Source organism: Paramormyrops kingsleyae, chromosome 14, assembly GCF_048594095.1.
Source record: "Paramormyrops kingsleyae isolate MSU_618 chromosome 14, PKINGS_0.4, whole genome shotgun sequence".
In the NCBI taxonomy this organism is placed as follows: domain Eukaryota; kingdom Metazoa; phylum Chordata; class Actinopteri; order Osteoglossiformes; family Mormyridae; genus Paramormyrops; species Paramormyrops kingsleyae.
The window spans coordinates 23243392-23733457 of record NC_132810.1 but is presented as its reverse complement, the minus strand read 5'-3'; the positions used below and the strand labels follow the sequence as shown (position 1 = coordinate 23733457).

Here is a 490066-nt window from a genome sequence, read left to right as displayed (position 1 = left end):
CCTGTTTCCCTGGTCCGTGCCCCGCACTGTGTGATATAGAGCCATCCAAAGTATATTATTGGGGACCCATTCTTCACTATTAATATATTTGTGCATACCAACCAGTTGATTCAAACGTTTCAATAGTCATCGAACTGCATATATATATGGTGAGATCTCATATCTGACACTGGAATACGAAAATTATAGACGTAAAGAGAACTATACACCCTGACATAGTTGACCTCTTGGTGGTGCTATAACATTATTCATGTTGCCACTGCATATCCTGGTCAGGGTCACATGGGGTGGGGGCCTGGAGACTATCACAGACAGCATAGGGCATTAAGCAGGAGTAGAACAACAATATGGACATATTAACTTATATATGATTAAATACATTTTAGCTGGAGTATTTGTCTGAAGGGTGTTTTGTGATAATATTAAAAAAATAAATACAGCTCTGGAAAAAAATTAATAGACCACAGCAATATTTTCAGTTTCACTCATTTCTCAATGGGTTAAATCAGGCTACATACATTATATACGTCACAGTTTGTACATAGTGGCATTTTACCAGGGAATGTTAAAGATGTCATACTTATGTTGCTCAGATGCAGAAAGTTGGATGTTTCTTTTCAATGTTAAAGGAAGGCAATAAGGCACAATAATGCTTTCATAAGTTAATTATCTTAACGTGTGTATACATGTATTCTGTTTTGTGTTACAGTAGGGTGCCAAACATGCACAAACTCAAAGAAACAGTTTTTTAGATATACACTCAAAATATGGGTCTAGCACGTCAGGTTCACCAGTCGGTTCTCCCTTTTACACAGGTTCAGTGGATATAAAATGCCTACATGTGGCTGATACAAATTTGATTTTGTCCTTAGGAACAAAAGTAGCTAGCCTGATTAATCATTAATGAAGTCTTCCATATATGACAAACCACAAAATACCACTGCCTAAGCATATCTGTTGAATTATCAATATCAATATGTTTACCTTAAGGCAATTTGCACCGAGAACCAAAGTAGCTTCTTTCCTTGGATAAATGCCGAAGATGGTAATAGGTTATATTTAAAAGTCTGTAAGCCTAGTGATGAAGGTTCTTAAAATGGCAGAAAATAAATACATAAAATTACATATTTTACTAAGTATTTTACATATTTTAAATGCATAAAATACAATCTCTCAAAGTATTTTGTTACAAATCACATATGATTTTTTTCTGTCCACTGTATGTACTATCTGTATGGCTCAGTATTGCCTCACATGACCTGGGTTGCGGGTTTAAACTCCACCTATTGTCAAGTCCTGCCAAGCCCCAGCCAGAGTGGGTTTGCCTTACCTCTTGTTCCTGCCCTGAGTAATTGGCCCAGGTAGAGCTGGGTGATATGGCAAAAAAAAATATCACAATATTTTTTCCTGTATTGACCCATATCGAAAATTATCAAGGTGTGCAGTGGAGTCCATCCTCACGGGGAGTATCACATCCTGGTATGGTGCCTGCACTGCACAAGACAAAGAGGCCTTGCAGAGAGTGGTGAAGACAGCGCAGAGGATCATCGGCACACCACTTTCTGCGACAAAGGACATTTACACCACGCGCTGTCTCAAAAAGACAAAGCGCATCATGGAGGACTGTAGTCACCCTGCACTGTCATTTTTCACTTTTCTGCCATCTGGCAGGAGAATCAGGACAATATATACATGCACAGCACGATTCAGGAACAGCTTTTACTCTAGTGTTGTAAGACTGTTCAACACCCAGTAACACAGTAACAAGAGAGGCTTTTCTTTCTCTCTTTTTCTCCAGGCAATAAAAATTGTCTCCTCATACCATGTGCAATGCTGTAGCACACAACACTTTACATGGCACTGACACTTTATGTCATATGCACTATTATGTGTTCTATGTTTTGTCTGAAGTCTTACAAGTTTTATCTGTAGAGATTGTACTCAAGTAAGAATTTCATTGTGCTTTGTACACTGTACTCTTACCTCCGCATTCCGAGGTCCACCTCCTCTATCACCGCAGTTCACCACAATAATAATAATAAACTCAAACTCAATATTATAGTTTCACAATGATGTTCCATGTAATAATGTAATAATTAAAATAATAATAAAAATTACCATATTCTGACAAATAGAATGAATACATTGAAATAAACAATATTAGTAAACAAATATTTATTTTCCAACAAATTTTACTGTTTACATACAAAATTCCCTTAAAATTATAAAAGGTTATTTGATTTTCAAGTATTCAAAGAAATATATAGCTCAAATGAACAAAACCATATAGTAATGTAACAATGTACAAATCAGTATAATATTACAAATATGTCAAAGGGTAAACATAAAATAAAGCAGGACAGAACTGACTGCAACAAGTATCTGCCTCTATTCTTGATCTCTTAAAAACTTTTTAAAATTCTGAGGTAGAAAAGTATCTAAACCAAACAAAAAACACTTATTCAAAAATATGCCAAATCATGGTTAAATTTTTATGTCCAGCGCTGAAAAACGTCACCACGCGTCACCATGTCACACGGTACAAAATTATGGAAGGCCAACGGGGCCAAAACGTCTTAAAAAACACGTCGATTTTTTACATGCAAAAAATCAACACGTCGATATTTCACATGCAAAAAATTAACACGTCGGTTTTTCACATGCAAAAAATCAACACGTCGGTTTTTCACATGCAAAAAATCAACACGTCGGTTTTTCACATGCAAAAAATCAACACGTCGGTTTTTCACATGCAAAAAATCAACACGTCGGTTTTTCACATGCAAAAAATCAACACGTCGGTTTTTCACATGCAAAAAATCAACACGTCGATTTTTCACATGCAAAAAATTAACATGTCGATTTTTCACGGCTAAAGACGTATTTTTTTACGCCTTCAGACGTCAAAAACAGGCAGAATTTCTCTCTTTTTAAATGAGGACATACAATTAATACACTTAATTATTTTTAAATATGATAAAATATGTGCATGTATGCCTATATTATTAATATTCTTAATTACAATTCGTTGGTACTAGTAGTTGTATTTAACAAATTCTTACTACTCTTCTTCTTCTTCTTCTTATTATTATTATTATTAAAGTGAGTAATTATTTGTCACCACAGCACAGTGCACCACAACTAAATGTGACCTCTGCATGTGACCCATCTGTGAAGGAGCAGTGGGCAGCTGACAAGCACTGTGCCAGTAGCAGTCATGAGCAAGGTACAGTACCCAGTTATTACTGGGGGATAGCCTGTCAACAGGAGGGGAAAATATTTGAATTTTTTTTTTTTAAATATTCAAAATGTTTGTACAATGTCATCATTTGTCTATTTAATCAATAAAAAACTAAAACATGTTTTCTTTTAATTCATAAATCAGTAAGTCAGCCCCTTCCTCATAGCTATGTCATAGCATTCTGCTTACAATCTTGTCAAGTTTTATACTGTATAACACGTATGCGCACTTCACCTCTATTGGCACACACAGATATAGAGAACAGTCAGAGTGAAGGAAGGTGATTCAAGATTCAAGATTCTTTATTTCTCACATGCATAGTCATACAGGTACAACATGCAGTGAAATGTATAGTGAACCGCTCTTTTTGACTGTGCCTCCATTAAATAATTAAACAAAAAATCAAACAAAGAACACAAGTTAAAAAGATAAAATTTGTAAAACAATGTAGGAAAATAGTAAAACTTTGAAATAGATTAAACAAGTCTGAGACAGATTTACATATGTGCAAGTTATAAAGTTAAAGTGCATTTTGCAATGTCTGCACAACAGTGTGAACAGCTTAGAAACCCTTGTAATAGTGTAGCAGCATGAACAGTGCATGTACAGTAATAAATGATAGAGGCAGTATGGAATGACAGACAATTATTATTAATACAGACAAAAATTAGGCTGCTCTGCAGTGATCAAGAATGTAATACTACAAAAAGGAGGGGTTGGACAGGTCTCAGTTGAGAAGCTGAATGGCCTGAGGATAAAAACTCCTCACAAGTCTCTCTGTTTTGCCCATAATGGTGCAGAACCTTCTACCTGATTGCAGAAGCTGAAACAGTCCATTCCTGGGATGAGATGAGTTTTTTACAATCCTTGTGGCTCGGCCCATGTCAGCCCCTCTGAGATATGGATTCCTAGGTACTTGAATATTCAACAGGCCACACCACTTCATCTAGACTCATAGACTTTATAAAAAAAATATATATATATATATATATATTGTATAATTGTAGTAGGGCTTTTATTAATACTCTATACTACTACTTTCTTTTGTGCTCACATGTATTTACATTTCTAGTATTTATTATCTTGATTGTATTGGAACAAGGTTTGTTAGGTCAAATTCCTTGAAAATGTCACATTACTTTGGCAATTCTGATGTACAATTTCCAGGTTGGAACAGGCTCCTAAGAAAAACTTGGGTTTACGTGCGTAGATTAGCTGCACCACTCTGGATTTGTCAATTAATGGCTGTAGTGATTTTTTCTGCTTTGGGACAATTGAAACTGTAATAATAATATACAATTGTAATATATGTTTAATATAATACACTTGACAAACCTTGTTGCTGGGTGAGTGTTTGAATCTCGGCAACAAACTCCGAAATTGTTCTCATCATCTCATCGGCAAAATCATTTTCAATTAATCGCCCACTTGCCCAACGTACACTGCTTTCCATTGTAGTCATTCTATTATAGCAAAATAAAGATATTCAAGGACACGCTAAGGGAATAAATCATAATAACAGCTGTTATATTAAAGTAGCAAAAAATGAATTACCTCGTCAGTATCGTGTCTACATTAGCTTGTACATTATCAGACAATGCCAGCCGGGTGCATTCCATAAATATTTGATTGCAGTTCAAAAGAAAGCTTCTAAGAGCCATTTTCCTTTGCGCTCCGAACGAAGTTCTCTGTCTAGTTTAATTAATGGCACGCACACCTCCGTTAAGCAGACGTCTGTGGCTCATCACGACCACGCAAAGAATCCGTAATCAAAAACGTAAAGTGATGCAGAAATACGTACCTGCGGCGAAGGCTTGCTTTGTCTCTTAGTCACGGTACGTTTAAACACGTACGGCGATACGTCCCACTGCTTATTAGTATAATTTATATATTCATTGCTGCGACACGAAACGTCCACTTTCGTAATAATAAATATTTATATTATGTTAATTTTTTCTATGACGTAAGTACACGCATGGATCGATGAGGTGTGACTGCAAATCACTTGACAGTGATGTAGGTTAACTATTGTTGTCGTAGTTCCTCTTTTCGATTATTCAAATTAGAGCACAAGGTGATTCTGTGTTTATTATGTTGGTTTTACAACTTCAAATCTACAACGTAAAGTGAAAACGAGCCCAGAATAACGCAAAATGCCGATAACAATTTCGATGAATGAAGCACTAATGTGACGGATTTCTCCATCGGGGGAGCTGATCAGACATTGCACGGATGATGTATTTTTTTCTGCACAATCGACCATTTTCACTGATGCCCGAAATGGTAGTCAGAGGCACAATATGCTGCCATCATTTTAACATGTTAAATTTTTAAAATGCAGTAATTTTTGCTCCAACATTTTCATGTTGACTAACTTTAAAATAATGTCTGTGGGACAACGAATGATGAGAAAAAGTAACAGCTGTAAATTACAAGAATTACAATAATAATAATAACTAATATGTTATGATCTGTCCTAGCGTTTGGAGACTTGTGTCATGACCTGCTTGTATGATCCTCGTGTGTGCCACGCCCCCCTAGTTACCTCGTGTTAATTCCTGTTGCCTGTTATTTTCGCCTTGTCCTGTGTATTTAGTCTGTGTCTGAGTCCGTTTTCCCCAGGTCTGTCATTAACGTTCGTCCTGTGCTACTCCCTGTCTGCTTTAATAAACCCGGTTTACCCGTCACGGCTTCCTTAGTCTGATTCTCCGCTCCCTGCTCCTTCGTTCGCGCAGGTCTCAACAACTTGTATGTAAAAAGCCATTTATACATGGATAATAAGACTTCAATAAAGACACCATTAAATACCAGCAGTGCTGGGATATCTGAATAAATATGTTGAATGTAGTCACTGGATGGCAGTTACAAGTATGTTCAATTGTTTGTCTAATGGACAAAAGTACTTGAGGCAGGTGTATGACAGCAGATAGTTTGTATGCAAAAAAAGGCAGTATATCAATGTTTTTTATGTTCAGTGTGCATGTATTAATTGATAATGAATAGATAATTAAAAAAGAGGGAAAAACTCAACTATGGGACGTTTGTGGACAGGAGTTGGTGGTGCTTTTATTTTGAAAGGGTCGCTTTGTCCATTTCAGCACACGTTGCAAAATGCCGCCTGTTTTTGACGTCTTTAGCCGTGAAAAATCGACGTGTTGATTTTTTGCATGTAAAAAATCGACGTGTTGATTTTTTGCATGTGAAATATCGACGTGTTGATTTTTTGCATGTAAAATATCGACGTGTTGATTTTTTGCATGTGAAATATCGACGTGTTGATTTTTTGCATGTAAAATATCGACGTGTTTTTAAGACGTTTTGGCCCCGTTGGCCTTCCATACAAAATCCTCGCGAGAGCAAGACGACTTAAGACAGATCATGTAGCACCTCTCAGCCGGCTGCACAAACTAGAACCGACTCCGTGATGACACAACTTTGTTCTTATTGGCTGAAGAGTTTAGTTACACGCATGACGTTTGTATCCCAAGTTCCGATGTGTTATCTGCTATTTCTCATGAAAAGTACGTAAAGCAGTGAGAACTGGTTTTCAATTAATTTACCTGGTAAAATAAAGTTTAAATAAATTACATAAATGCTCTAACTGTCACGGATCGACTCCGGGGAGTTCCCAACTGATGTCACGACAGCCACACCGTCGGGGATTCTTCGCTCCTGCCCTCCCCGTTGTTTTGATCTTTCAGTCAGACGCCACTATACCGGACAGTCCGGTTTCCCCGGTTCTCGATTCATCCACCCTCCACCAGCTGTGGCTGCTTATGTCCGGAAAGGAGGGACTATATCAGCCGTTCGCTCTTGCACCCTGATGCGAGATCTTCTAGGAATATTCCAGAGTTCAAGCGTTTACCGGTTTTCTGCCTCTCTGTGTTTTCTGACCATTGTTGCTCTACCTCTTAGACCCCGATTTTGTGTCCTAGCCCCTTGATGCCCGACGCCGATCGCCTGACCTTCGCCTGTTTACCGACTACGAGACCAGTCCAGCCCCAAGACCGATTCCGCACATCGCCCGACCCCAGCCCGTCCCACGACATCGATTCCGCCTGCTCCTTACCTCGTTTCCGAGCGATACGTTCGCCGGCAGACCTCTCGGTTTTTGGACTGTTGTCCTTATCTTGCTTTATTAAAACTCCTTGCACCGGTTTCCGCGCCAGTGTCCTCTTGGTTCCCTACCGACACCCTTACACTAACAGTACATGTAAGTTAGTGGTTTATTTATTGTTAGTTACTGTAATGTTGCACTGATTTATTTGTTTAATCGTCCAATCTGTGAAGAAGGCATTCAAGTAAGAATTGCTTTGTACTCTGTACATGACAATAAAAACTTTTTTCACTGCTAACAGTGTGGATCAGGAGTTGGTTATTCTTAAAGAAGTAGTGTGCATGCAGGTGATATTTATATAGCTTTATCTACACCCTTCTGGCACTGCTGCCATTGCAGTCAGGTCTTGCACACTACGAGGCGTAGAAGTTGTCCGACTTGGCTGCAGTCAAGTCTCCCTGCCGGCCCCTGGAGGATGGGCTCCCCCTTTCTGGTCCCTCCCAAGGTTTCTTCCTTCTAGGGAGTTTTTCCTTGCCACTGTCGCCTATAGCTTACTCACTGGGGCTTTGCATGGGGATGCTGTAAAGCGCCTTGAGACAATGTAATGTTGTGATAACGCGCTATACAAAAATTTGTTGTTGTTGTCAGTTTATACTCCACCCCTGCAGCCACCGGCAGATTTCGCTCCACGTCACGTCAGCTGCAGACAGACCTAAGCCCAAATCGAATGCACCCATTGCTTCTTTAAGGGAGGATGAGCAAAATTACAATGTCATTGGTGATTGACTGTTGTGCTGGCGTTCAGTAAACCTCTGCTCGATAGGCGATAGGCCATCGAGATGTCTGTCTCAGCGCATTCTCTAAAACTGAGCAAACTTGGTTGATTGAGTTTTATAGTCTGTGCATATCATTGTGATCGTCCTCATTTTTTATCGATAAAAAATCGAGATTGTTTTATCGCCCAGCACTAGTCCCAGGTATCTTCTGTTTTCCGCTTGACTTCTTTGTATTTATAAGTGCCTCATAGTGGTATAGTCCTTAGATCTGTCATTGTCTATCATTCACATCCGTGTTTGTGGGGCGGCATGGTGGTGCAGTGGTTAGCCCTGATGCCTCACACCTCTGGTACCAGTGTTCCATGTGTGTGGAGTTTGCTTGTTCTTCCCATTTCATTGTGGGGTTTCTGGTTTCCCCCAACAGTTCAAAGACATGATGAGGCTAATTGGAGTTACTAAATTGCCCATGGGTGTGAGTGTGCCCTGCGATGGGCTGGCCCCCCGTGCTGGGTTGTTCCCTGCCTCATGCCCATAGGCTCTGGACCCCCCGCAACCCAGAAGGATAAGCGGTTTGGAAAATGGATGGATTGTTTAAATTATTATTTAATTTTACTTTGTTGTACACAGTATGAACTCAAGATTTTTCAAGTTTTGTCTGGTCAACTTTAAAATTTCAATTGTTAATAAACATACACTCCTGCATTTCAGGCTTGCAGCACATTCAGTTAGTATGAGAGTAATTTAGGGCTAGTAATCAGGCAAAAAAAAATTATATATGAAATAGGTGATGTCAACCAGTGATTGTAATCATGATTTGGTACAAAAGCAAGTATCCATGAAATGCTGGGTATACATAAATTACAATTTATTCTATTAGAATTTCCACCCTGTTAGGTTCACATTTCACCCTGTTTGGTTTAGTCAAATTTGTGATATTAATTTAATACATTAAAAATATATTGTGTATTGACTTCATACTTTTTTGACCCAGCTTATTTCATACTTAAATATACATAAGATTTAATGTAATGTACTTTTATATATACTTGTAAGATGCTGAAAGTATATTGCCCATATACTATTTACATGATATGTAAGTTTACATATCATGTAAATAGTATATGGGAAATATATTTTCAGCATCTTACAAGTATGTATAAAAGTACATTACATTAAATCTTAAGTATATTTAAGTATCCCTCTCTTTTCAAGAGATACATTAACAGAGCTTTTCCAAATTTTCAGTGTCATGGAAATTTGTTTAAAAGACATAATAAAACTTTACAGAAATGCAAACTGTACAAAAATTACAACTACGCGTAATAGGCAACTTGCCTAAATTGTGCACAGGACATACCTATTAATGCTTCGACCTTTTCAGGGTCTAGCTGGTCTTTCTCTGGCAGGTCTAATGATTGCTTGCATGCTTCCCTGTGATCGATGATGATGCCAATATCTCCTTCCCGAAAGCAGTGGTGCCAGCTCTTGTGTATAAAGTGACATCCTGGTTTTGCTCAAATGATCAAAGAGCCTTTTCTGGACTTGAATGTTGGAGTTAGGCAATGTTACCTGAAAGCAAAATGTTATGCTTAATTTTTCTTTATGATTAACTTCCTTTTAGTCATGTACTTCAGACCTACAATCCCATGTTTGTTCCACGTTTACATGTTCCAGCCATTTAATTCGATCGTACATTATTTTGACAAGCACTGTGGTAGGCATAGGCTACTTTTCTACAGGCTACAGAAGATGTGCAAATGTACAGTGAAAAAATTTGTGTACCAGTTTTGTCATGACCTATGCGTCCAGTCCTCGTGTATACCACGCCCACCTCGTTACCGTTGTGTGAATCCCACTTGTTACCAGCTGTTTCCTGTTTGATCTAGTCAGTCCTGTGCATTTAGTCCACATTCAAATCTGTTTCCGCAGGTCTGTCATTGACGTTCTCGCTCCCTGTTCTGAGTCTATCATCAAATAAATCCTGTTTTGCTCGTATTTACGGCTTCCCTTGCCTGCTTGCCTGCCCTGACGCAACAAGTTTTGTATCAGCATGATGGAAGGACCAATAAGACAACTCATTCGTGTGCCAACTGATCGTGAAGCACTGGAGATTGTCAGAAGGTAGTCTATGTATAGCCTTTTGCACCTCTGTATTTTACTTGGAAAATTAGACATTGGAAGATTAGATTAGATGTGACAACCACCACCACGCAGCTAACAGAATGCAATTTCACTACATGTCTTACAATTAAAATTTCTATGTACTGTATGTGACAATAAAAACTCCATATGACAATAAACGGTGGAAATGTATCTCATCTCAAACATTTCCAATAGGCCTACCTATGTAGCCTAGACCTAGAAACAGACAGGCTAGTAAATTGATGGTGGTAAAAAAAAAAATTGTAATAAAACAAAATTTTATTCTGCTCCATCAGATTTGAGGCGGAATATCATATCCCCCAAGTAATAGGACTGATTGACGGAACCCATATCCCCATCCTTCCTCCTTCAGATGGTTATAGGGACTTTGTAAACCGTAAAGATTGGCCATCCTATGTGCTGCAGGCTGTTATTGACAACAGATGCTGGTAAGACAAATAGGAAATGCCCTTTAATGTATTCTGTTTAAGTTGCTCATTTTTGTGTAGCATGCCATTGCATTTGATAAATTAAAATACCAGTGATACATGTCACCCAGTTTCTGGAGCATAAGCTGTAAAATGCCCGGAAGTGCACAACGCAAACTGAATGGCCAAGATAATTACAATCGGTGCAACGGTACAGTAAAAGTTCATATACTAAATAGTGTGCATATCCTTCTTTAATGTCATTATTACAGATGACTGGAAAACCATAGCTGAAAAAAGAGACAAGTTCATTAGTGAAGAGGACATTTGGAATACTTCTGTGAATGTGAAGAGACAGAGAAAAGTAAATAGCAGATTCGTTGTTGAAAATGTCAATGGAAAAAAGAAAGTAAGCAAACAATCACTATTGTTAGATTTGTCAGAAGTGTGAATCTCTGAAATGTTTCCAACCATTGAAGGCATGGTAAATGTAAATGCAAATGATCTGACAGTTGTAAAACAATGTTATTGCCTGGAAGTATAATCAAATTACCAGTAGGCCTACCATATGTTATTATTGCAAAAATGCATTCATGTTATAAAACAAATACATTTTTTTTTTTAGCATTTTTAACCCTGGCCATTTAAATTTGAATATAGGAAAACAACCCCACCCTAAACAAGGATGCTGCTATTCCAATGGCAAAAAGGCTAAAGAAGGAAATTCATAATAAAAGGTCTGTAATTCCCACATAGGTCCGATATGACTCTGAAGAAGGTGAATATGACTGTGCCCGACGTCAAAAGAGTATGTCAAAACGCCTAGTAAGGATATATTTTGTTGAATTATACATTAAACATGTTCAATACAAATACAAGTTTATTTGCCAGTTGTTACGTTCGGGCAAGAAGGAGAACAGAGACCCAGAAATGCAGGGAAACAAAGGTTTTAATAGTTCGGGGTGGTAGTCGGCACAGAGGGGGCGTAGCCCTGTAGGGAAGCAACCTGCCGGCTCTTCTGTCCGGGAGGTCAGGACTAGAGAGGGAGGCACGAGGGAAATCCCCCGATCGGGGAGCCGATGGGATGAAGCCGAGGGGACGCCCTGAGATCGTGGTCGTGGTACGTAGTCCGGGGTCGATGCCAGGGAAGTCAGATCGCGAACAAGGAACACGAGGAGATGCTGGACTCGGCGGGACAGGTAGGTCAAGGACGGGAGCGGGTCTGAGGAGGGAAGGCAATAATTTTTTAATCCCTCTCGCGACCCCTTGAAATTATTCCATGACCCCCAGAGGGGTCGCGACCCCCAGTTTGAGAACCACTGCACTATCTGACATCATAGTCAATGAGGATGGACTATCTATTGTCCATCTATTAAGTACTATTGTTAAAAACCTTGGTGTTATTCTAGATTCTGATCTTTCGTTTGATGTAAATGATTCTACATTAGCCGTACTGCTTTCCTTCATCTGCGTAATATTGCCAAATTAAGAAACATGCCATCCTTTCAAGATGCTGAGAAATTAATGCGTTTTTTACTTCCAGGCTCGAGTACTGTAATGTCTTATTATCCGGTCGTCCAAATAGGTCATTAAATAAACTATAGCTAGTCCAGAATACAGCAGTCCTCACCAAAACTAAAAAATATGATCATATTACCCCAATTTTATCTTCATTCCACTGGGTGCCTGTTAGATTTCGTGTTGACTACAAAATACTACTCTTAACTTATAAAGCTGTAAATGGTCTTGCACCGCAGTATGTGAGTGACCTCATTTGCAACTACATTCCAACTCGTACACTTTGATCGCAAGATGCAGGTCTTCTGTTCATACCCAGAATAAAGAATGTTACTTTTAGGGGAAGAGCATTTGCTCATAAAGCACCACAGTTATGGAATAAACTTCCTATTAGTGTTCGGAAATAATCTCTGCTTTTAAGTCAAGGTTTAAGACATACCTCTTTAGTCAGTCTTTTGGATATTAAAATCCCATTTTCTAAGGTGAATGGGAGATCTGGAGGTTCGTGGTTATTTGAGATTAAAGGTGGAAGGGGGGGATTGGTGCTGTCGTCCTGCCACTCCCGCCGATCACTTAAAGTTGTTGACGGTAGTTTGGCTTGACACCAAAATCTCTAGAAACCCTGTCTGTGCTTCCTTCCAGGTCTCTCTTTTAGCCAGGCTGCCATAGTTACTTTAGTACTTCTGGAGGTTAGGTTATGTTTAGGGCAATAACTATCTTCTCCATCTTCTCTTTTCCGAGTTGACCTCGAGCTGACACTACACCACTTGAACCCTCACCTAGACTCCATCCATCCATTTACTTCCACCTATCCGAGGTCGGGTCGCGGGGGCAGCAGTCTCAGCAGGGAAACCCAGACTTCCCTCTCCCCGGCCACTTCCTCCAGCTCCTCTGGGGGAATCCCGAGGCGTTCCCAGGCCAGCCGAGAGACATAGTCCCTCCAACCAGTCCTGGGTCTTCCCTGGGGCCTCTTCCCAGTGGGACATGCCCGGAACACCTCACCAGGGAGGCATCCAGGAGGCATCCTAAGCAGATGCCCGAGCCACCTCATCTGGCTCCTCTCAATGCGGAGGAGGAGCGGCTCTACTTTGAGTCCCTCCCGAATGACCGAGCTCCTCACCCTATCTCTAAGGGAGAAGCCCAGCCACTCTGCAGAGAAAACTCATTTCGGCCGCTTGTACTCACGATCTCATTCTTTCGGTCACTACCCACAACTCGTGACCATAGGTGAGGGTAGGAACATAGATCAATCGGTAAATCGAGAGCTTTGCCTTTTGGCTCAGCTCTTTCTTCACCATGACAAACCGATGCAGCGCCCGCATCACTGCTGACGCCGCACCAATCTGCCTGTCGATCTCCCTCTCCATTCTTCCCTCACTCGTGAACAAGACCCCGAGATACTTAAACTCCTCCACTTGGGGAAGGACCTCCTCCCCGACCCGGAGAGAGCACTCTACCCTTTTCCGGCTGAGGACCATGATCTCGGATTTGGAGGTGCTGATTCAGAGCACTCCCCAAAGGACTCCCCGAGGGACGTGGTCGAATGCCTTCTCCAAGTCCACAAAGCACATGTAGACTGATTGGGCAAACTCCCACGCACCCTCCAGGACCCTGCCGAGAGTATAGAGCTGGTCCACTGTTCCACGGCCAGGGCGAAAACCACACTGGTCCTCCTGAATCTGAGGTTCGACTATCCGACGGACCCTCCTCTCCAGCACCCCCGAATAGACTTTACCAGGGAGGCTTAGGAGTGTGATCCCCCTATAGTTGGAACACACCCTCCGGTCCCCCTTCTTGAAGATGGGGACCACCACCCCGGTCTGCCAATCCAGGGGCACCGCCCCCGATGTCCACGCGATGTCGCAAATGCGTGTCAACCAAGACAGCCCTGTAACATCCAGAGCCTTGAGGAACTCCGGGCGGATCTCATCCACCCCCGGGGCCCGGCCACCGAGGAGCTTTTTAAACACCTCAGCGACCTCTGCCCCAGAGATAGATGAGTCCACCCCCAAGTTCCCAGACTCTGCTTCCTCATTGGAAGGCGTGTCGGTGGGATTGAGGAGGTCTTTGAAGTACTCCTTCCACCGACCCACAATGTCCCGAGTTGAGGTCAGCAGCGCACCATCCCCACCATAAACAGTGTTGATGCTGCACTGCTTTCCCGCCCTGAGACGCTGGATGGTGGACCAGAATCTCCTCGAAGCCGTCCGGAAGTCATTCTCCATAACTTCGCCAAATTCCTCCCATACCCTCGTTCCGCTTGGCCTGCCGGTACTCATCAGCTGATTCCAGAGTCCCACAGGCCAAAAAGGCCCGATAGGACTCCTTCTTCAGCTTGACGGCATCCCTCACCGCCGGTGTCCACCAGCGAGTTCGGGGATTGCCGCCACGACAAGCACCGACCACCTTACGGTCACAGCTCCAGTCAGCTGCCTCCACAATGGAGGCGCGGAACATGGCCCATTCGGACTCGATGTCCCCCGCCTCCCATGGGCGAAGTTTTGCCGGAGGTAGGAGTTGAAACTCCCTCTGACAGGGGATTCTGCCAGACGTTCCCAGCAGACCCGCACTATACGCTTTGGTCTGCCAGGTCTGACCGGCTTCCTCCCCCACCAGCGGAGCCAACCCACCACCAGGTGGTGATCGGTTGACAGCTCCGCCCCTCTCCTCACCCGAGTGTCCAATACATGCGGCCACAAGTCCGATGACACGACCACAAAGTCGGTCATCAAACTGCGGCCTAGAGTGTCCTGGTGCCAAGTGCACATATGGACACCCTTATGCCTGAAGATGGTGTTCACTATGGACAATCCGTGACGAGCACAGAAATCCAACAACAAAACACCACTCTGGTTCAGATCGGGGGGGCCGTTCCTCCCAATCATGCCCTTCCAGGTCTCACTGTCATTGCCCACGTGAGCATTGAAGTCCCCCAGCAGAACAAGAGAGTCCCCGGGAGGAGCGCTCTCCAACACCCCTTCCAAGGACTGTAAAAAGGGTGGGTATTCTGAACTGCTATTTGGCGCATAAGCACAAACAACAGTCAGAACCCGCCCCCCCACTCGAAGGCGAAGGGAGGCCACCCTCTCATCCATCACGGTAAACTCCAACGCACAGGCACCCAGCCAGGGGGCAATAAGTATGCCCACCCTAGCTCAGCGCCTCTCCCCGTGAGCAACTCCAGAGTGGAAGAGGGTCCAACCCCCTTCGAGGAGACTGGTTCCAGAGCCCAAGCCGTGCATCGAGGTGAGCCCAACTACATCTAGTCGGAACCTCACAGCCTCGTGCACCAGCTCAGGCTCCTTCCCCACCAGAAAGGTGACATTCCATGTCCCTAGAGCTAGCTTCTGCAGCCGAGGATCAGACCGCCAAGGTCCCCGCCTTCGGCCACTGCCTAACTCGCACTGCACCCGACCCCTATGGCCCCTCCTACAGGTGGTGAACCGATTGGAGGGGGGACCCACGTGCCTTGCTCTGGCTGTGCCCGACCAGGCCCCATGGGTGTAGGCCTGGCCACCAGGCGCTTGCCATCAAGCCCCACCCCCAGGCCTGGCTCCAGAATGGGGCCCCGGTGACCCGTGTCCGGGCAAGGGAAATCATGAATCTGTGTTTGTATTCATCATAAGAGTCTGACGACCCGCACATTGTCTGGTTCCTCACCCAGGACCTGTTTGCCTTGGGTGACCCTACCAGGGGCATAAAGCCCCGGGCAACTTAGCTCCTGGGATCATTGTAACACGCAAACCCCTCCACCACGATAAGGTGTTGGCTCCAGGACCTAGACTCCTTGGAGATAATTACATGGAACCAACTGGGACTTGTAAAATTATATGGAATTGAATTAATGTAAATGTCAATTAAATTTCATGCTCCCTGGTTGCCCAGATGAGGATGGGGTCCCCTTCCGAGTCTAAGTTCCTCTCAAGATTTCTTCTTGCTAGAGGGAGTTTTTCCTTGCCACTGTTGCCTCAGACTTGCTTGGTGGGGTATTGGGTATGTAAAGTACTTTGTGACAATGTGTTGTATCCGGCGTGCGAGGCAAGCAGGGAAACAGGCAAGAGAACCGGGAATACTCAAAAAGGGGGTTTATTCCGGGCAGGCAACAGACGGCAACAAACATTAATGACGGATCTAGGGATACTGACACAGATGTGGACTAAATACACAAGAAAAGCCAGGATTCACCGGAAACAGGTGCACACAATCGGGAAGTAACACGAGGTAACGAGGTGGGCGTGGCACACAGGAGGGGCGAACGAGCAGGTCATGACACAATGACTGTTGTTAAAAGCACTATATAAATAAATTTGAATTGAATTGAATTGGATAGAAGATGGTATGTTCAATACAAGATGGAATTTATTTAAAAGAAAATACTTTCTTCTTTGGGGAAGAGTTCAAAATATCATTGTCATTATATATTGATCACTTCAAGGTCAGCAACCCCTTAAGCACCTCACAAAAGACTGACAAACTTGTGGTGTCTACTGGATTTTGAAAAACTTGCCACCAGGGTCTCATTCACCACTTTCGTCTATATATTTGTGTTGTGTTGTGTAAGACAAGCGATCTGAAGGAGCCACTTCTATGAGATTTGGTCACTTTAGAGAAGTATCACAATTTTATTTCAGGATTTGGAAAGATAGTGAAAAGAATATCCCTGCAGATAATCTGGCAGCCCACAGCATAGCAGGCTTTGTTGAAAATTTCTCTGGGGAGTACTTCTGCAGGTAACAGGACAGAAATTCAGGCTAAGGCTTTTCAGTCTGGTGATTTTGTCCTACGAACAAGAGATACATAATGTACATGTTAAATCTGCAAAAGACAATTTGTCTGTCTTTTGTGGAGTAAGGAGAGGGTGTGTGTTAACAAAGAATTTATCTCATTTTCATGTTTCCCAAGGGTCCCCTCCAGATATTGTACATGACTTACTTGAGGGCATCATTCCATTTGAGCTTGCACTTTGCTAATTTCCAAAAAGTATCTCTCTCTTGATGCTCTGAATGCATTGATCCAGGGGTTTCCATATAAGTTGGGGGATAAAGTGAACAGACCTCATAGTATTCCATGCAACTATGCATCTTCACAGACTATTGGAGGGATGAGAATAGGAATTTATTGAGATTGCTGCCATTTATAATAGGAGATTTGATACCAGAGAGTGAACCAGTTTGGTTGGTACTCCTTGATTTGAAAGAAATGGTTGAACTTGCGGTTGCCCCTGTTCATAATATAGAAACAATCACATATCTAGATTGCAAAATAGTAGAACACAGGTACAGGTTTCTTGAACTTTTTCCGGAAAGATTCTTACCAAAACATCATTTTCTTGAATATTACCCTCAAAGGATTCAATTCTTCAGGCCTTTAGTGGGCTAGTGGACCATGAGGTTTGAAGAAGAACATAGTTTCTTCAAACAAGTAGCTCTCCATACAAATTGTTTAAAAAATATAGGACTCATATTGGCAATGAAACATCAGCAAATGATTGCTTATCATATCTATTTTTCCAGGCTCAACATACCCCCAATGAGTATCTCTACACTTCCTCTGGATGCTCTGCACAAGGATATAAGGGCAGCTTTAAGGCAGAATACCCTGAGATTAATGAGGTTCATCTTGCAAAAAAATTAACCAGCAGATGAATTACAGGATTGGTATGCTAATTGCATATGGGTCAGCTGGTGGTATGCTGAAATTCTTCAAATGTAATAAATACAAAGATGTGTACTTTAGAAACAAATATATGAATCTTACATCCACCAGTGAAATACAAGACCATGGGACACTGAAAGTTGTTTGCTTATCGTGCAATGAGAGTAGCTTCTGTGCTCGTGGAACTCCACCTTGCAGCTCCAGCATTCTTAAAACCTCACCCAATGATACTGTTACTTTGTTTTTGATACCAGTTAGCCCCTCCAAAATAGTACCATCAGCTATCACCACAGCACATATATCGGATGAGATATTTGGCGGCTGTACTGATCCATGAACGATACTATCACAGCGAATGCCAGGCTGAGACTGAAGCATTACTCTTTGTTTCCGCTGAGAGATGTGCTGTGTGACTCATTTCCACGTACAAGTTATCTTAGGTCGGCGTTCACGGTTTGACTTCTGAGATTCAGATCGAGTTCTAGGACATTTTTTTTTTAACTGGTTGGTTCGACTTTTAAGAAATTCGAGTTATAATGAGTTTGAGAACTGAGGTACCACTGTATTTAGACAGTAAAAATACATTTAGACAATGATAGACAGTAACAGTAATTATTATTATATAATATAATACATTTAAAAATAAAGATTTCTTATTAATTATTTTAATATTAATAATAAACCATTAATACATTTAATTATAATAATATTGTCATGCCCAGCGGGGACAGAACGGAGAGAAAGGCGCAGACGTCAGGGTATCGGGGAATACGGGCTTTAATTACAGGTAAAGCAGGCAAAACGCAGACGGACAATACAATGACCGGACTGGGGAAACAAACTGAAACACGGACTAAATACAGAGGACTAATGACAACAACCAGAAACAGCTGATCACACGGGGATTACACACGGGGTTAACGAGCGGACGATCGGGGCATGACACATTGTTTGGATACATTTATTTTCTTACTTTAAAAAATACTGTTTTGATAAATGTGCTTAGATGTGCTTACTACAGTATATGCTCTTCTTGTTTTGTTCAGTTCATTTTGTGTTGAAATGCTAAAAAAACATATTTCGGTGTAATTTTTTGGGGCCGGGAACCAATTAATTGGTTTTCCATTATTTCTTAAGTAGAAAATTTGATCAGAAGTCGAACTTTTTAGGATTCGATCCAGAGTTCTGAACGGATTAAGTTCGAGTTCTGAGGTACCACTATATTGTCAATCCAAGCCCATTATGTCACAATTAATTTTTCCTGGGTTGGGCAAAATTGCAGAAAAAAACCATATACAAACAGAATATGCGCACTAAGGTGTAGGTCTATTAGTTTACGTTGTGGTGATTCTCAGGTTGGGGATTGGGTGTTGATACTGGAGTGCAAAATTAACACCGATGGAAGATGGACAAGAAAAGGTCAAAGCTATCAGGTGCTCAGTTTAGAAAAAAGAGAAAAGAAGAGCAGGAGAAATGAGCAAAAGATAAAGGTAAGCAGATGTGTTATTGGATAATGGCAGGTATTATGCATGACATGTATCCTCAAACAAGATAACATTAATTAGTAGGGATAGGGAAATCTTCTGTTTACGTTTGTTAGCCACTTGGCTATGATAGTAAACAGTATACAGACAGTAGACACTGATGTGACTTATTGAATCTTTTGGACGGTGTTCAGCATAATATTAATTAGCCATTAATTGGAAGAGGTGTATTGTTGATTTGTCTCCTATTCTCAATGTATGACGAATTATAATGGCTGTTTGTTAGCCGTTTGCATACTATGCTACTCTAAAACTGGACGATAGTATTCTGTTGTAGTCTAGCTAACTTAGCAAAAAAAAATCCCTTACAATATTAGGCTACATTATTTAGGAAAGTTATCTTACTGTAATTACAGAGTAATGCATTACTTCCAAACACTGATGTTGTGATAGCCTATTCAATAAAATACTTGTTATACATATAATTCTGAATATTTGATAAATTGGGCAAAATTATATATTTATTTTAATTATGGAAATTATGCATGCATGTATCAGAGTTTTATATTGGGTTTCTATTCAGCGGCACTTCTGAAATATTTTGGAGCACCCTCTGCCACTGCCACTGCCCAAGATGAGGAGCCGTCCACCTCCTCAGCCACATACTGTATGTGTCTCCACAAATGTCTGATCCCAAGGATGAAGACCCAATTGCGGCCACTTCAGGTGTGATTGTGTGTAGCCTGAGTGTGTGTTTATGCGTGTGTGTTGCATAATATTTTGCAAAGACTGTTCTGCCACTATGAATGCTGTGTATTCCAAATAACTTATGAATACTAATGCAAATGTATGCTCATAGAAATGCCTGGAGCTGAACCGCCTGAGGATGAGCCCTTTCCTACGGATCCTGCAAACTGACCTTCAGATATCACTGACAGCATTCGAATACAGCTGGTTTGCAAAGGACCAAGTAAGGTAGCACCAGACTTTGTTTTCCCTAGAAATGAGGGTGATGGAAGAAGTTGCCACCACCAGTATTTTAAGAAAACACTAGTTAACGGTGAAAAGATGTCTAGAAGCTGGCTAGTATATTCTGAGAAAAACAACAGCCTTTTTTTGCTTCAGCTCAAGCTGTTTTCTAAAAGACATATCAATTTAACAATATCTGGACTGACAGATTAGCAGCAGTTACAGTACTGTGATTTTTGTGAAAACCTGACTGAAATGGAGACAAAATAGAGTTGGTGGCCAAAAATTCTTTGACCTGTTCACTGACCAGAGATTCAAGCACCTTTGCTAGGACTGAAAGTTTAGAGATCGGTCTGTAATTGATTAGAATATTAGGGTCACCTCCTTTTAGGAGAGGAGTAACAAGGGCAGATTTCCAATCCAAGGGGATTTCATTTGAAGTCTAGGGCAGGGGGGCCCCGATGATTTTTTCCGCTGCCCTCACTGTTCGCTGCAGTCTCCTTTGGTCCTGTTTAGTGGTTGCTCCAAACCACACTGTGATTGATGAGCAAAGGACAGACTCTGTAGGTGTATGTGAGAATGTAGTAGGGCCTACTCATGCCTGCAACTATACCCTTGATTTGATTCTTAGCCATGGTATTCTGGTGGAACACATAACTATTGTACCTCAGAATCCTCTGCTTTCAAATCATTGCTTGTTAACATTTGATATACAGTATAGCCTCCCTTTGGCCCTAGCTCCAGAGTACAGTATCAGACGTTCCATTGCCTCCTTAACAGTGTTTCTCAGCCAACTTCCACAGTCCTTCAACCTTACATCTGAAGCCCTGTGTGAAAATGAACTTGAACTGGTAACTGGGAACATGGAGAAATTGTTTTGCAGCACTCTAGATCTTTTAGCTCCACTTAAGAAGATAAAGCATAGAGATAAGAAATCTGCCCCCTGGTACTCTGACCATACTGTACACATGAACTTAAAAATGTTTCATGCAAGCTAGAGCATAAATGGCACTCAACTAACCAAGAAGATTTCAGATCTACCTGGAAAGAGAGCATCTAAATACAGACAAGCACTTGCAACTGCTAGATCTGTGTACCTCACCAGACTAATTGAAGGGAACAAAAATAATCCTACATTACTATTTGAATCTGTGTCTAGGTTAACACAGAATTCTTCAACATTAAACTCGCAAGTCTCAAAAGCTCTTAAGAGTGATGACTTTATTATATTTTTAAATGGTAAAATAACTAAGATTAGACAGACCATCCAGTGCATGTCTATAGCTACATACAGCTGCCAGCCCCCTGCTAGTCCTACGTGTACTGATAATGTGACCTTTGAATCTTTCCTTCCTATAAATCAGTCAGAACTTTTTAGCTTACTTTCCTCCTGCAAATCCTCTACTAGCCTTGTAGACCAAATTCCTACAAAATTCCTAAAGGAGATTGCACCATTGATTGTTAAATGTGTTAAACTCGTCTCTTAGCCTTGGATATGTTCCAAAACCTTTTAAAATAGAAATTAGCCATGATTTCCAAATCTTGAACCTAGTGATTTAGGAAATTATAGATCTATCTCAAATCTTTCATTCATATTAAAGATCCTGGAAAAAGCTGTTGTTCTTCAGCTGTCTGTGTTTCATTGTCATGCTGATGATATACAGTTATATATATCTGTTAAGCTGAAGGATGCATCACAGCTCTCTTGGTTAGAAGACTGTCTACTAGATATCTGGTGCTGGATGGCAAATAATTTCCTTATAATGATAGATACTTTATTGATCCCTGTGGGAAATTGCTTTTATGCCTCCCTCAACTTGCTCTTTGTAGAGTAAGTTGCCCATGAAGGGTGGCCACCTGTTGGGGCACCCAGGGAGCTGGGGGTTAAGGGCCTTCCTCAAGGACCCACTGCTGAGGCTGGGTTTGAACCAGTGACCTTGTGATTACAGGTACACAGGCTTAGCCCACTGAGCCACACGCTGCCCCTATGTGTTATGTTAAACACAGAAAAAACTGAAGTACTGTTAACTTGTCCATAGACTGCTCGAAATAAGTTTGACAACCTCAACTTCGGTGGTCTTCCTACCCAACCTAATACAGTGGTCAGAGATCTTGATGTTCTGGTTAATTCAGATTTATGTTTTGATGCTCACATAAAAAGTATTACTAGAACTGTGTTCTATCATCTATGAATCCAAGTTTTGAAAGATGCTCTCCTTTCATGATGCGCAAAAACGAATAAATGTCTTTATAACGTCCAGATTTGACTGGAAGTCCTTTCTGGTTGCCAATCTGGATCCTTACATAACCTTCAGCTGGTATAAAATGCTGAAGCCAGAGTTCTTACAAACACTACAAATGTGATCATATTAGCCCTGTTCTATGCTACCTTCAATGGCTTCCAGTTAAATCTCGGATTGACTACAAAATACTGCTATCAACTTATAAAACAATGAATGGCCTTGCACCAGAATACCTTAGTAATCTGCTGGCCTTATACAACCCTCCTCGATTTTTTAGATCTCAAGGAGCAGGATATCTATTAAGAACATAAGAACTATACAAACGAGAGGAGGCCATTCGGCCCATCGAGCTCCCTTGGGGAGAACTTAACTAATAGCTCAGAGTTGTTAAAATCTTATCTAGCTCTGATTTAAAGGAACCCAAGGATTCAACTTGCACTATGTTATCAGGAAGACTATTCCATACTCTGACTACACGCTGTGTAAAGAAGTGCTTCCTTAAATCCAGTTTGAAATGTTCTCACGCTAATTTCCACCTATGGCCACGAGTTCTTGTATTTGAACTAATGCTGAAGTAACTATTCGGTTGAACAGCATCCAAACCTGTTAGAATCTTATACAGCTGGATCATGTCCCCCCTCAGTCTCCTTTGCTTGAGGCTGAACAGATTTAGCTCAACTAACCTTTCCTCGTATGACATTCCTCTAAGACCAGGAATCATTCTTGTGGCCCTACGTTGCACCTTTTCTAAGGCCGCAATGTCCTTTTTAAGATATGGTGACCAAACCTGCACACAATATTCTAGGTGAAGTCTCACCAAGGAATTGTATAATCTTAGCATTACCTCCCTTAACTTAAACTCCACATACCTGGAGATATACCCCAACATCCTATTGGCCTTTTTTATTGCTTCCCCGCACTGGCGAGAATGAGACATGGAAGCATCAACATACACACCAAGGTCTTTCTCATAATCAGCTACCTTTATTTCAGTAGGTCCCATAAAATACCTGTACTTTATATTTCTGCTCCCTACATGGAGTACCTTACATTTGTCTATGTTAAATTTCATCTGCCAGGTATCGGCCCAGTCACTAATTAAATCAAGATCCCGCTGGAGCTGCTGAGCCGCTAGTTCAGTATCTGCTACACCACCCACCTTGGTGTCATCTGCAAATTTCACCAGTTTACTGTATATATTGATGTCTATATCATTTATGTAAATTAGGAACAATAGTGGTCCTAAAATTGAACCCTGCGGTACCCCACTATGAACGCAGACCCACTGTGACATTGTGCGTCTTATAACTACTCACTGCTTCTTATCTGTTAACCAGTTATCAATCCAGGTCGCTACAGTTCCTAAAATACCTGTCGCTTTGAGTTTAAGTAAGAGCCTCTTGTGGGGGACAACATCAAAAGCCTTTTGGAAATCTAAGTAGATGACATCATAGGCCTTCTTATCATCAACTTCCTGAGTAGCTTCCTCAAAAAACTCCAACAGATTTGTTAAACAGGATCTACCTCTCCTAAATCCATGCTGGCTATCCCTCAAGATGTTATTTGAGTCCAGGTAATCTACCATTTTCTCTTTGATTATAGCCTCCATAACTTTACCAGTATTAGTACCTAGGGTAGAAATAACTGGTAACTATGGTAGGCTGCAGAGCTTTCTCTCTTACAGAGCTCCTCAGCTGTGCAATAGTCTTCCACTGGAAGTGCAGGATTCATGCACAATCTCAATATTCAAGTCTAGACTAAAAACACACTTGTTTAGTGTAAACTATAGGTACTCTACAGTAGTTCTAGCTCTAGCTAACTGCTCACTCCCAGTCAGACCTATAGTGTGAAGTGCAGAGCTAGGTGGGCATCGGTGCCATTGGCCTTGGATGAACTGAACTGTCAGTGCTGTCACTCTAGCTTTACACTCCCTTGTGGAATTGGAGTGCTGACATTTCAGGAACTCTCCATGCCTGCGTTCCCACCTGCCTCTCCCTCCTACTTATGTTGCCATAGCCATATCTGCCGGAGCTTACATATTGCACTCACTTGACTGTTTGCACTGTCACTCCCCTACTTAGGCTAATTGCACATTTTACTTTCCCTACTCCTCCTGGGGTGTGCTGCCTGGATACCCCAAATTTTCAAGGTATCCTGCCTACCCTGCTGCCAGCAATGTCTCCACTACCTGTGATGTCCTTCCGACCTGCAGTTGTGTATAATTTCAGGGGAAGGTGCTTTAGCATGTATCCCACTTATCTGTAAATAATGTTACATATTACCTTGGGGATGCATTTTAATTGGTTGTATTCATGTTGAAACAATACCATTATTTTGCAAAATGAAATAGATATTAAAGATACTATTTGGATTTTTTGTGGAGAACTTAGAATTTACAAAAAGTTTGCTTTTATTAATGCGTTGTTTATGAATTATTTATTGTACAAGACAAACAGAAGTTCTATTTTTAACATATGGCACTTATAGAAATAAACTGTAAAGAAAGATTTCCACTGTATGTCTGGTTATTTCATTTCTGCCACATGGATGTCCAAAACGAGTTGTTGCTGGGGCAGCACCATTTAAGGGACATATTAGTATCTATTGGAAAAGTACATTTTTGTCATTGAGGGAATATAACTGTACTTAATAGGTACAGATTTCTGAAGTACAAAAGAGGACTCCCACTAAATTGTTCTTCAGTAGGGTTCAGCCCCAGCATCAACCCTATTTCAAGTTTTATCCATAGAAACAAACGGGGTCTATTTTTTATCTCTGGAAAATTATATATAAAACACAGGATGAAAACCTTCTGACACAAGAATTCTAATACATTTTGATGAATATTACATACTAATCACATACTATGTAGTTTACTAGATAACGTACAGATGGTCTTCGCTTTACAGTGGTACAACTTAGAATATTTCAACTTCACAATGGTGCAACAGTAATGTACATTCAGTAGTCAACTTTGAATTTTGATCAGTTCTCAGGCTAGCAATATGCTGTACAATTCACTCTACTAACACCAGGTGACAGCAACATCCATTGAATCATGCTTTCAGTCTCTGTAGTGATCTCGACCATAAACATCTCATACAATGTTTAACATATTGTACATATTGTTTCAACTTGTATCCACTTATTTGCTTACTGGTATTTAGTTACAGTAATTATTTACTTATTCAATGACAGTACTTATATTTGCTTACAATATTTTCCACTTCATCGAAACGTAATCCCATCAAGCCAAGGAGCACCTGTATATAAATAACTGTTACTCAGCATTTAAATGACATACCTGAAACCCAGTTACTTTATATACAGCTTAACAAATTCACAATTATGTCAAAAACCCTGCAAATACACATAGTTGTTTAAAAAAAAACTTACAAAACTTCAATTCAATTTAGAAAAACAAACTGATAAATTCTTGAAAACCAATGTACCTTACATGTCTTGACTATGTAGTTTTACATATACAACAGGCAGTATCTTTCTAAGGCCACTATGTTGTTCAATGTTGCATTGTAAGAGTTCTATAGTGTGATTTCTTTCAAAAAGAGACTACTAACTCATCTTAGCAAGTAACACTATAATAAATCTAACATTATGTTTAATAAATTTTTCTCCCTTGTATTTCGGAAAATTTTATTCATTAAAATTCAGGCCAGCGATACAAAATGGGCAGATGGGCAGTGCCACATCTAAGTGTGCGAATTCCAAACTTAGTTCAGCAAATGTGTTATACTTTATTGAATCCTTGCTTAGTCAAAACCAACTGCTGCAATTACATATTTTAATTGTTGACACTGTCAACACTTTCACACATGAAGAGCTACATTATAAGCAAATTTATAGCAATAATACCATTGGCAATGAAACACAGATGCTTGAGAAATATTCAGGCTTATGGACAGGAGGGAACTGCTGGAATATACAGAGGGATAAAAACTCAACCTCCAATTCTTTTATAAAGGCATGGATAGTATAACCATATTATGATTAATAATTGAAAATAATCCCATTGCACTACATATGACGATCAAAGCTAGCTGTTCTGGGAGGAAAAGGGTGGTTGTCGTTGCTTTGACAGTAGACTGGTCATTTTAGAAGGTCAGCTGAAGACAATGGGCATGGAGCAGAGCCTGTCTGCTCATCCCACCAGTCACTGCTGAAGCTTGTTTTCAGGCTTGCCTTCAGTGTTTTCCCCTTAGTTTCAAAGTGTCGTCCTGCACAAACGCGTCTTGAACCTGTCTACGCAGCACCTCCCTAGGAAGCCCATCACAGGTGGACTGTTCTTCATATACCCTGTGTCTCCTCCACACCTCGGCCTGCTCTCCATCCACCTCTTCTTCATCTTCGTCTTCCCCATCAGCCTCATGTTCATCCTGCAGTTGCTTGAACAGTTTAGCTTTCTCTGGTGTTTCTGTAGGGTAATGCACAGAACAGCATGCTATGCTACTCTGCAGGAATTGCAATCAAAGGTAAAAAAAAAACAAAAAACACTGCAGGTATATATTTCTTTGCTTAACAAGTGAGGTTTTTAATGAGAAAAGCAGAAAAAAAGAATAGCAAATGAGTTTATATTGATTACAGGCAGAAATACATTTAATTATTTAGTTTTAAAAGTATCTGGATGTTTCATTACCAACAGCATTACAAACTTATACACCATGCACCACTGACATTTACTTACTTTGGTAGTAGTTTTGGGAGGTATATCGTTTGGATGGAAAGACACAGTCTGCAATAAATACCAGAACCTGCAGAGATATGGGACATAGTCAGGTTAAATCTGTGGAGTACAGCTATACTCTATGGAAGAATGCATGCACAAAGACAACTATGCGAATGTCACTTAATCTGATACTGAAATCACTAAGAAATGCTCACCAGTCCCAGGCCTAGACCAGATAAAAGGGTGGCCAGTGCAAAAATGGTGTATGATCCCCACACTGGAATCCCCATCTTCTCAGTGAGGTATTTGTGGCAATGCTATAACAAAAGAACACCGAAGAATGTTTTGCTACCTATATATTTTAAAAATTATTCAGTGCATTTGTTAACCAAAGACACAACCTTAGTTTTAAACCAAAACCTTTAGACAAGACATGCTTCCCTGCATTTCTTATATTAGGGATACACACCAATGCCTTACTTCCATGGAATTCCTGTTAAATTATTAGTATTAGTACAGACGCTCCTCTACTTATGAACTTTCAACTTATGCACTTTCAGATATGCGAACAAAGAGGACTGTAAGTCCAAATTGTGTTCGTTGGGCTCCCATTTCCTGTCCACAACATTTTTTTTTCTGCACGCCAATTCCGCCTAGTACGACTTCTGGCTGCTACTCCTGCTGCGCCAACAGCATAGCATGTGTACTCCCAGCATCCAAGTTCTTTGTACTTGTGTATACCCTTAACATGATGTTGAATAAAGACTTACGAACATTTCAAGTTACGAACGGCCGTTCAGAACGTATCTCATTCGTAAGTGGAGGAGCGTCTGTATTCCTGAAAAATTGGGATGACCTCTTCACACTAATTTACTCCATAGTTATGGTTTGGTTCTGCAGTTTAGGACTCATGCCCATGATTGATTTCACTGTTTTTTTGATGAGAAACAAAAACTTTGCATACAAAACTAATCAGTGTTCCAACTTCAAAAATACAGTTTCTGTACAAAAGCATTTTGAAACTCTTTATAACCAGAAAATCAGCAGATACTTAGCAGTGCAACAGGGGAAACTACTAGATGCACTAATAAATTCTCTAATTCGGGTAACTACTAACAGAGTAATAACACAAACATAGAGTAAAGATGACCTTTACCATACTGTTTCACCACAATCATTTTACACATTATGCCAAAAACAAAGGCCAAATTATTCTGAAATATACAGCATTTTATGATGTGTTATTACTTGAGCCAATGAAGACAAAGAGCATTCACAATACCCGTATAAACACTGAAAGCTTGAAGAGAGCTGACATTGTGTTCATCCTGAAAAACAATAATCATAATGTTACATTATTAATTATTAATTATTAAATTATTATTGTTGAATTTGATATAACAATCTCATTCCAGGTAATATTCACCCTCTTTGGGCCAAAAAATTTATGTGAAAATGCAAAACAAGGAGGCAGAAAGAACCTGTTGCAATAAAGTCAAGTGTGGTGATCAATGAATAATAAAACCATAGAATATGGTATGAGAACACAGGAAACTAAGTCATCACAATATTATAAAATGTCAAACTTACAGAAATGAGGAAGGGCCAAACCACGACAACACTGGCTCAATATCTTGCCACTTCTTCTCATCAATGAAAGTGAGAAAATCATCTTTAGTCCGTGCACCCCGATACCTGCGGAACATGCCGTCTTTACAGCTGAAACACAGATCATTGGATTAGAAATCAGAACAAAATCATTATCAGTGTGGCTGAACCAGCAGGCACTTCATTGCACCTGCTGCACACTGCCTGACCCACAGCACAAAATAAATTTTCATGGTGGGATGAGGTCCCCCTCAAACCAGTTATTTTAGTATCTTGCTATGCACCCTCATGTGGTCAATAAAAATCTGGAATTTTGAGTAAATTTTAAGTGTAACTCAAGTGCAACTTAAATCAACTTGGTCGCCACAATGTAATACACACATGACCCATGCATACACACAAACATGGGGTCTGGTAAAGCCATTTCTCATATCACTATGTGTGATAATTTTTTCTGAATGAAGACCCGGCAGTATAAGGAAAATATTATTAAAAGCCTACCTTATAAACTCTCCTCATGTCTGAAGAAAAAGTGAAAATTAAATTCTCCCACAATAAACGTTGTTGAGTTCTCCAAGGAATTATGGAATAAGTTGGCTGTGTTCACAACATGGCGGATGCAGGTTCCAGTTTCACTCTCAGCTGCTCTCTGTCATTGCAGTTACAACTTTGACATGATGTTGCATCTGATCAAGTGTACATTTTTAAGTGCAGATTTTAAACCATATACTGTTTTTGTGAATTGGTAACAAGATCCATCAAAGATCAAATAAGGTAATAAGTAAATGACATACTGATCCTGTCCAGAAGGAAAAGTGTCCAATCATCTCATCTTTTTCTTTGATGTAAAAAAGCATTCGCCTTATGTTTTACAGCTGGCTTTACATTTGTCAAATTGTCACACCGAAAAAATTAAGTGTATAGTCGGTCTTAAAATCTTTCACGCCACTTGAATGAAAAAAGTGTTATAACACAACTTTAGGTTAGCATGAACCTATGACAAAGGTTATATGTCAACATGACACAGAAGTTGCCAATGTGACCATTTATGACAGCTACAAAAATATGAAGAAACCTTTATAAATGCTTTTTTCAAGATATGGTGGCTGTCATGAAGGGCTTGTCATGCAACTTTATGATGAACAGCCTTAAGTAAAGTGTCACCTACATTTTTTTTTATCCTTTCATCGCTATTAAAAAAATTTCACTAGCGTTATGTCCAAGGGTGTAGTGTTTGTTTTTTTTTCCTTTCCTCCCCTCCTTTTTTAATCCCTATCTATGGTTGGTATTGTGAAAGGTCCCTGATGTCATCCTACCTGCAACAAGTGGACTGGCTGCCCAGACACATGCATGCTTAAAAAGTTCATGGAAGAATGGACTCGCGGGAAATTTTTACACTTTGTATAGAGCTGGGCTATTTCTGGTGTACTTTGTATGAATATGTTGATGTGTGACTATTGCTGGTGATTTATGCCCACTAGGGTGTGTTAGCTGCACACCGTATGTTCAGTACCTGTAGGGTTGAGTGTCATTTATTTTTATCTTTTGCATATTCTCCAGTTTCTCATTTATCTGGGGAGGCGGTTTATGTAGGCCTAATATATTTTTTTCTTGTGGGTTGTTTTATGTTTAGAGAAACCGATTCTGTTGCAGTTAGTGGTGCAGTGGCAGAATTCTCAGCTAGCTCATGGGAGGCCCATGTTTGATTCCTGGCCATTGCACTGGCTTTCCTTTGTTTTCTTATTTTGGTATTAGCTCACCCTAAAGCTGTATGGTTTGTTTTTGGTCCTGGATTCCTTTCTTTTATTGTCTATCACCCAAAATACAATTGTGCTCACTTCAAATGAACTGGATTGGCTATGTTTCTTTTTCTTATGTCATTTTTATGTTACACTCCTGGACAAGCCATGGACTCTCTGGAAACAGGGTTGTAAGATTAGCTAAAGGTGATGTAATTCCTAAAACGACTTGCCAAAAGTGGAAAACAGCACTTACTGATAAATAGTAGGAAGGGCTGTGATGATGAATCGGCCACTCAGCCCTGCAGCAAACAATAAAAATTGTTACTTTTTAACTCAATTAAACTTTCCTTCTCCATCACCAGCAAACAGATACAGCTTCGCACTGCATATACCTGGCTGCTCTGTGACATCCACCTTGGCGACACTAACACCCATATCATCTCCCCACTCTGCAAACTCGCTCCATACTGGCTGAAGCTGCTGGCATACAGGACACCAGGGGGCATAGCTGGCAAACACACAAGGACCACAGGATAAATTAGCATGGCAACTGACCACAACTAGAGCACAAACCAAAGAAAAAGAACTACAGTATGACATTTAGGGTTATTCTTAAAGATAAATCAGGTTTAATTTACCTAAAATATATTACGGAGCTTTCAGTCATAAACTACATTACACTGTTCAAGCGTCAAGATTTTTATTTGTCACACATGAATGTAGTGGAAAACCAACAGTAAAATGATTTTGCAGCTATTCCAGACTGAGCAATAAAGAAAGTAGAAGGATAAATAATATAAAATATAAATGGTATCTTAAAGTACTAAAAATGGACGGAGGGAGGTGAAATGATTAGCACTGTTGCCTCACACCTCTGGGACCAGGGTTCAAATCTCCACCAGGGTTCTATGTGTGTGGAGTTTGCATGTTCTCCCCATTGTGGGGTTTATTCTGGGTACTCCAGTTTCCCCCAACAGTCCAAAAACATGCTGAGGTGACTTGGAGTTACCAAATTGCCCATAGGTTTGCATGTGCAAGTGGTGCTTTTCCACCGCAACAGGTACCATACTTTTGTTATTTTCGAGAAAGTACCAAAAGTATGATACTTCAAGGTGTTGCTTTTCCACTGCATAAAAACTCCTTGTGGTCATCATAAACTCTTAGATGTTTTGTTGCTGGTTAATAGTAATCTTCAACTTAATGTACATAATACATGGTAACATAGGATGTGTAATATTGGACTCCATCTTAGGCGAACAACACACTTCTGGCTATTTTTGGCCTGCCAGTTAAAATGGTGGGTTCATTGAAAGCCAGAGACCTGCTCAGTATGTCACAGCAAAACTCATTTCAGAATGGACAATGAGCACATTGTGGGCTATCATACAGTATGTGACCTTCAGTTTGTGGTATACTCAGTGACTGAAGCAGCAAATTTTTTGAAGTACAGTTCTTATTTACTTCAGTTTAACAAAGAAATCTATTTACTATTCTTGCAACAGCTTTAATGCTTATGTGATGTGAATATAATTTACAAAATTTATCAAATAACATCCATCCATTTTCCAACCATGCTTCAGGCATTAGCCAGGGGGACACCCTGGACACAAATGTGCACATTATGAGCAATCTGGAAACTTCTATGGATCTATTTGCCTTTGGATTGCGAGAGGGTCTTCATCCCAGGTTCAGTAAACCATGCCCTTTGTTATGATCCAATAGGCCAGAGAAACACAGGCTTATTGTGACTGGCTGTAGTAAACATAATCCCGGTTCTATAATATTTAGCGTAGCTACATTAACAAGATAGCTTTGTTCAACTGATCTCAATTTATAGTAACCATGTGCGAGTTACCCATGATGGTACACAAATAAAAGTAAAAAAAAAAAATAAAGTAGAAAAATAGTGATGGTAATGTGACTAACTGATCCTTGGTTTTCAATCTGTAATTTTACTCATTGTATTAACAGAAGCAATAACAAAATGCAATAAATGAACGTCAACACTGCAGTTTCACATAATAAGCCTGTTTAAACTGGAACTTTGATACAGTTAACATTTGGGGTAAAATGAACTGATATCATAGCCAACCTGCACCTCACACAGACGTTAACTCCAGTACCTCAGGTAGATCTAATGATTGAGAGCAACTGCCAAGAAGTTGTTCCCATTACAACAGATACTGAACAGACATACTTGAAGAATTACCTCAGAGTGGTTGGGCAGTAATTATGGTCTGTCACAACTATCTGTCTAGCCCGAATAACTGCAAATAAAAATTAATTTATGAATAAAAGTATTAACTATGTGGCTATTATAAGGATTACTGTTACTCATGTAACAAACATTATAGTGTGATTTTGAAAAATGTACAAACAACCGCTGAAAAGGTGTTACCTACTGTCGAGTTTGCAAATGTTAGGCAATGAAAACAAATGCTAGATTGCAGCTAAGATTCCGTCACATGACTGGGATGTGGTTTACTAGACCTGGGTTGGAAATCATAAGAACATAAAAAAATTTACAAATGAGAGAAAGCTTTTCGGCCCATCAAGCTCATTTGCGGCTAATTCAACTAATAGCTCAGAGTTGTTAAAATCTTATCTAGCTTGCACTACACTAACAGGAAGACTATTTCATACTCTAAATGCTGTGTAAAGAAGTGCTTTCTCGAATCCAGTTTAAAATGTTCTCCCGCTAATTTCCACCTATGGCCACGAGTTCTTGTATTTGAACTAATATTGAAGTAACTATTTCATTGAACAGCATCCAAACCTTAGAATCTTGTATACTTGTATACTTAGTCTCCTTTGCTCAAGGCTAAACAGATTCAGCTCAGCTAACCTCTCCACAAAAGACATTCCTCTAAAACCAGGAATCATTCTTGTAGCCCTACTTCAAACCCTTTCTAAGGCAGCAATGTCCTTTTTAAGATAAGGTGACTAAACTTGCACACAATATTCTAGGTGGGGTCTTACCAAGGAATTGTATAATCGTAGCATCACCTCCTGTAGGGTATTTCCGAAACTAATTTAAAAAAGAAGAGGAGTCTTGTGGCTGACACGTGTTCCAAAAACAAATCATCTGGCACCTATACCTCCCCTGACAAACTCCACATACTTAGAGATATAACTCAACAACCTTTTTGCCTTTTTCATTGCTTCCCCAAAATGGCAATAGTGGGATATTGAAGCATCAACATAAACACTGAGGTCTTTCTCATAATCAGCTACTTCTATTTCAGTGGAACCCATGAAACTAAATCAAGATCCTGTTGAACCCTGTGGTACCCCACTGTGAGCGCAGGCCCATTATAACATGCCTCTAATAACTACCTGTTGCTTCCTGTCTGTTAACCAGTTTCACTCAAAGCTGCTAGAGTTCCTAGAATCCCTGCTGCTTTAAGCTTAAGCAGGAGCCATTTGTGGGGACCAACATCAAAGGCCTTTGGGAAATCTAAGTAGATCACATCGTAAGCCATTTTGTGATCAATTTCTCTTGTAGCTTCAAAGACCTCAAGTGTATTAGTTAAACAGGATCTACCTCTCCTAAATCCATTTTGGTTATCCCTCAAAATGTTATTTGAATCCAGGTAATCTACCATTTTGGCTTGGATTATAGCTTCCATTACTTTTCCGGTTATGCAAGTTAAATTAAATGGCCTATAGTTTGATGGATTACTTTTATCCCCTTTTTTGAATATGGGTGTTATATTAACATGTTTCCAATCAGAAAGTACCACACCAACAGATACAGATTTCTGAAATAGGTAAGGTCAGCAAATAATATACCTCATCTCTTTTAAAACTATAGGCAAAATGCAATCAGAGCCCTACGATTGATTTATTTTGACCTTAGCTAGGCTTTGTAGCACATCAGCTTCAGTTATACGTACATTGGTCATAGACGAAGCTGAATTAGGAATAAGAGTTGGTATGTTACTTGTGCTCCCTACAGTGAATACCTATGGAAAACAATCAACTATATCATTTTCAATTATAAGACCCCTACTATCCTGTATATTAGTGATTTAAGCTTTTAGAGCTCTATTGGAGTTAAAATATTGGAAGAAACTTTTAATGTCATCCTTAGTCTGTAATGGAATACGCCTTTTGAAATTCCTCTTAGTAAATCTAACATTATTTTTTAACTGCAGATGTATCTACTTCTGCTTTATTCTAATATCATTAGTTATTTTCCATCTGTAGAAAAGAGCCCTTTTCCTCATAACTTTATTTTGAATTTCCATAGTAGCCACCTTGGTTGCAGTTTCCTAGATTTAGTTTTGCTGGAAACAGGTATGAAGTCTTTATGAAGTCTTTTTAAAAAAAGACATGCCTCTTCAACAGTTTTGTTAACTCCCTCCAGTTTACAGTTTTTAGTTTCAGTTTCACATCATTAAAGTTAGCCTTTGGAACACTGTATATTTTTGTTTTGGACTTTGCTCTTCGGACACTAAAATTTACCTCAAATTTAACCATGTTATGATTACTACTGTCGGTGCCATTGGCTTTGGATAAACTGAATTGACAGTGCTGTCACTCTAGCTTCACAATTGCTTGTGGGATTGGAGTGCTGACATTTCAGGGACTCCCCATGCCTGCATTCCCACCTGCCTCTCCCTCCTACTTATGCTGCCATAGCCATATCTGCTGGAGCATTGCACTTCATATTGCACTCATCTAACTTTTAGCACTGCCTATAGTCTCCCTTACTTTGACTAATTGCATTTATTTCCACCACCTTCTCCTGGGGGGTGCTGCCTGGAGCCCTCAATCTATCAAGATGTCCAGCATACCCTGCAACATGTGACGTCGCCACTACCAATGACGACCATGCATCCAGCTCGCCGTTCTGCCTGTGTCATCTTCCTTGTATGACCCGCTCCCTGCCTTCTGGCTGCCTGGCGATTGGAGGGAGTGGTGGCACCGGCTTGTCATCTCCCCCCTGCTCCCCGTTTGTGTTTCAGATTTAACTGTATTTGACTCTCCCTGCCGGCCCCTGGAGGATGGGCTCCCCCTTTTAGTCTGGTCCCTCCCAAGGTTTCTTCCTTCTGGGGAGTTTTTCCTTGCCACTGTCGCCTATGGCTTACTCACTGGGGGCTTTGGGTGGGGATGCTGTAAAGCGCTTTGGGACAATGTAATGTTGTGATAATGCGCTATACAAAAATAAATTTGTTGTTGTTATTGTTACTGTCAAGTGGTTCCAAAACCTCAAATGTTCCAATCCTAACCTGGTTATTAGAGAACAAAAGAATGGCTTCTCTTCTGTTGGGGATTGTAACAAACAAATCAATCCTGTAACAATTCCACCATCTAAAGTTCATTTACAGCAGATCCAGAGACTATATGTCCAACTGTATCCCAGGTAATAAAATTTTTTATTACTCATAATCCTGATATCGCTGTATGACATTATGCCTTCCATTGCAAATACATTAAATGCATCATTGTCACACAACCATGTTTCTGTTATTCCTATATTGTCATAAGAGTCTGGTGAAATAAAAGCCTCTAAACCAGGGGTCACCAACATGGTGCCCGCAAGGACCACATGAGTTGCCCGCGGACCTGTTCTAAAAATAGCACAACTCACCAGTAAGCAGCGTCTAAATTTTAATTTTATCCTGTTGCTATTCTTCTTTAATCACATTTGCATTTATATACATTTGAAAATGACAATATAAAAAAGCATTTAAAGCATATTTATTATACATGAAGTTTAGATAAGTTTAGGAGGGCGTTTCAAACTGGTAGCCCTTCGTATAGCTCAGTACCCGTGAAGGAGCTCTCTGTTTCAAAAAGGTTGGTGACCCCTGCTCTAAACCATGAATTTTGTTTCTAATGCTCCTAGCGTTTAAGTACAGTCAACAAAGGGTAGGCCTTTTACGGTGTCCACTTTTATTATTATTTGGGGCTTTCCGTCTCCCCCCTCCTATATTCTTAACCATCTTCCTTGACCCCCCACCAGTCACTAGTTTAAACACTCAACTGTTGTACATATAATCGCATATACGCGAATTCCACACGCACACGGAAGAAAATGGAGCTTACCTGCAATCCAATATTGCACAAGGAGTTTAATTTAAATGAGACAGAGCAACAACAGACATTTAGAATGGCCGCAATTCAGATTACGAACTAATAATTTATGTATACCATTAAATTGAACACAGAAAGTGCCCTGTAACGTATCATTTTCTGACTTTACCCACAAAAATCATGTTACAATTCCCGGTAAATAGTATCTATAAACATTTCATTTACAGCTTATCTTTCCTGCTGTATTTGCTAAGGCCTGTACACATATCAGATTACAAACAGTTTATCACTTACATTACTAGCCAGCAGATATTACAACATCGATATAGTGATGTACAGTATATTGGGTTTGCAGCAGGAAAACTTGGTAACGGGCTCCCACTGAATATATGGAATGGCTGATGTCCGAAATTTCAATGAAAGAGACGAAATGAATGCAGTCTCGCCGTGTACGTGAAATACTGGCGACTTACAATTCTATCATCCATTCGCCCTGCAGGATTTCTTCCCAGTTGTCGTCAGTAATGACTCTGACGTGGTTCCTACTAGCCAGAGCCGAATGCGATCTCAGAGAAAGAGCCAAAATTACCGAGCATATCAGAAAATGAATCGCTGAAAGCCATTGTGTTATGCTACTTCTCATTGTAAATATTGTAAAAAACGACATGCCCACATTAAGCGCAACCTTCTACAAACTTCCGCTTGCTCTGATGCTACATCCACCCCTAGCGGATACTTTTAGTCAATTCCGCGCATTACCATAGAAATTACAACAGAACTAGAACGGACATGCGCAAAACAGAACTAGAATGGACAAGTTCAACCAAATATCAAACATACTATAACGTGGCTGTTGTTGATAGTGGAAAAAACTAGTTACCCAACGTTTACATTAAAGAATAAATAACATAATTGGCTAATATACCACCCCTGTTATTATTCATTTATTTATAGAAAAGCACGAATGGAAAGTATATGTGATTTTTTTTTTCTTAAGCAAGTAGTTGTATTCAGGGTTGCCAACTCTTTCAAACTCAGGCTCACGCAAGCAATCTGACAGCAAATCTATAATATTCCATTATAAACCAAAAATTAGCTACACCAGAAGCGTTGGGTTAGTTTGCAAACCTTACAGACTTCAGTATTTATAAGGTCATAAAACTGTTATATGCATGTAAATGAATGTGCAGACTTCGAATTGAAAATCTGACGTCGGCCAGCTGACAAAGGTTGGCAATTCTGTGTATTTTCCGCGATTACCTTAAAACGTTAAATCAAAATTGTAAACACATTCCATTTTACCCGCCAAGTAAAAATAAATACATAAGCAAATAAATAAACAATCAAACGACATACCCTATTTTAGACATTTTCTGCGGCACATTTACCTCACAGAGTTTGCTCCCGCTCTGTAAATGTGGAGTTTACCTGTTATCCCAGTACTGTGTAGCTTTACTCTTGCAGTCCAAAGATATGCAGTTAGGCTATTTGGTGTCTCTAAATTATCCATAATATATTATTCTGTGTGTTTCTGGTTACCCTGCAGTGGTCTGCGATTCAGTCCAGGAAGGATCCAAGCCCTTTGCTGCCGAAGATAGATAAGGACAGGGGTCAGCATCATGAGAAATGCTGAAGTACATTGTGATCAAAATCCAATTTTTACCACGAACATGGTATTTAAAAAACATACCCTACATAGTATTTTTTATCACCTACGTAGATGAGTCTTGCAAGTGACATATTGACAAGGCTGAACTTTAATTGCTCCTTAATCGCAGCTCCTTATATATATGAAACCAAAACCCCAAAAGATTCTAAATTCTGGAACACCAGGGTTTGGACATCAGGTTCAAGCTGGAAGCAACAAGACTAAGCCTCACGCTTCACAGACAAGCTCATTATATAGCCAGCCAACTTACAGGACCCTACATGTTGGGTTGAGCAAACACACTATATTGCCAAAAGTTTTGGGACACCTTGCCTTTACACACACATGAACTTCAATGACATCCCATTCTTAACACATAGGATTTAATATGGAGTTAGCCCACCCCTTGCAGCTATAACAGCTTCAACTCTTCTTGGGAGGCTGTCCACAAAGTTTTAAGGGGTTCTGGTGTTAAGAATTAGAGGTGCACCTACCAACCCTCACCACCTGTAGTCTACTAGTCAGGAAGTTCAGAACCCAGTCACAAAGGGAGGAGCTCAGTCCCAGATCCTTGAGCTGGGTGACCAGCGTGGGGGATATGTCACTGTAAAAAAAATTGTAAAAAAATGGTCAAATGAGTGGCAGCAATGGCTGGCAAACAAAAACTGTAAAATTAAAGTAAAATGTCCTAATTCAAATGAAGAGCAAAAACAGTACTACTTACAGCAGTTTTCACTAAAATTTTTGCTGAGAAAAACTTATTTTAAAGATTTTTGTAAGAGTCAAACTTCTTCAATAAAGTGATAGCACTAAAAGTTTAGGAGAAAAACATTGTTATTTTATGGATGTTTCCTTAATTACTATGATCAAATACCATCATTTAAGCGATGGCACTACAGGTTCAACAGAGAAACGCTGTAATTTTACAAATTATCCCTCAATTATTATGATCCAACACATTCAATAAAGCTATGACGCTAGTAGTTCAGCAGAGAAACACCTTTATTTAATGGATTTTTCCTAAACTTGTACAATAAAACACCTTCAATAAGGTGATGACATTAAACATTTAGCAAGGAAACACTGTTATTTTACAGATTTTTAAAATAAATTATTACAATCAAATACCTTCAATAAAGCATTAACACAAGCTCAAGATTGTAAAATAACAGACTTCAGAAGACAAAATAATCTACTAACAACTTTTAATGATTCAGTTTTATCCAAATTACAGTACAAATTTTAATTAACACATTTAATTTGCACTAGGTACAGATTATTTTTGAAATTGTTATAAAACACAAGATGTAACATTACTGCAAAATATCCATAACTGAAAATATACTAAAGAAATACAAAATAAACTGATACATCTGCAAGACAGTCACTGTTTCAATTAAAGTGGGATTGGAAATTTTATTAAAAATAAACATACCACTGTTGACTCTGAAACACTTAATGTATTCTGATGCAAATTTGCCATATTATCCAATTATTCACAAACAGTTCTTCAGAACTCCCCCTGGGAAAAATTGAAAAACTAAAACTGGCATTTCTCTATGTGTCTGTCTTACCATGATGAGGTCATGATTTCACCTTTGAAACAGGTGGAGAATGTACCAGATTGGGCTGTTGACCTGCTGTTACCTGATTTTTCATTTTTTAAGCTTATATTTTCCAATTTAGTTTTTTATAATTCTGTATAATTTTCTTCTGACCCCAGAGGGCTTCATATTGTTCTAGACAGATACATGGACAAACTTTAGACTGTCTTTTGATTCAGAATTACCAGGGATCAGCTGCATCCTTGGTACATCTTGGGGGCTGGGAGAAAAAGAAAGGACACAGATTCAAAAGTGAAATTTACTGTTTTCTGTCGTTGGTGGAGGCAGTGTCTTACAGTACAAATATACTTTAATGAGATCATTTAAAGCACGCAAGAAATCATACTTAAAGGGTAACTGGGATTTTTCAACCTGGGCCCTAATTTTAGTTTTCTTTTTGGTGGTGAGGGCGAGGTGATCCAAATTTTCACTTGGGACATAAATTAAATTGGTCCAGCATTGAATTAGAACGCTTAATACATCAGATGATGCAACACATACAGTCGCTCTTTAGAATGCCTGTGGCCTTGGCCTGGAGCTGATGTCGTCAGACGGTGCCCAACCTTCTCAGGATGTTTCGACCCTTATCCGCTACACCCTCCAGTTAGGGGGTCGGCAATGGTGGCCAGGTCACTGCCCATCAGCTCCAGGCCTCCAGCCCCCCTCCTCCCTTCTAAACCACAACCAACAAGAGGCTCTTTCTGCTGCCTCTCCAATCCTGCGCACAGCTGTGTTGCAGTCCTTGCCTGATACGCCGAGTGTAGTGAGCACCGACCATACAGACTGTGCCGGAAACCCTCTACAGCCCACCTCCACTGGAAACAGCCATGTTTGCCACCCTTTCTCTCTGCACTCCATGATGAGGTCCTGGTATTTCAGATACTTCCTCTCATGGGCCTCATCGCAGCCTTCTTCCCATGGGACAGTCAGTTCTACCAGGATGATCTTCTTCACCTGCTCTGACCAGATGTCTATGTCAGGTCTCAAGGTGGTCTGGACGATGGGGGAGGGAAATGAGCTTCCTACCCAGGTCAGCTGTCATCTCCCATCCTTGTGCCCCCTGGAGGATATTGGTCCTGGTTCTCCTTGCAGAAGATGGCTGCTCCCCTGCCCTGATGACCTGCAATGCTGGTGTTTGTGGCTTGAGTGGTTGCGGTCTTCTCCTGGCCTGCTCCAGGATGTCTACAATTACGTTGAGCACCTGATCATGCCGCCACCTGTATCTCCCCTGGGCCAGAGCTGTTTGACACCTGCTAAAATGTGGGAGAGTGTGCCTTTCTTCCCACATAATTTGCAGAGTGGATCCTCCCTCAGGCCCCACCTTGCCAGATTTGCAGACTTGAAAAGGATATACAATGAAAGTGTATAAGGTGGGCATAGAAAACCGCTATAGTCAAAATTAAGTGTCTGGCAACATGGAGAAGATCCCTACAGAGATACACCTGTGTCTGTTTACATCTATAAGTGTAAAGAAACTTCATAAAAGGATTGTTTGTATGGTCAGTGTGCTCCAGTCTCTGACATAGAACCTCATACAGTGCCTACTAGTAGATAATCGTATAGGGGCTGTATTCTGATCACTTGACAACAGGCACCAAATCGACTGGTAGGCACTGTCAGAAATTGGTAGAAGAACCTGCTTCAGAACCTCTTAATCTCCATACACCCAGCATGCACCTACAGAACCCCTAAGACGTCAGGATGGGGAAATATTTTTTGCGATTTTACTTTTGCGATCCCACTACACTTTCCCACTTGCTATTTGCTGCTACGTGACAGCAAGGATAAGCCTAAATAATACAGAACGTCCTGTAAAGTGTGCTTCAAGCTTTAAACTATGAGGGACAATGTACACCATGCATGTAACTTTCATATTATGTGTTTTCATACGTATTTATTAATAATTAATTCACAATTGCACTGTGTCCGTTCACCGCCAGTGACTTTAAAAAACACAACTGGGGTATTGAATGTGAAGTGCACACACAAACATTGAAATATAGTACAAACATTGAAAAAGATTACACTTAGGCTACGTTCACACTGCCAGCAACATCGTTCAATTACGATTTTTTGCTCAGATTGGAGAGATTTAAGAATATTTCAGTATAGATCCGCGTATCCCCACATACCTCATCAAGTGAGATTACAAGCTAGGGAGGTATACCTGGGGTTAAACCTTAACTATGACACCGCGGCTAAATTAGCTTTATATTCAGTTTTTCGGCTCTAATATCTGACAACAAATGGAAGCAATGTCCTTGGTTTTTCAGATTACACTGGGCAACAAATTTTGACAAAAGTCATGTAACTGAAATGAAATTAGCCAATTCTTATCAATTTCTATGTGCTGAACACGAATATGACAGTTAAAATGCAAAATTGGCTCTAGTTTTTTTGTTATTTGCAATATATTGTTTACGTCTATTACTGAATGCCAATAGGAATAGGTCTACGGCTAATACCCGTAAAAATCAAGTTATCTTCTGAAGAAAGGCTCCAAATGCTGATGGCGCTTTCGATAAGAAGTAATTGTGACATCTTCTTCTAGAAAATTCCATTGTTGGAGTCTTGAACCTAGCAGTTCTGCTTTGTTCTTGGATAACTCCAAATCACGAACCAAGTGATTTAGTTCTTCCTGTGTTATTCTGTGCGGGGTTAACGATGGACCACAGTAAAAATCTGGATCACAGCATGCTGACGGACCAGGAGAAGAACAAGTCGGCTCACCCGCGTCCTCATCAGCTGAATCAAGAGAATATTCTGCTGGAGGTTCTGGAATAAGAAGTCCCTCACCATGTGGAACTGGTCTCAATGCAGAGGGTATGTTGGGGTAGACAATTCTCGACTTTTTCTGCTTCGTAATCCTGCCGGAAAGAGGAGGAACTAAGCAGAAGTAACAGTCATTTGTGTGGTTACTTGGCTCTCTCCACACCATGGGAACTGCAAACGGCATTGATGGTCTTTTGCCATTCAACCACAGTGAAAGCTGTGCTGTACATGTAACACAGCATATATGTGGGGCCCAAGGTTTGTCTTGATCGCCAAGCTTGCAACCGAAGTAAAGCTGATATGCCTTCTGCACTTGAGAAGTGATACTTTTCTTCTGGTTAGCAAAAGTCACTTCTCCACAAATATAACAAAAGTTGTCAACCTTATTAACGCACTTTCGAGGCATTACTGTTATGACTAAATGTATGAAATAATTAATATATAATTAGTTTAATCTAGCAATAGCTTCATCTGTATCCCACGAAGTCTTGCATAATATTACATGCTGACGTTGCTCATGCTAGTACACTGCTGACGTTAGCTTACTTCAGCAGCCGCCTAGCAGGTTCATTATTATTCAGAAAATGATGCAATAAAAAACCCTGAATTATAATTATTGTGCCATTTGGTGCAATATTACATCATTCTAGGCTTATTTAAGATGTTGTTACAGTCCTACTAGATAAATTTACACGGTGAAACGTAGAAAATGCGCTATATGAATTATCTTCAAAACGAGAGTCAATAAAAATATTTCATGGTCATTTTCATGTTCAGCACATCAGAATACTATAGAATATGACACTTTTAAGTCAGTTACAAATTCAGTGTTGCCCAGTGTTACTTTAAAATTGGTCGTCCAGCAACTAGAAAACTAGTGCAATCCAAGCCAGGTCCAGCAGCGTACTTTTCTCACACATTTCAGAATCAGCAGCCTCTGTCCATCAAAGTCTTGGCAGCATCTTCCTAAACTGTCTGATATAAGGTATCAAACTGCTGATACAATTTATCAAAATTCAACTGCTACCCAGCTTCTCACTCCACCCCACTGTAACATTTTCCCTCCAAAATGTTCCCTCTGTTACTTTTTAAAAAGAACACAATGATTAGTAAATACAATTTATGTAGATTGTAAGTTATAAACCCCTTTTAACTGTACTTTGTGCAATTATCATTCTTTCTCCAGCACTATTTGAATTCTAAATTTGCTCACCAGTCGGCTTGAATCTGCTGCTGACCCCCCTAGCCCTCACCAAACACACACGTTGCTGCTTAGCTCTCTGAGTTCTCAGCAGAAAGCGTAGATGACAAGCTAAGTAAGATACTGCTTAGCATTACAGAGGTACATGGGTGCACTGATTACAGCGCGTTGCTGCACCCACCACACAACAAACCACATCAGGGATGAGAACCTGAGTGCAGCCGTGCAGCAGGTGATAGCTCAGCACCACACTAGTCCAAATGGAACAGTGTGATTTTTTTCTGGTGGTTGGAGTGCCAAGCCTGCCACCAACCCCCAAATTTTCAATGGAAGTCGGAGGACCTACTTGCAGGGCTGGATGTAGATTAACTTCATACACAGGACAAAGCAACTGCAGGTTAATGGCCTTGCTCAAGGACCCTGTGGAGTAGGATCACTCTTGGCATTCATGGGATTCAAACCAGCAACCTTCTGATCCCTAGCCTCAGAGCCACCACTCCACCTGCATTAGCATTAGGCATCAGTACATTTTGACCATGTGCACCAAGTGTTAGCTAATAGTATAAATTAAACGTCTTAGTTTGCGGTTTATCAGCTATTTAGGAACAGTTTCTACCCAACTACAATCAGACTCATGAACAATCAGTAACCTGTGTCACCTCCACTGCTACCCATACATATATTTCTCTCTGTCTCTTGGTCTTATTTATTTTACTTGGTCTTATTTATTCTACTTATTTAAAATTCACTTTATCATTCATGTCATCTCTTGTCATCCTGTTGTCTGTCTTGCTGTCTATGTTCACTGTCTGCAGGAGCTCATGCAAGTAAGCATTTCATTGTACACGGTACTTGTACTTGTACACATGACAATAAAGAATTGAATATTTTTAATATAATAAGTAGGTTTTTTTGTTGTGCTAAGTTTGTGACATTTAAAGTTCATTGCAGTATTTTTTTCCATTTAACTATACACTAGTTGTACATATTGCACAATGATCTTTCATGATTTAAGTGGATAGTTGGGCCAAGGCATTCATTCTCCAAGCTTTATTGCTTTCATTTAGGTTCCATTGGGGAACATCACACAGGAAAATAGAAAAAAAAACCCTGAATGTGCCTGGGTTCTGGGGAATAAATACATGCTCTACATTTCCTGATTAACCAAGTGAAGTTGTTGGAAGACTAGGACCAGATAAAATCATAAAATCATAAAAGTGTATCTGGGCTTGTGCTGCTTTGCCAGTGTTGTCTCCTTGTGGATAGTCTTTAAAAAATTACTGAATTATACTTGATTTAATGAAAAGGATTGTTAAATTTGCACCCAAAATTACAAAGTTTGAATGTAAAAATACACATTAATATACAACTAATAATATTTACCGTGGACATACATTTTTATATAATGACTTACATATTTAATTACTATTAATTACTGTCATTTTACCTACTGTTCTGTGTAATTTTAGAAAGTAGTGAAAATACTGTATAAATAATATAATAATTCTCTTGCAACAAATGAGAAATAACTAATTTGTCATTATTGGAATAGCACTTAAAACAATTGGTATATTAATTTACAGATATCTTTTTACAGGGTTTTGTGTACAATCTTAAAAGAATTGGAAATTACTGTAAATATTTAGAGTTATTTTATTTAAAATTATTACCTTTTTACAGTGTATGGTGTCAAAATATTCACCCCAGGGCTTGGCCTCTCACTAATTGACCTTGTCCATCTGATAGAAGTAGAATAGTTCTTTTAAATGTGAAAGATCGGTATACATACATATGAAGGTAACTGGAAGGGTGTACCTATTGTTCTTCTGTTATTTTAAGGAAAGTGTTAAAGTGCACTTCATTAAGAAGACATACGTATTATCAGCCTGTCTTTCATGATCATAGCTCATTATTGTATATGAACGTGTTTTCATATGACAATAAATTCCCAGAATTTAACAATGGAGTTAAGATTGTAAAGATTATTGACTGCACGAAAAAACAATTAAAATAACATTTTTTAAAAACTTCCACGTAAGTGACGTAACACTTTGAATACACTGTCACTAACGGGTCCATTTCTGACAAACATGTCGGTAGTAATGAAACCAAGTGTAAATACCCAGTATGATCCTAAAGAAGAAATTACCACAAAGATTTATATTCACCTCAGTTTTATGTTTTTTATTGTTTTTGTTTTTAAGTAGTGCGGCAAATTACTATATCACTAAGTAAAGGATAGAAAATCAGCCCGGAGAATCTACATAAAATATCTATGTGCGAGCGTCGCCATTACGCTAAATCAGGAGAAATAAAATCGTGCGATTGGTTTAAATTTAATGACGTCAATGGCGGGAATACTTCATTACTATTGGTTTCCTTATTGCAGCGCGGGAGTCTGAACCGATTGGAGGGCTTTGTATGTGTTGTGCCAGTTTTGGTAAGATATTGTTTTCGTTTTTGTTGGGTTGCATAATGCATTAATTTCTTTTTGTTTAATTAATTATTTTTATTGTTTGAAGTGTAATTTCATGGTACCAAGATTGTTGTGGTGGCTTCGATTTGCAGCTCTCGTGCTTCTGTTTGTTAAATGTCGGGAGATGATTCCCTACTGAAGTTGTTGCTGGATTTGAGAAGAAAATGTGTGAATAATCATATCGTTGTAACTTATGCGGGATAAAGAGGTTTAACTGTAAGGTGGGGGATAAACATCTGCGATATAACGATGTCAACAGGTCGCTAACGTTAAGGTTAATTATAACATAACTGGTACACTTACTATGATGTGTGTGTTTTGTCTTGAAAATACCGCTCGGGAGGGAGAAGTCTGGCCTGTGTACCCATGGTACGTTGCGTTAGCGGAACGGAAAATCTCGTCATCGGGGTCATATTCTCTGCGTTAATTGGCATTTTATAGTATGCTATGTCGTTATCTGTATTGTCCATTTTGACGTATAGCTGAGGAACATAGCGCGTTTCAAACCTAAGGTCAAGTCAACCAGGTGTGTGTGCAGCTAGGCTGATCTTACACGGATGCCTAGAAACAAGTTTCATAGGTTTGCTATCAATTTTAGGGTTTAATTTATTTAACAGTGCGGAAGATTTATAATAAACACGAACTTTGAGAAATAAAAACGTGCTTTATTTGTAGGTTTTCGCTGTGAGTTCTCTTGAAGCCGTACTGCGATGCCTGCTGAGAGAAAGCTAATGCGTTATGGTCACTCCGAGGGTCACACGGATGTCTGCTTTGAGGACACGGGACGGTAAGTCCATGTGCCAATTAGCCATTGCATCTCTCATCATTGAAATCAGTGGCTCACATCGTAAATTATTATTATTATTATTATTATTATTATTATTATTATTATTATTATTATTATTTTTTTTAAACAATATGTTTTTGTATTTGAATATGTAGTCATTTGCCCCATTTTATTGTTGTCATCTGTCTAGGTATATTGTGACTTGTGGGAGTGATGGGGATGTTCGGATTTGGGAAGGTCTAGATGACGATGATCCGAAATCAATAAATGTGGGGGAAAGGGCTTATTCTTTAGCTTTAAAGGTGAGTTAATACAAAATCACTAAAGCTGAAGTTTATCCATGTTGCAGTTATGTCTTACTAATTTGTGTTTTATTAATTACCAAACCTATGGTTTAATACGTGAAAACTTTAAATTATATGCTAATGCTTTAATTCCTGAGAATGAAAGCCATCCATCCCCAGCATTGCATACATATACTGATGTATACACTGGCCATTATAGTATGACATGATGGACAAAAATGCTGCATTTCTGTGTAGGTAATAGCCTGCTTTTTAATTTAATACTGATGCAGCTAAATTAGCTTTGATACTTTTTCCCTAATGTCACTGGCATTGCAGTGTTTCAGTGTATTTCTTTTGTACCTGAAAGTTCATTCTTTTAAATTGTCGGCATAACATTGTATTTTCAGTTCTGATGGACTGCTAGCTATGTTTTTATGAATGGGTAAATTCTTGGTCACGTGATTCTGTGGAAAAATGGCTTAAAGCTCAGGAGAGCTACTTGAATTTTAACACTGCCCACCAAATCCAAATTAGTTATTTAGTGCCAAATATGTTTTCAGAATCTTGTGCTTGAATTTATACTGAATGCCTAATCTTTACTCAACTCTTATGTAGGATGGAAAATTGGTCACAGCCTTATCCAACAATACTGTTCAACTCCACACCTTTCCTGAGGGGGATCCAGATGGAATCTTAACACGCTTCACCACAAGTGCCAATCATGTGACCTTTAACAGCAATGGGTCTCAAATTGCAGCTGCATCTGGGTAGGTATCAACATGATGTGTTTATTCCAGTGTGAGTTTGTAATGTTCAACTTTGGAAAATATACATTAACTGTTTTTAAAATTTTTATTTTTTTTTTGCTTTCCTTCCTCTCACATTTCTGCGTATTTGAATTTGAAATGGTGGAATGTAACAGGATGCATGGTGGAGCAGTGGTTAACCGTTTTACCTCATATCTCTGAGACCAGGGTTTAATTATCTGCCCCATCCTGGGTTTGCGAGATTGTCCACATTGTAAACCTGTTTTTTTTTTTTTTTTTTTTTTTTTTTTGGTCGTCAGTTGTACCTAGATGTCTCCTCAGACCTGTATTTGGTGAGCCTGCTTCTTTTCCTCTACATCTGTTTTTGTCTTCTGTCCTACACTTTCAGTGACTTCATGATCAAAATTGTAGAGGTGTCTGACAGCAGCCACCAGAAGACGCTACGGGGCCACCAAGCTCCTGTCCTGAGTGTGGCCTTTGACCCAAAAGATGAATTTTTGGTAGGGATTGTTGCCCCTACAGTTTCCCTGAAGCCTTTATTAGGAGGTGTATTTTAACCCATTCATTTCATTGTAGGCCTCTGCTAGTTGCGATGGATCAGTGGCTGTATGGAATATAGAGGACCAGGTATTGCACTATACTGGCACAAAATCATTCTATTAATATGTGAAAGTGACTGAATAGTGCTTTTATGAAAGGCTAATTGTGTATTTTTAAACTTTCAGGTGCAAGTGATCAGTTGGAATGTGCTACAGAAGTCAAATGATGTCAGCAATTCCAAGTCATTGTGTAGGCTAAGCTGGCAACCAATTTCTGGAAAGGTATTAAAATAATTTCCTCTCTGTCCTTGATTTTTTTTATTTTTTTTTCCCCTTCCCCCGGGAGAGAAATAAATTAATTTGTGTTGTGTGTATCCTTAGTCCACAATAATCATTTAAAGGATTACATAGGCAGTTATCTGGGCAACTGATATTTTCTAGAACATGATTTATGAATATTTAGTTCATCTGTTACTGTCTTTGATATTACATAAAGTTAAACCATTTTTACTGGGAGTTTTTTAGTTTCACCGGTTTTGGTTCTCTCTAGCTACTAGCTGTTCCAGTTGACAGACTGGTGCAGCTGTATGAAAGGGCTTCATGGAGCCTTGTCAGCAGCCTGTCTGATGATTTCATCACACAGGTTAGACTAATTATTGTGCTCTTTAGATATTTTATAGGAAGCTTACGTTAGAGTGATACATCCACATAGATCAATATGGATGTTCTTGTTGTGATGTATTGTCTCCTCCAGGCTGTGAATGTGGTGGCTTGGTCTCCTTGTGGAAAGTATCTGGCAGCAGGATCTGTGGGTGGTTTCTTAACAGTTTGGGATGTGGAAACCGAACAGTGTATTGAGAGGTATTGTACCACTTATTAATTTTTCGTTCCTTGCCTGATGTAGGGGATGTGCATTTTACCTCAAGGCTGGCTGCACTCCTTAGAAGGAGCAGTATTTTCATTTTGAACTTGATCTCCCCAGGGAAAAACATGAAAGAGGCTACACAGTGTGTGGCATCTGCTGGCATCCCTCTGGAGGCCAGATAGCCTACACTGACACTGAAGGTTGTCTTGGTCTTTTGGACAACGTGACTGATTCCTCTTTATTTGCTTCGAAGAAAGACAAGGTCAACCTAATTTTTCATAATTCTTCATAATTGCCTTATTCATGTATTTAATGTTCTTTTTTGCTATATCTGAAACCTACTTACTATTTTAACTGATCAGCCATAATATTAAAACCCCTAACTTGTGAATCGAATATCAATAATTATCTTGTTACAATGGCACCTGTCAATGGGAATACATTAGGCAACAATTGGTTCTTGAAGTTGACGTGTTGGAAGCAGGAAAATTGGGCAAGTGTACAGTTCTGAATGACTTTGACAAAGGCAAAATTGTGATGGCCAGACTTTGTCAGAGCATTTTCAAAATGGCAGGTTTTGTGGGGTGTTTCCAGTATGTAGTGGTCAATACATACCAAAAGTGGTTCAAGGAAGGCCAGCTGGTGAACCAGCGATGGGGTCATGGGTGCCCAAGTCTCGATGATACACATAGGGAGTGACGGCTTGCCTGTCCGATCCCACAGGAGAGCTACTATAGCACAAATTGCAAAATGAAAAAGTTGATGCTGGCTATGATACAAAGGTGTCAGAACACGCAATGCATTGCAGCTTGCTGTATATGGAGCTGTATAGCTGCAGGCCAGTCAGAGTACCCCTGCTGACCCCTGTCCACTGCTGAAAGTGCCTATAATGCGCATGTGAGCATCAAAACTGGATTATGGAGCAATGGAAGAAGGTGATCGGGTCTGATGAGTCACTTGTTTTGTTGCATCATGTGGACGACTGGGTGTGTATGCATTGTTTTCCTTGGGAAAGAGATGGTACCAAGATGCACTATGGGAAGAAGGCAAGTTTGCAGAGGCAGTGTGATGCTCCAGGAAGAGATCTGCTGGGAAACCATGGGTCCTGGCAGTCATGTGGATATTACTTTCATACATACCACCTACCTAAACATTGTAGCAAACCAAATTACACCCCTTCATGCTACACTGCAAAAACTGTTCAGAAATGGTTTGAGGAACATGAAAAAGAAGAGTTCAAGGTGTTGACTTAGCCTCCAAATCCCTCTGATCGCAAATCAGCCAGGCATCTGCGGGAAGTGCTGAACAAACAAGTCCAATTCATCAAGGCCCCACCACGCAACTTACTGGATTAAAAGTACCTGCTGCTAACATCTTCATGCCAAATGCTACAGAACACCTTCAGGGGTCTTGTGGAGTCTGTGCCTCAATGGTCACAGCTGTTTTTGCGAAATGAGGGGTACGTTCACAATTATTTGGCTGGTAGTTTTAATGTTATGGCTGATTAATACATATCAAAATACTGGAATATTAAATTATTGGCAATACTTGACATTTGATAAACTCTCCAAGCAGCAAATTATCTAGAGTAGCTGTAGGTTTGAGGGTTCATTGCTTGTTGGCACTGCTCATTTGCAGGTGGTAGCAGCAAAAAAAGAGTCAAAGTATGAAGACTTGTTTGATGAGGATGATGATGGTCATTTTATGGATGACTTGAGTGTTAAACCTACCAGTGGCACTGATGATGATGATGATGATATCATGCCATCCGCTGCCAGACGTCAAAAAAGTGGGACCTTTGATGACGATGATGATGATGACACTCCTATAGGTACAGGACTGGTCAAGATCTAATTTAGGTTCTTGTCCAAAGTTCCAGTTTAAGGAACCCAAATGATTGCTTGTTCAACAAGACCTAGTTGCAAAATTATATCTATTTGTATAAGTGGTATCATGGTTTATGCATGTCATTAGTATAAACACTAATATATTTAATAAGAATGAATTTTCTCAATAGTGAATTGAGTTTTAAATTTGCCAGCTGGACATGCATAAGGTTAATAATTTTACTTTTTGTTATTGTTGAATGAGAACTGGTATTGAATGACTTTGAATGTGTCAACTTAGAATTCTTAAAGAGCCAAGATATAAAAACCATGACCCTTTGTTTATGTGTTTTCTGAGTCTTTTTCTGGGGTTAGTGATTGCATTTTTCAATTTATTCAAATGTGTGAAGGGGTAAGCATTTCCAGCTAAAACATTTTTTTGGCTCATAAAGCAGTTTGACTTTGGCAGTATTTATTTGGTGATGTTCTGCCTTAGACATGATGTTTAAAACACGATTGTTGAGGTAATATATTAAGATTATCGCTTTTTTTTTGGGGGGGGGGGGTTGTTACTGAACCTTGCAATCAAATTTTGAATGATCTAACAAGTATTTTTTTGGGGGGGTCATTTTATGGTATATAGATGCAGCTTTAAAAATGGATAAAGATGTGGTTGGCCTACCACCTGCAGTCCCTGCTGTGCCTCAACAAATCTATGAGGGCCCCATGCCCACCCGGCCACAGAAGCCATTTCAGCCGGGCTCCACCCCTACTCACCTCATACATCGTTTTATGGTAAGAACATTTTGGTCATCTATGATCTTAGAAATGCATGTCAACAGAACATGTTCAGTTCTCATGGAAATCAATCATTTTCAGGTTTGGAACTCTGTTGGGATTGTACGTGGCTACAATGATGAGCAGGACAATGCCATCGATGTGGAGTTTCACGACACCTCCATCCACCATGCCATGCACTTAACCAATTCTCTTGGTCACATATTAGCTGACCTTTCACGAGAGGCGGTGCTGCTAGCTTGTGAGGGAACAGATGAACTTGCCAGGTAGAGACAGTTTGGGCTTTTTTTGCATTAATATTGCTCTGAATTGCATTTTTATCATTGAAGAATAACATTTTGCTAACTGATTGAGAAGACATATTTAATTATCAATATGAGTATTTCATAGTTATTAAAGATATCACTATAAATCTGGAATGCATTATTGCTTAGAGACTACGTGTTTTAAATAACACGATTACAGAACTAGTCATAGTCACAGTAATCGGGTAATTAAAATCTCACACACAAATTTTTTATCATGTCACCACATGTAAACAGTCATAGTTAGCTCAAGCATAGATCTCACCACATGTGACATATAATAATGATTCCTCGTCTTTCCCTTCCATCAAATTCCCTGTGAGTTACTAATTTACCAAAAACATAGTTGCTAGCTAGTTCACAACTTGCATAGCTGGAACCATGCAGCTGAATGAGTCCAAATAAGTTGCTAAAGGGAGCTTTTGTGAAAAGCATCCTGGTTTGATAGCTGTGATTCTGTGATTTTGTGCAACATCACAACCAAAGCTATCGTGTTGTTTAGAACCAGGATGGAGTACTTTTGGTATTTTATTCAAAATCTTTGATAGGGCCTTAATTTGAACGGATGATAAATTGATATAATCAGTATTGTCATTCAGTGTCTTGTTTTGAAAACGTATCTATATACCGCTCAGCCCTAGTCTTGTAGCTGAATACTCTACAACCTTGATCAGCGGGTTGAATATTTTTTTCATAGATTCAAAGCAAGTGGTTCCTGTTAGGCAGCTTGACTGGCTTTTGGATTGCTGTAGATGCTGCTGGGATTGCTGCACTCTGCGGGAGTGGTGTAGATGCTGTGTGCACTTGTTGTTGTGCGCCTGTTGAAGCGGTTGACTGGACTTATTTGGTAGTGTATTTCAGTGTTTGTGTGTCAGTATGGTTATGTGGGTGATTTGTTGTTTCATTTTTTATTTTTATTTTTTTCTCGGCCTGCGTGAGTACTTGTCTATCCTGTTAATCAATAGCGCGAGTGTTATCGATAGCTGCGGGTGTCGCGCGAGCGGCGTTTCTGTCCGCATACCTTCGCTACAAACACCCGTGGGGTAATATTATCTAACGTTGGTAACATTAACTCTAAATCGACAATTGCTCTTGAGCTTTGCTCGGTCACCAGTTGGGGCTGGGAGGACATTTTCCACCTTTTTCCCCGCTCCGGCAGTAGCCTGCTTTGAGAGGGTTGGAGTGCAGTTGGACTTCATACCTATTTCCAGCAAAACTAATTCTAGGAAACTACAACCAAGGTGGTTTACTAAGGAAATTAAGAATAAAGTCAGGAGGAAAAGGGCTCAGTTCCACAATTGGAAAATAACTAATGATTTCAAAATTAAGCAGGAGTATCTAGGTCTACAGGTCGAGTTTTTTAAAAAAAACATTAGACTCTCTAAGGAATGTAGAAAGAAAAATTGCATTGGAGGCTAAGGATGACAATAAAAGTTTCTTCCAATATTTTAACTCCTAAAGAGCTCTAGAAGCTGAAATCAGGATAGTATGGTGGTAAGACCCCACCTAGAATACTGTGTGCAGGTTTGGTCACCATACCTTAAGAAGGACATTGCTGCCTTACAAAAGGTGCAATGGAGTCTTAGAGGAATGTCTTATGAGGAGAGGTTAGCTGAGCTGAATCTGTTTAGCCTCCAGCAAAGGAGACTAAGGGGGGACATGATCCAGGTATATAAGATCTGGATCTTATATCTAGATGCTGTTCAGCCAAATGGCTATTTCAATATTAGTTTAAATTAGAGGTCGACCGATATTGAATTTTACCGATACCGATAGCTAGGTTGGTCCGTACTTGCCGATAACCGATTAATTAACCGATAGTTTTTAAAATGGATACTGGATTAAAAAAAAAAAAAACTAAAATAAAACACAACACTACATGTAAAATAGTACTAAACTTTATTACAAAAACCAAACAAAAAAACAGTACTGAATCATGAAAATGTGCTATATGAAATAAATATGAATATATTAATAAATATTGAGGTAAATTAAAGACATGCTTTCAAACTGAAAGAAAAAGTAACACTCCAAATAAATAAATAAAAAGTTACATACAAAATGAATTATTATAATAATTATATAATATTACAATTATATATAATATTAATTATATAAATTATATTATATGTGTAGTCTCCCACTATATTTGCTTCTATTTTGAAAACTTTTTTCTCTCTCCATAGGCAGAGGCTGACCAAACTGTTTGTGTAATCTGTTAACGCTCATTATATACCCGTCTTTTTAGGCAAGAACCAGATAATGAGTGTCACGTCATGAAATGGTTTTAATACGAAGGGAGCTGTATTACGTGATAACAAATTTAATAAAAACATCGTAAGTTAGGCCTATAATAGTAATGATTTCATTTCAAACAACAAATATATTATATAGAGAAGGTGAGCAAAGTATCAACAGAGCTTTTTGAAACTCCGAATCAGTAAAACACTGTGTCGCAAAAAGATTCACTGTTTCGAAGCGCTCCAGTCGGATCCCCCCGGCAAATCGCACCCTGTGCCTGAAGATAAAAAGAACTGAAATCGAATGCATTCCTGATGGTAACAATCATGACATTAAACATTTGGGTCGGACTTGCGTGTATTTTTGCCACATTATTTTAACCGCTTGATGTACTGCTAATGTTAGCGTCCTCTCAGCCTTGTCGACAAACATACTGCTGTTCTTTCTCCAATGCAGAATCTAATCAACAAATGAATTACTTTATATTGAGATGAAAACATGTACTGTAGTGTACCTTTTCGCTGTCTGTGTTTTAAACGTGCATTTGAAGTGTCAGCGTTGTCCGTGCACCGCGCTCTCTCCAGGCAGCTTGCGCTCTCCTTGCAACTAACAGTATCACGTGTCAAAACAAAAGCATGTGCTTTACAGCAATTTTCGCCTATAGAGGCGGCTCTTGTCATAGATATACAGGGGCGTAGCACCAAATTCTGGGCCCTATGCACAAACAGTGCCCATGCCCCCCCCAAAAAAAAACAGCCTAATCACACAAGACTTCACTGGAATGAAAATTGAACACTTATGCATTTGGCTGAAGAGAACAGCTTTTTATTAAGTAGCCTATTTATTGAGCCTATGGGTAGGAAACACACTTTCACTGACTGACTGATCACACTTTTCTTCAAATATCATAAACTTAATTCATGGCAAATAAATTATCTTATATATTTGTTTTGTCTTTACATTCTTCTTTATTTTAATGTATATTGTAAATGTAAATTGTGCCTCTTGTAAATTTATGTTAAGTTTGTAATTTGACATCAAAAGTATAGACATTGCAAAATGCAGTTTGGAACACTTACAGGAACATTATAAAAGTACATAGTATGCAATGGTGGCAGTTTTGATCCCAGATATCTTATCACCAAAGTCTTGGCTACATGAAAATGAATAAGTGGTGTAGTTGCAACATTCAGTTGGATAAATAAATAAGAAAAAGCAAACTCAGGTCACTATTTCTGGTCTCCTTCCATTGAATATTTAGGAGCTCTCATGTGTAAGCATGAGCCATTCACACCTGGCCACATCCCCCCCCCCTTTTTACGGCGCTGACGGGGATGTATCTGGATCGCGTTTCACGTCTACGTCGTTCATCAAATTACGATGCGAATGCGATTTCAATACGCGGAAGTGCGGCTGTTTAGAATGTGAATAGCGATCTTCACGCGAAGGCGGTACTACACGCGGTCCATGACCGCAGGTAAAACGTAGAAAGGTGACATGGTTTACTTTTACTTTCTGCCGATTTAATCTAATTTTAAAAACTTTAAATACCTCCGACAATGGACGTTTTGAAAAGAAGACATTACAGATTTAGCCAGCGTTTTTTCCATGATTCTACACGGACATTTCAGCGAGATATAAACTGAAATAGACGAGAACCCAGGGGGTTAAGCAAACAACAAAAAAAATCTTTAGACTTATCTAGACTACATCATGTTAATCTATGTGTAATTTCGCGGTGATACTGAAGTGTTTAATAATGTAGGCTATTTGCTTTCACATTTGGGCTCACCTTTCTTTGGAAAAAAATTTGTAAGCAGTTGCTTTCCCTCATTTATTTTTTTTGTTTCTTTCCTGCCTCTTTTCTTTTTTGAAAACCGGATTTATCTTTCTTTGGCATCATCTTCCAGCACGGATTCAGCTGTTTCAGCAGAATGACCGCTAAATTAAATGTGCCTAGTTAAAAAGTCCGGTGAAGACTAAACCATTGCAAGGGGTGAGGGTGCTTGTCCTCGGGCACTGTAAGCTAGGACACAATTCAATCCGTCAACCGATTTATTTTCCCACAAAAAATACATTTACATTAGTTACTTAGTTAGCAACATTTATTGTGATCTTTGAATAATATTAATGTTTAAAGGAAAAATAAAATTCCAAATTCCTTAGGGGCCCTCCCCCCACATGGGGCCCTGGTAACTCAGTCCCCTTTTTCCCCCCACTACGACGCCCCTGTAGATATATATATGTTGACTCTCGCACTGTATAAGGACAACGGACCGTTCTCAGCCGCTTCAGCTTTGACGCAACCCGGAAAATCTATCGGCGTGGATTTTTGCCGATAACCGATAGTTCCGGGAATCAACTATCGGTGCCGATTAATCGGCAAAACCGATACATCGGTCGACCTCTAGTTTAAATACTAGAACTTGTGGCCATAAGTGGAAATTAGCGGGAGAACATTTTAAAACAAATTTGAGGAAGCACTTCTTTACACAGCATGTAGAGTATGGAATAGTCTTCCTGCTAGTGTAGTGGAAGCTAAAACCCTGGGTTCCTTTAAATCAGAGCTAGATATGATTTTAACAATTCTGAGCTATTAGTTAAGTTCTCCCTAAACGAGCTTGATGGGCTGAATGGCCTCCTTTCGTTTGTAAATTTCTTATGTTCTTATGAATGCTGCCCCTTCTGGCATGGAGCACTTCCGTTTTAAGACAATAAGAGAACACAACACATATATAACAATATTTGCTTTATGTTTTGTCTTGATGTTTTTGCTCCTTAATGTTTTTGCATTGTTAATGTTGATGTGCTCTGAGCTTTCAGAGCCACCGTAGGAGTGGGGGTAATTGGTTTTTTCTTTTTCAGTGATATTCTAGCTAGTTCTGGCTCAAAGATGAAATAATGGGGAAAAATTTTTTTGTACAAATGCAGAATTTAAAAAGGTGCATGTAAAAATATACACTTTGCTATGTTTGGGTTGCTGTACTTTTTTGTAAATAAATGACCATAAAACAAACTTATGGCAAAATAGCTTTAAATTAGAGCTGGGTGATTAATTTTCCCTGTGTTGACCGATACCGATAATTATCAATATTATAGTTTCACAATGCTGTTCCATGTAATAATCAAAATAATAGATAATCCTATAATGACAAATAGAACAAATACATTAAAATAAACAATACAGTCATGGCTGAAATTATTGGCACCCATGGAATTTTTCTAGAAAATGCACCATTTCTCCCAGAGAATTGCTACAATTAAGTGTTTTGGTATATGCATGTTCGTTTCCTTTATGTGCATTGGAACAACACAAAAAAATAGAAGCCACATTTGACATCATTTCACACAAAACTCAAAAACTGGGCCGGACAAAATTATTCCCACCCTCAACTTAAAATTTGGTTTCACGCCAATTTTGAGATCCCTCCATAAGTATTCAATTGGATTTATATCCGAATTCATTGCGGGCCACTTCAGAACTGTCCAGCGCTTTGTCTTCATTTCTGGGTGCTTTTAGAGGTATGTTTGGGGTCATTGTCCTGCTGGAACACACAGGACCTCTGACACTAGGCCCTACATTGCACCGCAAAATCTTTTGGTAGTCTTCAGATTTCATGATGCCCTGCACACAGTCAAGGCATCCAGTGCCAGAGGCAGCAAAACATCTTAGAACCTTCACCATGTTTCACTGTAGGTACTGTGTTCTTTTCTTTGTAGGCCCCATTCCATTTTCTGTAAACAGTAGAATGATGAGCTTTACCAAAAAGCTCTACCTTGGTCTCATCTGTCCTCAAGATGTTCTCCCAGAAGGATTTTGGCTTCCGCAAGTACATTTTGGCAAACTCCAGTCTGGCTTTTTTTTATGTTTGTGTCAGCAGTGGGGTCCTCCTGGGTCTCCTGCCATAGTGTTTCATTTCATTCAGATGTAGACAGACAGTTTGAGCTGACACTGGTGCACCCTGAGTCTGCAGAACAGCTTGAATTTGTTGCTGCTCTCTGCTGTTTATCCACGATTCAGACTATCCTTCGTTTCAGTCTTATTTATTTTTTTTTTTCCTTCCATCCATGTCCAGGGAGATTAGCTACAGTGCCATGTGTTGTGAACTTCTTGATTGTGTTGCACACAGTAGACAAAGGAACATGAAGATCTCTGGAGATTGTTGATATTTTTCCAGAATTTTTGTTCTCAAGTCCTCAGACATAAGAACTATACAAACGAGAGGAGGCCATTCGGCCCATCGAGCTCTCTTGGAGAGAACTTTAACTAATAGCTCAGAGTTGTTAAAATCTTATCTAGCTCTGATTTTAAAGGAACCCAAGGATTCAGCTTGCACTACGTTATCAGGAAGACTATTCCATATTCTGACTACATGCTGTCTAAAAAAGTGCTTCCTTAAATCCAGTTTGAAGTGTTCTCCTGCTAATTTCCACCTATGGCCACGAGTTCTTGTATTTGAACTAATGCTGAAGTAACTATTCGGTTGAACAGCATCCAAACCTGTTAGAATCTTAGACCTGGATCATGTCCCCCCTCAGTCTCCTTTGCTTGAGGCTGAACAGATTTAGCTCAACTAACCTTTCCTCGTATGACATTCCTCTAAGACCAGGAATCATTCTTGTGGCCCTACGCTGCGCCTTTTCTAAGGCCGCAATGTCCTTTTTACGATATGGTGACCAAACCTGCACACAATATTCTAGGTGAGGTCTCACCAAGGAATTATATAATCTTAGCATTACCTCCATTAACTTAAACTCCACATACCTGGAGATATACCCCAACATCTTATTGGCCTTTTTTATTGCTTCCCCGCATTGGCGAGAATGAGACATGGAAGCATCAACATACACACCAAGGTCTTTCTCAAAATCAGCTACCTTTATTTCAGTAGGTCCCATAAAATACCTGTACTTTATATTTCTGCTCCCTACATGGAGTACCTTACATTTGTCTATGTTAAGTTTCATCTGCCAGGCATCAGCCCAGTCACTAATTAAATCAAGATCCCGCTGTAGCTGCTGAGCCGCTAGTTCACCAGTTTACTGTATATATTGGTGTCTATATCATTTATGTAAATTAGGAACAATAGTGGTCCTAAAATTGAACCCTGCGGTACCCCACTATAAACGCAGGCTCACTGTGACATTGTGCCTCTTATAACTACTCGCTGCTTCCTATCTGTTAGCCAGTTATCAACCCAGGTCGCTACAGTTCCTAAAATACCTGTCGCTTTGAGTTTAAGTAAGAGCCTCTTGTGGGGGACAACATCAAAAGCCTTTTGGAAATCTAAGTAGATGACATCATAGGCCTTCTTATCAACTTCCTGAGTAGCTTCCTCAAAAAAACTCCAACAGATTTGCTAAACAGGATCTACCTCTCCTAAATCCATGTTGGCTATCCCTCAAAATGTTATTTGAGTCCAGGTAATCTACCATTTTCTCTTTGATTATAGCCTCCATAACTTTACCAGTTATACAAGTTAGACTGATTGGCCTATAGTTTGACAAATTACTTCTATCCCCTTTTTTGAAAATGGGCGTTATGTTAGCATGCTTCCAATCAGAAGGTACCACACCTTCAGATAAGGATTTTTGAAACGGTAAAGTTAAGGGTCGGCAAATAATATCCCTCATCTCTTTTAACACTATAGGTAAGATGCCATCCGGGCCCTGTGATTTATTTTGAGCTTAACCAGGCTTTGCAAAACATCAGCTTCAATTATATATTAGTTATAGACGATGCTGGATTAGTAATAAGAACTGGTAAATTACTAGTGTCCTCAACAGTGAATACCCGTGCAAAACTATCACTGAACTCATTTACTATATCAATGTCTTTTTCAATTATAAGACTCTTACTATCCTGCAGATTAGTAATTTAAGCTTTTGGAGCTCTTTTAGGAAGAAACTTTTAACGTCATCCTTAGCCTCCAATGCAATCTTCCTTTCGACATTCCTTTTAGCTCGTCTAATGTCATTTTTTAACTCAGCCTGTAGATTTAGATACTCTTGCTTTATTCTGTCATCATCAGTTATTTTCCATTTCTGGAACAAAGCCCTTTTCCTCCTTACTTTATACTTTATTTCCCTAGTAAACCACCTAGGTTGCAATTTCCTAGAATTATTCTTGCTGGAAACAGGTATGAAGTCCTCTTGCACTTGCAATAATGTGCTTTTAAAAAATTCCCATGCCACTTCAACAGTTTTGTTATTTAATACATCCAGTTCACAGTTTCTAGTTTTAGGCCCAATCCCAATTCTATTTTCTACCCCTTTGCCTACCCCTCACCCCTTCCCCTTGCCCCTTGAAATGAAGTGGAAAGGGGTAGGGTTAAAAAATTTCCCCTAAGAAATGGGACAGCACTACTACACTGTTATACGTCATCATCCATTGTCACTACCTCCTAACGTTACGTCAGAGGACATGCTCCGATGTTTATCACAAATTCCAAGATGTCGCCGTCAGCATCGTAGCATGTAAAGATTACTCACTCCCAAAGTTTTTTTTGCGCCGTATTTGGACTTTAAAAACAGATGTTCGTTTTCACCTCGAAAACGTATGAGCCTTCGGGTTTCCTCAGATGTCCCTATACAGAATATAATTTACAAAAATGTTGTCATGTTGCAATAAGTACGAATAGTGTAAGCACCGTTCATTTACATGTACACACATGGCCGTAAGCAAAACAAACGCGTTACAACATGCAGTCAGTTACCGGGTAACGTTATATGACATAAAAATATATTTCCTAATATTGTGCAATCAGTGCTATACGCAAGCAAACTTTAGCGATTTTTTTCAAACGTTTCTTTACAGAACATCACCGTAAACACAAACACAAGATTGATGGTAATATACATGTAATGAAAAAATGTCATAAAAATCCTTATTAATGGCAAAAATTACTTAACATTTATGGGTCTGCTTGCTCGAGTGGGCAGCCATGTTGTAAATTTCTCTTAGCCCTTCGTTTGAAGTGAGGTCCCGAAAAATCTTCGTTTCGAGGGCTATCTAGCCCTTCCCCTTACCCCTACCCCAGGGCTTGTCCATTGAAAAATGCAGGCGCACACAAATATGTGCACCTAAAAAGTGCTAGGTGCACAATTTTTTTTGTGCACCCTAAAAGTGCTAGGTGCACAATTTTACCTTTTTTGTGCGCCTAAAATGTGGTTGGACTTTGGTGCAATGGGTCAAAATGTACTTGTATTTGTACATATTTCTGTTTTTTGTAGTCCTAGTGTTAGTTGAGAATTTTGTCCTAGTTTTAATGCTGTAACATATTTTGTAGAAACCCATTTAAAGTGAATCACTTTTTATTGGTGAATAAAATTTGCAATTCAGAATTCAGTCTTTTTTGCATCAATACTTTGGAGATTGTCCTCAATTTGCATAACACTTGCTGCAGAAGGCTCAGAGGGGAAGAGCACCATAATATTAATATTATATGGGCCAAAAACTTAGATATGGCATCCAATAATTTGTATGAGCCAAATTCTGTTTCTCCACTGAAATTGCATTTGTTAGCCAGTGTCTTCTTTGAAAACTTCATTCTTGGATGAAGAACACATCAGCAGTCGAACCCAGCAGCAGCCAATCCTTAACATGTATACAGCTAATACTAACTAGTTATGAAGATGCCATCTCTTAAGTGCTTGAGTAGTTTTGAGTAGGTTGCCTTCCAGGATAGAATCTGCAACTAGACCACAGGGTGGGTAATGACAGTAGCCAAGGATATTGCTGTTGGACTAGGACTAGGAGTGGGGATAGCTCAATATTAAGAGTTGGACAATAAGGTTGGGTCGATAGACGATGCCATCGTCCATCGCCGATGGCCGATAGACATCACGAAGCTGAGCCGACATCGCGATCCTCCGCCCCACCCCCGCCACAGCAGCAACCAGCTCACGAAAAACACAGACTTAATCACACTATATAGCCAAATTAAATGCATGCTTTCAATTTCCGCATCTTTACTTATTTTATTATTATTATGAGGAAATAATAACAAGGAAGTTGTTAGCGATCACAATACAAATTACAGTGAACTCCAAACGAATTACACGAACTAGTTCGTTTACATTAATAAATGAGGCATACAGAAACAGCAGAAAAAAAATTAAATAATTTTAATTAAATTAGATTAAATACACTACAGCAAATATGCCTTTTTCATGGTTTTACCATAACGAACAGAACGTCTGCGCATCTTTTGCGCGGATAACTTGACCGCAAATCCTACACACCACTTCAGACGTATCTCGTGGCTGTCCTGTTTCATTCGGTCTAAAGCCAAAGTATTGCCAGAAAGGTGAATTTGCACCTTTTTTACCAACCAAGTTTGTCGACGCCATTGTAACGACACAGATCACTGTGGCTATTCATGCCAGAGTCCCGCGGAAAAAGTGATTGACAGGTGGTAATTTGTGTGTAATTTATCTTTATTTATTTATGGGTAAAACAAAGACCATGCGGGTCAGGTAGTGGAAACGGTAGGCTACAATTAATTAATTCGTTATGAATTAATTATTTAACAAAAACCATCCCTCCCCAAAAACGTTGCGTTCTGACACGGATGACCCTTGCTATCCATGGTTTTTTTCGACGCCATTGTTGTCATGAATAATTCCGTGGAGCGTCGAGTGGTCACGTGACAAATTATGAGGCGCGTACAATTTAATTCTTTTTTTATTGATAGGCGCGCATTTCTTTGCGCAGCTCTTCACCATTTTAGGCGCGTGATGGCGTGCACGCACAATTGCGCACCTTAAAGGACAAGCCCTGCTACCCCTCCAATCAAAAGAGAATTGAGACACCCCTACCCCTACACGTGAACGCGCCAAACGGAGGGGTAGGGGTAAGTGTAGGGGTAAGGGGTAGAATTGGGATTGGGCCTTAATCTCTCATACAATTGAAGTTCACCTTCCTAACATTATATATTTTTGATTTGGACTTTGCTCTTCGGGCACTAAACTTAACCTCAAATTTAACCATGTTATGATCGCTACTGTCAAGTGGTTCTAAAACGTCTAATTTACCAATCCTGTCCTGGTTATTAGAGAAAACAAGATCAAGAATGGCATCTCCCCTGGTAGGGGTGTTAACAAACTGAGTAAAAAAACAATCCTGTACTAATTCCACCATCTCCAGTTCATTTTCAGAAGAGCCAGCAACAATGTTCCACTGCATCCCCGGTAGATTAAAATCACCCATAACTACCACATCATTTTTATTGCTCATAATCCTAATATCACTGTATAACAATCTGCTTTCCTCGGCAGCTACATTAGGTGCTCTGTAACAAACACCGACAATTAGGCTATTTGAGTTTTTAGCATCTAATTTTACCCATCTAGCTTCCGTACTTTTACTTATCAGTAAGCTCCCTTGCCTGCAAGTTATCCTTCACATATACTGCAACACCACCTCCCTTCTTACCTATACGGTCTTTAGGGAACAACGTGTAACCATCCATATTATATTCTTGTCCATCCTTTTGCTCTCAACCACGTTTCAGTTATTCCTATAATATCATAAGAGTCCGATGAGATAAGAGCCTCTAAATCATGAATTTTATTCCTAATACTCCTGGCGTTTAAATACAGATGATAAAGGGTATGCCTATTACGGTGCCCACTTACAATATGACAATTCTCTGCTCTTCTTTCTGCTCTCCATGCTTATTGTGGCACACAAACGCATAACAGAAAGGTTGTCAACTTTTCTCCATTTTAACTGGTTTCAGGTGTGATTGCTATATTGCCAGCACCTGTTTCTTGCCACAGGTGAGTTCAAACGAGCATCATATGCTTGAAATAAAACGATTTACCCACAATTGAAAAGGTGCCAATAATTTCGTCCGGCCCATTTTTGGAGTTCTGTGTGAAATGTCAAATTCGGCTTTTTTTCTCTTTTTGTTGATCCAATTTACATAAAGGAAATAAACGTGTATACCAAAACATTTCTAATTGCAACAATTTTCTTGGAGAAATGGTGCATCTTCTGGAAAAATTCTAGGGGTGCTGATTTATTTCGGCCATGACTGTATTAGTAAACAGATATTTGTTTTCCAACAAATTTTACTATTTGCATACAAAATTCCCTTAAAATTATAAAAGGCTATTAATTTTCAAGTATTCAAAGAAACACACAAAAGAGCTCAAATTAACAAAACCATATAGTAATGTAACAATGTGCAAAACAGTATAATATTGCAAATATGTTAAAGGGTGAACATAAAGCAGGACAGAACTGACTGCAACAAGTATCTGCCTCTATTCTTGGTCTCTTAAAAACTTTGAGGTAGAAAATATCTAAACCAAACAAAAAAACATGTATTCAAAAAAATGCCAAATTAACTATATCCAAATACTCTTAAAATGTAACAAGTTTTGGATTTTTCAAGTATTCAAAATGTTAGGACATGTAGTACCTCAAATTAAAAAAGAAAATTAACTGTATAGTTTAACAGTTCTAGTATGTTAACATTTATGTGACCCATAATTGTAGTTTTAATGTTCTTTGTGAGTCATCATCCTCTGGCTTCAGGACCTGCTCACTAAGCAAGGGGGGCACAGGTTTCACGTATGATACACTGACATATGATTCCCCTGACAGTGCATTTGAAACCATTCAGTGGATTTAGAGCCTTGTGGACAGCCATGTTGGCACAAGGTGTCTTTTTGTTTTTTTTTTTTTTGTTTTTTTTTCTCGTCAGCGGATAGTACTCTTGTAATGCTCTAGAACTCTCCCCACCATTTTCTGACGGGACCCCATCTTATTGGTGATTCTGTAGTTTAGTTTTTGCTTAGGCAAATTAAACTCCTCTTGAGCTGCTCTTGGATCTCTCTGCTTTTTCCAAGAAAAAGAAATGGCACTGACCAACTTTTTACATAGACCCATGGCTCTTTCATAGATCATAGAGCTCTGGAAGTGCACTCTGAGAAAAATATTTTCAGCCAGGCATTTGAAACCTCGAGTTGACTACTTTAAAACGTTTCCTAATGCCTTCTTTTTCTACAAAACTCACTGGCATATCTTTCGCCAAGAAGTAAGTAACTGCGCTCGCAATTTCCCGTTAATCTTTTTGATTTTTTTACTATATGGCAAATGTTGAAGCAATTGACTGTTGTTTAGGAATAGCTTCGGTACTGGAGGACTTGCAAGCCACATCACCCGAGGGTTCTTTTTGGCAATCAGTATGCTCGATTGGATGGTATTTTTGAAGGTGGTGAAACAGATTTGTTGTACTACCAGACTTTGGCATATTTTACAAACTAGCTTTATCTGTGTTTTGTCCATTCGAAGATGGCCGAACTACTTCCATACTTTCAATGATTTGTACCCTTTTTTCGGTATTATCTCCTGTGCATTTAACATATTCTACTCCACTTCACTCAACCGGTGCAACTGTGTCACCCGACATATTTTTTCTAAAACACACCCATGTTGTTAATGTTTACAGCATTGCTTCTTTAACCCTCTGGGGTCAAGTGCATCGTCGGCGACCCAGCGTACTTGTCGCGTCTATTTCCGTTTATATCTCGCTGAAATCTTAATGTAGAATCATGAAAAAAAACGCTGGCTAAATCCGTAATCTGTCTTCTTTTCAAAATGTCTATTGTCGGAAGTATTAAAGTTTTTAAAATTAGGTTAAATCAGCAAAAAATTAAACCATGTCACCTTACTTTGTTTTACCTGCATCGTGAGCGTGTAGTACCGCTGTCACCCGAAGATCGCTATTCACATTCTAAATAGCCGCATTAGCGCATATTCAGATCGCATTCGCATGCTAATTTGGTGAACAACAGAACGGAGAAACGCGATCCAGATACATCTCTATCAGTGCCATTAAAGGGGGTGGGGAAAGTGGCCTGGTGTCAATGGCTCATTCATACACATGAAAGTTGCTACATATTCAATTAAAGGAGCCAGAAATAGTGGCATGAGTTAGCTTTTTCTTATTTATCCAACTGAATGTTGCAACTACACCATTTAGTGATCTTCATGTAGCCAAGACTTTGGTGATCAGATATCTGGGATCAAAACAAACTGCCAGCATTGCTTACTATGTACTTTTATAATGTTTCTGCAAGTATTCAAAACTGCATTTTGCAATGTCTATACTTCGATGTCAAATTACAAATTTAACAAAAATCTGACATATTTACTATAATCATTAAAATAAAGATGAGTGTAATGGCAAAACAAATATATAAGAAATCATTTATTTGGCATGAATTAAGTTTATGATATTTGAAGAAATGTGTGATCATGCCCCAGTCAGTGAAAGTGTGTTTCCTACCCCTAGACCCCAGAGGGTTAAGGGAGGATGGGCAAAATTACAACATCGTTGTTGATTAGCTGTTGTGCTGGCGTTCAGTAACCTAACGTGCTGCTCGATAGGCTATCGAGTTGTTTGTCTCAGCGCATTCTCTAAAACTGAGCAAACTTGTTTGATCGAGTTTCATAGTCTGTGTGTATCATCGTGATCGTCCTAATTTTTTATCAATTAAAAAAACCGAGATCGTTTTATCGCCCAGCACTACTTTCAAATTATTATTATTAGTAAATTATTGCACATGAATAATATGTGGCATGCCCTGGGAACAGCATCCACACTGAATCATATGACCCCAGTAGAGCTGTAAACATGATATCCTGGTTGCTAGTGACCCAAGGTATGTACACAAGGGTTAAATAAAAATAAACAAAAAATGCTTAACAAATTTACGTAACATCTGTGTCTGAATCCTCTTTAGTGAAATACAGCCACACTTCAGACTGTTCAACTGCATGAAAGGTAGCTGCTAGCTAATGTTAGGCATCTGTTGATACTTTTCCCAAAAGCCCCCATTAGCAATTTACATAGTCTGGAACTGTTTGGTCCAACTATGTAAGTTGTTAACAACATTGTAAGCAAGTGTAACTAGGGATGACACGTGGGGTGCAGATGTTTCTGTTGCCTGATGCCAATCAATCAACAGCTCAACAGCTTTAAATGACACTGAAATCTGCATTGCAATATGGTCCAGTACAGCCCTATGATTAACTATTGCAGAAAAATCCTCATTAGCGAAAAGATTGATCCACAAATTTTACGGATTGATATTGAATCAGACTAATTTTTAAAAAAAATTAATTGAAGAAAATGTATTTTGCACACCCCTGCTTGTAACTCTTGTTGGTTTGCAGAAGTATCTATCAACCTGTATCCAGTGTAACTGGAGGTTTCTGTTTCGTCACATGCATGTTAAATCTCATTTAATTTGTCTTTATTTCCAAATAGTAAGCTTCAGTGCTTACATTTTTCATCCTGGGACACGAACAAGGAGTGGATAGTGGACCTACCCAAAGACGAAGATGTTCAAGCTGTCTGTTTGGGGCAGGGTTGGGGAGCGGCAGCCACTAGTGCCCGGCTTATCCGAATCTTCTCCATCGGTGGGGTACAGAAGGAGATCTTCAGCCTCCCAGGCCCCATAGTATGCATGGCAGGCCATGGAGAGCAGCTGTTTATAGTCTTTCACAGAGGTACTTGCATCCAGTAACCCAACTTCTATTGGGCGTTAGCAATTGTAGCGATTAAGGGTAGTGATTTTTCTGTGTAATCTTTTGGATAACTGTTGTGTCACTTTGTATTCTGTCTGATGGCAGGTACTGGGTTTGATGGGGATCAGTCCCTTGGGGTTCAGTTGTTTCAGCTGGTCCAGAAGAGGATGCAGGTTATCTGCGGGGAGCCTCTTCCCTTGTCTTGCAAGTCATATCTGTCCTGGATGGGGTTTACTGCTGAAGGTGAAACCTTTTATACACCAGTTCCCTAGTCCTGTATGCTTGTTTCATATATTTTAATCCAGACATGACTTGTTATGAAAACCTTTCAGCTGTTTCCCTCTGTACTATGTCTTATTTGGTATTTGCAGGTACCCCGTGTTATGTTGATTCTGACGGTGTCTTGCGAATGCTGAATCGTTGCCTTGGTAACACGTGGACTCCAGTGTGTAACACCCAAGAGAACTGCAAGGGAAAGTCAGACCACTACTGGGTGGTGGGTGTTCATGAGATTCCTCAGCAGCTCAGGTGAGGCACCATGAAATCTTTGTTAGCTGGCAGGATAACAATGTTTGTTTTAATTGTATTGACACTAAATTTCTACTAAATAATAGTTGCTTTCATGGTTGGAGACCTAGAAACCAAAGAATTTTGATGATACTGATTATAAGATCAGTAACAGATGACATGGGGAGCACAACGTTCATTTCTCATTTGTATTTTAGTATGTATCATTGCTATAAAAAGCAGAAAGTTATCTGCAGAGATATTCATATGTCTCAAAATTGGAGTCTTAGTCAAGTCTCCATTTTTTTTCCTATTAGTAACTGATGAGACTAAATGGGAATCACCAGTTAAACAGTTCAAAAACTGCATGTCTCATAGTTCCTTATGCTTATGTATATTTTCAAAGTAATTGCTATTTCAAATGCCTTTCACGCAATACAAATTTTGTGAGATGTTGGACGAGAAGGCCTGGCTCGCAGTCTCTACTTATTCCAAAGGTGTTCTATGGGGTTAAGGTCGGCTCTGTGCAGGCCAGTCAAGTTCCTCCACACCAGACTCGCTCATCCATGTCCTTATGGACCTTGCATTGTGCAGTGGTGCACAGTCATGTTGTAACAGAAAGAGCCACCCCCAAAGCATGAAATTGTCCAAAATGGCTTCAGACGCTTTAGCATTAAGAGTTCCTTTCACTGGAAGTAAGGGGCCAAGCCCAACCCCCCAAAAACAACCCCACATCATATTCCCCCCTCCACCAAACGTTACACTTGGCACAAAGCATTCAGGTAAGTACCATTCTCCTGGCAGCCGCCAAACCCAGACTCATCCATCAGATTGCCAGACAAAGAAGTGTGATTTGTCACTCCAGAGAACACGTTTCCACTGCTCAAGAGTCCAGTGGTGGTGCTCTTTACACCACTGCATCCAACGCTTGGTGATGTAAGGCTTGGATGCAGCTGCTCGGCTATGGAAACCCATTTCATGAACTTCTCTACACTCTGCTCTCGAGCTAATCTGAAGGCCACACATAGTTTGGAGGTCTGTGGCTATTTACTCTGCAGAAAGTTGGCAACTACTGCACACTGTTACTCAGCATGCGTTGTTCCTGCTCTGTCCGCTTTGTGGCTGAGTTGCTATTGTTCCCATTTGCTTCCACTTTGTTGTTATACCACTAACAGTTGACCGTGGAATATTTAGTAGCGAGGAAATTTCATGAATTGCACAGGTGGCGTCCTATCACAGTACCATGCTTGAATTCACTGAGAGCTGAGAGCGACCCATTCTTTCGCAAATGTTTGTAGAAGCAGTGCCTAGGTGCTTGATTTTTATACACCTGTGGCTATGGAAGTGACTGGAACACCTGAATTCAGTGATTTGGAGGGGTGTCCCAATACTTTTGGCAAAATAGTGTCCCAACACAGGTTGAGCAACAACAACGACAAATTTATTTTTGTGTAGTGCATTATCACAACATTACGTCATCTCAAAGTGCTTTACAGCGTCCCCACCCAAAGCCCCCAGTGAGTAAGCCATAGGCGACAGTGGCAAGCAACAACTCCCAAGAAGGAAGAAACCTTGGGAGGGAGCAGACTCAAAGGGGGAGCCCATCCTCCAGGGGCCGGCTGGGAGAGTCAAATTGGAGAGATGGCTAAGTGCCAAGTCATACTGTCCAAATCATAAAATTTGAGATACAATCGGGGAGCAGGGGGGAGATGACAAGCTGGTGCCGACGCTCCCTCCAATCACCGGACAACCAGAAGTTAGGCAGCGGGTCATATACGGAAGATGATACAGGCTGAACGGTGAGCTGGATGCAGGGACGTCATTGGAAGTGGCGACGTCACATGTAGCAGGGTGTGCTGGACATCGATAGATTGAGGTCTCCAGGCAGCACCCCCCAGGAGGAGTAGGGGAAGTAAAATGTGCAATTATTTAAAGTAGGGGAGACTATACGCAGGGCTAACAGTTAGGTGAGTGCAATATGAAGTGCAATGTGCAAGCTCTGGCAGATATGTCTATGACGGCATAAGCAGGAGGGAGAGGCAAGTGGGAATGCAGGCATGGGGAGTCTCAGAAATGTCAGCACTCCAATCCCACAAGCGATTGTGAAGCTAGAGTGACAGTCTATTTCTAAGCAGTGCTTTCTAATGTTATGAGTTTTATATTTGGAATATCCCGCGCTTTGTCAGTTCTGCTATTTGTACTAGTGCCAAAACGGAAAAGGTGTTTTTGTTGATATTGCCTGATGTCACGCTTCTCCGGCTCCAGTACCTATGCTCTGCTTATGCTTTCACTTGCCTCACCATGGGAAACTAGGAGGCGCAGTGGTACAGGTCTGCTGCTGTCTCAGAATTGCTGATATACACACTTCTCTCTGTCCCATCTCAACATCTCATCCTTTGAATGCAGTTAGTTTCTTTTCCGATCAATCTTTTCATCATTGTTATCTACCACTCTCCTGGGGCCTCATGTATAACGACGTGCGTAGAATTCACACTAAAACATGGCGTACGAACAAAACTAGGAATGTGCGTAAGCAAGAAAAAATCCAGATGCATAAAACTGTGCGTACGCACAGATCTACGCACATTCCCTTTATAAATCCCAATGAGCGTGAAATGTTACGTACGTGAACGAGTCCACAGCCACCCCCCCGACCCGCCCATAATTATGTATATTTGCATATGTAAATCTATATAAACGCCCGCTTTGTTCTATGTTGTTCTTAAACAACAATGGATAAACCACGAGGGAAAAAGAAGTATTTCAGCGAGTGCGAAGTGGAGGTCATGTTAACAGAAATCGAGAAAAGAAAAGTGATATTATTTGGTGGTATAAGTGGCATTACGGAGTGGCACAGCATGGCGGAGTCAGTTTAAAGTGTTGGTTCCGAAATTCGCACGGTAGCCAAAATTAAAAAGAAGTGGTAGGACATTAAAATCGACAGCGGGAAAAATGAGCGGCCGCTCACCTTAAGAGTCTTAACAGCACAGGCGGAGGTAGCGGAATTCCCGGTCTCACACCCTTTGAACAACTAGTTGCTGCGATGATTGGGGACACACTTTTATCGGGTGAGGGGGACGCCGATGTCATCGCAGATGATTTTTTTCTCGTACCATACTTGTTTGAATTACTTGCATGTTTATGAATAACGCGTAGGGCGCAGATGCGGTGTTACTTTCGTTTATTCTCTTTGTTTATTCTTACAGACAACAGTACAAGAGGTGCCCCCAATACATTAATAGAGTACATTAATAGAGTGAAAGTGCTTTCCATTTACATAAGCAAATTCGTTCACTGAAGGTTATAGCAATGTGCGTGCAGTCGATAGCTTCGACTACGTTGGGAAAACCGGACATCGCTGCAAATTGCGCTTTAATATTTGCCAGTTCAACCACAGTGTAAGGAAATTTTATATATCTGGGTGACAAGCGAATTATGCCGTCCCATACAGCCGGCATGGCGCGACTCAGAATTGACTGAGAAATACCCGATCGGTCCGCAAGTTCTCGCTGAAAAGCACCTGTGGCTAAGAACCCGTGAGTGGACAGAACTTGTAAAGGAACAGGTAGCCTATAGCGTAATTCCTCATCGTCTGCTTTTGTAATACTGTAATGTTTAGAACACAGCTCCAAAAGGATTGCTCTTGGAAATCTTAATCGACTTAGAAGCCAGTCATCATCATCATCATCATCATCATCATCATCATTATAAGCTATGTCTTCCAATAGAGCTGCCATGGTAGTTGTAATAGTTCGGTCATTTTCTGCACCGTTTTATTGTTACAAATTGAAAAGAAAAAAAAATCAGCTGCCGTACATTTGTAAACAACATACAATTAATGTCGGTGTATTTGATAAACTTTGACACAGTGAAACTGCAGTAGCACTTTTTTGCCAGTAGGTGCCTCCATTTTGCCAAATCGAGCAGAAACTTGCGTACGCCTTGTCTAGGGGTTGCCATGAGAATGTGCGTGGCGGTACGCCAAGTTTAGTTTTTATACATCTCGACCTGAGCGTGGAAACGAGCGTGCGCAACATTTTTGTAGGTCACTTCTTGAAGAGATGGATACACTCCTCAGTGTCTTCCACACTGACATCACCCCTCTCACTCTCGTTGGAAACTTCAACTTCCCCCTCTACGCTCTGTTCCTCCTGCCTTCTCCCTCTTCTATATTCCTTCTTTCTGAAATCCAGCAAGTGCTCTCCCATGTGCAAAGGAGGAAATGCCCTGAATCTGGTCTTCAGCTGTCCTTCTGACATCACTATCCCTCTTCATATCTCTGATCATCACTTGTTATCCTTTACAGTCACCCTACCTATCCCGCCTAAACCCAGCTATGAATATTTCTCCCCCCACTCGACAAAACGTCCATTCCAGGGGTGTCTTATCCGCAAAGGGCCGGTTTGTATGCGGGTTTATCCTCTATCATACCTTCTGGACCCTGACCCCTTTTCCTCCCTACCACTGGAGTCAGCAACCAACACTCTTCTCTCCTCACTTTCTTCATCCATGGATCGCCTCTGCCCACTATCTTCCAAATCCAGGAAGACATCTCGCCCTGCTCCTTGGCTAATGGATACGTTGTGCATCAATCAAAGAGAATTAAGAGTAGCTGAGAGGAAGTGAAAAAAATCACAACTCAATACAAATCTGTCTTGTTACCATATTCTCCTGTCAAAATTCTCATCTGATGTGACTGCTGCTCAGACAGAGAAACTGGAAACCTCTGATCCACTCTACAAGATTTTTTCATCATTAGGTAACCTGCCAACTCCTCCTGCTCCATCCTCCCTGACCGCCGAATACTTTGCCAATTTCTTTGAGTAAATAGATTTAATCTATCAGACATCCTCTTCCATCTCATCTACTACACTACACATTATGAGTTTCCCTTTCCCTCTATAACATCTGCTTATGTACCAATGGCATTCAACAAAACCAGGGTTATTCCCATCCTGAAGAAACTCACACTGAATCACGCAGACACCAGCATCTACCAACTGGTGTATCCTCTCTCTTTCAAAAATCCTTGAATATGCAGTTTACAACCAGCTGTCTCTCTGTCTCTCAGAACAACCTTCATGATCCTAACCAATCTGGGTTCAAAGCGGCACATTCCACAGAGACCCCCTTGGCTGTCATTGAGAAGCTACATTCTGCCAGACCAGACAAACTGTCATTTGTCTTCATCCTCCTTGACCTTTCAGCTGCATTCGACACAGTCAACCAAAATTCTCTCTTGTTCATCCTTATGAGTCTTGGAATTCGTGACTCATATCCTTACATGGGTTCTCTTATCATTGCTTTGCAGATGACATCCACCTTATCCTTTCCTTTCCTTCCTCAGACACTCAACTCTCCACATTGTCCATTTCTTTCCACACAGGCCACTCAGGTACTTCTTCAATCTCTTGTCATCTTGAGATGAAACTACTGTAACGCACTCCTAGCTGGTGTGTTTCTGAGCGTCATTTATCCTTTGAAACTGATTCAGAATGCAGCTCCCTGACTCATTTTCAACCTTCCCAAGTTCTCCCACACCACTCCATTGCTATGCTCCCTCCACTGGCTTTGTAGGTCAGCATCAGTGTTTTGAATCTGATGCGGGCAGGCACTAAATTTATTTCCTGTAGCTGCCCACATCAGATTCAAAACACTGATTCTGACCTACAAAGGCAAAAATGGACCAGCACCCTCCTACCTAAAAGAACTGGAGCACACTCTCCAATCTTCTAGCAATGCTGGACTGGTCCCACCATCTCTCAAGGCGCAAGGATGATATGGATCTAGACTCTTCTCTGTTTTGGCACCTATGTGGTGGAGTGAACTTTCCCTAGATGTCCGAACAGCTGAGTCATTGTGTGTCTTCAAATGGCGACTAAAAACCTACCTCTTTCGGAAGTACTTGGATTAGCACTTTCAGGATTATACTCTTATTACAGTAAGCCCTCATGCATTCGCGCTTCTGCATCTGAGATTTTTTTTTGCACATCTGCGAAATCCTAGGAAAATCCTACAGAAGTGTTTGTTTAATTTTCATAGTAATAATCGATACTTCATTGACCCCCCCTGGGGAAATTGTCTTCACGCCTCCCTCAACTTGCTCTATTTTGTACAGCAAGTTTTCCACGAAGGGCAGTCACCCGAAGCAGCACCAAAGGAGCTGGAGGTGAAGGGCCTTGCTCAAGGACCCGCAGACGTACTGAGGCTGGGTTTGACCTCCTTATTACAGGCACACAGGCTTAGCCCATTGAGCCACACACTGCCCCATATTTGTAATACTATAAGTAGTAATTTATAAGTTTTCATGCTTTTAAGTGTAAAACTGGTAAGAAAAATTTAGTTAATGAAGATTCTGTGTTTTTGGGGAAAGTTTAGGACATACAATATAAATCTGTTAATCCCTTTAGAAACGTGGTTTCTTATGGAAATGTTCCTTTTTATGTACAGTAAAACCTCGGATTACGAGCATGATTCGTTCCGGAATCATGCTCGTAATCCAAAGCACTCATATATCAAAGCGAATTTTCCCATTAGAAATAATGCAAACTAAGATGATTCATTCCACAACACAAAAATATTCATATAAAAATTATTGATTAATATAAAGTAAAAATACATAAATTAACCTGCACTTTACCTTTGAAAAGGACCGTGGATGGTGTGAGGGAGACGAGAGAGAGGAGAAGAGGAGGGTTATATTGTAGGACAACTTTCACTGTAACTAACGGAATCACTGCTATCTGTTGGCTCACTGGAATCTTTTTTTTTGTGTTACTTTAACACGGAACCTATCAAATGACAGCCGCTTTTGCCTTCTTTTCCATTTTTCGGAAATGTGAACATCACTTTGTTGTTAAACAGAATCATCGCTCGCACTGCTGCGCCCTTATTTGGGTGGTGCTTTTCTACTAAATTTTCACTATACGAGTGAGGCATGCCGACTGAGACTAAGCATGGGAGACGATTACCCACAATCCCGCAGCGAGAGAGAGAGAACCATCGGCTCAGTTACGATCACGTGACACTAAGCAGACAAAGCGTATATGTAATACTCGTATTGCAAGATCTCGCTCGTTTATCAAGTTAAAATTTATTGAAAATTTTTGCTCGTCTTTCAAAACTCGCAAACCAAGTTACTTGTAATCCGAGGTTTGATTGTACATACTGTACTGTACCTTTACAAGATGTGAATCCCATTCACAAAGTTTATTCCCTTTGGAATTGTCATGACCTGCTCGTCCGAGCCTCCCGTTTGCCATGCCCCCTCATCAACCTTGTGTGGAATCCCCGTGTGATCAGCTGTTTTGAGTTGCTGTCATTAGTTCAGTGTATTTGTTCGGTCATTAACGTCATTTTGAGTTTGCTGCCTGTTCCGTTGTCCTACTTGTCGTTTACCTTTTGATTAAACCTTCGTGTTCCCCGATTCCGTGTGTCCTGTCCCTGCTTCTCCGCTGCATGCCCTGGCAATACGTAACATTTTCACCATACTGCACAGCTAATTCATAATCATAATTATCTTATATCAATATTCATGATTGGTGAGTACCCATACTACTGTTTTTATTAAATATTTTTAATGTTTGTATGTATTTTTGTTCTTTCTCTTTTTCATGGTTAGTGCACACGTAATATTTTTACGACTTATTATTTCTGTACGTCTTTACGTAATGTTTAATTGATTGAATATCTGTACCCTGTATGTTCAGTACATGTTTACGTATTTTATTGAATTGTACCTTGGTTACATATATGACTTCTGTCAATAAGAATCCTTATCGTTTACTCGTTGTACCTTACCATGAATGCAAAAGAAAATGGCGGCCAATGCCTTGTTCTATGAACTAGTAGGGGTAAGATTGGTATACTGTACTGTAAATGTGCTAGTGTGACAAATATCCATTAAGTGATACTGTACTATATTTTTACATCAAAACCACTTATTTTTTTAAAGGTAAAGTATTAAGCTAACTTTTAAAGTGTTTTGGAAGCATATTTAGGGTTTAAACTATAGAAATAAGCATCATATTACCATTTTTAGTGACTCTACGAAACATCCACGAATCCTCCTCATTTGCGACGGATTCTGGAACGTAACCTTGCGAATGTCCGAGGTCTTACTGTATTTTAAATTGTACTGCTTGCCAACAATTTTTTAGAGTGACAGTATTCTTAGATAGGTTCTATTGAACCTGAATCAGAATGTATTCGCTGGTGAGACTTCGCAAACTCGAGTCCCCATCTCTTGTTATCTGTACGAAGGTCCATATTACAAAGTTGCACTTAGTCTGCAGCTTATCCCTGGACGTCATGCTCAATATGGGGGAACATCCAAATATTTTTGGACCACTGGGAGGATGCCGGAATAGCCAGAGGAAAACCAAGGTGGCCACGAGATGTGCTGTTATGTTGATTTTAAAATAGTCACTTAAATAGCTCTGTATCAGACCAATGCAAGCAAAGAAATTGCAGCATTTTCTGAATTTTAGTCATCCTCCCCATAATTCCTTTCTCAGTTGCAGGTTGTTTGTGTGGGGTAATGTTGGAAAAAAACATTCATTTAAAAGGGCAGGAGTCATGGTGAAATATTGCTAAAATTCCTTTTGAAATATTCCCTAGATTGTTGTTGCGCCTAAATTTATTAGATGGTAAATCCCAGCCTCTAATTCTTCATTAAGACTCATTGTTGTGTACATCCTAGTTTTTAGTTTTGACTCAGTTTTTATAACTAACTCTCCTTTTCATCTTCACAGCGGTTTTGTGTAAGATACTCAGACCGGCAAATAACGACTAGATGTTTTTTTTTTTTTTTTTTTTAACTCTCATGTTCCTTCCAGATTAATGTGTTCTGTGATTGATTTATACTCAGTACGTTTACCTGCACAGCTAAGTAGAGCTACGGTTATAGCTTGACTATGCCATTTAATCGGATTACTGTCCTTTTCCCAGTATACAGGCATGGGAGGGGAATAACTGATGCATGTCTGACTCCAATACTATGGCGATATGGCTCATTTCAGCTTATTAGTATTGGGCTTTTTCCGGTTGACCGATTACGTCATAGATGGAAAAAATAAATAAGTAATGATGGATACATGTACAAATGAAATGACAAGCTTTAATTTTGATCTGGTCAGAAGAACAAATACAACAAGAACAGGATAGCATAACAAGAAATAAATTATTTTGTATAATAAACTGACAGCCTGGTATTGGTAATTTTTCTGATTTTGTTGTAATAAATATTGAGGTATTTATGAAACAAAACAGGAGTTTAGCATAAATTTCTCATGATGTCTTGGAGTGATTTAAACAGCACTGTTGAAAATGATTGTGATTTGTCTCTGAGAACGCATGCAGCGCTCATGAAAAAGCACCAGAGGTAAACTTTAAACTGATTTTTAAACATATACTGGATAATCTTGAAAATGAATAATCATCAAAATTGCAAAACTTGCTAGGTTTCTTTTTTCCAGTGACAGAGTAAAAATGTTTTAGTGAAACTTAAACTCCCTGCTCTATAATATCCATACCAAATTGAAGGTAAGAAAAAGCCTAACACACAGCACCTAGGCCAGTTTGAGTCCGATTGAATGTATACATGCTGGTGTAAATCGATTCCCAATCTTATTATCTGGGTGTCTTAGTCTGACTACAAGAAATTCAATCTAGTACGATTTCAGTCAGACTAACGTGTCTTTAAATGCTTTTATAAAGTCCAGTTTTAGTCAGTTTTAGTTTTAGATTACTGAAAGCCATATCAAAAATATATTATGCATATTGCTTTTTGTATAGCCTAAGCCTACCTCCCTGACAGGTGATGATCGCCAAGTTAGTCACTGTTGGATACCGGCTTACTAGTCTGTTATCATTGATTACCGATAATATCCTCATGCAGCTACCATTGCAGTGGCCTCCAGCTGTGATCAAGTGACCTACAAACAACCTTTTGTGAATGGAAGAAAACATTTATTTTTGTATTAGTTTATATTACAGCTGTATCAATACTGCAGTTAGTATAATATGATTCCACAACTTCATTCAAGATATTGACTCACCCTTGGTAGTTAAAAGCTGTTATTGCCTGTTAATTTAAAACCGGCCAAATTTAATTTCTGTACTTTTTTTTTTTATTTCAATGCCATACTTTTAGCCATCAAGGTACAATAGTAATACTGTGATGCATTGAATTGTGACACTTGTATCATGATAGTTATTGTATCTTGGGCTCATTGGCAATACCCAACTGTAAGTGGCCTTATTACACTTTTTTACTTTCTCTGTGTGCAATATGTGGTATTTTGCTTTGCATTGATTTGGATTATAAAGTAACTGAATTTTCACCACGTTTTCAGGTGTATCCCCTGTAAGGGGTCCCGCTTCCCACCGACACTACCCCGTCCTGCGGTCGTCATTCTCCCATTCAAGCTTCCTCTGTGTCAGACCGCGACGGAGAAGGGCTCGCTGGAGGTCAGAACTCTGAGTTAATGGTTTCTCCAGATTTTATATTAGGTTTTGTAGCCTTCTAAGGAATTATGAAGTAAATAAGGTAAAGCCATCCACACCTATGAACTGGTTCAAGGAAATCAAACCTTTGTGGGACACTGTGTGGAAGCTTGCTCTCAGGTTGAGGAGGATGAAGATCCTGAGGACTCCATAGTTGGTGATCTTGGAGTCACTCGGCACGTTTACATGCACAGTTAAGTCAAACTACAGTTATAGCTCAACTAACTAGTATGTCTGACTCTGCTGCAATAGGTGCCAATATGGCTCCTTCCAGCTTGGTTAGTATTTGGCTTTTTGGTGGTGACCTATTACATCACAGACCAAAACAATTGACAAACAATTTAGCTGGTGGCAAAAAAGGCAAAGGGTGCTTTTCCACCTCACCAAGTACCATATTTGGTACTTTCCTTTTTCCATTGAGTCCCAGTACCAAATGCTCCAGTATCAAAAGTGCCAAATCTGCTGGGGTACTGGGGTGGGACTTGAAATGCTTTCTTTGTTGATTTTGTTATGCAAATAGCTTGCCTCTGAAACACAATACAGACACCGCCTTGAAATCAGTTGCGAACAACAATAAGGAAAAGATGATGATGATGATGATGATGGATGCATGGAAAAATGAATAATTGCGATCTGGTCGGAAGAACAGGTACTACAAGATCAAGATAGCATAACAAGAAAATAAATATTTTGTATAATATACTATGACAGCACGGTATTGGAAAATTTTCACATATAACAATGTGATTTTGTTGTAATTAACCTTGGGGTATTTATAGAAAAACAAATTTATGTTGAACACCATTATCACAAACTCATCCAGGAGTGATTTAAACAGCAAGGATGAAAATGATTGATAGTCTCGGAGAACACATGCAGCACTCATGAAAATGCAACAGACGTAAACTTTTAACTGATTTATAAACACATACTAGATAATCTTCCATCCATCCATCCTCTACCGCTTTTCCGGGTCGGGTCGTGGGGGCAGCAGTCTAAGCAGGGAAACCCAGACTTCCCTCTCCCTGGCCACTTCGTCCAAGGGAATCTCGAGGCGTTCCCAGGCCAACTGAGAGACACAGTTTCTCCACTTTACACTCTGCTGCGAACTGCTCCAATGAGAGCTGAAGGTCACGGTCCGATGAAGCCAACAGAACCACATCATCTGCAAAAAGCAGAGACCTAATCATGAGGTCACCAAACCAGACACCGTCAAACACCCTGGCTGCGCCTAGAAATTCTGACCATAAAAGTTATGAACAAAATCGTTGTCAAAGGGCAACCCTGGCAGAGTACAACCCTCATCGGAAACTAGTCCGACTTACTGCCAACAATGCGGACCAAGGTCTGACACCGGTCATACAGGGACCTAACAGTCCTTATAAGGAAGCACAGCACTCCATACTCCCGGAGCACTCCCCACAGGACTCCCTAAGGTATGCTGTTGGGAAGGTTGAGGAGTAGACTACTGTGGTGATGGAAGTAAGACAGAAAAGAAGGGCAACATGGTTGAAGAGAAGAAAAGATACTGTTTGAGATGGTCAACAGGCAGGATGGCAGAGATGACAAGATCAAGGATGTGTCTTTAAGGTGACTGGGAAAACTAACAGGTTGGGAGAGGTGAAAACAAGGGAGGAGGGAGAGAAACTCTTATCAAATGACAGTTAGGTTGGTTGGCATGGATATTGAAGTTATGATGTGGCAGTAGGTCTGAGGAAGAAGAGGCAATAAAAGTAGCCCAGACCGTTTGGAGCAGAAAAGTGAGTTGGGTTTAGGTGGGCAATAGAACAGCAGTGAGGCAGGGTAGTTTAAGGTGCTCAATGAATGACAGATGGAAGTGTCAGTGATTTTGTTTTTAAAATTTTTTTTGCTGTAAATAAAAACCAGACCCCCACCTCACCCAGATGAGCAAGAGTGACTAAGATAAGAAAAGTTAGGAGAGCCTGATTTATTGAAGACAGTCACCAGGCTGTTGTCACATGTAGTGAAACAAAAAAACGGATGCTGGAAGTAAAGTGGACATGCAAGTCCCAGGAAAATGAAAAGATAATGTGGTGGTAAAGGTCCACTTGAAAAGTACAAATGCAGACATTCCACCTCTCCCTTAAACTCAGAGAGTCTCCTGCAAATTGACAGCAATTCCCTGACACCTGTGAATGGTGCACAATGTCCTAGAAATCTGTTTTTCTGCTATTCAGTGGTGGAAAAAATTAACCAGCAAGAATTTTTATCACCGCAGTTGCAAGAGGACTTCACACCTGTTTCCAGTAAGAATAAATCTGGGAAATTGCAACCTAGGTGGTTTACTAGGGAAATAAAGTATAAAGTAAGGAGGAAAAGGGCTTTGTTCCAGAAATGGAAAATAACTGATGATGACAGAATAAAGCAAGAGTATCTAAATCTACAGGCTGAGTTAAAAAAAAAATGACATTAGACGAGCTAAAAGGAATGTCGAAAGGAAGATTGCATTGGAGGCTAAGGATGACGTTAAAAGTTTCTTCCTAAAAGAGCTCTAAAAGCTTAAATTACTAATCTGCAGGATAGTAAGGGTCTTATAATTGAAAACGACATTGATATAGTAAATGAGTTCAGTGATAGTTTTGCACGGGTATTCACTGTTGAGGACACTAGTAATTTACCAGTTCTTATTACTAATCCAGCATCGTCTATAACTAATATATAACTGAAGCTGATGTTTTGCAAAGCCTGGCTAAGCTCAAAATAAATAAATCTCAGGGCCCTGATGGCATCTTACCTATAGTGTTAAAAGAGATGTGGGATATTATTTGCCGACACTTAACTTTACCGCTTCAAAAATCCTTATCTGAAGGTGTGGTACCTTCTGATTGGAAGCATGCCAACATAACGCCCATTTTCAAAAAAGGGGATGGAAGTAATTTGTCAAACTATAGGCCAATCAGTCTAACTTGGTTAACTGGTAAAGTTATGGAGGCTATAATCAAACAGAAAATGGTAGATTACCTGGACTCAAATAACATTTTGAGGGATAGCCAGCATGGATTTAGGAGAGGTAGATCCTGTTTAGCAAATCTGTTGGAGTTTTTTGAGGAAGCTACTCAGGAAGTTGATGATAAGAAGGCCTATGATGTCATCTACTTAGATTTCCAAAAGGCCTTTGATGTTGTCCCCCACAAGAGGCTCTTACTTAAACTCAAAGCGACAGGTATTTTAGGAACTGTAGCGACCTGGATTGATAACTGGTTAACAGCTAGGAAGCAGCGAGTAGTTATGAGGCACAACGTCACAGTGGGCCTGCGTTCATAGTGGGGTACCGCAGGGTTCAATTTTAGGACCACTATTGTTCCTAATTTACATAAATGATATAGACACCAATATATACAGTAAACTGGTGAAATTTGCAGATGACACCAAGGTGGGTGGTGTAGCAGATACTGAACTAGTGGCTCAGCAGCTACAGCGGGATCTTGATTTAATTAGTGACTGGGCTGATGCCTGGCAGATGAAACTTAACATAGACAAATGTAAGGTACTCCATATCTCCAGGTATGTGGAGTTTAAGTTAAGGGAGGTAATGCTAAGATTATACAATTCCTTGGTGAGACTTCACCTAGAATATTGTGTGCAGATTTGGTCACCATATCTTAAAAAGGACATTGCGGCCTTAGAAAAGGTGCAGCGTAGGGCCACAAGAATGATTCCTGGTCTTAGAGGAATGTCATACGAGGAAAGGTTAGTTGAGCTAAATCTGTTCAGCCTCAAGCAAAGGAGACTGAGGGGGGACATGATCCAGGTCTATAAGATTCTAACAGGTTTGGATGCTGTTCAAACGAATAGTTACTTCAGCATTAGTTCAAATACAAGAACTCGTGGCCATAGGTGGAAATTAGCGGGAGAACACTTCAAACTAGATTTAAGGAAGCACTTCTTTACACAGTGTGTAGTCAGTGTATGGAATAGTCTTCCTGATAACATAGTGCAAGCTGAATCATTGGGTTCCTTTAAATCAGAGCTAGATAAGATTTTAACAACTCTGAGCTATTAGTTAAGTTCTCCCCAAGCGAGCTCGATGGGCCGAATGGCCTCCTCTCGTTTGCATAGTTCTTATGTTCTTATGTTCTTCTCCAATTGGCAAGTTTTACTACTGACTACCAACCAGCCAACCCTCAGTTAATTTTTAATACCATCATAATATTCAGACAATACTGCAGTACATGGTATCTGTATTCTAAAAAGCAATAATAGTGATAAGCAGACTTTCAGTGAGAACTCATTCACTTGACAGAATGGTGTCTCATATGCCCATGTACCGTTGTTTACATAGCAATACATAGAGGCTTAGGCTAGCGACACCAAAGTTTTCTGTTTTATGGCTGTATGCTTGTTGTATATCATCATTTGCCTCATTTGTTCTTTGCACTGGGCCAGAAACATCTGCCAATTAAATGTCTTTCTCTAGTTTTATTGTAATGACTTAACTAAAATACTTATATACATTTTCTATTCCAGGAACAATACTGGCGTTCCTTGCTGTTTCACAACCACTTTGATTTCCAGTTGTCCAGTGGTTATGAAATAGATGAGGAACAAAGATGTAAAGGGCAGAAGGAACAGCAGGAACTTCTGATGAAGATGTTTGCTGTAAGCCATTTATTATTTCTTTTTTTTAGTGCATCTTTTTGGTTGAGTTTTAACCTGTTTTGTTTGTGTCTATGTGTGTGTCCAGCTGTCATGTAAGTTGGAGCGGGAGTTTCGCTGTGTGGAGCTGGCAGAGCTCATGACCCAGAATGTGGTGACGCTGGCCATACGCTATGCCTCGCGCTCTCACAGGATGGCGTTGGCACAGCGTTTGGGAGATCTCGCACTGGAAAAGACTGTCGCCGAACAGGAGGACAGTGAGCACACTGGTTACCCTGGCACCTGGAAGAAAACTAGGTAAAGTTTCATAAAGATGAAATTGATGACACTGAATGTTTTTGTTTATGCTTTACTTTAAAGTACTTGCATTCTAAATATTGATGGGAATTCTGAGCTTGAAGGGTACCTCCTTAATATCAGAAATGCTTTACATCGTTCGTACTGAATTTGAATCCCTGAGGTTGCGTGCAGTGTAGAGTAACCCCTCCCTCTCCTCTTGGCACTAGCCAGGGGCATAGGTTTCACTTTTGGGGGGGGGGGTGGTATATCAGGGTCTGAGGTGTAACATCACGTCATATAAGGCAATTCTGTAGTTGTGCTGTATACAGTTAGGTTTTTATTTGTAAACTATTGCTGTTAAATTTCATGTTATATATTGTAAATGTAACAGCAACAGTTATTCATTCTTCGCTAATATGGCAGTTTAAGTCCAGTGATGTCCCGCAATATGTTCGCTGAATTTGCAGGAATTATTATGCACAAACCACGAGATTCTGCCGTAAGTGTCAGGCCCTGCACTGTGGGAAAATTACCTCACCTCAGGGTCCATTATGATGCCCCTGTCACTGTTCTGCATCCTGTCTTCTATTACAAGAATATTAGATGGAAAGTAAGCAATTCTGCTTTCCTGTCATTACATACAGTTATAGCTATAACAATTTGAAAGTACCATAATTTATGCTGCTTCTCAACCTGTTACTACATGTAGTTATAGTGTAGTTCTATGTGTAAATACGTGTAGTTATACTGTTAAAAACTATAGCTATGTTTTTCTGATAGCTTACATTTCCTCATCAGAACGTGATTCTACTGTTAAGAGTAAAATACCTATAGTTTTTATTTGGCAAATGTCCTTAAGGCACAGTACCTCTGTTAAAAATAGTTTATTGATAAGAATTGAGTGACACAAATGCTATTGACCACTGCATTATCAGTGTTGCTATTCATGCTATCCTAACCTTTTGCAGTTTGCAAAAATAATAATTTTTATTTAAATGAATTGACATGAGGCAATTAAATCCCACCGTTTCAAATAACCAGCTGTTAATCAATAAAAGATTATGATACAAGGACTTCCATGACTTACCATACATGACTTAGACTTTACATACAAGTCATACAGTGCTCTTCGGCTCCTGTTACCTCTTTGCTTGCAGGTCTGTAAGTGAGTGTCTGCCAGCCGGAAACTATGCTTTTGGGAAACACACCTGGAGTGGAAGTTTAGACTAAACCATTTTAATTAATGGAGGGTTGGGGTTCTCTAGGTATAAACCATCAGAAATAACTTTAAATTATCTGATGAGTTATAGGTATCGTGTGCGTTTTTATTTATTTTTTTGTAAACCAAGAATTACATTTTATGATATTACTGAGGGAATCAGTCCACTCCATCTCAGCACTGGAGGAACATATCCCCCCATAGCTCCCTAAATAAGAAAATTTACAAATGACATCAAGCTCATTTCGGCTCATCAAGCTCATTTGGGGAGAACTTAACTAAACGTAGTTTCTCCTATGGTGCGAGCAGTCAGTCAGCTGTGTATAATGACCGAAGGAGGTGAAACCCCCTCCCCCAAAGTTTTCTCCCTATTGAAAAACCTTGAGATGCAGGTTTAGATTCAATTAAGTGACTGCATTTATTTTTTAGAAGTAACAATTATCTTCTTTAAAAAAAATATCTTCTGATCATTATTGAGCTGCAGGTTTAGTCTCACTTTAGAAGGAGATTGCATATATTTAAAAAAAAAAATTTAAGTATTTTTTTTACAGAAAAGAATTCAATTATGAATTTTCTGAGCTGCAGGTTTAGGTTCACTTAACGGACTGCATTTTATTTTTATTTAGAATTCAGCTATTCATTTTACTATTTTAACATACCGTACACATGTATTAATGATCCATATGTGCTACAGATGGTGTGCAATTGAAAAGTTTTTTTTTTTCCCCAGACATTTCAAAATAACACATTTTACAACTCTAATCGCAATACCAATCATTACTTAATATTTATTGCATATATAGAGCAGATGGCACTCCTATAATAAATCATGTTTAAATAAAATAATATAAAGTAAAAAATAAAACATTAGTGCACCTTGAATGAGTCTGCATACATATCATTAAAAACCTTTCGATTTCATTCAGAATTAAGCATGTACTGTAACTGAAAGGACATTTGAATTGCTGAGTATGTTTCAGTTATTTAGATTTGTATATGTCAGGTGGAACAGCCCTCACAAGGTCTCAGCATTCTTTGTGGGATGTTGTCTGTTGGGCACAAATGAGGACACATTAGAGGACTTTAGAATGAGTGATGCTGAACTGCGTGTACCGCTGCCAACAAAGCAGTGTACGCTAGCAGCAGCATGGGCAAGGAAAAATCAGCTGGCAGAAGAGCCAAATCATCTGTAGCCTGGTAAGGAATCTAAATAACAGCCCTATTGTCTTTTGTGTGAACATTTTAAAAGTCCTTAAAAACTGTAGGCTTTGTTTTGTGTGAACAAAGATCACACATAAAGTTATATATTTGCAAACTGCAGACCCAAAATTAAAAAAAGAAAACATGCAAGCATAATTAAGTCCCCGTTCCTAATTGCTGTGCTTGTTCAGCTTTATATTAAGCGCAAAGCAAAACTAAAAGTTACTGGAATGTCCAAATCCATTTCACTATCTTGATGGCAGGAAAACCAGACTTTGCAGCAGTGCAAGGCAGAAAAAAGTTGTCCTAATTATTCAGAGGTATGTTTTGGGCATAACATTCAATATACCAATCAGAAAGGTGTGTCCCCTCAGCTTTAAAAGGCAGCAGTGCATGATATACACCGGATTGCTATTACAATGGTGCATTTGCCCAGCAAGCCAGATCGCTTTTCGTCTGTCTCTTGAAATAGTATGGATGACTCCAGAATTTGATATAATAATTTTAGATGCTGTATTTAAGGCTGTACCTGTAGAGCCAGTGCCTTTTTGTGGTTAAGACAATGGGGGAATCAAAAGCAGTGAGCCAAGACCTTAGGAGGAAAAATGTGGATCTCCATTGTTCTGTTTCTCCTTAGAAGCCTTCTCCAAAACTTTCAAGGTACTACGAGCAACTATACAATCAATAGTACAAAAATATAAAAAAAAAAAAAAAAAAAAACAAAGAAAAAAAAAACTTGGGACTAGAGGTCGACCGATATGGGTTTTTCAATAGCCGATGCCGATGACGATATTTAGGAGTCAGGGTCAGCCGATGGCCGATATATGCTGCCGATATTTTTTGGCCGAAAATTGGACGTTTTCCCCTCTATTTGCATGATAAAATATCACATTAATAATAACAAACGATACACAAAATTTGTCAACTTAGCATTTATTGAATACTGACTTGTGTAAATTTAAATATAAACTTAAATAACAAAAACACAATACAACTTATAAACAACTAAAACTTATAAACAATAAAGATAGCAGCATCAGAATCTCTTTAGCAGCAAACTCATTCTTCAGCTCCCAAGCTCACCAGTCTGCTGCAGATATTGCACCTGGCTTTTCCTGGTGTTGGCTTTGTGAAATGCTGCCATACAGGATTAGATTTTTGTTCAGCCATCAGACAGCAATTACTAAAACAGAAGAATAAATGCAAGGTTAGAATTTTTATCTTCATCTTCAATTCATTCTACAATTCCAGTATTCCATGCACATTAAAACAATTACACTCTAATACATTTTGAAGAAAAAAAACACTAAGTGCATCATGGTATGATGAGTAGTGTACACTAACATGTTGTTTCTGTTGTTAGCAGACAGATAGCTTAAAGCCAAATTCACAATCGGAATCTAGTGATCCCGGAAAATAAAATAAAATAACTGTCGTATTGCACAGCCTTGTATGCAAGGACAACATAAGCCCCTAGTGATTGTGACATTGTCTACGTATAAGCCCGTATAAAGGATGGACATGTTTAATGAGGAAACTAACTGCGCAAAGTCATGCACTTTTTATCTAGACGTCTGACAAATTGTTTGATTCTCCGGTCTCAAATGAAAAAAAGTTGCACAGAAGGACCATTGTCAGCATCAGCTCAAGTAAATGGTAACCACGCTTTCGAACAAACACTTTTCTCCGCCACGCATTGTTCTTAGCAGCTCTGTGTCTCCGAGGACGGCGCTGTCTGTGATCAGGGCAGAGTAACGCAACTCTCACACACGCTGCAGTATTTGAGAGCTGCCTGCTCCGCCCCACACACTCACAGAGTGAAACTCTCCGACACAAGAAAAAAAACATAACTGATAACATCAGGCTGATATGGTAATAATTAAAATGTTAACAATTAAAATGATTTTTAACGATTAAAAAACGTCTGTGAGCCCACCAATAAGCTCACAAAACGAACTCTATTAGAATCAATGATCCTTAATGTTACCTGTAAACTACAGTTGGTTGAAGGCTCATTATCATTACCCCAGTTCCCAATAGCGTAATTCGTGTTTTCTTTTAAAGCAACATTTCATAGCAAACTACTTAAATAAACAGGTCATTGAAAGATCAGAATTTAAGCCTTACCGTTTTATCCCAGGACTTTTCCAAAACTTCTGGCTGTGGTCCTGCACAAGGCAGCATGGGTCACGTGTTCCACAGCAACAATAACACTGGGCTGCCTGCAGACGTGCCTGTCTGAAAATCGGCGTAGTGCACTCGGATATCGGCCGATACCGATACATTAAAAAATGCTAAATATCGGCCCGATATATCGACCGGCCGATATATCGGTCGACCTCTACTTGGGACCATACAGACTTTTAGATATTCATGAAGGATGCACAAATTAACTCCCAGGCTTCATGAACAATGAGTATTATCTGGAAATTCTGAAGCAACACTTCAAGACCTCTGTCAGAAAGTTAAAACTTTGTTAGGCAAGCATATATGTAAAGTTATAAGAAATTTGCTTGCAGGTGACAAGGTGAAAGGATTGGAAGTGACCATTAGGTATGTGAATGTATAGTCAAATAATCACTTAACTGTTGGGCGTACTGTTGTTCAAATACTGAAATTAAAATCTTGGAATTATATTTGTCGTATATCGGGATCGGGGAGTGGTTTTTCCAGCTGAGGCTGCTGGGATTGCTGCACTGTCCGGGAGTGGTGTAGACGCTGTGTGCACTTGTGTTGTGTTGTACGCCTGTTGAAGCAGTTAACTGGAATTATTTGGAAGTTTACCTGTGTGCCAGTACGGTTATGTGGGTGGTTGTTGTTTAATTTTTTAAGTTTTATTTAATTTTCTTTTCTCTGTCTGCGTGAGTACTTGTCTGTCCTTGTTAATTGACAGCGCAAGTGTTATCGATCGCTGCAGGTGTCGCACGAGCGGCGTTTCTGTCCGTGTACCTTTGCTGCGAATTAGGGCTGGGCGATATGACGATATTATCATATATGGACGATGTCTCCTAAGAATCATGATGTCGATGTTGAAAATCAGTACCACACGATAATCGAAAATATCGGAAAATAACAATTAGGCTATAAAGAGGAAGGAGCTAAATATAAATTTTAATAGCCTAGTAGAAGCCTATCATTCACTTACCTTTTTTGTTTTTAATTCATGCATACACCTTAAAGCACATCATTAAAAGGTTAAGAAGCCGCTGTATCTATTTTCATTGTGCAGAGAAGCGCGTTAAAAAGCAACACTGTAGCCTATACTTTGACTACAGTTTAAAATATCTTTAGAAATATTAAACATTAATTAGCACTAGCAGAACAGAAATAATAGGTTTATAATAATTAAGCAAATGAAACACAGAAAAAGCAAATCAAATTCAATTTATTGACAAACTGCATTTATCAGCAACCCATAGGCTATTCAACAAGTTCTTCCGTTTGAAAACAAATGGTGGGCGTCCAAAAAAAATAAAAAATTAAATCAACTGCGTTCGAAAATCACAACTAAAAATGAAAATGCATTATTTCGATTTAAGACCCAATATATTTATAACATATTATATGTTATATTAATTAGCACTAGAATAAAAGAATAAAACAAACAAATGGAAAAATTTGAACCTAACATTTATTAAACATTGCCTAAGGAGTTCATCTAACGCAGATTTCTGGACAGGAAAACCAGCATATTCACCTTTTCCGGGGTTAAAGCGTTACGGAATGGAGTGACAATTTGACCTGCTGTGCTAAAAACCCTCTCCGACGGACTACTTGTTGCAGGCACACACAAGAATTTTCGGACTGCACAAGACATGAGGGGAAAGCGACGTTCGTTATTCTTCCACCACGCAAGTGGATTCTCTTCTCCGTCAATTACATCCTCCAAAAGATAGGCCGTAAGCCAGTCGCTGCCCGAGCCGCGTCGCTTGTGGGGGGTTTTTTGGCCTTTCCAAGGAGACCACTCAATGTGATTTTTTTCTTTTTCAAAGGCGTTTCTTGAGAGCTCGTGCTTGGTTGTTCTTCTTCAGTATTCTCGTGATTTTTGTTTTGAAAGCAGTCATTAATGGCATCAAGGAGTTCGTTCTTAGTTTGCTCCATTTTGTCCAAATTAAAGCCACCTCTGTAGTGGGAATCAAGCATAGCGCTGATTCGGAGAAGTTTCTGGGTTGCAGTATTGTCATATTTGGAGTCTAATTCCTTCAAAATGCCCGTCTTAATTTTTCTGCTTAGCTGTGTGTCGTCATCTGATTCCGCTAAAGTGCGACGTGTGTGCTCGAGCACTGGGGTGACAGACGAAACCGTAACGTAAGACTCTCCTGACAAAACGTCGGTCAAGTCTGCTACAGGCTTTAACCCGCTGCTTACTGCCTCCAGGACTGAAATATCTTGCCAGGTTAAGCTTGGTAGTGGACGCCGGCTTTTGTCATCCGCAAACACCCGGCGTATTGCTGGAGCCTGCTCCAGAATCCTTTCAGTCATTTTTAGCTTTGAGCCCCAGCGCGTGGGGCAGTCCTACAATTAATAAATAAACAATATTAATCATGGGCTGTATTTTTTTTTCTAAAAATGAGTGTCATTTAACATAAATATAAAAGTGTTTTATATTTGTTTTTTTTTTTAAAGATAGATCTAACTTACATGTTGTATTCTGTCAAACTGTATTCATTAACAGTGTAGTTGTTATGTAAAAATGTTAGGCTATGTCAGGCCTATTAAATACTTATCGATATTGGTGTTGGAATAAAATATATCAAAACATATAAAACTGGATAGCCTATAGCTTACCGTTACGAGAGAGTGATGAGGGATGTTAAGCTCTTCTTGCGCTCTCATGAGTTCACGTCTTCTGTGCCAGCTCTTCGAGAACGCCCCGTTAATTGCCCGGCAAACGCCAAACGCTCAGTCTGTACTGGCCTTCTCCTTTTGTAGTGAATTGGTAATGGCTACATTCAAATTATGCCCAAAGCAGTTAAGCCACTGCCAATTTAACTGCCGTATGGCTGCAACGATATTAGCGCCGTTGTCTGTGGTAACACACGAAATTTTTCCTTCATCGATGCGCCATTCATTTACGCTTTCCAACAGACTTTCTGCTAAATAGTCTGCATTGTGACTCTCTGGAACGTAAATGGTTCCCAAGCAGTTTGATTGAAGAACCCAGTCTTTATCTATGTAGTGAGCAGTAATGGACATGTAAGGTGTCATCGTATTGCTGCTGGACCACATGTCTGTCGTAAACACGACATAATCCGCGCTGTTAATGTTTGTCATGACCTCAGTTTTCAGTGTATTATACAGCTCTGAAATAGCTGTTCTTGAAAAATACTTCCGATTGGGAATTTCATATTGATGATCAAAGGTGTGCAACATGGCCTGGAATTCGCCCCTGTCCACGAGACTAAGAGGCATCATCTCTTTAACCAAAAACCGCGTCACGGCAAGAGTGCACTGTTTCCATTTTAAGCTGGATTTTTCGTACTTCTTTGCACCAGCGAATGCAGCAGTAATCAGTGTTTGATTACATTTTTCACGGCTTTTTGTTGCAGTTGAAGAGTGGGGCTCAAAGGTGGCAGCTACTGCTGGATGATGTATTTGTATGTGGCTGCGGAGATTAGTGGTCTGTGCGTCTTTCACCTTTACTTTTTTCTTGCAAATCCTGCAGATAGCCTCAGTCGGATCTTCAGGTTCACCATTCGCACCTGGTTTAAAACCAAAATACTGCCAAATGAAGGATGAACATCGTTTCTTTGATATTAGGTCGTCCTCATCCATTTTTACAGCGAAGAATCTGACGTCAACTAGGCGCGAACGTGAACACGGGCGCGTCAGGGCAGAACAGGGCGGGGCAGACAATATTATCAAATATCACGATATTTTTAAAGGCGATAATCGATAAAAAAAAATTTACATATCGCCCAGCCCTACTGCGAACACCCGTGGGGTAATATTATCTAACGTCGGTAACATTAACACTAAAAGGGCAGTGGCTCCTGAGTTTTGCTCGGTCGCCAGTTGAGGCCGGGAGGACATTTTCCATATTTTTCCCGCTCCGGCAGTAGGTTTTTTGTGGTTTTTCGGCCTCCCTAGAGCAACTTTGTTGATTGGTGGGTCAGCTTCGAGAACTGTGGACCCAGAGATGTCAAACATCTATCCCAAAGTGCTACAAATGCTTTTATTTAGCACAAACTCAGTACCAATAGTCTGAGACCACTTAGAATGTTATTCTATTTTTTGTTAAAATCAACTTTTAAACATATGCTTTTCAAAAACCTATTTTCAGACATGCTGAGAAACTATAAAAAATTATAGACATTTCTAGCCAAGACTTTTGAGCTCTGAAGCTTATAGACACAGGGGTTGGCTACACGTAGGTGAAAGAGACATTCTGAAATTTAATGTGGTTTGATTACTAAAGTGTTAGAACTTTGGAGTGACACTCTTTTTCTCAAAGTCAGTGCCCTGCACAATGAATATTGATGAGATAGTTGTCCCCATATCTGTAGTAGTTTGCATTCTGTTAATGGCCCATCAGTCTGGAATGTCACTGCACCCCACACCATCACTTTGGAAAGGTAGTTTGAAACGCAAGAAAAGTAGCAACAATAACATCCTTTTCACAGTTTATTGGTAGATGGAATGAAAAATGAAAAACTGTGACCATATAAATATGATGCAGTGCAGAGTTGACAGAAATAAAATAATTCACTATTAACGCTCTGGGGACAAGGGCATTGTCGCGTATCTTTCTCATGTATTTCAGTTTATATCTCGCTGAAATCATTATGTAAAATCATGGAAAAAAAACACTCACTAAATCCATAATCTGTCTTCTTTTCAAAACTTCCATTGTCAGAAGTATTAAAGTTTTTAAAATTAGGTTAAATCGGCAAAAAACAAGCAATGTCACCTTTCTTTGTTTTAGTTGCATCGGGGGCGTTTCTCAGCTGAAGATCGCTATTCACGTTCTAAATAGGCTGGGTTTGAATCAGCGATCTTGTGATTACAGGCACTCAGGCTTAGCCCACTGAGCCATGAACACAGGTATGAGATTTGCTGCTGAAAGTGGCAACACAGGCGCAAAGCTTCAGCGGCAGAGACGTATCCGTGTGCTATATTGTAGCCGATCAGTGTAAACACTACCCAGACATGTGCTCTTGTTTATTTCAATCACAATGGGCGTATTCACATATTTCTTTACCCAGTACTAACTGTCGGATTATGTTATTATAATGCGAATAGTGCTATTTGCAAGTGGGTGGGTGATCAGAGCTGCTTCGAGACGCAGACGCTTAAGTCAGTCTCTCTTGTTCTTTCTATTCGCATCACGAAGCTGTACAAATATATTTAGTTTCTACCTATATATATTTGAAAAGTAGACCGTCCAAGGTTTCTGTGGGTGTTTTTTAAATGTGTATATGACAAAAACTCGCAGAGTTATTTAAACGGTTTGGCGAAGTTTCTGTCAGATCCCGCCGGCAGGATCGCCGACTCCAGAGGGTTAACATAGATAAATGTAAGGTAATCTATGCAGGGAGCAGAAATATAAAGTACAGATATTTTATGGGTTCCACTGAAAAAAAGGTAGCTGATTACGAACAAGATCTGTGTGTCTGTTGATGCTTCCATGTCCCACTCTCGCCAGTGTGGGGAAACAATAAAAAAAGGCCAATAGAATGTTGGGTTACATCTCTAGGTGTGTGGAGTTTAAGTCAAGGGAGGTGATGCTACGATTATATAATTCCTTGGTAAGACCCCACCTAGAATATTGTGTGCAGGTTTGGTCACCATACCTTAAGAAGGACATTGCTGCCTTGGAAACTGTGCGACGCAGGGCTACAAGAATGATTCCTGGTCTTAGAGGAATGTCTTATGAGGGGAGGTTAGCTGAGCTGAATCTGTTTAGCCTCCAGCAAAGCAGACTAAGGCGGGACATGATCCAGGTATATAAGATCTGGATCTTATATCTGGATGCTGTTCAGCCAAATGGCTATTTCAATATTAGTCTAAATACTGGAACTCGTGGCCATAAGTGGAAATTAACGGGAGAACATTTCAAACTGGATTTAAGGAAGCACTTCTTTACACAGCGTGTAGTCAGAGTATGGAATAGTCTTCCTGCTAGTGTAGCGCAAGCTAAAACCCTGGGTTTCTTTAAATCAGAGCTAGATAAGATTTTAACAACTCTGAGCTATTAGTTAAGTTCTCCCCAAACGAGCTTGATGGGCTGAATGGCCTCCTCTCTTCTGTAATTTTTTTTTAATTTTCCTTTTTTACTCCCTCCACCACCCCCTCTCTGCGGAGGACTACTTTATTTATTTACTTACTTACTTACTTACTTACTTACTTACTTACTTCCTCCCTCAAGAGAAGGCGAGGGAGAGAGAAGGGGGGAAACAAAGTAGAAGGGGGAAAGAGAGAGAGGGAGAGAGAGGAGAGAAAAGAAAAAAACAAAACAGATAATCTGCTTCCATATCTGCTGAAAAGAGAGAGACAACATACAACATCTGTACTAATCACAACGACCACCAAACGTTAAATGTTGTTGAACAGCACACACAACCAGTATTATAACACATGCCCAGAAGCAACAGCCGATCAAGACAGTGTGTGTCCGTGAGCACGCGTCCGTGAGCACCTGTGTGCACACCTGTGTGTGTCAGCGCACTGGTGTTCCTAAGGTTTCTCCATGTAAATGTCTAGTAGTGTGTGTGGGGAGCCACAGCCCCGCCCACCCAGGACATGAAGTTGACACAGAGGAGACCCGGGCCCTAGACATCCAGAGGCCCCACAGGGCACGGGAACCCCAGGAGGACCACCGCAGGGACAATTGCAGCCCCCACCCAGAAAAGGGCAGAGGAGTGATCCGGCAGCCACATTGCAGGAGCCCCAGGGGGCCGTGGCGGCGAGCACGCAGGCCCCGCCGGCGGCCGGCCACACCAGGGCAGACCGGGCCCAGAGATCCAAGGGCCCCCCCACCCCCCATCCGGGGCCCCGACAGAGCCTAAAGGGCCAGGCCTCGGCAGGCAACCGCCGAGAGTGAGCCAGCACACACCAGAGCATCCAGTCCCGGACATCGAGAGCCCCCAACGCATCGGCAGCCGGGGGCCTCATCCACCGGCAGGGAGTGTGGGGGGGGGCAACAGAGCCTGAGATGTTATTCCAGGTGGAGTGTAAGACCCAACCTGACACATTCGTATAGACAAACAGACATACACATACACAAGCATACGTTCCCACCCTCATGCGCACATAAACAAATATTCACCCATGCGCCCAACATGGAGACACACAGAAATGAACGCCGTACACACATTCACACTCCCCATACTGTATATACTCTATACTCCGAGATTCAGGCACCACCACCCCCAGAGGGGCAATCTGCCACCAGACCCCGGAGATGGACCCCTTTTTTTTTTTTCTCTCTGGCGTGAGGACAAGAAGACCACCCCGGACCCCGCAGCAGCCGAGAAGCCCACCAGACCCAGACCCCGACCGGACGGCCAGCTCTTCTCAGCCCCCGGCTCCAGATGGCGAACAGAGAACGGGGGTGTGAAAAGACCCCATGCCTCCCTCCACCCGCTCATATGTGGTGTTGGTGCGTGTTGTTCTAAAGCGCTTTAAAACAGGGGAAGGACATGGTGCTAACCACCCTCTGCCAATCAGCAGCTGGTGTCAGCTCGGCCCCTCCCCAGAACCCTCAATGTCTATGTGCAACTTAAAATTGAGAAGTGGGCACTGACACCAGAGGTAAGGCTGAGTGAACAGACCGCCCTCCGGACGCCATTTTGTGTGCCCACCCCCAAGGCCCTAAATGTATGTGTCATGAGAGAGTAAGTAATGAGAGTGTCTAAGTTGTGGTGTATGATTGAGATACAGGTGGTCACGGGGGAACAGAGGAGGAATACCTCCCCTGCATCCCAGCGACGAACCTGCACCTCAAAGCCCTACATGTGTGTTGGAGTGATGGAGCGGGAGGAGGGAAGCACTTAGGGATGGGGAGGAAAGGACTGGGGGGGGGGGCAAGTACCCCCCCTCTGGAGCCAGCTCCCCCGCTGACCCCCATAAGCACCTCCATTCCCCGGAATCCACCCAGGGCGTTGTTGTTCCAAGTATTTAATACCTTTACCACTCCAATCTGGGAAGTTTATCATATTATTGTTTAGTAGTATGTCAGGGTTGTTCCAGATGGGAGTACGTTTGCATGGGATTAATGAAGACTCAGTCGTTTTTAGAAACTTCCACCATGCTGTCAGAGAAGAGCTGATACGAATGCTTCAAAAGCATCAGTGTCGTTTAATGTTTGAGCTAATGAATGGTAGATCCGAAATCTCTATGTTATTGCATAGAGCCTGTTCTACGTCTAGCTAAGGTTCATCTAAGAGGGTATGTTTTAGCCACCCTGAGATTTTTTGAAGCCTGTTGGCTAAGAAGTAGTGGTGAAAGTTAGGCAGATCTAGTCCTCCTTTGTCCTTGGTCCTTTGCAGCGTTTTTAAGCTAATACGCGGTGGTTTGTCTTTCCAAGGGAATTTAGAGATGGCGGAGTCCAGAGATCTAAACCAGTCAGGTGATGGTTTGCTCGGGATCATTGCAAATAAATAACACTGGTCAACAGTGAAAAAAAGGTCTAACTTTTTATGGCTGATCTAGGATAATTTTAATGCGCTAAATCCAAAAATCACATTGGTTTTGCGCTACCAGGTCAACTTTTTGATCTATTGTCGAAATTAGATAAACTGATGCCATGCAAAGCATTACGTAAACTACATTGTGTGCGTGCGTGTGTGTTTGTCATTTATAGGCCTGTACTTAAAATTTTGTTGCTGCATATTACAAATATTGTTATTTAGAGTTTCAAAGTTAATGAGATGGCATCATTAAGAAGATCTTGCAGAAATAAGCCTGATGTCTTTTGTTACATTTGCGGCGAATACACTCTTGATCATAACAGGAAACCAATCACAAGTTTCGTAAAGCGTGCATACCTTGCTTATTTCAGTATGGCACTAGGTGACCAAGACAAAGCTTGGGCACCACACATGGTATGCAAAAACTGCACTGAGTATCTGCGTCAGTGGACCAAGGGTAGTTTGGAATACCCATGGTCTGGAGGGATCCGAGAAACCATGGCACTGATTGCTACTTTTGCGCTATTGATGTGACTGGGATAAACAGAAAAAACCGGAACAACCTGACATATCCTGATCTTGAATCAGCACGTCGTCCTGTAGCTCATTGCGATGAAATCCCAATACTTGTCTTTGGAGAACTTCCTGTAATTAGCGACCAAGACTCTCCCAGTGCTCATCACAGATCCTCAGTTCGAAAAGTCAATGAACGAAGTGGAGCTGGAAGCGTGGAAGGCTTTTGTTATGGTTGTGAAAAACTTTCTGGGCAACAATAAGGCCCCTAACTACGCGGAACTTGTCACGAATATGTTGACTGCTTTCAGGAACCTCGGATGCAACATGAGCATCAAGATGCATTACTTATACTCACATATGGATCGGTTTATGGAAACTCTTGGATCTATGAGTGATGAACAGGGCGAGCGTTTCCATCAGGAGATGAAGGAGATGGAGAACAGGTACCAAGGTCGGTGGGATGCAGTAATGATGGCGGACTACTGTTGGAATCTGACTAGAGACATCCCTGCCGCTGGACATTCCAGAACTTCAAGGAAAAGGAAATTTAAGCCCCAAGTTTTGAACAGTGATGATTGAACATACAATTTGCATATATAAAATTAATTTTGTGGTAAATTAAAATTTTTCGAGACAGAAAATCGCACTATTTTAAAATCAACTTAGCTGAAAAACCTGACCTGATCTACAAAAACTGATGCCATATTTGTGTTCTGTGGGCCAGAAATATGTTAAATCAGCAGAAATATATTAGACAACTCACAAAAAAAAATTTTTGTAACCCTGTGTAATTAATTCTTGGCAACACCATCATTTTTATTGAGGCGACCCGTCCCATGAGTGATATGGGTAGGGACTTCCATCTAGCCAGATCATCCTCTACCTTCTTTAAAATTGGGATGTGGTTTAATTTAGTTAAATCTGCCAGCCTAGGTGAAACATAAATACCTAAATATTTGATATCTCCAGATTGCAGTGGAGTGGAGGAAGAATTCTGAAAGGAGCAGTTAATTGGAAGAACTGTGGATTTTAAGCAGCTTATCGAATAATCTGAGACTCTTGAGAAAGAGTTTATTAATGTAATTACCTCAGAGAGAGTGGTTTGTGAATGCTGGAGAAAGAGTAACACATCATCCACATACAGACTGACCTTATGTTCCACATTCTTGCATTTGATGCCTTTAATCACTATAGCCTGTCTAATTGCTGCTGCTAGTGGTTCAATAAAAATTGCAAACAGTGAGGGGGAGAGAGGGCAAATTTCTTATGTTCTTACATGAGCTTTACAGTGTCATCAAAAAAGAAGTCATGTTTGGTACTATTTTAAACAGTATTGATATGTGCAAGAACTGCAATGCTATTTCCTAATTCATTTTGTTCCTTTGACAAACTTGGTCCACAATTAATCAAAGCACAAAGTCTTTAATTTGTCTGAGGGTTGTCTTAGCCCATGCTGACATTAAGTATATATTTAAATGTACTTAAGTACATGTTTAGGTTCAGATGTATTAGACCTATTACAGTACATTTATTCTTTTGTGTACTGTTCGGTACATCGTCTTCTATTTTGTAGGCAAAGTGAAATGAATGGATACATTTCTTGACATGGACTGAACCTAAAATCACAAGTAGATGTTCAACATGGAAAAAATTAAGCTAATTGTGCCTGTGGTGGCTAGTGCTGCTTAGTCAGTCGGGAAGCTCTCACTTTGCCATTACAAGTCAATTTCCAATCAGTTTGTCAAATAGGTTATACCAAACTCAGATATGTCATTTAAGGCACTTTTGCCTGGAAAGGTTATGGGGGTGTTTATTGTTACAAGCATATGACCATATTTTGTAGCACAGAATACAGGATTTAGATGGTATTCAGTTCATTATGATTATGATGCAATCTTTATTTTTGAATATTTATTTATTTTCCATATTTATTTTAGTGTCCAAATGAGCATGTCTTAGATTTTGTTATACAGACACATGGCTTTTTATTTACAGCTGTTTACAATTGTCTGCAATTTTAACAATTGAAAAACAAATTCTGTTTTTCCTACTGTACCGAAATTGCACCAAAACCAAAGCTTGACCCAAACCATGAATTTTGTTTACTGTTACTCCCCCAGAATGCATATTTGTTTAAATTTGTTTAAATAAATATGTATGTTTAGTTAACATCATTTTAAATGCAGTGGAAGCTCGGTTCTCAATCTTAATTCATTCCAGAAGGTTGTTTGAGAATTAATCTGGTCAAAAACTGAATCAATGTTTCCCCATAAGAAATAATGTAAATTGGGTTAATCCGTTCCAGACCCCCAAATGACTGCCTATTTGAACCTGTAAAAATATGTACCTAATACTAAAACAAATAAAAATTTTAAAACCCATAAATGCATGAAATGGAAAAAATGATTTTGTCATTCCACTCTGTAGCGAGGTCAGATATGCGAAAATATTTTGCAGTTATTGTACTTTTAAGCTTATTCATCATTCTCTTCCTTTTTGGTTTGCTCTTCTCACTAACCTTTTTAGGACCCATGGTGACTTTCTTAAAAACAAAAGTAAAACCAAACATCATAATATACATGCCACAATTTGATGGAGATGTTCACTATGCTATGTTAGTGGTAGACTCATGCATGCATTCTCTCCTTTGTTTAAGCATAAAAAGACACATGGTTTGTCAGACCGGTTTTGGCGCGAAAGGGTTGGTTGATCGAGAACCGAAAATATGTTCAACAGACATTTTTTCATCAAACAATATGGTCGAGAACCGAATTGTATGAGATGAGAGATGTTCAAGAACTCAGGTTCCACTGTGTACCTTTCTAGCTCTCAGATAACGTGCACCAACCATTCTTGAAATACTTAACTTATAATACTTAACTCGATTACACCAGTCAATGGGGGAAAAACGTGTATTTTATTGAAGAGGTTATTGGATACATTACTTGTTTTGTTATGGCTCAATCCTAAGAAGACAAAGTTGTGTCTGAACTGGAATTTTTAAATTGATTGTCTAACTAAAGATATGTATTTTCATATGAGTGTCATTGTAACATAATGATTGTCTACCTAACAAAATTGGCTCATCCAAATTGACCAAAGAATGGTTGTTACAGGTGCAACCAATCAGAGAGTGAGTGTGAAGAAGTTCAGCAGCTGGGTAGCTACAGAGAACAGGAAGTTATGCAGGAAGGATGTCTTGAGGAACAAGATGAGCAGGAGCAAATGAATATCCAAGAGATTGGTAAACCAGGTATGTTCCTACAGATATTCAATTCCAAAACTCTAGTTTAATGAATTAATGATTTAGTACAAGTTTATGGTATTCCTGGAATTCAGTATAGTAAAATGTGAAGAATATTTAGCAATGGTCAGTGTGAATAACAACATTTTAGAGCATGTTTACCAATGAATGTGCTGGAACGTAAGCTCAACAATTTCTGAAATAAACCAACTGATGGTCCATCAGTTTATATGGTATAATCTTTTTTTCCCTTAACATTCTTCAATTTGCAGGTCTGAATCTATTTAACAAAGATATTTCACATGATACACTATCTCCAAAACCTTGTAAGTAAATATTTCATATGAAAAAGTGCATTTAGTTCATTTAATTTTGTAACAATTTTTTAGATTTTCATGATTGTGAATCCCTGAGTGATAATTATTTTGTTATCCACATTTTGCAGCTAGCAAAGACGGCCGTGTAAATCCTTTTAAGGTAAGACATTATCAGTTAGGGATGTGTAACTTGTCTTATAACCTTTTTGTCTTTCTGTGTTTGCTATCAAGATGGTTTTTGTTTTCCAGGTGTCATCTTCAAAAGCTCCTGCTACGTTTGTTCCTTCCCGTATGACGAACATCCTGGACAGTATGACTGCATCATGCAAACGGTCCTCCTCTGGGGTTTTCTCTGGAGGGAAGGCAGGCAAGGATGCAATTCTGAAGCCTCTTGCGCCAAGACCCAAGTCCAAGGTAAACACACTGCTATAGGAAAGGTGGACACATCATTTTTAATACATAAATTTAGAAGGTATAGGAAGTCCAGGAAATTATCAATTTGTTTAACTGTAACAATTCATAGTTTTTTATTTTTAATTGTAGACTTTTCTTTTGTACTAGAAAGTTTTATGGCCTGAGCATATTAAGGTACAGAGAGGTCTACATTGTACCATGTGCCGCAGAGTATTCTGAGTCTGAAAGAGAGAACCTCTTTATCAGTAGACTGGCTTCTCACATACGCTTGTGGCTGAATGGGCTCAAATTTTGATAACCATTTGGGTTTAGTATCCCTTTGGGATCACTGACTGTACTGGAATTAATTGCAAAATTGCAGAAACAGAGCTGAATGAGTTGGTCAAAAAAATTTACTGTGTGGAAGATATGTGCAGATATGCTAAAAGGGCCCTTTTGGGGTCTACAACAGATTTACATGCTTCAGTGTTCCAAAAACACATTTTTCTCATCCAGTACATCTCTGTTTCTCATCCAGTACATCTCTGTGCATTGGGCTCGTTGGGGTGGGGTTTAAAGCTCTGACATAGCATTTCAGACAGTTTGTCCTACAACCTCTTTTGCAGTCTGCAGACATATCCTTGCAGATATGCAGCCAATAGCTATTGTGTTACGAGGTAACCTCGCCATTTCATGGAAGTAAGGGCTAGAATTCCAATAAAGTATTTCAGGTAGATTAGAGATAAGTGGTTTCTGTGGTGAAAGTTACTTATTTTGGTGTGTACTTTGGGCCTTAAGACTTTTCAGACTGTTTACATGCACATAAAGCTATATAACACGCTAAAGGAAGGGAAAAACTGGAAAAAAAATAACAGGCCCCCTTCAAACTTTGCTTGTCAATGGACTTTTGTTATGAAACAAATAAATCTGCAACATCTTTACTGAATTAAGGTAGCATCCCAAGACTTTCTGTTAGAGATGGGCGTTCCACATTTTTTTGGTTCCGATCCGATTCCGATACACAACTGCACATACCGATACAGATTCCGATACAAGAGCATTTTACTTTGTTATACTTTATATATTAATTTATTTAAGCTAGTAAATACAGATGGAAAAAATGTATGACAAAAAATATTTAATTGGGCTACTACAAACATACATAACGTACTATTCCACCTCGTTTGTTTTAAACGTTTTTGAGGCATTTGCAGTTCAATATGAATATCTGCAAAGCAAGTATACACAAGTGGCGAATGCTTAAAATTTACACTTTTGTTGTGATGGCAGCCCCTCTTGTATCACAAGCTGCAGCGAGTTCGCAAAACAGTCCAATTAAGGTAGCGACTCCCAAATCATCCATTGCTTTGTTTTGTCTCGCAGTTGCGTACGCTTTGTTAAATGGGATTGTGCATTAAACGCTATTCCCAGCTCAAAACTTTATTTTACATAGATTGCAAATCGCTGTGCTACTGGTTTCTGTTAAAAGCGTAAAATACTCCCAGATCGTCACATCTTATCTTACGCTCCTCATACTGCGAAGGGTATGCGCATGACGTCAGAGCAGGCGGAAGTCACTGTACTCACACCCACTGAGTAGCAAAAAAGACTGAGGGGCAGCGAAAGCGTTCGATTTGAATGCCGCAAAAAAACACATGTAAAATGGGAAAGAGCTGTCGTGCGATTGATTGCCAAAAACTAAACAAGTAAGTACAGGACATGGATCAGTCACGCATGGCCGATACCCGATCCATCAAATAGGTCTGGATCGGCGCCGATACCGAACCGAATATCGGTATTGGTGCATGTCTACTTTCTGTAGCACAGGATTACAGAAAGATTACTTGAACAGGTGTTAGGCACAATTGGTAGTCAAAGGATAGCGCACCATCAAAACAATTGTCTGCCTTACTTGTGATTAAAAACATTCTATGTTGTGATTCTTCGGTTGTGGAGTGGCTTGACATTAAGGCTGTCTTTTCCAGACACAGACTACTCTGCTTAAAATAAGTGGCCCCAAAGCAAGAAAAAAGGAAATGGAGAAGGAATCAACTGAGGAAGAGGGTCATGCATCTCAGGGTGCCTCTGCTCAACATTCAGAGAACATAAAGTAAGTTTGAATTTTTGCTTTCGTGCCAGTGTATTGTCCTTGCAGTTGCTCTGTAATCTTTTTTGGGGAAAATGCACCACACAGAAATAACATTGAATTTCATATTTTCCTGGACATTACTTAAATAAATGTACTGAAGCTATCACGATAAATCAATAATTTAAAAACCATCAAGAAAAATTTTACTAATTGATTACTCGGTAATATGGCTAAAGGAGGACAGCATTTAGAGGATGTGGGTCCAAATAAAGACCGAAAGCATTGTTTGTGTGGAAGCACTTCACATTAACAGTGAATAAAAATGCAGTCGTCTGTCAATATTACAACGCAGAATTTAAATATCATCACAATATGACTGCAATACAAATGCATCTTAAAAGAAGACATTTTGGTTTGCCAGATTCATTGCTAATGGGAAATTAGCAATAAATATGTGCCATTTAGCCTCTCAGAGTAGCCTAGCCTATCTTTGCCATCACTTTGATTTAAGCAAAATAAATATACTTTCTACAATTCCTGTATATCAAAATACGAGTAATCCCTGCTAAAATGGTTAGCCCATCACTTAGCTGCGACTTTTTATATAATATAACTGAATTAATATTATTTTTTGTGAATGTGTTAGGGTTGAACAATACTGAAATAGTTCATATTGCAATATTTGAAGTTTTTGCAATATGTAGGAGTGAAAAGTAACTATAGAGCCAAACAGAACTTATCTACCACCAGAGGCTCTCAAATAAGTTGGTGGTGCTATCATGTGCGTGCCCATTCCCCACCCCCTACCCCCTGGGATGTCTCACTCAGCTATTTGACTGATGATGCAATTGGGAAGATGCAGTTTCAAGTTAACCCACAAGTTTCAAGTTGCCCCATAAGTTCACCCTTACTGCTGCAGCAAGCAGTCACATCAATAAAATACATTTACAAATGTTTCTATTGATTATTTGAACAAACAGAGTTGATAGATTAATCTACTGGACTAAGTGCAGTTCAGATATGGTCCTTTATCGTAGTCATCATGGGAGTCTGTTCCCCCACCAGGATTGAGGAGACCGGGGCCTCGCCTTGGAGCCGGGCCTGGGGCGGGAACTCGAGGGCGAGTGCCTGGTGGCTGGACCTCCACCCATGGGGCTCGGCCAGGCATAGCTCAAAGAAATATGGGTCTGCCCTCCTGTCAGCCTGCCACCTGCAGGGGGTGCCGTGGGGGTCAAATGCAGTATAGATCAGGTAGCAGTCATAGGCAGGGGCCTCGGCAGACCGATTGTCAGCTACACATCTCTACTCTAACCCTCTGGGACCGGCGGTCCCGCCGACGGGACCTGACAGAAATTTCACCAAACCGTTTAAATAACTCTGAGTTTTTGTCATATACATATTTTAAAAACACCCTCAGAAACCTTGGACGGTCTACTTTTCAAATATATATAGGTAGAAACTAAATATATTTTTACAGCTTAGTGATATGAATAGAAAGAACAAGAGTGACTGACTTACTTGTCTGCGTCTCAAAGCAGCTCTGATCGCCTTCCCACTTGCAAATCGCGCTATTCGCAAGATAATAACATGATAATCCGACAGTTAGTATTGGGTAAAGAAATATGTGAATACACCTATTGTGACCAAAATAAACAAGAGCACATGTCTGGGTAGTGTTTACACTGATCGGCTACAATATAGCACACGGATACGTCTCTGCCGCTAAAGCTTTGCGCCAATGTTGCCATTTTCAGCAGCGAATCTCATACCTGTGTCCATGGCTCAGTGGGCTAAGCCTGAGTGCCTGTAATCACAAGATCGCTGGTTCAAACCCAGCCTATTTAGAACGTGAATAGCGATCTTCAGCTGAGAGCGGTCCTACACGCTCCTGATGCAAGTAAAACAAAGAAACCTAATTTTAAAAACTTCAATACTTCCGACAATGGAAGTTTTGAAAAGAAGACCGATTACGGATTTAGTCAGTGTTTTTTTCATGATTCCACATAATGATTTCAGCGAGATATAAGCTGAAATACACAAAGATACGCTGTCGATGATGCCCTCGTCCCGAGTGTTAATAATAGTCACTGCATCATATTTATCGCTTTCTATATTTATATGGTCACAGTTTTTCATTCCATCTACTAGAGCTGGGCGATATGGCCTAAAAATAAAATCTCCGATTTTTTTCACAATAAATCCGTTTTTCGATTTTTATCGATTTTCCCTTCCCCTACTCAAAATCAAACTATAGGTGACACATAAATGGTTCAAAACAAGTTTTTTTTTTTTAACTGATAAGTGTAATCTGACAAGCCAAAAAAGATGCCAGATGGCAGACCACGCCATTGTAAACACTTTTTGAAACTTGTAAAAACTTTTAGCATGTTAATGAATCCCGGCTTTTCCACAGTATGTATGGGCAGCACATCTTTTGCAATATACATCGCGACAGCGTTTGTTGTCGCCTTCCATCGTGCCCCATTCTTATCATATGGCACACAGTTCGAAAACGTGTCAGGGACGGTTGCTTGCTTAACTTTGGATGTTGTGCTGGTGCTGCGGCTGTTTTCATTTTGCTGGGAGCTGCACTTCTCCCACTCCGCAACAGTTTTTAAACAGACTTTGCAATGGGGACTTGTTTGGTCAGTGTCGGGTGGCGCAAAACCGAACTATTGCCATGTTGTTTGTGAATCTGCTACAGTGTTTGGGTGCGCGCGCTAATAAACCCGTGAAGGACGGTGCGTCGCATTAGTTCCGCTTTTGGCGCTCGCGTGCAAAATAAGTAATAAAATCGATTTTCGTAAAAACACATCGTCCTGAACTGTAAATTCGAATGAATCGATAAAATCGATTTATCGCCCACCTCTACCATCTACCAATAAACTGTGAAGGGGATTTTATTGTTGCTACTTTTTTAGCGTTTCAAACTACCTTTCCAAAGTGATGGGTGTGGGGTGCAGTGACATTCCAGACTGATGGGCCATTGACAGTATGCAAACTACTACAGGTGTGAGGACACCTATCCCATCAATATTCATTGTGCAGGCCACTGACTTTGAGAAAAAGAGTGTCACTCCAAAGTTCTAACACTTTAGTAATTAAACCACATAAAATTTCCGAATGTCTCTTTCACCTATGTGTAGCCAACCCGTGTCTATAAGCTTCAGAGCTCAAAAGTCTTAGCTAGAAATGTCTATAATGTGATTTTTTACAATTTCTCAGCATGTCTGAAAATAGGTTTTTGAAAAGTATATGTTTAAAGTTGATTTTAACAAAAAATAGAATAACTAACAACATTTTAAGTGGTCTCAGATTATTGGTGCTGAGTTTGTGCTGAATAAAAGCACATGTAACATGTAAGGGATAATGTACAGGCAGCCGGTAGTTATCGCAGAAATAAGCCCCGACAGTGTGAACAGGACCCGACGCGAAGCGGAGGGTCTTGTATCACACTGAAGGGGCTTATTTCGCGATAACTACCGGCTGCCTGTACATTATCCCGCTTATTACACGGCTACTTGCCACATAAGGAAAAAAATTGACATGAATATGAATTTCAAACATTTTATTGGTATATTTGTTTTAAATTAACATTTTTATCCTTCCGCGAAACGATATAGGACCACTTGACTAACATTCAAACGTTAGTAAGACAATTTATAACATCTACATATGATTATATAATAACGTATCTATTTTATTTATTTACAAGTATTAAATTGCACATTTCCATTAATTGTGAACTGTGACATTGTAAATGTGGTCCCAGCGGGGATGTTGAAGTTGATGTTTTTGGTAGAGTCAGCGAAAGTTTTCTCTATGGACTTTTTGTTGACTGCACCTAAAATCACACTTATCATTAAACTATGTTGGTGATTGAATTTTATGATAAATATTATATTTAATACGAACACTTACTGCTTGCCAAGCTGTTGTCAGGATTTGATGAGAGTATACTGCTCCATTTCTGTCTGTCAGCGGTGGTCGGAGTCCAGTAAGTCTTTAGACTGCTTTCACATCTATGTCCGGTCACAGTCATAATCTCTCTTGTTTCCAATCCGGCACGCGAGAGAAGTTGCACAGCCGTGCTTCTTAAACTGTGGTTTGTGTATCTTTGTGAGAGGCCAGCTGCTTCGCTGATTGTGGGCATCATCTTGGCAAGGTAGTTATGTCCCATCGGCTCTTTAGAGTACCAGACTGTTCTTTTGTTCAGTGTTTCCTGGTTTTGTCGTAGTGGATGAAGATAAAATGCGTCTGCGTCTGACGGACAGAGTGCCAGGTATTTTTTGAAAGTAGCAACAGGACACTTAGGGTTGTTGGGTTCAGCGAAGATGCAGCCTCTGTAATTTTCTTTACATGGATCTTTCGAGTCTTTGTGGTTTTTAGTCTCTGCATTGTGGGACAGAGTAATGTATTCGGTGCCATTGTCGTCACATTTCATGGTAAAAGAATCCCTTCTTAAATCTCGGTTCCCTTCTCTGCCTCGTCTTGCTAGATGTAGTTGTACATCAAACCACACTTTCCGAACTAGACCAGTTGCTGTGTCTGGCGACAGCACATCGGAGTTTCGTATTAGATGCATGTCTGCTGGTGAGATCGGTGGATGATGGTGACTAATGTCTTTGCCAGCTTTACGAATGACTTTAATTGTAGATTTAAAAACTGCATTGCTGGAGCTGAAGGTTGGACTTTTCAGGATATCAAACTTTTTAAAATATCTGGCAATGCCAGTCCTGATGGCCATATAGCTGGCTATTGAATAAGTTTGACCGTTCGCACTTTGAACAGATGCATAAAATGATCGTAATACTTTATTAAGATCCTCTGCTTCATACTTGTCGTAGTCTAGCTGTCTCCATTTTTTCTCTTTTAGCCAGTCTTTGAGAAGTTTTATTGCCCATTCTGTATTTTTTTGTGTGTTGGCTTCGTAGCTGTCATACTCTATTTTGTCAAGTTCAGTCTCAGTAAGCTCTCTGTGTCTTGTCGTTGTATGTTCTTTGTGGTTCAATTTTCGTTTTTTCGTCTTAATTGGGGAGTCATTTGATTCGTCCGAATCTATCCACTGTTCAAATGTTTTGTTTTTACCGTATATGTTAAAATTAATGTCTCAATTTTCCATTGTTAATTGTGGTTGTCCAGTGTGTCACAAGATGGCGCCAAACGGTAATCTTTGTTGGCTCGGAGGGATTTTAAACATACAAGTAGTACCGGCTATGCGTTATTATTTTGGAGCGGTCATTATTTGAAAATAACGAACCTGCAAATGTCTCAACTGACCAATCAGAATCAAGCATTCCAGAGAGCCGTGTAATAATTTGTGATAAATGTTTTTTAGATAGGTGAAATATTTTAAAATGTCAAGGCATGTCAGACTACCCCGAAAGTGGAAAAGAGGCCTCAGGGCCCAGAGGGCTAAACTGGCTCTAGGTGCATGGAATGTAACTGCTCTGGTGGGAAAAGAGCCTGCGCTGGTGCAGGAGGTATAGAGATACTGACTAGATATAGTCTGGCTCACCTCAATGCATGGCTCGGACTCTGGAAACAAACTCCTGGAGAGGGGTGGACTCGATTCCTTTCTGTTGCCCATGGTGAGAGGTGCCGTGCAGTTAGGAATATCCGGTCTTCTTGGAGGGGGTGCTGCAAGGCGCCTCTTCTGGGGACTCCGTTATTGTGCTCACGTGGGTAATGACAGTTAAACCTGGAAGGGAGTGATTAGGAAGAATGGCCTGCCTAATTGTAATCCAAGCGGTGATCTGTTATCAGACTTCTGTGCTAATCTCAGTTTGTCTATAACAAACACCATATTTGAGCATATGCATATTCATAAGTGCACCTGGCCCCAGAGCACCCAAGGCTGCAGTTCAGTGATCAATTTTGTAATTGTATCATTGGATCTGCCTCCATATGTTTTGGACATTCAAGTGAAGACAGGAGTGTAGCTGTCAACTGATCACCATCTGGTGGTGAGATTGATCTGATGGTGGGGGAAGTTGCCGGATAGACCTGGTAGACCCAAACGCATAATGAGGGTGTGCTGGTAAGCCCCTGTCTGGGAGATCAACTCACACCTACGGCAAAACTTCTCTTCTCTCCTGAGGGAGTCAGGGGACATGGAGTCTGAATGGGCCATGTTCCGGTACTACATTGCTGAGGTGGCAATGCGGAGCTGTGGCCATAAGGTTGTTGGTGCAAGTTTCAGTGGTGATCCACGAACCCTGTGGTAGACAACAGTGGTGAAGGGAGCTGTCAGACTGAAGGAGGCCTTCTGGGTTCGCTTAGCTTGCGTGACTCCTGATGCAGCAGACGGGTACCGGTAGGGCAAGTGAGAAGTGGCTCTGGCAGTTGTGGGGAGAAAAACTCAGGTGTGGGAGGAGTTTGGTGAGGCTGTGGAGAAGGACTTTCAGTCAGCCTTGAAAAGGTTCTGGCTAGCCGTCAAGCGACTCAGGAGGGGGAAGCAGGGCTTCACCAATTCTATTTACTGCAGGGATGGAGAACTCTTGACCTCAACTGGGGATATAGTCAGGTACCGGCGATGGAAGGAATATTTTGAGGATTGCCTAAATACTACAGATACATCTTGGGGTCTTGTACATGAATGAGGGTAGAAGAGAGTGGGAGTTCGACAGACACATTGGTGCTGTGTTGGCAGTAATGCTCTGTTATGGGGAAGAGGGAGCTGAGCCAGAAGGCAAATCTCTCAATTTCCCGTTAGATCTACGTTCCTACCGCCACCTATTCTCATAAGCTCAGGGTAGTCAGCAAAAGATAGGTCAGCAGAGCAGACCACATGTGCCTGTTTTGTTATAGCATGGAAACCATAAGCACTGAAGTTGCAGTGATAAAGGGACAGTTCAGCAGCCGCATCATGTTTTAAGAGGCGATATTACTGGTGAATAAGGTAAAAATATAGTGTTGAGCCTACTTAGAATGCAGTGTTAGAATCATGGCTAGAATTTATGAGAATTTATGAGAAGCACACACGTAGATGTGCTGTCAACTGTGCTTAATATTTCTGTTTTTGTTTTTTATGCAAGTTGAATTTGAAAAGCTCAGTTTGCACAGGTACGTGGTCAAAAATGGTAGCAACACTGACACTGCACTGTCTGTAATTTTTTCTGAGTCTATTTTTGTGTGTGTGTGTGTGTGTGTGTGTACACAGCCATGGAAAAAATTGAGACCACTATATTGTTAAACAAATCTGCATTTTTAAATCATGGTTTAATTGTGGTTCTGCTGGCAGAAGGTTACACTGAGCAGCAGGATGCTTTCAGGTTCAAAATTTCTAAGATGGCAGTACATAAACATAAGGTGAAGCAGAAGACTTTCGGAACAACCGCAAACCAGCCAGATAAAAGGTGGAAGTAACATTCTAATGCCAGAGATGACCGTTAACTTATCTGACAGTTTCTTATGAATTGAAGGATGACCTCAGGTCAAAGGGAATGGGAAACATTAAGTGCAGGTGTGAAGTGCACTGCTAGGACAGTTCGTATCAGCCTCCTAGAAGCAGTCCCATAAAGCAAGGAAGAAGCCCTTCGTTAATGAGAAACAGAGAAGAACCAGGCTGCAGTTTGCAGAAAAATATATACACCCACCCATAAATTGAGAAATGAGTGAAACAAAAAATTGTGCTGTGGTCTCTTAATATTTTTTTGAGTAGTCCCCCAGCTTGCAGTGAAACAGTTTTTTCTGGGGGTTGGTGGCGGGATTGGCATTCGAACTACCATAAAACAACTCACGACTGCTCGACACAAACAAGCACGATACTCTGCTCTCCGCGAGAGTAGCTGTCCTGCAGCCGCCCGCAGGAAGGCTGCACGCACCATGAAGGGGATGGGGGAAAACCTCCGGGACCCCCATCCCTAGATGAGTCGAAACCATCTGAGAGCTTATAGGGTCAGGCCTGTTGGGGAACGGGGCGTCGCCTGCTACATGGCAGCACTTGGGTCCCAGTTTGAAATGACCCATCCGTGTAGGCGCATGGAACATCTTGTCTCTTTGGCAAGATGACCATCTTCCTCTGCTGTCGGGGGAGCTTCGTAAACTGCGCATCTCGGTGGCAGCACTCTCTGAGGTAGGCAGACCAGGAAGTGGTCAGATCTCTGTAGGTGGGTATACCTACTTTTGGTCTGGTCGGTCTGATGGCTGCTATACTCAGGGAGTAGCTGTTGCCGTAGCAGATCGGCTCCTTCCGATGGTTTCTGACGTCTCTCTTTTCAACAAGCGTATTATGACACTCAGGCTAAGGCACTCCTTGGGTGTCTTGTCTGTTGTCTCAGTGTATGCTCCGACCACGGTGAGTGATATCTCATTGAGGGAGACATTTTACTCGCCCTGAGCTGCATAGTTGGACTTGGTACTCCAATACTGGTGGTGCGGTGAAGGAGATCAATCACATCCTCGTGGGCAGACACTGGAGGCTCCTGCAGAACTGCAGGGTCTACAGAAGTGCCCAGTTTGTGAATTCTGACCACAGACTTGTTGCTACTCTGACGATTCAGCTTAGATCCAGTAGGCTACCACCACCTAGGAGAACAAGGCTGGACTCAACCAGACTCCAAGATCAAGCTGTTTTTGATGAGTTTGCATGCAATTTGTGTGAATGACTTGGGTGCCACTGCTGACTATAGTGTGATGTGGGAGACCTTCCGTGATTAGACCCTGAAGGTTGCCGAGGGTTGTGTTAGTGTTGCCAGTGTTCCCAGAAGGAGGTGTGTTATCCAGAAGAGTCACAGCGCACAACTTGGTGGCAACTCCTGTCTGTACCAGGAACTGAGAAGGATGGTGAGGAGGCGTTTGTTAGACAAATCTGTGAGCAGGTGACACACGATCTGTGGTCTAGTGATGCACATCCTGCTTACAGAGGAATTGAAGCATTACACACATCTGAATCTGTTCCTCGGAGACTTGCAGTCAGAGTGAGTGATGGAACGGTCCTTATGGATGACACTGCAGTTGTGGCCTGCTGGGGCCGGCTACTTTGAGCAGTTGTTTGACCCTCTGGAGTCAGCTATCCTGCTCGCGGGGTAAAACAGAAATTTCGCCAAACCGTTTTAAAAACACTGCGAGTTTTTGTTATATAAACATTTAAAAGACAGCCTCAGAAACCTTGGATGGTCAACTTTTCAAATATCTATAGGTAGAAACGAAATATATTTTTACAGCTTTGTGATACGAATAAAAAAGAACAAGAGTGACTGACTCAAGCATTTGAGTCTTGAAGCAGCTCTGATCGCCCGCCCACTTGCAAATCGCACATAACGACATGATAATCCGACCGTTGGTATTGGGTAAAGAAATGTGTGAATAAGCCCACAAGAGCACATGTCTGTGTAGTGTTTACACTGATCGGTTATATACGTCTCTGCTGCTGAAGCTTTGCATCAGCATTGGCACTTTGAGCAGCAAATCTCATACTTGTGTTCTTTTCAGCGTTGTTCATTGTAATTTGAATACACGGTAATGCAGCTATTTAGAATGTGAATAGCGATCTTCAGGTGAGAGCGGTACTACATGCCCCCAATGCAGGTAAAACGAAGTAAGGTGACATGGTTTACTTTTTTGCCTATTTAACCTAATTTTAAAAACTTCTGACAATGGACGTTTTAAAAAGAAGACAGATTACGGATTTAGCGTTTTTTTTTTCTCCATGATTCTACATAAAGATTTCAGCGAGATATAAACTGAAATACAAGAGAAAGGTACGTGGCATCGCCCTCATCCCCAGAGGGTTAATAATACTGAATTATTTTATTTCCGTTAACTCTGCATAGGCACTGCATCATATTTATCGCTTTCTATAGCAACTGCTCAGTTTCATTTTTCATTCCATCTACCAATAAACTATGAAAAGGATTTTGTTTCTTCTCTTGCGTTTCAAACTGCCTTTCCAAAGTGATGGGTTTGGGGTAGGGATGTTATGATACACAACTCACGATTCGATACGATTCAGGATTCTGAGTTCAAATTATGATTTTCTCATGATTTTTTAACAAAATGAGCTGCAGACAAATTTATTTTAAAATATTCCTTTATCTTTCTAAACTGCAATAAACGTATCCTCTTCTTAACCCTCTGGGGTCGATGGCATCGTCAGCGATGCCGCGTATCTTTCTTGTGTATTTCAGTTCATAAATCGTTGAAATCTTATTGTAGAAACATGAAAAAAAACGTGGACTAAGTCCATAATCTGTTTTCTTTTCAAAATGTCCATTGTCGGAAGTATTAAAGTTTTTAAAATTAGGTTAAATCAGCAAAGAAGTAAACCATGTCACCTTACTTTGTTGTACCTGTATCGGGGGCGTGTAGTGCTGTCCTTACCTGAAGATCGCTATTCACATTTTAAATAGCTGCATTACCGTGTATTAAAATTGCAATGGCATGGTAATTTGATGAACAACGCAATGGTGAAACGCAATCCAGATACATCCCCATCAGTGCCATTAAAGGGGGGGGGGGGGGTTGTGGCCAGGTGAGAATGGCTCATGCATACACATGAAAGTTGTTACGTATTCAATGAAGGGAGAACCTCTACGTTGATTTTGGGGTTCACCAGGGATGTGTTCCCATGGTGTTCACCAGGGAAGTTCCATTCTGAACTTAAAATTAGCTGCATCAAAAACGTTACGGCAGTTTGCAAACCCTACAGACTATTTACAAGGTAATAAAACTTACATACATGTAAATGTGTGTGCAGAACATAGAACAGAAAATCTCACTCTATGCAGCTAGCCAAAGTTGCCAACCCTGCATTTTATTTTAAATGAGAAGTAAAATGCAGTTTTCGACTGAAGCAGCTTGTCATTCATTTGCTTTGTTACTCGGACAAATACAAAACGAATGATTAAACATTATATGCGTCTCTTTTTGTATGTTTTCTAAATAAGACCGCGTGCCTATACGCAACTGTAATAGCGATTAAAGCGATATATTCTTTTAGTATTTATGTTAAAGCAAGACTTTTATTTTATTACTGTTGTGGGATTAATCTTTGAAAACACTTCAATTTAATAAGCACAAAAACATATGACATAAACACGACTGTATTGTGGGTATTACGACTTTTTTGGAGGTCACCGACTCCGCTGCTGTGAGAATTACTGACTGTCTCATTGTTGTTTTGATGGGTTAGCGATATACTAATGCTATAATCCCGGTATGATATGCTGAAGTATATTGCATTGTTTAAAAGGAGCTCGCCGGTTCTATTGATGATAGCTCCTTTCTGAAACAATCTTGGACCATGAAATAGGAAGGCAATTCACTTATAGCTCAGTAGCAGAATCAATATTTTTTCCGCACCGCGAATGCAACATTTTCTTTGGGTTTCACGTATTTGCTGTTTCTGGGCCTGTACTCCGTCGCCTCGGGCCACTTCTGATTGGTGAGCTTGACTGTCACATAAGGAGCATGGCGCTTGTGATTTGTGGTCACATAGGGAGCACAGTATGAGTTTGGAAAACTATTCTTACAACAGTTTTAAAGCCTGGGTCCGACGTGCTGTATAATGTATGTCCTAAATCGCAGCCATTGCGATTTGCTAATGTAACAGGTTGTTATTTCAATTTTGTTTATAATTATACAAGATTCTGTTTTCTTTTTTCTGTTTAACCTAATGGGTACAATATCCCTTAATTTTTCCCATGATGCTCTTGTCCTGCATTGCCCCTCCCACTGTCTTTTCTCCTTTATAAGGGTCCCAATTTCGTTTCCTCTTCCCTTTGTTGTACCGCACACGCGGGAAGAGGTGAGGATCTAGTGGCAAGGTCCCTTGGGTTAATAAATCAGTTATTTGTTATAACCAGTTAATTCATTCTATAATATGAATAGGGGTTAAAGACATGTCCATATATAATATGAATATCTGTTATTTTACTTTGTGTAGAGAGAGCGAGAGGGCCTGAGCACATGTGGTTTATCCCCCCTCTAATTGTTTCAAACAGAGTTCAATAAACCCCCAGAACGACAGCGACGTCTGCTTCATCCCCTTTCTTCTGCACCCCACACACCTGTCTAAACCCACAACACAACGCAGAGTATAGGCAGAAATCCACCGGTTACATCTGGTGCCGTGACCCGGATGGTGTGCGAGCGCCAGTGCGAGGAAAGCGGACAGAGAGCGACGCTGGAAGAGTTAGCTGTTAGGGACTGATCAAGGCACGTCTTCAGTGTTCATTCTTTTGGACGCTTAGTAAGTTGTGCTCCTAAACGGTCGGTCGGTGTTTAATTTACTGTTATGTATTTTTACGTTGAGCTGCTGTTTATTTAGCGAACCGCGATTTACATGCGCTAGCGATGTAGCCACGAGTACTTACCTAATATATGCTGTTGGTAATGCTCTGTGCCCGTTGTTTAAAAGAACTTATTTTGGGAAGCTGTTTTACTGTACAATTATTTTTTTTCCTTTTCTTGACCACACGGTTAATGTTAGCGTAGTGCATCTTTTCTCTCTGGGATTCGGTCCCCCACCCCACAGCAGCCAGGTACTCTTATGCTCTAGAGGTGTAAAGGCATAACCTGACGGTGTCATTTTTTTAAATTTTCCCTCTGCACCTGCTTTGATTCGTTAGGCACATATCTAATAATTATTTTTTTGTTTTTGGCCATGGATAGTGAGGGCTTATTTGATATGGGTGGTCTATCTAACCAGGCTCTACTGCACATGGTTTTGGTAGGGGGCGGGGCTGGTCTTTGTCCAGTGATGGGAGGGATGGAGTAGCACCTTTTGTGGGGAGCAGTGCTATCCAGGCGCAACGGCATTACTTAGGATCCACTATGGAGCCCAATACTTCTACTCCTGTTTCGCAGCCTCATCCCAACCCTATCCAGTTGGTATCATCTGATGCGCTAAGTGGCATAATCACTGACCTAGCAAAACAGATTGGGGATAATATTGCAGCTAACCTCTCCACCATGCACCAGCCCAGTGGTAGTCAGTCTTTTACTCATCCATCTAACCAGTCTGCTAATGGCTCTGGACCTTCACAGTTGAGGGTGGTAGTGCAGCCGGGCTCGGAGCCACCTCCATTTTTTAAAGGAGATGGTTCTGACAAGTTCTCCATACATGAGTGGATAGACATGATGGAGAGCTATGCTGCCAAGATGTCATACGCTTCCCACAGTGAGATGTATGAATTCCTAATGAGTAGGTTGGCTGGGAGGGCGAGGGATGTTGTGAGGGTGTCACTTCGCAGCCAGGTTGGGTTAGCGCCTACCGAACTGCCCTCAGCAGTCATTGACATCCTGAGACGCCACTTTAGTGACTTTGCCCACTCCAACATTCCTATGAAGGATTTTTATAGCACCCTTCCAAAAGCTGGTGAGTCTCCTCTGGACTACTGGATAAGGCTTAATAAGTCCATTGATGCAGTTGATGAATGTCTGCGAAGGAGGGGGAAGAGTGTTGAAGATCCTAGTGTTGAGGCGGTGATGATGTTCATAGCACATTGCCCAGACCCCGACCTCGCTGTTTCTTTTAAGTTTAAGCCTGCACAGAAGTGGTCTGCTGCTGAGGTGCAAGATCAGTTGGACAACCACATGAGTAGCATGAGGTTCCCTGTTGGGGCAAACCCTCGCCCCCAGTGTGTGTCGGCTCATGGACAGAGTGTGGATGTGTCACCTTCACCATGTTGTAACTGTAAGCTGGCCCAGCAGCCTACCCCTGAATCAAGTATTTCCCCGGCCAGTTTTTGTGCTAGTGTTAGTGGTTCCTTTCCGACTAAAGTTGACCAGGCTGCTGCAACACCCCCACTCACGGCACCAGATGTAACCGGTGGATTTCTGCCTATACTCTGCGTTGTGTTGTGGGTTTAGACAGGTGTGTGGGGTGCAGAAGAAAGGGGATGAAGCAGACGTCGCTGTCGTTCTGGGGGTTTATTGAACTCTGTTTGAAACAATTAGAGGGGGGATAAACCACATGTGCTCAGGCCCTCTCGCTCTCTCTCTTCCCGCGTGTGCGGTACAACAAAGGGCGAATGCACACGTTATTCGCGCTGAGCTTAATACAAAAAAAAATGATATTAATAAAGTAAATTTATACAAATAAAGACATACCTGTTTGAAACAATTAGAGGGGGGATAAACCACATGTGCTCAGGCCCTCTCGCTCTCTCTACACAAAGTAAAATAACAGATATTCATATTATATATGGACATGTCTTTAACCCCTATTCATATTATAGAATGAATTAACTGGTTATAACAAATAACTGATTTATTAACCCAAGGGACCCTGCCACTAGATCCTTACCTCTTCCCGCGTGTGCGGTACAACAAAGGGAAGAGGAAACGAAATTGGGACCCTTATAAAGGAGAAAAGACAGTGGGAGGGGCAATGCAGGACAAGAGCATCATGGGAAAAATTAAGGGATATTGTACCCATTAGGTTAAACAGAAAAAAGAAAACAGAATCTTGTATAATTATAAACAAAATTAAAATAACAACCTGTTACACTAATCACGTTCTTTCAAATCGCGATTTTGATTTGAAATCGATAAATCATTCAGCCCTACTTTGAGGTGGGACTTGCAAACGTATTTGCTATCTATTGGTCATGCAAATAGCCTGCCACTGAAACACAAAATACAACCGCCTTCTTTTGAAACACAGCGAACAGCGAGAAATTAAATAAAAACCAGTAGAAACAAAAATATTTTAAAAAAGTAAAATGGAAGGATGGACAAACAAGGAAACACAGGCTTTAATCGCCATATGGTTGGATGAACAGATCCAGCGGGATTTGGATGGCACGGCTCGAAATAAAAAAGTATTTGCTGTAATAGCAAGTCGCTTGAAAGAAAGGGGCCCACACCAGAAACACCAAACAATGCCGCTTGAAAATAAAAAAATTTAAGCAGGACTACAGGCAAGAGAAGGATCATAATAACAGGAGTGAAATAATAACAGAATTCAGCGAAAGAAAGAACGCGCCGCGCTTTGTGATGATGTCAGTCAGGGGCGGTCACTGATAATGTCATTTGGTGCCGGTACCAGTTTTTACGCCAGTGGAATACCATACTTTTGGTACTTTATGGAAGTACCGAAAGTACGGTACCTGGTACAGTGGAAAAGTGTCCTGAGTGTCTGGTTGTGGGTGTCCTGGTTAACCCTCTGGGGTTTAGGGGTAGGAAACACCCTTTCACCGACTGGGGCATGATCACACATTTCTTCAAATATCATAAACTTAATTCATGGCAAATAGATTATTTCTTATATATTTGTTTTGCCATTACACTCATCTTTATTTTAATGTATATAGTAAATATGTTAGATTTTTAAGTTTGTAATTTGACATCAAAGTATAGATATTGCAAAATGCAGTTTAGAACACTTGCAGAAACATTATAAAAGTACACAGTAAGCAATGCTTGCAGTTTGTTTTGATCCCAGATATCTGATCACCAAAGTCTTGGCTACATGAAGATGACTAAATGGTGTAGTTGCAACATTCAGTTGGATAAATAAATCAGAAAAAGCTAACTCATGCCACTATTTCTGGCTCCTTTCATTGAATATGTAGCAACTTTCATGTGTATGAATGAGCCATTGTCACCTGGCCACGTCCCTACCCCCCTTTTATGGCTCTGACGGGGAAGTATCTGGATCGCGTTTCACCGTTGCGCTGTTCTTCAAATTACCATGCGAATGCGATTTGAATACGCGCTAATGCGGCTATTTATAATGTGAATCTTCAGGTGAGAGCTGTATTACACGCCCCCGATGCAGGTAAAACAAAGTAAGATAACAACATGGTTTACTTTTTTGCCAATTTAACCTAATTTTAAAAACTTTAATACTTCCGACAATAGACATTTTGAAAAGAAGACAGATTACGGATTTAGACAGCGTTTTTTTATGATTCTACATTAAGATTTCAGTGAGATATAAACTGAAATAGACACGATAAGTACTCAATGTTGCCGACGACATCCTTGACCCCAGAGGGTTAAAGGCCAAGATCCAGGCATTTAATGATCCAGGCACAGCCTGTCTACGGGGAGAATGTCAACCTTGTCGAGAGATTTACCTACCACGGTAGCGACATTCATGTCTCTGGTGACTTTTCCTATGAAATCAGTAGACGGATTGGAAGAGCATGGGGGGGGGGGGTCATGAAGTTGCTGGAAAGGGGTGTGTGGCATTCCTGATATCTTTGCAAGAGGACAAAGGTCCAAGTCTTTAGTCTTGCTATATGGCTGTGAGACAGCATTTCCCTGAGGGTGATCCGGCTCGCAGGATCCTCATTGCTGAGGACCCAAGTGGCTGGACCAGGCCAAGGAGAGACGCCCACGTAACACCTGGCTGCAGCAGTTCGATGGCCATTTCCGGAGGGTGGGCCTGGACCGTGTATCTGCCTGGGGGATTGCTGGCCGGGATCCCGAGGAGTTTTGCTGTGTGGTGGGTGCGGCAACGTGCTGCACCAGCGCATGCTCCCTGACCTGACCTGTGTGTATGTATATATGTGTGTATCCATCCATCCATTTTCCAAACTGCTTACCCTTCTGGGTCACGGGCCGTCCGGAGCGTATCCCGGAAGCTACGGGCACGAGGCAGGGAACAACCCAGGACTTTGGGCCAGCCCATTGCAGGGCACACTCACATACCATTGACTCACACATGCACACCTATGGGCAATTTAGTAACTCAAATTAGCCTTAGCATATCTTTGGTCTGTGGGGGGGAAACAAGAGTACCTGGAGGAAACCCCACAACAACATGGGGAGAACATGCAGACTCCACACATGTAACCCAGGCGGAGACTGGTCCCAGAGGTGTGATCATTTGTTGGTACCATTCCACTCAAAACAAAAAAAACTACCTCTGAAAATTTGTAACTGACAAAATTTTAATGGCATCCTTTTTGGTTTATTCCAAATTTAACACAAATCAGACTTTGCTTTTGATTATTGATTCAGTTGAGTATTTTATATAATTAAACAAATGAAAATGGCACAGACAAGGGGAGGCGACGGACGAAACGAGACTGGGGAAACAGGACCTGAAAGACAATACCAAAACCATTAACAGGGCACAGGAAACAGGACGGAAACACAGAACCGGCACAGGGACAAGAAATAGGACAGGACCTGACAGAACAGGAAACGCTGACAGATAGACAAGGAAAAGGGGGCATCGGGGAAACACCGACAGGCGGAACAAAAGGATCAGGAGCGAACCCAGGAGACACAAAGGGACGAGGAGCAGAAACAGGAGGGACGAAGGAACTAGCAGCAGACAGGGGAGACCGACGGGGAACAAAGGGGAGCCCGAGGGAGCCGCGACGGGCGGCGGCCGGAGGGGCCACAGGCGACCGGGAGGAGGGAGCAGGAGGGGACCACGATGGGAGACAGGACGAAGGACAGATGGAGGAGCCAAGGAGGGAGTCGGAGGGGGCACCAGGGGAGATGTGGAGGCAGTCGGAGGCGAGCCTAACGTAGGAAAGGAGGGAGGGGAAGCCGCGACAGGCGGCGGCAGAGAAGAGGAGTCATTAGTGAGGTGCCCGAGGGGTCCCATTCGAGTTCCTCCTCCTCCAAGGAGGAAGGAGCGCTAGTCGGACAGTCTGGGACCTCATCGGGGAGTAGGACCAGGGCTGGGGGAACTGGAGCAGGGTCCGGGACAGGCAGGGACTGGGCCGGGGCAGCAAGTGAGGGCAGTGTATGGACCACAGGTGCAGGTAGAGCCGGAACAGCAGGCGTCGCTGCGGGCGAAGCGGGCGGTGCCACGGCAACCGGCCACACTCGGCCAGCAGGGGGCGCTGACGAGATGGACAGGGTATCAAAAGAGACAGGCAGGACGGGCAAGACAAACACGATGGGCAAGACATCAGGCGGTGCCGCGAGCGTGGCGGCAGCAGCCGGCAGTAGATCGAGTGCCTCAGCCAGCGTGTCCAGGGGAGGTGCTTCCCGGAGAGGCTTGGTCCCTTTAAGGGATCGCAGGACCTGCGGGATAGCGTCCAAAACGGCCCTGATCCCCACATATTGCAGGTGGCCACCCTGAAATACGGAGGCTGATGGTGACGGTGGTTGCGTGGCTGTGGTGATCTCTGGGATCTGCTGAATTAGGTTCCTCCTGACATTCAGCGGGGAGAGGCGCTTCGGAGAGAAAACACGCCCCCAAGAAGATCGTCGGGGCTTCTTCTCCTCTTCCCTTCTTTTTCTCCGGCCGGGGCAGGTTGGTGGAGGCGGGGTTGCCTCTGAGAAGGCGAGCGGCTGGAGTCGCCTCTCCGTCACTCTTGCGTGCATTTCTGTGCGTGGGGTGACCTCTTGTAGGAGGGTCCAACTCTATTCGGCTACGTCTAATAAGCCGGGGCTCTCTCGCCAGTACCTCACCTCATGCAGTAGGACAAGCCATGGGTCTTCTGCCTGCTGCAGTGAGTCGTTCCCGAGATCTGTCATTCTGTTACGTTGATGGATCAGGCGGGCAGGCACGTAGGCGAGTTGAGCTGAACAGACAGGCAAACGGGGATTTATTAGGCTGGTGAAGGGCAGACATCCACAAACATTACATTACACCACAATGACAGATCTGGAGAATACTGACTTAGACGCGGACTAAATATACAAGACAGGCTGAACTTAACAAGCAGCAGGTGATTACAATGAGATATGAACACGAGGTAATGAGGGGGCGTGGCACACACGAGGATCGTACGAGCCGGGCGTGACACAGTAGGTATGGTGTTCTTTTCTTTTAACTTAATTTTTCCTTCTGTTAACATGGAGCTGATGTGACTGGCCAAAAAGCTGCAGTTTTGTCTCATCAGTCCAGAGGACATTCTTCCAGAAACTTGTCAACATGCATTTTGCGAAATTCCACTCTGGCTTTTTAATGTTTTTCTGTCAATAGTGGAGCCCTCCTGAGTCGTCTTCTATGGAGCCCATTATTGTTCAAAATGCAACAGATGGTGCAATAAGAAAGTGATGTATTTTGACCTTGAATGGTTTTGGATGGTTTCCTTGGCTCTTTTTCTGTCATCCGCACTATCCTTCTGATGAACCTGGGGTTGCATTTCCTCTTGCGTCCAAGTCCTAGGAGATTGGCTACAGTCCCACAAACCTTGTTCTTTTCAATAATATTGGTAACTGAGGTCACAGGAACGTTTAAGTATAAGTACAACTGAGGTCACAATGATAAATATTCTCTTTAGGGCTACCAACAAATCTGTCTATAGTATTTCAGCACGTCTTTGTACAATAAACAACAAATCATTTCCTTTCACAATTTTATTGGTTTACTCTCACATTCAGCTATACATTACATAATTGCTTTTAATTGAATCACTTTTCAGGGGAAATGAAACATGGTTTCAATGAGCTGTAAGGGCACCAACAAATTTATCCACATCTGTATATACATACACACATATGGCACACCTGGCCAGTTCCAATGGCACACTGGTTGAAAAATGCTGACATATTCAATGATCATATATGACATAATTAAACAGTGGGCATTTAACCTGTCTGTCTTTGAATGGCAGGATATAACCAGATTACACAGAGAAAAACCATACACCAGGAGTGCCCAACTCCAGTTCTGGAGGGCCAGAGCCCTGTGTAGCTTAGTTCTTTCCCTGTTCCACCATAAATGTTTCAGCTCAAGAGATGTGTGGTAATTAGCACAAGGAGTTGAATCAGGTGTGTTAAATGAGGGGAAACCCAAAAATGTGCAGGGCTCTGGCCCTCCAGGACTGTAGTTGGGCACCCCTGCCATACACCAACATGTACTGTGTAGTAGTAATATTTGTGAAATGTTTGTAAAGTCAAAAATGTCTATTAAACCACTAAACCTAAATATCAACCATTCTGTAGAATTTTACAGAGCTCAGTGAGTAGCACTTGGCTCAAACCTTCAAGGGTGGGGGCCTGGGCCTTGGCCCTTTTTTTGTGTAAAGTTTGCATGTTCTTCCTGTGTTTTGGGGGTTTCCTCTTGGTACTTCAGTTTCATTCAGCAATCCAAAGCTGTTGAATGGTTGGAATTTTTGTGTTTTACTGGAGTAAACAACCTCTAAGAAACCAGTAAACATTGCAATATCCTATTTGACTGCATTCAGGTCTAACTGCACATTTCATTCATTTTTTTAGGCCTAAAACAGGTTTTCAGTTGTGGCTTGAGGAAAATCGCAGTAGCCTCCTAGCAGAAAATCCAGACCTCGAAGAAACGGACATCATTAAGGAAGCAATGGGTCATTTCCGGACACTGACAGCAGAGGACCGATTGGTAGGGAACATTATGGAGGCATTGATATTTGATGCTGCATTTGTGCATCTGTTGTATGTACATTGCAAACTGACCTAAATGTTAGTTTTACTTGTTTGATCTAGAAGGTATTGAAAACAAATGATATGTTAATGCCCTTTAACAAATAAATAAAAAATCTGTATGGTGTAGTTCAATTTTCTGACTCTACATGATAGAGGTTATATAAACCTGCTTGTCATTTTTTAAACCACCTTATCCATCCTCCTTCCTAAAATGAAGCTCTAAATTTTCCTTAGTTGGGCCCTGTTGGTAAGTGTTGCAAAAATGTGTTTTCAGTCTCCTTTATGTGCACTGTGACCTTGCATTAAAAATGCCTATCAACAGGGAAAGGTGATAGATACTAGAGCCCCTGGCAAGTGGTGACAACCAAAATGGACCAGGGTTTACTTGTTGCTTGGAAACCCTGGGGAGAAGGCTGGGAGTAATGTTTATTGATCTTATGCTAATGATTGTTGGGGGGGGGGGCAGCAAATTGGAGACAAGTAGACTGTTTCATCAGGGCTAAATAATAGAAGTGGGAGGTTTCTGCTAGTGAGCATTGCCATTGATATTTGAAGAGATAAGGATGAGTCATCGCTCAGCTGCATCCAATGGATTGATCATCCATAATTAGACTATACATAAAAATACTGCTAGGTTTAATTTTTTCAGTCGCAGTTAGTAAAAAAGGTTTCCATCTGCATTGTAAAGTCTGCATCTATGCACTAAATGTAATTGTTGCCCCACTTCTCTCCATAAAATTTCTAAGCAAAAGGATTCTAATTCATAAGAATGTCTTTTGCATATAAATAAAAATGAGTCTACATTTACCTATATGATTTTAACCTGTTTGTGAAATGTTTTTCTCTTCAGTCTTGGGCAGAAAGAGCAAAAGGGCAGACTGGAGAGGTGCCAGATGTCAAGAAGAGAGCGAGGGTAGAAGACAATGATGATTTCAGAAATGACAAGGAGAGCAATACCAAGAAGAAAAAGACCATAGACACTTCAAAGCTCTCTGCATTTGCTTTCAATAAAAACTGAGAACAGAACTAAAAATTCAGGTCACTTCCGTCATAAATTTGTAGTTCTTTTCCAAAGCATTCGGATTTTGTAGTACTTCATTTAATTTGCATATGTCTAGATGTGTAATTAGAAATTCAACATTTAATTATATAGTTTATAATTAAACATTTTCCACTGTATGTTAGTTGAATTGAACAAACTTTTTAATAAATGTAAGCAAAACATTGTGAAAGTGAATTCCTCAAAAAATATTTTAAGCTTATTACAACTACAAGTTCTGGAGTTTTTTTTTTACTTGTGTAATTTGCTTATCACTCTTTATACCAACTGACTATATAAAATAAAATGCAGTATTGTGTGTGTGCTCCTCTGTTTATGTGATGATGTATATCACTTTTATTCAGCGCATATTAGTGAATAAATTGAGTAATTTGTAGTTAATTTCTAGGAAAAATTTTCAAAATCTGTTAGGTGTACAAATTAAATAGTGTATTTACTGATCAAAGATCAGTAACCTAGGGGTCGTTGCACCTGTGCCTGCATTTCTGGCATTAAAATGTTGTATATTAAGCTCTTACAATTTTTTTGCCTTTCAGACTTAAATTTTGCAGTCTTTAGAAAGCTTTGAACGTCATGTTACGATGGGCTATTTTGTTAAACAAAAGAGAAATGGTAAATTAAATGAAACATCCGTTCTGGTGTTCTCTATGATTGAATAGTATGTGGATTCATTTTAGAATTTACTGATAGGTGGTCACGTGAATTGCTTTAGTAACCAATAGTAATTCTTGTGGATTTGCGTGTCTTTATAAAGCCAGAGAACAACAGCCTGCACACGTTTTATTCTGAGGCAGCTCGCGCTTTGAACTGCAGCTCTTCTTATCAGGCAGCTGGTAAAACAAGGTCACATAAGATTATTTTATTCTTCTTTAAAACATAAACTAACGCATTGTCTAAAGTCTAAATGGAGCGTTCTAATCAGAATGAAAAGCTAGCCACTAACACGCAGAACAACTCTGTAAACGGTCATTTTGAAAGTGTGAAAAAAGTGAGGAGCCGGACTAGTGGTACTCCGGGAGAGACTGTCTCACGGGCATCCCCCCTCATGGAAAGCTGGAAGGAAGAACGCACGCGAAGTGTTGAAGACAACGAAACGAGCTTGCCGAGCATTGCTGCTGCCTATAGTACTATCCTCAGCGGTCTTGGCGAGGATCCCCTAAGACAGGGACTTCTTAAAACGCCTTGGCGAGCGGCGACAGCAATGCAGTACTTCACCAAAGGATATCAAGAGAAAATCATCGGTAAGTGAGCTGTCAGTGTATTGTACTTCACTTTCTGTGCTACACGCTAAAGGGCGTAAACTCGCTAATACTCTAAAAAGTAACTTTATAAATGGCTCAAAAGCATACATTCAGCCCAGACGTGTAGGATTGTGCACCCATGTTCCCATTGTTTTTAATTAGTACAAAACAGAACTATGAAATAGTAGAAGCAGCATGTTTCAACATGCATTACATTATGTACACATTTGAAAAATTAAGATTTTTTAAATGCAATGGGTTTTCAGGCCTAGAAAGGGAAACAATTTATAGGCTATTATTAAAACTAGTGTTATCGCTTAATTTTGAAATAAGACGGAAGATATTGTACACTTTACCTTATTTTTTCTGAAATCACTCACCTTTAGCAGGAAACATTGGGGGGAAAGGGTAACGTTGTCATGCTCCACACTCATAGAAAATTGTCTGGAGCAGTGTTATTTCATATTCTCCTGTTTTGGGTGGTATTTCTAGTGTCATGAACCTTTCATTTCTAGTGTTTAGACTTTTAATGTAACAGCATGTACTTAAATTTCAGATATTATTGAAAAGATTTTTGAAGGATGTATAAACTCAAATCAGGGGTGATTCTAGGATTTCACCCATACCAGCCCCCCCTCCCCCCATAATAAATATGGCATAACACCATATAAATTTTTTTTTTCTTTCTTCCAGGCAGACTGAGACAGAAAATAGGGGGGCTGAATAAATGGGGTTTAGAATGCCTATGACTCATACTGAAGCTGATGGCTTGATGTTTTTGAAAAAATGTGAAGTATGCTTTTTATTCCACAACTTTACCTGTTACATAATTACGCAGTTCTGAAACGCAGAATGCAAATCACTCAATATGCATTTTGGTATGTTATATATCACACAATAACATAATTATGTTTCTCCTATAGTCATCTTTTAGAAAACAGCAGAGTTCTAAACATCTTTTGTGGTGCTGTTAGACATCAGTGAGTCCATCTTGTTTATTACCATTTATTGACAATTTTTAACCAGCATTTAAGATGACACATTTTACTACATCCCCACCCCCATCTATAACACATCTGGAGCTTGTTTTTCAGTCTTAAATTGACTCTGTGAAAGCTAAAGGAATGTGGTAGTGCTTTGTTGTAAATCTATTGCATGTGGTAAAGCTCGATGTTAAAAATCCTACAAAAAGGGCCTAAATGTCTAAATAGAAAAAACATGTACGTCAGGGGAAAAAACATTTTTAAGGATGGATTGTTAGGAACGTCCTCTTCTGTTCATCTATGTTGCAGAATACTTTTTCTTTACATTGTCCATTTGCTAATATGTATTCAGAAGTATGGCAATGTGCTTATATGAGGTTCAGTTGGCCTTTTTAAGTGTGCCTTCTGAGCAGGAGAAGAAGGAAGCTCGGGATGTGCAGGAAATAATCATGTGTAGTTACGGTAACTGCAGAGCATCTGTATCTAGACATTCATTACATTTTTATAACATTCACTTCTCATGTAGATATACTTTTAGCAACAAGGAAAACAACAAGCTTAGAGGATTTACTGCATTACAAGCAATTAACCTCCTTCTGCAAAATTATTGATGTTTCTTTTCAAACAAATTAAAATAAAATACAATGTGTTTCAAAGAGCATATATGTATATATTGATCAATAATTTCACTATACTTGTGGTTTGACTGCCCCCCCCCCCCCCCCATCAAGCTGTTTTGTCTCTGTGAAGCATATGCTTTTTGAACTACAGAGAACACTCCCCTTTGTGAACAACACGCACTGTCTGGCTCTGACGTTTCGAAATTTTGAAGGGTTTCCATAGCAACTCATTGTCTTCCATGTGTATCTATCTGTGTGCGTGCGCATTAGGGGTGGTGGCAGGGATGAGAGATGACTCGAGGCAGTGCTGATTTGATTTCCTGTTCCCTTTATTGCATTGTTCTGACAGGTGAGAGGGGCTTGTTGATTTTTTTTTTGTCAGTGACAACAAAGGTGACAGCTTTTTCTTTGAATAGCTGCTGCTTTTTGTTAGAATGTGTTAAAAATATTATAACTGATTCATCAACCATCAGTAATAGACTGCCTAACTTAAAAAGTATTTCTGATCATTTTACATTTGAACTTAGGAAGACATAAAGTGACAAGCAAAAAATCATAATATTAATAGGTTGCTATCATAGTAAATAACCTGCTATTCCAAATTCCAAACTGTTAATAATAAATCAAGTGACATCCAAATGTAATTCATTTTAGTGTAAGGCCAATCATGATTGCATATTAATATTTGTAAAGTTTAATTCTTCTATCTCTAACTACTCTTGTATCTGTTCTGAAATACATAAACCAATTACTTTGGAAACCTTTAGATCTGAACAGATTCTTGAAGGACCTGTTTCACTGACCATGTTGCCCTGCAGTAGCAGGGAAGCCAGTCTGCTAGACATTATCCAAAATCAATCTGCTTGTTGTGTTTCCTTGGAAACTTCCTCTGCTGTGAGATAAGCAGCCAGGAAATTAAAAAAAAAACCTCAAACTGTAAAAACCTCACCCTCAACAGATAAAACAGACTTATTTGAACAACCGTGTATGATCAGAGGAAAAAATCTCATATATAATATAAGATATATTAGGGCTGTCAAAATTAACAGGTTAACGCGGATTAATCCATCATCATGATTAATCTGATTAAAATTTTTAACGCAATTAACCCATCTGTAGCGCAGAATGACTCAAAATTCCTGAAATGTCTCTGTCAACCCATTTCGGGCAGTTTTGGAGCGTTCCATTTGCCCTCGGAACTCGTATTCCAAGTCGGATTCCGGAGTTTTGAAGCCGGAAGTAACGACATGCGCGAAACATGATCCCGAGTTCAGAATCCAAGATGGCTGCGCCCTTTATCAACAGAAGGGAAAGTTGTAGTTTTATACTGTTTAAGCACTACTTCTCATTTGTGGCTCATTAAATCAGTCGCACACACTATACCGTCCAACTTATCTGTGGACGTGTTGCTACGGAGTTTTATACGTAAAGCACCTCATGTAATGTGTTATCAACTGATATTGCTAACAATGGCAATTAACTGGGCTAGAATTGGATTTCTTGATTAGTTGGATTATTTGTCGGATTTACGGTAGTTCGGGCTAATTGTAAGTGAGCGAAAATAAAGACCATTTAAACTGAGGTACCTTAAATCCGATGTTGTCCAGCTAAGCAAAAAATCTTGCTTTTTGATATGGGTCCATGGTATATTGCACTCCTGTGGCAGATGATATGCATACGACTCGTGTTCAAGATGTTCAATAAACATGTTAAGTGCATATATATTCCCTTTTTTCTTGAGTCGGTTTGCTCATGCAAAATGAAATGCAATTAATATAGATTAAAAATGAATATTCAATCGTGATAAATCGAAATTAATCCACAGCAACCCTGTGATTAATCTGATTAAAAATCTTAATCGTTTGACAGCACTAATATATATATATTAGGGCTGTCAAAATTAACGGGTTAACACAGATTAATCCATCATCATGATTAATCTGATTAAAATTTTTAACACAATTAACCCATCTTCAGCGCAGAATGACTCAAAATCCCTGAAATGTCTCTGTCAACCCATTTCGGGCAGTTTTGGAGCATTCCATTTGCCCTCGGAACTCGTATTCCAAGTCGGATTCCGGAGTTTTGAAGCCGGAAGTAACGACATGCGCGCTCCCGTTTCTCAGAGAGCCGAGAAATATCTCGGAGCAGCACAGAGGATCCCGAGTTCAGAATTCAAGATGGCTGTGCCCTTTATCAACAGAAGGGAAAGTTGTAGTTTTATAGTGTTTAAGCACTGCTTCTCATTTGTGGCTCATTAAATCGGTTGCACACACTATACCGTCCAACTTATCTGTGGATGTGTTGCTACAGAGTTTTATACGTAAAGCACCGCGCAAAATGTGTCATCAACTGATATTGCTAACAATGGCAGTTAACCGGGCTAGAATTTCATGATTAGTCGGATTATTTGTCGGATTTACGGTAGTTCGGGCTAACTGTAAGTGAACGAAGATAAAGACCATTCAAACTGAGGGACCTTAAATCTGACAAGTTGTCTGGCTAAGCAAAAAATCTTTCTTTTTGATATGGGTCCATGGTCAGGGGCGCCGTAAGGGGGAGGAAAGCTAGGACGATTCCAAGGGCCCCTGAGTGACAGGGGCCCTAAAAAATTAGGAAAATAACTGGATTTGTTTGGACTGGGGGGCCTAATATGATATGCTTTCATGGGGCCCAAAATCTCTAGCAACGCCCCTGTCCATGGTATTGCACTTCTGTGGCAGATGGAATGCATCCGACTCGTGTTCAAGATGTTCAATAAACATGTTAAGTACATATATATTCCCTTTTTTCTTGAGTCTGTTTGCTCATGCAAAATGAAATGTGATTAATATAGGTTAAAAATGAAAGATATTTAATCGTGATTAATCAAAATTAATCCACAGCAACCCTGTGATTAATCTGATTAAAAAATTTTATCGTTTGACAGCACTAATATATATATATATATTCTTAAAAGAAGTGTTGATGTCACCTTGCAGACCCTGTCTTCTATTTATTTAATATCATACTACTTTGTTTTTGTAGGTGTTTTTAACAACTTTGAAATGGTGAACCAGCTATTTTCCCCCTTTTTTCCAGACATACTGAACGATGCCATTTTTGATGAGGATCACGATGAGATGGTGATTGTAAAGGACATTGATATGTTCTCCATGTGTGAGCATCACTTGGTCCCAATATTTGGCAGGGTAAGACATTAGTACAATAAGTGCTGCTTATCACTTGATAGGAAGCAATACATTTGAAGCTAAACACATTTTTGCTGTTTATGACATTGTATGCTGATTAATTTATTAAAGAATGAATTTAATCCATATTATAGTGTGGCTATTATGTACCAAAATGTGGGAACAATCTAATCTGAATACTTTCTGATGCATGGTGTTCTACAATTTCAAATTGGGGATGGGACTCAGCCACTGATTCAGTCTTTGAAGTAGTTCCTAATTAGACATGGGGTCTAAACTGACCTCCTCCTAATATGGTTAATGTCCATATGGCCATGACGTTCTATTGTCAACACACAGCTCTTTAAAGATCTATGAGTAACTGTGCATTTACTGCAGGCAAATGTCACTGCCACATGTGTTTTTGAATGTTGTTTTTAATTTAATTGTATCTATTTTTTAACCCTTCACAAATTGACACCTTATCATGATGAATGGGATTTTGTGTGCCTCTGTGATCCTAGAAGATATGTCAGGAGTAATTGCCCCTGGCAGGGTCTCACTAGGCAAATTGGTGAGCAACAAGACTAAGTATGATTTGCATAGACCCATATGATGATTAAGAACATGAACCAGAATTATGGAAACCAGGGCCCCAGAGGGCTCACAGGCGAGCTCCTGGTGGTTAGGCTGCTACCCATGGCCGGGCAAAGCCCAAAAGAGTTGCATGGGTCCACCCTCCTGTGGGCACAGTTTGGAGTGCATTAACCTGCTTATATACTGTAAATACTACAGTTACTACATATTTGGCTTACACAATTGTACATAAAGACTGGTCTTTGGGCTTAGTAACAATTTTGAACTACAACTAGCTTATATAAATTTCAGTAGTTTTAGAAGAACCTTTAATGGTATCAGTAGTTTGTGTTTTTAGTAGTGGGTCTGATGTTAGTAGGCTAGCCTACTGTCACGGTTCGCGGGTGAGCGAGTAGGGAAGCAGGCGAGCAAGCCAGGACTTCAGGTAAAGCTGGGTTTAATGCACAAGACACGGACATCGACGGACAATACAATGACCAGTCTGGGGAAGACTGACTCAGACGAGGACTAAATACAAAAGACAAGCTAGACTTAATAGGACACAGGTGATCACAATAGGGCTGAACACGAGGTAACGAGGTGGGCGTGGCACACATCAGGAGCGGACGGAGCGGGGCGTGACAGAACCCCCCCCCAAAGGCGCGCACACCGGGCGCGCCCGAGAGGAGGCGACGGACGAGACGGAACAGGACCTGGAAGACAAAAGCAAAAACATCAAGGAGACACCGGAAACAGGACAGAGACACAGAACAGAAACAAGGACCAACAGAAAGACAGGACCTGACAAAGAACAGGAAACGCAGACAGGCAGACAGAGAAAGGAGACACAGAGGGGACAGAAAACGGAGGAACCACAGGGCGAGGAGTGAACACAGGAGACACCGAGGGACGAGGAGCAAAGACAGGAGGGAAAAAGGGACCAGAAGGGAACGAAGGAGACACAGAGGGCAGAGGAGCAGAGACAGGAGGCAGAAAGGGAAAGGGAGGAGGAGCAAGGGGAGCACGAGGGAGCCCAGGCGGGCGACAGGCAGCGGCCGGAGGGGCCGCAGGGGAGAGGGAGGAGGGAGCAGGAGGGGACCACCCAGGGGCCAAGGGAACGGGACGAGGGAGTGACGGAGGGGACACGGAGGGAGCAGGAGGGAACACCCGGGAAGGCAGGCAGGAGGGGGAAGCCGCGGCAGGCGGAGGCACAGCCGGAGCCGGCGAAGGCGCCGTCCGACGCCCAGCCGGAGCAGGGGGGCCCGGAGGCGACCGACAAGGACCCGGAGGCGGGACCGAGGACCGGCACCGAGGATCCAGGGGGGGACCCGGAGGGGACCGCCGACCCCGAGCCGGAGGACCCACAGGCAGCCACCGAGCCACAGCCAGGGGCCGAACGGGCGAGCCAGGGGGCAGGGTGGGCGGGACCCGGGCCCTACGCCTATGTCCCCGTCCCTTGCTGGAGACGGAGAGGCGGGGTCCTGGGGGGCGTCGGCCTTGCCGGGGTACTGGCGAGGGTGTCAGGGCCTCAGGCAGGGCCGCGGGCAGGACGGGAGAGGCGGCCTCAGACAGGGCCGCGGGCAGGACTGGAGGGGCGGCCTCAGACGGGGCCGCGGGCAGGTAGCCAGCAGGAGGCGCCTCGGCGGGCACCTCAGGAAAAGCGGAGGCAGCTGCAGGCGTGCGACCAGCAGGGGCCGCCTGGGCAGGCGCCTCGGGCGTCCGGTCAGCAGGGGCCGCCTCGGCGGGCGCCGCCAGCCCGCTACCAGCAGGGAGCGCCTCAGCGGGCGCCGTCCTCACACGGCCAACAGGGGGCGCACCCGCAGCCACCTCAGGCAATTCGGGAGCCGGCAGGACAGGCGAGACAGGCAGGTCAAGAGCCGGCAGGACAGGCGAGACAGGCAGTTCAGGAGCCAGCAGGACAGGCGAGACAGGCAGTTCAGGAGCCGGCAGGACAGGCGAGACAGGCAGTTCAGGAGCCGGCAGGACAGGCGAGACAGGCAGTTCCAGTGCCGGCAGGACGGGCGCCACTGTCACGTGGTCAGCAGGGGGCGCCTCGGCGGGCGCCACCAGCACGCGGCCAGCAGGGGGCGCCTCGGCGGGTGCCACCAGCACGCGGCCAGCAGGGGGCGCCTCGGCAGGACTGGAGGGGCGGCCTCAGACGGGGCCGCGGGCAGGTAGCCAGCAGGGGGCGCCTCGGCGGGCGCGGCCTCCACGCGGCCGGCAGGGGGCGCCGCGGCGGTTAGTGCAGCAGGCAAAGCGGGGCCAGCCACAGGGACTGCAGGCAAACCAGGCAGGACAGGCGGGTCAAGCAGGACAGGCGGGACCGCTGGCAAAGCGGCAGTAGCTGCAGCAAGCGGTGCCGCGGGCAGAGCGGCAGAAGCTGCAGCAGGCAGGAAAGGCAGTGCCGCTGACAAAGCGGCGGAAGCTGCAGCAGGTGGTGCCGCAGGCAGAGCGGCGGCAGCTGCAGCAGGGAGGACAGGCAGGACGGGCAGGTCGGGCGGTGCTGCAGGCATCGCGGCAGCTGCAGCAGGCGGTGCTGCAGGCAGATCGGCGGCAGCAGCAGGCAGCGCAGCCGCGGGCAGATCGGCGGCGGCAGCAGGCAGCGCAGCCGCGGGCAGATCGGCGGCGGCAGCAGGCAGCGCAGCCGCGGGCAGATCCGGAACATGCAGGTCCGGAGGGGTGCCGAGCGCGTTGGCGCTGTCCCTTTCTGGGCTTTAGAGACCCGTGGAATAGAGTCTCTCACGGCGCGTATCCCACCGAGACCCAGGCGCTCCGGCCGATAGAAATAAGCCTCCAACGGAGGTGGCTTCTCCGCATGGAAGCCGGCCAGGCCAGCAGCAGCGATGTCGTCCCAGGCAGGGAGAAGAGAGCAGGCTCTTAGGAAGAGCGTCGGGGCGGCTTCTTCCCCTTTTCCCCTTCGCCTCTTCTTCTTTCGCCGTGCGGGACCGGTAGGAGGGGGCGGAGTTACCGCCGTGCAGGCGAGAGGCTGGAGCCGCTTCTCTTTTAGCTGGCGGAGCGGGGCGTGACACCTACATTTATTTTTCAGCATTTATTCTATGTATCTAATTTAATCCTTTAGCTTGACTTTTGCTCCATTTTATGCTGGAAAATATAATTTTACTGAGCTGACACCTAAAGAGTGTTAGTGTTGAATTATTTGTGGGCTAACCAATAAAATGTGATTTCCTGATTAATCATGATATAATAATAATTGTGTAAATCATGTCATGAGAGATGCTATTCTCAGGATCGTGATAGACTCTCCCTTTGCTTGATCAAAAGAAATAAAAAAGAAAAATGAGGTTGCGCTAGGTTGCTTTTTTCCTTCTCCTGTCAGTAGCATTTTGGAACTTTTTTCAGCTTCCACGATGGTCTTGGCAATGGACAGTTTTCAAATTACCCATAATGGCTTGGGTCATATCCAGGCAAAGTGTTCTACTAAGAAATTAGTTCTACCAATAAATGCTATTTATTTTTGTAAAAGTGAAAATAATGCCTCCGCAACCATGAGTTTAAAAACATAAAATGTAGTGAATTAACCATTACTCATAACAGGGTTGCCAACTTTCACACATCTGGCATGATACACTTTCAGACACTCACGTTCACTCAAGAAATCTTATGGCAAATCTGTATTATTCCATTACAGTACAATCCTGTTATAATGGACTTTAAGGGATCTGGCAAAACAGTCCATTATATCCAAAGTCCGTTATATCCAGAGTTATGTATGCCCAGAATACAACTACAGGACACCATTTACTCATGCCACACCCCAGCAGACACACTTGTGGTATAGATTATTATATTCTACATGTAGTAATCCAACTTTACCTGACTGTTGGAAGTATATATGGCCTATAAGGGGTTATACATGTACGGTACAGTAGTAACCTTGACCTCATTGCTTACTGCATCCCTCCAGCTGCGAGCAACGTCTGTCGATGCACAGCATGCCTGGTGACGGACAGCCACACAGACCAAACAGTGTTGCCTGCTGTTACGCCATGCCTATTTATAAAGCGTGACTATTTATAATCCCGACTATGTATCTGCACTGGATATCACCAGCACACCACGCGCCTTGTAGGCAGAGCCTGCATGTCTGTTATAGCCGAACAAAACTATAGCTAAAAGCGGCCCTGGGGACCAAATTGTTTGTCCGTTATAAGCGAAATTCCGTTATATGTGAGTCCACTATATCCAATGCTTTTTGTGCATGTTCGTAAAAGTGTTCGTAAAGGTGCACGGCCGAGACCAGCGGACCTTGTCCGTTATAGATGATATTCTGTTATAAGTGAGTCCACTATAACGGGATTATACTGCATAAATCTAAGATTAGCTACATCAAAAGCGTAGGGGTAGTTTGCAAACCCTACTGAGTATGTACAAGGTAACTGTTACATGCATGTAAATGTAAAAAGTGTGTGCAGACTTTTCTCAAATTGAACGTTTTACCCCAGCCAGCTGACCAAAATTGACAACCCTGTTATAGTGCCAGCAGTAGCATTATATAAAAATTTGGTTAAGGTCTGCTCCTAAACTATTAATGTAGTAATCATTAGTAATCATTTGATAAGATTAATAGAAAGATTAATTTACATTCACTTATTCGTTTATTTTATTTTATTATTTTTTATATATTTTTAATGTGAAATGTCAATAAGATTGAGTACAATGAGCATTTGGCAGACATTTCCCTATTTTTCCCTTTAACACCATATGAACAGCAAACAACCCCCCACCCCTCCCCATAACATGGGGTTCGCTCACATGGGCCAAAAAAAAAAATACTAGTAAAAAATTACAGAGATAATAACTAAAAGGGGAAGCTGTGTACATTGTTGGCCTATATGTATCCATTCCCAAACATACATACAAAGATGTACATTATCACTTATAATCACACATATACACGTAAAAATACATAAATAGAAAGTGGATACAAACAACAAACTTCTCCAATATCATCCTAAATAGTTAGAGTCTGAAAAAGAGCAAAATTACTGTAAACAGTAAACCTGGGACACCCTTCCACCACCCCCTCAAAAAAAAAGGACTACCATTATGAAATAGTGGGCATAGTTTTAATCTTACCCAAGTAAGACAAAATCGGACCCCAAACAGAGAAGAATGTATCCCTGGACCCCATAACTGAATATTTGATCTTTTCTAAATGCATTAATTGAGACAGATCAGTCAGCCATAAGGACAATCTCGGAGCGTTTGCTGATTTCCAGTGGAGTAATATTCTTCTACATGCCAACAGAGTTGTAAATGCGATGATATCTTTATATTTTTTTCCTTAAGCAATTAACATCAGAGACACCAAAAATAGCTGTGAATGCATCAGGCTGAAGATATACATTGAGAGCATCCGATAATATTTTTTAAATTCCAGCCCAATAGGCAGTCAGGGCGGGACATGACCAAAACATGTGAGTTAAGTTAGCAGGGGCATTATGGCATCTGTCACAGGTAGCATCTAAATTTGGGTAGAATTTGTGCAATTTAACTTTTGAAAGGTGAGTTCTATGTAATACTTTAAATTGTGTAATACTGAGTCTAGCATAGGAGGCACTGTTATTCACCTTTTGCTGAGCGCAATTCCAAACGTCACCATCAATGTCCATCCCTAGCTCATCCGACCAATCTGCCCTAATCTTTGAGATAGTGGTGGTCTTGAGAGAAGTTATAAGGTCATGTATTCTTGATATGAGCTCCTTTAGATTGAATGGAATCTCCAGAATTGTATATATGCCTGATATTGAAGGTGCATTTGGGAAGTTGGAATTGTGACTCTGAAGAAAGTGACGCACTTGAAAATAATGAAATAGGTTAGGCCGAGGTAAATTCAATTTCTGCGAGAGTTCATCAAAGCTTGCAAATACTCCATCTATGTACATGTCCATTATCCAGAGGGAATATGTTGAATCCAATTGTGCAGGGAGGAAAAGGTGATTATTACATATTGGGGCTAAAGAAAGAAAAGCCTTCAACCTAAAATGCTGTCTAAATTGGGACCATATTCTGAGGGTGTTTGTAACTATTGGATTGTTAGTAAAACATGAATCTGAGAGGGGCAAACTAGAATAGATCAAAGCTGGTAGGCTTGTTGGAATACAAGATCTGGCTTCTAAATGGCACCAGCTCATATCTGGGTCATGAAGCCAATAAAGAATCTTCTGAATGTTTACAGCACAATAATTGTAGCAAAGATTAGGTAAATTCAAGCCACCCTGATGCTTAGGCCTCTGCAATAATTCTAAACGTATTGTGGGACTCTTGCCATTCCATAAAAATTAGGTGAATATTTTATCAGTTTAAAGAAAGATTTAGAGAGATTGGAATACATTGAAATAGATACAGAATTTTGGGGAGCACGTTCATTTTTATGCAATTCACTTTCCCTGCCAAAGATAGATGGAGTACCTTCTTCCATTTTTGAAAATCAGTCTTCATATTCTCGATAAGAGGGGAAAAGTTTTCCTGGAAAAGGCTTTGCATATCTCTAGTAATATTGATTCCCAAATACTTGAAGCCAGTCCTGGCCATCCGGAATGGTTGTGCGTTATCTTGTGTTTTGAGGGCCAGATCGTTAACTGGGTAACATTCACTTTTACCAAAGTTAAGTTTGTACCCAGAGAACGTGCCGAATGTCTCTAATGCAATTCCAAACATACATGGTGCAATTGGGACGTCATTTCCGCTGTTTCCTGCGTGAGCGAAACTGGTTGCTACCGCGCGAACTTTAAAACTATAGATATCACCTAAATAATAATTAGAATTAAGTCATCGGAATTTTTTTTTTATAAAAAATCCTTACAAGCTTAATAGTCTTCTGATAATTCTCCAAACCCCTACGGATTAATCACCTTCGCAAGCACCGACCCACGATCTCCATTCAATCAAAAAGGTGCTTCCAGCTTTAGAACTTCCCGTTTCATGTAAGTACAACATCATGTCTCCTGTTCCGTGTTCTGAGTGCAATATGTTTAGTTATTCTTCTCCGGTTATTAGCGGTACGTTTACCTGTGAGAAGTGTCAGTTAGTCGCTAGGCTGACGGAGAAGATTGTAGTTTTAGAGGGACGTATCCGGACGTTACGGGACATTCAAGAAACAGAGAGAGTTTTATTGATTCAGTGTTAGCGGCTCCGGATATGTCCGCCATAGGTATTCAGTCTCCCCCCGCTCCGGCAGCAGAGCCTACGCAGCAAGGCGAGTGGGTGACGACCCGGCGCCATAGTCGTAAATCCAACCAAAATTCACACCGGCACCATTCGCCCATTCGCGTTTCCAACAGGTTCTCCCCACTCAGTGAAACTCCCGCTGAGACACCTGTTGAAAGTGCTCTAGTAATAGGCGACTCTATTCTAAGAAACGTGAGAGTAGCGACTCCAGCGACCATAGTTAATTGTCTCCCTGGTGCCAGAGCGACCGACATCTCGGCAAACTTAAAAGTGCTGGCTAAAAGTAAACGTAAATACTCTAAGATTATTATCCACGTCGGCACTAATGATGTCCGATTGAGGCAATCGGAGATCACGAAATCAAATTTTATAGAGGTGTGCAACCTTGCGAAGAAGATCTGTGTGTGTCAGTAACGTGCTCTGGCCCCATCCCTGCTAGACGTGGCGATGGAGTGTACAGCAGATTATCGTCGCTACATCGCTGGCTGTCGGAATGGTGCCCGATAAATGGAGTGGGTTATATTGACAACTGGCGGATGTTTTGGGGTAGGCCTGGGCTTTTGAAGAGGGACGGTATTCACCCCTCGCGGGCTGGTGCTGACCTCTTCTCTAAAAGCATAGCTCATAGTCTCCAGACAAATCGCTGACTAACTAGAGCCAAGCCCAGGCGGCAGGCAAACCGGCATAACCGACCGCCTTGCTAGTCGCCTAGAGTCGTCACCTAGGGTTCATTTTATTGAGACTGTGTCTGTTCCCCGCGTTTTTAATCATGGAAGCCGATTCCACCGTAGTGTGTGCCATAACAACTTAATAAAAATTACAATGAATCCGTTACTAGAAAACAGCTGTGATGCAGGGCTTAAACTTAAACTTGGACTTATGAATGTAAGATCACTGGCTCCTAAGGCACTATTAATAAATGAAATAATTACTGATTTTAGTCTTGGTGTCCTATGCCTCACGGAGACCTGGCTTAAACCAAATGAATTCATGGCACTGAATGAATCTACTCCAGCTGAATACAGTTACAAGCATAACCCTCGACCAAATCGCAAAGGTGGTGGTGTTGCTGCAATTTTTCAATCCAGCCTAGGAGTGACTGAGAAATGTGGTCTTAGTTTCAGCACATTTGAAACTCTTGTTCTTAGTCTTGCTGGCTCATCTCTTTCTTGCTCTTCACCCCAAATCACCATTGTTATTGTTTATAGACCACCTGGGCCGTACAGTAATTTTCTTAAGGAGTTTGCTGATTTTTTAACTAACCTGGTGGTCAGTACTGACAAAGCTGTTATTGTGGGTGATTTTAACATTCATATGGAGAAAGATAGTGATCCTTTAAAAATAGCGTTTACAGCTATTCTTGACTCTCTAGGTGTATGTCAGAATGTAGTCGGGCCTACTCATGCCTGTAACCATACTCTTGATTTGATTATTAGTCATGGCATCTTGGTGGAACATGTATCTATTATGCCTCAGAGTCCCCTGCTCTCTGATCATTACTTGTTAACATTTGAAATCCAGTATAGCCTCCCGTTGACCACTGCTCCAAAGTACAGAATCAGACGTTCCATTGCCTCACTAACAACAACAACATTTATGAAACAACTTCCACAGTCCTTCAGCCTTACATCTGAAGCATCGTGTATAAATGAACTTGAACAGGCGACTGCAAACATGGATAAATCCCTTCGTAGCACACTAGATCTTGTAGCTCCACTTAAGAAGATAAAGCATAGAGATAAGAAACCTGCCCCCTGGTACTCTGATCATACACGTGAACTCAAACAGGCATCACGCAAGCTAGAGCGCAAATGGCGCTCAACTAAACTAGAAGTTTTCAAATCTGTATGGAAAGAGAGCCTGCCTAAATACAGACAAGCTCTAGTGACTGCTAGGTCTGTGTATCTCTCCAGATTAATAGACGGGAACAAAAACAATCCAAAATTCCTATTTGAATCCGTGGCTAGGTTAACACAGAATTCTCCATTAAACTCGCAAGTCCCACAATCTCTTAAGAGTAATGACTTTATTACATTCTTTAATGGTAAAATAACTAAGATTAGACAGACCATCCAGTGCATGTCCTTAGCTACCTATGACTGCCAGACTCCTGCTAGTCTTATGCCTATCAATAATGAGACTTTTGAATTTTTCATTCCTATAAAACACCCAGAACTCCTGAGCTTAATTTCCTCCTGTAAATCCTCTACAAGCCTCATATACCCAATTCCTACAAAATTTTTCAAGGAAATCGCACCACAGATTAGCAATACCCTGTTGTGTTAAACTCTTCTCTTAAGCTTGGATATGTTCCTAAACCTTTTAAATTGGCTGTTATTAGACCTGTTCTAAAGAAACCAAATCTTGAACCTAGTGTTTTAGGAAACTATAGACCAATCTCAAATCTTCCTTTCATTTCAAAGATCATGGAAAAGGTTGTAGTTCGTCAGTTGTCTTCTTTCCTACAAAAAAATAATACTAATGAATTATATCAGTCTGGCTTTAGACCAAACCATAGCACAGAAACTGCTCTAGTCAAAGTAATGGATGGTTTACTTATGGCTTCTGACCGTGGCTTGATATCGCTGTTGGTATTACTAGATTTAACTGCAGCATTTGATACTGTGAACCATAATATCCTCTTGGACCAGTTAGAAGGTGTAGTTGGCATTACAGGGACAGCACTCTCTTGGTTCCGCTCATATTTAACTGATCGCTATCAGTATGCACATGTGAACAACGAACCATCCAAGGCCACCAAAGTCACATACGGTGTCCCACAGGGATCAGTACTGGGCCCACTACTGTTTACCCTATACATGCTACCACTTGGTAACATTATTAGAAAACATGGTGTTGGGTTTCATTGTTATGCAGATGATACACAGTTATATATCTGTTAACCCTGATGATACATCACTCCTATCTCGGTTAGAAGATTGTCTGTTAGATATTCGGTGCTGGATGGCAAAAAATTTTCTAATGTTAAACACAGAAAAAACAGAAGTACTGGTGATTGGTCCCAAGGCTGCAAGAAATAAGTTTCACCACCTCAGCATTAGTGGCCTTCCTACACAACCTAACACAGTGGTTAGAAATCTTGGTCTTCTAGTAGATTCAGATCTATGTTTTGATGCTCACATAAGAAGTATTACTAGAACTGCGTTTTATCTACGAAACATAGCCAAGCTTCGTAAGATGCTCTCACTTCGTGATGCAGAAAAATTAATACATGCCTTCGTAACTACCAGACTAGACTACTGTAATGCCCTCCTTTCTGGTTGCCCGTCTGGTTCCTTAAATAAACTTCAGCTGGTACAAAATACGGCAGCCAGAGTTCTCACAAACACTAAAAAAATTTATCACATTACACCAGTCTTATCCTCCCTTCATTGGTTACCAGTTATCAATCAATCAATCAATCAATCAACATTTATTTATATAGCACTTTACAGCAACCTAAGTTGAACCAAAGTGCTTCACAGCACTAAAATGACAATAAAATAGCATTAATAATAGAAACAAAGAAACATATAATTGCAATCAAATAAATGAACAATATACATGAAAATTATAATAACAGCATAAAATTATAAAGTATTAAAAGCCATTCTAAACAAGTGGGTCTTTAGTTGTGCTTTAAACAAAGGGAGATCCGTAATTTTGCGTAACTCCGGTGGAATAGTGTTCCAGAGTTTAGGACCAGCGACTGCAAAAGAGCGATCACCCCATTGTTTGTATCTTGACCAAGGGACCACTAGCAGGTTTTGGTTTGCAGAACGTAATGCTCTACCTTGGTGATAAAAGCTTATTGTCTCACACAAATAAGAGGGTGCCAAACCATTAATCGCATTAAAAACAAACATCAAAAGTTTAAACTGAATCCGGAACTGTACCGGAAGCCAGTGAAGGGAGCACAGGATCGGTGTGATGTGATCATTTTTACGATTATTGGTCAGCATACGAGCCGCAGCATTCTGCACAAGTTGCAGACGGTGTAAACGAGCTTGGGTGATTCCCACATAAAGTGCATTGCAGTAGTCGAGCCGCGAACTAATAAAAGCATGAATGGCTTTCTCCAGATCACTCTGATTCAGAAAGGGTTTAACCTTCGCAAGTAGGCGAAGATGAAAAAATCCTATCCTGACAACAGAGTCAATGTGAGTCTGAAAATTTAAACTGCTGTCTAAAGTCACCCCCAAATTTTTGACTGCCTGGCTCAAATAAGGAACTGGAAAATCGAGATCAGCAGTGATAAAACTAGAAGAATTTTGGGTCCCAAACATAATACACTCTGTTTTACTCTCATTCACACAGAGACAGTTTTGTGACAGCCAAAGTTTAATGTCACACAGACAACTATGGATTGATTTAAGTGCTTCAGAAGAATTTGGCACAATTGGCAGATAGATTTGTAAATCATCTGCATATAGATGAAAAGAAACATTGTGCTTTGAAATGATTGACCCTAATGGCAGCATGTACAAAGAAAATAAAACAGGGCCCAAAATGGAACCCTGTGGAACACCAGAGGTCAAAGGGGCTGAGGAGGAAAACATGTCACCAATCATTACTGAGAAAGTCCTATTTGTTAAATATGACCTAAACCATTGTAGTACAGAACCTTGAAGTTAAGTCTCGGATTGACTATAAAATACTGCTGTTAACCTATAAAGCACTGAATGGCCTTGCACCAGACTACCTTAATAATCTACTGACCACATACAATCCCCCACGCTTGCTTCGATCTCAAGGTGCGGGATATCTGTTAGTACCTAGGGTAGAAAGATCTACGGCAGGCTGCAGAGCTTTCTCCTATAGAGCTCCTCAGCTGTGGAACGGTCTTCCACCGGATGTGCGGGTTTCAGGCTCACTTTCAATATTCAAGTCTATACTAAAAACACACCTATTTAGTTTAGCTTATAGGGACACTAGTTCTAGCTCTAGCTAGCTTCTCACTCCCAGTTAAACCTATAGTGTGAGGTGTAGAGCTGGGTGGGGATTGGTGCCATTGGCTTTGGATAAACTGAATTGACAGTGCTGTCACTCTAGCTTCACAATTGCTTGTGGGATTGGAGTGCTGACATTTCAGGGACTCCCCATGCCTGCATTCCCACCTGCCTCTCCCTCCTACTTATGCTGCCATAGCCATATCTGCCGGAGCATTGCACTTCATATTGCACTCATCTAACTTTTAGCACTGCCTATAGTGTCCCTTACTTTGACTAATTGCATTTATTTCCACCACCTTGTCCTGGGGGGTGCTGCCTGGAGCCCTCAATCTATCAAGATGTCCAGCACACCCTGCAACATGTGACGTCGCCACTACCAATGACGTCCGTGCATCCAGCTCGCCATTCTGCCTGTGTCATCTTCCTTGTATGACCCGCTCCCTGCCTTCTGGCTGCCTGGCGATTGGAGGGAGTGGTGGCACCGGCTTGTCATCTCCCCCCTGCTCCCCGTTTGTGTTTCAGATTTAACTGTATTTGGCTCTCCCTGCCGGCCCCTAGAGGATGGGCTCCCCCTTTGAGTCTGGTCCCTCCCAAGGTTTCTTCCTTCTGGGGAGTTTTTCCTTGCCACTGTCGCCTATGGCTTACTCACTGGGGGCTTTGGGTGGGGATGCTGTAAAGCGCTTTGGGACAATGTAATGTTGTGATAATGCGCTATACAAAAATAAATTTGTTGTTGTTGTTGTAATGCATACAAGGAAAGCCTGTGCTCCTGCCCACCTCTATAGAGTCCACTTACAGATGACAATGATTTAACTGCGATAGATAAGGGTTCCACAGCTAGGGCAAATAGTAATGGGCTGATTGGGCATCTTTGACGAGTACCTCTAGAGAGCTGAAAATATCCTGATTGTTTACCATTTGTGACTATAGAGGCAGGCGGCATGGTGGTGCAGTGGTTAGCACTGTTGCCTCGCACCTCTGGGACCTGCGTTCGAGTCTCTGCCTGGGTCACATGTGTGTGGAGTTTGCCTGTGTCGTCATGGGGTTTCCTCCGGGCACTCTGGTTTCCCCCCACAGTCCAAAGACATGCTGAGGCTAATTGGCATTGCTGAATTGCCCTTAGGTGTGCATGTGTGAGTGTGCCCTGCGATGGGCTGGCCCCCCGTCTAGGGTTGTTCCCTACCTCATGCCCGTTGCATCCGGGATAGGCTCTGGACCCCCTGCGACCCAGTAGGATAAGCAGGTTGGACAATGGATGGATGGATGGATGGACTATAGAGTCTTGTGGGGAATTATATAAAAGCTTAATCCAAGAAATTAAACGGGCCATATCCAAATTTCTTTAAGCATTCAAACAAATACTCTCACTGGACCCTATTAGAAGCTTTCTCTGCATCCAGTGAGACAACCACTTCTGGTACCTTATCAGATGCAGCAGAGTAAATTATATTTAAAAGTCAGCGGATATTAATGAATGAATATCTGCCCCTGATAAAACTGGTTTGGTCAGCGGATATCACTTCTTGCATTGTAGTTTCGAGACGAAGGGCCAAAACCTTTGCCAAAGTTTTTACATCACAGTTCAGGAGTGAAATGGGTCGGTAGGAGCCACAATCTGTACAATCTTTACCAGGCATTAACAACAAAGTGATTGATGCCTCAGTAAGTGTTTTTGGTAATGACCCACGAGAGAAAGAGTCAATAAACATATCAAGAAGGATGTTAGATAACTTTAGTGAATGTTTTTAAAAATTCAATCGGATAGCCGTCTGGGCCAGGCGATTTACCGCTTTGCTTTGATTGTATTGCAGTAATAATTTCTGTTCGTTGCAGTGGGAGTTCTGTTCTAGTCCCTAAGCATTGTACCTATAGAAGGAATTTGGAGACCATTGAAAAAACGTTACATATTGACTCCACTAGCGGATTGCATAAGTTAGAATAGTAAGTGGCAAATGTTTCATTAATCTTTTCCGGATCAATTGTCAGTTCCCCCATCTGGTTTCTTGATCTGTGTGATTTGCCGAGTCACAGAGCGGTTCTTAAGTTGGTGTGCCAAAACACGGCCAGCTTTGTCACCATACTCGTAAAAATAACCACGTGACTTATAGTATATGCTCCATCTCAACAGTTGATATAAGGTTGCACTGGCTTTGAAAATCCAGTTTCTTTTTATAGAGTTCAGGAGATGGGGAGATGGAGTATTGGGTATCGACATTAGCTATTGCTGATATGAGTTGGTCCTGTTTGAGTCATTTTATTAATCTTAGCTGAATATGAAATAATCTCACCTCGAAGTACCGCTTTCAGTGTTTCCCATAAGAGTGAAGGGGAAACACCATCACTCTCGTTTAATTAAAAAAAATCATGAATTTTCTCAGATATTAGTTTATAGAATTCTTTATCAACCAATAGTGTTGTATCTAGCCTCCAAGGAGGATGTGTGGATCTAAATGAAAATGTAAGATCGAGCTTTACTGTGGCGTGATCCGATTCAACTATAGCTAAATATTCTATTTTAGAAACGTTTGAGAGAAGTTTTATCAATAAAAAAATTGTCAATTCTACTGTACGAGTGGTATACTGAAGAGAAGAAAGAAAAAGCTTGGCCTTGTGGAAAAAGCGAGCGCCAGGGGTCTACACCACCTACTTTATTCATAAAAACTGAAAGTAATTTTGCCATTTTTGATGGGGTTACATTTTTAGGATTAGAGCGATCTGAGATCGGGTTTATTACACGATTTAGGTCACCCCCGAATATTACCTGCCAAGAGTTCAAATCTGGTATTAAAGAGATAATTCTCCCCATGAATTCCTCATCATCCCAATTGGGGGCATAAACATTAACCAAAACAACCGGTTTGTGAAAAAGAAGTCCTGATACTATAACAAAGCGACCTTGTGAGTCTGAGGTAATGTTAGTTGTGCTAAACTGAATTTTTTATGTATCAGTATTGCTGTGCCATGGATTTTAGAGTTCAGGCTAAAGTGAAAAATTTATCCCACCCAAGGTTTCCTAAGTCTAACTTGGTCTTTCAACAACAGATGAGTTTCTTGAAGAAATATGATGTCAGATTTTAAATGCTTAAGGTGATTGAATATTCTTGCTCTTTTTACAGGCCCGTTAAGTCCTTTAACGTTCCAGCTAATGAATCGTATATCAGTTATCCATATGCTAGAGCTTCCCATAGTTAGTGGTGTCTGGGATAAGGTAACAAAGTAATTATAACAATGTACATGGTAATGAGAATGAGATCCCTCAAAAATTCAAATAACAGAGCTAATGGCAAACATCCAGGAGCGACCCAAACTACAAACATTACCCCCCACCCAAATGGAAATAAAATTAGAACTCTACCTATACTTGATCCCCTCACTGGGGTAAGCTGCAAGTTTAAAATTATTCCTATAACTTCTGGTAATATATCATCCTTAAACCAAGAGGGCTCCCAGGATCTTAAACAGAGCTGAAACCTAATAACACTCCAGAATAGATAAAATATTGAAAACAGAGGAGGCAATTAAGTAATAAAATATTTGTGAAACCCCTGTACAAAAGGACGTATATAAGGGAACCAATATCGATACCATCATAGAAATGTTAGGTTCACGTTAATAAATGAGCATTAACGTCTGTGTTGATCATCATATCTTACATCACCTCGGGCGCATGTCTTTTATTCCGTCCTGAACTTCTGCTCATAGAACTTTTGAGCTTCATCAGGCGAGTTAAAGGTGAGCACATCGTTCTTGTAGAATACGCGCAGCCGGGCTGGATACAGTTGTTGAAATCGGTACAGGGGTTGCTTTACACCACTGAATGCCACCCATTTTTTCGCTAGCGCTGGGCTAAAGTTCTGATAGATCCGTATTGTGGCACTTTGAAACTTAAACTCATGGTTTCTAGCCCAATGCAGCGTGGCCTCTTTCAACTGGAAACTGGAGAAGCAAACCAGAAAGGGACGCAGGGTTTTCCTTTGGCCAAGACCAAACATCAAGGAACGGGGAGCTCTCTCCAGATCAGATCAGGTGGGACGGTAAACACCTCGGGGCCCTCCATCAGCAACTCCGACATGAATTTAATTGGATCCTTACCCTTTTTGCTGCCTTTGGGGATGTTTAGTATTCGAAGGTTAGCTCTTCATGATTGGTTTTCAAGGTCATCGAGCTTGTCTAAAAAGGATTGGTTTTCTTTACGAAGCAGTGGGATAGTGGCCTCTGCAACCATCAAACGTTTTCACCTGCTATAGATTCCATCGAAGTGAGTCAATTCTGAAAGGAGTTCACTGTTGTCTGTAAGGTATCCAGCAAAGCCTGAAGTGGCTTTGTAGACTCCCCAATCAGGGAAGAAACGTCCTCCTTTATCAAGGATCTCAGCTTCACCAATTCTACGGACAATAGGTCCATCGTACGCGGTAACGTTGTATTGGCTTCTTCAGGCATTGTTGGGGAGCTAGCAGTAGGCAGCAGATTAGCGGCTGAAAACAATTCTAGCTTACTAATTGCGTTAGCTGCAGCACGTGTCGCCGGAGTGTGAGCACTATTACTTTGCTTAGATTGGCTCATTTCTGCACATAAAAGTCAAAACGCAGACTACTTACACGTGAAGAGGCTAGATAATAAAGAAAAGGTTTCATTTAATAGAAAAAAGAAAGATAATTAGCCCGGGAGCTCTCGTATGCATCCACTTGCCACATTATAAACCAGAAGATCAAACAATTTTTTAAATGAATCGTACTAGGACAGCTAAACTTTATTTTGGGTTAATCAGTCAGACTAATTGATGGCAGGTGTGTATCCAAAAATACTGAATGCTGTAATTAAATCGAAAGGTGCTTCAATAAAGTATTAGTTTAAGGGTGTGCACACTTATGCAACCAGCTCTTTGTGCTTTTTTTTATATTTTTCCTTCTAACATTTTTAAATTGAACTCCACAGGTTATAGGTCACATCAAAAATTTTGAGATTTAACGTCATCTTATTTTTTACATCATAAAAACCTGGCATTTTAACAGGGGTGTGTATACTTTAGGGATGGCACGGTTCATGAAAAAAAACCGAACCGTTCGGTTCGCTTGTCTCGGTTCGGAGCATGCATGCGTCGCACGGTTCGACGGTTCATGACATGCGCAATGTAGCCTCGTGCCCCGTACACTGTAAAAAATGAAACATTGGATCAACTTAAAAAATCACTTCATTTTTTCACACTTCATTTTTTCAAGTTGGGTTAATATAATTTTTTCAAGTCAGTTCAACTTAAAATAGTCAATGTAATACATTAGATTTTTTCACTTACAACCAATCATGCTCAACTAATGAATATAATTTGAAACAAATAAAAAACCAAGCCAGTTTACTGTAACAGTCCACTTTATTATGACGCATTATTCATAAACAAGCCATAAACAAGAAAGTGTAGGCGTGTAACGCCCTTTCCCCGTGTCACCTGTTATTAAAATTGATTTTGATTGGGAGGGATCAGTGATAGGGCGCGAACAGTGAGGCTAGAGATAGGCCAGTATGAAATGGGATGGGATTTTGTGGATTGGGGTGAAGAAATAGCCATTCTAGGACGAATTGAATGGGAGGGGGAAAAAAAGTTGGATATTAGCGGTGAGCGAGTGAAGGTGCAGCCACTAATAGCTACTTGCGCGGAAGATCTGTTATTTTTGTGGGTAATTATGACACCTTTCTTCACTCTGCGAAAAACAATCACCTAATTACAATATAATCCCGTCCACACAAACACTACTTTAAAACATTTGTGCCCACATAAAACGCAAAAAATGGCTGTCCACAGCATGTTAAACCAGCTTCTGATAATGTTCACCCTGGAGTTTTGCAAAAACTCTGTTTCAATTAACTGAAACTCAGTTTACGTGTGGATGAAAGACCAAAAGGTTAAGAAAAAGCAACGTTTTTTAAACATTCGTGTACATGTTGAGAAATCCTTTTCCCCGTTTCTCTACACGCGACACAGATCGAACTGTTTTCTTAACAACTAACTCAAAAATCGCACCTTGTACCCTTGCTGTGGTTCTTGACATTAATTCAAAAGGAACTAGTACTTAATATGGCTAGCTAACACAAAATAATATCTATATATTAATACTAATATTCACATTGAGCATTTCCCAATAAACGGCTAATGGCGACCAATCTATGTAAAATAAACTTGCTAGGTAGATGTTCTACATAACTATGTTCTACCCAATACTAACTTTAAAACGTCAACATGCAATCATGTTCTCGACTAAGATATAAGAACAAAAAATTACATTTACAGGTTCCATTTTTCATTCTTACCTGAGGACAGCATATATAGTAACGGCAAGCTTTGTGGCGGTTATTCTCAGAGACGTGCACAGGACTTGCGCATGCGCGATCCAAGCACACAAGCAATTTTAAGCTTTGACCCAATGGATCATTCTGCTTTAGTGGTGCAGTTTGTCTAATTGAGTCTGTTCAGCTAAAAAACGTAAGTTGAACACATGACAGAAAATAATACATCAACTCTACATGAAAATTTTAGGTCAAACCAGCTACACCCTTGTGACACTTTTTTCAGTGTATGTGACGTCAGTGTGTTTCCCTTTCGCGTGAAAGAATAGACCTTTTTCACAACTTCCGCATTTTTGACCGGAAATACGTAATCGTAGGGTATCTTTACTTCCGCCGGTGTAAAACAAATAGCGCATGCAGCGACCTCTTCTTCTTGCAGTGTACCGGGCTGTTCTTGTAATGCCCAAAAGCAGTCACATCTATCTTTTCATTCCTTCCCTGTTAATGGTGAAGTTCGACGTAAATGGATTCAGGCTATCCGGCGGGATGAAGGACCAAACTTCACAGTTAAAAAGGGGAGCACTTACGTCTGCAGCAGACACTTCACCTCAAACAGAAGCAAACACCGTATTTTAAGCATAAATGACACAAGGCCCAAGCTTTTAAGCAACTAGAGGCATGCCCGAGCGAAACACTGTCAAAAAGAGCAAATGCGAAACAAGCACAAATATTTTACCCAAAGTTTTTAAAAACGAGAGAAAGCCGTAATCAGCTTAACAGTTTTATTTCATTGTAAAATACAAAAAGTATTTCACCAAACGCCATTGTTTTAGATCCATTGATAGCGGCTCTGAGTTCCGTCGATGTGCTTAGAGTGTTTTATTTAAAATAACACATTTGCCGAAAAGTGCTTCATTACTTTAAAAACGCTATGGTTAAGGGGTTTATTTGAAACATGGCACTACCTATAGCTAATAAATGTAATTAGAAAAAACGGGGCCAACTTCTTTAAAATTAACAAAACACAGCTAAAATGTTTTTTGATGCTTGTTGCTAAATTTTGCTCACTAGTTCCTACAGCTACTCAATTCTTGTTGCCTAAATGATTTACATCACGCTCACACTATTTAAAAATTTCGCTACAACAAAGCGATCCTTATGCATTTTAAGTGTTTTTTGATTTAGTTTGATTATCAAACTGTAAAGCCCCACTCTTGGTTGTGCGTTTGTGCAAATGTCCGGGCTTTTCTGTGTGCGTGTGTAGGGTGTTCATCTTGCGTCTAATGTTAAGGTATATATATATAATATATATATATATATATATATTATACTAATTTAAAATAACATATTTTTGTTTGCCTATTAACAAATACATCTAAAGTTTTTCTACCTTTAAACATTAACAAAAGCCGTTAATGTCTTTCCTTTAAAAATTACATGTGGTGAGCAATTCAGTAACAGTTACCTTGATACTTATGGACAAATTCTTTGTGGAAAAATTTGTAGCCTTTATCAAGTTTGCTCTTTCTCGTGACGGAGATTTCCTCCACGAGTTTAGCAACATCCGCAAATGTAAATTTGGGCAAATTTGTCAGATAGGTTGTCTATATTCTCTGCTGAATTTTCTCTGATCCCGGGTTTTCTAATGCATTGACGCTTGACCGGAACTAAGTTTACCCTACGATTACGTATTTCCGGTTTTCGTGAAAAAGGTCTATAGGCTATATGCACAGAGCGGTGTGACGTAGTTCCGGTAAAAGTTCAGCCAGCTAAGTAATTTCCGGTAGCCTTTCGTTTGCTGCGTTTAGCTCGTGTTTTCGGCGTTACCACCCTGTCTCTGAAGAAAACGTTTAAATTTCAGCCAACCGATAGCACAACATCTGAACGCTGTTGTGTGCCTTTGTTGTGTGACTTAATTTAATGTGCGGTTAGGCACTTTGTTAAAGAAAATTAAGTTATCTGTGACAAAGCACTCCAGTGAGTGTCATGCCTCGATCGTCCGCTCTTTCCGTGTGCCACGCCCCCTCGTTAACCCTGTGTGGATTCCCCGTGTTTACCAGCTGTTCCTGATTGTTGTCAAATTTGTCATTACTCCATTGTATTTAGTCCGCGTTTCCGTTTCTTTCTCCAGTTCGGTCATTATATTGTAATTCTGCTTTACCGCTCGTCTGTGTTCCTTTTGCTCATTAAACCCCGCATTCCCCCGATCCTAGGTCTCCTCGCCTCTGCTTCCCCGGTCAGCGTTGTAACAGTGAGCCTGCTTCCATGCTGCATGTGAACATTTGCCATGTTCCTAAAAATTCTGTTTATTGCACAGTGTCTGACCACACAGACCTACAGGCTATTGCCAGATGATCATACTAGACATATCAACTGGACATATTTTGCACCATTACAGATTGATGTCTTGTACATACACAGAAACTGATTTTATCGATTACTCAAGAACATTTAATATAATTAATACCAATTTTTTTTCACGTTATATATATATATAACTAACCGAATCAGGCTTAATCAAGATAGGTGATCTATCATTTTAACGATCCCCAATTAAATTAACCCCGTGGACCGGACAAATACAAAACGAATGATTAAACATTATATGCGTCTCTTTTTGTATGTTTTCTAAATAAGACCGCGTTCCCATACCCAACTGTAATAGCGATTAAAGCGATCTATTCTTTTAGCATTTATCATGTTAAGGCAAGACTTTTATTTTATTACTCTTCTGGGATTAATAATGTTTAATAATTTTAATAATGTGCTTTAAGTCAAGTCAAATTCAGTTTATGCATGATTACATGATATAACTTTTTTAACCATCTGGGGTCTAGGGGTAGGAAACACACTTTCACTGACTGGGGCATGATCACACATTTCTTCAAATATCATAAACTTAATTCATGGCAAATAAATTATTTCTTATATATTAGTTTTGCCATCACACTCATCTTTATTTTTATATATTTTGTAAATATGTCAGATTTTTGTTAAGTTTGAAATTTGACATCAAAGTATAGACATTGCAAAATGCAGTTTGGAACATTTGCAGAAACATTATAAAAGTACATAGTAAGCAATGCTGGCAGTTTTTTTTTATCCCAGATATCTGATCACCAAAGTCTTGGCTACATGAAGATGACTAAATGGTGTAGATTCAACATTCATTTGGATAAATAAATTAGAAAAACCTAACTCATGTCACTATTTCTGGCTCCTTTCATTGAATATGTAGCAACTTTCATGTGTATGAATGAGCCATTGTCACCTGGCCACGTCCCCAACCCCCTTTTATGGCGCTGAAGGGGATGTATCTGGATCGCGTTTCACCGTTGCGCTGTTAATCAAATTACCATGCGAATGCGATTTGAATACGCGCTAATGCGGCTATTGAATGCGGCTATTGAATGTGAATAGCGATCTTCGGGTGAGAGCGGTACTACACGCCCCCGATGCAGGTAAAACAAAGTAAGATGACATGGTTTACTTTTTTGCCGATTTAACCTAATTAAAAAAAAATTAATACTTCCGACAATGGACGTTTTGAAAAGAAGACAGATTACGGATTTAGCCAGCGTTTTTTTCATGATTCTACATTAAGATTTCAGCGAGATATAAACTGAAATAGACGCGAAAAGTATGCGATGTCGCCGACGACATACTCGACCCCAGAGAGTTAATACTGTATCCTAAATTGTGGATAATTAAGCTATATATCATATGCTGAAGTACATTTCTGGAGTGTTAAAGATTAAAAGAAAAAACAAGAACCGTACAGAACCGAAAACCGTGACCCTAAAACCGTGATACAAACCGAACCGTGGGTTTTGTGAACCGTGCCACCCCTAGTATACTTATTACATCCACTGTATAGTCAGGTCAGGTCAGGTTGGGAAGCATACACTGGAACAGCGCATTGCTGCACCCACCACATGATGAAACACCTCGGGATCCCGGTTGGCAACCTCTCAGGGTGTCCCCTTGGCCTAGCCCAGCCACTCAGGTCCTCAGCAATATGGATCTTGTGAGCCGGATCACGTTCGTGGAATCATGCTACATGGCGGTAGTGCCGTAACTGATGTTTCCTCACAATGCAGGTAATGTGCCTGATTCAGGACTCCCTGAGCAACCTCTTGTTCAACACAAAGTCAAACCAGCGGTACCCAATGACTCTACGAAGAGACACAGTACGAAAGTAGTCCAGTGTTCGTCTCAATCATTGGATCGCATCCATGTCTCTCAGCCAAACCGTAAAACAGAGAGCACCAAAACTCTGAAAACTTTGGCCTTTGACCTCTTATAAAGATATCAGGAAGGCCACACACCCCTTTCCAGTGACCTCATGAACCCCCTGCTCTCCAATTCGGTCTACTGACTTCATAGGAAGAGTTACCAGAAACATAAACGCCACTGCTGAGGTAAGTAAACCTCTCAACGTGGTTGACATTCTCTCCTCAGACACTGCATTGCTGCGCCCAAGAGGTCAATAAAAGGCCTGGATCTTGGTTTTTATCCAGGACACTGACAAGCCCAGACACCTAGACTAATCGCTAAGTCTTTAGAGAGCCCTGATGAACCAAAAATGCAACCCTGATGAGCCACAGAATCAACTGGGAAGAATGCAGAGGTTCTGCTTCCTTTCTGCACAGCACTCACAGTACCAGTGTACAGGCCAGTGATGATGTCCAGTGGGGGGATCCCACGAAGCCTCGGGATGTCTCACAAGGCAACTCAATCAACTGAGTCAAAGACTTTAAGAAAATCGACAAAGGCTGCACAGAAATTCTGCTGATATTCACATTTACACTCAGTGAGAACCTTCAGGGCCAGGATGCGGTCGATGGTATACTGCTTAGGCTTAAAACCAGACTGCTCCGATCACTGATAGGAAACCAAGTGCTTATGGATGCTATTGAGCATGACCCTAGCAAGGACTTTACCTTGCACTGAGAGCAGTGTTATCCCCCTGTAGTTGCCACAATCAACTTCCCTTTCCAGATAGGGCAACACATCCCATTTTCCAGTCAGTTGTGATGACGTCTGTCACCCAAATGGTAGCAAAGGTTGCTTGCAATGCCAGGAAGACAGCCTTACCACCAGCCTGAAATTCACTCCAGATACCACAAACTCCTGCACTATCCCTATCCTCAGCTGGTTTACCACCTGGGCATTCTTAATGAGATTAGGTGGTTCGCAGCTAATCGGAATAGCCTGAAGAACTCTGGACCCAGAGATGTCCAATATCTAGCTTGAGGATCAGCTTTAAATAGCTGCTTAAAGTAGCTCCCCCAGCAGGCCACATCTGCAGTGTCATCTGTAAGGACCATTCCATAAACTGCCCTGACTACAACTCTCAGAGGAATAAATTCAGATGTGCGTAATGCTTTGATTCTTCTATAAGCAAGACTTGGGTCGCTAGACCATAGACGGTATGTTACTTGCTCACAGATCCTCCTAACAGACACCTCCCTCAGAGACTTCACAGCCAACCTCCTCAGTTCCTGGTACAGACTAGGCCTGCACAATATGAGGAAAACCTGCGATGTGCGATAACGTTATTCAGTATTGCGATGACGATATGACTTGCGATAAATAAATAATTAGGTGCATATACAGTTCCTATTAGGGATGTAAGCAATTAATCGATTATCAATTAATTGTCGATAAGAAATTACTCAATTAAAATTAATTAATTGCAATTAATTGTATTTTGAACCCATAATTCCTTGCCAGTCCTTGTGGGGCGCACTTGACACCAGACGTACTTGACGCACACGCGGGAACACAAGCAAACAACAGATAAAACAACAGATAAAAGAGAAACGGTACACAGAGGATGAAGAGGGCAAAACAGAGTGCAGTATGGAGCCACTTCAAGTTGGTCAATGACGACAACAAATGTTATTCCCTGCCCTCAAGTGAGCTCAGAATAAACCTTTGATTAAGGAATATGATTTGCATTTTTTCTTCATATCATATAGAAGGTAGCATTCTATGTTACGTATACAGTAGATGGAACCTATTCAGAGGGAAATTCAGCTTCTCAGAAAAATTGCCGCTTAGCAATTAATCGATCATCGATCGATAAGATGAAACAACTATTGATTAATGAATTACTCGATAATTTGTATCCCTATTTCCTATGTCTTTCTGCTTTAATAGGTTCTACTAACACAAACCACAAGAACATTAATATGACTATATTACATTATAACAATTTTTTTCTCTTGTTCCTTTTAAAATCTTCTCTCCTAAAAAAAAGCAAAATATCTATGGGAAAACAAATAAATTCTAAATAAATATAAGTAAAACATGACAATTTATATCCTATTACAGTAATCAAGTCACTTCACTCTGCTCAACAAGGTGCACTGATTTATGAAGAGGGAAACTGAAATAGATTAAGGCCACAAAATTAAGACAAAATCATTAAAAAAAATTATCCCCCAATTGATAATTTACTACTTTAGTCATTCCTTAGGGTAGGGGTGGCCAATCTTATCCGCAAAGGGCCGGTGTGTATGCGGGTTTTCGCGGCAACTCCCTAATTAGATTACTAATTAGAGGACTGATTGGCTGAAGAGTCCTCAAACTTGGGTTTGATTAGCTGACCTACAGGTTATCCCAAAAACCTACATACACACCGGCCCTTTGTGGATATGATTTGCCACCCCTGCCTTAGGGCAAGTTCTTGGCCAAGAAAACCAGCATGTTAACTTTGCTAGGTTCAGTCAGGCTCGCTGACAAGTTACCACATTCCCTGATGTGCTAAAGAGCCTCTCCGAGGGTGAGCTAGTGGCAGGTATACAAAGATATTTCTGAGCTAGTTTGCTTAGCTTTGGGTAGATGACCTGGTGGAGTTTCCACCAAGACAAAGGGTCTGCCTCGCTGTCATTGGTCGGGGACAGCAAGTAGCTGTTCAGTTCAGCTTCAACAGCTTGCTCCAGCTGCATGGAAGATGGAGTGGGAGTGGAGCCTGAATTTGTTTTTAACAAACTGCCTAATGATCGTTTTGCCTTCTTGTCACTGGGTGAATCCATGCTTTTGGCCTCAGTGTTGTCAGAAAGTGTTCCCTCCTAAAACAGAGAGGCAGTTTAGAACACAATGAAAAATAGATATGTTCCATCCACATTCAGATAATGCTACATCTGATTACAATATGCAAGCTTGTCATAAAATGCGTAACCTAATTACTTTCTGTGCTGTTTCTTCTATTTCTGACATCACCCTGGTCTTTTCTTTGCTAATGTAGTTGCCCTTGAACCTGGGGTCAATGAAAGATGCAGTGTCCAGTAGTTCTTGTGTTGCTGGGTCATCATACTTTGTAATCATATAATCCAAGATTTTTGCTTTTATAGTCTTGGTTAAATCAGAGTCATCTTCCTTTGCTGCAAGAACTGATGTCTTCAAAAGATGAAGTACAGGTTTAACATATGAAACACTCGCATAGCTTTCTCAGGAAAGAGCATCAGTAAATTCTTGCAAAGGGTATAACGCCAAGGTTACAGACTCAAGCACATCCAGGTCCTGCCATGAGGGAACCAGATGCCGTGTTTTACGGTTTGCCAAGAGGACATCAGATAGGGCCTGCCGCTGCTCCAAGACCCTCTCCATCATCTTTTGCCTTGAGCCCCACCTGGTTTTGCATTCTGTGATGAAATGCTCTGACAGGTTATGCTTTTGTTGTGCTTCTTTCAGTGCCACCTTCTGCTTCCAGCTGTGTGAGAAATGTCCCACCAATTTTTTGCAAAGTCCAGCAGCATGGGCAATACGGCAGCCATCATTAGTAGCATTTTCTAGGAAGAAGACATAAACACACTTGAAAAAGTTATGTTCATTACAAAATTGAGATCACTCAATCACGTCCATTTTACCAACAGTAGGCTAGTTTCAAAGCTGACCGAGCAATGGGGAAAACAAACAATGATAATTGCCATATTTACAAGTGCATATTGTGTGTGCTATTTTTTATTCGGATTAATAATATTCAGACAGTTGCCGAAATGTCATCAGATGCTCATAAAAAGACCTGTCCAAGAAAGAGCCTTTTTCAGATGTTCAAACTGAATGACGCACTTGCACGGCCCAGTCAAAATAAACCAGTTACTCTAACACAGAGGCGACTCGTTATTTCTGAGTAATACAAAAGACTAATTAAAAACGAACTAATTGCTCACGAATGCTACATCACTACTAAAACAAAGAGCTTGAGAGAGCGAACTCAATATTTGGCTATACAAGGCAACTGTCTATACAAACACTAGATAATAAAATGGCCAAACCTGTATCATCTCGGTTCAGGTTACAAAATAAGACTGATATATAACAATGTAAAGCCAATTTATTTATAACAACATAAATGTATTTATTTACACTTACCGATGGCAAGATGCAGCCTGTGGCCAAAACACTGAAGTCTGACCCAGTTGTTGAGTTCGGTGGCTTTCACAACGTTTGATCCGTTGCAAGTGGTAATGCAAACTAGCTGGTCTTCACGCAAATGCCAGCTGGCCAAAGCCTCACAGAGTGCACATGCTATGTTTTCTCCGGTGTGTTCTCCAGGGAAGTATGCTATCTGTATAAGTGTACAGTGAGGCTGATATAGGGCTCTGTTGTTTGACTGGACCAAAGATCTGTGGTACAGGTGTAGTATTCAGCTTGACCCAGTTCCGATTCTACAGTCTTTCTACATGCGTCATGCATTTTTGGAATGGTGACTTGGGAAAAATAACTACAAGATGGAATCTGATATCTTCTGTCCAATTTGTTTATCAGATTTACAAAACCATCTTTGTTCACTGTGTTTATGGGCATCACGTCCTTAGTCATATAACAAGTTATGGCCCCGGTTATTTCTATGCGGCGTTTGGATGTTTTTTCATAAGGCGTCAAACGGGTTAACCTCTGAGAAATACTCTGTTGCTGCAGCGATGGCAAGGTTTTAGTTTTGCTACTACTCGACGGTTGTGGTTTTGTGGTTTGGTGACTTTTGAATTGTTTGTGTAGTTCTTTATGGTTGTATTGCAGGTGATGATGCAGGTTGGTTGTGTTTCCTCTGGAAGTTGCCGCGACTGTTAGGCATGTTTTACGCAATACCTGTTGTTGTAACATGTCGTCCCTCTTGAATCCAAAATAATTCCAAATAGCAGAATTGCCGTTCTTCTTCGTCACAATGTCTTCGTAAACCACATTTCCCCAGCTCTCTTCTCCTTCCTCAGCCATAACTAGCCTGTCCTCACGCTCACAACCAAATTAATGGCAATTAATGTGAGGGTCGATAACGCTAGGCTGGGGCTTCATCCAATTAGCCAAATGGTGTGAGTGCATGGTCCATGTACCCAGGGCTCCATCTGATAGGTCAGATGTTTGCATGCTGAGTTTGAATGCTTGGCGCGTGCTAATAAAAGGATTCATCACGTTTCAGGCAGGCTTTTGCGATGTGTTTATTGTGCAAGTTCATATCGTAATGACGATGAAAATAAGATTTATCGGTCAGGCCTAGTACAGACCGAAGTTACATAAGAACATAAGAACATAAGAAATTTACAAACGAGAGGAGGCCATTCGGCCCATCAAGCTCGTTTGGGGAGAACTTAGCTAATATCTCAGAGTTGTTAAAATCTTATCTAGCTCTGATTTAAAGGAACCCATGGTTTTAGCTTCCACTACAATAGCAGGAAGACTATTCCATACTCTGACTACACGCTGTGTAAAGAAGTGCTTCCTCAAATTTGTTTTAAAATGTTCTCCCGCTAATCATCAAGCCGTGCACTGTGACTCCTCTCGAAAATGTCCAGGGTGCCATGCGAGATGAAATACCTCCTTCAGGAACACTGGCAGCACAACCATCCGCAACCTTGTCACAGAAGGTCTCCTACATCAGATTAAGATCAGCAGTTGCACTCATACACATCACTACTGAAACATACTAAACCAATACAGACATCAGAGTGTGACCCAGAGGGAACAGTCTCAGTACTCCAGGACTATTTCGAGTGCACAGACTGGTCAGCATTTCAAGAGGCAGCCACTCAAGATGGCTGTGTCGATATAGAGGAGTACACAGCAGCTGTTACTGGATGTATCAGCAAATGCACTGATAATGTTACTGTCTCTAAGAACGTGACCACAAGAGCAAACCAAAAACTATGAATGTCTGGAGAGGTTTCATCATGGACTTCAAAACAGTGCTCCCCCTCTGTGACAATGACCCTTCTCTTTCTGACGTCCTGAATGACTTTTATTATTATGTTTTGATGCCTTCAACAGTGAGGCTGTGACAAAGACCACCCCTCTTGCTGACGAGAAGGTAATCAGTCTGTCTACAGCTGCAGTGAGGAGTCACACTATCTAGAGTCAACTCTCACAAAGTTTCAGGTCTCGATAACATATCTGGCCAGGTTCTTAAAGAGTGTGCAGATCAGCTGGCTGATGTCCTCACTGATGTGTTTACACCTACCTGATGCAGGCACCTTCATGCCTGAAAACCACCGCAATCATTCCAGTTCCCAAGAAATCATGTGTGTCCTGTCTGAATGACTACCATCCTATGGAATTCATGTTAGCCATTATGAGCGTGTGGCTCAGTGGGCTAAGCCTGTATGCTTGTAATCACAAGGTTGCCGGTTAAAACCCAGCCTCAGCATGTCTGCGGCTCCTTGAGCAAGGCCCAACAGCCCCCAGCCCCAACAGGTGGCTGCCCTTCACAGACAGCTTGTTCTACAAAGAGCAAGTTGACAGAGGCGTAAAAAGAATTTCCCCATGAGGGACAATAAAGGTTAAGTTATTATTATTATTATGAAGTGCTTCAGAAGACTAGACATGGGCCATATCAAAGCTGTCCTTCTCGGCTCCCTGGACCTTTTCCAGTTTGCCTACTGCCCAAACCAATCCATTAATGATGCTATTTCCACTGCACTTCACCTGTCATTGACCTACCTGGATAGTAAAGACTCTTATATATGGATGCTGTTCATCAATTTCAGTTCAGCATTTAATACTATAATTCCTCAGAAACTGCCCACTAAATTCGGATCATGGACATTCTGACAGAAAGGCCTCAGTCAGTCCACACTGAGTGGTGCGTTGTCACCCCTCTGCTCTATACACTACTCAGTCATGATTGCAATTCAGCTCCAACCCCACCATCAAATTTGCGATTCAATGACATGACACTGGTGAGCCTCATTGACAAATGATGTCTCATCATGTATGGAGGCAGTGGCAAGGCTTGCTGCCTGGTGTAAGTACAATAATCTCTCCCTTAATGTTGAAAAGACAAAAGAGATGATAATTGACTTAAGGAAAGCAAACACTGTCCATCTGCCTCTCACCACTGATGGCACTATTGTAGAAAGGGTCAAAAGCATCAAGTTCCTGGCCGTGCACATCATGGACAACCTTACTTGGTCCCTAAATACAGCCTCCCTTGCCAAGAGATTGTGGTAGCATCTGTACTTTTTAAAGAAACTAAAGAGAGCAAGACTCTCCCCTCCAATCCTCACCTCATTCTTTGGGGAACTACTGAAAGCCTGCTGTCCAGCTGCATCACTGTTTGGTATGGGAACAGCAAGGTTTCAGACTGCAACACACTGCAGCAGATGGTGAGGGCAGTAGAGAAAGTCATTGGGGTGCCCCTACTAGGGATGTTAACCGATGACCGTTTGACCGGTGGTTGACCGTATCAACGTTAACCGGTCAAAGTTGTCGGTAGTCGGTTAAAAAAAAAAGTGATATCTAAATTAGGCTATTATAGACAGTGGACTATACGCTACTACAGTTAGCCATCTCATTCCTCATCTTTTTGTGTTAAGTGAACAAATTATCCCTCACACTCAATTTTTCATAACTCGCCTGTTTGTACTTAATAAACCAATAAAAACATTTGGCGCGAGGTCACAGCGTTTGGGTTCGCGCGCTCACAAGGTTTGCGAAATTTAACTTTAACTTGTTTTTCGTTAATTTATTTTCCAAGAATAACTAATGGCCAAACCGTTTTGTTATGTTTTAATAATTAGCACCCTTAACACCTGTCTGTGAGCTGTTTGTTGGCTACAGTATTCTCATTCATAGATTCTAATAATTTTTCGTTTATTTAATGTTATTCTTAAGAATAGCTGTAGGTTTTTGTCTGTTATGGTTTAGGAGATGTTGCCCTTAACAGAAGTTGACACTTGTCTTTTTGAAAAATAAAAAAATAATATTAATTATACAACAGAGTTGTCCTGTCCGTTATTAGAAGGCACACAGTGAGTTAGACCTGCCTTGGCCGGTGCGTCTTTTACGCATTCTGAAGGTGCGTGTTTTATCCATTGGTTTTATCATGTTGCAGTCTATTAGGCAACATTCCGCATAAGATGGGCTTAGATTTGGAAATACATTACATCTACATTTCAGTGGTAACCGATAAGGTGATGATGATCATCATCTTTCTTTATTATGGTTAGCACTACCTCAACTAAAGCGGCGTCTCTTCGGAGCTGTCATTTTCTTAAATGAGCCGTGGCAATGTTTCAAATGAGCTTCTAACCTAGACAAACGCCTTTATTTTCAAAGCGATCACCTTGTACCCAAACCATTTGAAACTAAGGAGCCATTTGTCCTACGATTACATACAACAAGCTCTTCGGCGCCGCGTTTGCGGGACTCATGTTTCGCGCTGTAGGGGATTTTAAAAAAGTGACGTGAGTGGCAGTGTGTGTGTGTGTGTGCGGGAGGCAGAGCGGCAGAGAGATGCGACAGAGTTGCGAAATTGCAGGCGCGGCTCGAAATGGCTGTTATTTCAAATAGCGTACCATATTTTAAACTAATCGGTTAACCGGTTTCAACCGGCTACTGAGGCTCGGTGGTCGGTCAAGAAATTTTTTAGTTTTCGCCATCCCTAGCCCCTACCTCCCCTGAGGAACATTTACCATAACCGCTGCCTTCGCAGAGCTAACATCATCATGGAAGACTAATTCCACCCACTACATGGACTTTTTTTCACTCTTGCTCTCTGGCAAAAGGTGTTGAAGCATTCATGCTGGTTCCACCGGATTGTGTAAAAGCTTCATACCACAATTCTTAATGCATATTCATTAATCTCTGCCTAACCAAGTGTGATTCTGGTACACCACCTGACTGTTTACCTCACAATAACTCCATTATTATTATACTGTAAATTGGCAATTGTACTTTACTTTTAACTCCAAAGCTACTATAACATCCTTATGTGCAATAATTAGACACCCACCATGCCGCTAAGTGACTGTCTGTCACACTATGTTGGTCATTTCATTTTATATTTATGTACAGAAATACCCCAATGCCCATGACCCTACATTGCATATTATTGCACTGTTTAGTGTTGCTTTTGTCCATGTGCATATTTTTTTGTTATATGTCAATGCATGTTGCACCCTGGTCCATAGAAAAACATTGTCTCATCACACTATGTACTTGTACGCAACTGCTGATGACAATAAAGTACCTTAAACCTTGAACACGGAGCCACTTTCACTACGTACACAAGATCTATGGAAACCAACACAATCCTCATAGCCATCCTCCAATATATAATATTAATTATATATTATTATATATTAATTAGGGCTGTCAAAATTAACAGGTTAATGCAGATTAATCCATAATCATGATTAATCTGATAAAAATAATTTACGCAATTAACCCATCTGTAGCGCAGAATGACTCAAAATCCCTGAAATGTCTCTGTCAACCCATTTCAGGCAGTTTTGGTGCGTTCCATTTGCCCTGGGAACTCGTATTCCGAGTCGGATTCTGGAGTTTTGAAGCCGGAAGTGATGACATGCGCAATCCCGTTTCTCGGAGATCCGAGAATCTCAGAGCAGCATCCCGAGTTCAGAATCCAAGATGGCTGCGCCCTTTATGAACAGAAGGGAAAGTTGTAGTTTTATACTGTTTAACTAGCCAGCTTCCTCTGTTTGAAAGACTATCTTGTTCACAAGATGGCGACTGCAGCCTCCGCTTTTGCCCTTGGCTCACCTCTGTCGTGCAGTTAATTCAAACTCAAATATCGATCATTTAACTGGGTTGCCATTCCGATTTTATGAAAAAGGGCTGGCCACCCACTACCTCCCTTGGTCCACAATAATAAAATTTCCTGGGAGGAAGGGGGGGTTGATTGTGCGATTCAAAAATATGAGACAAATTGGATGCCATATTGACTCAGAAACATTTTTTTTACATTACAGGGCAATATACAGTATGGGATGGGTGTGAAGTCTAGTCCTATTTCTCAAAAGACTTCATTCTATGACTGCATGGACATGATCCTTTTGCACAATAAAAAAAAACTGATCAAAATATTTCTGATCTTATTTATAGTATAAACATGAGATTAGCTACAATCAACCAGAAGAATATTTACAGATTGAAGTATTTTAAACTCCTGGCTCTATCACTTAAAGTAGGCTATACTAATTCCTCATCGACAAATCAACAAGAAATGCTGGCGAACAAGTGACTCATGTTTTGAATGGTTAAGTGTGATTAATTGCTCTCCTTTTCAGCCATTCTCAGACACATACACAGATACACATATATACATACAGTTAAGAGCTAACCTTGGTGTCCAATTGCACAATAAAGCCATCTATCCATCAACATTAGAGCACGCCATGTGCCTTGTCTTAATGTAATTAGGTGCACCAGATCGGTGCCTGTTCTTTCTTATGCCACCACTGACTAGGCTGGACTGGACTAGGGATAAATAACATGATTAAGTTCCCCCATGATAAATTTTACTGAATAAAAAAAATGCAGCATAAAAAAATTACAAACCTACCTCACACACTATCATCTCTTCAAAAAATAAAATCAAAAATATGACACAAATTCTCCCACAATAAATTTTGCTGAGATTCCCACAATACTTTTTGCCAACCAACTACCAGACTGCTATGAATAAAATTAGTCATGATAGGAAATTTGATCTTTGATAGATTACAACACTTCACAAAAATATTATATGGATGAAAATTGAGATATTATATTTTTGCTGTATCACCTACCCCTACTTATACCTGGATTGTTAGCAAATCTGGTACTTCTCCAGTCAACCGAGTTGTTGCACCTCAGAGAGTTGGGAGGTTAGGTAAACGCACCTTCCTCAGAATCAAAAGTATGAGTCTCGCAATCCTAGCCCAGAGTCCCTGGTTCCTGGCCTGGAAGAAGCCTTTCCAGAGTCCCGAGTTCCAGGCCCAGATGAAGCCCCATCCCTGGTACTAGGACCAGTAGAGACCTCACCAGAGTCCCAAATGCCCGGCCCAAAGGAAGCCATATTGCCCAAGGGAGGGAGCATTGCCCATGTGTGGCCCAGAGGAGAACACTTCGCCTGTGTCTGCCCCAGAGTAAGCCGAGTTACCCATGCATGGCCCAGAGGAGGCTACTTCACCTGTGCGTGGGCCAGAGGAGCCTGCTTTGCCAGTGTCTGACACCCCAGCTGACTCTCCCACTGCATCTCCAGCGCCTGTTTCCCTGGCTACGTCGCTCACTCCTGTTTTCCCTCCTATGTCTCCAGCGCCTATTTCCTCTGCTGCCCAATCAGTGCCCGTCTCCTTACAGTGTCTCCAGAACCTGTCTTTGCCAAGTTCACAGAAGATTGTACTAACCAGTCCCCTTTGTCATCCTGCTTCCAGTCCTCTGTTTGATCTCTAATGTCCTATAAAAACCAGTTTGGCCCTGCACCTCTCAGATTCCTCCTCCTCCATTTAGCTCCTTTGTCCCCTGACCATGTCCTCATCATGCTGCAACCTTTTAGCTACAAGAGTCAGCCATGGGCCCTGTTTTGTTTCCCTCATTGTGTTCCCCTGGCTCATTCTCCTGTATGTCTCGTTAGTAATCCATGTCACCCACATCCCCAAGCACAGTTCCATGTGGTGCTTCCCATTCTTGTTGCCATGACCCAGCTTCTTGTGTTCTTAGTCCCCCTTTGGATTAACGTCCTGGTCCTTTCTTTCCTGTTCCCCAGAAGTGATTAATGTTTAGTGGTTGTCCTGTCCAGCTCCGTGTTGATCCTGGTTCCTGGTCCCAAGCACCCTGTCCCAGTCCTGGCAGTGCCTTTTGTGCCTAGAATGCGGGTGTGAAGAGGGGGCAGCATCTGTCCTTGCCTTGCCCATGGTTTCACCTTTTGGCCAGCAACACTTGTTCCTCTGTGTTCCTTATAACTTTTAGCCCTAGTGTTTGGTTGATTAGTAATGGCCAACACCCGTCCCTTGTCTTGCCCTTATGACCTGCGTATATATGTGCCAATCTCTGCGCTGTTCCTCTGTCAGTCTTTGTATGTGCTGCATGTGTTGGAGGGTGTTTGCTTGTGTACCTTGTTTATGCTTGTCACTATACTCCAATATCTAGTGAGTTAGTTGGCTTTGTCTGCCCTTGCCTTTCCTTTGAGTCCTAGTGAGTCCTAGTTTGAGTCCTACACAGCAAAATCACCAGTGTTATATCAACTCGCACAGTGTTAAATTCAACACTATTCCAGAGTTTATATAATTCTCACTGGTTTTGAGTTAAATCAACACTTTGCAAAGTGTTAACATTTTAACTACATTGTAGTGTTAAAATATAACACCCAGCAGTGTCAATTTCCACACTGTACAATGTTAACCATTTTCACTGGGAGTGTTATTTTATAACATTTATGGTGTTGTTTAGGAAACTTTTAAGTGTTCTCTTTAACACTGATTACAGTTAACTTTTTCACTATGGGTGTTATAAATAACACTATGGATGTTATGAACTAACATTTTCAAAAATTCATTTTCACACTGGATTGTGTATTATATTTCATTTTTGAGTGTTACTCTAACATTTACAGTTTAACATTTTTTTTTTTATGACACAGCAGTGCTCTAATCTGGAATGTAGGGTCTTATACTACAACACATTGATCTGTAATTATGACTAATGTGTTATATTGAGTGCATGTTTTAGATCATCCTACCCGATGAAGGAAAGAAACAAAGATATACATCTTGCCATTTTAATATAGGTTATTTTCCAAGCACCATGGAACATTTGTACATTTACAAAGAAAATAATGGCACAATGTACAGTCCATCGCCACCACCATAAGCATTTTGTAGGTCAAAAGGCTTGTATATCTCAATAGAGTCAGGTTTAACAATATTTTTTTCATCAGTTTCAAACACTCTATAAGCATGGTAATGTTCACTGAAGTTTTCAACCACAAGTTTGTTAACTATGAAGAAGGTGACACTATTAACCAAAACTATTGTTTTTATCCGAGAAAATAAAGGCATCTCATGTTTAGACCCACAGCAAATGACCAATCCTGCTCTGTATTCAGTCCCATTAATATTGACCCAATTAGCAGTGAAGGTGTCTTCTGGAACAAAAGATGAACATTGGGTTATCATTGTACTATTTTCTTCATTGTCAACATTAAATAATTTCAAGGGTCCATATTCAACATGGTTTAAAAGACATGTCTCCCACTTGTATGCGATTGACGTTTGGTGTTTTTTGGCAAGTGACACAGTGATGTTCTTAAAGTTTTTAAGGGTGTCTTTAAATACTCTATGTTTAGCCTCACCTCTCATACTCCATACATGTAGTAATGGCCCAATTTTTCTGATGCAGGCTGGGTAGTGCAACATAAAGTGATGTTTAGGAATCATGTTCCTACCTGGATACAACTGTTTGAACAAGTCATGGTGTTCCATTATTAAATGCTTTAGATGCACAGTCATGCCAAATGTAACAGACGGAGAGAATATGATGTTAATGATTTGCAGTAAAAGCAAAAGTAAGGTCCAGTTCTGATTTCCTTCTGGCACAATGTCACCAAAAATTAAAGGAATGTTTCTTATAAGACAGAGAGTCTGAATGGAGTTGAGGCCTATACTATTGCCACTACTGTCCAAGTTCACCCTTGTTGGGCGATTTTTGCGCTCTATGTAGCCATAGTCAAAAGCATAAATCCGTGACAAAAGAGCAGGTTTTGGCAAAAAAAATTCTGACAGATATTCCAACAGCAAATTTAACTCATACTGTGCCACCCCTTCGAGAATGTCATGCATGATGTCCAACGAAAAATTTTGGCTAACATGAAAGAATTGTAGACTGTTCAGTGTTGAATTCTTTTTTAAACCATAAACATGCAGCTTTTGAGGATCAGATTGCAACTCACTGCAGTGCATTTCAAAAAGCTCTTTCCCTCGTAAGATTATCTTTGGATCATCCTCAGTATACACACTCTGAGAATCATCTTTTGCAATTAAACATAAGCGACAAAAGTAACGTCCACTGAAAGACTCTATAAAACCCAAAATTGCATGCATCCCCAAATTGTCCCCAGTTATCTGACATATTGTGCCATGGACCTTTTCAGATGAGAAAGGTAAATCAATGCCATGACATTCCAATAGTTTTATGTCATCAATCAGAGGCTGTAAAATAGGATCAAAGCCATATTTTTTCACATCTTCTGCATGAAACAATGCAACCAAATGGATGTTCATCAATGCAGTATTTAACTTTGGAGGCAGATTTCTGAGGACAAAGTAGATTGCACCAATTTTGTGAACACCACGTTTGGAACCTAGTGGATTTGCAGTCTCAAAGTCGTCGTAATAAAGTTGAATTTGCAAAGAGGTTTGATGTTTTGAAAACAATGGATGAGACTTGAAATAACTTCCATCACAGAAGTCTTCATATCTATCTGCTTTTGGTACACATGGTTTAGCAAGCAGCTCGCAAATATAAGAATTGCGACATATAAATTTGATTGTTTCCAAAATTGGAATGTACACAAAAGTATCTTTCACTGGTACCTGGTCATAAGTGCCTGTCTTTTTATTTAACCTTGTATCATAACGCATTCCTAAAGTCTTTTCTACTGGCTCCACAATTCCCCATTTTTCACTAAAATATGTCTTTCTTTTAGCTTCAGTATCAAAGCTCTCAACTGGGTTGTCAAAAGTCTCAAGACATTTTTCCAAAGTAGATCTAATAGGATTATCTACTGGCACAACGGACAGCACTTTATGCTTAAACTGACAGTGCAGTCCATCAGCAAATTCTTCCAAATCATAAACAAGTGATGACACAAAACTATTCGCCAAATCACTACCACTGAGTTTACCAACAATTGTAGTACAAATGGCTTTAGTTTTTTCTTCTATTCTTTGACCTGATCCATTGTTTTCAGAACACCCAGCCTGTATGACATTTGTTTCATCAACCTCTATATCTTTATCCTGTAAACTGTTAAAATCATCCTGAACTGACTCTGAGGTTTCTGCATCACCACTTTGACAACAATCTTCAGCATGAACACTATTTAAATGTTTTTTTAAACCAGCATATGTAGTGAACTGACGCCCACAACTTTCTTGAGAACAACCTAACTTAAATTTGGTGCTTGGATAAAAACTGTGGCCTAGTCGCAAATGACTGATCAAAGCCTGACTGTTGACATGCAGAGCTTGACAGATAAAACATTTATACATTGTTCTCATTCAAAATTTTTGCACGTAACTCACGAACACGTGGTGACTCATCTGTTGAGGTAGCATCAATGTTGAATATGGTAGTCTGCACAAAACTGTAGAGATGTACCAGTGATTCATCGTAAGATAAGTTGAGCACGTAGTGGGTTTTGAAAAGTTCGTCAAAAGCACTCAAGGAGCTGGTGGCTTGGCAGGGGATGAGTTGTTTGTCCACTGCGATGTAGAAGGTGTCGATCCTGCTCTGGGTTCGGCCAACAGCGAGAATATATGGTTGTTTACCATCTCCTTCTTTCAGGTGGTCATCAATGCTGCAGCATGACTAAAAACCAATGAAATAAAAATATATACTTTTCAGTAATGCTGGGTATAAACCACACATTTAGTTTGACATCATGGGCCTTAGTACATAGTTGTAAGTTAGTAGTAAGTCAAAAAGATTTCACATGGAGAGAAAAAACAAGTGCTAAAAGAGTGTCTTTAAGGATTTAAAAAACAAGGCAACGTTTACCTTGTGAAAGTGCACCATTTTATCTGTTGCATCACTTGGACTTATTTTGGCTCTCCTCTTTCGTCCAGCTGTGGGTGGCAAAAGATGAAGAAGCAGCAGCAGGGAAGCCATGTCACTGTCCCAGTCTGTTTAGGGTGGAATTTATAAGATGAATTACATTATGAAAAATTATAAATCAATATTAGTTACATCAAACAAGCATGCTCTTACCATTTTCATCATTCCCCGTGAGTTTCTCTGCAGCCTTTAGCAGACGGCAGAGGTCAGCTGACTGAGTCAGATGTTTTGCCTCTTTGATAACCTTTGGCTTGATTGATGTGTCCCACTTCTCAAGCAACTTGGAGGCTGTTTCAGCACCAAACAGCAGGATGAAGTCTTGATTGACCTGTTGATCATACACAAGCAAAGCCAGGGTTCAGCATTGATTTTGACCAATATAGAATATACCAGGAGACCGGAATGTCCAATGATCTCATATTTTACTGCTACCTTCTAAGTGAGAACAACATTTAAGTCACAAATATATAACTTACGAGTCCTTTGACATCCAAAAAGCGTGGAAATGTTTTGAAAACATCTGCAGTTCTTTGTGGGTCATGCAACAGGTCCTGGCGGTGTTGGAACGTCATTTTCATCTTCTGAAATACACTTGCTTCATCAGGAGAGTGAACCAGAAATGAAATGGCTTCCTTGCAGGCATCTCCGTCAAGTTGTTGAGGCAGTGTGGTTGGTGATCTCCGGCGCTTTGGCCCTTGTTCTTGAGGCACTGAGATTTCCTTGACTGGACGTTTGGTTGTAGACCTGGACATGGTCTTGAGGCGCCAGGCTAAATAACCAGTGCCCCTCACCCCATCGTAGAAATGCTCCTGTTATATTTAGGCAAAGAAAATAAACACCAAATTAGGGCTGAAATGATTAATCGAGTAATTCAATTAGTAAAAAGCTTCGATTTATTTTTTTTGCATCGAGGCTTCGTTTAATTTACTAGCCCGCAGTGCAGCGGAACTGTGCGCTGGACCGGCTGCCCGATTGGTTCCGCGCATGCGTGTAGTAGGTTAAGGTTGGGTTACAGGTCTGTGCATGCGCAGAATCGAGCAGCAACATGGCGGCTTTCGTAGCGCGCATGCGCGGAACCGATCAGGCAGCCGGACAATAAATTTTTTTTTTCAAAGCTCAAAACATTTGATTATTTAAGGCAGTGGTCCCCAACCTTTTTTGGGCCATGGACCGGTTTAATGCCAGAAAATATTTTCACGGACCGGTCTTTACTCATTTTTTACTCATTTTGATAGCTTTACGTATCACGTGACCGAGCAACGTATCACGTGACCGAGACAAGTGTGATGGATGTAACAGAGGGAATCCGGTCATTTTTTAAAAATAAAACATCATTCAGACTCAGATAATAAATAAAACAGAAAATATGTTCTTACAGCACATGCAGATGTTAGATGCAGATGCATTATCGATTGCTATTTCTCATCTTGAACAACATTGACTTAAAATACATCACAACTTAAAATGCAGTTTAATTACAATATATTAGTAGTCCCCATCAAATAGAAAATCTTACTTATGAACTTGAACCTTACAATTAGCTGAAACACTTACATAGCCCTTTGGAGAAAAGGGATCCTTCAATGCAGGAAAGAGAGTAATAATTCCAAGGGCGTACTTCTCCCTTTGCTGACGGGAGGGAATCCTGCTATAGAGAAGACAGCCGTCAATGTTGAATCAGTTTTACATTACACTATACGTTACAAGAATACAGAAATTGGCCCTTCATTACATTTCTTATACTATTATTCTTACCCATGTCTCTCAGTCATATCACTAGCCAATATGTTAACTAGCTGTCTCCGGGTGCGGTGTCTCAGTGATTTTTCTGCCTTGTATTCTTCCAGAATATCCTCTCCGCCAGGCTTCCTTTTCAGGGCATTTTCAACCTGCTCATATGAAAGGGGAAAAAAAGTTTTCAAGTTTTCGATTCTCTCTATTATGTAAAGAGAAAACACATACCAATACACCAATACATACCAATACATACCACACATACACATACCACATACCATGCCTTGCACATAAAAATTGCAGGGAAAAATGACAATTTTATATGGTGTCAACTCAAAACTACACAAAATATTTTCTACTCCCAACTCTACCTCTTTTGCAGCCTCAGACGCAGAACTGCCTTCTTTGCTGGATCTACTGCAGCCTGCAGGAATGTCCTGTTCCCTTAGGTCATTGTCATTTGATGAAAGTGATATAGTATCCGTGAGGGATGATACTGTATCCGAGGAAGATGGTGTTGAATGAGCTAAGGGAGAAAAATCTTTACAAAAGATCATTTTGTTAACTTTCATTACTGTTTTGGCCACATTCATGTTCAAACATTTTACACAAATATGACCCAACTCTGTCCATTGCATAAATAAAGGTCAATATCATTGGTATCAAGTAGCAAAAACTTGGATCTGCATTAACTGGGCTATACACTGACAATGTACATTTTTGTAACAAATGTATCTTCCTTACCTAGAATCCTTTCACATACTGTGAGACATAGGTCTGGATGGGCCTCCACTAACTCAAGAAAAATGTCTTCATCAACTGCTGTGTCAGTTTCATCAAAAATGTCCAATTGAGCATCATCAGGAAGTCCGAACTTGCTTTTGGCTGTAGAGAGATAGAATATAACCATAAAGTCACCTCAAACAGAGTAACTGAACAACAATCTTTTTTTTATTTATATATTTCAGGCAGGTATTTATTAAGAGCAGTATAATAATAATGCATAGTGGCTCAGTAACTCTGCACTTCCCCATCTTTAAAGAAAGTAGAATATATTAAATGACTCTGCAGCAACAATTACTGGAGCTGATACATGGACAACATATTATGCTCAACCTCTAAGGATATCTTACCTTCACTGATAAATTCTAAATAAGTGAAGCCTTCATGCAATTTGATATATTTCTTTACACTGAGGTACTTCACTTTTAGCAACATGTCCTGGTGAAGAAAATAGAAGGGGATGGTTAAGTGCTATATGTTCAAGAACAACATTTGAACTGCTGAACTTTGTGAACACAATGGTCTTTCTCCCCTTATTTGAGATCTTCATCCACAAAAAAACGACAATGGTGATTCCTCGTCACAAATATTTAATAAATATAGCATACAATGCGTTTAACCTAGTCTAATAGTGTACTGTTAACATGGTATCACGGTTACACGGTACTTCGTGGAAAATGATCCACCTTAAGTTGGCTATCATGTCAGCATGATAATCTATTTACAACCTTCTGTTGTACGCTTTGTAGATAAGTGCATTCTGACACATGAACATATCTGTCTATGTAGGCTGTATACTGTTAGCTTATTTTTCATTTGACATGCTAGTCTGTGTCAAGCTAAAGAATTTCACATTTCCCTTGCTACTTACGATTATTAACGTAAACGTTTAGCGTTTTGTGTGAATTCAGTGCTCCTTAAAGTATTCACATGCAATTCTTACCATTTTAACAGAATATGATCGTGACAAGAATGTCCCTTTAGGCTACGTGAATGGGCTAGCATTTTACCTCAAGAGCACCTTACAACTAGCTGCCAACAACTACCAGTAATTCAAACTCTAACGTCTATTTTTTTTTTCTACGAGAACACCCCTCCCTCTTTTCATGTAATAGGCAAACAATACAAGCTAGAATTTTTTCATATGGTATTCATGGTTAATCAGTTAAATATTTTCGCTGTAGGTTAAAATATTAACTATTGAAAGACGGTCAGTTTTACTATAGGCTAACGAATCCTGGCATTTACCAAACAGTACGCATTCCACATGGCAAAATGTTACACGCTTTCGGTAAATAACATTCTTATTAATAATTTAACATATTTCATAATTTGAAAAATTAATTAATTAATTAATTAATTAAATAGTCCTTTGTGTTTCTTACCTCAACTTAATAGATCTCGACACCAAACTTCTGGCGGGCTCTTCTTTCCCAAGAGCGCGAAAAAACCGGATGTAGAAATGAACTCCAAATGAGTGTTGGGAATTGACCCACTGAATTAACCCCAGCTACAGAGCTTTCTTATCACTGAAATTGTTAAAATAACTCACAAATCAACACTTGTTAATTCTAAATAGGTAACACCAGGAAAATTAACTCAAATCAACACTACCAATTTTGCTGTGTAGTTGTCTTCCTGCTTTTATTTAGACCTCTTGTGATCCCCTTGTGGCGTACCTCAGCCATAAAGTGGACTGTCATTCCTCATGTCCCATCATTAAAACACTGTCATAATAAACAACACATGGTCCACAAATGGGCTGGCTACACTGTCAAAGAAATGTAGTGCATGGTATGGCAAATGAGGAAGAATTGGTTCCAAAAAAATGTTATACTTTCTGTGGAAATGTTTGGATTTGCAAAATCTGACATGGACCAGTCTAACTGCAGTAAAGTTAGCCTCATATTCGACGTTCAGTTTTGCAGCTATAATATTTTTTAACAAAAGCAGTTTTTAATGACTATCGATGTTCAGTACATAGGCAACAGTGCACAACAATTATTTTTGTAATATGGTTTAACATTCAGCATCCTTGTTTCTCCAAATTTCTTTATAGGCAAATTTTAATAAATGTTTGAATATTCACATGTGTACTTCACATTCACTTAATCACTAATGGTAATCCAAGATATGCGCATTGTCCCAGAAAGTCCACTCTTAAATCACACAGTGTCTGCCATGTTTAGTTTGTGTTACAGTGCGTAGGAGCTAGTGAAGGCAAAAAAAGAATCCTAAAAAAAATCACAGTTCCAGTTCTCATCTTTAAAAAATCATATAATATTGGGGCAGCATAATTTCACTGGGGACCAAACATAAAGGTGGAGGCGAACTGGTAGCTGTGCTGGTCAGCTCAGTCCCATGTGCCCTGCTTGTATGGACTGGGAGCTAGAACTATTTAAAAAAAATCCATATAAAGTGGGGCAGCATAATTTCAACAGAGGCCCTATGTGAAAGTTGTCCAGAATAAAGTGGGGTTAATTGTACTGATGTGGTTGTCACTCAGTTCACACTTAAGCACAGAACAGACACACAGAAAGATGCAACATCTTGTATTTTGTTTGGTTACTTATGGTTAAGGTTGTCATTGTTGGAGTTAGAGTTTTTCCCATAGAAATGAACGGAGGGTCCCCTTTAAGAAATGAATATGTGGACTGTGTGTGTGTGAGTGTGTGGATTATGTTTGTTTTACATTATGGGGAACAAATGTTCCTCACAATGTAATAAAAACCTGTTATTTTGATGTGGGGACCATTTTTCAGGTCCCTACAAAGATCTGTGAATGCAATCAAAATTTCCAAAAGTCTCGTATTTTGTTTGGTTACTTATGGTTAAGGTTAGAGCTGGGTAAGGGTTAAGGCACACCCCCTGGCTTCCTACGGCCCTGTACCTATGTATTTTAGACCCAAGTTTGAATTAAAAATTAATAAGGTGACCATTACTGTTGGACCTGTTGGAATGCATGTCATAGCAGAAAGTAAGTGCACAGCATATATAGGTCACAAGACAGGATCGAGAGGAACCACAAAACTGTTAATAATAATTTCCAAAGCTGTCCCTTTTGAGATTTCCTTGTAAACTGGGTTCAGAAGTGCAGTTATTGACCAAAGTGATAAATCTTCATCTGTACTTGAAAGCATAATACATAAAACATTTTAAAGCACCTTTGCTGTAATGAATCAGTTTCTTTTAGATAACGCTTTACATTAACTCCACCTTCATAATGCATTGATTATGCATTCATGGAACATTTACACTTAAATATTAAAATATTAATATTTAACATTATATGTTATACAATTATAATGTTTGTTATTATCATATAATATTTGTTATTAATGTATATTACAACTGTTAAGGTAGGTTAGGATGTTAAGGTATAGTTACATGCTGCTTATGTATGTTCTATGACTGCATTACGAAGATACAATGAATGTTCTACAAATGCATTATGAAGGCATTATGAAGGTGCAGTTAATGTAAACCGTTACCCTTTTATACGTGCAATATTTTACATACCTTCATGATATTACATCTGTAAAATTGAGATAACAAATTCAAAATCTCTTCTAAAGTCACCCCAGTATTTGCAGCAACCATCCAATTTACCCATCTGTTATTGACTTGACCACCATCACAATTCATATGGCTAATCAATATCTCAGTGACATTTTTAGAACTAGTTTCATGAATGAATTAAGTGACCTGGTGGTGAAATTTAACAAATACAGTGGTACCTCAGAACTTAATCCGTTCAGAACTCCGAATCGAATCCTAAAAAGTTCGAGTTCCGATTGAATTTTCCCCATAAGAAATAATGGAAAACCAATTAATTGGTTCCCGGTCCCAAAATATTACACATAAATGTTTTTTTAGCATTTAAACACAAACCGCATAAAACAAGAGCATATACTGTACTTAACACATCTAAGCACATTTATCAAAACAGCAATTTGTAAAGTAAGAAAATAAATGTATCGAAACAATATGTAAAGTTAAAAAAAAACCCAATGTGTCCTGCCCCGATCGTCCGCTCCTTCCGTGTGCCACGCCCCCTCGTTAACCCCATGTGTAATCCCCGTGAGATCAGCTGTTTCTGTCTGTTGTCATTAATCCTCTGTATTTAGTCCGCGTTTCAGTTTGTTTCCCCAGTCCGGTCATTGTATTGTCCGTCTGCGTTTTTCCTGCCTTACCTGTAATTAAACTCCGTATTCCCCGATACCCTGACGTTGGCACCTTTGTCTCCGTTCCGTCCCCGCTCGGCACGACAATACTATTATAATTAAATGTATTAATAGTTTATTATTAATATTAAAATAATTATAAATCTTTATTTTAAAATGTATTTTATTATATAATACTTACTGTTACTGTCTAACATTGTATAAATGTATTTTTACTGTCTAATTATATGTATTCAGATAGTGTAAACATGCACGATGCTATCACAGCGAATGCGAGGCTGAAACTGAAGCATTACCCTTTGTTTCCGCTGAGAGACCTGCCGCGTGACTCATTTCCCAATGCGTACAAGTTATCTTAGGTCGGTGTTCACGGTTTGACTTCTGGGATTCAGATCGAGCTCTAAGTAATTTTTTTTCTAACTGGTTGATTTGACTTTTAAGAAATTCAAGTTCTAATGAGTTTGAGAACTGAGGTACCACTGTACATGAAATGGCCGAGGTGCCCCTGAGGAGAGGTTTGTGAACCAAAGCAATCTATCCATCCAACAAGATATCAGTGATGTTTTGGAGAACATAAGAATTTCTGTTAGTTTTTATTGGTGTACTCATAATTTGCATATGTTCTAATGTTTAATGGTGTTTTTCGCCCTGAGGAAACACATACTACCCAGATAAATAGCTTTAGACTTTTCCTAATCTGCTTTTGCACAGTACTGTACATCACTACATATATTTGAATTTGGTTTGTGATCTACACTATATGGAGAAAAGGATTGGGACACCTGGCCGTTATACCTACAGGGATTTTTATAACATCCCATTCTAAATCCATAAACATCAATATGGAGTCCCCCCTTTGCAGCTATAACAGCTGGCACTCTTCTGGGAAGGCTTTCCACAAGACTTTGTGGAAGTGTGTCTGTGGAAATTTGGAGCATTTGGAGGTCAGGCACTGATGTTGGACATGAAGGCCTGGCTCACAATCTCCATTCTAGTCCAAAGGTGTTTCATGGGGTTAAGGTAAGGGCTTAGTGCAGGTCAGTCAAGTTCTTCCACACCAAACTCACCCAGCCATGTTTTTATGTATCTTGCTTTGTGTACTAGGGCAGAGTCATGCTGGAACAGAAACGGGCCTTCCCAAAACTGTTTTCACAAAGTTGGAAGCATAGAATTGTCCAAAATGTCTGCTAAAGCATTATGAGTTCCCTTCACTGGAACTAAGGGACCTAACCCAACCCCTGAAAAACAACTCCATACCAGCGTTATGGGGCAGCGTGTGGCTCAGTGGGCTAAGCCGTGTGCCTGTAATCACAAGGTCACCGGTTCAAGCCCAGCCTCAGCACGTCTGCGGGTCCTTGAGCAAGACCCTCAACCCCCAGCTCCCTGGGCGCCGCTACGGGTGGCTGCCCTTCGCAGACAGCTTGCTCTACAAAGAGCAAGTTGAGGGAGGCGTAAAAACAATTTCCCCATGGGGATCAATAAAGTACCAATTATTAATTATTATCTCTCCTCCACCAAACTTTACGGTTGGCACAATGCAGGCGTAAAAACAATTTCCCCATGGGGATCAATAAAGTACCAATTATTAATTATTATCTCTCCTCCACCAAACTTTACGGTTGGCACAATGCAGGCGTAAAAACAATTTCCCCATGGGGATCAATAAAGTACCAATTATTAATTATTATCTCTCCTCCACCAAACTTTACGGTTGGCACAATGCAGTCAGGCAGGTAATGTTCTCCTGGCATCCACCAAACCCAGACTCATCCATTAGACTACCAGACAGAAAAGAGTGATTTGTCACTCCACAGAAGACATTTCCACAGCTCCAGAGACCAATGGCAGCATGCTTTACACCACTCCATCTGACGCTTGCTGATGTAAGGCTTTCATGCAGCTGCTCGGCCATGGAAACCCATTCCATGAAGCTCCCACCACACAGTTTTTGTATTGGAGTTAATGCCAGAGGAAAATTGGAACTTTTCAGTTATTGAGTTATTGAGTGTTTGTGACTTTTACGCACTATGCACCTCAGCACTCAGCAATCCTTCTCTGTCACTTTACATGGCCTGCCACTTCATGGCTGAGTTTCTGTTGTTCTTAAATGCTTCTACTTTGCAATTACACTACTTAATATCTAGTAGGGAAGAAATTTCATGAACTGACTTATTGAAAAGGTGGCATCTTATGACAGTACTTCTCTTGAATGAAACACCTGAATTCAATGATTGAGAAGTTTGTCTATTATCTGCCTGAACTCCGCATTGAGACTCAAATCTTAAAATTAAGATTTTGCCATCTTGCTCATTTGACTTCCTCTGCCAGCTCCTGGAGGATGGGCTTCCCCTTTGAGTCTGGGTTCTCCTAAGGTTTCTTCCTTCTAAGGAATTTTTCCTTGCCACCGTCACCTCTGGCTTGCTCTCTGAGAGCTTTAGGCAGGGATAATGTAAAGCACTTTGGTTACGTTCACACTGCCATGCTGAAGTGACTCAAATCGGATTTTTTGCCTTTATGTGACACAGATCTGATATTTTCAGGGCTGTGTGGACACGCAAATCGGATCTTTTCAAATCAGATTTGTGCCACTTTCATATGTGGTACTAAATCTGATACGTATCCGATTCGCGGTCATGCGACCTGAATGTGAACGCTCAGATTGGAATTCATGTGGCTTTTTGCTTATACGCATGCGCTAACATCATCAGCCTGCACTGGCAGCGCGGGAAGGTAAAAATGGAGGAGAACTGCGATAACAGTCAGTGGAAGGATGGAGAAGTTGGGGATTTAATTGATATTTGGGGAAATGAATCTGTTCAAGGTAAACTTGAAGGAACCTATCATAATAGAGTGGTATTTTAAATAATTGCCAAAGAAATGGCACACCGCAGACACGAACCTTGGCTACAATGCCAACGAAAAATAAAGAGCCTGAAGTCAAGGTTTATGGAGGCAAATTGATGGGCTCGAATCAGCGCAGTTGTCATGGCCGCACAACGTGCCAATTTTACAACCAGCTTTTTACACATGTAAAAACGTATCAATGTGCGCATGCGTTTCGTTTCGGAGGACCGATTACAGTCAGATACAGGTCACTTGTAGTTATGAATGTGAACAGGGTTTTGCAGGTTTCAGTAAGTTAAATTTAAGACTTTTTTAATGCCATTATGAGTAAAATTTAAGACCAACACGATGCATTACTAGAAACATTCAAATGATACCAGAAATTCTCATATTTTATGTCACTCATATCCTTAGCCCAACATCCACATATCATATGTGTTTACAAAGTGCATTTTGATAAGTTCACATGTGTAAGACCCCATGATGAGGATATCACCAATGCAACGCTGCTACAAGCTATAACTTCATTAACGGCTCGATTTGACTCATAAGATGAAAAACTAGAAGAAATGGCGAATCACATGCGAAGGAACAGTGTCATGATTGCAGAGATTTCCAAGGCTGTTGAGTTTAATGCTGCTGAAATTAAAGACTGCAAAGAAAAGTATCTAGAGACGAGAAATTCACTTCTGGGACTAACTTCATCGCACAAGGACCTGGTGAGCAGAACATCTGTACTCGAGCGATATAAAAGAAGATGGAATCTCCGGATCAATGGTACAAAAGAAAAGCCTGAAGAGGATCCCCGCAGGGAAGTGATTGGTCTTTTTGCTGAAATTGCACCGCATCTGGTTCAGAAATTAGATGACATTGTTGACACAGTACATTGAATTGGCAAGATGATGGAGCCAGGAAAATCAATGCAGATGATTGTGCAATTTGCAATGCGAAAGTACAGGGATGAATTTTGGCGATCAACAAAGAACTCATCAGTCTGCTGGGACCGCGGTGTTCGATTCGCAGAGGATCTGACAAGGGAGGACCGTCTGGCCCGCGCTGCACTATGGCCTTTGATTGATCAGGCGCGTAAACCAGGAAAGAAAGCGTACTTTCGTGGACCGTTCGGTTACATTGAAGGGAAACACGTTGACTCTACAGGATAATTCAAGCGAACTGATTAAGGGTAGATTGATATGAGACAAGACTGTTTTGGAGAGGCACTAGTGTGTGAGGTTTGTTCTAGGTATATGGTTCTATAACCTGGTGAAACCCTTCTTTCTCATACAAGCATTTGCACTTTCCGTTACATCTTGTATGTTTCTTTTTTATTATGTTTCCAGTTAAGTTGCTATTTTCTTTAATGTCATTGAACGTTAGGGGCATTCAAAATAAGGTTAAAAGAAAAGCAATGTTCTTATTTTGTAAAAACAACGGTTCTTTTTCTAACTTCGCTCGGTGTTTCACTATGGGAATCGCTTCGGGCGTGACCAACTACGGAAGCTCCAATGACACCACATCTGTCTGTGATGGACAGGTGGACCTGCGACCAGGCTCTGCCCCTGCCCTATTAATGCGGTCGACCTCCCTGACGGATCATTCGCACTTTCTTCCCGTGAGGAACTAGAAGCTCTCTCAGCCAGGCTAGTAAGCTGATCTCGCTTAACTGTTCGCAGACGGTCCGTTGTTGGAGTATGTCGACGAACGCGATTTTGGCTCTAGTGCTGTACTGGGCTGAGTATTCCCACGTTGAGAAAGTTCTTCTCGCTGTTTGGTCGGCATTGCCAGATTGGCTACCGCGTCAAAGCCAGCTATCCGTCGAGCCACTCGGTAAGAACAGTTTTACTACTGGTACGGCTGTATCCACCTGTTGCGCAGGCTAAAAACGTCAAGGCAAGCCTTCTGTGCCATTAGATTTGCGGGTTAACCGAGTGACTCCCCTTGCGGATGGCCTTTTCAGCCCATCCGGATACGCGAGGAACCGACAGACTAACGTGTCGTGATGAGTTTTTCTCGGTTCTACACTTTCCCGCTGTCCGCCTCCTCCCGCTCAGTGCGCTATGTCGACAGCCATTACCCCCGCCAAAGGGCATGAGCCGAAAGACGGTGAAACCTCATCCCGCCCGTGTCCCACGTCATGCGGAGCCACTATCTCGGGCAGGGATCCTCACCCTCTTTGCATAGTGTGCATGGGTGCTAGTCACGCTCAGGCATCGCTAGTGGACCCGCAGACTTGCGTCCACTGTACCTTGATGAAAATCCGTGAGCGGAGGCTGAGAGTTGCCGTGGCTAACAGACAGGCCCCGGGCCCATCCAAAGCCACTACCCAGGCCACTATTACCCATCTCCAGCGAGCTTCTACAAGCTGGGCGGATATGATGGAGACTGAATCCCCGGACTTGCCTCCTCTGTTTGAGGGTTTGCCCTCCCTAGAGGCCGGAGAACCGGGTGACGAGGACGCAGAGGTTGACGCCAACTCTGACCTCCTCGATATGGGTGATATAGAGGAAGAGGAGGAGGATGACTTCACCTTCCCTGCCCATCAGTCCCGACCCCCTAGCACGACAGATACAGGTTCTCAGGCAGACTGTAACCTGTATGAGGTCTGCAAGCAGGCAGCAATTAACCTGGGTATACCCTGGTCTGCAGCTCAGGATGCCGGGGGGGGGGGGGGGGCAGAGAGGGACCTGTACGATGGGAAGAGGCTCCCACCTGTGCAGCCCTCAGCACATCAACTCCTTCCTGCAGTTCCAGCTTGCATGAAGGAGATGAGTCGCTACTGGTCCAGCCCTTTTAAGAGCAAGCTTGCCACCAAGGGCTTCTCTAAGCTGGAAATCCAAGGGATGGAGGAGCTGGGGCTGGCCAAACCCCCAGTGGTGGAGCCTTCAGTGGCCTACCACCTCCACCCAAACCGCCACTCTATCTCTGCTTCATCCCACATTTCTCTGCCCAGTAAGATGGACCGCGTGACTGCATCCACCTTCCAGAGAATGTACATATGCTGCACAGTCAGTGTGTTCTCTGAATGCAGTTACATTGCTGTCTGCATATCAGGCGGAGATCTTGTAGGAGATGGGCCAGCAACTGGACTCGGGGGTGCCAAACCCGGTTCTTTGGGATGAGATTTGTGTGGTGAATGACCTTCTGCTGCGCTTCTGCCATGGCGCAGTACAAGGCTGAGGCAGGGTGATGGGCGTGGCTGTATCAGGTGAGAGAGCCCTCTGGTTGAACCTGTCTGCCTTGGGGGATGCCCAGAAGGCAGAGGTCATGGATGCAGCCTATGACCCCACCAAAGGTCTTTTTGGCCCAGCCCTGGATAGGGATGAGGGAAACCAGCTCCCTCAGGAAACAGGAGGATGAGGCTTTTAACCTCTGTCTACCTCGCAAACAGCCACCTCACTCCCCTCAGACAGCCAGATCCAGTTTTGCAGCAGCAGCAGCTAGGGCAAGAGGGAGGCAGGCTGGGGCCAGAGTCCAGCGTCCAGCTCCAGGTGGACAGCAGGCAGCTCAGCAGCCAAGGGCGGCTGTCACAGCAAGGAACCGTCCGCCCCACCCCGGCCAAGGGAAGAAGAAGCGGGCCACCTCATGCCTGCTTGGCCCCACTTACCCCCTCCTTCAAAGAGGATGAGGTTGGGGGCAGACTACCCTTGTGTTCTGCTTTCAGTGGCCCCTCTCGTTCAGGGGGTCTCCACTGTCCGGTCTCCTCGAGTTCAGGAGAGCGAGAGTTCTGTGACAAAGTGTCACCAAGCACTTTTCAGTTCAGGGGAAACAAAAATAAAGTGTGCATTGTCGCAGCCAGGCCGAAGGCCGAGGGCAACTTGCTCCCTACTGTTCAGAGAAAAAGAGCGCTTGCTCCTCTATCTGGAGTTTCTCTTCCCCCCGGGATGGTGGTGACGTCATCACCAAGCGCTGCAGATGCAGGACTTTTCAAGGGGCCACTGTCTACTCAGGTAATGAAGAGGCACTCATGTGTGGTGCACCCATGGGTTTTGTCCACAATTTCTCGAGGTTACAGGCTACAGTTTGCTATGAGGCCACCCAGGTTCAACGGTGTGTTAGTTTCTGTAGCCGACGGCGATTCAGCTCAGGTCCCAGAGGACGAGATCGTGTCTTTGCTACACAAGCGAGCGATCAGTGTTGTCCCGGAAAGGGAAAGCCGGCAGGGTTTTTATTCCCGTTACTTTGTCATTCCACAAAAAGAAGGCTCTTCCCTTCGTCCTATCTTGGACCTTCGTGTGCTGTACAGTCATATCCGAAAGTACACTTTCAGGATGTTGACACACAAAATCCTCTGTCAGTCGATTCGTCCAGGCAATTGGTTCGTGACGATCAATCTGTCAGATGCCTATTTTCACATAGATATCTATCCCGCACACAGGAAGTTCCTCAGGTTCGTATACCGAGGCACAGCCTATGAGTATCAGTTGATTCCATTCGGATTGTCGCTAGCTCTGAGGGTGTTCAGCAAGTGTGTGGAGGCGGCTCTGGCGCCACTGAGAAACACCGGCGTCAGGATATTGTCCTACATAGACGTCTGTTTAATATGCTCCCATTCAAAGGAGCAAGCGATCACAGATTCCGAAATAGTTGTCACTCCTTTCAGGGATCTGGGTTTCAGGATCAATATGGAAAAGAGCCGTCTGACCCCCTCGTAGCTCACAGAATATTTGGGCCTCCAAATAGACTCCCTCTCGTATCGGGTTACGTTAGTGGAGAGGAGGGTAGTGTCTTTTATGCAATGTCTCACCCGCTTTCAGTTAGGGAAAGTGGTTTCGTACAGACTCTGCCTGCGTCTGCTGGGGCTAATGGTGTCAGTGATATCTGTGGTGCATCTAGGTCTCCTCATGATGAGGGACTTTCATCGCTGGGTGGCGCAATTAGGTCTTTGCCCTCGCCGTCATCTCAGGCGGCCGGTGAAGGTGACGTCGGCGTGTGTGAAGGTACTTCGCCAGTGGTGTACCAGGGGGGATCTCGAGTCGGGCATCCCTTTAGGGGGGGTGTCGAGAGTTATACTGACAACAGATGCGTCCAAGTCAGGGTGGGGTGCAACCTTGATGGGCAGGGCTGTGAATGGCATGTGGCCCCCCCAGATAGGCGCACAGCACATAAACTATTTGGAACTGCTTGCAGTGTTTCTAGCACTCAAACACTTCCTAGGTTTAATCCAGGGTCAACATGTTCTGGTGAATTCAGACAATTCAACAGTGGTGGCCTACATCAATCATCAGGGCGGTACTCGCTCTCTCCGGCTGCACCAATTAACCAGGAAGCTGATCGTGTGGTGCAGCACCCGGCTCTAGTCTCTCCGTGTGACACATGTGCTGGGTGTCCTGAACAGGGGGGCAGACCTGCTGTCCAGAGGAAACCCCCTCTACAGGTAGTAGAGCAGATATGGCGGAGATTCGGATGGGCAGCCGTAGATCTCTTCGCCTCACAGGAAAACGCTCAGTGCCCACTGTATTTTTCCCTGTGGGAAGAAAATGCACCATTAGGTGTGGATGCTCTAGCCCACCCATGGCCAAACATCTTCCTCTATGCCTTCCCTCCCCTGAGTCTAATTTCCTCCACATTAGCCAGGGTGAGAGAGCAGAGTCTGTCATTGATTCTGATAGCCCCACACTGGCCATCCAGACACTGGGTGGCAGAGATAGTTCAACTGCTGAGGGGTCAGCCGTGGCCCCTCCCACCACACTGGGATCTCCTGTCACAGGCGAGAGGGGAAATCTACCATCCCCACCCAGACAACATAGCTCTTTGGGCGTGGCCCGTGAGCGGTGGAACCTAAATGCTGCAGGCCTGCCCCCACCGGTCATCGACACTATTACAGAGTGCCAGGGCTTTTTCCACTCGCTTGCTTTACAGCAGGAAATGGCGAGTGTTTGAGAATTGGTGTGGGCTGAGACCGACTGTTCCTTTTCAGTGTTCAATGGTAGATATCCTCTGTTTTCTGCAGGATTTGTTGGAAAAAGTGGAAGCCTTTTCCTCAATTAAAGTGTATCTGGCTGCTATTTCAGCCTGTCACGTGGGCTTTGGTGAGAAGCCGGCTGGACAGCACCCCCTGATCTGCCGTTTCATGAAAGGTGCCCGCCGGAAACGCCTTGTTTCTAAGCCATCAGTCCCATTGTGGGATCTGTCTCTGGTGCTGGGTGCCAAGTCTCATCACCCTTTTGAGCCTTTGGACGGGGTGGGGTTGAAATATCTCTCTCTTAAGACAGCGCTGCTTTTAGCTTTGACTACAGCAAAGCGAGTGAGCGATTTGCAGGCCCTGTCTATCCGCTTTTCTTGTTTGCAGTTTGGTCTGGGACATACCAATGTGTGCCTGCGTCCTAATCCTGCTTTTGTGCCTAAGGTTGTGGACTCGACCTACAGGTGCTCTATGGTGGAGCTGACAGCCTTCCACCCCCCTCCTTTTTCCTCTGCTGAGGAGCAGAACCTAAACATATTGTGCCCAGTTCGGGCCCTACATGTGTATATTAACAGGACAGCAGGTTTCAGGAAGCATGATCAGTTGTTTGTGTCCTGGGCCGCCCCCCCCGGAGGGGCAAGCCACTGTCCCGCCAGAGGCCTTCTCACTGGATTGTACAGGCTATTTCTTTAGCTTATTCTTGCAGGGGCTCTCAGCCTCCCGAGGGCTTCAGGGCCCATTCTACCAGAAGTATGGCCACATCTTGGGCCTTGTTCAAGGGGGTGTCAGTCCAGGATATTTGTCATGCGGCAAGCTGGGCTATACCGCACACGTTTGCGCGTTTTTACAGACTGGATGTCTCAGGACCTTCCGTGGCACATGCGGTGCTGGAGGCTAACGCTGCAGAACTGGTCTGAGAAATCAGTTTTCTGCGCGTCTTTATAGTTTGCAGTCTCGGGAGATTGCGGTGCAATCCGGGAGCAGTCCATATCTCCCATAGTGAAACACCGAGCAAAGTTAAAAAAAGAACTTTGGGTTACTTGACGTAATCCCTGGTTCTTTGATGACAGAGTGAGGTGTTTCACCATCACTTCCCATCTTGTGCAGGCACGGGAAGAAATCCTTTTAAAATGAGCCATCAGGTAGGTCGACCGCATTAATTGGGCAGGGGCAGAGCCTGGTCGCAGATTGACCTGTCCATCACAGACGGACGTGGTGTCATTGGAGCTTCCGTAGTTGGTCATGCCCGAAGCGACTCCCATAGTGAAACACCTCACTCTGTTATCAAAGTACCAGGGATTACGTCAAGTAACCCAAAGTTCTCACTGCAGTTTTCTACAAGAAACGCACTCGGTTTTAACGTATACTGCTTTTTGGTCTAATCAATGGGGAGACAAGTTGTTACTTAGTCATGGTTCCTCCCATTCCGCAGACACTGCAATTTTATTTAATAATTGTCCAGGGAAAGTAATTTTTTCTAGAACTGACTTAAGTGGACACTGGTTAGCGGTTGTTTTAGAGATTGAGCATATTTTTTTCATTCTGGTTAATGTATATGGCCACAATAATTTTAAATTGAACCAAAATTTACTTAAAGAGGTCTCTCTTGTAATCTCTGATTTAAAGAGAACATACCCTAGAGATAATATTGTTGTACATGGAGATTTTAATGTGGTACCGGACGAGACACTTGATAGATATCCTCCCAAAAGCTTAATTTCTCAACCAAATTCTATGGTCTCACGCTTCTACATTAGTCTTAAATTGGTAGATGTTTGGAGATATCTCAATCCTAACCTTAGGCAGTTCTCTTGGTTAAGACCTAATGCCTCCAGCAAATCAAGAATTGATTATTGGCTTATTTCAGGTAACTTAATGTTATTTGTTAAAGATTGCTCTATTTCTGCAGCACCTTTGACAGACCATTGTGCCATTTCACTATTATTCAAACCAATTCAAAACACTGCAAGGATTAAGGGATATTGGAAATTTACCAGTCGTGGCGGTAACCCCCGTACCCGATGGTGGACACCAGAGGTGAGGGGGGCCGTGAAGCTGAAGAAGGAGGCTTACCGGGAATTATTAGCCCGGGGGTCTCCGGAGGCAGCTGACGGGTACCGGCTGGCCAGGCGGAACGCAGCTCGGGCGTTCCCAGAAGCAAAAACCCGGGCATGGGAGGAGTTCGGTGAGGCCATGGAAAGTGACTTTCGGTCAGCCTCAAAAAGGTTCTGGCAAACCATCCGGAGTATCAGGAAGGGGAAGCAGCTCCTGGTTCCTACTATTTATAGTGGGGGGGGGGGCTGTTGACCTCACCTGGGGACATCATCCGGAGGTGGAAAGAATACTTTGAGGACCTCCTCAACCCTGCCTCAGATACATCTACGCACACTGCCTTTGAGACATCTGAGGGCACAGAGCCCGAGGGTGCTGGGGGGGGCTTGCCCATCACTGGGGCTGAGGTGGCCAGGGTGGTTAAAGAGCTCTGTGGCGGCCGGGCCCCGGGGGTGGACGAGATCCGCCCGGAGTACCTGAAGGCTCTGGATGTTGTGGGGCTGTCGTGGCTGACACGCCTTCTCAACAGTGCGTGGAGGTCAGGGACGGTGCCGCTGGATTGGCAGACCGGGGTGGTGGTCCCCTTATTTAAGAAAGGGGACCGGAGGGTGTGTTCCAACTACAGGGGGATCACACTTCTCAGCCTCCCTGGGAAAGTCTATTCCGGGGTACTGGAGAGGAGGGTGAGATCGATAGTCGAATCTCGGATTCAGGAGGAACAATGCGGTTTTCGTCCTGGCCGTGGAACACTGGACCAGCTTTATACCCTTGCAAGGGTACTGGAGGGGGCCTGGGAGTTTGCCTATCCGGTCTACATGTGTTTTGTGGATTTGGAAAAGGCTTACGACCGGGTTCCCCGAGGTGCTCTGTGGGGGGTGCTTCGGGAGTATGGGGTCCGGGGTCCGCTATTGTGGGCGATTCGGTCCCTGTACGAACGGAGCAGAAGCTTGGTCCGCATTGCTGGTAATAAGTCGGACGTGTTCCCGGTGCGGGTTGGGCTCCGCCAGGGCTGCCCTTTGTCATCGGTCCTGTTTATGATATTTATGGACAGGATTTCTAGGCGCAGCCGGGGTGTTGAGGGTGTCCAGTTTGGTGGCCTCAGGATTGCCTCGCTGTTCTTTGCAGACGATGTTGTCCTGTTGGCTTCATCTGCTGGGGATCTCCAGCATGCACTGGGGCGGTTCGCAGCCGAGTGCGAAGTGGCAGGGATGAGGATTAGCACCTCTAAGTCCGAGACCATGGTTCTCAGCCGGAAACGGGTGGTTTGCCCTCTTCGGGTCGGGGAAGACGTACTGCCTCAAGTGGAGGAGTTTAAGTATCTCGGGGTCTTGTTCACGAGTGAGGGTAGGCGAGATCGGGAGCTGGATAGACGAATCGGAGCGCCGTCTACAGTTTTGCAGGCGCTTAACCGGTCCGTCGTGGCTAAGAAAGAACTGAGCCAAAAAGCAAAGCTCTCGATCTTTGTCCCTACCCTCACCTATGGTCATGAGTTATGGGTAATGACCGAAAGAATGAGATCGCGAATACAGGCGGCCGAAATGAGGTTTCTCCGCAGGGTGTCTGGGCTTTCCCTTAGGGATAGGGTGAGAAGTTTGGATATCCGGGAGGGCCTCAGAGTAGAACCGCTGCTTCTTCACGTCGAAAGGAGCCAGTTGAGGTGGTTTGGACATCTGGTGCGGATGCCTCCTGGGCGGCTACCCGGAGAGGTTTTCCGTGCATGTCCTACATGGAGGAGGCCCCGGGGCAGGCCCAGGACTCGCTGGAGGGATTATATCTCTCGGCTGGCCTGGGAACGCCTCGGTGTCCCCCCCGAGGAGCTGGTAGAGGTAGCTGGGGAGAGGGAGGTCTGGGTGCCTCTCCAGAAGCTGCTGCCCCCGCGACCCGAACCCCGGACAAGTGGCAGATGATGAGGATGAGGAAATTTAATTCAGAATTACTTAATAATGAAAGATTCTGTTATAAAGTTAAAGATTTAATTCTTGAAATTAAGAACAGTAATAACTTTAATTCTAATAAAGCTAGGTAGGACTTCCTCAAATTTAAAATTAGTGAATTTTCTATTAATTACAGTAAAGTACTTGCCAAAGTAAGGAGGCAAAAATAACATAATATTATTTCCGAAATTAATAAATATTGTACTGAAAGTGGATTGAGTGATACTGAAAAAGACAAAATGATCTCTTTGCAATTAGAACTGGACAATATATTAAGAAAGCCAAAGGTGTATATGTACGTTCTAAGGCTAAGTGGATAGAAGAGGGTGGAAAAAAGTACTTCTTATTTTTGTAGATTAGAAAAAAGACGTCAATCATGTAATTCAATCCTTTCACTAATGATAAATGGTGTTGAATGTACGGACCCTACTCTAATAAATAAGACAATTTAAGTTTTACAGTGATTTGTACTCTTCCAACTTCTCTCCAATAGAGTGTAACAATTTCTTTGATAAAATAATACATTTTATTCCCCACAATGACAATATTTGGAGAGATTGTTGTGACTATGATTTGCATATTGAAGAACTTGACTCAGCGGTTCAAAACCTAAAATTAAATAAATCTCCGGGTCCTGATGGCCTCACAGCTAATTTTTACAAATTCTTTTGGAATGATATTAGATTATTATTATTTAATGCTTTTGTTGAGTCCATTAAAGAAGGGTCTTTAGACCCTATTATGAATCAGGGCTTGATTACACTAATCCCTAAGCCAGATAAAGACATGAGATATATTGATAATTTTCGGCCAATTACATTGCTCAATAGTTATTATAAAATTTTCACACTTATATATGCTAATAGATTAAAAGTGGGCATTAATGATTTAATTAATGAATCACAATCAGGATTTCTTAAAGGAAGATCTATTCATAATAATGTAAGGATGGTGATGGATTTGGTGGAGTACAGTCACTTGATAGAAGATGATGGTTTCATTTTATTTTTAGATTTTAGAAAGGCCTTTGATATGATAGAGCACCCTTTTCTGTTTGAATCTTTAAAACTTTTTGGTTTTGTTGAACAGTTTATTAATGTTATAAAATTGATTTACAGAGACATGAATAGTTCAGTTTCCCTCCCTTTTGGTACTACCAAAGATTTCAGATTAGCCATGGAATAAGGCAAGGATGCCCATTATCCCCTCTTTTATTTATTTTAGCTGTAGATATGTTGTCCACTATGGTTAGGCATGATGTATCGGTGAAGAAATTAGAAGTATTTGGGAAAACCTTAGCAATCAGTCAGCTAGCAGATGACACTACTTTATTTTTTAAAAAACAAAGACCAAATCCCTCTGGCTATTTCTCTAATCAATTCCTTTGGTAAAGCTTCAGGCCTCCAACTAAATATAAATAAATGTGAACTTTTGGCCCTACACCCTACTCAAGATTTGTCCTTATGTAACATCCCAGTTAAAGAGACAGTGAATTATCTAGGTATTTATATTTCCAAAGAGTAAAAAATTAGTATGAAAGAAATTTTTGAAAATAAAATACAAAAAGCCAATGGTATTTTGAATTGCTGGTTGCAGAGAGATGTATCAATTTTTGGGAGGATTTTTCTAACCAAAGGTGAATACTTATCCAAACTGATTTACCCAGCTTTTGCTGTAGCTCCTTCTTCAGCTGTTATAAAAACAAGCAATCAAAAAATGTATTACTTTATTTGGAGACACAAAACTCATTATATTAGAAAATCTGATATTATTAAAATGTACGAAGAAGGTGGTCTCAATGTAATTGAATTTGAGAGTATGAATGCTATGATAAAACTTAAGTGGCTTCAATTGTTTTTAGGTAATACTGAGAACTTTTGGTATGCAGTGCCTTCAGCTTTGTTTCGTAAATTTGGTGGTATCCGCTTTTTTCACAAATGTGATTTTGATTTGCCCAAAATTCCAATGAAATTATCAGCATTCCACCAACAAGTTTTATTATGTTGGAAATTGGCACGCATACACAATTTCACACCCCACAATACTCCGATATGGAATAACAAATATATCCTAACAAATATATATCCTTTTTTGAGGAATGGGTAAATAGAAATATTTGGTCAGTTTTGGATTTAATGGATGAGAGTGGTAATATGTTAGACTATAATTCATTCACTTTAAAACATGGATTTGCCTGTGACCCAAAACAATTCTTTACTGTTATTAATGCAATACCTTCAGGTATAAAAATGTTAATGAGATGCTATCTTTCCTATTCCAAAATTACTGCTGTCCTTCCTTCGTTATATGTTGGTGATATTGAAATAGAGAATAAACTCTGCACTAACAAATATTTAAGACAGCTTATTATCCAGTCAAACTACCCTTGTCAAATATTAAGAAATAAATTAGATCACACATTTGATAAAAATACTGTTAAGTACTTTAGAACACTCCCTATTCTCCATAAGATAAAAGAAATGCAGTTTAAAATCCTAAATGATATATATCCCTCCAATACATTTTTGCATTCTAAATTTAATTTTGAAAATATACCTTGCTACTTATGCAAAAATTTATATGAAGATTCAGAACATATATTTTTACATGTAGTTTGTCCAAATCTTTTTGGAAAGCTTGGCAAGACTGGATGTTAGATAAGCGTGTGGTTGCTGATAGTTTCACTCTAACTTTAAAATAGGTAATATACAGGACAACTAAAGATTGCTCTGTTTTATATGATTTGATTAATAATATTATATTATTAGCAAAATACTTTATACATAAATGTCAATATCTTAAAGCTCCCCCTTTGTTTATTGTATTTAAAAATGACCTAAAATACTTTTCAGATGCCCTTAATAAAATGAAAAATCCAAAGGGAGTAAAGTTGTTTAATCTGTTTGTATTATATAAGTTGCTGTGATTCTTTTTTTTTTTCTTTTATTATTCTCATTTAGTTTTTGTTTCCTATTTGTATACTTGATTCTCTTTCTTGAAATATTTTGTTATACACTCTGCATGGAATCTAATTTGGTTCGATTATGTTGAGCCTTCCATACTAGAATTCTTTTTTTGTACACGAACTAATGCCAATTTGTTGTATTCACTTTTTATTGTACTTAATAAAAAATAAGAAAAAAAAACAACAACTGGAAACAGCTGATAAACACGGGGAATCCTCACGGGTTAACGAGGGGGCGTGGCACATGGGAGGAGCGGACGAGCGGGGAAGGACATACTGCACTTTTAATCAGATTTTTTAGATTTTCTAAGCAATTTTTATTCAAATAAGTTTTTTTTCATCTCTATTTTGCTTTTTTGTCTTGGTTTAACTTTTTTAAATCTTGTTTTTATAAAGCACATTAAATAACCCCTGTGTATGATAATAAAAACTTGCCTTGCCTTACCATAAGGAGACCGAGAAACGTTCTCCTCAAGACCACACGAACAACTAAAAACTATATGACTATAACTGAAAAAATTCACTCTAGTCATCAGAGAAAAAAGTTACTAACGCACTACATCAAAACATTTACATTGCAATAATGTATGGCATGAAATAAACTTGTAACTATATCATTCAGTAATACAAATAATAAAACAACATACCATTCACATTGGCCTCAAGAACTAAGTTGGCACTTGATTCCCCTGTACTTCCTGTTGTGGCTGAGCGTGCACCTGACGTCAGTGGCTGAAAGTGTACCCTTCTCAACTTGTTTGCTTGTCTAGCTGCACTGATTACGCAATGGGATTTGTAGTTTTATTACCACGCAGACACTGGTGCAGACCAGAAAACACAACCAATGGACAACGCTTTTTGGGAATGAATGGAGGTAAGAATTTTAAGACTTGGGTAAATAAAATTTAAGACCTAGGATGAAAATCTGGGCATTTTAAAGACATTTTAAGGCCTTAAATTTAACTTTCTGAATTTTAGACTTTTTAAGACCCAGCGGGAACCCTGTTTGAACCATCAAGATAGACAAATCCGATCTGAGCAAAAAATCGGAATTGAATGATGTGGCTGGCAGTGTGAACGTAGCCTTTGAGATAATGCAGTGTTGTGATAATCTGTTATATAAATAAAATTGAATTGAATAGAAATGAATTGAATTTTGTCCATATAGTGTACAGTGGTACCTTAGTTTACGAGCATAATTCGTTCCGGAAACATGCTTGTAATCCAAAGCACTCGTATATCAAAGTGAATTTTCCCATTAGAAATAATGGAAACTCATATGATCTGTTCCACAACTCAAAAATATTAATATAAAAATTATTAATCCAAAATATAAAGTAAAAATACATAAAACAAATTAACCTGCGCTTTACCTTTGAAAATAATCGTGGATGGTGTGAGGGAGACGAGAGAGAAGAGGAGGGTTATTTTGTAGGACAACTTTCACTATAATTAACGGAATCACTGCTATCTGTTGGCTCATTGGAATCTTTTTCTGTTTGTGCGACTTTAACAAGGAACCCATCCAATGACAGCCTCTTTTGCCTCCTTTTCGATTTCGCAAAAATGTGAACATTGCATTGTCGTTAAACAGATTCATCGCTCGCACTGCTATGCCCTTATTCAGGTGGTGCTTTTCTACTAAATTTTGACTATACGAGTGAGGCATGCCGACTGAGACCGAGCATGGGAGACGATTACCCACAATTCCGCAGCGTGAGAAGGTGAATAACCATTTGGTTCAACAAATTAATTTTTGTATAGCACATTATCACAACATTACATCGTCTCAAAGCGCTTTACAGCATCCCCACCAAAATGCAGATTTGGTGAATGCAGAATGCAGGCATGGGGAGTCCCTGAAATGACAGCACTCCAATCCCACAAGCAATTGTGAAGCTAGAGTGACAGCACTGTCAATTCAGTTTATCCAAAGCCAATGACACCGATCCCCACCCAGCTCTACACCTCACACTATAGGTATTACTGGGAGTGAGAAGTTAGCTAGAGCTAGAACTAGTGTCCCTATAAGCTAAACTAAACAGGTTTGTTTTTAGTCTAGACTTGAATATTGAGAGTGAGCCTCAAATCCGCACATCCGGTGGAAGACCATTCCACAGCTGAGGAGCTCTATAGAAAGCTCTGCAGCCTGCCATAGCTCTTTCTACCCTAGGTACTAACAGATATCCCGCACCTTTAGAACGAAGCAAGCGCGGGGGGTTGTATGAGGTCAGCAAATCACTAAGGTATTCTGGTGCAAGGCCATTCAGTGCTTTATAAGTTAATAGCAGTTTTTTATAGTCAATCCGAGACTTAACTGGTAACCAATGAAGGGAGGATAAGACTGGTGTAATGTGATAAATTTTTTTAGTGTTTGTGAGAACTCTGGCTGCTGCATTCTGTACCAGCTGAAGTTTATGTAAGGATCCAGACGGGCAACCAGAATGGAGGGCATTACAGTAATCCAGTCTGGAAGTTACAAAGGCATGTATTAATTTTTCTGCATCACGAAGTGAGAGCATCTTACGAATCTTGGCTATGTTCCGTAGATGATAAAACGCAGTTCTAGTAATACTTCTTATGTGAGCACCAAAACATAGATCTGAATCAACTAGAAGACCAAGATTTCTAACCACCGTGTTAGGTTGTGTAGGAAGGCCACTAATGCTGAGGTGGTGCAACGTATTTCTTGCAACCTTGGGACCAATCACCAGTACTTCTGTTTTTTGTGTGTTTAACATTAGGAAACCGTATGATAATGTATTCTAGAAAGGTCTCGTTTGCCTCGCCCAGATTAGGGTCACCGGGGCCCCACCCTGGACCCAGGCTATGCCTTGGCCCATGAGGCCCGGCCGGGCATAGCCAGAAAGAGGCACGCGGGACTGCTGGGAACGTCTGGCAGAGGCTCCTGTTTGTCTGAGCTTTAACTCGCACCTCCGGCAGAATTCCAACTGCATACCGGGGGAGGTTGGGGACATTGAGTCTGAATGGACACTGTTCCGGACCTCCATTGTGGAAGCGGCCATATGGAGCTGTGGCTGCAGGGTGGTCGGTGTCAGTCGTGGTGGTAACCCCCGTACCTGATGGTGTACACCAGAGGTGAGGGGGGCTGTCAAGCTGAAGAAGGAGGCTTACCAGGAATTATTAGCCTGGGGTTCTCCGGAGGCAGCTGACAGGTACTGGCAGGCCAGGCAGAACGCGGCTCAGGTGGTCACAGAAGCAAAAACCCGGGCGTGGGAGGAGTTTGGTGAGGCCATGGAAAGTCACTTTCGGTCGGCCTCAAAAAGGTTCTGGCAAACCATCCAGAATATCAGGAGGGGGAAGCAGCACCTAGTTCCTACTATTTATAGTGGGGAGGGGGTACTGTTGACCTCACCAGGGAACATCACCCGGAGGTGGAAGGAATACTTTGAGGACCTCCAACCTTGCCTCAGATACATCTACACACACTGCCTTTGAGACATCTGAGGGCACAGAGCCCGAGGGTGCTGGGGGGGCTTGCCCATCACTGGAGCTGAGGTGGCCAGGGTGGTTAAAGAGCTACATGGTGCCCAGGCCCCGGGGGTGGACGAGATCCGCCCGGAGTACCTAAAGGATCTGGATGCTGTGGGGCTGTCGTGGCTGACATGCCTTCTCAACAGTGCGTGGAGGTCATGGACAGTGCCGCTGGATTGGCAGACCGGGGTGGTGGTCCCCTTATTTAAGAAAGGGGACTGCCGGGTGTGTTCCAACTATAGAGGGATCACACTTCTCAGCCTTCCTGGGAAAGTCTATTCCGGGGTACTGGAGAGGAGGGTGAGATCAATAGTCGAATCTCGGATTCAGGAGGAACAATGCGGTTTTCGTCCTGGCCGTGGAACACTGGACTAGTTTTATACCCTTGCAAGGGTACTGGAGGGGGCCTGGGAGTTTGCCTATCCAGTCTATATGCGTTTTGTGGATTTGGAAAAGGCTTACGACCGGGTTCCCCGAGGTGCTCTGTGGGGGGGTGCTGTTAACAAGTAAGTTTATTGGTGAAATTTTATCTTATTGCTAAGATTTCAAAATACCAGAATATATTTACTTTTGAAAATAACAGAGTACACGATATTGGCGTATAATATCTGGACAGTATAATGGTATTGAACATTGTTATTTGTGTAGTGCTTTTCTGTATGACTTAAAATACTGACTGAAATACAAAAGCGATTCCATGTTGTATTGGTACTAAGGGGCTGGTGCTGCCTCTGGTTGCTGGTAATTATTTGGATCCGTGTCTATTAAACTGGAGCTTCCCCTGGTGTAATGTATTGTAGCACCGGCGAGGCGCATGTCCCAGCATGCCCTGCGTGCAGTTGTAAATAACCCTTGTTGTGGTGTTGTTGTTAATGGTTATGGTTGCATTTCCCTATTGTCGTGCGTGTCTTTGCCCGTGTCTTTGCCTGTGTCTTGTGTGTACCTGGTCCGATCCTCACATGTATTTAGCTTACGTAAACCTCCCACCGTGTGTGTATCTTACAACCTTGTGTTTCCCATCTGTGTCTTTGGTTTGGTGCTCATTGGGTGGTTGTTGTAGTCCTTTGTAGTCGTTTTAATAGCCCTTGTTGTGTTGTTGTTGTTGTTGTTGTTAATGTTAATGGTTATGGTTGCATTTCCCTATTGTCGCGCGTGTGTTTGCCTGTGTCTTGTGTGTACGCCCGTGTCTTGTGTGTGCCCGGTCCGATCCTCTCGTGTATTTAGCCTATGTAAACCTCCCACCCTGTGTGTATCTTGCAGTTCAGCATCTTACAACCTTGTGTTTCCCATCTGTGTCTTTGGTTCAGTGCTCATTGGGTGCCTGTTGTAGTTCTTTTAAGGACTGCTAATAAAAAGCATGTTTTCCCGGCAAGCAAGGCTCCATGTTTCTTTGTTTTACGCTTAAAACACGGTTTATTTGCTTAATTTTTTGTTTTATATTTTGCTTTTTGGTTTTGATTCTTTTGTTTGCTTTGTTTTGTTTCTGTTTGGTTTGAGCCAGTGATTTAAGGCTCAGCAGCTCAACTGCCTGGCTGACTGGACCCAGCACTATGACTTGTGCGTTGGTTCCTCAGAGGAAACCGGCCCCTGCTGTGAGACGATGCATTTGCGAGAACCATATAGATGAGTTTTGTGTATATGTAATTTTGAGTTGTAATTATTTTATTTCTTCTTATTCTCTATTGTGATTGTCAACATGTAGAACACTTATATCCTGCTTGTCGGCCTGCTTGTTTTCCCACATTACTGAAATATGCACTGTCCCCTTGGTAAACTCATCCAGCATGTGTTATTGCGTGTAGGCTTTTGGTGCCATTCGAAGTTTGTGTGTGTCTAAAAAGGTATTTTTATTGATTTTGGAACCTTTCTGCTGTCTTCAGTAATGAGCTTGCGTGTCCTTGTGGTTTTCTTATGTGCAATCTGTAATTCCTTGGGTGAAATTTCAAAGGTGGCTTCTGTTATTTTAATATTTGTCACTTTAATTAAAGAAAAATCCCTTCACTCCACCACGTAAGCCTATGACCTTTGCATTGTTAATGTAATGTTCTAATTGCTGAGCTACACCCACTTAGCTACCTAGGCGGAAGGTGGTGTGTGTGACTCAAGAGATTAAGTGTATTAGGTGTCCATTCAACAACTGATCTAGGCCTGGGCAGTGTTGAGGTAATGCATAACAGTATACAACACTATTTTTTGGGATTTATTGGTGAAATTTGATCTTATTGCCAAGATTTCAAAATACCAGAATAGAGTTACTTTTGAATTTTATATCGGCGTATAATGTCTGGACAGTATAATGGTATTGAACATTAGATACCACCGAAGCCTAAACTGACCCTGTTCATCAGCGGTTCCCAGTCTTCACTAAAACCTTTAAACAGAGCTACTCCAGTGAAACTGAACACTGACTGGCTGTCTCTAGAGATCCTGATCTGTATTGTGTAAGAATGAGAATTTTGATAAAGTTCAACCATAATTATTATAAGATGTCAGCTGTATAGTTATCACTACATTACTGTGTAAAACAAATTGGTTCGACACTTGGCCAGCCATTTCCTCTCAAGCAGCTCAGTTCGCTAGCTTTTGCTTATGTACCTGTGTTTCTTTCCCAGATGTCAGTTTAAATTAGTTATTATTCAATATCACCTGTTATTGATGCGTTGCAATATTTGCATTCTCCAGTGTTCATCTTTTTACCTGATATTGTGTACAGAGACTCCTTATGGCTTATGTACACAAAATGGATAATAGTGGACTTTGTGGACATGATGAGGTGCATAAGTGGGTGCATGCATGATGTTTAAAAAACACTATAGGTAATTTCAGAAGACATGGGGCATATGTATTCAGATGGACTTTCAAGTCAGAAGTGCTGGAGTCTGAGTCAAGTAAAAATTCACCCGTGTATGACAAGATTGAGTCCATTCATGTGTGGACTTGTGTCCAATCTTGAGTACCACAGTTGTGTGTGGTAGTAAAGTCTTCTATATGATCAAAATAGCTTACTAATTATATCAAATTGATTTGACTTTTTTAAGCTGTCAGAGCTGTAGCTGTTCATAACAAGTGACACTCCATACTTATATGTACCTTTCTGTCTTCAATAGGTCCACATTGGTTACCTCCCCAACAAGAGGGTGCTGGGGCTCAGTAAACTGGCCAGGTAGGTGATACCCTATATTTGGAAAGTTTGGCAAATTTTTCAGTACTTTTTTCATAGCGTTGGTCAATAAAAGCAATGTTTTTTTGAACATCTCAATTATCTTCAACCACTGAATTTCAAACATTCTAATCTCTAATTTTTCATAGGCAAAAATCATTATATAAGAGATGTGAGTGAGAATAACAAATCTGATCCCGTCTGACCTTAATACTCACTTTAATTCTTAACTCCAAAAGACACACTTAGACATGCAGCTGCACAGTTTTTAAGAAAAGTCTAAGGGGAATATCACTAGAGTGCATGCTCTTTTTAACTGTTAATAATATGGTCATCCTGTTTATATGATTTATATGAATTTATATAATGCAACAAACAACAACAACAAATTTATTTTTGTATAGCGCATTATCACAACATTACATCGTCTCAAAGCGCTTTACAGCATCCCCACCTAAAGCCCCCAGTGAGTAAGCCATAGGCGACAGTGGCAAGGAAAAACTCCCTAGAAGGAAGAAACCTTGGGAGGGACCAGACTCAAAGGGGGAGCCCATCCTCCAGGGGCCGGCAGGGAGAGTCAAACAATTAAATTAATTTTTTTTTGCACTACACATGAGCCATATGATATTGTTCCTTGGCATCCTTGTAAGCAGGACCGACTGTTATTTGTTCATGAAACTCAGTTTTACAGTTCATGATGAGCCAGTATTTTTTGAAGAAATGGTGAAAAGGTCATTTATACATTTTCACTAATGAAAAGGTCTATGGGCTATACTAATCTTATGATTTCTGTGTGAATCATGCTCCTTAAAACCTGACTGATCTTTTATGCAGTCATTAGCTTTGGAGTACCACAGACAGAATAAGATAGCACAAGTTTCAATGAATATTCTCTGCCCACATTATATGTTTTATTAAAAAAAAAACAAAAAAAAAACAATTTACTGAAAAAGAATCTCTGCCTCACTTTTTAGTCTCAAGAGGGATGTTTTCATGTTGTCTCTATAAACCTATACATACATTTGATAAAGAGATTGTTTTTACTGACAGTGATCTGTTTATCTTCCTTCACTCTTCCAGGATTGTTGAAATTTACAGCAGACGTTTACAAGGTAGTTTATCAGTTTGTACATAGCGTTCTTCTGATGTTTACATTATTACATTAAATGTAGATATACTAAATGTCTGACATTCAAATAATAGCTGAGAAAACAAAATATGCTTAACAGTGGTGACTACCAGGTGGTGCATTCTCATATGCAAACTGCATGTACCTTTTCCCCTTCTGACCCTGATCTGCTTGTGTTTCAACTCTTGTGTTATTGGATGTTTGATGTTGTCACCTTTTGCATCTAATTTCCGATACTCCGTCAATTTAGATGTTAAATGAAGTTTTTTTCTCTCTCTCTCCTGTGTACAGTTCAGGAAAGATTAACAAAACAAATTGCTGTTGCCATCACTGAAGCCTTGCAGCCTGCCGGTGTTGGGGTTGTTATAGAAGCCACGTATGCTATTTCAGTATCTTAAGACCAATAGACTCACAGTAAACACCATATTGTTCACCAGCCTTCCTTTCAGATACATACTATATAGTACTGTACTGCTTAACACAACATATTTCTGCATCTAACCTGTCTGATCTTCTTCCTGTTTCACAGTCACATGTGCATGGTCATGAGAGGTGTACAGAAGATGAACAGCAAGACCGTGACTAGCACAATGCTGGGTGTCTTCCGTGAGGACCCCAAAACACGAGATGAATTTCTCACCCTTATTAGAAGCTGAATAGACCTTCTGTAACAACCTGCCGTCCCTAGATCATTATGCACATTTTATGTTAATTTCTACCTAAACCCAGAGAGATTTCATTTATGTGGTCAATTTTAATATCTAAACAGGCTATCCAGTTTTCTGTGCATTTGTGTCAAAGCGTGGTATAAAATGATTTCAACCAAGGACTGGTCATCCGTAAAGTACTAGCCATAGAATACACATAGTTTGTTATAATTAAACCATAATCATAGTAAGTACATTGTATTATTCACTTTATTACCCAATATATCCAAAGAAAATATTTGTATGCACAACTTTGAGGTAAAAGACTATCAAAAGTTTTCTCCTTGATATCCTACAGAATAAAATGCAAGTTGCCAGTATTTCTCTAACATAAATGACAATCTCTCATGTGTGTATTTTAGATTGGCCTTCTTACCAGTTTACTTGAAATTGCATTCATATATTGAGATGTTTTCTATGTTAGTTTTTTGTATATTTTAAATATTATACTAGGACAAAAATGAACCATTTACCAATTCTATGGTGGCATTGTGGCCTCACACTTCCACTGTTGTGGGTTTGATTTGTGCCCTCAGCTCTGTCTGTGTTGTGCTCTTCCTCTGTGCGTGTTTGCTCCTGTAGGCCAAAAACACATCTAGGGAAAGTGCCATTTCTGAATCATCCAAAGTGTGTAAGAATATTCTTGAACTGGCATCTCATCCAGGTTGCCCTGTGTTTCCTGGAATCACTGTGACCCTGTACTAATTAAAGATGAATTGTGTAATTGTCTTTCTCTTTGCAAAATACTGATACATTTTTTGGCAGCACAATTAACTGGCAAAGCCAGTTTTTAAGTTTCAGAAAAAGACACTTTGTTGGTAGAAGTCAAAAGCTTGTAATGAATGTGTTTTGTACTGCTATCACAATAATACCTTCTGATATTTTGATTGTGTTATTTTAGCCTCCTTGCTGAAATGTGTTTGCAGTTTTAGTTCATTCATAAAATATTCATGACATTCTGGGTTTGTGCATCGGTTTTCCAAGTAATACATACAGTGTTTCCATCACAATAACTTTCTGTATAATTTATAGTATTTTATGCATGTACTATGTGAAATGCAATTCTCTCCACTACAAACTGTTTGGGCATGGCTATTTCTAGTGTCGAGTCATGCTTCCAGTTAAGTGTCTTAATATATGCCCTGTTCTGTCTGCTTAGTATGGTTTGCCTGTTTGATGAATTTCACAATGATTATCTTAGGATGTATTTTCTTTATAAATGTTCCTCGTACTAATGATATTGTGAAAAATAGTCCAAACACATTATTTTTCTTGTCTGTTTTCCTTTAAGTCTGAATTTTAGCATAGTGACAAACAGACCAGAAATTATTCAAATGTTAAAAATATTACTGAAATACACACAACTATTTTTTTCTGTATTTTTACCATGTGTTAGAAGAACTGGCAATGAAGAGAAGCTGTATAATGTGGTTATTGGGTATACTGTATAGTCATAAGCAACATCTTTGTCAAAAACAGCGAGGCACCTCATTAAAAGCAGACCTGAGTTTGTGCATTTTCTGCTAGATGCTACCTTTTCCATTTTGTCTAAAAAAGAAATCTGGTGCATAAAAACATTTGTATTTTCTGATATTTATCCTGAGAGGATTTAAAACTCAGGAGGTGGGGTGCAATGCATCTTAAAACGCAGACTCGGGTGATTGCTGGGTATTGAGGTTAATTCGGTTTACTTACCTTTGTTAATGAAATTGAGTGTCATGTTTGATCCCCTACTATCCTAGATGAAATCGCTGCCACTTATCCCAACTCTTGTAGCTACCAGGTGCCTTTTTGTTAAGATGCTTTTTTCAGCATGATAAGTGTGTTGGATTAATTTTACTTAATGAGGATTAGATGAGCTGTCCTTCTTTCTCTGTGTATCCCAACCAAGGGATTGAATTCTATTTTTCCTCTCAATTTTATGTCACATTGTCAGACCAGGGAATGGCTGTTTGCTTAATTCCAAAAATATGCATTTTGGCTTTAAAATTAATCATTTAATTTTTAATGACAATTTATTGATTCCCATGAGGAAATTCTTTTTACATCTACACAATATTGCTCTTCATGACACAAGTTGGTGAGCGCAAATGAAGGGCAGCCACCTACAGTAGGCACCCATTGAGCACTGCCAGGTTAAGGGCCTTGCTCAAGGGCCCACAGCCATGGCAATTTTATCAAAGCTGGGCTTGAAATGGCACAGGCACAAAGGCTCAGCTCACTGAGCCACAAGCTTTACCAGTTGCAGCAAATCCTTCATAATAATGTCAGGAATTCAACATTAACTATTATTAGCATTTTAACAACCATCAGCACTTTCTTCACATAATTATTTAAAACTGGCATGTTGTTTAATGAAATACATTTTCATAAATTGTTTAATGACATACATTTTCAAATGTTATGCTTCTATTATGATGATATACAGTATATACTGTATATATATTTGACAGTAGTTTCCATCTCACTTTTTATTTTGAATTTTCAGTGAAAATAAATATCTTTCTTAGACAAACACACAAAATTTTTGTGTTATATGTAATGTTTTTTTCTGGTAAACTAGTCACACACAGACTTCATGGGGAAAAAAAAAGAGATTCATTTGTTGTACAAATAATTACATACATAAATACAGACAGACATTGTTCCTGCTGTAACTGAAACACATAGTGTTACATTGCAACATTTATACATTTTCACTGCACTGTAAAGGTTCTTTTGAAAATTGTTTCATTTCCATAGAAAGTTGTTGGCTTGTGTCCCAGTCAATTGTAAACCATGCCTGGACCCTATTCTAAACATCAATTTACAGTATCTGAAACCAGGATTTCCAAATTTGAACCTTTTAATATTTCACTGGCAACCATCCTTTGTAATATATCATCTGACATGTATCTGAAGTAGTGAATAAACTGTTGTGCTATCACTGTTGTGCATTTTTGGTGAAAATACATACATTTTAAAACATTCACACATCCCAGACATTTTGTACTTAAAATTTCGTTTCTACACTGAGAGTAACAATACAGTTTGATATCATAATGAGCTGATTTCTTGGCAGCAAGAAGATGCTGTCCAATTTTCCTACAACCAAACAATACTGATTGTCATGAATGATTGTGCTAGCATCATGAACACAGCTGTAATTTCTTTCATTGTTATTAAAGTCAGTATAAAATATTGACATACTGGCTAAAAGTAGAGTATATAAAAGCCACTGCCATTTGTTATTCTAAATATATATATGACCTCTCAGCTTTGTACATGCATCTCAACAAGATAAAAATGGTTTCTTTCATACTTTGTCATTTCCTCAAACATGATTTTTATACAAATACACACACTGACCCCTCCTATTCACATATAAATGGCAGAATTTATCATAGTTTTATCTTTATGAATTTATAACTGAAGTGATATTGCAATATACAAAATAATATTGGCACTAATACAAAATGCCAATGAATACACAATGGAAAAATATCACTATTGCAGGATTCTGCACAAATCCTATTCCATTTATGTAATTTTTTCACATTTAAAATATCAGTATAAACAAATGGATTTGACTTGTTTTAAAGTTGATAGAGCAACACGTGGGTTCATCTGAAAACCTGCTACCTCTGTCAATATTAGGACTGAAAGAAACACTTTTGGTGAACTGTTTACCATTTTGCTTCAAATATAAATTAAACACAAAAATTCACTAAATCTCACTATCAATTTATATGCATTCAAGACTTTTTCTGGCAACGGAATCATTGACATACGTTAATTTGAGCAATATTTATGGACACCAGCCATAGCAATAGCAAGCCATAACAAGTGTGTGCATTTATATATATATATATATACACACACACACACACACACACACACACACACACTACTGGTCAAAAGTTTTAGAACACCCCAATTTTCCCAGTCAGTGCTTGAAGTGGGAAAAAATAAGTGCAGGAACTCTAATTTTCTGACATTTGACATTTGTGCGGTGAATTGTCAACCAGGATGTGTTGGTTCAAAAACTATTTTAATTTAATCATTCTTCCAAGCAATAACCTACAGTATAGGCATAGGCTACTTTTTTCTAATTCACAAATGGAATACTGAAAAACCATTAAAACAACATGAACCAGACCAGTGTGATACTTGTAGGCCTAACAATAGACTAGGGCTACAGCTGATGCGATTGGTTGGGACTCAGTGGATGCATATGATAGGGCACTGTCGTGGCTCGTGGGTAATGTAGTCTTTTATCGGTCTTGTGATATTGTCTATTCTCGGGCCACTGTCGCTGCGTCGGATCAGTTTCAGTAAGTACCGGAACGCAGAAAAAAGTGGCAGAACCCAAAAGATGAAAATACAGAAGTTCCGGAACTGCGTTCCGCTGCGTTCCGGCCCACTTCAAGCACTGTTCCCAGTTATTTATTGCAATTCAAGTAGTTCAAGTCCAATGAATAGCTTGAAATGGTACAAAGGTAAGTGGTGAACTGCCAGAGGTTAAAAAAAGGTAAGTTTGCCTTGTACATTTGTACAATGCCTTGTAATGTACATGTCAGAATTATACAAAAAGACCTTTTTCAGGGAACACAAAATGGGTTAACAATTTAAAGCTGTTCTGCAGCAATGGAGGTTGATCAAGCCTTGAAAGCTGGTGCTACTAATTCCCACAGGTGTTCCAACTTTTCTGGATTACTTACAAACCCCTCTGTCTGCATAAAAGGCAGTGTTGGAACACACAGTGGTACCATACCCTTTTGAGCATCAGTTGAACAGTATTGTACCTGCAGAAAGTAGTGTGTTGCTACAAAAATGGTGAGAAAAAGGCAATTAACAATGGATGAGAGACAGACAACCATAACACTTAAAAATGTAGGTCTTTCCTACAGAGAAATTGCAAAGAAAGGTGTCAGTGAGCACAGTTTCCTTCACCATCAAAAGGCACTCAGAAACTAGGGCAAAATCTGACAGGAAGAGGTCTGGCAGACCCAAAGCCACAACTGCATCAGAGGACAAGTTTCTGAGTTAACAGGTTGCGTGATAGGTGGCTCACAGGACCACAGCTTCAAGCACAGCTTAATAGTGGTCGTAGTAAGCAAGTCTTCTGTGAAGAGAAGACATCGAGCTGCAGGTTTGACAGGATGAGTTGCAGCAAGAAAACCATTGTTAAGACATCAGAATAAGACAAAGAGGCTTGCCTGGGCCATGAAACACTGGCATTGGACTACTGAAGTCTGGAAGAATGTATTATGGACTGATGAATCCAAATTTGAAATCTTCAGTATATTGCAATATCACTTCAGTTCATCTTAGTACACCGTCGAGTAGGCGAAAGGATGATTCCACAGTGTGTGGCATCAACTGTCAAACATGGAGGAGGAAGTGTGATGGTCTGGGGCTGTTTTGCTGGATCCAGGGTCAGTGACTTGTACAGGGAGAGGCACCCTGAACCAAAACGGCTACAGCATTCTGCAGCGCCATGCAATACCCTCTGGTATGCGCCTAGTTGGTCAGGGGTTCATCTTACAGCATGATAATGACCCAAAACATAAGTCCAAGCTATGCCAGAACTACATCAGGAAAAAAGAACAAGATGGTAAGCTTGAATACATGGAGTGGCCAGCAGAGTCTCCAGACTTAAACCCCATCAAGCTGGTTTGGGATGAACTGGACAAGAGAGTGAAAGCAAACCAACCTACAAGTGCCACACATTTATGGGAACTTCTGCAACAGATATGGGAAGAACTTTCTGAAGAATATTTGATTTCTATTGTAGAAAGAATGCCACAAGTGTGTTCAGCTGTTATATCTCCCAAAGGTGGCTACTTTGATGAGTCAAAAGTTTAGAATACATTTTGGTCTATAAATTGATACCATGATTTCTTCTTTAACTCCAATTGCTTATTTGTACTATGCTCTCATTTGAGTGCAATGAGACATTAAACTGCATAATTTTCAATAAAAAAAAATTGGGGTGTTCTAAAACTTTTGACTGGTAGTGCGTGTGTGTGTGTGTGTGTGTGTGTGTATATATATATATATATATATAGAAATAGGAAAACCAATAAATAACTGTTGAGGTCTGCAAATAGTATTTATTTATATGGCAGAGATTTTAAGTGGCTTTTCCTTAAAAGGTAAATTGTATAAAAAGACATTTTTTCCATATATGCACATTTATTACAAAATTATACCCAGTATACTTTTTTTTAATACCACCATGCAGCTTTAGGCAATGCAGGGAAAAATTTACACACAGCGAAGTGTTCTAACTGAAATGCACATTCAAGGATGATTGTGAGGCTGACACTAAATTTAGATTTCTATGCATTTCTCCACCTTCAGCTGGTCAATGATGTGTTCTTATATATTTTCTAACCAGAGGAACCGGAAGATAAATTGGGAAGCATAACATGCAATTCCCAATGTCACCAGTTTCCTCTGAATACACTGTTTACATTTACACAGGTTTCCAAGGTTAATGGTTTGGAGAATATTGTATCATTGTATGGATGAAAATGTTAAATGATTCCTAAAAAAGCTGCATCTCTCTAAAATTAGGTCAGACAAGGTTTGATTTATATAAAATCTAACTTCTTTGACAAGCTTGTTTGCATGTCCTGATAATCTTTTTTTATTATGAGCAAAAGCAATGACAAGTGTGGAAAAAAAACAGGAAATTAGGGTATGGTGGCTCATTGGACATTCCCTGTTCCATCTCCAAAGTTGTGGTTTAAAAGAAGTAGTTTCAATCATACCAAATCGTACTGTACTTCAAGGTGTTGGTTTAACTGGCGTAAAAATTGGTACCAGCGCTGAATGATATCACAACTCGAGGCAGGGTATTTTGAATTGAATTTGAAGAATGGCTGTAGTATATTATATGGCTTGGCGGCGTGCAATATTATTACTGACATCGCATGTCATGCACATAGAATTCCTACATCGCTAAATAAGGTTTTTTCTTACTTTCAGTTCTGTACAGACATTAAGGGGGTTACAGTTTGACTAAAATATTTTTATTCTGTTACTCCCTCAGGGAAAAAAAACAGCAAGCTTTGCAATTTTTATTATTATTCCTTTTATAGATTCTTATATGTTTAAAAGAGGTAAGAGAGTTAAGAGTTTAGATTTATATCTGCTGTTTTACATGAGAGCTGCATGTGTTCTCCGAGACAAACTTAATCATTTTCATCCTTGCCATTTACATCACTCGAAGACGGGTTTGTGAGAAATTTATGAACTCCTTTTTTGTTTTAGAAATACCCCAATATTTATTACAACAAAATCACATCGCTAGGATAGCATATTATATGCGCACTGTATTAGTATATTAAACAAAATGCTTTTTCATTTCTTGTCATGCTGTCCAAACTGAAGTGGTGGCTCCGAGGCTAGAGGTTGCTGGTTCAAATCCTGTGAATGCCTGGAGTGATTCTACACCAGTGGGCCCTTGAGCAAGGCGCTTAACCTGCAATTTCTTCATCCTGAGTATGATGTTAATCTAAATCCAGCAGCATAGGCACTCCAGCCACTGGAAAAAAAACACTCATGCTGGTCCATTCAGACTAGTGTGGTGCTGAGGTACAGTATTGCCCACTGCATGGCTACACTCAGGTTCTCATGGTTTGTCATGTGATGGGTGTGGCAATGCACTGTAATCAATGCATGCTCCTTACCTCATCCAGATCTTTTTGATGCATATGTTCTTACAACCTTTTTAACTTTATCATTATTTTCAGAGTTCGCAACTGTTGTCAATGGGGCGTTTGTATTGTGTGTCAGCGGCAGACTAGTTGCATAACCAATTGACAAAGAAAGTATTTCAAGTCCCACCCCAAAGTACCGAAGTACCAAAGAAGTACCCCAGCTGGTTTGGCACTTTCAGTACTGGAACGTTGGTACTGGTACTTGACCGGAAGTCAAGGAAAAAGCAAAAGTACCGAAAGTACAGCACTTGGTGCAGTGGAAAAGCACCCTAAAATTACTCAGGGTAAATGATGATTGCTGGGTGACCTATGTTTTTGTACCCTACCTCGTTCCCTGTGGTTTCTGGGATAGTAGTAGCAGGCTTACTGTCAAAAAAAAGGCTTTGAATTGAAAACCCCATACAACCCTTATGTGAACTAAATACACTACCCATTTCCAGTAAATGGAAAGACTTTTGTCTACAGTGAAAACTGAGATATAGGAAACTGAAATTGTAATTTTAAAACCAAGATTAATACAAAAACAAATGCCACAGGGTCATACAAAATTAATTTAAGACAAAGACTGAATTAGACAAGTACATGTAGTTTGAAAATTTAGTTAAAGGGAAACGTTTTGGAAATCTGTAAAATTTGACCACCAGATGGAACTATCCTAAATATGACCACTAGATGGTACTAAAAACTATTGAACAAGGTTTCTGTGACTGGAAATATTTATCTTAATGGTTTTGCTTACTTGCTAAAGGATTTTATATAAAAAGGAATATATATAATTTTCCATTTAACCAGTTCATGAATTCATTCTTCAGTAAACCTTACCTTTCCTTATATTTTAAAGATGAACATAGCTGGTATCTTTCTCCTGCTTATTAGACCATTAACAGTCATGCATAAAATCCATTTAAACTTATTATTACTTTACACTTATCTACCTAAACACCCACAATCCTAGGACAAGCAAAATATCAATTTTTAATATTTACCTGTTTATCCAACATAAGACACTATTTAGCACAACATGCACAACTTTTACAACTTAAGTATTACATAACCATACACAAAACAGTGCAATTTACCATTTGCAAATGCTAGCAAATGGGAATGAAAATCACATATTAATCTTATCGTTGCTTTTGCTACCTGTTTGACATTCTTGTAACTTTTGTGTTCAATATTTCCTTCTAAAATTCATGTCCCTTTTTCTCTGAAACTGAACCATGACAATGTGATTGCCTCACGTGACATTCTATCAATAAACTTTCTTTTTCCCCACAACTTTTCTTCCAGCACATTATCCACTGAACTCCATTCTCACAAACCTTCCATTCTCACTCCTTTGTCTTGGTTTTCCTTGTACTCAATTAGCCTGAATCCACACAACAGACATACATGTACTTTCTCAGATTCACTACAGGTAAGCAAAACAATTAACTATGCTGAATGCTACAATATGGAAATAAAATAAAGATCATGTAGAAACGGTAGCATTCACACCTGAAAGCTATAAAAGCTCATATTACTCCGTACCCTTAGACATAACATTTTATGTAAACAATAAATGTTTTTTTCCTTTGTTTAAAAACCAAATAACCAACCGACAAAGCAAACATCATTAACTTGTTAGTTTGCTGGTGATTTTGAAGTGGGCATTAGCTGCTGGCTAAATGCAAAACGGTGCACTTTCATCGTAAAGCTTAACCACTATGAACCTTTTGTCTCTCTGGAAAAAAGCCAATCATTTGAGATAATGTCTACTACAAAATTTACACACTATAGCTGTAGACTCCTAAAAATACTAGTAACTGTAGTTTCAGTATATTTTTCACCATCCTGTCCCTTGGGCATAGACTATTTTCTGTTATACCTTCATTCTAAAAAATATCTTGTTTGTAAACATATCATTTTTGTTCACAAATGAAATGGCATTTATTTTTTTACACCTTGCCATCCACCAGGGCAGTTGGCTCCTAGTTAGAGGAAAAGGTGGCAGGCAGGCCCAGGTCTGGGGTAGAACCTTTCACTCAATGCATAGGCAGCTCATTTTCTCCAAGTGTTCTCTCTCCACACTCAGATTGTTGATGTTCGGTCAACGCCATCTACAAACAGACACATATAGGTAGAAATGAAATGGAAACCATTCCAGTGCAACATAAGAAGAATTGTGATTTAAATACATATTGTACTATATATGTTTAATTGTTTCCAATTGTGTTGAAACAAAAAATTATGCTTAAACAAAAACATTACTGCTTAATTATATTACAGCCTTGTATTCAAGGACTCTAAATTCTAATTCCTTTTACAGATCATAGGTTTTGAGTGTACATACTGTATATAATTATATAGGTAAAGTGAAGTATCATGCACTGCATTTCATTACCACGAAGATATTTCTACACGTTATTTTTCAGTTCCACTCAGTATCCATAATGAAGTGTCAATAGCAAATTATCTATAAGTACTGTGAAAATCTACCTTGGGAAAAGACACCTGGAGTTAAAACAGGCAGGAATTAGGGGAGAGTCTGGTAGGAATTGAGGATTTGTGAGGGTGGAGGCAATAATAGCACACTGCCGAGTCTGTTGGGAGCGGTCAAGGGCAGAAGTAGAGAAACAGCATCTGGTCTGGCATTCCTACACACACTGCAGCTCTGCTTATATCCCTCTGCTCTGCACTCCTGCTCAAGTAGCCATCACACAAAGCTGCACTTGTCCAGCACTGCACACTGAGAACTGAGAGACCCTGCATATCTTTCCTTGCCTGGCAAAGGGAAAGCTAATAATTCAAAGAAAAACTCACATAGGAACTCAAATATTTTGTTATTCTCGCTTTTTAATAAGTGGATTGTGTAGTTGCCTGCAATTTAAACATAAAAAATTTGTTACATTTGTTAGTTTTTCCAACAGGGTTGCTATAAAAACGTACAGTAAAACCTTGGATTGCGAGTAACTTGGTTTGCGAGTGTTTTGTACGATGAGCAAAATTTTTAAAATAAAGTTTAACTTGATAAACGAGCAAACCAAGTTGATCTCACTCATATAGTCAGAATTTACTAGAAAAGCAGCACCCGAATAAGGGCGTAGCAGTGCGAGCGATGAATCTGTGTAACGACAATGCAATGTCCAAATTTCCGCAAAATCGAAAAGGAGGCAAAAGTAGCTGTCATTGGATAGGTTCCTTGTTAAAGTCGCACAAAAAGAAAAAGATTCCAGTGAGCCAACAGATAGCAGTGACTCCATTAGTGAAAGTCGTCCTACAGAATAACCCTCCTCTTCTCTCTCGTCTCTCTCACACCATCCAAAATTCTTTTCAAAGGTAAAATGCAGGTTAATTTGTTTTATGTATTTTTACTTTATATTTTGTACTAATTTTTATATGAATATTTTTAGGTTGTGGAATGAATCATCTGAGTTTCCATTATTTCTAATGGGAAAATTTGCCTTGATATATGAGTGTTTTTGATTACAAGCACGTTTCCAAAATGAATTATGCTCACAATCCGAGGTTTTACTGTATATGTTTTTCTCATCTGAAATAATTGACTACTGACAGGGAAAAATCATTGAAATGCATTGTATTCACTAAGAATAATATGTCATTCAAAGAAACAAAGAGGAAACAAGAGACAACACAAACCACACCATTCGCTTATTGTTAAAGACTTTTAAACTTGAAGATACGTTAAGGTATTTTCTTTCTCTCATCAGATAGTAAGTTAGTGACCTATTAGTTATGAGCATTTCCAAACGGATGCTTACTCTGGTGCAGAAGTCGAATTCAAATATGGAGTCACAATAGTTTATGGATTTTACAGTATAAACACATTGAAAATGCAGCCATTCCATGTATTTGTTACATTTCACATCCATCTCAATTAATTAATTTGATTAGCATTAAAAAAATCAATAAGGTATTGATTAACCATCTGAGGAGGGGTAGTGGTACAGTAAAAAAATATATAAGGGTGTATTAAATGGCTACTGGGTTGACTTTAAGAGGGGTTAGATAGATACTTTATTGTCATTGTACCGAAGTACAATGACATTTCTTCTGTGCCAAGCCTGAATTAAAGTAATTTACACATGTACACACATTGACTGACATATCAGTTTTACATCAACATTTGCATCAATAGACTGTCTACAGTACAGTACTGTGTATTAAGCAACAAATAAGCCATAATATTGCACCATGCCTCCGAGGAAGTACGGTAAGTGAATATTAATATGATGTAATAATTACGGTGGCCCATAAGTGTCATCACACTGCAAATTCATAAAACACGTACAAATTACGAAAATGCGTTGCAAATTCAGAAAAATTGACAAACGCAGTGTAAATCTTGAAAACACATGCAAAACAAAAAAACGCTGTAAATCTGCTCACAACACAATGGAAGTTTCCGGGGACAATGAAACGAGATATACCACATAGAGGAGAGGATGGACAGTATTCCCAAGACACAAAGTAGTGAGACCTACGTTATTTTGTTAGCTGATTATGACTATGTGTACAAGCAGTCAAGAATCGGTTTATTGAGAATAAAACAATTATGGTGATAACATATGTTTTTAATTACCTGATTACTGCGTGCAAATGGTTGGACCAATTCAGTTGCATGGTTCCAACTATGTAAGTTCGTTATGTGGTTAGCAATTATGCTTTTGGGAAATGCACCCCAGGTCTTTAAACTGTAGCCTATATGTGACCGCAACTGTATTGCCGTCACATTTAGATAAGGTTCTCATACAATTACATTAGCTGGTCTTATATTTACGTGAATAATGGTGTTGACAACGACTGTTCACTTTGTCATATACTAATGTTATAACCATAGTAAGTCAGCTAATAAAATAACACACTGACTTAATTTTTTTAAACATACTGACTTTTTAAATTGTTTGTAGCTGATCATTTCATAGAACACTGTAACACATTCAGAGGATGAACGTTAACATTGAGAACGTCTTACCAGTTAAGTCTCGGATTGACTATAAAATACTGCTAAGAAGCACTGAATGGCCTTGCACCAGAATACCTTAGTGATCTGCTGACCTCATATAGGTACAACCCTCCGCGCTTGCTTTGTTCTCAAGGCGCAGGATATCTGTTAATACCTAGGGTAAAAAGAGCTACGGCAGACTGCAGAGCTTTCTCCTATAGTGTTCCTCAGCTGTGGAATGGTCTTCCACTGGATGTGCGGGTTTCAGGCTCACTCTCAATATTCAAGTCTAGACTAAAAACACACCTGTTTAGTTTAGCTTATAGGGACACTAGTTCTAGCTCTAGCTAACTCCTCACTCTCAGTTAGACCTATAGTGTGAGGTGTAGAGCTGGGTGGGGATCGGTGCCATTGGCTTTGGATAAACTGAACTGTCAGCGCTGTAACTCTAGCTTCACAATCCCTTGTGGATTTGGAGTGCTGACATTTCAGGGACTCCCCATGCCTGCATTCCCACTTGCCTCTACCTCCTACCTATGCTGCCATAGCCATATCTCCTGGAGCTTGCACATTGCACTTCATATTGCACTCACCTAACTGTTAGCACTGCCTATAGTCTCCCCTACTTTGACTAATTGCACATTTTATCTCCCCTGCTCCTCCTGGGGTGTGCTGCCTGGAGACCTCAATCTATCAAGATATCCAGCACACTCTGCTACATGTGATGTTGCCACTACCCATGACGTCCTTGCATCCAGCTCGCTGTTCTGCCTGTGTTATCTTCCATGTATGACCCACTGCCTTACTTCTGGTTGCCTGGCGATTGGAAGGAGCGTCGGCACCGGCATGTCATCTCCCCCCAATCCCCGGTTGTATCTCAAATTTTATGATTTGGACAGTATGACTCGGCACTTAGCCATCTCTCCTATTTGACTCTCCCTGCCGGACCCTGGAGGACAGGCTCCCCCTTTGAGTCTGGTCCCTCCCAAGGTTTCTTCCTTCTTTTCCTTGCCACTGTCACCTATGGCTTACTCACTGGGGGCATTGGGTGAGGATGCTGTAAAGTGCTTTGAGACAATGTAATGTTGTGATAATGCGCAATACAAAAATAAATTTGTTGTTGTTGGTTACAAGAGGATTACAAGGAGCAAATCTTAATAGCTTTTGGACTTCTCAAATGCACTAAAATGGCAAAATGTAAATTATTTTTTGGTCAAAGCAAAAATACATGAGACGTAGCAGGTCTGCGCTTCCTACAGAATTGAAAACATAATTAGGTATAATATTCCAGATGGATAATGGCTTCTTCAGAAAAGGCAGAATACCTCTCGACACGGATTTTACCCCCTTTATACGTCTCCACGTGGTATCTAAGCGGAACTAACAGTTATGGGCGTGTCCAAATCAATTTCAGTATTTTAATGGGAGAAAAACCTAACTCTCTTAATTATTAAGATTCATGTTTTGGAAGTAGTATGCAATGAGCCAATAGGAATGGTGCGTCACCTCACCTTTAAAAGGCAGTGACAAGTGATCGATGTACTGCGATTGCTATTACAATGTCGCATTTGACTGGTAAGCCAAATCACTTTCTGCCAGAGGAAACGGACGTGCTTGTGCGTGAGGTGAAAAGGCGTGAGGTAGCAGTGAGTGTGTCCTCGTTTTCTGGCGTTTAATATAAAATATCAAAAACCTTTAGTGCACTTTGAGCGTGTATCTGTATTAATAACAAGCATCGTGCACCCACACATTTCTAAAACGTGCCACTTAAATACCGTTCACCAATGTGCCACAAATTGCAGACGACACCAAGGTGGGCGGTGTAGCAGATACTGATCTAGCAGCAGAGAGGCTTCAACGGGATCTGGATTTAATTAGCAAATGGGCTGATACTTGGCAGATGAAATTTAACACAGATAAATGTAAGGTAATCCATGCAGGGAGCAGAAATATAAAGTACAGATATTTTATGGGTTCCACTGAAATAAAGGTAGCTGATTACGCGAAAGATCTCGGTATGTATGTTGATGCTTCCATGTCCCACTCTCGCCAGTGTGGGGAAGCAATAAAAAAGGCCAATAGAATGTTGGGTTATATCTCTAGGTGTGTGGAGTTTAAGTCAAGGGAGGTGATGTTACACTTATATAATTCCTTGGTAAGACCCCACCTAGAATACTGTGTGCAGGTTTGGTCACCATACCTCAAGAAGGACACTGCTGCCTTAGAAAAGGTGCAACGAAGAGCTACGAGAATGATTCCTGGTCTTAGAGGAATGTCTTATGAGGAGAGGTTAGCGGAACTGAATCTGTTTAGCCTTGAGCAAAGGAGACTAAGGGGGGTTATGATTCAGGTCTATAAGATTCTAACGGGTCTGGATGCTGTTCAGCCAAATGACTATTTCAATATTAGTCTAAATACTAGAACTCGTGGCCATAAGTGGAAATTAGCGGGAGAACATTTTAAAACAAATTTGAGGAAAAACTTCTTTACACAGCGTGTAGTTAGAGTATGGAATAGTCTTCCTGCTAGTGTAGCGGAAGCTAAAACCATGGGTTCCTTTAAATCAGAGCTAGATAAGATTTTAACAACTCTGAGCTATTAGTTAAGTTCTCCCCAAACGAGCTTGATGGGCCGAATGGCCTCCTCTCGTTTGTAAATTTCTTATGTTCTTATGTAAAGACTTTGGATGCAGTTTTCGTTGGTCAAACTGAAATCACTCAAAATAGCAACGTGCTGACAATGTGCCCGGACACACCTCATTAGAAAAAACCACTCCAACTAGCGTAAAGCGGGCGCAAAATCATTTACTATTTTTACAATGTGCGAGCATGGCATGAAAATGAGCAATATGCTGATACGACTAGCAAAACCGCTTTGTGCAGGTGTATAAATGAGGACATAGTGTCAGAAATCCCAGTTAAAAATTAAGTCCTACTGTGGCTGTGACTATGTTGCTCATTTTAACTTAGTTTGTTCCAAGTCAGACATATAATTCAACATATAATTTATGTAATTCAAAAATATTCAGCATTCCGTCACGAGAGATTCTGTCTCATGGTTTATACCCTGACGGCGTTCAACACTTAAGCCCTCCAGCTTGCCAGTGGGACAGCGCTAAGTCCTCAAAACCTCCACACCCAGACAAATCTCCACATGCATATGCAGACCTGCATGCAGGAGTTTAGCAAAAAATCACATGTAAAAAGACAACTGAGAGGTCTGTCTGAGTTGTGACTGATGACTTGTCTGTATTTATAGGTCTTGGACTTTTTAGTCATTAATACCAATGTACGCATTTACAGATTTGCTTACAAATTCACAGATTTATGCATGCATTTACAGATCTGGCTACACATGTACAAAGCTACACTTTGTACACTTGCAAATCTCATTACACATTTAGAGATTCTTTTATAGGTTTATGAATCTTATTACGTACATGGATTCCGAATATACACTCACCTAAAGGATTATTAGGAACACCATACTAATACGGTGTTTGACCCCCTTTCGCCTTCAGAACTGCCTTAATTCTACGTGGCATTGATTCAACAAGGTGCTGAAAGCATTCTTTAGAAATGTTTGCCCATATTGATAGGATAGCATCTTGCAGTTGATGGAGATTTGTGGGATGCACATCCAGGGCACGAAGCTCCCGTTCCACCACATCCCAAAGATGCTCTATTGGGTTGAGATCTGGTGACTGTGGGGGCCATTGTAGTACAGTGAACTCATTGTCATGTTCAAGAAACCAATTTGAAATGATTCGAGCTTTGTGACATGGTGCATTATCCTGCTGGAAGTAGCCATCAGAGGATGGGTACATGGTGGTCATAAAGGGATGGACATGGTCAGAAACAATGCTCAGGTAGGCCGTGGCATTTAAACGATGCCCAATTGGCACTAAGGGGCCTAAAGTGTGCCAAGAAAGCATCCCCCACACCATTACACCACCACCACCAGCCTGCACAGTGGTAACAAGGCATGATGGATCCATGTTCTCATTCTGTTTACGCCAAATTCTGACTTTACCATTTGAATGTCTCAACAGAAATCGAGACTCATCAGACCAGGCAACATTTTTCCAGTCTTCAACTGTCCAATTTTGGTGAGCTTGTACAAATTGTAGCCTCTTTTTCCTATTTGTAGTGGAGATGAGTGGTACCCGGTGGGGTCTTCTGCTGTTGTAGCCCATCCGCCTCAAGGTTGTGCGTGTTGTGGCTTCACAAATGCTTTGCTGCATACCTCGGTTGTAACGAGTGGTTATTTCAGTCAAAGTTGTTCTATCAGCTTGAATCAGTCGGCCCATTCTCCTCTGACCTCTAGCATCCACAAGGCATTTTTGCCCACAGGACTGCCGCATACTGGATGTTTTTCCCTTTGCACACCATTCTTTGTAAACCCTAGAAATGGTTGTGCGTGAAAATCCCAGTAACTGAGCAGATTGTGAAATACTCAGACCGGCCCGTCTGGCACCAAGAACCATCACCTTTCTTTCCCATTCTGACATTCAGTTTGGAGTTCAGGAGATTGTCTTGACCAGGACCACACCCCTAAATGCATTGAAGCAACTGCCATGTGATTGGTTGATTAGATAATTGCATTAATGAGAAATTGAAAAGGTGTTCCTAGTAATCCTTTAGGTGAGTGTACATTTACAGATTCCTGTACATATTTGCAAATCTCAGTATTCATTTTCAAATTCTTTTATACACTTACAAATCTGATTATGCACACACGGATTGAGATACAGTCACGCAACTCTCCATACACATTTGCAAATAACTACAAAAATAGCCCCATGCAACAAGTCTGTCAGTTGCAATGCATCTACTAATTTGTTGCATGTTTTTGGAATTTGTAAATGTTTTCTTTCTATGCAGCTTGTTTTTGGACTTTGTAAGTGTTTTCTGAATTTGCAGTTCGTTGACACAGAGGCCACCATAAATAATACTCTCAATGTGTTATTTACAATTTATTGGGTCTCACATTTTTAGCTAGTATAAAAAACCATTAATAATTGCAGCGAGTAGTCCATTGTTTTACTTGTTTGTTTGTTTGTTTATGATCACAATGGCCATAATGGGTCCTAAATATGGTGCAATTTATGTACATTTACAACACACAGCATGTCATTTTATGTTTACCCCACACCATAAGACCTCAATATCGGCTGGGAAGGGCAACAGGCCAGAAGCTTGTTGAAAGCTCTGCACTAGGAAGCGGAAGGATGGCAAGGTAACCACCATCTATGCTAGGCTCAAGGCTAACCCTAGGCAGGCAGCGCTTCCATCCACATCCACTGTGCATACAAGGCTGCACCCCTACCCCACCTTGGACACACATCTCCATCTTCCTGACTCCAGCCTACAGATCCATGCAGAGACAGATCACAGATCATAGCAGGAGGTAAGAACCTGGCCCCAAGGTGCTATATCTGCACTACAAGATGTGTTGCCGCTAGGGTTGCAAAATTCTAGGAATATTCTTGTTAATTCCCATACTTTCCCGTTAATTCCCATGGAAAGTTTCTAATGTGGAATATTTCCAAAATTCCCCAGCTTAACTTCCCATGGAACGGAAAGTTTCAGGAAAATTTCCAGAAATTTTCCAGCCCTTTGCAACCCTAGTTGCCGCACACATTGGGACATCGTCAGGGAAGCTGCCACTTACGGCAGCTCAGCAGATCTGGAGGAGTGCACAGCCTCAGTGACTGTCTACATCGGCAAATGCATTAACTATGTTACTGTTTCCAAAACGGTCATCACATTCACAAACCTTAAACCCTGGTTCTCTGCGGAGCTGGGCACTCGGGTGAAACCCAGAGATGCTACCTACTGGTCCAGAGACAGAGAGGCTCCTACTATAGCCAAAGTCAAACTGTCCTGGGCCATTAAGGAAGGAAACCGCATGTGGCACAGAATTTAATTTATCACTGATTACAAGCCAATGCCTCATGCCTGCAGCAGTGAGCCCTTCTTGCCAGAAGGCTTGAACTATGCATGTTTCAAGGCACAGAACTACACGTTTTGAGGCACAGAACAGGGAACCAATGAGGAAGACTGCCCCCAACTATCCCCCCAGAGGAAGACTATCCCCAAATGACCAGGTACTATCTACTGCTGATGTCAGGAAGGCTCTTTGCAGAATCAACCCGTAGAAGGCAGCAGAACCTGACATCCATGCCATACCTGGCCCGGGTGCTGAGAGACTATACTGACCAGCTGGCAAATGTCCTCACAGACATCTTCAATTGTAGTGGAAAATTACCACCAAGCATGATGTCCGATGGTTACTAAGGAAGTTAGGCTGCAAAATAAGGTTGCTATGCTTGAAAAACCAGATGCAAGAGACTGGGGAGGGGGTTTTAGACCTTACCCATGTTAAGCTAGACAAGAGATGAATTTTTATTCTATATATGGTAAATATAAGATGCTTGTGCTAGACGAAAAGCTTGTCCTGAGCATAGAATGTGCAAAAGCAGACATGGGTCTTCCGGTTGTGGTTGCAGAGAAGGGTCATTTGTCTGTCAATATAAAATGAAAGCAGCTGCGTCTGCTATTTGGAGAACTTCTCAGAACTGTCTGTGGAGAGTCTCCCCGAGCTCGCATAGAAAGATATCTCAATAAATGAAACCAAGCTAAACCATTGGACTCATCTGTTCCTTCCTACCTCCAAATTTCCATAACACAATACATCCCTGAGTGCAGTGATGGTACCTGCATGCCTCAAAACAACCAGGATATCCCAGTATCCAAAAAGTCGACCATGTCCTGCCTCAACGACTACCAACCTGTAGCACTCACACCCATCATAATGAATGGCTCAAGAGGGGAGTATTGAGGCACATGAAGGCACAACTCCCAGACTAATCCCCTACAGTTTGCCAATCGCCTTCAGTGGAGGGGCCTACCAGCAACAATGATGAGCCTGTGTACAGAGTGGAGGTAAAAATATCTAGTGTAGTGGTGTCAGAACAACAACCTGTCTCTACACATTGAGAAGACAAGAGATGCTTGTTGACTTAAGGAAGAACCCTGCTGCTCACTCTCCCTTGAACATCAACGTCTCCACTGTTGAGGAAGTTGGCAGTGTAAAGTTCCTAGGAGTGCACATGGCAGGCAACCTCTCTTGGACCCTGCACGCCACCTTCATCAGTAAAAAAAAGCACAGCAGTGTCTCCATTTCCATTCCAGCCTCTTTCCTCCCATCTTCATCACATTTTACGTATCACTGTCTGGTTCAGGAACTGCAGCGTGGATAAGGTAGTCAGGCTCCTCAAGGACTAACATTGCCCCAGCTAGTCAACCCCCCAAACCCCAAAGACTGCCACTACCCGACTGACCCACCCACTCCAAGTACCCTCCAATGATGATTTGTTGTCATTTGCCTTTTTTTTGTTACATTTGCACATTCCTCTATTTGACCTATACTGCACTACACTGCACACATGCACAAAATCAAGCATAGGTTTGTACATTTTTTGTATTTTATTGTGTTATGGATATTATTTATTGTATTGTATTTATGTGTAGCACCATCTGGGGGAAAAAGGAATATAGCATCTTAATGAGCTGTGTACATTTACATAGATGTATTACCAAGAAAGAACTCATGAGTCTTGAGTTTTTTGATGTGAATAGTAAAAACAAATTTGACAGTCACACAGGCAAAGACACATTCAAATGATAAAATAATCAATTATTATTATTATTGCAGTGAACAGCAAGTCAAGTGGCACAACTGCTATGGGGAGTTTGTTTTTATTCAACTATATAGTACACATGACAAATGACCTTACCTCCCAAAGCATGCTCTGTCATACTCAGGCACAGAGACTCAAGGCGGTTGTTGATGTCTGGTTCTGTCACTGACACCTGGAGATCTACAAATTCAACAGATATCTTAGCCATAAGGTTGTCGGGAAGTGGAGCTATCCAAACTGTTCTTCTTAAACTTTTCTTTAATTACGGAATAGCTTAGAATACATTGAATATGATGAAACATGGTTTAGAATGATTAATGTGTAGCATTTTACCATGCACACTCATCTGATATACAAATTTAATGCCAAGCATTCAACATAAAACAATCACAAGTGCAAAATACTGGTATATGACAGAACCATCTGGTTTGTCAAACAGACAAAACTAAATGTAATACTTGGTGAACAATCTTTGAATCTTTGTAAACATATTTCTTTTATAATAAAGGAGGCATGTAATACAAATTTTTCATTCCATAAGTGTAAACATGTTTCAGCACCAGCTGGATAATATATTTTCATCTAAATCTTATTCTCATTCCCATCACAAGCAGTACATTCAAATATTCAATTCTACACACAAAACACTGCATTGACAACGTACATTTTAAATAATTTGTCCAGTAGTGAAAGCTAATACATGCTATGCCAAAAATGGTGGAAACGCCACAATATCATTTAAAAAGTGCTTTTGGTTGTCAGCACTATTCTTAGGAAGAAAATATCTGTATGGTCCTTTTTAAAGGTCAAATTCTAATGACTTTTGGAAAAAGAATATTTAGCATCATTATATTTGGAACTTACAGTTCATTCAGAAAATATTCAGACCCCTTCACTTTTTTAAAATTGTGTTATGTGTTAAAATAGTTTCCATTCATTTTTACCTACATTCAAAACTCTATTATGGCGATGTAGCAAAAAATAGGTTTTTAAATTGTGTTTTTGCAAATTTAATTTAAAAAAAAAAAACATCACACAAAAAAATTCAGACAGCCTTGAGTCTTCTAAGGTATGATGTGACAATCTTTGCGCACTTGGATTCTGAAACTTTCTGCCATTCTCTACAGATTCTCTGTGCTATGATTTTGTATGGGTCCTGTTAGTAGACAGCTAATTTCCAGATCTCTCTGGAGATGTTCAGTTGGTTTCAAGTTTGGGGATTCACTAAATTCTCATTAAGCCACTCCTGCATTGTTTTTGCTTTGTGCTTAGGGTCATTGCCCTATTGACCCAGTCTAAGGTCCAGAGTGCTTTGGAGCAGGTTTTCATTAAAGATATCTCTGTACTTTGCTTCATTTAACTTTCCCTCAACTCTGACTTGTCTCCTAGTCCCTGCTGATGAGAAAACTCCCCAAACCATGATGATGTCATCAACATGTTTCACCATCAGGATGGTATTGCCCAGGTGATGAGTGATACCTGATTTCCATCAGACATGAATTGAGGTCAAACATTTTAATTTTGGTTTCATAAGACCAGAGAATCTTTTTTCCCATAGTCAGAGAGTCCTTTTGGTGGCTTTTGCAATCTCCAAGTAAGCTATCATGAGTCTTTTGCTGAGGCTTTTACTGAGTCCAGATTGGTAGAATGATGCCTTTTTCATGATGCACTGAGATAATTGCAAATTTGAAGGATTTGGAGAGGAGAAAAGCTTACTTCTCATGTAAGTGAAGTAGACTAAAACTCAGTAATTAATTATGCTTAATGTACCTAAAGAAACATGCAGAATTTTGTGTAGTGTTCATTACACATTGAGTATACATTAGGGATGCTTTTCTAATATTGTAGTGCAACATCTGTTGCTCTAAAAACAGCCTTACTTTGTGACAAAGTGCTGCATAGGTCTTTGTGTCCGTATTGACAATAAAGTCCCCCACAGTTGGCTGGTAGTATATGAACAGCTCTTATCCCTCATATGTCCCATTGAATTGATACTGTTCAGGCTACTGCCTTAAACTCATAACTGTGGACCTATTCCATGTAAGTCCACCCTTGTCACATAGGCCATTATGCTGCTAAAAAAAATCATTTGCCTATGACAGCACTGGTACCATCAAGAGAGGCACTTCATTGATAATGGCACTCGGATATCAGTGTCCAATGTTTCTGTTCCTTATTCCACTGCAATAATAATTTCTTGTTTTTTTACTGGAAGAATTGGAATTCTGCCAGGACTGCAAATGCCATGCATATCAAGAAAATTGATGACCCTTCAGTGGCCTCTTCAGTGATGACTGTCCTGCCTTTGTATGGATGTATTTTGTATGATGAACCACCCCATATGCGATCTCATTCTAGGATGTATTCATACTCCTACTGTATGCAATCTCATTCTTACATGACACCGATTTTGCTATGTTTGCATCAGCGGAAAACACTCTTTTTCTTCCTAAGTTATATCAACAAATTGCAGAACTACACTACTCTGAGAGACATGAAGAAAACGTAGAAAAGCAGGTGTCACTGAAAGAGCAGATGTTTAGCATTTCCTGCATTTGGAGAGGAGTTGTTTGTTAAAAATCAGGAGTATGGGCTTTCTATTCTATAAGTTGATGTAACAGTTCCATTTCAGTAATGATCAAATTGACCAAAACGATAACTGATAACAGGATTGGTTGCAAAGTTACTGATGCAGATTAACTGAATCACATATTTCTTAAGGCTGTTTCACAGCAAGCTCTTTTTTTATGAAAAAAACAAAAGTCATTATGAAAGTAGCAGAATTTTTCTATGAAAGTTTAAATTGACGTGATCCATTGTTTTTTGTTTTTGCAGAGCTCGATTTCCACAATCCCTGGATGTATTAAAAAACAAAAGCATCAATAGGATGTCAGTTTTTACATATGTGATCAGTTTTTTTGAATAGGAAGAAAATTAAATTTGTTTAACAATGCTAGCATGTCTAATTCTATGAGACGGGGCATTTTAAGCTATTTGCAGCTGTTCTGGTTGCTTGTGTTTATCTTTGTCACGTTCAGCTCCGAACGCTCCTCGTGTGTGCCACGCCCCCTCATTACCTCCAGTCGAAACCTGATGTATCTCACCTGTTGCCTGTTACGTTTGCCTAGTCTCATGTATTTGTCATTGTGATGTAATGTCATGTTTGATGTCCAGCCTCCGTTTCCCTGCCTGTTGGTCGAATAAACCCCGTCTATCCTGGTCCACGGCTAAGCTTGCCTGCTTGACCGCCAGCTCGCTAGCCCGAACGTGACAAAATGACAAATCTCGCTGAAAGCACAAAGCGGCAGACCGAGCACCAACGGCTTGGTCTGCTGCACAAGTTTGTGTACTGTCGGTCCCAACCCGAGGTCTGGGAAGACTCCATAGCCATGGCTCTGGCTAATCGGGGCGCGGACCTCCTCGAAAAGGAGCGCCCACCCGGTCAGGACTACCCTCTCGGGAGGGCAAGGACTACTCTGCAGCGCCTGAGAGAGAGGATCATGGAGCGACGGGACGCAAACGTGGCTCAGAGTATGGGCTACGCGTCGGAACCGGCTCCGTCCTCTACCCACAGCTCCGGAAGGAGGCGGCAAAAGCAGCGCCGAGCGCAGCATGAGGGAGAGGCAGCGCTCTTTCTAGGAGCCTGCTCCCTATTGCCCGCATGGGAAGACGCAGTTCTGACCGGTGAGCCCCATGGCGAGGAGAAGCTACCTCCTTGGGAGGCTTCTACGTACCGGCCAGAACGCTTACCCAGAAGAGGGATCAGCACCATTAGAGACGCGATTCCCCGGGTCCCTACAGCCCTTAAAGGAGTAGTCCCAGGCGCACCAGATCCGGACCCGCAGACTCCGGACATGCAAACAGCGCCTGCTTCTGCTGCTGCCGCCGCTCTGCCCGCGGCACCGCCTGACTCGCCTGTCCTGCCTGACCCGCCTGTCTTGCCTGACTCACCTGTTCTGCCTGCAGTCCCTGCAGCTGCCACTGCTCTGCCTGCGGCACCGCCCGAGGTGCCCGCGGCTACGCCCCCTGCTGGCCGCGTGATGGCGGCGCCCCCTACTGGCCGCGTAATGGCGGCGCCCGCCGAGGCGCCCCCCTGCCGGCCGTGTGATGGCGGCACCCGCCGAGGCGCCCCCTGCTGGCCGTGTGTCCGAGGCGCCCCCTGCTGGCCGTGTGTCCGAGGCACCCCCTGCTGGTCGTGTGTCCGAGGCGCCCCCTGCTGGCCGTGTGTCCGAGGTGCCCGCCGAGGCGCCCCCTGCCGGCCGCACGCCCGAAGTGCCTGCCGAGGCACCCCCTGCTGGCCATGTGTTGGCGGCGCCCGTCGAGGCACCCCCTGCTGGCCACACGGCCAAGGTGCCTGCTGCAGCATCCCACAGGGTTCCTGAGCCACAGCCTTGTCTGGAGGATGGCAGCAGGTTTCACCTCCTGCAGGAACGGTACGCTCCTGGAGCAACTCCGCAGGGAGTTTGCCACGGCAGCCCCTGATTCCCCACTCCAACAGCTAGCCTGGGTGGAAGAAACCCTGAGGCAGCTGCTCCGTCTGCGGCCTGCTGCCGCCGCTCCTCCTGCAGCGCCCCCTGATGGCCGCACGTTCGCTCTGCCCGCGGCACCGCCTGAGGTCGCCGCTCTGCTCGTCCAGCCCGGCTCTCCTGTCCAGCCCGTCCAGCCCGGCTCTCATGTCCTGCCCGTCCAGCCCTGCTCTCATGTCCTGCCCGTCCAGCCCTGCTCTTCTGAACTGCCCGTCCAGCCTGCGGCTCCGACAACCTCACCTGAGGCCCTGCCTCTAATTCCCCCAGCCCTGATCACTGTCCCCGAGGAGGTCCCAAACTGTTTGACTGCCGCTCCTTCCTCCGGGGAGGAGGAAGGACTTGAATGGGATCCCTCGGGGATTGCCCTATGGACCTCCCTTGAGACTCCCTCGCCCTTGCCCCGGCAAGGCCGACATCCCCCAGGACCCCGCCTATCTGTGTCCCGCAAGGGGAGGGGACATAGACGTCGGGCCGAGGTCTCGCCCGCCCTGCCCCCTGGCTCGCCCTCGCTCGCTTTGGCTGGGGCTCGGGGCCCGCCGGTGGTTCCTCCTGCTCCGGCCCGGCGGTCGCCTGCGGGTCCCCCTCCGTGGCCTCGTCCCCTGGCCTCGGCCCCGCCTCCGACTCCGCGTCGGTCGCCTGCGGGTCCCCCTGCGCCAGCGCGTCGGCGGACAGCGCCTTCGCCCGCTGTGGAAGCGCCTTCGCTGGCTGCTGCTTCCCCCTCCTCCTTCCCTTTGCTGTTGGCCCCTCCGACTCCCTCCTTGTCTCCTCCGTCTGTCCCTCGCCCTGTCTCCTTGTTCCCTTCGTGGTCCCCTCCTGCTCCCTCCTTCCTGTCGCTACGGCTCCGCTTGCCTGCTTGACCACCAGCTCGCTAGCCTGAACGTGACAATCTTGTTTATCTTTGGAATTTTTAAAAGATTTTATTATATGCCTCCTGGATTACATTAAACTATGGCTATTATTTTTATTTTTGATTGATGTCTAGGCTCCACTTACTGTAGCATAATACAAATTCTGTAATACAGGTATATGTCTGCTGAAATTAAGTTCACACTACTGTAGAATGGAGAAAAAAAAATAGGATGCAGGGAATATGAAAATAAGTCGCCAACTTATGGGCAGCCAATTGTATTCCATGCATGGTGTTGCTTAGTACAAATGTTAATTAATCAGGTCTCTTTTTGCCTATCCCATCTTGGTCCCAGGCACAGACATAGGTGAGACAAAAGATATACTGGTGAGAGAATGTGCCCCAACTGGGGTTAAGGGCCTTGCTCAGGGGTCCAACAGCAGGATCAGTCTCCTGGCCATGGCATTCCTCTATGAGATTCCATTATGAAATTCCTGTACAAGATTCCACTATGAGACTCCTTTTTAATACTCATCTCTAACATTTTTTCAGATTCTGTCTGGTGTGCCTGAAGCTGCTGGCCCCAGGATGTATATTTTTAAAATAGTTAATAAGTGTTAACCATTTTCTTTGAATATAAAAAGGTTTTAAAACGCAATTAATCTTTATCATGAAAATAGTATGAGGCTTACCACTCTGCTGAAATGTAAGCAGTGTGTGTGGCGTGTGGACAGGCAGGGAGCGGGTTCTCTGCACGGAACTGTGTGTCCGGCTGGGCATGCTGTTGCTTCCTCCAGGGTTGGCAAACCATAGACCCTATAAAAGAGGTACAAAGACTGTAACACTTTACCTTTGAAGAAAAAAATAATATTTTAGTACTTGCACTTACTTAACCTTACTGGTGAGTATGTTTAGTTAGTATTAAAAGGCATTATGTAGTTGAACAAGAACAACACATAATTATTTCATTGTACATGAACAAAAAAAATAAAGCAACTAGGGTCAAATTTAGGGTCCAAAAATGATCAGATCAAAGATGTGCAACTGGAACTAATGAGTACAGAAGCTAGGCAGTATAAACCAAAACAGGATTGTTTACAAAAAATGAATATAAGTCCACATAAATAAATGAGCTTCTCTATGTAGGACATAAATGAGTTTATCATCTCGATGTATTATTATGAATTACATTAATCTTCAAATCTATATTATAATTTGAGGTACATTCAGCCTATGATTTATTATGCTTGGTAACTTGCATTCTTCACTACTAATTTGTTACCCCATTTCTGACCTGTCAAAGTCAACTACTGACTTTCCCTTACATAGACAATGAAGTGACTTGATATGAGAAGCCTGCACAGCATTTTATAACAGCTTTGCTCTACATTACACATGGAACAGAAACACACCAACAAAAGCCAGAACATCATCGTAGCAGTAAAGTACACCTGCAAGTTGCCTATAGTTTCCTTTGTTGTGACAGTTTTAATTGTCATCATGTTCCCAATTGAGTTCTGTTGACCTAAAAATCAAATCACATCAATCAACCTTTTCAGAATCTTATGTTTTTTTTCTCACAGTTTTGCTGTATGACTAACTGGTGATGTATGATTTTGTCAAGCAATCTATCGATTCCTCAGTAGGTCTGCCACTTTCAATCTGAATAAGTAAGGAAGGTCACCCCTTCTGAGTCCACAGCAATAAAATTTGCAGGGGGATCAACTACACAATTTGAAAATAAGGGACAAAATGCGTCCTGTATTCCATCAAAATTGGAGACAGCATTTTATTTTTACAATTCAGGACAATCTTGTAATATTCAGAATAGGTGGCAACACTTATCCTCACATTTCCAAAAAGACTTGCGCAACTGGACTGACATGTTCCTTTTGTACAATTAAAAAAAACTAAACAAAAAACAATTTGCTTATTTATAGTGTACATAGGATTAACTACAACCAACAAGAACAGTATTTACAATCTATTTATAATTTTTATTTAACTTAACGCCTTGATGCCTTGTTCACAGACCAATAAGGCATGTAACGATGAATCGCGAATTGGTTAAAAATCGATGTAAATGTATGATGATTTAAACCGGCTGATGTGGAAAATAAATCGTTACTTTAGGAGCACTTCTCGTAACTTTACTTAACAGAAAAACTGGTGTAACATTACAATTGATTTCACAAAGGCAGTTCGACATCAGATTCAGAAGATTCATGTCGACGTCGTATGTCGACACCCCCCGATCTTAAATCGGTGGTGTGGCAGCATTTTAGCTTTCCGTTAATCATAAACGAAAACGGTGAGAAAAGCACAGACAAGACATAAACTGAGTGCAAACATTACATGATTATACAATTATAATGTATGTTATTATTATATAATGTTTGTTATTAATGTATATTACAGCTGTTAAGGGATGTTAGGATGTAAAGGTATACATGCATGATGTTTATGAATGATTTCTAAATACATAATACATTATGAAGGAGCACTGAACGTTTTATGAATGCAATATAAAGGCATTATGAAGGTGCAGTTATTGTAAAGCGTTACCGTTTATTTATTTGAAGATATTTTTTTTTTTGATTTGGGATTTTTTTTTAAAAAACAGTATTTTATTCAATTTCAGTTGCACTGTTAAGTAGAGGACACGTATTGCACAGTTTATAAAGATAAAGGAATATTTTTTTATAAATTTGTCTGCAGCTCATTCTGTTAAAAAATCGTGAGAAATTGTATCATGAACTCAGAATCGTGAATCGTATTGAATCGTGAGTTGAGTGTATCATTACATCCCTACAGACCAACAAGGAATATTTCCATTTTCTCATAATGAAACACTATGAGCTGCATTCCATGTTTGAAATGTGCTATAAAAAGATGATGATGATTATTATTGTTGTTGTTAGTATTATTATATAGGCCAACACATGAGTTTATCTTGCCTGATTGCTGAACTCATGTTTATTTTATTTTATTTCAGCAAGTCTTAACTGCTGGTGTGGTACCTTCTAATTGGAAGCATGCTAATACACTGCCCGGCCAAAAGAAAAGTCTCCATTTGAATGTCTCATTGGATTTCCTTTAGCTTTGATTATGACGCACATTTGTCATGGTATTGTTTCCACAGGCTTAAGCAACATCTCACCTTTTATTTTAATCCATATTTGCATTAATTTCTCACCAAGATCCTGTATTGACAAGTGAGTTGAACCACTCCGTAAAGCCTCCTTTAGCACATCCCAAAGACCTTCAATGAGGTTAAGGTCACAACTCTGTGGTGACCAAATCATGCGTGAAAATGATTCCTCATGCTTCCTGAACCACTCTTTGACAATTCGAACCCAATGAATCTTGGCATTCTTGTCCTGGAATATGCCCATGCCAACAGGGAAGAAAAAAATCCATTGATGATGGATGATGGATGGATAACATTCCGACGGATAGCCAAGTATATAGCAGAGGTAGATCCTGTTTAACTAATCTACTTGAGTTCTTTAAGGAAGCTACAAGAGAAATTGATCCCAAAAAAGCTTACGATGTGATGTGATGTTGTCCCCCACAAACAGCTCCTGCTTAAACTCAAAGCAGCAGGGATTTTAGGAACTGTAGCAGCTTAGAGTGAAAACTGGTTAACAGACAGGAAGCAGCAGGTAGTTATTAGAGGCACAATGCCATAGTGAACCGCAGGGTTCAGTTTTAGGACCACTGTTATTCCTAATTTATATTAACGATATTCCATCCATCCATCCATCCATCATCTTCCGCTGGATCCGAGGTCGGGTCGCGGGGGCAGCAGTCTCAGCAGGGAAACCCAGACTTCCCTCTCCCCGGCCACTTCATCCAGCTCCTCTGGGGGAATGCCGAGGCGTTCCCAGGCCAGCCGAGAGACATAGTCCCTCCAGCGTGTCCTGGGTCTTCCCCGGGGTCTCCTCCCAGTGGGACATGCCCGGAACACCTCACCAGGGAGGCGTCCAGGAGGCATCCTGACCAGATGCCTGAGCCACCTCATCTGGCTCCTCTTAATGCGGAGGAGCAGCGGCTCTACTCCGAGTCTGTCCCGAATAAACTCCTCCACTTGGGGAAGGACCACCTCCCTGACCCGGAGAGAGCACCCTTTTCTGGCTGAGGACCATGGTCTCGGATTTGGAGGTGCTGATCTTCATTCCAGCCGCTTCACACTCGGCTGCGAACTGCTCCAGTGAGAGCCGAAGGTCACGGTCTGATGAGGCCAACAGAACCACATCATCTGCAAAAAGCAGAGACCGAATCCTGAGATCACCAAACCGGACACCCTCAACGCCCTGGCTGTGCCTAGAAATTCTGTCCATAAAAGTTATGAACAGAATCGGTGACAAAGGACAGCCCTGGCGGAGACCAACAATCACCGGAAACGAGTCCGACTTACTGCCGACAATGCGGACCAAGCTCTGGCACCGGTTGTACAGGGACCGAACAGCCCTTATAAGACAGCCCGATACCCCATACTCCTGGAGCACTCCCCACAGGACTCCCCGAGGGACGCGGTCGAATGCCTTCTCCAAGTCCACAAAACACATGTAGACTGGTTGGGCAAACTCCCACGCACCCTCCAGGACCCTGCCGAGAGTATAGAGCTGGTCCACTGTTCCACGGCCAGGGCGAAAACCACACTGCTCCTCCTGAATCCGAGGTTCGACTATCCAGCGGACCCTCCTCTCCAGCACCCCCGAATAGACCTTACCAGGGAGGCTGAGAAGTGTGATCCCCCTATAGTTGGAACACACTCTCCGGTCCCCCTTCTTGAAGAGGGGGACCACCACCCCGGTCTGCCAATCCAGAGGCACCGCCCCCGATGTCCACGCGATGCCACAGATGCGTGTCAACCAAGACAGCCCTGCAACATCCAGAGCCTTGAGGAACTCTGGGCGGATCTCATCCACCAACGGGGCCCAGCCACCGAGGAGCTTTTTAACCACCTCAGCGACCTCTGCCCCAGAGATAGGTGAGACCACCCCCAAGTCCCCAGACTCTGCTTCCTCATTGGAAGGCGTGTCGGTGGGATTGAGGAGGTCTTCGAAGTATTCCTTCCACTGACCCACAACATCCCGAGCTGAGGTCAGCAGCGCACCATCCCCACCATAAACAGTGTTGATGCTGCACTTCTTTCCCGCCCTGAGACACTGGATGGTGGACCAGAATCTCCTCGAAGCCGTCCGGAAGTCGTTGTCCATGGCCTCGCCAAACTCCTCCCATACCCGAGTTTTTGCCTCAGCGACCGCCGAAGCCGCGTTCCGCTTGGCCCGCCGGTACTCATCAGCTGCCTCCGGAGTCCCACAGGCTAAAAAAGCCTGATAGGACTCCTTCTTCAGCTTGACAGCATTCCTCACCGCCGGTGTCCACCAGCGGGTTCCCTCACTATATGCTTGGGTCTGCCAGGTCTGACCGGCTTCCTCCCCCACCATCGGAGCCAACCCACCACCAGGTGGTGATCGGTTGACAGCTCCGCCCCTCTCCTCACCCGAGTGTCCAATACATGCGGCCGCAAGTCTGACAACACGACCACAAAGTCGATCATCGAACTGCGGCCTAGGGTGTCCTGGTGCCAAGTGCACATATGAACACCCTTATGCTTGAACATGGTGTTCATTATGGACAATCCATTACGAGCACAGAAGTCCAATAACAAAACACCACTTGGGTTCAGATCGGGGGGGCCGTTCCTCCCAATCACGCCCCTCCAGGTTTCACTGTCATTGCCCATGTGAGCATTGAAGTCCCCCAGCAGAACAACAGAGTCCCCGGGAGGAGCGCTCTCCAACACCCCTTCCAAGGACTCCAAAAAGGGTGGGTATTCTGAACTGCTGTTTGGTGCATAAGCGCAAACAACAGTCAGAACCTGTCCCCCCACCCGAAGGCAAAGGGAGGCTACCCTCTCGTCCACCGCATTAACGATATTGACACCAATATATACAGCAAACTGGTTAAATTTGCAGATGACACTAAGGTGGGTGGTGTAGCAGATACTGAACTAGCAGCACAGAGACTACAGCGGGATCTTGACTTAATTAGTGACTGGGCTGATACCTGGCCGATGAAATTTAATGTAGACAATGCAGGAAGCAGAAACATATAGTAGACATATTTTTTGGGATCCACTGAAATAAAGGTAGCTGATTATGAGAAAGACCTTAGTGTGTATGATGATGCTTCCATGTCCCACTCTCACCAGTGTGAGGAAGCATTTAAAAAGGCCAATAGGATGTTGGGTTACAACTCTAGGTATGTGCAGTTTAAGTCAAGGGAGGTGATGCTAAGATTATACAATTCCTTGGTAAGACCCTAACTAGAATATTATGTGCAGGTTTGGTCACCTTACCTTAAAAAGGACATTGCTACCTTAGAAATTGTTCAACGTAGGGCTACAAGAATGATTCCTGGTCTTAGAGGAATGTCTTATGAGGAGAGGTTAGCTGAGCTGAATTTTTTCAGCCTCGAGCAAAGGAGACTAAGGGGGGGCATCCAGGTATATAAGATTTTAAAAGGTCTGGATGCTGTTTAACCAAATAGTTATTTCAATATTAGTTGAAATACAAGAACTCATAGTTGGATATTTGCGGGAGAACTAAACTGGATTTGAGAAAGCACTTCTTTACACAGCGTGTGAGTATGGAATAGTATTCCTGTTAGTGTACTGCAAACTAAAACCTTGGGTTCCTTTAAATCAGACCTAGAAAAGATTTTAACAACTCTGAGCTATTAATTTAGTTCCCCCCAAACAAGCTTGATGGGCTGAATGGCCTCCTCTTGTTTGTAAATTTCTTATGTTCTTATGTTCTGAGTGGTTAATGGATGTTAGTCATCTTTGGGTTCAGAGTGCAGGAGAGTACAGATAATTGGAAAGGCTAGGAGAGGCACTGCTTCACTGGTTGGTAGGTAAAAGCACATCATATTCCATAATGATTAATTCAAACACTAAAAATAAGTGGGGTGGTGTTTTGCACAATATTTTGTCAGGCATTCTTTGAACCCCCACACTTTTTTGGTGTGGTTTCAAATGGTTTTTTGTGATGATACACTGGACATTAAAAAGATATTTCACATGATACATTTTTTTTCTTTTTTATGAGACACTGCTTTACCCATTGTCTTAAGGATACCTCCATTGGTCATATTTTCAGAAACAGCTAACTAGAGATGCAAGTGTCATTGAAACTAAATCTAGATCCTTAGCTGTTCCACTGAGCAGGGCTACAGGAGCTGGTACGATATTCTTAAAGCCACCTATATATTCATTAGAACAGAAGTGTGATCCTACATTTGATCATGTGGAGAGACACACCTGCCTGCCTTGTTTCAGGCTGTTCGGGGTGCTGCTGGCAGCACGTGGAGTTGGTCCCAAAATGCCCGAGGTACCCAGTAGCCCCAACCTTGCTCCAGGGAGACTTCGTGATGGCAAGTGGAACTGGCGCAAGCTTCTCCGTGCTGACAGGCCTCCCCCAACACAACTGGCAGTTGGGAGGGAGCTAGATTGGCCAAAAGCACGACTAGCAAATGAAAAAAGACAATGCTGATAGACATCATCAAGACACTGTCATGGCAACCACAACCTGGAGACTTTTTATAAACAAGTTTTTAAGCAATCATGAATGAAGCTGCATCTCTGTTTTATTTTATATTTATTAAGGTTTGGAGGTTTGGTTTGATTGGGCTACCTTCTCTGCTGCCGATATCCTGCTATGTCCAAGAGAGTTTTCCTTGGAAAGGAACGAAACAACTTCTGCACCTGTTGTTTCCAGGACAAGAGTCTCTTTTTCAGTGTCTCTGAAAAAGCCTGGAAAATAAATGTCAGCCAAAAGGTGAGAGATATCTGAGGCTTTCCATTCAAGATTTTATAAAGAGTAAAGCCATTCCATTGCATTTTTCCCCAAGATAGTCAAATCTGACTGAAAAGCTCTAAAATAAATACTACCTAACCAGCCTGTCATTGTTATCACTGTCAACCTTGGGATTGCACAGGGTGGAAATGTGGTTCAGCTTAAAGCTAAAAAGAATGGCAGTGTTTTAACATAAATAACTCACACATCACGGCTAATTAATTACAATTACCTGAATTTTTTTTTTCTGTATTTCCATCATAAACCTCAATGGACATTATTTTTGCATGTTCACTGGGGAAATTAGTTATTTGTAGCAATGAATGAGGGTTCAGATGCTGTTTTTCCACAGAAGGGAAGAGAGTTGATTAAGCTATTTCATATTCTTATATTTATGAAGAAATTGAAATTGTTTCCAACAATATTAGTCAATTTAAAATAGATTTCCATAAGGAAGGAGGAATTTAAGTTATACATTGACTTGCATTTGAATTTGTATGGCTGGCAGCACTGCCCATTCTCCTGCATCTGTTACACTAAGTGATACATCTACTAACGTCTTACTATGTCTGCTTTCAAGTAACTCTTGATATGTCAATATTATTTACTATGGCCCTCGGGTATAAATGCGATCAGACGTGACTCAAAAGGCATAACTCAACATAAGACTGCACATTAACACAGGGTTGCGGAGTGATTTTCTTCTGCTGGAGGTTTACTGGAAGCATCACATTCAGCCATGAAGAGCCACATCATTTATACATGGTGTGGAGGTCAAAATGAGGGCTATGAACAGGTTACACAGGGCCAAAAATCATGCACTACACAGACATTAACAGATTCCTATTAACTGAATAGGAAAAAATAGCTCAGTTTTTCTTAACAGTAAATGATGAAAAGTACAATACAGTAACAGGGTCATGCTTACCTCATGGGTCAAACACTTGTCAATTAGTTGGAGATAGGAACTGATGTTCTCTTCATCTGGTCTGGAGACAAGTAGCTGTGTGCAAACTTGGGAATAAGAGAAGCATGACAAGTTTACTTTTGTTTTCACTATGATCATGAAATTAATGTGTCATAACACACAGGGAATCGAGTCCTGCCACATATGGGGATACACAGCCGTAGGTATCTTATATCTATTATCTATGTATCTCATTTCCTATGAGATTCACCGTGGTATACAAAATTAGAGTTAAATAATTTCTTTCATAGGTGACGCTTCAAATGTTGCATTCTTTCATTCTCAATAATATGACATTTTTATAACAATAATCTGGTATATCCTGTGCATATTAACATGTTTATATGTAATTTATATAAATTATATAAACATATAAATATATAAACGGTGCATATAAGTTAGCTTGAATTTAATTCCATTTTAATTCTACATCCTGGTTTTAACCACAATTCAAATTCAATTCAAATTCATGAACTGAATTGGACTTTCAAGGCCATTCTCAATTCAGTTCTGTATAGTGTACAATCCTGCTACACATTGCATTTAGCATGTTTTTTTAAGAATAATTTCACTCCAGGTTTGCTTAGCATACATGTAAATCTGAGTTTTAATCATACTTTTCCATTTACTTGTTGACACGAGATCCATTATTCTACTTAAAGACACATTCCGACCTACATACCCCTATATCCACAAGAGCATGGTTCGAGTTACGGGGGGTACTGTACCCCCCGATCAAGACCCAGACCCCCCCCCCCCCCAAAGAGACAAAAATAGCAGTTTAGGGGGGTCTTAAAAATTTTCTTTTGTCGTAAAAAAAAAAGATAACCTAACCTTGTAGGAAGATTTTATGTAAAACGATTTCATGTGGACCGTACCATTTTAACCACCTCGGCGCTAAAAGCAGCCAGTCGGTTGCGTCATTCATTCTCATTGAGTGACCTGTTCATTGTGTTTGTCTGTCATGGTACTGTTTGTCGTGCGTTCGTAAATGTAAGTAGCCAGCAGTAGTCTAGCCTGTTGAAAATGTGTTATTTTACAACCTTCATTTATTTGTTTAAGTGTTTCATCTACTAATGCATATGGAGGGAAATCCCGGACATTTTTCAAAAGGAATTGCAAATTGCATTTGCAATTGCGTTTTCCATATGTGGACGCATAAAGTGTGACATAATTGAAATGCAATTGCAAATTTTGCATTACCGTTTGCTTTTTCGCTTTCGCGAACGAACACTGCCACATTTCAAATGAAAAAGCAAAGTCTATTTGCAATTGCATTTCCCATGTCTTACAAGGGTCAGGGGTGGGTCTATACTGTGGGGCGTGATTGTATGGGGAGTGACGTCACTCGCAGTCGACGACCAACAGGGGTGTGGAAGTAAATTAATGACAAAAGTCGTTGATGAAAAAAACACGTTGAATTACACTTATCGAATAATCGAATCGAATTGGGCAACTACAAGGTTTACACACCAAAAGTTTAAATCAGCGTGATAAATTTATGATAACGACAGTCGGTTATGAAAGCTGCTGGCAACAGGTATAATGATAAGGGCACCAGCAACTGACTCATGACTTGATGTAATTTGTATAAATAGTGCATTATAACTATTAATTATGTAAGAAAACAAATGTTTAGCAGATATTATACACTGATGTTCATAAACAGGACGCGGTTTCATCTTAATTCACAGTCTTTTCCTTAATTAATTAGGCATATCATACTTTCAAAGTGCTATTAAGGTCCCTTCTGGTGTCATCGCCGACATCACGGACCTGTCAGTCCCCAAGTCGACTACTATCCCATCCCAACTACCTAGCTGGCCAGCTTGCAGCTTGTAGTTGCCCGCAGGCATCTTACGTTAGCAAGATATGTTTGGTGATAATTAATGCAGCTAGCGAATTACTTACATAAAAACCTATTAGTTGGGGGGCGCAATAAGTTATCGTAGATAACTATATCGAAGAGAACTCTATCGACAGTCTATCGCTCATCCTGCTAGTCCCCGATGTTGAGGGTTGAATTTCGGACCGTATTTTAAACCACTGAAATTGTGGCAGCGTATTTGAAACAGCGAAAATAACGGGACTGAATATTGTAAAGCAGAAATAAGAGGACTGAATGTTACTGCTTGAATAAAACACATTATTATATCATATTTTCAACTGAATTTGTTCTTTTGAAATTTATTTTGAGGCGAAATTAAATTAACTGAATTCATGTGGTTTTATTATAAACATGCACTTTAAAATACGTATGTTTTGGAACTTAATTTTGGATTATTCGATAAGTGTAATTCAACGTGTTTTTTTCATCAACGACTTTTGTCATTAATTTACTTCCACACCCCTCTTGGTCGTCAACTACGAGTGACGTCACTCCCCATACAATCACGCCCCACAGTATAGACCCACCCCTGACCCTTGTAAGACATGGGAAATGCAATTGCAAATAGACTTTGCTTTTTCATTTGAAATGTGGCAGTGTTCGTTCGCGAAAGCGAAAAAGCAAACGGTAATGCAAAATTTGCAGTTGCATTTGGATTATGTCACACTTTATGCGTCCACATATGGAAAACGCAATTGCAAATGCAATTTGCAATTCCTTTTGAAAAATGTCCGGGATTTCCCTTGTAAGACATGGGAAATGCAATTGCAAATGGACTTTGCTTTTTCATTTGAAATGTGGCAGTCAGTGTTCGTTCGCAAAAGCGAAAAAGCAAACAGTAATGCAAAATTTGCAATTGCATTTGAATTATGTCACACTTTATGCGTCCACATATGGAAAACGCAATTGCAAATGCAATTCCTTTTGAAAAATGTCCAGGATTTCCCTCCATAATATGCAAGCTGACATCTTTATAAGTTTAATTACTTCGCATTGTCCTTCCAAGGCCGGTGGTCTGTCAAGTTGAGCTACTTTGTCGAAGTAAACTATGGTAGTGCTAATTGATAGCTCTAACAATTGCTTACCTCGACAAAGTAGCTCAAGATAAGCTTTGTAACTAGCAAGATAAGCTAAGTTCTCTATTTAAAGCAGGCTTATTTGGTGAGGTAAAATCGATCATGGTCATTTTCCAAGGAGATGAAATTCCTGTTTTCATTTCTCATTTTATCATTGAATTGTGCCTTTCTGAAATTAATTCGCCACTTAGCCTGTGTGGTTTACTATTAGGCTAATGTTAATGCATAAGAAGGTCTAACGTTATGCCCTGAAAAAACATTACTATAAGTGAAACCTATGGGGCAACGTAAAAAAAACTAGCTAGCAAATAATAAGCCCTATTTGAATTTTAGTGGTATTGATTCTGCATTCCACAATTTCATATTTATGGACATTTTTAGAAGCTTCATCTGATAGCCCAGATACTGTTTTGTTAAACATAGATTAGATTTTATTCATAGACACACTATGAGGAAAAGGATAGATGGAGACATCAGACACTTTTTTGGTGGTAAAAGAAGAGTAAGTAGGAAATATTAGTGTTAAGAGCTACAGAACATTACACTAAAAGTATAGGTGCAGTTTTGCAAACTGTTAATGTGTATGAAGGAAAGTGGTGGTCAGCAGAAAGCAGGAGAGGCACAGGAGCAGGCAGCAGTGAGATGGCAGGATGAGGACAGTGTGCAGGACAGCGCGCAGGCAGCAGGAAGATGGCAGGATGAGGACAGTGTGCAGGACAGCGCGCAGGCAGCAGGAAGATGGCAGGATGAGGACAGTGTGCAGGACAGCGCGCAGGCAGCAGGGAGATGGCAGGATGAGGACAGTGTGCAGGACAGCGTGCAGGCAGCAGGAAGATGGCAGGATGAGGACAGTGTGCAGGACAGCGCGCAGGCAGCAGGGAGATGGCAGGATGAGGACAGTGTGCAGGACAGCGCGCAGGCAGCAGGGAGATGGCAGGATGAGGACAGTGTGCAGGACAGCGCGCAGGCAGCAGGAAGATGGCAGGATGAGGACAGTGTGCAGGACAGCGCGCAGGCAGCAGGGAGATGGCAGGATGAGGACAGTGTGCAGGACAGCGCGCAGGCAGCAGGGAGATGGCAGGATGAGGACAGTGTGCAGGACAGCGCGCAGGCAGCAGGAAGATGGCAGGATGAGGACAGTGTGCAGGACAGCGCGCAGGCAGCAGGAAGATGGCAGGATGAGGACAGTGTGCAGGACAGCGCGCAGGCAGCAGGAAGATGGCAGGATGAGGACAGTGTGCAGGACAGCGCGCAGGCAGCAGGGAGATGGCAGGATGAGGACAGTGTGCAGGACAGCGCGCAGGCAGCAGGGAGATGGCAGGATGAGGACAGTGTGCAGGACAGCGCGCAGGCAGCAGGGAGATGGCAGGATGAGGACAGTGTGCAGGCAGCAGGGAGATGGCAGGATGAGGACAGTGTGCAGGCAGCAGGAAGATGGCAGGATGAGGACAGTGTGCAGGACAGCGCGCAGGCAGCCAGGAGATGGCAGGATGAGGACAGTGTGCAGGCAGCAGGGAGATGGCAGGATGAGGACAGTGTGCAGGCAGCAGGAAGATGGCAGGATGAGGACAGTGTGCAGGACAGCGCGCAGGCAGCAGGGAGATGGCAGGATGAGGACAGTGTGCAGGCAGCAGGGAGATGGCAGGATGAGGACAGTGTGCAGGACAGTGAGCAGGGAGATGGCAGGATGAGGACAGTGAGCAGGCAGCAGGGAGATGGCAGGATGAGGACAGTGAGCAGGCAGCAGGGAGATGGCAGGATCAGGACAGTGAGCAGGCAGCAGGGAGATGGCAGGATGAGGACAGTGTGCAGGACAGTGAGCAGGCAGCAGGGAGATGGCAGGATGAGGACAGTGAGCAGGCAGCAGGGAGATGGCAGGATCAGGACAGTGTGCAGGCAGCAGGGAGATGGCAGGATCAGGACAGTGTGTAGGACAGTGAGCAGGCAGCAGGAAGATGGCAGGATGAGGACAGTGAGCAGGCAGCAGGGAGATGGCAGGATGAGGACAGTGAGCAGGCAGCAGGGAGATGGCAGGATCAGGACAGTGTGCAGGCAGCAGGGAGATGGCAGGATCAGGACAGTGTGTAGGACAGTGAGCAGGCAGCAGGAAGATGGCAGGATGAGGACAGCGCGCAGGACCAAGAGGTGAGTTAGAAATTAGGCTGTACTTTAAGATCTACTGTATTTTCAAGACATATATTAGCCTAATAGGCAAATATTTATTTCTGAAGGCTTTTGGAGTTGGGGGGACTGAGAGGGCAGGAATAACACCAGACTGCTGGACCAGACCAAGCTGTTTGTAAATGTATAGGCTTATTACTTTTACTAGTATACAGTGGTACCTCAGTTCTCGAACTCATTAGAACTCGAATGTCTTAAAAGTCGAACCAACCAGTTCGAAAAAAAAATACCTAGAATTCGATCTGAATCTCAGAAATCAAACCGTGAATGCCGACCTAAGAACTTGTACGTGCGGGGAAATGAGTCACGCGGCACATCTCTCAGAAGAAACATAGGGTAACGCTTCAGTCTAAGCTTCGCATTCGCTGTGATAGCATCGTGCATGTTTACACAAGCTGAATACATATATTTAGACAATGATAGACATTAACAATAATTATTATTATATAATAAAATACATTTTAAAATAAAGGTTTCTTATTAATTATTTTAATATTAATAATAAACCATTAATACATTTAATTATAATAATATTGTCGTGCCAAGCGGGGACGGAACGGAGACAAAGGCGCAGACGTCAGGGTATCGGGGAATATGGGGTTTAATTACAGGTAAAGCAGGTAAAACGCAGACAGACAATACAATGACCGGACTGGGGAAACAAACTGAAACGCAGACTAAATACAGAGAACCCATGAGAACAACCAGAAACAACTGATCACATGGGGATTCCACACGGGGTTAATGAGGGGGCGTGGCACACGGAAGGAGCAGACGATCAAGGCACGACACATTGTTTTTTTTAACTTTACACATTGTTTGGATACATTTATTTTCTTACTTTACAAATTACTGTTTTGATAAATGTCCTTAGGTGTGTTTAGTACAGTATATGCTCTTCTTGTTTTATCCGGTTCATTTTGTGTTTAAATGCTAAAAAAACATATTTAGGTGTAACTTTTGGGGGCCGGGAACCAATTAATTGGTTTTCCATTATCCCTTATGGGGAAAATTCGATCAGAACTCGAACTTTTTAGGATTCGATCCGGAGTTCTGAACGGATTAAGTTCGAGTTCTGAGGTACCACTGTACTTCTAGGATAATTCAAAACCAAAATCTTTTGGATTGGGATAAGGATAATGAGATCTTCTGTACTGATTGTCATTTTGTTACATGTCCAGACCATGACCGTGTGTTGCATACATGGGTAAACACCCCTAGCGCATCTTGCACTCAACATCCTGGTGGCGACTATTCGTATTGATGCGGTAACGGACCATAATGGTCATAGAAGTGTTATGAAGGCAGTACCCCCCAATTATGGAGGGGTAATTCGTACTCTGCACAAGAGTATTGTACCTTTGCCCATTACACGAGTAAACTGGGCAGGGATGTCATCTTCTGCATTGGCTGAAACGCCTGATTCCGCTTCACTTCCACTTAAGTGTGAACTTGGGAGATTTTCCTTTCCATCAGCACTAAGCAAGGAGTGTTGTCCTGGCTCCAAGTTCCTGCAAGCCTTTATGGGTGTCAAGATCATCTGGTGAAGCTCCTGTAAAGGGGCACGTAGATTACCTCCTTCCAAAACATCCTAGCAAAACAGTGAGGGAAAAAAATAAAGTTAGATACTAATTCTTATGCAATAAATACAAGTACTTAGAAGTTTTAGACGTCCACACCAACCAAGGAATGCAAATAAGCTCCCAGTTACATTCTGCATTTTTGCTTTACCCCATTTCATGCATGACTAATATTAAATCACTCTGAATTCATTTTTAGTAAAACAGGACACATACATTGTGGGTGGCCGACCAAATTAGCTAATATTAAGGTCAGCACTGTTGGAAAACCTTGGAGAACATGTGGATAACCTTTTATCACTGTTAGCCTGGGATTATTAGTAAGTGTTAGTTGAGTTGTGACATATACTGTATGTAGTCATATATGATAAAGACCTAGGTAAATTCTCTTTGCCATGAGTTTTATTTACAGCAGTTAGAGGTATATGACATGAAATTCTTCCAGTATTGGAAAGTAGATTTCACCCCCAAACCAAACAAGAAAAACTCAAATCTACCTATATTCACTAAATCTTATGCCAAAGAAAATAAGTGAGGGAAGGACCCAACCCAAAAAAATGTAGCAAAAGAGTGAAAAACAAAAGGAATCCTTGTCCTGCCATTCAATAGGGTTGGGGACTAACATAACCAATGAACGGTGAAAACCAAATATACAATATGAAAGCAAGCAAAATCTAGAAAGGGCTAGACAACTCAGAGCACATAATCATAACAAAAGTCATACATTATATAAGAAGAGCTGCACCCCTAAAGACACACAATACTGGTAGGGACATGTCCTGACTGTCCACACTCAAATCTATGCTCTTGAAATTTACAGCGCACATACCATCACAACAGTGTCACCAAAAACTGCTTCATTCTTTGTAAGAGATCATCTTATTATAACTAATAATCTCAGTCCCCAGTGAGATGTACTAAGTCAGAGTAATCAATTCCTTTTACCTTTCACAAAGTAAAAATGTTGCAATGGTGGTTAGTCCCCCTCAAAGAGGCTAACAATTCTAAAATTTAAAACCCTAAATTATTGTGCATTCCCCAGGACTGACACGACAAGATGAGATAAGATTCTTACCTTGACAATCCTTGTGCATTCAAACTAATTTAGGATTTTACTGAAAATGAATGAGAACACACTATTTCAACTAACAAGTGTACATTTATTCAGGAGGGCTAAATAATCTTTTTAGAGGGCTGTTAGTAAGAAAGTACTAACAGTAAGAAATATTGTTAGTAAGAAAGTAAAATTTATTTATGTAGCACTTATAAAAGTAAATGGATAAGGTAAATGAAATAGATAACCTGGGGCATTACCACGAAAAAATTAAAATCTTAAACCGAATTCTATAAGATATTGGGTGCCAGTGCAAAGATTTCAAAAGGAGAGTCACATGGGACCATTTACTAGATTTAGTAAGCAGAGTACTGAAGCATTCTGAACTGATTGTAAGCAGCGTAAAGATGCCTTACTAAGCAAGAAAAGAGAATTAAAGTAGTCAATGTGAGAAAATACAAATGTAAGAATAAGCCTCTCCATATCCAATTTAAAAACAACTGGTCTCAGCTTATTAATGAGAGTACGAAGAGTTCTTCTGCATTGTATTACATCAGCAGGATCAAAACAAGCGCTTCTACTTTTCACTAGAGTGTCTCATGCATTCCATAATTCTGCATTCTCTTTAAAGGGCACTTTCCCATCACACCAGGTACTTACTTTTGATATTTCAAGAAATTGTTGGTTTCCACTGGCGTAAAAACCAGTACCAGCACTAAATGACATCACAATACGAGGCAGGATATTTTGTACTGAATTAAAAAAATGGCTGTATATTATAGGGCTGGCCATTGTACAATTAAAATACCAATATCGCATGTTGTGCATGTGCAATTCTTACTTCACCAGTCAGCTAGATTAAGATCAGGCTTTTTCTCACTGTCAATTCTGTATATGGACATTATAGATTTAAGTTGCGCTAAAACATTTTAACTGTGTCACAGTTAAACTTGATTTTTTTTTCCTGTGACACAGAATGTTTTAGTGAAACAAACCTATAATGTCCATATACCGAATTGAGAAAAAGCCTGATCTTAATCTAGCTGACTGGCGAAGTAAGAATTGCAAAGAATTACAATTTTAATTATTTTTCCTTTTCAAGATTATCTAGTATATGTTTAAAAATCAGTATAAAATTCACCTCCGGCGCTTTTGCATTAATGCTGCATTCGTTCTCCAAGACTATCATAGTCATTTTCATCCTTGTTGTTTAAAGTACTCCTGGATGGGTTTTTTTTTTAATCACCACAAAATTACATTGTAATACTTAGAAATTTTCCTATACCGTGCTGTCCTAGTATATTATACAAAATATTATTGTCACACCCCGATCGTGCCAATCCTCCTGTGCCACGCCCCACTCATTAACCTCATGTGGATTCCCAGTGTTTAACAGCTTTTTCGAGTTGTCCTTATTAGTTCGGTGTATTTAAGCCCACGTCAGAGTTTGTTTCCCTAGTTCTATCATTGTAGTGTAGTGTATCGTGTTGTTATGTGCTTTGTCTCTGGATGCCTCTCCGTTGGCCCATTAAATCCCTTATTGCTCCAGCCTTGATGTCTTTAGCCTGTTTCCCCGGTTCATGTGCTACGATACATGACAGAATGACAAAACTCGCAAAGAAGATGCCTCGGATGTCGGAGGAGGAATACCTCAGCTGCACAGACGAGGTAGTATACTGGCTCGATCAGCCCAAAGTCCAGGATGATTCCCTGCTTCGGGCTCTAGCCTACCGGTGCGGGGAAATACTGGAGGAGATGTTCCTACCCAGAGGCGCACACCTTGCGGGAGAGGTGTGCGACAACTTGCGGCGGCTGAGAAGCGGGGTAGCGGAAGCAAACATGCGGAAGGTAGCCCTCTCCAGCGGACTGCCATATGGTCCACTATCCGAGCTGCCAGAAGTGCCCCAGATTCCACAGAAAACAAGCCGGAAAAAGCTGAGAAAACAAAAGCAGGAAGACACGCAGGAGGTCTGCCTGGGGGCTCTCTCTCTCTCTGCTTCCCCTGCCGGGTGTTGGGAGGATCCCCTCCCGAATCTAAATCCGGCGGTGTTCGCTCCTGCTACCGCCTGCCCCGACCTTCTGCCCGCCACTTCGCTGCCCACATCAGCAGTGCCCCCCTTTTCTGGGATGCGCCTGGCCCTTAAAGGGGCCAGGTCCATTTGGGACGATATCCCACGGGTTCTCTGGTTCTAGAAGCAGATGGCGCTCACTACCGGGGCACAAACCCCGACTCCGCCCCCCATGGTTCCTGTGCCGGCTGTTCCCGCAGCGCCCCCAGTGGTCCCCATGCCGGCTGTTCCCGCAGCGCCCCCAGTGGTCCCCATGCCGGCTGTTCCCGCAGCTCCCCCAGTGGTTCCCATGCCTAAGGCTCTAGCTCTGCCTCCAGAGGTTCCTGTGAGGCCGGCGGAGGATGCAGTCCCCCGTGGTTCCTGAGCCTGAGGCTGATGTGCCGTCCCCCATGGTTCCTGCTTCATCCCCTGAGGTTCCTGCTCGGTCTCCGGATCCCTTCCCCAAGGACATCCCTGATTCCCCGGACCCTACTTCCATGCCCCCTGACCTCCCCAGTGACTCCTCCACCATCACCCCAGCGTGGCAGGTCCCGGCCGGGTCCCTGCCTCTCAGTCTCCCAGAAAGGGAGGGGACACCTGCACCGGGGTCAGGTCCCGCCCGCCCTGCCCCCTGGCTCGCCTTCAGTTCCCCTGGCTGCGGTTCGGCGGTCGTCTGCGGGGCCTCTGGCTCCAGCTTGGCGGTTGCCTTCAGTCCCCCTGGGTTGGGCCCGACAGTCGCCTGCGGTGCCTCGTTGGCTGGCTGCAGTCCTGCCTCTGGCACCTCGACGGTCGCCTGCAGGTCCCCCGTCTCCGACTCAGCGGTTGCCTACGCCTTGGCCGACGAGGGCTGCGCCTTCGACTACCACGGCTGCTGCTCCCTCCTCCCCTTCACCTTTGTCCCCTTCCTCTTCCTCCTTGCCCCCTCTGTCAGTCCCTCCGCCTTCCTCCTTGCCACCTGCGGCATTCCCTCCTGCTCCCTCCTCACACTCACCGAGGGTCCCTCCGGCTCCAGCCTCGCAGTTGCCTGCTGCCCCTGTGGCTTCCGCCCCTCGCCTGCCGGGGATCCCTCCGGCTCCCCGTTTCCCCCCGCCCTTTGCCTCCTTGCCTTCTGCCTTTGTGCCCCCTGTGTTTGCTCCCCGTCCCTCTGTGCCTCTGTTCCCTTTTGTTACCTTTGTGCCTCCTGTGGGTGTTTCCCCTGGTGTTGTCCCGTTGTTGTCCCCCTCCTTGGGTTCTTGTGTTCCCGTTTTTGGTGCCCCTGTGTCTGTCTGCGTTCCCTGTGGTTTGTTGTTTGTTGTCTGAGCTGTTCTCTTTGTGCCTGTTCTGTGTGTCTGTGTTGTTCCCTGTGCTCTGCTTTTGTTTTCCAGGTCCTGTGTCCCAGGTCCCGTTCCTCCACTCCCCTGGGGCGTGCACACCGAGGGGGGGGGTTCTGTCACACCCCAATCGTGCCGATCCTCCTGTACCACGCCCCCCTTGTTAACCTCATGTGGATTCCCAGTGTTGAACAGCTGTTTTGAGTTGTCATGTGATGGCCTGAAACAGCCACACAATGTTGCAGTTACCTGGAGGAGTTAAACAACAGGAAGTGGTGCATACATTTTTTTGGTCCGACGGGCAAACAGCCTAGATGGCCATGGTTTCCTTTAAATTCCCATCGGCGGTACCAACAGGTGCCCACAGTAGGGGGATGCGGAGTTGGGTTTTGGCATAGTTGTTTGTTATATTTTTATTAACATTTTTTGATTTAGTTTTTCTTTATAAAATTGTTTGTATAATTTGATGGGCTAAATATGTTATGGGGTTTATGGAGTTATTGGCATGTAGGTATAAATGTTATGGTAGTTTTCCCCCCTTGTGTGTGTTGCTTGACTGATCACCCAGTATATATAAGAACATAAGAACTATACAAACGAGAGGAGGCCATTCGACCCATCGAGCTCGCTTGGGGAGAACTTAACTAATAGCTCAGAGTTGTTAAAATCTTATCTAGCTCTGATTTAAAGGAACCCAAGGATTCAGCTTGCACTACGTTATCAGGAAGACTATTCCATACTCTGACTTAGTGTTTCCTTAAATCCAGTTTGAAATGTTCTCCCGCTAATTTCCACCTATGGCCACGAGTTCTTGTATTTGAACTAATGCTGAAGTAACTATTCGGTTGAACAGCATTCAAACCTGTTAGAATCTTATAGACCTGGATCATGTCCCCCCTCAGTCTCCTTTGCTTGAGGCTGAACAGATTTAGCTGAAATAACTTTTCCTCGTATGACATTCCTCTAAGACCAGGAATCATTCTTGTGGCCCTACGCTGCACCTTTTCTAAGGCCGCTATGTCCTTTTTAAGATATGGTGACCAAACCTGCACACAATATTCTAGGTGAGGTCTCACCAAGGAATTGTATAATCTTAGCATTACCTCCCTTGATTTAAACTCCACACACCTGGAGATATACCCCAACATCCTTTTGGCCTTTTTTATTGCTTCCCCGCACTGGCGAGAATGAGACATGGAAGCATCAACATACACACAAGGTCTTTCTCATAATTAGCTACCTTTATTTCAGTAGGTCCCATAAAATACCTGTACTTTATATTTCTGCTCCCTACACGGAGTACCTTACATTTGTCTATGTTAAATTTCATCTGCCAGGTGTCAGCCCAGTCACTAATTAAATTAAGATCCCACTGTAGCTGCTGAGCCGCTAGTTCAGTATCTGCTACACCACCCACCTTGGTGTCATCTGCAAATTTCACCAGTTTACTGTATATATTGGTGTCTATATCATTTATGTAAATTAGGAACAATAGTGGTCCTAAAATTGAACCCTGCGGTACCCCACTATGAACGCAGGCCCACTGTGACATTGAGCCTCTTATAACTACTCGCTGCTTCCTATCCGTTAAGCAGTTATCAATCCAGGTCGCTACAGTTCCTAAAATACCTATCGCTTTGAGTTTAAGTGAGAGCCTCTTGTGGGGGACAACATCAAAAACCTTTTGGAAATCTAAGTAGATGACATCATAGGCCTTCTTATAATCAACTTCCTGAGTAGCTTCCTCAAAAAACTCCAACAGATTTGTTAAACAGGATCTACCTCTCCTAAATCCATGCTGGCTATCCCTCAAAATGTTATTTGAGTCCAGGTAATCAACCATTTTCTCTTTGATTATAGCCTCCATAACTTTACCAGTTATACAAGTTAGACTGATTGGCCTATAGTTTGACAAATTACTTCTATCCCCTTTTTTGAAAATGGGCGTTATGTTGGCATGCTTCCAATCAGAAGGTACCACACCTTCAGATAAGGATTTTTTAAACAGTAAAGTTAAGGGTCGGCAAATAATATCCCTCATCTCTTTTAACACTATAGGTAAGATGCCATCAGGGCCCTGTGATTTATTTATTTTGAGCTTAGCTAGGCTTTGCAAAACATCAGCTTCAGTTATATATTAGTTATAGACGATGTTGAATTAGTAATAAGAACTGGTAAGTTACTAGTGTCCTCAACAGTGAATACCCGTGCAAAACTATCATTGAACTCATTTACTATGTTAATGTCACTTTCAATTATAAGACCCTTACTATCCTGCAGATTAGTAATTTCAGCTTTTAGAGTTCTTTTAGATTTAAAATACTGGAAGAAACGTCTATTTTAACGTCATCCTTAGCCTCCAATGCGATCTTCCTTTCGACATTCCTTTTAGCTCGTCTAATGTCATTTTTTAATTCAGCCTGTAGATTTAGATACTCTTGCTTTATTCTGTCATCATCAGTTATTTTCCATTTCTGGAACAAAGCCCTTTTCCTCCTTACTTTATACTTTATTTCCCTAGTAAACCACCTAGGTTGCAATTTCCTAGAATTATTCTTGCTGGAAACAGGTATGAAGTCCTCTTGCACTTGCAATAATGTGCTTTTAAAAAATTCCCATGCCTCTTCAACAGTTTTGTTATTTAACTCCATCCAGTTCACAGTTTCTAGTTTTAATCTCATACAATTGAAGTTAGCCTTCCTAACATTATATATTTTTGATTTGGACTTTGCTCTTCGGGCACTAAACTTAACCTCAAATTTAACCATGTTATGATCGCTACTGTCAAGTGGTTCTAAAACGTCTAATTTACCAATCCTGTCCTGGTTATTAGAGAAAACAAGATCAAGATTGGCATCTCCCCTGGTAGGGGTGTTAACAAACTGAGTAAAAAAACAATCCTGTGCTAATTCCACCATCTCAAGTTTATTTTCAGAAGAGCCAGCAACAATGTCCCACTGCATCCCCGGTAGATTAAAATCACCCATAACTACCACATCATTTTTATTGCTCATAATCCTAATATCACTGTATAACAATCTGCTTTCCTCGGCAGCTACATTAGGTGCTCTGTAACAAACACCGACAATTAGGCTATTTGAGTTTTTAGCATCTAATTTTACCCATATAGCTTCATTACTTTTACTTATATCAGCTCCCTTGCCTGCAAGTTTTCCTTTACATATACTGCAACACCACCTCCCTTCTTACCTATACGGTCTTTACGGAACAACGTGTAACCATCCATATTATATTCTTGTCCATCCTTTTCACTCAACCACGTTTCAGTTATTGCTATAATATCATAAGAGTCTGCTGAGATAAGAGCCTCTAAATCATGAATTTTATTCATAATACTCCCGGCGTTTAAGTACAGACAGTGTTTCCCCAGTGTGTTATTTGGGAGGTCAGTTATGTTCAGTGTAGGTTGGGTTATGTTATGCTTTAATTTTGGTTTCATTCTGTTTGGTTGACCTCATTTTATTGGGCCCAGGATTTTCCTTTGTTGGATATTCTTTTGTATTTTGATGATTTTTGGATTTTCAGTAAAGTTTTTGGTTAGTAACACATTCTGTGCCCCTGTGTCTGCTTGCTGGTCCCTCACATGTCATTATTAGTTCGGTGTATTTAAGTCCACGTCAGAGTTTGTTTCCTTAGTTTTATCATTGTAGTGTAGTGTATCGTGTTATGTGCTTTGTCTCTGGATGCCTCTCAGTTGGCCCATTAAATCCTTTTATTGCTCCAGCCTTGATGTCCTTAGCCTGTTTCCCCGGTTCGTGTGCTACATGACACTTTTTATGCGATCCTGGTCACTGGTTCTTCCGACCAGATTGCAGTTAAAAACCTTGGATCACTTAATTTGTTCAAGTATCCATTATTTTTTAATAATTATTATTTTTTTACCTTGTTTATCGTTTTCTGAGTATGCGACTGTTTTCAAGATGGAGGTTGTATTGCATTTCAGAGGCAGGCTATTTGCATAACTGTTCAACAAAGAACGCGTTTCCCGTCCCAACCCAAAGTACTGAAGTACCAAAAAAGCACTCCACTAGCACTTTTGGTACTGGAATTTTTGGCATAGCTATTTTGGTTACCCTAACTCAGAGGTCACTAACAGGCGGACCGCGGTCTGGATCCGGACCCAGTAGCTGTACCATACGTACCCGTACCGATAGCCAAAACATTAAGTTATTATTAAAACCTGACGGGACGCTTCTATTTTAACCGGCACAGCGTTTGTAGTCTTTTTGGTAGTGGTTTAGCAGTAGAACCGTCATTTCCCACGCCAATGAACTAGGGCTGGACCAGAATATTCGAATATTCGTTTGGAGGGATGGCATTCGAGTTTTCATTTTGAGATTCGAATATTCGGGGGGGGGGGGAACACGTGACATCGATCCCTGCGAAACGGTTCTCATTCGCACTTAAATGACTAGCCCTTGCCGCAACGCCAACATCGTGATTTACTCATGGGCGTAAATTTCATTTAACAGAAGGGGGGAGAATAAATATAAAATTTCTCATGAGCAATTTTTGAAGGGGACACAAATAATACAGTCAAATTGTACTTATAAAGATATGTCCCCACAATGAAAAACTTTGCTTCTATCATTATTATTGTAGCATGGAGACTGCGTCATTATGGTTATTTTCAAAGTTTTTCTCAGGTTCAATGACAAAGCAGATTTTTCTTCAAAACTATTTATTGCATTGTTTGTTATGTTGTTTACAGTCAAGCCATCAACATACAATAAAATTTAAATATGACTGTTTAAATGCATAATAGATATTGATTAAACAAAAAAAATACAGTGGGGTCAGTTCGGACGTAGCACAGTGCTCATTTGGTAAATCCAAAATAGTGATGTCACGGTCTAAGCAGAGGGATGTTGTGCAACCATATGGAATATAGTCCACACATGACAAATGAGGTAATAATCAATATTTCAGAATAATTCAAACTCAGATATTGGTGTGTGATATCTGAGTTTTAATTATTTGACTTCAAATCTCACCTCATCATTCCTCCCAGTGATTATTTCCAGGATAAACTGAGATGCCCCCAAGCTGGCTTCTTAAAACTGACTAAATATTTAAAAAGAGCCAAAAGAGCCGTTCTTTTGAACGGCTCTTTGAAAGGAACGGATCGCCAAGATCCGGATCCCCTCAAAGAGCCATAAATCCCATCACTACTGGGAAAACAGGCAGTTGGCCAAACCACTGTGAGGAAGGGGAGGGGGATCTCAACTGTTTCTAAATGCATTTTTTGCGTTTGTTTTTTTTTCTACTTACAGAATTATTTTAGGTATACATATATATATTTTTCACAATAGATAGTGCAATTTTTTTTTTTTTTTAATAATTTGTTTTTGGGGGACAACCCTCGGATAGGGGGGGACATGTCCCCTCCATCCCCCCCGGGATTTACGCCCATGGATTTACTTTATCTCAGAGAGAAGACAAAAATGCCGAAGACCTCAGTTGTGTGGGAGCACTTTAAATTGACTGAAAACAAAACAAAGGCAGTGTATCAAATATGCGATTTGAAACTGGCCTACCACTACAACACAACAAGTTGTTTTCTGTTTTTATTCTATAAGGGAATTCATTTAATTTTATTTAAACTGTTCGTTAATTAAAATGTGTGATTTTATTGAAAGTATGCTGCTGCCGTGTTCTTTATTAAATTCGTTGAACTTCGTTAATTGATAAATGTTGGGCTACCTTATTTAAAGTATTGCTCTAACAGACCTGTTATTGTTTTGTATTATAGTGCAGTGTTCGTTCTTAAATAATATAAACCCTGCCCGGGCCGCATGTAGCGCCCGGCTTTCGGCTTGTGCTGTTCTGTCATTTATTAAAGTTTTAATCATTCTGAAAGTGTCGCGACTTGCCTGTATCCATATTACACAAAAATGCGACTTTGCACTCCCTTGCTTCCGCAGCAGTTGGATGAATGGTTCTCGACATAAAAATGCAACAGACAGACACACACAGAGAGATTCCTGCCTTTATTAGAGATAAGAATATATTAAGCCCCCTCCCACCGAAGCTTCGAATATTCGATGTTGATCACTACCGAATACTCGAAGCTCAAAAAATGGTATTCGGACCAGCCCTACAATGAGCATCAAACACCTTTAACTGCCAAGCAAGACGTAGTTTGGCTTATGCAGCCCTATTCAGCAGCGGTTACAGCTCAAAATGTACTGTACTGTTACGTTTTCCATGACAGTGTCACGCACGTAAAGGCAGTGTCTCGTGACTACGCCGGCACTGTCACGGGACAGCGCTGCACTGTCACGGGACAGCGCTGCACTGTCACGGGAGAGCGCTGCACTGTACTGTTACGTCTGGCATGCACGTATTGGCAGTGTCTCGTAGTGCAGTCTGACTTGGCGGATTGTCCCGTTGCAGCACAGTTGACACTGAAGGTGTCACGATCCGCTCCGTCCGCTCCTAGTGTGTGCCACGCCCCCTCATTATCCACGTGTACTTCCCCGATTGTGCCCAGCTGTTTCCTGTTTCTTTTGCCTTGTTCTCTGTATATCAGTCCACGTCTCCCCTTGTTCCCCAGATCGTGCATTGTATTGTTACGTGTTGTCCGTATTTTGCTCATTAAACCCTGCTTACCTGACGTCCTGGCTTGCGCTCCTGCTTCCCTGCTTGCCTCCGTCTCCGAGCGTGACAGAATGCACGATCTCCGTGAAAGCACAAAGCAGCAGTCCGAGCACCACCGGCTCGGGCTGCTGCAAGACTTTGTGTACTGGCGATCCCAGCCCGAGGTCCAGGAGGACCCCGTGGCCCGGCAGCTAGCCCAGAAGGGCGCGGACCTCCTGGCAAAGGAACGCCCGCCCGGGCAACAGTACCCACTCCAGAGGGCATGTAAATGCCTCCGCCGCCTACAGCTCCGGCTCACAGAGGTACGGGCGGAGCACGTTGCTTGGAGCCTGGGTGACGTGCCCGCGGCCCTGGCTGCCCCGCCTGCGGCCACGCCCGCGGCTCCGGCTGCCCCGCCTGTTGCCTCCTTAGAGGCCCTGACTCCCTCGCCATTACCCCGGCAAGGCCAACGCCCCACAGGACCCCGCCTGTCGGTGTCCCGTAAGGGAGGGGGACATAGGCGTCGGGTCCCGCCCGCCCTGCCCCCTGGCTCGCCCGTTCGGCCCCTGGCTGTGGCTCGGTGGCTGCCTGCGGGTCCTCCGGCTCGGGGTCGGCGGTCGCTGCCGGGTCCCCCCCTGGATCCTCGGTGCCGGTCCTCGGTCCCGCCTCCGGGTCCATGTCGGCCGCCTCCGGGCCCCCCTGCTCCGGCTGGGCGTCGGACGGCGCCTTCGCCGGCTCCGGCTGCGCCTCCGCCTGCCGCGGCTTCCCCCTTTGGCCTGCCTGCACTGGTGTTCCCTCCTGCTCCCTCCGTGTCCCCTCCGTCACTCCCTCGTCCCGTTCCCTTGGCCCCTGGGTGGTCCCCTCCTGCTCCCTCCTCCCTCTCCCCTGCGGCCCCTCCGGCCGCTGCCCGTCGCCCGCCTGGGCTCCCTCAGGCTCCCCTTGTTCCTCCTCCGTTCCCGTCTGTCCCTCCTGCCTTTGTTCCTCGTCCCTCTCTGTCTCCTCCGTTCACTCCTGGCCCTTTTGTTCCGCCTTTCTCCCCTTCTGTGTCTCCCTTCTTGGTCTGTCTGTCTGCGTTTCCTGTTCTTTGTCGTGTCTTGTCGTTCTTCTGGTCCCTGTTCCTGTTTTGTTCCTCTGTCCTGTTTCCGGTTCCCCGTTGATGTCTTGCTTTTGTCTTCCAGGTCCTGTTTCCTGCCCCGTCTCGTCCGTTGCCTCCCCTCGGGCACGCCCGGTGTGCGCGCCTTTTGGGGGGGGGTTATGTCACGATCCGCTCCGTCCGCTCCTAGTGTGTGCCACGCCCCCTCATTATCCACGTGTACTTCCCCGATTGTGCCCAGCTGTTTCCTATTTCTTTTGCCTTGTTCTCTGTATATCAGTCCACGTCTCCCCTTGTTCCCCAGATCGTGCATTGTATTGTTACGTGTTGTAACCCTGCTTACCTGACGTCCTGGCTTGCGCTCCTGCTTCCCTGCTTGCCTCCGTCTCCGAGCGTGACAGAAGGTATATTCGTCCAAAACAAACCAATATTCAATCATTAGCAATTTAAGTGTCAGTGGGAGTTCTGTTCTTAATCATCACTTTGTCGTATTTATTAGGCTAATGGAAACATAACACGGGGGAAGATGTGAACGTTATTCCTACTGTTACTTAATGACAAAACAAAGAAGTTATGGCAATGAAATGCTATTGTTTTTCATCCAAAGACGCTACCCCTACTGGTACATGCCAGTTACTTCAGATAGTCAAGCTACGGGGGAAATACAATGTCTGGAAGTGCACTCATAATCCAACGCTTTGTATAAGCGTATTTTTCACAACGCTGTAAGCATTACACTGCTCTACCATTCATTGATTAAAAAAACGATTGAAAACCTGATGTGTAACGAATGCTATCATAGCTATTCCAAAGACGCTACCCCTAGTGGTACATGCCAGTTACTTCAGATTGTCACGCTGCGGGGGAAATACGATGTCTGGAAGCGCACTCATAATCCAACGCTTTGTATAAGTGTATTTTTCACAATGCTGTAAGCATTACACTGCTCTACCATTCATTGATTAAAAAAACGATTGAAAACCTGATGTGTAACGAAAGCTATCATAGCTATTCCAAAAGCGCTCCCCCTAGTGGTACATGCCAGTTACTTCAGATTGTCATGTTGTTTTAAGAAATGGGTCGTCCAGTTAGCAAATATAATGCAGTATAACATAAACAATATGGCAATATGCATATGAATTTTAATTCAATTTTAGATGGCGTCCTTCACAACAGTCGTCACAAGGCGCTTGACATGGATGTGTTGTAATACATTAATACATTACAACATCATTTGACAGAGTAATACATAACGGCAAGTAAGTCATTGTGTGTGTGTGTGTGTGTGTACACATCTGTCCCTACACTGACAGCCACAGTAAAATTTGCTGTACTAGCTTGACACAATAGCTTTGACACATGCTAGTGATGCTTGTTAGAAGCTAAGAAAACACTGATTAAAATAATATGACTTTACAATGTTTCACGCAAACAATTTAGACAGTATGACAAAAACTCTGATCATCATAAAATTTACTTTTTTTACTCTGAAAAGTATTTTTTTGCAGAAGGAATGGTCTTATGTGGCTCCCTTCTTCCAGGAAGAAGGAGGGGCTCACTGAGTGTGTGCAGTATGAATAACTGGGCAACCTCTGCTAGGAGGATCTCCACTGTGGGGCCGCATATGACATTAGGCAAACTTCAGGAACACTGGGCTAAATTATAGGATATTATTATTGTCATTATTAATAATAATAATAATAATAATAATAATCACTCCTGGCATTCAAACCAGCAACTTTCTGATTGCTGGCACAGAACCCTAGCCTCAGAGCCACAGAGAGAAAAAAATGACAAATTTCATTAGCCTACAGGTTAGTTAATCTTAAATTCACATTTCGGATATGAGTATTTTCAGATCTCTCTCGTAAGGACCTGGAATTCTAACTAGTAAAAATGTAAAGTAAAATTACAGTTGTAAAAAATGTAGGGCTTTACAACATAACTTTTTACTAGTAAAAATTTAATATAGTAAATGTGAGGCAAAAATGCAATTTTTCTTTTGCAGTTTCTACTAGTAGGAATCAAGTTATTTCGACTAAGCCTTAGACTATTGAAAGACAATTTGGCCTGCCATATACACATGGCATGTTAGTAAATGCTGTAATAAAATCCCCTCTGTAATTAATTTGTACATGCAACATATTGTTTGCATTGTTTGCACCTTTTAAAATAACCTTCCTTAAAAGAAAACTGAAAACTAACCCATTTAGCGTGACAATCTGAAGTAACTGGCATGTACCACTAGGGGTAGCGTCTTTGGAATAGTTATGATAGCATTCGTTACACATCAGGTTTTCAATCGTTTTTTATTAATGAATGGTAGATATTGCATTCACGTTCTATCAGCAGTGTAATGTTTACAGCGTTGTGAAAAATACGCTTATACAAAGCGTTGGATTATGAGTGCACTTCCAGACATCGTATTTCCCCCGTAGCGTGACAATCTGAAGTAACTGGCATGTGCCACTAGGGGTAGCGTCTTTGGAATAGCTATGATAGCTTTCATTACACATCAGGTTTTCAATCGTTTTTTTTAATCAATGAATGGTAGAGCAGTGTAATGCTTACAGCGTTGTGAAAAATACGCTTATTCAAAGTGTTGGATTATGAGTGCTCTTCCAGACATCGTATTTCCCCCGCAGCGTGACAATCTGAAGTAACTGGCATGTGCCACTAGGGGGAGCGTCTTTGGAATAGCTATGATAGCTTTCGTTACACATCAGGTTTTCAATCGTTTTTTTTAATCAATGAATGGTAGAGCAGTGTAATGCTTACAGCGTTGTGAAAAATACGCTTATTCAAAGTGTTGGATTATGAGTGCACTTCCAGACATCGTATTTCCCCCGTAGCGTGACAATCTGAAGTAACTGGCATGTGCCACTAGGGGTAGCGTCTTTGGAATAGCTATGATAGCATTCGTTACACATCAGGTTTTCAATCGTTTTTTTAATCAATGAATGGTAGAGCAGTGTAATGCTTACAGCGTTGTGAAAAATACGCTTATACAAAGCGTTGGATTATGAGTGCACTTCCAGACATCGTATTTCCCCCGTAGCGTGACTATCTGAAGTAACTGGCATGTGCCACTAGGGGTAGTGTCTTTGGATGAAAAACAATAGCATTTCATTGCCATAACTTCTTTGTTTTGTCATTAAGTAACAGTAGGAATCACGTTCACATCTTCCCACGTGTTATGTTTCCATTAGCCTAATAAATACGACAAAGTGATGATTAAGAACAGAACTCCCACTGACACTTAAATTGCTAATGTTTGAATATTGGTTTGTTTTGGACGAATATACCTTCAGTAGCAACTGTGCTGCAACGGGACAATCCGCCAAGTCAGACTGCACTACGAGACACTGCCAATACGTGCATGCCAGACGTAACAGTACAGTGCAGCGCTGTCCCGTGACAGTACAGCGCTGTCCCGTGACAGTGCCGGCGTAGTCACGAGACACTACAGTACCTGTACGTGCGTGACACTGCCATGGAAAACGTAACAGTACAGTACACTTTGTGCTGTAACCCCTTCTCGCCCTATTTGTCTGTGCTAATGTGCCATTGGCGTTAATAGCAGCAGCAAAGCTAACACCCGCAACCAAAAAGCCGTAATGTTCCTAACAGAATGACTGGTTTGTCCTGAAATTATACAGCTGAAAAGTTTTCAAATACAGTATGTATTATATAACATGTTGGGTAAATAGACGTAGTTTATTGTTGATTTCATGTTCGTTGAAGTTTCTGCTTTTTAACATGTATAAAGTAATGCTATCTGTTATATAAGTAAACTCAGGTGAAACAAAAAATGTGCCAAATCTCAAGCATCTGGCATGACACTCACGCTTTCAGACTCAAGATGGAAATCTTACGGCAAATCTATATTATTCCATTATAAAAAATTAGCTATGTCAAAGGTGTATTTACACAGTTAAATACAAAAGCAGACTATTTACAAAGTAAGAACTGTTACATGCGTGTGCAGACATCTCAAATTGAAAATCTCACTCCAGCCAGCTGGCCTAAGTTCTATGTTACGTCACAATAAATATTGTCAAAACGTTTTTGAGTTGTACTGAATTAATTTGATTTGATAGTCATGTACTGATTACATGCAATGTTAATATAGCTAATAGGCTACTTAAATACACTCACCTAAAGGATTATTAGGAACACCATACTAATACGGTGTTTGACCCCCTTTCGCCTTCAGAACTGCCTTAATTCTACGTGGCATTGATTCAACAAGGTGCTGAAAGCATTCTTTAGAAATGTTGGCCCATATTGATAGGATAGCATCTTGCAGTTGATGGAGATTCGTGGGATGCACATCCAGGGCACGAAGCTCCCGTTCCACCACATCCCAAAGATGCTCTATTGAGTTGAGATCTGGTGACTGTGGGGGCCATTGTAGTACAGTGAACTCATTGTCATGTTCAAGAAACTAATTTGAAATGATTCGAGCTTTGTGACATGGTGCATTATCCTGCTGGAAGTAGCCATCAGAGGATGGGTACATGGTGGTCATAAAGGGATGGACATGGTCAGAAACAATGCTCAGGTAGGCCGTGGCATTTAAACGATGTCCAATTGGCACTAAGGGGCCTAAAGTGTGCCAAGAAAACATCCCCCACACCATTACACCACCACCACCAGCCTGCACAGTGGTAACAAGGCATGATGGATCCATGTTCTCATTCTGTTTACGCCAAATTCTGACTCTACCATTTGAATGTCTCAAGAGAAATCGAGACTCATCAGACCAGGCAACATTTTTCCAGTCTTCAACTGTCCAATTTTGGTGAGCTCGTGCAAATTGTAGCCTCTTTTTCCTATTTGTAGTGGAGATGAGTGGTACCCGGTGGGGTCTTCTGCTGTTGTAGCCCATCCGCCTCAAGGTTGTGCGTGTTGTGGCTTCACAAATGCTTTGCTGCATACCTCGGTTGTAACGAGTGGTTATTTCAGTCAAAGTTGCTCTTCTATCAGCTTGAATCAGTCGGCCCATTCTCCTCTGACCTCTAGCATCAACAAGGCATTTTCGCCCACAGGACTGCCGCATACTGGATGTTTTTCCCTTTGCACACCATTCTTTGTAAACCCTAGAAATGGTTGTGCGTGAAAATCCCAGTAACTGAGCAGATTGTGAAATACTCAGACCGGCCCGTCTGGCACCAACAACCATGCCACGCTCAAAATTGCTTAAATCACCTTTCTTTCCCATTCTGACATTCAGTTTGGAGTTCCGGAGATTGTCTTGACCAGGACCACACCCCTAAATGCATTGAAGCAACTGCCATGTGATTGGTTGATTAGACAATTGCATTAATGAGAAATTGAACAGGTGTTCCTAATAATCCTTTAGGTGAGTGTATATATCAGACTAAATAGTCCTTTGCTTCAAGAAATTTTCTATAACTGGACCTCTTTAAATTTTAGTTGAATACCCCTGCCCTAACTGAATGGCCAATTAAACATTTTCTTTCTGCTGTCAGAAGTTGATATGCAGGTCCTAGATCAATCATATGTTTGGCACAGTCATGTTTTGTTGTGTTTCCTTTTGTAATTTAATGAGTGCATTTAAATATAAGGAAAAAAAATCATTAGAGATAATCGTGATCTCTTTTGGTTTCCACAATAAAGAAGGCATTAAGATCGACAAGAGGAGATCGACAAGAGCCATGTGCAAAATGTGTCATGCCAAAATAGGGGTAAGGCAATATGGCAAAAATATATTTCTTAGGCAGAATCACAATCCTCAATCTTATTGTCACGCCCGGCTCATCCGATCCTCGTGTGTGCCACGCCCCCCCTCGTTACCTCGTGTTACTTCCGGATTGTAATCACCTGTTGCTTGTTCAGATCAGCCTGTCTTGTGTATTTAGTCCACGTCTAAGTCAGTATCCCGCAGATCTGTCATTCTGGTGTTATGTTACTTGCTGTGTGCCTCTGTCTCCCTGCCAATAAACCCCGTTTGTCCATATTTACGGCCCCGCTCGCCTGCTTCTCCGCTCGCCAGCTTGCCAACGTAACACTTATCATGATTCTTTTTTATGTTGTTATTTTTAAATAATATTTTGCAAAAAATTAATAATACAACCAAACTAACAGGCGGGTCTGTTGACCGGCGCTGGACTTGGCGCAGGTCCGGATGGCTGTTTGTCTATGCTGGACTACCTCCACCTCCCCATTTCCCAACCCTGTTGCAAGTCACAACTTTTTTATGTTGTAAGGTGTGGTGACCATGTGCTTATGTTGCTGAGGTGTTTTTTTCTGTTCCTACATTATACTCCCTACTGGAGTACAGTCTGGGGGCTGTTTTTTTTTATTTGCCTCTTCTCTCCTCATGTACTTCTGTTTTCTCTGTTTTTCCTATATCCCCTGTCTACCTGACCTGTCTACCCCCTGTAATGTTTGTATATGTATGGTCGGGTTGATCGGGACAAAATTCATTTCACTGCATGTTGTACCTGTACAACTGTGCATGTGACAAATAAAGCAATCTTGAATCTTGAAACTAATTCCAAAAAATATAGTCCTTTAAGGTAACAAAACCTAGAAGAAAAAATTACATAGCATACTCTTTCAAGTGTTTTTTTGAGGTGGTTAATAAGGTTCATCCAATATTCAAACCTTCTCTTTGCAAATTTTGCAAATATCTGTTGATTACTTCGTGTAGGTTTTGGAAAATCCAAACAAGTTAATTCTCCTCCCTTTCACCAATGCTACTACTGTATGTTGCAAATAGGGAAAGTGTCGCATGTCCGGACGCAAAAGGGAAAGAAAAAAAGGGGAAGAAATCCAAGGCACTACCTACTGTATGCTATTACTGGTTTACTGATGTGACGAAACAGATTTGGCTGACAAAGCAACTTTAGATGCAACTGATACATTGGTACAGTGTTCCATGATGCTTGCGATCTCTCCATAATGGAAGATTGTAGCCACATTTTAATCTACTTTCATCAAATCACACACCCCTATTTCAAAATGAAATACTCAGTGAACACAATGAATCTGAGAGCACACTTACCAAGATAGCAATCTGATGTACAGCTAATGAAAAAGGAGCGGATCCCTCTCAACTTATACTGGAACAACAAGTTCACACACCAGTGTTACCACTGACCTCAATATAGGCAAATGTTAATTCCTTTATTCAGACTGCACAAAGCAGTGCTATGATGTTGGATATTACAGGGACGGTGATAAATTCAAATGCAGGTCCCACTGTTTTGATTGCATAAAAAACTCTTTAACTCAGACTTTATGCAAATAGTGGTGTGTCCTTTAAACTATTAAGGTTTCCTAAAATTAGATTATTCAAAAATGCAATATGTCACCTTGCTTAGAGTATCACCATATATTGCAATATGTTGAATCGTAACGCTTGTATCATGATACATATTGTATTGATACATTCTTGCCAATAAATGTCCCTAATACCCACTGTGCAGTAATAATTTGCCTCTTTACTATGGAATTCTGTACAAAATGTCCCCTTACATTCCTTGCACTGTTACCATTTGTTGTTACTATTATTTATTGTTACTGTCTAAATGTCTTTTTACTGTCTAAATGTGTATATTCAGCTAGTGTAAATCTGAAATTTCCTTCAGGATTAATGAAGTATCTATCAGCCTTCTCTAACATCTTTGCACGGGTTATACGTGGGAGAATGAAGACTGTGGCATATTCTATGTTCCCCTGCATTAATTATAGGTACCACCAACCCCAGTTTGACAGTCAAAGGGGATTTTACTCCATCATCTGTATAAAACAGAAGAGACACTTTAGCCACACCACCACAACACTTTCCAGTGCATGTATTACCATGGAGATCTTCACAACAGTGTCAGGGACAGAACCCAATCTACCAGAAACCATAGTTTTGTAGTTAATAAAGACAGGCACAAGCTGAGGGACATGCACTGCAAGAGTATCTATCCTATGCAGATCACTATTGGCACCAATCCTTACCTATTAGATGTGACCAATTCACGTCCAATACTTAGTTTTTGCCAGTCTGTAAAAAGATAGCTTTTATTTCTTAAATCAATTTGTACAATCAATCACATAACGGCTTTTCCATTTTAGATGTGTATTGCACAGCATTCAGGCTGAATACTAACCCTGCCACTCAGATTTTTGCCACTTAGTGGATGTAAGCACAGTGACTTCCACCTGCTGTGACATGCATACTTTTCACAATAGGAGGAGATTAAGAACATCAGATAAGATGGTGATGCTCTGGAAGTATTTTATGCTTGAAACAACAACCAGTAGCAGAGCGATTTACAATCTTACGAAACAAAGTTTTGTGAGGTGGAAGTAGAATTTAATGGAAAATCCCACTAAACAAAGCTCATCCAATTCTGTAAGACAACGCGAGTAATATGAAAAAAGCAATGGATGATTTGGGAATTGCTAGCTTGGCCTGTTTTTCCAACTCACTACAGCTTTTGATACACGAGGGGCAGCTACAGTATTGCAAAGAAGTGTAAGTGATGCTGTTGCTAGTGGGAGAAAAATCATGGGGTATTTTAAGCATTTGCCACTTTCTTATCCTCGCTTGGAAGATTTTTACATTGAACTGAATTGGCTTGGGTACAGGTTGGTTCCTGTATGCAGGTGGAAAAGCACGATTACTCACAGTACCAACATCTCCAAAATAAAATTAAGGAGCAAATTAAATGCTACATATCATTCTGTTAATTAGGGAAAATATGTCTACAAGTTTTGAGACAAAACTGGGTAAGTCTGGCTATGTGAGGGAGGGCAAATAAGGCAGTTATGCTCAATATATGTCTTCAGAAACTTGTGAATAGTAATGATTTTTTGTTGACGAGACTGCTGACATCACAGCTCGCATTATTCTTCCTGCCCACCACCACCCACCCCGCACATACTCTTCTGTCAATTTGAATCAGTTTGAGCCTGTGTCTCTGTCTTGGCAAAAAAAAGGTGGTAAATTGAAGCCCAAAACCTTGCCCTGCTGATACTGTCCCCTCTAGCCTTATTAAGCCAAGTATTCCTGGCTATTATCAACAGCTGCATCACTGCTTATTTTATATATGCTGTAGTCCAGCCCATGATTAAAACCCAAACCTGGACCCCCCCCTTGGTTCTTTAAAACTATAGATCCATACTTATTGTGCCATTTTTTCTAAAATTCTGGAGAAAGCCGTTCTCCTTTTACTACAGATGTTTTTTGGTGGGTAATGCCATTAGTGAAGTATTCAACTATGGTTTTAAAGCTCATCATTGCACATAATCTGTTTTTTTTCTGTTCTGAATTATCTTTTATTAATTGCTGCCGGTGGTGATTCTGCTGTTTTTGTGGTTTAATATCTTACTGTAGCTTTTGATACGGTTTGAATATGGTGCAACCACACCATATACGAGACAGGTGCAAACTCTAATCCTCACATTTCCCAAAAGATGTAATAGCACAACAGCACAAATGTTTCTTTTGCCAAATAAAAAATTAACAAAAAAATGAACTCTCATTCATTCATGACAATATGTACCATCAACAAGAACGGTATTTACAAGTTAAAGTATTTTAACTCTTGATTCATTCACTTAGAGCATACCAATTCCTTGCCCACAAAACAAGGAATATTGGCAAACGAGACTATCTTGCCTGATGGTTGAACTCACATTCTGAATTTTTAAGTGTGGTTAATCGCTCTCCTTTTCAGACATGTGTTTTGTGTGTGGATTATGTTTATATTCATGGTTATTATGTTTATATTACAATTACATTTTGGGGACCAAATGTTACCCACAATGTAATAAAAACCTGTTATTTTGACATTGTGGGGGGCATATTTCAGGTCCCCACAAAGATTGCTGAATGCAATCAAAAAACTAAAAATGCCAAATGTCTCGTTTTTTTTGGTTCAGGTTAGGGCTGGGTAGGGGTTAAGGTCTTCATATTGGCATTAAAATTTTCCCCATAGAAAAGAATGGAGAGTCACAACAAAGATATAATTACAAACCACAATTGCACAATTGAGAGTGAAGCCTGGGGTCCAAGTGCAGAGTCAGGCCATTTATCTGGTGCCACTGGAACACTTGCATGTGCCACCACTAAATTGGACTAGGGCTAAGTTACATGATTAAATTCCCCCATGATAAATCAGGCAGAAGGTGAGGGTTTCGCCCACAATAAATTTCAGCAAGAATACCTTAGCATAATGAAATGATTATTATAAGCCTACCTTATACACGGTCTCCACCTCTCCAAAAGCATGTGACATGATTATATTCCCCCACAATAAATTTCACCAAGTTCCCCATGATGCATTTCACCAACTGACTACTGGACTGCTATTGATAATATCTGTGGGGAGGCTAGTGACAAAAAAAATACAAATTTTACTACAGAATATTCAGAAAATCATTTTGCTAGTTCGAGCCTTGGTGTTGGCAGAACAGCAGAACAGTCACATGTCTGTGGGACCTTCAGCAAAGCCCTTAACCCCAGTTCCAGGGATGCTGCACTAAAAAATTTATATCACGGTATTTTTCAAAGTTATATCGGTTTCACGGTATACAACATTTTATTATTTTTTTAAAGTATGACTGGGGGTTTACCACATTTTACAGGATTTTACAGGACACATTTTTGTATTGTTCCCACATTAACTATATTATTTTATTATTAGCCATTGCGCCTATCCGCTACCTTAATGATAACAGACGGCTAACGTGTTTATTGGCTAACTGCTTATAGATAAACGGCTAATGTTAAGATGCGTGCCGGGCAAACTAACATTTTTGATAAGTGCTTAATAGTTAAGTGTTGCTGGAACACAAGCTTTACTGACCTTTACTGAAATTTCTCATAAAGACCGGGATGTCGGTCTTTAAGATGCTTCGTCAGGTTTGATGTGCTACTTCACTTCATCGCCACAACTTTGTAGCACTGTTCGCATAGAGGCTTATCGACATCCTTATGTTTTCCATGCTCGTCTGCAAAATACTTCCAAACAGCACTTTTGTGCTTTTGTTTGACTAAAGCAGCTTGCGAAGTGCCTTGAACTGCAACATATGCCATGTTTAGCCAACTCGGTATGTGCGTGTTAATCAGCGCAAATGCGTTCAGCAGCTATTGAGAGGTGGGGAGGGGCTGCGTGAGTGCGTGCATGTGTGTGTGCGTGCGCGCACGCATGCCTGCACTGTAGCGTTGCTACTGTATGTGAAGTGTGGCGAATGAGGCAAAAACTGCACTGTTGGTATCAATAATAGTGAAAATGAGTATCTGATCAGATACTAATTTTTAATATTGATTAGTATCTAAGAATCGATTTTGACAACCCCAGTGTCTCATTATTTTCGACTGCAGCATCAGCTATGTCTTCTGTTTCTGATCTTTTGCGGTACATTTTTAGCGGTATAGCAGTGAAAAAGGTACCTCCTTAAAGTTTCCAGCTGCGCCACTTTCCGAACATTGTGTAGGCTATTTAAACCGGTACGGTGGTATAAGAAAAATTCATATCATAACAATAATAAAAAACGGTTTTCGGTATACCGCCCAACACTACGCTGCACATTAGCTGACCCTGCGCTGTGACCCACAAACTATGGAGAGCAAGATGGGGTCAGCAAAAAGAAGCATTTCAATCTACTTGTACTTTACCTGTACCTGTACTTCTGTTCTAGTATCTTTGGGTAATTTTTTTTTTTGACTAGCAGTCTGTCAGGGTCAGCTCCCGTTGTCCCAGTCTGTGTCCTTGTCCCCGTTGTCCTAGTTTGTAGTGTTTCCCCTGCTCCCTGTTAACCCCTCCGTTGTGTGGTCGAATCCCGCCTCCTCTGTTTTTATATTGTTCCCTAGTGTTTCATTGGTTTCATCAGATTTTCTAGTTACTGTGATTTTGTGGTTTGTTTTCTGTTTCTTGCTTTGTACCGTGCTTGTGTTTTTACCTGTCTGTAATTCCCCTAGTGTGTGTTTTCCAGATTGCTCGTTGTCCTGCACCCTCCCCGATTGGTTAATTATCTGTCTCACTCCTGCTTGTCATTATCCCATTCAGTTTAGATCTCCAGTGGTTCATTGTTGTAAGTTGGACATTGCAGCCATCCTGTTTATTGTGCAGTTGCCCAGTATTAAAAAATTTTGTTGTAAGTTGGACATTGGTCTTTGTTTATCCCCATATACTTTTGACCTCTCGTGGGGTTCTGTTTGTTTAATAAATACCCATTTGTCCTCTGAGTCTCCAGTGGGTCGTCCACATTCTCTTCCCAGCCTGCACCATGCCACGCCCATGCCCCAAATCTGCCTGGATCTCTGACACAGTCATATGAGGGGGTAGGTTCCCCCCATGGCATCAACAGTGTGGAAAAAGTACAGAGTTTTCCAAATGTATGTCCTCATTTGTCATTGCTCTCATCACAGCACAACCTTTATTAGTATGGGACAATGAAGAGCCTAGACCCTATACCAAGAAACACAAAACACAAAGCAGGTGATGCCATGAACAAGGTGATAGACTTACACTACAGAAAATAAAAAAAAAAAAACAATTCACCTTGCAGTACAGTTTTTGACTGCAAGTGGAAACGAAAACCTAAAGGAATCCACCCCAACATTGTGCACACAGAAATGGGGTGGAAATTGAATCCACAAGCTGTGAGGTGTAAGTCTACAGTGCTAAGCTACAAATTTTAACGATTCTGCAAGCAAAAACTTCAGCAGCTTCAGAATTCTCAACTAACAAAACTGAAGCTTATACATGAAAGAGACTTATACACAGTGAGAAGCATAAATATTGGGACAATTAAGTAATATCAGTTATGTTTTAAGCTTAAGAGTCATCTTATAATCGGGGTTGTCTTTGTAAACGGGGGCCGATACGGTATTTACCAATTCAAAGATGGAAGTCATAAGAGACACACACATTTGTCAATCAATCTATCAGTTATCACTAGGGTTGCCACTTTTGTTTTTCAGAAGTTTTATCATGGTGGCCCAGGGAAGGTTGGGGAGTGGCACACCAGTGACATTTACTAAGAGGAAGGGAGGTCAATCACGTGATCTGAAAATTTGAAACAAATCATTTCCCATTTTGGTTGAAAACGGGACACATCATTTTATTTTTTAATACTGGGCAACTGCACAATAAACAGGATGGCTGCAAACTCTAATCTTCACATTTCCCAAAAACCTTAATAGCATGACTAAACTGACATGTTCTATTTGCACAAAAAAACTGAAAAAAATGAATGTTCTTATTTACAGTACATACATCGGATTAAATTCAATCAACAAGAACAGTATTTACAAATCAAAGTATTTTAGACTCTTGGCTCTTTCACTTAAAGCAAGGGTAGCCAATCTTTGCTGTCACAAAGTGCAGTTGTTTTAGTTTTGGTGCGATTTGTCTCAAAATTTTAACATGTCCAGATCTTCACCCATATACTGTAATGTGCCTGCAAAGTTTGAATAAGAACTGGCAAATACTTTTACTGAGTTCAAAAGACTAATTGAAATCTACTGAAGAAGACCCCCCACTGCCCCCTGCTGATTTTCTTTCTGGCTATGGGCCTGCATCCATTCATATAATGTTTATATTGTAATAAAATTAATCAAATATGTTTTACTTATCATATTCACAGGTTCAAATGTTCAAATCTGCATTTGCTTCAGTTTTTGGAGCAATTTGGAGTAGATGTTGAAACTGCAAAATATTGTTTTATGACATTACGCTCAATTTGAATTTGATGCCAGCAAAAAATTTCAAAAAAGTTGGGACAGGGGCAACAAAAGACTGAAAAGGTTGTGTAATGCTAAAACAAAACATGTGGTTGAATATCTCACAACTTTGTAGGTTAATTCATATAAATGGTTAGAGTTGCCTTGGAGATATCCACTATGAATTCAAGAACAATCAGAAATTATACCAGAAATCATAACCTGGTTACTTAAGATAATCCACAGACCTTGTATGAACTATTTTCCTTCTACTGAGCTCCATAGCCCTAATGTATCACTTTGCAGAAGATGGTACAAGGGCATTGATGGTCCTGACAAGGTGACCTAATGTAAACATCAACAGCTAGCAGAATCGAGTTATTTCTATTAACTAAGCTAACCAGCAGACATGTGCACAAGATGGTGGCAGGTGGCTGTGACAGCTCAGCAGTGAAATTAAATTTAAAAAATGTGGGGAAAGTGGTCTGCTGCATGTGAACGCTCATTTCTGCTCACCATCTCACCAGGAAACCTTACTGCACCACTTGATTCAAATAGTCAGTACATCATATACTCCAATGTTCTGGATGATGAACAAGTTTGATGTAGGCAGCATGAACAGCGTGGACAGAGAAAGACAACCATACCAGCAAAACAGGGTTATTTCATCATTTTTTGTACTGTCCCTTTGCTATTTGGAGATGTTCATTTAAACTCCAGACCAGCAAACTCTAAGCAGTTACAACACTTGGCAATCAGCTGTTTCCCATGGACCTGCACTAAGACCAGGGACTGACTTTGTTGGTGCTCACTTTGCAGAATTATGAGGTAATAACCTTCCAATAAAGTCTGTGTCTGAATATGATATTGACCAAATGGCAATAAAAACTGACCTATGAAAACCAAAATAACACAAATGCTGCACAGGCCATTGCGTTTTTTTAAACAACGACAAATTAAACTATTTCAGACTGTAAACCATGCAAATGTACTATGGAACCCAAAAATGAAACCAAAAGACATCTTTGGTGCACATTTAAACATATGTATTATTATATCAAAGTCTGAACAACTCTAACATTTATTGACAGACTCAAATCTTGACTATTTGTGTCTTACAGAAACTTAGTTAACTCCAAAAACTACTTTGTATAGACGAGATAGAGGTAAAGGGAAAAGCAGTGGGGTTTTGATTTATGTGAAACAGCATACAAAGCAAACATTCATATTTATGAAAACTCTTTGTGTAGGGGTCAATATTACATTATCCCTTGAAAATTCTTTTGTTGACCTCATGCTGTTACAATTGATTGATTTGACTGCTTATCTATAATTCTTAAACAACATGAAGGAAGTTATATTCATGGGTGACTTCAATTTAAACTGGTTTGACAAAGCTTAAGGCCTCGTCCACACGGACGTTCGAGACAAACGCCCTCTGATTGCCATACGCGTTTTTCCTGCGTTTTGTAGCTGCGTTCGAGTGGCGTTTCACTGGCATTCGCTTGACGCTGTTTAACACCAGCCTGACGCCCAATCTGTAGTTTCGTGTATTTACCTGTGGGGGCAGTAATTACTCTTAAGGTTTCTAATGTACACTCACCTAAAGGATTATTAGGAACACCTGTTCAATTTCTCATTAATGCAATTATCTAATCAACCAATCACATGGCAGTTGCTTCAATGCATTTAGGGGTGTGGTCCTGGTCAAGACAATCTCCTGAACTCCAAACTGAATGTCAGAATGGGAAAGAAAGGTGATTTAAGCAATTTTGAGCGTGGCATGGTTGTTGGTGCCAGACGGGCCGGTCTGAGTATTTCACAATCTGCTCAATTACTGGGATTTTCACGCACAACCATTTCTAGGGTTTACAAAGAATGGTGTGCAAAGGGAAAAACATCCAGTATGCGGCAGTCCTGTGGGCGAAAATGCCATGTTGATGCTAGAGGTCAGAGGAGAATGGGCCGACTGATTCAAGCTGATAGAAGAGCAACTTTGACTGAAATAACCACTCATTACAACCGAGGTATGCAGCAAAGCAGTTGTGAAGCCACAACACGCACAACCTTGAGGCAGATGGGCTACAACAGCAGAAGACCCTACCGGGTACCACTCATCTCCACTACAAATAGGAAAAAGAGGCTACAATTTGCACGAGCTCACCAAAATTGGACAGTTGAAGACTGGAAAAATGTTGCCTGGTCTGATGAGTCTCGATTTCTGTTGAGACATTCAAATGGTAGAGTCAGAATTTGGCGTAAACAGAATGAGAACATGGATCCATCATGCCTTGTTACCACTGTGCAGGTTGGTGGTGGTGGTGTAATGGTGTGGGGGATGTTTTCTTGGCACACTTTAGGCCCCTTAGTGCCAATTGGGCATCGTTTAAATGCCACGGCCTACCTGAGCATTGTTTCTGACCATGTCCATCCCTTTATGACCACCATGTACCCATCCTCTGATGGCTACTTCCAGCAGGATAATGCACCATGTCGCAAAGCTCGAATCATTTCAAATTGGTTTCTTGAACATGACAATGAGTTCACTGTACTAAAATGGCCCCCACAGTCACCAGATCTCAACCCAATACAGCATCTTTGGGATGTGGTGGAACGGGAGCTTCGTGCTCTGGATGTGCATCCCACAAATCTCCATCAACTGCAAGATGCTATCCTATCAATATGGGCCAACATTTCTAAAGAATGCTTTCAGCACCTTGTTGAATCAATGCCACGTAGAATTAAGGCAGTTCTGAAGGCGAAAGGGGGTCAAACACCGTACAGTGGACCCTTGACATACGACCGGCCTGACATGCGAACAACTTGACTTACGACCAAAATTTTTGTCTTGACTTACGACAAACAACTTGCGTTACGACCCGGATGCGGTCACGTGTATCTGTCGTGCAATTGTAAACAAACAGCCGGGAGCGTCTGCAAGCAGCAGTCGGAGTCGAGATACGTGTATTTGTGGACGTATTTTTTCTCAGTGCAGTGATTTACGTATATCATTTATTTGGATAATTACTATCAGAATGGCCCCAAAGAAGCTAAGTAAGGAAGAGAAGACAGCAAAGGTAAAGAAAGCGATCTTGATCGAAACAAAGAAGGAAATTGTGCGTGAATATGAGAGTGGCATTCGTGTGACCGATCTCGCTAGCATGTACAGCATGTCAAAATCCACCATCTCCACAATTTTACAACGAAAAGATTTGTATAAGGAAGCTAGTGTTGCTAAAGGTGTTACTCAAATTAGTAAGTCGCGATCAACAGTGTTAGACGAGGTAGAAAGCAGGTCCTAGTGGGCTACAGCCTCTCCCAAGGAGAGAAAGGACACCAGGGAGCCAGAGTCCTGATGTTCTTATGGAAAGGGACTCTCCTTCCAAACAATAACCACCTTCCATTTCATTCTCCTCCTCCTCCATTCCTGCAAGCCAAAGATGTCAACTTAAATGGTGAGTGCAGAATGAAATTGTTGTTTCTGGTAGTCTAGGCACTTTTTATAACTTTTTGTTTGATTAGTACATTAGAAAAATTATTGGTGTTTTTGGTAAATTATGCACATTGTACAACCCTTTTTTATTATGAAAAGTTTAAGTAAGTGTTGCTGTGGGAGGATCGGAACGCATTATGGGTATTTACATTATTTCCTATGGGAAAAATAGTCTTGACTTACAGTACAACCAACTTGAGTTACAACCAACCCTCGTGAACCAATTGTGTTCGTAAGTCAAGGGTCCACTGTAATAGTATGGTGTTCCTAATAATCCTTTAGGTTAGTGTATATGGTCTTGATAATGCATTAAAAAAAATTAAGAATCTGTAATTTCCCATTTAACTAAAATAATAAATAAATCTATTAAAGGCATTTTTCCCAATGCCTTGAAATCTACTGTAGTAACTCCCATATACAAAACTGGTGATAAACAGGAGGTCAGCAACAATTGACCTACCAGCATCCTCTCTGTTATCTCAAAGGTCACTGAAAAGGTTGTAGCAGAAAAAATAATAGCTCTCCTTGATTTCAAGGCTTCATTACATCCTATGCAATTTGGTTTTAGGAAAAAACACTCAACCATAACAGCATGCTGCTACTTCCTTGAAGTACTTAAAACAAACCTAAATCAAAGAGGAGTGGTGGGAGCTGTCATCCTTGACTTGCTCAAGGCTTTTGATACAGTTCATCATTAGGCCTGACCGATAAATCGTATTTTCATCGTCATCGCAATATGAACTTGCGCAATAAACACATCGCAAGAGCCTGCCTGAAACATGATGAATCCTTTTATTAGCACGCGCCAAGCATTCAAACTCAGCATGCAAACATCTGACCTCAGATGGATCCCTGGGTACATGGACCACGCACTCATACCATTTGGCAAATTGGATGAAGCCCCAGCCTAGCGTTATCGACCCTCACATTAATTGCCGTCAGTTTGGTTGTGAGCGTGAGGACAGGCTAGTTATGGCTGAGGAAGGAGAAGAGAGCTGGAGAAATGTGGTTTGCGAAGACACTGTGACGAAGAAGAACGGCAATTCTGCTATTTTGAATTATTTTGGATTCAAGAGGGACGACATGTTACAACAACAGGTATTGCGTAAAACATGCCTAACAGTCGTGGCAACTTCCAGAGGAAACACAACCAACCTCCATCATCACCTGCAATACAATCATAAAGAACTACACGAACAATTCAAAAGTCACCAAACCACGAAACCACAACCGTCGAGTAGTAGCAAAACTAAAACCTTGCCATTGCTGTAGCAACAGAGTATTTCTCAGAGTTTTACCCATTTGACGCCTTATGAAAAAACATCCAAACGCCACATAGAAATAACCAAAGCCATAACTCATTATATAACTAAGGACGTGATGCCCATAAACACAGTGAACAAAGATGGTTTCGTGAATGTGATAAACAAATTGGACCGAAGACATCAGATCCCATCTTGTAATTATTTTTCCCAAGTCGCCATTCCAAAAATGTTTGACGTGCAGAAAGACTGTAGAATCAGAACTGGGTCAAACTGAATACTATACCTGTACCACAGATCTTTGGTCCAGTCAAACAACAGAGCCCTACATCAGCCTCACGGTACACTTATACAGATAGCATACTTCCCTGGAGAACACACCGGAGAAAACATAGCATGTGCACTCCGTGAGACTTTGGCCAGCTGGCATTTGCATGAAGATCAGCTAGTTTGCATTACCACTAACAATGGATCAAACGTTGTAAAGGCCACCAAACTCAACCACTGGGTCAGACTTCAGTGTTTTGGGCACAGGCTGCATCTTGCCATCGGTAAGTGTAAATAAATACATTTATGTTGTTATAAATAAATTGGCTTTACATTGTTATATATCAGTCTTATTTTGTAACCTGAACCGAGATGATTCAAGTTTGGCCATTTTATTATCTAGTGTTTGTATGGACAGTTGCCTCGTATAGCCAAATATTGAGTTCGCTCTCTCAAGTTCTTTGTTTTAGTAGTGATGTAGCGTTCATGAGCAATTAGTTTGTTTTTAATTAGTCTTTTGTATTACTCAGAAATAACAAGTCGCCTCTGTGTTAGAGTAACTGGTTTATTTTGTCTGGGCTATGCAAGTGCGTCATTCAGTTTGAACATCTGAAAAAGGCTCTTTCTTGGACAGGTCTTTTTATCAGCATCTGGTGACATTTCGGCAACTGTCTGAATATTATTAATCCGAATGAAAAATAGCACACGCAATATGCACTTGTAAATATGGCAATTATCATTGTTTTCCCCATTGCTTGGTCAGCTCTGAAACTAGCCTACTGTTGGTAAAACGGACATGATTGAGTGATCTCAATTTTGTCATGAACATAACTTTTTCAAGTGTGTCCATGTCTTCTTCCCAGAAAATGCTACTAAAGATGACCGCCGTATTGCCTCTGCTGCTGGACTTTGCAAAAAATTGGTGGGACATTTCTCACACAGCTGGAAGCAGAAGGTGGCACTGAAATAAGCACAACAAGAGCATAACCTGCCAGAGCATTTCATCAAAGAATGCAAAACCAGGTGGGGCTCAAGGCAAAAGATGATGGAGAGGGTCTTGGAGCAGCGGCAGGCCCTATTTGATGTCCTCTTGGCAGACCGTAAAACACGGCATCTGGTTCCCTCATGGCAGGACCTGGATGTGCTTGAGTCTGTAACCTTGGCGTTATACCCTTTTGCAAGAATTTACTGATGCTCTTTCCTGAGAAAGCTATGTGAGTATTTCATATGTTAAACCTGTACTTCATCTTTGAAAGACATCAGTACTTGCAGCAAAGGAAGATGACTCTGATTTAACCAAGACTATAAAAGCAAAAATCTTGGATTATATGATTACAAAGTATGATGACCCAACAACACAAGAACTACTGGACACTATATCTTTCATTGACCCCAGGTTCAAGGGCAACTACATTAGCAAAGAAAAGACCAGGGTGATGTCAGAAATAGAAGAAACAGCACAGAAAGTAATTAGTTTAGGCATTTTATGACAAGCTTGCATACTGTAATCAGATGTAGCATTATCTGAATGTGGATGGAACATATCTATTTTTCATTGTGTTCTAAACTGTCTCTCTGTTTTAGGAGGGAACACTTTCTGACAACACTTAGGCCAAAAGCATGGATTCACCCAGTGACAAGAAGGCAAAACGATCATTGGGCAGTTTGCTAAAAACAAATTCAGGCTCCACTCCCACTCCATCTTCCATGCAGCTGGAGCAAGCTGTTGAAGCTGAACTGAACAGCTACTTGCTGTCCCCAACTATTGACAGCGAGGCAGACCCTTTGTCTTGGTGGAAACTCCACCAGGTCACCTACCCAAAGCTAAGCAAACTAGCTCAGAAATATCTTTGTATACCTGCCACTAGCTCACCCTCAGAGAGGCTCTTTAGCACATCAGGGAATGTGGTAACTTGTCAGCAAGCCTGATTGAAACCTAGTAAAGTTAACATACTGGTTTTCTTGGCCAAGAACTTGCCCTAAGGCAGGGGTGGCCAATCTTATCCACAAAGGGCCAGTGTGTATGTAGGTTTTTGGGATAACCTGTAGGTCAGCTGTTCAAACCCAAGTGTGAGGACTCTTCAGCCAATCAGTCCTCTAATTAGTAATCTAATTAGGGAGTTGCAGCGAAAACCCACACACCAGCCCTTTCAGGATAAGATTGGCCACCCCTGCCCTAAGGAATGACTAAAGCAGTAAATTATCAATTGGGGGATAATTCTTTAAATGATTTTGCCTTCATTTTTCTTGATTTAGTGGCCTTAATCTATTTCAGTTTTCCTCTTCATAAATCAATGCACCTTGTTGAGCAGAGTGAAGTGCTTTGATTACTGTAATAGAATATAAATTATCATGTTTTAGTTATATTTATTTATAATTTATTTATTTGTTTTCCCATAGATATTTTGCTTTTGTTTAGGAGAGAAGATTTTAAAAGAAACAAGAGAAAAAAATTGTTATAATGTAATATAGTTGTCTTATATTAATGTTCTTGTGGTTTGTGTTAGTAGAACCTATTAAAGACATAGGAACTGTATATGCACTTAAGTATTTATTTATCGCAAGTGATATCGTCATTGCAATACTGAATAGCGTTATTCATATACATTTTCCTCATATCGTGCAAGCCTATTCATCATGACATGCTGTTAAACAAATTGGCAAATTATAACATTCCCATACACACACAGAACTGCTTTAAATCGAGTCACTGACAGAAGTGTTTGCGTGTGAATAATTTACTATCCCTACTTAAAGCATGCACACTAGGAATGCCACAAGGGTGAATTTTAGGACTGCTGCTTTTTAGTATATATATATTAATGATCTTCCATCTGTGTGAAATGATGTTGATATAAAAGTGTACGCTGATGACACTGTATACTCATGGGAAAAGTGTGACAGAGGTGGCTATGAAACTAACAAAGGAAATGAATAAGGTTGTTGAATGGCTGCACAACTCACATCTTACCTTAAACATTGAAAAGACTGTAACCATGTTTTTTGCAAATAGGAGCAAACTTAGGGATTGTCCTGACATCTTAGTAAATGGGCAAAAAATAAAAAATGTAGAACAGTTTATATATTTGGATGTTACCCTTCATCCAACTCTCATTTTAAAAAATTAGGTAACACACTAAAATTTAATCTTACAAATTTTATACAAATAAAGTCTCTTCAAGTATCTCTCATCATGTATGTATTTAAATGCAATGATTATTCCACATTTTTATATTGCATTACAAGTTGGTCTCAGGCATGTAAAACAACCCTAAGACAGCTTTAAATTTTGAAAATTACTTCATAAATCATTCATAAAGCTGCTGCTCCTCCTTTGAAAAAATTGTTTACACTTTGCTCTGAAAAAACAATATGAGCAACTCGATCGGCTATAATGATCCCCACAATGTAATAAAAACCTGTTATCTTGATATACTGTCTTTTTTCATTATTGCTGCTGTTTTCTCAAAGAATTTCCCCATTGTGGGATTAATAAAGTCTAATCTAATCTAATCTAATCTATCAAATTGTAGGAACCATTTTTCAGGTCCCCACAAAGATTAAAAAATTAAAAAGTCTTGTATTTTGTTTTGGTTAGTTATGGTTAAGGTTAGGGCTGGGTAGGGCTGTCATGTTGAGATTGGAGTTTTCCCCCATAGAAATGAATGGAAAGTCCCCACAAAGATATAATTACAAACCTGTGTGTGTGTGTTTGTGATATGCAGCATTGGTAGATATTTGTGAGAGCTGGGGAGAGCAAACTAGTTTTGCAATATGGGAATGATCGTGACCTTAAAAGTACTGTTGCTGCACCTTTGTGTGGCAACCTGAACTTTACGAATTGTAGTGATTAGATGAGGTGGGATATGGGGTTGAAATGTTTGCATGATTTTCTGACCTGTATTGCATACACCATTTACATCTTATTCTGTCATGTATTTCAGTTCATAACTCGCTAATTGTAATTCAGTTCATAAATCTAATTGTAGAAACATGAAAAAAACTCTGACTAAATCCGTAATCTGTCTTCTTTTCAAAACATCCATTGTCAGAAGTGTTAAAGTTTTTTTAATTAGGTTAAATAGGCAAAAAAGTAAACCATACCACATCACCTTTCTTTGTTTTAGCTGCATTGGGGGCGTGTAGTGCCGGCCTCACCTGAAGATCGCTATTCGCATTCTAAATAGCCGCATCACCGCGTATTCAAATCGCATTCACATGGTAATTTGATTAACAATGCAACGGTGAACCGCGATCCAGATACATCCCCATCAGTGCCATAAAGGGGAGGGGGGGGTGTGGCCAGGTGTGAATGGCTCATGCATACACATGAGAGCTCCTATATACTGTAGTCAATGGAAGGGGACCAGAAATAGTGACATGAGTTACCTTTTTCTTATTTATTTATCCAACTGAATGTTGCAACTACACCATTTAGTCATCTTCATGTAGCCAAGACTTTGGTCTGGGATCAAAACAAACTTCCACCATTGCTTACTAGGTACTTTTATTATAATAATAATAATAATAATAATAATAATCAATACTTTATTAATTAATTGTCTTTACACCTCCCTCTTTGTAGAGTAAGTTGTCTGTGAAGGGCAGCCACCCATAGCAGCACCCAGGAAGCTTGGGTTTAAGGACCTTGCTCAAAGACCCACAGACATGCTGAGGCTGGGTTTGAACCGGTGACCTTCTGATTACAGGCACACAGACGTAGCCCACTGAGCCACATGCTGCCCCCAACGCTTCTGAAAGTGTTCCAAACTGCATTTTGCAATGTCTATACTTTGATGTTAAATTACAAACTTCACATAATTCTGGCATATTTACAAAGTACACTAAGATTAAAATGAGTTTAATGCCAAAACAAATATATAAGAAATAATTTATTTTCCATGAATTAAGTTTATGATATTGAATGAAATGTGTGACCATGCCCCAGTCAGTGAATGTGTGTTCCCTACCCCTAGACCCCAGAGGGTTAACGTGCTATCTATCTGCTCAGGGACTACGGGGGGAATTACCAATACTTGGTAAAACCTGGTACAATAGATCTTTCCTTGTTTTATACAAGGTTAATGTTTTATTGGGCAGTGTCCCTTTTTAAATAAATAAATAAATAAAATGTAAAAAAATGTTGCTGTTTGTTATTATTGGAAGCTGATGCTAATCAATACTACTACCTCACCTAGCACCTCTGAGCTACCTAACATCAGAGCTCAGCCAAGGAGGACACCATTAATGTTTAATGCCAAACTTTGAAATTTTGTATCAGTTTCCAATCAAACACCAAACTGTTTTCATAGGATTTCCCTAATATGCATGAACAAGTACGGTAAAGAAATAGTTAATATACATCTATGCACTGACCTTTTCCAGGGAACGAAGAATGTTTTGCCTCTCCTTAAGCTTCTGAATACTGATAATAATCTTGTGTCTTGCCCCTTTAGTAACATTCTGCAAATAAAAAGAATTCTTATAACCAATACAGTAACCATTGACAAAACTACAACATTGTGCTACATGCATTCTTTAACCTGTAAGAGGCTATTACATGACAATTGTCAACATATTCTAAGGTTCATGAATTTAGATGTAACAAAGGATTGTAGGTCAGTCCTCCTTTTGCTTTTGAATCATTAGTTACTCGAACACAGTGACCTATATCTGTTCCATGAGAAAGGGTATAGTCTACGGCAACACAAACATGCACTTGCTCATTTGAACTCGCGCAGTGAAAATTCAGTGAAAATTCAAGGCACTAACCTGGGTCTCCAGCTGTTGTTCTGTGAGTGACATCATTTCATCATAGGTCATGGTTGAGAACAGAGATGCATACTTGTGGAGGCGGAGACTTTTCAACCAAGCCGGTACATCTGTAGAATACCCAGAAGAGTTATAGCTTTTAAAAGGAAGAATTATGAAATTAAATCAAACTAGCCAAAATCTCACTTTAACAGAACTGATAATACACTTCTATTAAAAGTACTAGCAAGGAACTGGTCATTTCCATATTGTTCAGATACTTTGTGTCCAGAGAGGCAGAGGATAAATCTGCTTATTTATTGCAATATATTTATAAATCAATAAGAAACAAAGACAATATATGTACCAAAGATAATTGTCTGGCTTACAGTACAATTCATGCGAATCTCTGATACATATTGTACACCAACATTGTTAGATTATTACTTCAAAATATATTAAATTTACATAAAGTTCTTTTGAATCTGTTATTTTTACATTAATGTTACAATGTTTTGAATCATTAGTTACTCGAACACAGTGACCTATATCTGTTCCATGAGAAAGGGTATAGTCTACGGCAACACAAACACGCATTTGCTCATTTGAACTCGCGCAGTGAAAATTCAGTGAAATTTCAAGGCACTAACAAATGGGTGTCTCCTCCTTGGATTGCCACCTTATCGTGGTGGAGGGGTTTGCGTGCCTCCGTGAACCTGGGGGCTATGTTGTCGGGGGCAATAGCCCCTGGTAGGGTCTCCCAAGGCAAAAAGGTCACAGGGGAGGGGCCAGACAAAGAGCAATCCAAAAGAACCCCATGAAACAGCTTAAAACCAAAGTCCCATTTCCCTCGCCCGGACTAGGGTCACCGGGGCCCCACCCTGAAGCCAGGCCTGGGGGAGGGGCCCGTTGGCGAGCGCCTGGTGGCCGGGCCTTGGCCTGTGGGGCCCGGCCGGGCATAGCCCAAAAGAGGCACGCGGGACTGTCCTCAGGTGGGCCCACCACCCACAGGGGGAATGTCAGGGGTTCGGTGCTTTGTGGATCGGGTGGCGGCCAAGGGAGGCCCTGGCGGTCCGATCCCCGGCTGACAAAACTGGTTTTCGGGACATGGAATGTCACCTCTCTGGTGGGGAAGGAGCCTGAGCTTGTGCGTGAGGTTGAGAGGTATCGACTAGATATAGTCGGGCTCACCTCAACACATAGCTTGGGTTCTGGAACCGATCTCCTGGAGAGGGGCTGGACGCTCTTTTACTCTGGAGTTGCGGCGGGTGAGCGACGCCGGGCTGGGGTGGGGCTATTGGTGGCCCCACAGGTCGGTGCATTAACAACGGAGTTTACCCCGGTGAACGAGAGGGCTGTTTCCCTGCGCCTTTGGGTCAGGGATAGGTCTCTGACTGTCATCTGCGCTTATGCGCCGAATGTCAGTTCGGAGTACCCGGCCTTCTTGGATTCCCTTAGCGGTATGCTATTCGGCGTGCCAGGGGGGGATTCCATCGTTTTGCTGGGGGACTTCAACACTCACGTGGGCAAAGACAGTGTGACCTGGAAGGGGGTGATTGGGAGGAACGGCCTCCCTGATCTGAACCCGAGTGGTGTTCTGTTATTGGACTTCTGTGCAATGCATGGTTTGTCCATAACGAACACCATGTTCGAGCATGAGGGTGTCCATAAGTGGACATGGTACGAACATGCCCGGGGCTACAGGTCGATGATCGATTTTATAATCGTATCATCTGATCTGCGGCCTTCCGTCTTGGACACTCGGGTAAAGAGAGGGGCAGAGCTGTCAACTGATCACCACCTGGTGATCAGGTGGCGGGGGAGGAAGCCGGTCAGACCTGGTAGACCCAAGCGTATAGTGAGGGTATGCTGGGAACGTCTGGCAGAGGCTCCTGTTCGCTGGAGCTTTAACTCGTGCCTCCGGCAGAATTCCAACTGCATGCCGGGGGAGGTTGGGGACATTGAGTCTGAATGGACACTGTTCCGGACCTCCATTGTGGAAGCGGCCGTACGGAGTGTGGTCGGTGCCAGTCGTGGCGGTAACCCCCGTACCCGATGGTGGACACCAGAGATGAGGGGGGCCGTGAAGATGAAGAAGGAGGCTTACCGGGAATTATTAGCCCGGGGGTCTCCGGAGGCAGCTGACGGGTACCGGCAGGCCAGGCGGAACGCAGCTCGGGCGGTTGCAGATGCAAAAACCCGGGCGTGGGAGGAGTTCGGTGAGGCCATGGAAAGTGACTTTCGGTCGGCCTCAAAAAGGTTCTGGCAAACCATCCGGAGTATCAGGAAGGGGAAGCAGCTCCTGGTTCCTACTATTTATAGTGGGGGGAGGGGGGGTGCTGTTGACCTCAACTGGGGACATCACCCGGAGGTGGAAGGAGTACTTTGAGGACCTCCTCAACCCTGCCTCAGGTACATCTACGCACACTGCCTTTGAGACATCTGAGGGCACAGAGCCCGAGGGTGCTGGGGGGGGGCTTGCACATTACTTGGGCTGAGGTGGCCAGGGTGGTTAAAGAGCTCCGTGGTGGCCGGGCCCCGGGGGTGGACGAGATCCGCCCTGAGTACCTGAAGGCTCTGGATGTTGTGGGGCTATCGTGGCTGACATGCCTTCTCAACAGTGCGTGGAGGTCAGGGACAGTGCCGCTGGATTGGCAGACTGGGGTGGTGGTCCCCTTATTTAAGAAAGGGGACCGGAGGGTGTGTTCCAACTACAGGGGGATCACACTTCTCAGCCTCCCTGGGAAAGTCTATTCCGGAGTACTGGAGAGGAGGTTGAAATCGATAGTCCGAATCTCGGATTCAGGAGGAACAATGCGGTTTTCGTCCTGGCCGTGGAACACTGGATCAGCTTTATACCCTTGCAAGGGTACTGGAGGGGGCCTGGGAGTTTGCCTATCCAGTCTACATGTGTTTTGTGGATTTGGAAAAGGCTTACGACCGGGTTCCCCGAGGTGCTCTGTGGGGGGTGCTTCGAGAGTATGGGGTCCGGGGTCCGCTGTTGTGGGCGATCCGGTCCCTGTACGAACGGAGCAGAAGCTTGGTCCGCATTTCCGGTAATAAGTCGGACGTGTTCCCGGTGCGTGTTGGGCTCCGCCAGGGCTGCCCTTTGTCATCGGTCCTGTTTATAATATTTATGGACAGGATTTCTAGGCGCAGCCGGGGTGTTGAGGGTGTCCAGTTTGGTGGCCTCAGGATTGCCTCGCTGCTTTTTGCAGACGATGTCGTCCTGTTGGCTTCATCTGCTGGGGATCTTCAGCATGCACTGGGGCGGTTCGCAGCCGAGTGCGAAGCGCCGGGGATGGGGATTAGCACCTCCAAGTCCGAGACCATGGTTCTCAGCCGGAAACGGGTGGTTTGCCCTCTTTGGGTTGGGGAAGACGTACTGCCTCAAGTGGAGGAGTTTAAGTATCTCGGGGTCTTGTTCACGAGTGAGGGTAGGAGAGATCGGGAGCAGGATAGACGAATCGGAGCGGCGTCTACAGTTTTGCAGGCGCTTAACCGGTCCGTCGTGGCTAAGAAAGAACTGAGCCAAAAAGCAAAGCTCTCGATCTATTGGTCCATCTTTGTCCCTACCCTCACCTATGGTCATGAGCTATGAGTAATGACCGAAAGAATGAGATTGCGAATACAGGCGGCCGAAATGAGGTTTCTCCGCAGGGTGTCTGGGCTCTCCCTTAGGGATAGGGTGAGAAGTTCGGATATCCGGGAGGGTCTCAGAGTAGAACCGCTGCTTCTCCACGTCGAAAGGAGCCAGTTGAGGTGGTTTGGACATCTGGTGCGGATGCCTCCGGGGCGGCTACCCGGAGAGATTTTCCGTGCATGTCCTACAGGGAGGAGGCCCCGGGGCAGGCCCAGGACTCGCTGGAGGGATTATATCTCTCGGCTGGCCTGGGAACGCCTCGGTGTCCCCCCCGAGGAGCTGGTGGAAGTAGCTGGGGAGAGGGAGGTCTGGGTGCCTCTCCTGAAGCTGCTGCCCCCGCGACCCGAACCCCGGACAAGCGGCAGATGATGGATGGGTGGATGGTTACAATGGATGTTATTAACTACAGATTCATCTCCTTCATGATTCAAGGGTTTAAATACAGTATATACAGATTACATAAAGTCATTATAGACTCTGCCCATCATGAGATTTGAAACAACAACATTTCAATTAAGCCCACAGAGGTCTACTCCATTTAGTAAAATGGCAGTACATTCATTCATGTCCCAAAATCACATACAGGGTTGCATTATAGGGTCGCAATGTCCATCACTGGGAACACACACACAATGGGAAATTATGGAACCCTATTCCATACACTGGAGAACCAAAAGACAGAGCAGGATCCATCAACCAACCACAGCCCTGGAAGTTTGAGGCTACAGAACTACCCACAAAGCCAACATGTCTCCTCTACTCCTTTTTTGCTTATATTTTTATATTTGAATCTGAAAACCATATTGATCTGCAACAAGAAACAACACCAGAGACTTGCGTAAAACAAAGAGTTCCTTATAGACTCACCTCTCATGCCACTGCCCTCCTCATGGAATGTGCTGCGGTGTACTGCACCACCCATGCCAGAACCTTCCTCCAAATGCTCACTGCCCCCGCTTCCTGAGGATGCCACACTGCTTTGGGGGGAGAGGGGGGCATGGTCGGAGGCTGGGCCACGGACCCGCAGATCCTCCTGAGACAGCCAAACATGGCCCAGGGCCTGGCTTGCAGTACCACTTATTGGAGGTGTCAGGGACACTGAGCGCTTCAGGGGGCTGTGCTGCCCACCAGACAGGACTGCAAAACAGACAGATGCCATATGGCACCCTTTCTGTGAGAAACGGGTTCTGCCAAAAATATCTCACAAGTTTGTGTCAAAAACTATGCATAACAGTGCACGAGGCCCCAACTGAAACTGACAGTGAACAAAATCATACACACTGAATGGACAATTTGGACTTCAACAGGCAGCTTGAAGGACAGCAGCACAGTCTTGAACAGGAAAAGAATTCTTTTGAAACAGGTCTGGGTACAATTTTTTAAAATCCTCTCTAGCTCAGGGGTCACCAACTCCGGTCCTGGAGGGCTACGATCCAGTAAGTTTTCTATCCTACCTGGCTTCTGATGAGCCACACTAGTTCTCAGGTAAATACCAGGAACAGGTGTGGCTCATCAGAAGCCAGGTAGGATAGAAAACTTACTGGATAGTAGCCCTCCAGGACCTGAGTTGGAGACCCCTGCTCTAGCTGTTCTAAGTGTAAAGAGCTGATGACTAGCTTGCTTGAAAAGCAGCAAACCGACAATTAATTGACATATTTCAGTGAATCAGAACTCAACAGCAGCACTTTAAAAAATATAAAGATTCTACACATCTGTTATTGCGGGGAATGACTGTACAAAGATTGCACTTGCAGTTTTATTTTAACTACAAATTTAATTTCCTTATCTGCTTTTATTCCATGCTGGGCTCAGAAAAAGAAATAGTTTAAAATATGCATTGAATACAGACGTTCCTCTACTTACGAACTTCCAACTTACGAACTTTAAGACATACGAACGAAGAGGACTGTAAGTCCAAATCATGTTCATTGGGCTCCCATTTCCTGTCCGCAACATCAAATTTTTTTTTTACATGCACCAATTCCGCCTAGTACGACTTCTGGCTGATACTCCCGCTGCGCGGCAGTGTAGTGTGTGAACTCCCAGCATCCTAGTTCTTAGTACTATACTATACGTATACCGTTAAAATGATGTTGAATATTTCAAGACTTATGAATATTTCAAGATATTCCAGAACGTATCTCATTTGTATGCAGAAGAGCATCTGTACTGTGGGAGGCTAATCATTGGGGTTGAAATTTTGGTTGAGGTCCAAAAGGTCTTTAAGTTATGCGGAAAGCCCAATTAAAAATTCAGTACTGCAATATTACTTTATTTTTGTATTTATTATGTTATTTTAGTCATAGGCTGAAGTGTTCCCTGCAAGTTTACAATGGTTAATGACCCTGGTATCCATACTCTGCATGACAAAGCATACAATTCATTCTAGACATAAAATATTCATGTACTGTATATGCTTATGTGTGTCATAAACAGGCCTAAGTCAGGGGTATTTAAGATAAAAATATTTAATGTTAAAATGCATTTCATATGACATATGACATTTCATATGACTAAAGAACATGGATTTAGAGTATATTACTGCCATGACCAGCAGGAGGTAAATCGATGGCACAGACTTGGGTTTGAGGGGTGTTTTGCATTACCAGGGTACATGAGCAGCAGCCTTGATCACCAGCATGCAGTTGCCATGGGTTATAAAACCCAGCTGACTCTTATTAGACTCATCAATGTCATGGTTTTAATAGCTATTGAACTGAATGGCTGCAATAGAAGAAAATGTGCATCAGCCAACAATATGCGGAAAAGTTATATCATCACATAAGCAGGGGTCATTACTAATGAAAATCCTGATGCAACACAGAGCCCCAAACATCAGTGAGAATAGTTTTACAAATTCATGCTGTCCACCACTTGAAAACATGATGAAAGCAGTGATCATACTGTAATATTTGGGACAGACCCAGTACAGCACATCAGCCCCTAAGTGAAGTACAGTGAAAGCAGCATGCTTTGGGGACACTTCATCTCAGATGCTATTGGGAAGCTTTTTTTGCAGTGTACAGGTATTGAGGTATAGAGATGTAAAGGATAATAAAAAATTAGTCTGATAAGGACTTAAAACTTGCATAAGGACATTAGCAAAAAGCACGAGTCCAAAGCTACATTGTATATCTAGCTGACAAGGCTGCTGTCTCAAACATCAGGGAGTTCACAAAACTACCAAGCAAAAACAGCTCCAAACTGAGAGGAAAAGAATTCACAAATCATTCTTTTACAAGCAAACATCTTTTCCTCATAAGTGTCGATTATTCAGAAGCATCAAAGCTCAAGTATCAAACCTTGTGTCAGTAAATGTGTATCTCAAATATCTCAGCTCAGTGCAAGTCCATTCCCAGAATAAAAATAATTTCAAAAAAATCTTCCTATCAAACTCTGGTTAATCCTAAAAAGCATTGGCATCACATTATAGAAAATATTCAAGTGGAGGAGAAACGGTATAATCCCCAAGACATATATAAGCAAATCTGTACAAGCATAATGCTTTGGAAGTCTAAAAATCTTTCACCTAAATACTGCAGTAACTATTCAGGTTCTATAACAGAACAACTATCTATAGTCGAGTGCTGGCTAAAATAGGTGACCAGCTAATATTACAAGTTCCAGTCCCTAAATATTAGCCATTTTCCTAAATACAGACTCCACAAAGCATACCATACATGGAGAACAGGGCCTGAATGGTATGTGTTGCCCACTGTTTAAAAGGGTGGTGGCCAGCCAGATGGTGTGCTTTATTTTACTAGTGGCTCTTATTCAGTTGTGAAATAAATTACCTGCACCTATTTGCTCTAGATTTTAATTCATTTTAACTTTTAGCTGATCAAATCTACTTTAAAAGTTATTTATCAGGATTATTTTCCCCAGGCCATTATTTTAATAGAATTAATTTTATGTGGGGGAACAACATTTATTACTATTATAGGTAATATCACCTCAAAAAAAGTTTTATTACATACAACAAACTCAAGTCTACTGTGCTTTTGTCATGCTGAACATCCAAGTAGTCAAAAATAAAGAAGGATCTTTTCCAACAGAGCTTTAAATGTCTAATTTATATCCTCAGCTGTTTCCATCAGCAAAAAGATCCTTGCATTCTTGGCTGAAAATATCCAGCTCTAACCACAGATATGTTGAATCTAAAAGTTCCTGTTGCACATTCTTTATTCTATAGCATATATGTAATTGTAAGTTAATGATGTCTTGATTAATATTTCCAATGTTTAATGAGTTTATTTCCCACATAAATTGAGGACATCGGCTTTGATTGAAGGTATTAGCTACACCAGAGCACAAAATAGTGCCAAAGGTGTGGGTAAAGGGAGAATGTCCTGAAGAAATAATACAGCTACCAGTTTTTCAATAGTATCTGCAGAGACCTTTGCAGTTGCATCGCTTTATGGAAAATCAGTGCAATTTTTTCTCAGAGTTTTCATGGTTAAGTAGGCAATGTAAACAAAATCAGAATCACATAAGCTAATTTAATAGCATTTATTGTGATGCAAACAAGTGCTTTTGGCTTCTCTGGAAAAGAAAATGGAAAATGAGCTTGACTTACTAGTGATGGTCCCACTGCCAGAGCCCACCGTGTTGATGGTAGAAGGGAGAGAGGAAGCAGGGTAAAGAGGGAGGTGCCCATTCTCTGTGCTCTGCTGCTGCTGCCAGCTCCCTAGAGCAGAATCCCGGGAGCTCTGCCAGCCGTTGAGCCGATCGTCTGAACCGTAACGCTGATGATGTGGGTACAGCTGAGGATGCTGCTGGTGGGGTGTGGAGGACCGCTCCAAAGAGTCCCCAGCTCCTCTCGCTGCAACCCGCTCCTCAAGGTGATTGAGCCACAGCGCAAGTGCTGCCCGGTCCTCCAGGGAGGTGGCAGGATGGATTAGGGCATAAGACAGCAGCTGCCGACTCTCCTCCAGGTGGCGCCCATGCTCAATGGTGTGTGCCAGGATTTTGGGGAGCAGGCACATGTATTCCCCCTTGGCTTCCACATTTCCAGGCTTCAATAATGGGAGATGGCTCAGGACTAGAGAGATGACCCTTTCTTTGGGCTCAATTTGCCATTGGCTTATCATCACTAGAAAAAGAGAAAATATGAGCAGAGCCATGTTAAATACATAAACCTGACAGAATTATCAGAGCACAATGTGTACACAGCCTGCAATGAATGGTTGTCAACCAATAGCATAACACTACAAACAGTTGCAATAAAGTACAGCATCAATAAAAATCTGACTACACCTGCACAAAACCATAATTCTATGTTTTAATCTGTATGTGCCTGTAAACTACAATGAAAGAGTCAAAATTTGAGGTATCTGGATTCAGCCAGTATTTAAAAGATGCAGAGAGGGTGGGCACATGAGTTCTGCATGTGTAGTTCTCAGTGTCAAGACTGAAGGCAATATCATGGTCTGGGATGGTTTTGCTGGTGAGACAGTTGGCGATCTCACAAAACCCATGGCAATCTCACCCAGCATGCTTCAAAGGCATGCCATTCCATCAGGATTACAGCTGAGTGGCCTTTCAAATGTTCAACAAGAAGACCCAAAAAACATTAAAAGTAATGTAAGTATCTGGCAAAGAAGCAAAGGAAAGAACAACTCAAACCAATGACCTGGCAAGTCCAATCTCCAGACCTCAATCTTGAATGCCTCATGATAGTGAATCAGGTAAATGGTGGCTGTATTGAGGAATCCAAGATTCATTTCAAGTTTATTTGTCATATACACAATTATACTCTGTACAATGTGCAGTGAAGTGCACAGTTGATTAGTGCCATACTGTGAAAAGATCACATAGGTTTAAAACACAATACATACCGTATTAACAAGCACAACTAGAAAAGATGCTGTAGAAATTACAGTATTGAATCGTATCCCTACTCGTCCCTCACTCTCTAACGTTAATGAGTTCAAGAATAATTGGATGATCAAGTGGAAATGTAAAAACCAATAAATGTGTTTTTACCTGTATGTCCTAATCATGACTGATAACTCAGAGACAGTAATTGTTCCCAACCAATTTGGTATCGATACCAGCTGACAGTCACATACTATTGATTTTCTCAATACAGCCAGGTTCTGCAATTACTATGGATATTATCTGTATCACCAGAAGCCTTGTCTGCTTTAAATAAATCATTTTTAATGGCCACAAATTTTACATCCATATATGTGTATAGACTGGGAGGAGGCAGGCTGAGTTCAGTCTGGGGAATACAATTGATGTACAACTGTAATTCACCAGGCTGGCACTATGTGTGAGGTTATAGAAAATGAATTAACACCTTTGAGATTTGAGAATTCAACAGTGTCATGGATAACTGCTTAAATGTGGATAAGTTCAGCAGGTCTTCCTTTAAAGGCATGCATGCTTGCAAAGCCTTTTGCTTTTACTTTCGGAACATTGTGGCGCTCTAGTTACAGAAGAGAGTGCATGTTTCATATGGCCAATTGTGGACAAGGTGTGGGATCAGAACTAAATGAAAGAGAGTGCATCAGGGCCCATACACAGTCGGTGTGCTGAAATGGTGATCACTGCTCATATGATGCTGTATTGCTAAAACAATGTTGATTTCATTTGAACTATGCGGCCACCTTTACCACCAAATATTTTTGTCTTTATAACTCAGTCATTTTAACCATAAAGTGAATACTAAGAACAATTTTAAGAACAGCCCACAGAAAAATCTCTCCCACATCCCATGACTTCATTTTTAGAGCTCAAAGGAAAACAAGCATTGTCTTTTTTGTGCTGTGCCTTTGATACTGTTCCTGTATCATCTTTTTGATCATAATGCTGCCCTTTCCTTGCCCATAGCATGAGTGAGCTTCACAGTAAAAAGCTTTGCACTTCCAGACAATTCTGAAATCATTCAATACAATGGCAGACTCCATTTTTCCAGACTTAAACCCTAAGAAAACAGTAAGAAGGAAAGTTATTTCTAAGAGCCCCTTTATCAGATGATGGAACTCAACCATTTGCCTTGGTTTTTCCAGAGTACAGCTCTGTTCATTTGACATTTTCACACTGCACTCTCATCATCTGTCAGGGTCTTAGAAGAAAAAAAAAAGGACCCCACACACGAGCAGAACAGAGTGCAAAATCCCTGAGAACGACAATCACCTTAGTGTTCAAAAACTTCCCTTTTTATGTTGGAACAGCAGAACCTCTCCATTGTTAACACTAAATGATGATTACACTTTTACAAACCCCTGTGGGAAAATTCTCGTTTTGTCTCCCATTTTGGCATCTTGTTCCCAGGTGAGAGCAAACATAGCAGTGAAGGCCAACTACCCGTGGCGGTGCCCAGGGAGCTGGGGGTTAAGGATCTTGCTCAAGGGCCCACAGACATGCTGAAGCCACGTGGCTTGAACCAGCAACCTTCCAAATTCAGAGACACAGGCTTAGCCAACGGAGCCACATGCTGTCCCCAAACATACGATGTTTAGAATGTCACATTTTGAAACTAGCCTTGACAGACTGATAAAGGAAAAAATGAACAGGACTACAAATATCCTAGCACCTCATTGATAGATTAGATAGATAAGTTTCTTTTCTAATACAGTTAACATAATACAGTGGTACCTCAGTTCTCAAACTCATTAGAACTCGATTTTCTTAAAAGTCGAACCACCCAGTTCAAAAAAAGTTTTTACCTAGAACTCGATCTGAATCTCAGGAGTGAAACCGTGAACGCCGACCTAAGGTAACTTGTACGCGCGGGGAAATGAGTAACACGGTACGTCTCTCAGCGGAAACATAGGGTAATGCTTCAGTCTCAGCCTCGCATTCGTTGTAATAACATCGTGCATGTTTACACTAGCTGAATACATACATTTAGACAGTAAAAATACATTTAGACAATGATAGACAGTAACAGTAATTATTTATATAATAAAATACACTTAAAAATAGATTTCTTATTAATTATTTTTATATTAATAATAAACCATTAATACATTTAATTATAATAATATTGTTGTGCCGAGCGGGGACAGAACAAAGGCGCAGATGTCAGGGTATTGGGGAATATGGGGTTTAATTACAGGTAAGGCAGGCAAAACGCAGACGGACAATACAATGACCGAACTGGGGAAACAAACTGAAACGCGGACTAAATACAGAGGACTAATGACAACAACCAGAAACAGCTGATCACACGGCGATTCCACATGGGGTTAACGAGGGGGCGTGGCACATGGAAGGAGCGGACGATCGGGGCAGGACACATTGTTTTTTTTTTACTTTACACATTGTTTGGATGCATTTATTGGTGGGATCTGCTGCTATTTATCCACAAGAGGGTTGGTGAGGCCAGACACTGGCATTGACCAGTGTGGTCTGGACTCTGGCCTAGCAGTCAGCATTCCAGTTCATCCCACAGGTGTTCAATTAAGGTAGTCAAGGCTTTGTATAAGCTAGTCAAGCTCTTCCACTCCCATCACAGCAAACCAATTTTGTACAAACCTGTTTGTGCATAGGGACATTACCATGCTGAAGCAGGAAAGCATGAAGCACAAAATTGTCAAGAATGTAAAATGTAGCACAAGGGTGGATTGCCTTCTCTGGGAGCCCTAGACTGACATGGGCCATTTGAGCGATTTTTTTGGAGCCAGAAGAGAAATATGACAGATGATTAATCAGAGGGCAGGGTGCCATCAGAAAAACTTACTGATCAGGGTGGGGGCAGGGGTGCTGTTGGTAAAATTCACCGATTTGGGGGAGGGGGGCATCAGGCTGGCAGATCAATTGGCCAAATTTAAGAAGTTTAACTGTTCCATCTTTTGTTGTGATCCTAGCCTGTAGCCTAGTATATCCTATGCTAGGGCTGAATGATTTATCGATTTCAAAATTTGAAACAAAGTGATTAGCAAACTGCAGTGGCTCCAATTCAGGATATGCATTATACAGCAACGTCTAACCCAGGGTTTAAAACGGTCATGAGAATCGCATGCCAGTCATGCTCACCAAGCAGGACTGGCCCAAGGCAACAGTGTATACACCCTCAAACACATATGAAACCCAAGGAAAACATTACATTTTCAAAGAAAAAAAAATTTGATTCCACTGCTGAGCTATATGTCAATTACCTAACTATTTCATGTTCAAAGACTGTTTACAGAAAGATCCTATTATTAGGGGTCCAAGCAGTATCCCTATCCCTACAGGATCCCTATTATTTTTTTCTTACTGGAATTGTTTTATTTTTATTACTTTATTTAACAACGCAGTTAACACATTCTTTTATGTTTGATTTTTCTCTGCTGATAACATATATAAGAACATAAGAAATTTACAAAGGAGAGGAGGCCATTCGGCCCATCAAGCTCATTTGGAGAGAACTTAACTAATAGCTCAGAATTGTTAAAATCTTATCAAGCTCTGATTTAAAGGGACCCAGGGTTTTAGCTTGCGCTACCAGGAAGACTATTCCATGCTTCCTCAAATTCATTTTAAAATGTTCTCCTGCTAATTTCCACTTATGGCCACAAGTTCTAGTATGTAAACTAATTTTGAAGTACAGCATCCAGACTTGTAAGAATCTTATATACCTGGATCATGTCCTCCCTTAGTCTCCTTTGCTCAAGGTTAAACAGATTCAGCTCAGCTAACCTCTCCTTATAAGACATTCCTCTAAGACCAGGAATCACTCATAGCCCGACATTGTACCCTTTCCAAGGCAGCAATGTGCTTCTTAAGGTATGGTGACCAAACCTGCACACAATATTCAAGGTGGGGTCTTACCAAGGAATTATATAATCGTAGCATCACCTCCCTTGACGTAAACTCCACACACCTAGAGATGTAACCCAACATTCTATTGGCCTTTTTTATTGCTTCCCCACACTGGCGAGAGTGGGAGATGGAAGCATCAACATACACACCAAGGTTTTTCTCATAATCAGCTACCTTTATTTCAGTGGAACCCATAAAATATATGTACTTTATATTTCTGCTCCCTGCATGGCTTACTTTACATTTATCTATATTAAATTTCATCTGCCAGGTATCAGCCCAGTCGCTAATTAAATCAAGATCCCGTTGTAGCTTCTCCACTGCTAGATCAGTATCTGCTACACCACCCACCTTAGTGTCATCTGTAAATTTAACCAGTTTACTGATCATTAATGTAAATTAGGAACAATAGTGGTCTTAAAATTGAACCCTGTGGTACCCCACTATGAACGCAGGCCCAATGTGATATTGTGCCTCTAATAAACTACTCGCTGCTTCCTGTCTGTTAACCAGATTTCGATCCAAGCTGCTACAGTTCCTAAAATCCCTGCAGGTTTGAGCTTAAGCAAGAGCTGTTTGTGGGGGACAACATCAAAGGCCTTCTGGAAATCTAAGCAGATCACATCGGAGGCCTTTTTGTGATCAAGTTTTCTTATAGCTTCCTCAAAGAATTCAAGTAAATTAGTTATTAGAGTTATTGGAGGATCTACCTCTCCTAAATCTATGTTGGCTATCCCTCAGAATATTATTTGAATCCAGGTAATCTACCATTTTCACTTCCATTTTAGCTCCCATTATTTTTCCAGTATTCTAGTTAAACTGATTGACCTATAGTTTGCTGGATTACTTCTGTCCCCTTTTTGAATATGGGCCTTTTCCTCCTGACTTTATTCTTAATTTCCTTAATAAAACACCTTGGTTGCAGTTTCCTAGATTTAGTTTTGCTGGAAAAAGGGATGAAGTCCACTTGCACTTGCAACAATGTGCTTTTAAAAAATTCCCATGCCTCTTCAATCGTTTTGCTATTTAACTCCATCCGGTTTACAGTTTCTAGTTTCAGTCTCATACCATTAAAGTTAGCCTTCCTAACATTGGATAGTTTTGTTTTGGACTTTGCTCTTCAGACACTAAAATTAACCTAAAATTTAACCATGTTATGATCACTACCGTCCAGTGGTTCTAAAGCCTCTAATTTTCCAATCCTATCCAGAAAACAAGACCCCTGGTAGGGGTATTAAACTGAGTAAAAAAAACAATCCTGTACTAATTCAAGTTCATTTACAGAAGAGCTGGAGACTATGTCCCACTTTATCCCAGGTAAATTAAAATCACCAATAACCACCACATAATTTTTATTACTCATAATCCTGATACAGTATCATCATATAACAATTAAGTGCTCTATAACAAACACCAACAATTAGGCCATTTGAGTTTTTAGCATCTAGTTTTATCCATACAGCTTCTATACTTTTATTTTTATCAGTGAGCTCCCTTGCCTGAAAGTTCTCTTTTACATATACTGCAACACCACCTCCCTTCTTGCCTATCCGGTCTCTATGGAACAACATATAACCATCCATATTATATTGTTCTCCATCATTGTCACTCATCCATGGTTCAATTATTCCTATAATGTCGTAAGTGTCTGATGAAATTAAAGCCTCTAAATCATGAATTTTGTTTCTAATACTCCTAGCGTTTAAATACAGACCGCAAAGGGTAGGCCTTTTACAGTGCCCACTTTTAATATTAAGTGGGGCTTTCCATCTCTCCCCACCTATATTCTTAACTAACCTCTCTGCCCCCCCAGTCCCTAGTTCAAACATTCCTCAACTACTCTACACATACGCCTCCCCAATACACTGGTCCCCCTCTGGTTCAGATGCAACCCGTCCAGTTTGAACAGGTCCCACCTGTTCTAGAAGGTCTTCCGGTGTCCCATAAACCTAAACCCCTCTTTCCTACACTACCCTTTTAGCCACACGTTTAATCTCCTTATCTCAGCTAACATAGCCTGGCTTGCACATGGCACGGGAAGTATTCCAGAGAATACCACCATGGATGTTCTGCTTCTAAGCTTATCCACGACTTCTATAAATTTATCCTGCAGAACTGCCCTCCTGCCCTTGCCTATGTCATTGGTGCCAACATGCACCACGACCACTGGATCCACCCCGGCTGGGGCCAAAAGGCTGTCTATACGATTTGGAAGGTCCCCTACCTGGGCACCAGGCAGGAAAGACACCGTACGGGACCCTCCATCACGGGTGCATACATAACTAACTACACTTCTAATAACTGAATCCTCTACTACCACAACCTCCCTCCTCCTTCGACCTCTCTGTTTTTCATTCTTCTCCCTCCCCACTTGTGACATACACACCGTCTCCCTAAAAGGCATATTATGTCTCTCCTGTAACTCCTTGTTGTGTTGGATTAGAGCTAGTTGTTCCTTGAGGTCACGAACCTTGACCATAAGTGAGTCCACTAACTTACATCGCTCACAGATTAAGTCCGACTGGACACAAACATCCAGAAGGGCAAACATCTTGCAAACACAACACCAATAACCCCATAATTACCTAACTCACTATGACTTTTAGTTGATCTAATTAACGTATAGTTAAAACAAAGTGCCAAGAACAATAAAACACTAAATTAACACTTGCGTTAAAACAGAACTTTTTAAATCATTCGACAGCATCAGAGATAACAACTTTGAACATAAACTTTTAAAATAACCAAATTAACAATTACCTACCCGAGACTAACTTCCTGCTGAACCACGTTTAACTAAAATAAAGCAAAGATGCTCTAGGGAGGCCAAAAAACCACAAAAAACCCTCTCAAAGCAGGCTACTGCCGGAGCGGGAAAAAAAAGTAGAAAATGTCCTCCCAGCCCTGACTGACGACCAAGCAAAGCTCAGGAGCAACTGCCCTTTTCCATGTTAATGTTACCGAAGTTAGATAATATTACCCCGCGAGTGTTTGTTGCGAAGGTACGCAGATAGTAACGTTGCTCGTGCGACACCCATACCTATCGATAACACTCATGATGTCCTTTAACAAGGACAGGCAAGTACTCACGCAGACAGAGAAAAAAATAAAAATAAAATGAAACAACAACCACCCACTTAACCGTACTGGCACACAAACAATGAAATATACTTCCAAATAATTCCAGTCAACCGCTTCAACATGCACACAATACAACACAAGTGCACACAGTGTCTACACCACTCCCTCACAGAGCAGCAATCCCAGCAGCCCAGGAACTTACCCTTGTGTACATGGGACTTTCAGGAAACTATTACTTTACTGAGTCTCAAATGGTCGAGTGCTGTTTGCAAATGCAGCACTTAAAATTTACATAAAAATTTTAAGCATATGAAAATAAAGTACAGTATAATAAAAAATACTGTATTGTTTTTGACTGTTAGTCTTTTAATGTTAATTGTTTAGTTTTTTTGGGAGGGATGTTTTTTGGTTCTTTTTTGTGTTTTGGTGTCTTTCGAGCGACCAGCCCGCCAAGCTCAGTTGTGTATTGGTCGGCCTTCCATAAACGTATTATTTGAACAAATTATTTGTATTTACATTATTTTAAATGGAAAAATTGATTCAGGTCACGAACTTTTCAGGTCACGAACCAAGTCCTCGAACAAATTAAGTTCATGAGCCGAGGTACCACAGTACAGTATGACAATAAAGAAAAGAAAATTAACAAGGAAGAAACTCAATAAACAGACTTGTTGAAAGAGTGGCACTTGGTGCCACAGACACTTTCTCATTAGTGCGATAACCCAAAAAGTACTTGAGGAATCCTTTCCAAACTTTGCATATGGGTTAAGACATGTTGTATGGGCGAATATCTGGACCTGTTCAAATTTTGAGACAAATGATACAATAACTGATAACTGCACTTAGTGGCAGGATAGCTATAAATTTTATCTTAGTGGACATCATCACAAAAACATTATATAAATGAAAATTTACAGAATAGAATAGAATAGAATCTTTATTGTCATTGTAGCAATGAGACATTGTACAACGAAATTAAAGTGCAATTCTCCAGTGCAAAATAAAAACAGTCACTCTGAAAGAGCCTGAACGCTACTTTCTTTTGTACCTACAAACAAACAGTTACAAACAAACTACGTATTGCACTTGTTTCCTTAGCCAGTTTTGGCATGAAACATAAGGCTGTAATGTAAACAAAATAACACTGTAGCAATGTAAACATGAACGGTGCCCTGGCTCAAATTGACCACCTAGCAGTGTTCAGCATGGTAATGACTGAGGGGTAAAAACTGTTTCTCAGTCTGTTTGTTTTGGTTTTTATGGATCTGAAACGTCTGCCTGAGGGCAGGCGTTCAAACAGTACATGTCCTGGGTGTGATGGGTCCTGAAGAATTTTCTTTGCGTTCCTGAGACAACAGGAGCTGTGAAGTTCTTCAAGTGAGGAGAGAGGACAGTCAACTATCCTCTGAGCAACCTTAATGACCCTGTGAAGCTCTTTTCTGTGTCCCGCTGTGCAGCTGGTGAACCATGCACAGAGACAGTAGACCATGATGCTCTCTACTGTGCAGCGGTAGAAGGACACCATCAGTTTCTCTGCGATGTTGTTCTTCCTGAGAACCCTCAGGAAGTAGAGTCTTTTTTGGGCCTTCTTCTGATACACTTCAGACAAAATTACCCCAATATTGAAGCAGCAGCACCCGGTAGCAGAGAACAGAAAGGGAGGCTGCAGAAGCCATCTTGTGAACACAGACGATCTTAAAGTATGGATCTTTTTCCAAACTTACTGGGAATATTGTTTAGAACAGTGGGTCTCAAAATGTGGGGTTGTAGATGTTTTTCTGAAAATACTAAAATAAAGTTAATACATATATTTTCCCCATCACCAGGCACCTTGTTCGGCAAATATTACCCACAGCAGTCCAGTAGCCAGTCGGTGAAATCCATCATGGGGATCTCAGCAACATTTATTGTGGGGGAATTTAATTATGTCACTTAGCAACAGTCCTAGACAGTGGTTACAGATGAAAAAAATTGCAGATATAGAGAACCTGGTTACATTAAGACAAGTGACTGGGGGTTTTATAAGGATTTTTGGAGATATGGGAAGTATGTATAGGGTGGGCTTGGTACAATATGTTGCAGTATTTTCATCCAGCAAAATTTATTGTGGGGGACTTCCCTCCAAGTGCCAAAATACTGGAATGTACCACAGTAAAACATATGGATGACATAAGGGTATGAAAAATCAGATATCACCCAAACCTAGTGTAGGGAGACTAGAGATAGAGGTTGGGGGTGTGAGAGAAGTAGGGACTAGATGGGGGGGGTAGCGGTGGCAGGGCGGTCTGGAGAAAACATTATCATCATGTAGAGAGCATCTAGTTATGTTGTTATGCAGCTGCATCACCAATACCAACCAATTCCACAAATTAGAACTCATTAGAAGGGGGATTACTTTTAGCCATATAGTACGTTTACTACTTCAGGACAAGTAAATTGGTCTCACCCAGATTTTTAATTAGTAGTTTAATATAAAATAAATATTAATATTTATAGATAAAATGTGTAATAACTATGTAAACTGACACAAAATTTGTCACATACACACTGAACATTTACTTCCACCAAAAAAAAAAACGAATCGAACAAACTATTGTACGAATAAATGTAAAGGCCTTTAAGGAAAACAGACTCCTACTTATCAATGGAACTTGAAGGACAGGGCTCCAGATGAATTTCAGGATTTCAGTCACCTCAATCAATACAGTTAATTTTTAGTAGAAAATATTATGCCAAGAAGCAGCCCATTAAAACAACATTCAATACTTTATACTCGATATAAACTTAGGCGTGGCCTTGATTATTATGAAAATGTTGATTGTTCTGTGTAGACCCACAAACAATTCTCAATTTTCCAAGACATCAGAGGAAAGTATTACAGAATTACTGATAACAGCAGAGGAAGAGCTAGAGAGAGCATTATCCCACCCAGCCCTGTGAGTGTGCTTAACTCCAGCTCAGCAGTGTGGAATGTGTTGGCATACCACAAGCTCTGCTGAAGAATGCACAGTTTCCAACTTGCATCCGAAACAGCACTGGTTAGACACATACTTTCTCCTTGAGATCATTCTGCCTTTACGATAACAAACACTTCCTTAAACGGCCTCCCCAGTCTTAATGTGTTCCACAGAGCAACAAAAAAAAGGGGAGGGGGGGTGGTACAGCACACGCCATGAGGAGAAGTGTACTTTACAGGACGGGAGGAAGTCACTAAAGCATAGCTTCACAAGGCTTTTCACAACAGAGTCGCATAATAATAATAATAATAATAATAATAATAAAAATAATCAAAAATGAAACTGTACACGTAGAAAAGTACAATATAGAGGAAAAATTATTGTCTTTTCTAAAACGAATTTATCAATTACCTTACCAATCACCTATCACCTGTCACGTCCAGCCCCGCCCTGCATGTCCAATCCCTGTGTTTCCCTCGGGCGTGGTCTTACCTCTTGTTCCAGCCCTCTTGTTAACCAGCCACAAGTGCTGTTTGCCCCTTTGTTTAGTCTTGTATATTAGCAACTCTTAGTCCTGTGCTTCCTGTTTCGTCATTGCTATTTGTCAGTGTCTACTACCCTGTCCTGTTTGCCTCAAACACCCCTACGTAGGTTTTGCCTGAAAGCAGCCGGCACTTGGGCCGCGCCTTTTTAACATTGTGACAGAATGACCGAATCCACTAAACAACCCAGCAGCTATAACCCAAGTCTTTATGAGTCTCCAGAGGATGGCTATGGGGACCCAGCAGAGGAGGGGAACTCCTCCTCTGGAGAGAAGATCGTTTTGTGTCAGAGTCGGAGCGGCTATGGCAGCAGGTGAACAACAAGGAAGAGGACTGGTAAGTCCCTACTGCTTGTTTGCACGACAAAGCCACTCAACCTGCTGCTTCCTCGCAGAGCGAAACAGTTCCACCTGTCACTCCTCCGCCACGAGAAGAGGCTCCAGCCTCGAGGTTCCGGGCGGAGTAATATTTTGCGCTGCAGGGTCTGTTTTTGGATGCTATTCTCAGACCTTCAGGTACAGGCCTCCCACAAGGCTGTCTCCCTGTTGGATCACCTGGACTCTGCGTTGGCAGCCATCACTCCAGCCTCCCATCCATGGGAACTGGTGGAGATCACGGAGAGTCTTCAGCTGGTGCTACTCCTGAAGGAGAGATCGATCCAGTTGTCTGATTCCTCAGCCACCAACTACCCATCTCTCTTAGTAAACCTACACACAGAACCCCCGCAGATAGTAAAGGAGAGGCCCACTACCATTGGTCCTGCCGGTTCAAAACTGCAGAAGCGGAAGCAGAGAAAGCGAGCTTAAACTCTCACGGGATCCCTGTCCCAGAGTCCTGCCTGGTCTGCAGACAGCCATAGTGAGACTATCACCACTCTGCTAATGTTTTATCCTCTGCAAGCTGTGGCCTCCTTTGATGCGGCTGATTCCAGCCCAGGAGAGACTGCTGCTCCGCCAGTGCCCAACTCGAAAGAGGCCGCCGCTCCTCCACCACCCTCCCACTTGAAAGAGGCTGCCGCTGCACCGCCACCCCCGCATTTGAAAGTGGCAACTCCACCAGCGGCCGACTCAAAAGAGGCCACCGCTGTTCTGCAGTCGCTGTCTCGTCGTGTCTGTGGCCATTTCGCCAGCATCCGGCAACTCAACCATGGTCTGGGACCCCTACTCCAAGGAGTCAGTGACCCCAGAAGGGGGTTGTTGGGGGAGGGGTGTGGCGGGGTCCTGTGAGGTGAGGTCTACTCCACCGCCTGGCCCCTTACCGGCGTTGATCTTGCCTCGACTGGACTCCACGCATCTGCCCACCACGAGGCTGCTGGTGGTTATCCAGACCTTCAACTAACCTTCACCACCTGGTAGCCGCCAGCCCTGTGCTTGATATGCAGGCTGCCGCCAGTCCTGCACCTGACATGCATGCCACCACCAGCTCTGGTCCTGACACTTTAGCTGCCACTTGCCCTGCACTCCAGAGGCCAGGACCTAAACTGGGACCCTCTGAGTATTACCCTGAGTCCAGCTCTGTGGGTCCCTATCCAGCCTCCGCAACACACCTGTTCTGAGCACAATTAGGGCTGCCGGCATCGGGGAAGATCCACAAAGGGGGCAGGCCGAGTCTCCATTTCCCAAAAGGGGAGGCGGGGACATACCATTCGTGCAATGACTGGTTCCTGCCCTGCAGGCCCCTCGAGGTCCTCTCATCCTAGTTCCTGCCCCAGTTTTGGCTCGGGTCCAATAGATTCCCCGTTGCCCATGAATCCTGACCAGGCTGCCCCAGTGGCACTACCCTGTCCTGCAGTCCCAGCAGCACCCCCCTGTCCTGCAGTCCCGGCAGTGCTCTCTTGTCCCTGTTTTGCAGGCCTTCCCAAACCTGCTGGCCCAGAGACACCTGCTAGCCCTAAAGTTCCCTCAGTGCCACCAGGTCCCACTGGCCCACTGACGCCTAGCTAAGTGTGAGGTAACTGTGGCATAAGCAGGTTAATGCACTCCAAACCATGCATTATACAGTACATCGCAGTGATTCTTAGGTAAAGGGGTATATAATGACCCAGGATTTATTTGTACCAGATTGAAACACATCGACTAAAATTTTATTCCAAGGGTATTAAAATACGGCAAAACACTCAGATGTCTACCTGGATTGCATGTATCCAATGTGACAGGAACTGGGGCTGGTGAAGTGATGCACTTGTTCCTGATGCACTTATACCTCTGGTCTATCGCTCCAAAAACTAGATGCATAATATTTTTCCCTGTTTTTTGGAAAAAAATCTGCTAGCTGGCAACCACTATACTCTTACCTAATGCTTAAGTATAACCTCTACCCATCCTTATTCATGTGATTGGTGGAAGAAAATGGCACTTTAGATAAGATCATTTTAGTCAAGTTAGTTGACCAAAGTGCTTTACACAGAATCAATAACACATGCAACAGAAATTACCAAACCATTCACCATCCACACATTTTCTGTAACCGCTTATCCTATTCAGGGTTGCAGAGGGTCCTGACCAGGCAACATTTTTATATTCTTCGATTGTCTAATTTTGGTAAGCCCCTGTTCACTGCGCCCGTTTCCTATTCTTAGCTGAAAGAAGTTACACCTGGTGTAGTCTTCTGCTGCTGCAGCCAATCTGCTTCAAGGTGTTGTGCATTTAGAGATGCTCTTCTGCATACCTTGGTTATAACAAGTGGTTATTTGAGTGACTGTTGTTACAGCTTCAATCAGTCTGGGTATTCTTATTCAACCTCTATCATCAACAAGACCCATACAACTGCCATAGTTCTCTTTTTCAACCCATTCTCTAAAAACCCTAGAGATAGCTGTGCATGAAAATCCCAGCAGTTTTCAAAATACTTATACCAGCCCGTCTGGCACCAACAACCATGTCATGTTCAAAGTCAGTTAAATCACCTTTCCCCCCCCCCCCATTCTAGTGTTTGATCTCAACATTAACCAAAACTCCTTACTGGTATCTAAAACTTACTTAAACATGACGTATATAAATGCTGATTCCATACATTTTCAATACTCACTTATTCTGATAAGTTAGCTCAGGTGTGGAGCTTCTGAAACTCCACAGGGACACATTCTGTGTAGCAATTTACTTAGTCTGCAGTTTACTTTAATTTTGTTTTTCAAGCTTGAAGAAAAGTGCCACAGTTTCATAAGCAATTTGCCAGTCAAAATACGTTGTAGACTGCAGGAATCAAACAAACACTAAACGCATGCAGTCTATAAAATACAGCTCCTTTTCATGGGATATTAATACGAAGCAAGCATAAAGTGATCTTGATTAATTCAGTTACATAAACTAGGTTGGATCTAGTCAAGAGCCCATATGTAGTATCACACATGACATTTTTAATGAATAACTGGAAACGTGGCTGTTGGAAACAACAGCATTGTTTTCCATGGACAGCAGCATCACTCTCTGCCTATGTGTGCTCGTCCAACACTCACTAACTTGTACGATTTCTAGAAGTACTAAATGGAAGTACTGGAAATTTGAAAGCTAATAGATGTGTCTTTACCTGAATGCTGAAAGTCCTTGTTGCGTTATCTAGACGTGAATGTGTACTTGATTTACTGCACATTTGACTTATAATTTGCAGAATCTTTCTCCACCAGTTAGGTGGTTACTTATATTGCTTTGAATTTGTTTTAATGTTGAAAATGTCATTTATTTTTTTGTTTAAACATTTATCCTCTATTTATTTCTCATTTTCACTATGACCAAAAAGTCTCTTGACATAACAGTAAGAACCGTAACAGATACAATAGTATATATGGGGCCCTGAAGGGGCCGAAGACATTTTTTTTTCCCTTTTTACCCACAAAGCAAGGAATGTATGTGCCTATGGAGAAAAAAAAAATCCATGGTCCATCCAGACCTTATATACCAGTAGTGTATCTGTTACAATTCTTACTGTTACGTTGCAGAAAATTTTGGTCATAGTGCAAAACACAAATAAATATTCAAACATATCAAGAATATTAATATAAATGACATTTTCAAATACGGATCTTAAAACATACGCAAAGGAATACAAGTAACTACCTAATGGCAAATGATTCTGTTAATTGTCATATATGTGGAATGTGCAAGATTTAAGAACATAAGAACATAAGAACTATACAAACGAGAGGAGGCCATTCGGCCCATCGAGCTCGCTTGGGGAGAACTTAACTAATAGCTCAGAGTTGTTAAAATCTTATCTAGCTCTGATTTAAAGGAACCCAAGGATTCAGCTTGCACTACGTTATCAGGAAGACTATTCCATACTCTGACTACACGCTGTGTAAAGAAGTGCTTCCTTAAATCCAGTTTGAAATGTTCTCCCGCTAATTTCCACCTATGGCCACGAGTTCTTGTATTGGAACTAATGCTGAAGTAACTATTCGGTTGAACAGCATCCAAACCTGTTAGAATCTTATAGACCTGGATCATGTCCCCCCTCAGTCTCCTTTGCTTGAGGCTGAACAGATTTAGCTCAAATAACCTTTCCTCGTATGACATTCCTCTAAGACCAGGAATCATTCTTGTGGCCCTACGCTGCACCTTTTCTAAGGCCGCTATGTCCTTTTTAAGATATGGTGACCAAACCTGTACACAATATTCTAGGTGAGGTCTCACCAAGGAATTGTATAATCTTAGCATTACCTCCCTTGACTTAAACTCCACACACCTGGAGATGTACCCCAACATCCTATTGGCCTTTTTTATTGCTTCCCCACACTGGCGAGAATGAGACATGGAAGCATCAACATACACACCAAGGTCTTTCTCATAATCAGCTACCTTTATTTCAGTAGGTCCCATAAAATACCTGTACTTTATATTTCTGCTCCCTACATGGAGTACCTTACATTTGTCTATGTTAAATTTCATCTGCCAGGTGTCAGCCCAGTCACTAATTAAATTAAGATCCCGCTGTAGCTGCTGAGCCGCTAGTTCAGTATCTGCTACACCACCCACCTTGGTGTCATCTGCAAATTTCACCAGTTTACTGTATATATTGGTGTCTATATCATTTATGTAAATTAGGAACAAAAGTGGTCCTAAAATTGAACCCTGCGGTACCCCACTATGAACGCAGGCCCACTGTGACATCGAGCCTCTTATAACTACTCGCTGCTTCCTATCCGTTAACCAGTTATCAATCCAAGTCGCTACAGTTCCTAAAATACCTGTCGCTTTGAGTTTAAGTGAGAGCCTCTTGTGGGGAACAACATCAAAAGCCTTTTGGAAATCTAAATAGATGACATCATAGGCCTTCTTATCATCAACTTCCTGAGTAGCTTCCTCAAAAAACTCCAACAGATTTGTTAAACAGGATCTACCTCTCCTAAATCCATGCTGGCTATCCCTCAAAATGTTATTTGAGTCCAGGTAATCTACCATTTTCTCTTTGATTATAGCCTCCATAACTTTACCAGTTATACAAGTTAGACTGATTGGCCTATAGTTTGACAAATTACTTCTATCCCCTTTTTTGAAAATGGGCGTTATGTTGGCATGCTTCCAATCAGAAGGTACCACACCTTCAGATAAGGATTTTTGAAACAGTAATGTTAAGGGTCGGCAAATAATATCCCTCATCTCTTTTAACACTATAGGTAAGATGCCATCAGGGCCCTGTGATTTATTTATTTTGAGCTTAGCTAGGCTTTGCAAAACATCAGCTTCAGTTATATATATATTAGTTATAGACGATGTTGAATTAGTAATAAGAACTGGTAAGTTACTAGTGTCCTCGACAGTGAATACCCGTGCAAAACTATCATTGAACTCATTTACTATGTCAATGTCGTTTTCAATTATAAGACCCTTACTATCCTGCAGATTAGTAATTTCAGCTTTTAGAGCTCTTTTAGAGTTAAAATACTGGAAGAAACTTTTAACGTCATCCTTAGCCTCCAATGCGATCTTCCTTTCGACATTCCTTTTAGCTCGTCTAATGTCATTTTTTAATTCAGCCTGTAGATTTAGATACTCTTGCTTTATTATGTCATCATCAGTTATTTTCCATCTCTGGAACAAAGCCCTTTTCCTCCTTACTTTATACTTTATGTCCCTATTAAACCACCTAGGTTGCAATTTCCTAGATTTATTCTTGCTAGAAACAGGTATGAAGTCCTCTTGTACTTGCAATAATGTGCTTTTAAAAAATTCCCATGCCTCTTCAACAGTTTTGTTATTTAACTCCATCCAGTTCACGGTTTCTAGTTTTAATCTCATACAATTGAAGTTAGCCTTCCTAACATTATATATTTTTGATTTGGACTTTGCTCTTCGGGCACTAAACTTAACCTCAAATTTAACCATGTTATGATCGCTACTGTCAAGTGGTTCTAAAACATCTAATTTACCAATCCTGTCCTGGTTATTAGACAAAACAAGATCAAGAATGGCATCTCCCCTGGTAGGGGTGTTAACAAACTGAGTAAAAAAACAATCCTGTACTAATTCCACCATCTCAAGTTCATTTTCAGAAGAGCCAGCAACAATGTCCCACTGTATCCCCGGTAGATTAAAATCACCCATAACTACCACATCATTTTTATTGCTCATAATCCTAATATCACTGTATAACAATCTGCTTTCCTCAGCAGCTACATTGGGTGCTCTGTAACAAACACCGACAATTAGGCTATTTGAGTTTGTAGCATCTAATTTTACCCATATAGCTTCCGTACTTTTACTTATATCAGTAAGCTCCCTTGCCTGCAAGATTTCCTTTACATATACTGCAACACCACCTCCCTTCTTACCTATACGGTCTTTACGGAACAATGTGTAACCATCCATATTATATTCTTGTCCATCCTTATCACTCAACCACGTTTCAGTTATTGCTATAATATCATAAGAGTCCGATGAGATAAGAGCCTCTAAATCATGAATTTTACATATCACCACAAGGACTCATTCACGTAAAAACACATTTATTAACTAATCACATTTCCAGGTGATCCATCCAAGACTTCTAAAAATTGTACAAGTTTGTGAATGTAGCACAAGTACAGCTTAGATGGGTGGAGCAAGCGAAGGGGCTATTTGGGGAATACAGTAATGTCAGTTCTGACTGCACTGATTCTAGTTCATTAAAAAAAAAAGTGTCAGTTTTTGTATTTATGTGATGTATTGATGTATTACGTGATGTATTTATGTGATGTTTTTGAATAGTAGGCACTGTGTATACAGTCACCTGTTCTCTCCATGTTTGCTCTGGTTCCCTTAGGATACTCCATCAAAGTCCCCTCAAACCTCCATTAACTCTTTTCCACTAGTGCCATGCCGGTGCTTGTGCCGGTGCTGAAAGGGTGCTGGTCCTTAGGTGGTGCTGAAGTGACAGAACCTGAGAACTGGCTTGCATTTCCTCTGGTTAAAAACATGAATAACAGATGGCAGGTTTGTACACGACAATAGGCACATATTTGAGTTTATTAAATGATGTGTTCTGACAGAGAATGTTTAGACTAATTCTAACTGTCAAAACATTCTTTTTCACAAAACATTATCTAGCTACATTACAAAGTATTATTAATTAATAACTAATTATTCACAGCATGTATGCTATATAGATTTTGCAGTTGTACAGAAGACAGCCGTTACCAGTTGTCTGGGCATATCCATCACCAAGCCATCAACTGATCACAATTGTCCATGGATTCAATCACATGCAGTTCATCCAAAACTTCAGTTTAATCAGCGTCATTTGACTATGTATGTCACTGCCTCGACCATATACTCCGGACAGTAAGCACCAATTTTTGATTGTGGTTACCCATAAGAAAACGTGTTACAGTTGCATTATGGAGGCTGCCTGCCAACAATGAATACAGAACAGTCAGGCTCTTTTAAAGTCTTTCCATTCTGTGCCACTTTGTGAGAATTCTTTTATGTAGTTTGGATAGTCAATTAAAAAAAACTTAATTTGCTGCATACTACAAATGTAGCCTGCTTTTCCCAGCTCTGCTTTAATTTCTGCATATTTTCAGCAAACACCAAAATCCAACAAAACATCAAATACTGGCAATGAATGCGACTCTGCTGAAGTTTACAGAGCATTGCAGCCCCTCCCCTCATGCCGACATCAGTTTCAGACTGGCAATTCTCTGATGATGGGCCACAGCCAGTTTTTCAAGAATGCCACAGGTAATCGGCAGTGGAAAAGCATAGAACTAGCTCCAAATTAGGCAGCAGTTTGGCACCAGCACGACATTGGTGGAAAAAGGCTCTGTGCTTCCTGGGATATACCTTCCCATTCTGTCAATGTATCATATTTGTTACCTGTTTCTGTCAAACAGCAAAAAGACTAAACACTTCAAATAACAAATGCTTCATAATTAACAACATATAAGCAAATCAAATGTATAATTCCAGATAATAAAGTTAAGGAACATGAATATTTAACTTTTAGAAGAACATAAGAAATTTATAAACAAGTGGAGGCTATTCGGCCCATTAAGCTCATTTGGGGAGAACTTAACTAATAGCTCAGAGTTGTTAAAATCTTATCTAGCTCTGATTTAAAGGAATCCAGGGTTTTAGCTTGCACTACACTATTCCATACTCTAACTACCTGTATAAAGAAGTGTTTTCTCAAATTCAGTTTAAAATATTCTCCCGCTAATTTCCACCTATGGCCACGAGTTCTAGTATTTAAACTAATATTAAAGCAGCCATTTGGCTGAACAGCACAGAGACCTGTTAGAATCTTATATACCTGGATCATGTCCCCCTTAATCTCCTTTGTGCGAGGCTGAACAGATTCAGCTCAGCTAACCTCCCCTCATAAGACATTCCTCTAAGACCAGGAATCATTCTTGTAGCCCTACATTGAACCTTTTCTAAGGCAGCAATGTCCTTCTTAAGCTATGGTAACCAAACCTGCACACAATATTCTGGGTGGGGTCTTACCAAGGAATTGTATAATCGTAGCATCACCTCCCTTGACTTAAACTCCACACACCTAGAGATGTAACCCAACATCCTACTGGCCTTTTTAATTGCTTCCCCACACTGGTGAGAGTGGGAGATGGAAGCATCAACATACACACCGAGGTCTTTCTCATATTCAGCTACCTTTATTTCAGTGGAACCCATAAAATATCTGTACTTTATATTTCTGCTCCCTGCATGGATTCCCTTACATTTATCTACGTTAAATTTCATCTGCCAGGTATCAGCCCAGTCGCTAATTAAATCAAGATCCTGTTGTAGCCTCTGTGCTGCTGATTTAGTATCTGCTGCACCACCCACTTTGGTGTCCTCTGCAAATTTAACCAGTTTACTGTATGGTGTCAATATCATTAATGTAAATTAGGAACAATAATGGTTCTAAAGTTGAACCCTGCAGTACCCCACTATGAACACAGGCCCACTGCGACATTGTGCCTCTAATAACTACCTGCTGCTTCCTGTCTGTTAACTAGTTTTCGATCCAAGCTGCTACAGTTCCTAAAATCCCTGCAGCTTTGAGCTTAAGCAAGAGCCGTTCGTGGGGGACAACATCAAAGGCCTTCTGGAAATCTAAGTTGATCACGTAGTAGCCTTTTTGTGATCAATTTGTCTTGTAGCTTCCTCAAAGAACTCAAGTAGATTAGTTAAACAGGACCTACCTCTCCTAAATCCATGTTAGCTATCCCTCAGAATGTTACTTGATAAGCTGTGCTGCCTATAGCATGCCTGAATATGAGAAGTTCAGTAGGGGTTTAACCTTACGTTAAGTGTAAATTCTTTGTGTTGCCTATGGATGAAGCACAGATGAAATAGTGTGTAGTCAGAAAAACAAAAGAAGCAAAATAGTGCCGGGGAATTTCATACTCAGTCTTTTGAAAGAATACATAATTTTTGGTAAATAGATTGCAATTCACCATCACCTGAGACTATGTGGATACAAGCACAAAAGCCATACTTACAGTATAGAGGTTACTCTACATTTCCTACTTCTCCTCCCTTTCCTTATTCAAACATTTTATGTTTCAGTCAACCATGTAAAAGTCATATCAGTAGCTCTCGGCATCAAGAGTTTTATTTACCTACTCACTCAATTTACCAAAAATTATGGATTATTTCAAAAGTATAAAATTCCCCGCTACTATTTTGCTTCTTTTTTGCTATTTATATACGTTTCTGCTGAGAATGGCATAAAATCATGTAAATGTATGTTTTGATTTGGAGAATCCAACCAAAGAAAGTGTTTCACAATGCTTGAACAAAATAAATTAGAAAAAATGCACAAGGGGAATAAATTGGGCATAGATCAAGACAAACACACCATTTCATCTGTGCTTCATCCACAGGCTACACAAAGAATTCACACTTAACGTGAGGTTAAACCCTACTGAACTTTTTATATTCAGGCACGGTATAGGCAGCACAGCTTATCTTTTTCAAAAAAATGCCTCAGTTGACTAGTAGTTTGTTTTTTTAAGTTTACAGTTCCCTTACAATGTACAAATGTGCTACACATATACTGTAATTATTAAAGAGTTCTAATGACAGTTTACAACATATTTTACTCACATTAGATGTGACTGCTTGAAGACCTGCGCTGTTTATATATTTATGCATTTTTACAAACTTTTTTCCACTGCACAGACAAAAATAAGTACCAATAGAGAATTGCTTATGATTCTTACTCACCTGGGTTGTTGGCCTCTCCCTCCAGTACATGTAGTTCGGTGCATTCTGCAAGAGAATGCTCCAGGCAAAGCTGCAGAAAGCGGGCCTGCGTCCGACTAACACGCTTCAGCAGCGACAGCAAGGCTACAGTCTGTTCACACTCATTCCACCCCTTGAACCAACTGTTCAGGACACCAACCTGGTCACGAAACATCATAGCCTAGAGCACAGGACTAGCAGCACTTTGTTTCTTGCTTAATAAAAATCTTCTGTGTTCAGAGTCTTGATTTTTTTTTATTTATTCTTCCTTTGAGCAGCAGTAATTTGTGCATGGGCATTTATTTACCAAAATTCAAATGTATCAGCATCTTCTTGTCTTCTAGAATGATCATGTGGCATTGACAAGGCTGTGGTAAGTTCTCTCCTTGATGTTTACTTTGCTTACTCGAACATTAGAGTCAAACCTTCTCTTGACCTTATGGCATTTCCCACAGGAAACACATTAGACCTGTAACAATAAAAATATGGTTAGAATAGTCAGATTAAGCTGTTGAATAACATCACAATTTAAAGCTTAGAGCTCCTGCTTTTGCATAAACTCTGCATGTGCTTTTCAATAATTTTCATCCATTTGTGAGAAATTTCTAACTCCTTTTTGCTCACATCACGATATTTTAATCTTTTTTCCCCAATATCATGTATATTATAGCAAATAATTTTTTTATTTCGTTATGCCATCCAGATCTTCTTCTGATTCTTCCAACCAAATTGCAATTAAATATTGAGTCTTGATTTGTCCATGCATAACTTTATTGTTTTTTTTTTACTTCATTTATCGCTGTTTTCTGAGTTGCTAACTTTTTTCAAGTTGGTGGTTGTATTGTTTCAGAGACAGGTATTTGCTTAACCAGTCGAAAATGGACATGTTTGCAAGTCCCACCGCAAAAGTACCAAAGTACCTAAAAAGTACCCCAGCTGGTTTGGTACTTTTGGTACTGGTACTTGACCAGAAGTCAATGGAAAAGATTAAGTACCAAAAGTATCATACCAAAAATACAGTACCTGGTGCAGTGAAAAGTACCCAAATAGTATTTGTTTTCCATGCATCTTGCTATGTTTGGACTCTTTTTTCCCCTTGATAAGAAGATGAACACAACCAAAAACATAAATAAAAATAGTTATTAGGGGTGTAAAGATGCATTGATGCATCGTGATGAATCAGTTATTAAGGTGACGACTCAATAAATTGATTTGTAAAGTCAGAATTGATTTTGGGGGATAAAATAAAAATACTCCTTCTGGATTGCATGCTGTTATGTTCACGTGCTGCAAGCAGATGCACAAAGTTACATTGTCAGCATATAAATTTCCAAAACACAGGATGGCAAGGAAAGGGTGATTCATAAATGAAGTGCTACCTGATGATCTTTGTGCTGCAATGCTTTTAGGAAACACCCATTTTGCAGCACAGAATGCTCATTCTAATAGTTTAGATAATCTTTGTACTACAATGCTTTTGGGAAATGCCTCTGTTGGCAATGCAAAAAGGTCATTCTTTTGCAAGCTAGCATAGCAATGGTCAAGACCCTGCAGTAGCTAACTAGCTAGCTAAGTAAAAATCAATGTTAGCCTTATAGATGTACAACATATTAGCATAAGCTGATATTAATTAAAAATCAAGATATTGGCATCAGTCCAACATGTCAACCTTGGCTGATGCTGCCAGCCAGTATTTAAACTTTATCAAGATTCAAAGTTAGCAGCACCAGAGTTAAAGACACAACTACTAAATCAGCCATTTCCATAATGGAAGACGAGGGATTTCGTCAGCTCATTCATTTAGAAAATGTGTCAACGTACCAGCCTGTTTACAGACCAGTTTAGAATTCATTATTAAATCTGGCTCGCAGATCAATCTTTCATTTTCCACAGAATAAAAAAACAACATAACGTCATTCCACTAATCTGCACCAGCAAGCTCAGCAAGTTTCTGTGATTCTGCTTTCTTTGTATTTGATTAATGGTGTAAACTATTAGAATATTTACCTTTGCGTTATATCCAGGTAATTGCAATTTTCTCTTATTTTCTACTGCTGCTAAATTTGAATTACTCCAATGAGTTACTTGGTTATTAAATATATATATATAGCAAAAATTATATTGATTCTTTTTTGCTTTTTTGATAGTGACTATCAGTAATATATCCTTTGCATATATAATTTCCACAGCAAATTCTGATAATCTGTAATCATAATTGGAAGAAAATTTTAGATTGCTTGTTTTATATAAATATTTGCCTTCTGACAAATAATTTCATGCAGATATTTAATAGAAATATTAATTCAAACAAGCTGAACCTAAACATTTTTAGATGAGAGGTTTATGTTTTTATCCTGGGAGAGGATAAAAGAAATTATCACGCATCATCACCCACTGGGTAATTTAACCAAATAAACATAACAAATGAACAACAAACTAGCACAATCTTTTCCCCATAAAGTAGTTTGGAAGAATCTTTGCTAATTAAATTTAGTGGGAAAGAATTACCTGGGTTTCAAATAAGCATCCTATTAAATCCATACTATTAATTAAGGTTAAAGAAATTTATGGAATGCTCATGCAAAACAAAAATGTTGGGAACCAAATGTCTGTCGTTTGCCCTTCATATGGAAATTTCCTGGTATCATGGCACCTTGTCTGACAAATGATATATGACTTAGGTGGCTGTGCTTAAAAACATTCCCTTAACTTATATTGATATTTAACATCTCTAATGTCTACAGAGTAAGCTGGGAGCCCATTCTGAAATTCCTGGGGTCTTAATTCTTCAAAGCGATTTAACCTAATTATTTTACACTGCATAGAAAAAAAAATATTCTGGGTGATAATTTAACAAAAAATGTTTCACAGTATACTTGGGGGTGTAAGAAAATTTTGTTCGTTATACAACCCCAAATCAGAAAAAGTTGGAACGGTATGTTAAATTAATATCAAACTGAAAACAGTACTTTGTCAAATTATCTTTGACCTGTATTACATTGAAAACAATACAACAGCACATTATTTAATGTGTTCCTCATGAATTTTATTGTTTTTCTCAAAATAAACACATATTCCAATTTTGGTTCTTGCAACACATTTCAAAAAAGTTGGGACAGTAAAGCATTTACCACTTTGTAATGTTGCCATTCCTTTTCACAACACTTAAAAGATGTTTAGGGACTGAAGACACCAAGTGATGAAATGTTTCAGGTGTAATTTTGTCCCATTATTCCTGTCTTAAGGTGGGCAACAGTACGGGGGCTTCGTTGTCGCATTTTGCGCTTCAAAATGCCCCACACATTTTCTATTGGAGACAGGTCGGGACTGCAGGCAGGCCAGTCAAGTACCCGTACCCTCTTCCTCCACAGCCAGGACTTTGTAATGTGTGCAGAATGTGGTTTTGCATTGTCTTGTTGAAATATGCATGGGCGTCCCTGGAAAAGATGTCTTCTTGAAGGCAGCATATTTTGTGCTCCAAAATCTCTATGTACTTTTCAGCATTAATGGTGCCATCACAGAAGTGCAAGTTACCTTTGCCAAGGGCACTGACACAACCCCATACCATGACAGACCCTGGCTTTTGGACTTGATGCTGGTAACAGTCGGGATGATCCTTTTCTTCTTTGGTCCGGAGCACGCGGCGTCCATTTCTCCCAAAAAATACCTGAAATACTGATTCATCTGACCACAGTATACATTTCCACTGTGTGATGGTCCATCCCAGATGCCTCCAAGCCCAGAGAAGTCGACTGCGCTTCTGGACACTGTTAACATAGGGCTTCCTTTTGGCACAGTACAGTTTTAACTGGCATTTGTGGATGTAACTATGTATTGTGGTACTTGACAAAGGTTTGCCAAAGTAGTCCTGAGCCCATGTGGTCATATCGCTTATAGACGAATGACTATTCTTGATGCAGTGCCGCCTGAGGGATAGGACATCACTGTTATTCAGCTTAGGCTTGCGCCCTTGTCCTTTACGCACTGAAATTCCTCCAGATTCCTTGAATCTTTTAATTATGTTATGCACTGTTGAAGGTGAAATATCCAAATCTCTTCCTATTTTTCTTTGAGGAACATTGTTTTTAAACATTTCAATAATTTTCTCACGTATTTGTTGGCAAACTGGCGATCCTTGGCCCATCTTTGCTCCTAAAGGACCTTTCTTGGATGCTGCTTTTGTACCAAATCATAATTACAATCACCTGGTGACATCACCTGTTTCAAATCACATCATTATTTAACCAATTTACCTCATTACTAGTCCTAAATTGCTCCTGTCCCAACTTTTTTTGAAATGTGTTGCAAGAACCAAAATTGGAATACATGTTTATTTTGAGAAAAACAATAAAATTCATGAGGAACACATTAAATAATGTGCTGTTGTATTGTTTTCAATGTAATACAGGTCAAAGATAATTTAACAAAGTACTGTTTTCAGTTTGATTTTAATTTAACATACCGTCCCAACTTTTTGCAATTTGGGGTTGTAGTATCACTATATTGTATTTTGTGATACTGAATCCATTCTCTCAAACATCTGTATGGATTTTTAAAAAGTAGTTTACATGCAAAGATTTGTGGCAGACAGTGGTTCATTTTGTGTTGTCTGAGCTGTAATCCTATACTCAGTGACGAAAAAAGTGAAGCACCCAGATGGAGTTGAAGAAATTAAATGAATCTGCATGTGGTGAACGGTAATGTGACTGCATAATAATATCAGATCAAATGGGCAACAGAGTTGGCGATATGGGAACATTGCTGATCCCATGTCAGTAGGGTGAATCACTACCAGAGATGACCTGAAGTCATACCCTATGGCTCCCCACACCATGATGCCAGGACACCGATGTGTTTCTCCACAACGTTGGCAGGATTGGTCCTCTCCCCTTGGCACTGGCATACGCGCACACGACGGTTATCCGTGGTAACGCAGATCCGAGATTCATCGCTGAACATGGTATAACGCCACTCGTCATCAATCCATGCCTCCCAGTTACGGCACCACTCCAAACGCAGCCGTCCCTGCACTGGTGTTAACGGCAGCCTACGCATGGGACGGTGAACCCGTAATCCAGCTGATGGCAATCGTCAAGACATGGTGCAGGATGACACAAGGTGTTGTAGAAAATCTAATACCTGTGTATTGCCGCACAATACGACAGCGTCCCTTGGTGTGGTTTATCTTGGGCGACCAGGACCTTCACGACATGTGTGGGTGCCCTCAGATGCCCATTGGTTCCAACATCGAGCGCCTGACATCTATATGCCCCACATACTGGGAAATTGCACTATACGATCACCTGGCCTCATGCAAACCCAAAATGTGACGCCTATCAAACTCTGTCAAGTGCTGGTAATGCTGTCTAATAAGTCTACGAGGCATTCTCTGTGTCTGGTGACTAGACATGCCAGCTCCTTCCAAACTGAGTCATTTACATACCCATTGCTGGTCTCCACATGTACCAAAATACATCCAAATCAGACCATTACTTCTGGATGCTTAACTTTGTCGCTGGGTGTATAGATCTTCAGCCATTTGAGTCTTCCACTCAAACATAACAATATAACCTGTGAACTGTGAACCTAGATGGCAGCGCTCACAGGCACAGAAGCCCAGCGCTCACCAATGCTACATTTTTGTTGTGTGAAATTAATCTAAAAATGATGTGCTAATGATTGCTTTGCACTCTTAATTTTTATTCTTCTTTATTTAGCATGTATATACAGTATATTATATAATATTTCATAATCTACCTTACCTGTACTTATAGTCCAAGTGTTACTCTTTTGATAGTTTTATCCTTAATGGCATCTACTAGCATGCTTAAAATTACATCTCATTGTATTTGTACAGTCACAAAATTTTATCTAAAATTAGAATAAAAAAAAAATTACAAAATATTGCAAAATATTGAATCTTAATCTCTATATCATAATACATATGGTATCACCAGATTCTGGCCAATACACAACCCTACAGTATATAGTAGTTAGATGAAGACTTCTGTTAATTTTGTTAAGTTCTCATGTACTGTACTTTATTATGATAAATTAGAGAATTTCAGTTTGCCTTGGTTCTCGTTCTTAATATTTGTATGATATGCAAAAATCATGCGCTATTACCATATGATTCTTAACCTGACATATTAGGCACTTCCTGCTGCAGGATTTTTTTTCAGGAACCAGAACCTTTTTCAGGAACCTATCACATTCCCATCACAGGAACTTTTGCCGGTTGTGGCTCCTGAACCTTTGTTTAGTCCCTACTCTGGAGTACGTACTTTTCACTAAACCAGGAACTACTGGGTAGGGCTTTCGCAAAAAAATTGTTGATTGGTTGACCACAAGCACCAGCACTAACTTGGAAAATCTCATTGATAGCCGATATACACTCACCTAAAGGATTATTAGGAACACCATACTAATACTTTGACCCCCTTTCACCTTCAGAACTGCCTTAATTCTACGTGGCATTGATTCAACAAGGTGCTGAAAGCATTCTTTAGAAATGTTGGCCCATATTGATAGGATAGCATCTTGCAGTTGATGGAGATTTGTGGGATGCACATCCAGGGCACGAAGCTCCCGTTCCACCACATCCCAAAGATGCTCTATTGGGTTGAGATCTGGTGACTGTGGGGGCCATTGTAGTACAGTGAACTCATTGTCATGTTCAAGAAACCAATTTGAAATGATTCGAGCTTTGTGACATGGTGCATTATCCTGCTGGAAGTAGCCATCAGAGGATGGGTACATGGTGGTCATAAAGGGATGGACATGGTCAGAAACAATGCTCAGGTAGGCCGTGGCATTTAAACGATGCCCAATTGGCACTAAGGGGCCTAAAGTGTGCCAAGAAAACATCCCCCACACCATTACACCACCACCACCAGCCTGCACAGTGGTAACAAGGCATGATGGATCCATGTTCTCATTCTGTTTACGCCAAATTCTGAATGTCTCAACAGAAATCAAGACTCATCAGACCAGGCAACATTTTTCCAGTCTTCAACTGCTTCTGCTGTTGTAGCCCATCCGCCTCAAGGTTGTGCGTGTTGTGGCTTCACAAATGCTTTGCTGCATACCTCGGTTGTAACGAGTGGTTATTTCAGTCAAAGTTGCTCTTCTATCAGCTTGAATCAGTCGGCCCATTCTCCTCTGACCTCTAGCATGAACAAGGCATTTTCGCCCACAGGACTGCCGCATACTGGATGTTTTTCCCTTTGCACACCATTCTTTGTAAACCCTAGAAATGGTTGTGCGTGAAAATCCCAGTAACTGAGCAGATTGTGAAATACTCAGATCGGCCCGTCTGGCACCAACAACCATGCCATGCTGAAAATTGCTTAAATCACCTTTCTTTCCCATTCTGACATTCAGTTTGGAGTTCAGGAGATTGTCTTGACCAGGACCACACCCCTAAATGCATTGAAGCAACTGCCATGTGATTGGTTAATTAGATAATTGCATTAATGAGAAATTGAACAGGTGTTCCTAATAATCCATTAGGTGAGTGTATTTTTGTCTATTATCACCGATGCCAGCAGTGAAACTTGCCAGCACTTACTAGTGGAATAATGTCACATAGTTTTTATTCTGTGGAAAACAAAATATTGATCCTCTGGCCAGATATAATAATGAATTATAAACATGATGCAAGCTGTACAAATAAAATGTTGTGCCTGACTTTGAACCAATACAGGACATAACTATCCTCCCAATAGCTAACAAACAACCAACAAAACAACTTGTTTATCCTTAATTGTTTTGGGGTGGTGGTGTAGTTTCATATGAAACTATGTGTGAAGTTTATCCTGTGAGCTATTTACGTCTCCTATGCTTACTTAAAATAAAGGTCACAGTTTCTGTTGCGCAGTGAGAAAGCACCTATTGTAATTTCAAAAACCTTTTCAACCCTGCTCTACCTAGGACGTTTGTAGGTAGCTAACTGTTTTTAACTGTTACTTAAAGTACTGGCCATTCTTAACCATGCTTATTTTTCTGGGATGTGGCCATTCATTTGTCATCCCCTAATAGACAGATCTTTCACGGTAGGACTGAGCAATATCACATCGATATTATATCGTACATGTGTAATAAAGACCAGGACTTCAAATGAAAGCAAAACATTTGGCCAGATGCCAGCCTTTCGGTACTATACAGATGTTTATTTATATACACAATTTGTTAAGCAGATTAGTACAGCTAAAATATTAATGAGGCATTTTATGACGTCCAAAAGTTAGGAATCAGTATAAATTCAGCATATCCTTATGTTTAATAAACGTGTCTGACTTTAAACTAGAAAAAGTACCGCCACACCACTTCTGTCTTTTTACCTTGTCCTGGCTGCTTTTCATTTCTTCACAACCCCTTTAGGGCATATCACACTGAAGTATACGAAACCATAGTATACCGAAACAGTAGTATGTAGTGTGGTCCACTAACAATTTAATGAACATAAAGATATGCCCAGTTTATACAGATTACTAACTTATGGGTGTCACAAAGCACATCTGATTAATATTTTAGGGGTAAATAAATGTCCGTATAGTACTGAAAAGCTGGCATCTGGCTAAATGTTTCCCGGCATCTGAAGCCCTGGGGATTATTGCATATGTGAGATAAAATATCGACATGATATTGCCCAGCACTATTTCATGGGTCTTATTTACTGCAATTCAATACAACATGAGTATGGATTTTTTCTTTCACCTAGCAGTACATTGCTATTTTCATTTTGCTTAGGCCTATGCAAAGACATTGCACAATGTTACAGTACCAGGTTGAAAAAAGGTGTGAACTTATTGTTAAAACCTTTTAAATTGTACAGGAAAGCATCATTCAGTATTGACTGGTGAGCAGTGATTTTATTTATGAACGAATATATTTGTTTTTTCCTCATACATTTCTGTTCAAAACATGGTCATAATGAATTTAGTGTTCACCTAGAGAATGCATTAAATTGGTTTTTATAAGTGTCAATATCTTTATTTAGTTTTTTAATATTAAAAAGAAATTTTCCAAAAGCCATCTTTAGTTGAGCTGCATTTTTCACATAGCATGGCACTGTCCTCTAAGACATGGCTATAATATTGTTAGTACTATTATAGCTGGTAGAAAACGAATTACTCCACTCGTTGTATCAAAGTCATATAAAAGATTATGCAGGAAACCACCATTAAGGCATTATAATCTTTCATGGTATAGCCAACCACTGGCTGTATGACTGCTATACTCTTTGCTGACCCAATGTGGCTTCTTAGCCCGCACTCGCTTCTTTATTAGTCCGACGTGTCCATGGTTGCTACGACGGTTTGTTACACTGCATGGTGATCTTGTCTTTGTAAATCGGTTCTCTCATATACTAAATACAAAACAAATGTCACCAGCATTAGCTACTGGCGAAACACACGCAAAAGTACATATACTGGACTGCATTACCTCCTGACCGGGGAAAACAGCAGGAGTATAATAACCATGAAAGTGTAAAAACGACTTTAATTTGACAACGTTTGTTTATAAATACAGAGAATTTTTTTAAACAGAAAGCCCAACCTTTGCCAGAATTTCATTTAAAACCTTGCTTTTCGTCAGCCAAACCGCTATGAATGCGGGCCTATAGGGTAAGCCACTGAAGCAAAAATAAATTATATCCACCCAGTCCTAAAAATACGTTTGTCGGAGTAAATCCAGCATTAGTTGTGGACGGAAGAGTTGCAACGATACATGCCCTGTTGTACAGTACGTATTATTGTTTGTTCGCACTGTCCTACACCTTTTTACTATCTTTTGTGTGCATGTGTTTTTTATATATATATATATATATATATATATATATATATATATATATGTGTACTTCCAAGTTCCATCTTTATATATATATATATATATATATATATATATATATATATATATATATATATATGTGTGTGTGTGTGTGTGTGTGTGTGTGTGTGTGTGTGCTTTCGAATTCCACTAGTATACAGTTTAGGAAAAGTTAGGCAGTTGGTACGTTAGGTAGCTAAGCCTTGAATAGACTTAAAGTTGGTTTGGTAATACACTCGGTGAAAGTATACATTCACACTCCGTGTATACAATGTGCTAAACCGCGTTATCCCCCCACTACGCTCACCGCCAAAGCCTGACCTCTGTAATAGTAATCCTATTAGCCCCTAGCTTTTCATATATGCCTTTAATTTTCACCAAACCTGAAATCACATAATATAACTCCGAAGCGAAATATCATAAATAATGTATCAAATCTGCTCCAGATCTCCATTAACTTGGATAAGGCAACAAGTGACACAACAGCAAAGTATAGCTAGCTACTTAGTATTGAAGCTTTAAAATTGGTCTAATACTACTTACTTTTCCGTTGGCACAGCTGCATCTGCGCTGCTGATCGCGGAAATGGGAAAAAGCGGATTTTAAATCAGTGGGGATCGGTGCCCCTTCATTCCGGATCTGTGTGTTTTGCCATCTTGTGTAACTTTTCTCCCTTCTGGTACAAACATAACTGCGGGAGAGTCTCGGCATATCTTTCCACATGCTAATAATTAACACGAAGCATTACGTCAGGGGCTTGGCAGCACAAGGAAACACAAAAATAGAGAATGGAGTTAGGGACAGATCACATTACTTATCCTACGGCACGGCTGATAGGGATTCGTAAGTTTAAAAAGTTTTCCAGTAATTGGACGAAATGAAACAACTATGAAATATTATATGAAGGAGAAAGGAAGGGACAACAGGTTTATCAATTTACACAAAGTCCAGCAACAGTGTTCAGATATGCCTGAATCTTTTTTAAAGGAAAATGGTCAACGAGAGTTAAATAACTTTTTACACAAAATAAAAGGACAGTTTACAAATGATTGCATTGCTGATTATATTGTGACTGTGAAGCAGCCCCATATTCATAAAGTATTACGAATTAAGCTTTGTAGTATTGCATTCCGTCCATCAGAGGGCAACGCCTCAAACTCTCGCCCTCTGGCTACACCAGACAAAGATTCATACTTCCAAGTTCCATCTTCCCCAATCCTACGACACTCTCAAACTTGTCCTTTTTATTTTTAAAATGTGAGTGTGCATTTAATTAGACTACAAGTAAAATTTCCAAAAATCGTTAAAAAAGTACAGAAAAATATCCGGTTTACTCAAAAATATTGCAATTACACCTCTAGGTGGCAATATATTTTAATATCATTATAAATCGAATAATCGCATTATTAAATATTGGTATCTTGATGTCATTATATATAACATATTGTGGTAAAACATGAAGAGTACAATAACGGTGAAGAGCAATATATTGGCTGCTGCCGAAGACAGAAAGGCATGCTAGCACATTGGGCAGCACATAAAGCATACATAAAGTTTGATTCTCATAAAAATCCCAATAATTCCCATGTCGAAAAGAAGTGTTCTTAAATGCACTAAAAAGGTGTTAGAAATCCAAATAATACATTTGCAATACATTTGTATTTTTTCAGTACATACCTTTACTGTACTTAAGTATGGTATTAGAAAGTACACTGTCAGTACAGTGTAATTAAAATATATTTTGTTCTGTCTTTTAAAAATATGCTAAAATGTAAGCATACTTTCCGTTACATTTCAGCATATTTATTGAAACCCATTTATTCAACACTTATTTGAAGTTGTACTTCATTTCATTTTACAAAAGTATACTTTTCAGTGTCCTGCAATAAATATGTTATAGGCTAACTTTTTAGGCATACTTTTATCATCATTTCCGTATATTTACTTAAGGTAACATATTTATTCAGCACTTCTTCCGTATACTACCTATTGTAAAAAAGTCAAAGCAGTCAAAGCATAATTTTAATATTTTCCTATATGCTTTCCATAGAAAAACACCACATTTCTGGCTAGAGTGTATTTATTCTCAACATACTACAGTGCAGTTACAATGGTATACTTTGAAAAGAATTTCAAAAGGATACAAAGCAAAAAGACACATACTGTAATTGCAACATACATTCAGTTATAAAGCTGATGATAAAAAATGGTACTACACATATAATATAAGGTTACACGAGGTTACAAACATTTTCAATAATCCTTCTACTTGCTTGCATTTTATCAATGCAGTTGCAATTATGTACATCAGTCCTTTTCAATATTATTTGGCAGGGCAATTACATACATCTTCGGTTTGACATTAATCGTGACGCATTTCCTTTTCAAAGCCTGTGGATGCACTGCATAAATAGTGTTGGACTCTGTCACTTCATTTGACGATCAAACGATCATAATATAGGTACTGCTCTACCCTGACACCAAAAAGTTCCTCAATAGCAAGCATGTGACATACTGGAACATTCACTGGATTAGAATTACCAAATACCCTAACATTATCTGATAGGTGTGATGATTTAGCTGTCTTTTGCTTGTTGTTTTGCATATCAGAATAGTTCCTTCACAGTGTCTGGCATTGTTGTTTGCTTTGTTTGAAAGGTCTCTCCATTTCAGGAATCTCTTGACAATCTGATCTTAGACATATGTGGTTCCATTAAAGAATTTCAGTAGGGTGCCATTAAAACTTTCAAATGAAAATGTGGATGTGGCCCACAGGGGACCCCATTTTCTGACACTTGCTGAAATGTGCGTCATCAAGTGCACATTGAAAGTCATGTTTTCTCATCCGTACAACTTCTCAAACTCCATAACAAATTTTGTTCAATGCCTTCTCTGCATTATCATTATCAACTATTTGGATGTTTTCCTGAAGCAGAGTACTGTATAAACACCAAAAACAAGGGGGAAAAGATGGTTCAAATACTTCTTTGAAAGAATACCAGAAAGCACAGGTAAAGCATAGAACAAAAGAAAAGATCTCCATTCTGAGGCTTTCCAATATTTCAGTTCCTTTACTGAACGTGGGACTCTAGTTAACTCTACTGGAGGCTTGATGGCTAGCAGCTGCTTATCAATCATTTCAGATTTAGTGCCGATGTACCACGGCTTTGCATTATTTCTCGAATCTAGCCATAATGTTGTTAGCTGCCGTGTTACTCCAAGGCAAATGCTGTGCTGGTATTCTGGCACAAATCCATTTACTGTACCATCTGAAACTTTGAAAGCTTCATTAGAGGAGAGGGACCTTTCACTCCCATTACAGGTTGCTGAGGAGTTGCAGCCATTGCATGGTCAAAATGTTCAGATTCTGATCTGAGAGGAGGTTCAGGACTTATATGTGAGTATGGACCACCTTTATGGTAGCAAAAGTCACAGCCATATTCTCCGTTGAACTGTTTTGTGTTACGAATTTGAGCACAAGCCACTGAATCTGAACTACAGATCAGGGCATGCACTTTAGATGAATGCTGTTGGTTCTGTGTGTCTATCCATTTTATTCCATTTTCCTCCAATTATTGTAGCTGAGCAACAAATGGAGTTAACAGAGTTGTCATGTTGGGCTTCACCTCACCACACCAAATACATGGTATGCAAACATTACTTTTCCGATCTTTTGGATTCAGTTCAATAATCTGACACTGAATGGGCCATAGCTGACACTTGGAACACTTGAAAACAGGGATACCATCACAGGTTCCACAATAGACTTATGTCATCTTTACCAGTTTCACCACTCCTGATTAGCTTCTCATACTGTATTCCTGAATGTATATCATTAAAAACACCACTGGGTGATACATTCCTTGCTAAAGCTGTCTGGGGATTTTCAAGAATGTCCTTAATTTGGGAGGATAAATTCAAAACAAGAAAATATGACCCATTTCTCAAATTAGTGACTGCATCAAATGACATGTGACATATTGTACATTGTGTCTGACCAGTACCATTACCTATGTAGCTTGTGCATCCAGAACAGTAAAAATGTGCTTCATACTGTCCATACTGTCCATAGGCCTTATGGAACAGGTAAGAAGTTGCAGGCATTGATCCTGGGAAATGTTCATTGAACATTTTGAGAAGATGTTCAAGAGCTATCCCTGTCAGGTTGTGTCTCAAAATGTGCACCATCAAAAGAAGCAGACTCTGTCCTTTGGAGAGAGGTGCCCTTGGATAGAGGAGCTCATCCCCTTCGGAGTCATAGAAAAGAACAAATCAGTAATTAGAGTCAGCATTTAATATCCATCTATACTAAATTTGTAACTAAAGTGTAACTAAATTGTTCAAAGTATGCTGTGTTCAGTTTATACATCCTGAGTCAAAATCATTATAATTACAGTGCTTTTACATTAAGTTAGATATCCGTGAACATGACTGTAGATATAGTGTACATATCCTTTACAATGCCACATTGTGTATGTTTCATGAAAGTACCTGTAATGCATTACAGTTTGGACTTTGAGGTGGTTGAGGTACATCAGGTGCTGGTTGCAAATTAGCAGTATGCTCCTGGTGTCCTCTGGTGTCCTTTTGGTTTTTGTAAATCTATGGACTATATCGTATATCTGTGTAATAAATTCTTATGAGTGTTTCAAACAACAACTTTCAAGAATAAGTGTTCCAAACAATTTCAAATGACCTGTACAGTAACTGGTTCCTCATTGCTTCACTGTAACCTTCCTCAGCAGTTACAAGTGACTCTGTCAGGTGAGGCAGTGCCCTGAAATCACTGTTTGGTTCCTCTGCAACAGACTAAATATTTATTTTGAGTAATTATTTAGTGTTGTGACAAATGGCAGATATAAACTGATATAAATAATAAATTGCATACCCAGACAGACACTGCTTGCATTTGTCCTTTAATTCTGGGTCTTTTAGCAGGTCCTGGGCATTGGAAATTTTGTACACTGGTGTCCTCATCATCATTGGAGTGAACAGGGAACTTAGCAGAATATGAAATTATGTAAAGGTACAACGACCACTTTACAACCTATACAGCATATAACCATGTAACACAGAATATTTATTTTACCTGTATTTTCCTTTTCCGGTATGCACTTGTTCTTGGGATATCTGACTCGCTGGTAGAAGCAAAGTCTTTATAAACTACTCAGCCATAGTTCTGCAAAGAGATTGAGATAAGGACATTACATACAGTAGGTGTCTCAGATGTTGCAGGATGACAAGAATAACAGCATCAGAAGGAAACTGATAGGATTTCTGGCAAATTGACAAACTGTGGAGAGTGTCACCAATGAGAACTTAACAAAAAATGAGGAAATTCAGTGTTACCTCTTTATCTCTAGCAAGTCTCAATCGCCTGTAATCTGTGGTTCTTGGAATGTTGTTTTCAGATGCCTGTAGATAGGATTTGTATTTCTTCATTTTGGTCACTTGCAAGTTACCAAGTGCTGTCTGCCATGCACAGGCCTAACAGCAAGAAAAAAAGACTTATTTCATGTAATTATGATTTTCACAATGCAATGTAAAACTTTACTTGACAGCATGTGTCACGCCCCGCTCCGTCCGATCCTAACGTGTGCCACACCCCCTCGTTAACCTCATGTGGAATCCCAGTGTTTTACAGCTATTTCTGATTGTTGTCATTAGTTCATTGTATTTAGTCCACGTCTGTGTTAGTATCCCCAGTCCGGTCATTGATGTTGTGTTGTTGCGTGCTTAGTGCTCAGATTAAACCCTGTGTTCCTGATCCCTGGCTTCCTGCCTATTTGTCTACGCTCCGGGCGCTTACGCGATCGTAACAGAATGACCGGACTCAAAAAGAAAAGACCAGGTACTTCGCCCGCACAAAGGCTGAGGGAGGATCTTCCTGGGGTTGCGCAGATGATCCTCGCGAACTACGCATTCTGCGACCACAGCCTGTATTGGCCGGATGCGGACCGGCGATCAAAGCCGGCTCCCGAGGTGCCTGGCCGCACAGCAGCAGGAATGCGGAGAAACAGGAGGCGTGAGGGCGCACCAGAGGAGCTCTTTGTCAGGTCCGCCTCTCTTTCCGCCGCTTACCCTGCTGTGCGCTGGGAGAATCCCAGCCCGATTCTCCACCCGGCGGTGTTCGCGGGTGACGTCACCGCCGCTGCGCTGCCTAAGCCCACAGCCTGCCCCTTCAACGGGACGCGCCTGGCCCTTAATGGGGCCAGGTCCATTAAGGACGCTATCCCGGTAGTTCCGCGATTTCGGATGCGGGCAGCGCCCCCCTTGCTTCCTGAGGCTGCAGCGCCCCCCGTGCTTCCTGAGGCTGCAGCGCCCCTCGAGGTTCCTGAGGCTGCAGCGCCCCCCGAGGTTCCTGTGGCACCTGCTTCGGTGGCTCTACCTCCTGTGCCTCCGGCTGCGGTAGCGCCCCCTGTTGGCCCGGAGTCGGCGGCACCCCCCGAGGCTCCTGCTCCAGTTGCACTACCCCCTGTTGACCTGGAGTGGGTGCCCCCTGCCCAGTCCCCTGTGCAGCCGCCTCAGCTCCCCGTGACTCCCGTGCCCCCAGTGACTCCCGTGCCTGCAGCTGGCTGCGTGCCCGAGGCGCCGCCCGCTGAGGCGCCCCCTGCTGGCTGCACGCCCGAGGCCGCCGCTCTTCCCGCGGCCCCGCCAGAGGCCGTCGCTCTGCCTGTCCAGCCCGGCTCGCCCGCGGCCTCACAGGCTACCTCGCCTGAGGCCCTGACCCCTGGGCTCCCCGCGGCCCCTGAGCTCTCAGCTCAGCCCCCCACGACTCCCAATGCTCCTGTCCCCGAGGAGGTCCCTGACTGCTGTTCTGACGCTCCTCCCTCCATAGTGGAGTCGGAGGGGGAGCTTAAGTGGGACCCCTCGGGGATTGCCTTGGCTTCCCCTGTGACTGCCCCCATGCCTTCCCCTGTGACTCCGCCACCGTCACCCCAATGTGACAGACCCCGGCCGGGTCCCCGCCTCTCAGTCTCCCGGAAAGGGTGGGGACACCTGCGTCGGGCTCGGGTCCCGCCCGCCCTGCCCCCTGGCTCACCCGTTCGGCCCCTGGCTGTCGCTCGGTGGCTGCCTGCGGGTCCTCCGGCTCTGCATTGGTGGTCCCCTCCGGGCCCCCCCCGGTGCCTGGGTGCCAGTCCTCGGCATCGCCTCCGGCTCCATGTCAGCTTACGAGAAAAAAGTCGAAAGCATTTGTGGGAGAAAGTGAAAGTCATGTGTCACGCCCCGCTCCGTCCGATCTTAACGTGTGCCACGCCCCCTCGTTAACCTCATGTGGAATCCCAGTGTTTTACAGCTGTTTCTGATTGTTGTCATTAGTTCATTGTGTGGTTCCCTCCTGCTCCCTCTCGCTTGCGGCCCCTCCGGCCGCTACCAGTCGCCCGCCTGGGTTCTTTCGGGCTCCCCTGGTTCCTCCTCCCTTTCCCTCCATCCCGCCTGTTTCTGCTCCTTGTCCCTCTGTGTCTCCTCCATTCCCTTCTGGTCCCTTTGTCCCTCCTGTCTTTGCTCTTCGTCCCTCGGTGTCTCCTGTGTTCACTCCTCGCCCTGTTGTTCCTCCGTTTTCTGTCCCCTCTGTGTCTCCCTTCTTGGTCTGCCTGTCTGCGTTCCCAGTTTTGTGTCAGGTCTTGTCGTTCTTCCTGTCTTTGTTCCGGTTCTGTGTCTCTGTCCTGTTTCCCTGGTCTCGTTTATGTTTTTACTCTTGTTTTCCAGGTTCTGTGTCCCCGGTCTTGTCTCGTCCGTCGCCTCCTCTCGGGCACGCCCGGTGTGCGCGCCTTTGGGGGGGGGTTCTGTCACGCCCCGCTCCATCCGATCCTAAAGTGTGCCACGCCCCCTCGTTAACCTCATGTGGAATCCCAGTGTTTTACAGCTGTTTCTGATTGTTGTCATTAGTTCATTGTATTTAGTCCACGTCTGTGTTAGTATCCCCAGTCCGGTCATTGATGTTGTGTTGTTGCGTGCTTAGTGCTCAGATTAAACCCTGTGTTCCTGATCCCTGGCTTCCTGCCTATTTGTCTACGCTCCGGGCGCTTACGCGATCGTAACAGCATGTCACCATATTTGCACTACCTTGTTAGCTAACTGTTAATGCTCCAGATTAGCTTGCGCCATTATAGGAAATATTTATAACATTATGCTCAGAGATCTTTGGTAATGTTCAACCATAGACAAAGAGAAAATTGCACTTCGTTATGGTAATCTGCCAGAATCAACTTGTCAGGCCTATAGGCTAATAATTTCAAACAAAGGGATTTTGCAGATTAACTTAGTTGTAATTATAACATAATAAATAACTAGGTGATATAGTTAATGCAACGTTCATGCCACAATATTCTACAACAGAGTATATTTACTCAAAATACCTACCTTAAATGCAAATAATTATTCAGGTCAGTTTCCTCTTCAGATATGGCCAACGGAGTGTAATGCAGTTTAACCAATCAGAGTTGAGCTTCGCAATATTCAAATTCATATATTCCGGTGATGCGAAAACGTCAAGCTACTGAGCTGTTCTTGATGGGTGTCGCATAGGTGTAGTGTGCTATAGTTGAGAGGAAGCTAAAAAATAATGGTATTTCCAAAATTTGGGCTGTTTTATTTCCCCGATACAAAGTTGGTGAGAGTGGACACGAATATAATAAGATGCGAACACAGGAGGGAAGAATATCAGATAACCTCTCGGCAGAAACTTGATAGTGATAGAAACTGTGCCTAGTCGCAGCAGACACGGAGAAGCTAAGACAATGGCGGCAAAAATACTCTTTCTTGGAGGTAAGTTCATTATAGCCAATGCAATACCATCTGTCTGGGTGTGTGTGTGTGTGTGTGTGTGTGTGTTGGGGGGTTGGGGGGGGGTAGGGGGTCGGTCGTTCAGTTTAGATTAGCCGCTCTTTAGCCAATCTATAATGAGCGACGGCGTTTTAGTGCCACCTTAAAAAAAATCTAAGATTACGAGATTATTCTCGAAATATTACGAGTTTTAACTCGAAACTATGAGAATAAAGTAGAAAGCTTACGAGAAAAAAGTTGAAAGCATTTGTGGGAGAAAGTGAAAGTCAAGATCAAAGTAGAGGCTGACAAGGAACAGGAGACCTTAAATAATACAGTTGTTGGGGTAATTTGAAACAAACAGGCCTACCTTTTGTTTTTAAAAGGTAGTGATGCTGGATGACACCACATTTGTTTCTTTGTAGACAGTTTGGTCCAAAGCAACTTACATGATGTTGGACCAAAGGTTAAATAAAATACATCAGAGGTTGCTCACCTTTCAATGTTCCCCAGCTCTGTGTGCAGAAAATTCATACAATGAAATTGGTGGACCAGTGGATAGATTTGGGGCTGAATACGCATTTAGCTTGTTGTCATGCAATTATAATGCCAGAACTATTGACATGTCTAAATATCTAAAGTACCTAAAATATCTATTTCACATTCAAAAATGTACATAAAATATTATATATGTCACGATGTACCGCAGAAGTAGGCGAACAAAGCCGTGAATCGGGGAACATGGGGTTTAATCCAACAGAAGGGAGCAGACCACATCGACAATACAATACAATGACAGATCTGGGGGATAACGATTGAGACACGGACTAAATACACAAGACTAGGCAAAAGGAACAGGCAACAGGTGAGTACAATCAGGGATTAACACGAGGTAACGAGGTGGGCGTGGCACACACGAGGATCGGACGGAGCTGTGCGTGACAATATACATTTTCAAATAAGAGATAAATTTTGCAATTCACAGCTATATCTATGAAAATTGTATTTCTTATTCTAATTATAGTACCTAAGGAAGGGAAAACATGATTCTGTTGGCACAGACACTTTCAGTGTAATTTAAAATCAATTACCAACAAATGTGATGTGAATGGTTAGTTTTAGTTGATATGGACTAATTTGTTTGTATGGTGAAACATTAAGTGTAAAAACTAGGTTCTAAATTGGAACATCTGTAGGAATATGGGTCGGAGAGCATTTTAAAGAAGTGATGGGCTGTCTATCCTCCTTTGGATAAAAGTGTTTGCTAAATGACTAAACGTAATGTTATGAAATTAATGTTAACAGGGAAGCAGTTGAGTCCATGAGACATGCACATAGCATGTAACTGCATAAGCATATATTGGATAGGTACAGAGTGGATGCGGGGTGACAGTTGTAGAACATGGACTCTTTCAAATAAAGCAAGAGAAGTAGATGACTGGAGGAATTCCATGGTGTAGAGAGAACTTCAGGTTAGAGGTTAGACACCACCTGCATTACAGGTGACTCCTTGTCATTCAAGTCAATGATGGGGACAGCAGAATTTATGTGAGAGAGACAAAAAACTTCTAAAGTATGAGAAAGTAGTAGTTAAGCTAGGGAGTAGGATTGGAAGGTACACACCAAACCAGTGAAGATTGGTGATGGTGACTTGACCACATTGGTTTTATTTGATTTGGGCAAAGTACCCTTATAAAATGTAAAAGGAGGTCTGAGGCCATTGAAAAAGCTAGCTCGCAGTTGTGGCTAAAGCGTTTCCAGACTTGCTTGGTGGGGATTTCATCTGAGCTAATACTAAGATAGGTGAAACCATGTCAAACTACAACCCCAAATCGCAAAAAGTTGGGACGGTATGTTAAATTAAAATCAAACTGAAAACAGTACTTTGTTAAATTATCTTTGACCTGCATTACATTGAAAACAATACAACAGCACATTATTTAATGTGTTCCTCATGAATTTTATTGTTTTTCTCAAAATAAACATGTATCCCAATTTTGGTTCTTGCAACACATTTCAAAAAAAGTTGGGACAGGAGCAATTTAGGGCTAGTAATGAGGTAAATTGGTTAAATAATGATGTGATTTGAAACAGGTGATGTAAACAGGTGATTGACAATTATGATTTGGTATAAAAGCAGCATCCAAGAAAGATCTAGTCCTTTAGGAGCAAAGATGGGCCGAGGATCGGCAGTTTGCCAACAAATACGTGAGAAAATTATTGAAATGTTTAAGAACAATGTTCCTCAAAGAAAAATAGGAAGAGATTTGGATATTTCACCTTCAACAGTGCATAACATAATTAAAAGATTCAAGGAATCTGCAGGAATTTCAGTGCGTAAAGGACAAGGGCGCAAGCCTAAGCTGAATAACAGTGATCTCCTATCCCTCAGGCGGCACTGCATCAAAATCGTCATTCATCTATAAGCGATATGACCACATGGGCTCAGGACTACTTTGGCAAACCTTTGTCAAGTACCACAATGCGTAGTTACATCCACAAATGGCAGTTAAAACTGTACTGTGCCAAAAGGAAGCCCTATGTTAAGTGTCCAGATGCGCCGTCGACTTCTCTGGGCTCAGAGGCATCTGGGATGGACCATCACACAGTGGAAACGTGTAATGTGGTCAGATGAATCAGTATTTCAGGTATTTTTTGGGAGAAATGGACGCCGCGTGCTCCGGACCAAAGAAGAAAAGGATCATCCAGACTGTTACCAGCAACAAGTCCAAAAGCCAGGGTCTGTCATAGTATGGGGTTGTGTCAGTGCCCTTGGCAAAGGTAACTTGTACTTCTGTGATGGCACCATTAATGCTGAAAAGTACATAGAGATTTTGGAGCACAAAATATGCTGCCTTCAAGAAGACATCTTTTCCAGGGACACCCATGCATATTTCAACAAGACAATGCAAAACCACATTCTGCACACATTACAAAGTCCTGGCTGTGAAGGAAGAGGGTACGGGTACTTGACTGGCCTGCCTGCAGTCCCGACCTGTCTCCAATACAAAATGTGTGGGGCAAAGTGCTACAACGAAGACCCCATACTGTTGCCCACCTTAAGACTTGTTTGCAGGAATAGTGGGACAAAATTACAACTGAAACATTTAATCACTTGGTGTCTTCAGTCCCTAAACATCTTTTAAGCGTTGTGAAAAGGAATGGCAACATTACAAAGTGGTAAATGCTGTACTGTCCCAACTTTTTTTGAAATGTGTTGCAAGAACCAAAATTGGAATATGTGTTTATTTTGAGGAAAAACAATAAAATTCATGAGGAACACATTAAATAATGTCCTGTTGTATTGTTTTCAATGTAATGCAGGTCAAAAATAATTTAACAAAGTACTGTTTTCAGTTTGATTTTAATTTAACATACCGTCCCAACTTTTTCTCATTTGGGGTTGTACATTTTGAGGTGCACTTGTTGTAATCTCTAGTGGTGAGGTGTGTCCTGACCCATCTTCAGCAAGGAGAGGTCTCTGTCTGGAATGCCTGATACCACTTGGAGATGTTGGGTGCCTAATTCATTGAAACGCTGATGAAAATAGGTTCCTGCTTGAGAAAAAACAGTGAAATTATGAGCTTGTTTATTGCTGTCATTGGATTTTGTTGTTTTGGAATTTTGGTTAGGCTGTCATTGTATTTAGCTGTTGAGGACTTAGTGTATCCTGTACTGTGAAGAAAGGGTTTTATGTTCATATAGGACAACATTTAACATTCCAACAGTCACTAGCCATTTGTGCATTGTAGTGAAAGGAACTGGTTTCTGTGAATTCTGCAACAGAAAATACAATAAATTCTTGTTTTGTGTAACAAAAAGTAAAAAAATGTAACTTTAATTTATACAGGACCCCTGCTTTAAGCAACAGGAAATGGAGTGTGGCCCAGTGAATCAGGCACTAGAAAACATAGACAGGCACCAGGAAGTGATGGATGCATTAAAAGGTATCTGTAATGAAAAGAAATGTTCTATACTGTATATTTGTGTATGTTAAATTTAGATTACATGATTTATGTATTTGGTAATTAGAAAATTGTCAGATATCTATGGCTGATGTCTTTTTTTACTTTTATACAGAAATACCCACCCTTATCAATTGTGTTAAGGAACTAACGACCACTATGAAGCGATTGCTACCTTCCTTCGACAGCGATACAAGTTCAGGGTCCTCCAGTCCTGCTCCAGAAATGATATGTTGGGCTGTGCTTTCCTTTCTAAAAGAATGACTTATTTTTACTATAGGCAGTATCTTATGCCATAAAATGAGCCCATGATTTCCAAACAAGATGATACTCAATTATGCTTCCTTGGCAAATATCTGCTACCTGGGTGCAGTGAGGGAAGTGACTTTTTCCATGTGTTACTGGACTCTACTTTGTATAGTAATCTGAGTATTTAATTTTCCGATCACAGGTTTCCTTGGGCAACTTGGCAGTTGTGGTGAACCAAAGATGTTTTAAAAGATTGAACAGAACAAGGATGTCCCTTTTTGCCCAGGATTTAGCTGTTCTACTCTTTGGTCGCAACATTTTAGCTTCCTCAAGCCTTACAGGCAATGGAACTGAAAAGGATCCCTTAGATTCTGAAAAGTTGAATGCTCTTGTTGGTATGTATTGAATATATCATATTTCATTATTATCTATGGATTTTATGTCTTTATTATGACCGACGTTCAAGGATTGTGTGTGTAAACTGATTAGTGAGTTAAAATAATGCATTAATTTAAAACAATACATTTGCCTATGCTTCTGTCTAAGTAAGTGGCATACAAATGTGTGTTTTATTTTTCCCTACGGATACAGTAATATCTGAGTTCCCAGGAACAAGTGTGTCTGAAATGAGAGCTGTCATAAGAAGAAAGTGCAACAATGAAAATTTTGTTTCAACGAAGAAGATGTAGGTTAGATTGTGATTGTGTTTCTTTTTCACTCAAACACACACACACACATACACGTGTGTGTGCCAGACCAGTGTGCACCAGTGTTTACATGCATGTTAGGCATGTTACTACCTCACAAATAAATGTTGTTTGAAATTGTTTGATTTCGCCAATGAAAGCAAGAAAAACTTGATATTTTTGAAAATATCTATATATTTTTGTTTGCCCATTATTTTCCAACTAATGGGGATTGCCTACTTTTCACTTTTGTCATTTGCTGTTGTTCTTTAGTCAGTAGAGGCACAATGAAAGTGTGTAAGATCATTTTGATTGTGTTTGTTAGCAATTGTTAAAGAATACACTAAAGTAAGAGTTTAAGAACATTTTAAACAGTCTAAAGGTTTTTCTGTTTAGTGATAAATGTACTTAAAACATGCTGTTTTGATACACTGATAAAGCATTTAGTTTGCCATTAAGTGCTAATAAAAACATGTTAAGATAGAACAAATTGTATATTGTAGCAATATTTTGAGACACCAATAAAATACACTTAAATATACTAAAGTTGAGCTACTGTGCCTCTTAATGTCATTTTAAATGTATTTAAAGTGAAATATGATAAAGGCTACATTTTAGTGCAATAAAGATACTATTAGTTATTCCATTTTAACACAAAGTAGTGTATTTAATTTTAAATTAAGTTGTGCTTAAGAATTTCTTAAAATGCACTTAATATACTAATAGCTGTTCCAAAAGAGCACATTTAAGTTTGCACTTCTACAGCATGCTAAAAGTTCAATAAGTGTAAGGCAAAAAAATACAACTTAACCCAGGTCAAAAAGAAATGTACTCATCTTCAAACGTATTTTGTAGCTTTTGTAATTATTTTGTCTTTTTTATTCATATTCATAATCTCTTTTTTTAATATTCAGTATTACATAAACTTGTCACCCTTCAAAACCTATTCAATATTACTTTATCCATCAAACACATGCACGCACACACACACACACACGTTGGTATTCATTTATTTGTGGGTACTGTCCATTCATTTCTATGGGTATAACCCTAATCCCAACAATGACAACCATAACCATGAGTAATCAAACAAAATACAAGACTCGAGATTATTAGGTTTTTGATTGTAGTCACAGATTTTTGTAAAATTAAATTTTTCCTTGTGGGACTGGAAATTTGGGAAACCAAATTTCCCCACAATGCAATATATACATAACTCACAGGCACACATAGACACACACAAGGGGTGGGCAGTACACTGTTGTCATTGTAATTACAGGTGTGATTGTGCACCACAATATGGGTTTGCACTATACTGTTAACACCGTAAGAAGTTTACAGCCTAATTATACTACAGCCTATTTATAAAAACAGTAAAGCATTTTTCAAAGCTTCAGTTACAATCTGAATACTTGTCCTTACATAGTATATGTAACTGGTTTATCTGTGTTGTGTGAATTTTTTAGTAAAAACACTTTGACGTCATGTTGTGATAGCCCATCCATCCATCCATTTACTTCCGCTTATCCGAGGTCAGGTCGCGGGGGCAGCAGTCTCAACAGGGAAACCCAGACTTCCCTCTCCCCGGCCACTTCCTCCAGCTTCTCTGGAGGGATCCCGAGGCGTTCCCAGGCCAGCCGAGAGACATAGTCTCTCCAGCGTGTCCTGGGTCTTCCCCGGGGCCTCCTCCCAGTGGGACATGCCCGGAACACCTCACCAGGGAGGCGTCCAGGAGGCATCCTAAGCAGATGCCCGAGCAACCTCATCTGGCTCCTCTCAATGCGGAGGAGCAGCGGCTCTACTCTGAGTCTCTCCCGAATGACCTATATCTCTAAGGGAGAGCCCAGCCACCCTGCTGAGAAAACTCATTTCGGCCGCTTGCACTCGCGATCTCATTCTTTCGGTCACTACCCACAGCTCATTCCCATAGGTGAGGGTAGGAATGTAGATCGACTGGTAAATCGAGAGCTTTGCCTTTTGGCTCAGCTCCTTCTTCACCACGACAGACTGATGCAGCACCTGCATCACTGCTGACGCTGCACCGATCCGCCTGTCGATCTCCCACTCCATCCTTCCCTCACTCGTGAACAAGACCCCGAGATACTTAAACTCCTCCACTTGGGGAAGGACCTCCTCCCCGACCTGGAGAGAGCACTCCACCCTTTTCCAGCTGAGGACCATGGTCTCGGATTTGGAGGTGCTGATTTTCATTCCAGCCGCTTCACACTCGGCTGCGAACTGTTCCAGTGAGAGCCGAAGGTCACGGTCTGATGAGGCCAACAGAACCACATCATCTGCAAAAAGCAGAGACCTAATCCTGAGGTCACCAAACCGGACACCCTCAACGCCCTGGCTGAGCCTAGAAATTCTGTCCATAAAGGTTATGAACAGAATCGGTGATAAAGGGCAGCCCTGGCGGAGTCCAACCCTCACCGGGAACGAGTCCGACTTACTGTCAGCAATGCGGACCAAGCTCTGACACCAGTCGTACAGGGACCGAACAGCCCCTATAAGGCAGTCCGGCACCCCGTACTCCCGGAGCACTCCCCACAGGACTCCCCGAGGGACGCAGTCGAATGCCTTCTCCAAGTCCACAAAGCACATGTAGACTGGTTGGGCAAACTCCCACGCACCCTCCAGGACCCTGCCGAGAGTATAGAGCTGGTCCACTGTTCCACGGCCAGGGCGAAAACCACACTGCTCCTCCTGAATCCGAGGTTCGACTATCCGACGGACCACCATCCCGGTCTGCCAATCCAGAGGCACCGCCCCCGATGTCCACGCGATGCCGCAGATACGTGTCAACCAAGACAGCCCCGCAACATCCAGAGCCTTGAGGAACTCCGGGCGGATCTCATCCACCCCCGGGGCCCGGCCACCAAGGAGCTTTTTAACCACCTCAGCAACCTCTGCCCCAGAGATAAGTAAGTCCATCCCCAAGTCCCCAGACTCTGCTTCCTCATTGGAAGGCGTGTCGGTGGGATTGAGGAGGTCTTCGAAGTATTCCTTCCACCGACCCACAACGTCCCGAGCTGAGGTCAGCAGCGCACCATCCCCACCATAAACAGTGTTGATGCTGCACCGCTTTCCCGCCCTGAGACGCCGAATGGTGGACCAGAATCTCCTCGAAGCCGTCCGGAAGTCATTCTCCATGGCCTCGCCAAACTCCTCCCATACCCGAGTTTTTGCCTCAGCGACCGCCGAAGCCGCGTTCCGCTTAGCCTGCCGGTACTCATCAGCTGCTTCCGGAGTCCCACAGGCCAAAAAGGCCTGATAGGATTCCTTCTTCAGCTTGACGGCATCCCTCACCACCAGTGTCCACCAGCGGGTTCGGGGATTGCTGCTGCGACAAGCACCGACAACCTTACGGCCACAGCTCCGGTCAGCCGCCTCCACAATGGAGGCGCGGAACATGGCCCATTCGGACTCGATGTCCACCGCCTTCCCCGGAACATGGGAGAAGTTCTGCCGGAGGTAGGAGTTGAAACTCCCTCTGACGTTCCCAACAGACCCTAACTATGCGCTTGGGCCTGCCAGGCCTGGCCGGCTTCCTCCCCCACCAGCGGAGCCAACCCACCACCAGGTAGTGATCAGTTGACAGCTCCGCCCCTCTCTTCAGCCGAGTGTCCAAGACATGCGGCCGCAAGTCCGATGACACGACTACAAAGTCAATCATCGAACTGCGGCCTAGGGTGTCCCGGTGCCAAGTGCACATATGAACACCCTTATGCCTGAACATGGTGTTCATTATGGACAATCCGTGACGAGCACAGAAGTCCAACAACAGAACACCACTCGGGTTCAGATCGGGGGGGCAGTTCCTCCCAATCACGCCACTCCAGGTCTCACTGTCATTGCCCACGTGGGCATTGAAGTCCCCCAGCAGAACAAGAGTGTCCCCGGGGGGAGCGCTCGCCAACACCCCTTCCAAGGACTCCAAAAAGGGTGGGTATTCTGAACTGCTGTTTGGTGCATAAGCGCAAACAACAGTCAGGACCCATCCCCCCACTCGAAGGCGAAGGGAGGCTACCCTCTCGTCTACTGCGGTAAACCCCAATGTACAGGCGCCCAGCCAGGGAGCAATAAGTATGCCCACCCCAGCTCGGCGCCTCTCCCCGTGAGCAACTCCAGAGTGGAAGAGGGTCCAACCCCCTTCGAGGAGACTGGTTCCAGAGCCCAAGCCATGCGTTGAGGCGAGCCCGACTATATCTAGTCGGAACCTCACAGCCTCGTGCACCAGCTCAGGCTCCTTCCCCATCAGAGAGGTGACATTCCATGTCCCTAGAGCTAGCTTCTGCAGCCGAGAATCGGACCGCCAAGGTCCCCGCCTTCGGCCACTGCCCAACTCACACTGCACCCGACCCCTATGGCCCCTCCTACAGGTGGTGAGCCCATTGGAGGGGGGATCCACGTGCCTTGTTCGGGCTCTGCCCGACCAGGCCCCATGGGTGTAGGCCTGGCCACCAGGTGCTCGCCATCGAGCCCCACCCCCAGGCCTGGCTCCAGGAGGGGGCCCCGGTGACCCACGTCTGGGCAAGGGAAATCGTGGATCCATGTTATAACTCATCATAAGGGGTCTTGTGAGCCGCACTTCGTCTGGTTCCTCACCCAGGACCTGTTTGCCTTGGGTGACCCTTAAAGCCCCAGGCAACTTAGCTCCTGGGATCACTGGAACACGCAAACCTCTCCACCACGATAAGGTGTCGGCTCCAGGAGAGGTGTTGTGATAGAAAATTAACAAATTCAAAATAACCAGATTTTGTGTATACACTTCAAACAAAAATAACCTGGTTACATATACACTCACCTAAAGGATTATTAGGAACACCTGTTCAATTTTTCATTAATGCAATTATCTAATCAACCAATCACATGGCAGTTGCTTCAATGCATTTAGGGGTGTGGTCCTGGTCAAGACAATCTCCTGAACTCCAAACTGAATGTCAGAATGGGAAAGAAAGGTGATTTAAGCAATTTTGAGCGTGGCATGGTTGTTGGTGCCAGACGGGCCGGTCTGAGTATTTCACAATCTGCTCAGTTACTGGGATTTTCACGCAGAACCATTTCTAGGGTTTACAAAGAATGGTGTGCAAAGGGAAAAACATCCAGTATGCGGCAGTCCTGTGGGCGAAAATGCCTTGTTGATGCTAGAGGTCAGAGGAGAATGGGCTGACTGATTCAAGTTGATAGAAGAGCAACTTTGACTGAAATAACCACTCGTTACATCCGAGGTATGCAGCAAAGCATTTGTGAAGCCACAATACGCACAACCTTGAGGCAGATGGGCTACAACAGCAGAAGACCCCACTGGGTACCACTCATCTCCACTACAAATAGGAAAAAGAGGCTACAATTTGCACGAGCTCACCAAAATTGGACAGTTGAAGACTGGAGAAATGTTGCCTGGTGTTATGGAAATTTGGAGGTAGGAAGCAACAGATGAGTCCAATGGTTTAGCTTGGTTTCATTTATTGAGATATCTTTCTATGCGAGCTCGGGGAGACTCTCCACAGACAGTTCTGAGAAGCTCTCCAAATAGCAGACGCAGTTGCTTTCATTTTATATTGACAGACAAATGACCTTTCTCTGCAACCACAACCGGAAGACCCATGTCTGCTTTTGCACATTCTATGCTCAGGACAAGCTTTTCGTCTAGCACAAGCATCTTATATTTACCATATATAGAATAAAAATTCATCTCTTGTCTAGCTTAACATGGGTAAGGACTAAAACCCCTCCCCAGTCTCTTGTATCTGTTTCTTCGAGCATAGCAACCTTATTTTGCAGCCTAACTTCCTTAGTAACCATCAGACATCATGCTTGGTGGTAATTTTCCACTACACTGGTCTGATGAGTCTCGATTTCTGTTGAGACATTCAAATAGTAGAGTCAGAATTTGGCGTAAACAGAATGAGAACATGGATCCATCATGCCTTGTTACCACTGTGCAGGCTGGTGGTGGTGGTGTAATGGTGTGGGGGATGTTTTCTTGGCACACTTTAGGCCCCTTAGTGCCAATTGGGCATCGTTTAAATGCCACGGCATTGTTTCTGACCATGTCCATCCCTTTATGACCACCATGTACCCATCCTCTGATGGCTACTTTCAGCAGGATAATGCACCATGTCACAAAGCTCGAATCATTTCAAATTGGTTTCTTGAACATGACAATGAGTTCACTGTACTAAAATGGCCCCCACAGTCACCAGATCTCAACCCAATAGAGCATCTTTGGGATGTGGTGGAACGGGAGCTTCGTGCCCTGGATGTGCATCCCACAAATCTCCATCAACTGCAAGATGCTATCCTATCAATATGGGCCAACATTTCTAAAGAATGCTTTCAGCACCTTGTTGAATCAATGCCACGTAGAATTAAGGCAGTTCTGAAAGGGAAAGGGGGTCAAACACCGTATTAGTATGGTGTTCCTAATAATCCTTTAGTTGAGTGTATATAAGCAAGTTAAAAAGTAGAACATATTCGCTAAATCAGCATACAGTCAAACCTCCCTTATCCGGACCACCAATATACGGGCACCTCCCTCTACCAGGCAGCTCAAGGCACGTGCATGTGCAAATTAATTTTACACAACCAGCAGCTGTTGTTACGAGCCCCAGTCTAGGGTTGGGGCATAACAGAATGAAAGAGAAAGGGGACATGGAGTAAGGGAAGGACAGGGTGCGATGGACAAGGGAACACACATGGACAAAGGGGTATTTTTTCTATATTTTTCTGTTTTTATTGACATGCCTCGGACACAGAACAAATAAACCCAGTGCAAAAGGAATCAGGAGTCAGACTCAGGAGTGACTATAGCAAAAATAAACAAAACCCAGCTTCTGAACGCAACCCAAAGCTAACTTAAGTAAGTACAGAGAAAACAAAAACACAAAGACAAATTCTGCACCTTACTCCCTATCCAATTAACAGCAAACAACATAAACTCGCAAAACAAAAATGGCTGTCACTCCCTATGCACCTGACACACACACAGAGCATACACAGAGATCAAAGCGTCCAAGGGCCGGCATAAAGACCAAAAACCAGGTGAGAGTTCGAAACCAAATAGCAAGTAAACCCAAGCGAAAGTACAGACAAGGGCAAAGCGAAAATCAGAAATCCAATAAACCAAACAAATCATACACAGTAATATCCATCAAAGAAAAGCAAACCAACAACAATAATCAATAAGTGAGCAGAGCTCCCGGGATGTCTTGTGGGCAGCTATTCACTTCGGAAGACGGAAGTGATGAATGCCACATACAGAGAGTTGTAGCCGGAGTCTGCACATGGATGCGGAGCGAACATCGAATGGAGAGCGAGCTAGAGGACAAGGCTGTGGGCAGAGCTGAATTTACAGCGGCATGTGAAACTGCAAAATCCATGGCTTCAAAAAGGAAGCGTAGTGTCATCCTATCATTACAGAGATATGAAAAGGAAAATCACACAGAGTTGTTGCAGATCATTTTGGAGTGGCTAAGTCTACGGTAGGTGATATTTGGAAGAGTAAAGAAAAAATCATCTAGCTCACTTGATGCTAGTTAAAAATTTGATGACCACTGCAAGAATAAAACGGGATGATTTGCTAGCTCAAACTGAAATAACATCCTATTGTGGCGAGGGGAATGGGATGCTACCGAATAGGACCAAAAACAACAGTACTAATGGTCACAATTCAAGCTCAACTACGCCACCCCAGGAATTACACCCAGAGAAAATTTGGTCGCCCTACCACCGAACCAAGGCACACTGGTCCGTTGACTATAAGAGCGGGGAGACGTTGTTCCAAACACAGATTTTATTAAATCTAAAACCATAAAAACAAAAGATTGGTCAACAAGAACACCATAGGCCTACAGTACAGCCCAGAAACCAGCAGCCACTTCTTGCCGGTCTAAGAATTGGCACTGGAGGCTAAGACAGTACAGAAGAACACAAAGGATTCACTCAGTCACACAGGTGAAAAATAACTGCAAGCCAGAAGTGTACTCGGCACACAAAACCCAAAAAAGAAAAACACTACACTCTAAACAAACAAAATTAACCAATAAAGAACAAATAAAATAAGATACGTGGCAATATGACCAACAAAAGAAAATTCACATTAATGGACACAACAAAAATGCATATTGCCCATCCAAAACATGAAACAAAATATACCAAACAAAAATAAATGTAATACAATTAAGCAACAAAAAAAACACGCAAGCCTTTGAAAAACGGGGGAACAATCAACCCCTCTAACACACCGGCATACACACACATACGCTGACGCAGCCCCCCAGCCAAACAGTACCCCAGCTAAGAACCCGTCGATGAAATTAGCCGCTACCAGACCAGCAACAGGCTGGACAGAGTACAGCAAAACCAACAAGGAGCGATCAAAGCACAAAACCTTTAACCTGGTGGTCAGTACTGACAAAGCTGTTATTGTGGGTGATTTTAACATTCACAAAGATAGTGGTCCTTTAAAAATAGCATTTGCAGCTATTCTTGACTCTGAAGGGGTATATCAGAATGTAGTTGGGCCTACTCATGCCTGTAACCATACCTTTGATTTGATTATTAGTCATGGCATCCTGGTGGAACATGTATCTATTATGCCTCAGAGTCCTCTGCTCTCAGATCATTACCTGAAATCCAGTATAGCCTCCCGTTGACCACAGCTCCAAAGTACAGAATCAGACGTTCCATTGCCTCACTAACTACAAAAACATTTATAAAACAACTTCCTTACATCTGAAGCATCATGTGTAAATGAACTTGAACAGGCAACTGCAAACATGGAAACACTAGATCCTGTAGCTCCACTTAAGAAGATAAAGCATAGAGATAAGAAACCTGCCCCCCGGTACTCTGATCATACACGTGAACTCAAACAGGCATCATGCAAGCTAGAGCGCAAAGGGCGCTCAACTTAACTAGAAGTTTTCAAATCTGCATGAAAAAAGAGCTTCTCTAAATACAGACAAGCACTAGTGACTGCTAGGTCTGTGTATCTCTCCAGTTTAATAGACGTGAACAAAACCAATCCTAAATTCCTTTTTGAATCCGTGGCTAGGTTAACACAGAATTCTTCATTAAACTTGCAAGTCCCACAAGCTCTTAAGAGTGATGCGTTTATTACATTTTTTAATGGTAAAATAACTAAGATTAGACAGATCATCCAGTGCACGTCCTTAGCTCTTAGCTACTTACAGCTGCCAGCCTCCTGCTAGTCTTATGCCTACCAATAATGAGACCTTTGAATCTATCATTCCTATAAAACACTCAAAACTTTTGAGCTTAATTTCCTCCTGTAAATCCTCTACTAGCCTCGTAGACCCAATTCCTACAAAATTCTTCAAGGAAATTGTGTCACAGATTAGCACTACCCTGTTAAATGTCTTAAACTCATCTCTTAGGCTTGGATATGTTCCAAAACCTTTTAAAATGACTGTTATAAGACCCGTCCTAAAGAATCCAAATCTTGAACTAAGTGTTTTGGGAAACTATAGACCTATCTCAAATCTTGATTTCATTTCAAAGATCATGGAAAAGGTTGTAGTTCGTCTTCTTTCCTACAGAAAAATAATACTAAAAACAATAAGGTTCCATAGCACTACGTGCTTTGGACCCTTAATGAATTATATCAGTCTGGCTTTAGACCAAACCATAGCACAGAAACTGCTCTTGTCAAAGTAATGAATGATTTACTAATGGTTTCTGACTGTGGCTGTATATGTCTGTTGGTATCACTAGATTTAACTGCAGCATTCGATACTGTGGACCATAATATCCTCTTGGACTGGTTAGAAGGTATAGTTGGCATTATGGGGACAGCACTCTCTTGGTACCGCTCATATTTAACTGATCACTATCAGTATGCCCATGTGAAGAATGAATCATCCAAGGCCACCAAAGTCAAATATGGTGTCCCACAGGGATCAGTACTGGGCCCACTACTGTTTACCCTATACATGCTACCTCTTGGTAACATTATTAGAAATCATGGTGTTGGGTTTCATTGTTATGCAGATGATACATCACTGCTATCTCGGTTAGAAGACTGTCTATTGGATATCTGGTGCTGGATGGCAAAAAATTTCCTTATGTTAAACACAGAAAAAAAGAAGTACTGGTAAGTTTCACCACCTCAACATTGGTGGCCTTCCTACACAACCTAACATGGTGGTTAGAAATCTTGGTCTTCTAGTTGATTCAGATCTGTTTTGATGCTCACATAAGAAGTATTACTAGAACTGCATTTTATCATCTACGGAACATAGCCAAGCTTCGTAAGATGCTCTCACTTCATGATGCAGAAAAATTAATACATGCCTTTGTAACTTCCACACTGTACTACTGTAATGCCCTCCTTTCTGGTTGCCCGTCTGGATCCTTAAATAAACTTCAGCTGGTACAGAATGCAGCAGCAAGAGTTCTCACAAACACAAAAAAATTTGATCTGCTATTAACCTATAAAGCACTGAATGGCCTTGCACCAGAATACCTTAGTGATCTGCTGACCTCATACAACCCTCCGCGCTTGCTTCATTCTCAAGGCGCGGGATATCTGTTAGTACCTAGGGTAGAAAGAACTACGGCAGGCTGCAGAGCTTTCTCCTATAGAGCTCCTCAGCTGTGGAATGGTCTTCCACCGGATGTGCGGGTTTCAGGCTCACTCTCAATATTCAAGTCTAGACTAAAAACACACCTACATGTAATTAGTTTAGCTTATAGGGACACTAGTTCTACCTCTAGCTAGCTTCTCACTCCCAGTTAAACCTATAGTGTGAGGTGTAGAGCTGGGTGGGGATCAAGTGCCATTGGCTTTGGATAAACTGAATTGACAGTGCTGTCACTCTAGCTTCACAATCGCTTGTGGGATTGGAGTGCTGACATTTCAGGGACTCCCCATGACTGCATTCCCACTTGCCTCTCCCTCCTACTTATGCTGCTGTAGCCATATCTGCCGGAGCTTGCACATTGCACTTCATATTGCACTCACCTAACTGTTAGCACTGCCTATAGTCTCCCCTACTTTGACTAATTGCACATTTTATCTCCCCTGCTCCTCCTGGGGTGTGCTGCCTGTAAAGCTGTCAGGGTCAGCCGCTGTGGTCCTTCTGTGTCCCTTCCCGTTTGGCCAGCAGGTGTTTGCTGGTCATCCCATTCTTTATGTTAGTCTTTGTTCTCCCCTGTTACCTGTCTGGTCATGTGGCTCAATGTGTTGTGCATGTGGTTGTCTGTGTACCCTTCTGTCCTGTGTTCAAATCCCACCTCCTCTGTTTTTGTATTTTGCTCCCTAGTGTTTCATTTGAGTTTCTTTAGTTCTTGTTTCTGATTTTGTAGTTTGTTGTTTTGTTCCTTGTGCCCCTGCTTGTCTTTACCTGTTTAGTTCCCTAGTGTTGGTTTCTGTTTCCCTGTGTCCTTGGTTAGTTCTTTGTTTCCCTGTGTTGCTCCTTTGAGTTTATTAGTTTCACCTGTGCCCTGTTTTCCTGGTCTCTGTTAATTAGTCTCACCTGTCCTGTGTTAGTCTTATTACCCAGTTTGGTTTCTGTATTTAAGTCCCTGCTTCTGTTCTGTTCCCTAGTGGTTCGTTGGTTTGTATTTGATTGTTGTTGATTGTCTTATGGTTTTGAAGTTAGATCTGTCTTATATTTATCTGCTCAGTTTATGTTTATTTGTGATTTGTAGTCTTAGTTTATTCCCTTTAGTTTTTGACCTCTTGTGGTCCTTTTTGGTTTTGTTGTGTTTTCTGTTTATTTAATTAACCCCATTTTTTGTTCCTGGAAGCCGCCAGTGGGTCGTCCACCCTTTTTTTTGTGTAATATGCCTCGTTCTCGCGCCCGAGCTGCCCAGATCCATGACAAAAGCGCTTTGAGACAATGTAATGTTGTGATAATGCGCCATATAAAAATAAATTTGTTGTTGAAACAGCGCAAGCAAAACTAAACAGCAGCAGCAGCAGGCAGAGCAGAGCCACCATAGGCAGAGCAGCAGTAGTTCAAAGTAAGATGAAGCAGCAATCACCGCCACACCACAGCACACTGGACCCTGTGGTAATAGAGCATTAAGGTAAGGGCTGATTAATTATAATATAACGCTATCTAACCACATATGAACCAGGCAAGACGTTCCACTTCTTACCTTGGGAGAAAACCCAGTCATATTATTCCCAGCGCATAGGGGCTAAACACAGCAATGCAAAGTGTCCCGAACTCCAATCTGCGGATGAACCAGAAGTCTGACAATGGAAATGACCACCGAAAATGAGCGTGGAGAGCATGTTCTGAGGTAACCTCATAACCCTTATAGTCTGAGTGCCCTCTCCTATTGGCTACTTGCCGCCAGGAAATTAATGGTGCGCACTCCTCGTAATTTCCTCCTGCTACAGTGTACCCCCATCTCTTTGCATCGTCACCCTGACAATGACACTAGCCAAACAAAGCAACTACTGCATTAGACGTAGGATCTAAAGAGCGCACAACCCCATTCACACTACCCAATGACCTAGGTGAGTGATGGACGTTGGAATGTCAACCAGCAGTAGATCGTGCGGTCCGCCAAAGGGTCACTCCACTAGCGTCTGCATTACTAGCTGACAGTGTCACCGAGAGAGTTGATAGTTGGCTGGTTATAGCCGAGTCCGCCAGAGGAGCATGAACAGGGTCCATCTTTGTTGCAGACACCAAAGCTGGGGCTGACGAGGTCACAGATGGAACAAAGACTTCCGGCCCTAAGCACAACAAATCACCAGCCACTGAATCCTCATCCCCTGACTGTAGCGGCTCTATCGGTAGTGGAAAACTAGCTACCACACCTGTAGGAGGGCCACTTCTAACCACTGCCTTCAATAGATTGCAGTGGACTCGCCTGGTCATTCACTGGTGCAACACTGTACAAAGAGTCACCAGATTTAGGTGCCTTAACTCTATGGAGTGCACCAGGGGCCCCTTGCATGGGGGGGCATTTCTTCCCTCTTTGGAATAATTACCTTATAACTTCAGATATAAAAGTCACAGACACATGCTATTAGCTAAGTTCTCCCCAAACGAGCTTGATGGGCCGAATGGCCTCCTCTCGTTTGTAAATTTCTTATGTTCTTATGATACCTAAAATCAAAGTTGACCCCTTTACAATTGATTGTAGGAAGTTCAATAACGAAATGAATAACCTGTGTATAATTTATGGACATGCGAATATAACAAAAACAGCTGGAAAAATACAAAATCTGTCTTTGTGTCTTGGATTTTTGCAAATATTTCAAAAACTACATGATGGAATAGGTCCAATTTAAAAAATCTGGTTCCCAATCTTGTTTTCTACATGTGTGCCCAATTTCATATTATTTGATGCAGCCCAACAGGTTTTACGGAGGAAAGAGCAAATGGTGCAACTGGGAGCTTTTCCTATCCAAAACCTAACCTAAACTAATCTGAAACTTATCCAAAATGGCAATAGTGTAACTAGCAGTGTTTTTTGGGGTAGCAACTTTCTTTCTAAATGCATTACCACTTATAGGTCATAAGTAACAATTTGTCACACATCATCACCACACATTTGTAGGAAAATCTATATTTTATTCACACGACTTGTGCCAAACTTATCCAAAACCTATCCAAAACCTATCCAAACTGGCCACAGTGTAACTAGCAGTGTTTTTTGGGGTAGCGTCTTTCTTTCTAAATGCATTACCACTTATGGGTCATAAGTAACATTTTGTCACACAAAATCACCACACATTTGTAGGAAAATCTATATTTTATTCACACGACTTGTGCCAAACCTATCCAAAACCTATCCAAAATGGCCGCAGTGTAACTAGCAGTGTTTTGGGATAGCGTCTTTCTTTCTAATATGCATTACCACTTATGGGTCATAAGAAACATTTTGTTTCTAACCCTAACCCTGCATAACTGTGCCCAAACAAAGCCCGACAAGTGCCCCGCATAACTGTGCCCAAACAAAGCCCGACAAGTGCCCCACATAACTGTGCCCAAACAAAGCCCGACAAGTGCCCCGCATAACTTTGCCCAAACAAAGCCGACAAGTGCCCCGCATAACTTTGCCCAAACAAAGCCGACAAGTACCGTACATAATGTTGCCCAAACAAAGCCGACAAGTACTGTACATAACTTTGCTCAAAAAAGGCCGACAAGTGCCCCGCATAACTTTGCCCAAACAGAGCCCCGCGTAACTTTGCCCAAGTGAAAGCCAAAAGCGCTGCATTACTTTGAACACTTCAAAGCTTGACAAAGGCAATGCGGAACTTTTCCCAATGTAACACAATACAATGTTACCAAAGCAAATGTTAATTGTAATTTGCTGAATCACGGAATTATAAAAATCTATAGAATAAAAGAGTAAAATGTAAACTGTAAATAAATGTACTTATGTCGAGCGTTGCATCCTCTCCGGCAAAAAAGCGTCCTCCTCCATCGAATCAATGGATAAAAGCGACACTTTCTTCCCCCGAACCACTCTTCAAAATCATCTTCTGTGCTTTCTCAACAGTGAAAGTCATCCGAGCCATTTTTCTTCAGTCAAAAAAGTTGTTGTCCGAAAATAACTGGGTAAACTCACGTAGACTACGTGCGTAATGCGTACTCGAGACACTCCCACAAATACTGCACCTGCAGATAATAAGTTGCGCATTCATGTCCCCAGCGCGAAAAACAATGCCCAATCAGCACATCCCATACCATTTTGCAAACCTTAGACACACCTCTATTGGATGAAGCAAATGACACTGTAATTTGATGTTCATGTAAAAAGTTTATTATGGTGAAACATAACCATGGGCAAAGGTTCAGTACGTAAAAAATAATGTGCTAGCAGGGAAGCAGAGCATATATCTGAAAAAATACTTGACAATGAAGGATTACAGTGATTGATTTATGTACATAAGAGATCAAGCTTTCAAACGAGGGTAACTTTGTCATTTTATTCATTGGTTTTCTTCTAAAACTCCGAAGATAAAAAACATTGCACGAATGTACAGAATGCCGACTGACATTTTTCCGCGATGAGTGAGCAAGCTATTTGAGAGCATTACAGTCATATTTATGGAAAAATGCGTGTTTTGTCTTAATACTGTGACGGTTTATGAATTATTGGCCGTGAAAGAGTTTGAAGTGCTTAGTTTTCATTTTATTAACACTTATATTTTACTTCCTGACACTCGACCCGTTTAAAGATGGCTACCATGGTCATTTTATTTTTACTTGTTACAAAAAAACCATGGCACAAAAATTGCGCAACTTTCTACAGATATTATCTGAAAGGTTTTTTGTAGTGTAACAAGCCGTTTTTGGTTGATTTGATACATTTGTTTCTTTTATTGAACGTCATTTTTTTCTGTTATTGAAAATTCGGACGTATGCGTCCGAACCACTAGGCGGCGACAATGAAAGAGTTAAAACTCTATACACCACCGAGCCCCACAAATCCTGAATTTTGTGACGACCTTTAGCACTGGTCTCCCACAACAGCACGTGCTGACCCTCAGCTAGAGGCACATCACGAACATGCTGATCATAGTTCCTTTTTCAATGGGCCGCAGCAACCCTTAACCGCTCTCTAGCACCCTCAAATGCAACCTGTAATCGGGCGTGATGTTCTTCAACCTACGGTACTCATGAACACTTTCCCTACCAGGATCCTGAACTCTACCAAGCAGAAAATCCACCGGTAGCCTAGGCTCCTGGCCAAACATCAAAAAAAAGGGGGATTCACCAGTGGCCGGATGGGGAGTTGTGTTATAGCAGTACAGTAACTGCGGCAAACAGGAAGGCCAGTCCTGCTTACGAGACACAGGCAATGCATGAAGTAGATTATGAAGCATCCTGTTGAACCGTTCACACTGCCCATTCCCAGCCCGGTGGTATGGGGTAGTGAGAGATTGCTCTACACCATAAAGGTCACAAAGCTGGTGGATCAAAGAGCTCTCAAAATGACGGCCGGGACACCAAACATGTAAAACCATTCCGAAACCTGTGCCACAGTAGAGGCACGTTGGTCTCGAGTGGGGATGGCCAGTGTATTTACTTACTAAAAATGTCTGTCATGACCAAAACATTCTCTAAGCCATTACAGGCAGGCTCCAACACCGTATAGTCTATCGCCAAGATTTCATTAGGCTTTGATGTCAACAGATGCCCCATATAGCTATGAGCTACTGGCTGGTTGTCCTTAGCACTTGGCATCTCTCATACACCTGGCACCAACCGGCCACATCTGAAGACATACCAGGCCAGTAACAGCATGATCGCAAGAGCCCCAAAGTCCTCTACTCCCCTTGATGGCCAAGCTCCTGCTGGAGCTGTGTCAAGACCTCCTTCTTCAATGCAGCTGATAGTAGCAGCTGACGTTCAGCCTCTCCCCCATCAGGGTGGAAAACCTGTCGATACAAAATTCCTTCCCTCTCCACTAACCAACCCCATTGTCGCAACAACATCAGTACAGGCTGGGAAAGCTGTTTCCGCTCCTCAAAATGGGGGCTCTGCTTCCACCTCCAAAACACCAAAACTTCCTTCAAGATGATGTCAACATGCTGAAGAGCACGGATGTCAACCGGGGAAGGCCATGGCAAGACTGTAACTGCCACTTGAGTCCCTTCAACCTGATGGGACTGCAAGGCTTGCTGTAAAGGCCCAGGAAGTGCCAGGGACCATACCTTCCATCTCCTGTGCATTTGATGGATGCTGACGAGACAAGGCAGCTTACTCTTTCCTGACCGATACTTGATCTCAAAATCAAAAGACGCAAGCTGAGCAGCCCACTGTTGCTCAGTCGCTCCAAGCTTCACAGTGGACAGATGACTAAGTGGGTTATTATCTGTGTACACAATACACTTATGCCCCAAGAGATACTCCCGAAATTTTTCGGTCATAGCCCATTTCAGTGCCAAAAGCTATTAGCCTAACCCTACCATCCTGCTCCTGTGGAAGCACTGCCCCCAAGCCACCATAACTGGCATCAACTTCCAAAATAAATGGCTGCGAAGAATCAGCATAGGCGAGCACCAGCGCAGTAGTGAACTTGGTCTTAAGAGCTTCAAAACTATTACAACATTCCACAGTCCAGCTCTCAACCAGACCCTGTCCTTCCCTTCCCTTGATCTTTGAACCACTAAGCTCTACAACCAGCCTGTGTAGGGGGGGCAATCAGCTTTGAAAAGCCCTCTACATAATGCCTATCGTAGCTAGTAGCTAGCACAACCCTGATACAGTGGCGGGAAGCGGACAATTAGCCACCGCTTCTACCTTAGCTGGGTCCATAGAGACCCCCTCCTTGGAGATCACATGGCCAAGGTAACGTACCTCAGAATGAAAGAAAGCTGGAGCCGGTTCAACACTACCTCCAACCTCCAGATGCTGCTCTATAGTGGAGGAGAACACCACAATATCAATGAGATACAGCAGTAAGTACTCGCCCTGTTGGTCGCCAAAGGGCATAACCACTGAAATGTTCTAGGAGTATTGCATAAACCAAATGGCATGCGATTAAATTCAAACAGCCCAAAAGGCATGCAGGATGCAGTCTTCGGACGATCCTGCCCTGCCACCATTACTTGGTTATAACCACTAGCTAAGTCTAAAGTAGAAAACCAGCGGGCCCCGGTGGGGGCGTCAAGAGACTCCTCAATATGAGGCAGAGGGAAAGCATCCTTTCTGGTCTTACTATTCAACTGCCTATAGTCTACACACAGATGCAAGCATACCATCCTTTTTCCAGACCAGAACAATAGGAGAAGCGTAGGGACTATTGCTTTCCTTGATCACCTGTTCCTCCAAGAGCTGATTAACCCTCTGGGGTCGAGTACATCGTCGGCGACGCAGCGTACTTTTCGTGTCTATTTCAGTTTATATCTCGCTGAAATCTTAATGTAGAATCATGAAAAAAACGCTGGCTAAATCCGTAATCTGTCTTCTTTTCAAAACGTCCATTGTCGGAAGCATTAAAGTTTTTAAATTAGGTTAAATCGGTAAAAAAGTAAACCATGTCATCTTACTTTGTTTTACCTGCATCGGGGGCGTGTAGTACCGCTGTCGCCCGAAGATCGCTATTAACATTCTAAATAACCGCATTAGCACGTATTCAAATCGCATTTGCATGGTAATTTGATGAACAGCGCGACTGTGAAATGCGATCCAGATACATAAATGCGATTCAGTGCCATAAAAGGGGGGTAGGGACATGGGCAGGTGACAATGGCTCATTCATACACATGAAAGTTGCTACATAATCAATGAAAGGAGCCAGAAATAGTGACATGAGTTAGGTTTTTCTTATTTATTTATCCAACTGAATGTTGCAACTACACCATTTAGTCATCTTCATGTAGCCAAGATTTTGGTGATCAGATATCTGGGATCAAAACAAACTGCCAGCATTGCTTACTATGTACTTTTATAATGTTTCTGCAAGTGTTCCAAACTGCATTTTGCAATGTCTATACTTTGATGTCAAATTACAAACTTAACAAAAATCTGATATATTTACTGTTACGTAACGGCGTGGTGCAGGCGAGCGGATAAGCAGGCAAGCTGAGCCAGGTAGTCCAATAAGCGTGGTTTTAATGATCACAGACGGGCAGACGGGACAGGATCAGGCACTATGCAGGACAACATCAATGATAGTACTGGAGAAACTAACCGAGACGTGGACTAAATACACAAGACAAGCTGAGGGTAACGAGCAACAGGTGAGAACAATCAGGCAGAAACAGGAGGTAACGAGGTGGGCGTGGCACACACGAGGATCGGACGGAGCTGGACGTGACAGAACCCCCCCCCCAAAGGAGCGCACTCTGGGCGCGCCCGAGGGAAGGCGATGGACAAGAGGAGGGAACTGGACCTGGAAGACAAAAGGCAAGACGTTAACGGGGAACCGGAAACAGAACGGAAACACTGAACAGGAACAGGGACCAGAAGAAAGACAAAACCTGACAAAGAACCGGAAACGCCGACAGACAGACCGGAAAAGGAGACCCAGGAGAAAGGGAGAAAGGCGGAACAAAAGGGCCAGGAGTGAACGGAGGAACGACAGGAGGAGAAGGAGCAGGAACAGGCAGGACGAAAAGACGAGGAACAGACAGGGGAGACCAGACAGGAACGGACGGGGGACAAAAGGGAGCCCAGAAGGGCCGAAGGCGACAGAAAGGAGGGAGCAGGAGGGGACCACGAAGGAGACAGGACGAGGGACAGATGAAGGAGACAAGAAGGGAGCCGGAGGGGCCAACGGCAAAGGGAAGGAGAAGGGGGAAGCCGCAATCAGCGAAGGCGTCGCCACAGCGGGCGGAGGCGCCGTCCGCCGGCGCAGGGGGACCCGCAGGCGACCGAAGTGGAGTCGGAGGCGGCCTAAGCTCAGGGCAACGCGTTCATCTCTCCGCTGCGTGAGACGCCCACACAGGCGGCGAAGGCATTTGCGTACCCGTTCGAGCAGGTACTGCTGTCCGGGCGGGCGCTCCTCCGTGAGGAGGTCCGTGCCCCGGGTGGCTAGTTCCAGGGCGACGGGATCCTCCAGCACCTCGGGTTGGGAACACCAGTACACTGCTTCTTGCAGCAGACCGAGCCTCTGGAGCTCGGTCTGCCGCGCTGTGCTTTCGTGGAGTTATATCATTCTGTTACGTAACGGCGTGGTGCAGGCGAGCGGAGAAGCAGGCAAGCTGAGCCAGGTACTCCAATAAGCATGGTTTTAATGATCACAGACGGGCATGCAGGACAACATCAATGATAGAACTGGGGAAACTAACCAAGATGTGGACTAAATACACAAGACAAGCTGAGGGTAGCGAGCAACAGGTGAGAACAATCAGGCAGAAACAGGAGGTAACGAGGTGGGCGTGGCACACACGAGGATCGGACGGAGCTGGACGTGACATTTACAATATACATTAAAATAAAGGTGAGTGTAATGGCAAAACAAATATATAAGAAATAATGTATTTGCCATGAATTAAGTTTATGATATTTGAAGAAATGTGTGATCATGCCCCAGTCAGTGAAAGTGTGTTTCCTACCCCTAGACCCCAGAGGGTTAATATGCTCTTTCACCAGCTTATATTCAGACGGTGGTACACTCCTATAGTTATCCTCCACATAAGAACAGCTGCTTGACAAACGCCACCTCTTCTTTAAGATGCTCTATAGTCTGTGCCTATGTCCATGCAGCAAAACTAGTAGTGGGAGCAATATATGTATGTAAATGGTAAATGTAGTAAGTTAATATCTGAGACTTGCAGGTGCTTGCACAGAGAGAGAGAGAGAGAGAGAGAGAAATAGAGAGCGAGACAGACAGGCAGGCAGTGTCTGTCACAGAGAGACAAAGGGAGAGCATTAGACATGCAGACAGACACACAGGCAGAGGGACAGGCAGACAGAGGGAGAGACAGATAAACAAATGAAGAGAGATTGACAGCAGGACAGACAGAGGGAATTTGTTTTGGAAAAATGTAACATGAAAACATGAGTGCTAATTAGTTAGATTTCATTTACAGTTGTGTATTTTGTTTCATTTGTGCGATGTAAATTGTTTAACTTGGAAACCAATGTGTCACTTTCGGGCACAAAGGGAGACAGAGATCCAGAGATGCAGGGGCAGGGATCTTTATTGGGAATAGCCAAGGACCGGCACCGACAGGTAATGACCTCGGGAATCGAGGGAGCGATGTCTCCAGAGCCAAGGCACAGACGGTGATCGCCGCAGAGAAACGGGCGATCACCGAGGAGGGGAGCCGGAGAGGAAGTGCCTAAGGGATATGCAGAAAATGAGGTTCAGGTGCGTAAGCGGGGTTCATTACCGTGGGGATCCGTCCGACGGGAAGGCACGAGGACTGGACACACGAGGAAGGGATTACGGGACATGCCGGGATCAGCGGGACAGGTAGGTCACTGGTGGGAACTGGGCTGAGGAGAAAAGGTAAGAAGGTAAGGATGACACGCACGGATGACAGGCAAGGTAAGGGAGGGCGGGCAGACGAGAGACAAGAAAAACGCTCGGTATGGCAATGGAACATTGGCTCAATACTTCGCGAAGCTGATTTGCTTCGCTTCGCTTATATGGCAGGTTGATTGTCAGACGAAGATCTGCACCGGTCGGACCCCATCTCTGTGGGCGTGACACAATGCAACAATATTAAATTTGTTACCATCAAACATGATATCCTTAAACCAATGATTTAATGTTAATGGTTGCGTTTCCCTATTGTCGTGCATGTTTGCCCGTGTGTTGTGTGTACCCAGTCCGATCCTCGCGTGTTTTTATCATGTGTAAATCTTCCACTGTGAGTGCATCTTGCAGTTTGGCGTCTGACATCCTTGTGTTTCCCATCTGTGTATTTGGGTTTGGTGCTCATTGGGTGCCTGTTGTGGTCCATCTGTTTGGCATGCTGGGACATGCGCCCTGCCGGTTCTACACTAGTATAAAAAAGGAATCTGGTCAAGGAATCGGTTCGACAACCAAATTTTAGATTAGATTAGATTAGATAGGACTTTATTGATCCCACAGTGGGGAAATTTGTGCGTTACCACAGCTCTAGACAGAATAAGAATAAAAGAAAAATAAATAATAAAAAATACAATAAGATATTGTGCGCGAACCAATGCATTTTTTCACAAAATTTTTGGTTAACGAAATTGTTCATAGACCACAGTGTTCGTGAACCACAGGCACCACTGTATATGAAAACGCAGACCCTAAAAGCACCATAATTTATCCCTCCACATCACGGGGCCTTTCCCTGATTCAGTCCCACTACTTACACTCTCATGGTCTCATGGTCTGACTTCAATGGTGCGTTCCTTGCTTTTTTTCCCTTTAATTCTTTATTGCTGGGCATAAACATTATGAACAACACTGATTGATATTGTAACAGTCCGACAACGATGTCGAGGTATTTTTTATCGTGATATCACGATATTACATTTATCGTTACATCGCTGTTATTTATTAATTCAAATTTTTATTCACTTAATATTAGTACTATTATTTTACTTTTAGAATGACTTTGCAAACACTAACTAAAAAGATATTTTTTATGCTCAGTTGTGCATTGGTTTACCTAGAATTTAACCTTTTTTTAACATTTTAAAATATTTCACCTATTTAAAAAACATTTATTCCAAAGTGTTACATTTGCTTTTATTCAGCACAAACTCAAGCACCAATAATCTGAGACCACTTAGAATGTTATTATTCTATTTTTTGTTAAAATCAACTTTAAACATATGCTTTTCAAAAACCTATTTTCAGACATGCTGAGAAATTGTAAAAAAAAATCACATTATAGACATTTCTAGCTAATACTTTTGAGCTCTGAAGCTTATAGACACAGGGGTTGGCTACACATAGGTGAAAGAGACATTCTAAAATTTTATATGGTTTGATTACAAAAGTGTTAGAATTTTAGAGTGACACTCTTTTTCTCAAAGTCAGTGGCCTGCACAATGAATATAGATGAGATAGCTAGGTGTCCCCACACCTGTAGTAGTTTGCATACTGTCAATGGCCCATCAATCTGGAATGTCACTGCACCCCACACCCATCACTTTGGAAAGGTAGTTTGAAACGCAAGAAAAGTAGCAACAATAAAATCCTTTTCACAGTTTATTGGTAGATGGAATGAAAAATGAAAAATTGTGACCATACAAATATGATGCAGTGCCTATGCAGAGTTAACGGGAATAAAATAATTCACTATTATTAACGCTCTGGGGATGAGGGCATTGTCGACCGCGTATCTTTCTCGTGTATTTCAGTTTATATATCGCTGAAATCATTATATAAAATGGGGGAAAAAACACTGACTAAATCCATAATCTGTCTTCTTTTCAAAACTTCCATTGTCGGATGTATTAAAGTTTTTAAAATTAGGTTAAATTGGCAAAAAAGCAAACCATGTTATTTTTCTTTGTTTTACCTGCATCAGGGGCGTATAGTACTGCTTTTAGCTGAAGTTCGCTATTCACGTTCCAAATAGGCTGGGTTTGAACTGGCGACCATATGATTACAGGCATACAGGCTTAGCCCACTGAGCCATGAACACAAGTGTGAGATTCGCTGCTGAAAGTGGCAACACTGGCACAAAGCTTCAACGGCAGAGACGTATCCGCGTGCTATATTGTAGCCGATCAGTGTAAAGACTACCCAGACACGTGCTCTTGTTTATTTCAATCACAATGGGCGTATTCACATATTTCTTTACCCAATACTAACTGTTAGATTATCATGTTATTATCATGCGAATAGCGCGATTTGCAAGTGGGTGGGCGATCAGAGCTGCTTCAAGACGCAGACGCTTAAGTCAGTCACTCTTGTTCTTTCTATTCGTATCACGAAGCTGTACAAATATATTTAGTTTCTACCTATATATATTTGAAAAGTAGACTGTCCAAGGTTTCTGAGGGTGTTTTTTAAATGTGTATATGACAAAAACTCACAGAGTTATTTAAACAGTTTGGTGAAATTTCTGTCAGATCCCGCCGGCAGGATCGCTGACTCCAGAGGGTTAAAACCAGGACCCTCAGCACCAAAAATGGGCCTTTTTAACGTGAGTGCAAGGGAACCTTGCCCAGACACGGGTCACTGGGGCCCCCCCTTGGAGCCAGGCCTGGGGGTGGGGCTCGATGGTGAACAGCCCGAAGGAGGAATGTGGATCCCCCCTCCAATGGGCTCACCACCTGCAGGAGGGGCCATAAGGCTCGGGTGCAGTGCGAGTTGGGCAGTAGCCAAAGGTGGGGACCTTGCTCTTTATTATGGACAATCCATGACAAGCACAGAAGTCTAATAACAAAGCACCGCTCTGGTTCAGATCGGGGGGGCGTTCCTCCCAATCACACCCCTCCAGGTCTCACTGTCATTGCCCACATGAGCATTGAAGTCCCCCAGCAGAACAAGAGAGTCCCCAGGAGGAGCGCTCTCCAACACCCCTTCCAAGGACTCCAAAAAGGGCGGGTATTCTTAACTGCCGTTTGGCGCATAAGTACAAACAACAGTCAGGACCCATCCCCCCACCCGAAGGTGAAGGGAGGCTCTCATCCACCGCGTAACCCCAATGTACAGGTGCCCAGCCAGGGGGCAATAAGTATGCCTACCCCTGCTCGGAGCAACTCCAGAGTGGAAGAGGGTCCAACCTCCCTCAAGGAGACTGGTTCTAGAGCCCAAGCCGTGCATTGAGGTGAGCCCAACTATATCTAGTCAGAACCTCACAACCTCGCGCACCAGCTCAGGCTCCTTCCCCACCAGAGATGTGACATTCCTTGTCCCTATAGCTAGCTTCTGCAGCCGAGGATCGGACCGCTGAGGTCCCCGCCTTTGGCCACTGCCCAACTCACACTATTTTCACTATTATTGGGGGCCAAGTAATGAAGCTGCATGGGCACCGATTTTAATTGTTAGTATTTTTCACTATTATTGATATTGGTCAAGCACCAAAGATGCATAGGAACTTACTGTAATTGTTAGTATTTTTCACTATTTTTCAGTATCACACACCGAAGTGCTTAGGCACTTATTGCAATTTTTAGTATTTTCAGTATTTCCTATTTTCAGTGTTAGGATTCTTCCCGATTATTTGAATCAAGCACCAAAAATGGCTGGGCACCTATTGTGACAATTGTATTTGTTAGTACTGTTCACTATTATTATTTGGGGCCAAGCATTGAAGGTGCATAAGCACCTATTGTAATTGCTAGTATTTTTCACTATTATTAGGTGTAAGCACCGGAGGTGTGTAGGCACATATTGTCCTTTCTGTAGGTGACAAACACTGCCTCAAGCAACATCAATGAAGGACATCCAAAAGAGAGTGTGGCAAATTCCAAAGAGTGATTCTAGGGGTCATATTGCAACGTTAATGGGCTAGTAGTTGGATGTCTTTCATTCTGTGTTTTCTGTACTTGTGTGTGACATTAATTTTGCACACATTTCTCAATTGCTTTGTGGGGTGTCACACACATTTCCGGTTAATGTTACTGGTGGGGGACCCATTTCCGATGTTGGGCTTCGCTGAGGCAACTTCAAATTAGATTAGATTAGATTAGATTCAACTTTATTGTCATTACACATGTACAAGTACAAGGCAACGAAATGCAGTTCGTTGAAAAGAAATGCATGCAATGTACACACATTCCTCGTAAATAACTTAATGGGGACCTGATCTTTAATGAATTTAAATCCATTTTAGGCAATGGAGTAAGGACTCTTGTGCCATCAGGTTTTCTCTATAAGTAGAGTGTTATTGCTCTTACTGAAGAGATGATGCTTTGCTCATACATTTTGAGTTTTGTCCCTTTTAAAAGCCTTTAACTGTCTGAGATCGGTACAACAGTATTGGTTATGCACTAAACATTAGTTATTAGTCCATTTGTACATTGTCAATTCAGAATAATCTAAAGGTCTCAGTTGTGATGCACTAAATCTTTGCTATATGGTCCTTCTGTAGGTGACAGACATGGTGCCTCAAGCAACATCAGTGAAGGATATCCCAATGAAAGCACTGCAGATTCCAAGCAGTGATTCTAGTGATCATATTGCATCGCCACAGTCAAAGGTAATGGACTATGTAACAGCCTAATTGTGTGGTGTCTCTTTAAGGCATGAGATGGTGATGTCGTTATAAGTACGCGTCACTGCGCGTTCGGGGTACGCGAGAGCGACGCGCCGACACGTGTGTGCATGGACCCAGACGGATCCTGTTTTATTTTCTTTTCTTTAGTTTTTTTTTGCAGCGTCACGGGTTGTATGAACACGGTGCACCATGTATGGTGAGTGACAGCCGTTCAACCGGGCCTTGTAAGGTTGAGGAAGATAAGTATTAAAGGACGAACACTGTGGAATTCCTAATGTAATAGTCTTCGTGTGTTTTCTTACTAAAATATTTCCACCTCCTTCTTTACACCACTGAGCACAACCCCCTTTCGTTACAACTAGTAGTTGCATTCTGACTTTTCTGTAGATATGTGTGACATTACACACATTTCCAGTTAATGTGAGTTGTGGGAGGAACCATTTGTGATGTTTTGCTTGGCTGAAGCAACTTCAGACATACACACATTCCGCATAAATAACTCAGTGGGACCCCGTCTCTAATGAATTTAAACCCATTTTAGGCACTGGAGTAAAGGGAGAGTACGTCATGGACCAGCTCAACAACACTACAAATCCCAGAATGCACCTCACCCCACCATCTCAGACAGATGCCCTCCCAGGACAGCAATTCCCAGAAACCTCCACAGCACCACCAGACCTGTTAATCAGTCAACCAGTTACACCTGTGCCTAGTTATCTCTGCTATTTAAACCCTTTGTTTACACTGACTCCTTTTGAGATTTTTGCTCTGGTTTACACTTTTGAGCAGTTTCTTTCTGATTGTCTTCTTCCGCAGTTTTTGATCTGTTTTGTTTTGGAATTCTGAGATTTTTCCTGCCAATTTAGATTTGTTGCTCCTGTGAATAAAGCTGAAAATCTTTATAATAGTTTTTATTTCCATACATGCAAATGCATCGGGAACACTACAAATTCTATTCCAAATCAAAACAAGAAGAGAAATTTATCACATTTGTGTTATTCCTTTATAGAAAGTGAAGGAAAGGGAATATTAGGCTGTTCAAAAAAATAGCAGTGTCCACATTCTTCTTTACTAACTCAAAGATTCACTGTATGAACTGAAAAATGTTTTAAGATTTTGCTTTCCTTTGAATAATTGAAGTAATATTTAGTTGTATGACCACTGTTTCTGAGAACTGCTGCACATCTCATCTGTGTTGTATGGAGTCGAGCAAGTTATGGCACCTGTGAACAGGTATTCCAGCCCAACGATGATTGGACTACATTTCTTGGTTTTGCCTCAGAAACAGCATTTTTGATGTCACCCCACAAGTTTTCTATTGGATTAAGGTCCGAGGATTGGGCTGGCCACTCCATAACGTCAATCTTGTTGGTCTGGAACAAAAATGTTGCTTGTTTACTGGTGTATTTGGGGTCGTTATCTTGTTGAAACACCCATTTCAAGGGCATTTCCTCTTCAGCATAAGGCAACATGACCTCTTCAAGTATTTTGAGGTATTCAAACTGATCCATGATCCCTGGTATGCGATAAATAGGCCTGCCACCGTAGTATGAGAAACATCCACATATCATGATGCTTGCACCACCATGCTTCACTGTCTTCACAGTGTACTGTGGCTTGAATTCAGTGTTTGGGGGTCATTTGACAAACTGCCTGTGGCCACTAGACCCAAAAAGAACAATCTTGCTTCCATCAGTCCACAAAATGTTGCATCGTTTCTTATTAGGCCAGTCAGTGTGTTCTTTGGAAAATTGTAACCTCTTCAGCACGTCTTTTTTTCAGCAATGGGATTTTGCGAGGGCTTCTTGCAGATAGCTTGGCTTCACATAGGCGTCATCTGATTGTAACAGTACTCATAGGTAACTTTAGACTTTCTTTGATCTTTCTGGAGCTGATCATTGGCTGAGTCTTTGCCATTTTGGCTATTCTTTGATCCTTTAGAATGGTAGTTTTTCGTTTTCTTCCACGTCTTTTAGGTTTTGGTTGCCATTTGTAGGATTACAAATTTATAAATGGTTCAGTCTGGCTTCCAACATAACAGTGTATGAACTGAAAGAGATAGGCACATTGGATTTGCAGTTGGAGGTAAGGATGGGGGACATTCTAATAAGATCAAGTCTGGGGGCCCAGGTGTCTGAGACATTAACATTTAATCTTTATGAACTTCCTGATCACTGGGTAGGGGCCCAAAGTAAAGGTGAATGCTAATCTCAAGGCCAGGCTGTGCCTTTGTCGCTATGATAATGTGAAGGTCTGAGTGATACTATCAGGCTAATTAGATTAGCACCTGGAGAGGCATTTGAAAGGCACTGTTATGCTGATGAAATCAGGGCTGGGAAACTTCCAGGCTGATTCCTGGAAGTTACTATGCTTTGTTTAGTTGGTCTCCACCTCTGTCTATCCCTCCCCCCTTGAAACGTATAAACTCTGCCGAGCTGAGTTTTAGTCAGACTTGGATGACTACAGCGACGCATGGCGAGTTCTCAATAAAGAGGAACTTCGGCCGGAAAGATATCCCAACGTCTCCTGGTCTCTGCTTCGACAAAGGAAAAAGTTTCCAACACATTATAAAGCATTTGTGATTATTTTAGCTGAGCAGCCTATCATTTTCTGCACTTCTTTACATGTTTTCCCCTCTCCAATCAACTTTTTAATCAAGGTACGCTGTTCTTCTGAACAATGTCTGGAACAGCCCATTTTACTCAGAACTTCAGAAAGAAATGCACTATGCAGTATGTACAACATTTGCTGCCTTCCTTCCTTAAATAAGGCCCATAATTGGCACCTACTTTTTCACAGAATGAATGACCTCACTAATTGAACTTCACACTGCTATTATTTTGAACACACCCCGTTCAAATAATGATTCTGTTACACATAATCAGCAGCATGCATGTCATGACTGTTGGGTCTGTTGGTTTTCCATTACTCTACTACACCTACAAGTAAATTATTTGCCATGTAGAAATATAATTTCTACCAAAAACGGTGATTGATCAGGTTAGTGATGTCGCACTGCTATTATTTTGAAGACAACTGTATATTGCACTTACCTAACCATTTGTACTGCCTCTAGTCTCCCCTACTTTTGCTAATCGCACATTCTTATTTCCCCTACTCCTCCTGGGGTGTGCTACCTGGAGACCCCAAATTTTCGAAATATCCTGCCTACCCTGCTGCCTGCAACTTCTCCACTACCTGCAACCAGGGTTCGAATTACGGGGGAGCTAAGGGGAGCTCGGCTCCCCTGAAAAGGACCTGGGCTCCCCTGAAAGCCTACTTTGAGACATTTAGGGGGAGCTCTAAAACACTTTCCATTTTTTGTGTCGCATATAGATTTTGATTTTCTGTACATTAAGGTTCCTGAAATAAATGATGATATTAAAAATGTGTCAATGTTGTGTGTTTATTCGCTCATTACATTACTATTTCCGAACACTATTTTCCGCTGTCTCCTGCTGTGACCATCCATGCGTGGCGGCGCTGCACTGAAATTACCGTATTTTTCGGACCATAAGACGCACTTTTTTTCCCCCAGAAGTGGGGGGAAAAAGTCCCTGCGTCTTATGGTCCGAATATTGCCCTGCTCACGTGCTTTAACCTTCTGGGTTCGAGTGCATTGTACAGCGTACTTTTCGTGTCTATTTCAGTTTATATCTCACTGAAATCTTAATGTAGAATAATGAAAAAACGCTGGCTTCTGTCTTTTCAAAATTACGTTAAATAAAAAAATAAATAAAAAAAATCAAACCATGTCACCTTACTTTGTTTTACCTGCATCGGGGGCGTGTAGTACCACTGTCACCCGAAGATCGCTATTCACATTCTAAATAGCCCCTCTCACACTCAGCTGAGGATCGGTAAATACGGCTCCCCCGAAAGCCACTTTGTAATTCGAACCCTGCCTGCAACACCCTACCGGCCTGCTCACATATCTGCCAGGAATGTCTTCCCTGTATGCCCTGCTGCCGTACTACTGTTTGCCTGGCCATCTGAAGCAGCTCCAGCTCCAGCACTTGCCTGTGTTACGGTCCAGTCTAGGGTTGGAGCGCAACAAAGTGAAAGGGAAGGAGGGATTGGGGAGGACAGGACAACTAGGGCTAGGAGAAGGGAACACGGGACACAAAGGGAGTCTTTTTTTATAGTTTTTCACAAACACAGTACAAACACTAGGTGTAACGAACGTCAGGAGTGACAAAGGCCAAAGAAACCAACAAAAGCACATCTACCGAGTATCACCACAAGCTGAGCTACCTAAGCAAACACAAAATAAAAGGTGAAACAAAACAACAATGCCTAAATCTATCTCCCTGACCAAACAAACAATAATCCCCACGTTAACGAATAAACAAAAAGGCAGACACTCCCTACACACCTAGTGAACACGAAACACAAAGCCAAAGCAAAGGTATCAAAAGGGAAGAACCGAGAGGCGAAGTCGAATCACAGGCAAAAGTCCAAAACCAAGCAAGCAGTCAAAAACCAAGGCGAAAGTACAAATAAGGGCGAGGCGAGAATCAAAAGTCGAGGGCAAAACAGTCATACACAGTCAATCAAACAAAGCAAAAGCGAACAAAGAGCGAGCTAGCAGGCGAGAAGCAAGTAGCGGGCAGACGAAGGGACGAAGCGGCAATCTCTTCAGCCGATGAACCGGAAACTGCTCCGAGGGCAAGGGAGGCGGGGTCAGGTCCAGAGGGCGGAGTCGAGGGGGCGGTTGACCAATTGGCGAGTGGGCAGGACGTCCGAAGGACCTGCAGGCATCCTCCTAAACTTATGGCACGTAACACTTACGGCACATGTCCCTTACGGCACGTAACCCAAACTTACGGCACGTAACACCTGTCATGACCTCCCTCGTTTTGTGTCTCAAATGTTAAGACTGGGAAAATGTGAACTGGGACTTTGACTTTCCCTGCCAGCCCCAGGAGGATGGGCTCCCCCTCTGAGTCTGCTTCCCCCTAAGGTTTCTTCTTTCTATGGAGATTTTCCTTCCCACTGTTGCCTCTGGCTTGCTCACTGGGGGCTTTGGGCGAGGATGCTGTAAATCACCTTGAAACAATGTAACGTTGTGAGAATGCACTATACAAAAAGAATTGAGGGACACCCAAAAGAACGTGTGGCAGATTCCAATTGACATTAATGTTGCACACCTTTCTCAAGAGTATTATTGCTTTTACTGAAGAGATGATGCTTTGCTCAGAAATTTTGAGTTTTTTCCCTTTTAAAAGCCTTTAATGGTCTAAGATCGGTACAACAATATGGCTTATGGAGTAAACATTATATTATCTGTCCATTTATTCATTGTCAATTGAGACTAATCTCAAGGTCTCTAAATACTTGCGATATCTAAATCCTTGCAATATCTAATTTCTGTAGGTGACAGACACGGTGCCTCAAACAACAATGGTGAAGGATATCCCAATGAAAGTGCTGCAGATTCCAAAGAGTGATTCTAAGGATCATACTGGAATGCCGCAGTCAAAGGTAATGGGCTAATATTTGCATACTGTTTTTTTGGTGTGACATAAATGTTGCACACATTTCCCAAGTGCTTTGTGCACTGCAAAAAAAAACATTGTGAAAAATAAGAGATAAAACCAAAACAAGAAAAAAAGGGATCAAACTAAATTATCTGCCAATATGCTGAGAAAATTTGACGTAAGATTTCTTAAAATAAGAAAGTAATCTTCCATTCTAAATCATCTTATAATCTGAAAGATAAGTAAAAAGTTAATTTAAGAAATTGACTATATTTAAGTAACATTCTCTTGACGAAACAGCATATTCATTGTCCAAAATACATCAAAGGTGGCACATGAAACTTGTTTTAAGCATTTTCATAAAACTTCATTTGGTAGAAGATTTCTTGAAATAAGAATCATATGACACGCTTTGCTCAGTATTGAAATTTTGTCTCTAAATTAACCAAAATGGCCTTAAAATCTTCTTTAATGCGAACTGCAATGCTTAAAATGAGACATTTAATAAAACTATTCTTAAGAGGTTGAATAAAAAACACATTCAGCATGCTAATAAACAGATTTAATAACTTTGGAGACATGGAACACTTGCTCACAAAGTAATTACATTCCAGAAATGCAGATAAAGACAAGTATGCAGAATGCATGGCAGTGTCATAGACCGTAACTAAATTTGTTTCTGTAATTTAAAGACTACAGTTCAATTTCCACAGTTCAGGAAGTTGCAGTTCAATTTGCACTTGGTCTAACAAAGAACATAAGCATGTTCCTAAACAAGTTAGGTTGTTTTCATTTTTAACAAACAATCAGTACCTGCTGGTTGCAATTAACCTTCTTCAAGTGGTAAAACAACAGTTCTCACATATTTAAAAAACATGTCATGTACATAAAATGCATTAACTAAATGAAAATTTTATTGTCAGGTTAGGGAGTATGCGCTGGTGCAGCGCGTTGCCGCACCCACCACACGGCGAAACTCCTCAGGATCCCGGCCAGCGATCCCCCAGGCAGATACACGGTCCAGTCCCATCCTCTGCAAATGGCCATCCAACTGCTGTAGCCAGGTGTTATGTGGGCGTCCCCTTGGCCTGGTCCAGCCGCTTGGGTCCTCAGCAATGAGGATCCTGTAAGCCAGATCACCCTCAGGGAAATGCGCCACATGGCCATAGTGACGTAACTGATGCTCCCATATAATGCAGGTAATGTGCCTCTATCAGGAGTCCTGTAGCAACGACTCATTCGACACAAAGTCAAACCAGCGGTACCCAAGGATTCTCCGAAGAGACACAGTACCAAAGGAGTCCAGTCTTTGTGTCAGGTCACTGGATAGCATCCATGTCTTACAGCCATATAGCAAGACAGGGAGCACCAGGACTCTGAAGACTTGGACCTTTGTCTTCTTGCAAAGATATCAGGAACGCCACACACCCCTTTCCAGCGACCTCATGGCCCCCATGCTCTTCCAATCCGTCTACTGGCTTCATAGGAAGAGTCACCAGAGACATGAATGTCACTGCCTAGGTAGGTAAATCTCTCGAACAAGGTTGACATTCTCCCCGCAGACAGACACACTACTGATGGCTATGCCCAAAAAGTAATTAAATGCCTGGATCTTGGACTTTAACCTGGACACCCGCAATCCCAGACACTCAGACTCCTCGCTCAGTCTCTCGAGAGCCTCGATCAGCGCCTCCATTGACTCCTCTAAGATCACAGCATCGTCAGCAAAATCAAGATCAGTAAATCTTTCTGGTCTGGACCCCATGACCCTGACCAACACCCAGTCCATACAAACATTCAACAGAATAGGAGCAAGAACACACCCCTGGTGAACCCTAGAATCAACTGGGAAGAATGCAAAGGTTCTCCCTCCACTCTGCACAGCACTCACAGTACCAGTGTATAGGCCGGCCATGATGTCGAGCAACTTCGGGGGGATCCCACGAAGTCTCAGGATGTCCCACATGAGTCGAACGCTTTTACGAAAATCGACAAAGGCTGCAAAGAACCTCTGCCGATATTCACACTTGCACTCCATGAGAACCCTCAGTGCAAGGATATGGTCGATGGTAGACTTCTTAGGCATAAAACCAGACTGCTCTGGTCGCTGACACACAAGCAAGTGTTCACGGATCCTGTTAAGGATGACCCTAGCAAGGACCTTACCCGGCACTGAAAGCAGTGTTGCCACAATCCAGGCAACCACCCTTCTCTTTCCAGATAGGGACCACAAGTCCCATTTTCCAGTCAGTTGGGATGATGCCTGACTCCCAAATGGAAGCAAAGATTTCCTGCAATGCCAGGAGGACAGCCTGACCATCAGCCTGGAGAAGTTCACCCCGGATACCACAGATCCCTGCGGCCTTCCCTACCCCCAGCTGATTCACCACCCGTGCAATCTCAGTGAGATTGGGTGGTTCACAGCTGATTGGAGGGTTAGCTTTGAGAACTGTGGACCCAGAGATGTCCAACAAGCTGGAGGGTCAGCTTTAAACAATTGCTCAAAGTAGCTGGTTCAGCGGGTCACAACTGCAGTGTCATCCATAATGACCATTCCATCACTCACCCTGACTGCAAGTCTCCGAGGAACAGATTCAGATGTGCGTAATGCTTCGATTCCTCTGAAAGCAGGACGTGGGTGACTAGATCACAGATGGTGTGTCAGCTGCTCACAGATTTGTCTAACAAACGCCTCCTTATCTGCCCTCAGAGCCGTCACAGCCGTCCTTCTCAGTTCCCGGTACAGACTGGAGTTACCACCAAGTCGTGCGCTGCGACTCTTCTTAATAATATCCAGGGTGTCCTGCGAGATGAAACACCTCCTTCTGGGAACACTGGCAACACCAACACAACCCTCGGCAACCTTCAGGGTCTTATCACGGAAGGTCTTCCACATCACATTAGTCACCAATTGCACCCAAGTCTGCAAGTTCTTCACACAAATTGCATGCAAACTCATCAGAAACAGCTTGATCTTGGAGTCTGGCTAAGTCCAGCCTAAACTGGGCACTTCTGTAGACCCTGCAGTTCTGCAGGAGCCTCCAGTGTCTGCCCATGAGTATGTGATCTGGTGGTCTGCAACACCATTCAGAGCTTTGAGCCAACCTGAACACACTGAGGGTGGACTTTAAGTCGATCCAAAAAGTCCGTTACTGATCGACAGCTGGCTGGATTTAACAAGGGTCTGCTATCTCTGGATAGTAAGATCACTGAGATTTGCCTTAACCTTAAATTAATTGAGGTTAAGCTTTGCCGCGAGGGGAGCTACATGGGGTCATTTTATACCCAGCTCTGACCTGCCATTTTCTCTCATCTCCCCAACTTCCAGCCGGCCATTGACCATGCTCACAGGCTGCATGGCCGGTCTGAAACCACCATGCAGGCGGTGATATGTGAAGCCCGCAAAATACAGGACCTCAGGTTCAAAGGCAGCAGAATCTATTTTTATCCAGATTTTAGTGCCAAGATTGCAGTGGCCAGGAAGCCAATGAATGCACCGATCCGGAGAGCGAAGGAGTTGGGCCTTTCTTAATTTATCTTGCACACCTGAAACTCTCCTTTTGAAGTCAGCATGTTTTGTGTACTACTCCGGAGGATGCGAACGTCGCCATAGTCCATTTCCAGTCTCTTTGGACTCTTCCCTTTTGATTCTCTCCCCACCGAGTTAATTGTCAGTCATGTCTTGCAGGTCACTGTATTCCCATTCTGTGTGTTGTACTGCCCTGTTACCCATTGCTCCTGTCTGTGATTAATTCGTCATTTATGTTTGCTTTTGTTAATTATTTGTATGCTTGCTGGACTTCCACTATTGTCTGACTAGCTGATGGTAGTTTTTATTGCCTCATTTCTGTTTTGTATACAGGGTAGTAACAGTGGTAGGGGTCCTGTTTCTTTTCTTTCAATGCTAGTATTTAGAAAGGGGTGAGGGGCATGTGTGCTGAGTTAGTTTTGCAGCTTGGCTTCGAGCACCATGTGCGCACATTCTACAACAGTAGTCGGAAGGGGTGGGAGGATGTACGCTCTGGTGCCAGCCGCAGCCACTTTTCTTTTTCCACCATCCCCTTTTCCGGAATTACTGCGGCGGCTATCCGAAGCATGTGGTTCAGGGGTTACCAGTTTAATTGGGGGGGGGGGTTGCGGGAGGGTTTTCCCTGAGACATATCGCTTAAAGTCGCGGTCTACTGTCGGGCACATTCCACTTCTGGAGCATGTGTGGCATTCTGAGATTTTTTCATGTTTTTTTTTCATGCAAGAGAGCAAGAAACAAAGATGAAATCTAAGCGAGACAGTGGCGACTTCTTTTTGGATCGACTTTGCCAGTGGTTTGGCTCTTTGTTTTCTTAGTTTAGATCATGGCTAATGTAAATATCGCCTCCTGGAATGTTAGAGCTCTGAATATCACAGAAAAAAAGAGTCTCTGATTTTTTGAATAGGCAACGTGTTGATATTGCCTTCTTAACAGAAACCCACTTACTACTGAATGATGCAATGCAGGCAGCTTCCAGGTTCTACAGGGTTGTTTCCTCATCAGCTTGTTTTTGGAGATATGGGGTGCTCATTTTTGTTTGGCGGGCCCTTCAAATTCATTTTCTCGAAAAGGGAGGGGATGCTGATGGCAGATTCTGTTATGTTCTTTCTGTTTTGGGGGGCAGGAAGGTCTGTTTTGTTGCTGCTTATGCTGCCACCCCCTTACGCGGCTCATTCTTCTTGGATCTGTCCAATCATATTCTTAAATTCCAAGAATTCAAGTTTATTATTGGTACGGATGCCAATGTCATTCACAATCCTGTCCTGAACAAATCTCCCTCTCTCGTGGGTACCTGGGTGCCCCCCCTCCACCCATTCCTTGTGTAAATTTGTGCAGGACCTGAATTTAGTCGACTCATTCTGTTTAATCAACCCTTCCACCAGATAATTCTCCTTTTTCTCTCCTTCCTTCAAGTCCCAGTCTCACTTAGATTTCATCTTTGTTTCTCACTCAATTGCACCTGCTATTTCTAATGCTTCTCTGATTTCCTCTTCTCTGTCCATCCATCCATCCATTTTCTCCCGCTTATCCGAGGTCGGGTCGCGGGGGCAGCAGTCTCAGCAGGGAAACCCAGACTTCCCTCTCCCCGGCCATGTCATCCAGCTCCTCTGGGGGAATCCCGAGGCGTTCCCAGGCCAGTCGAGAGACATAGTCCCTCCAGCGTGTCCTGGGTCTTCCCCGGGGCCTCCTCCCAGTGGGACATGCCCGGAACACCTCACCAGGGAGGCGTCCAGGAGGCATCCTAATCAGACGCCCGAGCCACCTCATCTGGCTCCTTTCGATGCGGAGGAGCAGCGGCTCTACTCTGAGTCTCTCCCGAATGACCGAGCTCCTCACCCTATCTCTAAGAGAGAGCCCAGCCACCCTGCGGAGGAAACTCATTTTGCCCGCTTGCACTCGCGATCTCGTTCTTTCGGTCACTACCCACAGCTCGTGACCATAGGTGAGGGTAGGAACTTTGCCTTTTGGCTCAGCTCCTTCTTCACCATGACAGACCAATGCAGCGCCCGCATCACTGCGGACGCCGCACCAATCCGCCTGTCGATCTCCCGCTCCATCGTCCCCCCACTCGTGAACAAGACCCCGAGGTACTTAAACTCCTCCACTTGGGGGAGGACCCCATCCCCGACCCGGAGAAAGCATTCCACCCTTTTCTGGCTGAGGACCATGGTCTCGGATTTGGAGGTGCTGATTCTCATCCCAGCCGCTTCACACTCGGCTGCGAACTGTCCCAGTGAGAGCTGAAGGTCACGGTCCGATGAGGCCAACAGAACCACATCATCTGCAAAAAGCAGAGACCTGATCCTGAGGTCACCAAACCGGACACCCTCAATGTCCTGGCTGCGCCTAGAAATTCTGTCAATAAAAACTATGAAAAGAATCGGTGACAAAGGGCAGCACTGACGGAGTCCAACCCTCACCGGAAACAAGTCGGACTTATTGCCGCCCAGGCAATAAAAGGAAGCCCGGCACCCCATACTCCCGGAGCACCCCCCACAGGACTCCCCGAGGGACATGGTCGAATGCTTTTTCCAAGTCCACAAAACACATGTAGACTGGTTGGGCAAACTCCCATGAACCCTCCAGAACCCTGCGGAGAGTATAGAGCTGGTCCACTGTTCCACGGCCAGGGCGAAAACCACACTGCTCCTCCTGAATCCGAGGTTCGACAATCCGGTGGACCCTCCTCTCCAGAACCCCCGAATAGACCTTGCCAGGGAGGTTGAGGAGTGTGATCCCCTATAGTTGGAGCACACCCTTTGGTCCCCCTTCTTAAAGAGGGGGACCACCACCCCAGTCTGCCAGTCCAGAGGCACTGCCCCTGATGTCCACGTGATGCTGCAGATGCGTGTCAGCCAGGACAGCCCCACAGCATCCAGAGCCTTAAGGAACTCCGGGCGGATCTCATCCACCCCCGGGGCCTGGCCACTGAGGAGCTTTTTAACCACCTCAGCGACCTCCACCCCAGAGATATTGGAGTCCACACCCAAGTCCCCATACTCTGCTTCCACATTGGAAGATGTGGGATTGAGGAGGTCTTCGAAGTACTCCCTCCACCGACCCAAAACGTCCCGAGTTGAGGTCAGCAGCACCCCATCCCCACCATAAACAGTGTTGATGTTGCACCGCTTTCCCGTCCGGAGCCACCGGATGGTGGACCAGAATCGCCTCGAAGTCGTCCGGAAGTTGTTTTCCATGGCCTTGCCAAACTCCTCCCATACCCGAGTTTTTGCCTCAGCGACCGCCGAAGCCGCACCCCACTTGGCCTGTCGGTAACTGTCAGCTGCCTCTGGAGTCCCACAGGCTAAAAAGGCCCGGTAGGACTCCTCCTTCAGCTTGACGGCATCCCTCACCACTGGTGTCCACCAGCGAGTTTGGGGATTGCCGCCGTGACAGGCACCGATCACCTTACAACAACAACAACAACAAATTTATTTTTGTATAGCGCATTATCACAACATTACATTGTCCCAAAGCGCTTTACAGCATCCCCACCCAAAGCCCCCAGTGAGTAAGCCATAGGCGACAGTGGCAAGGAAAAACTCCCCAGAAGGAAGAAACCTTGGGAGGGACCAGACTCAAAGGGGGAGCCCATCCTCCAGGGGCCGGCAGGGAGAATCAAATACAGTTAAATCTGAAACACAAACGGGGAGCAGGGGGGAGATGACAAGCCGGTGCCACCACTCCCTCCAATCGCCAGGCAGCCAGAAGGCAGGGAGCGGGTCATACAAGGAAGATGACACAGGCAGAACGGCGAGCTGGATGCACGGACGTCATTGGTAGTGGCGACGTCACATGTTGCAGGGTGTACTGGATAAGGTTGCAAAATTCTGGAAATTTTCCTGTTAATTCCCATATATTCCCATGGAAAGTTTCCAATTTGTAGTATTTCCAAAATTTCCCAGCTTATCTTCCCATGGAATGGAAATATTCTGCAAAGTTTCTGGAAATTTTCCATCCCTTTGCAACCCTAGTACTGGACATCTTGATAGATTGACGGCTCCAGGCAGCACCCCCCCAGGAGAAGGTGGTGGAAATAAATGCAATTAGTCAAAGTAAGGGAGACTATAAGCAGTGCTAAAAGTTAGATGAGTGCAATATGAAGTGCAATGCTCCGGCAGATATGGCTATGGCAGCATAAGTAGGAGGGAGAGGCAGGTGGGAATGCAGGCATGGGGAGTCCCTGAAATGTCAGCACTCCAATCCCACAAGCAATTGTGAAGCTAGAGTGACAGCACTGTCAATTCAGTTTATCCAAAGCCAATGGCACCGATCCCCACCCAGCTCTACACCTCACACTATAGGTTTAACTGGGAGTGAGAAGCTAGCTAGAGCTAGAACTAGTGTCCCTATAAGGTAAACTAAATAGGTGTGTTTTTAGTCTAGACTTGAATATTGAAAGTGAGCCTGAAACCCGCACATCCGGTGGAAGACCGTTCCACAGCTGAGGAGCTCTATAGGAGAAAGCTCTGCAGCCTGCCGTAGATCTTTCTACCCTAGGTACTAACAGATATCCCGCACCTTGAGATCGAAGCAAGCGTGGGGGATTGTATGTGGTCAGCAGATTATTAAGGTAGTCTGGTGCAAGGCCATTCAGTGCTTTATAGGTTAACAGCAGTATTTTATAGTCAATCCGAGACTTAACTGGTAACCAATGAAGGGAGGATAAGACTGGTGTGATGTGATAAAATTTTTTAGTGTTTGTGAGAACTCTGGCTGCCGCATTTTGTACCAGCTGAAGTTTATTTAAGGAACCAGATGGGCAACCAGAAAGGAGGGCATTACAGTACGGCCACAGCTCCGGTCAGCCGTCTCCACAATGGAGGCGCGGAACATGGCCCATTCGGACTCAATGTCCCCCGCCTTCCCCGGGACATGGGAGAAGTTCTGCCGGAGGTAGGAGTTGAAACTCCTCCTGACAGGGGATTCCGCCAGACGTTCCCAGCAGACCCTCACTATACGCTTGGGCCTGCCAGGTCTGACCGGCTTCCTCCCCCACCAGCGGAGTCAACCCACCATCAGGTAGTGATCAATTGACAGCTCCGCCTCTCTCTTCACCCGAGTGTCCAAGACATACGACCGCAAGTCCAATGACACGACTACAAAGTTGATCATCGAACTGCGGCCTAGGGTGTCCTGGTGCCAAGTGCACATATGAACACCCTTATGCCTGAACATGGTGTTCATTATGGACAATCCATGACGTGCACAGAAGTCCAATAACAAAACACCGCTCGGGTTCAGATCGGGGGGGCCGTTCCTCCCAATCACGCCACTCCAAGTCTCACTGTCATTGCCCACGTGGGCATTGAAGTCCCCCAGTAGTTGCTCTCCAACACCCCTTCCAAGGACTCCAAAAAGGGTGGGTTATCTGGACTGCCGCCTGGTGCATAAGCACAAACAACAGTCAGGACCCGTCCCCCCACCAGAAGGCGAAGGGAGGCTACCCTCTCGTCCACTGCGGTAAACCCCCATGTACAGGCGCCCAGCCAGGGGGCAACTCCAGAGTGGAAGAGGGTCCAACCCCCTTCGAGGAGACTGGTTCCAGAGCCCAAGCCATGCGTCGAGGTGAGCCCGACTATGTCTAGCCGGAACTTCATAACCTCGCGCACCAGCTCAGGCTCCTTCCCCATCAGAGAGGTGACATTCCATGTCCCTAGAGCTAGCTTCTGCAGCCGAGGATCGGACCGCCAAGGTCCCCGCCTTCGGCCACTGCCCAGCTCGCATCGTACCCGACCCCTATGGCCCCTCCTATGGGTGGTGAGCCAATAGGAGGGGGGACCCACGTGCCCAACCAGGCCCCTTGAGTACAGGCCTGGCCACCAGGCACTCGCCATCGAGCCCCACCCCCAGGCCTGGCTCCAGGGGGGGGCCCCGGTGACCCTTGTCCGGGCAAGGGAAACCGTGATTCCACAATTTTTTTCATCATAAGGGGTCTTGTGAGCCGCACTTCGTCTGGTTCCTCACCCCGGACCTGTTTGCCTTGGGTGACCGTACCAGGGGCATAAAGCCCCGGGCAACTTAGCTCCTGGGATCATTGGAACACGCAAACCCCTCCACCACGATAAGGTGTCGGCTCCTCTTCTCTATCTATTTACAAATGTGCCTTCCTCCAGTTAGCGTTGCCTTTACCTTCTTGGGCCCCGCGGTGGAAACTTAATTCTTCTCTGCTTCAAAACCTCAAATTCATAGCTTATTTAACCCCTAGACTTGAAGAATTTATTTCCATTAATGCTGGCTCAACTGATGACCTAGCATACTGCTGCATGGCTGTTAAGGGCTTCCTTCGTAACACCACTGGCTCGCGATTGTCGTCAGAAACTTTCTGAACTACAAAAGTGGCTATCATAATTAGAAAGTGTGAGTCTGCAGTGGATGATCAGGATCATGAGATCCTTATTACAAGTCTAAGAGTTGAGCTGAATTCACTTCACTCTTGCTGTGCAGAGTTCATGGTTCATCGCACCAGGTGACGCTATTATGTTGCTGGTGCCAGGCCCATCAAACTATTGGCTCTTAGGCTTTGGCAGTGTGATTAATTTTCAGTTATATCTTCAGTTAAATCTAAGGATGGGATCATCACCAATAACCCTCTGGAGATGAACAAATCCTTTTTTCAGTTTTATTCTGATTTATTCTCTCCATCCTCAGTCTCCTTATCCTCTGATCCCGATTCGTTCCTTGATGCCCTATCCCTCCCCCAGCTCTCAGGTCCAGAAACCTCCATGCTTGATGCTCCTCTTTCAGTCACAGAACTTAAAGAGGCTCTGGACTCCATGAGCCCAGGGAAATCTCCAAGACCCAATGGTCTCCCTCCTGGAAACAGCTTTCTAGTCCACTTTTCCATATGCTGAATTCTGCTGTGGTCCGGTAGAAATGTCAATGACATCTTTATTTTGGTCCGGTTGTGGGATTGGTCCTCCAGTAATTGCCAGTGCTATTTAGGCAGAGAAAAGCTGTGGTTGAATGATTGGGACTGATGGTGGTGGTTATGCATCTTCCCCTTATCTCTTCTGTTGGCGTGGCTTTCGTTTAATATGGTAGGTCTTAATTAGGGGGTTGTGGTTTCTTAATGATTTCTATTGTTGGGTTTATTTTTCTTTTGTTTGGTGTAATTTTCTAGCCACAGCCTTCGGTTTTGTGGCTTTCCTTGCTACTTTCCTGCTTTCTTCTAGTGCAGGTATGTGGCTTGTCTTGTTGTAATGTTTGTTTGTGTGCATTTATTTATGTTGGTTTTGTAGCATGGAGTTATGACTTCACCTTCATTATCCTGGAGGGGTGTATTGGTTCCCCCAGTAGATTCAGCGAGGTTCCGTGAGATGGTCGTCACTGGAATCCGGAGCGGACGCATTAATGAGTAGCCTCGTGGGCTAAGAGGTTGGTTTTCTTCTGTGTTGCTGTTTTGCTCTGATTGGATTTTTGTTTACGTATTGGTTGTGTTCTTTTTGTGTTATCGATTGGGAAGGTGCGGGTGATTCGAATGGGTGGCTAGAGTCATCCGATGGTGGGACCGAATCATTGCATGTTTGTGTATTGAAGGGTTTTGTGTGGCTAACGTGTGCTTTTCTGGAGTGTGTGGGTGGTTTGTAGTGGATTATTGCACCGACATTGTGTCATTGAGTATGCACGAGTAGTGTGACTATGGGGGTGCACCATCAGCTAGTCTGTCTCCCCTTTGTAAAGGTAACCCTGCCTAGTTGTGACTGATTTCTTTCATTGTTTTGTGGAGTTCTGTTTTTGTTTTGGGGGTCTGTAATTTTTGTATTTAAGTTTTATTTCGTTGTTTATAAATATTGTCATATATCTATCATGTTAATTTGGGTCTTTAGAGCTTGTGTTATTATTCATTCATTTTTCTGATTTATGTAATAAAATGTGAATCCGCACCTGCTGCTTAGTGCATTGGACTTGTGTGGGTGATCAACTGGACGTTGTCACATCTCGCGGAACATGAACCAGGGAAGCAGGCTAAGGACAACAGAATAGGGGTAAAATAAAAGGATTTAATGGGGAAACGCAGGGGCATAACAAGGGAGACACTACACGACAAGGCACGACACTGCAATGACTGAACTAGGGAAACAGACTCCGACGTGGACTAAATACATCGAACTAGGACAAACAATTGAAAACAGCTGTAAAACACTGGGAATCGACATGAGGTTAACGAGGGGGGTGTGGCACAGGAGGAGCGGCACGATCGGGGTGTGACAGACGTAGTCATGTTGTCCCGGGGGGGTAATTCTAACCGGCCTCTGGGGTGACGTAGTTGGGTTATTTGACATAGCACCCCCCTTCTCCTTGCTGCTTTGCCACACTGCTATCTCTGCTTCCCTTCTTCATCCTTCTTTTAATTCTTCCTTGATTACTTTACTCCTTTAACAAGGCAAAGACCCCACAAACTGTTCCAACTACCACCCCTTGCCCCTGATGAATTCCGATGTTAAGCTGCTTACTCGTCAGCTGCAGGAGGTGATTTCTAAATTAATTCACCCGGACCAAACTGGCTTTAAGTCCCGCCATGCTGTCGACAACATACGCCACCTGCTGCATGTACTTCATGCTGCCCCCTCCTATCCTTTCCCTGCTGTCCTTCTCTCCTTAGATGCGGAGAAGGCATTTGACATGATGAATTGGACTTTCTTATGGAGGGTCCTCGACCGAATGGGAATGGGCCCGTATTTTACCAACTTTCTCAAGGTGCCAGGCAAGGCTGCCCCCTATTGGCCTTACTCTTTAACCTCTCATTAGAGCCCCTAGCTGCAGCCCTCCGTCATTCCAATCTTATTTCTCCTATCCTTGGTGTTCCTCAAAAAGTCTCCTTACATGCTGACAATCTTGTCGCATTATCTTGGCAATGCCCCCACTGATCTTCCTCACGTCCTTAATTTGTTTCAAACATATCAATCCCTCTCTAGCTATAAGATTAACTGGTCAAAGTCTTCTCTCCTTCCTCTGAATCCTGCCTGTCACTCTTCATTTCCTCCTTCTATTACTCAGGCAGACTCCTACCTGGGGTTGGACATCTACCTTTCAGTACCTCTCTGTACCACCATGCTTTCACCCTAAAGCCTATTTGGAGTTGGACCAATCCTCCCCAGCACCCCCTGCTTGGCTTCTCATCGAAGCAGGATATATCGTTCTCCACTGTCTAAGCTCTCTCCCTTTCTTGCCCATTAATTTAAACTCTATCTTGGCCTCTGTTGGTCCAGTTATTTCCCATGCCCTTCATACATGGGGGGAGGGGGGGGGGTCGAGCAATTGCTGGGCCCCTTCCCGAAGTGGCACCCCCACAATCCGTTGTTGCACAACCCTGTCCTGAACATTGGAGGCTGCCCCATCTCCAGCTCACCATGGTCATCATCAGACATTTCTACTTTGGGCCATATTTTTGACAGCTCAGGTCTCTAATCGTTTCAGTCTCTTGTGTCCATGTTTAACTTTCCTTCCTCTTCTTCCTCATCCGCTCTGCACATTTGCTTTGACTCTCTCCCCCAGTTCTAAGCCTGTGTCGAGTCTCTATTCTGTTCGCCGCAAATCCTCTTATAAACCTCTCTCTGTCACTTCCATCAGGCAGAGTTCTCCCCCACCCCTATGTTATTCTGGAGTGTCATTTTTCAAAACATTAAAAACTCTTCTAAAAATCCGAACCATCAGCAAACACAGTTTCAATTTCTCCATGGATTGTACCCTACTCCCAGGAGACGCCATCTCATGGGTTTAGAGCCTGACCCATTATGTCATCTCTGTCCCCTTTTAGTCCCTAGCACCTTTCTCCATATGTTTTAGGACTGTCCTCCTGTTGCTGCTCTTTGGGATTATGTGGTCAAATCTCTCTCATTGGTTCTTTCCTCTTCCATTTCTCTGTCCCCTGCAGTCGTCCTTCTTCTGAACCTCTCCTCTCTCTCCCTTTCTCGCTCCCAGCAAAGGCTCCTGATGTCCACCTCTTTGGCAGCTAGGTTATTAGCATCTCACTGGAAATCTCTTGACCTTGCCATTTCCTCAGTCTGGAAGTCTACCTTCTTTAATTTGCTACCGCTCAAACTGTCTGCGGGCCAAATTAATAATTCCTCTAGCTCTTCAGAGCTGGCTTCAACATGTGCAGCTAGTCAAGGGCTGGCTGGGGGGTCATTTTGTGAGTCTGCATTACCTACCTACCTGCCTGCCTGCCTGCCTGCCTACCTAATTTTAATTCAATTATTTGGCTTTGTGACATTTGTTTATTTTCAGTTTTGGCCTCAGCTTTCAGCTGCACTCTCTCTGGGGCTGGGGGTGCCGGTGACTTGATGGATGAAATAAAATAAAAAAATTAAAAATTTGATCACAAAAAATTATTATTATTTTATTATTATTATTTTATTTTGAACGTGAAAGCTAACCAGCTAGCTGCATTGTTTTTCAGCTGCATATGTTAGCGTTTTATTTTCAAGTAAAGCAGCATATATTATTTTGGTTTATTTCTTCTATGTTAGGCTTGGGCTTACGATTGCATCTCCGAATGTGCTCTCCTCTGTTAATTTCACAAAGGTATGTATTCTCATTACAGTTTTTCTCCATTGGTTTGGCTCATTTCTTGAAACAGAAATTACATTCTCAAAACTCTAAGATCATTTGGCAAAACACTCTTACAGTCTAGCACAACACTATAGCTCACCTGCAAAAGCTCATATCTCTTCCAAAACTGTTCACTCAGGCTTCAATCTAAATCCCTTTCTCATTTAAACAGTCAGTGTCTCCAAAATGGCAAAGATCCTTCTCAATAGCTTTGGCTCATTTCTCGACACAGATCGGACATTCTCATCATTCTTGGTGCTTTTGTCAAAATAAACCTGGATGGTTGATCACAACAACATGGTTCACCTGCAAAAGCTCATATCTCTCCTAAAACAGTTCACTCGTGTCAAAACTACATTTCTTTCTAATCTGAATAGTCAGTGCCCCCAAAATGCATCGTCCCTTTGGCATTGTGTGAGTACTGCCATACAAAATGTTTAGATGTTTTGTCACTATGGCAGAGGACCAACAATATACAACAGAAAAGAGTAGCCTCCAAGGTTTGACATCACAGATTGCACTCACACTACAAAGGAAATTATAACCATTTTTTATTCACACGCAAAGAAAGTTTCATACATATGTAAAAAGAAAATGTACATTACAGTAATAAATTGTATAAACACAAAATCAAAAAACAAGGACTTATTCAGTGGTCGCTGTACTCATTCTCCCGCTCTTGTCCACTGTCTTCACCCTCCTGATTATTTACACGCTGTTGTCCATCTGGCCACAGATTCTCGTCCACATCACAGCGGATACTTTCTCTTGTGATGCAACGAGGGAAGAAACGGCGTGCATGCCGCAACCATCCCCTGCATTGATCTCCTGTAATGTCATCACACACTGCGTCCATAGCATGGAGCAGGGATGGCTGATCCTGAGCATGATGCTCATACACTCTCCACCTCCAAGCAGAGAAAAACTCCTCTATCGGATTGAGGAAAGGAGAGTAAGGTGGTAGGAACTCCATGACCATCCTTGGATGCGTTGCAAACCAGCCCCTAATGAGTGGGCTATGGTGGAAATTGACATTGTCCCACACAATTACATAAATGGGTAGGTGAGGCCCTATGAGACCTCTCTCATTTTCAGGGATAACATCGGTATAAAGGCGATCCAAGAAGATGAGGAGCTTGTGTGTGTTGTATGCAGGGGCGGACTAACGCACAGGCTAGATATGGCTTTCAGTTTTTCTCAATTGCTTTGGCTCAGTTCTCAAATGATTTTTTTATTTCCCAAAACATTAAGTTCAGATCTCTGAACAATTCGCTTCTTTTTCACATCAGATTGGAATTTCTTATTGATTTCAGCAAATTGCAAATGCTTTGGCACATGTGTGCAAAGAGTACATACAACTGTCTGCAGTTTGGACAACAAATAATTGCATATATCTTGTTGATTAAAACTGATGCCTCGATTCTCACTTAAACTGTGAAACACTTCAGAACTTCTCAGACATTTTTTATTGTGTAAGCCATCACATTCAAAACGATCTATTCAATTATCATAATTAGTATACATGAATGTACACTCACCTAAAGGATTATTAGGAACACCTGTTCAATTTCTCATTAATGCAATTATCTAATCAACCAATCAAATGGCAGTTGCTTCAATGCATTTAGGGGTGTGGTCCTGGTCAAGACAATCTCCTGAACTCCAAACTGAATGTCAGAATGGGAAAGAAAGGTGATTTAAGCAATTTTGAGCGTGGCATGGTTGTTGGTGCCAGACGGGCCGGTCTGAGTATTTCACAATCTGCTCAGTTACTGGGATTTTCACGCACAACCATTTCTAGGGTTTACACATGGTGCAAAGTAGTATTTCTGAGAGGTTCTATAGGAGGGTTTAACGGAAGATCATTGTCTTTATTTGTGTTATTTTAAATAGATAGGAAGGAAAACGGACTTGAGTACTGTATTATGCTTTTGTTTAGTGAAGGTGTTCTTATTTGAGTCTTATGTTTGTATTGATGGATTAGTGTGCCAAGATACAGTATGGTGTAAAATGGCACCATATTTACTAGGAGGAACAGTAGCCTGATCAACTATTGTTTGCTTTAAACTTACTTTGTAAGTAGCTCACTAGGCTGTGTATGGGAAATGGAGACCCACGCTTATCTTGGGCAGAGTGAATATGAACATTGTGCTTAATAGTAGCAAGCTATTCCCATTAATTCACCCTCTGAGTGAACGGGATTTTGGCGAAATTAAAGAGGGGTGAATGTAACAGTATTTCTTATTTTATATGACTGGTGTGGTATGTTTTATTTCACCAAAACCTTCTTTTGTTTTATTTTAAATCGCTCGCTCTGATATTGGGAGTTCTATGGTTGGCATAACAGCGCCCCCCGAAAGTCAAGGTTTTCGCCGCGATATTCACATATTCCCGCCAGTCTGCATTTTACCTGACGGGAAGAGGTATGTGTCTCCGGCAGCTCAAATTGTAAAAAAAAAAAATAGTACCAGCTTTTCATTTATAAATGTAATTCAAGTGGTATACGTTGATTATTTCATTGGTACTATGAGGGTTTGAGAAGAGGGTTTTGTGTAATATTTTATTTTGAACATGAAATTTGAGAGCACGAGTGAGCTAACCAGCTAGCTGCATTGTTTTCAGCTGCTTATGTTAGCGTTCGCCATTTTATTTTCAAGTAAAGCAGCAAATATTATTTTGGTTTATTTCTTCTATGTTAGGCTTGGGCTTACGATTGCATCTCCGAATGTGCTCTCCTCTGTTAATTTCACAAAGGTACCTGTATGTATTCTCATTAATACAATGTGAAAAAGAAGGAAAACTTTTGGCGCTGGGAAACGTAAATGCGTCTTAGTTCATGTACCTTAATACTAGGGTTACCACTTTTAATACAAAAAAATAAGGGACGCATACTGCAGCGGGGGCCACATCCCCTGTTTTCTTTACATGGGCATTATGTTGTTTATTAATGTATTAATTCTGTAGCACCCAAGCATAGAACTAATCATTGAAAAAAATCATTTTGGCTTGTTTTGCATCTTTTGGGGTGGGAGTAAACCAATATCAGTGGAATTTTTGAAATCGGACCAATTTTGACCATTTTAGGCAATGTCGCATATTTGCAACTGTGGACTTTCCGGGTTAATTTCGTTCACAAAATCAAGTAATTTTCAGCATATCTTTTGGCAGAAAAGTATAGTGAAAGCTCACCAGGAACTGCTAGTACTACAATAAAAGTTACAGAATAGACCTTTATTGAACATTCTGAATACAAATTGCTGAACGCAAACATCTCAAACAGATTTCACTGGGTGGACAGGCAGCACACCAAATGAGACCATAACGAACTAGAACTGATGACCGCAAAGCGAATGACTCTAAGTCAGACCAGCATGTGGTACAGCTGTAAATCAAAGAAGTGTAATTCACTGACCCAAGAAAGTCACTGCAGTGACAGCACATAAAGCACATAAATGTAATGTAAAAAAATCAATTGTAAATGTAATGTAAATAAATAAAAATGTAAATGTAAATAAAAATATAAAATATGAATAAAAATATGTAAATAAATAATGTAAATAAATAATAATTTTGCATAAATAAATTGTGTAAATAAAAAAATGAATGTGTGAAGCACATAAAAAAATGCAAAAAACAGTGTAAACATGTTCAGGTTTGCGGTAACACAATGAACTAGTCTCTGAAATGGTGTGACCCTTCATATTAGCTGTCCAAAGAACTGTCTTATTCTACGTTCTTTACATGGTAGGTCTTGTAGCAGTTACGCTTCTCATTGAAACATAATCGGACATCACACTTTTCGCAAGCTGTGTCAGTGTACCCATCTTTGCAAACAGTGCATCTGCCACGCTTCTGCAGTTTGGTCGGCAGGTGTCCAACACCATCATAGCGGACATCTTGTGGTGGATCAAGCCTTTGAATCCTTGGTGTATACACCCTGACAACTTCTCCGCTTGGCCTTCCTCTCTGCCGGACAGCATTCACCATGATCAAAGAACTGGCCAAATCAGCTTGGAATTTCCTGTGCGTCAGAATTTCCTTCTTGGGGACATCAAGGGCAATCCTGTGCTTGCGATACAGCAACCATGCCTGTATGACAGCAACATTGATGGTGTGCCAAAAGAGGTAGATGTACCATCGCCTGGACTTCAGTGGAAATCTGTACTTTGAAATCAGACTGTCCAAGAAGTCCACACCACCCATCAGACTGTTGTACACCTTCACAACATGTGGTCGAGGGACGACAGCGTAGTCCTTCTTTGACTTGACCCAGCGACGAACATTCTCCACAGGCTCTGGACCAACATACGAGGAAGCCAGTAGTACAGCGCGGTTGTCATACCACCTGACAGCGCTCACCCCATGCGTGGTTTCAACCCGGTAGACAAAGCTTCCTCTGCCATCCTTCTTGAGCTCCTTTTCTTCTTTCAACTGGCAATTCTTGAGTCTGTTCTCACGGGCTGTCCCAAGGTACAGGTTCCTCGTTCTTTCAGAGCTAGGATGAGCGGCATACTAGTGAAGAAATTATCTGCCGTAGCTTTGTAGTTCTTCCCAGCTGGAAGTGTTTCACGCAGTCGAAGAACTACATCGCCAGAGAGACCAAGGCCTACACTAGCCACATTACCACCACTACCCTGATAGACCTCAAAATCGTAGAGTTGACCAGAAATACCACAGCGGCACCATATCTTGAAGCCCCATTTGTGTGGTTTATTTCGAAGATACTGTCTGATGTTGCTGAACTTCCCCTTGAAGGCAACCATCTGTTCGTCGATTGAATTGTGCTCCTCAGGTACAAGCTTCAGACAATTTCCACGGAACATCTCGAGCCATGGCTTGATTTTCCACAATTTGTCACTCATCTCCTGCTGAGTCACAATCATGTTGTCAACGAAGTGGAGACTAGCTAGGATGCTTTGAAACCTATTGCGGCACATGATATCAGCAACTGGTGCATATCTTGTGTCGATTTCCCAGTACATTGTGGTTCCAGGCATGCGTACCAAGCCCATCTTGAAAAACATTCCAATGACCTGTTCCATCTCCTTTTTGTTAGTGTTCAGATCCTTTCCATTTTTTTGCACTGAGTAAATATTCGTCATACTGACCAGCAACTCAATCATGTCATCATCTATGAACTTCCTGAAATATTCAAGAGGTGTATCAACCTGCAATGGATCTTCCATTGGATCTCCAGTAAATTCAGAATCCGGGGCATCATACTGACATTTCCTCCAAGTGTAGTGTTCTGGAGCCCCCCTTGCAGTTGCTGGAGCCTTTTTTTTCTGTTTGGCCGGCAACCCATTGGCTTGAGGGGTGTCGTCCTCGGAATCCTCATCATCAGTGGCGCCATCATCTTGTTCGTTATCGCTTTCCGACTCATCCTGCATGGTGCCGGGCTGGTAATCCTCATCATCATCATTATCATCGCTATCATCAGCAAGAGCTTCTACTTCACTGTCATCACCATTATCAAGAAACTAGAGAACATCTTCAACGCTGAATTTCTTTCTTGACGATGCCATCGTGGCTGAAAAAAATAGGTCATTTTGTGCTACAGCATAAACTACATAATTGTATGACTGAAAGGACACAATTGCATATTGTAATTGTGCTTTAGTTGGGCCCAAAATCAATCAAAGAAATAAAAATTGTTTGATTTATTCTTCTAAATGATGAATGATAAGCAGAATCTTCAGCACAAACTTATATACACAGTGTACGTTATCATTTTATGTACAAATGTATTTTATTTTATCTACATAACTGTATACCTGAAAGGCCAGAGTTGCATCTTTGCAACACTATTCAAAATATCGTTCTAACAAAAATGTTGTTTTGGTAAAATTAAAACAACTATAATGGATGATGTCTAGAGAGGTTGTTTTAGCTTGATATATTCACTTTTACTTGGTTTCTTACCTTGAAGTATGTTATTTGGGTGTCTCAAATGGCGAGAGAGGGTGAGCACATGCTTGACATAAAGGAAGCCATGTTGAAATCTGCAGTTACAACATCAGGTGACAGATAGAAACACTTCCTTTGCGTATTCGCAACTATGGGATATACAGGTAATGAGATGTACAAAAAAATTTGTGGAAGCCATTTTACTTTTTTGGCCCTGCCCCTCAAAAAAGCGTGTTGCATACCTGCGACTGTAATGTTTCATGTAATAAATTAATGCTTATGTGTCTGACTTAACCTTAACAAACAAATCATAATATTACATTGGAATGTGATCCACTTACATTGTATTTACAGAATTTTTACAAATTACAATTTGTGACCCAGTGTGTGAAAACCAGGCCAAATCTAATTCTGAGATAAAGTTTGATTTTAGCCATTCATTTCACTGTGATTTCAGTTGTTGACATGATTTTACTCAGTTAATATTAAATACATATATTTTTATTATTTTCACAGACTGTTCTTTATTTCATGTAGAAAACAGTCAAATAATAATTAAAAAAAGACTCCAGCTAGGTTTTCACAGACTGGGTCACATTTTTAACATTATTTAGCAATTAATTAATTAATTAATTAATTTTGTTGATAATAATTATACTGTCATTATCATGTCTGCTTCGGGAGAGACTTGGGGTACGAAGAACTGTCTGACTGTGCTTTGATTTTTGTGAGCTCTGTCATTGCGGGAATGCTGCTCTCCGGAGGCATGTTGTCACGTCTGACAGACCACCATGAGCCACAGAGAACGCTCTCCGACAAATTGTGCAGTTGGCTTGATAACAATTTCCGCTAACACTCTGCAGCGAAGTATTTGTTTCCTCCCACTCTCTGCGGTATGTTTGCAGCCGCTTGCGTTTAAGCTCTGAAACTTTAAGACGCGGGGGGCTACCTGGAGAAGCATCTGCCATTTTTTTTAATATTACTCTCTGCCAACACTTTGCAGACGCTACTTAAAAGACCCGCCCTCCTCACTGGACAGTTTTACCCAATCAAAAGTAGGAAAGGAGGCATCTTCATAAAATGCGTGTGGGATGATTTGCATGAGACGCTGCTTTAAAAAAATGATAAAAAAATACGGGACAAAACCCGTCCCGTATTGATTCAAAACGGGACGCGCAATTTCATTCTCAAATACGGGACGATTCTGTATTTTAAAGGACGGGTGGCAACCCTACTTAATACCGATGTGTGGATACTTTGCTAATGTCGGGTATTCGGAAAGCACTTAAATTGGAAATATGTAACGTGATGAGTGTAAAAGCCTAATACGACAGTTTTATTTTACTGTGTCCTTCTGTTGTATTTTATTTAATCATTTGTAAATTGATGTGAGGTAGGGCAGTCTGCATTTTAGCTGACGGGAAGAGGCTTGGGCTTATGATTGCATCTCCGAATGTGCTCTCCTCTGTTAATTTCACAAAGGTTGTGAAATAAAGCCCCAAAAGGAAATAATGTTCATGGACTGAACAGTCCTATTAAACGAAGAAAAATACTAAATCAGTTAAAGAAACTGAAATGTTCAATAGCTTTATTGCAAGAGACTCATCTATCAGAAGATGAACATAAAAAAACTAAGAAGAGAAAGGGTGAACCAAATATATAGTGCCTCATTTGGTAAAAAACGGGGAGTAGCCATTTTAATTAACAGGGCAGTGACTTTTTTTTAGAAACAGTGATTGAAGATAAATTAGGGAGATTTGTCATGATAGTAGGAACAATAGGAGAGGTAGAAATTTCTATCCTGAATGTGTATGCCCCAAATGAAATTGATCAGAATTCTTTCAAAGAAATAGCAAACATAATTGCTGAGAAAGGCCAAGGCATGATTGTAATGGGTGGAGATTTCAATGCAGTGCAGGATGGAAGATTAGATAGATTACCGGCAGAAGGAGGGCCAGGAACAAAAAAAACAAAAATACTCAATGACACGATTTTGGAATTGGGACTTGTTGACCCATGGAGAGCTACAAATCCCAAAGTAAAAGACTTCAGCCCATAACAATTATTCTAGAATTGATTTCTTTTGTATCTCCCAACAACATCTATATAAAGTAACTGACTGCCATATCATGCCCCCGTCATAATCAATATAAATTTAGATAAAGAAAAATATTTTAGATATTGGAGACTTAATGTCTCATTACTGAATGATATATCACTAATTAAAGACTTAAAACAGAACTTGAAAGAATACTTTGAAATAAACGACAATGGGGAGGTTACACCATCAATCCTCTGGGACGGAGCTAAGGCGGTTATGAGGGGGAAAATCATTCAAATTTCCTCTAGGCTAAAGAAAGCACGCGTTGAAGAGCAATTGAAGATAGAAAGTAAAATAAAAGAATTGGAAATTAAACATAAAATTACAAGATCAAATAAAATTTTGCAGAAATTAAAGGAAGCCAGGAAGGATTTAGATAAGGCACTCGCATATAAGGCTGAAGGAGCTTTAAGATTCTCTAAGCAGAAATACTATGAGATGGGCAACAGAGCAAGTCGCTTGCTGGCCTTTCAACTTTGGAAAAACACAGGCTACACGAGTGGTTCCTAAGATTTTACATCCCATGACTAATAAAATAGTATCTCACCCAAAGGAGATAGCAGAAGCCTTTGCATCGTTTTATAGAGATCTTTATAAGGAACCTAAATCAAACACAATAACTCATAAATCTGAGGTCTTCATTGCTAATTTACATTTGCCATCTTTATCAGAAGATGAAGCATTGCAAATAATTTCAGATATTACAGAAATGGAAGAAAGGGATACAACTTAGCTCCAATACTAACTAAGGTATTTAACTACACACTGTCCAAAAGTGACCCACCAGTTACATGGGCAGAGGCTATTATATCAGTGATTCATAAGGAGGGTAAAGACCGGACATCATGTGGGGGGTATAGACCCATAAGCCTGTTATGTAATGACCAGAAGATACTGACTAATATCCTGGCGAAAAGAATACAAAAAATAATAACTAAATTCATTAATCCGGATCAGACAGGCTTTATCCCCAATAGACAAGGTGCAAATAATATAAGAGGAACACTGAACATTATAACATGTGCTAGGAAAACCATGCAAAATTCGATGTTAATTAGTTTTGATGCACAGAAAGCATTTGATACAGTCAATTGGCAATTTTTATATAAAACATTGGTGGCCATGGGATTCCACTCAAAATTTGTGGATTGGGTAAAAGTTATATATTTGAACCCAAAATCTCGAGTCCGAGTAAACGGATGTTGTTCGAATTTTTTTCACCTTATGAGAGGGGTGAGACAGGGAGATTGTCTTAGTCCTTTGCTTTTTGCTATAAATATTTTCAAAAATCATCAAAAATTTATTGTCCAGGTTTTGCCACACTTCATGATTTGACACACAGAAATGAACAGCAATATATGTAGAATATTTAATGCATACTCATAAAATCTGCTCTTTTCAAAGTGGAAGTTACCTCAAATTCTTTTGTACTGCATATCTAGTCAAAGACTCATAATGAAGTTATTCATCTCTCTACACTGAAAGGACATTTTAGACTAAAGGGTCTGGTAGCAAAAATCACCAATCACAGTTTTTGTTTCATTACCCTGGGTATCTGATTCTGAATGAACAAAGCCCACAAAATTAGTTCATAGAATAAGACCAAAAGGGTACATGTACATGTAGGAGACCTGTCAAGTTGCAGTGACACAAATAATATCAACTAGGAAAGACATGCACTTTGTAGCTACCAAAGTCATTTTGCTAGGAAATGCCTCCACAAATGCTTGACCACTAAGTGGTTTTAGTCATCTGTGCCTGAAAGTTTTCAAAGCATGCTTCAACGTTCTTGATATCCTCAGCTGGCAATCTGTATTGTCGTCCCATTCCACCTGAGACAGCAGGAACAGAAACTAATGTCAGTATATGGATGAATGGAATCCAGCATTCTTCTTTGCTTTCTGTTGCTTCTGATCAGCAACAAATGTCGCTCATTTTCTGTCAAATCCTGCAGCCGAATTAAGCGTTTTGATTTCACGTAGTGCTTTAGATGGCATTGGCTATTGAGAGCCAAGCCAATACTACATGGTTCAGGTCCTTCTTCCATAGAGATTGTGATTCCATTTCAGTTTTTTTGTTGACCAAAGTACTGTTTATCCTTCCTTTATCTTCATGAACTTTTTTAACTTTTCCTCATCTGGGGTCATAAAATGGTGTGTAACATATGGACACTCTGATGTGTCCTGGAATGTCTGTGCAGAGTTTGTATACAAAGATGATGCTGCGGGTAATTTTGACCCAGACACTTTAATGTGCGTAAAAAGCTGGTCAGATCCAAAATAAACATGTCTCTTTGATGTACTTTGTTTTGAGTAGCCTTTGAATAAACATACAGACCCAGGTGTATCTACAGAACAAGCTTTCTTCCCTTTGTCCTTGTCACTGTTCTCATGTCATCTCTTTAAAATTTCTATTTTTATAAAACAGGTGATTTCTATAAAACAGGGCATAACACACCCCTGGTTTTTACTTATTTTCAAGATGAGGTGATGTGAAGTAACCCCTATTTTTTTGAGTAACATATACATGCAGACCTTGGGTTCTGGGGGGTCGAAAAGGGGTACCCCAAAAAATGGTTTTTCAGAAATATCTCCATAACCACATTAGATAGCCAAATTGCAGAATCTGAATCTACATGAAAAATTGACCCCAGTTTCATCTCCATATGACATATAGCCAGTGAGTTATCAAGGAAAAGAGGATTTCAAAAAGGGGCGTGGCACGTCTCGAAGTGCGTCGAGGCCAAAAATAAGGATGGCTGCCATTTTTTAACGATGGGAGTTGGGACAAAAAAATTGGGGGATTTTGTTCTCATGCCAATACCAACAATTGGTGAAAAAATCAGCAAAATCTGAGAAGTGATGGTGGAAAATGGTGGAAATAAAGTATAAAGTAAGGAGGAAAAGGGCTTTGTTCCAGAAATGGAAAATAACTGATGATGACAGAATAAAGCAAGAGTATCTAAATCTACAGGCTGAGTTAAAAAATTACATTAGATGAGCTAAAAGGAAGATTGCATTGGAGGCTAAGGATGACGTTAAAAGTTTCTTCCAGTATTTTAACTCTAAAAGAGCTCTAAAAGCTTAAATGACTAATCTGCAGGATAGTAAGGGTCTTATACAGGACTGTCACAGAAAATTAGAATATTGTGATAAAGTTCTTTATTGTCCGTAATGCAATTAAAAAAACAAAAATGTCATACATTCTGGATTCATTACACATCAACTGAAATATTGCAAGCCTTTTATTGTTTTAATAGTGCTGATTATGCCATACAGCTTAGGAAAACTCAAAAATCCTATGTCAAAAAATTAGAATATCATGAAAAACTATACTAGCAGGCTATTTAACTAATCACTTGAATCGTCTAATTAACTCGAAACACCTGCAAGGGTTTCCCTGAGCCTTTAAAAACAGTCAGCTTGGTTCAGTAAACTAAATCACAAGTATGGGGAAGACTGCTGACCTGACTGCTGTCCAGAGGACCATCATTGACACTCTCCATCAGGAGGGTAAGACACAAAAAGAAATCTCCAAAAGAGCAGGCTGTTCACAGAGTGCAGTTTCAAAGCACATTCACAAAAAGTCTGTTGGAAGGAAGAAATGTGGCAGGAAACGCTGCACAACCAAGAGAGAGGACCGCAGACTTAACAGCATTGTGAAGAAGAGCCGCTTCCAGAATTTGGGTGAGCTTCAAAGACAGTGGACTGAAGCCGGAGTTCAGGTATCAAAAGCCACTGTTCACAGACGTGTCCGGGAAATGGGCTACAATAGCCGTATTCCCATGGTCAAGCCACTCCTGAACTCAAGACAACGGAAGAAGCGTCTGACCTGGGCTATGGAAAAGAAGCACTGGACAGTTGCAGAGTGGTCCAGAGTCCTGTTTTCAGATGAAAGCAAGTTTTGTATTTCATTTGGAAGTCAAGGCGCTAGAGTCTGGAGGAAGGCTGGAGAGGAGCAAAATCCAAGTTGCTTGAAATCCAGTGTGAAGTTCCCACAGTCAGCAATGGTTTGGGGAGCTGTGTCAGCTGCTGGTGTTGGTCCGTTGTGTTTCATCAAGTCCAGAGTCAATGCAGCTGTGTACCAAGAGATTTTGGAGCACTACATGCTTCCATCTGTTGAACAGCTCTATGGAGATAATGATTTCATTTTCCAGCATGATCTGGCACCTGCCCACAGTGCCAAAACCACCAGTAACTGGTGTATTGACCATGGCATCACTGTCCTCGATTGGCCTGCCAACTCCCCTGACCTGAACCCTATAGAGAATTTGTGGGGTATTGTGAAGAGGAAGCTGAAACACACCAGACCCAATAATGCAGTTGAGCTAAAGGCCGCTATTGAAGCATCCTGGGCATCCATAACACATCAGCAATGCCACAGGTTGATTGCCTCCATGCCACGCCGAATTGATGCAGTAATCCGTGCAAAAGGATTCCCAACCAAGTACTGAGTGCATTAATTGACATTTTCAAATGTTTGATTTTGTTTTGCTGTTACAAATCTTATTTTTTTACTTGGACTGAGGAAATATTCTAATTTTCTGAGATGGGATTTTTGAGTTTTCCTAAGCTGTATGGCATAATCAGCACTATTAAAACAATAAAAGGCTTGCAATATTTCAGTTGATGTGTAATGAATCCAGAATGTATGACATTTTTGTTTTTTTAATTGCATTACAGACAATAAAGAACTTTATCACAATATTCTAATTTTCTGTGACAGTCCTGTAATTGAAAACAACATTGATATAGTAAATGAGTTCAATGATAGTTTTGCACGGGTATTCACTGTTGAGGACACTAGTAACTTACAACAACAACAACAACAACAAATTTATTTTTGTATAGCGCATTATCACAACATTACATTGTCCCAAAGCGCTTTACAGCATCCCCACCCAAAGCCCCCAGTGAGTAAGCCATAGGCGACAGTGGCAAGGAAAAACTCCCTAGAAGGAAGAAACCTTGGGAGGGACCAGACTCAAAGGGGGAGCCCATCCTCCAGGGGCCGGCAGGGAGAGTCAAATACAGTTAAATCTGAAACACAAATATGGAGCAGGGGGGATATGACAAGCCGGTGCCACCTCTCCCTCCAATCGCCAGGCAGCCAGAAGGCAGGGAGCGTTTCATACAAGGAAGATGACACAGGCAGAACGGCGAGCTGGATGCACGGACGTCATTGGTAGTTGCAGGGTGTGCTGGACATATTGATAGAGTGAGGTCTCCAGGCAGCTCCCCCCAGGAGAAGTACAATTAGTCAAAGTAGGGGAGACTATAGGCAGTGCTATAAGGTAGTTGAGTGCAATGCTCCGGCAGAATAGTTTTTATTACTAATCCAGCATCGTCTATAACTAATATACACTCACCTAAAGGATTATTAGGAACTCCTGTTCAATTTCTCATCAATGCAATTATCTAATCAACCAATCACATGGCAGTTGCTTCAATGCATTTAGGGGTGTGGTCCTGGTCAAGACAATCTCCTGAACTCCAAACTGAATGTCAGAATGGGAAAGAAAGGTGATTTAAGCAATTTTGAGCGTGGCATGGTTGTTGGTACCAGACGGGCCGGTCTGAGTATTTCACAATCTGCTCAGTTACTGGGATTTTCACGCACAACCATTTCTAGGGTTTACAAAGAATGGTGTGCAAAGGGAAAAACATCCAGTATGCGGCAGTCCTGTGGGCGAAAATGCCATGTTGGTGCTAGAGGTCAGAGGAGAATGGGCCGACTGATTCAAGCTGATAGAAGAGCAACTTTGACTGAAATAACCACTCGTTACAACCGAGGTATTCAGCAAAGCAGTTGTGAAGCCACAACACGCACAACCTTGAGGCAGATGGGCTACAACAGCAGAAGACCCTACCGGGTACCACTCATCTCCACTACAAATAGGAAAAAGAGGCTACAATTTGCACGAGCTCACCAAAATTGGACAGTTGAAGACTGGAAAAATGTTGCCTGGTCTGATGAGTCTCGATTTCTGTTGAGACATTCAAATGGTAGAGTCAGAATTTGGCGTAAACAGAATGAGAACATGGATCCATCATGCCTTGTTACCACTGTGCAGGCTGGTGGTGGTGGTGTAATGGTGTGGGGGATGTTTTCTTGGCACACTTTAGGCCCCTTAGTGCCAATTGGACATCGTTTAAATGCCACGGCCTACCTGAGCATTGTTTCTGACCATGTCCATCCCTTTATGACCACCATGTACCCATCCTCTGATGGCTACTTCCAGCAGGATAATGCACCATGTCCAGTGTTGGGGAAGCTACTCTGAAACTGTAGTTTGACAAGCTACAAGCTACCCGTAAGTTAAAGTAGTTAAACTACAGTCAAGCTACCCTTTTGGAAAAGTAGTTAGCTACTGTACACTACAAGTTACTATCAAAAAGTAGCTAGCTTTTGATTTTTTTGAACAACGTATATTATAAATAACTGAATAAGTGTCTGAGGAATGTTTTAAGTAAAATATTTAGTGTTTAAAACAATGCAATACAATTATGATTTCAAAGAGTATTGTTTTATTACACACAACACTCAAATATCTCAGACTGTTTGTCAAAAGTGCAAAATTGCAACAAATACAACATTGCAAGAACAAAATATACATCCAACGTAAATTGCATGTAGAACATTTTCTCAAAAATACAGATTGTGTGATGGTTGCATTTTGGCAAGAAAATACATTGAACAACCGCTCACATGTGGCACTGGCAGGGAAAGAACTATCTGGTGTAGTTGCAGTAGACTGAAACCTCATCCAAAACATTAACCTCCAAAGGGTCAAAATGTTATAATTTCTAATGTTACAAAAGCCTCAACTGAAGAGTAAGAACGCTTGGAAAATGTTAAGTATTTTAGTTGAACTGGCATAGTTAGTCACTGTTATTGTTATACCACTCAAGCAAAACAGGAATGGTTTCACACCATCAGTCGAGAATTGAGGTGCAGTGTCCTTCTAATAAGAGCAGGCAATAACAAAATGTATAGGCAACTCAATTTGTTCTCTTAACTAAACTGAAGCAGAAGTGCCTGACCTGTTAATTCGACACAAGAGAAGTTTCTCAAAATGACTGTCGGAAAGACGGTTGTGTTTTGCCACTTCTGTACGTCAGTGAACCGTTAGCTGCAAGATGCGTGATTAAACAACAGGTGGCGGTAATGGCAAAAAATGAGTTTGTAATCTAACAAGAAGAATATCCTTGCATCGCGCTGATTCACGCAGCTACACCGCTACTTGCTGCAAAAAGTAGTTAGCTACTGGAAAAGCTACACTGTTTAAAAAGCAACTGAGCTACTGCCAAGCTACTGAAAAATGTAGTTAAGTTAGTAGCGTCGCTACTTGTAGTTAACTACTCCCCAACACTGACCATGTCACAAAGCTCGAATCATTTCAAATTGGTTTCTTGAACATGACAATGAGTTCACTGTACTAAAATGGCCCCCACAATCACCAGATCTCAACCCAATAGAGCATCTTTGGGATGTGCTGGAACAGGAGCTTCGTGCCCTGGATGTGCATCCCACAAATCTCCATCAACTGCAAGATGCTATCCTATCAATATGGGCCAACATTTCTAAAGAATGCTTTCAGCACCTTGTTGAATCAATGCCACGTAGAATTAAGGCAGTTCTGAAGGCGAGAGGGGGTCAAACACTGTATTAGTATGGTGTTCCTAATAATCCTTTAGGTGAGTGTATGTATGTTCACTGTACTGTTGTTTATCACTATAACATGTTGTATTAATGTTTGTTGTTCTCTTCCAGAGACAGAGGCAGCTAAAGAAAATATAGTGGGGGATTGTTTGGAGCCACAGCCCTCCACCTCCTCATCCTACTCCCCGAACATGTTCTTCACAAAGGAACAGACACTATTCTTGATTGATCTTATGCGGGACTATACAGATTTCAACGGTGAAGGTCCACCCAAGACCTTCCAGGAACTGAATCACCGCATGAGGGACGGCAAGAACAGGAAGATGTGGACAGAAATGGCCTCAAAACTGTCCATGCATTTTAAACAGCACTTCAGCCATGAAAAGGTGTCCCGAAAGTGGCATACATTAGAAGAGGCCTATAAACGGGTAAAGGACAATAATAGGATGACTGGCCAAGGAAGAGTTAAGTTTCAGTTTTACGCTGAGATGGACGACTTGCTGGGCAAACGTCATGATGTGGACTTCCCAGTTGTCGGGACAGCTGGGGGAGTGGAGGTACATAATGCAGACGTCCTGGATGGCCAGACAGAGGCATTACAGTATATACTCCACCCCCCAGCACACCAACAGGAAGGCCGCCACCGACCCAGCCACCAACCAAGCGAAGAAGGCTGGAAAATGGCTTTGCCTCTGTTCTGGACTTCTTGAAAGACTCAGAGGCAGCAAGCCAGAGGCGTCACGAGGAGACGATGCAGCTGCTTAGGTCCTCACAAGAGGAATTTGTTTTGTTGATGAAACTGCTCATTGACCGGCAGCGGGTTGATCACCCATGATCTACAGTCATGGACTCCTTATGTACAAAGTTGTTGTTTGCGCACTTTTTATTGAACTCACTTATTTTGCACAGACATCGTGGAAGCACATTTGCAAATGTATAGCACTGTGAAATTCATCAAAACTGTTGCACTACTTTTGTAAAACAAATTTTCTATGTAAAATCCATGCTCTCATTGTGAACACTTAAACATAGGACAAATTTATTCAAGTATCAACATCAAATGCACATTCATGATAAGAGAAGTATAATCAAGCTTGATTCAGACATTTAGGCATCAACATCTGCCTCCCCTGGACAGCCTCCTGGGTGCTCCTCACATACCTCAGATACACCAGCACACATGTTGTGCAGAAAACACGCAGCCATTATTATCATCACTACAAAGTCCATGCGAGTGTTCTGCAGGTGTCTGACACACCTCCACTTGCACTTCTTTCTTCCAAATGCGTGCTCTATAATCACTCTTCCACGGCTGACCCTGGTGTTTCACTCCTGGTCCTCTACAGTAAGGGCTCCATTATCCCGTTTTGGTGTCACAATAAAGGAACATGCTTGTCCTATATATACACTGTCTCCCAACAATTTGTAGTCCCCCATTTTTTCTTGTCAGTCCCTCAGCATTCTCACATCATGCACCCTTCCAGGTGGACCTACAAAAATGTCTGTGAAATGCCCTCTCACATCACAAATCCCCTGGAGCAGAACAGAGTAATATGACTTCCTGTTCATATAGTCGCCTCCTCTGATCTTTGGCCTCTGCACTCTTATGTGACATCCATCAATGGCTCCAATAATTCCATTGATGCCGCACAGCCTGTGGAAAGCAGCCGATGAGGCTTTCTTCTCGCATGAAGTTGGCCAGGAGATAAAGAGGTGCCCAAGAGTAGCGAATAGCTGAAGTACTTCAGTCACAGCTTTGTGTGCAGTTGACTGTGAAATGTTAAACTTGTCAGAAATCTCTCTGAAACTGTTCTGGTTTGCCATGTACCACAAGAACATCAAGACCTTCTATCTTTCAGGAACAGGTGGAAGCCCTCTGGTCGGTTCTTCTGTTAGCCCCTGTTCCTGTAGCTTCAGTAGAAGATAGTCACACTGACTTTTGGTCACTCTCAGATGGTGGGAAAATGTGTTGTCGTCCATGCTCATTATTCGTTCCCATTCTATGCCTGTCTTCACAACCACCACCCGATGAGTTAAATGGGGGGTAGCACAGGCTACTGCAGTCCTGAAAAAAAATGATAAATTTAGTTGTCGTTATTCTCAGTCGACTATTTAAAGAACTGGATTTTCAGTTATACATGAGGTATTTTCACCGTATTCCGTAACCAGTAAAACCGTGGCGATCAACTGTCACCATAGAATTTCGCACAATATGTCTTCAAAAATAAGTATCAACAGTAATTCCAAGTTGGGACCTTTTTTTACTATTGCACAAATTTAAAAAGCGTTACAGATGAGTCATAGTTCATCTGTTTCTCGCTGGTTATATCACAATAGCTGTAAATTGTGGCTGGAATCATACAAAATTTGCTTATTCCTCTCTTTTTTGTGGGGGTACACAAAGAAACACATACCTTTTTCTCCATTCTTCCTCTTCGGTTTGTTTTTTGATGTTAAGTACTCTTTGCGAGTTTTTTGTGCTTGGACAACAGCAAAAACACCATGTTCATGGAGGCTGCTGTCACGATCGGGTTGCAGGTGAACGGAAAAGCAGGGAAAAGGAGCCAGGAAGTGGAAGAAACGGGTTTATTTGGGTAACAGGACCGGGGAAGCACGACAGCAAACATCAATGACAAATCTGGGGAATACTGACTCAGACGAGGACTAAATACAAAAGACAAGCTAAGGGTAACGAGCAACAGGTGAGAACAATCAGGCAGAAACAGGAGGTAACGAAGTGGGCGTGGCACAGATTAGGATCGGACGGAGCTGGGCGTGACAGCTGCCATGTTTGTTCCGAGATGTGGTAGCTCGAACGGGAGATGGTCGGACCTGACATCACTCAACTCGGAATTTCCAAGTTCCGAGAGAAAAACGAACGCACCATTACACTTTAATATTACAGCTCTTGTCTTAGAGCAAAACCATAATGTTGATTTATTAATTTCAGTACCACTGTTGTCATTTGTCTTGTGTTAATCCATTTAATACATTTCTACAGCATGGATGATCTACACAGCTTCCTTAGACAAAGGAATGTGCCTGAAATTACAATAAGGAGAATGGATGAGGAAAAGGTAGCATGAGATAAATAGAACATTGTACCCAATTGCAATGTTTATTTAATTATTAAAGATAAAATACATTTTGTTATGGTAATGACATTGATAAATTGTAAACTTGGAACCCTGCTAACAATATGTCAATATGTTATTGTTATTATTATTAGATTTGTGGGTCAACCATATGTTTTTTTTCCGGCCTTATATTAATAATGATTATAACTAAGAATGGGTCAATAATATTGTAATCAATATATTGTGTGGAAAGTTACTGGAACAAATAGGGTTGTCACAATACTACAATTGTACAGAGGCATACGTTTTTTAAAATGAAGATTAGAACAAAACAAGCAATAACATCAATGACAACACTTTTTAAGTTCTCTGACGCAGTGCAAGTACAAAAAAGTAAAATCCCCCAAAAAATAAATATCAACCAGCAACAATGACAATATTTTTAGGTTGCCTATGATTTTATTATTAGCCGTAGCCGCTACCTTAACGATAACTTAATATATGGTTAATGTGGCTGTCAGTCAGTCTGGTAATAGTTATACGGCTAACGTTAACGTGTATGCCGGCTGTTACGTGCCGTAAGTGCCAGGGGGAGCCCTGCAGAATCTCCGGACCTCCCTCCTCCGTCGTCATTCGCCGGCTGCATCTTGGCTCCGCCTCCTTGACTGGACCCCGCCCACATATCCTCTGATGCATCACGCGTCACTTCCTGGTTCCTATGAAGAAAAGACCGCGGATCGCAAACTTCTGGAGCTCTGCTCATTGTTTGGATTGTCTTTGGTTTGCTGATTGGTTTGATTATCTGTGTATGACTGTTTTGGTTTCTTATGTTCTGATTGACTTCTGTGTATGATTGTTTTGGTTTCCCGGTTTCTGACTTTCTGCTTTGCCCTATTGGTACCTTTGCCTTCGGTTTGTTTGTCTTCTGGGGGGTATTCCAGAAAGCTTGGTTAACTTACCATTTGGTAAATCTTAACCTCTGGGTTGATATACCCCAAACCCGCATACCATGAGTATTTCGGTTCCAAAACACCTGAGAAGAGTAAGTTCAATCAACCTCCTATTGGTTACCCAGAGTTAATGCGCGTGCACCGTGCATACATAAAGACGTTTTCAATTGATCACCGATTTCACGAGTCAAAAAGGAAAATCAAAGTGAAAAAAAGAGAGCGGCATACTTCACAGAGGCGGAGTTGGACGTTTTAATGCACGCATATGAGGAATTCAAGCCAATAATAATGAATAAAAGCAATACGGCTGCATCGGCTAAAGAAAGAGAGTTGGCTTGGCAAAAAATAACGGACAGAGTAAATGCGTGTGTATTAAATTGCAAATTTGACATCGCCTCCCCTTTTATTATAATGCAAAATAATTAAACACGTACCCCTTCCGCATCCTTTTGACTGTTAAATCACTATGAAAGCATTTACTTTTCCTGCCATTCATTTCTTTAGGTTAAAATAACAATGTGTATCGACTAGGAATATATGGTTTCTTATTTAATAAGGTGTAATCCTTCTGGAGCCAGAAGAACTTTGAGCCAAGTCAAAATGAAACACAAAAACATTCCGCAAAAAGGTAATGTTTGATTACACAATCACTGAACTATTTATTAAACATGATTTAGTATATTCTTTCTGTCATGTAGCTAATAGAAAAAAGGCTGAAGCCCGTCTAACTGGTGGGGGCCCACCACCACCTCCCCTCACCCCATCTGAGGGCAACCAGTGGTAACCAGCATTGTACTGTCCTGTAATGATTACCTATAGTTAGTGGAAAAAAGTAATGAGTTTGATGATTTTAACAAGGCAAAAAATTAAGGATACAAAATCAAGTTACCTGCACATTGATACTATGAATAGATTTCCTATTAACATAGTCTCCCTCATTTATTGAAGGAGCTTTAATAGGAATGTAGGTGCCATCAATGCACCCAATTATGAATGAATGAATGCCTTTTATTGTCACTATACATGTATTACATGTATTCCAAATTACATTTGGAAACCCTGAAATAGAAAGTCATATATGGAAGTATCAAGTGTGTGTGTGTGCAGGATGAATACATGTATAGATATAAATAGTATGACTACATATTAAATATGCATCATAGATTTTACTACAAAGGACAAACCTACCACTCTGTGGAATTCCTCTTTAATAACACGCAGAGCTTTATGGACAGGGAACTGTACAAGGGTCAATGACATATAAGGTTTTTCAACATGCCAATTTTAAAATACCAAAAATATGAATATCTTTTGCAACTGTTCAAACATTAAGATTGTTGTGTATGCATAAATTAATATTAATTTATTTAATTAAGTAATTCTAGTGTTTTTTCATAAAGATAATTTGCCCAAGGCCTTAAAAAATGTCATGTGGTGCGACCATTATTTATCTCAAAACTAATACATTTTCTTAACATACTTAATATTTTTTTTACAAGTTTTCAGTAATATCAAGTGTTTAGAAACACGTGTTTGCATTTCTTTTGAGTTTTGTAAATTATGATCCTTTATTTTAGCTCTATAATGTCACAGTCGCCGTATAAATGTAGTTAACCGACTAATTTTTCCTGTAAAACACATAAAACTGATAAAAATGTTTTAAAAATACCATTCACTTAAGCATATTGTATCAGTTATTATTGTTTCAGCTACAGAAATTAGATATTTTATTTTGAATTTAATATAGTTATTGTTATTATTGGTCGCACCACATGATGGGTGGTTGCGCCAAATGACATGAAGACCTTTTATCATTAAAAATCAATTTAAAGGTCAACAAACAATAAATTCCATACAAAAATTATATTTAAAACAGATTTTATTAACATTTCAAACATGAACCTAAACTCAAACTTTATTTTCTATATCGCACATTTCATACAAGGAATAACAAAGTGCTTTACAGGTTCAAAGAACAGACATCCCTCCCTCCCTTCCTCACTCACTCACCCGCACACAGCCGTAAACATACACTCTTTAAAATGTGATATGGCAGGCACTGAGGAACCAGGTGAGTAAATCATTAAGTAACTGATTGAACAACATGAACACAAACATTTCATTTCATAAACATTCATTTCATTTTTTGATAAAAAAAATCTAGCCCCAGGCCTGTTTGAACTTTGCCCAATCTTGGCTGCTCAACTTAGCGTGCCGTGAGGTTGCCGGCTCAGGTTCCACAATGACAGAGACAACATCTTTCTTGTAGTAATATATAATATCTGGCACTTGTGGCCACATGAACAAGTTCTTTTCTCCTGCCTGCTGCATGGAGGTAACTTGCACTTCCTCTCCAACAACCTGAAGGACCTGGCCTACATAGGGAAGTTTATCATAGGTGACAATCACAAACTTTCCACTCAAGTCTTCCGGAGGTTGTTTCTTTGGTGGCTCAGGAGGGCTTAAGGGATCCTCAGTGGTGTCCCTCAAATAAGCTTTCACTGGCTGGTAACAGAGGCAGGTCTTCATTTCTGCATGCTTGCAGAAGCATGAAACCTCCCTGTGACTGATTTGAGCTGCTTGTGAAGACGAAACCTGATGTATTTTTAAGGTTCCCTTCACAGCCGTCAATTTGTCTGGAATTAACTCATCATATTTTTGGATTCTGTCTTCGCTTATCCAGTGATAAGTGATAGTTGACGCTGATTTTTTGCCCAGCATCTCGTACAAATCCAGTGGAGTCTGCAGCTCACCACCCCGACGAATATAGAGATCTGCATCCCTCTTCACAGCACCACCAATACCATCCGGGGCACCCTTTCCATGGGACTTTTCTGAATAGTTCCATGTAACATGCTTAAACCCAGAAAGGAAAGGCACAGTACTGAGGAGGTAAAAGTTAGCTTTGTTCCTGTACTGTGTAACAGGTCCATCACTAATAATATGTAGGGCTGTAATCTGTGGGGAGGTTGCCCGAAGCTCTTTCAGTATGGGCTCCAGGTGTGCCCATACTGCCCGCTCATCATGGCGGAGGCTGTCTGATAGTGTTGCATATGATTTAGTACCATGAACTGTGTAAAGGACAGCAGTGTGTATTGTGGCCTGCTTTCTGCTGCCTCCAAAATGAAAAGCTTGTATTTCTGTACTCATCTTGCAGGCATAGTTTTCCGAAAAATCAATGTGAAGCACAGCTTCAGATTCAGTGAGATTTTGTTTTAGGTTACGAAACTGTACTGTTTGGTGGATCCAGTTGAACTGATGTGTGGCTAAAGATTCTAGCTTTTTGTGGAACAGCACTTGTAAGTCCTGGATTGTCCCTGTATGTGTTTGTTTTAAAACATTTGCAAAGATTTTTTCTTTGTTTGTTGAAGTTACCCGCTCCCATTGTTCCCAAGAAACCTCTGTATAGGGTGTCTCAGGAAATTCAACTTCATTAAAGCAGCACTTTGGGCATACACGATCCATACATGCTTTGTTTTTAGGGTCACAAACAATCATACTCAATAATTCTGAGATGCTGGTTGTCTTCAACAGCCCTCTCTTGGCGAGTTTGTTAACCAATAGGCGGATATTCTCATGTTCCACACATGCACATGTATCTCTATCACTGGTCTTTGGCTCTGTGATATAAAAAGGCCGTCTTCTGACAAATTGTCTGTAAGACATGGAGAGATGCTGTTCCACCTCTCTTTGATACTGTGCATGGAGCTCAGTCAGGGGCTTTGTTAGAACTCTTCTTTGCATTTTATGTTTATTTTTGGTGATGGTGTCTTTTTTCCCAGCTAAAAGACGACTGTTTTCATCTCTGGACAGAAAATTGATAACTGCTTGCTTTCTTATTGCTGACAGCTTCTTGTGGCCCCTTTGTTTGAATTTTTCACTTAGGCCTACTTTTTGTTTTGCCATTAACCTCTTCTCACTCTTTCTGAATCTATCCTTTAGTTTTTTCATCTCTGCTAGCTGTTTTTTCAAAAGTGTCAACTGTTTTCTCAGTTGACACTTCTCTTTCAGCAATCTTTTGCAACGTTTCTCTGCTGAGGATGTATTCTTTCTCTGATTCCTCTCTGGTGTGGAGGACACTGGTGGTTTAACTCTTTCATTGTCGCCGCCTAGTGGTTCGGACGCATACGTCCAAATTTTCAATAACAAAAAAAAATGACGTTCAATAAAAGAAACAAATGTATCAAATCAACCAAAAACGGCTTGTTACACTACAAAAAACCTTTCAGATAATATCTGTAGAAAGTTGCGCAATTTTTGTGCCATGGTTTTTTTGTAACAAGTAAAAATAAAATGACCATGGTAGCCATCTTTAAACGGGTCGAGTGTCAGGAAGTAAAATATAAGTGTTAATAAAATGAAAACTAAGCACTTCAAACTATTTCTTTCACGGCCAATAATTCATAAACCGTCACAGTATTAAGACAAAACACGCATTTTTCCATAAATATGACTGTAATGCTCTGAAATAGCTTGCTCACTCATCGCGGAAAAATGTCAGTCGGCATTCTGTACATTCGTGCAATGTTTATTATCTTCGGAGTTTTAGAAGAAAACCAATGAATAAAATGACAAAGTTACCCTCGTTTGAAAGCTTGATCTCTTATGTACATAAATCAATCACTGTAATCCTTCATTGTCAAGTATTTTTTCAGATATATGCTCTGCTTCCCTGCTAGCACATTATTTTTTACGCACTGAACCTTTGCCCATGGTTATGTTTCACCATAATAAACTTTTTACATGAACATCAAATTACAGTGTCATTTGCTTCATCCAATAGAGGTGTGTCTAAGGTTTGCAAAATGGTATGGGATGTGCTGATTGGGCATTGTTTTTCGCGCTGGGGACATGAATGCGCAACTTATTATCTGCAGGTGCAGTATTTGTGGGAGTGTCTCGATTACGCATTGCGCACGTAGTCTCCGTGAGTTTACCCAGTTATTTTCGGACAACAACTTTTTTGACTGAAGAAAAATGGCTCGGATGACTTTCACTGTTGAGAAAGCACAGAAGATGATTTTGAAGAGTGGTTCGGGGGAAGAAAGTGTCGCTTTTATCCATTGATTCGATGGAGGAGGACGCTTTTTTGCGCGGAGAGGATGCAACGCTCGACATAAGTACATTTATTTACAGTTTACTCTTTTATTCTATAGATTTTTATAATTCCGTGATTCAGTAAATTACAATTAACATTTGCTTTGGTAACACTTGTATTGTGGTACATTGGGAAAAGTTCCGCATCGCCTTTGTCAAGCTTTGAAGTGTGCAAAGTAATGCAGCGCTTTTGGCTTTCACTTGGGCAAAGTTACGCGGGGCTTTGTTTGGGCAAAGTTATGCGGGGCACTTGTCGGCCTTGTTTGAGCAAAGTTATGTACAGTACTTGTCGGCTTTGTTTGGGCAACATTATGTACGGTACTTGTCGGCTTTGTTTGGGCAAAGTTATGCGGGGCACTTGTCAGCTTTGTTTGGGCAAAGTTATGCGGGGCACTTGTCGGGCTTTGTTTGGGCAAAGTTATGCGGGGCACTTGTCGGGCTTTGTTTGGGCACAGTTATGCGGGGCACTTGTCGGGCTTTGTTTGGGCACAGTTATGCAGGGTTAGGGTTAGAAACAAAATGTTTCTTATGACCCATAAGTGGTAATGCATTTAGAAAGAAAGACGCTATCCCAAAACACTGCTAGTTACACTGCGGCCATTTTGGATAGGTTTTGGATAGGTTTGGCACAAGTCGTGTGAATAAAATATAGATTTTCCTACAAATGTGTGGTGATTTTGTGTGACAAAATGTTACTTATGACCCATAAGTGGTAATGCATTTAGAAAGAAAGACGCTACCCCAAAAAACACTGCTACACTGTGGCCAGTTTGGATAGGTTTTGGATAAGTTTGGCACAAGTCGTGTGAATAAAATATAGATTTTCCTACAAATGTGTGGTGATGATGTGTGACAAATTGTTACTTATGACCTATAAGTGGTAATGCATTTAGAAAGAAAGTTGCTACCCCAAAAAACACTGCTAGTTACACTATTGCCATTTTGGATAAGTTTCAGATTAGTTTAGGTTAGGTTTTGGATAGGAAAGGCTCCCAGTTGCACCATTTGCTCTTTCCTCCGTAAAACCTGTTGGGCTGCATCAAATGATATGAAATTGGGCACACATGTAGAAAACAAGTTTGGGAACCAGATTTTTAAAATTGGACCTATTCCATCATGTAGTTTTTGAAATATTTACAAAAATCCAAGACACAAAGACAGGTTTTTGTATTTTTCCAGCTGTTTTTGTTATATTCGCATGTCCATAAATTATACACAGGTTATTCATTTCGTTATTGAACTTCCTATAATCAATTGTAAAGGGGTCAACTCTGATTTTAGGTATCAGGCATGTGTCTGTGACTTTTATATCTGAAGTTATAAGGTAATTATTCCAAAGAGGGAAGAAATGCCCCCCCATGCAAGGGGCCCCTGGTGCCCTCCATAGAGTTAAAATACTCATTCAGAGGAATAGGGTCTTCCACAGCTTGACCTGCATCTCCTGGCTGCTCTTGTGCTACATCTACACCAACCAGAACTGGTGTAATGTTCTCTATGGATGGTGGTGAAAGGTCTAACAAAGCATTTGTCATCTTTTTTCTTTCTCTGTAAGCACTGGATGCTACCCTCCACCTCTCTCTCTGTTTCTTTTTCACTCTCTCTGGCAGGTCACTTGACTTTACATATGGAATCTTTCCCTGCAGTTTCCTCTTCTGGTAGCTGAAACAATTATGTAATATAGTGCCATGCCATAAATCTGTAGTCTATTTTATTTTGGACAACTGATAGATGACAACAAATGAACACATTCACGAAAAAATGCATTTCCTCCAGTTAATGAACACAGAGACACACACAGAGAAATATTATTGTTTTCATTTTTAACATTTAACACACCTTTCTCTTCTCCTGGCAAGGTACTCTGCTCTTGCTGCAGGGTCAGAGTTGACACGCTGCCTGTGGCGAGCGCTTTTTTCTTTGCTTGGCAGTGGCATCTGGTAAAATAGATTAAAATTAGTTAAATAAATACATAAATTGCTAATAATTGCATAATTACACAAGTGAAACAGCATGCTCTTAATATTTTTTTCTTATGTTGTACAAAGATGAAACGATTATTGTTTCTGAAAAATTAGCAAAATGACTAAAATTATATAAAAATTATTCCAAATAATACTAAAGTTAAGTACTTTATGTTTATCAATCATCAGTTGAATATAAAAAGCACAAAAACTACCAATCTAGGACATATATTTATGATGGAAAACAATCCGAAGTGGTTGCACCACATGATAGTTGGTCGCACGACATGACATTTTCAAGTTCAGTCAGATCTTACTGACATAGGATTAGCCACCTAAGCAAAACAAGCTAGCTTCCCACAAAAGGTCACTATGAAATTTGTGGAAATAACTTAAATCCATTGTTTTTTTGAGGTCATACCACATGATATCCAAATATGGCAACTCCATTACAACAGTTAAAAAGGTTCTTTTTTATCAATACTTTTTTTATCAATTAAAAAAAACAGAGAGTTACAAACCTGCTTTCAGCTTCCATAGGTCGATGACAAAATGGTGGATGATGCAACTTCCTGTCTTTAAGTAGATTTGAACATAAAAGTCCCAAAATTGTCATTTCGTGATGGTCGCACCACATGATATTTAATGAAATGGACATCATCGGACAAAGTTTGTTTGTGTATTATGATAGAAATATAACCGCAAATGTTTTGGAATTTTGTACAGGAATACAAAACACTTTGTAAATTATGCCAAATAGGGCAGAAAATAAATTGTAGTAGATTATGAATAATTTGAAAGAAGTTTTCAGAACAGCAGTCATGGCCGGACGGTCGCACCACATGATATTTTGACACTTTAAATTACAGAAAAATTACAAATAACTCATGATTTTTGAAAAGTTTAAGTGAGTACATATATGGGAGAGATACTGCATACAGATAGTATATTTTTGTGCATTTAAACCTTTATTAACTTAAAAAAAATACAGTCGGACAGAATATTTAGGCGTCACGTCATTGACCCACAAACGTGTGTAAGAAGCGTTTCAGTGCCAGACATACTGTGCGAACGGCTCTACACACAGTTGCCTTTTCCACATGCTCTGCATCGCCCACATTGTACAAAAAATGCCCTGACGCAAAAAACCGAAGTGCTATGCTTTCTGTGCTAAGCGCAGACCCGCGGTTTGTGACATTTGCAATATGTGGTTTCAAGAGATGTGTTAAGTAAATTAACGATTCTTTTGAAAACCGATAACGCTCTTTCAAATAATCATTAGGAAATGAAAATACATCATATACGGTCTTATAACTCTCTCCCGCCGAAAAAAACCTCGTATAATTTGTGCCTCCACGTCCACAGGATCGTCATCAAAAGGGCACGCCATGCTCAGTAACCTTCTGAAACAAACTGACCCTGGAACATAACCTGCTCAGTAGCAGGTTATCTTCAGAGAGTAAGCTGCTATGGTTACGTACATACCCAGAAAGTTAACCTCCGTTTTTGGAACCGAAAGATGAGGTTATCCACTAACTTACCCTTAAACTTACCCGGGTATGTCACATAACCTGCTTTCTGGAATACCCCCCAGTATGCTTTGCTAAGTTTGTTATGCTACGCGACATTTAGTTTTAGTGTGTTCAGCTGCTCGTGAGGGGAGGGGCTGTGTGCCTGCCTGTCTGCAGATGGCACAGTTGGTATTGATACTATTTCAAATGAGTATCTGATCCAATAGTAATTTTTAGCATCGATTAGAATCTGAGTATTGATTTCTTTGAAAACCCTAGGAACAACAGACCTCAAAACAAAAAACTGAAATACTTGAAATACGAAATTAAGTTTTTGGAGCTCATACGGTGTACAAATGTTGAAAAAGTAATTTAAAAATAAATATAAAATATGAAGAAATGAGTAATGTTAGCAGTTATGTACTGTTAACTGTTAACCTACCACAACATATAATTAAGGGCTGATTGATTGACCCCTAGTTTGGTTATTGTATATTTCTGAAAGTCAAAGAAGAATGTTGCACATTACTGATATCTTCAGAAATAATCCATAAATATTTTTTTAATTCTTTATTTTATTATGCTGTAGATCGATGGCAGTGTCTTACTGATGATGACTGACGAGCAGCTGAAAATGTATTTGCCATCCTATGGAGATTGACTTGCAGTGCTAGGCTTTTGTAGAAGAAAGGAGCATGACTATAGAGATAGAAGAACAAAGCTTTTTGACAGGCTAAAATCTAAATTGTCTAGACAAGAAAGATGACAGTGCAGAAGCTGTCTCAGGTCATAGCGCAGCAAAGTCCGGTAATGAAGTGAAATTGATCACAAAAAGGCCTATGATGTGATTTACTTAGATTTCCAGAAAGCCTTTGATGTTGTCCCCCACAAACGGCTCTTGTTAAAGCTTAAAGCTGCAGGAATTTTAGGAACTGTGGCAGCTTGGATCAAAAACTGGCTAACTGATAGGAAGCAGTGAGTAGTTATTAGAGGCACTATGTCACAGTGGGCCTCCGTTTATAGTGGGGTACCGCAGGGTTCAATTTTAGGACCACTATTGTTCCTAATTTACATTAATGATATTAACACGAATACATACAGTAAACTGGTTAAATTTGCAGACGACACTAAGGTGGGCGGGGTAGCAGATACTAATCTAGCAGCAGAGAGGCTCCAACGGGATCTGGATTTAATTAGCGAATGGGCTGATACTTGGCAGATGAAATTTAACACAGATAAATGTAAGGTAATCCATGCAGGGAGCAGAAATATACAGTACAGATATTTTATGGGTTCCACTGAAATAAAGGTAGCTGATTACGAGAAAGATCTCGGTATGTATGTTGATGCTTCCATGTCCCACTCTCGCCAATGTGGGGAAGCAATAAAAAAGGCGAACAGAATGTTGGGTTATATCTCTAGATGTGTGGAGTTTAAGTCAAGGGAGGTGATGTTACACTTATATAATTCCTTGGTAAGACCCCACCTAGAATACTGTGTGCAGGTTTGGTCACCATACCTCAAGAAGGACATTGCTGCCTTAGAAAAGGTGCAACGAAGAGCTACGAGAATGATTCCTGGTCTTAGAGGAATGTCTTACGAGGAGAGGTTAGCGGAACTGAATCTGTTCAGCCTTGAGCAAAGGAGACTAAGGGGGGATATGATTCAGGTCTATAAGATTCTAACGGGTCTGGATGCCGTTCAGCCAAATGACTATTTCAATATTAGTCTAAATACTAGAACTCGTGGCCATAAGTGGAAATTAGCGGGAGAACATTTTAAAACAAATTTGAGGAAGCACTTCTTTACACAGCGTGTAGTCAGAGTATGGAATAGTCTTCCTGCTATTGTAGTGGAAGCTAAAACCATGGGTTCCTTTAAATCAGAGCTAGATAAGATTTTAACAACTCTGAGCTATTAGCTAAGTTCTCCCCAAATGAGCTTGATGGGCCGAATGGCCTCCTCTCGTTTGTAAATTTCTTATGTTCTTATGTTCTTATGTAATGCAGAGAAGAGTGTTAGAAAAATAGAATTGGGCTGGATGCTATTTGATGCAGGAGAACAGTGTTTCAAACAAGTACATGCAAGAAAAGGAGGAGGTACACGGAAAGTCAATGTTGGAAAAGACTGGACCAAGAAGGAATTAACCCAACTGGCACTAGAGCTGTTTTTTCCAGGAGGTCAAAATTGTCAGGGAAATACATGTGATTTTCAGCTTGATCTCATGGATTACCGAGAACGGTCAATGGATACTGAAACAACAGTAGGACAACTCTATGCTGACACAAAGTTGCCTGTCATGAGATTCTACTTATCAACGCAAAAAAAAACACTCAGCTATCAAAGAACCAACCAGTGTAGCACCACTGGAGAGGCAGGAAGCTGTACAGGGCCATTTTTCTTCTGCTGACATTCCACCTGACCTGACCTCTGAATCTGTAGATGGATCTGAAGTGATTTTTTATGGGAAGCAGCCATGAAACTTTTAACTTGATGATACCATCATTCTCTTCATCCACTGAAGACATAGTGGTCACAAGTCTAGCTGAGGGCAGTTCTGGCTATGTGGCTGATATTACTGATGAAAACAATATAATCACATACTTGAGGGAGAACTGAATATGCCAAACAGTGCATTAAAGAAGACAACCATAGTTGTACACCGTGGCCAGGTATTTCTAGAACTTATCAAACATTTTTATGATGAAAGTCTTTTGAGGGCTGATGTTCAGACACAGCTGGTGCTCCCAGATGGAAGACAAGAGAGGGGACAAGATGAAGGGGGTGTTTTTAGAGACTCTCTGAATTTTGGGCAGAATTTTATGACCAGTGTACACTGGGCAATTCTTTCATGATTTCGCCATGATTTTGGAGAGCAACACTGGGAAAGTGTTGGCCGAATTATTGCATTTGGTTGGCAGAGGGAGAGATACTTGCCCATAAAAATTGCTCCTGTAGTTTTAGAACAAGCAGCTTTTGGAGGAGTGAGAAGTGATATCCTTAGCAACTTTCTAAAATATATCCCTGACTCAGAGCGCATGACCTTAGAAAGCTGCCTTTCAAATTTCAGTGATGCTGACCAAGACAGACAGCTGTTTAAGTTCATAGTTGCAGGAAAATACCTACAGTCTACAACTTCAAGAAAATTCTACAAGAACTGGCACATAAGAAGATGATTCAGGAACCTGCATACGTGATTGAACAATGGGCATCCATTCTCAGGCCCATCAGTAACGAGCTGGAGGACATGAATGTTGTCTATGAAAATCTGCATCCAACAACAAGAAAGATAATGTAAGTCCTCGCCTTTCCTTCCAGCATGAATGCTCAAGAGAAGGACATTCAACGATACGTATATACATATATCAGAGTCTAACCCCCAGCGCCTTTCTATGTTATTCAGATTCTGCACTGGGTCAGATTTATTTCTTGGAAAGACAATCACAATTGGGTTCACAAACCTCCAAGGATTTCAGAGGCGACCTGTAGCCCACACATGTGGTTGCTTCCTGGAGCTGTCAGTGCATTATGATAGCTATCCTGACTTTCGTTCTGAAATGAACAAAATTTTGGAGAGCAATGTGTGGGTAATGGACATTGCATAATCAGTAGCATGTGTCCTGTATCTGTATATTTACAGATGTTTATTGTTACATTTTTTAGAAATGTGTACTTCTGGTGATGTTGAAGAACTTTTGGTGACACTAGAAAACTTTGAGTACACATTTATCAATATTGTGTATGCTGCATTTCAGTTATATATACTTTGCAACTGTTAAAGACTCACAGTGTAATTTGATGTTGAGTTTATGATTGTGGCATTAGTGAAGAACATTTTGGTTGTGCACTGGAAAAGGAAAACTTGCCAGATACAGTAGCTGAAATATTCAGTGACGTGCTTTCTCTGTGTATATTTGCAGACCAGTTTTTCACAATTCCATGCTGTGTAGTGCTTGAGACGTAGTGTTCTGTTTGAAGTTTTTTCTTCTGTGATTTTTGAAAATTTGGTGATAAGTTTGACATATTTCAGATAACAAAATTACATAATATCTTACATACTGCTTCTGCATAATTAGAAGTGTAATTTTTATACAGTTTTCACAACTGTCTACTGTTAAATACTGTGTTCACCATGCAATTTTATGCTGAGTTTCTTAGTGACATTGGTGAGGAACATTTTGGTGATGTACTGGAAAAGCAAAACTTGCCAGATAGTTGAAATAATCTAGAAATCTTTTTCAGGTTCTAATTATTGTATGAGACCTTATTAATGGTCAACATTCATGCTGGTTTTTATGTTACTGTTGGCTATGGAATGACTTTGGAAATTAAAAAACAGTTTCTGAAAAACAATCAAGGATCTTACATTTTTTGGTAAATTTCTGTACCCGTTTTTGATTTATGAAGAGTGGCTGAGTAGTGAGCACTGTGGTCTTCCAGAGAAAGAGACTTCGGTTTGATTTCTGGGTGCTTCCTTTATGGAGTTTGCATGTTCTCCCCATGTTCTCCATGGTTTTCTCTAGGTGCTCCGGTTTCCTCCAACCGTCCATAGACATGCAGATGAATTATGTGAATTGATAACTATAAATTGGCTCTAGGTGTGCATGGGTGAGCATTTCAGCATAATGTCTTAATATGCTTTAGTAACAGTTTATTTGAGGGGGGACAAATACATAACAATAACTCAGTCAATTTGTACTGAAGTACAAATCATGAATGGATATAGATAGTTGTTACATGAGATAAAAGATGCATGGGGATTCATTAATGAACAAACATGAGATCAGTATTTCACTTGTGTTATTCATTACTTGTTCATTCAGTAGTTCCTTCAGAAGTTCACAAAGGTTTATAGAATTAACAGATACAGTAACAAATATAGTAAATGCTTAAGATAAAAGATGAATCGCGATTCATTAATGGAGAATTATCATGACATGAGAATGTAACTAAGACTTGGTTTGTGGTTAATACATAAGTAATAGTACAGTATAATACTACATTATTTGTTTCCTGTCAAGTAAAGTGTTATCTGTGCTTTTAATATTAGAAGATGACAAGAATAATCAGTGTCAAGCAACAACATTCCACTCATAAACATCAGTTAGTGTCCCTATCCAGGACAAGATTTGTTTACTATAGTATACACTACAGCAGAGAAACGTGCTGCAACGTGCTGTTATCCAAATACTCCGATGATATGCCATTCTTTATGCTCCTTTAGTTGATTTACTGAAATGTTACACAGCCCCCATAAAAGGTCATTTTATTGTGTGCTGCATTAATGTATTTTAAGATTGTAATTGTCACGTTGTACGGAAACCGTTTAGATTAGGAGTCAACCAATATCAGCGTGTGGCTCAGTGGGTTAAGCCGTGTGCCTGTAATCACAAGGTTACCGGTTCAAGCGCAGCCTCAGCACATCTGCGGATCCTTGAACAAGACCCTCAACCCTCAGCTCCCCTGGGTGCCGCTACAGGTGGCTGCCCTTTGCAGACAGCTTGCTCTACAAAGAGCAAGTTGAGGGAGGCATAAAAAGAATTTCCCCACAGGAATTAATAAATGTGTCAATTATATTATTATTATTATATGGGTATTTCAGTGCGATGATGTTTTTTTTTTTGGGGGGGGGTGGGGGTGGCTGATATTAGGCTAACAATACATTGTCAAACAAGAAAGACCAAAAACCCGACTGCTGGATATGGGAACTTTATTGGGGAGACCAACCAGAGGTAGGGAAATCAACACCCAAAATGTGGGAGGCTGGATTCCGGGGCAGAACAGGTGGGTAAACAGGATGGGATCGGGCAGAGCAGGACGAGGCATTGCAGGCAGGTTGGGCGAGGCAGGAACAGGCAAGGACAGACGAGGGACAGGGTCAGTACAATGCTTAGTAAGGCTCATCGACAGCACAATACTTTGCACTGTGTGTGTGGATGAGACCTTGTTTTATAGACTGGAGGACATGACGACACTGGTTGGGATGCTCCACTACTGCCCAGAGTGACATATTTTTTAAGAAGAAAAATAACAAATGAGTAACAACTGCTTAACTTTAAATATTTATTTAACATTAATAATGTACAAAAACAAATAATTTCACTCAAAATATTAATCACACTTTAACCAAGGGTATGCTGCATTTTAAAAGTAATAGAAAATAAAAACAAGAACAGTAATTGAACTCTTGTCATGACCCGCTCGCTCGATCCTCCTGTGCCGCGCCCCCGTCGTTAACCTCGTGAGGATTCCCCGTGTTTACCTGCTGTTTCAAGTTGTTTTCATTAGTTTTGTGTACTTAAGTCCACATTAGAGTATGTTTCCCTAGTTCTGTCATTGTATTGTTGTAGTGATTCTGTTCCGTGTGCCTCTTCGTTTCCCTATTAAATCCCTTTTTACCCCAGTCCTCATATCCTTTGCCTGCTTCCCTGTTCCGTGCCTATCAAGTCATAACAACTCATTTCATGATTCAATTTCTGACAAAAGTAACAAAGCAATTTCTTTCAAAATTGAGATTGTTTTGTGGTGATGTTATTCATCAAGGGAAATTGATGTAAGCAGGAGGAATTTAGAATTCTTACCTTTGGTTGTTGTCGAGGTTCACTATTGCAGGTTCACACTAATGAAGTGAGTGCTCCGCGTGGCTGTGCCTCAATCAATCACACCCACGTGCAGCCATTACTACAGTATATGGGTCATATAGTCTGATTAATCGGGCGACACCGATTGCCATAAAATCCTTCAAAATTGGCCAGTATTTTGTCCACCTCTAGTCTACATCACTACTGATTTGTAATATTCTTTGGTTTAACAGATTATTTTAAATATACACTGCCTCTTTTGATATAAAAAATTTATTTGGAGCCCTTATTTATTTATTCTGACTGAGTATAATTAGTAACCGTGATTTCTCTGTCTTTCGGCCAACTTTCTGGTCCACTTTTAAGATACCTTGACAGGCTGGCTATTCTCACTGTATTTTTTCACATAATGCTTGCTATGTCAGCAATTTGTCTTTACCACCAACTGTCCCTTAAAGTGCTGGAACTTTCATATACACAGAGATCACAGCTACTTCAGCGGTGATCTGCACCACTTTATGTTTCTCAACACATTCTAAATGAACAGGGAGAAGGAACAGATTTACTATTTTCAACTCTGCCCTCTCTGGCACTTTTGTGAAACCATGCAGCTACTGTTATTGGTCCTATTTAAATCTGTCATATTATATATCAGCTAAATGACCACACATAAGAAGCAATTTTGCTATTCAACGCTCTTGGCAGTTCAATCTTGACTTCAACATCCATCATCCAAACCTTGATGTACAGATTTTCTGGCCCTTCTGGCCTCATTTTACCTGAACTCTGAACCCTGCACCTCTGTGTCTCTGAACTCTCACAAAGTGAGCTATCAGCTGAACCTTATCCTCACACATTAAAGGTAACCCTTTTGTCTGTCTAAACTTATTTCTGATCATTCATTCAATTATTTCACTGTGTCTCTCCCACCATGTCTTCCAGTCTGCCCTTCTACTTCTCCCTGGTCTCCAGCACTTTTCCCTTTCCCATCACTCGTCCTCACTTTGATGGTAATGATGCTGTTTATATTGCCAGGACCCTGGTCTGTAAGGGAGATTGGACGCCTGCGACGGCCTCTATCACCTGCTCAGTGGATCAAGCTAATGTCAACCGAGTAAAAAAATTAGTCCAGAGGCCTTCTTGACCTCGGTGATCTTTTCCCCTTTTGCCTCTAACAAAGAAAGTCATTTTAAGCATATTGTGATCCTTTTGTTATTTTATTTTATTTGTAGTTTTTGTTGTCTTCTATACAGCTAATTTCTATATGCCTTACATATACAAGTATCATCAGCTATTTGTTGGTTGTTTCATGATGTATTAAGATTTGTTCTGGAGAGTAAACAAAATATGTTATTCCTGAATTAAAAAGATTAAAATATAGTTTTTGCCTAATGTACTTTATGAGAATAACTTGCTAATCTAATTTAACTTTATTTAATAGTATGAGGCCAAATTTTCCCTAAAATAAGAATGCATATTTCTGCTTCAAAATGTTTTTTGCAGTTTAAGTTAAACATGTTCGTCAGAGCATAGAATGCTGTGGCAAGACCTGAAATAATATTTCAGGCTCAAAACGTACAAGTTTGTCTTAATTATAGCAGTTACAGAACAACAATGTAATCCAAGACTAAGGGTAACTATGGGCAAATGTTAGACACTATTTGGATAGTGCTGGATAATTTCACTTTATAATAATATAATTGATACTTTATTGATCCCTGTGGAGAAATTTTCTTCTCACCTCCCCCAACAAGCTTGGCTGTGATGGGCAGCCACCTCATGTGGTGCCCAGGGAGCTGGGGGTTAAGGGCCTTGCTGAAGGACCCACAGACATGCTGAGGCTGGACTTGAACTGGAGACCTTGTAATTACAGGCACAGAGGCTTAACCTGCTGAACCACACTCTGAAATGTAACATAATGTAACATATGAAAAATAAATGCTATTCAAGAACTCTTTTTTGAAAAAACTTCAGTTTGAGTTCAGTTCCATTCCTGGAAGCATCCACAATTTATTCTTGTAGAGAACAGTCTACATAACATACAGACACCTGATAATAGTATAAACTGCGATTAATAAATCATTGTATTTTAATTGAATGGTTCGATAACCAATATCAAAGACGACACTTCATTGGTACAGCACATGCCCAATATACATGTAAAAAGCCTATGAAGTTTCTTTTCTAAATAATCAAGTAATCAGTGTATTGCAATAGAGAAAACTAGCTCAGAACAGCCTAGAAAGACAAGGATTCATCAAACATTTGACAGACGGTGTGTTTCAAAAATGTGATGAATTACACATATTACATGAATTACATTTAACAAAAATCTCATTGATCAGTGCAGAAGCTTTTAATTGTCAGTTTGCAATCCATTAATGATTAACACAAATTCTGATGTAAAGGTCAGTAATCTCATACACATCATCAGACATAACAAGACTGTTTGCGGCCATAAGCTCAACACAAAGATTAAACACATCTTCCTCACAAGGGTAGTCTTTATATGTACAGTCTTCCTGGCATATCTGTACTTCAGTTTGGCCCACAGACTGCAGAAAGTTCAGAGCTCCATACAAGTCAGGAACAGCATACAACAGTGTTGGCCGACCTCTGGGAGCACCTGGATTGTGGCTTGACCGTATCCGATGGTTGTTCCAGGCAGTTGCCACTTCATCAAGCTCTTCTTAGAAAATGTAAATTTTCAAATGATGGCACACTATGTGGACAAAAGGATTGGGACACACCTCTTAAGGAATTTAGGTGTTTCATTCAGACCCAATACTACAGGGGTATAAAATCAAGCACCTCTGCAGTTACTGAGTCAACAGAGCATTGGCAATTTTTACGCACTCAGTGACCTCATTCTGTCACTTTATGTGGTCTGCCACTTTGTGGCTGAGCTTCTGTTGTTCCTATATGTTTCCACTTGCAAAAATACTACTTCTACATCCTGTTCACCATGGAATATCTAGCAGGGAAGGAATTTCACAAACTGTGACGTATTGCAAAGTTGGCATCCTATGAAACTACCATGCTTGAGTTCCCTGACCTCTTCAGAATGACCCATTCTTTCACAAAAGTTTGTAAACCTGACTGCATGGTTTTAAACCTGAATTTAATGATTAAGAGGTATGTCCCAATTCTTTTGTCCATATAGAATATTTGACATATCTTCAATTTTTTGTACTGAGCACCAGGACCTAAGGAAACAAATTTAGTTTCTTTATGTTGCATAGTGTTACGATTCCCATTTGTTACGACCGGCTCAAAGCCGCAACAAATCAAATGGGGCAGACGCATAAGTAACATTGTGAGTTAAAAGGGTTTTAATGAAATAACAAAAGAAAGTAGAATATAACACAAGCACAACATAAAAGAAAAAGTTATGGCAGGCCATGGCATCCACGACTCAACCCAGGAAACCGCAGCCGGCAGCAGCTCCCGGCAGCCAAAGGTGCAGACCAGCCTCCAACAAGTGCAGCAACACAGAAAACAAAAGAAAAGGGGGAAAAAGTTAACAAACTGCAGGGTCTTTAAATGATTGCCCAGGTGCACAGGGCCCAGGTGCGCCTGGTCAATCAGATTAGACTCCGCCCACAATCACCTAAAACAATAACAAAACCCATAGACCACAGGCTAAGAAAGCCAGGGTCGTCACACCCCCCTCCATAAAAAAAAACAAAATCCCAAAGGGGAACTTTTGTTTCCTCAAATCACCTACTCACCCAATCACACAGGGGCACGAGACAAGGCATCAGCCATTACATTGTCAGATCCCCTAATGTGGTGGATACGTAAGCAATATGACTGCAGAAAAAGGGACCAACGGACCAACCTTTGATTAGGGCACGTCAGCGAGTTCAAAAATGTCAAGGGATTATGATCCGTGTAGACATCAATGGGGTAACCTGACCCCAAATACACCTGAAAAAAACCCAAAGCCCACACCAAAGCCAAAGCTTCCTTTTCGATGACGGAGTAGTTAAATTGATGCTTGTTAAATTTCCTAGAAAAATAACAAACAGGCTTACTCACCCCATGGTCATCCAACTGAAGCAGCACAGCCCCTGCACCCACCTGACTGGCGTCCACCTGTAGCTGGAACGGTTTGTCAAGCTGAGGAGCTGCCAGCACTGGTGCAGAGCACAATAAAGACTTTACATTATCAAATGCCTGCTGACAATCTAAACCCCAGGTGAATTTCCTACTGCCCTTTAACAAATTGGTCAGGGGGGCTACGACAGACGAAAAATTCCTACAAAAACCACGGTAGTATCCTACCAAACCGAGGAAGCGCATGAGCTCCCTCTTAGTTGACGGTGGTGGATACTGCTGCACAGCCAACACTTTAGCCTGTAAGGGTCTGACCTTACCCTGCCCCACTATCTTTCCCAAATAGGTGACAGTGGCTTTGGCGAACTCACACTTCGCTAAATTGACAGTCAGGTTCGCCGCAAGCAGACGCTCAAAAAACCCACGAACCCGATACAGATGCGACTCCCAAGTGTCACTATAAACCACAACATCGTCCAGATACACAGCACAACCATCCAAGTCACCAACAACCAAATTCATTAGCCGTTGAAACGTGGCCGGAGCATTTCGCAAGCCAAAGGGCATCACTTTATACGAATACAGACCGGAGGGCGTAATAAAAGTAGCAATTTCCCTCGCCCGTTCCGTCAAAGGCACCTGCCAATAACCCTTTAAAAGGTCAAACTTGCTCACAAATTTAGCAGATCCCACAAGGTCAACACAATCGTCCACCCGAGGCAACGGAAAAGCATCAGGCTTAGTCACCGCGTTGACCTTGCGAAAATCCGTACAAAACCGTAGGGTGTCATCGGGCTTCGGTACCAGGACGCAAGGGGACGCCCAGCTAGAGGAGGATGGTTCCGCAATATCATTCCTCAGCATATAGTCAACCTCCGCATCCAAGAACTCCCTCTTAATCAAAGGCACCCGATAAAAACGCTGCTTAATAGGACTTGCATCCCCCACATCGATGTCATGTTCTAATAAGTGCGTTTGAGTCGGCGTGTCACCAAAAATAGCTGGAAACTCATTAATAAGTGCTATGAGCTCCACACGTGCCTGGGGAGATAAGTGAACCAGAGTGCTTTCCAAATTTTTCAAAGCCTCAGAGTTCTTAAATCGCCCCAACATAAACACCTCTTCAGATAACACAGTCTCCTCGGAGACAACAGTATCAAATGTAGGCAACACACTAGCCAAACACACAGATTTAGCCTCACCCGGCTCACACTCAGCAAGCTTTGACTCACGAGCAAAATAAGGCTTGAGAAGGTTAACATGGCAAAGCTGTGTAGGTTTGCGTCGGAGTGGTGTTCTTATCAAATAGTTCACCTCTGACACTTTCTGTAAGACAGTAAACGGACCAGAAAACTTGGCCTGAAAAGGAGAAGACACCAGTGGCAAAAGGGCCAACACCTGATCACCCGGAGCGAATTGGCGGCGTTCCGCTCTGCGATCATATAGCCGTTTCATTCTAGTCTGTGACCTCTCCAAATTCTCCTTCGCCAAAGTCACAGCATTATACAAACGGTGTTTAAATCCGTTCACATAATCAATAACATTAACAGGTGCGGCAGCCTGCTGCACATCATCCCGCATAACCGCCAGCGGGCCACGGACCTTATGTCCAAACACCAGGTCATTGGGACTGAACCCTGTACTCTCCTGTGTCACCTCCCTAGCCGCCAGTAATAACCAAGGTAAACCCTCCTCCCAGTCTCGACCTAATTGCACACAGTAGGAACGGAGCAAAGACTTCAAAGTTTGATGGAAACGCTCTAATGCCCCCTGGCTCTGTGCATGATATGCTGATGACTGGATATGCTGTACGCGCATGTGTCCTAAAACCTGGGAAAACAACTTAGACGTAAAATTAGACCCCTGATCACTTTGAATAATACGGGGAATACCAAAGGTTGACACAAACTGAGAAATTGCTTTGACCAGAGATCGAGTGGTTATGGTGCGCAAAGGATACGCGGCAGGATACCGCGTAGCCTGACACATCACAGTCAAGAGGTACTTCGCCCCAGCTTTAGATGGGGGCAAAGGACCTACACAGTCAACAAGCAGATACTCAAAAGGTTCATGAATCGCAGCGATGGGATGCAACGGCGCAGGTTTAACAGCTTGATTTGGTTTACCTACAAGTTGACACGTGTGACAAGATTTAATATATGCAGACACGTCTCTCTTTACACATGGCCAAAAAAAATACCGGAGGACACGATCATACGTTTTTCTCACCCCCATATGTCCAGATCGGTCATGAGAAACTTCCAAAACCAAATCACGATACTTTTTAGGTACTACTACCTGAAAAACAGGAGTCACCGGCTCAATAGAAGGAACCCACTTTCTCCAAAGTACGTCGTCCTGGAGAAAGTAGCCAGCCCCCAAACTTCCAGCCTCACCCGGCAGAACAGCACCCTCCAACAAAGACTTCAAAGACGGATCAGCCTGCTGTTCTGCAACAAAATCTGCACGAGAAACAGACAATGGCACATCAGACAATGAAACAGGCTCAGACTGAACCGTTTGATAAACACACCTAGCCATTCCACGCGTCACGGCGCACCCAGGAAACACCCCCAAAAAATCACGACCTGGCGCCGATGTCTGAACGGGTAAAGAATTGGAAAAAACCACAGGCAGAGAGGCAGCAGTAGCAACCACACGTCCACCGGCTAAATCATTACCCAAAATCATGTCCACACCAGTCACAGGCAAAGCTGGCCGTACTCCAACACACACATCACCGTTCACCAAATCGGTAACCAGATGTATTTTATGTAAAGGCACAGACAACACGGACATGTCTATTCCCCGCACCAGTATGGAATCTCCAGTGGCAGTATCCCCGGAGAAAGGCAGCACACCGGCCCGGACGAAAGAATAAACAGCACCAGTATCACGCAAGATCTTCACCGGCACCTGACTTACCGAACCTGGAAGAGACACAAAACCAGTGGTAACAAAAGGCACATAGGACCTCTCCGAGACCCCCAAATCGCAACCCTGAGCCGGAAGCGAAACAACTACAGCGGGTTTCACGACAGAATGGTTAGACCTAAACTTAAGGACAGGGCAATCAGACTTCCAATGACCACATTTGTGGCAGAAATTACAACACAGAGCCTGATCACCCACATCCCGCCTTTTACCATCTTTCACAGACCTGAAACCTGAATGACAAACGCCAACAGAATCAAAAGCCCCCTCTGGGACGTGAGCCGGGCGTAAACGACCCCACTCAACGCGATGTGTAAGCACGAACTCGTCCGCCAACGCCGCAGCAGCAGAGACAGACTTCACCTGCTGCTCGGAGACATATGTAGCTACCCGCAGGGGAACAGAATTTTTAAACTGCTCCAAGACAATTAAATCAGACAAATCCTCAAAATTAGCTACATCACAGGCCGTACACCAACGAGTAAAGGCATTAACCAAATCCCGTGAGTATTCCAAATATGATTGCTTGTCATCCTTCCTACCATGTCTGAAGCGCTGACGATAAGCCTCCGGAACCAACTCGTACGCTTGCAGCACAGCAGACTTTACTTTGGCATAACTCACGCTGTCAGTTGCCGACAAAGCCGAATATGCCTCTTGCGCCTTACCGGTCAAAACGCATTGCAGCATAACCGTGCGATCGGTATCAGGCCATTCTCTAGAATCCGCAACACGCTCAAAAAGCGAAAAAAACGTATCAGGATCTCTCTCATTGAACTTAGGAATGAGACGCAAACTGCCAACCAGATCAAAAGCACCAGACCTGGAAATAATAGACTCCTCATGTATACCAGCGCCAGAGCTCCACCTACCCTCCTTACCGAGAACCAACTTCTCGCGTTCAAAATCAACTTTCTGTTGCTCCAATTTCAATCGCTCCACCGCCAACTGCCTCTCATTCCTCTGCTTCTCAAGCTCCAGCTGCAACAGTAACAACTCCCTGCGTTGTTCAAACGACAAACCTTCCTCAGAGGAAAGAACCGGCACCGCCAAACCAGCTTCCTCCGAAACCTTCCCATCCATTCCAACAGGCAGGATCTCCAACTCAACCAAGTTCGCCCTCAAAATAGTTTTAATACTTTGTTTAAAACGTTTATCACCAATTTCAATCCGATAATGAGCTGCCACCTTAAGCAACTGATCTTTAGTAAACAAATCCAACAAATCCTCAGAAGGGGATTCAAAAAACTCATCCACCTGAGCCATAACACACAACCCACACAGACCACAACACCCCTGGAGACAAGAAGAACACGCTGACCGCAAATAGCTGAGCGTCACTCCCCCTAACTACCCAACCAAACTAACTAAACTCACCCCTAGTCTTCATGTGGCGTTCCAGCGGGTACTTACGCACTAGAAACCGATGGCCCGAACAGGCAACTGTAAAACAGCGACCCACTCGCAACCAGGGACATGCCCCCGAGACAAAAATGCTCTAACCAGTCAGCCACAACACTAGCAAAACAACAAACACGACGCACCCAAAACGGGCCACGCCGCTATACCTGACCAGGGAGTGACCAAAGAGCCAACAAACAACAAAGCAGCGTGTTCACTTCCCCCCACGAACAAACAAACAAACAAAACCCAAACAAACAAAGCCACAATGCGCCCCCCCACGCCAAACAACCAACAACCAGAAAAACGCGAATGGACGAGCCCCCACATTTGTTACGACCGGCTCAAAGCCGCAACAAATCAAATGGGGCAGACGCATAAGTAACATTGTGAGTTAAAAGGGTTTTAATGAAATAACAAAAGAAAGTAGAATATAACACAAGCACAACATAAAAGAAAAAGTTATGGCAGGCCATGGCATCCACGACTCAACCCAGGAAACCGCAGCCGGCAGCAGCTCCCGGCAGCCAAAGGTGCAGACCAGCCTCCAACAAGTGCAGCAACACAGAAAACAAAAGAAAAGGGGGAAAAAGTTAACAAACTGCAGGGTCTTTAAATGATTGCCCAGGTGCACAGGGCCCAGGTGCGCCTGGTCAATCAGATTAGACTCCGCCCACAATCACCTAAAACAATAACAAAACCCATAGACCACAGGCTAAGAAAGCCAGGGTCGTCACACAGTCTAGGGTTGGGGATCGCCACAAAGGTAGAGGAGGTGGAGAGGGGAAGACGGGACAAGCAGGGAACGGGAAAGGGGAACACAAGGAAACAAAGGGAACTTTTTTTGTATTTTTTTATATTTATTCACAGACACGGTCACAAACACGAAGTGCAACAAACTTCGGGAGTGACCGACCCCAAAATTACAACCAAAACAGCTAACGAACATGTCCCAAACTAAGCTAACTCTGAAGGTAATGAAAACAAGAGGAAACAAAATGACAAAGACTAAGTGTAACTCCCTAACCAAAACAATAGTAAATACCATCCATCCATCCATCCATCATCTGCCGCTTGTCCGGGGTTCGGGTCGTGGGGGTAGCAGCTTCAGTAGAGGCACCCAGACCTCCCTCTCCCCAGCTAACCCCACCAGCTCCTCGGGGGGGACACCGAGGCGTTCCCAGGCCAGCCGAGAGATATAATCCCTCCAGCGAGTCCTGGGCCTGCCCCGGGGCCTCCTCCCTGTAGGACATGCACGGAAAACCTCTCCGGGTAGCCGCCCAGGAGGCATCCGCACCAGATGTCCAAACCACCTCAACTGGCTCCTTTCGACGTGAAGAAGCAGCGGTTCTACTCTGAGGCCCTCCCGGATATCCGAACTTCTCACCCTATCCCTAAGGGAGAGCTTGTATTCGCGATCTCGTTCTTTCGGTCATTACCCATAGCTCATGACCATAGGTGAGGGTAGGGACAAAGATGGACCAATAGATCGAGAGCTTGGCTTTTTGGCTCAGTTCTTTCTTAGCCACGACGGACCGGATAAGCGCCTGCAGAACTGCAGACGCCGCTCCGATCCGTCTATCCAGCTCCCGATCTCGCCTACCCTCACTCGTGAACAAGACCCCGAGATACTTAAACTCCTCCACTTGAGGCAGTACGTCTTCCCCGACCCGAAGAGGGCAAACCACCCGTTTCCGGCTGAGAACCGTGGTGTGGTGCAGTGCGGGGTGTGATGAGGTCTTTTAGGTAGGATGGAGCCAGATCATTTTTGGCTTTGTATGCGAGCATCAGTGTTTTGAATCTGATGCGGGCAGCCACAGGAAGCCAGTGTAGGGAGCGCAGCAAAGGAGTGGTGTGGGTGAACTTGGGAAGGTTGAAAACAAGTCGAGCAGCTGCATTCTGAATCAGTTGGAGGGGACGAATGACGCTCAGTGGTAAACCCGCTAGGAGCGAGTTGCAGTAGTCAAGGCGGGAGATGACGAGGGACTGAACGAGTATCTGGGTAGCCTGTGTGGAAAGAAATGGACGTATCCTTCTGATATTAAACAGGAGAAACCGACAAGAGCGGGAAACGTTGGCGATATGAGAGGAAAAGGATAGACGATTGTCCATGGTAACCCCAAGGTTGCGAGCAGAAACCGAAGGACGGATCAGGGAGTTGTCGAGGGAGATCGCAAGGTCCAGGAGGGGGGATGAGTCAGCAGGGATGTACAGCAGTTCCGTTTTACTAGGGTTGAGTTTCAGTTGGTGAGCGGTCATCCAAGATGAGATATCAGCTAGACATGCAGATATCTTAGTGGAGACATGAGTGTCTGAAGGAGGGAACGGGAGGATGAGTTGAGTGTCATCTGCATAGCAGTGGTATGAGAAGCCATGAGAGGATATGACCTCACCAAGAGATTTGGTATAGAGGGAGAACAGGAGTGGGCCAAGAACTGAGCCCTGAGGGACGCCAGTGAAGAGACTACGTGGGGTAGATGTGAGTCCTTTCCATGTCACTCTGTATGATCGGCCTTCGAGGTAGGATGCAAGCCATTGCCAAGCCAAACCACCAATGCCAAGACTCCTAAGGATGGATAGGAGAGTCTTGTGGTTAACCGTGTCAAATGCTGCTGATAGGTCAAGAAGGATGAGGACAGATGACAGCTTAGCTGACCTAGCAGCATGCAGCTTCTCAGTTACTGCTAAGAGGGCAGTCTCTGTGGAGTGAGCTGCTTTGAAGCCAGACTGATTAGGATCCTGGAGGTTGTTCTGAGAGAGGTAAAGAGAGAGCTGGTTGTAGACTGTGCGTTCGAGGATTTTTGAAAGGAAGGAAAGAAGAGATACTGGTCGGTAGTTGCAAGTGTCCGAGGGATTTAGAGTGGGTTTTTTCAAGATGGGAATGACCCTGGCTATTTTGAATGCTGTTGGTACATGACCGGAAGTTATGGAGCCATTAATGATAGTGGTGATGAAGGGGAGAAGGTCCAGAGAGATTGTCTGGAGCAATGTGGAAGGGATTGGATCCAGTGGGCAGGTGGTAGGGTTGGAAGATTAGATGACTTTCATGATCTCATCAACTGTAAGACTGGTAAACTGGGTCAGTAAGGGGGAAGGGAAATCCTGGGTGTGTAGTGTAGTGGATGGGGAGGGAGAGAATGTCTGGCAGATTTCGCCAATCCTTTCGTAAAAGAAGGTGGCAAAGTCTTCAGCAGTCAAGCAGGATGGAGCAGGAGGAGTTGGAGGGTTGAGTAGTGATGAAAAGATATTATGGAGTTTACGGGGATCATGTGAGGATAGCTCAAGTTTTTCCTTATAAAAGGCAGTTTTAGCTGCAGTCACATCCGAAGAGAATTTGGATAGAAGAGTTCGGTAGGAAGACAGATCTGCAAGTTTAGATTTCTTCCATGACCTCTCTGCTACCCGCAATTCCCTTCGGTTGCTGCGCAATGCAGCTGAAAGCCAAGAAGCAGGGCGATTTTTCTTGGGGTTAAGAGACAGTGGGCAGAGGTGAGAGCAAGGGAGGAAAAGGAGTTAAGGTCAGGAAGATAGGACAGGGTGCAGGAAGCAACAGATGAAGGGCAGACAGAGTGGAGGTTTGGTCTAGTGGGTGAGAAATGTTGAAAGCCAGGATTGGGTAAGACAGGAAGGGTGATGGTAAAGGATACTAAGTGGTGATCAGAAATGTGAAGAGGAGTAATGGTGATGTCGGTGGCTGGAGAGGGGCGGCTGAAAACCAGGTCGAGAACATTACCTCCTTTGTGTGTTGGAGAGCAGTTGTTGGATGTCAGAGAAAAGGAATAGAGAAAAGGGAGGAGACCAGAAGAAAGGAGCTTGTCATGGGGGAGATTGAAGTCACCAAGGAGAATGAGAGAGGAGCTGTCAGTGGGGAAGAGACTGAGGAGAGTATCCAGCTCCTCTAGAAAGTGGCCTAGGGGGCCAGGAGGGCGGTAGACAACAATGATAAGAATATTGAATGGAGAGGAAACTGCAACTCCATGGAATTCAAAGGATGAAATGTTGAGCTGGGGGAGAGAGAGGGGTGTGAAGCACCAGTTCCGAGGTAGTAACAGACCTGTGCCACCGCCCCTGCCAGTCTGGCGTGGAGAGTGAGAGAAAGCATAAGCAGAGGAGAGAGCAGCTGGTGTAGCCAAGTTCTCTGGGGATATCCAGGTCTCAGTTAGAGCCAGAAAGTCAAAAGAATGGTGGGAAGCAAAGGCGGAAATGAAATCAGCCTTCTTTACAGCAGACTGGCAATTCCAGAGACCGCCCAACACCCGACGTTGGGACTGGGATGACAGGGGAGGGTAGATAAGATTACTGGATGTGCGGCGCCTGGATGTTGGATGGGATCTTCTAGATCTAAGAGATAGGTGGTCTGTGTGTCTGTGGCAGACTCACCTTCAATATAACTCAGTTAGCCCCACCCCTAATTTACACCTTCAGCGAGACCGAAACTACACTTGATTGGCTACCTGAAACTACTGATTAACAGAAACTAGCAGACACTACAACAGTTTCAACTGAGTCCAAGACAGAAAGTAAACAAAGACAGAGTCCTACCTTACTAGCAGAGAAGAAATCCAAATCAGAGCTTGAAGCACACTGAGTACTGAGCTGGACTCACCTTCAATATAACTCAGTTAGCCCCACCCCTAATTTACACCTTCAGCGAGACCGAAACTACACTTGATTGGCTACCTGAAACTACTGATTAACAGAAACTAGCAGACACTACAACAGTTTCAACTGAGTCCAAGACAGAAAGTAAACAAAGACAGAGTCCTACCTTACTAGCAGAGAAGAAATCCAAATCAGAGCCAAATCAGCTTCACGGCCCCCCTCACCTCTGGTGTCCACCATCGGGTACGGGGGTTACCGCTACGACAGGCACTGACCACCCTGCAGCCACAGCTCCGTATGGCCGCTTCCACAATGGAGGTCCGGAACAGTGTCCATTCAGACTCAATGTCCCCTACCTCCCCCGGCATGCAGTCGGAATTCTGCCGGGGGCACAAGTTAAAGCTCCAGCGAACAGGAGCCTCTGCCAGACGTTCCCAGCAGACCCTCACTATGCGCTTGGGCCTACCAGGTCTGACCGGCTTCCTCCCCCGTCACCTGAGCCAACTCATCACCAGGTGGTGATCAGTTGACAGCTCTGCCCCTCTCTTTACCTGAGTGTCCAAGACGGAGGGCCGCAGATCAGTTGATACGATTATAAAATCGATCATCGACCTGTAGCCCCGAGCATGTTCATACCATGTCCACTTATGGACACCCTTATGCTCGAACAAACCATGCATTGCACAGAAGTCCAATAACAGAACACCACTCGGATTCAGATCAGGGAGGCCGTTCCTCCCAATCACCCCCTTCCAGGTCACACTGTCATTGCCCACGTGAGCGTTGAAGTCCCCCAGCAAAACGATGGAATCCCCCCGCGGCACGCCAAATAGCATACCGCTAAGGGAATCCAAGAAGGCCGGGTACTCCGAACTGACATTCGGCGCATAAGCGCAGATGACAGTCAGAGACCTATCCCCGACCCGAAGGCGCAGGGCAAGGTTATTATCGTCAACGAAAACGAACGAAATAACGAAAACTAGAATTGAAAAAACATTTTCGTTAACTGAAATAAATAAAAACGACAATTAAAAGAAAAAACGATAACTAACTATAACTGTATTGTGCGTTGACAAAACTAACTAAAACGTACTGAAATTATAGATGAAACGTCCTTCATTTTCGTCTTTGTCAATTTATTTATGTCGATTTATTTCGCTCTAGCAGTTTTACGTGAGCTGGCAGCACCGTATGGCACCTCTCTGTCCGTCACTTCTTGTTTACAGTCGGCTTTTGCTCACCGCGTTACCTGGAAAAATGGCGACGACAAAAGTTGGGAGACGGCGGCAGAGTCCTATCTGGAATTTCTTTGACTATGACAGCGAGACAGTTAAGAGCAGGTGCATTGTAGAAACAGGTGACAAAATCTGAAAGTCCTCTTGAGAAGCTCGCATAAGACGGCTAATCGCAAGTACCTTGACCAAGTAGCCTCTCTGATTAGCTCCCCCGAAAAAGAAGCAACACCCCGGCCAGGTAGCACCGGGAAGGAGGAGACAACCATAATGAACTGCTTTCACCGATGACCAAACAGCTGCTGGTTAGTAAATACGCAGGAACACCACAAGACTTCATTTCCTTTTTGTTTATAATATTGGACGTATGGTTAACATAGAAAAGCAAAGCACATCAGCATCAAGCCCCCGGGGAAGACCCAGGACACGCTGGAGAGACTATATGTCTCGGCTGGGCTGGGAACGCCTCGGGATTTCCCCAGAGGAGCTGGAGGAAGTGGCCGGAGAGAGGGAAGTCTGGGTTTCCATGCTGAGACAATCCTGTTGTGCAATGGTTTTTGAGTTTGTTAATGTTTTTCTCAGATTGAGCTCCCTGAGACTCCTGGCTGTCAAGAAATGTGACGTGTGCCTCGTGAATGGGTTTATATTCTTATGTTCATGTGTGTCTTTAGTCTGTTGGCTATTTTGATTTGTACCAGGCACACTACCTGTATCCAACATCAGAAGCAGTATCACACACATTTTGCACATAAGCTGCTTTCTTGTACAGTGTTGGTTGTTGTGGATGGTTGGTTGTTCAAAAGTAACTGAATACACTTTTTGAAATGGTTTCCTTTGTTGAGTTTTATTACACAATACTTACTGATCTTTTTGAATCCTGCACCTGACAAATAACTCAAAGTATGAAAAAATGAAAACTAATACTAAAACTAATAAAAACTAAACTAAAACTAAGCATTTAGAAAAAATTAAAACTAATTAAAACTAACTAAATTAGAGGGAAAAAAGGTCAAAACTAAATAAAACTAAACTATAATGAAAAATCCAAAACTATTATAACCTTGGCGCAGGGAAACAGCCCTCTCGTTCACCGGGGTAAACTCCGGTGTTAATGCACCGAGCTGTGGGGCCACCAATAGCCCCACCCCAGCCCGGCGTCGCTCACCCGCCGCAACTCCAGAGTAAAAGAGCGTCCAGCCCCTCTCCAGGAGATTGGTTCCAGAACCCAAGCTATGCGTTGAGGTGAGCCCGACTATATCTAGTCGATACCTCTCAACCTCACGCACAAGCTCAGGCTCCTTCCCCACCAGAGAGGTGACATTCCATGTCCCGAAAGCCAGTTTTGTCAGCCGGGGATCGGACCGCCAGGGCCTCCCTTGGCCGCCACTCGATCCACAATGCACCGAATCCCTGACATTCCCCTTGTGGGTGGTGGGCCCACCTGGGGACAGTTCCGTATGCCTCTTTCGGGCTGTGCCCGGCCGGGCCCCACGGGCCAAGGCCCGGCCACCAGGCGCTCGCCAACGGGCCCCTCCCCCAGGCCTGGCTCCAGGGTGGGGCCCCGGTGACCCTAGTCCGGGCGAGGGAAACGGGACTTTAGTTTTTAACTTTTTCATGGGGTTCTTTTGGATTGCTCTTTGTCTGGCCCCTCCCCTGGGACCTTTTTGCCTTGGGAGACCCTACCAGGGGCTATTGCCCCCGACAACCTAGCCCCCAGGTTCACGGAGGCACGCAAACCCCTCCACCACGATAAGGTGGCAATCCAAGGAGGAGACAGTGCCTCCTAAATACCACATTCGCAAAAACAAAAAGGCAGTCACTCCGTACACACCTAACAGACATGTACAGAAAACACACAGGCCGAAACACGGTATCCAAAAAGGGCGAGGCAAAGAGAGTAGTCAGGAGCTAAGCAAGAGTTCAAACCAGAAGACAAACAACCCGAAGGCAAAGGTACAGTATCAATAGGGCAAAGCAGAAAGTCAGAAACCGGGAAACCAAAACAGTCATACACAGAAGTCAATCAGAAACAGCAAACCAACACAGTGATAGCGAAAGACAAAGCTTGAGCAAGAGCTCGAGCTAGATGTGACCAGAAGGCTTTATCTGGAACACAGGGCCAGGGTCAGAGGGCGGAAGGGACGTGGCGGAAACTGGGAGGAGGCGATTGGCGAGTGGAGCTTGGGGCAGAAGACTGAGGTGTCCTGTAGACATATCCAAACACTTACGGCACATAACACCCCCCCCACACAAGAGTGAACCCACAGGGTTCCCCAAATCAAACCTCACCCCAAATCAAACCTCACATAATAAACAACAGAAAACATAGAGAACCAAAAGAAAAGAGACAGACCACGTCAAAACCAAAGGAGTTAGGATCTTGAGAGGGCGTCGGCTACTAGATTGCTGGCACCTTTCTTATGTCTGATTTCTAAATTGAAAGCTTGTACAATCAGTGCCCAACGCATGAGGCGCTGGTTCGTGTTACACATGCGGGACAGGAAAACTAAAGGATTATGATCGGTGTATACGACCACCGGATTAGCACAATCTCCCACATAAACCTCAAAATGTTGTAAGGCCAAGAGAAGAGCTAGGGCCTCCTTTTCAATTGTGCTATATGCTAGCTGGTGTTTCACAAACTTTTTTGAAAAGTAACATACAGGATGGTCCAAACCGTGATTGTCTTCTTGGAGGAGAACCGCACCGGCACCTAAACCGCTAGCATCCACCTCCAGTTTGAATGGCCGAGTGAAATCTGGAGCAACTAGGACAGGGGAGCTTCTGAGCAACATCTTAACGGAGTCAAATGCAGCTTGACATGCTGGGGACCATACAAACGGCACGCCCTTTCGAAGCAACTGGGTCAGAGGAATTACAACATCAGAGAAATTACGACAGAAACATCGATAATATCCGGCCATCCCCAAGAACTGTTTTAACTCACGTGGTGTTTGCGGGACGGGGAATGAAGTGATAGCCTGGACCTTTATGTCCAGGGGCTTAACTACTCCTGCCCGACCAATTTTCCTAAATAACTTACGGCCGCCTGTCCGAACTCACATTTCTCCAAGTTGAGGACGAGCGAAGCGGTCTGCAAACGGATAAAAACTTGTTCTAACGAACATATGTGCTGCTCCCAGGAATCCGAATAGATGACAACGTCTTCTAGATAGGTTTCACAATTTCTAACATCACCGAGAACCCGATGCATCAGCCTCTGAAAAGTTGCCGGGGCATTATGTAAACCGAAAGACATCACTGTATACTGGAGGAACTCGTCAGGGGTGGCAAAAGCAGAGATCTCAGAGGCACGGGGAGATAGCGGAACTTGCCAGTATCCCTTCAACAGGTCTAACTTAGTCACGTATTTAGCAGAGCCAATACGATCCACACAGTCCTCCATACGCGGCAGCGGGTAAGCATCTGGTTTGGTTATGGCGTTAACTTTTTGATAATCCGTACAAAAACTAAACATTCCGTCAGGCCTGGGAACTAGTAGGCAAGGCGAACACCAGGGACTGCTACTAGGGACCGCGAGACCTGTGTCTAACAGATAAGCGGTTTTGCGAGCTAGTTGAGACCGTTTTCTGAGAGACAATGTTTTCCGGATACCGAGGTGACCCGAACACAGGTGATCATGAGCTAAGGACAACACATATTCATGGTACAATCTCGGGACTACCACCTGGAACACCATAGCCCACTCAAAAGGCGAGTCTGGTGGGGACCACTGTCGCATTAGGTCCCGATCGCGGAAGAAGTACGCTGTGGGATGCTCCTTCACGTCAGGCTTGTCCATAGCAGAGGCACAACAAGTTTCCAAGGAAGGGTCCTCTTTCTGAGCCGAGATCAGTGCATCCCTAGTGGAGGGAACTTCAGGGGAGGTAACAGAGTTATCGGGAACCGGGGTCACAGACTCAATTTTCAAAGGTTTGTCTAACACTGGCACGGACATGAACGTGTCCTCGAGGTCAATATCAGCGAGCTGGCACCGCTGTGCCCGCGTAAGCACACAAGCAGGAAACACTTGGGGCAAATCCAACGCAACATCGCTATCAGATATCACAGGGTCCGGAACCACTTCGGGTAAGGGAACAATTCTCTTTCCCGCTATATCATTTCAAAGGATAAATGTAATACCCGGGACAGGTAACTGGGACTGGACAGCAACCCGCACATATCCCGAGAAATCGGGAGTACACAAATAAACGGTGTGCAGGGGAACTCCAGCCACACATAAATCAATTCCCTGTACCAACACGTCCGTACCACAGTACGTCTCGTTACACAGGGGAATAACCCCTTCCACCAAGAAGGACTGAGCGGTTCTCGTATCCCACAGGATAGTCACAGGGTGTCACACATCAGTCTCACTGAGCGAAACCGAACCAGAGAACACAAAGGGCTGGAAGGCAGGCTCCACTTCCTGAGATAGGGGTGAAGCACTGTCTATACAAGCTACAACTTGCACCTTTCGAGGTACGCCACGAGCATCCTTTTGTTTAACCCCTTGGGGCCGGCAATCCCGCCGGCGGGATCTGACAGAAATTTCGCAAAACCGTTTAAATAACTCCGCGAGTTTTTGTCATATACACATTTTAAAAATACTCTCAGAAACCTTGGACGGTCTACTTTTCAAATATATATAGGTAGAAACTAAATATATTTTTACAGCTTCGTGATACGAATTGAAAGAACAAGAGTGACTGACTTAAGCGTCTGCGTCTCGAAGCGGCTCTGATCGCCCACCCACTCGCAAATCGCGCTATTCGCATGATAATAACATGATAATCCAACAGTTAGTATTGGGTAAAGAAATATGTGAATACGCCCATTGTGACCGAAATAAACAAGAGCACATGTCTGGGTAGTGTTTACACTGATCGGCTACAATATAGCACACGGATACGTCTCTGCCGCTGAAGCTTTGCGCCAGTGTTGCCACTTTCAGCAGCGAAGCTCATATCTGTGTTCATAGCTCAGTGGGCTAAGCCTGTGTGCCTGCAATCACGTGGTCGCCGATTCAAACGCAGCATATTTAGAACGTGAATAGCGATCTTCCGCTGAGAGCGGTCCTAAACGCTCCCGACGCAAGTAAAACCAAGAAAGGTGACACGATTTGCTTTTTTGCCTATTTAACCTAATTTTAAAAACTTTAATACTTCTGACAATGGAAGTTTTGAAAAGAAGACAGATAACGGATTTAGTCAGTGTTTTTTTCATGATTCTACATAATGATTTCAGCGAGATATAAACTGAAATACACGAGAAAGATACGCGGTCGATGATGCCCTCGTCCCCAGAGCGTCAATAATAGTCACTGCATCATATTTATCGCTTTCTATATTTATATAGTCACAGTTTTTCATTTTTCATTCCATCTATCAATAAACTGTGAAAGGGATTTTATTGTTGCTACTTTTCTTGCGTTTCAAACTGCCTTTCCAAAGTGATGGGTGTGGGGTGCAGTGACATTCCAGACTGATGGGCCATTGACAGTATGCAAACTACTACAGGTGTGAGGACACCTATCTCATCAATATTCATTGTGAAGACCACTGACTTTGAGAAAAAGAGTGTCACTCCAAAGTTCTAACACTTTAGTAATCAAACCATATAAAATTTCTGAATGTCACTTTCACCTATGTGTAGCCAACCCCTGTGTCTATAAGCTTCAGAGCTCAAAAGTCTTACCTAGAAATGTCTATAATGTGATTTTTTACAATTTCTCAGCATGTCTGAAAATAGGTTTTTGAAAAGTATATGTTTAAAGTTGATTTTAACAAAAAATAGAACAATAACATTCTAAGAGGTCTCAGATTATTGGTGCTGAGTTTGTGCTGAATAAAAGCAAATGTATCACTTTGGGATAAATGTTTTTTAGATAGGTGAAATATTTAAAAATGTCAAGGCATGTCAGACTACCTCGAAAGTGGAAAAAAGGCCTCAGGCCCCAGGGGGTTAAGGGCTGGGCATACTGAAATAAGATGACCCACCTCATGACAATAAAAGCACTCACGCTTCTCCACAGGCGGTGGGGGGGGGGGGGAGCAGGCACAGTGGAGGATGTAACCGGCCGAGGCTGAACTTTTCGAGGTAACAGAGTTGGATTAAACACAGTTTTGTTCGTAAGCACAAACTCATCTGCGACGGTGGAGGACTCGGTCAAGGAAGCTACCTTCTGTTCATTTAAGTATACCACCACGCGATCAGGGACACAGTTTTTAAACTCTTCCAACAAAATCAATTCCTTGAGCTGTTCAAGGTTACACACACCACTGGCGGTACACCATTTATCAAACAGGTTGGTCTTTACCCTGGCGAATTCTACGTGGGTCTGGCTGGGGGATTTATTAAGCTTCTGGATACTCTGCCGGTAAGCCTCAGGTACACGTTCATAAGCCCTTAAGACGGTAGCCTTCACTATGTCATAATCTAGGCCAGTGGTTCTTAACCTGGGTTCGATCGAACCCCAGGGGTTCGGTGAGTCAGTCTCGCGGGTTCGGCGGAAGTCAAAACACACACCCGACTCATATGATTCGTGATGACACGCCCCGCTTGTCCATCATTGGCTGCAGGTGATCAAGCAACATCGCTTGGCCTATCTGTGCTGCGGGGAATTTGGTGCGCACAGTAGTCGAATTGTAACTGTCGTGATGGTATGTCGTGTGATACCTATCTTAATATTTTAATCCCTTCATACTAACTATGTCGAGCAAAAAAAGAAAGTGGTCGGACGAATATGTACAATATGGATTCACATGTATAACGGAACGTGATGGGAGTCAGCGTCCTAATTGCATGATTTGCAATGCCCAGTTGAGCAATTCTAGTCTAGCACCGGCAAAACTAAGAGAACACTTCCTTAAGCTGCATGGAGATGGGAAATACAAGAACACAACGCTCGCTGAATTCAAGGTGAAGAGCAAGATTCGATGAAAAATCTACTCTGCCTGTTCTCGGCTTTGTACCCATCAACAAACCGATCTTCACAGCATCGTACGAAGTTGCTTACCTGATCGCAAAGCAGGGCAAACCACACACCATTGGTGAAACACTCATAAAACCAGCTGTGTTGAAGATGGCGAATATCATGCTGGGAAAAGCGGCTGAAGTTAAGTTATCCCAAATTCCTCTTTCAAATGACACCATCAGCGACAGAATAGAGGACATGAGCAAAGACATCTTGGCTCAAGTAGTTGCAGATCTGATTTCAAGCCCGGCAAAATTCAGCCTTCAACTCGACGAGACCACAGGCGTTTCCAATCTAAGCCAGCTTGCAGTATTCGTGCGCTATGTGAAAGACGACGTGATAAAGGAAGATTTTTTATTTTGTAAGCCTCTTACAACAACAACTAAGGCAGCCGATGTGAAGAAACTTGTGGATGACTTCTTCAAAGACAACAATCTTTCGTGGGATATGGTTTCTGCAGTTTGTTCGGACGGAGCTCCAGCCATGCTGGGAAGTCTGGTTTTGGTGCGCTAGTGAAAGCACATCACACATCATTGTTACGCATTGTATTCTGCACAGGCATGCGTTGGCAACAAAAACCTTGCCTCCAAAACTGGCAGAAGTATTAAAAATTGTAGTGGAATGCGTGAACTATGTGCAAAGTAGTGCTCTGAAGCACCGCATCTTCAGGGAGCTGTGTAAAGAAATGGGATCTGAATTCAAGGTACTTCTGTACCATTCTAACGTTCGGTGGTTATCCCGGGGACAGGTGCTGAATCGTGTTTTTGCCATGCATGTGGAATTAGCCCTGTTTTTGCAAGAGCAGCAACATTGTCATGCAGATTGCTTCAAAAATTCTGAGTTCATTCTCATTTTAGCGTACATGACTGATATCTTCGCAGCTCTCAATCATCTCAATAAACAGATGCAGGGCGGTGGAGTCAACATCATCGAAGCGGAAGAAAACCTGAAGGCTTTTCAAAAAAAGCTACCGTTATGGAAACGACGAACAGAAAACGATAACTTCGCAAACTTTCCCCTGCTAGACGACTGTGTAAGTAAGATTGAAGACATTTCTGTACCCGCGGAACTGAAGCAAGCAATTGCCACGCACTTAGATGAGCTTGCAAAGTCTCTCGACGGATACTTCCCTACAAGAGAGTCATATCCAGCATGGGTGAGACAGCCGTTCACGTTTAGTGTTGAGACAACAGATGTCAATGATGAATACCTCGATGAAATCATTGAAATTCAGCAGAACCAGGTTCAACAGCAACTCTTCAGAACAACAACGCTCTCAAAGTTTTGGTGTCATCAATTGGTAATGTACTCTGCTATTGCTAAGAAAGCTCTGGAAATTTTCATACCGTTTGTTACAACATATCTTTGTGAGCAATCCTTTTCGAGGATGCTGGACATAAAAACGAAGAAAAGGAACAGACTTTGTTGCGAAAATGACATGAGAGTGGCACTTGCCAAGGTAAAGCTGCGCATTTCTGAACTGGTCTCTGAAAGGCAACAGCAGAAGTCACACTGATTTGCAGTAAATATTCATTATTATGTTTTTGTTTGAAAATCATGTTTTAATGGATTTGTTCTTTGTTCTTAATGGATTTGTTCTTCAATGGTTTTGTTCATTTTGTGTACCTATGTATAAGAGACCTGATAAAATCTATTTATCGGAGTCTTTCTGAGGTTATTCGAAATAAAGGTGAATTTTTTTTTCCAAAATTGATATTATTTTTTCCCCCACTGTATACCTGTCACGCCCCGCTCCGTCCGCTCCCGCTGTGTGCCACGCCCACCTCGTTACCTCGTGTGATTCCCTGATTGTCTCTTACTTGTGATTCGTTACCCTTAGCCTGTGTCTTGTATTTAGTCCGTGTCTAAGTCAGTGTACCCCAGATCTGTCATTGTAGTGTCCGTACCTGTCAGTCTGCGTGCAATAAACCCCGTTACCCTGACTTCCTGGCTGCTTTCGCCTGCTTCCCTGCTCGCCTTAAGCCCGAACGTGACAGAATGACAGATCTCTCAGACAACACGACGCGGGAGACCGAGCACCACCGGCTCGGTCTCCTGCAAGACTTCGTGTTTTGGCGCTCCCAACCAACAGTACTGGAGGATCCTGTAGCCCTGGAGCTGGCCACCCGGGGCGCGGACCTCCTCGCGGAAGAGCGCCCGCCAGGACAGCAGTACCCGCTCGAGCGGGCACGCAAGCTCCTACGCCGTCTCAGCAAGCGCCTCGCACGGCTGAGAGGCGAACGCGTCGCCCGGAGCCAGGACGAAGCGTTCGCGGTGGCTCCGCTTTCGCCTGCCAGCGGCAAGAAGCGGCGGAACAGAGTGCAGCAGGAGGAGGCTCCGTCGCTCTTCCTGGGGGCTTGCACTCTGCTCCCCGCCTGGGAGTTAGCCAGGGAGCATGATGGCTCACCGCTGCCCTGGGATGACTTCGCCGCTACCCGCCTGCTCGGCGTCCCTGGTGAGCTGCCGCCACCGCGGGAGGCATATCCGTACCGGCCGGAACGCCTGCACGGAAAAGGGATCAGCCCGGTGAGAGACGCGATTCCCCGGGTCTCTAGAGCCGGTGTGCCCGCGGCACCGCCTGTCCTGCCTGTCCTGCCTGTCCTGCCTGACCCGCCTGTCCTGCCTGACCCGCCTGTCCTGCCTGGCTTGCCTGCAGTCCCGGTGGCTGGCCGCGTGGAGGCTGCGCCCGCCGAGGCGCCCCCTGCTGGCCGCGTGCTGGTGGCGCCCGCCGAGGCGCCCCCTGCTGGCGCCCGCCGAGGCGCCCCCTGCTGGCCGCGGGGTGGCGACGCCCTCCAAGACGCCCCCTGCTGACCACGGGACGGCGGCGCCCGTCCTGCCGGCACCTGAACTGCCTGTCCTGCCGGCACCTGAACTGCCTGTCCTGCCGGCACCTGAACTGCCCGTCTTGCCTGTCCTGCCCGGCCAGCCCTGCTCCTGCTCGCCTGTCCTGCCGGCGCCTAAACTGCCTGAGGTGGCCGCGGTTGCGCCCCCTGCTGGCCACGTGATGGCGGCGCCCGCCGAGGCGCCCCCTGCTGGCCGCGTGCTGGTGGCGCCCGCCGAGGCGCCTGCAGTGGCCCCTGCTCTGCCTGCAGCGCCCCCTGCTGGTCGCGTGCTGGCGGCGCCCGCTGAGGCGCCCCCTGCTGACCTTACGCCCGCTGAGGCACTTCCTGCTGGTCGCGTGCTGGCGGCGCCCGCTGAGGCGCCCCCTGCTGACCGTATGCCCGAGGCGCCTGCAGTGGTCCCTGCTCTGCCTGCAGCACCCCCTGCTGGCCACGTACCTGACTTGCCCGTCTGGCCTATGGCTGCACTGCCTGCGGCCATGCCCGCGGCTGCATCGCCGGCTGCTGCCGCTGCTCTGCCCGCGGCGTCCCCGGTTGGCAGCTCGCCTGTCCAGCCCTGCTTGCCTGTCCAGCCGGCCCAGCCCTGCTCGCCTGTCCAGCCGGCCGCCGTTCCTGTCCGGCCCGCGGCCCCGCCTGAGGCCACCGTTCCTGTCCTGCCCGTGGCCCCGCCTGAGGCCGCCGCTCTGGCTGTCCTGCCCGCGGCTCTGACTGCCCCGCCTGCGGCCACGCCCGCGGCTCTGACTGTCCCGCCTGCGGCCACGCCCGCGGCTCTGACTGTCCCGCCTGCGGCCACGCCCGCGGCTCTGACTGCCCTGCCTGTTGCCTCTTTGAAGGCCTTGACTCCCTCACCCTTACCCCGGCAAAGCCGACGCCCCCCGGGACCCCGCCTGTCAGTGTCCCGTAAGGGCAGAGGACACAGGCGTCGGGTCCGGGTCCCGCCCTCCCTGCCCCCTGGCTCGCCCTCGCTCGCCTTGGCTGGGGCTCCGGGGCCGCCTGCGGTTCCTCCGGCTCGGGGTCGGCGGTCGCCTCCGGGTCCCCCCCTGGATCCTCGGTGCCGGTCCTCGGTCCCGCCTCCGGCTCCATGTCGGTCGCCTCCGGGCCCCCCTGCTCCGGCTGTGCGTCGGACGGCGCCTTCGCCGGCTGTGCCTCCGCCTGCCGCGGCTTCCCCCTCCTGCCCGCCTGCACTGGTGTTCCCTCCTGCTCCCTCCGTGTCCCCTCCGTCACTCCCTCGTCCCGTTCCCTTGGCCCCTGGGTGGTCCCCTTCAGCTCCCTTCTCCCTCCCGCCTGCGGCCCCTCCGGCCGCTGCCCGTCGCCCGCCTGGGCTCCCTCGTGCTCCCCTTGTTCCTCCTCCCTTTCCGTTTGTCCCGCCTGTATCTGCTCCTCGTCCCTTTGTTCCTCCTCCGTTCACTCCTGGCCCTTTTGTTCCGCCTGTCTCCCCTTCTGTGTCTCCCTTCCAGGTCTGTCTGTCCGCTTTCCCTGTTCTTTGTCGGGTTCTGTCTTTCTTTTCGTCCCTGTTCCTGTTTTGTGTCTCGGTCTTGTTCCCTGTTTTTGGTTGATGTTTTGCTTTGTCTTCCAGGTCCTGTTCCCCGGTTTCGTCCCGTCCGTCACCTCCTCTCGGGCGCGCCCGGTGTGCGCGCCTTTGGGGGGGGGTTATGTCACGCCCCGCTCCGTCCGCTCCCGCTGTGTGCCACGCCCACCTCGTTACCTCGTGTGATTCCCTGATTGTCTCTTACTTGTGATTCGTTACCCTTAGCCTGTGTCTTGTATTTAGTCCGTGTCTAAGTCAGTGTACCCCAGATCTGTCATTGTAGTGTCCGTACCTGTCAGTCTGCGTGCAATAAACCCCGTTACCCTGACTTCCTGGCTGCTTTCGCCTGCTTCCCTGCTCGCCTTAAGCCCGAACGTGACAATACCTATGTCTTAAATTTGAAAAAATCATATTTTATTTTTCCAATTAACTCTTTCATTGTCGCCGCCTAGTGGTTCGGACGCATACGTCCAAATTTTCAATAACAAAAAAAAATGACGTTCAATAAAAGAAACAAATGTATCAAATCAACCAAAAACGGCTTGTTACACTACAAAAAACCTTTCAGATAATATCTGTAGAAAGTTGCGCAATTTTTGTGCCATGGTTTTTTTGTAACAAGTAAAAATAAAATGACCATGGTAGCCATCTTTAAACGGGTCGAGTGTCGGGAAGTAAAATATAAGTGTTAATAAAATGAAAACTAAGCACTTCAAACTATTTCTTTCACGGCCAATACTTCATAAACCGTCACAGTATTAAGACAAAACACGCATTTTTCCATAAATATGACTGTAATGCTCTCAAATAGCTTGCTCACTCATCGCGGAAAAATGTCAGTCGGCATTCTGTACATTCGTGCAATGTTTTTTATCTTCGGAGTTTTAGAAGAAAACCAATGAATAAAATGACAAAGTTACCCTCGTTTGAAAGCTTGATCTCTTATGTACATAAATCAATCACTGTAATCCTTCATTGTCAAGTATTTTTTCAGATATATGCTCTGCTTCCCTGCTAGCACATTATTTTTTACGCACTGAACCTTTGCCCATGGTTATGTTTCACCATAATAAACTTTTTACATGAACATCAAATTACAGTGTCATTTGCTTCATCCAATAGAGGTGTGTCTAAGGTTTGCAAAATGGTATGGGATGTGCTGATTGGGCATTGTTTTTCGCGCTGGGGACATGAATGCGCAACTTATTATCTGCAGGTGCAGTATTTGTGGGAGTGTCTCGATTACGCATTGCGCACGTAGTCTCCGTGAGTTTACCCAGTTATTTTCGGACAACAACTTTTTTGACTGAAGAAAAATGGCTCGGATGACTTTCACTGTTGAGAAAGCACAGAAGATGATTTTGAAGAGTGGTTCGGGGGAAGAAAGTGTCGCTTTTATCCATTGATTCGATGGAGGAGGACGCTTTTTTGCGCGGAGAGGATGCAACGCTCGACATAAGTACATTTATTTACAGTTTACTCTTTTATTCTATAGATTTTTATAATTCCGTGATTCAGTAAATTACAATTAACATTTGCTTTGGTAACACTTGTATTGTGGTACATTGGGAAAAGTTCCGCATCGCCTTTGTCAAGCTTTGAAGTGTGCAAAGTAATGCAGTGCTTTTGGCTTTCACTTGGGCAAAGTTACGCGGGGCTTTGTTTGGGCAAAGTTACGCGGGGCACGTGTCGGCCTTGTTTGAGCAAAGTTATGTACAGTACTTGTCGGCTTTGTTTGGGCAACATTATGTACGGTACTTGTCGGCTTTGTTTGGGCAAAGTTATGCGGGGCACTTGTCGGCTTTGTTTGGGCAAAGTTATGCGGGGCACTTGTCGGGCTTTGTTTGGGCACAGTTATGCGGGGCACTTGTCGGGCTTTGTTTGGGCACAGTTATGCAGGGTTAGGGTTAGAAACAAAATGTTTCTTATGACCCATAAGTGGTAATGCATTTAGAAAGAAAGACGCTATCCCAAAACACTGCTAGTTACACTGTGGCCATTTTGGATAGGTTTTGGATAGGTTTGGCACAAGTCGTGTGAATAAAATATAGATTTTCCTACAAATGTGTGGTGATTTTGTGTGACAAAATGTTACTTATGACCCATAAGTGGTAATGCATTTAGAAAGAAAGACGCTACCCCAAAAAACACTGCTAGTTACACTGTGGCCAGTTTGGATAGGTTTTGGATAGGTTTTGGATAAGTTTGGCACAAGTCATGTGAATAAAATATAGATTTTCCTACAAATGTGTGGTGATGATGTGTGACAAATTGTTACTTATGACCTATAAGTGGTAATGCATTTAGAAAGAAAGTTGCTACCCCAAAAAACACTGCTAGTTACACTATTGCCATTTTGGATAAGTTTCAGATTAGTTTAGGTTAGGTTTTGGATAGGAAAGGCTCCCAGTTGCACCATTTGCTCTTTCCTCCGTAAAACCTGTTGGGCTGCATCAAATGATATGAAATTGGGCACACATGTAGAAAACAAGTTTGGGAACCAGATTTTTAAAATTGGACCTATTCCATCATGTAGTTTTTGAAATATTTACAAAAATCCAAGACACAAAGACAGGTTTTTGTATTTTTCCAGCTGTTTTTGTTATATTCGCATGTCCATAAATTATACACAGGTTATTCATTTCGTTATTGAACTTCCTACAATCAATTGTAAAGGGGTCAACTTTGATTTTAGGTATCAGGCATGTGTCTGTGACTTTTATATCTGAAGTTATAAGGTAATTATTCCAAAGAGGGAAGAAATGCCCCCCCATGCAAGGGGCCCCTGGTGCACTCCATAGAGTTAAGAAGGGTTCGGTGAACGCGCATATGAAACTGGTGGGGTCAGTACCTCCAACAAGGTTAAGAACCACTGATCTAGGCTCTGCTCTAATGCGAGGGCCGAACACACTTCTTGTGCCTTACCCACTAGCTTGCATTGCAACAGGAGAGACCAAAGATGCCTAGGCCAGTTCAAAGTCATGGCAATGCACTCAAATATGGAAAAGTAGGCATCCACCTCATTTTCCCGGAACACTGGAACAAGCCCGATATGTCGGCTAACATCGAAGCCAGAATTTCTCCCATCCTGGGGGACTGGTGATCGCGGGCAAGTTCGAGGAGCGTCTGGGGCATCAGACCCATCTCGGGCGGGCAGGCCGGAGTGTGGAGACGTACCTGGTTTTGGCACCCTGCGCGGAAGAGGCACCGGCTTTTGTTCACCCATGCTTAGCCGCCGCAGTTCCACCTCCTTGTCAGCCTCTATTTCCACAGCTCTGAGACAGAGAAGCTGTGCCTGGTACTCCTGCCTCTTGATCTCTAACTCGAGTTCCCTTAGTCGAATTGTAAGCAGGATCTCCTCCCTGGATGTGCAGGGACCACCGAGATCCATGCGGAGACCCGTCCCAAGATCAACGCCGCCAGCTTCCGCTGCAGCAGATGCATGGACAGGACTCGATGCAACACTCGCGGAGCCACCCACCTCAGGCAGGATACCCTGCTGAATCAGCTCATCCGAAAGGACCTGCTTAATCGCTCGCTTAGAAGCTTCAGCGGGGACAACCACATTAAAGAAGTCTGCTATCGCTAGCAGATCATCCTTACGGCACTTATCAAATTGCTTGAGTGTGGTGAAAAGGGGTGAAAGTGACGAGGTCGAACTTAGCCATAATCACTAATACTAACACTACCCCCCCTCACAAAAAAAATCCACCAGGCAGACCCGAAAAACAAAAAGGAAGCTCCCAACTACGGAGAAAACAGCAGACAGAAAGGCAACAAAAGCGAAGAAAGGACGAGCCCAGAAACCCAGGAGGCACATGCACCGAAAAACAGAAAAGAGGAACGGACGAGCCCCCAATTTCTGTTACGATCCCCAGTCTAGGGTTGGGGATCGCCAGAAAGGTAGAGGAGAGGGAGAGGGGAAGACGGGACAAGCAGGGAACGGGAAAGGGGAACACAGGACACAAAGGGAACTTTTTTTGTATTTTTTAATATTTCTTCACAGACACGGTCACAAACACGAGGTGCAACAAACTTCGTGAGTGACCGACGCCAAAATAACAACCAAAACAGCTAACGAACATGTCCCAAACTAAGCTAACTCTGAAGGTAATGAAAACCAGAGGAAACAAAATGCCAAAGACTAAGTGTAACTCCCTAACCAAAACAACAGTAAACACCACGTTCGCAAAAACAAAAAGGCAGTCACTCCTTACGCACCTAACAGACACGTACAGAAAACACACAGGCCGAAACACGGTATCCAAAAAGGGCGAGGCAAAGAGAGTAGTCAGGAGCTAAGCAAGAGTTCAAACCAGAAGACAAACAAACCGAAGGCAAAGGTACCAATAGGGCAAAGCAGAAAGTCAGAAACCGGGAAACCAAAACAATCATACACAGAAGTCAATCAGAACATAAGAACTATACAAACAAGAGGAGGCCATTCGGCCCCTCGAGCTCGCTTGGGGAGAACTTAACTAATAGCTCAGAGTTGTTAAAATCTTATCTAGCTCTGATTTAAAGGAACCCAAGGTTACAGGGTTCGCTACAGTTCCTTAAATCCCTGTTGCTTTGAGTTTAAGTGAGAGCCTCTTGTGGGGGACAACATCAAAAACCTTTTGGAAATCTAAGTAGATGACATCATAGGCCTTCTTATCATCAACTTCCTGAGTAGCTTCCTCAAAAAACTCCAACAGATTTGTTAAACAGGATCTACCTCTCCTAAATCCATGCTGGCTATCCCTCAAAATGTTATTTGAGTCCAGGTAATCAACCATTTTCTCTTTGATTATAGCCTCCATAACTTTACCAGTTATACAAGTTAGACTGATTGGCCTATAGTTTGAAAAATTACTTCTATCCCGTTTTTTGAAAATGGCCGTTATGTTGGCATGCTTCCAATCAGAAGGTACCACACCTTCAGATAAGAATTTTTGAAACAGTAAAGTTAAGGGTCGGCAAATAATATCCCTCATCTCTTTTAATACTATAGGTAAGATGCCATCAGGGCCCTGTGATTTATTTATTTTGAGCTTAGCTAGGCTTTGCAAAACATCAGCTTCAGTTATATATACACTCACCTAAAGGATTATTAGGAACACCTGTTCAATTTCTCATTAATGCAATTATCTAATCAACCAATCACATGGCAGTTGCTTCAATGCATTTAGGGGTGTGGTCCTGGTCAAGACAATCTCCTGAACTCCAAACTGAATGTCAGAATGGGAAAGAAAGGTGATTTAAGCAATTTTGAGCGTGGCATGGTTGTTGGTGCCAGACGGGCCGGTCTGAGTATTTCACAATCTGCTCAGTTACTGGGATTTTCACGCACAACCATTTCTAGGGTTTACAAAGAATGGTGTGCAAAGGGAAAAACATCCAGTATGCGGCAGTCCTGTGGGCGAAAATGCCTTGTTGATGCTAGAGGTCAGAGGAGAATGGGCCGACTGATTCAAGCTGATAGAAGAGCAACTTTGACTGAAATAACCACTCGTTACAACCGAGGTATGCAGCAAAGCATTTGTGAAGCCACAACACGCACAACCTTGAGGCGGATGGGCTACAACAGCAGAAGACCCCACCGGGTACCACTCATCTCCACTACAAATAGGAAAAAGAGGCTACAATTTGCACGAGCTCACCAAAATTGGACAGTTGAAGACTGGAAAAATGTTGCCTGGTCTGGTGAGTCTCGGTTTCTGTTGAGACATTCAAATGGTAGAGTCAGAATTTGGCATAAACAGAATAAGAACATGGATCCATCATGCCTTGTTACCACTGTGCAGGCTGGTGGTGGTGGTGTAATGGTGTGGGGGATGTTTTCTTGGCACACTTTAGGCCCCTTAGTGCCAATTGGGCACCGTTTAAATGCCACGGCCTACCTGAGCATTGTTTCTGACCATGTCCATCCCTTTATGACCACCATGTACCCATCCTCTGATGGCTACTTCCAGCAGGATAATGCACCATGTCACAAAGCTTGAATCATTCCAAACTGGTTTCTTGAACATGACAATGAGTTCACTGTACTAAAATGGCCCCCACAGTCACCAGATCTCAACCCAATAGAGCATCTTTGGGATGTGGTGGAACGGGAGCTTCGTGCCCTGGATGTGCATCCCACAAATCTCCATCAACTGCAAGATGCTATCCTATCAATATGGGCCAACATTTCTAAAGAATGCTTTCAGCACCTTGTTGAATCAATGCCACATAGAATTAAGGCAGTTCTGAAGGTGAAAGGGGGTCAAACACCGTATTAGTATGGTGTTCCTAATAATCCTTTAGGTGAGTGTATATTAGTTATAGACGATGTTGGATTAGTAATAAGAACTGGTAAGTTACTAGTGTCCTCAACAGTGAATACCCGTGCAAAACTATCATTGAACTCATTTACTATATCAATGTCGTTTTCAATTATAAGACCCTTACTATCCTGCAGATTAGTAGTTTCAGCTTTTAGAGCACTTTTAGAGTTAAAATACTGGAAGAAACTTTTAACGTCATCCTTAGCCTCCAATGCGATCTTCCAACACAGCGGCAGCGAAAGACAAAGCTTGAGCAAGAGCTCGAGCTAGATGTGACCAGCAGGCTTTATCCGGAACACAGGGCCAGGGTCAGGTCGGAAGGGGCGTGGCCGGAAACTGGGAGGCGGCGATTGGCGAGTGGAGCTTGGGGCAGAAGACTGAGGTGTCCTCTAGAGTCTAGACATATCCAAACATATCCCCAGGATCTGCAACACATAACAATAGTGTATTGATGTGTTGGAAATACAATAAACCTTTGACTCTAAAACTATGAAAAATACTTCTGCTTGTGATTTTCCCTGATAAAACATTTGTACTCAATTAAACCAATACTCTTGTCCATATGGTGTCTGAATGTCTACACCAACATCATTGGAGTGTGTTTAGAGGTCTTACCTGTATTGCATTTAGGAAACAGAATTGAATCTATGATTTGTCTAGGAAAGTGTCTGCAAAGTGTCCATCTTCCTTTAGCTGGTCAAAATGTTTAATCCAGAACTGTATGCATTGGCTTCTTAGAGTGAGCCACCAGCACTCTATTCGCTGGTTTCCCTTACTAGGACCCAAAGTGACATAATCATTTACGGCATCATTAGCAGAGTGACGCAGAAATTTTTGCATATCTACAACATGGGTGTTCTCTGTTCCATGATCCATTCTAAGTTTTTGAGGGCACCCATTGTGCTCAATGACAGCATTTGTAAAATAACCAGCACTAACTCGAGGGTCACTGTTGGTGTGGTAAGCCTCTAACCAGGGCTGCGTTTCCCAAAAGCATCGTAAGCCTAAGAAGTTCATAAAAATTATCATACGACTGATCTTAATATTACGGTCTGTTTCCAAAAAACATCATAACTTAAGTAGCACTTGAAAATCTTCATAGATCTACGAGTGGTCTGGAGTAATCGTAAAGCCTTAAGTGCATCGTAAGGAGACAGAGTTATGAGGGCACCTGCTGGACAACCGGCAAATTGCACCTAAAATTTACTTCTCTTCAAAGTCATTTTTCATTTTATTTGTACGTATATTTTTATTCATTTCTATTTTCTACTCATTACACAATTCAATATAGACATAATACCGAATAAAGAAATAAAATAAAAATGACATAAATGTTAGAATGGAAAAAAAGTACACTTGTATACGGACATTTCGAGGGTAGTACAAATGTATTTACTAGAAAATATTTAATGTGCTTTAAAGATGACACTGATAAAGGACGAACTCAAAAAAATGTGTCAATGACTTGCAGGCGTGCATGAAACCCAGCCATGTATTGAACATCCTTTTTCAATTATATTCATTATGTCTTTACAGTAATTATAACAATGCTCTTTTTTCTTTTTTATCAGACATCTAATTTTTTAGGTTTTATTCACCTGACATGTTTCGACATTCGCTGTCGTCTTCCTCAGAGTGTTACCGGATGTTATCGGTAGCTCATTAGTTATCAGCTGATGTTCACGAAGGCGTGACCTTCCCGTCTGGATTGACGGATCGGTCACGCCTTCAGCTGTCTGTTCGTCCCCTGTAGGATGTCACTCCAGGTGTGTGAGAGCATGTGAGAGCATGTACTGTATATGTACTGTATATGTATGGCCATCCACATAAGGCGTACTGATGGGAATCAAAGTACCATCAATGACTCCAATGACTTGTGGTATATGGTAATGTGTTAAAAAATACTCCTGAATGTTTGACATGGCCTGTCTTGATGCTGGAAATTGGATGTGTTCAGCCACAAGTGGAAGCAGTGCATACAGTAGGTGACTGCTTGTACAGCTCTGGACATAGATGGTTTACTTATTCCAAGTCCATCTCCAAGTACCTGAAGAAAACTGCCTGTTGCATAATATCTCAGAGCAGCTAAGAGTTGCACATCAGGGGACAAAGCAAAATTCCTCCTTGTACTGTAGCACGCATCAGCTGAGGCCCAATGACATTGAGCAGCTGGACTATTTCTCCTCGTGGCAGATGGTATCTGTCAATGACAGCCATATCATCAAGCATATCCAGAGGATTTTGATGCTGCCTGATGAAGGCATTTATAATACATAGTGTACTCCGTGGTCGTCTCTGTCTTTCTCTTCGCCTTTCTCTTTGCCTCACTCTCAGCTGGAAAACTCGCTGTAGTGCAGCCATGATTTCCTCTGCAAGACTACTCAAGTGTGAACTTTATATACTATCCTAAAATTGCTCACAGGAACCATATGATTAAGGTTTTTCAGGCTGTGATAATATTCACGTCACATACTGATTGTCATCTATTTCACTAATTGCAGAAGGCCCCACTTGAAGAAACTGAATCACTGATTTTAGAAATTGCATTAATTACCTCTTCCCTGAATTTATTCTCTTGTTAGGTTCATAATGGTCAAGGGTTGTGCTTTTATAAATGTATATGGAAAGTGCATTTATATAAAACAGTGCTGATAAAGAATATGTACATTAAACATTTTTCTGCACCTATATGGATAGGCTAATAGATAGGCCTTAATACTATATTGCCACACATACCCTCAAGACTCAAGCTGTAGTAAAATATATACAGTAAAACCGGTCTAAGTCGACACTCGCGGGACCAGCTTAAAAGTGACGACTTAGAGAATTGACGAGATACACCTACTGTAAGTCGACACTTCGGCGACTTATGTCTATATCATCGTTTTGCCGACTAGTAAATATAACACCATACCTCTACTACACCGCACTATACACGCGAGACTTAAGACCAGGGAGCGACTAGTGCTATAGGTGGGGATTCCCCGTTTCTACATTGCCGTGGTGACAAGCAGGCGGGAATGCAGCGATTGGGGTGTCGACTTACAGGTAGGAAAATCCATTCATTTGTGTTGTTCGGGACCGGGATTTAGGTGACGACTAAGGGAATTTGACGACTTACAAGCGGCGAGTTACACAAGGAATTTTAAAGGAAACATCATTAGGAAAAATCGGGACTTTTATTTGAGCGTCGACTTGTGCACAATGACGAGTTACAAGAAGGTGACTTAGACCAGTCCCTTTGTTTTGTCTCAAGATGGACACCAGTAACGTTTTTTTCTAAGGCACATTTATAAAAAATTACTTAAATTACTTAAATCTAATTGAACTATGGCCTAATCCTGGCCGTGTCTGTGAAACTAGCCCATAGGGCTTGCATGCTTATTTAAAAATTTTTTTTTTAAAAGGTACTACAAGTAGCTATTTAAATTTGAAACACTTACAATAAGAATTCTTCTGCTTTATAGTATTTCATTGAGCCTTAGGTTTTGAGTGGATTAACAAACATCAAAACGTTGCATTTAAACAGTTTTCATTGATTGAAGTTTGTAGTTTGTTCCCCAGGATCTGCAAAAGACATTGCAAAATTTGATGAGTGTACATATGATAAAGAATATTTCATGTTGCACAACATATTATATTAAAACATATAATTATTCATGATTAAACAACATTAAACAATGTTACCTGACTCACCTGGCAAGATAATTGGCACAGAAATTGAGGGCCTTGCAAATCTCATCTCGTCCAGTAAAAGTCTCCTCTCTTCCAAAGTCAGCTTGGCCTTCTTAAGTTCAATGATTTGTTTCTGAAAGTTGCCGTTCATCTCATTGGCCTCTTTAAGAGATTGTCTGATATCTTTCAGAACATCTAGTTTCTCTCGCTCCAGCTGTACTAAGTCCTGACTACAACCACAGACATTCTCAAATCGCTGAGGTGTTGTGGCTGTAGCCTGAACCAGGACTGGGAGATGGGAGGCGTCTGTCAATAGGAGGTGAACCTGATTGCTCTTGCGAACATGATGGACCTGGCTCAGGTTCAGGTTGACGCAACCCTACTCCTCCATGGAGGTCAATACCACCACAAATCCCATCTGAGGCAGTTGTTCCAAGAATTGACAGTGCCTTTTCTTCTTCTGCTGTAAGAACGAGGGCGTCATTAGGCCCACCACCTGTTTTATTAATTGTTGTCCTCCGCAGTGCCCTTTTTCTTTTAGCTAGGCTTGAATAGTCCTGCCACTTCTTCCTGACCTTCTTCCCTGATCTTTTAATCCCCCTTGTTGCAGTAAGTTTTGTAGCAATATCGTCCCAGATTTTTTGTTTTTCTTTATTTGTATGACTGCCCTTAAACCTGCTGAAAAGTATATGTTTTTGTAGCTCCACCTCCTCTAAAATTATATTAATTTCCTCTTTTCGAAAAAACGTCTTTTCTTTGTTTTTTGGTTTCAGCCATTTTGCTAGTGTCTCCACCCCTAGGTATGTGCTTATTTAAATGTTTCTCCTATTAGCAAATGTGCATCAGGTGAAAATAATTAGGCTAAACTTTTAAAAAATAAATGTAAGAGCTTATTTATTTCTTTACTTATTTATTTATTTTGATGTGAGATTTGATTTATTTTGCTTTACGTATGATTTTTTATTAATTTTGTAATGTTCGAAGGTATCCGTATAATGTGCAATGGGACAATACATGAATGGGTTAATAACTTTAAAACTAGACAAGACAGGCACACATCTAGTGAAGTGTGCTTTGATTAGTGGACTACAGGGAACAATGCACACCCCTTGCATTTTCAGATTATTTTTATCTGTAATAGTTATTAATTATTATATTGCATCCATTTAAAGTGCAATGGGGCAACACACTATAAGGGGTTAACAGCTCTGAAACAAAATGGGACAGCCATGTACGTCCTATGAGGGGTGCCTTGATCAGTGGACCCAGAGGACAATGCACACCCCTTGCATTTTCAGAATAACTTTCTAAGTTATTAATTAGTACGCTGTATCCATATTATATATGGTCGATACCCGATATAATCATGGGCGTCGCCGCCATTAAATCTGAAGGGGACGTGTCCCCCTCACATTCCATAATTATTTGTTTGGAACCCCCCCCCCCCACACACACACACACACACATTTAACATAAAATAATAGTTTTATGCCAGTGTGTCCCCCCCCCCCCCCCTTCTGACGCCCATAGATATAATAGATAACACATATTAATCCATAAATAAGTTGTAAAGTGTGATTAAGGCAGTGCACCGTGGGACAAAGCAAATGTACCGCAGCTGAATTGCTTGATTACGTGTTTCGTCACATTTAATACATTAGTATTAAGCTTCAGTGTGTTGCCCCAATGGCATGTAATATGGATACAGCGTACTAATTAATGACTGTTAGAGAGAAAGTTATTCTGAAAATGTAAGGGGTGTGCATTGTCCCCCAGGTTCCCCTGATCAAGGCAAACTTCAGCTGGAAGCTAGAAGCTTTAGCTAGAAACTTCCCTGGTCAGCGTGTTGGTGGAATAGCGAAAGTTACTTAATTGGATGGGTTGGTGACATTTTATGAACGCGAAATATGTGTTGCATACATCGATTCCTAATAAAAGTACACTATTATAGAACTACAAAGATGCAATTCCATGCTGTAAACTGGCTCCAGAGCTTCCCGCCATATTGCGATGTTCTGAAGCGTCATGGAGTGGGCGTGCTCAGATGGTTAAAGGCGTGTTCACTCCAAATTCCAGCTGACCAATAGACGTGTAAGCTACTAAGGCCCGCCCACCCGTTAAAACAGTGCCAAAAGTCAGAAGCAAAAAAGCATTCCAAAAGCAAAAAAAAATTCCAGAAGCAAAAAAAAAAAAATCAAAAGCAAAGAAAAACATTCCAGAAGCAAAACAAATTAGAGAAGAAGGAAAAAAATATATTTTATTCGACTTTTTTGATATTTGGAAAACATATTTTCATTCTGATACTTAATGATTTGCTTGCGGTTTTCAAAATTTTGATTAATACTTTTGGCACAAAATTAACTCTATAATGATGTCATGATTCAAATGAGCGCGCGACAGGGGGGAACCGAATTTCCTGGAACTCCTGTAATCTGTTGCATCCCGTGTGAAAATTCCTTAATAAGCACATACGAAATATGTGAGTTATGTATTTAGCTAATGGCGGAGAGCGAATGAAATTGAATTCTTAATATCGTCGAATTTCATCGATAACATCATACGTTAAAGCACCTACTGTCATGACCCGATCGTCTGCTCCTTCCGTGTGCCGCGCCCCCTCGTTAAGCTCGCGTGGACTCCCCGTATGTGTCATCAGCTGTTCCGAGTTGTTCTTCGTTAGTCCACGTCAGCGTATGTCTCCCTAGTTCTGTCATTGTATTGTTATGCTGTTTGTTCCTTATGCTCCTTCGTGTGTCTATTAAATCCCTTTATTTTACCCCAGTCCTTATGTCCTTTGCCTGCTTCCCTGGTCCGTGCCTTGTTAGTCATAACACCTATAAAGTTAATACTGTCATTGAAAAGCAATGAAGCTCACACTTAATGGCAAGCCAGCAGCTGGTAACAGTTAGGTGAGACGTTTCCGACTCTAGCACTGTCAACATTTTGAAGTCGAGACAAGTGTATGCAACACTTTTATTAACTTGCAATTACCCTGTAGGGCTTGCAAACTGCCCCAGCTGACACGAACATATAAAAACTTGAAATCTGAAACGTGAGTTTTGGAGTGCTGGCTTGAAAACCTTTTTAACACGTGCTTTACAAGTTGTTAATACATTGAATTACTGCTTGTTGGCCCTGCCTAACAAATTAATTAAAAGTACAAACCTCCAATTTGTTCATTTTCCTTGCTGCTGTTTTTTTGTGTGCAAAAAGATGTGTATAGCTATTTAATTTCCGTCTATTACAGTCAAATAAGAACTTTACGGAGCCCTTGAAGTTGTTATAAGTCTGCAGGCAAACAGCAGTGTTGCCAACTCTCAATCTCACATCTGGCGTGACGCTCTTGCAAGAAATCTTATGGCACACACACACATATATATATATATCAGTGGCGGCTACTGGTCTGTCAAATAGGGGAAGCTCATTTTCGGCCTACATCATAAAATTGTCTATTTATTTAAAAGTAAATTCTGCCCTACGTTCCTTTTCAAGAAAATGGTCTGTGACCCTGTCGTACCAACTAGGCGTCTTTTCCAGTGACTTGACCAGTGTCCTCGCAATGGCCAGCAGAGCTAGGCTGCTTAAACGGCCTTGGCCCATTGTGTTTCGGGTGTAGGACTTGAGCCGCTTTAAACAGGAGAAGTTCCTTTCTACACCTGCAGATGTAGCTTCATTTATTGCATGCTCAACCCTGATCCTTCCCATGCAACTTAATCTTGCACATGCACTCACATGTTCATTGCTCTTTTCATGTCTTTTATATGCCCTGTCAAAGTTAGACAGATCTCCAAACCCCACCTTTGACCAAACAACACATCCGTGAGATGGTTTCATCAAGAGGCATGGCCAGCAGTACATTTTATTTGTCACAGCACTTCCAGTCAGCCAGCTAACTTTGTCATACCAGGAGAGCTGAAAAGACCTGTTATTTTTCCCTATCTTTTGCACTAAATCAATCTTAGGTGTTGATCTGCCCTGCTGTTTAATTCTAAGTTTTTCCTCGTAAGGAACACTTTCAAATGGCTTCGCCAAAATCAGGTCGACAATATTAGCACTGTCTGCCATCGTGTGCAGTTTCACCCACGACGCTAGCCTAGCCTAAGCCTACTATATGAATGAATGAATGAACGATCTAAAAAATATATTAAACTCTGTAAAAGTGAAACAAGGAATGTGGTGTATAATTGTGTGAAATGTATGATGAAAATCAAGCAATTTCGCCAAGCAAATATAAAGAAATAGGTTGCAGCAGTTTTTATTTCGACTGAACTTGAGAAATCCGCGATGGGACTGAGCGCGAAATCCGCGAATAGCTTCAGCGATTCCTTATAGTACAAAATCGCTGTCAGTCAAAAGGAGATGCAATCTTTCGACAGACCCTCCAATCATCACGCAGAAGCTCGGAGTCCAGGCCAGCCCACTCCTCATTTGCTCCTCATTCACCCCCAGAGACGCTGAGCGTCCATGGGCGGGACATAATCGCAGCGTTTATCCAATGACCGTCTATTTTCAAAGCACTGAAAAAAACGTTCAAAGCAGCCGCATTGAAGTCAATGGACGCTGGGCTTCAACGGGGAAATGCACTGTGACGCTACGGGAATGTATGAGAAGAAAATCAAGTCAGCCGACCTGCTATATCTAACTGATTCTGAACGAACTCGTATTTGAGATGAACGTTTTCTAACGCATTTTTAGTCAATAAAATGTTAATACAATAGTACATAATTTGACCATTAATTTTGTGACATTATAGGGGAAGCTGAGCTTCCCTTGCAGTCTTAAAGAAATCTCCACTGATATATATATATATATATATAAATTGGCTACATCAAAACGTTGTGGTAGTTTGCAAACCCTACTGACTATTTACAAGGTCATAAAACTGCTACATACGTGTAAATATATGTGCAAACAAGTCTCTAATTTAACATCTCACTCTAGCCAGCTGCCCAAAGTTGGCTACCCTGCAACACGCGAGTGAAAAATTCACTGCATTTGCTACACGTAACAATAAAACAATCTACGAATCCTAAAGACACAGTGGGAAAGGCCGAAATACCATTAAGATAAATTCCATTATGCACTTAACGTACCTAATATGACATCTGATACAATTAAAGCGACAGTAACAAAATGCAGTTAGTGAGCCTCCATGGTCACATGACCACAACGTTATGGGTTCACGTGTTCAGTCATGTGACATCTACTGACTCTCCGAAAGATAAACTGGAAACGGAGCTGGTACGGTCAGTGCCTGCCTGAAGCTGCCCTATGTTACAGTAAAACTATCAGCATCGATACAGGTACAGTACAATAGCCAGCCGTGATTGTTGTTACAGTATAGGTTTGTATAGTTATATCGTACTTTACGGATTAAATTGTAACGTGATTTTAGAAAACGTCACGCAAAGTTTTTTTTGTCTGTTTTTAACTTTAATAGCAAACGGCTGGACGATCTGACATGTTCTTCCATATGGGGTTATTGTTGTTGTTGTTGTTGTTGCTGCTGCTTGTTTATGTATATGGGTTTCTGTAAATGGGTATTTATAGAAGCAATTAAGTGCGTGTTATGGGTTGAAACTGCAGGGCACCAGTAGCTTGAACCAGCCAGGTGCACTTTGCCTAGAACTGATATGTAACTATTTTCTATGGATTTATTTGCAGAGGGAGTAGAATTGCTTCACTAAATTTTTAATAAACCTGTGTTTTAGAAGATTGGATTGATAGGAGGCTCACTGTTCTCTATACTGATGTGTTTTGAAAACTTTTCAATTGCATATAGATGTTGCCACTTTCCGAAGGATGTCCAGAAATAAAAGCACAACAGCACAGAAAGAACAATGTAATTGATTAAATGAAGAAATATGCAGCGTGGGGAATTTTCAGGGTCATTACGAAAAGGTTTTTTGTTTGCCTTAGAAAAACTTCAAAAATTTTCCCTTTCATTGAGTCTCAAAGTGGTGCTATCCACACATGATTGTGGCAAACTGTTTATGCAAAGTAGAGTTTCTCAGAATTGACTCATGTAATCATTAACCATATAAATCTGCTATTTTCACTTTCTCACCCACAAGAGGGATTAGCTAGATTATTGTTATTGATTTTTAAAATTATTATTTGATGTTTCCTTTAAAGAAACAAGTCTTATTTTTGTGTTACCTTCAGTTTAACAATATTACTTACTGGCAATATTCATCTTTTCCAATCCGTAATTGAATAATGCAGTTTATTATATACCTACTGTATTTCATAAATCCCTGCTACTAATAATCATTATAGTAGTATTGTTACTGATAGAATGTGTCTGGTTGATTAAACTGTACTCTGAAAAAGGCATTTTCAGATGGAAAAGCTCTAAGCAGTTCTAGCATAATTATTTCGTCTTGTTTATAATATGCACCGTAAATTACAACTGATTATAGTTTGACTCTGGATGAATGTAATTCTATACATCCCTTCCCCCACTGCCCTGGTTTTCACAATTGTCATCAACTGACTGTTGGTTGCTTGTTAATGTGTCAAAAGCATCTGGGTAAATTTGTAACAAAACATAAAAACCCCAGGTGATCCATCCATCCATACAGGTACACAATTATACACCTGCACCCTTTCATTTTGGTGGAACACGTGTATAGGTATAAATGCAGAGATTTCCATTGTTTTTGACTAGAAAATGATGTAAACAAAATGTTGATTCCTATCCATTTATATTATTTGTGTATTATTAATATTCATATGTTTTATTTATCCACCCATTTTATAATTTAAGTTCATAATGTAATATTGAACACAAAACTGACGTGCATTCTGAAACGGATATACACACACACACTCACACCCGTACTCCATGGCAATTTAGTTTCCAGCAGCCTAACTGTATGTTTTTGGACTGTGGGAGGAAACCAGAGTACCAGAGGAAACCCCCACAATACGAGGAGATCATACACACACAAAGATTATATTGTCTCGTTATGTAACACATTTTGTTACTGTGACCCCTATTTTCTTTAGGGTCTTCAAAAGATGAAACTAGTGACTTTTGAATTTATTACAACAATGAAATGTTTAGCTTGATAATGTGACCCAGCAGTAATAGCAAAAGATATTATAAACATCTCTCTTTCAGAATGTGGACCCTTTGCTTGCTCTGCTTGCTGTCGGTCCAGTCCGTTGTCTGGGCTGAACCACACCTTCTTCCACTTTCAGAGGAGATGGTGAACTATATCAACAAGGCCAACACAACATGGAAGGTGAGCCCAGATTATGATGGCAAAATCTTGACCCCTGACCTGCTTTCACTGGCTCATCGTTCCTGGAATCATGGACTTCCATTGGGTTCAATGCTGTTTGTGAAAACCAAAGGATAACATTTATTAATGTAAATATCTGTTTTTTAATTCCACAGTGACTTGTATTTGCCAAATAACATGCTCTCAAACAGCATGTTGCCTGAAATATTTTGAGAAAAATTTGACCCTTTTCTGCAATTTAATTCATCATCAGTTCATAGGTAGACATGTCACTTGTTTTATCTGACTCTTTTTCTGCAGCACTGAGCTAACATGTCCTATGCAGAGTATGCAATGTAACAAATCGTCCAATTATTTTTGGTTTCACACATTAAGGCTGGCCATAACTTCCAGAATGTTGACTACAGTTATGTGAAGGCCCTGTGCGGAACGTATATGGATGGCCCCACGCTGCCAGTTTTGTAAGTGTCCTTTATAGACTGTTCCAGAGATGCTGGGTGAAGCCTGACCCTGCTTTTTAATCCCTTGTTGTTCACTTGTTCACTGCTTTGGATATAAAGCATGTGAGATATAAATTATGTTGGGCTGGAGTTACTGGCTTGTGGTTCAATACGAAGTGCATGGATGCTTCTGTATTTAACTGTCACATTACAGTGTTGTCCTTGCGAAACTAGAAACCCAATTAAGGGTTTATGAGACCGACATTAACTGTTTCATAATTTTACGTGGGTCTGATATCGAAAGTTTGCCACATGACAGTCTGATATTTTTTTTCTCCTGTCATCACAGGGAAGAATATGCCGAAGACATAAAGCTGCCTGAGAACTTTGATGCCCGGGAACAATGGCCAAACTGCCCCACTATCAAGGAGATCCGAGACCAAGGATCATGTGGTTCCTGCTGGGTACAATCCTGACCCCCGACACTCTTTGACTTTTGGTGATAGTAAGGCTTCGTCCACACGGACGTTAGAAATGAACGCCCTCTGAACGCCATACGTGTTTTTCCTGTGGTTTGTATCTGCGTTCGATTGGCGTTTCACTGGTGTTCGCTTGACGCTGTTTAACACCAGCCTGACGCCCAATCTGTAGTTTTGTGTATTTACCTGTAGGGGCAGTAATTACTCTGTCCAGAGTGTTTACACATGGGTCATCTTGGTTTATAGTTCTGCATTGAAAACATGGATCCCTGTTCTTTATTAAAACTTGCATTCGACATTCTTCTTTTAAAAATCCTCCTGATATGGCGCTGTAGGCAGGAGAGGAACAAACATCGCCGCCGCTACTGGGTTCACCCTCTTACTGCGCAACGTCAGATCAAAGGGACGTTTTTTGTGCTTTTTGAAGACATGCAAAGATTTCCGCAGAAGTATATTCTGCTAAGGAAATGTCCCACAACACTGGTCTCTGTTCCACTTCTTGCACGAGCTGGGCTGGATCAATGTCCAACATTTTCTGTAAAATGTGGTTTCTCGCAGTTGCCGTACAGAATCATGGGACATATTCGGTCCTCCAGAATGCCAATCGAACGCCATGTAAACACAATAGTGTCATTTTCCTCGCGTTTGTCGGGATTTTGACGCCAAGAAAACGTTGCATGCAGCGTTTATTTGACACCACCTGAACGTGTAGCCAGCCGAACGCCGGTGCTGAATGCCCGTCTGGACTCTTTGATTTGCTCCATTGAGCAGAAAAACGGTCGGCATTCAGTCGGCGCTCACCTGACGCCACGAACGCCAGAAAAACACCAGGTACAGACGTCCGTGTGAATGAGGCCTAATACTACCGGCTCTAGTCACAGTTCTTTGTCCACAGCTAAATGTGCTTGCTTGTCACACAGTAGAGCATGATGTGATATGTGATTATAATCTTACATCTGTGGAATTAGTGACTGGGCTGACACCTGGCAGATGAAATTTAACATAGACAAATGTAAGGTACTCCATGTAGGGAGCAGAAATATAAAGTACAGGTATTTTATGGGACCTACTGAAATAAAGGTAGCTGATTATGAGAAAGACCTTGGTGTGTATGTTGATGCTTCCATGTCTCATTCTCGCCAGTGTGGGGAAGCAATAAAAAAGGCCAATAGGATGTTGGGGTACATCTCCAGGTGTGTGGAGTTTAAGTCAAGGGAGGTAATGCTAAGATTATACAATTCCTTGGTGAGACCTCACCTAGAATATTGTGTACAGGTTTGGTCACCATATCTTAAAAAGGACATAGCGGCCTTAGAAAAGGTGCAGCGTAGGGCCACAAGAATGATTCCTGGTCTTAGAGGAATGTCATACGAGGAAAGGTTATTTGAGCTAAATCTGTTCAGCCTCAAGCAAAGGAGACTGAGGGGGGACATGATCCAGGTCTATAAGATTCTAACAGGTTTGGATGCTGTTCAACCGAATAGTTACTTCAGCATTAGTTCAAATACAAGAACTCGTGGCCATAGGTGGAAATTAGCGGGAGAACATTTCAAACTGGATTTAAGGAAGCACTTCTTTACACAGCGTGTAGTCAGAGTATGGAATAGTCTTCCTGATAACGTAGTGCAAGCTGAATCCTTGGGTTCCTTTAAATCAGAGCTAGATAAGATTTTAACAACTCTGAGCTATTAGTTAAGTTCTCCCCAAGCGAGCTCGATGGGCCGAATGGCCTCCTCTCGTTTGTATAGTTCTTATGTTCTTATGTTCTTAATACAGGAAACAGGCTACATTAACATCATTAAACTAGCATCTGTACCTACAGGTTATTGTGCTACGTTGTGTTTTAAGCAGTTAGATAATCAAGCATAATGTGTGGGAATTTCTTTTTATATGTTTATTGTGCAGATGAATGGAAGAAAGCAGAAGAAACTACTGAAACCTTTATGGGCACTTGCATTATCTGTAGAATAAAAATAAAATGAAATTATAAATGAAAATTAAATTAATTAAAAATAATGTGATCTGTACAGCCTATCCGATCCTTTCCTTCTGGGTTTGGTTCATGTATAATGTACATGTGCATATGCGTATGTCAGTTGCATCATTGACGTCATGTCTGTGTTCTGTGCTCAGGCACAGTTAGCAATCATTCTAGATGCGTACTGTGTCCAAATCTGACTAACCGCGCTCTGGCCGACATAACCAGTGTGTCTCTGACGTCAGGCCTTCGGGGCAGTCGAGGCTATCTCCGACAGAGTGTGCATCCACAGTAACAGCAACGTGAGCATAGAAATCTCCGCTCAGGACCTGCTGAGCTGCTGCCACATCTGTGGATTTGGGTAGGCATGGTCACGGTCTCCTTCTCGCCGAGGGATAGGTCTGCTGTTATGAGTGTTTTTTGGGGTTTTAAAATAAGGCTGTTCTCAAGTCACGTTATTTTAGATTTTAATTTCGGGTAATTTGAACAGCTAGTACAACATTTTTTTACCACACATTAAACTGAACCTTGAGTGGAAGGCTGCTAAGCATTCATGCTTACAGCCTGGACCAAGACTATACTCACTGCTTGTTAGTGCAGGAGGGCAGAGAATATACAAAATACAAGTTTTATATTGATTACCTGTAATTGTTTATAATTACATATAATTGCTTAAACATATATTCTGATTCATTGTATTAGTTTTCTGTCATTTACCTGCGTGTGAGACATAGATCATTACATAGATCACTTCTATGTAAGTCCTATATGAAATAGGCTACGTCCCATTAGGCCCGTCATGATAATTATGTTATTGACTTATTGCACGATATATGAGCATAACCTCTGATTTTGTTCTGACCATAATATTGGCAAATTGTGTTTATATACAAATTAATGTCCTGACCATCCTAGCTAGTTGCACTGCTTCTGCCCTCTCATATGCTCTCTCTGTCACAAGCGTGGCTCAGGGCTGATTCATATTTCATGTGAATGCAGTGCCGAACTGTCTGTTCTGAATACTCAGACTTCTAACACGAATGTGCCAACAAAAGCTGCTTTTAAAAATCGTGTTTATAAAGTGTGGTATGGAAGTTATAAGAAAAAAAATAATAATTTTGGTAAAACTAACCATGCATTATGTACTTAGAATATGCAAGGCAAGGTAATAATCATTAACAAAAACATTTCCATAAATAAAATAAAATCAGATACAAAAATAAAACAAAACAACCATAACTAATCAACAACTACAAATACTGATCCCAACCAAGATAAAATAAACATTTTATAAATGTTATACTTCTCATTACCGTTTTTAAAATACTGTTAAGCTAAAGTAATGACTTGTTTTTCTTTGAGGCTCTACTGCAGTGAACTTGAATCACATCACAACATTTTGTAGTAGCCAGCAAATCTTACAACTTTCCATCTATCCTTAGAAATAAAGTTACTAAAACCTAAAGTAAAATGTATAACAACTAAATAGATTTGCATCTTTAAAATCTTTAATCATTAGTCTGACTTCTTTCTGACTTTCCCTTACTGTAATGTTGGAATATTTTTGAGGTCATCGCTCTTTGAAAGGGTGTACTTGTATTTGTGCTATTATATTATCATTGTATCAGTGGCATAAAATTATCTTAAAATGACAATAATATAATTTATTTAAATTATTTCTGGGGCAATATATCATCCAACATAAGTCGTTATCATGACAGGCCTATGTCCTATTTTAAATGTATTAAATGCATTATGTTTTATCCTAAATGGACTGTGTCTCATTCTACTCATATGTGTATAATATGGTTATGTTTTAAAAATGCAGTTTTTTTCTTCAGGTGCCATGGAGGATATCCTGCTGCAGCCTGGTACTATTGGCGGAAACGGGGTTTAGTGACCGGAGGACTGTATGATTCAAATATAGGTGAGGATCCTTGTAAACTCAGCCACACAGGATGCTGTAGCTGAACTGTGTTCAGATTGAATTTTATAAAACAAAATGTTTTCCAAACAATGTGGCTATTTATATGCTTTAGGTTGCCAGCCCTACACCATCCCCCCGTGTGAGCACCATGTGAGTGGCTCACGGCCGCAGTGTAAATCTTTAGAACATACACCTCACTGCAAGTCCCAGTGTGAAGCTGAATACAAGAATTCCTACAAAGCAGATAAACATTATGGTAAGGCTTAATGCATGTGTGACTCAATGCAACTGTGGCCTCACACTTCCAGGGTGGTGGGTCTTGTTACTACATGTATGTCTTTGTTTGGCGTTTGCAGGTGTGCATTTTGTTGGGTTTCCTCCTGTAGTGACACAACACGCAGTTAGGTGGATTGGTGTCTCAGAATTGTCCTTTGATTGGTGTGCAAGTGTGTATATAGAATACAATACAATGCCTTTTATTGTCATTGCACAGATGTTCACGAAATTTAGTAGTGTGTCCCCTGAATAGTACATACAGTATTAGACAGAATCTTTAAACAGATTCAGCACATGCAAATGCTCTGAATATTGAACTACACACACATAACAAAGTAAAAACACAAGCATTAATACAAACCAATAAAACATTAAGTGCCTCTGTATCCATGTACCTGGCATTCTGTCCAGGGTGTCTCCCTGCCTCATGCCTCTGCTTCCTGCGATTAGGCTCCAGGTCACCACTGTCCTGCACTGGTATTATGATCTTTGAAAAAAAATTATATTAATAACTCTCCACTTCAGGTAACCATAGGTCATGAGCCACTTGGTATGCATTAACTTGCTAAAATTTTGAAATTCTGCATTACTTATTATTTTGAGTCATATAAAACATGTTTTTGGATAAATCTAGTCATTTTCTTTACGTAGCATTTAAGCAGTAACTACAGTGCCGTTCTGCTTCACACTTCACAATCACTGCAGGAATGAGCGCATACCATGTCCGATCTAAAGCGCAAGCTATAATGGCAGAGATTTATAAAAACGGTCCAGTGGAGGGTGCCTTCACCGTCTTTGGCGACTTCCTTCTGTACAAGACTGGTGAGCTTTCATTTAGTAATTACCTGTGTAAATGTTAAAGTACCTTGAACTGTCAAAATATATTAAACATCTTGTTGCTCTGTTAAGGGGACAAAGTAATTAAGCCATATATATCACTGATGACCACTGATGGTGTGTCTTGTCGACATAATAAGTTTTTTTTCACCACAATTTCAGACATATGTTTTCCAATAAGTGCATTTAGGAGTGAAAGTATCTCTGAAAAATAAGTGTCAGCTATGCCTTGGGTGTGTTGTCACAAAGTAATTTAAAACAATACTACAATAAATAAATTTATATAAAATTTTCTGATGTAGCACGATGTTAAATACTCAAGTTTCAGGTCAACAGTCTGTAGTAACTTTGAGAACTTAATATCCCTTTCTTCCATTGAAGGTGTGTATCAGCATGTACATGGTTTTCCAGTGGGTGGTCACGCCATCAAGATTTTGGGCTGGGGTACAGAGAATGGCACCTCCTACTGGCTGTGTGCTAATTCTTGGAATACTGACTGGGGTGACAATGGTAAGATCCAAATGTGAGGCTGTATGCTATTCTCAGTTTCTTTCTCTGCAATTCTGTTTTTACAAATATAGTGATAGGTTACCATTTAATTGATTTTCTTTTTTTTAGGATTCTTCAAAATTTTAAGAGGAAAGAATCACTGTGGGATTGAGTCGCAGATTTATGCTGGAATTCCCAAAAATTAGAAGCGTATCATAACTGTATTAAGATGTTCAGTATTAAATGTTTTTAAAAATGTTAAGTCTGGAAAAAAGGTTACTTTTTTTTCCCCCCAACATGTAGAACATGTTCTGATAGCTTGTTGTTGTTCATTGATGAGTGTATTGGTTTTTAAGGTCAAAGTGTCAAAAAACACCACTGATATTTGTTTAATATACAGTTGTGTATATAATTATTTACAATGTCTCTGCAATGGGAATACCTTTTTAATGAATTTATTACTGTCCTTTCATACAAGCAGTAATATCTGTATACCATTTAAGTATCAAATTTTACTTTTTTATCTCAGGGAAGTTATCATTTTAAGTTTATGGAAGTAATAAGATTTCTTTAAATTTGTAAAAAATGTATACAGATTATTTAAAATTTCTCTACATGAATTTTCAGTATATTTGGATATCAGTTGAAATGTATATTAAATTGACCTAAAATATCCTTTGGAAACAAAATAGAGATGTCAGAATGTAAATGCTGCATATTTCTAAATTTGATGCAAATACTGGCAATCACTGAATTATAAACTTAATATGTTATGGCTACAGAAGTAATCTAAACTATAACATAGATTGTTAAAAAAAATATTACCAAAGGAATCTATAATGTATATTCTTAAAAATATATAAATATCTTCTTGCCAGTGAGATTCTGTGGACTTGGTGTTGTTTAGCTGAGACCGAAATGTGAAGAAATCTTTTTCAGCAATAGCAACCGAGAGCTAAATTGCTGTTTGTTTGTCCTTTGTTATATCTAAAGAGGCTGTTATGTATTTTTGTTTTGCCTGCTGTATAACAAAGGTATTAATAAACATCCCATTTCATCCCCCAGTCTGTCATTCTGGATCTGTTCCCTGTCCAAACAGACCGTCATGTGTTTTCCATAAATTCTATTCAGATTTACAAATACACAGTCAGTCTTATGAACTATTTTTTTTTTTTTGTCATCCAGCGTGAAACTGCACATAGCCCTTTTTGTGTCCTGTATCAGATTACTATTTAAAGCAAAACCAAACATCTTTTGTCCATGAGAGAGGTTTATACAGCTTTAAATTGATGCTTTTCAACTTGTATGATGTGGTATGGACTTTTCAGAGACTCAGAGTCACTGCTAAGTTTAATGGCTGACAAAACTAATTGCATCAAACAGCTGGCTGGCTGTTGCCACAGACTGGATCCGCTTGACCAGCGTGCATTTTGATAATTGTATGCATATTTAAATAAGCAATTTAACAAAGATAGAATAGCTAACACCATCATGATCATCACCGGTTACAGTGAGGAACCAGGAATAAGAGACAGAGGAACTGAAACTCTAGAGCTGCTGGCTCTAAGAGGAACCAGTGACTTTAGACCCTAGTGAGAAGTTGGCTGAGAAAAAACTTGATGCACAAAACTACTTCGTCATGACTTTCAGACTCGCCAGAACTTCCACCATGTAAGCAGCAGCTCACAAGGCTCTTCTCACAAACTCTAAGAGAGGATTCTTCCCTACCTTCTTTTTTCCAAGACCCAGGTAACATGAGATCCACACAGAATGCTTGACTGGCGGCGATGTCTGTGTTTGGCCTTATTTGAATGGTCTCAGTCTTAAAAAAATCCTTGACTCCTTGTTAATTTTCCAACTGGCCATCAGGCTCTTCATAAATGACAGGTGGTTTGAAGATGGACACTTATAATTTCATTGTTATAGCTCCTGGAAATAAGTTATTTTACATCATTTAATCTAGTCATTATATTCAAAGGGACTCCTGGTCTTGTTTTTTTTTTTGGGGGGGGGGGGGGGATCTACAGGGTAGCCAGGTGATTCAGGATTCAGCAACAAGTATCATATCGTGTTCACGGATATCTCTTAAGTGGCCTGAAAGTGAACCCTACAGAACATCACAGTCCAGAATGGACAAATTTAGCTTAAAGAAAGAAAACAAGAGCCAAGAAATGTCTCATTAAAAAAGTCAGTTTTAATTTGAGGTTTAGTTAACTACAAGGAGAGATCTACATACATATACATGCATATTTGTAAAAACATAGAATTCATTATATACAAGATTCAAGAGATCTTTATTGTCAACCCTTCAATACACACACACACACATATATATATACATGCACATTAATTGGACAATGTACTTCACAAACTACATACTGTACAAAACAAAATGCAAATACAAAAACATGACACTGCAAATTATGTGTATATTGGATGTAAAACTGAATTTAAAGTGCAGACAGTGCAGCACATGCATTTTTATGATTAGACAGCTACCATGAAAACGTAAATTGCCTTCAAACACCATTTTTTGTTAGTATAATTAGATTGTCAAACTGAAGATAGAACAAACAATGTAACAGGAAATTTCTGTTCCTTAAAATGTGTCATACTTATGAATACACATACATATACATCTTATATACTCTTCTCAAATGAGTTGTTTTATTTTCATGCCTAGCAAATGCATGTGTCACATAGTTAAACTTTCAGTAAGTCAACACCTTTTACAGCCAGACAATTGATAGGAATATAATGTACCCAAGTACATGAACGGTGGTTAAATATTGACTATTATAAAGAAAAACATATTACGTTAACTGAATGATATGACACAATTGTAAACAAAGGCTTTTTTCAGTATGGATTGTTTATGTCTAAATAAATTGAAAATAAACACCTTTACTTCTGGTATCTGGAAAAGATCCCCAACAAAGGTCATTCTTCAATGACTGCTGTTTTTTTAATTTAATTTGCATTACATATAAAGTTACTTTATTCATTGTACGTCAATGGGTAGTAAGCACTCGAAGATTCAGAAACTTAAAATAATTAACTTCCAGTTCTACAGTCACATGACTATCGTAGACTCGGAAGCCACGTAACAGTCATATGACACCTTGCCGAAATGATGCGAATCGAAAGCTTCAGACTAAACGGGCGTGAGGTGAGTTGGGCGACGTTCGTCTTTGGCAATATTAGGACCCATACAGGTGCTTTGCGAGTTTCATAATCGTAATGCAGCGCTACTGCATTTTTGGTATTTTCACGTATAAAAATGAAATGTCAATCTAATCAAGCTTGCCTGATGCCCTAGTTGGACGGAGAGTTTGTAGGTTTTTAATCTTTCTGTTGGCGCTGAACCATTAGTTGGTTAATTAATCCGCTGCGAAACAACGGTTAACGGTCACCAGTGTGGCCCAATTGTATTGCTATATCTGTCTTCCATAGTAACGATTGGTTGTGTTGCCAATATAATATAGTTTAAATTTGTATTGTCTGGTGTTTTTCTCATGTAATATTTTGTTCTTTCAGTATTTTTATGCCGTAGGTCGTATTAAACGAAGTATTCTGTGTATCTTAAAATAGCTTGTGGATATTAGGTTAACATTTACAGTGGCGCAGATACTGTCGGCTGTGTGTAAGGATATAGCTGCAATCTGTAATTTAGTTGTATGTAATTATTAATAACTGAGAAAGTGAAATCTAAACCCAGTGCTTGTATTTTTTTGTAATTTGAACTAGATGTTACAGATAAGGAATGCTCTGCTTTTCGTCTCATAACTGCATGTAGGACATGATGATTTAGTTTCGTTTCGTTTTCTAATCGTAAACTTCAGTCTAGATCAGGGGTGGCCAATCTTATCCGCAAAGGGCCGGTCCGGTGTGTATGCAAGTTTTCGCTGCAACTCCCTAATTAGGTCACTAATTAGAGGACTGATTGGCTAAAAAGTCCTCACACCTGGGTTTGATCAGCTGACCTACAGGTTATCCGAAAAACCTGCATACACACCGGCCCTTTGCGGATAAGATTGGCCACCCCTGGTCTAGATGGACATGGTGTCATTACCACACTTGTAAATTAGTATCTCTTAACAATTTAAAAGGTATTGTTTTTATTTTAGTTTTAAGTTTGTAATGATGTCCCAATGTGTGTCTTGGTTATGACAGGCTGACTGCTGGAAAACAGAAAAGGAACAAGGTGAACGTTACTTCCTCTCATGCTTTAGTAATAAGGAGAGTGATAATGCTAAGCTTTCCTCAGCATTTTTTGATTTACGGAGAACTTCGAGTGTTAGCATAAGTTCGACAAAGTCATACGACGTACTATAAGGTGCTATTTCATAGCATAGTTTAAACCTCGTAAATGTGTATTATTGGCAGTTAGAAGCTTATGGTTTTTATACTGTAATTTAGGTCAGATAAGCGGGATTCCAGGGTAAGTCTGTGGTAAATATTTTTCATTATAATGCTCTGGATAGTACCACGTCAACGGGTTGAAACTGGAAGTGACTCTGTTACGACCTATTACTGTGCTTCCCTTTCTTCCTTTGGTTTCCATGCTGGTTAGTGCTGGTTTGGTGCTGGTATAGTTGGAGAACCAGCATACTGTGCTGGTCTACCTGCACATGAAGCTTGTCCACCAGCAATGTTTCATAAACACAACAGATGCTGGGGTAACCACATGCATTATGCTGTTCATACAGGTAACCAACTATGGTGGTCTGTGCTGTTAGTGTGAATTACTCCTCCATAATTGGGGGGTACTGCCTTCATAACACTTCTATGACCATTATGGTCCGCTACCACGTCAATATGAATAGTCGCCACCAGGATCAATGTTAAGAGTGCAAGATGCGCTAGGGGTGTTTACTAACATGTATGCAACACACGGTCATGGTCTGGACATGCGACAAAATGAGAATCAATACAGAAGATCTCATTATCCTTATCCCTATCCAAAAGAACTTGGTTTTGATAACTCCCAGGAATTATCCTAGAAGAAGTATACTAGTAAAAGCAATAAGCCTATACATTTACAAACAGCAGTCTTCAGAAATAAATATTTGCCTATTAGGCTAATATCTGTCTTGATGATATAGTAGATCTTAATTGTACAACCTAATTTCTAACTCACCTCTTGGTCCTGTGCGCTGTGCTCATCCTGCCATCTTCCTGCTGCCTGCTCACTGTCCTGATCCTGCCATCTTCCTACTGCCTGTGTGCTGTCCTCATCCTGCCATCTTCCTACTGCCTGTGTGCTGTCCTCATCCTGCCATCTTCCTGCTGCCTGTGTGCTGTCCTCATCCTGCCATCTTCCTGCTGCCTGTGTGCTGTCCTCATCCTGCCATCTCCCTGCACACTGTCCTGATCCTGCCATCTTCCTGCTGCCTGCACACTGTCCTGATCCTGCCGTCTCCCTGCTGCCTGCACAGTCCTGATCCTGCCATCTCCCTGCTGCCTGCTCCTGTGCCTCTCCTGCTTTCTGCTGACCACCACTTTCCTTCATACACATTAAGTTTGCGAAACTGCACCTATACTTTTAGTGTAATGTTCTGTAGCTCTTAACATAAATATTCCCTACTTCTTTTACTACCAAGAAAGTGTCTGATGTCTCCATCTTTCCATTTCCTCATAGTGTGTCTGTGAATAAAATCAAATCTATATTCAACAAAACATTATCTGGGCTATCAGATGAAGCTTCTAAAAATGTTTATAAATATGAAATTGTGGAATGCAGAATCAATACCACTAAAATTCAAATAATAGGGCTTATTTGCTAGCTTTTTTTTTTACGTTGCCCCTATAGGTTTCACTTATAGTAATGTTTTTTCAGAGCATAACGTTAGACCTTTTTATGCGTTAACATTAGCCTAATAACAAACCACACAGGCTAAGTGGCGAATTAATTTCAGAAAGGCACAATTTATTCGTGATAAAATGAGAAATGAAAACATGGGAAGTTCATCTCCTTGGAAAATGACCATGATCGATTTTACCTTAACAAATAAGCCTGATTTAAAAAGAGAACTTAGCAAGCTTATCTTGCTAGTTACCAACTAACGTTGACTGAACCGGTGTTCTGTCAAGTTGAGCTACTTTGTCGAGGTAATCTATGGTTAGGGCTATCGATTAGCACTACGGTAGCTTACTTTGACAAAGTAGCTCGACTCGACAGAACACCGGCCTCAGAAGGATAATGGTAAGTAATTCAACTTATAAAGACGTCAGCTTGCATCAGTAGATGAAACAAACGAATAAATGAAGGTTGTAAAATAACACATTTTCAACAGGCTAGACTTCTGCTGGCTATTTACAGTACGTTTACCAATGCACGGCAAACAGTACTATGATGCAATTACCGACTGGCTGCTTCTAGCGCCGAGGTGGTTAAAATACTACGGTCCACATTAGGAGTGTCTGAAATCGTTTTACATAACCTCACCTTGTAGGAAAATTTAATCTTTTTTTTTTTTTTTCTTTTACAACAGAAAAATGTTAAGACCACCAGCCCCCCCCCCCCCCCCAAACTGCTATTTTTGTCTCTTTGGGGGGTCTGGGTCTTGATCAGGGGGTACAGTACCCCCCATAATTCGAACCATGTGTGCTGGTTTTTTCAGCAGAGTATCCACGTGGGCTTCGACCTGCACTGTTTGAGTTGTATAACAGCATACATACATAGCATAGCACTATATTAATACCATTAGGACAAACAGTGTCTAAACATTTTACGTTACAGAATGTGGATCCTTCCCTTGTTACTGTCCTTCCTGGCCATTGGTTTGGCTGTGCATCCCCCTCCACTCTCACAGGAGATGGTGAATTATATTAACAAGGCCAACACAACATGGACGGTAAGCACAGACTGTTACTGTTAATCATCGCTGGTAATGTATGATTTCTTTAATAAAAATAAGCAGTTTCTTCCATCAATTTTCAGTCTCATAAAGCATTACTCTAATGAAAAAGTTACCTAAGATTAGAAATGCTATTGTAAAACACACATGTATACACACCCACACAATAGGTATCTACATCGATCCCATTCATTTCATCTGTGGACATAACCGTAATCCTGACTATGACAACTCTATCCCCTACCCAGCCCTAACCTAGGGCTGCACGATTTATCGATTTCAAATCGAAATCGCGATTTGAAACAACGAGATTAGCAAGTCGCAAAAATCGTGATTTAGGATATACATTATACAGCACGTCTGACCCAGGGTTTAAAACTGCTGTGAGAATAGTTTTACAAATTTATGCCGTGCTCCCTGTGTGACAGTCATTCTCACCAATCACAAGCGCCGTGTTTCTCGCTTGCCAGTCATGCTCACCAATCAGAAGTGGCCCAAGAAGGCGTATAGGCCCGCAAACAGCAAACACGTGAAACCCAAGGCAAATGTTACTGTACATGTGCGGAAAAATACTGATTCTTCTACTGAGCTACAAGTGAATTGCCTTCCTATTTCATGGTCCGAGATTGTTTCAGAAAGGTCCTATCATCAATAGAACCGGCGAGCTCCTTTTAAACACCAGCTGCAATATACTTCAGCCTATCATACTTTTATTTTTTGTTAATAGGTCAATAGCATTGGTATACTGCTAACCCATCAAAACAACAATGAGACAGCCAGTGATTCTCACAGCAGCGTAGTCAGTCACCTCCAAAAAAGGCCGTAAAACCCACAATACAGTCGTGTTTGTCATATGTTTTTGTGCTTATTAAATTTAATCCCACAACAGTAATAAAATAAAAGTCTTGCTTTAACATAAATACTAAAAGAATAGATCGCTTTAATCGCTATTACAGTTGGGTATGGGCACGCGGTCTTATTTAGAAAACATACAAAAAAGAGGCATATAATGTTTAATCACTTGTTTTGTATTTGTCCGCATAACAAAGCAAAGGAATGATAAGCTGCTTCAGTCGAAAACTGCATTTTTACTTCTCATGTAAAATAAAATGCAGGGTTGGCAACTTTGGTCAGCTGCATGGAGTGAGATTTTCTGTTCTTTGTTCTGCACACACATTTACATGTATGTACTGTAAGTTTTATTACCTCGTAAATAGTCTGTAGGGTTTGCAAACGTAACGTTTTTGATGCAGCTAATTTTAAGTTCAGAATGGAATATATATATATATAGATTTGCCGTAAGATTTCTTGCGTGAGAGTCTGAAAGAGTTTGCAACCATGAACACGTACATTTTTTGTTTCACCTGAATTGATTTGTATAGAAAATAACCGTATACAGTTGTTAAAAAGCAGAAACTTCGACCAACATGAAATCACCAAAAAACGACTATTTATTTATTCAACATTTTATAAAATGCATACTACGTTAAAAAATTTCCAGCTTTACGGTTTCAGGACAGAACAGCCACTCTGTTATGAATACTATGGTTTTTTGAGTGTTATTAGTGTTAATAACAGCAGCTAACAACACAATAGCGCAAACAAAAGGGCTGCATACACCGAAGTAGTTCTTGCTTGTTCATTTTCGTGGGAAAAGGCGGTTCTAGTGTTATTATGAGGGTAATAAGCGTTATACCTGCAAGATCGCTATTTTTCTTTTTGCTGCAATTGTTTTCATTATTACTTTATTTAACTTGACATATCACATCTGTAAATTCTCATCCTTGCATTAGAATATAGACCAGTTAATACTGATGGTATCTCATGCTACGTCATATGTTTTAAAATTACTACACACTGAATATTGAACTGAAGCTTGACATAAAAAAATTAAATCGCAAATCAAACTGTAATCGCAATTTGTCGGAAAAATCGCGATTCGATATTTTCCCCAAATCGTGCAGCCCAACCTTAACCATAAGTAACCAAACAATAGATAAGCCTTTTGGCATTCTTAGTGTTTTGATTGCATTTATAGATTATCAAATTGAGTTTCCTCTTGTGGAAACTGAAAAAAAAAGAATATCTCTACAAAGTAAAAAGTAACAGATTTTTATCACGTTGTGGGCACACACGCATATACATGAGCTGTAAAATTAAGGCATGAATATAGCCTACAGTGTAGTTGATTAACATTGATCTATCTCCATTTGATGACAATTGAAGTTCAATGGGAGGTCGATGAGAAGCGAATTAGCAAGGTTATTGCATATGTGGATGGTTCAGCCATTCTCTCCAGGTGAGCCGTGCCCAGATAATGAGATGATACGAGGATCTGATTTTCTTTCTGGTTTCACCCCAAGGCTGGTCACAACTTCCACAAGGTTGACTACAGCTATGTGAAAACGCTGTGTGGAACTTTTATGAATGGACCTAAGCTCCCAGTCTTGTAAGTCTCTTTGCTGCCTTGAAAAACGTGCTATCACTGTGAGTTTTGCAGATTAAATGGTAAAGTCTTGATTTTTGTGTTATTCACAGAAATCATCATTCTTGATAATCTGCTCTCCCAATATGTTGTTCTGATATGGTTACCTCAGTGTAAAAGTCAGGAGATCAGACTTTTACATTTTAATTAGTTCTAGTGTCCCTTATCCCCTCTATCTATAAATTGACATGTTGTGTATTTTATTTTTAGTTTTTGTTTGACCCAGATAAACCAGTACTGTGGTCTTATTTTGGCCCTGGATTCTAGTTTAAATTTAATTCTTCCACCCCTGTCTGACTAGACAGGGGATTATTATGAGGAAAACCCCCTAATAAGTAATGGGATTAACATCACACAAAAAACCAAAAAATAAAGATCCTCATTATGAGGAAACCCCCTTTATGAGGAAACCCCCTTATAAACTATAATTCCCTCTCCAAACCCCGTGTCATGGTTTGTGTCACCCCAATTGAGGGGATTCTCACAGCTTGTAAAACATATTAAACATTTGCATAGTCACTTTCAGTTTCATTCCCCTATCCTTCAGCTGCATTTGCTTTCCTATAATTTGCTAATGGCCTTCATTCTGCCTTTTTCCTGTCTGCAGGGAACGGTATGCCGGAGACATCAAGCTGCCTGATACATTTGATCCACGGGAGCAGTGGCCCAATTGTCCCACCATCAAGGAGATCAGAGACCAGGGATCCTGCGGTTCTTGCTGGGTAAAATGCACAAGATTTGGAGATGTACCTGCATAGTTAGTGCTTTTGTTCAAAATGAATGTGTCCTAGCAGGGGCACATGTAATCATGAAACTATTTGTACCATCGCAATTGACTGGGACATCTGCACGTAAAGGCTAATTTAAACCTCCATGGTGTTTATGTCAAAAGATGTGTGATCTGCCTTCAAAGCTCAGCAAAGTTACCGACAACACATCTTCTGTGCAAATATGTTCCTATTAGGGCTAAAAGACTTATTTATGATGATGGTGATGATGAAGTTCTAAAGGATACATACAAAAATTTAATAAAATGAAACATTTTCTATGCTAAAATGTCCCTTCTAAGGCTGAAATTTTCCAAATGCTATGGAAAAATTCAGCAAGTGTTTTTCTCGTTTTGTCACATGGTGTTGACGGGTATTTGTAACTGCAGGCTTTTGGAGCGTCTGAAGCTATGTCTGACAGAATATGTATCCATAGCAACGCCAAGGTAAATGTAGAGATCTCTGCCCAGGACCTGCTGACCTGCTGCAAAGATTGTGGATATGGGTGAGAGATTATGTGTGTGTGCGTGCGGCATGATTTCGTTACAGAAAAAGGGCTGTTTCTATGACTTGTGTGTGATTTCTTGTTAAAGGAATACATCTGGGCTGTCAATATTGTCAAAAAATGTTGTATTTCTAAACATATATATATTTTTTTTAAGTCATTTAAGTGAAAAGGAAGAGTGTTTGACTGGCACACCTCAAACCTTAATGGCTGAGAGCTGGGTATGGACCGGCATTCATGCACGGTGTACCCCAGCCTTGTGCCATATGCCTTGGATAGGCTCTAGGTCTGGTGTAGGACGATCGGTTTCAAGATGAGATTAAATAGTGACTTGGTACAAAAGGTCTGTTGATCCTAATTTTCCCATATGCATGACCCAGGCCAGGTGAAGTGGCTAGAAGAAATGTGGGGAAACGTACAATGAATCATTTTGAAAACTGTTTTTTTTTTTTTTTTTTTTTTTTATTAAATACATAGATGCAATGGAGGATATCCTTCTGCTGCCTGGACATTCTGGTCCCAGGATGGGTTGGTAACTGGCGGGCTGTATGATTCGCATGTAGGTGAGTGGTGCCTAGTGGGGCTATGATTGGACGCCACACGTGATGCTCTAACTGACAATCGGTTGAATTAGTTCTTTAATTCATTGGAATTTATTATAATGTATAAAATGTTTCAACTAAAAAAAGGTCTGTAGAATGTAGTAATGAGGGACTGCTGACATACCTTGCTTACTTGTAGGCTGTCGACCCTACACTATCCCACCATGTGAGCACCATGTCAATGGCTCCCGGCCGTCTTGTACGGGAGAGGGGGGAGACACGCCAGAGTGCCTAATGCAATGTGCGCCTGGTTACACCCCTCCTTATAAGCAGGATAAACATTTTGGTAAGTTAATGAGGTGATTAGCTTAACTAGACAAGATTAAACCGTACAAAGTGTTTATGGACCAAAATGTATTAACATATTGTCTTCATGATTTAGAGGCTCTTATCTCATCGGACTCTTATGATATTATAGCAATAACTGAAACGTGGTTGAGTGATAAGGATGGACAAGAATATAATATGGATGGTTACACATTGTTCCGTAAAGACCGTATAGGTAAGAAGGGAGGTGGTGTTGCAGTATATGTAAAGGAAATCTTGCAGGCAAGGGAGCTTACTGATATAAGTAAAAGTACGGAAGCTATATGGGTAAAATTAGATGCTACAAACTCAAATAGCCTAATTGTCGGTGTTTGTTACAGAGCACCCAATGTAGCTGCTGAGGAAAGCAGATTGTTATACAGTGATATTAGGATTATGAGCAATAAAAATGATGTGGTAGTTATGGGTGATTTTAATCTACCGGGGATACAGTGGGACATTGTTGCTGGCTCTTCTGAAAATGAACTTGAGATGGTGGAATTAGTACAGGATTGTTTTTTTACTCAGTTTGTTAACACCCCTACCAGGGGAGATGCCATTCTTGATCTTGTTTTGTCTAATAACCAGGACAGGATTGGTAAATTAGATGTTTTAGAACCACTTGACAGTAGCGATCATAACATGGTTAAATTTGAGGTTAAGTTTAGTGCCCGAAGAGCAAAGTCCAAATCAAAAATATATAATGTTAGGAAGGCTAACTTCAATTGTATGAGATTAAAACTAGAAACCGTGAACTGGATGGAGTTAAATAACAAAACTGTTGAAGAGACATGGGAATTTTTTAAAAGCACATTATTGCAAGTACAAGAGGACTTCATACCTGTTTCTAGCAAGAATAAATCTAGGAAATTGCAACCTAGGTGGTTTAATAGGGACATAAAGTATACAGTAAGGAGGAAAAGGGCTTTGTTCCAGAGATGGAAAATAACTGATGATGACATAATAAAGCAAGAGTATCTAAATCTACAGGCTGAATTAAAAAATGACATTAGACGAGCTAAAAGGAATGTCGAAAGGAAGATCGCATTGGAGGCTAAGGATGACGTTAAAAGTTTCTTCCAGTATTTTAACTCTAAAAGAGCTCTAAAAGCTGAAATTACTAATCTGCAGGATAGTAAGGGTCTTATAATTGAAAACGACATTGACATAGTAAATGAGTTCAATGATAGTTTTGCACGGGTATTCACTGTCGAGGACACTAGTAACTTACCAGTTCTTATTACTAATTCAACATCGTCTATAACTAATATATATATAACTGAAGCTGATGTTTTGCAAAGCCTAGCTAAGCTCAAAATAAATAAATCACAGGGCCCTGATGGCATCTTACCTATAGTGTTAAAAGAGATGAGGGATATTATTTGCCGACCCTTAACATTACTGTTTCAAAAATCCTTATCTGAAGGTGTGGTACCTTCTGATTGGAAGCATGCCAACATAACGCCCATTTTCAAAAAAGGGGATAGAAGTAATTTGTCAAACTATAGGCCAATCAGTCTAACTTGTATAACTGGTAAAGTTATGGAGGCTATAATCAAAGAGAAAATGGTAGATTACCTGGACTCAAATAACATTTTGAGGGATAGCCAGCATGGATTTAGGAGAGGTAGATCCTGTTTAACAAATCTGTTGGAGTTTTTTGAGGAAGCTACTCAGGAAGTTGATGATAAGAAGGCCTATGATGTCATCTATTTAGATTTCCAAAAGGCTTTTGATGTTGTTCCCCACAAGAGGCTCTCACTTAAACTCAAAGCGACAGGTATTTTAGGAACTGTAGCGACTTGGATTGATAACTGGTTAACGGATAGGAAGCAGCGAGTAGTTATAAGAGGCTCGATGTCACAGTGGGCCTGCGTTCATAGTGGGGTACCGCAGGGTTCAATTTTAGGACCACTTTTGTTCCTAATTTACATAAATGATATAGACACCAATATATACAGTAAACTGGTGAAATTTGCAGATGACACCAAGGTGGGTGGTGTAGCAGATACTGAACTAGCGGCTCAGCAGCTACAGCGGGATCTTAATTTAATTAGTGACTGGGCTGACACCTGGCAGATGAAATTTAACATAGACAAATGTAAGGTACTCCATGTAGGGAGCAGAAATATAAAGTACAGGTATTTTATGGGACCTACTGAAATAAAGGTAGCTGATTATGAGAAAGACCTTGGTGTGTATGTTGATGCTTCCATGTCTCATTCTCGCCAGTGTGGGGAAGCAATAAAAAAGGCCAATAGGATGTTGGGGTACATCTCCAGGTGTGTGGAGTTTAAGTCAAGGGAGGTAATGCTAAGATTATACAATTCCTTGGTGAGACCTCACCTAGAATATTGTGTACAGGTTTGGTCACCATATCTTAAAAAGGACATAGCGGCCTTAGAAAAGGTGCAGCGTAGGGCCACAAGAATGATTCCTGGTCTTAGAGGAATGTCATACGAGGAAAGGTTATTTGAGCTAAATCTGTTCAGCCTCAAGCAAAGGAGACTGAGGGGGGACATGATCCAGGTCTATAAGATTCTAACAGGTTTGGATGCTGTTCAACCGAATAGTTACTTCAGCATTAGTTCAAATACAAGAACTCGTGGCCATAGGTGGAAATTAGCGGGAGAACATTTCAAACTGGATTTAAGGAAGCACTTCTTTACACAGCGTGTAGTCAGAGTATGGAATAGTCTTCCTGATAACGTAGTGCAAGCTGAATCCTTGGGTTCCTTTAAATCAGAGCTAGATAAGATTTTAACAACTCTGAGCTATTAGTTAAGTTCTCCCCAAGCGAGCTCGATGGGCCGAATGGCCTCCTCTCGTTTGTATAGTTCTTATGTTCTTATGTTCTTATGTGTGTGATGAAAAACATTGACTTTTTGCTATAGATGGAATACGCCCATTCCCCTCTGTCTACTGATAGCGAATGACATCTAATTGACCAGTGAAGATATATTTTATTTATAAACTGTTTAGCTAGTCATTGTTTGCATGGATTAATTTATAGTGCTAATTTTAACAATTTATGTTTATAGCTAGATAGCAAACATATTGTTAATTGTGAATATAAGTTAAGATTAGTTTGTATCTTGTTGACATTGACGTATTTCCCACATAAATCCATATAAAGCATTAAACCGTTCACTGGTGTCTGCGTCAAGACAGGTTTCTGGTTGTGGTGCGGTGCTGAGGATGTGCCAACCTTTTCAGTTGATTGCGCCACCGTTTTATTTGGTTACACCTTCCTTTTTGGTGCAGCATGGTATTAATGACCTTGCTTGCTGATGAATAGTTGTGATAATTTCCATAACCTGTTTTTTGTATTGATAAAAGACTGATAGTGACTCAAGACTTGATATAGTAACAGCTTCACATTTGTGAGGCTTAGGATCGGCAAATCTCCGCGAATGTAACAATTCACGAATAATACTTTTATTATAAATAAAGGCACCCCTAACTGCTACTACAATAGTCTGCTAGCCTGAACGATTACATCAAAGTTTATTTATTACCATTTTCTAACCAAACAGTATTGTACACTTTGCATGACAAATCACATTGTCGTTTTCTATCAAGATATTTTTATATAATATACAAACCATCTAAATTAAGCCCCTGCATGTACAAAGTTACTACTGTATACATTGGGAGCACTACGTTTTGACTCATTATTAAAAATGTAAAATTAACATCAATGAAAGTTTAAAAGTTACTGAGAGAAATGCAAGATCCCATGGTCACTCGGACAGCTACATCAGTGAGGTTGGTTACTGAGACAAAGATGCACGGTGTACCCAAGCCGAGAGTTTGAGCATGCAATCGGGGTTGCCAACTTCGGTCTGCTGGCTGGCGTGACATTTTTAATTCGAGACAAGTCTGCATATGCATGCACATGTATTTACATGTATGTAATAGTCTGTAGGGTTTGCAAACTGCCTGGAACGCTTTTAATATAGCTAATTTTAGTATTATGGTGGAATAATATTCAGGGTTCAAGGTACTTTGTCATCAGTAGCTGTGTATACGTACATAGTGAGATGATCGGTTTGGGCGGTAGCCAAACTGGAGTGGGTCCAGGGAGCTGGGAAGAGCAGCTTCGATGTGGCCCCTGACAAGCTGCAAATATACATTTGCCATTATCAATATAAATTTGCCGTAAGATTTCTTGGGTGAGCGTCACGCCAGATGGGTGAGAGTTGGTAAACCTGTGCACTTACATGAACAAATTTTTAAGTGACCCAAATCATTTTCAGTATTTTACTTGGTTTGCGCATCCTACGAGTTTGTGTGATCTTTCGGCAAGCTGCAAAAATATTCCTGTTTAATTGTTCATGGCCAACTCGTGACTGACTGAATCCCTGAAACTCAAATATGCGAATGTGAAGGGGGCAAATTCCTGTTCTTGCTAAATATTTTTATGTGAATATTATCTTTAAGTTGATTCTCACCATCATTTGAATCACTCTCAGGACCTCTCTTTGGCTCTCCCTCTTCATTATCTTTCTTCAGTTTGTTTTTGATCAGCAGTAGACCGCCTCCTTTTTCGGCACCACAGCTTCGCTTTAACACCTCGATTTTGCACGTTTTATCATCAGTTTGCATATATTTACGTCCCCCTGGGTGCAGGTAATGAGAAACCAATTAAAAAAAAAAAAAACATAAACAATGAACCAGGGAAGATGAAAAAACTTTCAATCATTATTTAACACGGTACCCGTAACATCCTAGTAGTTATCATATACTTGCACAGCACAAATGACATCTAAAATCTCATTCTTAATAAAAGGTCACAACTATGACAATTTTGGTCACAATCTAGAGCCCTGTTATGTTGTTTTAGGTTTATTTTATAAGGTAGCTTATGAGAAAATGCGTTTTTTTTCCATGCTCCTGTAATGGATTTTTTCATTGGACAGTGACAATATGTTAAGATGGTAGAATTTATTCAAAACTGATTCATGATGCAGGGTATAACCCCGCCTCTCAGCCTGCTTCACCTGCTGGCCATTATCCCAATTTATCTAAATAAAATAAAAGTAACTTGAGTTCTGGGTTAAAACACACGATATGCTTCACAATGGGTGTCCTTAGGTACAACAAGATGAGAATTTCCTGTGGATTTTATTTCCTGTAATGCAGCCTTATGTAACATTTGGGAACAACTTCTCTGCTCAAAACTGTAAATATCCTGCAGGACTGTCTACTTACCAAGTTAATCCGGTGGAGGCTGACATCATGACTGAGTTGTACAAGAATGGACCTGTAGAGGGCGCTTTCATTGTCTTTGATGACTTCCTGCTGTACAAGTCTGGTGAGGATTCATTCAGCTTCGATAGGGGCTAAACAGAGGGAGCTGCATAAGTTCAGTTGTTAGCGCGTTAGACAGAAAATCTTTATTACTGTGGCATGAGGTAATCGTTGTGCTGCATATTAATTTTACTTTACCCTGTGTCCAAAGATTCTTGCATGCTTAAGTTGCTTAGCAACCACTTCACCCATGTTTGTTGCAGAGATGTCTGCCATTTGGGGGAGAAACTCCACTGTCCCTGTAACAACAAATTGTTTCAGTAACAAAACTGTAGACGGTCAGTCGTGATCGTACGTTCTTTTGCAGGTGTGTATCAGCATGTGAGTGGCACGGAAGTAGGTGGCCATGCTATCAAGATTTTGGGCTGGGGTACGGAGAATGGCACCCCCTACTGGCTGGCCGCTAATTCCTGGAACACAGACTGGGGTGACAAAGGTAAGATCCAGATGAGGGATTAATTTGGTAAGGATTCTAGTCCTCAATCACATGTCGTATCTTGAACATCCTCTGTTTGCTTGTCTGTAGATTGTACAAATGCTTTCATCAAACGAATGGTATCACTAAGTTTCTTAACCAATTTCTTTATACGACACTCAGCTTTGCTCATTGTGAAGTATTTTTTTTTTTTTTAGGATACTTCAAAATTTTACGAGGACAGAACCACTGTGGGATTGAGTCAATGATAGTTGCTGGGATGCCCAAGATTTAGAGGTGAATCTAAAAGCAGGATGGGTACATTGTAACTTTTACTGATATCTCTGAAATATTTTATTTTTTTATGTTTGGCCAGTTAGCCAAGGGCTTTCTACTCAGCATTTCAGTGGCGATCAGATTTCTATGATTATTTCTCATTTTTGTTTTTATAAAAACATAGGACAGGTTCCTTCCCAGTCACCCCCCAAATGGCACTAAACTCTAAAATGTGCCAATGAATTTATTTATACGAAGATTAAGAATATGGTGATATATAGATGCACTTTTTAATATGATTGAAGTGCCATGTTGCAAATATGATATTCTTTTAAAGACTTTTTTTCCCTTCGGGGGGGAAAAAAAATATTTGCTTTTTAGATTTTTATTTTTGTGTTTTAAATGAGAAGATGTATTTAAACAAATAAATCATCTGTACCCAATCAGTGTTTCATTTCGTCTTCAGACTGCTTCTCTTGCACCTTTATAACATGTCCATGAAAATCACAAATGACACTGGAGATAGGAAAAGATCTAGTCAGGCTAACGGCTGTACCCAGTGCAGCTTTCAGTTTGTATATTATACTGCATGCATATTTCAAGATGGAGTTAAGCCAGGTTTAAATGTATTGCAACAATTAGCCTTCTCTTACATCTGGGCTGTCAAATGTGAGCCAGAATCTGTTCGATAAAGGCAGCCTGCAGAGTGATCTTAAAATAGACACATTGATTAAAAAAAAAACCCTCACTACCATCCATCCAATTACTGACACAGGGTGTTACGATTTTACATAAACTGCACTGAATGGCAGATATTTGGCTAACTTACTGTAACAGATCACAAGCAGGTGAAGTTCTGTTTACTTGCACTGTCAGTTTCTCACATTATTTTGGTAATTATGCTTTGATAAGTACCACGACTGTTCTATAATTGTCAGGGCAGCTGTAAACCATTGAAGCAATGATACACTAGAAAATTAACATTTATCAAAAGGAATTTGTCTTCATTATTTGTATCTGATTTATTAATCTGATTGAGCATTCAGAATGTACCTCACTATTCTACTTCTTACATAAACAAAAACAAATGTTAAATGTGCTGTCCATGTGTTACAACCCTACTACACATTTTCTTGGCCCACCCTGCTAGTTTAGGTCCAAAGTGACCTATTGACTGAAATTGATTCCTCTGCCTTACCTAAATGCAGTGACAGAAATCAAAAAGGATTTTTTTCCACATCTGAAAGGGGTGAGGCATCACAATGACTAGCAGTGCATACAAATGTTGTAGGGGAAAATGCATGTTTCTGTACATTATTGTACACATTGCACAGCAGAATTCAAGTTTTATTGTATCTGGGGAAGTTATACAGTCACTTGTACCCCCAATCACTGTATTTTGCATATCACTGATGTCACAGGCCTATGTAGACAAGGAGAATGTTACTGCGTAGCTATTTTTAGCTGAAAAGTTGTTCAAGAAGTTGTTCAAAAGAATCATAGCACACTGATCAGAATAATCATTTAAAGTCACTTGGAAATAAGGTTGGTGACAGGGTTGCAAACATTAAGGCATAAAAAAAAAGCTTCTAGAGTTCTAGGTGACAGAACATGAAATGAGAAAAAAACAAATGTCAATTCATTTTTTTAAATCAATGGACATTTCATTCAGGATATATAAATGAGAAGTAAATACATGTAAAATGGTTATGAAGTTAGGACAAATGAGTAATACACTGCCTATTGACAGTTAATAGCATTGCATAACAATTTACCAAACATCGTTTTTCTAAATTATTTAGCTTTACATTTACATCCTGCAGAATTAAATACATCATTCTGAAACCTGATTTGCATTGAGAACATGAGGCAAAAGTACTGTAAATACTATAAAATGGCAATACAGAGGAAGGCTTTAATTTGGGTCTCCCTTCCCTCTGATTTGTCATTTTCATAGAGAATGGAAGATGTTTCAGCCAATCAGGTAAGGTATGATAATAAAAATTAGTTTATGACAAAAATTGCCAAAAGGATTTGGCTGAACAGGTCATTTATTTGTACTTCTGACATGTTTAGTAGCAAATTTACATTTCAGAAATTTTCATACTGGACTTGAACTATGTACATGTACTCACAGGTAACTGAACAGCTTACAATCTGTATCACAATTTGTCATGTCCAGATCTGTAGTTTTTTCGTTCTCTAGTGTTCATTGTGTAATATTAACAGATTAATTAAAATATCCTCGACCCTTTGTCCTCTGTACAAAACATGTTTCTGCTCATATGTCCAATATTATGCATGCCACATGAATATTAGAAGCATTTTTCTCTCCAGATCTCAGGAGGATATTGATTGCACTGTTGAGTTATATCCAATGTTGAATATCAAATTTTACATACTTTCTTAAACAATAATGTACATTTATAAATAAATATTTTCTTCCACTTCATCCGCTACCTGAATTTGTGATGTTGTATCGCAGCATACTGCAGGGTGTCTGCAGGGTACATTAAAAATTCAGATACAACAGAAATTTATAATCACCTGAATGGTAGCTTTTGGCTGCTAGAGTTAATTGGAGGACCCTGAAAAGACCCACAAAAACTGGGGAAGAATTGGTACTGGACTGGATTTAATGTGACCACAATAGTTTGCCACTTAAGTGCATTCTTGAAATATATGACTCCAAATGACTGACATAACTAACTACTTCAACAGTCACACTCTGAATGGGGAGTTCCATTTAAACATGATGTTTTGGGTAGCTGAATACTATTTTTCAATTAAAGTTCAATATTATATCATTTTATTGTCATGCTATTGATATTTACCATTGCTACTGTTGTCCAATTTAACTGACAAATAAAAAAAATCAAATACAAAATAGATTGTGAAATGTAAAATTTGGTTGTTAAAAGCCTTTTTTAATTCACCTTCTGCTTCACTTTTTCAAAGCCCATTCTGACCCCAAGGTTACAGGGTTTGGCCCTTATCAACCAACAAACCAAGCCAATTGCTACCAAACATTTAGTTAGCAAGAGACTGTTAGTCTGTTATTTGATATGTTTGGTTAGACAAGGCCATGCATATTACCAAGGCCTAAGCAGCTCTGTTTAACGCAGTTACAAATAGCGTTAAAAAATGCACCTTCACACAGTAAATACTTACTTTCCTAAATTTTATTTTGCCTGCAAGAAGTCACTGATTCATGCAAATTGCATACTAATTTCTTAGGATGCATGCTGCAATATGTCGCTCAATTGAAAAGATCAATATTAAAAAATCTTATTAGGGACATCAGACAGTTTTGTGGACATGGATTGTGGCCTAAATATTAGTTTTTCTACAGCTGGATATATAACCAAATACAATTTGAGTACATCCAATTCAGATACATTTTAGAAGGTATAATGACAGGGTTTGCCTGAGTAAGTTTTGGGTCCTAGTACTGTAACATATGATGCGGAAGCCTGAATTTAGGTCATTGGCAGTCTCATCTCAAAAACATCAAAAAGATGCCCTGAGTGACTTTTGTAAATTGGCTTTTCAATTACAATTATAATTACAATAATTATAATCGTAAGCTGCAGGGTGAGGTAAAAAAATAATTGTAATTGTAGAAATGGCCAGCTGCGGTGACAAACCGTGTTTATTCTCCAGAGTGGAAATCAGCCCCTTCTGTCTCTAAGTTGGGCATAGTGTCACATCTGTAGTCCCCCTTTTAAGGCTGACTCCTGCTTTTTGGGCAGAGTGTCTCAGGCTTTTTTTGGGCAGTTATATCTCAGGCTGTCCTTGGTGAGCAGGAACGTGCTCTCTGACTTGGTGCTGAGGTTCTTCCACTTGCCTCTCCTCTGGCTGCTCTTCATGTGCCACCCCCGCTTCCTCTGTTAGGTCTTGTGCCTCCTGTTTGTCCACATCCAGTTCCTGCTGCCCTCCATATTGCTCTCCCTGCACCTCCTGTCCCGGCACTGAGTCTCCCTGCTCCTGCTCGTTAGCTGCAGTGTCGTGTGAGTCATGAGCGGGCGCGTTGTCAGAGCTCGGCTCATTTGCTGTGGCTACCTGCTGCTTAGATTTTTGGGCCTCTGTTGGTGGGGAGAGCAGCTCGGAGGGGTCCAGCATACCATCTTCATTTAAGTCTTGGGTCTGTAGAAGAGAATCCACCATGGAGACAACCTGAAAGAAGAAAAACAATGCCTTTATTCTTTGTTTATAGTCTTTATATATTATAGTCAAATAATAGCATACATTTCTTACAGCAGACAGTACTATCCAAAGCGATGCAAAATTGAGAAGACAGCGATCAGACAGTTCCTAGAGTAACTGGGGGTGAATGGCCATGCTCACAATTGTGAAATCATTCTGCCAACCACAGGATTTGAAATGGTGACCTTCTGATTACAGACACAACATACTAAATCGCTGAGCCACACACCGCCCCTCACACCATATGTATTTATCATAAAAAGGGCAAACGTTCCCCATTCAGAATCAATGTATCTAATTTCTGTCAAATACAGAGTTTGCCAGTCTTTTGTACCTAGCTAGCTTGAAAATAAATGTCTGAAAACACTTATTTGAATCCTTAATTATAAAACTGTGCACTATGGTAAATTATGAAGCCTTTGGATCAAGGTTTTTCAGAACCTTTTCATCCTATTCTTCATAATATAAATTTGGTTCAAAATATAATGTTCACATTCACACAGATGTGTCACAATTTAACCTTGGGGATGCCGGTTAAAATGGGTTAGCTAGTCACTCATCTTGCATCCTCGCACTCTCACAATGAGGTGCCACTCACAGAATCAGCAGACTGTGGGCCCAGCGAATGGTGAGACAGGAAGTCTGAGAGTAACTTCATCATCTCCAGCCCATCCATCTTTCCGCTTTTGTCATAGTCATGAAGGGAAAAGAGGAAGAATACCTCTGTGCAGACAACAAAGTTGGAATCAATTCTTTGTCCCTGCTCCGACCTGGATAAACGACTGAAAGATGGATGGATGGATGGATATTTTACCTTGTTCCCAAGTGCTGAGCACAGGATTCATCTGTCCATCCTTCAAATTACCCTTGATGTAGCTTTGACGTAAACTGCCAAAGGTCAACAGTGTTATTATACATATAGCACACTGGTTATTATTCGATCCATAATTCACAGTAGAAAGCTTGGGTATCAGCTACAGCATCAACAACAACCTCATAAGGCTGTAATAACCATGACTGAGGACTTTGCCTCTGCTGGCAGGCACTGTTAGCTACTAGGGACAGAAGGAGGAGGATGTCTGAGATAACAGTCCAAATGGTGTCATTTGCAGTGGTAAGAGCTGTGAAAATCCTCTCGCTAAGTTCATTTTTTATATTTCTTTAATTAATCCTTCTTCTATCCTTCATAATTCTGCAAATTATGTTCCTGCAAGTCAATGCCTATAAAACATTCAGCAGAGCACTACCAGATATGCACAGTGCAGGCTATAGTCCCTGAGCCCACGCACAATACTGTGCCTTTCAGTATGCCAAGTATTGTTCTGATAACATGCCAGTCCTGTATTTAGTCTGTGCAAATCACCTGTTCACCCCCTCCCCAGCACCAAAAGGGTTAATCATGGTAAAATGTTGACTCCCTTCGACAGCCTCCGACCTGAAGAAACAAATAAGTAGGACAATGTTTGCTATTGCTGTTTGCATTTGTATGTATCACGCAAAACATTTTAAGCTATTTACCCATTAATTCACACTGATTATACACACCATAGCTAAATTATTTATTGTTAAAGTCTGACTCATTAAACATTGTTTTGCTGTACCTATTAGCTAATATAGGCAGTAAATAGGCATAGCAAACATAATTATTTTTGATTAATCGTTACTAATAAAATAGCATACTGCCTAATATAAGAAATGTACAAAAGTAAATGTAATGTATCTTAAATCGTTTTTCTTATGCTGCACAACATAATATTTCTCACACTTCTTATGCTTGTAGCCCGCACAGTAAGCAAAAGTAACTTTAATTTATAATCACAAACAGCCAGTACAGAATAAATGGGTAAATAATTTTCTTTTTAAAATAATAATCTCCATGTTAAAACGCCAGGTTTTATGCGTACGTACAGGCTGTTTCTTACATGACTGTCCATCCAGGAAACGAGCCTACCTTTCTGAGCCATGGACCTGCGGCGCTGACAGACACGGTCCCGATAGGAGGAACAGGGACAGTACTGTCGCCAGTGCCATGTCCGCGTGACAACAGGAGCACACAGGGAAACCTGCGCACAGACACAAGGCGAGCATCGTCGTATATCTACGCAAAGAATCCAAACCGATCCTTCTCAAATAGATTCAATGTTTCCGGCATTCCCCTTCAAGCCACACATAATAATAAAATGCACGTTTTAATTATTATTTCCATGTAGCTGCTGAGGATTAAATGTTATTCACTGTGGGATTCCGTCATTCTTTTCCATGACCCCCTTTTACGATAAAAACACACACATATATGCATACACATCATCTATAATTCAGCACAGGCCAGAAGCTAGATACTGTAAACCAATATCGAGTACCGAAGTCCAACGGATACTCTGGGCTATTTTAAGTAACGCTCACGGTATCCCGGCCTATCGGGTACTGCAATATAAAAACGAAACTAAATATACTCTTTAGCGTAATGCTTGTGATATAGGCCTATCTTACAGAGTTCGCGTGAGAAATCCTTACCAGTCGTTCGCTGTCCTCGATCAACTTGCTTCATAGTGAGTATCTATTCCGATTCGCTGGAAACCTCAGTAATAGGAAGCGAGCGACTCCGGTGTCCTGTGCTGCATTGCCCTGTTGTGACAGGGTACACGTGGATCGCGCATATGTGTCGCCCGCCTCCCGGCACTATACAATTCACTGCTTCTGATGGCTTTTCCCGGTCCGCCTTTCACCGGCTGTCGGCGCCACGTAGCCGTTGCTGACAAGGCATCTGGCAGGCGCGCAGAGGGCGTGTAGGCGTTTCAAAGTCGCCCCCTTAAAGCGGCTGGAGACGGGAGGCATGACTGAGGTGTGTCACTTTGAGGTCTGACCTGCTTTTATAGGACACAAATAAGCCCACAGGAAGAATATTAAATATAGAAATATTATTTATAATGCTATTCATAATAATGCATAACCCTTTGAATTTATACATCAATCAACTTTTTGCAATATATTTCTTGAGCTATTATACTTTTACTGTAAGAGGTTTAGAACATAGCCTACAAGATCTGCGTTCCAGTTTCCGTCACGGTTCCGTGTGTGCAGTTTGCATGTTCTCCCCATGTCGTCGTGTGGTTTCCTCTGGGTCCTCCGGTTTACCCCACAGTCCAAAAACATCCTGAGGTTAATTGGAGTTGCCAAATTACCCGTAGGTGTGAGTGTGCCCTGCGATGGGTTGGAGACCCATCCTAGGTTGGTCCCTGCCTTGCGCCCGTAGCTTCCGGGATAGGCTGCGGACCCCCCGCGACTCTGAATGGGACAAGCGATTACAGAAGATGTATGGACGGAAGGGTTGTTTTACTGCTATCCTTTTGAAATGCATTAACCTATGAATTTTTTTTCCAGGTTCTTCCTCAATTGTAACACCAGAGGGCGCGCTATAGGCATATTTTGCATGGCCGCTTTTTGTCAGCCAAAATCAGTTTTCTGCCAACCGTATCAGACGATTAGGAATGGTTTAATATACTGCCCTAAATCATACAATATTTACCGTTAACCATGAAAGGTTTATTAGTCTTTATTGAATGTATTATCTTAGTTTGAATATATCTCCTTATTTGCAGTGGATTCAATCCAAGTAATGTTTAATTTTCACTCATTATTAAAGTAGCCTCACATGCTTATCATAAATCTGTGATGTCTGTTGTATTGCATGCCTGTTCCATTAATTTTTCAAAAGCTTGAAATTTTGACAGTGAAATTTCCAACTTCTTTTAAGATCTTTCTTGTTAAAATAGACGTAAATATAAGATAAATGGAAGTCACATAAGCTTGGTTCCTAAATTTGTATAACTTTTCTGAATTTATAGGGTATTTTGCATTATTGTGTCATCAGGTTTTCAGAAAATCAAATAAAGCATATAAGATTAGATAATGGTTTATCAGCATGATGGTTCAGACTCACTCTATTTCAGTCTGATAAATCTCATCTGAAAAATTTCCATCCCTGGAAACTTTGCAATATGAGTCATATTAAACCTACCAGCATTGTCATGCAGAAACATTTAAAAATGACTCCTAGATCTTTGCTTTCCTGGTACAAAAATCCAGATAGGAATTAATTCTAACCTGGGGCAAATTGTGGCAATTAATTCCTGAAGCCATTCTGTTATGTGAAAGAGATTTTAAGGGATGTGTGCCCTTAGCCTGTCCCTAAACACAGGAGTGATGACTGTCATGCTGTTCCCAGTGATGCCACATCACAGATCTGGCTGGCCTTTCATCATTCTGAAAAAAGTCTTCTTTGTAGAATATCTCAGGGCACCCTCATCTTTCACTGTGACATGAATCACTGAATCATTTCAAAGTCCCGTAATATTAATTTTCAGGTTGCGACACACATATTGAAATGAAGGTGAAAGCAGGTGAATATGGGAATATACATTAAAAAGTGTTGCACTCATTGTCATGTTCTGCCCAGCATATCTGCTTAATCCTCCTGTCTATTCCCTGCTGTGGCTATAACGAGCCACGCTTGGTGCTTGTTTAGTTTTACCTCTTGTTCTTGACCTGTGTTAATCACTCCCAGCTGCCTCCTGTTTGCTCCCTTGTTAGTCCTGTATTTAAGTGCCTCCCAGAACAGTCTTCCCCCGGTCTGTCATTAATGTTACTGTTTTGCATGTCTGGTCCCTGCCTTCCCTGGGGTTGGGGCTGGGGCTCGATGGCGAGCGGCTGGAGACCAGGCCTGCACCTATGGGGCCTGGTCGGGCACAGCCCGAACAAGGCACATGGGTCCCCCCTCCAATGGGCTCACCACCCGTAGGAGGGGTCATAGGGGTCGGGTGAAATGTGAGTTAGGCAGTGGCCAAAGGCAGGGACCTTGGCGGTCCGATCCTCGGCTGCAGAAGCTAGCTCTAGGGACATGGAATGTCACCTCTCTGACAGGGAAGGAGCCTGAGCTGATGCACAAGGTTGTGAAGTTCCGACTAGATACCGCAGTGGATGAGAGGGTAGCCTCCCTTTGCCTTCAGGTGGGGGGATGGGTCCTGACTGTTGTTTGTGCTTATGCACCAAGCGGCAGTTCATAATACCCACCCTTTTTGGAGTCCTTGGAAGGGGTGTTGGAGAGCACTCCTCCTGGGGACTCTCTTGTTCTGCTGGAGGACTTCAATGCTCATGTGGGCAATGACAGTGAGACCTGGAGTGGCATGATTGGGAGGAACAGCCCTCCCGATCTGAACCCGAGTGGTGTTTTGTTGTTGGACTTCTGTGCTCATCACGGATTGTCCATAATGAACACCATGTTCAAGCATAAGGGTGTCCATATGTGCACTTGGCACCAGGACACCCTAGGCCGCAGTTCGATGATCGACTTTGTAGTCGTGTCATCGGACTTGCGGCCGCATGTCTTGGACACTGGGAATGTCTGGCGGAATCCCCTGTCAGGAGGAGCTTCAACTCCTACCTCCGGCAGAACTTCTCCCATGTCCCGGGGAAGGTGGGGGACATTGAGTCCGAATAGGCCATCTTCCGTGCCTCCATCGTGGCGGTGGCTGACCGGAGCTGTGGCCATAAGGTGGTCGGTGCCTGTCGCGGCGGCAATCCCCGAACCCGCTGGTGGACACCGGTGGTGAGGGATGCCGTCAGGCTGAAGGAGTCCTATCGAGCCTTTTTGGCCTGTGGGACTCCAGAGGCAGCTGATGGGTACCGGTGGGCAGTGTTGGGGAGTAACGAGTTACATGTAACGGCGTTACGTAATTTAATTACAATTTTTTTTTTTATTGTAATCTGTTACAGTTCCCAGAGAGAAAAGTGTAATTAAATTAGTTATACTTATGGAAATATTCATGATTACAATTTTAGTTACATCATAAGATTGTATGCAAAATCTTGCTAATATCTTTAATAACAGTATTTTTATTGCTTTTCATGTTTTTCTTATGCAAAACATCTTCCTTTGCTATTTCCCTCCTCAGCCGAAAGTTTGAAACTATTCGATGCTTCTGATTGGTTATCCTGTCGTGTCTATATTTGCAGCGCAAATTCTGCTAATTAACTTGCCTGAGCGGCCTGAGTTTCTGTTGCAGGCAATGGTAGACAG

At 41.8% G+C, this 490066-nt stretch overlaps 8 protein-coding genes and 1 long non-coding RNA gene across 17 annotated transcripts; 4 read left to right on the top strand and 5 right to left on the bottom strand.

Annotated features, from left to right (window-relative positions):
• Window positions 1–24899: 24899 nt before the first annotated feature.
• LOC111858280 (thioredoxin-related transmembrane protein 1-like) lies at window positions 24900–37322 on the bottom strand. Its single transcript, XM_023839907.2, has 8 exons — window positions 37063–37322; window positions 30940–31055; window positions 30801–30846; window positions 28788–28916; window positions 28480–28525; window positions 27413–27514; window positions 27216–27282; window positions 24900–26945 (listed from the first exon to the last, which is right to left on the bottom strand). Exons 1-8 carry the CDS (start codon window positions 37254–37256, stop codon window positions 26716–26718), a joined length of 930 nt encoding a protein of 309 aa, XP_023695675.1. The 5' UTR covers window positions 37257–37322; the 3' UTR covers window positions 24900–26715.
• Window positions 37323–46149: 8827 nt separating this feature from the next.
• Window positions 46150–125742, top strand: wdhd1 (WD repeat and HMG-box DNA binding protein 1). Of its 2 annotated transcripts, none has more exons than XM_023839908.2 (26): window positions 46150–46254; window positions 46966–47077; window positions 47268–47379; window positions 47980–48131; window positions 48520–48631; window positions 48708–48758; window positions 48857–48952; window positions 49221–49313; window positions 49425–49531; window positions 49653–49797; window positions 51174–51366; window positions 52005–52156; window positions 52241–52425; window positions 67992–68233; window positions 68357–68494; window positions 68623–68779; window positions 79114–79228; window positions 83753–83884; window positions 83970–84178; window positions 100843–100979; window positions 101243–101296; window positions 101416–101447; window positions 101537–101701; window positions 103666–103790; window positions 123855–123990; window positions 124885–125742. In XM_023839908.2, exons 2-26 carry the CDS (start codon window positions 47001–47003, stop codon window positions 125050–125052), a joined length of 3285 nt encoding a protein of 1094 aa, XP_023695676.2. In that variant the 5' UTR covers window positions 46150–46254; window positions 46966–47000; the 3' UTR covers window positions 125053–125742. The 2 variants fall into 2 exon arrangements, with proteins under 2 accessions (XP_023695676.2, XP_023695677.2); XM_023839909.2 differs by lacking the exon at window positions 46150–46254 and adding an exon at window positions 46712–46816.
• A 119-nt stretch (window positions 125743–125861) lies between these two features.
• gch1 (GTP cyclohydrolase 1) lies at window positions 125862–203979 on the top strand. The gene is made up of 6 exons (XM_072698864.1): window positions 125862–126335; window positions 131020–131129; window positions 199165–199220; window positions 200298–200329; window positions 200638–200722; window positions 200876–203979. The coding sequence occupies exons 1-6, from the start codon at window positions 125999–126001 to the stop codon at window positions 201000–201002; spliced, it is 747 nt and encodes a 248-aa protein (XP_072554965.1). The 5' UTR covers window positions 125862–125998; the 3' UTR covers window positions 201003–203979.
• Window positions 167095–175270, bottom strand: LOC140577546 (uncharacterized). 3 transcript variants are annotated; one of them, XM_072698862.1, is made up of 10 exons: window positions 174067–175270; window positions 173032–173119; window positions 172643–172783; window positions 172270–172439; window positions 171920–172053; window positions 171719–171812; window positions 170641–170973; window positions 170318–170492; window positions 170108–170232; window positions 167095–169918 (listed from the first exon to the last, which is right to left on the bottom strand). In XM_072698862.1, the coding sequence occupies exons 2-10, from the start codon at window positions 173114–173116 to the stop codon at window positions 169592–169594; spliced, it is 1584 nt and encodes a 527-aa protein (XP_072554963.1). In that variant the 5' UTR covers window positions 173117–173119; window positions 174067–175270; the 3' UTR covers window positions 167095–169591. The 3 variants fall into 3 exon arrangements, with proteins under 3 accessions (XP_072554963.1, XP_072554962.1, XP_072554961.1); XM_072698861.1 differs by lacking the exon at window positions 174067–175270 and adding an exon at window positions 173625–174056 and having other exon boundaries at window positions 171719–171809; XM_072698860.1 differs by lacking the exon at window positions 174067–175270 and adding an exon at window positions 173625–174055.
• A 3149-nt stretch (window positions 203980–207128) lies between the features above and the next one.
• samd4a (sterile alpha motif domain containing 4A) lies at window positions 207129–320133 on the bottom strand. 2 transcript variants are annotated; one of them, XM_023839896.2, is made up of 13 exons: window positions 319937–320133; window positions 309545–310031; window positions 287139–287654; window positions 283430–283699; window positions 278941–279050; window positions 278545–278631; window positions 242125–242356; window positions 235582–235667; window positions 234492–234610; window positions 234119–234323; window positions 227478–227601; window positions 221509–221592; window positions 207129–210861 (listed from the first exon to the last, which is right to left on the bottom strand). In XM_023839896.2, exons 2-13 carry the CDS (start codon window positions 309738–309740, stop codon window positions 210833–210835), a joined length of 2058 nt encoding a protein of 685 aa, XP_023695664.2. In that variant the 5' UTR covers window positions 309741–310031; window positions 319937–320133; the 3' UTR covers window positions 207129–210832. The 2 variants fall into 2 exon arrangements, with proteins under 2 accessions (XP_023695664.2, XP_023695666.2); XM_023839898.2 differs by lacking the exon at window positions 319937–320133 and adding an exon at window positions 306102–306274 and having other exon boundaries at window positions 309545–309682.
• An 89180-nt stretch (window positions 320134–409313) lies between these two features.
• On the top strand, window positions 409314–463319 carry LOC111858279 (cathepsin B-like). Of its 2 annotated transcripts, none has more exons than XM_072698859.1 (10): window positions 409314–409737; window positions 455706–455829; window positions 456205–456290; window positions 456619–456733; window positions 458972–459087; window positions 460568–460653; window positions 460766–460909; window positions 461635–461751; window positions 462148–462276; window positions 462385–463319. In XM_072698859.1, exons 1-10 carry the CDS (start codon window positions 409616–409618, stop codon window positions 462459–462461), a joined length of 1116 nt encoding a protein of 371 aa, XP_072554960.1. In that variant the 5' UTR covers window positions 409314–409615; the 3' UTR covers window positions 462462–463319. The 2 variants fall into 2 exon arrangements, with proteins under 2 accessions (XP_072554960.1, XP_023695672.1); XM_023839904.2 differs by lacking the exon at window positions 409314–409737 and adding an exon at window positions 453744–453882.
• A 1912-nt stretch (window positions 463320–465231) lies between these two features.
• LOC111858275 (cathepsin B-like) lies at window positions 465232–480227 on the top strand. 4 transcript variants are annotated; one of them, XM_023839899.2, is made up of 11 exons: window positions 465240–465424; window positions 466429–466459; window positions 468998–469112; window positions 471479–471564; window positions 472208–472322; window positions 472757–472872; window positions 473350–473435; window positions 473614–473760; window positions 478981–479097; window positions 479401–479529; window positions 479727–480227. In XM_023839899.2, the coding sequence occupies exons 3-11, from the start codon at window positions 468999–469001 to the stop codon at window positions 479801–479803; spliced, it is 987 nt and encodes a 328-aa protein (XP_023695667.1). In that variant the 5' UTR covers window positions 465240–465424; window positions 466429–466459; window position 468998; the 3' UTR covers window positions 479804–480227. The 4 variants fall into 4 exon arrangements, with proteins under 4 accessions (XP_023695670.1, XP_023695667.1, XP_023695668.1 ...); XM_023839900.2 differs by lacking the exon at window positions 465240–465424 and adding an exon at window positions 465433–465470; XM_023839901.2 differs by lacking the exon at window positions 465240–465424 and adding an exon at window positions 465565–465589.
• Window positions 477276–478397, bottom strand: LOC111858278 (uncharacterized). The gene is made up of 2 exons (XR_002841552.2): window positions 478235–478397; window positions 477276–477902 (listed from the first exon to the last, which is right to left on the bottom strand). It is a non-coding gene; the product is annotated as an uncharacterized lncRNA (long non-coding RNA).
• Window positions 480228–481110: 883 nt separating the features above from the next.
• cgref1 (cell growth regulator with EF-hand domain 1) lies at window positions 481111–486849 on the bottom strand. Its single transcript, XM_023839903.2, has 6 exons — window positions 486505–486849; window positions 485942–486053; window positions 485354–485425; window positions 484805–484878; window positions 484589–484713; window positions 481111–483960 (listed from the first exon to the last, which is right to left on the bottom strand). The coding sequence occupies exons 1-6, from the start codon at window positions 486536–486538 to the stop codon at window positions 483562–483564; spliced, it is 816 nt and encodes a 271-aa protein (XP_023695671.1). The 5' UTR covers window positions 486539–486849; the 3' UTR covers window positions 481111–483561.
• Window positions 486850–490066: the final 3217 nt, after the last annotated feature.

Bases quoted from the DNA above. Each gene is read 5' to 3' on its own strand.
- LOC111858280 (XM_023839907.2), bottom strand. From the start codon at position 37,256: ATGTCGTTTTTTACAATATTTACAATGAGAAGTAGCATAACACAATGG. The intron at 28,917-30,800 runs GTAAGTGCTGTT...TCTGTGTTTCAG, and splicing joins GCCCTTCCTACTATTTATCA to CTGTAAAGACGGCATGTTCC. The intron at 28,526-28,787 runs GTAAGTTTGACA...ATTGTTTTTCAG, and splicing joins TTTGGCCCTTCCTCATTTCT to GATGAACACAATGTCAGCTC.
- wdhd1 (XM_023839908.2), top strand. From the start codon at position 47,001: ATGCCTGCTGAGAGAAAGCTAATGCGTTATGGTCACTCCGAGGGTCAC. The intron at 49,314-49,424 runs GTTAGACTAATT...TGTCTCCTCCAG, and splicing joins CTGATGATTTCATCACACAG to GCTGTGAATGTGGTGGCTTG. The intron at 123,991-124,884 runs GTAGGGAACATT...TTTTCTCTTCAG, and splicing joins TGACAGCAGAGGACCGATTG to TCTTGGGCAGAAAGAGCAAA.
- gch1 (XM_072698864.1), top strand. From the start codon at position 125,999: ATGGAGCGTTCTAATCAGAATGAAAAGCTAGCCACTAACACGCAGAAC. The intron at 126,336-131,019 runs GTAAGTGAGCTG...CCTTTTTTCCAG, and splicing joins ATATCAAGAGAAAATCATCG to ACATACTGAACGATGCCATT. The intron at 200,723-200,875 runs GTATGCTATTTC...CCTGTTTCACAG, and splicing joins GGGGTTGTTATAGAAGCCAC to TCACATGTGCATGGTCATGA.
- LOC140577546 (XM_072698860.1), bottom strand. The intron at 170,233-170,317 runs GTAAGAGCATGC...CACCCTAAACAG, and splicing joins CACGGGGAATGATGAAAATG to ACTGGGACAGTGACATGGCT. The intron at 169,919-170,107 runs GTAAACGTTGCC...ATTGGTTTTTAG, and splicing joins AAATGGTGCACTTTCACAAG to TCATGCTGCAGCATTGATGA.
- samd4a (XM_023839896.2), bottom strand. From the start codon at position 309,740: ATGATGTTTCGTGACCAGGTTGGTGTCCTGAACAGTTGGTTCAAGGGG. The intron at 279,051-283,429 runs GTGAGTCTATAA...GGTATTCTACAG, and splicing joins GGAGGGCAGTGGCATGAGAG to ATGTACCGGCTTGGTTGAAA. The intron at 227,602-234,118 runs GTGTGTCTCTCC...CCTCTTTTATAG, and splicing joins GCCTGAAACAAGGCAGGCAG to GGTCTATGGTTTGCCAACCC.
- LOC111858279 (XM_072698859.1), top strand. From the start codon at position 409,616: ATGATTCAGGAACCTGCATACGTGATTGAACAATGGGCATCCATTCTC. The intron at 456,291-456,618 runs GTAAGTGTCCTT...CTGTCATCACAG, and splicing joins GGCCCCACGCTGCCAGTTTT to GGAAGAATATGCCGAAGACA. The intron at 462,277-462,384 runs GTAAGATCCAAA...TCTTTTTTTTAG, and splicing joins TACTGACTGGGGTGACAATG to GATTCTTCAAAATTTTAAGA.
- LOC111858275 (XM_023839902.2), top strand. From the start codon at position 468,999: ATGTGGATCCTTCCCTTGTTACTGTCCTTCCTGGCCATTGGTTTGGCT. The intron at 473,436-473,613 runs GTGAGTGGTGCC...GCTTACTTGTAG, and splicing joins GCTGTATGATTCGCATGTAG to GCTGTCGACCCTACACTATC. The intron at 473,761-478,980 runs GTAAGTTAATGA...AATATCCTGCAG, and splicing joins TAAGCAGGATAAACATTTTG to GACTGTCTACTTACCAAGTT.
- cgref1 (XM_023839903.2), bottom strand. From the start codon at position 486,538: ATGAAGCAAGTTGATCGAGGACAGCGAACGACTG. The intron at 485,426-485,941 runs GTAGGCTCGTTT...TTGTTTCTTCAG, and splicing joins CAGGTCCATGGCTCAGAAAG to GTCGGAGGCTGTCGAAGGGA. The intron at 484,714-484,804 runs GTAAAATATCCA...TTGTCTGCACAG, and splicing joins GCTCAGCACTTGGGAACAAG to AGGTATTCTTCCTCTTTTCC.